General features: G+C 40.3%; 8 protein-coding genes, 1 long non-coding RNA gene and 1 pseudogene across 10 annotated transcripts; 4 read left to right on the forward strand and 6 right to left on the reverse strand.

Annotated features, from left to right (window-relative positions):
• Positions 1-2568: 2568 nt before the first annotated feature.
• Positions 2569-98849, forward strand: LOC117526442 (sphingosine kinase 1-like). Its single transcript, XM_034188512.1, has 5 exons — positions 2569-3157; positions 58038-58187; positions 77109-77203; positions 80091-80206; positions 94003-98849. The coding sequence occupies exons 1-5, from the start codon at positions 2725-2727 to the stop codon at positions 94883-94885; spliced, it is 1677 nt and encodes a 558-aa protein (XP_034044403.1). The 5' UTR covers positions 2569-2724; the 3' UTR covers positions 94886-98849.
• A 5251-nt stretch (positions 98850-104100) lies between these two features.
• Positions 104101-203141, reverse strand: LOC117527148 ((E3-independent) E2 ubiquitin-conjugating enzyme UBE2O). The gene is made up of 22 exons (XM_034189338.1): positions 202525-203141; positions 151610-151669; positions 150909-151019; positions 149969-150066; positions 144317-144380; positions 142602-142745; positions 142352-142461; positions 142119-142269; positions 141850-141907; positions 129576-129738; positions 123971-124126; positions 121685-121839; positions 121225-121337; positions 120079-120207; positions 116270-116359; positions 115839-116163; positions 115312-115691; positions 112604-112775; positions 110021-110157; positions 109355-109558; positions 107332-107389; positions 104101-105958 (listed from the first exon to the last, which is right to left on the reverse strand). Exons 1-22 carry the CDS (start codon positions 202927-202929, stop codon positions 105126-105128), a joined length of 4116 nt encoding a protein of 1371 aa, XP_034045229.1. The 5' UTR covers positions 202930-203141; the 3' UTR covers positions 104101-105125.
• Positions 165225-171141, forward strand: LOC117527149. Its single transcript, XR_004565451.1, has 3 exons — positions 165225-165499; positions 169463-169468; positions 171131-171141. It is a non-coding gene; the product is annotated as an uncharacterized LOC117527149 (long non-coding RNA).
• A 5240-nt stretch (positions 203142-208381) lies between the features above and the next one.
• Positions 208382-264374, reverse strand: LOC117525529 (inactive rhomboid protein 2-like). Its single transcript, XM_034187390.1, has 18 exons — positions 264242-264374; positions 242237-242395; positions 240439-240587; positions 239100-239283; positions 229292-229504; positions 228860-228988; positions 227712-227821; positions 224115-224333; positions 220600-220711; positions 220316-220390; positions 219346-219507; positions 216509-216594; positions 216318-216381; positions 216059-216153; positions 215816-215891; positions 215605-215705; positions 211828-211981; positions 208382-210931 (listed from the first exon to the last, which is right to left on the reverse strand). The coding sequence occupies exons 2-18, from the start codon at positions 242381-242383 to the stop codon at positions 210500-210502; spliced, it is 2508 nt and encodes an 835-aa protein (XP_034043281.1). The 5' UTR covers positions 242384-242395; positions 264242-264374; the 3' UTR covers positions 208382-210499.
• Positions 264375-266669: 2295 nt separating this feature from the next.
• On the reverse strand, positions 266670-291163 carry LOC117526601 (annotated as a pseudogene).
• Positions 291164-291846: 683 nt separating this feature from the next.
• LOC117526602 (peroxisomal acyl-coenzyme A oxidase 1-like) lies at positions 291847-309630 on the reverse strand. Its single transcript, XM_034188660.1, has 7 exons — positions 309616-309630; positions 308499-308642; positions 299475-299509; positions 299166-299291; positions 294529-294755; positions 294109-294228; positions 291847-291999 (listed from the first exon to the last, which is right to left on the reverse strand). Exons 1-7 carry the CDS (start codon positions 309628-309630, stop codon positions 291875-291877), a joined length of 792 nt encoding a protein of 263 aa, XP_034044551.1. The 3' UTR covers positions 291847-291874.
• LOC117525996 (peroxisomal acyl-coenzyme A oxidase 1-like) lies at positions 308510-356068 on the reverse strand. Its single transcript, XM_034187982.1, has 12 exons — positions 355917-356068; positions 350620-350779; positions 337979-338139; positions 324061-324168; positions 323641-323760; positions 321406-321521; positions 320272-320441; positions 317451-317613; positions 312013-312203; positions 310906-311078; positions 310300-310405; positions 308510-308642 (listed from the first exon to the last, which is right to left on the reverse strand). Exons 1-11 carry the CDS (start codon positions 356023-356025, stop codon positions 310392-310394), a joined length of 1485 nt encoding a protein of 494 aa, XP_034043873.1. The 5' UTR covers positions 356026-356068; the 3' UTR covers positions 308510-308642; positions 310300-310391.
• A 4366-nt stretch (positions 356069-360434) lies between these two features.
• Positions 360435-460020, forward strand: si:ch211-239f4.1 (EVI5-like protein). Of its 2 annotated transcripts, XM_034187457.1 has the most exons (20): positions 360437-360942; positions 405195-405584; positions 410888-411077; positions 413413-413637; positions 420913-420987; positions 421102-421227; positions 421352-421495; positions 421613-421702; positions 423762-423859; positions 424247-424307; positions 424424-424477; positions 427873-427905; positions 431526-431666; positions 441846-441962; positions 442095-442235; positions 442317-442493; positions 446358-446504; positions 447586-447681; positions 447760-447855; positions 457340-460020. In XM_034187457.1, the coding sequence occupies exons 2-20, from the start codon at positions 405343-405345 to the stop codon at positions 457646-457648; spliced, it is 2562 nt and encodes an 853-aa protein (XP_034043348.1). In that variant the 5' UTR covers positions 360437-360942; positions 405195-405342; the 3' UTR covers positions 457649-460020. The 2 variants fall into 2 exon arrangements, with proteins under 2 accessions (XP_034043349.1, XP_034043348.1); XM_034187458.1 differs by lacking the exon at positions 427873-427905 and having other exon boundaries at positions 360435-360942.
• Positions 460021-464742: 4722 nt separating this feature from the next.
• Positions 464743-474858, forward strand: LOC117525578 (zinc finger protein Gfi-1b-like). The gene is made up of 6 exons (XM_034187459.1): positions 464743-464876; positions 468724-468968; positions 473079-473200; positions 473338-473457; positions 473531-473696; positions 474395-474858. Exons 2-6 carry the CDS (start codon positions 468731-468733, stop codon positions 474571-474573), a joined length of 825 nt encoding a protein of 274 aa, XP_034043350.1. The 5' UTR covers positions 464743-464876; positions 468724-468730; the 3' UTR covers positions 474574-474858.
• A 14512-nt stretch (positions 474859-489370) lies between these two features.
• Positions 489371-504806, reverse strand: pglyrp2 (peptidoglycan recognition protein 2). The gene is made up of 4 exons (XM_034188181.1): positions 504557-504806; positions 490299-491159; positions 489961-490171; positions 489371-489858 (listed from the first exon to the last, which is right to left on the reverse strand). Exons 1-4 carry the CDS (start codon positions 504612-504614, stop codon positions 489555-489557), a joined length of 1434 nt encoding a protein of 477 aa, XP_034044072.1. The 5' UTR covers positions 504615-504806; the 3' UTR covers positions 489371-489554.
• Between the last annotated feature and the right edge of the window lie 17133 nt (positions 504807-521939).

The following is a 521939-nucleotide window of genomic DNA, read 5'->3' on the forward strand; positions in this document are numbered from 1 at the left end:
CAGGGGATGAATGACAGCTGTCACTTCTTCTAGGTCTGGCGCCCTCTCGTGCTTGGAGCCCGCACTCCAAGCAGGGCGCCCTCTGGTGGTGGTGGGCCAGCAGTACCTCCTCTTCAGCGGCCCACACAACATATACTAATCAACTACAATTCTACAGTCAATGTTTTCACATTTAGAGCAGCACACTTAGTACAAATAATACAATTCGAGGATGGAGCAAAGGAACCACTTTAAATATTGTGAACTCTGTAACCTCACACATTCTGGTGGGTTAGAACAGCTTTTATTGTTTTTATGATGAAATGAAAATTGACAAACATTATGCCCCAAAGAAATGGGCTGATCAGTTTGGAAGAGTAAAAAAAAAATCCTTGATACACTCGTTAAACTAGAAATATGACAGCATTTATTTTTATTATAACTATTTTTTGATGACTTAAGGTTTATAAAACGCTTTTAAACTGTAACTACATAAGATAAAAGATTTGTTCTGCAAATGTTGATCAAAACACCTTTTTCACTTTCTGTCCAAAAGTCCTTTGACTCTAGACTTCTTGAAGTCTCAGGATGAGTACCTCAGCACCTCCCAGCTCGGTTGAGTGTCCCACAACAGTCTCCATGCTGGCACTGGGAATGCAGCTCCTCTCCCTGGACCAGGAAAAACACCCCGGCTCACCTCCCACTATAGATTCCATGCTTGCACAGAGAATGCAGCTCCTCTCCATGAATCAGGAAAAACACCCTGGTTCAACTCCCACTATAGACTCCATGCTTGCACGGAAAATGAAGTTCCTCTCCTTGGACCAGGAAAAACACCCCAGCTCAACTCCCATTATAGACTCCATGCGTGAACGGGGAATGAAGCGGCCCTGCATGGGTGACGTTGATGAGTTCCACAGCTCGCCTCCCACTGTAGAGTCCATGCGTGCACGGGGAATCAAGCGTCTCTGTCGGGTTGGTGATAATTTCCTCAGCTGGCCCCGTTCACCTAAACAACCAGAACCAGTGGCTGTTGTTGTGATGCATGCAGCTAAACGCAAGTTGACTGATGAACAATGCCAACAACCCTGCAGGCCAACAAATGACCCTCAGTCTTTTGAACTTTTGGCCCATTTGTCAACTGTGAGTCCTCCAAATTACATTGTGGATTCCTGCCGAAATTTTTGCAGGGCAGCAAGCTCCGCCCCACTTCCCAAAGAAAGCATGCCAAGCACTCAGACCCATCTTGAGGAAAACACTGCATGGTTTCGTGGGCCAAACCTCTACAGCACCTGCAGTCCAACCATCTCTCATCACATGTTCACCTGATTACACCATCTGTCCCAAACCGAAAGAAAGACTTTACTGGAAGTAGACGACATATTGTCAGATGCATATGTTGCACTCATCAGCATTGATTAACTTCACAGGCTGATGACTTGATTTACTATTTTTGTCTCATTAAATTTTAAATAACTTTTATGCATTTTTCTTGGTTGTATTTTACAAATGATTTCCATTTTATATTAAGCGTGTTGGTATTTTACAGATGATTTCCACATTATATTAAGCACATTGTTTTCTATGCTGAGTCATTTGTTTTACAATTTCATATGATAATCATGTAGGGTTTGCTTGGATTTTTGTAATATTGCAATTAAAATTACTCATCTGGTTGTCTCTGGCTGAATTTTCATCTCTGGGATAACATTTTGCAGTTAATGTGTATATATATATATATATATATATATATATATATATACACACACACACACACACACATATCAGAGGTGTCAATCCAGAAGAGTGCAGTAGTAGGAACAGCTCAAATACTCTGTAGGCTTTTGGTAGAGAATCCAAGCTTCAGGCACCCATATACCAGCTCATTTAAAGGACATAAAATGATTTAATTGAAAATAAATAGGTCAGTAATATTGAAACCATAAAAATGGACCTCTGAATATTCAAAACGTAATTTTTTTCAGCTCCCAAATTAAAGCTAACAATTTGGAACTGGCAGGTGGTGACAGCTGAGTACCTTTATTTTATTTTTGCAAGACTAAAATTACGTTACATCAAACCTAATGGCATGAAGACAATTTGACTGAGCAAATATGCCTTTGGAAACATAAATGCTGTTTCATAAAATAAATAAAAACTTTCAAAATCAGCTCCATGGTTTTTTCATTCCTGGACGCTGCTGCCACTACCTGCCAGGACCACTAGAGGGCGCCCAAAAGCAGTACATGTACACACAGAATACACCGTGTAACAATTTAAAATATACCTTGTAAAATGAAGAAATATCTTAACATTTTTTAGATTGAATATTTTAGTTTTATTTATTTGCAGCTTTCGGTAATGTTGCTGCTTATGTGCACTGCTCCAATAATAATAATAAATACACCAGGGACTTGATTAATTCACATCAGTGAGTAAGCTTCAAACTCTTTCCTGTTACTAAAGCAAATACACCTGAAGCAGTAAAACAACGAATCAGGGCGCAGAATGTGGTGCGCCAAGTTGTGATGTCATGAAGTACAAATGTATCGGGAGCCGATTCACGAAAAATAAGTAAATTCATTCAAAACAAAAGTCCGCGTGCATTTTATTGTGAAAGGTTCAAGGTCTATTTCCGTTGTTGTCGGTGTCTTGACGCCGGTCCTCCGGTGCCTGTCTGTCACTCAGTCACAGCGGCGTTTGTGTCGCTTCGTGTGAGACTCACACGAACTCGAACCTTTCGGGATGGACCAGAAGACAACAGAACCGGAGCCGCCTCACCTCCGTAACGACCTTAACCCGGTGTCCCTTTACGGGGTGTTCACAGCCAGCGGTAACAGAAAAGTGCGCTGTGCGGTGGTGCTGACGGACCGGGAGCTGACGGTCCAGAGGCTGACGTCGAGACCTTTCAGGCGGAATAAGTTGGTGCTGAGCCTGAAGGACTGCGTGGGCAGCCGGGCTTACCGGAGAGATGACGGCGCCGACCCGGCAGCCTACTTTTCTGTCTACTTCTACCCGCTGAAGAAGCGTTGGGTGAAAGCCGGCGTCGCGCGCCAGAGGGTGGAGCAGTGCTTTCGGGTCGCCACCGTGCAGGACGCGCGCGCCAACCTGGAGGAGGCCGAGAAGTGGGCACGCGCTGTCCGGGAGCGATGCGCACGTCAGCGGTACCTGAGAGAAGGCGAGCAAAAGTTATTACACGAGTGTATATGACGTCACAGAGCGAGCAGCAGTGACGTGTATATTGTAGCTGACACTGTTTGATAGTTTAACTCTCAAAGTTGAAGTCACAATCCGCGATTGGCGTTTGTAAATTTATAAGCGATTTACAATTTGAGCCAAATACTCTTGGACACAGTGTGTAAAATTAACTGTGTCCAAGAGTATTTGGCTCAAATTGTAAATTGTGGTTACTTTGAAGGTGAATCGGAATTACAATTTTTCCTGTGTGCAACCCCCACTAAAACAGCAAAGGGGTAACTGAAGGTTAAAACTTTGATACAAAAGTTTCAAAACATAATACTGATTCAAATTGCTCAGAAAACCTAAAGAACTGGATGCTTTTGGAACGCTGAAGTTTGTGACTGTTCTCACGCACACGTAACTGTTCGCTGACTTTCTAGTCTTATGGCTTCCAATCACAAATGTGTCCAAACAAAATTGGTCTTCTTCCATTGTGCCAACACTGCAGAGAAAAGCTTCAAAATTAAGAAATAGTGAGTAATTTTTTTTATTGGTTCTTGTACAGTTGTAGGTGCGGAACTGGAAGCCATAAGAATAGAAATTTCGTTAATGATTGTGGCGGCCATAAGAATAGCCACTTTGAAATTTAAAACAAACATAATAAAATATTGCTGCTTCAAATAGTTCTGAAACTCAAATTGAGTTGCGTCAGAACATGATTCAGTGTTTTGAATTATTCTCATCATTAAATGAACCAGTTGCCTACCACAGTGATTCAGTGTTTCAAAGTGATCAAAACATTAAAGGAACTAATTGGTCATTGGACTGATTGAGTTTCAGAAGGCAAAAAAGAAAAAAACTTGAAACTATCGACTTGTTGAGAAAATTAATTCATTTCATTTATTTGTTTGTAACATTATTTTATCAAGAGTGAGTTACACTAAATAATGTATTTGAATTTTTAAACCAAACAAATCTAAATTAACTTGGTTCAGCGTATGATTCTCTTTCAGAATCAGCTGTTTCAGAAAATGGTTCTGTGCTTCAAAATGACTGAATCCCTAAATGAGCCAGTTGTTTCATACAAATAAATTGGTGTTTCAAAAGGTTTAAAATCTAAATTAGCTATTTTCCTCAATAAAATGTATGTTTTATGTATTTAGAAGATTGTATTGTACACAGTGATTTACAAGCATACATTCAACAGTACTTTTTGTATTTTGTGAACTTATTGAACCAAATGCATCTGAAAAAGGGTTCAGTGTTTCAGAGTGTTCATAAATCTAAATGAACCAGATGTTTCAGTAAATGATTGTGTTTCGATTTATTCAGAGTGGTAAATTAACCATTCCCTGCAAAAATTATAATGTTTCCAAGACTCAGTTCTACAGTAAATGAGCCAGTTGCTTCAGTAAATAAATTAAATAAATTTTTATGCATTTGGAAGAGGTTTTATACATAGCAATGAGTTCATGAAAAGTGTGAATCTGAATGTTAGGAGCAAGCTTGGCTTCATTGTCTTTTTTGTTTGTTTGTTTAACAGTGCTTTGACACACAAACAGAAGGAACTGGGATTCACTACCCTCACCCTGACACTTTTGTTAATGGCCAAAACACTGAATGGGACAATTATTTCAGAAAGTAGTTGGCAGCACGGTGGATTGGTGGTTAGCACTGTTGCCTCACAGCAAGAAGGTCAGAGGATCAATTCCCACCTGTGGCTTTTCTATGGGTAGTTTGCATGTTCTCCCTGTGTTTCTGTGGGTTCTCTTCGGGTGCTCCGGCTTCCTCCCACATCCAAAGACATGCAGGTTAGGTGGATTGGAAACTTTAAAATGTCTGTAGGTGTGCGAGTGTGAATGTGTTTGTCTGTCTATATGTGGCCCTGCAACAGACTGGCATCCTATCCAGGATGTACCCTGACTCACGCCATATGAATGCTGGGATAGGCTAGAGCCCGAAGTGACCCTTAATTGGAGTATGCAGTTTAAGATGAGTGAGTGAGTTGTATGGTCTTTTAAAACACTTAAAACATTAAATTAACCAGTTAATTCAGAAAACATTTAATTTTTTAAAAATGTTCGAAGCACTTAGTGAACCATTATTTTAGATACTGGTCAACAGATCCAAACACTCAAATCCTGGTGACCAAGTGGCTTTCAGTAATGGTTTTGCCACTGTTTTGAAATGTTCAAAACAATCAATGAACCAACTGCTTCAGAAAATTTAAGTGTTGCGCAATACTTGAAACACTAAATTAAGCAGTTGCTTCAGAAATTGTTTCAGTGTTTAAAAATGGTGGAAAAACAAACCAAATGTGTTGCTTCACAGAAGTATTCATTTATATTTGGAAGGTGCTGTTGTTTGAATTGCTGTACAGTCACATTCTCTGACTTTTCATGCTGGCCTAAGAGCTTAAAGAAAGTTTATCTTCAGTGTCTTGTTGAATGACACTTTGACTAATACACAGCAGTAATGGGATTTGATCTTGACCCTTCTTGCCAACTCATACTTCCCACTGAGCAGTGGCCACTGTTTATTTTTAAACACTTAAAGCACAAATTGAAACACTTGTTTCGCAAAATAATTAACTCTTCTTAGACAGCCTAAACACTAAATGAACCACTTGCTTCACATTTGGTCATTGAAGCAGCAGAGATAAAAACTTCAAAACTACACAGCTTTAGATGAACTCATTAGGTTCTCAAGCAGGCTTGAAACCTCACAGATTCACAAAACTATGAACAGCGATCATTCCATTAATCACCAGAGGAGGGTGGTGGTTATGTGATCATCTATCAGTTTGCAGATATTAAAAGTCCAAAACTGTTTTACAGATGACAATCAAATATCTTCAGTTTCTTGAACATTGCAAGACAGATAGTCCTTTGACTTTTATACCTTTATGATGTCACAAAGATCTGATCTAGATAAAATTCAGTAATCTGTCTGACCCCATTAAAGTTTTGCAAAGGCGATTGTTACCCTGTTGGAGGTATGTCTTGTCTGATTACACCTTGTAGTTCATTAATTGTTATTTGATCAGTAGGTTGTGTCTCACTTGCCTACTGTGGCCTCTAAAACCTCAAGGTGGACTCTGTTATTTCTCTGCTTGCTAACTTGATGCTCCTTCTCCAGCAGGGGTACATTCATTATCTGTCTATCTTTGCGACATTCCACCCAACTGTCACTTCTGTAAATCTTTTGCTGACTCTTGCTTCTGTTGATGTTTGCAGACAGTAGTTAATAACTGACTGAACATTCTTGAGCAGCTTCCAGCATTGAACACATATTTTCTTAGTGGTAGTCAGTCCCATCAGACTGGTTTTTCAGGTCCTCTCTGAGATGGATTTGTTTGGAGTAGTTGAGATGGATTATCCACAGGCACATGTTTGTCGACTGATGACCTGTTCTGATTCATTCAGAAACCATGTTGCACTGGACATTGTGCAGTTTGCAGAAAGAAGGTCAGAGTGTGTGAGGTTGGTTTGTGTCTTTATTCTGGTAGAGCAAGTAGCTTTGTGGGTTAGGCATTGGACTGCCAAGAGCAGGGTTTGATTCCAGGTGTATGTGTCCTTGGGTGAAACACTGCTTTTGCATTGTCTGTTACCCAGCAGTTACCCTTGGCTAACCTGCAAAGAAGCACAGGTTTGATGGCCTGTGTAGGACTTTTGTTCATTTGGGATATATGGATGTACTACAGTAAAATCCCCAATTCCAGTGACGTTGGGACGTTGTGTAAAATGTAAATAAAAACAGAATACAATGATTTGCAAATCCTCCTCAACCTATGTTCAGTTGAATACACCACAAAGACAAGATATTTAATGTTCAAACTGAAAACTTTATTGTTTTTGTGCAAATATTTGCTCATTTTGAAATGGATGCCTGCAACACATTTCAAAAAATTGGGACAGTGGTATGTTTACCACTGTGTTACATCATCTTTCCTTCTAACAACACTCAATAAGCATTTGGGAACTGAGGGCACTAATTGTTGAAGCTTTATAGGTGGAATTCTTTCCCATTCTTGCTTGATGTACAACTTCAGTTGTTCAACAATCCGGGGTCTCAGTTGTCGTATTTTGCACTTCATAATGTGCCACACATTTTCAGTGGGGACAGGTCTGGAATGCAGGCAGGCCAGTCTAGTACCAGCACTCTTTTACTACGAAGTCACACTGTTGTAACACCCCAATACCATCACAGATGCTGGCTTTGATGATGTAAACATACCACTGTCCCAGCTTTTTTGAAATGTGTTGCAGGCATCCATTTCAAAATGAGCAAATATTTGCATAAAAACAATACATTTTCAGTTTGAACATTAAATATCTTGTCTTTGTGGTGTATTCAATTGAATATTGGTTGAGGAGGATTTGCAAATCATTGCATTCTGTTTTTATTTACATTTCACACAACGTCCCAACGTCATTGGAATTGGGGATTTTACTGTAGTACATCCATATATCCCAAATGAACAAAAGTCCTACACAGGAACCAGGAAGTCTCAAATTAACATCATTGTCATGCAACTACTTCTGATTTGAAGAGAAAAAACATTATGTGCATTCATTCATTCATGTATTAATTTATTTTCTGGACCAGCTTACTCCAGTCAGTGGTCACTGGGGGCTGGAGCCTATCCCCTGCCACCGACTGAACGCATCGGTCCACCCTGCCTTCATGGCGCATGCATCAGCCGCAGTTCACCGATTTTCACCTCGTTTCTGCTTAAAACTGCACTCCAGTCATCATCTATCTCAGCGACAGATATCTGAAGCTTTTGTATAACAATCATTTCCACATAAATTCAGCATTATTTCATAATAAAAAACGGAGGAAGCAATTAAAGAGTCGTGGCTACAGCAGCTGCTGCCGCATTCGCTGCACCTCCGTCATTTCAACGCGTCAGTAGTGACTCACCGATTATCATCTCGTTTCTGCTTAAAGCTGACTTTAGAATATTTAAGAGGTTTTACGTTGTCGTCGGATGATTAATAATCACATTATTCCTTTTGATTGCTTTGGGTGTAGAGACTCAGTCTCAGATGAGCTGCTGTGGTCCCAAATGACGCATGCACAGTGAAAACAGGGAGGACCTATTTTTGGGGGGGCCGTTATGTCTGCGACACCGGCATCATAGGTTGTGAGGCTAGGTACACCCTGGACAGGACGGCAGTCTATTGCAGGGCTTGTGTGCATGTGTAAAATAATTAATGAATTGAAAAAATAAATAAAGTGTGGACACACTTTCCCATTCAAGTGAAAGTGTGTCCAAATGTTTGACTGGTTGTGTCTGTATGTGTGTGTGTTTGTTTATACACACCACCGTATTTAAGGAGTATAAATTACACCAGTGTGTAAGTCACAGGACTTCCCAAAGGAGTTAAAAAACCGTGACCCAAACTATGGATTGTGGTATACATGGTTTATGTATTACTTCATGTCACCCAGTTCAGGCTCCGGGTGACCAGACTCTTCAGTTGGACATTTATTCCACAAGATGGAGCTACTTTTGCCACAGTTCCGTGGATGCACACTTTTAAGGCTGCGATTGTCGGCCTTTAATATCAAAATTTGCAGAACTAGGCTGTCTCATTTCAAAGGCTGCTTGTGCAGCGGTCAGTGTGTGCAGCCTCCTTTCACCTGCAAATGAAGGATACAACAGGTGTACCCGTCACAGCCCAAACAGTTCCATGAGTCACTATGCGATTTCGTTTGATTTATTTATTTATTTTTTCTGAGACAAAGGGGTTGACAAATTAAAATAAAAAAAAACACTTTTTCAGGCTCTGCATGTGTAGTTGTAAATAAGTAATATTTATCAATAATGGGCCTCATGTATCAACGTTACGCACTTGTGGCATAAATTTACGGTGTAAATTGAAGTACACCAAAGTTGCCATGACATGTATCAAGCAGTGCGCACCTGCCCATTTCCGGCGTACGCCTGACGTGACCTTGATAAATGCGGCGGGTGAAAACAATCGTAATTATAATGAACACGCCCATAAATATTCAGACTCTGCTTCAGACACACCCTCATTTTACGACATGGAAGCCAGGAAGACGGCAAAGAAAAAGAACTCCACCAATCACGACGCGTGCCAATAGAGCGTCAAAAGCGGCCGTCGTATCAATTGTTTTGTAGTATAATCAAAAAAATGTTACAGTGGTCCCTCGTTTATCGCGGGAGTTACGTTCTAAAAATAGCCCGCAATAAGCCAAGTCCGCGAAGTAGTCAGCGTTATTTTTTACAATTATTATAGACATTTTAAAGCTGTAAAACCACTTTATACACTTTTCTCAATCAGGCATTAACATTTTCTCACTTTTCTCTCGTGTGTAAACACTCTCAAAGTTCAAACCTTTGTAGAGAAATAAGACCAAACTGTTTTCAGGCCCAAACATTTGTTTGAGAAATAAAAATAGAACGTTTTCCTATAAATAATTCTGATGGCTTTTAGAACTAACGAATTTAATTTTAACGATCAACGTACGAGGTTGGACACATAAGAAATTATTAATAGTGACTGACCAGTATTTCACAGTTCCTCTGATCGCGCCTCTTCGTCCTGACGCCGCGCCTTTTTCCACTGAGTCAAACCTCGCTGCAGGTGTCTTTTTCCGAGTGACAAACACAGTTATGGGTAGTTGTTGTCGCTCTTTTTTCTTCTGGGCGAGAAGATTCTTATAAACAGACACGCAGACCACAATGCACTGTAAAAAAAAAAAAAAAAAAAAAAAAAAAAAGCATGCAAAATTGGACTAAAAGAATCCGCGAAACTGCGAGGCCGCGGAAGGTGAACCGCGTTATAGCGAGGGACCACTGTATTCCCTTTTCACATGTCAATAATGTGAATATTTGCTAGCTCAATTAATAAGACACGCCTAATTTTTCAGATTTCTTTATTTTTAAAATGTATTTCTTTATATATTTTATTGTAACAAACAAATGGAGAAGACAAAACCTGATTGCAGCACGGGCGAAGGGAATGACAACACTACAGTTGTTATTATCAGTTCCATTGTCTAAAACGATCACACCACATAAAGTTAAGCTCAGCGCTGCTCTGGCTCCAGGCTCGAAGTCTGGAGAAAAGGCGAGCAGCGCTTTCTTTGCAGTCAGCGCTGTGGCCATGGATCGTGCTCGAGACCAGCAATCCAACAAAAGCGGGATTTGTATTAATTATTATGTAGTATAATCAAGAAAGTGTTATTTATTTAACATATGCATTGATTTGTATGATGGCACTGTTTATCATGTTGATCATTTTCATTTTTATGTGGATTCCAGTGCTGGATCATTTTGGTGTATAATTTACACCACCTCTCGACTCGGTGTATATTTACGCCAACGACCACATTGATAAATGCCAAGTAGCGCAGCCATTTTGGCGTACACCCCATATACGCTCAAATATCGCTGTACGCAACGTCGATACATGAGGCCCAATGTGTCTGTAGGGCTGAAGAATTTGGGGGACACAGCCCTTAGAAGGGTGCAGACCCTGAATTGGGACACAGCTGCAGACTGATCATAGGAGCATTATGTGTTATGTTATGTTGTGTTAAGGAAATGTTATGTTCTATATTACACCTATCAGTATCTTTAAAAACCCAAGGTTACTACTAAATATGATTTATAATCCTTTTGTATTATCAGAATAATACCTCAGAGACAAAACATCTTCTGAGTCAAATGTGGCTGTATTAATGTCACATAAATGTTATGCAAACTTTGAATTGCAGTATTGAATACTAAAGAAGCTCTTACTGGACTATTGTTTTTAAAAACTGTGATCTGTGTGACTTTTCTGAACAACACATTTGCATTACAGATATTTAATTTACCATTTGCCCCTATAGCTTTGTTCCTTGTCTCATTACTTTTTTGCAAGGGTTTTCTTTGCTTTTTTGTGAATAAAACACTGTAAGTGAATAAAACGGGTGGAACGGGCTGGTACAAATTAACATTCAATAACTGCAATGCAAACAAACTATTTTAATAGGAACAAATTGTCACTGGTACATTCTGTTTTGAACTGCATTCTTGTCTCTTATCAGCTCTAGTTTCACAGGCTCTTAGATTACCTTTTACTTACTCCTCAAATGGATAAAACAATAGTACCTCTCTGGTATGGAGTTGTATTTCGGTAACCCCAGACGGTGAACACCTCTGCACCTCCGTCTGCACCTCTATTGACACATCACTTTTATCTCTTTCATTATTCCTTTGATTCCTTCTCACATATTCTTCGATCCGGATTGCTTATGTTTATCTGTTTGCTGACCTGTGATCTTGATTTCAATCTTTCTTTTTGTTCACTCATATTTAAATGGTGATCTGTGATCTAACCTTTGACTAAGGCTGCTGACTCTGGGGTTGTATGACTTCAGAGAAGTCAACAGTAATGTCAGGAAAGCCAACATCGACTCGAATCAGTGCCCAACAAGTGTCATAATCATGTGATCAGCATCTTGTCAGTGTAATACTTCGCATTGTGGTAAACCAGTAATGTCATCAACTACTTTGTGCAACCTAATGCTGACCTTTGATCCTGATCACTCATCTTTGATCCAGGTGCTTGAACTTTGTTCCACATCTTTAACGCTGCATGGTCTTTGGTATTTAAAAGGATCTAAATAGGCTGTTTTTGTAGTTTTATTTTGGTTGCACCATCAGGATCAAAGAAATCAGGATCATGGGGCAGGTCCTGATTACAGCATGACATGAAAGATCAAAGTAGGAGTGGTATCAAAGTATTCAGGATGGAAGATAAAGATGAATGGTGAGATCCAGACCCTCATCTAAATTTAATTAACTCTTTTAAGGCCTACCTCTCCACCAAACTGAATTTTGCCCCATGGCCCAGTGTTACAAAAATCACAATATAGTGTAAAATGAAATGGCAATGCTTGTAGATTCAAATTTCTTAAGTATTGTGCTCTATATCGAATTTGCATCCAGGTATTATGATACATATCATATCAGAAGATAAGTAAAGTATAGAGTTGCCCCATAACTCTATAGAATTCAGTCATAGATAGTCCAAACTATACCTTTTTGGAATCTTTACAATCAGACAAATAATGTGGTATAATTTTCAATACGATTGGAGCATTTTTTATATTTTGACCCCTATGTAATTCTTCAATTGACCCCTACGTGGCTACCTATTGAAAATTCAAGTGGCCTGTCGGTTTTTTTCAAAAGAGTAATGTCTAAGGTGTACTTTTGCTAAATTTGGTGCTTGTATCACCATTTGAAGGATTCCTCTGTAAATATTCTGTTATCTACTGCACTAAAGTGCTTGGTCCTTCCACATGCTCTCAATTGCTTTCCAGATGGTGGGTTGCTAATGCCCGACCAGTTCCTTGCAATTCCACCTCTCTTTCAAGTTTCACACATACGTATCTACCAAATGCAGGTGCTGTTTCAAGTATTGTTGCATGTACACCACCTCCCTTTTGTATTGTTTGCACAAGCATCAAGCAGGCCCTCTTCTTTCAAGTTTCTTGGTAAAGTCCCTTTCACACTGGGCCAACATGAAATTGTGTATTGCGGTGTTGTTATGATTGTAAATAGTCAGAAAACAAGCTCCAAAATGCATGCAGCAAAAACTCAAAGGATTAGTTCCAATCCAAAGTGATTTATTTACAGGTGAAAATCCAAAAGTCAAAAAATCCACACAGAGGAAAAAAAAACAGCATTCAACATGCATAGAGAAAAGGCACTTAGTGAAACAAAGACAAAAACCTGATGAGGGGCTGGGAAAGCAATAACTGCACACAATACTCAAAAACCTTAAGACCCAGGAACAACAGAGATCTCAGAGCACGAGTGAGAGAGAGAATCAGACGGCAAAGAACAGAGCACAGGTGAGGACTTAAATAACAGACGAGCCACTTAGTACAGGTGCGGTAACTAAGGAAACTGAGGAAGGACAAAAAGCATGTGAACACTGAACCTAAGGTGACTGAAAATGAAACCTGAGCCTAAAGATAAATACAACGTAAATCTAAGTACCACAGTAAAAGAAGAAAGAAAACGACAAATCCAAATAGACAACAGAACCAAATGTGTAAAACCAGAACTGATCCACGAAAGAACCCTCAGAAAATACTACAATAGAAACCCCCAAAATAACTGGAATAAACATACTGAAAATAATGTACAGAAATTTAATTAACGTTAAGTGACTGTCAAGTGAAGTGCAACATAAAACAGGACCGCAGGGCGACACCAAGTGGCGACTCAGGGAAAGAACACCTGGAAAGGCAACTAAATGGAACCGTGATCAATATCAAAGGTGCAAGGAAAACAAATAGCAAGGCTCCAAAAACCTAACCATCAAAAGAAAACAGAATACAGATAAGGAATACCATGAAAGCAATAACCCAAATGCTCAAACCTACATACAATTAATACAAAAAATAAAGACAACTCCAAAACCCAGCCAAACGGGCTGATGGGCCGAATTACAACAGTATCCCCCCCTCAAACGCCGGCCCCGACGGCAGAAAACCACCCAACACAGAACTGGGAAAAACAGAAACACAACGGAACAGAAACAAACAGAACTAACCCAAAACCCGCAACCAAAAAAAAAAAAAAACACAGGAACCCACAAAACACCAGACCCGAGAGGGAGGGAGGGGGCCGGAAGGCAGTAATGGCCCCCAACACCCCCCAGAACACTGAAACGACAGTCACGAGCATAGAATGCAGACACATTGCGGCCCAATGGCTGACCACAGTCCAAGTTCAGGAAGCTTGAGGAGACACACGACCAGCAGGACCCGGATGCAGCAATCAATGGCCATCCCAGAAGTCGACCAAAGTCCCAAATGTCATCAGGAGGCCACCTTTGCTGCTGCCAGGAGGTATGAACAGAGTCAGGTGGTCGCTCGGATGGCTGGCCGGAAACGGCAGAATTACCAGGAGGAGCACTGCGTGACAACAAACTGACCGAAGCTACATCAGGAGGGTGGTCCTGCGGCCAACTAGAGGTGTCTGCTGAAGTTGCTGCAGGACTGATCGACTGACGGAAGTCCACGGTGGAGGGAGGTGGACAGCCCAATGGCCCACAGGGATGTGCCTCAACATTTTGTACACTGTCAGATGGCTCACAGTGATCCGTCTCAGCGTCAGATGGGAGGTCATGCCGTTCCCTAGGAGCCCACCATCGCAACAGCCATGTGGCCACCGGTTCACCGGAATCCAAAAGAAGAACAGCAGGGCGGCCACCAAGACCTCAGGGATGCCCAGCTGTGGCCAAGGAATGGCATCCTCCTTGACAGGTGTGCTGGCATCATCAGGAATCCCCTGAGCTGGCTCTTCCATAAAGCAGACGACATCGGGATCCCCTCCAGCCGGCTCCTCCATGCCACTGACGTCATCGGGAGTACAGGCGGACAATGCCTCAGGAACATCTCCGGACACCGAAGTGGACGGGACCTGAAGAGCACAGATGTCAAACAGCATGGACTCTGTTGGTTCCACAGCACCACTGATGCCGTTGGTAATCAGGGCAGAGGACCCCACCAAAGCCTCATCAGCCAGCTCAGAGGCGGATGGCTCCTGAAGAGCACAGACACCTCCAGACACGGAGCCCACCAGCACCTCTGAAGGTCCGTCGATGCTGAAGGGCCAGACTGACGATCTCTCTAAACCTGTCATCAACAGTGGCTGAGTCCATTGGCTCTTCCAGGGTTGCAGAGATCGGTAGTGCACTAGACCTCTCCTCGGACCTGGACAGAAGAAGAGAGGAAGGAAGGAGGAGAAGGAAGGAAGCTGCTCTGCGACCCCTGAGCTGGAACACAGAGTCGCATTTAAGTCAGATTCAGCTTGGACCACCAACCCAGGCAGTAGCGGCTGGAGAGCCGTGGCCCCCCAGGAGCCCGCTGACGGTTTTTACGGCCGGACTTAGCCCGGCGTTTCTTCTCCCTCTCTGGTGCCTCTCCTAAACCTAGGGGAACATACCATGAAGGCAAAGGTAATGGTAGCGTTCTTGGTTCAGGCAACAGAGGAAGCACAGAGGGTGAGGGAGATGGGTGGAAAACAGACTGTGGAGGAAATGAGAAACTCAATTGTGGAGAAGGCGAGTGGAAAGCTGAACCAGAAACGGAAAGCCGGGGATCAGTTTGTAGGCTGGAGGGCTGTGGGAGCAGTGACTGCAAACTGGCGACAGAGTTTTGGAGTGACTGCATCACGTCTTGGATGACAGACGGGTTGGTCACGGGAGGTAGTGTGGTGGGAGGGTTTGCCATGTATGTGGTGGTGGAGTGTACATGTGATGTGGTGTAGTGAGGTGTGGAGTAATAGGATGTGTTGTGGTTGTCGTGCCAGTCAGAGACAGTGGGAGGAGCTACGGAACATGGACATGACGTAACTGAAATTGGAGAACGCAGGGGGCTGGAAGTCAGGTCTATCTTAGAGGTCTTGTGTGTCGTGTCAATTTGTGTGTCCTCGAGGGGGAAGGTAAAAGATGGGCAGGGAAGACTATGGAAGGTGGAGTGTGAGAGGCAGTCTTACTAGTCGTGCGATTCCTGGGGATGGTGCCCAGGGAGGGTTCTACTAGTGAGTCCTGGGGAACTGGTGAGTATAAAAAGTCCACCGGGTCATCAATGTACACTGGGACCTATTGTTGAATGAACAGAGTTCGAATGTGGTGATGGTCTGGGTAAGCAGTCATAAGGTCTGGTTCAGCCTGGGTAATATTCTCAACTGTTTGCAGGATAGCATCTTGCTGTACAGGATGAGTACAATCTAAGTAGTCCAGATACAACTCCCTGATCTGGAAAAATACCTCAGCAGTGTTCTGGAGGTCCAGAGCCTCAGAATCCTCTACTGTATCCAATATACAGTCTCCTGCATCCGACAAAAATTCATCCTCTGAATCTGAGCAGGTGTAGTCAAACTGAGGTTTTGAAGTTTTAGCTGGCAGATGCTTCTCCGGATCCCAGACCCAATTTGGCAGTTTATCTGCTTCAAACAGGGAATCCAATTCATAAAGAGCAGGAAAATAGTTAAATACCCAGGGATTACCCTCCACCAAGTCCCATGCTTGATTCAGAAAGTCATATCTTTTCTTGGGTGTGTATGTGTGGTGGAAGCAATCAAACAAATGAGTTAATTCGGAGAAAATCATTCTAAGAGCCTCTTGATCCAAAGTTGCAGATAGGGCCCTTTTAGAAAATTGTTGACGATCCAGGAGGGAGGAACCGGAGGGTTGTCTACAGCTGTCCACACTGGCACGTTCATACACGTGACCAAAAATACGTTTCTGGGTCCCGAGCCCATTCAGGAAGCTGTTTTTGGTCAGACAGACCCTCTAAAGCAAAAAGTTCTGGAAAGAGATCAAAAGCCCATGAATTAGTGTCTAACAAATCCCAGGTTTGATTCAAGAAGTGCTGCTTCTTACTGGGAGTGTAACTGCAGTGAAAGGAGTTGAAGCAAAGTCTGAACTTTTCCCCAAAGGCTTTAAAAGTCACTAAGTCAGGGAAGCTACCTGCGGAGCTCATAATTATTTTGGCCGTCTGATTCTGTTATGATTGTAAATAGTCAGAAAACAAGCTCCAAAATGCAGGCAGCAAAAACTCAAAGGATTAGTTCCAATCCAAAGTGATTTATTTACAGGTGAAAATCCAAAAGTCAAAAACTCCACAGAGGAAAAAACAGCATTCAACACGCACAGAGAAAATGCATTTAGTGAAACAAAGACAAAAACCTGATGAGGGGCTGGGAAAGCAATAACTGCACACAATACTCACAAAACCTGAAGACCCAGGAACAACAGAGATCTCAGCTCGAGTGAGAGAGAGAATCAGAAGGCAAAGAACAGAGCACAGGTGAGGACTTAAATAACAAACGAGCCACTTAGTACAGGTGCGGTAACTAAGGAAACTGAAGAAGGACAAAAAGCATGTGAACACTGAACCTAAGGTGACTGAAAATGAAACCTGAGCCTAAAGATAAATGCAACGTAAATCTAAGTACCACAGTAAAAGAAGAAAGAAAACGACAAATCCAAATAGACTACAGAACCAAATGTGTAAAACCAGAACTGATCCACAAAAGAACCCTCAGAAAATACTACAGTAGAAACCAGCAAAATAACTGGAATAAACATACTGAAAATAATGTACAGAAATTTAATTAACGTTAAGTGACTGTCAAGTGAAGGAAGGTGCACACAGGTGGACTACATTCTTTATAGGAGATGCAAGCTAAAAGAAATCACAGACTGTAAGGTGGTAGCAGGAGAGAGTGTCACTAGACAGCATAGGATGGTTGTTTGTAGGATGACTTTAGAGGTAAAGAAGAAGAAGAGAGTGAGAGCTCAACAAAGGATCAGATGGTGGAAGCTGAAGGAGGAAGACTGTTGTGTGAAATTTAGCAAGCAGGTGAGAGAAGCACTAGTTGGAGAGGAAGCAATTTTGGACAACTGGAAAAGTACTGCAGATGTGGTGAGGGAGACAGCTAGGGCAGTACTGGGTATGACATCTGGACAGTGGAAGGAAGACAAGGAGACTTGGTGGTGGAATGAAGAGGTCCAGGAAAGCATAAGGAGAAAGAGGTTGGCGAAAAAGTTTTGGGATAGTCGGAGAGATGAAGAAAGTAGACAGGAGTACAAGGAGATGGGGCATAAGGCGAGAAGAGAAGTGGCAAAAGCAAGGGAAAAGGCATATTGCGAGCTGTACAAGAAGGTGAATAGTAAGGAAGGAGAAAAGGACTTGTACCGATTGGCCAGACAAAGGGACAGGGCTGGAAAGGATGTGCAGAGTAAATCAGGAAGTAAAAGAGATTAGCAAGGAAGAAGTGAGGGCTGCTATGAAGAGGATGAAGAGTGGAAAGGCAGTTGGTCCAGATGACATTCCAATGGAGGCATGGAAATGTCTAGGAGAGATGGCAGTAGAGTTTCTAACCAGATTGTTTAATAAAATCTTGGAAAGTGAGAGGATGCCTGAGGAGTGGAGACGAAGTGTGCTGGTTCCTATTTTCAAGAACAAGGGTGATGTGCAGAGCTCCAGTAACTACAGAGGCATAAAGCTGATCAGCCACAGCATGAAGTTATGGGAAAGAGTAGTAGAAGCTAGGCTTAGAAAACAGGTGAAGATCTGTGAGCAGCAATATGGTTTCATGCTGAGAAAGAGCACTACAGATGCAATGTTTGCTCTGAGAATACTGTTGGAAAAGTACAGAGAAGGACAGAAAGAGTTACATTGTGTGTTTGTGGACTTAGAAAAAGCTTATGATAGGGTACCAAGAGAAGAGTTGTGGCATTGTATGAGGAAGTCTGGAGTGGCAGAGAAGTATGTTAGGGTAGTGCAGGACATGTACAAAAATAGTGTGACAGCGGTGAGATGCGCAGTCGGAATGACAGACTCATTCAAGGTGGAGGTGGGATTACACCAAGGATCAGCTCTGAGTCCTTTCTTGTTTGCAGTGGTGATGGACAGGTTGACAGATGAGATCAGACAGGAGTCCCCATGGACTATAATGTTTGCAGATGACATTGTGATCTGTAGTGAGAGTAGAGAGCAAGTTGAGTCTAGTCTGGAGAAGTGGATATATGCTTTGGAGAGAAGGGGAATGAAAGTCAGTAGAAGCAAGACTGAGTACATGTGTGTGAATGAGAGGGAGCCCAGTGGAATAGTGCAGTTACAAGGAGTAGAAGTGGTGAAAGTAGATGAGTTTAAATATTTGAGGTCAACTGTTCAAAGTAATGGAGAGTGTGGTAGAGAGGTGAAGAAGAGAGTGCAGGCAGGGTGGAGTGGGTGGAGAAAGGTGGCAGGAGTGATTTGTGACCGAAGAATATCAGCAAGAGTGAAGGGGAAAGTTTACAAAACAGTAGTGAGACCAGCTATGTTGTATGGTTTAGAGACAGTGGCACTAACAAAAAGACAGGAGGCAGAGCTGGAGGTGGCAGAGCTGAAGATGTTGAGATTCTCTTTGGGAGTGACAAGAATGGACAAGATTAGGAATGAACATATCAGAGGGACAGCTCAGGTGGGACGGTTTGGAGACAAAGTCAGAGAGGCGAGATTGAGATGGTTTGGACATGTGCAGAGGAGGGACCCAGGGTATATAGGGAGAAGGATGCTGAGGATGGAGCCACCAGGCAGGAGGAGAAGAGGGAGACCAAAGAGGAGGTTCATGGATGTGCTGAGAGAGGACATGCACGTGGTTGGTGTGACAGAGGAAGATACAGAGGACAGGGTGAGATGGAAACAATTGATCTGCTGTGGCGACCCCTAACGGGAACAGCCGAAAGACAAAGAAGAAGAAGAAGTGACTGTCAAGTGAAGTGCAACATAAAACAGGACCGCAGGGCGACACCAAGTGGCGACTCAGGGAAAGAACACCTGGAAAGGCAACTAAATGGCCAATGGGATACAGAACTAAATGGAACAGTGATGAATATCAAAGGTGCAAGGAAAACAAATAACAAGGCCCCAAAAACCTAACCATCATAAGAAAACCCAACAGCATGAAAACAGAATACAGATAAGGAATACCACAAAAGCAATAACCCAAATGCTCAAACCTACATACAATTAATACAAAAAATAAAGGCAACTCAAAAACCCAGCCAAACGGGCTGATGGGCAGAATTACAACAGGTGTACCGTCCACGCCGAGTTTTGCAGCTCTACGCTGAGATTTTGCTCCCTCCGCAGCAGTATGCTGAAGGGTACGTGAGGCGGTGACAGGACAAAATCCCAGCGGACAAAATCCCAACCCCTTAATGTTTAATTTCTTGCGTCTGCCTCATGTGGTTCCATGGCAAAATCCCAGCGGACAAAATCCCAACCCCTTATTACAAAAGTGGACAAAATCCCAGTCTCATTCCAAAGTCTCATTTCACTTGTTAAGAGGTTTCAGCTTTTTCAAAGTATTGAGTATTGTGTTGAGGTGACACCATAGTTGTTTAAAGTAACTGTGATATTCTATTTGAAAGTGTGGGGAAAAAAATGTAATTAAATGTGTGTGATGAACTATAAATAAAATATTTTGAATGTATATATGTGTTATTATTTTATATTTAAACATATATTTTACATTTATATTTATTCATGAGACTGGGATTTTGTCCACTTTTGTAATAAGGGGTTTGGATTTTGTCCATTGGGATTTTGCCATGGAACCACATGAGGCAGACGCAAGAAATTAAACATGTTTAATTTTTCTGCATAGAGCACTGGACGCAGAAAGTATGCAGTTTTTAAGCAAGTCTGTGCAACACTGCGCTACTGTTTGCAAATCTACATAACACTGCGCAGCTGTACACATCCAAAAATTGAGTGTGTGCATCCAGAGTGAATCAGCTGGAGAACAGGTGTAACGTGTGTGTGTGTGTGACTGCATGATCCACTCAGCCCACAGCGCCTCTGTGTGCTTTACAACAGGTGATCAAATGGGCACGCCAGTGTTCCTCAGAGGCATGTGTGTTCATAAACAGCTGAATGACTTGTACTTCTTCTGTGTAGGCTCTCAGTTGTCCAGGTGGTTTCCATAGTAGAGAAGCTTGAATCTTCGACTGGACTGGGTTGCTTGACACGAGGACGTTTCGCTTCAAATCGCAGAAGCTTCCTCAGCTAAAATTCTTGCTCTGGTAGTCTGACTTCTGTCTTGACTCTTGTAGAGAAGAAAATACAGAAGCCAACAAAAGCTGGAGTTTTTTTTTTTTTTTTTTTTACCTAACCAGACCCCTCCTACCGAGAGGCCGACTGCTATAGGCTAGTGACTAAACAATAGCTCTAATTAGCAACGATTGTGCTCTAGTTAGCACCCTCCTAATGACAGGGCAGCTGTCCCTCCTAATGATGGGACGGAAGCCTTCCCTGATGGCTCCCTTGATGACTCTCCTGATGACGTGAATGACTCATTACCATGAACAAAGGACTGAAACTGCTTTGACCTGAGTACCCCATTGTAAACAGGGGACAAAGCGTGTCTCAGACCCCCTCCCCGGTTAAGGCTGGGTTTCAACTGTTTTACAAAGAATGCTTCCTTGACACCTCTCTCAAACCATTTCTTCTCTCTGGCTAAGATTTTAACTTCCTTGTCCTCAAACGTGTGGTAAGTGTCTTTCAGGTGGAGATGAACTGCAGACTGGGGTCCATTTCCGCCCTCTCTGCGGTGCTGGTATAGCCTTTTGTGTAAAGGTTGCTTAGTCTCACCTATGTAGTGTTCATTACAGTTTTCCTGACATCTGATAGAATACACTACATTGCTCTGTTTGTAACTAGGGATCCTGTCCACAGGGTGAACTAATTTCTGTCTCAAGGTGTTAACTGGTTTAAAGTAAACTGGGATTTTGTGCTGTCTGAAGATCCTCTGTAGTTTTTCCCCCTACTCCTGCTAAATAAGGGAGAGACACTCCTCTTCTTCTTGTCTCTGTCTCCTGTCTGTCTGACCATCGTGGGTACCCACATACTGTGAGGGCTTTCCGTACAAGTTGTTGTTCTTTAGCCCTTCCCTCTGCAGTTGTGGGCACCTGTAGGGCTCTGTGTTGAAGAATCCTGATCACAAACCACCCCCTTGTGTTCAAGGGGGTGGTTTGAGCCAAAGAGCAGATATTGGTCAGTGTGAGTGGGTTTTCTGTAAACCCCTGTCTGGAGCTGCCTGTTCTCTTCAATCGTAACATCACAGTCCAAGAAGGCTAAATGGTTGTTTCTGGCATCCTCACGTGTGAACTTGATATTGGAATCCACCGAGTTGATGTGTTCTGTAAAGTCCTCAACCTCCTGTTGCTTGATTTTAACCCATGTGTCATTGACATATCTGAACCAGTGACTGGGAGAGATGCCTGTGAAAGACATCAAGGCTGTCTTCTCCACTCGCTCCATGTACAGATTGGCCACAATGGGGGATACCAGAGACCCTATCGCACAACCATGGATCTGTCTGTAGTAATTCCCCCTAAACAGGAAATACGTGGTGTTAAGACAGATCTCCAAGAGTTGGCAGATGTGGTCTGGTGTGAGTTTGGTCCTTTCAAGTAGAGACACATCCTCCAGCAGTCTCTGCCTCACCGCTGAGATGGTCTGGAATGCAGGTGAACAATGATGTCACATCAAATGACACCATAGTTTCATCATAGATTCATCCAGCTGCAGGTCCTTGATCTTGTTCACAAAATCTTGTGTGTTCTCCACATGGTGGTCTGAGTTACCCACTAGAGGAGCCAAAATCCACTTGAGGTGCTTGGCCAAATTGTATGTGATGGAATCTGTGCTACATACAATAGGCCTGAGTGGCACGTCCTGTTTGTGGATTTTGGGCAGTCCATAGATGCATGGAGCGGCGTCCCCAGGGTACAGTCTGTAGTATGTCTGCCTGTCGATGAGTCCCTCTTTCTCCAGGTTTTGGAGGTAGCTAATGATTTTCTTCTTATAGCCGCTCGTGGGGTCTCTCTTCAGACGTTCGTATGTACTGGAGTCACTGAGCAAGTTGTTGATCTTGGCCTTGTAGTCCGATGTGTTCAGGACCACCGTGCATCTGCCTTTATCTGCTGGCAGGATAAGGATGCTTTGGTCCTTCTGCAGTGAAAAAACTCCAGCTTTTGTTGGCTTCTGTATTTTCTTCTCTACAAGAGTCAAGACAGAAGTCAGACTACCAGAGAAAGAATTTTAGCTGAGGAAGCTTCTGCGATTTGAAGCGAAATGTCCTCGCGTCAAGCGACCCAGTCCAGTCGAAGATTCAAGCTTCTCTACGACTTGCACTTCAGTAATCCAATCAGAAAACTTGCATTCTTTCAACTCAAAAATCCAGAAATCCAAATAACAGAAACAGCAGATCTTTGAAAAAAGAGCAGAGAGGACACAAGCCCCCCCCCCCCCCCCCCCCCTTCGCTTTCTCTCTTTAGAATGCTGATAAGAAATGCGATGCTTATCAAGCAAGTCCCTCTGTGGTTTTTCTGCTCCAGGTGCGTTTCTCAGAGGATGTCACAGTCTGATCACACCTGGTCAGACAGAAGCACTGTGATGATTTAAATTTTTAAAGCACCAGTCGACCATGATCAGGTGTTGATCACGGTCGACTGGCGCTTTAAAAGTTTAAATCATCACAGCGATCAGGTCTTATCAGTTTCGCTGATCAGCGGACCTGATCAGAAAGCAACTGGCGCTTTAAAAGTTTAAAGAATCACCACACTCCATTCGTTCATGGCATTGTTTACCACAGCCAGACTCATCACGTCACGGTCTGATCACACCTGGTCAGATAGAAGCTCCGTGGTGATTTAAACTTTTAAAGCACCAATCGACCGCCATCAGCAAGCACCTGATCGTGGTCGATTGGCACTTTAAAAGTTTAAATCATCACAGCGCTTCATTATTCAGGTCATCACAGACCTGATCAGGTCTGATCAGATCAGCAGACCTGATTAAGTTTAAAGAGTCACAGCACTTCATTCATTCATTCACGGCAGCATTTATCACAGCCAAATTCATCAGCATTCTGTACACAATGAAAAGGATCCACCAAGACAAATAAATAAATAAATAAATAAAATGTTAAATTACTCTGTTTGTGACCTGCACAACACAGTGCAGTATCGATCCGAACCACCCGGTGTAAACAGGGCTGTCGGCATACGCTGGCTAATTGTTAAATTGTGACAGCTGCATTCATTTATGCCAGTGTTTCAATGTGTGACAGGGCCTTAAGCAACTGTAAGCAAGACTAGGCATGCAACCATGCGCAATCACACACCAGCATAAACCAGGACTATACCAAATTTGCGCAATTTTCCAGCGTACTCATGTGCATTTTAGCACAACTGTATGGAAGCCTGGTGTGAAAAGGGCTATCAGTTATTTGGTGTGTCGTGGAATAACTCTCTTTTCATGTGAGAGTAAAAACAGTTGTAATCTGAAACTTTGCATGATACAAGTTTTGTTCCTGGGTTTTTTGTTTTGTTTTGTTTTTTTCCTCCACTGGGGTTTTTTTTTCTGCACCCCATCATTGTCCCAATCCTATAAACTCAACTTTTTCAGTAGGAAAATTATGTTAAAGTGTAGATTTTCAAAGTATTTCTTTCTTTTTTTCCTCACCACATTGTCCTGGTTGTATGAAATACACAATTTTTTTTTCCTTAACACCACCACCCAACCCACCACCACCACCCCCCGCTCCCACAGCCGTAGTATCAAACAGACAAAATGTGCTGTAATTCTATACTGGCCGTCACTGTCATCATGAAAAAGATGGGATTTTTTTTTTTTTGCTCTGTTTTGCAAGACAGTATTGTCTGCTGTGAAACTTATGAAACTGCCAAGAGGTTAACCTAACAGGTTTTTATCAAATAATCCAACACAGTTGTTTCCATACCTTTTTAAACTTTGTGTATTCATGTCATGTTGTGTTCCTGACTCTATCTAACCTATTCCACTTAAAGTCTTCAGTGTCAGGTCAAAGAAAAGAAATTGCTTCAAATGTTTAGAGAAATTGCAAAACCAATGGTATCAGTAGATCATTCTGGAAAAAAACAACAGTTTTGGATTATTGTGTTACAAGATAATTTAACCCATTCATACAATTTGGTACACTGAGAATCTGTGAATTGTGCTGTGTTTGCTGCAAATAAGTCATTGACCAATATTTGCTGCTTTACTGGGGTTTTAGATTTTGATAAAATGTAGGGTTTCAACATTCATTGCTTAAAAAAGAGATTTCTTTCTCCATTTAATTGATGAAATTATTCTATTATCAAATTGGAAACCTGATTTATCACACAATGATGCTGTTTGTCCATCTGTATTGTTAGGTTCTTTTATCATGGTGAGACCTCCAAAAACAATTGGACAGGAAACGGACTTCAAAGTTTAGATGTTGTATTGTAAAGAGTTGTTACACCGATACAGAGTTATCTCAGCGCTGGGATCTTGAACCGGCCGCATGCAAACACCAGGAACAAAGAACCCCGACTTTCTTTGTCTTCTAACTTTTATTCCTGTGCCTATAGGCCGTTCTTAACCTGGTTTGAGTCAGTGTCTGTGAGCTGGCTGGTGGTGAAAGTGGGTGGTATCTGTTCACGGTGCATTCATGGTTGTTATGTAAAAATCTTTTAGTGTGTGTTTATGTATGTAGTGTAGTTTCATGCAATAAAAACAGAGTGTTCCATCATGCTGATTCTTTTTCCAAATAGACATGAATACTTTTGGTTTTATCAATTAGACAGCTGTAAAAGGATCTGATGGTTTTACCAAATACAAGGACATTTTGTGCGTCAGCCATTTTGAAAGGCAGTTAGGTTAAGATCAGATAGTTCCATGGACATTTTGGATGTGCGTCAGCCATTTTGTGTTGTGGCTCATTGAATACTTTTACAATATGTTCTAAATCCTATTGTTAATAATGCTCACTACGCTGTATGTCAAGATGCGTTTGGACAGTAAATCTGAGCGGTGTTGGTAAGGTTTCTGTGAGCATTTAACCAGAGTGAGCATGTCCAGACATGCTTAAGACAACGTTACATAGGGCCCACACTGAGTGCATGTCCAGGCAAGCTTGGACTGACCACAGCATCTGGCTTTGGGGTCAATATACTCTTACGCCCCTTTGGCTGCTCCCTTGTTTTCACTAGGGGTCACCACAGCAGATCTAGGGTGAATCTGCATGTTGATTTGGCACAGGTTTTACGCCGGATGCCCTTCCTGACAAAATTATTATGAACTCTTAAATGCACCCATTTTTTTATAAGCTGAAGGCAAACACCTTAAACCAATTCTGTAGATTTGTCATCAAATATAGTTTTATGGTAGTTTGTGATGGCATTCCGAAAAGTCAATTAATCTATAGGTTTGTGATATCGTCATGAAAATGGGACACATAAATTCATTTTGTGATAGGGGCACAAAATGCAGGATGACGGGGGGTGTCTGGGGGGTTATAGTTAGGGGAAGGGAGACACTTATGCTATGGTTATGGTTAGAGTTGAGAGAAGGGGGAGATTTATAAATGGTAAAATAAAAAGCACGTCATGAAACGCACCCCATTTTCATGATGGGGGCATGAAAAAAGGGTGATACTGGGCTGGTATTTTAATATGAAAATTTGAAACCTCCCCCCTTGTTACCTCCTCCAACGAAGGTGGAGGTGGTTATGTTTGTGCCCCTCTTTGTTTGTGAACAGCATGGAGCCCACAGTTTCTCATAGATCATTATGAAATTTCTACTGAAGATTCATATCCTGATAGGCAAGGAGTGATTCAGTTTTCAAGGTCATATACAGAGGTGGAAAACTCCAGCTTCAGAAAGTAAAAGCCCTGCCATGCTTCTTCTACCTGTGCACCTAAAACAGGTGATCTCAATAATTAGCTCATCCACCTTCCTGAAGAGTTGAACTAATTACAATCAACTGCTTTATTAGGAAGATGGAACAAATATGTGGTCGGACTTTTAGTTTCTGAAGCCGGAGTTTTCCACCTCTGGTCAAAGGTCAAACTCAGGAAAAACTGGAAAAATTCCTATCTTTAACGTTGAAGGAAGATTCAGAAATTCATACCTCGATTGACAAAGTTTGATCTGTATCTGATCCAGATTACAGATTTTGTGGCCATTTAAATTTAACATTGAAAACTCCATTTATTGTATATTTTACATTATATCTTAATCAGACATGCCCCAATCATGCTCATATTTGAAAGTGAGGTGCAGACTGGCAAACACCTGACAAAGTTTGATCCGGATTGTGAATTTTGTGGACATTTGAATTTAATATTGAAAATATTCGTTATTGAAATACTGAATTTAATATTGGATTTACCTACACCACCAAAATTGGATGGAGGTTCCAATTTTATGCCTGTTTGTCTATCTTCCAGTTGTCAGTCAGAAACCAAGTGCCAAAAAGCAATGACAAATTGTGCCAAGCAGAGATAACCAATGTTATCTGAAAAATACCTGAAGAAGAATTCTGAAACCAAAAAAGCTGAAAAAAAAGAAACCTGACAACACCACAAAAAACTTTGATTCAATGAACTAAATTCATACTCCTGACATTTGATCACATCCAATTTAGCTTATGAAAAGCCACTTCTAACAGGAATTTTTTTCCAAGGTGGAATCATGTTAAATGTACTTCAAAGCTTTTTACTGTTCTGTGTGTACAGACTTTACAAGGACTATAAAGATGCAATGAACAATCAAGTTTTTTTTCAGGTTTATTAACTCATTTGGTTAGAAAATGACAGAAAATAATGAAACCTGTGCTTCACCGTTACCCAGAGGCTCTTCACATGACTGTTTTGACAGTCGAAACCATAATGACATCAAATATACGAGGTCTGTCAATAAAGTATAGGTCCTTTTTATTTTTTTCAAAAACTATATGGATTTCATTCATATGTTTTTACGTCAGACATGCTTGAACCCTCGTGCGCATGCGTGAGTTTTTCCATGCCTGTCGGTGATGTCATTCGCCTGTGAGCACTCCTTGTGGGAGTAGTCGTCCTGCCCCTCGTCAGAATTCCTTTGTCTGAGAAGTTGCTGAGAGACTGGCGCTTTGTTTGATCAAAATTTTTTCTAAACCTGTGAGACACATCGAAGTGGACACGGTTCGAAAAATTAAGCTGGTTTTCGGTGAAAATTTTAATGGCTGATGAGAGATTTTGAGGTGATACTGTCGCTTTAAGGACTTCCCATGGAGCGAGACGTCGTGCAACGCTCTCAGGCGCCGTCGTCAGCTTGTTTCAAGCTGAAAACCTCCACATTTCAGGCTCTATTGATCCAGGACATCGTGAGAGAACAGAGAAGTTTCAGAAGAAGTCGGTTTCAGCATTTTATCCGGATATTCCACTGTTAAAGGAGATTTTTTTTAATGAAAGACGTGCGGACGGATTGCAGCGTCGGCTCGCAGCCGCCACGACGCTCTGCCACAGGAAAAACACCTCTGTTGGAAGCCTTAAGGACAAGTTGGAACATGTCCAGCTGTTAAACAATTTCTCATATACTCACTCCACTGAAAGCCATCAAAAGCTGCCTGGATTTTACAAATGGTTATCAACACGGAGGTGTTTTTCCTGTGCCGCCGCACCGCGCCGGCTGCGTCCCGACGCGCGGACCCGTCCGCACGTCTTTCATTAAAAAAATCTCCTTTAACAGTGGAATATCCGGATAAAATGCTGAAACCGACTTCTTCTGAAACTTCTCTGTTCTCTCATGAAGTCCTGGATCAATAGAGCCTGAAATGTGGAGGTTTTCAGCTTGAAACAGGCTGACAATGGCGCCTGAGAGCGCTGCGCGACATCTCGCACCGTGGGAAGTCCTTAAAGCGACAGTATCACCTCAAAATCTCTCATCAGCCATTAAAATTTTCACTGAAAACCAGCTTAATTTTTCGAACTGTGTCCACTTCGATGTGTCTCACAGGTTTAGAAAAAATTTTGATCAAACAAAGCGCCAGTCTCTCAGCAACTTCTCAGACAAAGGAATTCCGACGAGGGGCTGGACAACTCCTCCCACTAGGAGTGCTCACAGGCGAATGACGTCACCGACAGGCGTGGAAAATCTCACGCATGCGCACGAGGGTTCATGCATGTCTGATGTAAAAACATATGAATGAAATCCATATAGTTTTTGAAAAAAATAAAAAGGACCTATACTTTATTGACAGCCCTCGTACATTATGCAGCTTGATAGAAAACAGAAAAATACAATACTTTATCGTAGAAAAGCAGAAAATACAGCAAGCATTTTGCTCGAGCAGTTACTAAGATACTTGAGTTACATCAGTTGTCTAAATTTTTGTTGATTGTCCACATTGTGGCCTGCATGTTTGTACTTCTCGACTATCTGCAGAAGTGTCAAATTGCTGATAATTTACATTGTTCAAATAAAGTACGTTAACTTCCGTACTTTATCAGGCTGCTGGGGTCCAGCTCGTGTCCTGATATGATTATAATCTTAAAGATATGGCCCATTATCTCAACTAGTAAAGGCCCTGTGAACACTCTGAATCATGTTCAAGAGAGGTGCATTTGTAACAAAATGTCCTTGGAACTGACAGCAACCTCTAACTATATTTTAGCTTTATCTTTAAAAATTTGACATGAGTCTAATCCCATTACCGTTGACTTACTCAATGTTAGCCTCAAATAAATTTTGTCGGTGGTTCTTGTTCACATCTGCTCTGAATTTTTCAGTGATGTACCTTTTGTTAGTCGCATTTGCTTCCAGTTCTAAAAGCTGTTTGAAAGGAAATTATTGATATCTTAAACTTGTCTTTGGATATCCACTATTAGCATTTGTTTCACAGAATGATTGGTTATCTTTGAAAGAGCCAATTATTTTGTGAAATATTTCTGTCATCTATTATTTTCAAATATTTATCAATATTTGATGGTATGTTGTATGTTTAATAGACTAATAGAGGATTTCAGGATGGTTCCCATCAATATGTATTAAAGTCCACTGTCCTGTTCATGACATAAAATAATAATCGTTCATATTACTTGCAAAGCTACAGAGTAGCAGGGATGATTCCCACCATATCAATCATTCTTTGCACAAATTTCTGAAATATAATGCAATGCTAAAATGCCCTCTGCCGTATGAGCATTGTGTTCTAATTTGCAGTTGTTTAATTAATTATTAACATAGTATTGTCTTATGTACAGTTTGTACATACTCAGTAAAGCCCCTCTATCAATCAATGAATCCAAAATAATATTTACCTTTTAACGGCATCTAGAGGAGGCCTTGTGTGTGTGTGTACATGAGCTTTTGCCAAGAGCTGAAGTTGTGCAAATCAAGGAAATATTTGTTGATCAACCTCTGTAAATTTGCAGGTATTAATGAGACAAATTTAACGCCATAGAAAGTTAGCTTTGAGTTAGCGGAAGTTAGCGTGCATGCTGATGTCTGCAAAATGTCTTGTAAAGGACTCCAGAGGAGTTATCAGGCTACAAAAACAGCGTTTTCTGTTTTAGAAGCATTTCTTTCTCACTAGCTTTTACATAATACATGAGAAAGGTGTTATTTGTAGCCAAAAACGAAGCAAAGCTAGCAGATAACGAAACCAGGAAGTGACGTCATCATGCTAACATCTGCGCGATCATTCCATAAAAATAGGAACAGAATGTGATTTTGTTTTTTTTTGTTTGTTTGTTTTTTTTTAACCTCTAAAAATAGGTCAATGTTAGACATTTTTGAACTTGTCCAAGGTCTGTGTTCCAACAGTTCCCTGTTAATTTGAAATCTATGGGAGTAATACTCCTGGACTTATGCTGAGCATGGACGGACGAAAAGCCTTCACAGTACCAGATGGCCATATTTGACGGTCTTGGGTAAAAATGGAATCTTTGTTTTGACATTTACAGTTGCACTTTAGTTACTTTGACAAGAAGCACCTAATTACCCTGTGTGTGAGTTATTGGAATTGGTCCTGTTTTTGTGTCTGTTAGTATGTCTGCCCCCCCTCCCCCACCAAAAAAAAAATGCTGCACACATTTTCATCAAACACCACACTTGGTGAGAATATTACTTGAGCAGATATCCTGACATGATTAACTTTTGGAGAACATCTGACAAAGGTCAAGGTCAACAGAATCATGGTGTGAAAAACATATTTTCTGCTATATCGCCACAGCCAGTAGGGCTAGAGAAATGATCTGAAGTTTTATATTGATCGGCAAAATATTTGCAATCGATTGGTCTAAGTGGTGTCGTGATGACGTCGCAAAGAAGTCGTCAAAGGAAGTCGTGCTTGTTTAGGGTTTGCATCAGCCCTTAGATGCCTTTGATTGTGTAAAACAAATGGATTAAGTCTATCTGTGCTTCGCATGTGACTACAGTGACTCATTAATCAGATGAGTACAACAGGTCAATAGAGTATTGATTAAGTTTCTCAGTCTAGTTTGTCACGTTTTACCCATGTGTGGTGAGGGATTGCAGCACAGTGCAGAAATCGATTCACTGAAATTACTTGGAATTATTTAGCTTTAGGCAGAGGACAATTTTGTAAACTGTACTGCGTGAGTATTTAGTCACAACAGTATTCTACTAATGAGCAACAGCTGCCTGAGTTTTGAACAGCCCAGTGTCAAATGAGTGACATTTTCGTGATGAGGTTTCTCTTTTTTATTTTATTTTAATATTTCTAACCCTATCCCTCCTTCCATCTCTAACCATAACGTGCCTCCCTTCCCCTAACCCTAACCATGACCCCCAGACCCCGCCCCTGTGTTACCCTGCATTTTGGGCCCCATCATGAAATGAATTTGTACCCCCGTCACAAAAATGTGGTGCTTTTTGTGACACAAACCATAGATTTAATCTAGTTTTTGTAATGCCATCATGAACTGCAGTGAGCTTGGGGTGGCTCTGCTCTTAGATTAAATTTCATTGACACTGTGTAGCATCATGAAGTTTTATAGTATCTTCAACATATATGATGTACGTGGACCTTTGTGTCATGCATGGAAGTGACCTACAAACTGTTAAACTTTGTCCCGTGTCCACTGACTGCAGAATCTCATGAGCTCGTTCAGGTGTGCAGCCAATCAATCACTAAAACAGACACCTGACTGAGTTCAGCTTCTGGTAGAGCAGGGAGAGACAGAAAATGTGCAGGTGGTGGCACTTAAAGACTGGATTGAGAACTACTGGTCTACAAGTGCATCTAGTTTCATTTCAAATCCATTGTGGTGGTGAACAGAGGCAAAATTAAAACAATTGTTACCGTCTAAATTCTTATGGATCTGGCTGTATATTAAGTTTGTCCATGTGGACTCACCAGAGGCCCCCCAACTCACCATCGCATTTGCTTTCACAACATTTTTGTTATTCCTAGTAAACGCCATAGAAAATTTCAGCCAAATATCTTCTTTAGTTTTTTAGATATTGAGGCTTTGAAAATAGGGTGCACTGCTGGTTTTACTTGAAACTAGAAGGCACTCAGAGAGTGTTTACTCTCTGAGAACATAGTTCTTCTTCTGGATCCTGGATCCAAAATATTCTCCAGTTCAAATTCAAAATAAAATCCCTCATTTTCCATGATGTTATGCTTCTGCTCACCAAATTCCATCAATATCCTCCCACAGCTTTTTAAGTTAAATGTTGCTATTTGTCAAACATTCTTCAGAATCACAGTTCCAGAATATGTTTCAAGTCACCAATATGTTGCAGGTCCAAAATCAAATCACCTATTTCCCAACACATTATCTATCTGCTCACCAAATTTCATTAAAATCCACCAATTTATTTTTGACTTATCCTGCACAGACATCTGTGACATCATTGATGGAGGTGAAAAAAGTACATCAGAAAAGGTTGCCAAGTTCAATATTTCATTACTTTTGAATTATTCAAGCTACAAGCATGGAATATTCAACAGTTGTTCTTACAAGATGTCTTTAACAACAGTAAGAAGATCCACATTTGTGTAGGTGGCAGTTTATAGCTTGCTGATGTAGGTATGTATGTATGTACAACTCATCAAAAATATAAACGCAACACTTTTGGTTTTGCTCCCATTTTGTATGAGATGAACTCAAAGATCTAAAACTTTTTCCACATACACAATATCACCATTTCCCTCAAATATTGTTCACAAACCAGTCTAAATCTGTGATAGTGAGCACTTCTCCTTTGCTGAGATAATCCATCCCACCTCCCAGGTGTGCCATATCAAGATGCTGATTAGACATCATGATTAGTGCACAGGTGTGCCTTAGACTGCCCACAATAAAAGGCCACTCTGAAAGGTGCAGTTTTGTTTTATTGGGGGGGATACCAGTCAGTATCTGGTGTGACCACCATTTGCCTCATGCAGAGCAACACATCTCCTTCGCATAGAGTTGATCAGGTTGTCAATTGTGGCCTGTGGAATGTTGGTCCACTCCTCTTCAATGGCTGTGCGAAGTTGCTGGATATTGGCAGGAACTGGTACACGCTGTCATATACGCCGGTCCAGAGCATCCCAAACATGCTCAATGGGTGACATGTCCGGTGAGTATGCCGGCCATGCAAGAACTGGGACATTTTCATCTTCCAAGAATTGTGTACAGATCCTTGCAGCATGGGGCCGTGCATTATCCTGCTGCAACATGAGGTGATGTTCTTGGATGTATGGCACAACAATGGGCCTCAGGATCTCGTCACGGTATCTCTGTGCATTCAAAATGCCATCAATAAAATGCACCTGTGTTCTTGGTCCATAACAGACACCTGCCCATACCATAACCCCACCGCCACCATGGGCCACTCGATCCACAACATTGACATCAGAAAACCGCTCACCCACACGACGCCACACACACTGTCTGCCATCTGCCCTGAACAGTGTGAACTGGGATTCATCCGTGAAGAGAACACCTCTCCAACGTGCCAAACGCCAGCGAATGTGAGCATTTGCCCACTCAAGTCGGTTACGATGACGAACTGGAGTCAGGTGGAGACCCTGATGAGGACGACGACCATGCAGATGAGCTTCCCTGAGATGGTTTCTGACAGTTTGTGCAGAAATTCTTTGGTTATGCAAACCGATTGTTTCAGCAGCTGTCCGAGTGGCTGGTGTCAGACGATCTTGGAGGTGAACATGCTGGATGTGGAGGTCCTGGGCTGGTGTGGTTACACGTGGTCTGCGGTTGTGAGGCTGGTTGGATGTACTGCCAAATTCTCTGAAACGCCTTTGGAGACGGCTTATGGTAGAGAAATGAACATTCAATACACGAGCAATAGCTCTGGTTGACATTCCTGCTGTCAGCATGCCAATTGCACGCTCCCTCAAATCTTGCGACATCTGTGGCATTGTGCTGTGTGATAAAACTGCACCTTTCAGAGTGGCCTTTTATTGTGGACAGTCTAAGGCACACCTGTGCACTAATCATGGTGTCTAATCAGCATCTTGATATGGCACACCTGTGAGGTGGGATGGATTATCTCAGCAAGTGCTCACTATCACAGATTTAGACTAGTTTGTGAACAATATTTGAGGGAAATGGTGATATTGTGCATGTGGGAAAAAGTTTTAGATCTTTGAGTTCATCTCATACAAAATGGGAGCAAAACCAAAAGTTTTGCTTTTATATTTTTGTTGCGTATATATATATATATGCCTCTACTGGTGGATGGCTCTCACTGTGGTATTGTATCACTTCCTGTTCCGGAGCACAGCGGTGTTTTTCTGTATCTGTTAGCTGTTTAATCTGTGTTCTTAGATTGATTTAGATAACTAGATAATAATTTATTTCACAGTGTAATCTTCATGTGCCTTAACTAAAGCACTCTCTCTGCTGAATGACCTCTAAATTATTTTCACATTCTTCACTTTGTGTGTTTTTAGGAATCCGCTAGCTTAGTGCAGCTATTAGCTCTTAGCCGATTTAGCATGTCAGCTTCTCCTGTCTCTCCCGCACTTTTCTGCGCTGGGTGTGAAATGTTTAGTTATTCCTCTGCCTCCTTTAGCAGTAACGGTACTTGTAATAAGTGTAGCTTCTTCGTAGCTTTGGAGGCCAGGCTGGGCGAATTGGAGACTCGGCTCCGCACCTTGGAAAATCCTCCAGCTAGCCAGGCCCCTGTAGTTGGTGTGGACTAAGGTAGCTTAGCCGCCATTAGCTGTCCCCCAGCAGATCCCGAGCAGCCGGGAAAGCAGGCCGGCTGGGTGACTGTGAGGAAGAAGTATAGTTCTAAACAGAAGCCCCCTGTACACCACCAACCCGTTAACATTTCTAACCGTTTTTCCCCACTCGGCGACACACCCGCCGAGGATCAAACTCTGGTTATTGGCGACTCTGTTTTGAGAAATGTGAAGTTAGCGACACCAGCAACCATAGTCAAATGTCTTCCGGGGGCCAGAGCAGGCGACATTGAAGGAAATTTGAAACTGCTGGCTAAGGCTAAGCGTAAATTTGATAAGATTGTAATTCACGTCGGCAGTAATGACACCCGGTTACGCCAATCGAAGGTCACTAAAATTAATATTGAATCGGTGTGTAACTTTGCAAAAACAATGTCGGACTCTGTAGTTTTCTCTGGGCCCCTCCCCAATCGGGCCGGGAGTGACATGTTTAGCCGCATGTTCTCCTTGAATTGCTGGCTGTCTGAGTGGTGTCCAAAAAATGAGGTGGGCTTCATAGATAATTGGCAAAGCTTCTGGGGAAAACCTGGTCTTGTTAGGAGAGACGGCATCCATCCCACTTAGGATGGAGCAGCTCTCATTTCTAGAAATCTGGCCAATTTTCTTAAATCCTCCAAACCGTGACTATCCAGGTTTGGGAGCAGGAAGCAGAGTTGTAGTCTTACACACCTCTCTGCAGCTTCTCTCCCCCTGCCATCCCCCCAATACACCATCCCCGTAGAGACGGTGCCTGCTCCTAGACCACCAATAACCAGTAAAAATCTATTTAAGCATAAAAATTCAAAAAGAAAAAATATTATAGCACCTTCAACTGCTCGACAGACTAAAACAGTTAAATGTGGTCTATTAAACATTAGGTCTCTCTCTTCTAAGTCCCTGTTAGTAAATGATATAATAATTGATCAACATATTGATTTATTCTGCCTTACAGAAACCTGGTTACAGCAGGATGATTATGTTAGTTTAAATGAGTCAACACCCCCGAGTCACACTAGCTGTCAGAATGCTCGAAGCACGGGTCGAGGAGGAGGATTAGCAGCAATCTTCCACTCCAGCTTATTAATTAATCAAAGACCCAGACAGAGCTTTAATTTATTTCAAAGCTTGACTCTTAGTCTTGTCCATCCAAATTGGAAGTCTCAAAAACCAGTTTTATTTCTTATTATCTATCATCCACCTGGTTGTTACTGTGAGTTTCTCTGTGAATTTTCAGACCATTTGTCTGACTTAGTGCTTAGCTCAGATAAGATAATTATAGTGGGTGATTTTAACATCCACATAGATGCTGAGAATGACAGCCTCAACACTGCATTTAATCTATTATTAGACTCAGTTGGCTTCGCTCAAAATGTAAATGAGTCCACCCACCATTTTAACCGCACTTTAGATCTTGTTCTGACATATGGCATAGAAATTGAAGACTTAACAGTATTCCCTGAAAACCCCCTGTTGTCTCATCATTTCTTAATAACATTTACATTTACTCTGATGGACTACCCAGCAGTGGGGAATAAGTTTCATTACAGTAGAAGTCTTTCTGAAAGCGCTGTAACTAGGTTTAAGGATATGATTCCTTCTTTATGTTCTTCAATGCCATATACCAACACAGTGCAGAGTAGCTACCTAAACTCTGTGAGTGAGATAGATTATCTCGTCAATAGCTTTACATCCTCACTGAGCACAACTTTGGATGCTGTAGCTCCTCTGAAAAAGAGAGCCTTAAATCAGAAATGCTTGACTCTGTGGTATAACCCACAAACTCGCATCTTAAAGCAGATAACCCGTAAGCTGGAGAGGAAATGGTGTCTCACCAATTTAGAAGATCTTCATTTAGCCTGGAAAAAGAGTCTGTTGCTCTATAAAAAAAAGCCCTCCGTAAAGCTAGGACATCTTTCTACTCATCACTAATTGAAGAAAATAAGAACAACCCCAGGTTTCTTTTCAGCACTGTAGCTAAGCTGACAAAGAGTCAGAGCTCTATTGAGCCGAGTATTCCTTTAACTTTAACTAGCAATGACTTCATGACTTTCTTTGCAAATAAAATTTTAACTATTAGAGAAAAAATTATTCATAACCATCCCAAAGACGCATCTTTATGTTCGGCTGCCTTCAGTAATGCTGGTATTTGGTTAGACTCTTTCTCTCCGATTGTTCTGTCTGAGTTATTTTCATTAGTTACTTCCTCCAAACCATCAACATGTCTATTAGACCCCAGTCCTACCAGGCTGCTCAAGGAAGCCCTACCATTAATTAATGCTTCGATCTTAAATATGATCAATCTATCTTTATTAGTTGGCTATGTACCACAGGCTTTTAAGATGGCTGTAATTAAACCATTACTTAAAAAGCCATCACTTGACCCAGCTATCTTAGCTAATTATAAGCCAATCTCCAGCCTTCCTTTTCTCTCAAAAATTCTTGAAAGGGTAGTTGTAAAACAGCTAACTGATCATCTGCAGAGGAATGGTCTATTTGCAGAGTTTCATTCAGGTTTCAGAATTCATCATAGTACAGAAACAGCATTAGTGAAGGTTACAAATGATCTTCTTATGGCCTCAGACAGTGGACTCATCTCTGTGCTTGTGCTGTTAGACCTCAGTGCAGCTTTTGATACTGTTGACCATAAAATTTTATTAGAGATTAGAGCATGCCATAGGTATTAAAGGCACTGCGCTGCAGTGGTTTGAATCATATTTATCTAATAGATTACAATTGGTTCATGTAAATGGGGAGTCTTCTTCACAGTCTAAGGTTAATTATGGAGTTCCACAAGGTTCTGTGCTAGGACCAATTTTATTCACTTTATTCATGCTTCCCTTAGGCAGTATTATTAGAAAGTATTGCTTAAATTTTCATTGTTACGCAGATGATACCCAGCTTTATCTATCCATGAAGCCACAGGACACACACCAATTAGTTAAACTGCAGGAATGTCTTACAGACATAAAGACATGGATGACCTCTAATTTCCTGCTTTTAAATTCAGATAAAACTGAAGTTATTGTACTTGGCCCCACAAATCTTAGAAACACGGTGTCTAACCAGATCCTTACTCTGGATGGCATTACCCTGACCTCCAGTAATACTGTGAGAAATCTTGGAGTCATTTTCGATCAGGATATGTCCTTCACTGCGCATATTACGCAAATATGTAGGACTGCTTTTTTGCATTTGCACAATATCTCTAAAATTAGAAAGGTCTTGTCTCAGAGTGATGCTGAAAAGCTAATTCATGCATTTATTTCTTCTAGGCTGGACTATTGTAATTCATTATTATCAGGTTGTCCTAAAAGTTCCATGAAAAGCCTTCAGTTAATTCAAAATGCTGCAGATAGAGTGCTGACAGGGACTAGAAGGAGAGAGCATATTTCACCCATATTGGCTTCTCTTCGGTAGCTCCCTGTTAATTCCAGAACAGAATTTAAAATTCTTCTTCTTACTTATAAGGTTTTGGATAATCAGGTCCCATCTTATCTTAGGGACCTCTTAGTACCATATCACCCCAATAGAGCGCTTCGCTCTCAGACTGCAGGCTTACTTGTAGTCCCTAGGGTTTGTAAGAGTAGAATGGGAGGCAGAGCCTTCAGCTTTCAGGCTCCTCTCCTGTGGAACCAGCTCCCAGTTCGGATCAGGGAGACAGTAACCCTCTCTACTTTTAAGATTAATCTTAAAACTTTCCTTTTTGAAAAAGCTTATAGTTAGGGCTGGATCAGGTGACCCTGAACTATCCCTTAGCTATGCTGCTATAGACTTAGACTGCTGGGGGGTTCCCATGATGCACCCAGTGTTTCTTTTTATTCACCTCTTTTTGCTCTGTATGCACCACTCTGCTTTTAATCTTTTTCCTGATTCTCTCCCCTCAGCCCCAACCAGTCCCAGCAGAAGACTGCCCCTCCCTGAACCTGGTTCTGCTGGAGGTTTCTTCCTGTTAAAAGGGAGTTTTTCCTTCCCACTGTCGCCAAGTGCTTGTTCATAGGGGGTCATTTTGACCGTTGGGGTTTTTCTGTAATTATTGTGTGGCTTTTGCCTTACAATATAAAGTGTCTTGGGGCAACTGTTTGTTGTGATTTGGCGCTATATAAATAAAATTGATTTGATATATGATGTCTTTGTTTTTGGTTGATTCTCAGTTGCTTTTTGGTACAAGATGCCTTTAACTACTGTAAAAAAAAAAATCTGCATTTGCATATGTATTTATAGTTTGCTGAAAAAACAATTGTTTGTGCTTTGGAGCTAGTTTTGCACTCAATCACAACATTGAAGTGCATCAGATCTTTCAAATTTTTATATTTATATTTCACGTAGTTATACTATTTTCTGAGTAAATATTTTTCTAAAAGAAAGAAAATTCTGAATTATGAGGCATTGAAATAAATAATTTCATGCTTATATTTTAAAAGCATATTGCTCATGTATGTATATACATAATTGTGTAGTTCATTAACGTTCATTTTACTTCCACTCAACTAATCAATTCATCTTCAAGAATAACGATGGCGTCAAGCCAGAAAAATCTTTTTATCGTGGCTTCATTTTATTGATTTATTTATTAATTTGTCTCTGTTTGCAAATAGGCTCGAAGTGAATCAAGTTTTTTGTTTGTTCTGTATGCATTAAGATTTGTAATCTGTTTTGACAGTAAACGTCAGGATCATTGTTGTCAGGTTCTGGTATTAATGAACTCTCAAATGCATCAGTTCTTCTGGAGGTATGATGTGGTGGGTTGCACAGAGCAAACAAAATTATAGCTCACTTATATTAATTTTGTGGAAAAGGCATATTAATGAGATGTAGTGTGTAATTATTTTGTATTTCTCCATAATTCAAAAGTTCTAAATTATTTACATTTGGGTTGCGCAGTCTTTGAGGGTGAGCGCTAAAGGGGTAAAAAATGACACATATGATGTAATTTCCCTACTTTAGGGGACAGAAACATGGCATTTTCTCAGATTTTGGGCAAATTACACACAAACAAAGTGAAAATACAAAGAAAAAGTGACGATGCAGTGGGAAAGTGGACATGTTGCGGTTTGTTTATGATCCAGTATCACGTATGCGTCATTTGGGACCACAGCAGCTTGTCTGAGTCTGATTCTCTTCACCCAAAGCGATCAAAGGGAATAATGTGATTATTAGCCATCAGATGACAAGGTACAATCTCTTAAATCATTCTAAAGTCAGTTTGAAGCAGAAATGAGGTGAAACTCGGTGACGCTTTGAAATGACCGATGCGCAGTGAACGAATCAGCCAACAGCTCGTGTATCTGCAGCGCTCTGCTCGCTTCATCCGTCTTTTATTATGAAATAATGCTGAATTTATGTGGAAATGATTTTTGTACAACAGCTTCAGATATCTGTCGCTGAGATAGATAATGACTGGAGTGCAGTTTGAAGCAGAAACGATAATGATAATCTGTGAACCGTGGCTAATGATGCATGCGCAGTGAAGGCAGGGCAGACAGATCTTTAGGAGGGGAACGTTCAGTTGGTGACACTGGAGCTCAAATATGTCGAGGCAGTTTTGCAGGTGAGAGAACGCAGCTACTCTGGTTAGCTGTGTAGGCTAACACTTACCGACACGACTGCTCCCATTAGCCTTGTCTTTTCTTCAAAAACTGCACTTTTCGTGACTGCTTCGGTGACTGCAGCCGAAAACAAAACAGTGCACCATTTTTCTGTGTGAAGTTATGTTGTGTATATATTGCACAATGGGAGCGGAGGTCCCCATAAGTGGTCAAATCCTGTGATATCACACAGGGTTCAATGGAGACCACCCTATGATGACTGTTTTTTCTGCAGGTTGTTGCCAGTTAGGGACCATGATGGTTCCGTAGGGTAGTAGAAACATGTAGTACCAGTCCATCTGGAATAGATCTCCAAACCTGTCACTATGATCAAGCAGATGTGTGACACCTGATTTAGATAATCGTCTTGTTTATTACCAGCACAGAGGTGTAAGGTGAAAAGACCATTTGGCTGTGCTTTTCGTATCGGTGAATCTGTTATCTATAGATGGCACTTATCTACAGATAACAAATTAAAAGTTTTGCAGAGTCTACATGCGTCACAGCGCTGTGAGATTGTCAAATGTAAGTACGGTTAATGATTACAAAATGTATTTAGTTTCTGACAGGCAGAAATTACGACTTCAGTCTACATTTGTATTTCACACGCTGAAAATACTATAACGAGGTGTATGTGAGGATTTTGGACCATCCTTGTAGATTTATTGTGTTACTCATTTGCTACAAATGTACCACACAGTACCAGTCAGACGTTTGAATGGGAAAGTGTGTCCAAACGTTTTAGCCGTGCTGTACATTACATTTACATATTCTTTTTCTCAGTAACTGATTGGGTATCACTTCGGGTGCGTGAAAATATGATCAGGACATTTTTAATTTTCACTCCCTGTATTTTGTTGTACGTGTAAATGTTTATTATTAGATATTGCCACACGGAGTTCTGAAGTTTTTAGTGACTTTTGGACTGAGAGCTCTCGTTTGTTTTTGTGGGTGTGAGCAGCTGGTGAACCACCTGACTGAACCCTGTGTGCATCACACCCTGTGATTAATCGGTCAGTCCTAAATACACCTGATTCAGGAAACTTCCAGGTTCCACACCACATTTACTTCATCCCCACCCATCCACCCCCACTTTGCAACAATTATGGCTTTGACTTTGTCAATCCCATACTTATACTACTTCACAAACTAGATAGCACTCGGAGAGCTCATAATACTGCCAAGGTCCAGCAGTACTTTGTAACTGCTGGGGCACTGTTTTAAAATCTAAATGACATGAAAATTAATGGGACAAATCTTTAAAAAAAAAAAAATACTGATTTGAAAATGGTGACTCTTCCTTGACCTAAAGTAGGCACGGGCGTCATTCAGATTTTTAAATATCAAAACATATTGATACTTTAAATAATGCTATTCTGCTTATTTTTTCCCCTTTTGTGAAAATGACACTAATATTAAATGGTTCTTTTATTTAACATTAATAATGGGCTGTACTACACGTTGCTACATCCACCTGACCCGAGTCCTGAATAGAAACCACCCAGTCAGACAATCAGTTCATTCCCACTTCTCAAAAGTAATAATCTTTCGACTGCAGCCACGTGAAACATGGACATCCACTGGGGTCCTCAATACTGAGGCACCTACATGATGGATCATGTCCAGAGAAGTGCGCCACTTGGCCAAAACTGGTACACTTGTAGCTGTTGCTTCCTCACAATGCAAGTTGTGTGTGGCCCCCTGAGTAAGTGCTCGTTTGACACAAAGCCATTCTACCGTTACCCAACGATCCTCCAAAGAAATAGGATCAAAAACATTGTGTGATGACACAATGGACACCTTAGGTCACTGGTTTGTGTCCAAGTCTCACAACCATACATTAAGCCAGGAAGCAACACCAAACACTTCTGTCCATCGATGGAGGACCTAAAGACCCATAAATGTTAAGATAAGTCTGGACTGAACTCGTCCTCTAACAGGATTAAGCTCTGCTTTGAATATCTTTGAAATCTGTTTGTGTATTTATAATATATTCTGCTGCCGAACAAGAATGAAAACCTAACCGCAGCCGCAGCGGAGAGCAGATTACTTATTATACAAGCATGAAAATAACATCGTGATTCAGGCATTTGATTAAAAAAAGAAATAGCAGCCACTAATTGGCTGATGATTCCACAGAGCAGCTGGTTCACCTCAGAAAAACACTGTTTGATAAAAGACTGCGTGGTTTGGGGTTTTTATAGTGAGAAGCCTGTTTTATTTCCTACTGTACGCTCACAGAACAATGTTGCCTTCTTGCATTTTGCAGTAATCTCATGTTCTATTATATAGGGACACAACATCCTACTTGTTGCAGGAAAGAAGCTGACAGTAGGACACACATGGCGCAGAGTGCACTGACGCAAACGCTTAAAACTGAAGTTACAGCAAACATTAAATTAGTGGCTGCCGTTCTAAAAGTTTTTCACTTTGGAGTTTGTTTTCCTACAGCAATCTGTCGTCCCCTCCCTAATCTGACCCTGCAGCCAAAAATACGCACATAGTAGGACACAAATCGTTCCGCAGAGGGACAGGCGGCGGTTTCATCCTAGGTCTGCTTCCTCATCTTCTGTCTCCACTTCACACCGTGTGCATCCTTTACAACGCTTCCTGGGATCTTGCGCGGACTGCTGCATGACAGACTGTTTTATTAAAGCCCTCAACGTGGTGACATGGTCGTCTTTCTTAATATAGCTCTGCAGCATGCTAACCGCCGCCACCTCCTCCTCTTCCTCCTCCACACCCTTTGTGGTCTGGCTCGGCTAAAATCTGCTTACATGCTCCAGCAGACTGTGTGCTCTCTTTTTTGCAGATATTGCAGACGAGTGTAATCATCCGTTTCACTGCATGCCCAGTCTCCGGTGATTAGCAGCAATTTGGATGATTTCAGGCAATTTAGTGGCTGGATTAACTGTCTTCAGCACTGATGTTTCCAAAGCAAAATGTAATAGAAAATATAATACACATCAGTTTGATTGCTTTTAAGATTTTTGATTTTTTTTTTTTCTTCATATTGCATGCCTCGTTAATGTTTTTGGGTTGGCTCGTATTGGACACATCTGTCATTTTACAGTCGGCAATTAGAGTTTCAAGTGAAATACATGTTAATCTGTTAATTTCTTTAATGTGAAAACTGGATCCGCTCAGAATGGCATTTTGTTAAGACTTAACATCCACATCGCTGCTGAGCTAAAACCCGTCGCACTGATCTCTGGATCAGCGTAAACCTTCAGTGGACAAGCTGTGGTTAATTTTGAAAGGCAGAGTGCACGCTTACCCTCATAGAAGTTATTACATTGACAACTGACAGATGATTAACTGATGGAGACCTTAATGTTAGATTTACTATGAATACCAAAGTATTTCATATTAGAGATCCTGAACCAGCCGGGTTTTTACTTACATGGTGAACGTTTCCGGGGGGTTTTGTTTTTTGATAACATACGTCACAATCCATTAATGCTCCACGCCAAAATATTTGGTGGCGGTAATGCACCATGTTGGTTTGCAAACCACCAATGAACTCAAAAGAAGGGTTATTTTGTTTTCCTGGCATGTGTCGGATTTAGTCTGTCATCTGTTTTTCACAATGTTTGTATTTGTAAAATTGTTTTGAAACGTCTGTGATGAGATGTCACAGTGGACATTAAGTCTCACGTTTTCACACCCTGATCCGAGACTAAAGGGTTATGTAATGTGCCGCCACTCATCCACACAGCAGCGAATGAGAGACGCCATTACAGATTTTACCGTGAACTGCGCACTGTACTGAAACTACAAAACAAATGAATGAAACTGCTGCAGGAGAAGTTCATTGGAAAATGGGGCTGGTTCAAAATGGCGACCTGACTTTTTTTAAATCATCATTTATACAGAATGAATGAATTTACTTCAAACTGTCTCCATGCAAACATGATACATCATCCTGCTAAATCTGCATTTTATGGTTTCTTCTGTTACATGGGTGTGAAATATTTATGTGGAGAAAATATGATAAATATTTAACATGCTTGTAGAAGTCGAATATTGATGTGGAAAAACGTTTGTGTGTTGTTTTGCACAATCCCAGAAATGCTGATGTCGGTACTGGATGGAAACATTTGTGTTGTTGTGTTTCCCATTTATAGAAGTGAGTAATAATCTACTTAAACCCAAATCAATGTTCTTGAGACCTGAAAGTTATATTGGTGATTTAATGAACAGTAGATGCAGCTTTACTTGTGTCATATTTTATGACACAAGAAAAGCTAACACTATCAGGTGTTAGAGAGAGAACAGTAACGGTCCAATGCAAATATGTGGTCTTATCAAATAGTAATGACACTGTATTCCTAATCCATGTGACAGACTGTGTATTATAGTTTGGTCATCGTGCCAATATGGGAAAATAGTCTTTTCACACAATTTGTATCATGATGATACAAGTTGTGTGAAAAGACTCTTTTCTGGGGTGGAAAAATTAACCTGGCACAACAAAAGTACAATTTTTTGGGAGATTTTTTTGGTGGCTAAATAGACCTGAAAATGCATCAGAATGCATTTGAGATTAAAAATGTTTCTGGGGGAGAACCCCCAGACCCCTGAACAGTGGCTTTGGGCCTTCATCGCTTGTCATAAACATTCAGTTAACACCCCCCCCCAAACCTGGTACACATATGGGTTATAGAATTGCCTGTGTATGGTCTAATTTGCCAAAGGTCAGTCATTGGGGTCAAGGTAATTGGAGTCAAAGGTCAAAGTTATAATTGCTTCCCACACTTCAATTTACGCCAGGCTTTGCAAACATATGGTCATTGGGGATCAAAGATAAAAATGGTTTAAAATAAATAAATAAAATCCCTCAGATTTGCACCTGACTTGTCACATATATAAAGTGTGGGTTTCCTTTAGCTGATTTCTGCTAATCATGATACGTGGATGAAGATTGATGTCCTTATTTTATTTATTTTTGTTAAGGACCTTTATTGTCATTATACATACAATGAAATTTGTCCTCCTCTTTTAACCCATCCAAATTCCACTTAGACACAATTGAACCACTGTGAGCGGTGGGCAGCCACAATTCAGCTCCCGGGGACCAACTCCAGATGTAGAGACACTGCCTTGGTTGGGGCAGAGAAAGGAACAGACCCTAAATAAGCATGGTTTGGATTGTGGGAGGAAACCCATGCAGAACATGAAAACTCCACACAGAAAGGCCCAGGTGGGAAGTGATCCCACGACCTCTTTGCTGTGAGGCAACAGTGCTAACCACTAAGCCACCGTGCCACCTATTGACCATATACTTATCCTAATTATTAGTTATTATACCCGTTATTATAACTTAGAGTGTGTGTGTGTGTGTGTGTGTGTTATCTATGCCATTTATCTTGTATAGGTAACATAATTATTATGCAATTCAAACAATATACTTTATGTATTTTAAATAAATACTGTCATTATTATTGATTTAGAGTAATTATATTTTATTAATACTAAATACATAAAGCTGAGGATTATGCATTTAAAGTAAATAGGATTTATTACAGTAATGAATATGCATCATGTAAGGTTTATTTGGTAGGTTTGTATTAAAATGATCTAAAAAAGTAAATGGGAACTTGTCATGTAATAAAATTACATAAATCTTAAAAGTTAGGGTTAATTAATTTCTATTAACGGCATTATTTATCTTACATGTTGCATCACCAGTAAAATACGTGCGTGGTGTTGGAGTGGATTTATCATTTACCACACTGCGTACTGCGACGATGTGATTTGTGTTGTCATCTACAGTCTGTTTTCCACACGTCTCCTAGGCCTGTGCACAGCGAGCACCAGGTGGGAGATGTCTACAGTCAGTGTGTTCACTGGTATTAGTTGATGTGAATGCCAGAGGGATGTAAACATGACAAATAAATCCACATCTCCCCTCCTTTAATGTCCCAATAAGTCTAAATCATGACAGAATGAGAACAAAGCCACCAGAATGACAAATTTAAACAATATTTTCTGGCTTTATTTCTTATTCTAAGACTGTAAGTGTTTTACTAAGTGGTGTGAGTGTTAAAGGAAGCATAGTGAGACAGCAACAAACATGACTGAAGTCCCTTTGTCACATTTCATGCAAAGTATCTGGTCATTAAATCAACATGTATCCAAAATTCTAGTATAGGAATTACAGCCATTTTCAGCCCTTCCATTTTCAGAAGCCATAAATAATCAGACAAATGAAAATGAAAAATGTAAGGATTCTTTTTTAAGAACAAATCATCAGTTTTACAGCCAGTCTCTTGTAGACAAGACGGGGTGTGGATACATGAACATTTCTAAGTCAATGAATTTGTCCTGTGTTTAATTTACAACAGTCATGAAGAAATACAAACAGCATGTTACTCTATGGTAAATCTGTTTGGAGTTATCAAAACTGAGTGACTGTGCAGGTTTTGGTGGCTTCCCTCACTAGGCTCTTTCTTGCATTGTCACTCAGTTTTTGAGAACTGCCTCCTCCAGGCAGATTTACCACACTGTGCCTTATTTTCTATATCTCAGTTGACCCAACTGTAAAAATGGTCACTAGCATTTGCTGGGGACAGTAAATGTAAAGTATCATTATAAAGTCAAAGGTATCAAAATGGCACCGTTGTATGTGGCTTGGTGTCTGCACTCACTGGGTTTGTTATTGTTTTTTTCTGATTTTGCTACTTGTTGTATAGAATGTGTCACTGCTCCTGGTATATGATTGACAGACTCTCATCAGCATTCACGTTTCTGTGGAAAACCTGGCTATCCTTGACTCTGGCAGACCGTCAAAGATGTTGGCGCCTTTCTTGGCATCTGTACCTGCTTATCTACGCCAGCGACTCTGTGTATTGCCTCAGAAGACATGGGAATCGAGGAGAATTGCATGTTCGGCTCAGAGCGTACATGACTTCGTCCTTCACATACGTTCCTGGACATTTACGACGTGCGGCGTTCCCTGGTGTTTAGCTATTGGTGGCTCTGGCCGGCTGTCTGAGTGCTTCAACCCGCTACTTCGCTGGGTCTCTCCTTCGCTGCTTTTCAGAAGTGGCACGTATGCGATTTTTTCATTAACCCCTCTCAAAGCTGGGACTCTTGTCTTGTTGCGGACAAGAAATGAGAATCGTCCGTTGTTCCGTTCCTGTTTTGTGGGACTAACTGCACAGCTCCAAATGCTAAAGTTGGAAAGATAGATTTCAGTCAGAATTAATAACTTAAAAGTGAATCACCATTTTAAATCAAATGACACCTCTTTCCAAACATTGTAATACAGACAACAAACTACAACCAACCAAAACCGTTTTTTTTTCTCCCAAAATGAGACGTCCTCCATTCTTTATGAATTACATTGATGCTGACATTCAGCGCAGTTCAGAGGCTATGGAGTTACATTAGTCTCATTAATATCTGAAAGGAAAACGTTTACACATTGTTTTTTTATTTATGTCCAGACATCAAGGATCCAGTGACCAATTTCATTTTTATTTACTTTAAGACTTAATAAAATATTGTTGACATAGAAAACCTGTAAAGCCTACTTTTAGTATACAGAAAATTCACAAGAGATATTGATAAGGGAATCAATAAGGAATTGGATCGATAAGCGGAATCGATAATGGCATTGATATCGATAAAATCTAATCAATATCCATCCCTACTCAGTGGGGTCAATTATAGCTGAGCACAACCTGTACTTTCATTGTTATGTGGATGATTTGCAAATCTGTCTGCCTATGAAGACTAATGGAAGCCATGATTATTTAATTGTATTCGTGATGTAAAGCAGTGGCCGTCCCAAAATTTCCTTTACTTGAATGATGGTAAAACAGAGGCCATTGTGTTTAGACATTCTGCCATGCTGAATATTGTACCATCAAACTTTGGTGTTCTGGCTAATCATTTAAAACCAGCTGTCAAGAATTTGAGTGTGATTGAAGTTGTTTGAAGTTCAATCAACAGATAAACTCTAAACTCAAAACTATTATTTTTTTCCAGCTACGTCTTCTGGCTAAAGTAAAGCACTTTCTCAGTACTCTTGAGATGTAATCTTGAGACGGCCATTCATTCTTTCATCAGCTCCAGATTTGATTACTTTAATGCGTTTTATGCTGATGTTAACCAGTCTACAAAAACTGAAGTTATTGTACTTGGCCCCACAAATCTTAGAAACATGGTGTCTAACCAGATCCTTACTCTGGATGGCATTACCCTGACCTCTAGTAATACTGTGAGAAATCTTGGAGTCATTTTTGATCAGGATATGTCATTCAATGCGCATATTAAACAAATATGTAGGACTGCTTTTTTGCATTTACACAATATCTCTAAAATTAGAAAGGTCTTGTCTCAGAGTGATGCTGAAAAACTAATTCGTGCATTTATTTCCTCTAGGCTGGACTATTGTAATTCATTATTATCAGGTTGTCCTAAAAGTTCCCTGAAAAGCCTTCAGTTAATTCAAAATGCTGCAGCTAGAGTACTGACGGGGACTAGAAGGAGAGAGCATATCTCACCTATACTGGCCTCTCTTCATTGGCTTCCTGTTAATTCTAGAATAGAATTTAAAATTCTTCTTCTTACTTATAAGGTTTTGAATAATCAGGTCCCATCTTATCTTAGGGACCTCATAGTACCATATCACCCCAATAGAGCGCTTCGCTCTCAGACTGCAGGCTTACTTGTAGTTCCTAGGGTTTGTAAGAGTAGAATGGGAGGCAGAGCCTTCAGCTTTCAGGCTCCTCTCCTGTGGAACCAGCTCCCAATTCAGATCAGGGAGACAGACACCCTCTCTACTTTTAAGATTAGGCTTAAAACTTTCCTTTTTGCTAAAGCTTATAGTTAGGGCTGGAACAGGTGACCCTGAACCATCCCTTAGTTATGCTGCTATAGACTTAGACTGCTGGGGGGTTCCCATGATGCACTGAGTGTTTCCTTCTCTTTTTGCTCTATATGCACCACTCTGCATTTAATCATTAGTGATTGATCTCTGCTCCCCTCCACAGCATGTCTTTTTCCTGGTTCTCTCCCTCAGTCCCAACCAGTCCCAGCAGAAGACTGCCCCTCCCTGAGCCTGGTTCTGCTGGAGGTTTCTTCCTGTTAAAAGGGAGTTTTTCCTTCCCACTGTCGCCAAGTGCTTGCTCACAGGGGGTCGTTTTGACCGTTGGGGTTTTTACGTAATTATTGTATGGCCTTGCCTTACAATATAAAGCGCCTTGGGGCAACTGTTTGTTGTGATTTGGCGCTATATAAATAAAATTGATTGATTGATTGATTGATAAAATGCTGCTGTTCGAACACTTCCAGACATGAGCATATTACACCTGTACTCACTCCACTGGCTTCTCCTTAATTTTAGAATTGATTTTAAGATTCTAATGTTTGTTTTTAAAGTGTAGGTGACACCAAAAAATGTGCACAAGTATTCATTCACAAAAAATGTTGAAATGTTATTTTAAAAAATCCTGAACAATAAAAGTTGACGATAAGCACACAGGTGAAGGATAAACAACAGCTGTCTGACGTCTGCACTCTATTTCAGCCCTCAGCCACAGCCATATTGTTGCTACGTCATCACCAGAACGGGACCTGCTAATTCAAGCCCAAATCAATTGTAAACACGGTGGAGATCGAGCTATTTTCGGATTATTTTTTTTTCTCTAGTGTGGAGCTTTTATTTAAGTGCAGGCTGAAGGTTTTTCTGAAGCAGCTGTGTGGGAGACAGCCTAGTGGTTTTGAGCCTTATTTAGATTACGATAAGGGAGAAGAATCCTTGGAGGAAAACTTTCAGTCTGACAACACTAACAATATTGGCAGAGTTCAGAACACAGAATGGTGATTATAAAATCAAAAGGATTCTGCCAGTGAGAATTAACCGTTCTGACACCGAAAACACCGTGCACCTCCAACCTGAACCACTCTGTGGAAACGGGGCTGTCAGGAGCCTGTAAAAATCCATAAATTACTACGACTATTAAAATAATGGATCTCGCGCTATCACTTCCTCCTTCTTTTCCAAAGTCAGGACTTGCCAGGAAGTTCCTGGTTTTTAGTGGCGCGCAGTTCAAAACCTGAATATTTATCTCATTCGTAACTGTGCACCAGGAAAGAATAGATTTCAAACTGTTATTTGATTATAGTCTTAATTATTGAAAAAAACCCATTACATATCATGTCACCTATGCTTTAAGGCTATTAATGGCCTTGCACCTTCCTACTTCTCTGAAATTTTAACTCTCCACACCTACAGTAGGACATTACGGATGTCTGGCCAGCTTTACTTAGATGTTCCAAGGTCAAAATACAAACTCTGCGGTGATCGTGCTTTTACAGTAGCTGGCCCCAGACTGTGGAACAAGTTGCCTCCTGATTTATGCACTATTTCTGACCTAGCACGTTTTTAAATCAAAGCTTAAGACTTATTAATTTAAAACTGGCTTTCAACTCTGCACAACACTTACTAATAATACACTTAATAATAGGCCAAGTATAACTTGAATTATGATTAATAATTTACACAAGTTTTTTGGGGCAATAATATTCTCATATTTGCTGTACGTTTTACAGACTATCACAGCAAAAATGATTTCCTTATTCAGCTGGAGGAGTGAGAGGGCTGGAAAGAAATATGACTCCCTTATCTTCAGCAGGAGAAAGGGCTGTTACCATTGGTGGAAAAGTCAGGAACTAACCAGTCACAATCACCAACCCCACGTGGGTGTGTTTGTGTGTGTGCATGTGCACATTTTGCGAATGGGACTTTTCTTGTCTCTCTCTCTCTCTTTCAGTCTGCGACAGCAAACAAGTTAAAAGAAATACCCAAATTTTTCTTTGTCACTGCTGTAAAATATATTACTGAATAAACAGTGATTCCCAAACCACATAATTTGGTTGCTGAGTGAAGGGAAATTGTGGTTTCATGCGGAGCAAAAAGCAGAAAGCGATCAGTTTTGAAAGTTGTGTGATGTTTGCCGTGCTTGGAGTGTTTTTAGTGTGTGTGTGTGGTGGAATGTTCTATCGTGCATGGTGTAGTTGTGTTATTTATTTAGTGCATCAAAATAATCAGGCATCTTGGAACATGGTCAAGTCTCTCTCTCTTTTTTTGAACTGCATCAAGACAATTGAATCACGTCATCAGAGTCTGAACCAGAGCGTGATCAGTCTGATGATGAAGTGGACTTTATTGTTCTGGTCTGGATGAACCAGAACAGGTGGATCCATCGATCTGTGCGTATAGATCTGCACAGTGGATCAGCCCGCACGCTTCTCTTTCCATCTTCTCCAGGACTCATGCGCTTCTGCTCCAGCGCCGAGTCCTGGAACACAGCAGGGTGAAGACACACTGCCCTAGCAGTCAGCAGGCTCCAGGGGCAGAGAACACAGGAGTTCTGGTAGAGAATTCTCTCCCCCGCCCCGAAGTTCAAAACATCTTTTCCTAATTGTTTTTTTGTTTTTTTTTTTTTGTTTTTTGGCCACCAACAAAATAAATAAATGATACAAAAACAAGGAATTAGGGAAAAATACATATGGATATTGAGGTGGAATATCTCTACAAATTTTTGCGGCTTCTGATGATGGACAGGAATTGTTTTTTTCTGAGTGGCACAAATACAATTTGTGTAGCATCTTACACTGTAAAAAGTGTACCATGCAGTTGTTCATTCAAACTAAAAACTGTCATTTAAAACAACATGAAAATATTGATTTGATTGTGAAACTCATTTAGTGACATCAAGTTTGATTTGAACTGAACTAAATATATATCTAATGGACTCAAAACAAAATTTTTTAGTTCGCTCAATTGTTTTCTTCTTCTTTATGACCTGCAATTAATATTTTTAGTTTGACTCAAATGTGAATTGCACATGCACATTGCACTGGTCTCATTTGCCTTCATGGAGCTGGTCAGTTTTAATTTATTAATTTGATTCAATAACAAAAATGTTAATAATTTGGATCAAGGCAAAGAATTTAGACAGAGTCAATTGAAATATTATTGTTTACATCAACATAAAATAATCAGGTCATAGGAAGTTAAATATTTAGATTCTGTGAAATGAAATAATTTAGATTATCCATCCATCCATCCATTTTCTTCCGCTTTATCTGGAGTCAGGTCACGGGGGCAGCAGCCCAAGCAAAGCTGCAAGGAGTCCTACTTATCTTTGTTGGTAATTTAGATTATGTGAAGTCAAATATATTAGATGTGATATCTGGACATCATTTTTTAGTTTAAGCAGGGTTATACTTTTTTCAGTGTATTGCATGTAAATAGCAAGAAAAAAACGCTTGTAGCATTTCTTGCATTTTAATGTAAATAGTTGTATATACGAGGTCTGTCCATAAAGTATCGTACCTTTTTATTTTTTTTTAACTATATGGATTTGATTCATATGTTTTCACGTCAGACAAGCTTGAACCCTTGTGCGCATGCGTGAGTTTTTCCACACCTGTCGGTGACGTCATTCGCCTGTGAGCACGCCTTGTGGAAGGAGTGGTCCCGCCCCGTCGTCGGATTTTCATTGTCTGGAAATGGCGGAATGATTTGGGGTTTTTTTCCATCAGAATTTTTTCAGAAGCTGTTAGAGACTGGCACCTGGAAACCATTCGAAAAATTTATCTGGCTTTCGGTGAAAATTTTACGGGCTTCACAGAGAATAAGGTCTGTTAGTACAGCTTTAAGGACCCCTTTAAGGACGCTCAGCGCGCCGCGCTCCGAGCTGCGACGACGCGGCACAAGCCACTGGACCATTTCTAAACGGATGGCTCTGTGGATACGAGACCGTTGTGTGCTCTTTCTCTCGTTATCACAAGAGCTGGACATCAGCCATTTTCCGGCAGATTTCACTTTTAACAAGAGATTTTGTCATGGAAAGCTACATAAAAGCTACATATATGCTACATTTTTACATATATTTTGAAATTTATAATTTATATTTGCGTTTTAAGTTAGAAAAATGGTTCATTCTGGTTTTCACAGTAAAAAAAAAAAACAACTTTTTTTCTGATTCGAATTTTTGGTTTTTGGGTGAATTTCGAGTCACTGTTTTAATGCAGTATGTCAGAATGAAAGAAAAACTGAATTTCGGGTCACTGTTTTAATGCAGTATGTCAGAATGAAAGAAAAACTATAAAGTCACACAGGTGAGGTTGTGCTGAAAAAAATGACACCAAACAAGGCAAGGTAAACAATTTTTTAAGGTAAATTATGAAGGTAAAACCAAAAGTACTCAAAATCGCCCAAAACTACCCAAGACTCCAGAGGGTTAATAGTGAGTGGTGCTGTGACATGTTTTGTTTCTATGTGCTGTTCTAGCTTTCTTAATGATAGATGGAAATGAATGGCAAAACATATTCACTAACTTGGAAATTTTCATGTATTATCCTGACTTGTATACATATTTTTAAAAACGTGCGACTGTGGAAGCATTATGTATACAAATAGCTGTAATCCTTAAACAAGTAGTGTAATACTTTTGTTAAACCCCTTGAATTAAAGTTAAAAGTCTCTACTATTACAAGCACATCTTGAGTGTTTCAGCTAAACTCCGTTGTGATGGTGTGCAGTGGCAAACTTACAGAAAAAGAAAAGTTACTGACTGTATAAGATACTGTATAAGACAATGAGCCACAAAATGTTTTTTTCTCTCTCTCTCTCTCTCTCTCCCCGCCTGATGGGTTTTCCCCTTTCATTTTAGTTGTCATTTCCTCTGGTGAATACATCAGTAGTGATTATTCCATTAAGATCTGGGACACTTCCAATGCTTTTGGTGCGAAAAGTTCAGATGAAATGTATAATCACGAATCAACTGAAAGTAGCAGAGATTCTCAGCCTTGATGTTCTATATTTGTTTTTCTTTTTGGCTGTTGGTCTTGATGAAGATGTTGCATCTTAAATATAACCCCAGAAATGCTTGAAAAGCTCTTGAGGGTAAATAAGTTGCATACACACAGACATACTTTTTCTGTCAGTGTTTTCATGGATTAATTTACTGTTTATCAGATTTAAAACATTGTCATTTTAGTCTACACATCCTGTTTAAAAACTCTAGAAAAAAATGTGCCGTTGAAACATGCTTCCTTCTGGACCCAAGTTTTCTGACAAAACTCCATTCACATGAAAATCATGGTGTGGATTATCTCAGATTGAGGTGAAGTTCTCAGCAAAATGTGGAGGAGTTCTGTCCAATAGTGGAAAAGTTGGAACAGCTATAATTCTGGTAGGGTCTCGTTATAAAAGTATGCACTGGGCAACATGGAGCTAAAGCTGTGTGCCAAATTTGAAGAAGTGGACTCTGCAAACTTTATGTGCAATCGGGAAAAACTTTGAATCTCAGTAACTTGTAAGGTTCTTGGAGGATTGTAACAAAATGTAAGTATGCATCGGTCTCCCCTGCACACACTTACCATGCCAAATTTCAAATCAAATCAAATCAATTTTATTTATATTGTGCCAAATCACAACAACAGTTGCCCCAAGGCGCTTTATATTGCAAGGCAAAAGCCATACAATAATTACAGAAAAACCCCAACGGTCAAAACGACCCCCTGTGAGCAAACACTTGACGACAGTGGGAAGGAAAAACTCCCTTTTAACAGGAAGAAACCTCCAGCAGAACCAGGCTCAGGGAGGTGCAGTCTTCTGCTGGGACTGGTTGGGGCTGAGGGGAGAGAATCAGAAAAAGACATGCTGTGGAAGACAGCAGAGATCAATCACTAATGAGTAAATGCAGAGTGGTGCATACAGAGCAAAAACAGAAAGAAACAGTGCATCATGGGAACCCCCCAGCAGTCTAAGTCTATAGCAGCATAACTAAGGGATGGTTCAGGGTCACCTGATCCAGCCCTAACTATAAGCTTTAGCAAAAAGGAAAATTTTAAGCCTAATCTTAAAAGTAGAGAGGGTGTCTGTCTCCCTGATCCGAATTGGGAGCTGGTTCCACAGGAGAGGAGCCTGAAAGCTGAAGGCTCTGCCTCCCATTCTACTCTTACAAACCCTAGGAACTACAAGTAAGCCTGCAGTCTGAGAGCAAAGCGCTCTATTGGGGTGATATGGTACTAAGAGGTCCCTAAGATAAGATGGGACCTGATTATTCAAAACCTTATAAGTAAGAAGAAGAATTTTAAATTCTATTCTAGAATTAACAGGAAGCCAACGAAGAGAGGCCAATATGGGTGAAATATGCTCTCTCCTTCTAGTCCCCGTCAGTACTCTAGCTGCAGCATTTTGAATTAACTGAAGGCTTTTCAGGGAACTTTTAGGACAACCTGATAATAATGAATTACAATAGTCCAGCCTAGAGGAAATAAATGCATGAATTAGTTTTTCAGCATCACTCTGAGACAAGACCTTTCTAATGTTGACTCATTTAAACTAACATATTCATCCTGCTGTAACCAGGTTTCTGTAAGGCAGAATAAATCAATATGTTGATCAATTATTATATCATTTACTAACAGGGACTTAGAAGAGAGAGACCTAATGTTTAATAGACCACATTTAACTGTTTTAGTCTGTGGTGCTGTTGAAGGTGCTATATTATTTTTTCTTTTTGAATTTTTTATGCTTAAATAGATTTTTACTGGTTGTTTGTGGTCTGGGAGCAGGCACCGTCTCTTCGGGGATGGGGTATTGGGGGGATGGCAGGGGGAGAGAAGCTGCAGAGAGGTGTGTAAGACTACAACTCTGCTTCCTGGTCTCAACCCTGGGTAGTCACGGTTTGGAGGGTTTAATAAAATTGCCAGATTTCTAGAAATGAGAGCTGCTCCATCCAAAGTGGGATGGATGCCGTCTCTCCTAACAAGACCAGGTTTTCCCCAGAAGCTTTGCCAATTATCTATGAAGCCCACCTCATTTTTGGACACCACTCAGACAGCCAGCAATTCAAGGAGAACATGCTGCTAAACATGTCACTCCCGGTCTGATTGGGGAGGGGCCCAGAGAAAACTACAGAGTCCGACATTGTTATTGCAAAGTTACACACCGATTCAATGTTAATTTTAGTGACCTCCGATTGGCGTAACCGGGTGTCATTACTGCCGACGTGAATTACAATCTTACCGAATTTACGCTTAGCTTAGCTAGTAGCTGCGCTAAGCTAGCGGATTCCTAAAAACACACAAAGTGAATAATGTGTAAATAATTTAGAGGTGATTCAGCAGAGGGAGTGCTTTAGTTAAGGCACATGAAGATTACACAGTGAAACAAATCGTTATCTAGTTATCTAGATCAATCTAACTACGCAGATTAAACAGCTAACAGATACAGCAAAACACCGCTGTGCTCCCGAACAGGAAGTGATACAATACCGCAGTGAGAGTCAACCACCAGTAGAGGCCCAAATTTCACTAAGATTTCTCAAAGATTAGCCAAGATTACCTCTGGAAACAGCAGTGTTTTTAAATATCTAAAAACACCCCAAAACACATTTGTTTATTTCCTCGATTGCCGTAGTATGCTAGAAAAAAAAAATCTCTCGACCATCACCTTCCTCAAATCATGTCATATCAACACCATCACACTCTACACCCATTTGGGGGTTCCTAGCAGTTGTTGCAAATGGAATCAGCAAATGGAATTAGCAATGAAATTTGGGCTGTTTGCTCAAATATTTATGAAGAATTTTACTTATAATTTAAATGTGATGGAAAGTACATGGACAGATGACTTAAAACTGCCATGACAGATGAGCAGATATGCTGTGCTTGGTTCTTCTGACCTGTTTTACTGCATTCCAGCAGTATCACTGCAGTTCTGTTGTCTCTACTGTGTCCGCTACAAACTTGTCATGCCAATAATCAGTAACTGCAATTGTTCATACTATTCTTAATTTATCAGCTGTCGGGCATGTTTGGATGTTTTAATCATTGCACGTGCAAAAAGTACTGCAGTCCAAGTCACTCTGACAGACAAATGATCCAGGAGGAATTTCACTTTGTGGGTTTTAGCCCCTCAGGCTGTGCGGTGAGATTGTTTGTTTTGTGCGTATGCTGATAAGGCGTGACATTGAAAGTGCTGTTCCTGCATCACTGTGTGCTTCTACCAGTAGCACAGCGTTGGAGCTGCAATGAATCAAAGGTGACTAAATGACACTTCTCTCATTTTATACCCTTATAATATATAAATACACATAGTTAAGCAAGAAAGAATTATTGGACGTGATGGGCTTGGAGCCCTGGTTCACAACACAGTTCCCTTTCCAGCTATTTCGTTTAATAAAATAAACTAATCAGTTACAAAATTACAAACCTAATTTTCAAATTGAAATCAATAAATCACTCAAGAAAGCCAATACATAAACTTGACTTTTTAGCATCACAAAGGCAGCAGCTTATGAAGGCCTGAATTTTTAAAAATAAGGAAAAATTAAATAAAATGCTAAGAAACAATAATACTAATACAGTTGGGGCCACTTTATTATTAACTGTGAGAAATTACTTGAAAAGAATTGTGTTTTTGTTGCAAAAATCTATATTTATCATTATTATTTTAAATGGTTGCATATTTTAGGTAGTTCATGTTCATTTATAGATATTTGATATTTTTTTTCCTACTATTTTTCTAATGCTTCAGGCTGAAACATTTGCACACTGCTCTATTTTAATACTGATTTGCATTAAGTCTGGTGGTTAAATACAGTAAATACCAGAGGGTGCTGCTTGAGTGGAATTTGCATGTTCGTGTTTTGCACTGAACAAACTAACTTTGGCGTCTGTTTCTGTAGGAGTGTTGCTGAGTGAATTGTGTCGTCCGTGCCGGGTGATGCTGCTGGTGAACCCACAGAGTGGGAGCAGACAGGCGCTGGCGCTCTACAACAACCAAATCCAACAAATGCTCAGCGAGGCCGAGATCCAACACACACTGTTCATCACAGGTGATAAATCTTATTTTAATCAAATTAGTGATTGAGGGATGAACATCAGGTCAAGGTTTACTGACCCCGACTTCATGGATGGTGCTGTGATCTTTGCAGTATCAGTGGATACACTGAATTCCACATTTGAGAAGCTGAGTGAGCAATGTTTGTGATTGTCCTGGATTAACACTAAAATCTAGGCTCTTATTGACTTCCTGGGTTCAGCCATCAAAAGTGTATTTACTATATGTGGTGAAAGTGTTGAACTTGCAGTGACATTCAGTTATCTCTGCTGTGACATTCACGTCCCTGGGTTCTCGGTCTTTGAGACGGGGAGACACCTTGGAAGAGTCTATGGAGTCATGAGGTCACAGGACAGTGGTTTTGGGCGAGGTCGATATCTTTGCATGAGAACAAAGGTCCTGGTGCTTCCTGTCTTAAGGTGCATTGACACTTGCATAAATTTGATCCCTGCACTGGCACACAATCTTGTGTGCCATTGAGCAAACCCATTGTAAACTGTGCATGAACTGAGCATGGCTGCATGCCAGTGCGCAAAGAAAATTTTGAAATGTTCAAAACTTCTGGCACGCATTCATTTCATGAACTAGTTGTGAACAATGCGCAACCTATTTGAAAACACTGCGTGTCAGTGCCTATGTACGCAGCGCATCTGAACAATTATGGCAAGATGTTATATCTGTAATAAACATAACTTTACAGATACATTATCTAACTCATAAGAAAGAATAAATGCAAAGAAATGCAACTGTTTTACCAATCCATTGCAATACAGTGGTCCCACGTTCTAAAAATAACCCGCGATAAGCGAAATCTGCGAAGTAGTCAGCGCTATTTTTGCAATTATTATAGATGTTTTAAGGCTGTAAAACCCCTCACTACACACTTTATACACTTTTCTCAAACAGGCATTAACATTTTCTCACTTTCTCTCCTGTGTAAACACTCTCTTTTTTCTTCTGGGCGAGAAGATTATAAACAGACACACGCAGAACACAATGCGCGTGCTCCCCCTTCGCTCACTGCTTCCGGAGGTACGGATGCAGGACCCGCAAAGAATCCAAGTCCTCTCTCGGTGGCCACGGAGCTCTGCGGCTGCGGTCAACATCCTCATCAAAACAGCGAGCATAGTCTCTGGACCTGTTGCCAGATTTGGCGCAGTTCTGCACAGCAGAGAGGAGGTTTCTGCGAGCCCGCAGAAAGCGCATCGGAGGCAGTGAGAGCAATCGTGGTGATGTCGACCGGTGCCACGACCGGCCTGCCTGATAAGGACGCAGAACACAATACTCTGTAAAAAATAAAAAAAAGCATGCAAAATTGCACTAAAAAAAATCCGCGAAACTGTCAAGGTGCCTTTACTGTATGGTTGTGAGACATTAACATTAACCAGTGACCTAAAGTGATGACTGGATGTCTCTGGTACTTGGTCTGTCTGGAGGATCCTTGGCTACAAACAGAAAGACTTTGTGTCAAACAAACTGTTATTTGTGACGGCTCGGATGAGGAGTGTCACGTTTTGAGGAAACTTCAGCTGCAGCATTTTGTCCACAGCGTGCGTTTTTAAGGGCATGATCCAGCACACAGGTGTCTCAATGTTGGGGGGCCCCAAAAGCATGTAACTTGCAAGGTCCATTGGTGCCATTGCTCATCTCTGGTTCCCATAGAGCAAAGTGGCTGAGGGTCTACGACTCCCCCTAGACGGGACCGCAGTTCCCCGCAGGTTACTGACTAGATCAATTTTATGTTGAAACACAGAAGATAAGATTTATGGAATATATGCATCTGTGGTGGCAGTAAGAACAGCAAATGTCTCAACGGGTGTTTTTTTTTTTTTCTCCAGTATCTCGTTCTCCCCTTTAGTTTAAATATGCTTTGAGTTTGCTGTCTGTCGTTATGATCTCGTGCCTCTGAGCCTTGCATGCATGTGTTGTGTAATTTGTTTACACAGACACGCACACAGTCAGATACATATGATTTTGACACGCCTAACAAACAAGCACACATTCACACATAATCCCTCTTTGGTTCAGTGTAATCTTACTGGTCCTGCTGATTAAAGTACAGAGTGTCAACAGAGAATATTGTCAGGATGAATCAATAACTCATCAGCAGATGGTATAATTTGTGTGTGTGTGTGTGTGTGTGTGTGTGTGTGTGTGTGTGTGTGTGTGTGTGTGTGTGTGTGTGTGTGTGTGTGTGTGTGTGTGTGTGTGTGTGTGTGTGTGTGTGTGTGTGTGTGTGTGTGTGTGTGTGTGTGTGTGCGCAGTATTTCCTGGTATGATTTAAAAAAAAAAGAAAAAAAAAAAAAAAACCTTGTGGTGACACTAAATGACAATGGAAATGGTTTATCACTGTGAGAGGTGCATGGAAATGGAGAGTTTGGGCCTTTTTCTAAACAGCATAAATAAGAAAGAGATGCACAATAAATCCTCTTATGTACAATCATGGTGCCACCATGGAAATATGTCAAAATCATAAATGAAAACAAGGATCTTTTTGCAATTTCAAAGATGTACTTTTGGTAAAGTTAATCCTGGAGATGTAAGAATAGATTTAATCCCACATTGTACATGTCCAGTAGAGCACAGCCACATTAATGTGACCGTTACAGACAATCACTTCTACTGATAAATTTCTAGAATAAATCTTTCAACCAAATCTCTGCTTTCTAGTATTGAGTCATGCATCTGTAAGAGTATTTAACTACTCTTTAGGTTTCATTTAAACTAAAGTGCTAAAAACTAAAGAGGAATGAGAAAGCCTCGTGTCTGGGTTTGCAGTTGTATCAAGACTAACATCCAGGCTTTTTTTTTTGACTACTTGGACTCGGCCTTCATAACTGTATTTGTATATGCATGTGAACAAAATGTCAAACGTGTAGCAACATTCGTGTCTCTGGGTTATCGGCCTTTGAGATCGAGAGAAGCCTGAGAATAGTGTATGGAGTCATGAGGCTGCTGGACTGAAGTGTCAGAGGTCAGAGGATGACCACGCAAGAGGCCACAGACAGAAAAACCATCGGACGTGCAAATGAAAACAGAGACCCCGGGTAAGTCAGGAGGCCGGCCGGGGGGCCCATAGTGAACTGATGGGGAGACAGCGGGCACCTGGCAAAAAAACGGGTGAGGACACAGGAACCACAACATCAGAAACACAGCACCCCTGACCAGGAACCAACTGCCGGTGATCGGTGCAGCAGAAGAGACACACCGAAGTAAACAAAGAACAAATAATCATGCGGGTGTGTACAAGAAAGGACCACAAAAATCTGAGGATCCAACAAAAATATATTCCAACCAATAAGAACCAGACAAACCAAGAAAGCAACCATGCAAACGACGAATTGATGAGTGGAACAAAAAACTCCAAACCACTATTACCAGAACCTAACAAACGAAAAAAACAACATAAGGACTTATCCCGGAGGTAAATAGTCATAAACAAACCACAAAATGAACAGGGGGGAAGAAAACAGAGAAAAGGCATGAGGAACAAACTGACTTAAGAAGGGAGCAAAGAAAGTGAAGAAACCAACCAAAAAAGATGCTGTCAGCGCAAAAGAACATAACCAGGTTAGTAAAAGAATAGGGGGAACCATACTGTGAAAAAATCAGCTGTAGCCGGAGAACCATCCAATCACACCATACTAGGGGCCAAACAAAAATGGAAAAATCACAAAAATAAATGGGGAGAAGGCCAAAAGGGAACCTTAGCCTGAAACAGGAGTATGACCAATGAAAAAAAATTAAATAAACCCCTAACACCCTGAAAACCAGACAAACAAACAGAAGAACTAACCAGGGCCCAAACCAGAAAAGCAAATGAATGTAAAAGACGAATAAACCATGAGAATGTGCTCTTGAGGTGGCAAAAAATTGGTAACTTAGATAAAGACCTTAGGGAGACTTTAACAATACCATAAAGTGAGGGAAAGACCCTTATCATTCTTAAACATAGACAGACCAATATGGGGGTCCTAATACATAAAAACAAGGAAGTGATGATTACTGAAGTACCAAAATTATTCAGTGAAAACAAAACTGGACATTGATCACAGACAATGAATGGTCTACTTTTCAGGGAAAAAGGAAAATAACACAACCACAATGATAGTCCAAAAATAAGAAAGGAAAAACTCACAGTCCAGATGGAGTCAGAGGGCCGTTCTAATGCAGACTCTGAAGAGCAAGAGGGCAGAGGAGAGTCAGCAGGCATGTCCTCGGTCGAAGACCCCTGTGGAGAGCACGCTGAAGAGATGTTCTGGGGCGTGCACAGAGTTGATCCCACTGATGACGATGATGAAGCCGTGTGCGTAATGACCGCTCTGATTGGTGAAGTTGCTAACTGTGGAGCAGCGCGTGCCATGACTGCGTCGACCGGTGCCGTTATCAGGTGTGGAACAGCGCGTGCCATGACTGCGTCGTCCGGTGCCGTGATCAGATGAGGAGCAGCGCACGCCGTGACTGCGTTGTCCTGTGCCGTGATCAGATGTGGAGCAGTGATGCATGCTGGAGCTGGGTCTGCCATCCTCACCGATGCATTAGCAGGGGGGTGTGTCAACGCAGTTTCTGTCGTGCGCCCCAGAACGGAAAAAGCCATTCCTGATGGCTCCTCCAGCGACCCAGGACACGAGAACGCTGGAGGGCAGTCAGGCAACATGAAGGCTTTGGACACCAAGAGTGCTTGTGATCTGCGTGGTGCAGGGGCCGGAGACAAATGGGGCATGGAGCCCGAACATGGCTGTACCGCTGCTCTGGTTATGGGACTTGGCACCGCCGACTCCCGTACCAAGATGTGCCACAGAGCTGGTTTAGGTGGCACGTCATGCGTACTCGGCACGGATGAAGGAAGCTGCGGGGCCTGTAACATCGGCGGGCGTGACGTCACCGATGAAGGAGCAAAAATCTGAGGTGGCAAGACTGCCGCATGGGATAATATGATGGTCTTCGGCGTGTTTGACAAGGCATCATGGATTTTGGATTCATACAAAAAGTCCATTGGGTCTTCCACACATGGAGGAATTTGACCTCGCTCAAACTGGGCTTTAATATCTGCCAGTTCCGGGAAGGCTGAGATGATATTAGGCTCCGCTAGAAGTAACTGATCGAGAGCGGAAAAAATATGTTGCTTGTGTCGCTGTCCTGATTTGCCCAGAAATTCAAAAAATAAGTCCTGTATTTTAAACAGCATCTCTGCTGTGGCCTGAAGCGCAAATCCCGCCGACGCAGATGAGGACTCATCGGCGTCACAATCTTCATCCTCCTCATCCTCAATGTCCTCCCATTCCGACTCGCTGTCAGGAGGTGGCAGTGTGGCCGACAGATATGCCTCAGGGTGTTTCACCCAGTCAGGAAGTCTTTTTTCGGCAAACAAATCATCCAGCCCTTGAAGGTCGGGGAAGATCTTAAATAGCCATGAGTGACCCTCCAGTAACTCCTAAGCTTGATCCAAATAATCAAACTTTTCTCTCGGGGAGAGAACGCCATGAAAGCACACAAAAAAAATTTAAGATCAGCAAAAACCTCCTTGATAGTGGAAATCTGTCAGAATCCGTCAAGGCTAAGTTCATAACCGGGTGAGAGCCTGCTGCTTCCATGTTCAGGCCAGCTCGTTCTGTCAGGATTCGTGGTCACGTGGCACAGAAGGTGTTTGGACACAAATGCAAACTCTCAGACGATGCGGTGTAATAATAATCTTTATCTTACAGACAGTCCAGGGTCCGGTACACAGAAAGGCAGGCCGCGTAGCAAAGGTACAGATGAGGGCAAGGCAAAATACCTAGTCAGGAACAGGCTGAGGTCGAAGGCACAGTGAGACACAATATCAGAGTCAGAGGCAGAGAGCAAAATCCGGAAAAGCAGAACGAGGTCAAAAAACACTGAGGTATACGAGACGAGAACAGGGCTGGAACGAAGATACGAAGATCAACGAGCTGGCACCGCGGTGAGGGAAGTGAGCGCTAAATAACAGGTGATCAAACAAGGTGCACGTGTGATCGAGGGTTCTGGAAGGAGGTGTGGCTGGATGCAACAAAGATGAGGGAGGCAGGTGCAAGATAGTGCAGTGGAGACAACACAAAGTGGAGTGATGTAAGATGCAAAGACATGTGAGCCAGAGTAAGGAGCGTGGGTGGATAAATACACTAAACAGACAGAATGAGTGAGGGACGATGAGATGAAACAGGTCCAGTGGCGTGGAGTGAAAATGAAGCAGATCAAAAGCAAAAGGAGTCAGTGAATGAAAACCAATGGTGAAAGTATAACATGCCCACAGACCAACAAAACGAAATGTGAATCGAATAAAGGGCAAACTAGGAAACAGAGTGACAGACCTAAAAATAGTACAAGAATAATAAGACTAAAAACACCACTTGAACTGAATCTCAATCTGACATCACAGACAGAGGAAATAAGACAGAACCGATAAGAAGAACAGAAACAAAACCAGAACCTACAGTAAAACAATGGAAAAACTAGAACCAATGATCGCAGAAAACAAAAAGAATACAACAAGATAATAAAATACCAAAGATACATAATGAATGCAACCAGAGAAAACATAATACAAAATGATCAAAAGGGTAACCAAAAGGATCAAATCCGGGGAGGCAGATGACAACAGGGTACAAACCCATAACCTCGCCCTGAGCCCGGACCCACCCTGACAGCCCCCAGGCTTACTTTTCATAAAGTGTCTTTTGTTAATCACTCAGTATTTCTAAATCGAGACTCACAATCTGTCATCTACACAGAACCTTATCCACCACATTTACCATTTCTTGAACACTAGACATTCCTGTCCCATTAGACCTGTAAAGGGTTTAATTAACATTTCATGTTGTTGTTCCATCTGTCTGTTGTGGGGGGTAGATTCAATAAAATCAACACCCTAATTTTCCATATATCTATATATACTGTGCACTGAACAAAAACATAAAAGCAACACTTTTGTTTTTGCTCCCATTTTTCTTGAGCTGAACTCAAAGATCTAAAGTATTTTCTCTCAAATATTGTTCACAAATCTGTATTAGTGAGCACTTCTCCTTTGCTGAGAATTTCTGCAAAAACTGTCAGAAACCATCTCAGGGAACCTCATTCTGGCTTGTGTGTGGATCACCAGCTTCCTGTTGGATTTTCTTAAAAAGAACCTGCAAAATTTGAGCTGCAGTTTGTCAGAAGGCACATGAGAAACTGAAGCCTAGATCTGGTTATTTTGCTATTTTACAATACTTTGCTGCTCTACTTCAACATGAAGCCATATACAGGGATGGAATAGGCAAGTATTTATTTATCTTTGCTCTTCTTGTCATATCATTTCAACTTTCTGTGATTTAGCGCTGTACTTTCAACATACTTTGTTTTAAACAGCGATAGAACTGAATGATTTCCAGTGCTGAACTTGTGAAATTCAGGCTGTTCCTCTTCATTTTTTGATACTATCTGTATGAATCAATCAAATCAAATATATTTTATTGCCCTCACAGAGAAATTTTGCTGGGACAGAAGTGCTACAGTAGCTGCAGAGCAGAAAAATGACAGACAACACAAAAAAACATAAAACCACAACTAAAATAAATAAAAATTGACGTTTAAAAACCTGCCGTAAAACAGCGTAAAAGATTAATAAAAATCTGTTTAAAAAACCTTAATACTATCCCCTATGATATTCAGAAAACCGTAAAATTGTGACATTAAAATCCAGTGTGCAAAATAATCTTGATTTTTGAGTTCAGCAACAATAACCAAGTAATGCTGTGACTGAATTAAATACTTATTAAATAGTAGTTTAGGTCAGAATACACATTGTGGAAGGGCTCGGTTGAAGTGATGCCATCTTTTCTTCTCTTTTTTTTTTTTTTTTTGTTGCAGATTAAATGATCAAACATAAAAGGTGATTATAAATTACAGAGAAAATATTCCCTTGAGCTGATTTGGCTTAAGTCATTCATATTATGCAAATCCAGATTGCTGCAGTATTCAGATAGTTGTTACTGCTGTGCATCTGGATGTAATAGCATCCCACCGTTTATTTCATTTCATTGAAGTATAAATCCAATCGACTTGGCCCATTTCAGCTCTAATCTTTTACGGAAGACTAGTGGCAGAAACCACTGATCTCTGCTGGAAATGTTTTTTGTTGTTGTTTGTTACCTCAAAATTTCTAATTACTGTTTAAAAAAAGTTTAAAACACTTGTAAATAAAATAGCTAAATCAATAAATGGTTCTTTAGAAACCTTTCATCTGTAAATTAAAACCACCTGTTATATAAGGAACATAAGGAACCTTGGACATTTATTTTTAGACAAATAAAATAACATTGAAATTTGTACATTTTTTAAGTCTAGTAGGTTATTACTTGATTGTTCAAGCTACCTCAAGGAGAAGTGCACTGTTTAAGTGATAAATAATAAAATAAGGTGATTAAAATGAAAATATTATATATTTAGCATTTGTTCATTGTTCATTCAGTTTTTTAAAGTATCGGATCGGGACTCGGTATCCGCAGATACTCAAAATCAGATGACTCGGAATCGGATCTGGACCAAAAAAACCTGATCGGGACATCCCTACAATAAAGAGTTACCTTTTAAAAAAAGTAGGCACATGCTCCAGTATGAATCTAAGTTCTGACTTCAAAGCTTTGATTGGAATTGTGAGGAAAAACAGCCAAAGTGAGGGTGTGGGATCATGTGCTGTGTACGATGTAGACTCTGTTTGTGTGTGATGGACTTTATATGTTTGGCTTTGAAAGTACAGTGATTTTGATACACCACAAGCAGGACAAACCAGCCAGATCTGGTACTGATCCCAGCCCTGGATAATCGGAGTGGGTTAGTGTTCGGAAGCGCATCCGGATGCGAAACTTCAGCCAAAACCATAACTGATGAGATCAGTCCATTCAGTTTGGGAGAATGCTGGGGTGTACCTCATAAGCATTCCTCCCTGAGAAAACAAAAAAAAAAAAACAGAGCTACTGGATCGACATCAACTTGAGTTAAAATGGAGGTACTGGAATACAGTGTATGGAGGAGGTCAAAGTGGAGAAAATATGGAGAAACTCATGCAACTTCTTACTTTTATCAAGCCACAGGAGACTCTTCAACCACACTAATAACAACACGTCACAACCATTCAACCTCTAAATCTGTCATTTGTCTGTAGCCACTTGGCGAAGAAGCAGATGATTTTCTCACCATCAGGCAAAACTTAACAAGCTCAAAACAAATTATATAATGTAGTTTATTTGAATAATGCGATTCCCACTAAATCATATGTTTATCTCGTGTATATCACTGGAGTCTGGCGGAACCTGTTAGCTGGAAGTCTTCAGACGTTAATCAGAGCGGACGGACTCATTAAGGCGTCCTTGGCTTTGTGGCTGTATGAGATCACTGGATAGATGATGGATGGTTTCACTGCTGGATGAGAGTGCATTTTATGTGTGAGGATGATGTTTGTTTGTGACTTTGTGCATGTGTTTGTGTGACATGGACATTGGCACGCTGCGTCCTCCCGGGCTGCGTTTCTCACTGCTCAGGGATCCTCAGCACACAGTAGCTGTCCTTTGAGCCCCTCCTGAAGATGACACACAAGAAATATATCATAGAATGTGATTCCCTTATCTACCGTTGGTACAGTTGATGAGATTAGAATCTGGTGTTGATGACTGGTTTTAAATACATTATTATAATCCATCCATTTTCTTCCGCTTTAAACCGGAGTTGGGTCGCGGGGGAGCCGCTCAAGCAAAGCCGCCCAGACCTCCCGATCCACACACACCTCCCCCAGCTCCTCCGGGGGAACCCCAAGGCATTCCCAAGCCAGCCGAGAGACGTAGTCCCTCCAGCGTTTCCTGGGTCTTCCCCGGGGCCTCCTCCCGATGGGATGTGCCCGGAACACCTCTCCAGCGAGGCGTCCAGGGGGCATCCGGAAAAGATGCCCGAGCCACCTCAACTGGCTCCTTTCGACATGGAGGAGCAGCGGCTCGACTCCGAGCTCCTCCCAAGTGACCGAGCTCCTCACCGTATCTCTAAGGGAGCGCCAGCCACCCTGTGGAGGAAACTTATCTCGGCCGCTTGTACTCGCGATCTTGTTCTTTCGGTCATGAGCCAAATCTCATGACCATAGGTAAGGATCGGAAAGTAGATCAATCGGTAAATCGAGAGCTTTACAGCCGAGATGAGCTGAGATCCAACTTAAACTCCCCCACTTGCCTCAAGTGGAGGAGTTTAAGTATCATTATAATGAAATACAGTATTTACACGTTTTGCACCATATCTGATTTTTTTTTTTTTTCCTTACAATGCTGGAAAACAGAACCAACTGTGTGAACACTGAACATCCTCTACACGCAGTGATTCCATCACTTTTTGCCTGGGACTGTATAAATTTGCACATATCTGCAGGAAAGTTTGCAAATCTTGTCTGTTTTTATTTATTTATTTATTTTTGCTAATGGCAGCTGTAACATTCCAAATATGTTACAGTAGGAATGGTACTTTTCGCCCAGCACCAATCTTGTACAGGATTTGCTTCTTTCATGTGGTATTGTGGTAACATTTAATGGTGTAAATACATGTTTGAAAGCTGGGCTATTTCTTGTTTCATGATTGTCACATAAATTACGGTTTCCACTGGCAGACCACAAGAGATTGCACATATTTAGGCGGTCGTGCTTGTGAACTGGTCCAGCCATGGTTCAGACTTGGCCGAAGGCCGTGATGGAACAGGATGTGACTGTCGTTGCCTCGAGCTGTCACTTCAAAACTGTGGTTCTGTGATGAGCCGTGATTCTGTCTGAAAAACCGCAGTCGGGAACTTTAGCCAGGGATAAGGACAGTGAGGTTGAAGTCAGCGCTGTGTAGAACGCTGAGAATGTTAAAATATAAGATTCATGAAGACGCCCACTGCATTCGAAGGCTTCATGTGTCTTTGTGATATTAGAAGTGAACCTAATCAGACTGTTGATGTACAGTTATGAGGCATGAGAATCTCATCACTGACAACGATTCGACATGTACCACGATACACTACCGGCGATATGATACATATAGTGATACAAGACTATACTGACGATATGATTCTCCCCTGTTCTTGATTCGATGCAATTTGATATGTATTTGATGGCGATTCAACTCCTCACAATGCGATGTGATATGATTTGGTGCGATACGATTCAGGATGGGTATTGATAAGATTTTATCTATATCAATGCCATTATCGATTCCGCTTATCAATCCTATTCTTTATCGATTCCCTTATCAATACCTCTTGTGAATTTTCTGTGTACTAAAAGTAGGCATTACAGGTTTACTATGTCAACAACATTTTATTGAGTCTTAAAGTAAATAAATAGGAAATTGGTCACTGGATCCTTGATCTCTGGACATGAACAAATATCAATAAAATCTGTACATGGCCACTGGGTCCTTGATGTACATGATGGATCCTTGATCTCTGGACATAAATAGAAATAAACAAAATATGTAGTTTTTGTCAAAAGCATTTCCATTCAGATATTAACGGCACAAATGTAACCCACTCTGAGCTGAGCTCTTATAGCTGTGCTGCACGTCAGGATGTAATTCATAAAAAATGCAGGATGTCTCATTTTTGGGAAAAAAAAAAAACCCCGGTTTTGGTTGGGTGTAGTTTATTGCTTGTATTATAATGTTTGGAAAGAGGTGTGATTTGATTTAAAACGGTGATTCGCTCGGAAGTTATTAATACAGACCGAAATCTGCGCAGCTCTTTGGAGTCCCACAAAATAGAGGATATTATTAATATTATTATTATTATTATTTCCATTACCTGATGGACAACTTCAGTTTACGGAGCGGCTGGTGGTCATGCCAGTGGACTTGCCATTTCTGAAGCAGAGAACCAGCGAACAGCGGGTCAAAGCGCTTGCTTCAAGCTCCAAGCAGACCCGCAATTAACGTAGAGAAATAATCATTTTGTTGATAAACACCCGCAAAAACAACATTTGCTCCGGTGTACCGAAATGCCCATGGTGCCTCGGAAAAAACTGATGCAAGCAGTCAGCGAGCGATGCAGCACAATTCAACCAGTCAATTGAATCAATGCACACTGAATGAATTGATGCACTCTTATCGCGCACATTTGTATCCAAATACAGATTCGTATCGATTAATCTCCACATGCTTAGAAGTTATATCTTGTGAGGTGGTGAATTCAGACGTCCTTTCTGCACAAACTGTGGTCATATTTGATCTAAAACAGCCAGTTTGCTGGTATAGACGTGTCAAATTCAGATGTGTATACATACACACATGCATACATCTTCAATCGCTTATCTTGGATTGAGTCGTAGGTTCAACAGCTCCAGCAGGGGGCCCCACACCGATTTTCCATGCCACATTAACGACCTCTGACTAGGGGATCCCGAGGTGTTCCCAGGCCAGTGTGGCAAAATAATCACCCCGTCTAATCCTGGGTCTTCCCCGGGGTCTCCTCCCAACTGGACATCCTTTCCAGATGCCGAACCACCTCAGCTGGCTCCTTTCAACTTGAAGGAGCAGCGGATCTACTCTGAGCTACTCACGAATGAGTGAGCTTCTCACGTTATCTCGAAAGGAGACACCAGCCACCCTCCTGAGAAAATCTATTTTGGCCACTTGGACCCGCAATCTAGTTGTTTCGGTTATGACCCAACCTTCATGACCATAGGTGAGCGTAGGAACGAAGATTGAGCAGTAGATTAGTGAAGGAGTAGTATTAGTGAAGGTTACAAATGATCTTTTTATGGCCTCAGACAGTGGACTCATCTCTGTGCTCGTCCTGTTAGAACTCAGTGCAGCTTTTGATACTGTTGACCATAAAATTTTATTACAGAGATTAGAGCATGCCATAGGTATTAAAGGCACTGCGCTGCAGTGGTTTGAATCATATTTATCTAATAGATTACAATTTGTTCATGTAAATGGGGAGTCTTCTTCACGGACTAAGGTTAATTATGGAGTTCCACAAGGTTCTGTGCTAGGACCGATTTTATTCACTTTATACATGCTTCCCTTAGGCAGTATTATTAGAAAGCATTGCTTAAATTTTCATTGTTACACAGATGATACTCAGCTTTATCTATCCATGAAGCCAGAGGACACACACCAATTAGTTAAACTGCAGGAATGTCTTTCAGACATAAAGACATGGATGACCTCTAATTTCCTGCTTTTAAATTCAGATAAAACTGAAGTTATTGTTCTTGGCCCCACAAATCTTAGAAACATGGTGTCTAACCAGATCCTTACTCTGGATGGCATTACCCTGACCTCCAGTAATACTGTGAGAAATCTTGGAGTCATTTTTGATCAGGATATTCAATCAATTCAATTCAATCATTCAATCATTTTTTTATATAGCGCCAAATCACAACAAACAGTTGCCCCAAGGCGCTTTATATTGTAAGGCAAGGCCATACAATAATTATGTAAAACCCCAACGGTCAAAACGACCCCCTGTGAGCAAGCACTTGGCTACAGTGGGAAGGAAAAATGTCATTCAATGTGCATATTAAGCAAATATGTAGGACTGCTTTTTTGCATTTGTGCAATATCTCTAAAATTAGAAAGGTCTTGTCTCAGAGTGATGCTGAAAAACTAATTCATGCATTTATTTCTTCTAGGCTGGACTATTGTAATTCATTATTATCAGGTTGTCCTAAAAGTTGCCTGAAAAGCCTTCAGTTAATTCAAAATGCTGCAGCTAGAGTACTGACAGGGACTAGAAGGAGAGAGCATATTTCACCCATATTGGTTTCTCTTCATTGGCTCCCTGTTAATTCCAGAATAGAATTTAAAATTCTTCTTCTTACTTATAAGGTTTTGAATAATCAGGTCCCATCTTATCTTAGGGACCTTATAGTACCATATCACCCCAATAGAGCGCTTCGCTTTCAGACTGCAGGTTTACTTGTAGTTCCTAGGGTTTGTAAGAGTAGAATGTGAGGCAGAGCATTCAGATTTCAGGCTCCTCTCCTGTGGAACCAGCTCCCAATTTGGATTAGGGAGACAGACACCCTCTCTACTTTTAAGATTAAGCTTAAAACTTTCCTCTTTGAAAAAGCTTATAGTTAGGGTTGGATCAGGTGACCCTGAACCGTAGAGCAAATGCAATACCGCCCCCGCTGCGGCGATTCTCCGGCCAGTCTCAGACTCCAATGTCCCCTCACTCGTGAACAAGACGCCGAGGTACTTGACTTGAAGCAAGACCTCATTCCCTACCCAAAGTAGGCAATCCATCACATTCCTGCTGAGAACCATGGCCTCAGATTTAGAGGTGCTGATCCTCATCCCAGCGGCTTCACAGTCAGTTGTGAACCGATCCAGTGAGTGTTGGAGGTCACAGGCCGATGAAGCCAACAGGACCACATCATCTGCAAAAAGCAGTGATGAGAACTTGAGCCCACCAAACTGGAAAACCCTCCTCCCTCGATATCCTGTCCATGAATATCACAAACAAGATTGATGACAAGGTGCAGCCCTGGTGGAGGCCAACCTCCACTGGAAAAAAGTTTGACTTACTACCGAGCACCTGAACACAGCTCTCGCTTTGTGAGTACAGAGATTGGATGGCCTGAGAAGGGACCCCTCACTCCATACTCCCGCAGCTCTTCCCACAGTATCTCCCGGGGTACCCAATCATACAGTAGTGTTCAGAATAATAGTAGTGCTATGTGATTAAAAAGATTAATCCAGGTTTTGAGTATATTTCTTATTGTTACATGGGAAACAAGGTACCAGTAGATTCAGTAGAGTCTCACAAATCCAGCAAGACCAAGCATTCACAATATACACACTCTTAAGGCTATGAAATTGGGCTATTAGTAAAAAAAAAAGTAGAAAAGGGGGTGTTCACAATGATAGTAGCATCTGCTGTTGACGCTACAAACTCAAAACTATTATGTTCAAACTGCTTTTTTAGCAATCCTGTGAATCACTAAAGTAGTATTTAGTTGTATAACCACAGTTTGTCATGACTTCTCCACATCTGCGAGGCATTAATTTTGTTGGTTTGGAACCAAGATTTTGCTTGTTTACTAGTGTGCTTGGGGCCATTGTCTTGTTGAAACACCCATTTCAAGGGCATGTCCTCTTCAGCATAAGGCAACATGACCTCTTCAAGTATTTTGACATATCCAAACTGATCCATAATACCTGGTATGCGATATATAGGCCCAACACCATAGTAGGAGAAACATGCCCATATCATGATGCTTGCACCACCATGCTTCACTGTCTTCACTGTGAACTGTGGCTTGAATTCAGAGTTTGGGGGTCGTCGCACAAACTGTCTTTGGCCCTTGGACCCAAAAAGAACAATTTTACTCTCATCAGTCCACAAAATATTCCTCCATTTCTCTTTAGGCCAGTTGATGTGTTCTTTGGCAAATTGTAACATCTTCTGCACGTCTTTTATTTAACAGAGGGACTTTGCAGGGGATTCTTGCAAATAAATTAGCTTCACACAGGCGTCTTCTAACTGTCACAGCACTTACAGGTAACGCCAGACTGTCTTTGATCATCCTGGAGCTGATCAATGGGTGAGCCTTTGCCATTCTGGTTATTCTTCTAATCCATTTTGATGGTTGTTTTCCGTTTTCTTCCACGTGTCTGTTTTTTTTTTTTTTTTTTTTTTTGTCCATTTTAAAGCATTGCAGATCATTGTAGATGAACAGCCTGTAATTTTTTGCACCTGCGTATACGTTTTTCCCTCTCCAATCAACTACGCTGTTCTTCTGAACAATGTATTCAACGTCCCATTTTCCTCAGGCTTTCAAAGAGAAAAGAATGTTCAATAGGTGCTGGCTTCATCCTTAAATAGGGGACACCTGATTCACACCTGTTTGTTCAACAAAATTGACGAACTCACTGACTGAATGCCACACTACTATTACTGTGAACAGCCCCTTTTCTACTTTTTTTTTTACTAATAGCCCAATTTCATAGCCATAAGAGTGTGCATATCATGAATGCTTGGTCTTGTTGAATTTGTGAGAATCTACTGAATCTACTGGTACCTTGTTTCCCATGTAACAATAAGAAATATACTCAAAACCTGGATTAATCTTTTTAGTCACATAGCACTACTATTATTCTGAACACTACTGTACACCTTCTCCATGTACACAGAGCACATGTAGACTGGATGGGCAGGACTGAACCCGCATTGTTCCTCTTCATTCAGATGTTCAACTATCGGCTGAACCGTCCTTTCCAGCACCCTGGAGTAGACTTTACCAGGGAAGCTGACTAGTGTGATGCCCCTTTATTTGGCGCACATTGTGGTCCCCTTTTTAAGTATGGGGACCACCAGTTGTGTATTGCCATTAAATATTGTAATTGTTCCAGGACCACCTCAGGTACATCAGAGAGTAATGGACAGTGAATTAGTGTTTATAACATGTAGTGTGTTCATTCCTCCGTCCTGTTTCTGAAAAGAAACATATATTTAAAATACTGGTAACCAAATAGCATTTTGTTTTTGTTTGGGGGTTTTTTTTTTCCATTCTTTCATTACAAACTAAAATAATTCTGCTTGCAGAAATTTGGTGCTGATTTCACTTTGTTTTTCTCTTAAAGTCCTCCATGTCTTTGAGTGGCAGAGAGAAATTTACCAATGGCAGTCAAAGTAAAATGTGGTGTGGTCCTTGTTTTCAGCCACGGGATGCAAATATTGTGTCATGGACCTTTAAAAAATCTTGGACTATGGGCAATGAAAGGTAAGGCTTGAATCTTACCTTTCATTGTACACATTACAATGACAATAAAGAATCTATGTCTGTATTTTCCCATTACTGATTTTTTGACACTCGAATGTGTACATTTTACTCTGGTATAGTTGGATGTGTTCAACAGAGTCAGTTACACTCATGTATAACTGCATACAAAGTTAACTAATATGAATTGTGCCTCGTACTTTAAAAAACAATGCCCAATTCTTCAATTTTGATATTGGAATTGGGACAGAAATTGGAGTGAAAAATTCAGCAATACAACACAACTTCAGCATCAACTTCAACAATGTTTGATGGAGAGGCTAACACATAAAGAGAAATAATGTTAGACAGGCAGACAACCGGTTCATTCCCAGTACTTGAAAATGACCTGCCATACGCCCCAGCCAGGTGATAAGTGGGCATCTCCTTGACCTTCTCCAGCCGCTGGGTCCTCAAGAGTGAGGTACCTCTGTGCTGGATCATGTCCAGAGAAAAACACGACATGGTCAAAATGTTGTAGAGGACGTTCCCTCATCATGCAATTGATACCCTTCTAATCAGATGCTGAGGTGAAACCTGCACCGTCTTAGTGCGTCATGCCCACCACTGTTACAGAGTGAAACAGATCTGATATCAGCACTGGCCAAATCGCTCCTGTTGCATTTTTTTCTTTTTTTTTTTTTACTTTCCTTGCTACAACTGGCCACAGGGCCTACACAGGACTTACCTCTGCTCCACCCACAGGAGTGCTCAGCCAATGAGGTGCTGGGAAATACCAGAATTAAATAATCAGGTGTGAGTAGAGCAGGTAGACATGAAAACATGCAGGGCAGGAACAGACCTGGGCAGCCTTGGTCTATAGCAACAGACATTTTTTTTTAATCTAGTCCTACAAACCCACTGTTCTGCAGTGCTGTGGATACATTTTTTAAGCACATAGTTGATACAATACTTAATACTATACAAAGTTGATACTGTGGGCTTCATAACTTGGGGCAGGTTGACATTTACACTGGCCTGATGCCCCAACAGCATATTTTTTGGGCTTTTGGGGCTGATTCTGGCCACCAGATTTTCTAATTTGCAGCTCTGATGGGTCAGCACTGAAGACAAGTGCTTATAAAATTTTTACAATGTAACTGCAGGTGACCTCAAAATTCCCACTGGCCCACTTGTCCAAGACAAGTATAGCATTTTGTTGGGCATGAACATAGTCCTGTGGATCCTTTAAAAGTTTTAAAAAGCATTGAATTTGTTAATCTAAAAATAAGGCTTTAATTTGTCTTAAAATATCTTAAACCAGTATTTAAAAAAAAAAAAAAAAATCTTCAGTGCCAAGACTGGAAGTAGGATTTCATTCATATTTTCTTCTGTCATTGCAATTAAAAATATCTAAATAAATGGCGATATCTATTTTTTTATAATTTGGTGAAAACCTCACATAAGGCCATACAAAGTGAGATAGTGGAACCAACATGTTTGAGACAACATTCCAAATGCATTCTCCACCAACCTGCAGCTGTAAATAATTTCTCTGTGATTCTGGGAGTAATGAGAGAATGGTTTCATCAGCCAAATTCTGATAGCAAATGTGGCGTTGGCTACAAAATGATTATTTTATGGCGTCAAGTGGGACAAAGTTGGACTCATTGGCACGACGAATTGCGCAGCAGTATGGGGACTGACAAGCAGTGGTGGGCACACTTCCGATAATCCGATAACAGATAATTATCTAAGATAATGTTTTCATTATTGGATTTATCTGTTATCGGTTATCTGTAACTTCCGATACATTTTTGGGTGGTTTATTGTTTTATCTTTATCGACGATAACTTTTCAGTTATCTGATTATCTGTTATCGAAGTTAATTTTTTGGTTATCTGTGCCCACCACTGCTGACAAGGAGCAGAACAATAAGACGAGACAAAATATTTTGCTCTTCTTCTAATTTATCACTTGGTTGTATTATGTTGCAACACAGTTGTACTGTAACATTGTGTAAATTGTGCCTGTATTACCAAGTCATTTGCTCACACATATCAAACTCAGGAGCTGCCACAGAGGATAAATAGCTGCAAAAACATTCACTCTGTCACAACAGACCAAGAACTCTGACCTTAGAAGTCGTATAGTTGTATATCTTTTTTTTTGGTCACTCATCAGCATGTCTGTTTTTCCAGAGCGACATAACCATGCGAGAGAGCTGGCGAGGGAGGCCGATCTATCGCTGTGGGACGCTTTGGTCATCGTCTCTGGAGACGGACTTTTGTTTGAGGTGAAAGACGCACATGAGCTCTAATAGATTAAGAAATTCTGACTTTCAATTTGTTTTAGATAGTTAAAAACAGTATGTGTCAATTGTAACTGATTTATTCAATAACCACCAACAACCTATCAGTAACTACACACTTTTTTTATATAGCTGTGATGCTACGTGTGCTCTGATTGGCTGACTTCCAGTCTGATATTTTCCATATCAGATCTGTTACCATGACAATCGGTCCAGAACGCGTATCACATTCGTTACAAACCAGAAAAATAAAAACACAATTAAAAAAACAAGTCAGACATGAACAAACTCCATAAATATCTAAACAGCATCGGAAACAAACACAGATTGAAAGCTTGCGGCTAACGACCGGACCATCTGTTAGCAAGTTCTTCATGGAGGTGAAGCGAACCGGTCTGACTTCAAGCCATCAGCAGCTTTCATATTTGGGCAATACCGCAAGTTTGTGTGTTCATATATATATACGAGGGCTGTCCATAAAGTATAGGTCCTTTTTATTTTTTTCAAAAACTATATGGATTTCATTCATATGTTTAAACGTCAGACATGCTTGAACCCTCATGCGCATGCGTGAGTTTTTCCACGCCTGTCGGTGACGTCATTCACCTGTGAGCACTCCTTGTGGGAGGAGTCGTCCAGCACCTCGTCGGAATTCCTTTGTCTGAGAAGTTGCTGAGAGACTGGCGCTTTGTTTGATCAAAATTTTTTCTAAACCTGTGAGACACATCGAAGTGGACATGGTTCGAAAAATTAAGCTGGTTTTCGGTAAAAATTTTAACAGCTGATGAGAGATTTTGAAGTGATACTGTCGCTTTAAGGACTTCCCACGGTGCGAGACGTCGCGCAATGCTCTCAGGCGCCGTTGTCAGCCTGTTTCAAGCTGAAAACCTCCACATTTCAGGCTCTATTGATCCAGGACGTCGTGAGAGAACAGAGAAATTTCAGAAGAAGTCGGTTTCAGCATTTTATCCGGATATTCCACTGTTAAAGGAGATTTTTTTAATGAAAGACGTGCGGGCGGATTGCAGCGTCGGCTCGCAGCCGCCGCGACGCTCCGTCACAGGAAAAACACCTCTGTTGGAAGCCTTAAGGACAAGTTGGAACATGTCCAGCTGTTAAACAATTTCTCATATACTCACTCCACTGAAAGCCATCAAAAGCCGCCTGGATTTTACAAATGGTTATCAACACGGAGGTGTTTTTCCTGTGCCGCCGCACCGCGCCGGCTGCGTCCCGTCCGCACGTCTTTCATTAAAAAAATCTCCTTTAACAGTGGAATATCCGCATAAAATGCTGAAACCGACTTCTTCTGAAACTGACAGACCTCGTATATGTATGTATATATATATATATATATATGTATATATATATATATGTATATGTTTCTCCTACTATGGTGTTGGGCCTATATATCGCATACCTGGTATCATGGATCAGTTTGGATATGTCAAAATACTTGAAGAGGTCATGTTGCCTTATGCTGAAGAGGACATGCCCTTGAAATGGGTGTTTCGACAAGACAATGACCCCAAGTACACTAGTAAACAAGCAAAATCTTGGTTCCAAACCAACAGAATTAATGCCTCACAGATGTGAAGAAATCATGAAAAACTGTGGTTATACAACTAAATACTACTTTAGTGATTCACAGGATTGCTAAAAAAGCAGTTTGAACATAATAGTTTTGAGTTTGTAGTGTCAACAGAAGATGCTACTATTATTGTGAACACCCCCTTTTCTACTTTTTTTTTTACTAATAGCCCAATTTCATAGCCTTAAGAGTGAATGCTTGGTCTTGTTGGATTTGTGAGAATCTACTGAATCTACTGGTACCTTGTTTCCCATGTAACAATAAGAAATATACTCAAAACCTGGATTAATCTTTTTAGTCACATAGCACTACTATTATTCTGAACACTACTGTACGTTAGTAGAGTAGCACGTTATTATTAAATATTAAAACCATTCACACAAAGAGAAAAATAATATAGTTTTACATGAGATAATAATTTAATTTGTTGTCCTGGCTGAAGAAAAGTCCATGGCGGTTCGTGTATCTGCTGTACTGATCTGCAACTGTCATGGTCAACTACATGTGAAATCCGTTCATTGCATCTGCGTCTGATGGTTAGAGTCTCTGCTGTGAATGGATCCTCTTGTTCCACCGTGAGTTGCTTTGTGCTGCAAGTTAAGTGACTTCCAGTCCCTCATCTGCTCATAACGTCTCAGTCTGCACATGACGAAATTATCCCATGATCCACAAAACAGTAAAATAAAATAATGTGAAAATACTCAGTTGTCAACATAGGTGTTTCCACCTGCTAATCAAAAGGATTCTGCTTGCAAGAATAACCATTCTGACACTGAAAACGTGGTGCAGCTCCGACCCGAACCACTCAGTGAAAACGGGGCTGTCAGTAGCCTGTAAAAATCCATAAATTAATCCATAAATTAATGGGGTTATTAAGATAATGGATCCAGCACTGTGATCACTTCCTTCTTCTTCTCCGATGTCGGGACTTGCCAGGAAGTTCCTGGTTTTTAGTGTTGCGCAGTTCAAAATCCGAATATTTCTCTCTTCAGTAACTGTGCACCAGGAAAGAATAAATTTCAAACTGTTTTTTAATTTTAGTCATATACTCTGGCTAAATCGTCAAGGTGTGACAGGAGTGTTAATCTGTTCTGAAATAATCAAGTTACAGCTTCATATGACTGTCCACTGGTTAGACTGATCTCCACTTACATTAACCTCTGAAACCAAAGTTAATCATAAGATGAACTCTCATATCCATTTCTCAGAGTAACACTGAAAAAGACTGAATACTAATTTCTATATTTGATCAAAGTATTGTTTTTGTTCTTTGTCTGTCAGGTGATAAATGGTCTGCTGGAGAGACCAGACTGGGAGGAGGCCATACGGACCCCACTGGCGATTCTGCCTGGAGGCTCAGGAAACGCTTTGGCTGCATCTATCCATCACTACTCTGGGTGAGTCATGTCGTCTGAACTGTGTTTTTCCATCCACTGAAGAGATGATTTAAAAAGTAAGTCCCTTCGGCTGCTCCCTTGTTTTGCACTCAGGGTTGCCACAGCAAATCCAAGGTGGATATATATGTTGAATTGGCACAGGTTTTACGCCAGATGCCCTTCCTGACGCAACTCCACATTACATGGAGAAATGTGGCAGGAGTGGGTTTTGAACCCGGAACCTTCTGCACTGAAACCAAGCGCATTAACCACTTGTCCACCACCCCTGCTACTGAAGAGATAATGTGATCACCTGAATTTGTTTGTGTTAGGCATGTGAATCTCGTCACTGACGATTCGATACACTACCAGCGATGCAATACATAATGATACTGACGATACGATGCGATACGATTCACCCCATTTCCAATTCGATGCGATTTGATATGTTTTTGATGGTAATTCAATTCCTCACAATGCAAAATTATGCGATTTGGTGCAATACGATTAGGGATGGGTATTGATAAGATTTTATCGATATCGATGCCATTATTGATTCCACTTATCGATCTGATTCTTTATCAATTCCCTTATCAATACCTCTTGTGAATTTTTCAACAACATTTTGTTGAGTCTTAAAGTAAATAAATATGAAATTGGTCACTGGATCCTTGATCTCTGGACATAAATAAAAATAAACAAAATCTGTACATGGCCACTGGGTCCTTGATGTACATGATGGATCCTTGATCTCTTGACAGGAATACAAATAAACAAAATCTGTAGGTTTTGTCAAAAGCATTTCCTTTCAGATATTAATGGCACAAATGTAACTCACTCTGAGGTGAGCTCTTCAGCTGGCTGTGCTGCACGTCAGGATGTAATTAATAAAAAAACGCAGGACATCTCATTTTCGGGGGAAAAAACTGTTTTGGATGGTTGTAGTTTATTGTTTGTATTATAGCATTTGGAAAGAGGTGTCATCTGATTTAAAATGGTGATTTGCTCTGAAGTTATTCATTCCAACCAGAATCTGCGTGGCTCTTTGGAGCTGTGCACTTAGTCCCACAAAACAGAGGATATTATATTATTATTTTATTTTCTTTAACTGATAGACAACTTCAGTTTACACACCGACTGGTGTTCACGCCAGAGGACTTGCCACTTCTGAAAACCAGCGAAGCAGAGAACCAGCCAACAGCGGGTCGAAGCGCTGCTTCATTGATTCAAGCTTCAAGCAGAGCATCATCATCATCATCTTCATCAGGAGAAGAAGAAGAAGAAGAAAAAGAACCTTTATTGTCATTGTACATACACACAGTGAAATCTGTCCTCTGCATTAAACCCATCCTGGTTACAGGTAGACACAATCCAACCACTAGGTGCACTGTGCAGCCACAGTGTGGCACCTGGGGACTGGGGACCAAGTCCAGATGTAGAGACACGGTCTTGGTCAGGGGCAGAGAAAGGAACAGACCCTAAATAAGCATGTTTTGATTGGATCATTTAGTCAGATGAAGTCATACAGCATGTACAGTGCCCTCCAAAAATATTGGAACACTTGGTATTTCACATATTTTAATTTGTTTATGCCATTTCAAATACAAAAAATAAAAAATTCTAAAATCATCTTCCTTAAACTCACACTCAGAGTAAATCTCTACAACTTGATATAAATTAATTAAAAATATAAAAGCCAAGAAGATGGGTTGCACTTTGAAGTGAAGCTTAAAGGACTTGATGTAACAGTCCCTTGAATGAATCATCAGCACAGCTTCTTACTTCATATCTGGAGTGGGAGAGGGGTGTCAACATCATTGGGGTCATCAGATGGGCACCCTCCATCTTCAGTGTTTCACTGATTTAGGCCCATGACACCTCCGGAGGGCTGAACGGCAACACTTGGCGTCCCAGTGTGCCTCCCTCTGTCTCTACCCCTCATCAGTCATCTCATAGTCCAGTTATTATCTTTCCTTTTCATCCACAGCCAATTGCTGCTTCGCTCCGCCGCCTCTGAAAGTGCCTTCACTGCTTAGCGGAAGGCATGTCCTTTCACTCCCATCTTCGTCAGTAACCTGGTTGTGGTTTTGGCAGCGAACCCTCTGCAGCCAACTTCTAGGAAACACCTTGGTAGTCCAGTTGCGCTGTTCTGCCTGGGCTGCTAATTCAGCGTACTTCAGATGTTTTTGCTCGTACGCCTCTTCAACAGCAGCTTCCCAAGGTACCGTTAACTCCAGGATGTATAGGAGTTTTTGAGAAGTTGACCAGGATTAGGTCTGGCCTGAGAGTAGTTGCTACTATCTCTGCTGGAAAGATGAGTTTGTGGCCAAGGTTGACCTGCATTTGCCAGTCTCGGGCAAGGTCAAGGAGGGAGGTGTTAGCTCTTGCCAATGCTTTGGGTGGACGTTCTCCTGTTCTCACAAAGTGGGCCTGTGAAACTTCCTTTGCACTCCTTTCTGCCGCAAATAATGGAACACTTTGGTATAATACCTGTAAATAAACAGTTGTATTGCTATTTTTCTTCAGACAAGTCAGGGGATGGATACATGAACATTTCCAAGTCACTGAATACAATAGTGTTCAGAATAATAGTAGTGCTATGTGACTAAAAAGATTAATCCAGGTTTTGAGTATATTTCTTATTGTTACATGGGAAACAAGGTACCATTAGATTCAGTAGATTCTCACAAATCCAACAAGACCAAGCATTCATGATATGCACACTCTTAAGGCTATGAAATTGGGCTATTAGTAAAAAAAAGTAGAAAAGGGGGTGTTCACAATAATAGCAGCATCTGCTGTTGACGCTACAAACTCAAAACTGTTATGTTCAAACTGCTTTAGTATTTAGTTGTATAACCACAGTTTTTCATGATTTCTTCACATCTGCGAGGCATTAATTTTGTTGGTTTGGAACCACTAGTGTACTTGGGGTCATTGTGTTGTTGAAACACCCATTTCAAGGGCAAGTCCTCTTCAGCATAAGGCAACATGACCTCTTCAAGTATTTTGATATATCCAAACTGATCCATGATACCTGGTATGCGATATATAGGCCCAACACCACAGTAGGAGAAACATGCCCATATCATGATGCTTGCACCACCAGGCTTCACTGTATTCACTGTGAACTGTGGCTTGAATTCAGAGTTTGGGGGTCCTCTCACAAACTGTCTGCTGCGGCCCTTGGACCCAAAAAGAACAATTTTACTCTCATCAGTCCACAAAATATTCCTCCATTTCTCTTTAGGCCAGTTGATGTGTTCTTTGGCAAATTGTAACCTCTTCTGCACGTCTTTTATTTAACAGAGGGACTTTGCGGGGGATTCTTGCAAATAAATTAGCTTCACACAGGCGTCTCCTAACTGTGACAGCACTTACAGGTAACTCCAGACTGTCTTTGATCATCCTGGAGATGATCAATGGGTGAGCCTTTGCCATTCTGGTTATTCATCTATCCATTTTGATGGTTGTTTTCCGTTTTCTTCCACGTGTCTGTTTTTTTTTTTTTTTTGTCCATTTTAAAGCATTGCAGATCATTGTAGATGAACAGCCTATAATTTTTTGCACTTGCGTATAGGTTTTCCCCTCTCCAATCAACTTTTTAATCAAACTACGCTATTATTCTAAAAAATGTCTTGAACGTCCCATTTTCCTCAGGCTTTCAACGAGAAAAGCATGTTCAACAGGTGCTGGCTTCATCCTTAAATAGGGGACACTTGATTCACACCTGTTTGTTCCACAAAATTGATGAACTCACTGACTGAATGCCACACTACTATTATTGTGAACACCCCCTTTTCTACTTTTTTTTTATTAATAGCCCAATTTCAGCCTTAACAGTGTGCATATCATGAATGCTTGGTCTTGTTGGATTTGTGAGAATGTACTGAATCTACTGGTACCTTGTTTCCCATGTAACAATAAGAAATTTACTCAAAACCTGGATTAATCTTTTTAGTCACATAGCATTACTATTATTCTGAACACTACTGTATGAGGTTGAGAAATGTCAGAGGAAAACCTCAAGGAATCATGAGGTCACTGGACAGAGGTGTGTGGCAAACCAGATGTCTTTGCAGGATGAGAGAGGCCCAGGTCTTCAGGGTCCTGAAGCTTACAGTCTCAAAGTAGACTTTTGTCTAGTGTTGTAAGGTGATGACTGGATGTCTTTGGTACTAGGTCTCTTCAGAGGATCATTGGGTACCACTGGAATGACTGTGTCAAACAAGCAGTGGGAGACTCAGATGAGGAATATCACTTGCATTGTATGAGAACATGACAACATTCTGTGTTTCTCTGGGTGTGATCCAGCACGTAGGTGCTTGAGCATTGAGGACCCCAGCAATTTGAGAGGTCCAAGAATGATGCCCACGTTTCATCTGGCAGTGGCTAATAGTTGGCAACTTTCAAGAAGTGGGGGATGGAGTGGTTGTGTTCCTGGGTTGTTGCCACCAAGGACCCAAGGTGATTTTATACCATGGTGAATATGATGCACAGTACCAGTGCCTACTCCAAAACTTATCTACCTACTGGTCGACCAATGAACATACTCGCCTGCAGCATTTTGCGTCTTGGCATTGTGAGAGAAAGTCGCCAGCAACATTACAGCCATGTGATGCATTTCTGTGCGTAATCCGGATTATAAATGCCTCAGTGTTGAGGACTAAACTGGAAAAGGGTGATGGGACACCAACATGTCACATGGCTGTGGCAGATAGATGGTTGCCTTTGGGAAGTGAGGATGGGCAGTTATTCTGCTTAAGGGGTCTTTTAGTGGCTTATGGCGGCAGTTATGCATCCACTGGGTGGATTTAAAACATGCCCAATCCGCAGAGGGGATGTGAAATCACCTTTCCGTGTAACCCCTTCAGCGGCCCTTGTGTGGTTTTTCTGTCTCCTGTGGAGTTGGTGCGCTACAGATGATTCTTTCTGATGATATACAGTGCATCCGGAAATTACAGTGATCTGGAAAATAGTTGCAACGCTTGACTTTTTCCACGTTATCTTCCACATGTTTTCCACTTATGTTACAGCCTTATTCCAAAATGGATGAAATTCATTTTTTTCGACCTCAAACTTCTACACACAATACCCCATAATGACAATGTGAAAAAAGTGTTTTGAGATTTTCGCAAATTTATTAAAAATTAAAAAAAAAAAAAGACTAAGAAATCATATGTACATAAGTATTCACAGGCTTTGACATGAAGCTCAGAATTGAGCTCAGGTGCATCCTTTTTCCATTGATCATCCTTGAGATGTTTCTACAGCTTAATTGGAGTCCAGCTGGGGTAAATTCAGTTGATTGGACATAATTTGGGAAGACACACACCAGTCTACATATAAGATCCCACAGTTGACAGTTCATGTCAGAGCACAAACCAAATGGTAAATGGACTGCATTTATATAGTGCTTTTCCATCTGCATCAGACGCTCAAAGCTCTTTACACATCAGTGCCTCACATTCACTCCAATGTCAGGCTGCTGCCATGCAAGGCCACTACACACCGGGAGCAACTAGGGGATTAAGGACCTTTAGTGATTTTCCGGTCAGGCTGGGATTTGAACCCAATGGTCAACTCCAGCATTCCTCTGTGGAGAACGGAGAACCTTCCAGAAAGACAGCCATCTCTGCAGTAATCCACTAATCAGGCCTGTATGGTCGAGTGGCCAGATGGAAGCCACTCCTTAGTAAAAGGCACATGGCAGCCCAACTGTACCTTTTGGCAAACGACTCTTAGACCATGAGAAACAAAATTCTCTTGTCTAATGAGACAAGGGTTGAACTCTTTGGCGCGAATGCCAGGTGTCATGTTTGGAGGAAACCAGGCACCATCCTAACAGTGAAGCCTGATGGTGGCAGCATCCTGCTGTGGGGATGTTTTTCAGCAGCAGGAACTATGAGACTAGTCAGGATTGAGGGAAAGATGAATGCAGCAACATACAGAGACATCCTGGATGAAAACCTGCTCCAGAGTGCTCTTGACCTCAGACTGGTGCAACGGTTCATCTTTCAGCAGGACAATGACCCTAAGCACACAGCCAAGATATCAAAGGAGTGACTTCAGGACAACTCTGTGAATGTCCTTGAGTGGCCCAGCCAGAGTGCAGACTTGAATCTGATTGAACATCTCTGGGGAGATCTGAAAATGGCTGTGCACCGACATTCCCCATCCAACCTGATAGAGCTTGGGAGGTGCTGCAAAGAAGAATGGACAAAGCTGCCCAAAAATAGGTGCACCAAGCTTGTGGCATCATATTCAAGAAGACTTCAGGCTGTAATTGGTGCCAAAGATGCAACAACAAAATACTGAGCAAAGGCTGTGTACGTGTGACTTCTTAGTTTTTTCATTTTTAATAAATTTACATGAAAAACTTTTTTCATGTTGTCATTATGGGGTGTTGTGAATCTAAGTTTGAGGGGGAAAAATATTTACTCCTTTTGGAATAACTAACATAACAAAATGTGGAAAAAGTGAAGTGCTGTGAATACTTTCCGGGTGCACTGTATTCTGATCTAGCATTGTTTCTTTTTCTTTCTCAGTGCGCTTTTATTTTCAATATTTTCAAATAAAATCATTTTCTTTTTCAAAAACAAGATTTCTCTGTAACCTGATGAAGCAAAGGCAAACTCAAATGAAACTGCTGTACTGATTCATCGGTTCACCTGCAGTCAGCCTGTCGTCACACAATGACCCCTGCAGAGCTGTAGCAACAATGACGGGAAGAGACCAGACTCACTCTTTGTTCTCTAACACACTCACTCACTCTCGTGGAGCATCCAGAATGTTTCTCCCACTGTGGCACCATCCTGGTGAATGTTTGCAATATTATTTCCACATGAATGTTGAGTTCATTGAGGATGTGGATCAAATGAGTGACACCTAGAGCATTAAGAGGAGTGCACAGCTCCGCTGAGTGCGGGTTTAATTGCACGGGTGGGTGGATGTCTGCACAATTAAGTGTAGAAGCTGCAACACATCTTGCTCATATGCTGAATCTGTGTGTCCATTTACAATAGTGAACTTTTGTTCATAGTCATAGTTCAGTCCTCAAAGTCGACATTCTGAAGCTCTCCGCTGTGTTAGCATTGTACTAAAATTGTGACCTTGACTTTAAATGGTTTTTATTTTAATTGTGATTTTAATGACCCTCAGTCATTCCACCACCTTTGGTCCAAATCACATAAAAACACACAGGCACACAGGGCTGAAAATAACCAGCACGCAGGTGTGATGGTTCCTCTCTGTGTGTGTGGGTGGGGGGTGCTGCACAGCTGCGTGTGAAATTAAATACAACCCCATTTTCTTCTAAAGTGCAGACCAGCTGAAAGAAATTGTATTTTTGAAAGTGAAAAGTGGCCACAGCTTTACATATTTGTAAATACTGTGATTGATATATATATATATATATATATATATATATATATATATATATATATATAATTTTGTGTGTGTAGATACATAAACGCACAGTAAAGAAAAAGACTGTCTCCCTGAAATCAGCCTTTGTATTAAAAGTTGTGCAGGAAGCAAGCCAGAAATAAATTTGTCTGACCATTTTTTTACTTGACAGTGATTAGAAGGAAACAACCGTGAAAATTTAGATGAGGCTATTTGGATAGTCTTCAATGCTGAATAAATTGAGGGTGATGAATATGGATATGTTTTCAGGGCCACTCAGACATCAGGCTGTAATTGGCTGTGGGTGATGATAACGGATGTGTGTGTGTGTGTGTGTGTGTGTGTGTGTGTGTGTGTGTGTGTGTGTGTGTGTGTGTGTGTGTGTGTGTGTGTGTGTGTGTGTGTGTGTGTGTGTGTGTGTGTGTTAAAGCCCAGCGTCATGACCTTTCACACTCGCGTCTCTTTTCCCAGATGGTCTTGTCTTTTGTTGTGGGACTGACCTGTCATAGCTGATGGCCCATGAGCTGATTCTGTCCCACCTCCATTATCAGTCCCACACTCTTATGCTTTCATGACCCCTACCCGCCCCCTGAACCACCCTCTCTCCTTGGTAACTCTGTTACCCCTCAGTATTTGGAGCACCATCATGAAGCTGTGCTCTTTAAATGTACTGCAGCAGCTTAATGAACTGGACCTTTGCTGATTGGTTAGAATAGAACTGCTGCTTTAAGGATGAGCTCCAGACGCCATAAACACAACCTGCCACATATCGAATTGCATCCGGTTGGAAATGACAGCTAAATTGACTGAACACTGAAAATCGCCCTGTAGTGCCTGTTTTAGAGATTTGGGCTTTTGTAACTGTTTGTGCCATCGTTGCACAACCAACAGAAACTCATTGAAGGTTTTAACTAGGGATGCCCCAATCAGGCATTTTATTTATTTTTGCCCATGATCCCAAACCGAGTCATGTAGTATTGAGTATCTGCCAATACAGAGTCCTGATCAGATACTTGCATTTTCCTTGATATGGCAGTTGCACAGAGCAAAATGTAAATATGCATTGTATATGCATGCCACTTTAATAGCTGTGCAGTGCATTAAGAAAAATAAAGAACCTTCAATTCAGGCTGCTTCTTAATTGAAATTAAAAATGCAGCCTTTTAAATTCGCGCACACACACACACACACTCACACTCACTCATCTTCAACCGCTTATCCAAGATTGGGTTATCCAGCAGTCATAGGGTGTGAGCAGGGTACACCCTGGACAGGGTGCCAGTCTGTCGCAGGGCCGCAGCTTCAATTTCAATTTATTTCATTTTATATAGCATCATATCACAATAAAGTTGCCTCAAGGTGCTTCACACAAGTCAAGTCTAATTTTACCTACCCCTAGAGCAAGCACACAGGCCATAGTGGTAAGGAAAAAATCCCTCAGATGATAATGAGGAAGAAACCTCAAGCAGACCAGACTCAAAGAAGTGACCCATTGCTTAGGCCATTCTAACAGTTCTGAGGTTTTTACAAAGTTTAACAAAGGTGAAGAAACAGAAAACCGGAATTCAAAAACATCTGCTGCGTCAACTTCAGGCATGGCATCTCGTGGTCAGTCCAGCATCCCGTTCTCCACAGATGCCACTCCCACACATTTCCCTCTGCACCTCAGACAGACAGAAAACAACAGAAAACAAACACATTCACACCCGCACACACACCTATGGACAATTTAGTGTTTCCAATCCACATAACCTGCATGTCTTTGGATGTGGGAGGAAGCCAGAAATCACCATTTTGTTTTGAATCTCTCACTGTGCCTGCTGTGAGCGTCTCTGTCCGCTCTGTGCTAATCAGACTGAGGGAGACTCGTACACACTGCTGATCACTTGTTGCATTTGGTGTGTTTTAGAGCAGGGTGATTTTAAAAAGCGCACCATGGCTCTGTGGTGGTGCAGCAGCTGCTGTGACTGTTGGGTCCACTATCTCTGTGCTTATTATTCAAAGTAGAGATGACGCACATCTACTTACTTGATGAATCGGATTGAAAATTTAAAAACAGCGCACAAGGGTAGCACAGTATATGAAGATGTCCAAGAAGGAAAATGAGTCTGGTGTAACTTCAAGGGGAGATATTTCGGCTTTTGTATTATAGTATTGTATGTAGTATTTTGTATTGTGATATTGATATTGTAAGGGCAGCTCCTCCTACAACAATTCATAGATTCCAATATTATCGGCCGATATAAGCCCTTTTCAAAGTACTCACTATCGGCTGAAATTTTGCCGATAGAACGCCGATAATTTCTCATAAACAGAACAGTTACTGAAATGTCTGTCGGCAATGTAAAATGTGCTTGCACCGTTTGTCCAGTAGATGGAGCTCTGACTCCACTCAACTGAGAGCTGCTTACACCCCGCTTAAATGTGTTCATTACCAGCCCCCGTAGTTCGGCGTCACACTGCACTGATCGGCATACAAGTAAGTTTATAAGGATGTTGTTTATAATTACTTTGCGATTACATTCACCTCACATTTCTCCCGTTTCAGTTCAACTCAGTTTGATTAACTCAGTTTATGTAGTAATGTGTCAAATGTGCTTCATTGCGTCGGTCACGCTTTTTATTAAGCCCATGTTGTGTAGACCTTATTTCTAGCATGAAAAACTTTTGTTTACTGCTAAGAGGTTGAAACATTCAGATTCACTGGTCGTCCGGAAGGGTTCTGGGAATTACTGCCGTTCGCCATTAAACCTCTGGGGCTGACGCTGTCGTATACGACAGCTGGCACCAAGCTTTACTAAATTGTAAATAACCTTTTAATAATATGAGATAGAAACGTACTCTTTTTTTTTTGCTAAAAAGTTAACTCCATGGACTTTCAATCCACCGTCGGCCATCTTGGTACTCCTGTGTGAAGATGTATGATGACGTGCGCAATGCGAGTGTCCAATCGGAATTGGTTCTCCGTCACATGGTTTTCCAAAATCCAATCGTAGGGCAGATTTACCTCACGTGATATGGCAAAGATCGTTTTCAGGAGTGATATCTTACTAGTTGGCCCGTTTGAATAGCCCCCTAACTGCTCCAATTGCATTTTTGCATTTTTTAAACTTGAAAATTCTTCTCTATTATAAAGTTAATCAATATGAGGACAAAGCTTCAGCTTTTAGCTCATACCTTTTTTGTTAAGGGTCCAAAAAAGAACATTTTATTCATTTAAAAAAAAAATAATAATAATAATATTGGCTGATTTATCGATTATCGGCTTTTTTCATAAAATATCGTTATCGGCCTCAAAAAATCCATATCGGTCGGGCTCTAGTGGTAGCATTCAAGATGATGTATATGAAGGAAAATAATTCTGCTCAGATGTGGAGATCACTGAACTGTTGTTGGCATTGTGGTTGCTGTTTTGTTGTTTTAATAGGTTATATTTGTTAATTATGTGTATAAACACACCTGTTGGACTCTTGAATACAGAGGTTGACCATTTTGTTAATTTGAGTATTTTGTCTTAAATGATTAACTATCACCAGTACTTATAAGCAATTACTATGGGAAAGGTGTGTGGGTGTGTGATACAAATCCCAATGAATACCCGATGGTGGAGATTGGCATAAGGATAGGGACAGCTTCTATTGGAATTATAGCAATGGAGGACATTCCATTTAAACAACAGTTTTCCATTCCAAAAACATTTACATATAATAATGCAGGTATCTTGGATATAATTTACTGGAGGGAAGTACCAAAATTGAGCTGATAAAGTTTTTAAATTAATTTTCTGATTTAGTAATTGCTGAAATACTAGCTGATCTATGCAAGCCGTGGCCACCATTTTAGGATTAAGAGATTAGCGTTGTCATTAATAATTGGCACTAATGATAATGGTGAGGAATTTTTACTGTAAGTCAAATGTAACAAAGTAATCAGTACATTTTTGACATTTGCCATGTAGATTATAGTGTCATCTGCATATTAAGGTATCATGTTAAGTTTAGGTAGGTACAGTAGTGTTCAGAATAATAGTAGTGCTATGTGACTAAAAAGATTAATCCAGGTTTTGAGTATATTTCTTATTGTTACATGGGAAACAAGGTACCAGTAGATTCTCACAAATCCAAGACCAAGCATTCATGATATGCACACTCTTAAGGCTATGAAATTGGGCTATTAGTAAAAAAAAGTCGAAAAGGGGGTGTTCACAATAATAGTAGTGTGGCATTCAGTCAGTGAGTTCGTCAATTTTGTGGAACAAACAGGTGTGAATCAGGTGTCCCCTATGTAAGGATGAAGCCAGCACCTGTTGAACAGGCTTTTCTCTTTGAAAGCCTGAGGAAAATGGGACATTCAAGACATTGTTCAGAAGAACAGCGTAGTTTGATTAAAAAGTTGATTGGAGAAGGGAAAACGTATACGCAGGTGCAAAAAATTATAGGCTGTTCATCTACAATGATCTCCAATGCTTTAAAATGGACCAAAAAAACCACAGACGCGTGGAAGAAAACAGAAAACAACCATCACAATCAGGGCTTAATTTGAGGGGGAGCAATCCGGAGCGCGCTCTGGAACCTCTGACGTTGGCTCCACCAGCTATTTATCCCTTTATCTACGGCAATGGTGCCCACGCCATATTTTCCATATGCGTATTTTTTTACCATAACTCCGCCATAGTTTGTCCAATCTGAATGATTCAAAGGGCATTGTAAAGCTAACACCAAGGGCTTTCCAATGATATATGGTGTATTACGGTAAACATATCCTGTGATGTCATAACGCAGAGGAAAAACACGGAAGTTTCACACTAGTGCGCCGCTGATTCTCATTACCGTAAATTCTCATGTAAGCCCTCAATCTGAAAAATTTCAACACTGACAGCAAGCCAAGAACCCGTGCTCTCCAACAGTATGCTATATGTTGCATATATTACGGTAAAGTGTGTTCGGTGACTTTTGAAACGAGGGAAAAGTATGAAAAAGAGCGCAAAAGTGGCAGAAAAATATAGAGACAGACAGCAAACATAAATGTAGTAATTTTTGAGGAAAAGGCAGGGTGTTAGTGTCATTTGTGAAGGTGTGTGTGCGTGTTTGTGTGGGTGTGCAGTTTATTTTAAGTGTGACGCACAGCATTGTTCGCAAGCCCCCGCCCTTCTTTTTTTTCCTGCACCGGAGCCACCCATCCTCTGCGCTCCGGGATTATTAAGCACTGATCACAATGGATAGAAGAATAACCAGAATGGCAAAGGCTCACCCATTGATCAGCTCCAGGATGATCAAAGACAGTCTGGAGTTACCTGTAAGTGCTGTGACAGTTAGAAGACGCCTGTGTGAAGCTAATTTATTTGCAAGAATCCCCTGCAAAGTCCCTTTGTTAAATAAAAGACATGTGCAGAAGAGGTTACAGTTTGCCAAAGAACACATCAACTGGCCTAAAGAGAAATGGAGGAATATTTTGTGGACTGATGAGTAAAATTGTTCTTTTTGGGTCCAAAGGCCGCAGACAGTTTGTGAGAGGACCCCCAAACTCTGAATTCAAGCCACAGTTCACAGTGAAGACAGTGAAGCATGGTGGTGCAAGCATCATGTTATGGGCATGTTTCTCCTACTATGGTGTTGGGCCTATATATCCCGTACCAGGTATCATGGATCAGTTTGGATATATCAAAATACTTGAAGAGGTCATGTTGCCTTATGCTGAAGAGGACATGCCCTTGAAATGGGTGTTTCAACAAGACAATGACCCCAAGCACACTAGTAAACAAGCAAAATCTTGGTTCCAAACCAACAAAATTAATGCCTCACAGATGTGAAGAAATCATGAAAAACTGTGGTTATACAACTAAATACTAGTTTAGTGATTCACAGGATTGCTAAAAAAGCAGTTTGAACATAATAGTTTTGAGTTTGTAGCGTCAACAGCAGATGCTACTATTATTGTGAACACCCCCTTTTCTACTTTTTTTGCTAATAGCCCAATTTCATAGCCTTAAGAGTGTGCATATCATGAAAGCTTGGTCTTGTTGGATTTGTGAGAATCTACTGAATCTACTGGTATCTTGTTTCCCATGTAACAATAAGAAATATACTCAAAACCTGGATTAATCTTTTTAGTCACATAGCACTACTATTATTCTGAACACTACTGTACATTATTTCTATGTGCCTGCTGCATCTTGTAATGTGTTCTCTTCTTTGTTTCCATTTCTGCTCTACCGTCGTCCATAAGTGATATCCCTTGTATAAATGGTGACCTTTTGACTGCGATTTCTGTGAAGAGAAATTGTAGTTAAAGTGATTCATATCGCATTTGAAGGCATTGAAGGATGAATTATTTTCTTAAATACATTAACAAACCTCAGCTTTATCTATTGGAACTAATGTTTTTTCATCCCTGTGTTTTCCTTTCTCTAGAGCCATGCCGGTGTCCAGTGAGGAGCTACTGATTAGCTGTGGTTTCCTGCTGTGTAAAAGGCTTGTGTCCCATATGGACCTTGTTTCCATCCACCTTTCCTCCAACCCTCGCCTATTCTCCTTCCTGTCACTAGCCTGGGGGTTTGTAGCAGATGTGGATATAGAAAGTGAGACGTACCGTAATCTCGGAGCTGTAAGATTCACCATGGGTACACTGGTGAGGCTGGCTTTTCTCCGTGTCTATAAAGGTAAATTGTGGTACCTGCCAGCCAGGAAGGACTACAAAGAAGAAGAGGGCCTGAGAAATGACATGAAACTGCACAGCAACAACCAGACTCGATCTGTGATCCAACTGTCCTCAGAGTCTTCTTGGCAAACTGCTGTGCAGAACACCTTCCACAACTCCTGCCACTCAAACAACTCCGTCACAGGGAAGCGGACAGAGAGCATTCCCTCTCAAAGCATCACCAAAGCATTCACCGGCCCACCTGACTCCCTGCTGTTACCTCTAGACCAACAACTCTCCAGCGACTGGGTAGAGGTCCAGGAGGAAAACTTTGTCCTCATGCTGGCCATATACCAGTCCCACCTGTCGGAGGACCTGCTGGCAGCACCAGACTCTGCCCTAGATGATGGTGTCATCCATCTGATGTATGTTACAGCAGGAATATCACGCTTTGAACTGTTCAGGCTGTTCATGGCTATGGAGAACGGGGCACACCTTACTTCTAGTTGCCAATATTTGGTGTACACGAAGGTCCGGGCACTCAGGCTGGAGCCATATTCACGCAATGGGGTAATCACCGTAGATGGGGAGATTGTGGAATATGGACCAGTGCAAGCAGAGGTACACAGAGGCCTAGCAAGATTAATCACTGGATGAAGCAAACATACCTCTGAAGCCATTTTGGGCAACTGTTAGCTGCTCTGCTGTAAAGTTAAAGCCGGCCCTGGCTGGCCAGGCAGACTCAGACTTATTTTAGAAAATTGACAGAATCAAAAGAAAGTTTTCTAAAAGTGTGAGTGAGTGTGAAAACCTAGATTCATTAGAAAATGCTGTGATAGAAGTCAGGTTGTTGCAAGAAATAAGTGCCATGGCTGTATATTGAGGTAGAAACACAGTACTCAACAGATTATTGATGCATAGAGAATGTTGCGTCTTTGTGCTGCATCTGTCATAGCAATATGAATTAGAGCATTACACTGTAGTACTGTTGTTGACCATACGCAGGATTCTGATAGTTATTTATTACTCAACCAAGCCGGTTTGAGTTTTCAGACTGGTTTTTGGTTTGTTGTCAGGTGTGAAGTTGTGAACACATTTTTTGCACAATTTGATAAAAATGCTGCCGAATGTGCAATAGAAACCATTTGTTTTGGGGTTGGAGCTGCAAAGGGGAGATTTAGAATGGAAAAATGTAAGCTTTGTTGTTGTTTTTAAGGTAAGATGGTGCAAGTGAGTTCTTTGAAAGGTTTGGCCTGTCTTTGAACACATTCCATCAAGTCAAGGAGCATGCGCTGGTGGTGCTCCCTGTTTCCACCTCCTAGACCTAGAACTTCCCCAGATCCCTACTGGCATCCGCCCAGGCAGAACAGCCATTTGTCTGCTTGTAGCCACATTGTGTGTGTGTGTGTGTGTGTGTGTGTGTGTGTGTGTGTGTGTGTGTGTGTGTGTGTGTGTATAAATATATATGCCACTCATGATATCCAGGAACATCTTGGGGATACACCAGTGTCCCTGAGATTAAACACCTTCTTCTTTAAACATATGTAAATCCTCTGCAGCCCTTGACAACCTTCAGTGTGTTTTCATGGAAGAAGTCCAACACTGTATTAGGATCGTTAGTCATGTGCATATCAGTAGGTCCTCCTCCCAGACAGCATGGGAACTCCTGAAAAACAGTTTCCTCTTGAAGTTTAATTCTGGGATCCCAAGCAGCTGATGGTTGCCTTGTGTTCAGGTTTTAGCGAAGCAGTAAACTGGGTATTACTATCACACCTGCAGTTCTGTAGGAGTCTCCAAAATCTACCTACAATAACTTGTACAATCTCCTTAGCTACACTATAACTGTTGGACGATTATGTCCTGTAGTGTGACATTTAGCATTGGATGCTGAAGCCACTTTCACTGCAATCACCAGATTAATGAAAATTGAACCGGTACTGTCGGTGCCCATGGTTATAGTGGAATCACCCGTAACCGTGATGCATCCCCATGGAACAATAATCAGTCACTGACTGAAGCTGTGGTTCAAAAGCCTCCCTCAGTGACCTATTACTGTCTGACGCCTGCGTCTGAGACTACAGACAAGACACAAAGACAATACCAAAGTGTCACTGTCACTCCTTTGACAGGCTGCTCAGCGGATCAGTCAGACCTAAAATAAGTACCTGCACCTGGCTGCTTTCAGTTCTGCTGCCACTGCGGTGCAGAGGCTTCTACACGTCCTCAGCCGCAGTGGAATATGGTCACTTCAATTAAAAAGACACCAACATTCCACTTGTCCACCTGAATGGGTGGAGACTGGGTGGGATCTGAGGACTGCTGTTCAGTAAATCAGCACCATAACAATCACCATCCCTGAGAGACAGGGATGGTGTTTTTTTTATTTAATCATTACAAGCCTAAGTCTTAGCCAACTGTCTTTTGATAGATGCCATTTCATTTTGTAGTGGCTCTGCAAAAGGGGACCTTGAAAGTGTAAGACTAACACTGTAGTATGGACACTTTGAACCTTGGTGGAGATATTTACTCAGTGTCCTCCTGGTTGCAGGAAAACTTCAATTATACCAGTAATATTAAAGCGTTGTTAGTAAACAAGACTCTGGGTGTCCAGATCACCTTTGGTAGTTGCTTTTTTAAAAATTAAAGATTTACACCGAACGTGGCATTACAAAAACACACTGTATTTTTACATTAGCAAATATAATAATAATACAACAACCAAGACTCAGAGGCTTGATTGATAATGTTTTAATCATAACATTGCAAATCCTGTTCACACTGTCCAAGATCGGAGGAATAATTTTCTGCTTTTCTTTCTTTAGTTTGGGTTAATCTTGATCTATGGCCCTGCCGTGATGTGCATCATAAAAGCATTTTAAAGTGGCTTGACTGTGCATTTATGGTCATGAAATTTTAATTTCATAATTTTGAGAGGGTTGTTTGCTGCCTCCTAATGGTCTTCTGTAGACCATGACATTTGGTCGCCCTGAGTGATGATGGCCACAGGCGGCCTCATGAAGCACTTGCTGTTTTTTGCTGAAGCCACTAGATGTGTTTTCAAGGAAGGGATCAAAGCACATTGTGCTTTGGTTTGCGTTGAGCTCCCCCTCCCCCCCCCCCCTTTTTTTTTAAGGAAAAAGGTCACATCTAGTGAAAGCAGAAAAACAGCAAATGTTTGAGGCCTCCTTGTGCCATCACTAACCCTTAATACTTGTAGTTGCTTAAGGCCCTCATTGGAGGGAATGAAATGATTCAACTCATGTTACAATTAACAAAAAGTTTAAATGTTTTTGTGTAATCAGTTCAGAAATCCTGAGTGATGCCTTCAGTTGTCATACTTTATTATAATGTGGTTTTCTGTCATCTCATATGGATCGTGTGACTGCAGTGACCAGAATTTAATGACATGAGGTCTGAGTGATCAACAGTTGTGACTGAGAACATCGGCGCCATCCACTCTCCCATGATGCACTACTGAGCAATAGGTCTGTTGCAGTACTTCCTCTTTTTGCAATAGCACACATCGTTATCCTCCGTAAAATGCTGGGAATAGTTGTAGTTTTTTTCTTTTTCTGATGATTTCTTGGTTTTTTTGCATTTGTCATGTTTCCATTGAGTATGTTTTTTGACTGACAGCCTTAAAGCCTTGTCTGATCTATATGGTAGAATGTAAACTGGTGTGTGAATTCCAACCTGTCAGGCTTTTAGATCCGCTACGTCGGACGTGCACTTTGCTTTACACAGTCGGAGCTTTTTTTTTCCTTATTACTGTGAATAACTGGCTGCACGAGCCGCCAGAGAACTGACAGAAACGCTGGACCAAATAATCTCCCAACAGCCGCTGAAGATGACAGATTGATACGCGTTAAAGGAGTCGAGCGGCAGAGCTGTCAGCTATGTTAGACCACATTGGTTAACTGATGGGTTTGAGAACCTCGAGTTGGTCCACAGCTGTGTCTGCTGTTCCTTGTTTCCTGCTTTCATCCATCACTTGCTGCTGTGAGCACTGAGGTTCTCTGCAGAGCGCCTGCAGGCCTACGTGTCCCGACCTTAGCAAACACTGCAAGTGTTCCCCAGCACACGCTCATTGAAAAGGGTCACCAACGTGTCCTTAAGCATTAATCTGAAGAGGTTTTTGTGTGGAATATGAAGAGGAATGACAAATGTGTTAGCTGAAGTGAACTGATGCCTTAAAAGGAGGAGGGTGTAGGGAGTCCAATCTGGTGGAACAGCACATTGTCTGGTGTTGGAAGTAGGGGGTTGGTGGGAGGTATTGACTTGTTAAACATTGCATGAGGGTGTGGTCACAGTTTTTACGAGAGGACACCATTATTCTTCCTCCTCACCACAGGAGATCATTTGGCAGCATTAGCAAACCTGTTTTTTGTGCTCAAGGTGAACACGGAGAAGGTGCACAGTGTGAGATCACGAGGGGCAGAATGCACTGAGAACACCTCCATGGACAAGTTGGTTTGACGATCGAGAAGGTTGTGGTCGAGAATGCTGTAACACTTGCTATTCTGATGTTTTTGCACATTTTTGCAGTAAGTTGAGATTGTTGCCAAAATCATTCTGAGGCCTTCACGTGCGGAAGTATGTTTGCTACAGGTTTTCAGCTGATCAAAAAAAAAAAAAAAAAAAAGCACATAAGCTAGAAACCATACTTGAAGGTGTGCATTAAAATGTTTTGCTGAACATATCAGTGGTCTGTCGCATCATCGTTATATTTATGTTTAGGAGCTTAAATATTAACAGAGTGCTACACAGACAGGCTGGTTTCATTCATTTTCTATGCAAAATCAGTTTTGGTTTTTGGGGGTTTTTTTTATGTGCCTTGATTGTGCTACCACTTAGTGGCTAGAATGTGGTAGTGCACTCATTGGTTTGATTACACTATGTAACACAATTTTTGTTCCTGGCTTCTAAGTGTTATATTTCAACTGCTTATGTCTAAAGTCTATGGAAAAATGACTACATTCAGCACAAACTTTGTTTTTTGTTGTTTTTTTTCGTTCCAGAAAGTTCTAGAAGTTTCTGGATAATTCCGGAAACTTCTAGAAAATTCTGGACAGTTCCAGCAGTTAAAGAATATTCTAGAAGACTACTCGGTAGTAGTGAAGGCGAATTGAGAATATTCTTGAAAACAGACAAATTTCAAAATATCATTGTCCTGATCACAGAAGCAAAGTTTCTGTGGAATAACAGCTATTTTCTATTTATTTAAGGCATAACACGTTAGGAAAACACACTATATATCCAGGAACAAAACAAAAATAAAAATTTGTTACATAGTGTAATTGGCCTAAAATTTTAATCCCATCAAAATGCTCAACCACAAAATGTGTGAATTAGAATGGTATTTTGGCAATATTCTGGCGTGAAACAGTCAACACAAACACCTCGACATTTATGACTGACATCTCAAGCTGTGAATTTAGTTAGTTTTGTTGACTGCTGTTGACATTCAAGTCTCTTTACCTGCCTGATGAGGACAAATTGATTCAAGAGCCCTCTGCTTCACTTCTATCTGTGCCAACCAACATGACCATCCCCATTTGAGCGTCAGATGAAAGCCGATTCCACTTTCAACAATTCTTATTGTGCATCTGGAAAATATTCACCGCACTTCACTCTTTCTAAATTTTATGTTACAGCCTTAATCGAAAATGGATGAAATTAATTTCCTCAAAATTCTACACGACACTCCAAACAATGTTTGTTTTTTTGTTTTGGTTTTTTTTACCTTTTTGCTAATTTACTAAGAATAAAAAAGTAAGATATCACAAGTACATAAGTATTCACAGCCTTTACCCTGAAGCTCAAAATTTGGCTCAGGTGCATCCTGTTTCCACTGATCACCCTTGAGATATTTCTACAGCTTAATTGGAGTCCACTTGGGGTAAATTCAGTTGATTGGATGTGATTTGGAAAGTCACACACCTGTCTACATATAAGGTCCCACAGCTGACAATGCATGTCAGAGCATGAACCAAGCATGAAGTCAAAGGAATCGTCTGTAGACCTCAGAGACAGGATTGTCTCGAGGCACAAATTTGCAGAAGGGTACAGAAACATTTCTGCTGCTTTGAAGGTCCCAATGAGTACAGTGGCCATCATCTGTAAATAGAAGATCGGATCCACCAGAACTCTTCCTAGAGCTGGCCACCCAACTAAACTGAGCCATCGGTGGAGAAGGGCCTTAGTCAGGGAGGTGACCAAGAACCCGATGGTCCTTCTGTCAGAGGTCCAGCATCCCAATGTGGAGAGAAGACAACCATCTCTGCAGCAATCAGGTCTGTATGGAAGCCACTCCTTAGTAAAAGGCATATGGAAGCCTGCTTAGAGTTTGACAAAAGGCACCTGAAGGACTCTCAGACCATGAGAAACAAAATTCTCTGGTCTGATGAGACAAAGATTGAACTCTTTGACGTGAATGCCAGGCATCATGTTTGGAGGAAACCAGGCACCATCCCTACAGTGAAGCATGGTGGTGGCAGCATCATGCTGTGGGGATGTTTTTCAGCAGCAGGGACTGGGAGACTAGTCAGGATTGAGGGAAAGATGAATGCAGTAATAGAAAGATATCTTGGATGAAAACCTGCTCCAGAATAGTCCTGACCTCAGACTGGGGTGATGGTTAATCTTTCAGAAGGACAATGACCCTAAGCACACAGCCAAGATATCAAAGGAGTGGCTTCAGGACAACTCTGAATGTCCTTGAGTGGTCCAGCCAGAGCCCAGACCTGAATCTGAACATCTTTGGAGATCTGAAAATGGCTGTGCACCAACGCTCCCCATCCAACTTGATGGAGCTTGGGAGGTGCTACAAAGAGGAATGGACAAAACTGCCCAAAGATAGGTCCACCAAGCTTGTGACATCATATTCAAGAAGAACTGAGGCTGTAATTGCTGACAAAGGTGCATCAACAAAGTACTGAGCAAAGGGTGTGACTACTTATGTACATGTGATTTCTTAGTTTACATTTGTAATAAATTTGCAAAAATTTCAAAGGAAAAAAAAAACTATCACATTATCATTATGGGGTGTTTTAAGTAGAATTGTGAGGAAGAAAATTTACTCCATTTTGGAATAAGGCTGTAACAAACTGTGGAAAGCGCTGTGAATACTTTCTGGATGCACGGTAGCTGAACGTTGATTTTATATTCAAGTCTTCACCTGTTGCTTCCTAACTCATTTACTGTTCTCAGTTTTTGGTGAAGGAATAAAAGATTGAATGTCTTTCCTCAAAGCATCGTAGAGATCTAATTTTACATTAGACTTGTCTCCTCCCCCCCACCATCAAACTGGAGTGTTTTTAATAAATGAACAAATGACATTTTTTTTTTTTTTTACTTCTGCTCCACATCAAAAGTGAGAAGATGCTTGAATCGTCCCATGTGCCTTTGTTGACTCAGATGTCTCAGAGGAGGACGATGAGGCCAAGATCAGTGCAGGAGAATGAAGTTAAGTCTTTAAAATCCAAGTGATGGAGACCAAGAGTCTAATCAGTGACTTAACAGAACTGGAAGTCTTGGAGACGATCACTTTGGAAAATCCTTGGGTGCTGCTGGAATAACCATCAAATGAGTGCTTAAGGAGACCAAGATGAGACATTACTTCTTTCACTTTGCGGGAACATCAGCAACAACAGATTCTGTCAGGTGGTGAAAGCAGCAATGCATCGTACCTTGACCTGACCTCACCCTGCTGGGCCTTCACAGCAGCTAGCCAGAAACCAAATAAATAGATTCACCTTATTAATATGGTACTGCTTGCAAAGTTTAATACATCACTATACAGTTGTCTTGATGCAACAAAATTAAATCATTAAAAAAAATTACAACACACACTCAGCGTTTTGTACATTTATGCCTCAAGCATCCATGACTTCTTAGAACTCAGGTTTGTGTTAAATATATATTTATATATTTCAATAGAGTCATGACCTGTACAGAGGGAACCAGGCTACAAATCATAACTTCATTAGTTCTTTTAATATATCTGTATATATCTATATCAATAACAGGCCACTGTGGAAATGTAGACATCGTACAGTCAAGTCTTGTGTGTAGCCCATTCAAAAGGCTTAAAGCAACAACTTACATGCTTTGGCTGTAAAACAAATTCCTCTCAGTAATCATAATAATGGCTGAATCTGAATAATATACACACACACAGAAAACTGTATGCAGCATCGTGTGCTCGATATTTTGCCGGACTGTGTTCCAAGATGGCGCAACATAGCTTCACATTTCTGTTTCTGCAAGTTTTCACAAAACTGCCGATGCAGTCACCACTCAATTCTGAAAATTAGGTCAGAGACATTTTATAAATAACCTTAGAACCTTAAAAAAAAAAGAAAAATAAAGATGGTGACGAAGCAGAAGGTTCATGCTAATTTGATGGGGAAAAAAAATGTAAAAAACACTCATCCTTAGCTTGAAAAAAAGGCAGCAAATGTAAATTCCAGGAAAAAGACAAAAACGTCACCGATGACCAAATGTCACTTGTGGAACACTAATGCCAGCTCAAGAATCTGAAAAATGGAAGACAAAAGAAAGCAAAACACTTTCATTCAACAAGCTGTTTTTAAACACAGCGTGTGTCAGCTTCAAGGTTTGTTTGTTTTTTAAATCTCACACAGAACTTTGCACTCTCAAACACAAAGCAACACGATGTTTTGTTCAAGTAAAATACCAGCTACAGTGAACGCGGGCCTGCGCGGCGCGCGCCCTCCCGGATAAGAACCACATTAGGAATTATGATGGAAAAAGTGTAAGTGCCTCAGGGATGCAGTTATTTAAAAAGCTGTAAACACAAACTGGTCCGATTTCCCCAGGAAGCACGACTGGACCCAAAGCTGACTCAGATTCTCTCAAAAAATTTTCACAGCAAAATACTGGACGTTCTGTGAAATAAATAATTATCTGCAGCCAAGAAAGAGAAGCAGAAGCACATTTGCTAAGTAGAACTGATTTATTCCCTCACCATAAATCTGACGTATGCCACAAAGAGCGATTGCTGTAATTTTGTTTTCTTCATCAGTGGGGTCAGTAGTTCTGGGATCAGACAGCCATGATCTGGGCGTGGCCAAACACTAAGGCAGATTAACTGTCACAAACCCTCATTTGAAAGATCTGAATTTAACTGACTCCTGTTTCTAAACTGAGGCTGGGGTAACTGATCTGAGACCTGTGTCACTAAGAAAACCTACATGGATCAAACACGGACTGGAATCAGGCCTGTAATGGTTCTAAAGCATGACACAAGCAGCTCTACATGTGATGTTCTAATATCATTAAGAACAATTCAAGTAAGGCAACATGTTGACATGAAATCACAGAATAGATGCTGTAAAATTTTTTTATTTTATTTCCTAAGACGTGTCATTTGCAGCGACGTGGCCTCAACTCCATCACCACCAAGTGAAGGAGGGAAACACGAGCATTATGTGGAAGCGCCACTCGGAAGCAGCAACGACCAGATTTGTGGATGTGACGCACACTGCTATTTATACCGGACATCGCTACATGAACATGGTGCGAATGACTATTGACTGGCCCTACTCAAGAAAACGTTAACTGCAACTGCATTAGCCAACTTGATCTGGTTATTCCCGGACAACTCTGATCACCGCTGGGGGGGGGTATTTGGATCTTATAATTCACCGTCAAGACTAAACTTTCCTAAAGGCTCAAATTTGTTGAATTTTCTCATTTCTACAAAAACACGGGTGAATCTATGTAGGCTGAGGTGATGGCCATGTAAAGCTGTGATTGGAGCTCGCCCTTCACACACTGCCACCTGTCTGTCACAGCCAGCATCTACATGCACCACAGTCCTATAGCGGCCCAATCGAAAGAGGTGATTGTGATGTAAACATTGTCACTGATGTTTGCCACAAGGGATTGGCCCAGGAAAATACCAGCGTTTGACTGATATGTAAAGAGGGTGAAGCGGTCATGCCTGGCAGTTTTACTGACATTCAGTATGGTGAGGGTTTTTTCTGATATTTCAGCGAGTGTTTGTGAAAGGACAGAATTTGGCAGAAATCCTTGAACCAGTGATTTCTATTGATAAGAAGCCTTCTAGTGAGTCTAATGTTTGGTGCGATCTCTCCCTGATGGAATGTTCTTTTATTTGTTGCCGGATGATACAGCGATAATGTCAGTAGTGCTACAGATAGCTGTAGTTGGCCCAACCACCAGCAAAAGCTGGGCGTTGGCAGGTTCTTGTTGAAATCAAGCGGCTTTCGACCTCATCCCAAATGTAGCGACAATCTAAGTCCATGTTACATTTTCAGGCCTCAAAGCCACCTACACAGCGAAGGCTGTGGGAGGCGTTAAAACCAAGTGGGCGAGGGAGGGGAGGCGTTCATGGCACTGTTTTAACATTCCAGTCTGTCCTTTGTGCTTCTCTGTCCCATGGCCACCGACGACAAAGTGCTGCTGAGGTCGTGTAAAAGTATCCATCAAAGATGAGGGTTCCCACGAGACAGGAAGGTCCAGAACGCATGTGAGCGTCCGTCATGGTTTGCCCTGTTAGTCCTTGGGACATGACTGTCTGCAGAGATGCTGAAGGGGAACAAAGATATCACTTTGAATCCACACCAGTCACTCTGAAGGAAGGTGTTCTCCTGCAGTCATGGTTTGGCTCAGAGGAATTTTGGGAAAACGACATAATGTTGTAGAGTTGGGGGCAGCAGGAGGGGCACAAAGAGGTCCACATGTTCAGAGCCAAAACAAAGGCAGTGCTGGGGCACAGTGCAGCTACAGACTGGGGTGCACTGGACAAGTAATGGATCTTCCTCGAGAGAATGAGGCAGATGAAAATGTAGAGGGAGGAGGGGGAGAGAAGAAAACAGCGCAGAGGTGTGGCGGGAAACTGAGGAGGCACTTACTTGTCTTCTGTGTGTTCGGGGATGCCAGCAGAAGCCAGTGTGGCTCGGTACTGGAGTAGAACTCCTCGAACGCTCTTCACAAACCCCTTTGAAAGTGGGAAGAGAGGAAAACCGATGTCGGGGTAGCCGCTGCCCTCTGGGAGGAAACTCCGGTAGCTCTTTCTCCGTTTCTTTGGTCGTACCACCGGCTGGTTCGCTGTGGAGCTCGATGCTCCTCCTCCAACCAAGGCAGATCCCGATTCGGACACCCCACCGTGGAGCACAGGGACAGCAGGAACACCTCTTTCTATGCTCAGGGAGCCATTCCCCTGTGTGCTCTCACAGTCAGAGTTCTGGCTCATCTCCTGATGAGAGGCTACTGTGGTGGATGGGCTCAACCCTGAATCCTCCAGTTCTTCCTCCATAATACTGGTAACACCCATTCCTGGGACACCTTCTTCGAGGAGCTTGCTGGGGCTGCTGTGGGCTACAGCCACTGGCCCAGATACAAGCGGTAGCTGCTCATCCAGCAGCTCCACTGATGAACACCTGTCCTTTGAAGGCTGGCCCCGTAATGAGGTATGTGCCGCTTGACCTTTGTCGGCCCCATCGTTCAGGTCGAGCCACGCTTCCAGGCGGTGGATGAGCCGCCAGCCATTGGAAACAAAGTGCTCTTGGATCTCCTGTCTGAAGACCTCCACGGGATTCTGGAGCAGCTGAGTCATAGACTGTACCATCTTAATCAGTGCCATCTCATTATAGCAGCGACTGTTTTCGTAACCTTCCTGTAGGCCCCGGTCACTATCGAAGCCAGCCTCATTGTAGTAAGGCTCATTGACCAGGATGAGACCTGCAGAAAAGACATGAAATTTCTAAATTTTAAGTCAACCCTTAAAAGAAACAGTCCAATTATTTACAGCTTCTGTAAACACTGTTCACAAACAAGCCTCTGAGTGCTCCGCTCACCCAGTGACAAAAACTGGCAGAAATCCTGATAAAAAAAAAAAATAGATGCTATGCATCCGGAAAGTATTCACAGCAGTCCGCTGTTTTTTTGTTTTTGTTTTGTTTTGTGTTTTTTTTTTTTTACAGCCTTATTCCAAAATGAATGAAATTCATTTTTTTTCCTTGAAGTTCCAAAAGCACAGTGGCCTCCATCATCCATAAATGGAAGAAGCTGGGATCCACCAGGACTCTTCCTAGAGCGGGCCACCCATCTAAACCGGGCCACCCATCTAAACTGAGCGGGGGAGAAGGGCCTTAGTCAGGGAGGTGGCCAAGAACTCAATGGTCACTCTGTCAAAGCTCCAGCATTCCTCTGTGGAGAAAGAACATTCCAGAAGGACAACCATCAATGGAACAATCCACCAATTAGGCCTGTATGGTAGAGTGGCCAGACAGAAGCCACTCCTTAGTAAAAGGCACATGGTAGCCCACCTGGAGTTTGCCAAAAGACACCTGAAGGACTCTCAGACCATGAGAAACAAAATTCTCGGGTTTGATGAGACAAAGCTTGAACTCTTTGGGGTGAATGCCAGGCGTCATGTTTGGAGGAAACCAGGCACCATCCTTACATTGTAGCATGGTGGTGGCAGCATCATGCTGTGGGGATGTTTTTCATCAGCAGGAACTGGGAGACTAGTCAGGATTGAGGGAAACATGAATGCAGCAATGTACAGACATATCCTGGATGAAAACCTGCTCCAGAGCACTTCTGAGCTCAGACTGGGGGGACGGTTCTGAAAATGGCTGTGCACTGATGCTCCCCATCCAACCTGATGGAGTTTGAGAGGTGCTGCAAAAAGAAAGGCAAAACTGCCCAAAGATAGGTGCGCCAAGCTTGTGGCATCACATTCAAGAAGATTTGAGACTGTAATTGCTGCTGAAGGTGCATCAACAAAGTATCGAACAATATATCAGAACACTAATTCTGTATTTGGCTTCAAAATATGTCTAAGATGAAGCAATGTTCAGATAGATGCATTTTCTTAAAGCACAACCTGAGATGTGAAGAACTGATGTGATCCAACAAAACCAAATCTGATTTATCAAATCAGATTGTAGATTAGTTTACTGGACCTGGTGTTACGTCTCTGTCTGGAAGATATGTATGCAGGAGGTGCACAACGCTTCACGAGGAAGCTATATGAGCAAATTAGCACAAATAAAACATGCGTGTGTGTGTGTGTGTGTGTGTGTGTGTGCGCGTGTCTGTGCATTGACCTTGTATGGAGATGAGGACCTGCAGCAGACTGGATTTACTGGTCCATCTCTCAGTGCCCTATGAATCACAAGAGACAACAAATCAGCAGAGCTGTCTGACAGACAGCTAAGGGGCTGCATTCTGTTTTCAGGACATCAGTAAATGTGCGAGTTTAAAACGTGCAGCCACGTTCACACCGGCAGTGTAAATCACATCTACACTGTCCACGCTACATCTGCTCCACGGGCCAGGTTTTGTAACGTACACTAGGCTGCATCATTTTCCCCCTTAGTCACAGGTTTCTATGCCCCACCTTAAAAATGTTCCATTCCAAAGAACTGTGAATTTTGAGGTGATTTGGTCCCCGTGTTTTGGGGGACCACAGTGAGGTTATAATTCTCTTCAAATTCAACTTGACTGAAGATAGACAAGCGGCACATATGATCCTCAGATAAAATAAAAACTGTGTAGTCTGCCTATTGAAATTTCTGGAGAAAAAAAATTTGAGGCAGTTTTACTATCCAACAACTTTCAGCATCAGTTTCACTTTTACTTTCATACCTCATCATTTTGTTTGCTAGAGAAATTAGCACAGACTACAGAATTTGGAGAGGAAACATCTCTCTCTGGCTTGTATTAAGAGACAATGCAAACAATATACAAAGTCTATATTAACAGTTCTTTCAAAATAAATCTGGTTTTTGAAGAATTTCAAAATATATTTTGATTTTGCTAAAATTTGTACTGTAGTCATTTCTTGAGTGTGGTAACAAAATAAACCTAGGGATAAGGTGATTTTCAGTTCATTATTTTTTTATATGAGCAACAGATTTACATGGTTATCAGTAGACATTTGGTAAGGTAGATATATACATGCTGCCCAAAAGACTGAAGCATTTTCAAAATGTTTTGAAATAAGGGGGGAAATGATGCACCCTATCACACACATTGTCCTGAAACACGCTTTGTGTCGTTAGGTAGCTGCTAACATTTGCAACATCAGTGTCTATGTAGGAAGGACCACCTCCAAAACTTGAAAATAAAACTGGCTTATACTACAGAAAGTATGGTAATTCCTAAATTACTGATGAGATATTTTTATTAAATCCTTGAATTAAAGATGAAAGTCTACATTAAATGAATCACATTTACCTACTGCTTCACTGTGGTGGTGCACAGAGGCAACATATCAAAAACAGTCAGTGCCCAAATGCTTACGGACCAGACTGTGTAAAAGCAACTGCCATATGTTACGGATCATTATGAAATAAAACCTTCTATTTAGCTGTCATTGTGGTGAACTCGACCAAATCACATCCACACTAGATCAGATCCCTTTCAAACAACTATATGTTCCTAAAACTGAGAACTACTTAGGTAATAACCCTGTTGTGTCTGATGAACTGCAGACGTTCATGCTGGATTTTACGGTCGCAAACTGAGTTTTACTGGTAAAACGGACATTTGCAACCGTAATCCAGCATGAACATCCGCAAATCATCAGAGACAACGGGGTTATTCCCATTCTAATCCAATTCCATCCTTTGCACGGTTTATTTTTCTGTAAGTAATTCAGTCGGCGAATTGTGAAAGGGTGTGGTCGGCTCGTCAAAGCTTACCGTAGCAACAGCGTCTTCATGCCAAACTGGAAATTCTGTGAGCTTACCCACAGATTTCTCCGTCTCATAAATTGCATTAAGTTAAATCCACAGTATATCCATCAAATCTACGCATTTTGGCATCGTCGTCGCGACACTAGTTTCTGTCGCTCTCAGCTGACAGCGCCATTAGTGACACTTGCGCAGTAATGCGGTCAGGGCGAGGAGTTATACATCAAATGTGAAACGGTCTAATATTTTGCCACTGCCTACTCGATATTTTATGGTCCGAAATCTCACACGATTAACCAATCAGATTTGCGGAACAAATGTAATTGGATGAGAATACAACTAATCAGTGCACCTCTGAAGTTGTCCGAAAGCATGCTTTAAGCAGTCAAGCCAATCCCACACTTGTTATGGCATTAGCCTGTTCATCACTCACTTTTCCGATCCAGGTGCCCAGTAGACTGACGCAGACCTTGCCGTTGTCGTAGAGGTTGGGGTTGAGGCGGCCGCTGCACTGGGACAGGTAGCGAAACAGAGGCGGCACTGCAGGGTAAATGTTAGGCAGCTGGATGTCAAAAAGGAACAGACCGTCCTCGTAGGGCGTACGAGTCGGCCCTTTGATCAAAGCCGAGAACAGGTCCTATGTTGTGGATTTAAAGGGAAAAGGAAACAAAACAAAACAAAAAAGATGAGTGTGTTGTCTGTGGCACTCTAAGACTCCAGACATCCCTGGAAGCAAACTCAGTGTCATCTGTAAAATGTAAAACCAAATCAGATGTTCAAATCTGCTCTCCTGTCCTGCATGTGATGTCACTGACACAGATACAAGCTGCAGAGCTCAGAGAAGAGAAGAAACGAGCATTTTAAGACTACTAAATTACTGATATATGCTGAAAATGTAGCCTTTCCCAAGACTGTTACATTTTTTTTGTAAATCTATAGGTGAAATGAAATAACGTTGGGGCTGTGGTGATCGGCAGCTTCTGTCAATACTGAAACCAATTTTCCCAAACATGGTGCTGACTTACTGCCAAACCTTCTTGAAACAATTGCTTTACAAAAAGATACACCGTTGCTGTAACAATAATGATGGCGAACGCACCATTCGATCTTCGAAGGTTTTGACCATGATGCCATCGGGCAGTGACGTTGCTAGCAGCGCCATTTCCTTCCTCACTGTGCTGAAGAACTTTTTAGCCTCAGCAGGCTGGAATTCCATTTTCTTGAATGAGTGCATATCTGCAACAGAGATAAAGGACAAACACGTGCTTACCGAACAGTGATACAGAAAGAAAAAAGAAATTCATAAGTAACTTGAAGTTATGGAAAACAGGCAAGCAAACCAGACAGGAAATAGAAAACAGCAACAGCAGTCACGACAACAATGATATTTGAGGATTTCTACAAAGTACATAAGTATTTGAGACAATGTTTGCTTTTCCTTATCGGTTTTCTCAGGTGAAGGTCTTTTAGGGGCATAATGATGCATCATGAATCATGATAATTGTATTATGAAGCCTGTATGGAAATATATATTTTTCTGAAGTTAGTATTGTGGTACCACGAGAAGTCGACTACTGCAGAGAAGAAATTATTACCTCTTGCCAAAGAACCATAACTGATTTATAAAATATAGAAATAGCAAACAGATAACATCAAAGATTACAATTTATACTTCAGAAGAATTAGTTTCTTTAAATTTGAAAAATTCACCACAGACTACTTTCTACATAATCTGTGAGAACAGTGATGTAATTGAGTATCCTGATATGTATCATGGAGCTAGTGTATCATTACACCCCTAAAGTCCACACAGACACTAAAAAGTTGGATATACACTCAACACTTTTGGTTTTGCTCCCATTTTGTATGAGATGAACTCAAAGATGTAAAACTTTTTCCACATACATAATATCACCATTTCCCTCAAATATTGTTCACAAATCAGTCTAAATCAGTGATAGTGAGCACTTCTCCTTTGCTGAGATAATCCATCCCACCTCACAGGTGTGCCATATCAAGATGCTGATTAGACACCATGATTAGTGCACAGGTGTGCCTTAGACTGTCCACAATAAAAGGCCACTCTGAAAGGTGCAGTTTTGTTTTATTGGGGGGGATACCAGTCAGTATCTGGTGTGACCACCATTTGCCTCATGCAGTGCAACACATCTCCTTCGCATAGAGTTGATCATGTTGTCAATTGTGGCCTGTGGAATGTTGGTCCACTCCTCTTCAATGGCTGTGCGAAGTTGCTGGATATTGGCAGGAACTGGTACACGCTGTCGTATACGCCGGTCCAGAGCATCCCAAACATGCTCAATGGGTGACATGTCCGGTGAGTATGCTGGCCATGCAAGAACTGGGACATTTTCAGCTTCCAAGAACTGTGTACAGATCCTTGCAACATGGGGCCGTGCATTATCCTGCTGCAACATGAGGTGATGTTCTTGGATGTATGGCACAACAATGGGCCTCAGGATCTCGTCACGGTATCTCTGTGCATTCAAAATGCCATCAATAAAATGCACCTGTGTTCTTCGTCCATAACAGACGCCTGCCCATACCATAACCCCACCGCCACCATGGGCCACTCGATCCACAACACTGACATCAGAAAACCGCTCACCCACACGATGCCACACACGCTGTCTGCCATCTGCCCTGGACAGTGTGAACTGGGATTCATCCGTGAAGAGAACACCTCTCCAACGTGCCAAATGCCAGCGAATGTGAGCATTTGCCCACTCAAGTCGGTTATGACGACGAACTGGAGTCAGGTCGAGACCCCGATGAGGACGACGACCATGCAGATGAGCTTCCCTGAGACCGTTTCTAACAGTTTGTGCAGAAATTCTTTGGTTATGCAAACCGATTGTTTCAGCAGCTGTCCGAGTGGCTGGTCTCAGACGATCTTGGAGGTGAACATGCTGGATGTGGAGGTCCTGGGCTGGTGTGGTTACACGTGGCCTGCGGTTGTGAGGCTGGTTGGACGTACTGCCAAATTCTCTGAAACGCCTTTGGAGACGGCTTATGGTAGAGAAATGAACATTCAATACACAAGCAATAGCTCTGGCTGACATTCCTGCTGTCAGCATGCCAATTGCACGCTCCCTCAAATCTTGCGACATCTGTGGCATTGTGCTGTGTGATAAAACTGCACCTTTCAGAGTGGCCTTTTATTGTGGGCAGTCTAAGGCACACCTGTGCACTAATCATGGTGTCTAATCAGCATCTTGATATGGCACACCTGTGAGGTGGGATGGATTATCTCAGCAAAGGAGAAGTGCTCACTATCACAGATTTAGACTGGTTTGTGAACAATATTTGAGGGAAATGGTGATATTGTGTATGTGGAAAAAGTTTTAGATCTTTGAGTTCATCTCATACAAAATGGGAGCAAAACCAATTTTTGTTGAGTGTAAATGCCAATAAAAAGCGATGATGTGCTCAAAGACCGAGGTCAGTGATACGGCAAGTGTTTTTGTTCATCAGGTTCGATGCACCTCTGTGGTTTGAGGATTACGTTACAGCTGTGTGGACTGGAATGATGCAAGGACACAAACTGGAATGATGTGGACTGGAATGATGCAAGGACACCCAGGTCTACTTGCTGATAGCCCAACTGCTATCCCACTGAGGTACCTGCTCGAGGCATAAAGCAGGATGAAAATTACTGTCTCACCTGGTGCCCACTCCAGTACAGAGAAGACCTCTCCTTTGGCACTGGTGAAGGTGACACCTGGCTTGCCACCACTCTGTTGGCACAGTATGGGTGTGTCGCTGAGAAACTCACTGGGCCACTCTTGTCCACCCGCTGGAGTTTGGGGCTCCTGTTCCTCTCGAGTTCGCTCCAACTGAACAGCATCAGAGACAAAACTAATTCTTCATTGCAAAAAGAAATGCATCTAAACAGCTGTGTGTGTGTGTGTGTGTGTGAGTGAGAGAGGGGTGCACCATCTCAGCATCGTCCTGCAGACAAGCCCGTCTGCCTGTCTGTCACACCATAAAGAAAAAGCCAGAAAGATGCCAAGCAGCAGATATGATGCTGAGCAGTCCCCTGGCTGTTCAGCATCGTATCTCCTCACTGTTTCACTTACTGATGTTTCACTTTCATTAGTGGTACAAAATGGTGTTGAAACAGTTCTAAATGTGGCAGCCTGACTCCTACAAGCTCGGAGTTGACCAATCAGGACACAAGAATGGAGTATCGGTAATATCAAGCACCCCAAATGACAGAAAATGGGAGTTTATTTGGAAAATTTTTATTTTAAATCCCTTTGGCAGACTGTCAGTGGTATGCTGAGACCTTTAGACCTGATATATATAGAAATGATTTGATCAAAGTCTGAAAACAGACCTGAAAGATAAAGTGTGATAAAGGTAGCAAATACATTCAAACGTGTGTGTTTTTAGGAGTGATTCACTGTCAAAACTAATAATTTATTATGCAATTATTTCGTTCATTCATTATCATTATCATCTGTCACAAGCCAGACATACTACAGACACTTACAGGCTAGTAGTACCAGCATAAACACTGACTTTATTAAACAGGAGTTATATTAACATAAAGAGACCAGTTAAAGCCACAGAAAGCCAATAAGCAAAACTCAACATACAAATGCCCTCTGAACTAAAATACGAGTTAACGGGAAAAAAGAGATGAAAACAAAATCCAAAATAGTCTCTAAATAAACATGATGCTGTTAATCAGGCAAACAAGGTCATGAATCCAGAATTAACAGGCTCAGCAGGAACACAAAACATCACGGAAAGTGTCTGTTATTTCTCAGTTACATCCACAGGAAGGTAATACTTATCTCCCAAGAAATTATAGAGAGCACAGGGAACGAAGAACCATCAAGAGCTGACACAAAAACAATTATCAACACACACGAGAGAGAGAGAGAGAGAGAGAGAGAGAGAGAGAGAGAGAGAGAGAGAGAGAGAGAGAGAACACAGAACCAGGAAAACCAGGGGAGCAAGTCAGGAAACAAAGTGCATAAAAGACAGAAGATCCAAACTAAAACCCCACACATAAACTAACAGAGGGAGAACGCCAAAGTAAAACCAATGTGGGACACAGCTGTGCATGTGAGTGCACATACAGCAGCACAGAAAACTAGCTGAACACTCGCGCGCAGAGGAAACACTGTGAGGGAGGACAAACAAAACTCTAAAGAACAATGAAATAAAACAATTAGCCAGAGGAGCACAAAGTCCATTTCACCTCTGGGTGTAACACCACCGTCATTATCATTATGATTATTATCCTGAAGAGCGTTCGTAGATTAAAAAAAAAAAAAAAAAAAAGTCTGACCATCAGTGCTGTTAACATCATCCATATCAGCAAAAACTGCATTTACTCCACCATCTACTTTCCATTTTAGTATTTGAAGACTTTGGCAAAAACTGAATGGCAAATCTGATTCAAGGAGCCTTGAGGGTGAATTCAGAACCTACACAAACTTTTACCAACTGTTGATTTAGTTTTCCATCTACTGTATATTCAAAGTGATGTTTACCAGCGCATACATTTTACGCGTCATCCCACGTTATTGTATTGTTATAATAGACATAAGGTTAGGATTAATGGCGCCTTGCTCTTTAACCGTGTGTGCATTATCAACAAGGTCAGCAAAACTGTCAGCAAAACTGTCGAGCTTCTTAACACTGATGTTTAATAGTCTGAAAAAGTTTATAATCCACAAAAAAGTACAGCAGTGTAACTTCAATTAACTTGTCTAGATTCATGATGCTTGTCTGTATTCATCTACGCTCCAGTCTGTAGTGCGTCATGTCTTTGCTGCTTCTTTGTTTTAAGCACACAAGTATGAGCAAGCGCACGAGTGCATGCATGGAAAGGGGGGGCTAAGGGTCAGTGATTTGGTTGGTTGTAATTTGAAACCTGAACTCTAGACGCCAACAATTTTGTCATGCTGCTTTAATGACAAAATGGCATATTTAGAAAGTAACAGTGAGACCTGGAGATCAACAGCATGCATCATAACCCACTTCAGAGACAGACACCGACCACTCGACTGTTCTTGTGTCCTGTGGTACAAGAAGCAAGACGTTTGCATATAGTTCTTTGTTGTATAGTTATAATTTGGTTTTTCAGAGGTTTTGAAAGGTGTCAATTACCCCAACATCCTGAAATTTTGTCTGTCTGACATCGAGTGTCCCCAATGAGAGTAGTTTTTAAAGCTAAACATTCAGTTGATTTTAAGAAATTACATTACAGAGATAAAGATTTTGAAAATATACATAATTGTGTTCTTTAATATTGAATTGGACTAAATCTTTTTATGCCGTTTCAGCCTTTCAACAGTGCAAAAGAGCCCACAAAGGAGAAGTTAGACCTTGTGTTGTGTTTCATTGTGAACATACCTCAAGCCCGGCTGCTCCGCTCCCACCTGCTTCTACCACAGCTTCCATCTTCTCCTCTTCCACTATGGCCACATTATCCAGAGTCTTCCTCAGGTTCTCTTGCAGCTTCTTGATGTCATCCAGGAAGCGTTTCTCTTTGGTCGGTTTTTCCATAACTGCAGGTGTTACAGAACTTGCTAGGTTAGTTGTAGAAGCAGGTTCAGCAGATGTCGGTGAAGTGGGTGAGGCACCCGTCCACAACTGCTCTACAGTCATGTTCTTCAGACTTTCCAGAATCTTAAGGGCCTCCTTCAACTCCCTGAAGGACAGAGGGCACCCATCCTTGTTGGGTTTGTCCGCTGGTTTCTCCGCTCCGTTGACTGCACCTCCTGGGGTGGTTCCTAGGAAGACATATTTATAAAATATCCCACAATATGAGGTATCACATTTGATTATAAAGTTCAGTCAAAACTTTCATCCCAGAGTGCATCTAAGAAAGAGTCACTTGTTCTTTGCACTACAGAACTGATACGATGAAGCGTCCCCACCTCCTCCAGAGGCGGGGCTATTCGCAGCCACCGTGCCCTCCTCCACCTCTCTGCACAGCCCTTTGGTGGGGCTCGTGAGACCGGCTCTGCTGCTCTCCTGTGGAGGGATGATGAATGTTGCCGAGCTGGTGGGCGTGGGGGTCGGGGTGGCCGTGTCAGTGCCGTCTGCATTGTTGATGTGGCTGTCCTCCTCGGTGGTCAGGCCGTTATCTGTCTCCCAGCTGTCGCTCTCATCTTCCCACTCCTCAGTGGACAGAACGCTGCTCGTCTCCTCCACAGAGTCGTAGTCTGTTTCTTCGATCTCAGACTCCACATTATACAGGTGCTGCAAGTGATTATTACAATATTATTAATGACAACAACTACAGTATCTTCTCACTATTATCATAAAAAAATGTGTTCACTGAAATAAAAAAGAAGAAAAAAAAAACCTGCGGCAAGACGATTGTCATGGAGTTGTCGGCCCACACCACCTCCACTTTGCTGCTCACATCCACCCTGGACACTTGGCCGACTGACGTCTGTGGACAAGAGCGTGCAGAGTTAGACAGACAGACAACACAAATTTATATCAAGTCCAATGCAATAAAACCAAAAGAATAAAGCCATTATTACAGACTGATGAACAAACAACTCTGATATTTGAAATTTGACACACAAATTTGGAGTTCTTAGAACTTTTATTAGTAGTAGAGCTAAACGCTTTTGTCCTGAAGATTAGATTGTTCATAATAACATGCAGCCCACATCATAATTTTCATTTAACTTCTATAAAACCAGCCATGTAATGAACAGGGATGTGATTCAGTAACAGAGAAATCAGAGGAAAAGTAAACCCTTACACCTATTATGTGCACAGCAGTAAAAGTATTTGAGTTCAATATGCAATTGTACTAACAGGGAAGCACAAAGGTTGACAAATTACACAAAGCTTGACTTTGTAATTACAAGGATTATAGCAAGTCATGTTTCTACAGTCATGTTCAGTATTTGAACAGAGAAATAGACTACATCCATCTCAGGGTATGAAATAATATCAGCACAAATTAGTTATTCTGAGATATTGTACCAATAATAAAGATGCCCATTAAGAATAACTTCATGAGTCATGAAAATAAGGAACTTCTGACTGTGTTCCTGAATGAAAACTGTGTTTTACAGAATGTTTTTAAAAACTTGTTAGAATTAAACTGCAAGATGTTCCCTCAATCATAAAAAGTACAAAAAAGAGAAAATGAGGAAAACTGACATGAGTTCATAACTTGTAACTTCTTTTGAAAGAAGCCATGAGGACGTCCATGTTGTCACAATAATAATTTTATTTGTAACCTTTTCAGGATAAACACATTCAACCTACCCACGGACCAGGATTCATTCAGATCAGTGGTCCTGAAGGGGGCCTGAAGAGTGGCGGCAGTTAGACAATATCCACCAATCTGGCTGGAGGATCAGCCTTACACCCCCACTCCAACAGGACAGTACAACAGAATCGTCTGTCATCATACAGTCACGTGCCATGACTTTGCCTGGCTTTCAGGGTTTTCTGCAGTAAAATGTACACATTACATTCAGGACACTAGCTGTTTCCATATTTGTATGTCCTCTACCCAACCCGTGTGCAAATTCCTGAAAACACTGATCTTGGAATCTAGCCAGATTAAATCTGGAATGCTGAGTAGACTGCGGTCTGCGGGACTTCTGCTGAATCTGTAGAGACGTTACACTGAGTCTGTGCCATTGAGCCATTTTCACTACCGCTGTTAATACCAATACAGTCTTTGTAATTAGCCCTATTTGTGCCTGTGGTCATATTTAAAATCACCCATGAGCAGAAAAGCGTGTCACCTCTGGAGCAGACTTCAATCACCAAGATTTCAATTTCAAGATGTTTATTTGTCACATTTAAATATACAATATGTAAAATGCAATGAAAAGTGTCTTTGTACCTGCGCTGACAAAAACAATAACAACATAGCAAAAGCACGCAATTATAAACACTAAAAAAGTAAAAGGTGCAATAAAAGTGAAGATACAAGTAAGATGTCTGCCTCACATTGATATCACTGATGTGTGAGCCTCATAACTGACTCTGTTGATATCAGACCCCATCAGAAGGAGCTAGGTTGCCATAGCAACTGCCACACTGACTACTGGAATGCCCATCAAAATCTGGCCACTTCCAGGTCTGTGGTCCTCAGAGAGTGCAGCCATTACAGTGCGGAACACTGCAACTTCCTTCATCAGCAGTGGAAGATTGTCATCCTCGCTGACAGTGAGCATCTTCGCATCTTCTCTGTGTCCACCTGCATGAGCTACATCAAATTTGAACTTTGGTGCTATGCTGCAGTGAATGACTACTCACAACCGCACAATTTGTCATCTGCCAGAGACAGAATCTTGGTGGTCAGTGGTGGTTTCTTCTTTTCCAAGGATGAGGATCCATATGCTAACTCCCATCTGGTTCATAAAAGATGCCAACACCAGGATATTTCCACTCCTCTGGTATTGGGCACTATGACAGTTATTTATGGTGGTTAGAGTGTCAACACTACCACTGACAACCCAAAAAATGGAATCATCTGTAGGCAGGAGCACCACCTACTGTCCTGGATGCAGCTCAACATCATGCCCAGGACACTTGCAAGTTCCACTAAAATACAGCCAGTGATGTAACAAAAAACAACAAAAAAAAACCTGGATGGCTCACATGCACAGCAAGGAACAGGGGCGGTCCTGGAGGCGGGCCGACCGGGCAGCTGCCGTACGGGAAAAAAAAAAGGTTAAAAAAAAAACGGGGTGGGGGGGTTGTCCTGACGGGGGTTCGTGGTTTCGTTACGTTACGGCAGAGCGGCACCCCCACCTTCCCGTCCCATGGTGGCTTTCCTCTCACTCATTCCCGCAGCTTCACAGTGCTATAAACAGTAGCGAAGCAAAGACTGCAGCGAAACGAGACGAGTCATTGGATAAATGCTGGGCTTTGTCCCGCCCATCGGATGCTCAGCGTGTCTGGGGGTCTATGGAGCAGTGGGCTGGCCTCGGCCGGCCCGGACGCTCAGCTTCTGCATGATGATTGGATGATCTGTTTGAGGCTGAATCCCTTTTTGATTGACAGCGAAATGAGCGAATCAGCGATCTTTTGGTGTAAACATCCGTGGGAGCGTTTTCATTCTTTTCTGAGTTGAACCGGAGACTTTCCTAATCCTCTTAGCGGCATTTTCTTTGTTAAAAACGACTAGCGACAAATCAAGCTTCTATTTCTGGTGGGTTTTTTTTGTAGCTGCTTGTGTTTGGAGACTGACTTCTATCACTCTTTCTGACTTCTATCGCAGTTTCTGTCCCTACCGAGCAGCGGGTGCTGCTGAGCTCCTTCACCGTCACAAAGCACTCACAGGCGGACAAACTTCACACTAGCCTCGCGCCAGTCCCAGCTAGCGAGCTAGCTAGGTAGCAAGCTGCACATAATGGCAGACAATTTGAAGTTGTGGACCGGATTTTGGCGAAGTCATTTGATAGTCTTACTTACGAAGAAGCCATGGCTGCTGTCATGGCTTCAAGCTCTCAATGGTTTGCAGGCCAAAGTTAAAGCAACAGCCCCCAGTGCAATGGTTGTGCATTGCTATGCACACAGACTGAATCTGGTTCTGTCTCAGGGGGCTAAATGCTTATCTGAGTGCAGAATATTTTTTGCATCACTCTCTGGGTTTGCCACATTTTTCTCAAAATCCACAAAGAGGATGTCTTTTCTTGAGTCTGCAGGCTGCTCAAGGTTGCCCAGAAATGCTCCTACTTGATGGAATTTCACATCACGGATAGTGAGCACTGTGGCAAACAATTATGATGCCCTCCTGCAAACTTTTGAGATGATCATTGCGGATGATGACACATTAGACTGTGCCAGTTTCTTTGTGTTTGTTATTGCAGTAGTCATTAAACTGGAAATTTGTTCTTGAAAATAGCTGTTTTGAGTTAATTTGTGGGATTGTGGGTGTTCAGGACGAAGTTAGTGTTTTCATGGGTGGTGGGGCGGAGGTGGTGGCCACGTTAGTGTGCGCACGGGGGGGCACGCAGGGAGTTTCGCCAGGGGAGTAAATCACTCTAGGACCGCTGGCAAGGGAGGTGTGACATAAGAGTAATTATGATGAGGCAGAACAATGCACAAAATATCAACAAGACATATGATAATAGCCAACACACAAGACCTCAAGCATGTGACAGTGTAAGAGTGCTTTGTTGACCTCACCTCATTTTCACAATCATTCTGTCCATTCTCAGAGTTCCATATTCTGATAACAATGTCAGTGGTACGAAAGTGGAAATCTGGATGATCCGCGATGTCGTATACACTGACGTCCTCCTCCAAACCCAGAACCTGAATTAAAGCAAAACATATACACACCCCTGGTTACCAGGCTGAATTAAGTCTGTGTTTATAATGACACACTGTAGAGCTGAGTGACAGACAAAAGTCATATTATGGTAATTTCAACTGTCTGAACAATATCAGCATTATACTGTGATAGTCACCATTTAAGAGCAGTGCACTTATACTCAGCATTTATTTTAAAATGAGGAATGAGTCACTGCATCCCGTTAACTTTTTTATTTGATACTCGACTTTATTTTGATTTCATGAAGAATGTTATATTTCTCCCACTAAATACCATCCTTGTTTATCTAAAAGTAGATAAGCATTCCAAAATGTACGTAATAAAGGATTTTCCAAAAATGTAGGTGGAAAAACTGTTGCTGCGCAGTGTGTAATGGCAGGGCTTTATAATTAAATACACATTAAGAAGCTGACAAGACAGAATATTTGCACTATGGTGCACTGTAGCATCCTCCTTGTATGCCAAACTGTGTAATTAACAAAGACCAAAAAAAAAAAAATAGACTATATGGACAGGACACGTTTATGAAGTGGATTGTTCATTTAAGAAGTCAGAACAACTGCACACTGCACTGTTTTGATCTTTGTCTTTACTTAAAGAAGCGTTGTGGGAGCACGCAGTAAGACAGACCAACTTTTCAGTTTCATTCAATCTGATTTAATCACATGATACTTAATCATATTAGTGGAAGACAATGAGCTTTGCAGCAGCTTCATGTTTTCTGATGATTAAAGAAAACGGCAGTATTGCATAATCCACATGGTGAGCATTATGCTGGTAGTAACTTTAATACAGTATACTGTACTATTACAGCACAATGAAAAAGAGGAAATTATCATATATGTGAAGCTGCTGGTGGTTGTCACATATAGTTTACGCAACTCTAATAATTTGACCACCCCCCCCCCAAAAAAAAAAGACTGTCCAGTAGTTTCTCTTTGAGACACACACACACACACACACACACACACACACACTGTAGTTTAACTGTGACTAACCTCGACATCGTCACTTAATGAGTTCAGTTTGATCCATTTTACAACACACGTTCTGCCTTTGTGATCACCAGACTGGATCACCCCATACACCCCCGGGTCCTGGAGGGCTTGAGCTGAGGGGAGCAAGCACACACAGTTACTCAATATACTCGTATATCAGCATAATGATGAATCCATGATTAAAAGAAAAAAAAAAATAGGATTTAAAGGCATACTTTAATATACCAAATAAAAAGAGAGCCCTGATGGTTCCAGCCCATTTCACAGGTAAACTGATTTTTTTTTTTTTTTTAAGTACATGACCTACATAGATACTAGGTGGCTGAATGTCCTACATAAAATATTTCAGTCTACAGAGATCTGAAGACTGACTGTGTCTTCTCTTTCTAAAATAATAAAATACACTGAAGCAGCACACAACAAAATTTCTTTGAAACAAAATTCAGTTGAACATCCTTACGTCTTTTGTCTACAACAAAGTCCCCGGGACAAAACTCGTGGCTGTCAAGGTGCTGGATTGGGATGAGGTTGTTTGATCGGATCCCCTTCTCCACCCGTCCGTCTTTCCACATCACGTCAGCTGTGGTCTTTGTGGAAACCACTTCCACTGCCACACTGTAGAAAAATACACACAAATCAGATTGCCTGCACACAGCGCAAAAAAAAAAGTTTGATTTTGTTTTGTACTCTGGTACAAATGATGGACTCGTGACTTCAGAGCCTCTCCACTGTCAACTGGCTCTGGAAGGGATTTTGTGTTTAGTCAACTCAAGATGAGTACTTTCTGAATGGACATTTGAGGAGTACTGGCCAACACAGATTTTGGGCAGCAAGTCAACTGTCGATACAGGTACATCGTTATTTAGATTTGAAAGTCTCTAAATGCTCATCAGTACTTCAAGCACCTGTCAAAAAACAGACCCTATCTTACAACAGGCAGAAAGCAGCACACGCCAAATGACCAGAAGTATGCAAATCTTTAATAACTCTGGTATGGACCATATTTTTACTCTGGTTTTCTTCTCAAAAGGGTTTGAAGGTGGGAAGCACCAAAATGGGGCTGGCCACAGAGCGGTCCTGATGGGATATGAAACAGGTGAGTGTCAGAGGAGTTACAGGAACAAAGGGCTCAGCTTCACCTCAGGTTACTGTGGTGGATGACATGCAGCACAGCTGCAGGAGCTCAGCTCAGAGTCTATGGAGTTACATTTGTCAATACCTGAAAGGAAATGCTTTTGACAAAAACTACAGATTTTGTTTATTTCTATTCCTGAGATCAAGGATCCATCATGTACATCAAGGATCCAGTGACCATGTACAGATTTTATTGATTTTTATTTATACCCAGAGATCCAATTTCAAATTTATTTACTTTGACTCAATAAAATGTTGTTGACACAGAAAACCTGTAAAGCCTACTTTAAGTACACAGAAGATTCACAAGAGGTATTGATAAGCGGTAATCAATAAAGAATCGGATTGACAATGGCATCAATATCAATAAAATCTTATCAATACCCATCAATCTTATTACACCAAATCACATCATATTGCACTGTGAGGAACTGAATCGCCATTAAATACATATCAAATCGGTAACGGGTGAGTCGTATCGTCAGTACCATCATGTACTGCTGGTAGTGTTTCGAGGTGCGTATCGATTCATTGTCAGTGATGAGATTCACATGCATATTGCTTACTGTATGCTTAGTGCCACGTATGTAGCCCTTGCCTCTATTTTTCTGCCTCTCACACTCACAGTCCTGCCTACTTTTTGGGGTTTTTTTTGGCATTGTGAAAATGCACTCCGTTTCAAAACGGTAAAGTTCCTGTGCCCTTATATCACGGTTCATACCCTTCACACAGCAGAGACTATATGCTGTTACAAGTTAGGGGTGCACATTAAGGCACAAAAATGATGATGTATCTGTTTAATCAGTTTACCACTTGCCACTGGCGCTGGCAGCCGTAATCCTGTATGCACTCTGTATACATTTTTTAAAATAACTTTATTCATGAAAAATATTCAATATTATAACAATAAAAATAGCTTGTGTGAAAACTACATGTAATGTCTCGACTGTAACGTGCCTCACACAAATGATAGCTATGTTTGGGGAGGGGAGCCGGTAAAAAGAGTGGAGCTTTCCATCACAGAGTGTTCTCAGCAAAGATTCTAGAACGCTATGACCTGCTAAAGAATTCTAGTGATTAAAAACACCATGTTCCATTCATTCATCAACAACATTCAAGCGTACTGCTCCAATCGTCATGAAAAGAAAACACCAACTCTATTTTTCAGGAGTTTAGCAATACTACGAGGCGCACTGTAAGCAGCGATGCTGACAACAGTGAAGGATCAGACAGTCACGCCTACTTCTAGCAGTAAGGAAGCTGGATGATTAGTCCTCTGGGATAGCATCAACGTTACATGTGAAGCTAACGTTAGCAGCCGGCTACTAAATGAAGAGTCCACAGGAGTGAATGGTAGGCCTACATGACAGTGACAGAGACTGAGCGGACAGTTCGAGTCAAGATGTGGGTGATTCATCCAACCAGCTCTATGGTGCGTACTAAGGAATATAATCCTGGAGACACCTCTGCCACCTTCCACTAAAATTATCACAGCCTCCCTCCGCCACAGTAACAGACAGTAGATTATATAACCTCTATCCTCCTCGGTTTGTTAACTGCGCTGAGAAGAAGGAATTTATGAAAAATGATGTGTCCCCTGCTGGTGACCCACCGGTCTCCAGGTTTGAACTCGCGAGAAAACTTTGTTCTCTTCTTCTTGTGCTTCCTCTTCAGGTTACGGATAGAGAGTGGGATGCTCTTCTTGCGACCGATTCCTAAACCGCCACTCTGAGAGGAGGCCGTGGAGCTGGCTGATGACGTCAGAGAGCTGGAATAAAGGTTACAACATTAATTAGAAACAGACATCATTAAACATGTATACTAAATTGACCAACCACACACACACACACAGGTAGATTTACAACTGAGAATACCAAATAATACTCAATGAAAGATGACCCTCTAATTTACAATATAGTCTGTCAACAGTTATGTCCGCATATATTTGGACATGACAGTTTTTACTGCTTTAGCTATCAGGGTTCTAACTAAATTACATGATCACGGCTCACAGCCAGGGGTCCGTCCTAAAACACCCCAAATTTATAATCTGCCAAAAAGTCATAAATTTGCCTCAGTTTCTTTCTCAACCATTTACTAGGCAGTTTCTAAACCATTTTTAATGACAGCTGGTGTAAACATTACAAAGAAATATTAGCTCCCAAAGCTAGCTTTATGATGTTCCAGATCAAGGAGTTAATTATGACTACCATTAATATTGTGAACTGATGCATTTATGGTAATATTTGTATAGGTCTGATGAAAAGCTGAGAATGGGGACACAGCTCTGGACTACACATATCAACACCCCATACTCCCGCAGGACATCCCACAAGACAATGTTGCACACCCGATTGTAGGCCTTTTCCAAGTCCACAAAACACAGACTGGTTGGGCATACTCCCATGCCCCTCCAATATCTGTGAGAGGGTGAAGAGCTGATCCACACTTCCACAACTAGGAAGACATAAACCTGCATTACTCCTCCTCAATCTGAGGTTGGACAATCAGTCTGTCTCCTCTAGCACCCTGGCATAAGTTTACCTGAAAATGCTGAGAAGTGCGACTCCTCTATAACTGTAACCCACTCTGGTTCCCCAGTTTGGAGACCTCAGAACGGCACCTCTGCTTTTTGAGGATGGTGAGATTGTGTTGGCTTTATCAGACAATGACCAGTGATGTGCACTCAGTAAAGTGTGTGAAGCGAGTGCGGTGAGGATCAGCACTTCCAAATCTTAGACCTTGGTCCTCAGTCATAGACCATCACTTGCTTCACGCCACTACATGCAGGGATAAGCACTGTCGGGCATCACTTAGTTATTACTTTTATTATTTCAGTTATGAAAACCTAAATTAAAAAGCCATTAAATTTAAGATGTATTCAACTGTCTCTCACTTTGAGTTGTATTCAGTTTCACACCTGCTCTCTTCATTACATGCATGCATACATACCCATAAAATAGACTTCATGAAGCTCAAGTTCATTAATAACACCCAGCAAAATTAATAAAGTCTGAGATATAAAGATGATTTTATTGAAAAGGAAGAATAATTAGCCTTCCTCCTTCAACATTTCCAGGATCGCTTGGTTTGGGACAGTTATTTTGGAAATACGTATTACAGTTTATGTGGTGGCCAACAGGGACAAACATAACTGCCTGAAATGGCACAGTGGCCAGAATTTGCCACTGAGCAAACGTTATTGGCGAGATCTTTCATTATCTAATGTAGTAGATGGCAAACTGTCAATTAAAATGTTTTAGTTTCTGTGACCCACAATTTACTGTAAAACATCCCCAGAAAGCTATGGCCTGAAATATTAAGAGCAAGAAAAGTATGCTTAAACTAAAAAAATTGCAGCATTATTAAATGGTAAATGGACTGCATTTATATAGTGCTTTTCCATCTGCATTAGAAGCTCAAAGTGCTTTACAATTATGCCTCACATTCACACAAACAAACCAATGTCAGGGTGCTGCCATACAAGATGCTACCTACACACCGGGAGCAACTACGAGATTAAGGACCTTGCCCAAGTGCCCTTTGTGATTTTCTGGTCTGGCTGGGTTTTGAACAGAGGATCCTCTGGTCTGAAGCCCAACGCTTAACTACTAGACCATTACCTCCCAAGATCGAGACTGGGTCAACAGAATTGGCTTTTGTATCAGATTTAGACCAAAACTGGCACACATACATGGATTTATTAAAGGACCCAAAGGTCAATAATTCACGTCATGGTCAGCTTTCCACCAGGCAAAGAATTGGGTTATTTACCTGAAAATTCAATCTTAAACAAGGTGACCACATCCTTATTGATGCTGTCCTTTCTCAACATATCTGCCTTGGCAGTTACTATCCTCATGTAATAATACCTAGCACATAATAAATCACTCAAATAGTCATATTCAGGAAGTCTGTATCTTTAACCCCTTTACACTGAGCTTTTCTCCAAATGGCAGAAAAAGTTCTCATGAACTCAAACATCAGGAATAAGACCATCAGTTTTGAAATTCCAGAAGCATCTTTGATTTCTACAGAGAACATACATAACGCATGCATTCTGGGTCTTTTAGTGAAGTTTAGGGCTAGTGGCCGGTGATCACCTTAGTATTTCTTCTGTTTTTCTTGTTGATTAATGCTGGCAAATTATACAGTATTTTTTGTCTTTCTGATGCCTGATTCTGTTTTTTCTCTGTTTAAGGTGCAGCTCCATCCAGAGATGGGAGATGTGTTTGTGTTGGCGACCCTCCTGTCCTGTGCACCAACAGCAATTCTTGTATATTCATCTGTGAATTGTTCTGTGAATTGTTTCTGTAATTTATGTTTGTAGCATGGCCCAAGCAGAGGGTCACCCCTTTGAGTCTGGTCTGCTTGAGGTTTCTTCCTCTGAGGGAGTTTTTCCTTACCACTGTTGCTCTGGGGGTTGGTAAGGTTAGACCTTACCTGTGTGAAGCGCCTTGAGGCAACTCTGTTGTGATGTGGCACTATATAAAGGAAATAAATTGAAATTGAATTGAAATTCATCCTCAAAACGATAACTGAAGATCTTCAAGGGAACAATTCAATGACTAACAACCTGACATACCGTACAGTGAAAGACAATTACCCAATCCTTGGTTCAGAGCTGCACCACAACCTGATCTCATGAAAAATAAAGGAAAGAAAAGCCAACAAACAAAATGCTTTCCTGTCCATATCTGTGGTTCAACCCCTCCCTCCCCCCTCACTCTCATCTGCTGACCTTGCCCAGCCTGTGGCCTGTCTTCAGGTTGGCTATGATGGCCTGGATGGCTACACACCAAATGCGCACTTAAGAGCAGAAATGACGATATGAACAGATAATTAAATGGTTGTAGAGGAAATGAGAAAAATAATTGTAAAGCACTGATATTCAACCTGCCATTTATTAAGGAACAATAATAATAATAATAATAATAATAATACTAGTAACAGTAATAAAAAGTTCCATTTTGGTGAAATTTGGATTTGTTCCTCATCTCATTTTTATCCAAGGCCAAAATATGGCCATCTGGTATTGCGAAGACTTTGCGTCTGTCTGTGCTCAGTGTAAGTCCAGTCCTATTACTGCCAGGGTGTTCAAATTCACAGGGAGCATTCTTGGTACACAGACCTTGGAAAAGTTCAAAGATGGCTAACCTTGACCTATTCTAAGGGCTCAAAAGGTCAGATAGAGTACATTTACTAAAAGCTTATGGATAGGGACAAAATCTAGAAGTACCACTGGAAATTGATAGGGCAGTGTAGTAATACTTCCTAGGAGAGACAATCCTAGGCAAAACGGCACCAAGAAGGTATTTAACAATGGTGAAATATTTTGACGAGTTTTATACACATTACCTGTAGGATGGTATCCTTTATCGACTTCATCAAAGTTTGATTCGGATCTGATCCAGATTGAAGATTTTGTGGACATCTGAATTTAATATTGAAAAGCCCATTTGTTGTATATCTTGCATTATATCTCAGTCACTCTCATTTTTCTGTTATGGATTTACCTACACCACCAAAATTGGATGGAGGCTCCAACTTTATGCCTGTTTGTATGTCTTCCAGTTATCCGTCTGAAACCAAGCGCCAAAAAGCAATGAAAAATTGTGCATAACAGAGATAACCAATGTTCTGTGAAAAATATCTGAAAAAGAATTCAGGAACTGAAAAGGTCAAGGAAAAAAAAAATCTGATAACACCACAAAAAAAAAAAAAAAAAAAAAAAAAAAAAAATCTTTGATTCAAATGCATGAACTAAAAACATACTCCTGACATTTGATCACATCTAGTTTAGCTTATGAGAAGCCACTTCTAACAGGACTTTGACCTTGAAAATTTTTTTCAAGGAAAAATTTGTGGAATTGGAAACTAGTGTTGGCAGAGGTTTGCGCTCTGAGTGCGGTGCTCCATTGAGGTGTGTACTCACTTGAGTGACAGCTGCGCATGGATAAGAGGAGTCCACACTTCACAGCCCTGCTAGCAATGGGTGCGAGCTGCTGTGGACTCAGCTGTGTGAGGCTTTTCTGAGCATTTTATTGCAAATATCTGAGATAATATGGCTTTATATGTGATTATTTCTACAAACAGACCATTTAAGAAGTCTGTGCTCCAGTATTTCAGTTGAGTGAAATTTTAGTATTATTTAATTTGTAAGTTAGCACGCTTTGCAGTAATGAGTCAGCATTGGTAGCTTGGTCACAGTGGGTCCATTGATACTGTAATGGTTACTGAGGTGATAAGAGTCCCAAACATTGCTATACACACACATACACCCAGTCCACCAGTTATGAAAATCACCATGTAGTCTTGGGAAATGGGGGAGGAGGGGGGGGTGCATTAATGTAGTCCTTGACCTGAGGTTAACCTGTTAGCCCTGGATTGAATGAGGCATCCCTGAAATGCAATTTGAGTTTATGGTTCAGATGGAAAAGTGCTATAGAAATACAAACGTTTTAACATGCCGGACTTGCCCACACTTCACCTCTTAGCTATTTATGGGCTGAGTGGAATTAGGTGGCCAAAATGACAACATTTGGATTAGTCCCATTTGACCTTCAAACACACTCTTCAGAAAGGACGGTTTGTCCAGTATATATATATATATATATATATATATATATATATAAATATATATATATATATAAAAATCTATGTTTGAAATGCATGGATAAATTTATCTACATAAGCACAGCATAAATGAGCCTTAAGGATTATTTTCTGACATGACAGTCTATCCTCAGCATTAAACTTGGAGGGAAAAAAAGCCATTTGATGGTTGTACACTGATTCCTTATGCTGCATCAATAAACCATCTCTTTTTCAGCCAGTCACGCCTTCGATCAGTGAGAGGATGGATACAAGAACATTTCCAAGTCAGTCAATATCTGCAAGAGTTCAGTTAAAACAATCAATAAGAAATATAATTAATGTGACAAAAGTTTTTTTTTTTTTTTATTTAATACAGATGTCGCTGAAAAGGTTTTTAATTTGAGATTAAAGAACATAATTCTATGTATCTTTTCTGCACGGACGCCTTTTTTGTTAAACCCTTTTTAATAAATGTGCTAATTTTCCCTGTTATGCTATAAATTGTGTAGCTAACTATAATTATCAAATATGAGAATTCATTACTGTCTTACTATCAACACACAGATGCGCATGCACTGCTGCAATCTCAAAAACAAAGAAAACACACAATGCAAACAAACCTGGTGTCATCAGTGTCTTCAGCAACCTTGTCATCAGCATCCTGCTCACCATTGTCGGCCGAGTTGTCATTGGTATTCTGGGACTCTTGGGGGTTATGGATGGGTACCACAGGCCCGTTATTGTTGGGATGGGACAAGTCTGTCTGCTCTGACTTCTGCTCAACTGTTCAGAGTCAAAGAAAAAGAACATTAGCTACATTTTCTCCGTCCAATAAAGCAGGATAAAAATAACCAACACAAAAAATATCAGACTACCAGAATTTTGATGTTGTTTTTCATTGTCTCAGTGAAACTGGTGACACCTAAATCCAGCTCAGGGGGCATACCTCGGATGGAATAACAATGATAAAAACAATCACTTTGACAACCAACAGCGGGAAGTGATGAGAAATATTTTCATGTTCCATTCACTAACCCTACCCCCCCCCCCCCCCCCGCTGCCCCATCATTCCTTTACACACGTTTGAATACATATTAGCTAAAAGCTATTAAACACAGCTGTGTCCTACTCCATTTTATCAAATAAAGTGTGTTGCCAATTGAAATTTCTACTTTATTTCCTGATGCATAAATATAAAGCTGTTTCTGGTTCATTCTATCTGCGCATGTGGAGGGTCAAGAGGTCGTGAAGAGCTACAGTGGAGAGCGAGGCGAATGTACGATGGCAGAGGCAAAAAGATCCAAAACTTATCATTTTCATCCAGAGTGGGAGGAAGATTATTTTTACACTTGCCATCGAGCAGGTTGCAACAGTGTGATCTACGGAACTTTCCACACATGGATGCAGAACTTAAGCGTCAAGGCAAAGACTGTGAGGAGCTTGAGAGTGCACGTTATGCTGAGCAAGTGCAGAGCATTTTGTCAGAATTTGACAGGCGCTTTACTGATATTGCTTCCATTGAGCCTGTTCTCACTTTTCTCTTTTTTCCATTTTGGGACAATATTGATATGGACTGTATAACATCCAAAATAGAATCACTCTTCAACCTGGATAGCTGTGCTATTGAGAATGAGATCCTCACACTGAAAAATGACATTGAGATGAAATCCAGAGCAACACCAGGCTTTAACATCCAATTTTGGTATCTAATGTAGAAAGAGAAGTACCCCAACCTCAGACAAACTGCACAGAATTTGACTGCACTTTTTGGATCACCTTTTCTGTGTGAATCTGCCTTTTCACACATGAAAATCAACAAGTCAAAATACAGATTCACCACGACAGATGACCACCTTGCGGCCTGCTTACGGCTGGCAGTCAGCTCCTACTGTCCAGATTACGAGAGACTAGCTGCCTCCTCTCAGTGCCAGAAGTCCCACTAAGGTAGGGAACAACTTTTCCAAATTAAGGATTGTATTATTTGAGTTGTTTCTTGTGTTGTTACAGGCCAGTCCTAGGCCTACTTTTGCTTATTGTTTGCACTACGCACATTTACTGCAATAACGTATTATTAATGTTAAAACTTCATATTTGTGCCAGAAAATTGTGTTATTATATTGGTGCATAACTTGCGGCTACACTATGGTAAAATGGTAAATGGACTGCATTTATATCGCGCTTTTCCATCTGCATCAGACGCTCAAAGCGCTTTACAATTATGCCTCACATTCACCCCAATGTCAGGGTGCTGCCATACAAGGTGCTCACTACACACCGCGAGCAATAGGGGATTAAAGGCCTTGCCCAAGGGCCCTTAGTGATTTTCCAGTCAGGCGGGAATTTGAACCCATGATCTTATGGACTCAAGACCAACACCTTAACCACTAGACCATCACCTCCCCCAATATTATGAAGTTCAATATGGCTTGGTAGATCTCGATACACTGTCAACTTTAAAAGTAGATCTTGGTTCAAAAAAGGTTGGGCACCCCTGGTCTACAGCCTTTCACGTAATAGTGATGAAGCACGTTCTTCAATGTGGACAATATCCCACTTCCATCTGATGTGTCCAACTCAATCATCAGTTTCTTAGTTGTGATCCTTCAAGGTCTGCTGGACCTTTCAAATATGTTTGATAAATACAATCAAAGATTCTCCAATCAGCCCACAATTCTGCATTATTCAGAAGCTTTTACAAGCAACTTCATTAATTTCTGAAGACATCTGGAATTGTCCATGCCATTTAAAACTTGATGTAGCTAAACTGTTGATTCACTGAAAATACTAAAAATAATTTTAATCAATAACGCAACTATTATTTTTAAATATCTTTATATGAAGTAGACAGTTTAACAGGCGTACCACATACTGTTGGATAATACAAAATATGTGTACTTGGAGAAAATTAAGCTTGGATGTGTATGCAAATTTATGATCACAACTTCATGTGGGGAATTTGGCATAAATTTACTCCCAATACCAAATCAAATCACAGTTCAACTATTTGGATGCAGAAAGTATGTGGAATAATCACACATGAAGTCTATGTGGGGATTTATTGATCTTTATGATGCCATAAAATGGTGTCATTAAGGATGCTGAAGAAAAATTAAAGGAAAATTCTCTATGTTTAAAAAGGAGAGATGATTGGAAACTTTGGAATAGATTAGCCTCAAAGAAAAGTAAGAGAAAACATTTTCTGAACAAAGGTTTGTATAAAAACTTTTTTTAGAGGTATCCCAAAAGCATTAAATTTTGCCATTTTCATGCTATAATAACTAAAGCTTGAAAAATACCTGTGGAGGCCATCTTGAATTTCCAAGTGAGCAAGAGGAGGATTCATCAGGACTTTTAATAAGTTTTTTAGGATGTGTTGAGACACCATTAAGCTTTATTTTGTACGGTGTTATACAGCAGAAAATACCAAATTTCAGTGCTTTTAAGCTGCCTCTAAAAATGAATTTATACAAACAAAATTTTTTCATCAATTTGAACCTATTAGGGGGTCAGCATATTAAATTTCAAAACTTTGCAAAATAAGGACCACCCTCTTGATAAGCACCATTTTCTTCATTTTGAGACAAAAGTGCCATCAACATGTTTTACTGCATGATAGAGATGTTTTTCTCACTTGGTAAAGTGAAGTGTGCTGCACTTGAGCACAGTTTCCAATTAATCTATTCCCACAGTACTGAGGCTCATTTATACAAAGGACTGCTGCTGTCTAACAAAAAATTTAAATCACTGAAAGCCTTTGCTTTTCTACTCCCTTCTTGGTTACATTAGTGGGTAAGTAAGCACAAAGCAATTGTTTTTTTGACAGTGACAGATGATAAAGTCGTGTGTGGTGCTTACGCTTAGTGCTTCACATTTACCTGTTTCCAACACCAAATTCAACCACACTGACCACCTCCTCACCTTTCCTTATTAATAGACAGGGCATATGGCATAAACAGGGAACTATACTTAACCCCAGACCAAGTGAGAAAATAGATGTCCCAATGAAAAGGATTTTGTTTTGTTGCCCTGATCACAATCAGAGTAATTTAATATAGTAGGGATGTCCCGATCAGGTTTGCTTTGGCCCCAATCCGATTCCGAGTCATCTGATTTTGAGTATCTGCCGATAATGAGTCACGATCCGATACTTTAAAAAACTGAATGAACAATGAACAAATGCTAAATATATAATATTTTGATTTTAACCACCTTATTTTATTATTTATCACTTAAACAGTGCACTTCTCCTTGAGGTAGCTTGAACAATGAAGTAATAATCTAGACTTAAAAGAAAAAAAGTACAAATTTCCATGTTATTTTATTTGTCTAAAAATAAATGTCCAAGGTTCCTTATGTTAAACAAGAAATTATCTAATATGAAATAACAGGTGGTTTTAATTTACAGATGAAAGGTTTCTAAAGAACCATTTATTGATTTAGCTATTTTAATTACAAGTGTTCTAAACTTTTTTAAACAAATCAAATCAATTTTATTTATATAGCGCCAAATCACAACAAACAGTTGCCCCAAGGCGCTTTATATTGTAAGACAAAGCCATACAATAATTACGGAAAACCCCAATGGTCAAAACGACCCCCTGTGAGCAAGCACTTGGCGACAGTGGGAAGGAAAAACTCCCTTTTAACAGGAAGAAACCTCCAGCAGAACCAGGCTCAGGGAGGGGCAGTCTTCTGCTGGGACTGGTTGGGGCTGAGGGAGAGAACCAGGAAAAAGACATGCTGTGGAGGGGAGCAGAGATCAATCACTAATGATTAAATGCAGAGTGGTGCATACAGAGCAAAAAGAGAAAGAAACACTCAGTGCATCATGGGAACCCCACAGCAATCTAAGTCTATAGCAGCATAACTAAGGGATGGTTCAGGGTCACCTGATCCAGCCCTAACTATAAGCTTTAGCAAAAGGAAAGTTTTAAGCCTAATCTTAAAAGTAGAGAGGGTGTCTGTCTCCCTGATCCGAATTGGGAGCTGGTTCCACAGGAGAGGAGCCTGAAAGCTGAAGGCTCTGCCTCCCGTTCTACTCTTAAAAACCCTAGGAACTACAAGTAAGCCTGCAGTCTGAGAGCGAAGCGCTCTATTGGGGTGATTATGGTACTATGAGGTCCCTAAGATAAGATGGAACCTGATTATTCAAAACCTTATAAGTAAGAAGAAGAATTTTAAATTCTATTCTAGAATTAACAGGAAGCCAATGAAGAGAGGCCAATATGGGTGAAATATGCTCACTCCTTCTAGTCCCCGTCAGTACTCTAGCTGCAGCATTTTGAATTAACTGAAGGCTTTTCAGGGAACTTTTAGGACAACCTGATAATAATGAATTACAATAGTCCAGCCTAGAGGAAATAAATGCATGAATTAGTTTTTCAGCATCACTCTGAGACAAGACCTTTCTAATTTTAGAGATATTGCGCAAATGTAAAAAAGCAGTCCTACATATTTGCTTAATATGCGCATTGAAGGACACATCCTGATCAAAAATGACTCCAAGATTTCTCACAGTATTACTAGAGGACAGGGTAATGCCATCCAGAGTAAGGATCTGGTTAGACACCGTGTTTCTAAGATTTGTGGGGCCAAGTACAATAACTTCAGTTTTATCTGAGTTTAAAAGCAGGAAATTAGAGGTCATCCATGTCTTTATGTCTGTAAGACAATCCTGCAGTTTAGCTAATTGGTGTGTGTCCTCTGGCTTCATGGATAGATAAAGCTGGGTATCATCTGCGTAACAATGAAAATTTAAGCAATGCCGTCTAATAATACTGCCTAAGGGAAGCATGTATAAAGTGAATAAAATTGGTCCTAGCACAGAACCTTGTGGAACTCCATAATTAACCTTAGTCTGTGAAGAAGAGTCCCCATTTACATGAACAAATTGTAATCTATTAGATAAATATGATTCAAACCACAGCAGCGCAGTGCCTTTAATACCCATGGTATGCTCTAATCTCTGTAATAAAATTTTATGGTCAACAGTATCAAAAGTAGCACTGAAGTCTAACAGGACAAGCACAGAGATGAGTCCACTGTCTGAGGCCAAAAGAAGATCATCTGTAACCTTCACTAATGCTGTTTCTGTACTATGATGAATTCTAAAACCTGACTGAAACTCTTCAAATAGACCATTCCTCTGCAGATGATCAGTTAGCTGTTTTACAACTACCCTTTCAAGAATTTTTGAGAGAAAAGGAAGGTTGGAGACTGGTCTATAATTAGCTAAGATAGCTGGGTCAAGTGATGGCTTTTTAAGTAATGGTTTAATTACTGCCACCTTAAAAGCCTGTGGTACATAGCCAACTAATAAAGATAGATTGATCATATTTAAGATTGAAGCATTAATTAATGGTAGGGCTTCCTTGAGCAGCCTGGTAGGAATGGGGTCTAATAGACATGTTGATGGTTTGGAGGAAGTAACTAATGAAAATAACTCAGACAGAACCATCAGAGAGAAAGAGTCTAACCAAATACCGGCATCACTGAAAGCAGCCAAAGATAACAATATGTCTTTGGGATGGTTATGAGTAATTTTTTCTCTAATAGTTAAAATTTTATTAGCAAAGAAAGTCATGAAGTCATTACTAGTTAAAGTTAAAGGAATACTCGGCTCAATAGAGCTCTGACTCTGTCAGCCTGGCTACAGTGCTGAAAAGAAACCTGGGGTTGTTCTTATTTTCTTCAATAAGTGATGAGTAGTAAGATGTCCTAGCTTTACGGAGGGCTTTTTTATAGAGCAACAGACTCTTTTTCCAGGCTAAGTGAAGATCTTCTAAATTAGTGAGACACCATTTCCTCTCCAACTATGGGTTATCTGCTTTAAGCTGCGAGTTTGTGAGTTATACCACAGAGTCAGGCACTTCTGATTTAAGGCTCTCTTTTTCAGAGGAGCTACAGCATCCAAAGTTGTCCTCAATGAGGATGTAAAACTACTGACGAGATAATCTATCTCACTCACAGAGTTTAGGTAGCTACTCTGCCCTGTGTTGGTATATGGCATTGGAGAACATAAAGAAGGAATCATATCCTTAAAACTAGTTACAGCGCTTTCTGAAAGACTTCTAGTGTAATGAAACTTATTCCCCACTGCTGGGTAGTCCATCAGAGTAAATGTAAATGTTATTAAGAAATGATCAGACAGAAGGGGGTTTTCAGGGAATACTGTTAAGTCTTCAATTTCCATACCATAAGTCAGAACAAGATCTAAGGTATGATTAAAGTGGTGGGTGGACTCATTTACATTTTGAGCAAAGCCAATCGAGTCTAACAATAGATTAAATGCCGTGTTGAGACTGTCATTCTCAGCATCTGTGTGGATGTTAAAATCGCCCACTACAATTATCTTATCTGAGCTAAGCACTAAGTCAGACAAAAGGTCCGAAAATTCACCGAGAAACTCACAGTAATGACCAGGTGGACAATAGATAACAACAAATAAAACTGGTTTTTGGGACTTCCAATTTGGATGGACAAGACTAAGAGTCAAGCTTTCAAATGAATTAAAGCTCTGTCTGGGTTTTTGATTAATTAATAAGCTGGAGTGGAAGATTGCTGCTAATCCTCAGCCTTGGACCGTGCTACGAGCGTTCTGGCAGTTAGTGTGACTTGGGGGTGTTGACTCATTTAAACTAACATATTCATCCTGCTGTAACCAGGTTTCTGTAAGGCAGAATAAATCAATATGTTGATCAATTATTATATAATTTACTAACAGGGACTTAGAAGAGAGAGACCTAATGTTTAATAGACCACATTTAACTGTTTTAGTCTGTGGTGCAGTTGAAGGTGCTATGTTATTTTTTCTTTTGAATTTTTATGCTTAATAGATTTTTGCTGGTTATTGGTGGTCTGGGAGCAGGCACCGTCTCTACGGGGATGGGGTAATGAGGGGATGGCAGGGGGAGAGAAGCTGCAGAGAGGTGTGTAAGACTACAACTCTGCTTCCTGGTCCCAACCCTGGGTAGTCACGGTTTGGAAGATTTAATAAAATTGGCCAGATTTCTAGAAATGAGAGCTGCTCCATCCAAAGTGGGATGGATGCCGTCTCTCCTAACAAGACCAGGTTTTCCCCAGAAGCTTTGCCAATTATCTATGAAGCCCACCTCATTTTTTAGACACCACTCAGACAGCCAGCAATTCAAGGAGAACATGCGGCTAAACATGTCACTCCCGGTCTGATTGGGGAGGGGCCCAGAGAAAACTACAGAGTCCGACATTGTTTTTGCAAAGTTACACACCGATTCAATGTTAATTTTAGTGACCTCCGATTGGCGTAACCGGGTGTCATTACTGCCGATGTGAATTACAATCTTACCAAATTTACGCTTAGCCTTAGCCAGCAGTTTCAAATTTCCTTCAATGTCGCCTGCTCTGGCCCCCGGAAGACAATTGACTATGGTTGCTGGTGTCGCTAACTTCACATTTCTCAAAACAGAGTTGCCAATAACCAGAGTTTGTTCCCCGGCGGGTGTGTCGCCGAGTGGGGAAAAACGGTTAGAAATGTGAACGGGTTGGCGGTGTACACGGGGCTTCTGTTTAGAACTACGCTTCCTCCTCACAGTCACCCAGTCGGCCTGCTTTCCCGGCTGCTCGGGATCTGCTGGAGGGGAACTAACGGCGGCTAAGCTACGTTGGTCCGCACCGATTACAGGGGCCTGGCTAGCTGTAAGATTTTCCAAGGTGCGGAGCCGAGTCTCCAATTCGCCCAGCCTGGCCTCCAAAGCTACGAATAAGCTACACTTATTACAAGTACCATTACTGCTAAAGGAGGCCAAGGAATAACTAAACATTTCACACCCAGAGCAGAAAAGTGCGGGAGAGACAGGAGAAGCCGCCATGCTAAACCGGCTAAGAGCTAGTAGCTGCGCTAAGCTAGCGGATTCCTAAAAACACACAAAGTGAATAATGTGTAAATAATTTAGAAGGTGATTCAGCAGAGTGTGTGCTTTAGTTAAGGCACGTGAAGATTAGACTGTGAAACAAATCGTTATCTAGTTAACTAGATCAATCTAACTGCGCAGATTAAACAGCTAACAGATGGCCCGACGCGTCATTCCTATTGGACAACGCAAAGCTACGTCACAGCTCAGAGCGCCGAAAGTTGGATTGGGTTGAATTTATGCTTTTTCTTTTGTTCAATAAAAAAATAAATTAATTAAAAAAAAGATTGGGTTAAACTTTGACCGCATCAGTCTGCCGACAAGCGGCAATGTGAGCTCTCGTCAGAAGCGTCGCTTTAGTTCGGCTTTTGACGCAACGCTTCCGACACCTCTAAAAAGCAACACGTCTCATTGAAAATAATGCTTTTTAGACCGATTCTTGACGCTTCTGACACTTCCGACGCGTGAAAGGCCCATTTATCTGCAATAATGAGCTTGAAATAGCACTGATCAAAAAAATGACAAAATCTATATCGGATTCCTGATCGGGATGCAACGTCCGATTTCGATCAAGTCTGAAACCATGTGATCGGGCTCGATTTTGGATCACGTGATCGGATAGGGACATCCCTATAATATAGAGTATCTGTATATACTAAATCAAGGAGCTGCTACTTGTATTTTCCTAAATATTACACTCACAGGGCACACTGCACACCCAATGAAGTCAATTCAATATCAAAGCTTGACAACTGAACAGCTCTGCAACGCATTAAGAAAATAACCACCTTTAATTCAAGCAACTCCTTATTTGTTTATTTTTACTAATATATATATATATATATATATATATATATATATGACTCAGCAACTCCACTTACTGCACCATTGTACCACCCCTGGCAAAAATTATGGAATCACCGGCCTCGGAGGATGTTCATTCAGTTGTTTAATTTTGTAGAAAAAAGCAGATCACAGACATGACACAAAACTAAACTCATTTCACAAGGCAACTTTCTGGCTTTAAGAAACACTATAAGAAATCAGGAAAAATAATTGTGGCAGTCAGTAACAGTTATTTTTTTTAGACCAAGCAGAGGGGAAAAAAAAAAAATATGGACTCACTCAATTCTGAGGAATAAATTATGGAATCACCCTGTAAATTTTCATCCCCAAAACTAACACCTGCATCAAATCAGATCTGCACGTTAGTCTGCATCTAAAAAGGAGTGATCACACCTTGGAGAGCTGTTGCACCAAGTGGACTGACATGAATCATGGCTCCAACACGAGAGATGTTAACTGAAACAAAGGAGAGGATTATCAAACTCTTAAAAGAGGGTAAATCATCACGCAGTGTTGCAAAAGATGTTGGTTGTTCACAGTCAGCTGTGTCTAAACTCTGGACCAAATACAAACAAGATGGGAAGGTTGTTAAAGGCAAACATACTGGTAGACCAAGGAAGACATCAAAGCATCAAGACAGAAAACCTAAAGCAATATGTCTCAAAAATCGAAAATGCACAACAAAACAAATGAGGAACGAATGGGAGGAAACTGGAGTCAACGTCTGTGACCGAACTGTAAGAAACCGCCTAAAGGAAATGGGATTTACATACAGAAAAGCTAAACGAAAGCCATCATTAACACTAAACAGAAAAAAACAAGGTTACAATGGGCTAAGGAAAAGCAATCGTGGACTGTGGATGACTGGAACTTTTCCACAGTCATTGATGATATGGGGCTGCATGTCAGGTAAAGGCACTGGGGAGATGGCTGTCATTACATCATCAAATCATCATCAAATTTACGTACATACATAATATAAGTTTACGTTGATATTTTGGACACTTTCCTTATCCCATCAATTGAAAGGATGTTTGGGGATGATGAAATCATTTTTCAAGATGATAATGCATCTTGCCATAGAGCAAAAACTGTGAAAACATTCCTTGCAAAAAGACACATAGGGTCAGTGTCATGGCCTGCAAATAGTCCGGATCTTAATCCAATTGAAAATCTTTGGTGGAAGTTGAAGAAAATGGTCTATGACAAGGCTCCAACCTGCAAAGCTGATCTGGCAACAGCAATCAGAGAAAGTTGGAGCCAGATTGATGACAATTGATTGACAATTTTTTTTCCTGATTTCTTATAGTGTTTCTTAAAGCCAGAAAGTTGCCATTTGAAATGACTTTAGTTTTGTGTCATGTTTGTGATCTGCTTTTTTTCTACAAAATTAAACAACTGAATGAACATTCTCCGAGGCCGGTGATTCCATAATTTTTGCCAGGGGTTGTAGCAGAAACGTAAAACACTCAGTAATATTAATTGAAGATATTGGTTGTGAAAAAGACATCATCGACATTATTATTATTATTATGAAAATGGCTTTAAAATACATAGGCCTTCAAAAATGGACCTTATCCAGGATTGGGTCACAAGGGCAACAGCTCCAGCAGAGGACCCCAAACTTATATTTCCCGAGCCACATTAACCACCTCTGTCTGGGGGATACTGAGGTGTTCACAGGCCAGTGTGGAGATATAATCTCTCCACCTAGCTCTGGGTCTTGCCCGGGGTCTTCTCCCAGATGGACATGCCTGGAACACCTCCCTGGGGAGGCGCCCAGGGGGCATCCTTACCAGATACCCAAACCACATCAGTTGGCTCCTCTGAATGCAAAGGAGCAGCATCTCTACTCTGAGCTCCCCACAGAAGACCCAGTTTCTCACCTTATCTCTACAGGAGACTCCAGCCACCCTCCTGAGGAAACCCATTTCGGACACTTGTACCCGCGATCTAGTTCTTTCGGCCATGAATCAACCCTCATGACCATACGTGAGAGTAGGAATGAAGTACATCAACAGCTTCGCCTTTTGGCTCAGCTCCCTTTTGGTCACAACAGTACAGTAGAGTGAATGCAATACCGCCCCTGCTGCACCGATTCTCCGGCCAATCTCACACTTCATTTCCCCCTCACTCGTGAACAAGACCCTGAGGTACTTGAACGCCTTCACTCCTTAACCCATCCTAACTGTAATTAGGTTTAATTTCGTTGTATGCATGTACAATGACAAAGGAAATTATTATTAGCATAATTTTTATTATTTATCTGAAAACTGTTACCTGATTGGCCAAGAACTGCACCTAACCTGTCAGAAACAGACCTGGTGCATAACCGAAGCAAAAGAAAGCCACAAACTGCTTTTAAAACCAGCACCATGGTGGCACTGATGGAGTGTTCAAAGTTCTTTATTAATTGTCTCCTTTCGGAGAAATTTAGCTTGGTGCATGAGGGGGCTTAACTGCACAAACAATAAAAATAGTACCAATATTACAACAGTGATACCCACAGAATGAATACAACCAACAATAAAAAAGCATAAATAACCATAAGTAACTTTAAAACCAGCGAAAAAGAAATAAAATCACTGTAACCAACCCACTATCATCTAGTAAAACCACACAGCCATCAACAACTCGAGTGTGGCCTGTTAACACTCAGTCCACACAGCACCTTTGAAGCAGAGAGACAGAACATGCACTGACGATGATCTGCGTGACTGAAACAGACTTGTGTATTTGAAACACAGGAGAGTGTAAATATGCTTTTAAAACCTACATGGCAGTGCTTCTGAAGACACGGCAGCAAACACCGGCAGAGGGATTTGTCTGACATGTTTATTGATCAATAAAAAAATGCCTTGACTGGGTCGAATTAAAGGAGATCATTGTTGCAGCTTTCTTAGAGACTACAGATTAGAGCAGAGACATTCAAGTTCACTTGTTCTTAACACCAAGCGTACAATTGTCATTTCCACAGGGGCCTGTGCTTGAACCATCATTCGCATATGTCTATTTTTAGATGATTGATATTCCTGCATGGTTGAGGCTTTCTGGGTTCATTATAAATGCAACAATGAGCCATCAGGCAGTATTAGAGTGAGCCAAAGGTGTACATATTCCTCTAGATACTACATTTCTTCTGCAGCACGTTCTTTTCTACCTTGCATGTCGGCGTTCTCCATCTTCCTCGCTGAATCCTTCTTGAATATTCGTTTCAACTGCAGGAAACGCACACATTTTGAAATGGTCAAAAATTGCTTAACACTGCATAACACAGGGTGACTAACATTTAAGAGGATAGCACTCAAAATACACCTAGCAACATATATTAATTTCTTCGTCCTTTCTGCATTAATCAAGTGGTTAAACAAAGGTATACACAATAAAACCTAAATGCTAATAAACAGAACTACCCAATATAATCCACACCTTCTTGGCCACTGGGTCTTCTGGTAATACAGGTGCACCCTCGGGTCCTTCACAGGTGATGCGTGTAGCGTCGCCTTTGGCGGGAAAGACATAGAGGGCCCTCTCTCCCAGCTGCCTTTGTGTGTGGTCATAGTAGCCTAGACGCCTCACCCTAAAACCCAAAAATGACAGCAGCATTACTCTGTGGAAACATCTCCTACTTTGTGTCCACTGCTGAATCTACGATGGCTGACCTGCAGAGGTTTTCCTGTGTGATGGTTGAAGGAGGTGGATAAACACTGTCTGAGCCTTTGGGGGAATAACTCTTAGTGATCCAAGTCACCTTCAGCTCTACTACCTTTACCTGAGGAAAGAACCACATCATCATCATGAGTGTAAGAAAGGTTTAAAAGTTCCAGAAAGAGCAAAATGGAAACGATCCTGAAACATTGATGACAAATATTAAAATGAGAAATGCATATACTAAAAAGACATTTCATTAACCTCTTCCACTACAACCCTGAACTTGCACTTCCTGCTAAGGACAGGTTTGACCCCCGACAGCCACTGTACATTAGAGAAGACTTTGGCAGGACCAATCAGGACTTGTCCTGGGTAGAAGCCATATGCTTCATCAAAGAACAGACCCTGAGAAAGAAAAACAAAGAAATTAAATTTAAAAAAATGAATTACATGTCTATGTGTACAGGAAATGTGACAAGAAACATTTGCCTATATGTGGATTATGATCCAGTTACATACAGGGTTACTATAACTTAAATGCAACACAGATTAGACTTTTTAAAGCCACTCAGACTGAAATTTAAGACCAATGTTACAATAACCAAAAATGAAAAGGGGTGGGGAGGGATGAACCAAAAACAACAACAGTAAATGGTCGAGGGTGAGGGGCAAATTTATTCAAACATTTATTGTAACAGAGAACATGGTTCCTGCTTTAAACCATGATTCAAAATCTTCCCTGAAAAGACAAATGTTTCATTCAATTTATACTTCCCCATGTCATCACATAAGTTGCGTCTAGCTAGTTCAAACAAACAAACAAACAAACCCACACACACACACACAAAATCTAAGCTGAATGGGCAATGTACAGAAATGTGGAAAAATGGTTAATTTAATATTTAGCTCATCTTAGCTGCCATGGTGACAGCTTTAAGTTAATACTACAGGTCATCATCATCACAGTGATCAGTGCGCAGATTACTTCAACAACTGCAAGTCCAACGCATCTGACGTGAAGCACATTTTCGGTCACAGTTGAGCTGTGAGCAATGATATCAGTGAAACCTATTAGGGACTTCATTGACTTGGTAAAACTGCAGTGTGGATGGACTCTTCCAGCAGCACTGCCAAGCTGCTGCATGTGCCTACTGTCGCTGTCCACTGTGCTGAAATACAGCCATTTGTCTGACTGATTTGGTGAGAGAGAGAGATTTACAAGTTACACTGAATGCATCCTACTAGTAAAAAGCAGTAGTCGCAAAACCTTTTACAGTACTTTCATACTGTTCTGTCTTTTACTTACTCACTCATCTTCAACCGCTTATCCGGGATCGTGGCTATCTTTTACTGCATATGATAATTCATACACAGGAAGTAGAATTGTTATGTTTAGTTAAAGCATTTTAAAATGGACCTGCAATGTTTTGCATTTTGACTTTCACATAGTCTTTTGTTTTCTGAGGCCACAAGAAATACAGGACCATTTCAAGGTTAATTTAAAATTCAGCGTGATTTCAGTTTGTCGAACTCTTTCTTTTTCCTTGTGTGTGTTTTTTTTATATTTATTTATTTATTAGTTTATTTGACAGGGACAATACAGACATAGCTACAAATCAAAGCTTGCAGCTGATGTGATGCATACAGAGTATAGCAACAAGTGCTAATTTACAATTCCCGTCCCTGGTTAGGCTTTTCTACTCTAACACGACCTAAAAACATCTTAATTTACATTTGAACATCTATAATAAATAGAACAGTGCAATTCAAACTCTTATCTCACTCATCTCATTCATTCACTCTCATATGTTTTACTGGTGGGCACAGTTTTGGTTTGATTTAAGCCAAGGTTTAAGTTTTCTTTCTTTCTTTCTCTCTTTTTAGGGAAATTATCAAAATGTTCAAACTTTAAGTGTATATAATTTTCCAAAGGCATATTAAGCGGCTATGACAGACTCAAACTAGTGGCTACTTACTGAATCACTGACATGTGGACAGACATCGTAAAGCCTGGCACCGTCCTCCACACTCATGGAGCACCTGGAAACAAATGAGTGGTTAGTATTTGCTCAGACTACAGAATACATGGTCGCATCCGCAAATGAAAAACACTCACGTGCACATCATACATGCTAGGGGTCTATATTAATAATTTTCCTGTTTATATGTTTCATGTTATATTGGTTCTGATTGCAAGCCGAATAAATACATTTTTAGAAATGCACTGACGGGGTCATTGAGGGGGAGCAGTCATGATCATCCACCACAGCTGAAAGAAGAAAGAAGTACTTCTATCAGCAAATCCTTTCCCAATGATCCTTGTTTAATAGCACTCTGTTCCAATCAGAGTTCAACCAGAGCAATACTAATAAATAGACAACCCGCTCTTTCACCAGAGTCAGTTGTCATTCATTCCAAAAGCAGCAAACCAGCAACCATCAAACACTCCAACCAAGCCTCTCCTCTCCACCATTAACAGAGTATAAACAGACAAAGTTCACGACGATTAACACAGGACTGTAAAGGTGATCATTTTTATAAAACTGTGAAATTGTAAATTTAACAGTTACAATTTTTATTTGGTTTCACATTTAAGGAGCTATAAAGTTTTTTTTTTTTTCTAGTTAAAAATTTTTTTGAGTTTCTAACGAATGCAGTCAGGAAAACTTTTTCTAAATATGTTGAAAAAGTTCAGCTTGGTGCTAATTTCAAGAAGTTCAAAATTTAGCAACAACAGCGTGGGCCAGTTTGTGTACGAGTTACTACGAGGACAAGCAAGGATTATAGAGGCATATGTGTGGTGAAGACGAGGCTGTTGAAAGCCCATTATCCGAGCACTTGGCAACTATGAGGACCGGAGAGGCTGTTTTGTACAGGCTCAGCCCTCTTGCGTACTACAATTTCACCTGCTTTGCAAGCCGGACGGTGTATATGAAATAATTATTTTGGAGTGGATTAATCATTTTCTGTCAGAGCTTGGATGTTGAAAAACACCTCTAATCGCTTCTGAATCACAGAGGACTGTTTCATCTGGACCCTTTTTCCCCCCTCTCGTGCTCCATGAGAAACATTTTTGAAATAGTTTAAAGGTAACTATTTGTAATGTTTTAATAGCTTGGTAAAACAGTTGCATGTTTATTCCTAGCTGTAAAAGTATGTTTATGATAGATTTAACATCTTGTTTTAATGGATCAGATGAGGCGTGCTCTGTGCGCGCTTGACGCAATGACTGGCAGACGAGCATTTACGCAAAACACCAGCTCGCAAAAGAGTGATTTTAAAAGTAAAAAGTTGGATCACGGTGTCAAAGTGGCTGTGTGTTTAAAGCCATGGAAGAAATAAAGCCAGCGAAGCTGCGGATGGAAAGAAAGCCACCGAAAAGTAGCGCAGTGCCGACTGTCCAGGAACGCAGAACGAGAGCGCGCAAAAGAGCAATTTTGCAAACATTAATGGACAAACACAAAAGTTAAAAGTTGGATCACGGTGACTGTAAGCCGCGGAAGAAATAAAAAAATTTTTTTTTTTGGAAGTGATCCAAACACTTGCGGCAGCGGGTGTATATAATTAAAGTGGCCACCTCATTGTGGTGTGTTTTTTTGTGTGTGGTCACACTGAGCTGTGTGAACTGCTGCATTTGACTCTGGAACACAGGTGAACAGCAGCCTGGCACACAGCGCACACCAGCCGGTGTCATGCTAAAGTAGTTATCCCCGTCAGAATGTGTATCCTCTGACGCAGGAGCGTGCACTCACTCAGTGCAGTGGCTTTTTTTTGGACTGTGACATCTTGAATGCATGCTGTGATTTGAAAACCCACACTTTAAAGGGACCAAGTGTGGAAGGGCTGGAGGTTTGGACCAAACCCATGCCTAAATGTGCACCAGTGTGACGTTAATATGGCACTACATAGATTATATGTGGCTTGACGGGGATCATATGCGGCAACACAAGCTATTCGAGGCTGGACATGTCAGTTGTGGCTCACTAGAGGCTGGCACATGTGAGGCACAGAGAGGCACATAGAGGCGCCTTAGTAGCGGATACGTGACGGCTTAAAACGTAAATCATTCTTCAAATAATTGCTGACACACCCATGCATGGCTCATTATTTGGTGGAACCGAGGCTTTAGACCTCAACAGTTTTTTGAAGAAGAATTCAACCCTTTTACTTCCTGTAAATTATGCAATTTTTTAATGTTAATTTACTGTCTTAATGTATTTAGAAATTGTTTAGGTTCTTGTTATGATATCACACTATTATTATTATTATCATTATTATATTTTATTATTCTTTTATTTTCTCATTAGATATTTAAATGGACCAGAATGGAAATCTGCATTTTCACTTTCTTGCATCATCCATGTATTTTTAAGGCATTTACAATTATGTACTTACATTGAACTTACTAAATAAAATCACACAGGCACACATGCATACATGTACACAGATGCCACTTTGCTTTTAATATATAGATGATTACCACCCCCTGCTGGAATGATGTGTGGGTCCAGAATACAATTATCAACGTCCTTTGTTCAGTGTTGACAGCTAATATCTGTAGTTTCTCTAAAAATATTAATCCCAACAATGCTCCATTTTGGCGGCATTCATCCATGACCCAAAATACATAAGAATACCAAACGACAAATATCAGCTTTACATAATTTGTCCTAAATTGAAGTTATGGACACGCAAGCCTGCACGCATGTCACTTCACATTTAATATATTGTGGCAAGCTGCGCCGAAGAACGAAAACCAAGACAGAGCTTTTTGTCTTTTGTGCATTTTGCCCCAAGCAGGTGTTTTTATTTTTACACACCCACAGACAGACAGCAGCGGAACACATCAAACGCATTACACTTCCCACTTATTGTAATGACAACATGACACTTACTAAACTGACTAAGCACAAATTAATAACACTAACAACACTGTTAAACTAACATGAACCACAATAATAACATTTAAAACCCCAAACTCCCCTGGTGCATTGCAGCACAACAGCCACTGTTCACTGTTAGTCAATATCCCTATTTTCTCCAAAAATTATTATTCTTTTCTACTTTTGGTTTTCGCAGCATTCATCCTTGACCACTGGTGGGCACACTTCCGATAACAGATAATTATCAAAGATAATGTTTTCAGTATCGGATTATCTTTTTAGATAACTTTAAAATCCATTATCGGACCAATTATCTTTCAATTAATTTTTGTCCGATAACTTTTAAACTGATAAACAAAATAAACAAAGCTGAACAGCAACAAGAATTTTTAAAATTAGTTAAGCACCCTAAGCTTTATAACAGACGCACAGTTATAACCTTTGCAAACAGAAGAGAAGTTCTTGTATAAAAAGCATCTCAATCCTCTGCAGACAAAGGAAAAACAGCCCCAAAAAGAAAAAAACATTTCCTTTAACACCATACTGATATGCTGGCAATATGACCTAAGTCATCCAGAGGCATACATTTTTAACTTATGGTTCAAATTTTAACCAAACTATTTTTGGACAAGTTATTTAAAATTACTGTCATATGTGAAGTTTCATCAAGTAAAAGTATCAGATATATGTTTTAGTTTTAAAGTAATGTGCTAATTTTTAAGGTTTTGTGAGCACATGCTCTGCCCTGCAGTGCATTTTGGGTAGGATGATGTAATCTCAGTACGTCACAACAGGACAAATGCATTTCAGACACTCTGTTCAGGCATGGACAACAGCATTAAACTCTAGTGCCTAAAACTCTCTTGAATATATTCTCTGCGTTTATAGATGTTGATTTTTTTTAAATTGCGTTTGTTAAATTCCACGCATTTTAAATGTAGCAGACAGGGATTATCTAGAATTTGTTTTGAAGGCCTCTACTGCCATCTAGCATCTACTGACCAGTAGTGTTCATGGCAGTGTCTGGGGACCAGTAGATGGCAGTGTTCTATTTATTTTGACCCCGGTTATGTCAGATGATTGTCAAATCAACTTTTTTGCTTTGCAAATGGCTTTTTTTTTTTCAAATGAAGTTTAAAAACAAAACAACTGCAAAATAATAATAATAACATTATTAAGACAGCTCTGCAGTGTTTGCACAGGCACAGTGCAAGTGTTTGGATGCTTGTAGCTTTCAGCAGCAGGAAACCCTCACGACGGCCGACCACAATAATATATCAAACAGGTTTGATTCTCATTCAACCATACGATCGGCGATCAGGAGGTGGTCGTCAGATGTTGATACTCCATGAACACTACACGATGCAGGATGCACGATTAACCTGAAACTTGGTCCAAAAGATTCCTCCATGAAAAATCATCTCGCACAGTGTAAAGCACGTCTTACAACATCAAATGAATGTTGTAAAGAGAGAATGTGGAGAGAATGTGCGCATGTTTGCGCACATTCTCTCCACATGCAAAAAATTTTGCGATGACACTTCCAGGGGTCCGTAAAAATGCCTGTTTTTACTAATAAAAAAAATGGAATATTTTACAAAAGCACATTTAAACACTAACACACAACAGACGTCACATTAACGTGTTGGTTTACATAATGAATGACTGAACCAATCAGTGTTTAGGAGAGGCACCTTTACCCAGAATCCTTTGCGATCTGTCTCTTTGTTACAAAACCTCAGAATTAGTGCATTATTCAACATTAAAAGATATATGTTATATTTTAACTTTGTACAAATGACAGAATTGACATTAATGGAGTTATTCTATCGGTATTAATGTTATTTATAAATCAACACCATAACTCAATATGACTTTATTTTTCAAGACTTACGCATGACCGGAGCTTTGTAGATGATAGAGAGCTGGCTTTACGACTGCTCTTAGGGTGCCTCAGTGCTGGCAGGGCTGTAATAAACAAGACCTTCCAGCAGGAGCCGAACGTTGAAAGAAAAGTGTGGTCTCATTGTTTGGGTCTGGGGGGTGCCTCTGTGCTCAGAGCGCTGTAGTAAACAAGAGCTACCAGCAGGGGCAGACTGTTGAAAGAAAAAAGTGTGATCTTATTGTTTGGGTTTGTTGTTATTTTTAATATTATTAGAAGCTATTAATTTTGTTTTACTAGTAGTTGTAAATGTGCCAGAGATAATATTGGAATTTATCTGTTATCGGTTATCTGTAACTTCCGATACATTTTTGGGTGGTTTATTGTTTTATCTTTACCGAAGATAACTTTCCAGTTATGTGATTATCTGTTATCGAAGTTAATTTTTTGGTTATCTGTGCCCACCACTGTCCTTGACCCAAAATACGTAAGAATACCAAATGGCAGCTCTCCCCAGTTTCTCTGTCATTGAAACCATACACACGCATGCAGGCATACACAGGCCACTTGGTTATTAATATATAGATTCAACCTCTGCACATGTAACTGACAAATATGAAGTCTTACAAAACAATAAAATCCAACTGTCTCTCCTTGAAAATGTCAGACTTTCCATCATGCACACCTTTACATGATGCACCATTACTGGCTAAAGTTTGGCTGAAATCCATAAGCGGTTTAGGAGCAGTTGTGCTGACAAGAATAATGAACAGGCAGAGAAGGTGATGCCTGCACATTTGGGGGGTTAAAAAAAAATATCAGTTACTCATACAGACATGCATACACAGACACATACACCCTACCTGGCTCCATTGGACAGTTTGAGAATAATGTGATTAGTCAAGTCGTACACTTTCCCCAGCCAGAAGTCATAGGCAATGTAATCCCCATACATAAAAGACTGGGGAAAAAGCAAAAAAACAAATGGACTTCATATGTGTGTGTCCAATTTTGATCTTTGAGACACAATGTTTTTATTCAATACAATTTTTATATATATATATATATATATATATATATATATATATATATATATATATATATATATATATTATATAGTATATATATATATAGATATATTATATATAGAGAGAGAGAGAGAGAGAGAGAGAGAGAGAGAGAGGAGAGAGAGAGAGAGAGAGAGAGAGAGAGAGAGAGAGAGAGAGAGAGAGAGAGAGAGAGAGAGAGAGAGAGAGAGAGAGAGAGAGGGTTGGGACGACTAATCAAAATTAGTCGACTAGTTGGGTACCATTATTCATCAACTAGTCGTTGACTAACTTTGACATTGAATGAATTAAGCCAATTTCACTCTTCATGGTGAAACTCAGATGTGACACTTATTTTAACAAATATAAGCACAAAATCACAAATACAAAAATGGCATTAGCATAAAGACAATACCTGCATTCATTTACTAGGCACAGACTAGCCGTTTGAGCTGAATAATTCACCTGACAAAGTTCACACACTTTCTTCACTGAGTGAAAGGAGTGGTGACAGCTCCAGCAGGTCCATTCTTTTAAGGGCTAAATGAACTTAATAAATGGCTTTCGACTAGTCAGCTCGTAAAAAAATAGCCAACTAGTTGGTTGTTAACTTGTCATAGTCGACTATTATGACTAATCGTCCCATCCTAGCAAATACAAATACCATGTGTGTGGCATCTGAGAAAGACCTTCATTTGCACATGGATCCTGAATAAGTATCCCCAGTTTTAGGGTAAACAATGACATCTTCTCTTACCCAGATGTGCTGCAGGTCTTTGCTGTTAACAGGATACAGCACACAGTTTGTTCCCACCAGCTTCACAGCACACTCAATGTCGATGTTTGTTACAATCCCACACTGGTTGTCCTACAGGGGAAAAGGGGGGTGTAAATATGACTTATTATGTACATTCAAACCAGGGGTGGACAATAGTTGAGTTTAAGACTTGTGGCTTTTACCTCCTTTTTGGAGCGCTGCAAAAATGTACTAATTACTAATCAGCTATTATATTAGTGGTCAACAATTCTGACAATTGATTTTTTTTTTAAAGTCCAAATTTTTTTATTTCAGGTTGTTAAAGACCGTTTTCTGATTTTTTTTTTTTTTTTTTAGGTTTCTTTACCACTACCTGGCAGAACTTGCATGACTTGTTTTGTGGACAAAAGTCATTTGAACGCTTCATCCTCTCAGCCTCAGGAAAACTTTGACCGACATTTGTAACCATTTTGTAACATTTTATGGACCAAACAACTAATCAATTAATCAGTCAATTATTCTCCCCATTAATCGCTTCTGAAAATAAAAATGTATAGCATCAGCCCTACCTTTTACTCAGCCCATAATTATTTGTAGATATGTCAAGTGACATCACTGACCGAATAAATAAATAAAAAAAACATTAAGTACCAAGACAAAAGGAGAGCAGAGGGGAAAAAAAAGCTGAAGAGTCTACTTACATTAGAATTGTTTCGCCGCACGATGTCTCTAATAACAATAGATCGATCTTCAAGTTTGAGCTGTAAAAGAGAACAAACAAAATTATGAGGTCACACAGCTTTGATCCATTTTCAAACAAGAAACATTACAATCAACAAGAAGCTACTGTTTGTGTATCACCAATGTTGAAATATGTCAGCAGCTTCTTATGAAGATCATTATTTGAAGTTCCATATGACCTTGTGATGATCATTGGAGAACAAGTTAGAAATAATTTTGCACTAAATCATCATTTTAGACGATGACAACACAAGTGGTATGATTTGTCACACCGCTGTCCTGGCTGATCACACAGCAGCGGGGACCGATTACAAGATGCAGAGTCAGCAGAGGGAAAATGCACACACAAGAGAGATGATTTAAATTAACATCTGAACACACACACTTCAATGATATGTCCTGCATGATTTGTGACTGAGACAATCAAGCACAGAACCAACAGAAATGCAGAATGAGCCAGCAAACATTTTCACCATCAATTATTAGCTGTAATTAGAAATGTGTGCATAGTATTAAAGCTAGAGTGTGTAGGTCTCAAACATGTCGGCCAGCACAGGCAAGCAGCAGACGGTGCATAGCGGAGCATCCACAGATTTCTCTTCATTTTTACAGCCATGTTGCACAATGTGAATGGTGAAGCAAGTATGTCTCTTTTGTAACTGTATTAACATGGCAGTGCAATATGGCAGCCTCCATGAGGGGGCCCGCTCCCATGTAGATATGAAGGCCTCATCCTAAGCTTATGAAAATACTTAGATTCAATAATTATACACTTATAAACAGACTGTTAATTTTTGTTCATAACCATCCTTAAATCCTACACACTGTAGCTTTAAAGTGCAAGTAAATGAGAGTCAGGGGATCCACAAATAAATAAATAAAACTAGACCTGCCAGCAGGTATGCCAGCAGAATTTATGGCTATGACTTACTGTTGACCAAAGGATTAATCGGACTAGTCAGAAAATAATCAATAGATTCATTTAAAAAAAATAATCAACAGATTAATATTCCTCTTCCTCAGCTTCCTCAAACCCCAGGTGCAACACACCCAGGACTGTCTGCAGTTTGCACATCAGGCAGGTGTTGGTGTGGAGGACGTCATCCTCTATCTGCTATCCCGAGTCCACTCGCACCTGAATATGGGAAGCGACACAGTGAGGATTCTCTTCCTGGACTTCTCAAGTGCATTCAACACCATCCAGCCCCTTGTGCTTCAGGACAACGTGAACAGGATGCGAGTGGACCCCTGCCTGGTCACTTGGATCTCCAGCTACCTCACCGACAGGCCGCAGTATTTCAGGCTGAGGGACACCTCGTCTGACACTGATCAGCAGCACTGCACTGGCGCACCCCAGGGCACGGGGTGGACGATAAACTAGCACATCCAAGAAGGACACGTCGAGGCTAGACAAACTGATCAGGCAGGCTGGCTCTGTTGGCTGGCATGAAGATAGCCTCTCTGGCAACGGTGGCAGAGTAGAGGACACTGCACAAACTGCTGGACATTATGGATGATGCCAGTCACCCTTGCACACCAGAGGAGCCTCTTCAGCCACAGACTGCTCCTTCCCAAGTGCAGGACCAACAGACTGAAAAACTCCTTTGTCCCTCAGACAATGAGACTTTACAACTCCTCACTCGGGTAGGAGAAGGAGTAACAGGAAGACAGAGGACGGGAAGGAGAGGAACAGTAGTAGCCAGTAAACCAGTAGTGAGTACTATTTCTGGTATTTGTGTATTTATATTTCATTTTGAAAACTGTCTTTTACTTTCACTTTTGATACGATGTGTGCTGCTATATACAATGCTGCTGGAACCTCAATTTCCCTGAGGGAGTCTTCCAAAGAATGATCCAAAAACCATCATTTGTTGCAGCCTTACTTACAGTCCATCTCATTTGCCTCGAGGACTTGGGCAGGTGCTGCTGTCAGGCACTGCACCGCAGTATTACCTCTCAAATAGTGGATCAGGTGCCAAATGGACCCAGACCCTCTTGATCGCATGATTGCACATATCCATGCAGTGCAGAAGAGAGTCATTACCCTGTGCAGGGTATGAGTTTTTTTTTTCTAAAGAGGCTCAGTTTCATGAAACACATCATTATAGCAGTCTTGTGTGGAATTTGCACCAGTGTCAACCGTTTACTATTCAAAGCAGGTAGCACTTGAATCTGCATTCCAGACAGCATCTCTGCAGCTGCTCAGGAATCATCACCTACATAGTCAGTCCAATGGAAAAGCATGAGCACTAATCAAACCATAGTACCTATAAATACAGGAGAATGCAAAATGACATCACTTGTAAATGATGACTACAAGGTGATGCTGATCATTCACCGTTTTCTTCCCTGCTGCTGTCTAAAACCAACAGATAATCAATTTGCAGGGATTAAAACTTTTTTGCATCTTGATTTTGACTGTAAAAACATTTTTCATTCAGATTTTAAAAATACCAAACTAACATTTGCTCCAAGAAATTTGTCGCAAGACAAGTTCAAAAACTGCCTTTTGCACGGTCCAGATTGCCCCGCCCGGGCAACCTGGCAGGTATTGCGCTGCTTTCACATTTTCGTGGGGCAAAACAGCATCAGGGTCACCACACCAGATAAGAGATGGATCTGCATGTTAATTTGGCAGGGTTTTTGTGTATTTTTCTTTTTTGGGGGGGGGGGTTTGAATGCCAGATGCCTTTCCTGATTTCTGATGCAACTCTATGTGACTCTTGAACCAGGAACCTCCTGCTCTGGAAACAAGCGCACGTCTCTGCTGGTGGCAAAACAGCAGAATCACCTTGAACAACAAACAGTAATGCAGCAATGCTATTCAGTTGTTCATTGTTACCTCCACCAAGGAGGTTATGTTTTCGGTTGCGTCTGTCTGTCTGTCAGCAGGATAACTCAAAACGTTTTGAATGGATTTTGATGAAATTTTGTGGAGTGGTTGTAAATGACAAGAGGAACAAGTGATTCAATTTTAGTGGTGATCCGGATCCAGGAATTTTTTAAAGGATTCTTCACCATTGCGGGATAGGGGGAATTTTGACATTCTAGTTTCTAACTCCACAAAAACAAGGCAGAAAGGCTTGAAAAAAAAATTAGGGTGTAACATAGTCAAATGTTCTATCAAACAACAAAGTTTGGTGATGATCGGATCCGGATTCCGGATCTGGTGATCCAGAATATGCAAAAATATAGGGAAAATACAAAATGTGTCAGTGTGAGGTGACAAATGAAGCTAGAGATGCACAACTAACACCAAATTGTAGCTGAATCTGTACTGATTCAGTAAGGTGTCATCAGATTTGATGTAGCTTCAAATGTTATGGAGCTACATCCGGAAGAAAACCGCCATTACCGAAAAATCGTTTTTATACAATAACTTTTGAACTAATAAAGACATAAAAGTGATTCCAAGTTCTAGTGGTATGTTTTCATGGTCAAGGATGTCAAATATAAAGGAAAGAAAAGTGTATGTATCATAGTTTTAGTTGTAACACTTAATTGTTGAATAGATCACTGTGCCAAGGAGGGAATCTCTTTAGGGTCAGTGACCCTATGGCCTTGTTTAGAGAAGTGTTTCATAAATGTTAAAAAATTCATATATTTGCAGTTTAGTTGAATAATAAATTGAATTTGGTCTCTTATTTGTTTTTGTCTATAAGCACATGCAATATCAATATCAGTGCTCAGATGACAGTAGCTTCTGGGAAAGGTGCAAGTTGCAATAAACTGATGCCAAGCGCTAAGGATACATGCTATCCAGTCACAGCAGATGAAACTTTTTTTACTACTGCGCAAACATCATTGTTAGACTTTTTTAGGTTCAATGATTCCACGGCGTGTAGATGTTATGGCATCAGTGACCCCATGGCCTTGGCGGAGGTTTGCACTCTCTGAGTGCTTCTAGTTGACTAAAGTTTTTTGTTTGTTTGTTTTTTGTGAAGTTGTACATTTGTTTTGACTAAAAATGAATAATACAATTTTAGCATTCAGTGCAACGCAACATAGATCTCACACTGACTTTTAGTGACATATCTTCATGTAATAAAGAACATTATTGCTGTTCTTGAGTTAACAAAATGGATTATCGTCTTATTCAAAAGACACAAACATCCAGTTTACCATCTGCCGCACACTACCAGCGTGAATGCAGCTTTATTAATGAGTCCTGCATTATTTGTAAGTAAAGCCACCGTCATGTCCAATGCAAATTAAAAATAGAAAGAACATCTAAGCAAATACAGAAAAGATGCAGAGCATCTCCTGCCGATATTCAACCTTCATTAACAAATGGCAAAAAAAAAAAAAAAAATACACATTAAAAGCTACACCACAAGCTCTAGTCAGCTTCTAGCCAGTAGATTCCGAGCAGACAGCAAGAAGTACATCATTAAAAGTAAAGGGCCAAAAAGCAAAAGCGATTTAAAAAAATAATTTCAAAACACAGAAGGCTGCTGCATCTTATGTGATGAGGAAGACACAGTAATGTTCCATCGAATGAGAGGAGATAAAAAAAGAGGATGTAATGCTGACACAAGAAGTGCAGGATGATAAAGCAATTCAGAGCATGACGTTAAACTGCATCCGGTACTACAGGCGGTGCTCCAACCTGATTTTTGGGGTTAGGGTTTGCATGTGAGCAGCTTATGAAGAATGAAAAGAAGCACAGCTGAAGGCGACGCTCAAAGCAGACGAGGATGAAAAATTAAGCACACCACACAACAAGCAACGATTCAGTCTTCACATAAACGCATCAACGTTATGCAGACAGACTGGTGTCTCACTGACCAGCTGACCTAATGACACAATTGCAAATCAATGAGACAAGTATCTCCTAACTTAATGATTTTAATAAGACAGTTGTATCTGCATGCTTAAATTTAAGTTTTGAGTTTGATTTTTTAAACCAATCAATTTGACTGTATGTATAATCCTCTTTATACAGTGCATCCAGACAGTATTCACAGCGGTTCACTTTTTCCAAATTTTGTTATGTTACAACCTTATTCCAAAATGGATGAAATTCATTATTTTCCTCAAAAATCTACTCACAACACCCCATAATGACAACATGAAAAAAGTTTTACTTAGAAATAATTGCAAATTTATTAAAAATTAAAAACTAAGAAATCATGTGCACCTAAGTATTCACACCCTTTGCTCAATACTTTGTTGATGCACCTTTGGCAGCAATTACAGCCTCAAGTCTTCTTGAATATGATGCCACAAGCTTGGCGCAACTATTTTTGAGCAGTTTTGCCCCTTCTTCTTTGCAGCACCTCTCAAGCTCCATCCGGCTGGATGGGGAGCATCGGTGTACAGCCATTTTCAGATAAGAGATGTTCAACTGGATTCAGGTCTGGGCTCTGGCTGGGCCACTCAAGGACTTTCACAGAGTTGTGCTGAAGCTACTCTGATATCTTGGCTGTGAGCTTATTCATGTCCAAGAGTTCAATCTTTGTCCTATCAGACCAGAGAATTTTATTTCTCATGGTCTGAGAGTCCTTCAGGTGACTTTTGACAAATTGCAGGCGGGCTGCCATGTGCCTTTTACGCAGGAGTGGCTTCCGTCTGTGCACTCTACCATACAGACATGATTGGTGAATTGCTGCAGAGATGGGTGTCCTTCTGGAAGGTTCTCCTCTCTCCACAGAGGAATGATGGAGCTCTGACAGAGTGACCATCGGGTTCTAAGTAGGAGAAATTTTTCTGTATCCTTCCCTAGATTTGTGCCTTGAGACAATCCCGTCTCAGAGGTCTACAGACAATTCCTTTGACTTCATGCTTGGTTTGTGCTCTGACATGCACTGCCAACTGTGGGACCTTATATGTAGACAAGTGTGTGCCTTTCCAAATCATGTCCAATAATGGAATTTACCCCAGGTGGACTCCAATTAAGCTGTAGAAACATCTCAAGGACAAGCTGTGGATACGGGATGCACCTGAGCTCAATTTTGAACTTCATGGCAAAAGCCGTGAATACTTATGTACATGTGATTTCTTATTTTTTAATAAATTTGGAAAAATCTAAAAACCTTTCACATTGTCATTATGGGGTATAATGTGGGTCATTCCATGACAATTCAACAAGGACCTCACACACTTTGTCTCAGATTTTCTTCAAATTTTAATCAAATATCCCCAGACTATTCAGAACAACAAATCTGAAGTTTGAGGCCTGTAGGCTAAGTAGTTTCTGAGATATGGCAAATTTAGTGTGCATGGGGTCTGCCGTTTTTTAGGCAAAAATTATGGCCGTCATTTCTGGAGCCATGTTCAAGGTAGAATATCTCAGCAAGCCTGAAATTTTCTGTAGCAGTTGTCCTGGACACCCAGACTTGGACTATAGTCAAACAACAGACATTGACCCTAAACTGTGACATTTATGTATGCTCAACCTATGGAAAATATTACATTGACTATTGCGAGCATCCATGTTTGAGACATTGAAGCATACCATTACACTCAAAGAAGCCTCTCCATTTCTTGGCTCCTTAATTAAATGTGTGTGATGAACTATAAATAAAATATTTTAAATGTATATATGTGTTATTTTATATTTATACATATATATTTTATATTTATATTTATTGATGAGACTGGGATTTTGTCCACTTTTGTAATAAGGGGTTGGGATTTTGTCCATTGGGATTTTGTCATGTAACCGGCAGCTCTATGTGCAAGCTTTCTGGGGTGTGCCATGAATCATATGAATGCAGTGTGTGCACACAATTCAAATGAAATTGTCATTTCAGCATTAGAAATACATTCGCGAGTGCAAAAAGTAGCCATAATTGGATGCTTATATTAAGCACGAAGGAGTTTCATAAAGAAGGCCATATTTATAACACAAAGTAGATATCAATACCTTCAAAATGGAGTCAGTTTGAAGAGTTTTATTTACTGCCCACATGAGCTTTTCTTCTAATAAAATTCGACCACAAAATGTTTTTTCAGATTTCAGAGGTTTCTCCCACAATAACTGTTTACCACAGATATGCCAAATTTACATATTTCATAGCCAATATAGCTGGCATTAAGGAGCCAAGAAATGGAAAGGCTTCTTTGAGTGTAATGGTATGCTTCAGTGTCTCAAACATGGATGCTCGCAATAGTCAATGTAATGTTTTCCATAGTTTGAGCATACATAAACTTCACAGTTTAGTGTCAGTGTCTGTTTGACTATAGCCCAGGTCTGGGTGTCCATGACAACTGCCACAGAAAATTTCAGGCCTCTAAGTCCATTATTTGCTGAGATATTCTACCTTGAACATGGCTCCAGAAATGACGGCCATAATTTTTGCCTAAAAAAAAAAAAAACAGCATATCCCATGCACACTAAATTGGCCATATCTCAGAAACTACTTGGCCTACAGGCCTCAAACTTCATATTTGTTGTTCTGAATAGTCTGGGAATCTTTGATTAAAATTTAAAGAAAATCTGAGCCAAAGTGCGTGAGGGCCCTTAAATATTCATTGAATTGACATGGAATGGCCAGTGTGTAAAGTTTTGAGGGAAAAAAATAAATTTCATCCATTTTGGAATAAGGCTGAAACATAAATTGTGGGAAAAAAAGCGCTGTGAATACTTTCCAAGTGCAGAGTATATCCATGAATTCTTAGTCACCCACTGCAGTATGCCACAGGGCTTCAAACATGTCTGCATGAGGAGTGGTTGAGTGACAGAAATGTGTCACATTTACAATCTTAAAGGGAGAAATGCCAATATATCCATATGTATAGTTTATATCAACTCCAAAAAGCAAACAGACAACTGAAGCACAAACACGCACGTGCAGGTTCCACAGACACACACACGTGCCCCAGTAGACCTTAGCAGCGCTGTAACCCTACTCCCCTGATTTCTGGGAGCAGGCGGAATGGAGTGAGTGAGTATAAAGGGATGCGATCAATGGATCAAGCCTGTCTTGTAAATGTCTCTACTGGTGAGAAGAACGCACATTCACAGGCAAGTATGCACACAGACTCATCTCTCCTTCATCCAGACACTCAGATTTCAGGGGGGAAAAAAAAAAAAAAAAACGTACTAAACATCATTAATATTCACACAGTGCATCATGCTGCAGTGCACTACTGTAGTAGCAGATTACCTCACATTTCAAAAACACAGTGGATGAATCAATATCATTTAACCCACTGTATCAGCTATTCTTATTTCTGAATGCTGCTACAGAGCAGCTGGTCCCTGCAGAGAGCTGCATCACTACACAGGAAGGCAACAAAGAGAAAGACAAGTGGATTAAAAAAAAAAAGAAAGAATGAAAAAAAAAAATTGTCTTCCATTACTGGGGTTGTACGAGAAGCAGAATGCAGTTCCACTGACACGGAACACTCACTCTGTGCTTCTTCCCACTCCCAACCTATCAAATAAGGGACTTTGTCAAATCTGATTAAGTCAGAAAAATCTGGGTGATTTTTTTTTTGTATGAATCATTGAGCAGCTTCACAGAGACAGTTTTGAGCCCTATGCCGTATTACGGAGCTCATTTTGGGACTGCTTGATAAAATACTGAAGCATGGGAATTGCTGTCCTCATAACCTGCTCTCTCCATTTCAAATAAAAATCTTGTTATGTTTCGGACGCGGTCTGAGCACCGACCCAGCGTTTGAAAGGACCCAGCATAAAATAAGCAGAGCACGGTTCAAAGGATAACAGAATTTAATAAACATAACAGTGAGATGCAGTGCTAAACAACTAAAAAGTCCGCGGTCTGGTGAGGTGGAAACACGGCACGCTCTTAACAGCGCAAACGGTCCGGAGCCACAGCAGTTCGGACCCAGGGACCCCGCCGACACCCCCAGGTGGCCGCGACAAACCAAGTCTGTGAAGAAAGAAAACATGAGGTGAGTCCAACTCCACCCAGAGACACACAACTCAAAGGTGCACACAATCAGCAAACACTTCCTGGCTTAAATCTATACATCAGCTTCTCACCCTGCAGGCACGGAACAACTCAGTTCAAATCTCCACTGCAGCAGAAGCTGATTAGACAATTAGCATAACGTGACAGCTCACTAACACAAGGTGTGAGGGACACCAAATCCACTGTAATTACTTCATAAAAGTCACCAAAACCCGAATTACCTCAGGAAGTGTGCTGAAGAGCGTGAGACCTCACCCAATCCTCCTTCACAGACTGTGGCGTCAAACCTGGAGTGGTCTCTGCGTCCGTGATGGTGAGATTGTTCTCCTGACGTCGATCTCACACGTCTGCTCACAAGGTCGAGTCTCTGGCCATCACACACTGTGCATTCAAGGTTTAAATGCAGCAATCTCTGATCAAGACAAAATACACCACAGCTGTGAGTCCTGATGACCTGCATGTGAAAACAAGCCTCAGGTGTTCAGGGTGAGGTCCTAATGCTCAGCCACTCAGTCCTGAATGCATACCACCTGGTGGGAGAAACAGAAAACAAAAACCAAGCCAGCCAAACACCCCAGCCCACAACAAATCTAACAATACTAAAACACCCTCAGTCGTATGAGCATAAAAACAGGAAACAAAATGTGACCTTTTGACCTCTTAAAATAGGTCAAAGTTAGCCATCTTTGAATCTGTTCAAGGTCTGTGTCCCAAGAATGTCCCCTGTGAATTTGAAGACCCTGACAGTAATAGGACTGGACCTATGCTGAGCACAGACACACAGACAGACGGACACAAGCCCCTCGCAACACCCAATAGTCTCGGGTAAAAATTGAAGATTGTTCCTAAAACTGCATATTTTAGAAGAGTTATGTAGAGTCCTTAATGTATGCTGACCAGTTCTTTTAATTGAACATTAGGGAATTCCCTCGTTTTCAACAAATAAAAGTGACAAATGTCAACCAAAGTACCATACTACGAAGTGTTTTTGTCTCATAAAATGGCCACATTTTTGGTCTTCAAGCTACACAAAACTAAACACCAAGAGACAAGTGCAGCCATGTTGGGTTCTTTTTTTGCCGTTAGGGTTCCCCCACAACATCGCTGAGGTTCCCTGGAAGCCTTGCCTCCTTCACATGGAAAAATTTGATTGCAGTATAGTCTTTAAAAAAAAAAAAAAAAAAATCCGTTATAGAGTCAAACTCAATGGTGTGTTCTTTTTCATCATGTCACAGTAATTTGTTTTGCAGCCTATGTATCTAAATGTTAAATTGGCATAAGTTTTTTGCACAGGATGGGTACCCTTTCTGACGGAACTCCAGATGTACAAGGAGACCGTTGGACCTAGACCAGTCCTATCTATATGTGGCACTGTAACGCTCCCACAAAAAACACAGAAGACGACCATAGCGCTAATCAATGTAGCAGGCGATGCTACAAATTTACAAAGCCACACGCTGAGTAAAATAAAGCCTTTTAAGAGAAAGGGTCCGCGCGAATCGTCTGAAATGGACTTACTGCGCATTTAAAGTGAAGCAGTGTGTTTGTACATGTTAAAAAAAACAAAAAAAACATTTTGCTCCACTGGCCGTTCTCCACCTCCGCAGATGAAGCGAAAGGACGCGCACTTTAAATGAGTCATGTTTAATGATTTAAAAAAAAAGCTTTAATTCAGATTTGGTAAGAGTTTTTAATCAACAGGCAGCTTTTGTGGAAACGCTGCAATCCACAGCCGTTTTTCAAAGGCTGTGTTGTTTAGCAAGTATCCACAGAAAAATAATTTGACTTTGGTTTGAGCTACACTATGTACAGCATGTAGAAATATACACTAAACACTGAATAAATCACAGTAGTAAAAAGTGCAAATGAAATATGCAATAAGAAGGAAAAAAGAATGCACACTGAAGATTTCACAGACTGCCTGAGCTTATGGTTTGGAAAAGATCCAAAACTCTTAATATGAAAAAATTAATAACCCTGCAAAACAGAGAGAGGGAACACCCTAAACTTAAAAATCTGCATGATGGCACAGCAACATTGTGCCACTGCTTAGGGAGAGCCCTGCCACTACTGATACTGTTTAAAAACACAAAGGTACTTTTTATCCGATTACTTGATTAATCGATAAAATAATCGATAGAATATTCGATTCCAAAAATATTCGATAGCTGCTCAAAATTAAAGCCATTTTTATACACAGTTCCTGCTTTTTCAAAGCCCATGTGTGCTCTGACTAATTAAAGGGCTTATGTTAATACAAATCACCATTTTTACAGTAGGGATGGGTATCAAGAACCAGTTCCTTTCGGGTATCGTTAGAAATGATTCGATCCACCGACATCAATAACCTTTTACTTAACGATTCCCTTATCGGTCCTTCAGAGTGGCCGTTGTTTTTGGGGGTGTTTGTCAGGAAAATTATAATTTCTCTACATTGATTACAGACCCTGCAGTGGGTCTGTAATCAACTTTTCTGCAGCGCAGCTTTGCTTTGAACCTTGAACCAATCGAAGCAGTGATTCGCAGATCGAAGCGGTGCTTCGATCATTGCTTCGTTGGTTCATTTTTTTCTTTCGCTTATCTTAATTTTCCCCCGCTAAAACCCTAAAGAGCATATGGCTGTGAGTATTATTTACCTTTTTTTATGTTAAACCGACCTGTTATGGTCTTCTGAAACAGTGGACAGATGTATTTTATAACTTAAAAACGGGACCGATGCTAACACGTTAGCATGTCTATGGCATTTTCAATGTTAGTTAGCAATAAGCAGTTGCAGCTGTCAAGCGTCTGTCATAAAGAGTCAATGTATTGCAAATTGTAATATTTTTTAAATTTATTTTTGTTTATATATTAATAATCTAATCATTAGTTATTATATACAATTTTAGAGAAAGAGATAAAAAGAACATGAATAGAAACACAACAGAAATATAAAACCAACTACAATGAACATACATAAATAAATAAATACATACATACGTACATAAAATCTTATCAATATCCATCCCTATTTTACAGCCAGTTACCTTTAGACAAATCATCTAATTTTGCTAAGAACTGCTGAGTTCACACATGAAAAATATGGTTCACGTAAAACTCTTCATGTTTCACAGCACCTGCAAGGCTCAACCAAGCCCGAGGCATGTATCTCACGTAGTGTTCAAGATGTAACCTGTTAATACAGGGGCTGAAATAAAAATCAAGACGCTCTGCAGATGTCATGCACATCCGAAGCGTTTTCTTCAGCAGTTATACACATTAGTACTTGGCATCTGCTGGTCAGTGAGGTAGACTTTCGTTTTGGTGAGGCGGTGACGCTTCTACTACAGACTGTGGATTAAAAAAAAAAAAAAAAAAAATTTTGTCCACACTTTTGGTTATGCATGTGTTCACCTTTTTTTGGGGTAATTACAGGTCATTTCAGTCAGACAACTCACATAGAAGAAAAATATTTATTTCAACAGCAGCATATAACTGAGTTTGGTGGATGGGCTCCGATCATAATCATGCTCCTTCGATGCTTGCTTGATATATGACAGCGTAATGATGAGGACACATTGTCTGCACTGATTGGAGGCCACAGGCGGATGCTGGGGTGAAGGCGTGGCAAACAGACAGCCGGCGTGTTTACAGGCAGAGGAAGAGCTGGGAAATTGTTGCATCTTAGACAGCCCACCCAAATTTATAAGGAATGACATAGAGGATCATGTAAACAAGGTGTTTTAGTGGAGGTGTGTGGAAATTATATGAATGAGTACACATATTAAGTTGTCTGCCAGAACTAGCTCACAAGATTTTAAAGACAAACTTCATATTTGTGCTTCAAAGACAATTCTGCAGAATGCACTGTTTTTTGATTAGCACAGATTGGTACTGATTAATTTGTTTCAGAAACATTTTAATTTATTTAAAAAAAAAAAACTTTTATCTTGAAGCCATTGTCATATTTGATGTTTGTTGTCCATATTATTTAACTGTAGACTGAGTCATGAGGCAGTACTGGTGGTGGTGGGGGCAATCAGAAATCTTTCCATTGTCAAGAATGGCCCGGTAGGTGACATGGAAATGAGCCATTCTGTTTTGAGCCACATCATGGACAATATCTAATCTAAATGCAGGTACATTCAAAAAGAACTTTGTGGGGCAGCTGGGAACTTTGGCAGTAACGTGATGGCCTTTCGGTTGACCAAAAATGAAAATGCCACATGTATTGCCATCAACAGCTGTGGGATTTGGTGCAAAGGATGTGAAACTCTGCTCTGGAAGCAGTATTTCAGAGTCTGAGAGGAAGTTGAGCTGAATATACAGAGATCAAATCATAACTAAGTAATATCAGTAAATATGGCAAGTGACTGTCACCATGTAAAGGAAGGAGCTTACTCCATGTAAGCCACAGTAATTACACAACTCCAAAGGGGCCTTGACCTCTACATTTCAAAATATACAAAAAAAAAGAGCTGAAATACACATTCCGTCTATGGCGTGATCACTATACAGCGATACGTGCATGCACTCACGCACACAACAAAATCATCAGAAAACTAGACTGTTCTCTTGAACACAGTAGCAAACCGCTTCTATGGTTGACTCACAAAGGACGAGCAGAGAAGAGGAACAGCATCACTGCTTACAGCACCATGTCAGAAAACAAGAGAAACGCTGATTCCCATTTATACATGTGAGCATACCGCCTTGGCTGATAAGGTAGAGTGAACACATTGATTCCTGTAATCGATGGAAGGTAGTATTTGCTTTGACTTCCTCACCTAATTAACTTGCGTCATTATTCAGGTGCTGTACAAGAAGGACGGAGGGAGGGGTAAGACGAGAGGAGAAGAGAGAGAGAGAGACACGAGAGGCTGCAGAGGACTGCAGCTTGGGGCCACGCCTGTACTCTGCTGACAGATGGATGTTTCTATCCTGGGCTTCATTCTCGCCATGTCATCATGACACTAAACAAGCCAGGTAAGCCATCAACCAATGGCGATAAAATACATACTGTACAAATGGGCGCAGCAATTTTCCACACACACCCTTACGCCACATGACAGTGCACAAAGCTCAAATTAAATGCCACCCACAGACAGCGGTAAATATCGATCTGTGATGATGAAGACAGAGTCATCATATAGCAATATAACCGTACACCTCAGCCTTCAGCCTCAGGCAAATCACGGTTCTGCTGCGTCATTCCAGTTAAGCAAAATTTGAAAAGTTTGTCCTTTCAAGGAATTCAGCAGACTCCAGTGGATAAAGATGTTTGGGATCTACCCCCTCAATTGTTGTTGTGATTTCACTGAGACTTACCTTTGCTGGATTCTATGGATTATACCACCTACTAGCTGACCATCCTTTAACCTTGAAAGGTAATATTATTACCTTGACCAACCAATGGAGCAGGGTGCCGAGGATCTAAAGTCGACACACCTCTAAAGACCACCACTGCCATCAGTATGTAAAGACTGTAAAGACATGATTTCAACAATTATCCTGACTCAAAGAAAATTTAATCCAATTTTATAGACCGAGACGAGCCTCAATGCTTCTTTTTATCTCCAATATTACAAGTCAGGCTACATGCTCATTACCCATTTCAATATGCATGTTTGCACAACTCATTAGAAGAATGCAACAAATTAAATCAATCACAGTATTTTCTGAGTGTTAGTAAGTGGCAACATAGAATTCTGTATCACAACCACATAGGGGTGTCACGGTACACAGAAGTCACAGTTTATAATATGAAGTCACAGTTCATATTTGTGTTCAGAGATCATGATTCGGTACAGTCGCTTTAATCTGAGCAGCAGAGAGCTGCTGCCAGCCACTTCAACACTATGAGACAAAGTGTTTCATGTAAACTTCTGTTTTCATTTAATGTTTATGAACTGAGTACATCTATCGTCATTCGCACTCGGTTGAAGTTACTGTGGCAGCAATTGATAGTTTTGTTGTTTTTTGTAACACATCATGCCAGACTCCCCTCAATATTTTGCCATTTTAAGTTTGCTTGTTCATGCATTCATTCATTTTCTATACCCACTTAAGGGTCTTTCACACATAGTACGCAGCGCTATCATTTTGTCACTTCCGCATGCGCAGAATGCATATAGGGGTGGAGTTTGTGTTTCTGTGCTGGAGGTTGAACAAGTCTCACAGTCACCATGTTCATTGAAGAGTCGTGTGTTCTCGAAAAAAGTGAAAAAGTCTGTGAGTCATAACCACAGGATTAGGAGCAAAAAGCAGAAGAATGAGTGACAGATATCACCCTGCTCAGGAGGAGCTTTTTTCAGTGATTGTTCAGTGACAGACGATCGGTGAAAAACCCTTCTTTACATTCCGTTCCAGTAAAATCAGTCAAAATTTTCTTTAAGCAATCATTTTGTTAAAAATATACAAAAGCACATTTCAAGAAGTCAAGTCCAAAAAGTCTCCACAACAGCGAGATATAAATGCAAAGAAAATATATTTCACTGAGAAGCTGAACCCCACATGAGCCATCTGGACCAATTACTTCTCAGCTTTCGCATCCTACCAGCATGTAAACAACATGGCAAGTGCCGGTTTCTCTGCTAGAGAAGTGGAAAGTAAATGCTTTTTTCCACCTTGGAATCCGTAAATATGGAGAAATCCACAGTGACAGCAACGAGGTGGAGTAAGGTTGTCAACTGCTGTAAATCCTGGTGAAATGGGGGGGAAGTCCTTTCACGATGTTGCGGAACATCCCGACTCAGAGTTTCATCTGATGTGTTATTGGTTGATTCACAGTCATAAATTTGATTCCATGGTACATTAAGAGAATACTTTGCATTATTTTACAACCCCTGGCAAAAATTATGGAATCACCGGCCTCGGAGGATGTTCATTCAGTTGTTTAATTTTGTAGAAAAAAAGCAGATCACAGAATGACACAAAACTAAAGTCATTTCAAAATGGCAACTTTCTGGCTTTAAGAAACACTATAAGAAATCAAAGAAAAAAAAAATTGTGGGCAGTCAGTACGGTTACTTTTTTAGACCAAGCAGAGGGAAAAAATATGGACTCACTCAATTCTGAGGCATAAATTATGGAATCACCCGTAAATTTGTCATCCCCAAAACTAACACCTGCATCAAATCAGACCTGCTCGTTAGTCTGCATCTAAAAAGGAGTGAATCACACCTTGGGAGAGCTGTTGCACCAAGTGGACTGACATGAATCATGGCTCCAACACGAGAGATGTCAATTGAAACAAAGGAGAGGATTATCAAACTCTTAAAGAGAGTAAATCATCACGCAATGTTGCAAAAGATGTTGGTTGTTCACAGTCACGCTGTGTCCTAAACTCTGGACCAAATACAACAACATGGGAAGGTTGTTAAAGGCAACATACTGGTAGACCAAGGAAGACATCAAAGCGTCAAGACAGAAAACTTAAAGCAATATGTCTCAAAAATTGAAATGCACAACAAAACAAATGAGAATGAATGGGAGGAAACTGGAGTCAACACCTGTGACCAAACTGTAAGAAACCACCTAAAGGCAATGGGATTTTACATACAGAAAAGCTAAACGAAAGCCATCATTAACACCTAAACAGAAAAAAACAAGGTTACAATGGGCTAAGGAAAAGCAATCGTGGACTGTGGATGACTGGATGAAAGTCATATTCAGTGATGAATCTCAAATCTGCATTGGGCAAGGTGATGATGCTGGAACTTTTGTTTGGTGTCCGTTCCAATAAGATTTATAAAGATGACTGCCTGAAGAGAACATGTAAATTTCCACAGTCATTGATGATATGGGGCTGCATGTCAGGTAAAGGCACTGGGGAGATGGCTGTCATTACATCATCAATAAATGCACAAATTTACATTGATATTTGGACACTTTTCTTATCCCATCAATTGAAAGGATGTTTGGGGATGATGAAATCATTTTTTCAAGATAATGCATCTTGCCATAGAGCAAAAACTGTGAAAACATTCCTTGCAAAAAGACACACAGGGTCAATGTCATGGCCTGCAAATAGTCCGGATCTTAATCCAATTGAAAATCTTTGGTGGAAGTTGAAGAAAATGGTCCATGACAACGCTCCAACCTGCAAAGCTGATCTGGCAACAGCAATCAGAGAAAGTTGGAGGCCCAGATTGATGAAGAGTACTGTTTGTCACTCATTAAGTCCATGCCTCAGAGACTGCAAGCTGTTATAAAAGCCAGAGGTGGTGCAACAAAATACTAGTGATGTGTTGGAGCGTTCTTTTGTTTTTCATGATTCCATAATTTTTTCCTCAGAATTGAGTGATTCCATATTTTTTTTCCCTCTGCTTGGTCTAAAAAAAAGTAACCGTTACTGACTGTGCCACAATTTTTTTTCCTGATTTCGTATATGTGTTTCTTAAAGCCAGAAAGTTGCCATTGAAATGACTTTAGTTTTGTGTCATGTCTGTGATCTGCTTTTTTCTACAAAATTAAACAACTGAATGAACATCCTCCGAAGCCGGTGATTCCAATAATTTTTGCAAGGGGTTGTAGACCTCATTGTTGGCCCTGTTTACCTGTTTAAAGGATTCTTCCTTCACATGTACATGGATGCTTGTAGTCACTGTACAGAGCAGAGAACGAACACACACACACACACACACACACACATGCACATTTAGTATGTGTTTAACTGAATATATTTGTACCCACTAATTAAATGTGATCCTCATAACTCCTCAGGCTGGAAAGAGCCAAAGATCAAGATGCTGTTGCATCGAACGAACCACCAGCCAAAAAAAAACGTACTACCTAAAGAAGTGGCAGCACCAGCCTGGTTCAAGAAGTCAACTATTTTACCAGCAACCTGTATCGCATCCAATAAAGTAAACACATAGATAACAACCGGTGTATTGTAACAGTACACGAATTACATGTATTTTTTAAGTTTATCTTGATAAGAGTTAGGCCTCAGTGCTGACACTTAGCCTATTATTAATGTCAAATATTTTTGAAGTTTATGTGTAAATCAACATCTGCAAGCTTGTGCCAAGAAAACTATTCAACTGCAACAAAACTGGCTTGATATGTTGTTAATGGTGGTATACTAGTACAAACAATGACATAAAAAAGCACAATTATTTAGTATTTTGCCAATTTCTCAACATTATGACATCTCTTTATTTTTCCAAGGATTCTGACATAGAAAGCTATCCTTTTTTAGTTACAGGGTTTCCTAAATTCAAAGCAAATTATTGTTCTTCCACAGCATCAGAGGGCATGTTGATGGCCGTTCTGAGGTGATTCAGTTGTGTTGGTGAGCTCCATCTAATCCTTATTGCTCTCACTGCAATTAATTAAATTCCCTTTGGAAGATGACTTTGTAAGGAGTGATGGAAGCTGGCAGGGCAGCAACGGATGGACAACATGCATGGAGGCAACTTATTTTAAACTGATTAAGATTAAGATTATGATTAACTGATTCCATCTGCTCAAAGTGATAATCAGTAAAATCACCTGGTGGAGTCAGTGGCTGCAAAGAAAACCTGCACCCTCTTGGCTCTTTCTGGAACAGGTTGCCCACCCCTGCTCTACATGGTGGATCCTTGATCTCTGGACATAAATTGAAATAAACAAAATCTGAAGTTTTTGTCAAAAGCATTTCCTTTCAGGAATTATTGGCATGAATGTCTTTCTATACATCTGAGCCGAACTCTTGCAGCCAGCAGTGCTGCACGTCAGGATGTAATTCATAAAGAATGCAGAACTCTCATTTTGGGAGGAAAAAACGTTTTAGTCGATTGTAGTTTATTGTCTGTATTACAATGTTTGGAAAGGTGTCATTTTATTTAAACTAACTAACTTAATCTAACTAACTCAGCACAGAGCCGCGCAGCAAAGAAGGCCCTTTGTAAGCCCATAAAGCAAAAGCTTCAGTGGGGGTCGAAGCCTAAGCATCCCCTGAACCCCTGGCTTCTTAATGTGATTTTTCCATCCCTTACGCTGAGAAAAAAATCCTGCTGAGAACCCTGGACTTGATATGAAGTATACTGATATGCTATGTGAGTAATATACATTATCATTGTGGGCACTGAAAACATGAGTTTCTATGGAATGATATGCCAGACAGGCAATTTCAGTAAAGAATACAGATCGCTGCTGAAACTGAAGTGCATGTGTACTGTGAAGTGTAATTATTACTTCAGACCAAAATGTGTGAATAAAAGTGAAAGTAAACATTTCCAAAGTCAAATACCATGAGGTCAAGGGAGTCAGGATGCGTGATTTCCAAAAAGTGTTCAATACAAATGTAAGGTGTAGAAGTGATACTTGGAAAGAAAGTGTCAATGTGGGTTCAGGTGGTGGGTTCCCTGCAATTATCTTGGATGATGTTTAACATCTGGCCCAAGGTCATATGCCTGGATGCCACATTTATGTCTGTGTATAATATAGTACGGGGTGTACTATGTATGAAAGGGTCAAGAGGGAAATCTAGAGTTCTCAAAACGTGACTAACCCACGCTCGGACAGACTTCATTTCAATGGTCCATCTTATTTCATTCTAATTATTCCCAATTATCCCCAGTCCAACCTACCCCCAACACAGAGAAAATAAAAAATACTACAGTACCATAGCAACAAAGGCACTACAGTATCCAACAGCAGAGAAAATCCCTTGTGAGACAGGCTGCATGATAAGATATTAAAAGCACTCCTACCAATGGTATCTTCACATCACAAACACAAAACAAACGGAAAATCACTCACTCACACACATATCACCAGCAACTTTAGCTGTTAAAGGAATACTCAAAATCTCTCCATGTTGGACATTTTGTTTTTCCCTTGATGGACCTGAAGTGATCCTGACACAAGGAAACAAACTCGCTGTTTGTTTCTTGTGTCAAGATCAGTCCGCATGCAGCCGGCAGCTTATTAGAACCGAGGTGTTTCCATTCATACTGTATGTGCACTGAGACAGAGATCTGAAATAATCTCCCTCTCGACTGATGTATTAACATTTCATAAGGTGAAGGAAATATATGACGTGAAGCAGTTTCCTGCAAACCTGAATCATTTACAACAAGAATCTACACTTCCAACATAAACATCACCATTAAGCTTTTCATATCAGTGATACTAATATGAGCAAGTCTCAACAGTTAATAAACATTTATAGACTGTCTTAAAAACCAACATTAGAGGGGAGGGTCACATGATCCAGATCAAGATGGACGCATGAGACTTTTCTCCGCTCCAGGCCTCAAATAAATCAGCGACTTTCTCCAAGCAAACTCAACACCGCCAGCTGAATTGTACTTTAGAAATGCCTAGACCACAATGCTACAAGGACCTTCCTATTTTTCATCACCGGGATCCACTGTTAAGAAGAAAACTGCTCAAAACGAGCCTCACATGTCCCAAGCGAGGCCAGACAACTTGATGCTAATACCTCAGAAATGGAAAGAGTAATCCAATTCATAAACATTTCAGAAAAGGCTCTCTGCCTCACTACCTTAACGCCTGGTTCACACAGTAAACACATTTTAAAATTGTCTGTAGGTGTCCAATACCTGACAGAACACACACAGAGATTAAAAAATATATATATATCATAGAACTGACAGTTTTGGTCGTACAGTGTGTGGTGTGGAGCCACACGGTAAAGACAACACACCACACATGACAGATTTCACACACGAACATTCCCAGGTCAGACAGGTAATCTCGCAAAATCTCTCGAGATTAAAAGTGACTTCAGAGTAAACAAACATGGTGGACGAGGAAGAAGCAACAGAGCTAGTTTGTGGACTATTTCTAATGGAGAAATCAAACAATACAAAAAGACAAAAGAAAAGGTGTTGGTTAAAGGAGTGGAGACAACGCGACCACGGACTTTCTGGTGTGCCATAACAGCTATCTTGATTTTGGATTCCGCTCCATGCGTCCATCACTCCGCTTTGTGATTGGCTACACGTCACATTCAGCAGGCTGCGTGCTCGTTTGTGGTTGGGGGACACCACACACTCTGGGATACTGGGCCAAGACAATCCAACATGTTGAATATCCCCGATTTGCGGTCTGAGGGGTCCTGACGTCCTTCCAGGCAGACTACACCGCTCTTAACGCACCGCACACGGCAGGAATATCGTATGAGATTATCTTTAGAACCGTCACAATATTCGGGACGTCCTTAAGATTGTCAGAAGGGGAAGATCAGGACCGAAATTGGCATAATCTTGCCGTGTGAACCAGGCATTAAGCTGCTGTATTGTTTTGAACACTGAAGCAAATGCTGTGCCCATCCAACATAGTGTTTTCAACCTGTTAAACAGTATTTACGACCTATGCATAACATCAAAAGGCACAAAATGTAACACAAAACAATGAAATCTGCCTCATATTTAACTAACTTAAAAACTGGCCCAAGTTGCATGACAAATCCTGAATGATTTTATTCCACTTTGCATAACCCATTATATGTAGAAAATAGCCATTAATTCAGGGATTGAGGTAACAGTCTATACCACAATTCTGAAATCTAAATCACTGATTTAAGATCCCACCCCCTCCACTTTACATTTCAAGTCCAATGCTGAATAGTCTAGATAACGAAATGTTCATTGTTCTTTGAAAGTACTGGCATCCTGTGTCAGACCCCCCTGACCCTAAAATTGAAGTAAGTGGGTATAGAAAAATGGATGGATGCTATTTGAAAGCATGTGCTGTATTTTTCGTAGTATAAGTCATGGGTTTTGTTAACTTATTGGGAGGTCCTGCGACTTATCATTTGGTATGACATATAATGAAAAATCACACATCATAATCATCATTATGAATTATTATTATAAATAATAATTGGGTGGCATACTAGATGAGTTGTTGGCACTGTTGTCTCACAGCAACAAGGGTGTGGGATCACTTCCCACCTGGTCCTTTCTGGTGTAGTTTGGATGTTCTCTCTGTGTTTGCATGGGTTTTCTCCAGTACTCCGGCTATCATCCCACCCCAAAGACATGCAGGTTAGGTGAGTTGTGACTCTAAATAATAATAAATAAAAAAACATTAAGTACCAAGACAAAGGAGAGCAGAGGGGAAAAAAAAAAGCTGAAGAGTCTACTTACATTAGAATTGTTTCGCCGCGACGTCTCTAATAACAATAGATCGATCTTCAAGTTTGAGCTGTAAAAGAGAACAAACAAAATTATGAGGTCACACAGCTTGATCCATTTTCAAACAAGAAACATTACAATCAACAGAAGCTACTGTTTGTGTATCACCAATGTTGAAATATGTCAGCAGCTTCTTATGAAGATCATTATTGAAGTTCCATATGACCTTGTGATGATCATTGGAGAACAAGTTAGAAATAATTTTGCACTAAATCATCATTTTAGACGATGACAACACAAGTGGTATGATTGTCACACCGCGCTGTCCTGGCTGATCACACAGCAGCGGGGACCGATTACAAGATGCAGAGTCAGCAGAGGGAAAATGCACACACAAGAGAGATGATTTAAATTAACATCTGAACACACACACTTCAATGATATGTCCTGCATGATTTGTGACTGAGACAATCAAGCACAGAACCAACAGAAATGCAGAATGAGCCAGCAAACATTTTCACCATCAATTATTAGCTGTAATTAGAAATGTGTGCATAGTATTAAGCTAGAGTGTGTAGGTCTCAAACATGTCGGCCAGCACAGGCAAGCAGCAGACGGTGCATAGCGGAGCATCCACAGATTTCTCTTCATTTTACAGCCATGTTGCACAATGTGAATGGTGAAGCAAGTATGTCTCTTTTGTAACTGTATTAACATGGCAGTGCAGGCGCCTCCGAGGGGGCCCGCTCCCATGTAGATATGAAGGCCTCATCCTAAGCTTATGAAAATACTTAGATTCAATAATTATACACTTAAAACAGACTTTAATTTTGTTCATAACCATCCTTAAATCCTACACACTGTAGCTTTAAAGTGCAAGTAAATGAGAGTCAGGGGATCCACAAATAAATAAATAAAACTAGACCTGCCAGCAGGTATGCCAGCAGAATTTATGGCTATGACTTACTGTTGACCAAAGGATTAATCGGACTAGTCAGAAAAATCAATAGATTCATTTAAAAAAAATAATCAACAGATTAATATTCCTCTTCCTCAGCTTCCTCAAACCCCAGGTGCAACACACCCAGGACTGTCTGCAGTTTGCACATCAGGCAGGTGTTGGGTGGAGGACGTCATCCTCTATCTGCTATCCCGAGTCCACTCGCACCTGAATATGGGAAGCGACACAGTGAGGATTCTCTTCCTGGACTTCTCAAGTGCATTCAACACACCATCCGCCCTTGTGCTTCAGGACAACGTGGAACAGGATGCGAGTGACCCCTGCCTGGTCACTTGGATCTCCAGCTACCTCACCGACAGGCCGCAGTATTTCAGGCTGAGGGACACCTCGTCTGACACTGATCAGCAGCACTGCACTGGCGCACCCCAGGGCACCGGGGTGGACGATAAACTAGCACATCCAAGAAGGACACGTCGAGGCTAGACAAACTGATCAGGCAGGCTGGCTCTGTTGGCTGGCATGAAGATAGCCTCTCTGGCAACGGTGGCAGAGTAGAGGACACTGCACAAACTGCTGGACATTATGGATGATGCCAGTCACCCTTGCACACCAGAGGAGCCTCTTCAGCCACAGACTGCTCCTTCCCAAGTGCAGGACCAACAGACTGAAAAACTCCTTTGTCCCTCAGACATGAGACTTTACACTCCTCACTCGGGTAGGAGAAGGAGTAACAGGAAGACAGAGGACGGGAAGGAGAGGAACAGTAGTAGCCAGTAAACCAGTAGTGAGTACTATTTCTGGTAGTTGTGTATTTATATTTCATTTTGAAAACTGTCTTTTACTTTCACTTTTGATACGATGTGTGCTGCTATATACAATGCTGCTGGAACCCTCAATTTCCCTGAGGGAGTCTTCCAAAGAATGATCCAAAAAACCATCATTTGTTGCAGCCTTACTTACAGTCCATCTCATTTGCCTCGAGGACTTGGGCAGTGCTGCTGTCAGGCACTGCACCGCAGTATTACCTCTCAAATAGTGGATCAGGTGCCAAATGGACCCAGACCCTCTTGATCGATGATTGCACATATCCATGCAGTGCAGAAGAGAGTCATTACCCTGTGCAGGGTATGAGTTTTTTTTTTCTAAAGAGGCTCAGTTTCATGAAACACATCATTATAGCAGTCTTGTGTGGAATTTGCACCAGTGTCAACCGTTTACTATTCAAAGCAGGTAGCACTTGAATCTGCATTCCAGACAGCATCTCTGCAGCTGCTCAGGAATCATCACCTACATAGTCAGTCCAATGGAAAAGCATGAGCACTAATCAAACCATAGTAGTACCTATAAATACAGGAGAATGCAAATGACATCACTTGTAATGATGACTACAAGGTGATGCTGATCATTCACCGTTTTCTTCCCTGCTGCTGTCTAAAACCAACAGATTAATCAATTTGCAGGATTAAAACTTTTTTGCATCTTGATTTTGACTGTAAAAACATTTTTCATTCAGATTTAAAAATACCAAACTAACATTTGCTCCAAGAAATTGTCGCAAGACAAGTTCAAAAACTGCCTTTTGCACGGTCCAGATTGCCCCGCCCGGGCAACCTGGCAGGTATTGCGCTGCTTTCACATTTTCGTGGGCAAAACAGCATCAGGGTCACCACACCCAGATAAGAGATGGATCTGCATGTATTTATGGCAGGGTTTTTGTGTATTTTTCTTTTTTGGGGGGGGGGGGTTTGAATGCCAGATGCCTTTCCTGATTTCTGATGCAACTCTATGTGACTCTTGTAACCAGGAACCCCTCCTGCTCTGGAAAACAAGCGCACGTCTCTGCTGGTGGCAAAACAGCAGAATCACCTTGAACAACAAACAGTAATGCAGCAATGCTATTCAGTTGTTCATTGTTACCTCCACCAAGGAGGTTATGTTTTCGGTTGCGTCTGTCTGTCTGTCAGCAGGATAACTCAAAACGTTTGAATGGATTTTGATGAAATTTTGTGGAGTGGTTGTAAATGACAAGAGGAACAAGTGATTCAATTTTAGTGGTGATCCGGATCCAGGAATTTTTTAAAGGATTCTTCACCATTGCGGGATAGGGGGAATTTTGACATTCTAGTTTCTAACTCCACAAAAACAAGGCAGAAAGGCTTGAAAAAAAAATTAGGGTGTAACATAGTCAAATGTTCTATCAAACAACAAAGTTTGGTGATGATCGGATCCGGATTCCGGATCTGGTGATCCAGAATATGCAAAAATATAGGGAAAATACAAATGTGTCAGTGTGAGGTGACAAATGAAGCTAGAGATGCACAACTAACACCAAATTGTAGCTGAATCTGTACTGATTCAGTAAGGTGTCATCAGATTTGATGTAGCTTCAAATGTTATGGAGCTACATCCGAAGAAACCGCCATTACCGAAAAATCGTTTTTATACAATAACTTTTGAACTAATAAAGACATAAAAGTGAGTTCCAAGTTCTAGTGGTATGTTTTCATGGTCAAGGATGTCAATATAAAGGAAAGAAAAGTGTAGTATCATAGTTTTAGTTGTAACACTTAATTGTTGAATAGATCACTGTGCCAAGGAGGGAATCTCTTTAGGGTCAGTGACCCTATGGCCTTGTTTAGAGAAGTGTTTCATAAATGTTAAAAAATTCATATATTGCAGTTTAGTTGAATAATAAATTGAATTTGGTCTCTTATTTGTTTTTGTCTATAAGCACATGCAATATCAATATCAGTGCTCAGATGACAGTAGCTTCTGGGAAAGGTGCAAGTTGCAATAAACTGATGCCAAGCGCTAAGGATACATGCTATCCAGTCACAGCAGATGAAACTTTTTTTACTACTGCGCAAACATCATTGTTAGACTTTTTTAGGTTCAATGATTCCACGGCGTGTAGATGTTATGGCATCAGTGACCCCATGGCCTTGGCGGAGGTTTGCACTCTCTGAGTGCTTCTAGTTGACTAAAGTTTTTGTTGTTGTTTGTTTTTGTGAAGTTGTACATTTGTTTTGACTAAAAATGAATAATACAATTTTAGCATTCAGTGCAACGCAACATAGATCTCACACTGACTTTTAGTGACATATCTTCATGTAATAAAGAACATTATTGCTGTTCTTGAGTTAACAAAATGGATTATCGTCTTATTCAAAAGACACAAACATCCAGTTTACCATCTGCCGCACACTACCAGCGTGAATGCAGCTTTATTAATGAGTCCTGCATTATTTGTAAGTAAAGCCACCGTCATGTCCAATGCAAATTAAAAATAGAAAGAACATCTAAGCAAATACAGAAAAGATGCAGAGCATCTCCTGCCGATATTCAACCTTCATTAACAAATGGCAAAAAAAAAAAAAAAATACACAAAAAAGCTACACCACAAGCTCTAGTCACTTCTAGCCAGTAGATTCCGAGCAGACAGCAAGAAGTACATCATTAAAAGTAAAGGGCCAAAAAGCAAAAGGCGATTTAAAAAAATAATTTCAAAACACAGAAGGCTTCTGCATCTTATGTGATGAGGAAGACACAGTAATGTTCCACGAATGAGAGGAGAATAAAAAAAGAGGATGTATGCTGACACAAGAAGTGCAGGATGATAAAGCATCAGAGCATGACGTTAACTGCATCCGTACTACAGGCGGTGCTCCAACCTGATTTTTGGGTTTAGGGTTTGCATGTGAGCAGCTTATGAAGAATGAAAAGAAGCACAGCTGAAGGCGACGCTCAAAGCAGACGAGGATGAAAAATTAAGCACACCACACAACAAGCACGATTCAGTCTTCCACAGAAACGGCATCAACGTTATGCAGACAGACTGGTGTCTCACTGACCAGCTGACCTAATGACACAATTGCAAATCAATGAGACAAGTATCTCCTAACTTAATGATTTTAATAAGACAGTTGTATCTGCATGCTTAAATTTAAGTTTTGAGTTTGATTTTTTAAACCAATCAATTTGACTGTATGTATAATCCTCTTTATACAGTGCATCCAGACAGTATTCACAGCGGTTCACTTTTTCCAAATTTTGTTATGTTACAACCTTATTCCAAAATGGATGAAATTCATTATTTTCCTCAAAAATCTACTCACAACACCCCATAATGACAACATGAAAAAAGTTTTACTTAGAAATAATTGCAAATTTATTAAAAATTAAAAACTAAGAAATCATGTGTCACCTAAGTATTCACACCCTTTGCTCAATACTTTGTTGATGCACCTTTGGCAGCAATTACAGCCTCAAGGTCTTCTTGAATATGATGCCACAAGCTTGGCGCACTATTTTTGAGCAGTTTTGCCCCTTCTTCTTTGCAGCACCTCTCAAGCTCCATCCGGCTGGATGGGGAGCATCGGTGTACAGCCATTTTCAGATAAGAGATGTTTCAACTGGATGCAGGTCTGGGCTCCTGGCTGGGCCACTCAAGGACTTTCACAGAGTTTGTGCTGAAGCTACTCTGATATCTTGGCTGTGAGCTTTAGTCATGTCCAAGAGTTCAATCTTTGTCCTATCAGACCAGAGAATTTATTCTCATGGTCTGAGAGTCCTTCAGGTGACTTTTGACAAATTGCAGGCGGGCTGCCATGTGCCTTTTACGCAGGATTGGCCTTCCGTCTGTGCACTCTACCAGTACAGACATGATTGGTGGAATTGCTGCAGAGATGGGTGTCCTTCTGGAAGGTTACTCCTCTCTCCACAGAGGAATGATGGAGCTCTGACAGAGTGACCATCGGGTTCTAAGTAGGAGAAATTTTTCTGTATCCTTCCCTAGATTGTGCCTTGAGACAATCCCGTCTCAGAGGTCTACAGACAATTCCTTTGACTTCATGCTTGGTTTGTGCTCTGACATGCACTGCCAACTGTGGGACCTTATATGTAGACAAGTGTGTGCCTTTCCAAATCATGTCCAATAATGGAATTTCCCCCAGGTGGACTCCAATTAAGCTGTAGAAACATCTCAAGGACAAGCTGTGGATACGGGATGCACCTGAGCTCAATTTTGAACTTCATGGCAAAAGCCGTGAATACTTATGTACAATGTGATTTCTTATTTTTTAATAAATTTGGAAAATCTAAAAAACCTTTCACATTGTCATTATGGGGTATAATGTGGGTCATTCCATGACAATTCAACAAGGACCTCACACACTTTGTCTCAGATTTTCTTCAAATTTTAATCAAATATCCCAGACTATTCAGAACAACAAATCTGAAGTTTGAGGCCTGTAGGCTAAGTAGTTTCTGAGATATGGCAAATTTAGTGTGCATGGGGTCTGCCGTTTTTTAGGCAAAAATTATGGCCGTCATTTCTGGAGCCATGTTCAAGGTAGAATATCTCAGCAAGCCTGAAATTTTCTGTAGCAGTTGTCCTGGACACCCAGACTTGGACTATAGTCAAACAACAGACATGACCCTAAACTGTGACATTTATGTATGCTCAACCTATGGAAAATATTACATTGACTATTGCGAGCATCCATGTTTGAGACATTGAAGCATACCATTACACTCAAAGAAGCCTCTCCATTTCTTGGCTCCTTAATTAAATGTGTGTGATGAACTATAAATAAAATATTTTAAATGTATATATGTGTTATTTTATATTTATACATATATATTTTATATTTATATTTATTGATGAGACTGGGATTTTGTCCACTTTTGTAATAAGGGGTTGGGATTTTGTCCATTGGGATTTTGTCATGTAACCGGCAGCTCTATGTGCAAGCTTTCTGGGGTGTGCCATGAATCATATGAATGCAGTGTGTGCACACAATTCAAAGGAAATTGTCATTTCAGCATTAGAAATACATTCGCGAGTGCAAAAAGTAGCCATAATTGGATGCTTATATTAAGCACGAAGGAGTTTCATAAAGAAGGCCATATTTATAACACAAAGTAGATATCAATACCTTCAAAATGGAGGTCAGTTTGAAGAGTTTTATTTACTGCCCACATGAGCTTTTCTTCTAATAAAATTCGACCACAAATGTTTTTTCAGATTTCAGAGGTTTTCTCCCACAATACTGTTTACCACAGATATGCCAAATTTACATATTTCATAGCCAATATAGCTGGCATTAAGGAGCCAAGAAATGGAAAGGCTTCTTTGAGTGTAATGGTATGCTTCAGTGTCTCAAACATGGATGCTCGCAATAGTCAATGTAATGTTTTCCATAGTTGAGCATACATAAACTTCACAGTTTAGTGTCAGTGTCTGTTTGACTATAGCCCAGGTCTGGGTGTCCATGACAACTGCCACAGAAAATTTCAGGCCTCTAAGTCCATTATTGCTGAGATATTCTACCTTGACATGGCGCCAGAAATGACGGCCATAATTTTGCCTAAAAAAAAAAAAAAACAGCATATCCCTGCACACTAAATTGGCCATATCTCAGAAACTACTGGCCTACAGGCCTCAAACTTCATATTTGTTGTTCTGAATAGTCTGGGAATCTTTGATTAAAATTTAAAGAAAATCTGAGCCAAAGTGCGTGAGGGCCCTTAAATATTCATTGAATTGACATGGAATGCCAGTGTGTAAAGTTTTGAGGGAAAAAAATAAATTTCATCCATTTTGGAATAAGGCTGAAACATAAATTGTGGGAAAAAAAAGCGCTGTGAATACTTTCCAAGTGCAGAGTATATCCATGAATTCTTAGTCACCCACTGCAGTATGCCACAGGGCTTCAAACATGTCTGCATGAGGAGTGGTTGAGTGACAGAAATGTGTCACATTTACAATCTTAAAGGGAGAAATGCCAATATATCCATATGTATAGTTTATATCAACTCCAAAAAGCAACAGACAACTGAAGCACAAACACGCACGTGCAGTTCCACAGACACACACACGTGCCCCAGTAGACCTTAGCAGCGCTGTAACCCTACTCCCCTGATTTCTGGGAGCAGGCGGAATGGAGTGAGTGAGTATAAAGGGATGCGATCAATGGATCAAGCCTGTCTTGTAAATGTCTCTACTGGTGAGAAGAACGCACATTCACAGGCAGTATGCACACAGACTCATCTCTCCTTCATCCAGACACTCAGATTTCAGGGGGGAAAAAAAAAAAAAAAAACGTACTAAACATCATTAATATTCACACAGTGCATCATGCTGCAGTGCACTACTGTAGTAGCAGATTACCTCACATTTCAAAAACACAGTGGATGAATCATATCATTTAACCCACTGTATCAGCTATTCTTATTTCTGAATGCTGCTACAGAGCAGCTGGTCCCTGCAGAGAGCTGCATCACTACACAGGAAGGCAACAAAGAGAAAGACAAGTGGATTAAAAAAAAAAGAAAGAATGAAAAAAAAAAAAATTGTCTTCCATTACTGGGGTTGTACGAGAAGCAGAATGCAGTTCCACTGACACGGAACACTCACTCTGTGCTTCTTCCCACTCCCAACCTATCAAATAAGGGACTTTGTCAAATCTGATTAAGTCAGAAAAATCTGGGTGATTTTTTTTTTGTATGAATCATTGAGCAGCTTCACAGAGACAGTTTTGAGCCCTATGCCGTATTACGGAGCTCATTTTGGGACTGCTTGATAAAATACTGAAGCATGGGAATTGCTGTCCTCATAACCTGCTCTCTCCATTTCAAATAAAAATCTTGTTATGTTTCGGACGCGGTCTGAGCACCGACCCAGCGTTTGAAAGGACCCAGCATAAAATAAGCAGAGCACGGTTCAAAGGATAACAGAATTTAATAAACATAACAGTGAGATGCAGTGCTAAACAACTAAAAAGTCCGCGGTCTGGTGAGGTGGAAACACGGCACGCTCTTAACAGCGCAAACGGTCCGGAGCCACAGCAGTTCGGACCCAGGGACCCCGCCGACACCCCCCAGGTGGCCGCGACAAACCAAGTCTGTGAAGAAAGAAAACATGAGGTGAGTCCAACTCCACCCAGAGACACACAACTCAAAGGTGCACACAATCAGCAAACACTTCCTGGCTTAAATCTATACATCAGCTTCTCACCCTGCAGGCACGGAACAACTCAGTTCAAATCTCCACTGCAGCAGAAGCTGATTAGACAATTAGCATAACGTGACAGCTCACTAACACAAGGTGTGAGGGACACCAAATCCACTGTAATTACTTCATAAAAGTCACCAAAACCCGAATTACCTCAGGAAGTGTGCTGAAGAGCGTGAGACCTCACCCAATCCTCCTTCACAGACTGTGGCGTCAAACCTGGAGTGGTCTCTGCGTCCGTGATGGTGAGATTGTTCTCCTGACGTCGATCTCACACGTCTGCTCACAAGGTCGAGTCTCTGGCCATCACACACTGTGCATTCAAGGTTTAAATGCAGCAATCTCTGATCAAGACAAAATACACCACAGCTGTGAGTCCTGATGACCTGCATGTGAAAACAAGCCTCAGGTGTTCAGGGTGAGGTCCTAATGCTCAGCCACTCAGTCCTGAATGCATACCACCTGGTGGGAGAAACAGAAAACAAAAACCAAGCCAGCCAAACACCCCAGCCCACAACAAATCTAACAATACTAAAACACCCTCAGTCGTATGAGCATAAAAACAGGAAACAAAATGTGACCTTTTGACCTCTTAAAATAGGTCAAAGTTAGCCATCTTTGAATCTGTTCAAGGTCTGTGTCCCAAGAATGTCCCCTGTGAATTTGAAGACCCTGACAGTAATAGGACTGGACCTATGCTGAGCACAGACACACAGACAGACGGACACAAGCCCCTCGCAACACCCAATAGTCTCGGGTAAAAATTGAAGATTGTTCCTAAAACTGCATATTTTAGAAGAGTTATGTAGAGTCCTTAATGTATGCTGACCAGTTCTTTTTAATTGAACATTAGGGAATTCCCTCGTTTTCAACAAATAAAAGTGACAAATGTCAACCAAAGTACCATACTACGAAGTGTTTTTGTCTCATAAAATGGCCACATTTTTGGTCTTCAAGCTACACAAAACTAAACACCAAGAGACAAGTGCAGCCATGTTGGGTTCTTTTTTTGCCGTTAGGGTTCCCCCACAACATCGCTGAGGTTCCCTGGAAGCCTTGCCTCCTTCACATGGAAAAATTTGATTGCAGTATAGTCTTTAAAAAAAAAAAAAAAAATCCGTTATAGAGTCAAACTCAATGGTGTGTTCTTTTTCATCATGTCACAGTAATTTGTTTTGCAGCCTATGTATCTAAATGTTAAATTGGCATAAGTTTTTTGCACAGGATGGGTACCCTTTCTGACGGAACTCCAGATGTACAAGGAGACCGTTGGACCTAGACCAGTCCTATCTATATGTGGCACTGTAACGCTCCCACAAAAAACACAGAAGACGACCATAGCGCTAATCAATGTAGCAGGCGATGCTACAAGTTTACAAAGCCACACGCTGAGTAAAATAAAGCCTTTTAAGGGAAAGGGTCCGCGCGAATCGTCTGAAATGGACTTACTGCGCATTTAAAGTGAAGCAGTGTGTTTGTACATGTTAAAAAAAACAAAAAAAACATTTTGCTCCACTGGCCGTTCTCCACCTCCGCAGATGAAGCGAAAGGACGCGCACTTTAAATGAGTCATGTTTAATGATTTAAAAAAAAAAGCTTTAATTCAGATTTGGTAAGAGTTTTTAATCAACAGGCAGCTTTTGTGGAAACGCTGCAATCCACAGCCGTTTTTCAAAGGCTGTGTTGTTTAGCAAGTATCCACAGAAAAATAATTTGACTTTGTTTGAGCTACACTATGTACAGCATGTAGAAATATACACTAAACACTGAATAAATCACAGTAGTAAAAAGTGCAAATGAAATATGCAATAAGAAGGAAAAAAAGAATGCACACTGAAGATTTCACAGACTGCCTGAGCTTATGGTTTGGAAAAGATCCAAAACTCTTAATATGAAAAAATTAATAACCCTGCAAAACAGAGAGAGGGAACACCCTAAACTTAAAAATCTGCATGATGGCACAGCAACATTGTGCCACTGCTTAGGGAGAGCCCTGCCACTACTGATACTGTTTAAAAACACAAAGGTACTTTTTATCCGATTACTTGATTAATCGATAAAATAATCGATAGAATATTCGATTCCAAAAATATTCGATAGCTGCTCAAAATTAAAGCCATTTTTATACACAGTTCCTGCTTTTTCAAAGCCCATGTGTGCTCTGACTAATTAAAGGGCTTATTGTTAATACAAATCACCATTTTTACAGTAGGGATGGGTATCAAGAACCAGTTCCTTTCGGGTATCGTTAAGAAATGATTCGATCCACCGACATCAATAACCTTTTTACTTAACGATTCCCTTATCGGTCCTTCAGAGTGGCCGTTGTTTTTGGGGGTGTTTGTCAGGAAAATTATAATTTCTCTACATTGATTACAGACCCTGCAGTGGGTCTGTAATCAACTTTTCTGCAGCGCAGCTTTGCTTTGAACCTTGAACCAATCGAAGCAGTGATTCGCAGATCGAAGCGGTGCTTCGATCATTGCTTCGTTGGTTCATTTTTTTCTTTCGCTTATCTTAATTTCCCCCGCTAAAACCCTAAAGAGCATATGGCTGTGAGTATTATTTACCTTTTTTTATGTTAAACCGACCTGTTATGGTCTTCTGAAACAGTGGACAGATGTATTTTATAACTTAAAAACGGGACCGATGCTAACACGTTAGCATGTCTATGGCATTTTCAATGTTAGTTAGCAATAAGCAGTTGCAGCTGTCAAGCGTCTGTCATAAAAGAGTCAAATGTATTGCAAATTGTAATATTTTTTAAATTTATTTTTGTTTATATATTAATAATCTAATCATTAGTTATTATATACAATTTTAGAGAAAGAGATAAAAAGAACATGAATAGAAACACAACAGAAAATATAAAACCAACTAACAATGAACATACATAAATAAATAAATACATACATACGTACATAAAATCTTATCAATATCCATCCCTATTTTACAGCCAGTTACCTTTAGACAAATCATCTAATTTTGCTAAGAACTGCTGAGTTCACACATGAAAAATATGGTTCACGTAAAACTCTTCATGTTTCACAGCACCTGCAAGGCTCAACCAAGCCCGAGGCATGTATCTCACGTAGTGTTCAAGATGTAACCTGTTAATACAGGGGCTGAAATAAAAATCAAGACGCTCTGCAGATGTCATGCACATCCGAAGCGTTTTCTTCAGCAGTTATACACATTAGTACTTGGCATCTGCTGGTCAGTGAGGTAAGACTTTCGTTTTGGTGAGGCGGTGACGCTTCTACTACAGACTGTGGATTAAAAAAAAAAAAAAAAAAAAATTTTGTCCACACTTTTGGTTATGCATGTGTTCACCTTTTTTGGGGTAATTACAGGTCATTTCAGTCAGACAACTCACATAGAAGAAAAATATTTATTTCAACAGCAGCATATAACTGAGTTTGGTGGATGGGCTCCGATCATAATCATGCTCCTTCGATGCTTGCTTGATATATGACAGCGTAATGATGAGACACATTGTCTGCACTGATTGGAGGCCACAGGCGGATGCTGGGGTGAAGGCGTGGCAAACAGACAGCCGGCGTGTTTACAGGCAGAGGAAGAGCTGGGAAATTGTTGCATCTTAGACAGCCCACCCAAATTTATAAGGAATGACATAGAGGATCATGTAAACAAGGTGTTTTAGTGGGAGGTGTGTGGAAATTATATGAATGAGTACACATATTAAGTTGTCTGCCAGAACTAGCTCACAAGATTTTAAAGACAAACTTCATATTTGTGCTTCAAAGACAATTCTGCAGAATGCACTGTTTTTTGATTAGCACAGATTGGTACTGATTAATTTGTTTCAGAAACATTTTAATTTATTTAAAAAAAAAAAACTTTTATCTTGAAGCCATTGTCATATTTGATGTTTGTTGTCCATATTATTTAACTGTAGACTGAGTCATGAGGCAGTACTGGTGGTGGTGGGGGCAATCAGAAATCTTTCCATTGTCAGAAATGGCCCGGTAGGTGACATGGAAATGAGCCATTCTGTTTTGAGCCACATCATGGACAATATCTAATCTAAATGCAGGTACATTCAAAAAGAACTTTGTGGGGCAGCTGGAACTTTGGCAGTAACGTGATGGCCTTTCGGTTGACCAAAAATGAAAATGCCACATGTATTGCCATCAACAGCTGTGGGATTTGGTGCAAAGGATGTGAAACTCTGCTCTGGAAGCAGTATTTCAGAGTCTGAGAGGAAGTTGAGCTGAATATACAGAGATCAAATCATAACTAAGTAATATCAGTAAATATGGCAAGTGACTGTCACCATGTAAAGGAAGGAGCTTACTCCATGTAAGCCACAGTAATTACACAACTCCAAAGGGGCCTTGACCTCTACATTTCAAAATATACAAAAAAAAAGAGCTGAAATACACATTCCGTCTATGGCGTGATCACTATACAGCGATACGTGCATGCACTCACGCACACAACAAAATCATCAGAAAACTAGACTGTTCTCTTGAACACAGTAGCAAACCGCTTCTATGGTTGACTCACAAAGGACGAGCAGAGAAGAGGAACAGCATCAGTGCTTACAGCACCATGTCAGAAAACAAGAGAAACGCTGATTCCCATTTATACATGTGAGCATACCGCCTTGGCTGATAAGGTAGAGTGAACACATTGATTCCTGTAATCGATGGAAGGTAGTATTTGCTTTGACTTCCTCACCTAATTAACTTGCGTCATTATTCAGGTGCTGTACAAGAAGGACGGAGGGAGGGGTAAGACGAGAGGAGAAGAGAGAGAGAGAGACACGAGAGGCTGCAGAGGACTGCAGCTTGGGGCCACGCCTGTACTCTGCTGACAGATGGATGTTTCTATCCTGGGCTTCATTCTCGCCATGTCATCATGACACTAAACAAGCCAGGTAAGCCATCAACACAATGGCGATAAAATACATACTGTACAAATGGGCGCAGCAATTTTCCACACACACCCTTACGCCACATGACAGTGCACAAAGCTCAAATTAAATGCCACCCACAGACAGCGGTAAATATCGATCTGTGATGATGAAGACAGAGTCATCATATAGCAATATAACCGTACACCTCAGCCTTCAGCCTCAGGCAAATCACGGTTCTGCTGCGTCATTCCAGTTAAGCAAAATTTGAAAAGTTTGTCCTTTCAAGGAATTCAGCAGACTCCAGTGGATAAAGATGTTTGGGATCTACCCCCTCAATTGTTGTTGTGATTTCACTGAGACTTACCTTTGCTGGATTCTATGGATTATACCACCTACTAGCTGACCATCCTTTAACCTTGAAAGGTAATATTATTACCTTGACCAACCAATGGAGCAGGGTGCCGAGGATCTAAAGTCGACACACCTCTAAAGACCACCACTGCCCATCAGTATGTAAAGACTGTAAAGACATGATTTCAACAAATTATCCTTGACTCAAAGAAAATTTAATCCAATTTTATAGACCGAGACGAGCCTCAATGCTTCTTTTTATCTCCAATATTACAAGTCAGGCTACATGCTCATTACCCATTTCAATATGCATGTTTGCACAACTCATTTAGAAGAATGCAACAAATTAAATCAATCACAGTATTTTCTGAGTGTTAGTAAGTGGCAACATAGAATTCTGTATCACAACCACATAGGGGTGTCACGGTACACAGAAGTCACAGTTTATAATATGAAGTCACAGTTCATATTTGTGTTCAGAGATCATGATTCGGTACAGTCGCTTTAATCTGAGCAGCAGAGAGCTGCTGCCAGCCACTTCAACACTATGAGACAAAGTGTTCATGTAAACTTTCTGTTTTCATTTAATGTTTATGAACTGATTACATCTATCGTCATTCGCACTCGGTTGAAGTTACTGTGCAGCAATTGATAGTTTTGTTGTTTTTTTGTAACACATCATGCCAGACTCCCCTCAATATTTTGCCATTTTAAGTTTGCTTGTTCATGCATTCATTCATTTTCTATACCCACTTAAGGGTCTTTCACACATAGTACGCAGCGCTATCATTTTGTCACTTCCGCATGCGCAGAATGCATATAGGGGTGGAGTTTGTGTTTCTGTGCTGGAGGTTGAACAAGTCTCACAGTCACCATGTTCATGAAGAGTCGTGTGTTCTCGAAAAAAGTGAAAAAGTCTGTGAGTCATAACCACAGGATTAGGAGCAAAAAGCAGAAGAATGAGTGACAGATATCACCCTGCTCAGAGGAGCTTTTTTCAGTGATTGTTCAGTGACAGACGATCGGATGAAAAACCCTTCTTTACATTCCGTTCCAGTAAAATCAGTCAAAATTTTCTTTAAGCAATCATTTTGTTAAAAATATACAAAAGCACATTTCAAGAAGTCAAGTCAAAAAGTCTCCACAACAGCGAGATATAAATGCAAGAAAAATATATTTTCACTGAGAAGCTGAACCCCACATGAGCCATCTGGACCAATTACTTCTCAGCTTTCGCATCCTACCAGCATGTAAACAACATGGCAAGTGCCGGTTCTCTGGCTAGAGAAGTGGAAATTAAATGCTTTTTCCACCTTGAATCCGTAAATAATGAGAAATCCACAGTGACAGCAACGAGGTGGAGTAAGGTTGTCAACTGCTGTAAATCCTGGTGAAATGGGGGAAGTCCTTTCACGATGTTGCGGAACATCCCGACTCAGAGTTTCATCTGATGTGTTATTGTTGATTCACAGTCATAAATTTGATTCCCAGGGTACATTAAGAGAATACTTTGCATTATTTTACAACCCCTGGCAAAAATTATGGAATCACCGGCCTCGGAGGATGTTCATTCAGTTGTTTAATTTTGTAGAAAAAAAGCAGATCACAGAATGACACAAAACTAAAGTCATTTCAAATGGCAACTTTCTGGCTTTAAGAAACACTATAAGAAATCAAGAAAAAAAAAATTGTGGCAGTCAGTAACGGTTACTTTTTTAGACCAAGCAGAGGGAAAAAAATATGGACTCACTCAATTCTGAGGCATAAATTATGGAATCACCCTGTAAATTTTCATCCCCAAAACTAACACCTGCATCAAATCAGACCTGCTCGTTAGTCTGCATCTAAAAAGGAGTGATCACACCTTGGAGAGCTGTTGCACCAAGTGGACTGACATGAATCATGGCTCCAACACGAGAGATGTCAATTGAAACAAAGGAGAGGATTATCAAACTCTTAAAAGAGAGTAAATCATCACGCAATGTTGCAAAAGATGTTGGTTGTTCACAGTCAGCTGTGTCTAAACTCTGGACCAAATACAAACAACATGGGAAGGTTGTTAAAGGCAAACATACTGGTAGACCAAGGAAGACATCAAAGCGTCAAGACAGAAAACTTAAAGCAATATGTCTCAAAAATTGAAAATGCACAACAAAACAAATGAGAAATGAATGGGAGGAAACTGGAGTCAACACCTGTGACCAAACTGTAAGAAACCACCTAAAGGAAATGGGATTTACATACAGAAAAGCTAAACGAAAGCCATCATTAACACCTAAACAGAAAAAAACAAGGTTACAATGGGCTAAGGAAAAGCAATCGTGGACTGTGGATGACTGGATGAAAGTCATATTCAGTGATGAATCTCAAATCTGCATTGGGCAAGGTGATGATGCTGGAACTTTTGTTTGGTGCCGTTCCAATAAGATTTATAAAGATGACTGCCTGAAGAGAACATGTAAATTTCCACAGTCATTGATGATATGGGGCTGCATGTCAGGTAAAGGCACTGGGGAGATGGCTGTCATTACATCATCAATAAATGCACAAATTTACATTGATATTTTGGACACTTTTCTTATCCCATCAATTGAAAGGATGTTTGGGGATGATGAAATCATTTTTTCAAGATAATGCATCTTGCCATAGAGCAAAAACTGTGAAAACATTCCTTGCAAAAAGACACACAGGGTCAATGTCATGGCCTGCAAATAGTCCGGATCTTAATCCAATTGAAAATCTTTGGTGGAAGTTGAAGAAAATGGTCCATGACAACGCTCCAACCTGCAAAGCTGATCTGGCAACAGCAATCAGAGAAAGTTGGAGCCAGATTGATGAAGAGTACTGTTTGTCACTCATTAAGTCCATGCCTCAGAGACTGCAAGCTGTTATAAAAGCCAGAGGTGGTGCAACAAAATACTAGTGATGTGTTGGAGCGTTCTTTTGTTTTTCATGATTCCATAATTTTTTCCTCAGAATTGAGTGATTCCATATTTTTTTCCCTCTGCTTGGTCTAAAAAAGTAACCGTTACTGACTGCCACAATTTTTTTTCCTGATTTCGTATAGTGTTTCTTAAAGCCAGAAAGTTGCCATTTGAAATGACTTTAGTTTTGTGTCATGTCTGTGATCTGCTTTTTTTCTACAAAATTAAACAACTGAATGAACATCCTCCGAAGCCGGTGATTCCATAATTTTTGCAAGGGGTTGTAGACCTCATTGTTGGCCCTGTTTACCTGTTTAAAGGATTCTTCCTTCACATGTACATGGATGCTTGTAGTCACTGTACAGAGCAGAGAACGAACACACACACACACACACACATGCACATTTAGTATGTGTTTAACTGAATATATTTGTACCCACTAATTAAATGTGATCCTCATAACTCCTCAGGCTGGAAAGAGCCAAAGATCAAGATGCTGTTGCATCGAACGAACCACCAGCCAAAAAAAACGTACTACCTAAGAAGTGGCAGCACCAGCCTGGTTCAAGAAGTCAACTATTTTACCAGCAACCTGTATCGCATCCAATAAAGTAAACACATAGATAACAACCGGTGTATTTGTAACAGTACACGAATTACATGTATTTTTTAAGTTTATCTTGATAAGAGTTAGGCCCAGTGCTGACACTTAGCCTATTATTAATGTCAAATATTTTTGAAGTTTATGTGTAAAATCAACATCTGCAAGCTGTGCCAAGAAAACTATTCAACTGCAACAAAACTGGCTTGATATGTTGTTAATGGTGGTATACTAGTACACAAATGAACATAAAAAAGCACAATTATTTAGTATTTTGCCAATTTCTCAACATTATGACATCTCTTTATTTTTCCAAGGATTCTGACATAGAAAGCTATCCTTTTTTAGTTTACAGGGTTTCCTAAATTCAAAGCAAATTATTGTTCTTCCACAGCATCAGAGGGCATGTTGATGGCCGTTCTGAGGTGATTCAGTTGTGTTGGTGAGCTCCATCTAATCCTTATTGCTCTCACTGCAATTAATTTAAATTCCCTTTTGGAAGATGACTTTGTAAGGAGTGATGGAAGCTGGCAGGGCAGCAACGGATGGACAACATGCATGGAGGCAACTTATTTTAAACTGATTAAGATTAAGATTATGATTAACTGATTCCATCTGCTCAAAGTGATAATCAGTAAAATCACCTGGTGGAGTCAGTGGCTGCAAAGAAAACCTGCACCCTCTTGGCTCTTTCTGGAACAGGTTGCCCACCCCTGCTCTACATGGTGGATCCTTGATCTCTGGACATAAATTGAAATAAACAAAATCTGAAGTTTTTGTCAAAAGCATTTCCTTTCAGGAATTATTGGCATGAATGTCTTTCTATACATCTGAGCCGAACTCTTGCAGCCAGCAGTGCTGCACGTCAGGATGTAATTCATAAAGAATGCAGAACGTCTCATTTTGGGAGGAAAAAACGTTTTAGTCGATTGTAGTTTATTGTCTGTATTACAATGTTTGGAAAGGTGTCATTTTATTTAAACTAACTAACTTAATCTAACTAACTCAGCACAGAGCCGCGCAGCAAAGAAGGCCCTTTGTAAGCCCATAAAGCAAAAGCTTCAGTGGGGGTCGAAGCCTAAGCATCCCCTGAACCCCTGGCTTCTTAATGTGATTTTTCCATCCCATTACGCTGAGAAAAAAATCCTGCTGAGAACCCTGGACTTGATATGAAGTATACTGATATGCTATGTGAGTAATATACATTATCATTGTGGGCACTGAAAACATGAGTTTCTATGGAATGATATGCCAGACAGGCAATTTCAGTAAAGAATACAGATCGCTGCTGAAACTGAAGTGCATGTGTACTGTGAAGTGTAATTATTACTTCAGACCAAAATGTGTGAATAAAAGTGAAAGTAAACATTTCCAAAGTCAAATACCATGAGGTCAAGGGAGTCAGGATGCGTGATTTCCAAAAAGTGTTCAATACAAATGTAAGGTGTAGAAGTGATACTTGGAAAGAAAGTGTCAATGTGGGTTCAGGTGGTGGGTTTCCCTGCAATTATCTTGGATGATGTTTAACATCTGGCCCAAGGTCATATGCCTGGATGCCACATTTATGTCTGTGTATAATATAGTACGGGGTGTACTATGTATGAAAGGGTTAAGAGGGAAATCTAGAGTTCTCAAAACGTGACTAACCCACGCTCGGACAGACTTCATTTCAATGGTCCATCTTATTTCATTCTAATTATTCCCAATTATCCCCAGTCCAACCTACCCCCAACACAGAGAAAATAAAAAAATACTACAGTACCATAGCAACAAAGGCACTACAGTATCCAACAGCAGAGAAAATCCCTTGTGAGACAGGCTGCATGATAAGATATTAAAAGCACTCCTACCAATGGTATCTTCACATCACACAAACACAAACAAACGGAAAATCACTCACTCACACACATATCACCAGCAACTTTAGCTGTTAAAGGAATACTCAAAATCTCTCCATGTTGGACATTTTGTTTTTCCCTTGATGGACCTGAAGTGATCCTGACACAAGGAAACAAACTCGCTGTTTGTTTTCTTGTGTCAAGATCAGTCCGCATGCAGCCGGCAGCTTATTAGAACCGAGGTGTTTCCATTCATACTGTATGTGCACTGAGACAGAGATCTGAAATAATCTCCCTCTCGACTGATGTATTAACATTTCATAAGGTGAAGGAAAATATATGACGTGAAGCAGTTTCCTGCAAACCTGAATCATTTACAACAAGAATCTACACTTCCAACATAAACATCACCATTAAGCTTTTCATATCAGTGATACTAATATGAGCAAGTCTCAACAGTTGCAATAAACATTTATAGACTGTCTTAAAAACCAACATTAGAGGGGAGGGTCACATGATCCAGATCAAGATGGACGCATGAGACTTTTCTCCGCTCCAGGCCTCAAATAAATCAGCGACTTTCTCCAAGCAAACTCAACACCACCAGCTGAATTGTACTTTAGAAATGCCTAGACCACAATGCTACAAGGACCTTCCTATTTTTTCATCACCGGGATCCACTGTTAAGAAGAAAACTGCTCAAAACGAGCCTCACATGTCCCAAGCGAGGCCAGACAACTTGATGCTAATACCTCAGAAATGGAAAGAAGTAATCCAATTCATAAACATTTCAGAAAAGGCTCTCTGCCTCACTACCTTAACGCCTGGTTCACACAGTAAAACACATTTTAAAATTGTCTGTAGGTGTCCAATACCTGACAGAACACACACAGAGATTAAAAAATATATATATATATCATAGAACTGACAGTTTTGGTCGTACAGTGTGTGGTGTGGAGCCACACGGTAAAGACAACACACCACACATGAACAGATTTCACACACGAACATTCCCAGGTCAGACAGGTAATCTCGCAAAATCTCTCGAGATTAAAAGTGACTTCAGAGTAAACAAACATGGTGGACGAGGAAGAAGCAACAGAGCTAGTTTGTGGACTATTTCTAATGGAGAAATCAAACAATACAAAAAGACAAAAGAAAAGGTGTTGGTTAAAGGAGTGGAGACAACGCGACCACCGGACTTTCTGGTGTGCCATAACAGCTATCTTGATTTTGGATTCCGCTCCATGCGTCCATCACTCCGCTTTGTGATTGGCTACACGTCACATTCAGCAGGCTGCGTGCTCGTTTGTGGTTGGGGGACACCACACACTCTGGGATACTGGGCCAAGACAATCCAACATGTTGAATATCCCCGATTTGCGGTCTGAGGGGTCCTGACGTCCTTCCAGGCAGACTACACCGCTCTTAACGCACCGCACACGGCAGGAATATCGTATGAGATTATCTTTAGAACCGTCACAATATTCGGGACGTCCTTAAGATTGTCAGAAGGGGAAGATCAGGACCGAAATTGGCATAATCTTGCCGTGTGAACCAGGCATTAAGCTGCTGTATTGTTTTGAACACTGAAGCAAATGCTGTGCCCATCCAACATAGTGTTTTCAACCTGTTAAACAGTATTTACGACCTATGCATAACATCAAAAGGCACAAAATGTAACACAAAACAATGAAATCTGCCTCATATTTAACTAACTTAAAAACTGGCCCAAGTTGCATGACAAATCCTGAATGATTTTATTCCACTTTGCATAACCCATTATATGTAGAAAATAGCCATTAATTCAGGGATTGAGGTAACAGTCTATACCACAATTCTGAAATCTAAATCACTGATTTAAGATCCCACCCCCTCCACTTTACATTTCAAGTCCAATGCTGAATAGTCTAGATAACGAAATGTTCATTGTTCTTTGAAAGTACTGGCATCCTGTGTCAGACCCCCCTGACCCTAAAATTGAAGTAAGTGGGTATAGAAAAATGGATGGATGCTATTTGAAAGCATGTGCTGTATTTTTCGTAGTATAAGTCATGGGTTTTGTTAACTTATTTGGGAGGTCCTGCGACTTATCATTTGGTATGACATATAATGAAAAATCACACATTCATAATCATCATTATGAATTATTATTATAAATAATAATTGGGTGGCATACTAGATGAGTTGTTGGCACTGTTGTCTCACAGCAACAAGGGTGTGGGATCACTTCCCACCTGGTCCTTTCTGTGTGTAGTTTGGATGTTCTCTCTGTGTTTGCATGGGTTTTCTCCAGGTACTCCGGCTTCATCCCACTCCCAAAGACATGCAGGTTAGGTGAGTTGGTGACTCTAAATTGACCACAGGTGTGTGTGCGCGAGTGTGAATGAGTATGTCTGTCTGTATGTGGCCCTGCGATAGACTGGCTCCCTTCCCAGGGAGTCCCCCCCCCCCATGACCCTTGATTGGAGTAAGTTGGTGTAGAAAATGAATAAACAACAATTTATAGAGAATGTTTTCAGGAATCAAAGGACAAACCAAAATAAAAAATGGCAAATGGAATACATTTAAATTGCACTTTTCCATCTGAATCAGAAGCTTAAAGGACTTTACATTGACGGCTCCCATTCACACACACACACACTGATGTCACGGTGCTCTAAACACTAACTCACTCTAACAACAAAAGAATAAATGGCAATAATAAAAAGCAAACTACAACAACGCACAAAAACTGAAATTAATTAACTGATAATACAGAAAAAAAATATGTGACTTATACTTCAGTGCGAGCACTTTGTCAGAGACCTTCTGATGAATGTGACGAAAATGTGTTTATGTGTGGCTTTTATTTAGGCTTTAGTCTGTTTAGAAATATTATATAAAACTCATTCTGAACCGTTTTAATCACTGGTGCAGGACAAAGCAAATAACTTAGAGGTCTGAGAGAGGTTATAAATTTATGTTCAAATTCCACAGAAACATCTTCCTGAAGACAGGCACCTTCACATGTTGCAGAGAACAGTCAGTCATTTATTGGGCTGTACAGTTTGAAACCACAACAGATCCTGCTGATTTTGCAGCAAACACACTTGAAAAACCCAAAGTTTAAATACACAGCCAGCTGGGAACAACAAGAATACCACAGAATTAAATCCATACACCGAATCCTTTGGGTCTGTGGACTTATGACACAGCAAAACAGGCACAATGCGTAAAAATCAGTGTCATTGTTCAACAAACAAACAACACTCAGCCACTATTCTGACAGAAACATGAATAACACCCTGACCAGAACGTTACTCATTTAGCTCACAGGACAATGCAACCAGGCAGTGGGTCCTAATAAGAGCTTCTTCTGGATACATGTACTGTATCTACAACATCCATTCATGAACCCTCTGACCTCTTTCTATGAAGCCAAGTAGAACATCAATCACAGCAGGATTCCTGCGTCTTTAAATATTATTCATTATTATCACTTTACTGGGGCGTTGCTGGGTCGGTATCGTAGATTTACATCAACGCTACCTGGCTATTCCCGCCCGCTGTGCGTAAACTAATGACGTCATAGCGCGCAGCCCAATAACTGTCTGCAGAGAGGGGGGGAAAAAAAAATGTCTGCAGAGGAAAAGGTGAAAAGTGTGTTTTGGTCCCAGTATGGCTATTCTGGATGATTTTCTCATCGATAGTACGACAATGAACAGCAGCTAAAGCAGCCAGCTTGATGAGGACGCACTGCCGAATTTGGAGAGCAGCGCGCGCGCCAGCCGACATAACAAAAGTTAAGTGAGCCTACTTTTTATGTACGCGTTACGTGTTGTGTATCTCAGTAAAAACTGATGATAATGCAAGTAACATGCTGTTGTCGTGCGGTATGCATTTTCAGAAGCCCGACGTTCACGCCCAGTCACCCAAAATGACAGATATTCGCCCAAGTTAGACAAGGGCGAATATCTGTCATTTTGGGTGACTGGGTGTGAACGTTGGGCCTCTGAAAATGCATACCGCCCTCCAAAAGCATGTTATTGTATTATTACTGGTTGTGGAAAGAGCAATAATGGCACGATTTTGCTCCAGACATACCTGTTAAGTGTTGCACATAGATCCTCTCCTCTTTTACCAAAAGAATCATCCTGACAATTACACACTTCACTGCTGGCATGCCCAATTGGTCGATCACTGGCTGAGTTCCAGTTACTCGCATTTAAAAAAAAAAAAAAAATCTGTCACTGGTCTCGAGGATTTATTGCTGCTATAACAGACTGATGCAGCAGGTGGCAGCAATGCACCAACAAGGATGCCGGCTACCGTTAAACGCTAAATGTTAAATGGATAAGAAATGGAAAAACTATCATTTTAAACCTGGATTATTTTTTAATTGAATCGAGTGACCAATCCATCTGTCTTATCTGCAATGTAAATGTGGCTTCACTGAAGAAAGGGAATTTGGAGCAGCATTTCAGATGATTCACAAGAAATACGATGCTAACTTCTAATACTAACCCGGCTAAATCCCCTCTGCTCGGCTGAAAAGTCCAGGAATTGAAAAGTCAGTGAGCAGCACAACAGTCCATAAATATGAAGAGTGATGAATGTGGCGAACAAGATTGCAGTGTTCTGTTCGGGCCAGGAGTCTGAGGACATTTATTCTGTTCAGAGCTGGAGGAGACACAGACGGCTCAGCAGAGGTAAATTTCTGGAATGGTCTTCACTGAGACACTGAGCTCAAATTCAGAGCAACACCTGACATGAATGTCCAAATCTGCAATCTAATGCAGACCGAGAGTGCCTGCTTACAGCTGCACTCAGCTCCTACTGTCCAGACTATGAGAGACCAGCTTCCTCCTCTCTATGCCAGAAGTCCCACTAAGGTAGGGAATAACTTTTCCAACTTGAGGCCAGTCCTAGGCCTACTTGTGCTTATTCTTTTCCACCATGCACATTTACTTCAATGATGCATTATTATTGTTAAAACCTGCCAGAAAATTGTGTTATTGTATTGGTGCATGATATATTGCGGCTACGCTGTGGATTTCAATATGGCTTGGTAAATCTCGATACACTGTCAACTTTAAAAGTAGATCTCTGTTCAAAAAAGGTTGGGCACCCCTGCTTTACTGTATACCAACACTAAAATGTTGTGGGTTCTCACCCACATCTGGCAGAACCCAAGATTTCAGCTCTGATTATGCAGTAGTTTTTATAATGTTTCTTCCAATAATTTTGCAGACCCACCCACTCAATGACTCTGCTGAACCTATCCTGGCCTGGTTTATCACAGGGAAAATACATGCCTTAAAATCAGACATTTTAACATAAGTACGACATTTTCCGGAGTTTAAATCTTGATTTTTGTTTTTAAACTAGTGTGGGAGGTCCTGCAGTTTATACTCCAATGAGACTTGTATACAGAAAAATCACATTCATTATTATTATGACTATAACATCGGACTTTCCTAGGAATCAAAGCACTAAACAAAATAAAAGAAAAAATAAAAAGTACAATACAACAATGTACAAAAACCCAAATTAAAAACCCAATAATACATAAAATGGTGAGACATACTCTCGTGTGACTTCACACTCTGGAAAATACAGTAAGTCCCCATCCAACTGTCATATGAGGAATAAATAGCACTAACCAAAATCCTCCTATTGCTACTAATGCTAGTATTACTGTTTACAGTAACAGCTTCTTTCCATGTTAGTTGCATTGATCTTTTCCTTCTTCAAAGAAGGGATGTATAGACCATATGCGCACAGAAAGAGATTGGTCTGTTACAACGGTAAAAATTATAGTATCGACAGTAGTCCAAGGCAGTGTTTCTCAAACTGGTCCTGAAGTACCAGCTGACCTCCACAGTATCCATTTCTCGCTGCTCGGCCACAAGCTGATTAGCTCATTGAAGGTGTGCAGCCAATCAAGTAGACACCTAAATGAGCTAATCAACTTATGGCCAAGCAGGGAAAGATGGATCATGTAGAGGTCAAGTGGTACTACAAGAGTGGGTTGACAAAACCACAGGTGTTGTTGGGGGAGGGAGGACCCTGCTCTAGCTTGTCTCCAAAGTTCAGACGCAAGTATTGCACTTACCTTACCTATAAGTATTAAATAGTTTTTGATAAAGAGTGTGACACACTGAAAAAATATCTTGTGCAACACCCCTTGATCTTTAAAAGGGAGCGATTTTTGGTGAACCATCAAACGGTCTTATGACATTATCTTGATTAATTCATGATTTATTGACTATTCTCACCTGTTTTTATTTTTTATGGAATCATACTGGACTGTAAACCTCAAGTAATTAGGGTTTTCTCTCAATGTAAACCTCTTCATTTCTTCACAATTAAAAAGAAGTTCCTTCGACTGCTCCCTTGTTTTGTCCTCCCCACTTGGGTCGCCACAGCAGATCCAAGGTTGATCTGCATGTTGATTTAGCACAAGTTTTATGCCGGATGCCCTTCCTGACGCAACTCCACATTGCATGGAAAAATGAAGCAGGGGTGGGGTTTGAACCGGGAACCTTCCGCACTGAAACCAAGAGTACTAACCACTTGGCCACCACCTAAAATATACAGTCTTTTATTTTCTGCCTCGCTGCAAAGTAGAAGACAGTTATTCATTCAAAAGTGATGCGTTAACAATAGACAGTACTCTCACAACACAGGTCATGTCGAGGTCATCACCTGCTGTCTGTTGCAACACCTCTAAAACACAAAGAGCAATTTCAATCCAACTGGAGACAAACTTAATGGGCTGGTCTCTCACAACACACTTCATGTCAAGGTCACAGGACAAAGGTCAAAAATAAATCAGAGGTCAACGTCTAATGACAGCAAGGACATCTTCAGGATTCAAAGAGCAGTTTAAACTTTGTGGATAAACTCAGTGGGCAGTCCACTCACAACATAGGTCATGTCAAGATCATAAGTCAAAGGTGAAATGAGAGGTCATCACTTAGTGTCTGCAGTGATATCTTCAAAACACAAACAGCAGTTTCAGACATGAATGAGGTCACGATGATGACACACAAGACAAAGTTGAAAAATTAGGTGGTGGTGAGGCACTGCTATTGTCTGGATTTGCATTTATTTTTTAATTTATCCAGGTTAGTCCCACTGAGATCAAGATCTCTTTTACAAGGGAGACCTGGACAATTATACAGTTTCCAATCCACCTAACCTTCATATCTCTGGATGTGGGAGGAAGCTGGAGCACCTGGAGGGAAACCCACCCAAACACAGGGAGAACATACAAACTCCACAAAGAAAGGACACATGAGTTTTTTAGTAAACAAATGAGTTTTTTAGTAAACATATTTCAAGTTTTTGTTTTGTTTTTTTTTTAATTAACATATAACAATGAAACAAGCAGCTGTGGGGGAGGTGATGGTCTAGTGGTTAAGGCGTTGGGCTTGAGACCAGAAGATCCTCAGTTTAAATCCCCACCTAACTGGAAAAATCACTCAGGGCCCTTGGGCAAGGTCTTTAATCCCCTATTGCTCCCGGTGTGTAGTGAGCGCCCTGACATCGGGGTGAATTGTAAAGCGCTTTGAGCATCTGATATAGATGGAAAAGTGCTATATAAATGCAGTCCATTTACCATTTAGCTGTGGTCTTGGTGGCCAAATGTCCTAGGCTATGGATATCAAAGAAACTGTGAAGCTCATTTGAAGCTATACACCTGTTCCAAATTTCCATGATAAACACGGCGATGACATTCCATGCAGTTTGCAAATCAGAAATACTCCAAAATTGAACCTGTACATTGGAACTGTGCTACTACTGTTCAAGACTCCGCAAAGTGTGCAAAGCCCTGGAATGGAAGCACAGGTATTGTTCAAATTTCTAAACATTTTATGTACGTCACAACAATTAAACCCTGACACTTACCTTAATCTCAACTCAAAACCAAATAAAATAATATGCAAAGAGAATTTTGTGGGTTCGCATACCACCTGGTCCTTTCTGTGTGGAATTTGCATGTTCTCTCCATGTTTGCGTGAATTTCCTCAGGGTGTTCCCACTTCCTCCCACTTCCAAAGACATGTAGTTTAGGTGAACTGGTGACTTAAATGTGTGTGTGTGCACACGCGCACGAGTGTGAATGTGTTCGTCTGATAATATGTGGCCCTGTGACAGACTGGCATCCTGTCCAGGTTGTACCCTGCCTCACACACTACAAATACTGGAATAGGCTCCAGCCCACTCCCCCACTGATTGGAACCTCATTCAGACACTGGAACAATGCAATGCCTGTCCAGAAATGGTGGTCAAATTCAGGAATCCCCCCCAAAAAAAGACAATTTTACCCCCCTGGTTTGCAATCTCTTCAGAATAATAAGAAGATTATTGCATGAAAATAAGCCCAGACTTGTTCAGGCAGCAGACATGTATATGGTAGGTTACACAAGCAAAACTAAAGTTGCTTTTTGGACTGGTGCATCAAAGTTCATCAAATAAATGAGTTCACCCTCATTATATGTGCTTTTATTATAGAGACACATGATATACTGGAATTCTTTTTGGGTTAATATATTAAAGTGGATCGGACTTCTTTATCCGTTAATGCCCTCACGGCATTCACAGGGCACATCTGCTTTTCCAAAGCCACACAGAAATTCAGGTGACTCATAACATGATTTACAGAAACAGTGTAGTTTAAAAATAAGATGTAAAGTTGTAATTTATTTATTCAAACCAAGAACCACACAGATCCATGATAGAATTAGGATACTACCTGGATTTTCAGGGATACAGTAAATAACATTCGTGGCAACACTCAATGAATCTGATGGCGGTTCTATTGTCTGCCAGCAAGCACACGACAGTTCAGACTGGTTTAAAAGAGGATGCAAATGTGTTCTTAAAGGACTTGAGGCCTTATAGAAATAATATTTGTTCTGTCAAGTAAAGCTTTTTACAATATACGCTAGGTCACACCCATCTGAGGAGCTACACTGAGTCAGGGATGAGCTAATCAATAGACTTATAGAGGACCTGCACCTGTCAAAGGTGTCCTAATGAGAGACTCGGGTCTGAATATGACAGCTGCTCTGTGACACTCGTAATTTTACAGACTACACCGGGTGCAACAACCTCGTTGAACCTGTCAGTCCCAGCACAGAGAAATGAGGCTACAAGCTAAACCGCTAACTAGCATGCTAGCCAGCTAGCGAGCTAGGTCATGCGTTTGAGACAGATGGCTTAACCGAGAACATCTGATCCTCAACTGGCCGGCAAAGTCACCAAAAACTCTAAAAATAACCTGACAATTAAGATTTATAAAAGGGAGTCTGAGGGAGTGAGTGTTTAAGGAAGCAGCGGCCACTCGCTGAGGTACCTTTGTCTCCCGGATGTCTTGTTTGCCTCCTTCGGGGTACCATTGGACTCGGACAAACCCTCTCCCCAGAGGCTGACTCGGGCTGTCCGCTGCGCTCTCGGTGTCCGATCCACCAGGCAACAATCCTCCAACTCCGCCTCCCCCTCCTCCGGTACCGCCACCTCCTCCTCCGCCGTCGTCGAGCTCCGAGTCTGAATTAAAATCCTCCTCGCCGTGTATCATGCGTACGAGGCCAAACCGAACCGAGCCGCGATACCGCCCGGAGACCAGGTCGTGGGAGAAGAGCAGCCGCTGGGAGCCGTCCGCCGTGGGAGAGAGCGCCATGGAAGGAGGCTCGGAGCCCGGGCTAGCTGCGGGAGAAAGGGTCGGAGTCGGAGATGCTGCCGCTGCTACGGGTTCCGCCATCGCTGCTGTTGTCAGTGAGTGATGTTAAAAGTGCGAGGATGACGGCGGGCGGAAAAAAACACAGACACAAAAACTGCAAGGAAGAAACTGCACGTGTGTGCGTAATTACGCACACATACGTAGAGACGCTACGTCACACAGACTTTTCAAACCTTGTGTCGAAGTTTGAAACGAGGTTTGTGTATTATGAAGCAGGTTTTGTAACGAATGACACGTAATTTAAAACGGTAAATGTATAAATAAATAATTATTCGACCTGAACCCGAATACTGTAATACTTTTTACTTTATATTATAATGTATTTAAAATATTTTATAGTGTTGTTTTTGGTTACAAGAGAGGAAGCCGGCTCCCTCTAGTGGCACTGGGATGCAGTGGCACATCAGCGACAACCACCGTGGAGCTGATTTACATTTTTATTAGTAAAACAGCCGAAGTGTTACCATATGCGTGTTGCTCAATCAGTGTGTTTATGCTCTTAAGTTTATGACATAATTTTGAATTTGTGTGTGTGTGTCCCTCAGATTGATCAATAAACTTACTGATCAATAATCAGACAAAAACACAATAAGTGCAAAATCTTGCCCAATTAGACGAAAACAAGGCCACAGACAAAAAAATACAAGTTCACAAGTCATTTTTATTACAAAAAAGATAGACAAGCTATATTGCTATTAATATAAAATTGTCAAAAGTGTTTAAAATAATGCTGCAGTACACAAAACATGGGTGGTGGCCAAGTGGTTAGTGCGCTTAGTTTTAATGCGGAAGGTTTCTGGTTCAGTCCCAGCCCTGCACCATCCCTCCATGAAATGTGGAGTTGCATCTGGTGTAAAACTTATGCCAAATCAACATGCAGATCCACCTTGGGTCTCCTGGTGACCCTGAGTGAAAACAAGGGGACTTACTACACAAAATGATCAATTTTAAATGTCAAATAGTTAATTAGTTAATTTTCAAGGTCAAAGTCCTGTTTGAAGTGGCTTCTCCTGAGCTAAATTAGATGTGAACTAATGTCAGGAGTATGCATTTAGTTTATTCACTTGACTCAAAGTTGTTTTTTTGTTGTTGTTGTTTTTTGGGGGTTTTTTTGTGGCGTTGTGGGGGGGCAACTTTTCCTGTTTCTGAATTCTTTTTCAGATCATTTTCACAGAGCATTTGTTATCTTTGCTATCCACAATTTGTCATTATTTTTTGGTACTTGGTTTTGACTGATAACTGGAAGACAGACAAACAGACATAAAATTGGAACCTCCATCCAGTTTTGGTGGTGTTCGTGAATCCACAACAGAAAAATGAGAGCGACTGAGACACTTTTGATTGAGATATAATGCAAAATTTTCACCAAATGGGCTTTTCAATATTAAATTCAAATGTCCACAAACCCACAATCCGGATCAGATCCAGATCAAAATTTGTCAGGCGATAGTGAGTGACACTCTGCACCTCACTTTCAAATATGTGTGATTGGGGCACGTTTGATTAAGATATAATGTAAAACATACATTAAATGGGATTTTCAGTGTTAAATTTAAATGGCCACAAAATCTGAAATCTGGATCAGATCCAGATCAAACTTTGTCAGTCGATAAATGATACCATCCTACATAATGCTCTCAAATATGAAAGAAATTTGATCTTTTTTGACAGTTGTGAATTTTTAAAAATTCATTCAAATGTTAAAGGGATTTCTCCAGTTTTCCAAGATTTGTCCTGACTCTGACTTTTGACCTATGACCTTGAAAATGTAATCACTTCTTGTCTATCATTTTATGAATCCTCTGTAAAATTCCCCTTACCAAAAAGTAGTATATGCAAGTATGTTTCAAGTATACTTCTAGTTTACCTTTTATATACTTATCAGTCTCTATTTTTTGGTAAGGGTCTGCTTATATGAAAAACTGAATTCCAGGCTGTTCACAAACAAACACACAAACAACTTTGTTATCAGAGGTAAATATATTGAAAATGTATCAATTAAGAGCAACTTAAAATGTATAAAATCATGTTGTTTATCATTTGGAGACATGATAATGCTAAATCAACAGTAAACATTAAATTACTGAACAAATCAGGAAACTAATCAGATGATGCTTCAATCTCTTAAGTCAGCATCATCATGAGTGCAACATGTGTTTCTGACAATGTGTCATCTACTATATGTAATATGTATCTGTGCTAAAAATTTTGTCAAAATCCATGAAGTAGTTTTAATGTAATCCTTCAAAGCGTATATATGTAAAGGGAAATCTTGATCCAGAATCTGGATTCGAATCCAGATCACCTCCAAAATTTAATGGAGTCTTCCATGGCCAAATATGCATCTGTGGTGAAAATGCAGTGAGAATCCATGAAATACTTTTGTCATAATCCTTCAAAGTCTATATGTGAATCTTGATCCAGAATTCAGATCTGGATCCGGATCCGGATCACCTGCAAAATTCAGTGGAGTCTTCCATGTCGTAATACCTATTTGTGGTGAAAATTTGGTGAGAATCCGTCAATCCTTCAAAGCATATATAATTTGAAACTTGATCCAGAATCCAGATCTGGATCCAGATCATCTCCAAATTTTAATGGAGTCTTCCATGGCCTAATATGTATCTGTGTTGAAAATTTTGTCAAAATCCATGAAATAGTTTTGACGTAATGCTTCAAAGCCTGTATAATATGAATCTTGATCCAGAATCCAGATCTGGATCTGGATCACCTCCAAAATTCAGTGGAGTCTTCCATGCCTTAATAGCTATCTGTGTTGAAATTTGGTGAGAATCCATGAAGTAATTTTATGTAATACTTTAAACTTTTAAAGCATATATAATTTGAAACTTGATCCAGATCACCTCCAAATTTTGTTTCGCTTGTTTTTCGTCTCTCCTGTTTTTTGACCTTCTCAATGCAGCGTGCAGAGCACTAACGACTTTTCCAACGGTTTACCTGCTGCTGTCATGTGACTGTCCAGAAAACAAATAGTCTTAAACAAATAAAAATCATTTTAAAAAGTGACGCCATCACCACGTTTTCAGAATCTGTCTGATTGATGGACTGGAGGTTATGTCAAGAGTGAACATATTTCAATCAATCAATCAATCAATTTTTTTATATAGCGCCAAATCACAACAAACAGTTGCCCCAAGGCGCTTGCTTTATATTGTAAGGCAAGGCCATACAATAATTATATAAAACCCCAACGGTCAAAACGACCCCCTGTGAGCAAGCACTTGGCTACAGTGGGAAGGAAAAACTCCCTTTTAACAGGAAGAAACCTCCAGCAGAACCAGGCTCGGGGAGGGGCAGTCTTCTGCTGGGACTGGTTGGGGCTGAGGGAGAGAACCAGGAAAAAGACATGCTGTGGAGGGGAGCAGAGATCGATCACTAATGATTAAATGCAGAGTGGTGCATACAGAGCAAAAAGAGAAAGAAACAGTGCATCATGGGAACCCCCCAGCAGTCTACGTCTATAGCAGCATAACTAAGGGATGGTTTAGGGTCACCTGATCCAGCCCTAACTATAAGCTTTAGCAAAAAGGAAAGTTTTAAGCCTAATCTTAAAAGTAGAGAGGGTGTCTGTCTCCCTGATCTGAATTGGGAGCTGGTTCCACAGGAGAGGAGCCTGAAAGCTGAAGGCTCTGCCTCCCATTCTACTCTTACAAACCCTAGGAACTACAAGTAAAATGTGAAAATGTTCTGAAACAGTCTTCACAGTACAAAATGTTGCCATAAGATCACTTTATCCGTTAGTGACAGCTCGTTAGACTCTGTAGCTGTTAACTAGTTGGGGTTATCGGTCATCATTCAGATGGCGCTGCTGTTGTAAATCTGTGGAAGTCACAGGTTCATGTTAAAAATCCAGCCCTTGATCCTCTGGGTGTGGGACTCTGGCACCATTTTCAGAACTTCATGTCTAAGCACCCCTTGTGATCCATTTTCTCTTTGATTGATCATCTCCCATCATGCAGCAGTAAACGTGTTATAGCTTCTTGGAGTTTACAGAAGCTGAATCATTTTGATTAATTTGTCCATTATGTAGATGTTATGGTGTCATTCACTTTGATCGAGTGGGTTTTCCAAACTTTATGATGTAAGACAAAGCAAAAGAACTCAAACAGGACTAAATGCACCTACAGTGAACACGTGCATGTGCTGAGATCGATATTTGAGCCATTGTGGAGCCTTGTTTATAATGATAAAAGAATGACTTGGATTTATAGAGCACTTTTCAAGACACCCAAAGAGCTTTACAAGGAAAGTTTACATCACACGTATGTCATGCTTAGTTCATGTTACTGGATAACAAATGTCACGTCATAGAATCCAATGGACGCTGATCTTCTTTGACCTTTACTTTGGAGACAAAGCATTCAACAGTCACTAATTTATTAATCCTATTAGCACAACCAATAATTTGCACTTTTGTACCAAAATTGAAGCAACTTTAACTTTTGACCCCTGTACAAACTGATATTGACCTTTGTCACCATTCTTGCTATTTTTACCCCTTAACTCCTTAATATGCAGTCACTGATAGTCCAAACTATACCTTTTTGGAATATTTGTGATCAGACAAATAATGTGATATAGTTTGCAATATGATTGGAGCATTTTAAAATTTTTACCCCTGTGTAATTCTTCAACTGACCCCTGCCTGGCTGCCTGTTGAATATTTAGGTGGCTAACGTGCTTTTACAAAAGAGTAATGTGTAAGGAGTGTTTGTGCCAGATTTGGTGCTTGTTTCACCATTTGAAAGATACCTTTGTAAATATTCTGTTATCTGCTTCACTATGACGACGTGTTTCACATTTCTGTCCAAGCCCAACAGGAAGCACGTCTGCATTGATTTTGTCCTCATCTTAGCACTCCTTGACTTTCCGTAGGCCTCGTAGGACCACTGTGCACATCCATGTCCTGGCCGGCCACTAGACCTTCTGCCAGCAAGGGAAAGGTTCCATCCTCAAATTTTAAAATAATATAACAGGTAATTTAGATTATTGCTTTCTTTGTATGAAGCTTTTTAAATAAATGTCGGTCCATGACCCTTAACCGCAATGAGCAGGTTCAGAAAATTGAATGGATGGATGGATTGTTGAAAAAAAAAAAAAAAAAAATAGACTGATGGTTGAATTTGTAAAATCTCATTTGAAAAATTGTGTTCAAGTGATGAGGCACTGGGTTTTTTGTTGTTGAATACTCGTATGCATCATTTAATGTCCAACATTATGCTTTCTGTTCAGGTAAATATGACATGAAGCCAAACCCGGAGAAAATTATCTTCAGTAAAAACTATTTGTGACACTAAAAATTACACACAACATTGCTAAATCTGTAAAATAGTGACAGGGGAACCATGAGAACCTAACAGAATTTATTTAAACATAAATGTTTCTTGCTTGCATATACATTTACACACAAAAAGAACTACCTCGACCATGACCTGAAATTCAGTTTAAACTTTTCCATGTTTGCTCCATAGAAAGAAAATAAAATAAGTTGGTCCAAATTCAAACAGCAGTTGAAGTGTTGCAAACAGGTGTTGTGGTCAAAGAAGGCACAGTCATCCACTTTCTTAAAATAAAAAAGCATGTGGTTACCAGGCTGCCCACCTGAAGTCCAACGCTTTGAAATGAGTGGCCGCGACGATCTGAATACAGCGGTAAGAAAAAAAACAAACGTTTAACACAGAGCACAGATTGTCATTGAAAGAGGCCGAAATGAGCCTGACAAGGATGTTATGGATGATGGACCATAAAACCACCAGCTGCTGTGCTATGAGCACAAATAAGTAAATATACTCTGTTTACTCATGTCCATATTTTGGACTAAATATGAGGCAGAGTTTGAAGAAAAAAAACAAAACAAAAAAACAGCAAGAGTAAAACATCAAACTCTTGATTGATTTTGGCCAAAGCAGACAGTAAAACAGCCCTGTGCAGCATTTTACACACATGGGAAGTCTCAGGTGCCACTTTCATAAAAGTGCAGCAAAATAAAAAAGAAACCTCACACTTGCATTGATCTTAAAAATACAAACAAGACATTCATAACAAAAATACTGGGGGAAAAAAAAAAAATCTTAGGCATGACTGAAAATGAATTTAAAAATTCACCCAAAGAGCAAATATGCTGCAGAAACAACAAAAAGGCTCCAAATATTAAATCATTTTGTTACAGTGCTAAGTATTAAAGAGTACTAAAAAATATCACATCATGACGACATTACTTACAAATCTAAATTCATTTGGGTGAATTGTCCAACTGTTGACTTATTGATCACCATTTATGCATTCAGTGAAAAGTTAATCTTGACCAATTTTATCAAATTACTCTAATTTAATACACCTAAATTTAAGGTTTCAACATCTTATCAATATACTCTGAGAAAAAATGTATAAATATAGGTGCAACAACTTAAAGCAATTTTTAAAGCTGGTTCAAATTTTCACCCCCCGTCTTAGGCCTACAATGTAATTAGCATTTGGAAATGTAAAATTTGTCATTTCACAGCATATTCATACAGCGGGGTGGGGGTCTCGGAATGCTTAAAACTCACATTTATACATTTATGCAGAAATACGTGGGCTGCCTAAGATTTTTCCACAGTACAGTAACTCTGCACAGGACAAAATTATTTAGGCACCACTGTTCATTGAAAAATATTAGACATATGAATATTGACTGAGAAACTGTGTTTGTGGCAGACACTAGACATTTAATTTACTCTGAATGCCAACATGCATATAAGCAGCTTGTGAAAAGACTGGTTATTTTCAAAATGTAAAACGGCGTAGTGTGTTTAAGGCAACTAGTGGTTTGTACATAAAATATTTGCCTTAATGTTATCACACTTCCAAATGCAGGTAGACAGACAACTGACTGTTACTCCAATCTGATTAGTTTATACACAGAACTTTACAACATTAACTTGCCAAGTATGTTCACTAAAAAAAAACAAAAAAAAAACAGTGCACATAAAACCAGCTCAATGCATTTTGTTGTGGCTAAACACCGGAAAACAGCAGATTCAGTAGTGTTAAGCCTACGTTACTCAAAAGAAGTAGAAAATATGATGGCAATTCCCAGGTTGACAGTGTGGAATCAATCAGCACTTTTCAACACTGCTTTGAGGCGGATGCAAAATTAAACAGACAACTGCAGGAGACTCATTCATGTCTGGAACTTTGTTGTATTTGGCGTCTTTTACCCACATTATGACTGCCGGAAGCAGCAGTCTCCTCACCCTGCAGATGTTTTCACATCTGTCCATCCAGGCTCTCATCCTGTGATCCAGAGGACTGGTACACCCATCAGTACATTACCTTGCTGTCTTGCATACGTACCCTAGAGTATCAATGTTTAAGTGTAGTTCTACAGAAGTTAGAGATTCAGCAGGCTGAGAGGAGACAGAACTATTTCCATTCACTTAGACTCGTGTCCCCTCAAGAATTAATAACTCAATGTGATTTTTAAAGGCCGCTGAAAGAGCCCCATAATAATCACTGCAGTCATTCTCTAAGACAGTGGATCAGTAGTAGGCAAGATGGGGTCATCTGAGGCGCGTCACTCGCTTCGTGACTAGTTCACCACGTGGCCAATGTCATGGTCGATATCGTACTTTTCACAGAACTTGCTCGTGAAGGGAAGGCAGGTCAGGTGCTCGAGCCAGTGCCAGTTAATTGGATGAATGTAAAACCAAACAATGAGGGAAGCGAACAGCCCAATGTAAGCCAACAACGAGATGACGATGAGTATGCGTTTCCGGTAAGTGTCAAAAGTCCCAAACGTGACATAAGGCAAGAAGCTAAAGGACAGCAGCAACCCACTGAGAAAACCAAATATGTGGGCGATGTTGTCGATCCATGGCAGCAAGCCGCACATAAAGAGGAACAACACAATACACAGGAGTTTGAGAAAGGCCTTCCATGGTTTCTCCAGCATCTGCCAACCTTGGAACAGCTCAACAAACAGGCAAGCAAGGAGACCAAACTGAGAGCCTGCTGGACCCACCTGCAGGAAAGAAAAAATTGGAAAAATGTTATACACAATCCCTTTATTTGCTGTGGATTTTTAAAGAATTCACAAGAAGAAACCTCAAGTAGACCAGACAGTGGGTGAACATCTGCTATGGCCATACAAACAAGACCAAACAAAAACCAGGATTGACAGAACATGAAATGCCGTAAGTGTTGTAACTAAATCATATATAAAGAATTGTTTGTCACAGTGGGATACTACATAGACAACGAGATGCAGATCAGACGTAGAGTCCCTGAGAAAAAGGCTGGGTTAGTGAGTCAGTGCTGTACTGATAGCAGACCAGTCACTGGGGTTTTATCAGAGCCCAGTCTGAACAAGCTAGACCTCAGATTTTTTATTTCTTGGTGTACAGTCTTGGAAAAGAAAACAGATGTTTATGCTGGTTAGGTACCAATGAATGGGCAAAATCTCTGGTAATTAACCTATTATGTATCAGAGCACATTATGTATCAGAGCACACATCTACATCATAACCAAAGTTACCCTCATCCCGGTAGATTACTTACCACCACATAGCTTCCTGTCAGCTCGTGTTTTTTTAAACAGTGGATCTTGAGATAAACTGAGTGTGTTCACCAACTCAGCTTCTGGGGAGTGACACGTGTTTCCACTTACACTTCCAGAAGACCAATGGAAAACTACACTTGATGATAAAAGTAGGTATCAATGTAATAATTGAGCAATTAACTAAAATGATGAAAGTATCACCCCGTGTACACGTTTGCCTTGTATGTGCATATTTTGTTATTTTGGTGACCACTGCTGCTGCAATGTTGTAAATTTCCCCATGCAGAACTAATAAAGGAGTATCTTATCTGGAATACAGTGCATTACCATGCAGTGTGTCATATAATCATGCTCCTTACCTCAGCTCTGTAGGGCAGGAACAGTGCAGAAGCCAGGTTTCCAGTAATACCACTCAAGATGTAAATGATGGAGATGCGGAGCCAACCTGCTAATTTCTCCAAGTCTCTGAGTATGGTCATCTGGAAGACCACAGACACCAGGCAGTGCAGCAGCCTGCACACATGGGCCGACACTTTAAATATACGCTTTATTTCCAACAGTGTGTCCAGCATCAGCACCAACTGTACTGTGACTGTACTTGTGTGTAAACATGCCTTACAAGTAGTGGAGCCTGATGTCAAAATACTTTTTTTTTTTTTTTTTTTTGCAAATCTTAAAGAATGCCGACATGTTAGAAATCACACTACTCACTTAAAGCAAATGTTTCACAGAGTTCATTGACCCAGACAAATGAGGCTAACACTTTAATTACAAGGGGTGTCATTAAATTGATCAAAACTGTACATTAAAGTAAAAAAATAAGACGTCATCGATACACAAACACCTGAATGTACTATCAACTGGTTGATGGCTCAATTTTAACATTATGAATCAGTGGAGTTAAACTTGTTTCACTGCTGCTCTCATACAAGTTCAAAGGTCGGCCTGAGGGTCTGATGTGACTGATCATAGGAACGCTACCTTTCAAGTACATGTAAAAGTAAAACTTGTCCTGTGACGGTAGACTGAATAACACAAATGAACCCACGTCGTTTCACAATTTCTTTTTTAGTGCCGTCATACCAGTTCAGAACGGGGACATTAAAGAGGCCGTCAGTGTGATGTAACAGAAATAGTTTACCTTATACAACCCCTGGCAAAAATTATGGAATCACCGGCCTCGGAGGATGTTCATTCAGTTGTTTAATTTTGTAGAAAAAAAGAAACTAAAGTCATTTCAAATGGCAACTTTCTGGCTTTAAGAAACACTATAAGAAATCAGGAAAAAAAATTGTGGCAGTCAGTAACGGTTACTTTTTTAGACCAAGCAGAGGAAAAAAATATGGAATCACTCAATTCTGAGGAAAAAATTATGGAATCATGAAAAACAAAAGAACGCTCCAACACTTCAGTAGTATGTTGTTGCACCACCTCTGGCTTTTATAACAGCTTGCAGTCTCTGAGGCATGGACTTAATGAGTGACAAACAGTACTCTTCATCAATCTGGCTCCAACTTTCTCTGATTGCTGTTGCCAGATCAGCTTTGCAGGTTGGAGCCTTGTCATGGACCATTTTCTTCAACTTCCACCAAAGATTTTCAATTGGATTAAGATCCGGACTATTTGCAGGCCATGACATTGACCCTATGTGTCTTTTTACAAGGAATGTTTTCACAGTTTTTGCTCTATGGCAAGATGCATTATCATCTTGAAAAATTATTTCATCATCCCCAAACATCCTTTCAATTGATGGGATAAGAAAAGTGTCCAAAATATCAACGTAAACTTGTGCATTTATTGATGATGTAATGACAGCCATCTCACCAGTGCCTTTACCTGACATGCAGCCCCATATAAATCAATAACTGTGGAAATTTACATGTTCTCTTCAGGCAGTCATCTTTATAAATCTTATTGGAACGGCACCGAACAAAAGTTCCAGCATCATCACCTTGCCCAATGCAGATTCGAGATTCATCACTGAATATGACTTTCATCCAGTCATCCACAGTCCACGATTGCTTTTCCTTAGCCCATTGTAACCTTGTTTTTTTCTGTTTAGGTGTTAATGATGGCTTTCGTTTAGCTTTTCTGTATGTAAATCCCATTTCCTTTAGGCGGTTTCTTACATTCATTTCTCATTTGTTTTGTTGTGCATTTTTGATTTTTGAGACATATTGCTTTAAGTTTTCTGTCTTAACGCTTTGATGTCTTCCTTGGTCTACCAGTATGTTTGCCTTTAACAACCTTCCCATGTTTGTATTTGGTCCAGAGTTTAGACACAGCTGACTGTGAACAACCAACATCTTTTGCAACATTGCGTGATGATTTACCCTCTTAAGAGTTTGATAATCCTTTCCTTTGTTTCAATTGACATCTCTCATGTTGGAGCCATGATTCATGTCAGTCCACTTGGTGGAACAGCTCTCCAAGGTGTGATCACTCCTTTTTAGATGCAGACTAGCGAGCAGATCTGATTTGATGCAGGTATTAGTTTTGGGGATGAAAATTTATAGGGTGATTCCATAATTTTTTCCTCAGAATTGAATGAGTCCATATTTTTTTTCCCTCTGCCTGGTCTAAAAAAGTAACCGTTACTGACTGCCACAATTTTTTTTTTCCTGATTTCTTATAGCGTTTCTTAAAGCCAGAAAGTTGCCATTTGAAATGACTTTAGTTTTGTGTCATGTCTGTGATCTGCTTTTTTTCTACAAAATTAAACAACTGAATGAACATCCTCCGAGGCTGGCGATTCCATAATTTTTGCCAGGGGTTGTAGTTGTGCCGTTTCATTTTCAAGCTAATCTACAAATCCAAGACCATGGTCCTGTGTTTTGATGCCAATTGTAACAATACCTCCTAAAGAAGCAGTTAAGAGAACGACAGATCGTATCAGAGTGGTCGGTCATTAGTGGTTTTATTTCCTGGGCATGTTGACTCTGTACACGACGACAAGCTGCCAGCTGTTGTGTTTCAAGTAGTGACTGGAATTGGTCATATCTTCCACGCTTGACCACTCAGCAGTTGTCTGTTTTTCGTCATCCTTCAGCAAATTATTGACTTGATGGCTCAAAAAAGACAAACATGATAGAAGGCAGAACAGTACCTCTCATTAGAGAAGACGTGTCCTGTAAATAGCTCAACAGATCTGCTCCTAGAAACAATCATAACTTACGTGAGACATCAGTCGTTCATATTGGGTAATCTCAATGACTTGTAAAGAAACAGAGTGAGATGATCACAGTCGTTCACTCAGGTGGGAATTTACCAAAACATCGTAGCTTTTATCTTTCATGCTCGCTTGTACTTGAGCTTTCAATGTTGCGATGTTCCAGTGGTGCTCTACAGAGAGCATATGATGGTGTTTTCTCCTCTTTCAATCAGCTTCGGCTCCTCGGAAAACGACGCAATTCCATAGAGGCTAATGGGCGGCGCCATATTGCTGTATTTGTTTGAAACCCTCCAAGACTGGTTGCTAAGACATGAGGTGACAACGCGGAAATGACGTAGGGCCTGATGGCCCCCACGTTATTTATGCTATGCTAACAACAGCTGGCTGCTTGTTCTGGGGTTCTACGCTGCACTTTCTAATGCTGTTTGTACTGCTGCCCCCAGTGGTGAACAAAAGGAAAGCACAGGCAGCACCAGCATTCTGCAGCACAACAGGAAACAACCTGAAGAAAGCCCCTGATTTTTTTCATGAAATACACACTTGAAGGTAAGCAATGGCATTTTTTTTTGCTAATTCTAATTTATCATGGAAAATCAATGTCAACATTAAACAAAGAATTATAACAGATTGCCTCCTATCGCAACAAATGGAATAGTTGTGCAACAAAGCATCCTTCCTGAATTGCATCATACCCCAAATGTCTAGATACTTATTTCATGGCTTTATAAGGGAAAGCTGTAAACCCCTAATTACCACAAATTCGTATTTGTACTTATATATATATATATTTTTTTTTTGCTTGTGAATGTTTCTTAGCAGTAAGGGCTCATTTACAGCTTCAGTGCTACATAAGGCATTTATAGTGTGTGAAAAACAACCCAGCTAGATTTGTTGAAAGAGTTACTTAAAATAATGAAAAGGAAGTATCTGACTAAGAACTTTTAGGCTGAGGTGTAGTGCCTACCCAGCATGGAGGAAGAGAGAAAGCCAGAGACGGTAGACCTGATCAGGAACGTCAGGGTTGAGAAAAGGCAGCAAGCCGCACACATCATCCAGACAGTGGACCTGCAGAAAGATAAAATACTGGCTTCAGAGTGAGAAAGAAACAACACACACACACACACACACACACACACACACACACACACACACACACACACACACACACACAGCACCTGTGAGCAGAGTGTGGCATCCTCATGGAAGTAACCATGCATGAAACTGCAATACTCCCTGGTCGCAATCTCACATCTGAAGGACAGACAAGAAATATGCGACTCAAAGTGTCTCTAAAAGACCAAACTACAGCGGAGCCATTTATCAAACACGTAATTTTAAAGGTGGAACACAGGCGGCACGTCTGCAGCTATCGCAGCCTGCAAACTCCACACATCAGAAGATGGTCCCATGTTTCTAACCTGCCCTTGGTTCCGATGCAGCAGGGCCGTCCCTTGATGTTGCAGTCCATGTGACTGTATCCTGTGTGGTTCCACTTCTTGGGCCACGTACACATCTGAAAAAGGAAGAACTCAGCTCTGTAATGATGTCTGCTTTCAGCACATTTCTTTTTGAAAAACAGAATAAAAACATTTGAACAAGCAGGTGGACCAATGCACACTAAATTTGTTATTTCTTTTATTTATTTATTTTTAATGATAGAGTAGCAGTACTTCTCACCGGCCACTGGGTGATGTCATCTGGCCATATGTGCGCCCCTGCAGAGGCAGGTTCCTCACACACTCTGGACACAGCACAACACAGAGACAAGAGACAAGTTTTAAAAGAAAGGTTTAAGATCAAATTTTCTTTACTTTCCATGTAATATTCTTGTGTGTGATTTGGTGCATTAATTACGCTGCTATGCTAACCTGGGATCCTGGTGACAGACAGAGCCAGAAGACCTGCTGATGTTCACAGGTTCATCCTTCCACTTCACAAAGGTGGCCAGTGTCTCCTGCATGTAGAATTATTTTCATATAGAATGTACATTTTAATTTACATACAGCATGCATTCATCCAGGATGTCTCCGTACATTGCTGCATTCATCTTTCACTCAACCCTGACTAGTTTCCCAGTTCCTGCCGCTGAAAAACATCCCCACAGCATGATGCTGCCACCACCAGGCTTCACTGTAGGGATGGTGCCAGGTGTCCTCCAAACATGACACCAGGCATTCACGCTAGGGATGTCCCGATCCAATCACGTGATTGGAAATCGGGCCCGATCACGTGGTTTCAGACTTGATCGAAATTGGATGTTGCATCCCGATAAGATACAGATTTTATCCTCATTATTTTGACATGCGCTATTTCAAGCTCATTATTGCAGATTAATGGGTCTTTCAAGAGTCGGAAGCGTCAGAGGCGTCAAAAAATGGTCTAAAAAGCATTATTTTCAATGAGACGCGCTGCTTTTTTAGAGGCGTCAGAAGCGTCGCGTCAAAAGCCAAACTAAAGTGACGCTTCTGACAGGAGCGCGCATTGCCACTTGTCGGCAGGCTGACGCGGTCAAAGTTCAACCCAATCTTTTTTTTTTTTTTTTTTTTAAATTGAACAAAAGAAAAAACATAAGTTCAACCCAATCCAACTTTTGACGCTCTGAGCTGTGACGTAGCTTCGTGCTGTCCAATAGGAACGACACGTCGGGCCAAAACACAGAAAACTAGTGGAAGAAACCACTGATCTGTACAAAACAGATCGGTGCAGAAACCACTGATCTGTACAAAACAGGAGCAGTTTTCTGAAGAAAAATCCTAGGAAATGTTTTTTGTTGTTGTTGTTTGTTACCTCAAAATGTCTGATTACTGTCTCAAAAAAGTTTAGAACACTTGTAATTAAAATAGCTAAAATCAATAAATGGTTCTTTAGAAACCTTTCATCTGTAAATTAAAACCTATTTCAGATTAGATCATTTCTTGTTTAACATAATGAACCTTGGACATTTATTTTTAGACAAATAAAATAACATGGAAATTTGTACATTTTTTAAGTCTGGTAGCTTATTACTTGATCGTTCAAGCTACCTCAAGGAGAAGTGCACTGTTTAAGTGATAAATTTGTTCATTGTTCATTCAGTTTTTTAAAGTATCGGATCGGGACTCGGTATCGGCAGATACTCAAAATTAGATGACTTGGAATTAGATCAAACTCAACTCAACTGTCTTATCAGGCCAGAGATTTTGTTTCTCATGGTCTAAGACTCCATCAGGTGCCCACTCCAGGTGGGCTGCTATGTGTTACTAAGGAGAAACATCTCAAGGATCAGTGGAAACAGGATGCACTTGAGCTCAATTTTCAGCTTCATGGAAAAGGTTATGAATACTTATGTACAGGTGATTTCTTAGTTTATTTTTAAGAAATTTGCAAAAATAAAATAAACAAAAACCTCTTTCACACTGTCTCTACGGGGTATTGTGTGTAGAATTTTAAGGAAAAATTATTTTCATCCATTTTAGAGTAAATTTTGGAATAAGGCTGTAACAAAACAAAATGTGGAAAATGTGAAGCACTGTCAATACTTTCCAGATGCATTGTAGACTGTCAATTATTGAAGGTTTCTGTTGTTTTTTCCCCCCCAATATCTTAAATCCCCAAGGCTTCCCATCAGATATAACTGGACCTTTGGGTTTCTTCAGGACAGCGTCAGTGTACATCCTGCTGAATGCAACACATATTTGAAACATTTTAAAGGCATAACAGCTTGCAGGCAAAAACGAAGAGAGATTTTATTTCAGTTTTTATTTCATGCAAAAATTTTAGCATTGTCTTTTTTCATTAACAATAACGCATATTAATATCGTCTCAGTGTTTTATAACACTGATGCAGTCTCGCCATCAACTTGTCTTAAAGCCTGATTTCTGCTTCTCCATCTCGGCAGTGACACGGAGCCCACTGCGTCACCGCGCAACCTCTCCGAGCCCCTCTCCATAACCTCCCAAAAACTGAAATTACATGGTGAAACGATGGCGGGCTGTGATTGGTCACTTTTTCAGTCATGAAAAAAAAAAAAAAAAAAAAGTTCATTGACGTATATATGTCGTCTCGTCTGACGAAATTAACACTAACAGCTTGGCCTCACTACATCTGTCTTTGGTGTAACCATGATATACCACAAAAATAAAGATACTCTGTCATAACTATATTTCAACACAAAGTAAATTTTGGTTAATTTTGTGAAAATCAAACCAACATACAACGTTAAATGTGGTGTTTTGTTTTTTGCCCTCCAGGCCTATATCAGTTACTTTGTCGACCTTCATATTTCACTGATTTAAGCAGTCAAACACAATTTAACCAACAACTGAAACATCTTCGCATGAAACAATTTTCTATAGTTCAAAAATAACTTTGGAAAAAGATGGCCTCCTTTGCTGCTGTGGTCACTGGTATTTCATGTGAATGTGATGGTTGTTTAGATTTTAAATGTGCAACTAGATTCATTAGGAGAGAGACATTTTCTGAAAATTAATCAACTTGCTCCAGGTGAGCAGGCCAGCGGGAATCTCAAGACCTGGACAAGATCGTAAGCCTGGAGCAGCATCGTAAAACTTACACAAGTACGGAGCCTAAGCAGCAAACACTGGACCAAAGCACCTCTGCTGCTCTAGTTCATGACTGTAAGCACTGCCTGTTCTGTCTCCAACCACAGCTTGGTTATTATGCAGTGACAGTATAATGATTAATATGAATAAATAAATCCCTTACAGAGCAGCCGGAGCTTTGGGTCTGCACACATCCAGAGTTGTCATTCTGAACACAACAGCCAGACTCTTTCTCTAGACCCTTGGCTTTCTGGATCAGACTAACTATTTGCTTGTCCTGGCGGATGCATGGTGCAAACTTTGCTCCCAGGTGGATCAAGTCCTCCTGATAAAGGGGGTGTGAGAGAGAAAAACAAACAAACTATAAGCCACATGCAACTGCAGATGTAGTTTTTCTTTTCAAGTCTGCAGGTTAACCTTTCTTTTACGTGTGAACATTATCTAAATAAACCTTACTGTACATATGAAATGCTGGCCAAATTTAAAAAAATAAAATAAAATCCACCAGTTGTACCAAATAGTACTTTTAAACAAGATTAAAGATCAGGCCAAAGAGCACTTCATTTAGCACTGGCTGAAGGGTAACCCTTAAGAAGAGTTCTTTTCATGGTGGGTCATAAAATCTGGGGTATCAGTTACCTACACATCACGGAGCCACCCATCATGGCTGAATTTGAAGAGTCTGTAATAACTTTTCATTTATTTAGCAATAAAAGTGAGACATTTACAACATAATGTGGTTGCAAATCAGCAACAGGTAATGACAAAGCCCCTGTAAAAATATGGAGAGACATAATGTCCAAAATAACAATGTACAAAATGTTATGTTCCCTCACAATGCAAGTGATCCTGCCCATTTGAGGCTCCCTATGTAACAATTTGTTTGACACAAAGTTATTGCAGTGGGTCATAAAAATGCTCCAAAGAGACCTAGTTAGTATTCAATCTCACAATGGTACACTAAGACAAGAATGACCAAGACCCCAAATACTTTGTCCGTTGTACTTAGTCAAATGTATTGGCATCTCAAATACCGCTGTCCAGGAAGCTCATGACTGCAGTAAGTCATTTAAGGCAGACATTTCAGAAAATGATAAACACCTTCTGTTTCAAGTAAAACTAATGAGACTCACAGAACTTGGGCCAATCCAGAAGTTCTCTTGTTGAACATATTTTACACTCTCATAAATGCCTTTGTTCTTCAGGACCTACAGAGGGCGACAGAGGCACACAAGTCAAAGCACTAAACTAATTTATGGACTTGAGTAAATTAATGACTTGTGGCAAGTGATGTTTATGGAAAAACTAACTCTCATAGACAACAGTGTTACTCAAGAAATAGCATATCTAGCATAAGCAGATTTGCAGCATATGACAGACTGGAGGCTATTTCATTTTCAATAATCAATTTGCTCACCAGTTCAGTTGTTGAATGTTGTGCAAACCCCACACGGGCAAAGCCATATGTACAACATGCCAGCAAAGTGATTACTATATGGACAAAGGTGATCCAGTAGGTAAAGTAGGGCCTATAAAAACAGCAAAGAGCATGCCTATAAATCACAAAAAACAAGCTGAAATACGCGTATGACACTCACAACTAAATAAATAAATAAAAATATATTGTACCAAAACGGTCCAACTACAATCCTCTGGATTTTTGGAATGACCGTGTTATCTTTGGAAAAACCCAGAGACAAATGCTAATATATGCGTAAAGCGCAGTATATATTCCGTACGTAATCTATCAAGAGAAAATCTTCCTCGCCACCGAGGGATTGTCACGACAACGACATGGCTTAGCAATAAAAGTGCACAGAATGCTTCTCAGCAAATGACAGAGGGAACAGTTAAGCAAAACTCATCAGAAGACAGTATTGGCCTGGGTATGAGACTCTGAATGAGCAGCCGAGTTAATTAGACTACAGATTATCCATAAAATGTTATTCACCAAGTGCAACTAGTTAAAACTGCCAATGAAGTTTAGATTGCTGAAAACATCAAGCTCTCTCATCACTATTGGCAGCTGTCTAACTACAATTCACCAGAAGTTTCATGGGAGACTTAACCCTAGAATTGATTTTTGTGTGAGAGGAGGTTATGTTTTTATCGGTTTATTTGTGAACAGCCTGCAACCCACAATTTTTCAAATATTGTTCTAATTTTTCTTTTTAACAGAGGATTCATATCCTGATAGGCAAGAAGTGATTCAATTTTCAAGGTCACAGGTCAAAGTCAGGAAAAATCTGGGAAAATTGGAAAGATCCCTATCTTTAACGTTGAACGAATTTTCAAAAATTCATAACTGTCAAAAAAAGATTAAATTTCTTTCATATCAGACAGTCTTATGTAGGACGGTATCCTTTATTGACTGACAAAGTTTGATCTGGAACTGATCCAGATTACAGATTTTGTGGCCATTTATATTTAACATGGAAAACCCCATTTAATGTATATTTTACATCATATCTTAATCAAACATGCTTCAATCACTCTCATACTCCAAAGTGAGGTACAGACTGGTACTCACAATCGCCTGACAAGCTTTTTCCCAGATCTGACCTGGATTGTGGATTTTGTGGACATTTGAATTTAATATTGAAAAGCCCATTTGATGTACCTTTTTGCATTATATCTCAGTCAAAAGTGCCTCAATCACTCTCATTTGTGACACTGATGTGCAAACTGGCACTCTCAATGAACTGACTAAGTTTGATCCGCATCTGATCCGTATTGCGGATTTAGTGGATATTGGATTTTAACATTGAAAATATTTTGTATTATATTTTATCTTATGAAAAGCCACTTCTAACAGGACTTTGACCTTTAATTTTTTTTCAAAGATAAAAATTTGTAGAATTCGAAAGTGTTGGTGGACGTTTGCGCTCTATGAGAGCAGTGCTGTAGTTTTTTTTTTTTTTTTCTGTATGCAAATCCTTCCCTGTTCCATTCCACATGAAACTGTATAACTGGTGGTGCAACAGCCAAAAGTTGCAATATGCAGTTTGTCCAATCACTGCTACGCCTCTACTATAGACATACAATACCTGAGCATCAAAACAATCAGCTATAAAAGTGAGGATTTATATCAATAATCCTTACATTTAGTTTGTTCAATCACTTATGGTCTCTGAAAAGAGAGGGACTCTAAACAAGAAGATGCAATTTCTAAAACATGTTATGATTTTTATGGTATATACAGGCAAAATGACCAAAATACATGGACCTGACTGTACATCTGAAATCAGGTTCATTTTCAAAATTACTTCTGCTTTGCTTTTTATGGATCAACAGAATTGACTTGTGTGTTTACTTTTAATACTTAAGTATCAAAAGTAATTTTCTGATGTTAAATATCTTCAAGTATGTCAAATACCTTGGTACTTTGAAACTGTGCTTTTTATACTTTATGGTCTCCTTCCCTGAAACTTTTCTCGACAATCTCTTCTTCCCTTTTCATTAATTTAATTAAAGTAGCTTATAATGCGCCAAATCATAGCAAAAGCCGTCTCAAGGTGCCTTACATGAAACAATACAACATAAAATTTAAATAAATAATTAAAAATGAATAAAAAAAAATTTCAAATACATAATTAATTCTATGTGATATCAGCTTTATCACTATAACAGGGCTGTGAAATGAAAACTGTGAAATCCTAGGAAGCCCAATGCCTTAACCACTAGACCATCACCTCCCCTGCAGATTTTGTGATCCTAGGTTCAACCTTTCATTTAAACTGTCAATGATCATGTTGAAATAACAGAATATGATGTGGAAGTAGGACCTGGAATGATTTTCCTTTTAATTGTAAACCAAATTGTGCATTAACTCAGAACAATTAAACTAAATGAAATTCATTAGACTGAAAAGACTGTTAAAGCATTTCAAAAACCACAGCAAAGCTTGTAGAATATTTTGAACATCATGGTAAAATATCAGTAACACACCTTATAGTAATAAAGTCTCATACTGTTGTGTAAATTCCTGTAAATCCAGTGTATTTTTCCCATGAAAAAAGTCTACATTAATAAAAATTAATTTACATTCTTGTGGAAATTCATGTAAATCCATTCAAAGCCACAATGTATTTCTTCCAATAAAAGAAAGTCTAGATTAATAATAAAAAAAGAGTCACATAATCTTGTCTAAAATCCTGTTTGAACAGCACAATGTTTATTTTCCAGAGAGAAAATTTTTTACCGTTTCTTGATGGCACAGTTCGCTTTTCCCATTTCTTTTATCTTTCAGGTGTGTTCATGAATCCAGCGACAATTCCACAGATTCTTGTCCTTATCAAACTTTTTCAAACAGTCTTTCTCGCCATCTTCGCTCTGTCTGATGTCACTCTGTGACACAGACATGCTGCAAAATTCTTCTTTTAAAAACTTGAGCGCTCTAAAAGTTTGCGATGTCCACATGCTACATTTAGCTTCAGCGTCTTACAGCAGACACACTGCGTCGCCACAGCAACCAACCAGTCCCGCTTTATGACAACTGTCATAACAGCTACACTTTGAGTGGCATTTTTCCTCCACAAAGTTCTGCAGATCCGAGGACACAGATTTGTATCGGTAACACGGATCAGTGTCCGCGGACTTATAAAACTTGCGCATTGTCATAAAAAAAGGAAACGCCTTGCAATAGGCATTTTAAAAACTCAGTAACGATCACAATTAGAGTACAACATTAACACCCTCCCCCCATGATGACATCCATGGAATTCCTCAGATCCACAGAGTTTTCACAGCCCTGCTATAAAAACTACTTTGAAGAAGGAAATGTCACACGATAAGACATTATCACCTCAATTCTGCTCAAAATAAGTTACACTGCTAAGTACTGACAGTAATCGTAACAAACGTATAAAGAAACAAGGTACAGAGAAGTGCAGCAACAACAAAGCAACACAGAAGGAAGCTTCTGTTTCCAACCTGTGGCTGTGGAAGTCATCCAATTGTTTCTGGATGTTGCTGTTGAGACTGCGGCGATAGTGTCTGTTCAGCCACTTGCCCACGACGCCCATACCATACTGGCGCTTTTGTTTGCCAAATGCAAATTGCTTAACTTGGGAGGCAATGCGACGACCGCGGCGAGGATGAGCTGTTTCAGGCACAACCGTTGGAGTCCTCGGCATTCGAGATACATCCTTTCTAGGATTAGAAGAAAGGATTGGGGGGGCATGAAATACATAAATGTTGAGAAAAGTAATTATATATATATATATATATATATATATATATATATATATATATATATATATATATATATATATATATATATATATATAGAGAGAGAGAGAGAGAGAGAGAGAGAGAGAGAGAGAGGAGAACAGTGTAAATGCAAAGCATATTAAGATGGAAACAGTGCACTTTTACAGAGCATATCACACTCCAATCAACACAATCTTTAAAATAATGATGTACCAGATTATGGATGATTGCTTCCAACTCTTTAACTTGTGCGAATCCTGATGTAGCTGATTAAAATAAAATGAGCCATGTAGCCTCTGAAAAATGCACACAGATTCAGAGCCATTTTTAGCCATAAAAGTGACGTAACCTCAGGTACTGACTATTACCTGCCTTAAGGTCACCCCACCTGTGTTCAGCTACAGTCTACTTCATGATTTACTTCAGTACACACAGTCAATCTGGGCTGGGTTTTTTTTTGTCTCCACATAAAACATGGTTTTTAATTTGGCTTTCAAATCAATTTCTTGTATTTTGCGATCTACAAATGTCTGTCTCACCTGTTTGTAACCTGTGATGTATTCAGAAAAAAAAACAAAAATGTCGCACACGTCTCAATAAGACTGAATAATAATAATTACATACCAAAGCGGTATCTCTAATTTCTCTCCTGCTGTGTTCACAAACAGAGACATGATGAATTATTGTTCCACTGTGTGGCGTTCCACATAAGAACATCACTTGATCAGCCTCAGTGGATTCGATGTCACTGACAGTGGGCTACCAGCAGCGCTTAGCTTAGCTATCGCTTTAGCTCAGCTTAGCCAGTAACTCAAGTGCCGGTAGCTGGTTCACATAATGGTTGTCCTGTTAAAAGCGGCCACTCCTTACCCATTGTTATGGGCGGGCCTTAGGGTGCCTTGCCTGCCCTCGGAGTCAGTTGGGACCACCCTAGATAGACGGGTCTGTCAGTCACACGCTAACCATAAAAAAAAAAAAAAAAAAAAAAATTTGCAGGTTACCATGATTACATTCTGTAAAAATTCCAATATAGGTGATTCATAATAATATTGACAAACACACTGTGCTTTATATGATTTTTACTAAAATAACTGTGAATGATTCAACTGGTTCATAAAATGATCTGGGTAAAATGGAAATTATATGTTTAGCGTGCTGACTACTGGACCTAGCTGTGAAAGAAGAGCGAGAAGTGGGAAAAAAAATAAAATAAAAAAATAATAATAATAATAAATAAATAAATCAATGCTGAACTAAAAGATGGATATACAGTGCTCCTTTATTTAAATTAATTGATTTTTTATTTTTATTTTACCTTTATTTAACCAGGTTAGTCCCATTGAGATCGAGACCTCTTTTGCAAGGGACACCTGGACAATTAGAGTTTTCAATTCACCTAATCTGCATGTCTTTAAATGTGGAGGAAACCGGAGTACCCAGAGGAATCACACGCAAACTCTACACAGAAAGGCCACAGGTGGGAATCAAACCCATGATCTTCTTGCTGTGAGGCAACGGTGCTAACCACTAAGCCACTGTGCTGCCTTTAATCAATGCCCATGGAGGGTCTGAGAAGAGTGAAAGAAACAGTGAATTTCATGGTTAGGGATAACGCACATTGGGTATGAGTTGTGTGTCCTGCTCATAACAATAATAGATAGTTAATAGAGAATATTTAGCCTATACTTGCATTTGGTGCATAAAGGAGGTGCATGAAGCTTTTAACTCCTATTCAGTAGCCCAATATTAGAGGTGCGTTTAGCCTGCGCTTGTGCTATAGCCCTGCACTTTGTTCATGTTAGTCAGACATGAGAAGATTATTCTTTCCTTCTCAAACTACATCATGATGGCATATTCAACAGTTCAAATTTTTATATGTCCCAGGGGAGAAACCCCCAATTAAATAGGACTTCACACTTCTGTCCTAAAAAAGTGCCCCCCTCAGAGCAATGCAAAGTTCCTCCGCAAATCTGTGTCTGGCACTGGGTCTGGGCCACCCATCATTGCCATTGTGTCAGACTCTGTGATCACAGAAGGGGCTTCCTCAGTGAGACTGACCAGTGTAGAGCATGTAGCATCTTAGTTTAGCATGACGCGATGCCGCAACACAAACCACAAACACAGCCGGTTCCACACATTCGGGAGAGGAACCATGCTTTAAGAATTTTCTCCTGGTCACACCAAAGGAAAGGATAAAATCCACTGTTAAATCCATCATATTTTGAAGGTCATTCTCACACTGTGCTGGGGTTCACTTGGGCTGCTTGTAGGAGATGGGCTGTAAAAAAAAAAAAAAAAAAAAAAAAAAAAAAAGAAGCTAATTTCTCCATGTTCATGACTTAATTTCTCTGGGCATATGGCACCAAAAATAAAACAAAATGCAATAATATTTTCGTAATTGTTTATTTATTTAGGATAGTCACCTCATTTGACATTTTACTAGTGACACACACTTTAAACGGCAACAAGGTGGTTAGTGCAGTTGCTTCAAAGCGAGAAAGTCATGGGATTGATTCCCACCTGTGGCCTCTGTGTGCAGTTTGGATGTTCTGTGCGCATGCGAGAGAGCGACAGACACAGCATGGTTACTGTATATGGGTACAACTATACACTCAGTTACTAGTTTATTAGGTGCACACAGTGAAACATAATGCAACTGTTTGACTAATCAACCAAGTAATAATTGATTTCACTTTTACAATGAAGCTAACTAAGCAGCATGGTGGCTTAGTGGTTAGCACTGTTGCCTCACAGCAAGGAGGTCATGGGTACAATTCGCGTCTGTGGCCTTTCTGTGTGGAGTTTGAATGTTCTCCCCGTGTTTGTGTGGGTTCCCTCCAGGTGCTCCAGCTTCCTCCCACATCCAAAGACATGCAGGTTAAGTGGATTGGAAACTTTAAACTGTCCGTAGGTGTGAGTGTGGGCGTGAATATGTTTGTCCATCTATATGTGGACTTGTGACACACTGGCGCCCAGTCCAGGGTGTCCCCTGCCTCACGCCCTATGACTGCTGGGATAGGGTCTATCCCCTGTGACTTGATCTTGGATAAGTGGTTTCAGATAAGTGTGTGTGAGTACACACTGTAAACTTTAGTTAAAAATCCTACTGATTTTTTTTGTTTGTTTGTTTTCTCAAGGTCTATTTTCAGACGTTTTGTCATTTCTTAAATCCACACAGCTGTAATATTAAATTAATCTCAGACGGTTGGACACTATGAACACTGTAACAAGCACTGAGACCTACGGCGGTTTCCATGACAACAGTTCAGCATAATAAGTCTTCTAGTAAGTCTGGTTTAGGGTTGTGTGTTTACTGACAGACTGGAGATCTTCTGGTCAGGCAATCCTCCGGGAACGAAAGCAGCTGATAATGGAGGGGATTCAAAGACATCATCAGCCATGGAGTATAATTCATCATGGGCATCGACCTGAGCAACAGGGACAGAGAAGATGAAAGAGAAACAGAAAGTGGAACAAACAGAGTCAGGAACAGCAAAAATCAATGAGCCTTTCCATTTAGACTAAAACTTAAACTCTGTCTTGAAACACAGCGATCTACCTCACTCATTCCTTCTTGATTCATTTTTGATTGTTTTGGGGTTTTTTTTTTGGGGGGGGGGGGGGGGGGGGGGGGGGTAATAATTCCACTCCAAATATTAGGGAAGTCAGTGTGAGAAAATGCAAAGTGCTGAAGTGTGGTGATCAAACATACAGAACAGGACTTTTTACTTTTCGTAGCCCACAAACTGTCCATCCATGTCAACATCTGAGAGGAAGGAAGTGACTTAAAAATGGTACAGAAACCAGAAACCTCACTGTAACTTAGTGTTTCAGGTACTTTTTAATTGGGCAAAAATGGGATGAACAGAGAAATGCTGTAACACTATATAACACCAAGTGACAAAGAAATCTACTACAAAAAGATAATTTTAGAGGTCAGAATTTTACTCTCCAGAATCGCTCAGTCTGATTTGCGCCATTTGTATCTGACTTTTTGTGTCAATGCTGTATTTGTTGGATTTTGTTGTAAATAAAGTATTTAAAAATAAAAATGCCACCGATGATTTTGCTCATTTATATTGTTCTCTGTGTTCAACTTTGTCAGATGGCCTGTGACTGTTCTGGGTGTGCTGGTCTTTAACTGGGATGAAGAACAGTGTTGACATGAGAAGACTAAAGGGAACTAATATCGAAACTATACTATAAAGAGCGGAGAGACAAAAAAAAAAGTAGCTGTTGATCTGAATGGAGAGCATTTCATCATTCTGTAAATGTAGAAAAAAGATGACAAAAGATGAAAAGAAAAAGATGACGGGTTCTTATTCCTCGGCTGATATATAGCTGCTAAAAGATTCAAAGATCATAGGGGGAGCGAAAGAAAACAGTGACCACAAAGACTCCAAGCAATGAGAGAAACTGCAAAAAAGGAAGTGACAGGAGACATAGAAAAAAAAGAAGCTGCTGACCTTGCTGAAGAAAACTGATTCAGATGTGTCTGCAGAATCCACAGTGTCCTCGTCCATCCAGCTGGGCCTGATAAAGCTCTTCTTATGGAAACTACGGCCTGTCTGGGAGCCTGCTAGTCCACTACGACCCTGGTGATGCACAAAACACAAACATCACAAAAAAGGCTCCTATTATGACTGGTCTTTCATTTACAAGGTACAAAAAAAAAAAAAAAGGAAAAACAAACTAGTGAAGAGTCAGGGGGGCCTGTACTGTGCAGATGAATAGGGAGGTAACTCATTTGGTTCCAGTCAGGGATGCAATGGAAAAACACAAGTAAACCGAAAAATAAACAATTATGCTGAGACCAATGTCTAAAATATGAACTTTAATAGACAACTGTGTGCTCGACCCACTCTGTGGTATGATTAAGCTCCCAGATGTTTCCTCACCCTTAGCAAGTTGGAAGCAGCTCGGATGCTCATGCGGGCGACAGACTCCCTCTTGCGTCTGGGGTAGCGGCTGTAACAAGAGCGCTGGCTGGTGAAGGAGGAAAGTGAGGTGACCCCTGGTGTAATGGGAACCCCATGGGTGGTAAGAGGAGTCCTGGGGGATCCTTCTTCTGGATACCGAAATGGTCGTCCACGTGCCAGGGGATCCACAATCTACCAAAAGCAGGGATACAGTTATACAGACACGGAGTGACAGTTTAATAAAAATATGTCATCTCCAGATCTTGCATAATGTAATCCTCCTCTGCCAACTGACTCTGAAGATTATGTGTATGCAAGTTCATTGTATTAAGTAAGATAAAAAAAAAAAAACAAACAAAAAAAACCAATTAAATGCTGTTTGTTTGTTTTTTTTACATAGGTCTTTCAACCAAAAAGAAAGTGAGAATGTTCACATACTGAACATTTTGAATCTCCAAAAAGACATTAAAAATAATTTACAACTACATTAGAGATGAGGAATGGTTGTGATATCACACCCAAGCAGAGGTGAAACAGAGTGTGTGGGGGAGCATTATTTTGTGACAGTATAGATACGCCTCTTCTAACGTGATGCAGCCTTTTCCGTGTTATAATCAGGCTTAGTTTTCCCTCGGTATCCAGCTTCCTTCAGAGCCTCTTGTTCTTTTAGCCCTTTCCTTCCCAAGAACCCTCTTAGGGCCCTATCATACACATGGTGTCAAGAAGGGCAAAACTCAGTCTAAGGGTCATTGCTAAATTCCACCCAGCGTAGATGTAATTTTTATGCCCAGTGCCCACATCTTCTAAATCACAATACTGTTTGCACTCCTGTGGCCATGTGGTCTAAAAATGAGGTATGGTCAGGTACAGAATTGGCACGTCGATAACTTCTGTCACCAGAAAGCATTTTCATCTTATAACAGAAAAAAACCTGACATGAAATCCAGCACTCTATAAAAAGCACAACAGTGAGACACACCTGGGATAAGTGGCTTGACAATGCGCGCACACACACACACACACACACACACACACACACACACACACACACTCTTCTTGTCTGCACACATCATCGACAGTGGTGTTAGGACTGTGTATGTGCATTATGGAAAGTGCAGGAAATCAACACAGCACGTGGCAGGAGGGTAAATAAAACTCCTCCCCTTTCTGCCAGGGTCACTGTGGCTTTGGTGTCTCCTGTGCAGACTGAAAGGTTGGAGCAAATCCATTAATGAACCAGAAATCCTTTCACTTTACACATGCTTCCTCAATACCACAGCGCTGTGTGCCTGGTGCAGTCCACTTTGAAGGGAAGGGCAGGAACCATTATAACTGGCTCCTATCCTCTGAGGACTACCTAAAGTTTTGTGCAGAGTGTCTGACTTTGTGAACATATTTCCTACTGCGTAAATTGAGAAGCATGTTCAAAAACGCCCCAGATACTTACCTCTTCATCCAAGCAATGGAGACTGAATGCCTCTCTTCTTAACGATAAGGAATTTATCGCTCTTATTAAAACAGAGTTTAATAATTATTTAGATATAAATAGAACACCGGAGACATCTCCAATTATGCTATGGGATTGTGCAAAGGCTTATTTACGAGACTGCATTATTTCCTATGCAAAAAAAAAAGGAAAAAAAAAAAAGACAAAAGACAGCCAAACAGCAAGAATTAGAGGATAAAATAAGAGAATTGGAATCCAAACATAAACAGAGTAGAGCACCCAACATCTTGAATGATTTGAATATATCTCGTAGGGAGCTTCAAGACTTACTATCAGAAAAAAATTGAGGGAAACCTGCGCTTTGCAAAGCAACAGTATTATGAAAATGGGAATAGAGCAAGTAGACTCTTAGCCTTCAGACTTAGAAAACAGCAGTCTTCAACGGTAGTTCAAAAGCTATAATTAGGTCATAAATCTATTATAAAACCAAGAGAGATAGCAGAGACATTTGCTGAGTTCTATAAAGTTCTAGACAGTTATAATGATACTTGTTCCGACGAGGCTAGTATAGCGAACTATTTACACAATATAAATGTCCCTGAATTACCCAAGGTAGTAGCTAAAGAATTGGATGAGCCAATTCAAGAAGGGGAAATAAAACAAGTTAACACATCCCTTAAGAATAATAAATGTCCCGGCCCGGATGGCTTCATAAATGAATTTTTTAAAATGTTTTAGGGATATTCTTACCCCTCCTTCAAAAACAATGGCGCCATCTTGGTCTGAAGCTATGATAGTAGTATTACATAAAGAGAGCAAGGATCCTACCGACTGCAGTTCATATAGGCCATTATCTATGCTCAACGGAGATGTACGCATTCTCACAGCTATTCTTGCTAGACGAATAAATGATACTATAACGCAAACCATACATCCAGATCAAACCGGGTTTATTGCTGGGAGGCACTATGGAAATAATTTACGGCGAGTATTAAATATTATATCGCATCAGAAAGAGAACAAAGTAACAACAGCTATAATTTCCTTAGATGCCCAAAAAGCATTTGATCGCGTGCCATGGAAATATCTAATTCAGACATTAAAGAGGTTTAAATTTGGGCCTAAATTTGTAGATTCGATACACATAATTTACTCGTCCCCACAGGCAGCTGTCAGACTCAATGGTGTTAGATCATCATGTTTCAATTTAGAGCGCGGGTGTAGGCAGGGGTGCCCGCTGTCGCCCCTTTTATTCGCAATTAGCATTGAACCAATGGCCCAATTCATCAGGGACGATGATGACATTAAGGGAATTCTGATTGGCACAGAGGAACATAAAATCTCACTCTACGCCGATGATGTTCTATTATATCTGACAGAACCTGCAACATCAATACCACACTTGAAGGGAATGATTTATGAATAAGGTTATTTTTCTGGTTATAAAATAAATGTTGATAAGACAGAAGCAATGGATATCAATAGTAGCATCGCCCTCAGCGTAAAGCGACAAAGTGGTTTTAGGTGGCCCAAAGAGGGTATTAAGTATTTAGGCATTAATATTCCTCTCTCTCTACATGATTTGTATCATGTCAATTATAGTAAAATTCTAGACAATTAAAAATGATCTAGAGCGGTGGTCAGCGTTACCTCTCTCTTTTCTTGGTCGCATAGATACTATCCGTGGTGAAGGGGAAAGTTTACAAAACAGTAGTGAGACCAGCTATGTTGTATGGTTTAGAGACAGTGGCACTAACAAAAAGACAGGAGGCAGAGCTGGAGGTGGCAGAGCTGAAGATGTTGAGATTCTCTTTGGGAGTGACAAGAATGGACAAGATTAGGAATGAACATAGAGGGACAGCTCAGGTGGGACGGTTTGGAGACAAAGTCAGAGGCGAGATTGAGATGGTTTGGACATGTGCAGAGGAGGGACCCAGGGTATATAGGGAGAAGGATGCTGAGGATGGAGCCACCAGGCAGGAGGAGAAGAGGGAGACCAAAGAGGAGGTTCATGGATGTGCTGAGAGAGGACATGCAGGTGGTTGGTGTGACAGAGGAAGATACAGAGGACAGGGTGAGATGGAAACGATTGATCTGCTGTGGCGACCCCTAACGGGAACAGCCGAAAGACAAAGAAGAAGAAGAAGATAGATACTATCCGTATGAATGTTCTCCCAAGATTGATGTATTCGTTCCAAATGTTACCAATAATAATACCAAAGTCCACATTTGTTGAATTGGATAAAATTATCTCAAAATTTATTTGGCAAGGTAAGCGCCCTCACATAAAATTTAAAACACTCCAATGAACCAAAGTAAAAGGGGGGCTCAATCTTCCTGTGCTAAAATACTATTTCTGGGCTGCTCAATTAAAGCCGTTGATATCATGGATTCAAAGTGATAACCATACACGATGGTTGGACATTGAACAAACGATGTGCTCTGTACCATTAATGGTTTTACCTTTTTTTTAGATGTTTCAATGAAGGGTTTGTCATTGTGGACGAGAACCATCCTTAATATTTGGAATAAAGTACGAGTTGCATTTAAGTTACCAAGAGCTCTCTCAATCCTAACAAGTATTGAACATATGAAATCCTTTACACCGAATATCCTAGACAAAGGTTTTGCAAAATGGGCTGACCAGGGACTGGTGTTTATTCATAATCTGATTGATAAAAATAACCTTATGTCATTTGAAGAGCTACGTAGGCATTTCCAACTCCAGAAACCCGATTTCTTTAGGTATCTACAGTTGCGCTCTTTTTTGACCACACAAGGAATGGGAAAGAGTGTTAAACCCCACACCAATAGAAAACTACCTATCTCAATTCCAAAAAGGTGAAGGGGATAAGAAACTGATAAAGTTATATAGGGTATATTTGTCAATGGATCAGCATAAGCCCACTCAAACAAAATGAAGATGGGAGGCAGAGACGGCCAAAACCATCTCTGATGAAATGTGGGAGGAAGCATGGGCAGTGGCTCACAAAACTACAAATTCCAATACATGGCGGGAGTTTAAATGGAAGATTCTTAGCAGTTATTTTAGGACACCAGATATAGTTGCTAAGATGGACCCCAATGCACCAAGCTTGTGTTGGAGAAACTGTGGTACAGCAATACCTAACCATACACACATCTTCTGGACATGCCCTAAACTAAAAAACTTTTCGGATGAGGTGTACAGGGCTCTAAACCAGATTTTTGAAGCGGTCATACCAAAGGATGTTACAGTTGCGATACTTGGCATTGTTCCGGAAGAGGTGCAGGGAGGGTCTAAATCATATCTCTTAAACATCCTCCTTACAGCAGCTTTGAAGTGTATTACAATTAAGTGGATACAATTAGAGCCACCCACCTACAATATTTGGGTCCAAAAAGTAAGGGAACTTTACCAAATGGAAAAGATAACATACATGTTAAGACTCCAAAAGCCTATTTTTGCTGCACGGTGGGGTCGTGCGGAAGCCTTATTCATGTAAACCCACATCTTGTACACCTAAATTGCTCTTTCTTGGATGTTGTGTTGGCAGTGCCTTGGTACTCCCATTCATTTTCCCTCTGGATGTTGTGATGCTGAAACCATGTATACTTTCCTGTAAAAAACTGATTGTAATGTTTATTTTATGGCATGTTTCAACAATGTGCTATGACTAAGGTAACATATATTACTGACGTATGATTGTGTGATATGCTGTGTTGTTATGAAAAGATTCAATAAAAAATTTAAGTTCTAAAAAAAAAAAAAAAACGCCCCAGATGAGGTTGCATCTGTGACAAGTTTTTTGTTTTTGTATCCACCATTTTAAAAAAGCCCTTAATGTTTTAATGTTATGAAGTTTAAGGATTAACACAGTCAAAAGAGATGGCCAGTTACGGTATTTCCTTGATTAAATGCCTGACCTTAAATAGGGGTCTGCCTCATTTAATGACCTGGTCAAAACTTTGAAAAGAAATAAAAACCTGAAAAGCTGTGGAGTTGAAGTGCTACTTGGAACTATACCGGTTTTTAAGATGGTGCTCTTTGGTAGAGGGCTTGTTCAAATAAAGTCTTGAAAAGATACCAAGGCACTCATCTGACAAAAAAGTTAAAATGCCTTTATTTTATGGGCAAATCATAATTAAAAAATGCACTTTGATGCGTTTCGGCTAGAAGCCTTCGTCAGGAAGTGAACACTCATTCTGAGACAGGTCTGATTAAAAACCTCAAAATGGGTGGGTTAGCAGGTGTGAACAACTGGATCATCAATTAACCAATGAGAACAAAGTCAGATAAAGGGTAGTCAAAGCTGAAACAAAAAACAGAAGTGGCCAACAGGGGGCCCCTGTGTCTGCCCAGCAATACAAAAATCTATCAGATAATATGTCAGACATATAAATAATATATAATCAATGCCAATAGCTCTTAAAATAGAAGGATCACTCTTATGTCTGTCCTTAAAATGATGAGCCATAGGATAATTGTCATTTTTAGTTCTTATGACATACTTATGCTCTGAGACTCTTTCCTGTAAACGGCGTTTAGTTCTGCCAATGTAAAACACATTGCAGACTAGACACTCTAATTTGTACATCACAAAAGTAGTTTTACAATTAATAAAATGTTGTATTTCATAAGTATTGTATCCATGTGTATCATAAAACGTATTACATTTGGCCACATTAGAGCAATGGTTGCACTGACCACATTTAGACCACACCGTTTAACTGGTAACCAGGTATTTTTTGAAGGTGCTGGCAAGTAGCTATGAACAAGTTTATCGCTCAAAGTAGGTGCACATTTAAAGCTGAATATAGGGGGTTCCAAAAACGCATTACCTACAGAGGCATCACATTGTAGTAAATTCCAGTTTTTCTTGATATTTTTAATGTGATTCTGTACTGAATCTAGTGGAAAAGAACACCCTTTCAGATCTCTGTCCTGCAGTCTTATTTTCTAAAAGACTGCCATTCTAGACTTCTTGCTCTATTTTAGCACTTTTAAGGACTCTCTTTTTATAACCTCTTTGAATAAATCTATTTTCCATCTCAGCAACTTTTTGAACAAACATTTATTTCCTCGCAAACCCTTCTAAGTCACTGAAACTCGCCATAGGGTACGTTATCTTTAAGGTGTCTGGGATGGAAACTCTTAGCATGTAAGATAGAATTACGAGAAGTAGGCTTTCTATAAATGGTGGTATGTAAAAAGCCTGCATTATCTCTAAATATTTCCAGATCCAGAAAACAAATCTATTGCTCTATTGCTGCTTTAATAGAAAGAAAAACGTGCCTTAAATAAACCCCGGGCATTATGCGCATTAAAAGTTTACATTTGGTCGAGTCACTTTTTTCTCTAAAGCCTCGGTCCCACCAAATAATGAAGGCTGAAGAAGGAGCCACGCATGGGTGTGGGGTGATTATTTGAAGAATGACCCACGTTTTCATGTTAACATGTATCCACTATGAAGGTGCCACTATGTGCCTCTCTGTACCCCGCATGTGCCGCGTAGCAGCCTCTAGTGAGCCACGACCGACCTGTCATTACAGCCTCGAATGGCTCGCATCAGCCACACTAAGCCATGTAGTGCCATGATAGCGCCATGATAACGCCATGTTGGCGCACGTTTAGGCATGAGTTTGGTCCAAACCTCCAGCCCTCCCACACCTGGTCCCTTTAAAGTGTGGGTTTTCAATTCACAGATTCACAGCAGCATTTAAAGATGTCCCTTCTTTTTTTTTTTATTTAAACGCAGTCCAAAAATAGACACTCCATCACAGTTCCGCAGTTGTGCGCTGTGCGCCAGGCTGCTGTCCACCTGTAATGCACCAGACCAGCTAGACCCGAACCACGGGTTCCTGGAGAGCCGCCTCTGTGCTCCTCGCTGGCTCCGCGGCTCTCTGGCTTTTTTTTTTTTTTTTGCGGCTTTAAACACACAAAACTTTATGTTTGTCCATTTATTTCTGCAAAATCGCTCTTTTGCGCGCACGCTGCTGTTGTCATTTCATGGACAGCCGCCTCTCTGCTCTTTCTGGCTTCCGTTCCATCCATGGCTTGCTGGCTTTATTTTTTCTATGGCTTTACGCACAATCATTTTTACAACGTGATTCCACTTTTGACTTTGTGTTTGTCTGTTTATTTCTGCAAAAGCGCTCTTTTGCGTGCTGTGCCATTCTGCATACAGAATGAGGTGGCCGTTTTATTATATACACCTGTGGATCATTTTCAATATATATATTTCTTTATTTCTTCCGCAGCTTACAAGTCACCATGATACAACTTTTAACTTTGTGTTATGTCTTCAAAATCGCTCTTTTGCGCACTCTCCACCTGTGTTGCCGCACAGCTCCTGCTCTTAGCTGCTCCACTGGAGTTATTATCTTCCATGGCTTTAAACACACATCCACTTTCACGCAGTCACCCAAATTTTAACTTTATGTTCGTCCAATATTGACTGAAATATCAGTCTTTTGTGAGCTGGCGTTCTGCCTAAATGCTCGTTTGAAGCGTGATGGAGTCACTACTGCCTCAGTGCGCACACACAGCGGAGCTCATGTGATACATTAATTCCAGAAGTGATTACAGGTATTTTCGGCATCCAAGGTTTGACAGAAAATGATTAATCCACTACAAAATAATTATTTTATATAGAGTCCAGCGCACAGAGCAGGTGGAATTTGGTGCGCAAAGAGGAGACCCGCTCCAAAAATAGCCTCTCAGGTCCTGCTTCATTGCGCACACAGTGATCCATTAACAAGATATTAAATCAACATACTTTTACATACAACAGACATCAACATACAGACATACTTTTATAGCAAGGAACTGTTTTATCAAGCTATAAAAAACATTAAAAATAATTACCTTAAGCTGTTCAAAATACATCCCACATGGAGCAGGAAAGAGAGGAAGAAAGTGTCCAGATGAAACAGTCCTCTGTGATGCCAGAAGTGATTAGAAGTGTTTTCAACATCCAAGGTTTGGCAGAAAATGATTAATCCACTACAAAATATATAGAGTCCAGCGCACAGAGCAGGTGCAATTGTGTGCGCAAGAGGAAGAGCCGCTCCAAAAATAGCTTCTCAGGTCCTGCGAAGGTGCCAGGCGCATGGATAATGGACTTTTTGCAGACTCGTTACCACCACGCAAATGCCTCTAAGCCGTCGCAGTAACTCAAACACAAACTGCGCCACGCTGTTGTTGCTAAATTTTGAACATCTTGAAATTAGCGCCACGCTCAGAGAGGAGCCTCATTAACTGAAGATAATGCCTCTAAGAGCCACTCTGAGCCACTATAATGCCACGATAGCTCACGAAACAAAAAAAAACAAAAAAACAAAAAAACAGGGTGCATGGCTCCTTCTTCACTCCTTCTTCACTCGGTGGGACCGAGGCTTAAGTCCACTGCAGAGAGGTACCTTAAAATCCTAAAGTCTGATTTATGCTTCTACAACTCCGTGGCCATGCAATGATATCGATGTGTGCATGACCCTTTTAAAGTTCTCCGTGGTGCTGGTGGGCATCTTAATGCAATTTACCGCAGGAACAGCAGCTTTTTCCGATCAATTTGTCACTCAACAAGCTCCACTTCTTTATACAATCATCAGTTTTCAAACCAACATTGCATTACGTGCAATTTCCCTCCATAAATTGTGGGTCATTTAAGTGTCTTTGTAGTTTTTCGACTCAGTGTTGTAAAGTTAGTCATATCTGTGGACTTTTCTGTCAAAAGTATTTGATCCATGATCAAAATGTAATCGGTATGCGCACTGCAAAGATTTTTAAAATGTGATGGGAGAGGAAGGAGTGAAAGCGGAAAAGTGACCAATCACAGCCCTTGCGGTCTCCGTTGTTTGGGAGGTGCACGTCAGGCTATGGACAGTGTTTGCAGCGATGCAGAGGGCTCTGATCTAAAGCAGTTGTCTTTGGTTCATCACACCCAGAAATGTGTGAAACTCAACACCATATTACAGAGTGTACATTGCACACATGTACATTGTTCCTGCCCCTCCTCTATAAAGCCAGCAGAAGAAGCTCCTTTTCTTTTAAAGTGACAGGCATACCCCGCGAACCTTAATTGGACTAAGTGGTTGAAGATGAATGAATGAGTGAGTGACAGGCATAAACTTCATCTGTTTTTTGTTTTGTTTTTGAAAACATGAAAATGGGTTATTTTTAGGCTGCACCACCTAAACATCTGTGTGGTATGTTGGGCTACAGACATTAATTCCTGCTTCACCTGATAACTATTAGCGCGCTGAAAGGTGTAGAATAGGGCGATTTAATTACAAAGTCAACTGTGAGATGAATGTGTAGGTTAAGATAGGCAGGAACATACTGTTCCTAGTTAACAGTACCTTGGGCATCCTCTGTGTGCCTGGCGAGTCCAGGCTCTGGTCAATACTGGTGGCTGACTCCGGCTCTCTGTATTGGGGTTTCAGTTTGCCATAGCGCTGGCTGCAGTGGCGCAGGCTCTTTCTGTGCCACACCTGTTGTTTGGTCTCAGAATCATCCCCCACACCAAACCATTGGGCTGTATTCCTGGCAGGAAGAAAACAAAGTGCATTTAGCTTCAAATACTGTATTTCCATGAATTAATGTACTAAATAATACTGCATTCACATGTTCACAGCAGAGAAACCACCATACTGGTCATTACGGTAGAATTACTGTTTGCAGTGGCAGACAGTAGGTGATGAAATAGACAATAGTTTAATTGAAAAATACAACAGAGTTTTTGTATTTTTGCAAAATCTTATAGAAAACAGGAAGTTCTGGCTCTAATGGTTGCTTAAAAGGGAATTTTTATAGGAATCAAGTGATATGGTGGGAGGGTGATATGACTGTCTCAGATATGGCTTATTTTTCAGAGTCCCTAAGCCAAAGTTTTTTTCCCTTGGGCCTCTAGAATTTTGTGAAGTTTTATATAACTCATGAGGTTAGGATGTTTTAATCCACAAAGCTATGCATATCTATGGGCATAGCCAATTTGAGTGACAGCTACTGTGCAGGTGCCCAGCTACTAACAGGCCACTAGCTCCTTTCTGAGCAATACAAATATGAGATAATATGGCCTTCTACGTGGTTAGCTGTACTAACAGACCACCTATGAAGCCTGTGCAACTCACACTTTCGTATATCGGAAATTAAATTTGCCTCTTAGCACTAATTAGCATGCATTAACAAATGATGTTAGCTACACTGATAGGCTATATATTGGTCAGTTTTAATACACACTGAAGTCACCTATTTTTAAAGCCATTGGCTACTCTGCAAAAACATGTGTTAATCAATCACGCAAACCCGGGTTAAGGCTTCTAAGTCTTAGCTAGCTTGGTAAGTTTGAGATAGGCTGGTGTGTTCAAGCTTTATTTGTCCCACCAGTCTGGCCCCTGCTCCATCCATTTACCCATTATTTGGAAGTTTACTGAGAATTAGGCAGAGTTGGGCACCACCAGAATGGAGACATCCAAAACCAGCCCACATGAGCTTCAAACCCAACCTTCAGAATACCTTTGCATGAAGTCACACAGAGGGTTTGTTCATTATATAATACACAGTCTGTGGATGCACTGCTATGCTTCTATGAGCCAGAATAACTTTTGGACCTGGAAACACCCACGTGGTTCTATGCAAGAACCTACACGATGCAGGCTGCATTGTGCTTGCACCTTTAAAATAATACAATTATCTTACCTGCGAATGCTTTGTGAGAGAGATGTTTGTCTTCCTAATTTTGACCTTCTGCCACTGGTATCAGTTGAATCTCCAGCCCCAGTCATGCTTTCTGAAGCTGGACTGGCTGCCTGAATGCTCGTAGCTTTCTTCAGAAATGGGCGTAAGGGCTGATCAGAGGAGGAAAAATAAATGTTAGTTCAATTTATAATCATAATTTGCGTCTACAGAGTACATTGACTTAAGGCACAGCACACAAACAGCAAACATTTGGTAACCATAAAGCCACAGGAACATTAAAATAATAGATATATAAAAAAAAGTAAGGCAACAGAAAAAAGTTCATTTCTGTAAAATGGTAAAAATCTCAGCACTGTTAAGATGGTAGCCTTCTACAAAAACAAAATAAGCAAGAGAAATACAATACAGCGTTAATTTTCCCAAACCCCTCAAGAACTTGAAGAAATGCATCAAATTAAAAACATAATTCAATCACTATTAAGAAACAATTCAGGTGATGGCTATAACACTCAGGATCACTGAGCACACTAAAACCCTGTTTAGTGTGTTAACCCAAAGATCACATTCAGGATAGACACTCACATATTCAGCCAATATTTTGGAACTGCATTATTGGGAATACATTGTTTTCTAAAACACATGTCTGGGTGAGCTGATTATTGTCTGGTTCTGTGATACAGAATGCACAGATTCCACTCACAGTCCAAGGTAGATCTCGAGGACTGAACTTGGGCATGAGGCAATGAGAGCAATCACGGTGATGCTGATCGGTGTCACGCACAATTCTTTCTGCCTCGGTTAGGAAACAGCGCTTGGAACTTGAGGTGGATGGATGATGAAAGAAGCAAAACACCTTCGCAAGTTACGTCGATATTTTGATGAATTTTTAATTTAATTTAATTATCTTATAATGCATCAAATCACAGCAAAAGCCATCTCAAGGCGCCTTACATAAAACAAGTCAACATAAAATTGAATAAATAATTAAAAATGAATTTTAAAAAAATGTCCGTACTTGACCATGTAAACAAGCGGTGAAGCTCTTAACAGACAGAATATTTTACGTCCACTAATGCTTCAGCTGAACGGTGCTGTTTCTTTTTTTTTCTCCCTTGTTTCAGAAGCCATAACTGGCAACTGTCTTCTAGTGTTAGCGGAGGTTAGCCTGTAAGCTCGCCATCGTGCTGATAATCATTTGAGTACATTTGTTTAATGAAGCTGCTGTAAATGAAGAAATTCATCAAAATATCAACATAAATTGCGAAGGTGTTTTGCTTCTTTCATCATCCATCCACCTCAAGTTCTAAGCAAGGCAGAAAGAATTGTACGTGACACCTGATTGGCTGATCAATCGGGTGGTATGAAAAATATTACCCGTCCGTGAAAAGGGTGTATTGCTATTTATTCTTTAGTGTTTTATCCAATCATATTGGCGTATCATTTATAGGTATATGATAATCTGTGTTATTTTTCTTTGGTACGATGAAAATTTTTCTGGCCTGGCACTGATATTAACAAAACTAACAGGGACAGAATAATGAGGTAAAAGGGCATCAAGAAGTGCAATAAATCAAGATCATCTGTTTTTGATGCGCTAGAGGTTTTATAAATAGTTAATCTGAAGTAACGTGTTGTTTTAACAGCCCTAATTAACACCAACCCTAAAAGAGCATGTGGTGCAGGATGGTGTGTGTGTGACAGCACAGCGTCCTCCTAAGGCCAAAGCAAGCTTAAGACTTCATGTTCTACCAAAGATCAGGCAGTGAAGAACATCATCCGGTCCAAACAGACACGATACCTGCTTTGCTGGGTCACGAGCCATCATCTCTTGCTGGGCTTCAGGTGGAGGGATGGCTATTACCAAGCTGGATGGTTTCTTGCTCTTCAAACGACTATCTCCTTGCCTGCTGGATGGAGGTGGCTCCTCCGCCTCCTGCGAGGCCATCGTATCACTGTTCTATAGTAAAAACATAAATTTTTTTAAAAAGTTGTTATTTACATAAAACATTTACATATCATATATTCTTCATGTAGCAAAAAGAAAGTTCAACCATTCTAACAGACAACATGACTACAAAGACAATCCTGAACCACGGGGCCCAATTATGGTTCCTATAAACATTATATATATATATATATATATATATATATTACATGTGCTACTTGCTCTGTCAAACATACAGAGTATCATAAGCAAAGCAAAGCTCACTCATGCTGAGAATTCCTCACTCGTACTTTGTACCGTGGCATTCAGTTAGCTTAGCGTTGGCTTGAACACATTGGTAGATAAATTACCACCATTAAAAACAAATAAATTACCTGTTAATTTACAGTAAACTACTGGCAGCTATAGTTGCTACAGCTTTTACTGTTATTTTTACTGTTTTACTTTTTACTGTTATTCTAAAGCGTGCCTACTATGACATACTATAGCTTATTACTGTAAAAAGATTACAGTACTACTGTCCCATTATTAAATTACAGTAAGCAGCTGTGGTTGCCAGAATTATTATGTAAAAAGAACCACAGTGAAACAATCCGATGAAATTTCACTGGGCTTCTTCCATTAAGCGTGGGGTCACCACAGAAGGTCTGGTTTGAGATCCACGTGCATTTTGCTTTTCTAATGCAACTCCAGCTGTACAAAAAGAATGGGGCGTGGCCTGCCTTGAATCGGGCATATTCTGTTTGGAAGGGAAGTGCACTAACTGCGTGCAACACTGCACACTGTATTAACGCATTGTTCATCTTAACGTACCTGTTATAACCTCATGACACAGCCGATTTAATTTTAAACAGACACCATATTAGCATACTTTTTACAAAGTACAGTAAAAGTGTGTTAATATGAAGAGTTTTGGAAAATGTTTAGAATTGAGTTGGCTGTATCAGGAGGTTAAAACAGATTAGTTAAGATTACCAGTATATTTAGGTTAATTAATATTTATAATAAAATGCTCAGAAAGGACAAATATGGTTGAGTCTGTGGGATCCTAGACTCGTTGGCACACGAGCTGACACTCAGGAATTGCAAGACTCGTCTTCTGCATTAACTTCATTTTTAACCGAGGCCATCAAATATGGTTATCGGGTATTGCAAGACTTTGTGTCAGTCCGTCTGTCTGTGCTCAGCATAAGTCCAGTCCTATTACTGACAGAGTCTTCAAATTCACAAGGAACATTCTTGGAACCCAGACCTTGGACAAGTTCAGAGATTCCTAACCTTGACTTATTTTAATAGGTTTAAACGTTACATTCTGTTTCACTGTGTTCCAGGGTTTTTTGAGGGGCGGGGTGACAGCCAATCAGAGTAGAGCTGCACCATGATGTCAGTGGCTGGTCTAGCTAGCTGCAAACGCTGTTTCGTTTGTGTTTAAATATAACCACTTTGTCATATATTATGTAAAATCTCGCGAGAAATAAACACTTCTAAAACTGAAAACGCTGTTTTTGGAACATGATAACACCTCTGAAGTGATTTACAACACATTTCTCAGACGTTAGCGTGGATGTCACAGGCTGGTTGAGGTAGCTGCAAACTCTGTTTCGTTTGTCTGTAAATATAACCTCTCCGTCATATAGTATGTAAAAGCTAGCGAGAAATAAACACTTGTGAAACTGAAAACGCTGTTTTTGTAACCTGATAACACCTTTACAAGTGATTTACAAGACATTTCGCGCATATCAGCATGCACACCAACTTCCGCTCTTGTCAAAAGCTCATTTATGTGCACATGCACGCCCTCCTGCAGATGCTGTTAAAATGGGAATGACTGATTGATTGATAGAGGTGCTTTAGTACGTACGTAATACAATAGGATCTTAATTATACATTTATTACTTAAACTGATGATTAATTTTATTTATAAATATATATATATTTATTTATTTATTTATTAGGGCTGCAGCTATCTATTATTTTTGGAATTGATTATTCTATCAATTAATCAAGTAATCGGATAAAAAGTACTTTTGTGTTTTTAAACAATATCAATAGTGGCAGGGCCCTCCCTAAGCAATGGCACAATGTTGCTGTGTCGACATGTAGATTTTTAAGTTTAGGATGTTCCCTCTCTCTCTGTTTTCCTGGGTAATTATTTATTTTTTCACATTATTAAGAGATTTGGAGCTTTGCCAAACCATGAGCCCAGGTGGTCTGTGAAATCTTCAGTCTGCGGACAGGACATTTTTTTTTCCTGTTATTGCACATTTCATTTGCACTTTTTATTACTGTGATTTATTCAGTGTATATTGATGCATGCTGTACAGAGTGCAGCTCAAACCAAAGTCAAATTCCTTGTTTTCTGTGGATACTTGGCAAATATCAAAGCCTTTGAAAAATGGCTGAGTAGTGCAGTGTTTCCACAACAGCTGCACTGATAAATCAACTGTACAGCCTGTTGATTAAAAACTCTTATCAAATCTGAATAACAGCATTTTTTTCCTCAAATAGTTAAACATGATTCATTTAAAGTGCACGTCCTTTCGCTTAATCTGCAGAGGTGGAGAATAGCCAGTGGGGTTTTTTTTTTTTTTTTAAACACAAACACACTGCTTCACTTTAAATGCGCAATAAGTCCATTTCAGACGATCAGCGTGGACCCTTTCTCTTGAAAGGCTTTATTTTACTCATTGTGCAGCTTTGTAAACATGCAGCATTGCCTGCTACATCGATTAGCGCTTACATTAGTTATACGCATGCTCTATGGTCTTCTTGTTTTTTGTGGGAGCGTTATACTGCCACATACAGGCCTGGCGTATGTACTACAGCTTTAAAAGAAGCCTCGAGGCAAAGAATTTGCCTCAAACATTTTTTTGTAATCGAATTACCTGATTAATCATTTCAGCCCTAATATATACATACATAAATAAATAAATAAATAAACACACTTTGCACTGGGATACCAATTAAACAACTGCACATTATAAAGGAGACAATGCCCATACAGCCTAGGGTATTTTAGCATTGCATTATATTTTTAGCACCAGAGACTACCACTTAGCCTATCATAATGGAAGTATGACTTCATATTCTTGCTCTATATACCCAGGCTAAGGGTGAGAAACAACAAGATAAAAAAAAAAAATTACATTCTTCCATATATTCCACACAACAGGAACCTCCGGAGGTCAGGAGGTACTCATAGGACCAAGACTGTGTGGTTTCGGTTTGTTTTTGTGGCTAATTAGTTTGGGGGAGGAACAGCAAAAAGAGCCAGGTGATACAAAATAAATGAATTAACACCCCGATGACTACTGGAGGATAATATATTACAATAATCAACAATTCTCAGTAAAATGGTTGGTCCCTTGAGTTAGTTGGTGAAATCCAATCAGTCTAAAATTCAAACTCTTTCTTTTTGCTGCTCTCATTCCTGATGTCCAGTTCAAATTTTGTGAAAATTTGGATCAATTTTGGTCAAGTTATCACACATAAATAAATCTATATCCTACTTCCTTACAGCTGGTGAAGCACAAATTTAAAAAACAAACAAAAACAGATTCATAATCAAAACAAACGAACAAACAAAAACAGATTCATAATCAAAGAGTATGTTGAAGTCAGGCTTGTGCCTGCAGTGTAACGTAAGAATATTACAGGAGAAGTTACCGCAGAGACCAAAGGATCTGTTGGGAGTTGTGTAATAATCGTGCAGAGAATATCAAACACCAAGACTCCAAGAATGTGAAAGCAGCCTCTCTAACTTACTTGACAACACGTCAATATTTAATACACAAACTACACCAGACTTGTACGTTAGCTGTGTATTAAAATCACTACTTTCATCGTATTAAATCAGTATCAAATTAGTATGTTCACAATTTTAAGTCCTAGTATGACAATACCTAAAATAAAACAAACAGAAAACATCAATGGGACCGATTCCCACCTGTGGCCTTTCTGTGTGGAGTTTACATGTTTTCCCTGTGTTTTAGTGGGTTCCCTCCGCATGCTCCGGCTTCCTCCCCTATCCAAAGACGTGCAGGTTAAGTGGATTGGAAACTTTAAATTGTCCATAGGTGTGCATGCGGGTGTGAATGTGTTTGTCTATATGTGGTCCAGTGACAAACTGGTGTCCTGTCCAGGGTGTACCCTGCCTCCCACTCTATGACTGCTGGGATAGGCTCCAGCTCCCCATGACCCTTAATTGGACTAAGCGGTTGAAGATGAGTGAGTAAGTGGATGGTGTGTCGTCTTATATACAACCGCAATTCCAATGAAGTTGGGATGTTGTGTAAAATGTAAATAAAAACAGAATACAATGATTTGCAAATCTTCTTCAGTCTATATTCAATTGAATACACCACAAAAACAAGATATTTAATGTTCAAACGGATAAACTTTGTTGTTTTTGGGACCGGGCAACAAAAGACTGGAAAAGTTGATGAATGCTCAAAGAACACCTAATTGGAAACAGGTGAGTGTCATGATTGGGTATAAAAGGAGTGTCCCCAAAAGGCTCAGCCATTCACAAGCAAAGATGGGGTGAGGATCACCACTTTGTGAACAACTGCGTGAAAAATAGTCCAACAGTTTAAGAACAATGTTTTTCAACGTTCAATTGCAATTAATTCAGGGATTTCATCATCTACAGTCCATAATACAACCCCTGGCAAAAATTATGGAATCACCGGCCTCGGAGGATGTTCATTCAGTTGTTTAATTTTGTAGAAAAAAAGCAGATCACAGACATGACACAAAACTAAAGTCATTTCAAATGGCAACTTTCTGGCTTTAAGAAACACTATAAGAAATCAAGAAAAAAAGATTGTGGCAGTCAGTAACGGTTACTTTTTAGACCAAGCAGAGGAAAAAAATATGGAATCACTCAATTCTGAGGAAAAAATTATGGAATCACCCTGTAAATTTTCATCCCCAAAACTAACACCTGCATCATATCAGATCTGCTCGTTAGTCTGCATCTAAAAAGGAGTGAACACACCTTGGAGAGCTGTTGCACCAAGTGGACTGACATGAATCATGGCTCCAACACGAGAGATGTCAATTGAAACAAAGGAGAGGATTATCAAACTCTTAAAAGAGAGTAAATCATCACACAATGTTGCAAAAGATGTTGGTTGTTCACAGTCAGCTGTGTCTAAACTCTGGACCAAATACAAACAACATGGGAAGGTTGTTAAAGGCAAACATACTGGTAGACCAAGGAAGACATCAAAGCGTCAAGACAGAAAACTTAAAGCAATATGTCTCAAAAATCGAAAAATGTACAACAAAACAAATGAGGAACGAATGGGAGGAAACTGGAGTCAACGTCTGTGACCGAACTGTAAGAAACCGCCTAAAGGAAATGGGATTTACATACAGAAAAGCTAAACGAAAGGCATCATTAACACCTAAACAGAAAAAAACAAGGTTACAATGGGCTAAGGAAAAGCAATTGTGGACTGTGGATGACTGGATGAAAGTCATATTCAGTGATGAATCTCGAATCTGCATTGGGCAAGGTGATGATGCTGGAACTTTTGTTTGGTGCCGTTCCAATGAGATTTATAAAGATGACTGCCTGAAGAGAACATGTAAATTTCCACAGTCATTGATGATATGGGGCTGCATGTCAGGTAAAGGCACTGGGGAGATGGCTGTCATTACATCATCAATAAATGCACAAGTTTATGTTGATATTTTGGACAATTGAGAGGATGTTTGGGGATGATGAAATCATTTTTCAAGATGATAATGCATCTTGCCATAGAGCAAAAACTGCAAAAACATTCCTTGCAAAAAGACACATAGGGTCAATGTCATGGCATAGGGTCAATGTCAATGAGCAGATCTGATGTGATGCAGGTGTTAATTTGGGGGATGAAAATTTACAGGGTGATTCCATAATTTTTTCCTCTGCTTGGTCTAAAAAAGTAACCGTTACTGACTGCCACAATCTTTGTTTCTTGATTTCTTATAGTGTTTCTTAAAGCCAGAAAGTTGCCATTTGAAATGACTTTAGTTTTGTGTCATGTCTGTGATCTGCTTTATTTCTACAAAATTAAACAACTGAATGAACATCCTCTGAGGCCCGTGATTCCATAATTTTTGCCAGGTGTTGTATAATTAGAAGATTCAGAGAATCTGGAGAACCTTCTACACGTAAGCGGCAAGGCTGAAAACCAACATTGAATGCCCGTGACGTTCGATCACTCAGGTGGCAGTGCATTAAAAACCAACATCATTTTGTAAGGGATCTTACCACGTGGGTTCAGGAACACTTCAGAAAACCATTGTCAGTTAACAGTTCGTCGCTACATCTACAAGTGCAAGTTAAAACTCTACCATGCAACGCGAAAGCCATACATGAACAACATCCAGAAACGCTGCCGCCGCCTTCTCTGGGCCCGAGCTCATTTGAAATGGACAGATGCAAAGTAGAAAAGTGTGCTGTGATCTGATGAGTCCACATTTCAAATTGTTTTTGGAAATCATGGACGCCGTGCAACTTACACATCTGTGATGACACCATCAATGCTGAAAGGTACATCCAGGTTTTGGAGCAACACATGCTGCCATCCAAGCAACGTGTTTTTCAGGGATGTCCCTGCTTATTTCAGCAAGACAATGCCAAGCCACATTCTGCATGTGTTACAACAGTGTGGTTCATAGTAAAAGAGTGCAGGTGCTACACTGGCTTGCCTGCAGTCCAGACCTGTTACCCCCATTGAAAATGTGTGGCGCATTATGAAGCGCAAAATACGACAACGGAGACCCCGGACTGTTGAACAACTGAAGTGGTACATCAAGCAAGAATGGGAAAGACAACTAAAAGCAACAATTCGTGTCCTCAGTTCCCAAATGCTTACTGAGTGTTGTTAGAAGGAAAGGTAATGTAACACAGTGGTAAACATGCCACTGTTCCAGCTTTTTTGAAATGTGTTGTAGGCATCCATTTCAAAATTAACAAATATTTGTACAAAAACAATAAAGTTTCAGTTTGAACATTAAATATCTTGTCTTTGTGGTGTATTCAAATGAGTATAGGTTGAATGGGATTTGCAAATCATTCTATTCTGTTTTTATTTACATTTTACACAATGCCCCAACTTCATTGGAATTGGGATTGTAAATAGGAGCTTCGACAGGGAGGAGTTTGGTACATCTGCATGTGCGCTCAATTCCACTTTGATTGGGATGTGCAAAAGGAACGTGCTTGGATCCATGTGTATGCACACTTTGATACATCTGAATTTTTCGTGCGCAAGATAGTTTATGGATTTTAGGGACGTATACCATGTTTCAGTCAGAAATCCACACAAGTCTTTGTACATGAGGCCCCAGATGTTCACTACTTTGAACGGTAAACAGTCCTGCTCTCATTATTAGACACATTTATGTGATCCTGTGGGCGACTGCTACTCTATTACACTGAGCTCATTAGCTCATGCTCAACATACTGTTGATGCAAGTATTTAAGGCATGGTATCACCCAAATACAAGCTGAATGACTCTCACAGACGAGGCTGCGAGTGACTACAAACAACAACAACCCATAATGCCTTAGCACACCATATTATGCACATACACACTTCACAAAAAACCCTGCTCTTTAATAAGGTTTCATCGCTTTACAATATTGTCAAAATAAGTGATTGCTTAGAAGCGTATACCAATTGAAGTCAACAGCTGAACCACCAGCTAGGCTATTCTCGGAGTCCTGCGTCTCATATTGCTGCACTGATTATTTCAAGAGAAATCAAAGCATCGTAGAATTAGCCATAGATTCACAACCTTCGGCCGCCACATCCATTATAGCACCCTGATGTCTGCAGCCTTGAAGTTGCTTTGGAGCTGTGGGTTGGGGGAAAAAAAAAATCAATACAAGAATCTGGGTTTCAGTGGCAGGAATGGCAGCCGCAGCAGGGAAATTTGATACCAGCCTGGTCCACAGCACAATTTCCACCACAGTGCTAAGACACGGTTAGACTACGCTAGAGTTACTGTCTGTGTTGCTTCAAATCAACATTTTTACAATTTTTTGATGCATGCAGAATACATTTTTCAGCCTTGCACTGCAAAGCTTAACTGAGTTCCCTCAGGACAGAGAAGCAGAACTGACCAATCAACCCTATGGGAGGATAGAAGAGACAACACTCCTACCCCCCAAATAACAATGAAATAGCCTGGAATTTGGATAATGGATGGCGGGCTGAAGCAGTGGAGAGACTGCATCTGACCACAGACCATCAATGTGGAAGCACTTATTAGGACCCGTTCATCATAAAACTGATGAGGACAGGCTGCAGATTATTTTGTTTCTGTACTCAAAAGGGATGACATGAGACAGAAAGCTACGTAAGACAAAAACAAGGGACTGAGACAAACAAACAAAATTGTTTTAACCAACACATTGATCACACTGCAAAAACAAAACCTTATGAACTTTATCTAATTTTAAGTCAAAAGTATAATCTACATGTATTATAAGACAAAACAGGTTAGATTTCAGGAAGACATAAGGATTTGTTTTTAAATAATACAACTTATAAATTATTGGTGAAAGACTAACAGAGACAAAACAAGCTCTTAGACTCACCATAACAATTTTAATGTGCTGACTTATTTGTAAAAGTTGTAAGATTTCCTGATACTGGTAAAATATAGCTCAAAATGAGGTTTTACAGCTAATTTTAAGGCCTAATTTCAAAGAATCTTTGAGGAAAATTCACTTGTTCCTTTAGCAGTGTTTAACTTGTTAAAATATTTGTCCATGTAACTCGTAAAAAATTAAGGATTTCTTGAAATGGGAAATTAGATGAGAAAAGTTATTTCAGCTATGTGAATCCACACAAACAACACAGCAGCTTACAAATCTAACAGTGAATCAAGCTTGTTTCATCACATATGACTCGAAACAAGAAGTTTTCATGTAAAGAACTTTAAGATGTAGTATCTAAAGAGAAGTCTCACTGAAATTTTACTTGTCAAGTCATTGTGTCATATTTAGTGTAGATATTTGACTAAATCAGCAGTGTTGAGCAAGTTACTTCCAAAATGTAATACATTATACATTACTAGTTATTATTTTAAAGCAATTAGTTACATACACCTTTTCTTTCCCTCAACTGTAATGCATTTCATGACTCCTGCATTACTTTTGAGTTACTTTCACCAAACTTACTGTAGAGGTAGGACTTGGCATTCAAAAATGCTAAAATGTAGTTCCATCTAGCTAATTATACATCCAGCGGATGGCGATGTGGTGTAGCATCATGACTGCAGGCCCTTAAAGCCTCGGTCCCACCAAATAATGAAGGCTGAAGAAGAAGCCACGCATGGGTGTGGGGTGATTATTTGAAGAATGACCCACGTTTTCATCTATCACGTATCCACTATGAAGGTGCCACTATGTGCCTCTCTGTACCCCGCATGTGCCACGCAGCAGCCTCTAGTGAGCCACGACCACCTGTCATTACAGCCTCGAATGGCTCGCATCAGCCACACTAAGCCACATAGTGCCATGATAACGCTATGTTGGCGCACGTTTAGGCATGAGTTTGGTCCAAACCTCCAGCCCTCCCACACCTGGTCCCTTTAAAGTGTGGGTTTTCAATTCACAGATTCACAGCAGCATTTAAAGATGTCCCTTCTTTTTCTTTTTTTTTAAATGCAGTCCAAAAATAGACACTCCATCACAGTTCCACAGTTGTGCGCTGTGCGCTAGGCTGCTGTCCACCTGTAATGCACCAGACCAGCTAGACCCGAACCACGGGTTCCTGGAGAGCTGCCTCTGTGCTCCTCGCTGGCTCCACGGCTCTCTGGCTTTTTTTTTTTTTTTTTTTTTTGCGGCTTTAAACACACAAAACTTTATGTTTGTCCGTTTATTTCTGCAAAATCGCTCTTTTGCGCTCGCGCTGCTGTTGTCCTTTCATGGACAGCCGCCTCTCTGCTCTTTCTAAGTGGCTTCCTTTACATCCGTGGCTTGCTGGCTTTATTTTTTCCCTGGCTTTAAGCACAATCATTTTTACAACGCGAGTCCAATTTAACTTTGTGTTCGTCCGTTTACTTCTGCAAAAGCGCTCTTTGCGTGCGCGCTGCTGTTGTCCTTTCATGGACAGCCACCTCTCTGCTTTCTAAGTGGCTTCCTTTACATCCGTGGCTTGCTGGCTTTATTTTTTCCCTGGCTTTAAGCACAATCATTTTTACAACGTGAATCCACTTTAACTTTGTGTTCGTCCGTTTATTTCTGCAAAAGCGCTCTTTAGAGCATGCGCTGCTGTTGTCCTTTCATGGACAGCCGCCTCTCTGCTCTTTCTAAGTGGCTTCCGTTCCATCCATGGCTTGCTGGCTTTATTTTTTCCCTGGCTTTAAACACAATCATTTTTACAACGTGAATCCACTTCTGACTTTGTGTTCGTTTATTTCTGCAAAAGCGCTCTTTTGCGTGCGGTGCCGTTCTGCATACAGAATGAGGTGGCCATTTTATTATATACACCTGTGGATCATTTTCAATATATATATATTTCTTTATTTCTTCCGCAGCTTACAAGTCACCATGATACAACTTTTAACTGTGTTATGTCTTCAAAATCGCTCTTTTGCGCGCTCTCCATCTGTGTTGCCGCACAGCTCCTGCTCTTAGCTGCTCCACTGGAGTTATGATCTTCCATGGCTTTAAACACACATCCACTTTCACGCAGTCATCCAAATTTTAACTTTGTGTTCGTCCAATATTGACTGAAATATCACTCTTTTGTGAGCTGACGTTCTGCCTAAATGCTCATTTGAAGCGTGATGATGAGTCACTGCCTCAGTGCGCACACACAGTAGAGCTCATGTGATCCATTAATTCCAGAAGTGATTAGAGGTATTTTCAGCATCCAAGGTTTGACAGAAAATGATTAATCCGCTACAAAATTATTTTATATAGAGTCCAGCGCACAGAGCAAGTGGAATTGTGTGAGCCACTATAATGCCACGATAGCTCACGAAACAAAAACAAAAAAAAAACCAGGGTGCGTGGCTCCTTCTTCACTCCTTCACTCGGTGGGACCGAGGCTTTAGGCTACTAACAACAATATAATGAATATAATTGGCACAGCGAAAGCTCAAGGTGCAATACAAGTAACGATCACAGCTAAAATCCCAAAAGATCAAAGTCTAGTAAAATTATGATAGAGATGGTGTGAATATTTAAAGTCTAGGCCAATTCATATTAAACACAATACAGCTCACAATAAGGTAACCTAAAGCCTAATCTCAAGATACACAATCTTTTTGAAACATTTCGACCACACACTCGCACGCTGCTTTGATCACCTGTTCTACGCATGCAGGCGCACGCACGTAGCGGCTCATTGCTCTTGCTTGCCTCTACTGGTGGTTGGCTCTCACTGCGGTATTGTATCACTTCCTGTTCCGGAGCACAGCGGTGTTTTTCTGTATCTGTTAGCTGTTTAATCTGCACAGTTAGATTGATCTAGTTATCTAGATTACGATTTGTTTCCCAGTGTAATCTTTATGTGCCTTAACTAAAGAACTCCTTCTGCTGAATCACCTCTAAATTATTTACACATTATTCACTTTGCGTGTTTTTAGGAATCCGCTAGCTTAGCGTAGCTACTAGCTCTTAGCCGATTTAGCATGGCGGCTTCTCCTGTCTCTCCCGCACTTTTCTGCTCTGGGTGTGAAATGTTTAGTTATTCCTCGGCCTCCTTTAGCAGTAACGGTACTTGTAATAAGTGTAGCTTATTCGTAGCTTTGGAGGCCAGGCTGGGCGAATTGGAGACTCGGCTCCGCACCGTGGAAAATTCTACAGCTAGCCAGGCCCCTGTAGTCGGTGCGGACCAAGGTAGCTTAGCCGCCGTTAGTTCCCCCCCCTGGCAGATCCCGAGCAGTCGGGAAAGCAGGCTGACTGGGTGACTGTGAGGAGGAAGCGTAGCCCTAAACAGAAGCCCCGTGTACACCGCCAACCCGTTCACATCTCTAACCGTTTTTCCCCACTCGACGACACACCCACCGAGGATCAAACTCTGGTTATTGGTGACTCTGTTTTGAGAAATGTGAAGTTAGCGACACCAGCAACCATAGTCAATTGTCTTCCGGGGGCCAGAGCAGGCGACATTGAAGGAAATTTGAAACTGCTGGCTAAGGCTAAGCGTAAATTTGGTAAGATTGTAATTCACGTCGGCAGTAATGACACCCGGTTACGCCAATCGGAGGTCACTAAAATTAACATTAAATCGGTGTGTAACTTTGCAAAAACAATGTCGGACTCTGTTGTTTTCTCTGGGCCCCTCCCCAATCGGACCGGGAGTGACATGTTTAGCCGCATGTTCTCCTTGAATTGCTGGCTGTCTGAGTGGTGTCCAAAAAATGAGGTGGGCTTCATAGATAATTGGCAAAGCTTCTGGGGAAAACCTGGTCTTGTTAGGAGAGACAGCATCCATCCCACTTTGGATGGAGCAGCTCTCATTTCTAGAAATCTGGCCAATTTTCTTAAATCCTCCAAACTGTGACTATCCAGGGTTGGGACCAGGAAGCAGAGTTGTAGTCTTACACACCTCTCTGCAGCTTCTCTCCCCCTGCCATCCCCTCATTACCCCATCCCCGTAGAGACGGTGCCTGCTCCCAGACCACCAATAACCAGCAAAAATCTATTTAAGCCTAAAAATTCAAAAAGAAAAAATAATATAGCACCTTCAACTGCACCACATACTAAAACAGTTAAATGTGGTCTATTAAACATTAGGTCTCTCTCTTCTAAGTCCCTGTTGGTAAATGATATAATAATTGATCAACATATTGATTTATTCTGCCTAACAGAAACCTGGTTACAGCAGGATGAATATGTTAGTTTAAATGAGTCAACACCCCCGAGTCACACTAACTGTCAGAATGCTCGTAGCACGGGCCGGGGCGGAGGATTAGCAGCAATCTTCCATTCCAGCTTATTAATTAATCAAAAACCCAGACAGAGCTTTAATTCATTTGAAAGCTTGTCTCTTAGTCTTGTCCATCCAAATTGGAAGTCCCAAAAACCAGTTTTATTTGTTATTATCTATCGTCCACCTGGTCGTTACTGTGAGTTTCTCTGTGAATTTTCAGACCTTTTGTCTGACTTAGTGCTTAGCTCAGATAAGATAATTATAGTGGGCGATTTTAACCTCCACACAGATGCTGAGAATGACAGCCTCAACACTGCATTTAATCTATTATTAGACTCAATTGGCTTTGCTCAAAAAGTAAATGAGTCCACCCACCACTTTAATCATATCTTAGATCTCGTTCTGACTTATGGTATGGAAATAGAAGACTTAACAGTATTCCCTGAAAACTCCCTTCTGTCTGATCATTTCTTAATAACATTTACATTTACTCTGATGGACTACCCAGCAGTGGGGAATAAGTTTCATTACACTAGAAGTCTTTCAGAAAGCGCTGTAACTAGGTTTAAGGATATTGATTCCTTCTTTATGTTCTCTAATGCCATATACCAACACAGTGCAGAGTAGCTACCTAAACTCTGTAAGGGAGATAGAGTATCTCATCAATAGTTTTACATCCTCATTGAAGACAACTTTGGATGCTGTAGCTCCTCTGAAAAATAGAGCTTTAAATCAGAAGTGTCTGACTCCGTGGTATAACTCACAAACTCGTAGCTTAAAGCAGATAACCCGTAAGTTGGAGAGGAAATGGCGTCTCACTAATTTAGAAGATCTTCACTTAGCCTGGAAAAAGAGTCTGTTGCTCTGTAAAAAAGCCCTCCATAAAGCTAGGACATCTTTCTACTCATCACTAATTGAAGAAAATAAGAACAACCCCAGGTTTCTTTTCAGCACTGTAGCCAGGCTGACAAAGAGTCAGAGCTCTATTGAGCTGAATATTTCATTAACTTTAACTAGTAATGACTTCATGACTTTCTTTGCTAACAAAATTTTAACTATTAGAGAACAAATTACTCATAACCATCCCAAAGACGTATCGTTATCTTTGGCTGCTTTCAGTGATGCCGGTATTTGGTTAGACTCTTTCTCTCCGAGTTATTTTCATTAGTTACTTCATCCAAACCATCAACTTGTTTATTAGACCCCATTCCTACCAGGCTGCTCAAGGAAGCCCTACCATTATTTAATGCTTCGATCTTAAATATGATCAATCTATCTTTGTTAGTTGGCTATGTACCACAGGCTTTTAAGGTGGCAGTAATTAAACCATTACTTAAAAAGCCATCACTTGACCCAGCTATCTTAGCTAATTATAGGCCAATCTCCAACCTTCCTTTTCTCTCAAAAATTCTTGAAAGGGTAGTTGTAAAACAGCTAACTGATCATCTGCAGAGGAATGGTCTATTTGAAGAGTTTCAGTCAGGTTTTAGAATTCATCATAGTACAGAAACAGCACTAGTGAAGGTTACAAATGATCTTCTTATGGCCTCGGACAGTGGACTCATCTCTGTGCTTGTTCTGTTAGACCTCAGTGCTGCTTTTGATACTGTTGACCATAAAATTTTATTACAGAGATTAGAGCATGCCATAGGTATTAAAGGCACTGCGCTGCGGTGGTTTGAATCATATTTATCTAATAGATTACAATTTGTTCATGTAAATGGGGAATCTTCTTCACAGACTAAAGTTAATTATGGAGTTCCACAAGGTTCTGTGCTAGGACCAATTTTATTCACTTTATACATGCTTCCCTTAGGCAGTATTATTAGACGGTATTGCTTAAATTTTCATTGTTACGCAGATGATACCCAGCTTTATCTATCCATGAAGCCAGAGGACACACACCAATTAGCTAAACTGCAGGATTGTCTTACAGACATAAAGACATGGATGACCTCTAATTTCCTGCTTTTAAACTCAGATCAATCTGAAGTTATTGTACTTGGCCCCACAAATCTTAGAAACATGGTGTCTAACCAGATCCTTACTCTGGATGGCATTACCCTGACCTCTAGTAATACTGTGAGAAATCTTGGAGTCATTTTTGATCAGGATATGTCATTCAAAGCGCATATTAAACAAATATGTAGGACTGCTTTTTTGCATTTACGCAATATCTCTAAAATCAGAAAGGTCTTGTCTCAGAGTGATGCTGAAAAACTAATTCATGCATTTATTTCCTCTAGGCTGGACTATTGTAATTCATTATTATCAGGTTGTCCTAAAAGTTCCCTAAAAAGCCTTCAGTTAATTCAAAATGCTGCAGCTAGAGTACTGACGGGGACTAGAAGGAGAGAGCATATCTCACCCATATTGGCCTCTCTTCATTGGCTTCCTGTTAATTCTAGAATAGAATTTAAAATTCTTCTTCTTACTTATAAGGTTTTGAATAATCAGGTCCCATCTTATCTTAGGGACCTCGTAGTACCATATCACCCCAATAGAGCGCTTCGCTCTCAGACTGCAGGCTTACTTGTAGTTCCTAGGGTTTGTAAGAGTAGAATGGGAGGCAGAGCCTTCAGCTTTCAGGCTCCTCTCCTGTGGAACCAGCTCCCAATTCAGATCAGGGAGACAGACACCCTCTCTACTTTTAAGATTAGGCTTAAAACTTTCCTTTTTGCTAAAGCTTATAGTTAGGGCTGGATCAGGTGACCCTAAACCATCCCTTAGTTATGCTGCTATAGACGTAGACTGCTGGGGGGTTCCCATGATGCACTGTTTCTTTCTCTTTTTGCTCTGTATGCACCACTCTGCATTTAATCATTAGTGATCGATCTCTGCTCCCCTCCACAGCATGTCTTTTTCCTGGTTCTCTCCCTCAGCCCCAACCAGTCCCAGCAGACGACTGCCCCTCCCTGAGCCTGGTTCTGCTGGAGGTTTCTTCCTGTTAAAAGGGAGTTTTTCCTTCCCACTGTAGCCAAGTGCTTGCTCACAGGGGGTCGTTTTGACCGTTGGGGTTTTACATAATTATTGTATGGCCTTGCCTTACAATATAAAGCGCCTTGGGGCAACTGTTTGTTGTGATTTGGCGCTATATAAAAAAATTGATTGATTGATTGATTTTTCTTTTCCATTACTTTATTCTCTCTCAATTAAAGATGTTCACAGAACAAAGCTGGCATGATGGAAATAATTTATGCTTTGTCAGAAATCATGCACTTGGAGGAGTGTGGCTTTTGAGGAAATCAATGCGGGAAAGCTGCACTCCACAGCCCCACACAAGGCTGTTCGCAGGTTAAAAGTATGTTGTAACGCACATTACGGAAATATGTAACGACTATAATATTACTGAAAATTTATTAGTAAGGCATTAGATTACTGTGTTACAGCCTTAAGTAGTACATTATTGTAATTGTGTTACTTTTGTAATATGTTAATTTCATCTGGCAATCTGACAAATATACTCCGTAGGAGTTTCCATTTTGCAGTGCATTACAATGAGATGGGAGTTGTTTTATTATCCATTTGTTGGGATTACAAAAAAACAAAAAACAACTGATTTAATATAAGCAAATTAAAACAGTGGACAGATACTGTAGCAAGTAAGAGTACAAGGGAATGTTTGTTAAATACATATAATTAATTTCTGATCATTAACCACTGCACACTCCCATACACCCACCAAGCACAATGAGAAACTAAAACGATTTTTGGTAGGGTCTCTACCCCGACTAAGATCCCATGTTAACTTTAATTCAAACCCCAAACTAAATTCCAATCCTTAGTTCACACTATAAGGTTTAGAATGACGTAACCACTTCAGCAACAATCTAGCACACTGGATCTGTGGCTAACATATCAAACAACCAGCTCATCCGGAGGTCTGATCTTTGATCCTAAATAAAGACCTCTGATCCCGATTGCTGGCCTTTAACAAGCGCTTAGGCGGACTGTTTCACTGTGTAAATTAGTATGAAAAAAAAGTTGTATTTTTGCACAGAATGTAAATTTTGACCCATTATACCACCCACCACTACAGTACATTATTTTGTCACTGTTATGTTTTTCAGCAAATAGTTATCTACAGATTTCAAAAGTTTATAAAGCACATGCTAACGGTCAAAACACCCATATACACCAGTCTACATTTTAAAATATCATTTTTGAGCTATAGCTTGGTACCATCTGTGCTTTGTCTAAAATGCAAAAAGAGCAAAAAAAAACAAACAAACCGTAGATCAAACACAAATATTTTAGCTGCAGCCAAACTGACTTGCAGTGTATTTTTGGCTTATTCTCACAAGTCAAGGAAACGGTTGTGAAATCACACAGTACGCCTCCACGTAAAAAATGCCTGTTGTGGACGATACTGTGTAATGAGTATGGTGAGTCTCACTGAACTATGGTGTTCTGAAGACCAATTAAACTATTCTGTCCTTTTGATGCTTCCACCTGACACTCTAGAGATGTTTATAGTACATAATGGGTACAGTTCAGACCTCCAGTTACAACAGCTGAGTGTGCAGCCTCAGTACCCTGTCTTTTATAAAACAATATGTGGCAACAGATAGCTTTACAGATACATCAAGAACTGCTGCAACAGCCAAATGTGCCTTGCCCCAGTACAGTAAATTCCAAAGCGATACTGCCTACAATGAGACAATTACAGTGAGTGTTTCATGATATGTTATTTGCAAATTACAGGTGCAGAGTAAATCCATCCAACATGAATGACAAGAGCTGTAATCCAATTCAAAAACATTTAATGAAAAAATAAAGTTTACATTCACTCTCTGTGCCGCAGTGCTACAGTGTCGGACACAGCTCACTGCTGCTCAGATTAAAGCTACTGTTTGCACGTATTTGAACACAGAAGCAAACACTATATCCATGCAATATTAATGTGTTTTTAAACATTTTAAACATTATTTATGGCCCATTTACAACATCAACATGAAATATAACAAAATAATGAAATCTGAAATTTGCAAACAATGAAATCTGAAATTTGCATCATATTTAAATTTAACTTAAATTGGCTCAAGTTGTGGCTCTTATTACAGATAACGGACAAAATTTGCTGGTCCACCTGCATTCCATTATATGCGGATTTTACTGTATTTACTAACATGGATCAAAATCCTAAATCATTTCCAGAAAAGATTCATTTTGATCATATTGGTGATGCAAGAACGTTGATCCTTTATATGAATTCTAAAGACCAAAGAACAAAAGTATATTATGACTAAAGAAAACCTTTATCAATTAAATGAGGAGGGGGAAAAAAAAAAAAACTACAGGCATTTGAAGGAAACAACTGGAAAGGCAACGTGAGCATGAAGTGAAGTGTACCACCCCTGGCAAAAATTATGGAATCACCGGCCTCGGAGGATGTTCATTCAGTTGTTTAATTTTGTAGAAAAAGCAGATCACAGACATGACACAAAACTAAAGTCATTTCAAATGGCAACTTTCTGGCTTTAAGAAACACTATAAGAAATCAAGAAAAAAAATTGTGGCAGTCAGTAACGGTTACTTTTTTAGACCAAGCAGAGGGGAAAAAAAATATGGACTCACTCAATTCTGAGGAATAAATTATGGAATCACCCTGTAAATTTTCATCCCCAAAACTAACACCTGCATCAAATCAGATCTGCTCGTTAGTCTGCATCTAAAAAGGAGTGATCACACCTCGGAGAGCTGCTGCACCAAGTGGACTGACATGAATCATGGCTCCAACACGAGAGATGTCAATTGAAACAAAGGAGAGGATTATCAAACGCTTAAAGAGGGTAAATCATCACGCAATGTTGCAAAAGATGTTGGTTGTTCACAGTCAGCTGTGTCTAAACTCTGGACCAAATACAAACAACATGGGAAGGTTGTTAAAGGCAAACATACTGGTAAACCAAGGAAGACATCAAAGCGTCAAGACAGAAAACTTAAAGCAATATGTCTCAAAAATCAAAAATGCACAACAAAACAAATGAGAAACGAATGGGAGGAAACTGGAGTCAACGTCTGTGACCGAACTGTAAGAAACCACCTAAAGGAAATGGGATTTACATACAGAAAAGCTAAACGAAAGCCATCATTAAAACCTAAACAGAAAAAAAACAAGGTTACAATGGGCTAAGGAAAAGCAATCATGGACTGTGGATGACTGGATGAAAGTCATATTCAGTGATGAATCTCGAATCTGCATTGGGCAAGGTGATGATGCTGGAAATTTTGTTCGGTGCCGTTCCAATGAGATTTATAAAGATGACTGCCTGAAGAGAACATGTAAATTTCCACAGTCATTGATGATATGGGGCTGCATGTCAGGTAAAGGCACTGGGGAGATGGCTGTCATTACATCATCAATAAATGCAGAAGTTTACGTTGATATTTTGGACACTTTTCTTATCCCATCAATTGAAAGGATGTTTGGGGATGATGAAATCATTTTTCAAGATGATAATGCATCTTGCCATAGAGCAAAAACTGTGAAAACATTCCTTGCAAAAAGACACATAGGGTCAATGTCATGGCCTGCAAATAGTCCGGATCTTAATCCAATTGAAAATCTTTGGTGGAAGTTGAAGAAATGGTCCATGACAAGGCTCCAACCTGCAAAGCTGATCTGGCAACAGCAATCAGAGAAAGTTGGAGCCAGATTGATGAAGAGTACTGTTTGTCACTCATTAAGTCCATGCCTCAGAGACTGCAAGTTGTTATAAAAGCCAGAGGTGGTGCAACAAAATACTAGTGATGTGTTGGAGCGTTCTTTCGTTTTTCATGATTCCATAATTTTTTCCTCAGAATTGAGTGATTCCATATTTTTTTCCCTCTGCTTGGTCTAAAAAAAGTAACTGTTACTGACTGCCACAATTTTTTTTTCCTGATTTCTTATAGTGTTTCTTAAAGCCAGAAAGTTGCCATTTGAAATGACCTTAGTTTTGTGTCATGTCTATGATCTGCTTTTTTTCTCTACAAAATTAAACAACTGAATGAACATCCTCCGAGGCTGGTGATTCCATAATTTTTGCCAGGGGTTGTAAACAGCTGTGCCACACACAGGCTGAGATGATGCAGACAAATCAAAAGCAGTACAGTAGACTGTTCTGGGTGAGATACTGTGCTGCCTGGCTCAGAGGAGCCCAGTAGCCACAGTGGGGCAGCTCACCTTCCAATTTTCTGGCAGAGCACTGAAAAATTAATCCAACATATCAAGTAGAGTTCATCTGCCTGGAGTTATGCGAACATGGGCCAAGAGGTCAGAATCTGAAAACACTACTTTTCCCGACTGTTGTTGAACGTTGAGGAAGACTCAGCTGCTTTGAAGGCAGCCAGGTGGTAACCGCTTGGGATGTCAGCTGAGATCTGCTGTTACATGGCCTGCTACAGTAAAACAGTTAATAAAGAGTAATTAACTTATTATTATATAATTTATGAGTAGACATTCTAAAGAATGTAAAATGATGTGCAAAATACAACCCAACTTCCCCCATTTCAATGTCCATTGCTATTTCACTGCAGAGATTTGCAAACTTCACAAAACCTTAAAGCTATATAAGCTACAGCTTTCAAATTTCACAAAACTGAGAAAAGTTAGTTTCTACTGATATCTAAGCATTATAATGTAGGTTCATTTTTTTAACATGTTGCAAAATTACAGCTTATTTTAATGAAGAGGACATACATGGGTGTTGGTGAGAAAAAAAAAATTTGACAAACCTTTTTGGCGTTTGACGGATTGTGCAGCGAAGCGGTACAACACGAGCACCGAAGGCGCAAAGTCCTCTCGGGGGATCCGGGGACATGCCCTCCAGAAAATTTTTTATCACAAAAGTTTCACAGACAATTGTAGATGCATGAAATGCATGATTCCAGAAGAGCCAAGAGGGTGCAGGTTTTCTTTGCAACCCCCCACTCCAGCAGGTGATTTCACTGATTAACTGATTCCATCTGCTCAAAGTGATGTTGATCACCCTCTTGGCCTTTTCTGGAATCAGTGTGAGACCTCTGACCTAGACACTTTAAGACTGACCCCTTCATGTGGTGTTTCGGTGACAGTCAGAAGAGGTATTCAAGGACTTGTGGGAAAATTGTAAATTACTGTGTTATTTATAAATGTCTTATGCTGCTCTCGTGGTGACTTTGTGGATATTAAGTATCGACTGTGATGTTGAAATGCAGAAAAGCACCATTCAGTACGACTGAACTGCCGGGTGTTGCTTTAGGGAGGTGGTGGTGTACTGGTTCGCACGTTGGACTGGGACCGGTCCAGGTTCGTTTCACGATTACAGCCAAACTCCCAACTGGCACCTTGAACAGATGTGCTGGGGAGAAATGACAGACACGTGCCCTTCTGGAAATAAGCTGCTGATAAAGTGTGTGGTGGCCTAAACCTCTATTTCTGTGTGCCCTGTATACACAATAACCCCACAATATTTTTAACATTAGAACACACCCATATGGCGATTAAGAGTGAATGTAAACAAGAATGAGTTGTACGTTTTCTGGTTTAAGTAACGTGACGTCATGACTTCAGCGAAGACTGTTTTTTTTTGGGGGGGGGGGGGTATTTTTTCATTCGAAAATCGTTGGCAGCGGCACATGCGCATTGAAACACCCATTCCGATAACGAGAGGAGTGTTTGTCGACGCATGTCTGACTGTATGAACTTTTCAAAGTGTAACTAGCATGAATGTCATGAATAATGTCCCGGCTAGCAGAGCAACAAAGGGCTTGTCAGGACACGTCTTCAGGAGCTTGTTAGCTAACGTTACAAACTACATTAACTGGCCGCCGGTTGTGTTCAATAATTTCAAGGCGTCAATATAGTTTGAAAAGCAGCGTTTATACTTATATTCGTCTGCATATACGCTTTATTACGTTTCATTTTGACCACTGCACTAACCGTATTACAAACTCTCCTTTCCCTGTTGCTCAAAAGTGAAAAATTTGAAGATTTTTCACTCACCTCCAAGAAGAGAGAAACAGTTCATTATTCATTAGCAGAAGATAATTATCCGAAATACTACTATAACGTTTCCACCAGGGCGCCGCCACTTCCCTTTTTTCCTCTTTCCAACATCCTCGACTCTGTTCCACGGAGCAGCAGAAGGCGGAGTTACAACAGCAGCCACGGCCCCGCCTCTTCAGCTTTGGGCCCCGCCCACAGCCCAGAGGTGGAGCTCTGATGTTTTTCCGAACAAGAACATAAGTCCACTTTCCTCTGTGAATGTATGTAACTCTAAAAAGAAAGAATTTTATCTCATAAATTTCTTAATTATATTTGCTAAATTTCATATTCATAAAGGTAAATTTTCAGGAAAAAAGCCCCTGTTCAAACTCTACTTGCTTGAATTACAGCAAAAGTCTCGATTCAGTCATCGTCAAACCCTAAAGCTGTGAAGACTCTTGATATTCTAAATTATTATAAGTGCTGACAGATTATCTATTTTATATTTATTTATTTTATGTTTTTCTTTATTCGTGTATTGACCCCTGGCATACCTTTGTACTTTGTGTGTTAAACTTAAAAAAAAAACAAAACAAACAAAAAAAAAACTTTCGTCTGTCAATATTAACGTCAGGCGTTTCTTTTTTGTTTTGTTTTGTAGAGGAACAATCCTAATGTTATGTGACACGTTCACTGAGAGCAAGGGAACAAGGTTGCTGAACAAACTTGGGTGACCCTGTTGTTCAGGGTCAAAATGGGGTCACCTAGAGGTCATCATGGTGGGGGACAAAAAATATTCATTCTGTCATACAGAATTCAAAAATACAGTTATAATTTTTTTTTTAATTATTACTGTTACTTAAGGAGATTCATTTGACATGTATTGTAGCAGGAACAGCATTTTACAGTTTTGGCCCAATTTCAAAAATGTTCCCTTTATGTGAAATGTGGATTTAAAACAAAAAGTGCTTTTTCCATGCGGGTCACTGCAGCAGTATATGGGAAATGCGGCTGGAAATTAAAGATCCTGGTTCCATTAGTTTGTGGACTAAAAAAAAAAAAAAATTAGACAGGTCCCACAAGAACCTTAGGAGTCACAATTTTAAATTCTGATCTGCTTTCCTTTTTTTTTTCTTCTTCTTCATTAACTTTCACTGAAATTGTGGATGGGAATTTGGCAATCCAGCTCCATTAATTTGTGGTCCTGTGGCCCCATTTTGTACAGTACAAAAGTCAGAACTCCAAAAACTTGCAGCAAAATTTGAAAAGAATCATGAATAACATAACCTGCATTGATGATCTTCGTTCGGTAGCACAAAAAGCTCGGTTTTTTTTTTGGGTTTTTTTTGTTTTGTGACAGTCACTATAGCTGTGCAAAATAAAAAAATAAATGATTTTTTTAAATTTTACAGAACATACACACCAAAACACTGTGTAAGAAGAAGAAGAAAAAAAACCCCCACTGATTTTAATTATTAATTTACTCTTACACCATCTAAGTCGCCCCATTTCTTGCCTTGCATGTAGTCCATTTAACTCAGCACTTTTTATGGGTCTGTGCTTTAGTCATTTTCCATGGAGTGTAGTTCCTCGACAATGTCCATCCACTGCTCTGAAGCTGGGAGAGCCACATTTCATCCAGTTCAGTGTAACAGACTTCTTGCACGCAAGTGTCAAGATTTCTTTTAAAGAAAATTACATTTTAAAAGTTAATTTTTAGTTGTCGGTTGACGAAACGTTAATATTTCATTGTGAAGAAAATCTAGTTATTTTTGCGAGGTTTTGTGAAGCTTTAATGGTTTAAAAATGCAACCCTATGAAATTAGGTAATTTCTAAACACACTGCTTCTGAGGGTTTGATGTTTGAGAACATAGTTTGTTTATGGGATGCTGAGACTGCACAACTCATGACTGAGATCTACAAACGTGCTTGTCCAGCTATTTACTGATATTTAATGTGGTCGTGTCCCATGGTTAGTGAAAACTAGAGCGGTGGTAGTAAGCTCACCAAATGATCACACCCTGCCCATACAAAAAAGGACCAATTATTTCCCCTTGAAGAAGGAGTCGTATCTTTTCCAGTCAGTCAGCCAGGTGGTTAGTATGCATGGTTTCAATGCTGAAGATTCCTGGTTCAAACTCCACCCCTGCCACATTTCTCCATGTAATGTGAAGTTGCGTCAGGAAGGGCAACCGGTGCAAAACACCTGCCAAATCAACATGCAGAAGATGTTGGACCAGACTTATTTCTTATTACGCACATCTTCATATGGTGTGCTACCACCCTGTGATGTTTCATTGAAATCTACCAATTGGTTTAGAAGGAGTTATGCTTATAAAACTCATAGCCAGACAGATGGACAGACAGGACGCAACAATGGCAAGTGTCGTATCAGTTCCAGTACCAGCTGGCCAACCGGGAGATCAGGACAGATTAACATAATACTCAGATAAATAAATTTATTAATATTTACTTGCCATTACATCATGTTGGCTCAAAATCATTGTTCATCACATCAACAAATTAACAGGTTACCAGTAGACAAAACATTTTGATAAATGTTTCATCTGCAACAGAAATGAAATTCTAGGCTACAATACATTCCCTATTAAGTAAAAGACTTAAGTACAAAATTGCAGATTTTTTTTCTTACATTGATGCATTGGATCAGGTCTGTGTCATTATACAGTTCCAAAATATTAAAACTGAATGCAACATTGTTACAATTTCTGTAAGCAATACTGACTATTTGAAGTGTTTGATTTGGATAGACACCGAGAAAAAGCTTAAGATACATCAAACAAAATATGCATTATTGTACAGTTATCAAAACAACAAATTAACAAATTACCAGTAGACAAAACATTTTGATAAATGTTTCATCTGCAACAGAAATGAAATTCTAGGTCACAATACATTCCCTATTAAGTAAAAGACTTAAGTACAAAATTACAGATTTTTTTTCTTACATTGATGCATTGGATCAGGTCTGTGTCATTATACAGTTCCAAAATATTAAAACTGAATGCAACATTGTTACAATTTCTGCAAGCAATACTGACTATTTATTGTGTTTGATTTTGATGGACACTGAGAAAAAGCTTAAGATACATCAAACAAAATATGCATTATTGTACAGTTATCAAAACCAATTAGTTTTGTATATTAAAATTAATTTATTTTTCCTGAAAATCAAAAAATAAAATCAAAACCATGAGGAAAATATCACTAACCACAACATCGTACAAATATTTCAATCATATTTAAATGAGAATAAATCGGGGGAAATCCATTCATTCAGTTAACTGGTGTGACCCTTTTTTCCTAATGAATTAACACACAGACTGGGGACAGTCATCAAAATGCACAAACATGTATGTAACCTCATCGCACACACAAAATTCATACCAATATTTACAAGTGATTAGCATGAAAGCTTTCTTTTTCAATCTCATTCATTTGCACACACACACAATAGATTAAACATTCAAATATCCTGCAACGAAAGCCACCACACTTTGGAAGAAATCCTGAGATCAATTCTGTCAGTAAAGGAGGAATTTAGACTAAATCATTTTATATTTGTGGAGGGTGCGTGGTCAGTGAGAAGCTCATAGGTGGGGTAATACTGAGGTGTGGGTGTGCAGACTCTTAACACTTGGATGATAATCGAAACCAGAGCCGACTCTGCCTGGAAGGGACAATTGAAACCAATGTACCAAAGACTGGACTAGCTTAGACTGAGAAGGAACAAGTACACCAGAGAGTGTGAGAGAGAAGTTGTCATGTGAAAAGACTTATACATTTATTTTTGTTAAAGATGGCCATATCCCTCTCAGCTTTTTGTCTGTGTTCCCCAATAGGGAAGCAATTGTCCTTACATCTTCTGCAATGTTTTCAGTTCGCTACACTGGGTGAAGTTTAAGTGAAGCCCATAAAACGGTTGCAGAGGAGCTGTGTTTATCAAGTCAGCATCACAAAGGATCAATTAAATACAAAATTCCAATTACCTACTGTTGACAAGAATTATTTTTCTTCATGCACATCATCATATGGAGAGCTACCGCTGCATGAAGTTTCACTGAAATCCAAACGGCTTCCAGATTCATGAACAGGCAGATTACAATATATCCCTCAATTTTTTTGTTTGCAGGGAATAGAATAAATGTGCTTTAGATTTAAAAAGAAAAAAAAAATTAAGGCCGTAAGGCATCCAGACATGGCAAACTTGCAAAGTTCAAACAGAGTATCAGAATGGGGAAGAAAAGAGTTTTAAGTGGCTTTGAACTTGGCGTGGTTGTTGGTACCAGCGGGCTGGTCTGAGTTTTTCAGAAACTGCTGATCTACTGGGATTTTCACCCACAACCATGTCTGAGGTTTACAGAGAATGGTCCGACAAAGAAAATATATCCAGTGAGCGGTAGTTGTGTGGACGAAAATGCCTTGTTGATGTTAGAGGAGAACGGGCAGACTGCTTGAATGGGCGGCTGTGTAATGCCATCATGTCAATATGGACTAAAATCTCTGAGGAATGTCTCCAACACCTTGGTGAATCTATGCCACAAAGAATTAAGGCAGTTCTGAAGGCAGAAGAGGGTCCAACCGGTACTAGCAAGGTGTACCTAATAAAGTGGCTAGACTAAAACTATCAGCTTGTGTTGACAAGAAAACTGTAATAAGTATCCAACACTAATTACATGTTCATTGCAATCAGTGGAGAGAATCAGAGTAACATTGCTTTTGGCTCGTTGCTGATATAAAGCCCTCGAAGATTATGTAACATTCATAATCACATTCTGTTCTTGTTACAACAGAAAAAAGGAGGAATCTGTCGTACTCAACTAGGAAAGTCTGTCAAACCCATCTTGACTGTCTCACACATAGTAGCCATCAGGCAGGGAGAAGAGAATAAAGACAATGCCACATTTTAATCAAACCACCAGATGTCAGAGAGAATTTATCTTAACTACTCAGAGATCAGAAATCACTGCTTTTTACCTCCTCACTTTTACCCTCATTTCTCCCATAATATTCTCATTAGACTGTCTGGCTGGCTATCTAAAACGTTAACGTGTATCGCTGACGGTGCCTGATGGCTACATTCGTTCAGATGTGGTGGTTAACATTTGTGAAACGCATGGATTTTGGGTTAGTACTGCTATTGTTAATTTTAGACTGAAGGGTCACAGTCGGGAATCACAGGTTAAACATCAGCTCACAGTTTGGATCGCAGAGGCTTCAGGTACTTGTGGTAGGACTCATGAACCTGAGGAGAGATAATACCATGGACCATCCATTAAATGAAATTACCCCAGTTACTGATAAAATACAACGAATGAGAGAAAAACAGAATTGCTCACCTCTGTACTATTTAGGGGTGAACGGCGAGCCCACTCAAACATATGCTCATAAACATTCCCATCATATCGTCCCAAGACAGACTTGAGCTTCTTATCAGGAATGTCAAAGGCGTCGACCAGTGCCACAGCGTTGGGCCTCAGCTCAGTCAGCAGCTCCTTAATACGAGCAGAAATCTGCATCATCTGTGGCACGTTCAGGAGTCCAGCCTGGAACAAAACAGACACAGATGACAAAATGTCACTGGGTCACAATAAAATGTGGACACAGTGACCAAACAGAATATGCGGCCCTAATAGGAAAAACTCAAACAGTAAAATAAATAAATAAATAAATAAAATTAAAAAAGCACAGAAAACACCAGACCCAATAATAAAAAAATAAAAATAAGACTCACTTCTTCAAACTCATAACTAATTTGATTAGCTAAAATCTTAAAAAAAAAAAAACAGACAAAAACCATATATGAAGTGCAGAAGCTCACAGATCCAACAACAAAGTCTATTTTGTAAAACAGAGTACAAAGAGCAGACTGTAGCCAGCAGCTGATTTTTCATAGAGAAGCACTTGCTGGAGCTGATGAATAGACAGCACGGGCCGGGGACGGAACGTGAGCGCAGCTTTATAATAATAACAATAATTTAATTAAAAAAAAAGAAGATCTGCACCACCTGCAAGAGGATGAAATTCAACAGGTGGAAAACAACTCAATGAAAACCTTCGTTTCAGTACAATAGAAAACACGCAAAATTACAGTGTACATGGTAGGCAGGGTTCATACACATTTTCCATTTCACAATTCCAGACCACTATCATATATCAAAAATATAAGCAGGGATGGTGGCCAAGTGGTTAGTGCGCTTGGTTTCAGTGCAGAAGGTTCCTGGTTCAAATCCCACCCCAACCACATTTCTCCATGTAATGTGGAGTTGTGTCAGGAAGGGCATTTGGCGTAACTCCAGTTTCACCCGGAGAAACACTCTCAGCTGCTGGTGTTCCAAAGAGGTCTCCCATCCAAGTCTAACCAGATCCTGCTCTGCTTAGCTTCTGAGATCTGACGGGATCAGGCTGACACAGAGCAGACCAGCTGCATCACTTAGGGCTGGGTATCTATTCAAATTTCAAGAATCCGATTCTTAAGATTCAGAATCAATTATTTTGATTCAGTTCGATCCAATCCAATATTGATTTGGGTTAGTGTTATTAAAACCATTTTTTGAGCGGCTACCTGATTGTCTAGTTATGCAACATATTAATACTATTATTATATTGACATTTGACAGCAAATTAATGAAGTATTGGTAGTTAGTAATGATGACTAAAAGACTGATGGCACTGACCAATCCCTCTCCCGGAATGATAGAGTAGTATTTTTATTTTACCAACATGCAGTTGAGCAGCATTACTGAATGCATCCAGGACAGCCACAAGGGGGCGCTAGAGGTCTCTACACCTGGTTCATTGCTCCTGACTTGTACATTTCTAAATTTCTACACGCTTCCATGTTCTGGCCTGATGCCTTGTTTCTTTTGGCTTTAAAGTAAGGCTGTTTTAAAATTTTCTGGGTAACAACGGTCCCGATCTCCCCTACAAATACTCGCATCAGCAGCGCAACACACTGCAGCAGAACTTTTCCCCACAGCCACGCACCAAATGCTGGTGAAAAAGACTGACTGAAAAGTCAGTTCACACCAGAGAACATTCGCACACTGTCTCACAGAAAAGACACGTTATGAGGAACGGAAAAAAACTACTGTGTGAATTATACGGTCACCATTTAAGTAGTTTTTCTGTTTAACGGGGGACGATTTTCTTTTCTTGCCCGCAACAGACAAGAGTCCCGGTAGTCATGATTAACATCTTTAAATGGCTTAGACAGGGGATGACGAATAAACTGTGGACATAATGTTTGTAAATCAGAACCAGCAGGTCCTTTCACTAATTAATGTAGAGAAATGATCATTTTCACACCCTTGGAAACAGCGTAACAGACCAACTGCAGCTTAATTTTTTCAGCCATGCGGTGAAAAGTGCATTATATATACGAGGTCTGTTAGAAAAGTATCGGACCTTTTTATTTTATGCAAAAAATATATGGATTTGATTCATATGTTTTTACGTCAGCCAAGCTTGAACCTTCGTGCGCATGCGTGAGTTTTTTCACGCCTGTCGGTTGCGTCATTCACCTGTGAGCAGGCTTTGAGTGAGCAATGGTCCACCCCTCTCGTCGTTAAGGAAATGGCGGAATGATTTGTAGCTTTGCTGCATCAATTTTTTCCTGAAACTGTGAGAGACCTCCAGGTGGACACCATTCGGAAAATTGATATGGCTTTCAGGGACGATTTTATGGGGATTACACAGATTAAGGAGTGCTCCAGCCGGTTTAAAGACCGCAAACAGCGTCTGAGAGCGCGGCGCACTCTGAGCGCCGATCGACAGGCTCAAACCCCACTGAAACAACCAGATCATTTCCAATGTGAAGGCTTTGTTGATCCGGGACGTCGTCTGACTTTCACAAAAAGGCAGAAGGCGTGGACATCAGCACTTTTTCGGCACATTCCACTGTTACAGGAGTTTTTTTTTCATGGAAAAAGAAGCGGATGAATGCGCCACCGTGCCGCTCATGGCGCGGGACAAAACCACCTCCGTGTTGGTCTCTCAGGACGGCTTTCAGGTGGCTTTCAGACGGCTTCCGGTTGCTTTTCAGTCGTGTGAATATCCGAGAAATTGAGCATAAGCTGGACATGCCCAACATGTCCTGTGAGGCTTCATCACAGCGTTGCTTTGCGCCATGCGGCTTGCGCCGCGACGCGTGAATCTAAAGAGTGAATCTAAAATCGGCAAGCAGGTTGGTGTGACTAAATCAACTGGGGAACAATTGTAAGAAAATAAAAGACATACAAGACCACTGATAATCTCCCTCGATCTGGGGCTCCACGCAAGATGTCATCCCGTGGGGTGAAAATGATCATGAGAACGGTGAACAAAAATCCCAGAACTACACGGAGGGACCTGATGAATGACCTGCAGAGAGCTGGGACCAAAGAAACAAAGGCTACACACTACGCAGAGAGGGACTCAAATCCTGCAGTGCCAGACGTGTCCCCCTGCTTAAGCCAGTACATGTCCAGGCCCGTCTGCCAGAGAGCATATGGATGATCCAGAAGAGGATTGGGAGAATATCACGTGGTCAGATGAAACCAAAATAGTAGAAGTGGGCGATACCGGAAATTTTGGTATTGATCCGATACCAAGTAAATACAGGCCCAGGTATCGCCGATATCAATACCGATACTTTTTCATATTTAAGCTTCATAGATCCTAAAGACCTAGGATAGGAATTTCACCAAACATTGTACGTGACAACAAAATACTTTATCGCAATCAACATTTTTGTTTCAAAAATATCACTTAACACAACTTAAAACAAAATCTCCTGAGGTAGAGGGCTGACAAATCGACTCGAGGAGAGCGCTGAGTGGGCGGGCCAGGCTTGAGCCTACCTGCATAGCTGTTTGCTGGCGCCGATGAGCCAAGTGACGGCGCAACAACAAAAGACCAGAGGGGGGAGGGTGCGCTGCTCCGTGTTGTGTGACACAGCGCAGCGCTGCTCTTATAGACAGAGAGTAGACTTGATGAATCTGTGTGCGCAGCAGTCAGTGCGTGTGGGAGAGAAAAAAAGCCTGAGTATCAATCTTTTACATGAAGATTGTTCAATATCAATACCAGCATTGGTATCAATATTATCGATATTAGGATCAATCCGCCCACCTCTACAAAATAGAACCTTTTAGTGAAACTCAACTCATTGTGTTTGGAGGAAGAAGAATGCTGAGTTGCATCCCAATAACACCATACCTACTGTGATGCATGGGGGTGGAAATATCATGCTTTGGGGCTGTTTTTCTGCAAAGGGGACAGGACGACTGATCCGTGTTAAGGGAAGAATGAATGGGGCCATGTACCGTGAGATTTTAAGCCAAAACCTCCTTCCATCAGTGAGAGCATTGAAGCTGCAACGTGGCTGGGTCTTCCTGCATGACAATGATCCCAAACACACCGCTTGGGCAATGAAGGAGTAGCTCCGTAAAAAGCATTTCAAGGTCCTTGAGTGGCCGAGCCAGTCTCCAGACCTCAACCCCATAGAAAATTTCTTGAGGGAGTTGAAGTCCATGTGACTCAGCGAAAGCCCCAAAACATAACTGCTCTAGAGGAGATCTGCATGGAGGAATGGGCCAAAATACCAGCTACAGTGTGTGCAAACCCAGTGAAGACTTATGCCGCGTTCACACCAGGTGCGATCAGACGCTACAATTCGCGGGGTCGCATGGCAACGGGCGCGCCACCATCGCCCAGTGTGTCGCTCTGCTTTTGCTGCGAAAATTTGCCCCGGTGCATCATCAAATAGGAGGAGCTTCCATTCCACTCGCCAGCTCCGGTTGTCAGTCAAGTTAACATGACGGACCTTGATCACATGGAGCAAGTTGTTGTGGAAAAGCTGACAAACCTCATGAGACGTTCCCAATTCGGGGAGTATCATTATTTGCTGCAGGAGCTGCATCTGGATGACGGCTGCTTTCAGGCGGTCCTTCCACCTCTGCGTGGACCCAGTTTGAGGACCTTCTGTCCCCGCGCACATGTAAAAAAAAACACAAAAAAAACTCTGCTTGCCTGTTGTGAGGCTGCAGCGCGCTCTTCCCCCCCAAAAACTCTGTCATAATTGTGTTAGAAACCAGACACCATTTGTTTTATTATACATCTGTGTAGTTAATTAATAAAAATATCTCCACAGATGATTCGCATCGCAGCACATGTAAAAAAAAAAAAAAAAAAGAAAGAAAAAAAAAAAAAGAAAGAAACTCCGCTCCCCCTCTGTAGGGCTGCTGCTTGCTCCAAAAACTCTGTCATATTGTGTTAGAAACCAGTCACCATTTGCTGTATTATACATCTGTGTTATTAATAAATAAAATAATCTCCACTGACGATTCGCAGTGCGCGTGCACGTGAAAAAAAAAAAAAAAAAAAAAGGAAACTCCGCTGCTTGCTGCGGGGCTGCTCCTCACTCTTTCCCAAAAAACTCTGTCATAATTGTGTTTAGAAACCAGTCACCATTTGTTTTATTATACATCTGTGTAGTTAATAAGTAAAATAATCTCAACGGACGATTCGCTCGCACGCGCATGTAAAATAAAAGAAACTCCGCTTCCCGCTGCTGCGGGGCTGCTGCTCGCTCCAAAAACTCTGTCATAATTGTGAAACTGTAAGAGAGACATAAGTCCTGCTCACAGGCTGCTACCAGATACAGGACATGTTCACATCTTCAGTCAAACTCCAGACATCTCCACGTCACTACATATTCAGTCCTGATTGGTCATCACGGCGCAATGAGACGAAAAAGTTCAGATTTTCAACTTGGGGAGGAGGGCAACGCGACCTAATGCGACGCAATATCGCGCCACAAACGCAGCAATCGCTCAAAATCACTTCATTCGCGTCGCTTCATTCGCGTCGCTTCATTCGCGTCCATCGCGCTGCGTGACTTGGCGCCAAAACGCGTCGTTCCATAGGAATTACATGGCAACCTTTCGCTGCTGTTGCTCACGTCACACCCGGTGTGAACGCAGCATTACAAGAAACGTTTGACCTCTGTCATTGCCAACAAAGGATATGTTATAAAGTATTGAGTTTAACTTTGTTATTGACCAAATATTTATTTTCCACCAAAATTTACATATAATTCTTTAAAAATCCTACAATGTTATTTCCTGGATTTTTTTCTCATTTTGTCTCTCATAGTTGAAGTGTACCTATGATGAAAATTACAGACCTCTCTCGTCTTTCTAAGTAGGAGAACTTGCACAATCAGGGGCTGACTAAATAATTTTTGGCCCCACTGTACATACAGTGAGGAAAATAAGTATTTGAACACCCTGCATTTTGCAAGTTCTCTCACTTAGAAATCATGGAGAGTCTGAAATTTTCATCTTAGGTGCATGTCCACTGTGAGAGACATAATCTAAAAAAAAAAAATCTGAAAATCACAATGTATGATTTTTTTTTTAACTAATTTATTTGTATGTTACTGCTGCAAATAAGTATTTGACCCCCTACCAACCAGCAAGAATTCTGGCTCTCACAGACCTGTTAATTTTTCTTTAAGAATCCCTCTTATTCTGCACTCTTTACCTGTATTAACTGCACCTGTTTGAACTTGTTACCTGTATAAAAGACACCTGTTCACACACTCAATCAATCACACTCCAACCTGTCCACCATAGCCAACACCAAAGAGCTGTCTAAGTACACCAAGGACAAAACTGTAGACCTGTACAAGGCTGGGATGGACTACAGGACAACAGGCAAGCAGCTTGGTAGAAGACAACAACTGTTATGATTATTTATTAGAAAGTGGAAGAAACACAAGATGACTGTCAATCTCCCTCGGTCTGGGATTCCATGCAAGATCTCACTTTGTGGGGGAAAGATGATTCTGAGAAAGCTCAGAAGTACACAGGAGGACCTGGTCAATGACCTGAAGAGAGCTGGGACCACAGTCACAAAGATTACATTAGTAACACATGATGCTGTCACGGTTTAAAATCCTGCAGGGCAGCAAGGTCCCCCTGTTCGAGCCAGCACATGTCCAGGCTCGTTTGAAGTTCAGCAGTGACCATCTGGATGATCCAGAGGAGGCATGGGAGAAGGTCATGTGGTCAGATGAGACCAGAATAGAGCTTTTTGGAATCAACTCCACTTACCATGTTTAGAGGATGAGAGCAACCCCAAGAAAACCATCCCAACCGTGAAGCATGGAGGTGGAAACATCATACTCTGGGGGTGCTCTTCTGCAAAGGAGACAGGACGACTGCACTGTATTGAAGGGAGGATGGATGGGTCATGTATTGCAAGATTTGGCAAACAACCTCCTTCCCTCAGTAAGAGCACTGAAGATGGGTCATGGCTGGGTCTTCCAGCATGACAATGACCCCAAACACACAGGGCAACTAAGGAGGGACTCAGTAAGAAGCATTTCAAGGTCCTGGAGTGGCCTGGCCAGTCTCCAGACCTGAACTCAATAGAAAATCTTTGGAGGGAGCTGAAACTCCAAACCTGAAAGATTTGGAGAAGATCTGTATGGAGGAGTGGACCAAAATCCCTGCTGCAGTGTGTGCAAACCTGGTGAAAAACTACAGGAAACGTTTGACCTCTGTAACTGCAAACAAAGGCTACTGTACCAAATATTAACATTGATTTTCACAGGTAGAAGACAACAACTGTTATGACTATTTAATAGTCAGGCCACCTGACTATTATAATAAATATACTCGTATATTATACATTTATTGGTATTTATATTAATTGTCAAGATCCTACTGTCTTACGTATAATTTGCACATATTCAATAAAGCTCCTCTGTCAATCAATTATACACAATATTTACGTTTATGAGCTTTTGACAAGAGTGGAAGTTAGCTTAGAGTTAGCAAAAGTTAGCGTGCACACTCATGCCCATGAAATGTCTTGTAAATCACTCCAGAGACGTTATCAGGTTACAAAAACAGCGTTTTCAGTTTTAGAAGTGTTTATTGCTCACTAGTTTTGACATAATATATGACACATATGAAACAGTTTCCAGCTAGCCTGTCTTGTAAATCACTTCAGAGGAACAGCGTTTTCAGTTTTAGAAGCGTTTATTTCTCACTAGCTTTTACATAATATATGAGAAACATGTTATATAAACACACAAATGAAGTGATTTTACAGAGACCTGCCACTGACGTCACGGTGCCCGCTCTACTTTGATTGGCTGTCACCCCCCTCACTCAAAAAAAAAAAAAATAGAAGCAGAATGAAATGGAGTGTGACATTGTAACCTCTTAAAATAGCTCTTAAAATAGGTCAAGGTTAGCCATCTTTGAACTTGTCCAAGGTCTGTGTCCCAAGAATATTTCTTGTGAATTTGAAGACTATGGCAGTAATAGGACTGGACTTATACTGAGCACAGACAGACAGACAGACAGACGGACGGACACAAAGTCTTTGCAATACCCGATGACCATTGGGTAATAAAACCAAAAATTATCGTTCTTGAATGAAGGACAAAAATTCAGTGGACACACAGGAATAAACTCAACTTGTCTGTAGTAACACACTGACTTAAGAGATTACAGTATGGTGCTTTATGCAGAATAAACTTTCCTTTTTAAATTAAATCTTGCTGCTGGCATCCAGGTTGATGAGTGTAATTTACTGGACAAACAAAAGTTTACATTAAAACATTAAAAGACAGTAACTGACAAAAATAGCTAGCCAGCTACCCATCTACCCAGCATCAGACAGCTACTCTTCATCAATCTCCTGCAGAACTGGAGCAAGAATTTTCTTCCATATTTTTTACTTTAGCTCCTGTTACAAAAGAGTAGGGATGAGCATTGATAAGATTTTTTAATATCGATACCATTATCAATTACGCTTACTGATCAGATTCCTTATCGATACCTCCTATGAATTTTCTGTGTACTAAAAGTAGGCTTTACAGGTTTTCTATGTCAACAACATTTTATTGTGTCTTAAAGTTAATGAATATGAAACTGGTCACTGGATCCTTGATCTCTGGACATAAATAGAAATAAACAAAATATGCAGTTTTTGTCAAAAGCATTTCCTTTCAGACATTAATGGCATGATTGTCTCTCATACATCTGAGCTGAGCTCAGCTGGCTGCTGGAGTCTGCAGGTCTGCAGCCATACTGTCTTGGGCTGCTTTACATCAGCGCAGGACGTCTCATTGTGGGAGGGAAAAAAAACATTTTGATCAATTGCAGTTTACTGTTTGTATTACAATGTTTGGAAAGAGGTGACATTTGATTTAAACGGCAATTCGCTTTGAAGTTATAAATTCCGAGCGGACTCGACTCAGAGAGTGTTGCAGCATTTGGAGCAACGGAACGGAGGATTCTCATTTCTTTCTTGCCACAAGACAAGAGTCCCAGTTAGTCACTTTAATCTGCACAAAAGTGACTCGTGATTTACATATTTTAATGGCTTTGAGAGGGGTTAAGAAGCTTCTGAAGAGGAGTGAAACAATGAACCAACAAAGCAGCAGATTGAAGCACTGCTTCATTGGTTCAAGGTTCAAATCAAAGCCACGCTGCAGAAATGGTTGATTACAGATCCGCTGCAGGGTCTGTAATCAATGGAAAGAAATGATAATTTTCCCAACAAACACCCTCAAAACAACGGCTGCTCTGAAGGACCGATAAGCGAATCGTTAAGCAAAGAGGCTATTGATGTCGTTGGATTGAATCATTTCTTAACGATACCCGAAAAGAACTGGTTCCCGATACCCATCCCTACAAGAGTTTGAACTTCAATGTGTGTGAGAGAATAAGACTTTTTAAAACATCATCAAATTTTTTGTTTTACCTGAAGGAAGTCTCCAGAGTTGTTTGTGATGCCATGCAGCGCGTAGAGCAGAGCCAGTGTTGACAGCACTGAGTGTACGGCTGTGTCACTTATCTCCCCCAGTTTCTCAGCGAAGAGCTTCACTACCACATAGTGACAGTGGGACTGGAGACAAAACACAAAGAAATGTGCAAACAGATAAAGGAAACTCAGTCGAAAATGACTAAAGTACGGGGTAGAAAAAGATAAAGCGAAAAAAGAAGATAAGAAGAATGGGTTTGAGGTCATGCATCAGAACAGCAGGAGATCTTGTCTTTTTGTTCAATCACAAGGCAAACAAAGTCTGAATGTTGAATACCACGTTTAAAAAATAAATGCAACTTATCGACTGGTGCAACCAGTCCATTTTTTTTTCTCTTCATGACTCATTAGTAGACAGAATGATGCGACACAGTATGTCTTTGGCTCCAGGTGAAAATAACCTTATAGTAACACACATACAACACCACTGCAAGACACTGATCACGAAAAAAAAAATCTGTAATTTTAAACTGTGCATATTTAACATGGTTTCAGTTCTTCACACTGCAATCCCTGCATACAATAACAACAGACTCGCTACGATCACACGGTAACCGAGTTTAGCTGAATCTGGGACCGAGTCTTGAGAAACAGGGTTAGGAGACGTGTGGCTCTGCTTTTTTGTACCATACACACACACACACACACACTTTTCTGTGGCTCACTGTCTGTAGTAAGCAGGAAAATTCACCAGCTGCCTTATTATTGAGCAGATTGCATCAACTGACAAAATGCCTTGTGGGAAAGTACTCATTCTGTAGACTCTGTTAGTTTTCCTTTGAATTTGTCTAGCAGTCCAAAGACTTTTCGTGTAATCTGGTGTCTGATATTTATTTATTTTATTTTTTTTGGCGCAAATGCACTATGTGGATTCTTCTAATGTGAATTTTACAACTAGACTACAAGGACACCAACAACATTCACTCCTAACACTAACAGCAACTTATAGATTGTGTTCATGAACCTTTCCGAGTAAACAAGAGGACAACAGATCCAAGGACTGGGCTGCACAATCCATTTGAAAATGGATGTTCTGGCCTATTTTTAACACAAACATTCAGTATGGTCATATAGATGTAAACACTCTTTGTGGAACCAGTCCATGCACAGACTGTTCCAATGTACAAGAGATCTACGGAAAAAAACACCACCTGAAGCAAAAATTTGTTTCAGTGAAGTAGATTCGTATTCTCCAAGTTAACTGAGCAATCATTTCAACCCCAAGAGACCAGAAATAATATGCCTTATTTTCCAGAGTATAGGTAGCTTTTTTTGTTTTTAAAACTAGTTTGGGAGGCCCTGCAACTTAAACTTCGGTGCAACTTATATACTGAAAAATCACACATTTGTTCTTCTTTATAGTAATAATAATAATAATGATTAGTTATAATGGATTTCCCAGTAATTAAAGCACAAAACAAAATAAAAGTAATAGTATTAATAAAAGAATAAATGCCAAAAATACAAATACACTACAATAATGCAAAAACCCCAAATTAAAGAGCCTATAATACAGAAAAAAGGTGCAACTTATTGTCCAGTATTCTCCTTCAAGAGACATTTTTTTTTAAACAGTTGCAGCTTTTACTCTGAAAAATATGGTAATTTATTTGACACCCAAGAGATTTTTTTTCTTTGGTTCAGAAGAATTTTCAAATTTGTTGTTTGCGCAAACAAGGCCAGAGTGTAACTCAATTTAAACAGTCATCTAAACACGTCAAACTCTGAACGGACTTACATCCGAGGCTCTGACCAAGTCAATAGCGTTGTTGTTCCATGCATCGTCCTGGCTCTTCTTGAGCTGCAAATCCTGTGGATGTTTTAGCTGCTAGCTCGACCAAACTACAAACACAGAATATCATCTGCATAAGCAGCTGTCATGATGGTATATTCAAAACAAATTCACACATCTCTGCTTGACCAACATTATTGTCACATATTCAACTTTGGTTTAATCAAAGTGCATTAATAAACACAGCATCAATGACAGCTTCTGAAATATAGAACTTCTCTTGCAGTGTCATCATTTCATGAGACGATTTACCATCAACAGATGTGGCACCGCAAAGAGGACTGAGATACATCTAAAGCTGACAGCATGCAGGAATGTGATTAAGGCAGAACCTCATGTTAGTCTGTTAAATTCTGAAACGTATAGCAGTAAGAGAGCACAGGAACTTGTAAATTTACAACAAAAATGTTTCATCTGACAATTTGGCCAGTAAAACAGAGAAAATGGCAAATATGAAAATCCAATAAAAGATGAAATGTGACATAAAAACAGACCCCAGTTCAGGAAACAACTGTAATTTATATCTCTGCTGTTCATCTCTTACATGGCAGCACGCAGTTTGTAGATTTCAACCAGGCTGGACAGGTCACTGATGTTGACCACGGCTGGTCTGGCAGACACGGGCTGAAGCTGGACTCTCACCGCTTCATTCAGGTACGACACAATGCCACTCAGCTGCTGACCTGCCTTAGCCTGCCTATAGCTCTTCACCAGGTATCTGCACAGACAAAATCCAAGAGCACAAACTACTGCAGGACACAAAGAGACAATTAATGTCTATTATATCTGCAACAGCTCAACTGAGGTCCTAAAAAGTTAAGAATTGTTCCCTCATGATTCTTTTCTTCTCAAATGACTGATTAACAGTGTTAAATTCAAGTTCATTGGGAGACCATGTACTGACACAGATATGGCCAAAGAAGGCTGACACCCCCTTGGAGAACACAGACTACTACAGAAAATGTTACAAATCCAACTACTACAGCAAATGTTACAAAATCTGAGTTAATGTGATTCATGTGGGAACAAACAGACCTGCCTTAATTATTGCAAAGTCACAATGTTTAAAAGAAACAAACATCTAAATAAATGAGCAAATATTGGACAGAGGGAAGAGGGAGTAAAAAAATGTGATGTTTGGCAATGAAAGATGTCTTTCTAATATGAAGTGTCAGAAATCCAGAGATGGTCTTAGTTTGCTAGTTTTTGACTTAGAACTGTGGCAGTCCTGAGTTTTGCTTTTCAATATGTGTCTGAAAATGATACACTTTTTTAAGGTGAACTCTTCATTTGCTCAGCAATACTTTGTGCATACGTGAAAAGAGACGTGCAAGACATGTTTAGATGGGATTCTACAACAAAATGCACTTTGGGTTGTAGTGCTTCAAGGGTTAATTAATTGACATTGCAAACAAAGGCCTTTAGGATGCCTCAAAATAATCAACATCCATCACAATATGACCAACCAAGTCAAAGCAGTCCACTGTGATTACAAAGTATCACAAATAAAGTTTGGATTATGTGTCACTGATTCCATCAATCACACTGTTTATGTTTATTTATGGCCTTCCTGTTTGAGTCAGGTCTCAATGTACAATTTCCTGTAAAGATATTGCAAATGATGCCATATCTCTGTGTAATGAAGTACCTTGCAGTCTGCAGCATCATGACTGTGTTTTCTCCCTCGTAGGTGCAGGTAGGAGTGAATTCCACATAAATGTCTGGTAGGGCACTGCTGCGAGAGTAGCCATGGCCCCCACAGCCATACGGCAAACTTCGATGCCTGCGTTAGCTGTCCAGGTGCTGAAAGCCTTCAGGCCAGCAGAGAGGGCATGGAGCTGGAGATTGGAGGAGGAACCATAGCAAGGGGGGAAAAACAAAACAAAAAACAATAGTTTACAAAAACTGAATAGAGATTATTTCATATAATGCACAGTTACTTAAAACCAGAATTAGTCAAATTAATGATTGAACTAAAAGATCATTAGACTCGATCTGCAATTAGCAACCTCCCCATCAGCTGATGGCATCAAGAACGCCTACTTCTCTAGAAAGAATTTGATTTATATTAACTACCAAAAAGCTGAAAACCTCTTAATGAGATCAAAACCACACATATTATGAGCACGCTGAAAAACAGGAAAAATACTTGCATATCACCTTTGTCAAAAAGCTGCAAGTCAGGCAATACCAGAGATTCAAAATGAGTCAGGTGAGATTTGTGTTGACCATTCTGCTATTAACTCCCGTTTTATGACCTTTTACGGTAACTTGAATACATCTGAATTGCTGAAATATGATTATTTCTTCAAAAAATTGAGATTCCGCATATAGACCCTGCATCAGCAGCTGAGGTAGAATTGCATATTCCATCAGAGAAATCAAGTTGGCCATCAAAAGCATGCAAAGTTGGGAAATCTGGTCCTGATGGGTTCCCACAGAATTCTTTAAATGTTTTCAGATAAATTGGCTCCCATTTTAAACTCAGTATATAGCGAATCTCTTTAAGTTGGCTCACTTCCTGAACACTACGACAAGCCACCATATCAACTTAACAAGAATGTGACCTTTATCATACTATTTCTTTGCTTAATGTAGACAGCAAAGTTCTTGCCAAAATGATTGCAATTGCCTGGAAACGTCTCCCAAACATAATTTCACCAGACCAGACAGGCTTCATTAAAAAAAAAAAAATCGATAATCTAATCCAATATTAGGCGTCTGTATAAACAATCTATGGCCCATCTACACCAACAAATCAAAGTGGTATATTACTATATCCAGAAAAGCTTTTGATCGAGTAGTGGTGGAGTGGGACTGTTTATTTATTTTGTACCCTTGAAAGATTTGGTTTTGGACCCAACTTTTATGTCACGGGTCAAAGTTCTGTATAATTTTCCCAAAGGCTGCAGTGCAGACTAATAACATTTCACCATCTTTTCACTAACACGAGGGACAAGGCAGGGGTGCCCACTTTCCCTCTTCTCTTTGCAGTTTCAATTGAACCACTAGCAATAGCTCTACATAGCAATAAAGAACATAACAGGTATAGTAAGGGCAGGGTTAGAACACAAAGTCTCACTTCATACAGAAGACATGTCACTCTATCTGATATTTATACATCTCTTCCTGTGGTGCCTGGAGTTTGGTAAGATTTCTGGCTATAAAGTACAACCCTAATTCCAATGAGGTTGGGACTTGTGTAAAATGCAAATAAAAACAGAATACAATGATTTACAAATCCTCTTCAACCTATATTAATTTAATACACCACAAAGACAAGACATTTAATGTTCAAAACTGACAAACTTATATTGTTTTTGTGCAAATATTTGCTCATTTTAAATGGATGCCTGCAACACATTTCAAAAAAGTAGGGACGGGGCAACAAAAGACTGGGAAAGTTGATGAATGCTCAAAGAACACCTAATTGAAAACAGGTGAGTGTCATGACTGGGTATAAAAGGAGCACCCTCAAAAGGCTCAGCCATTCACAAGCAAAGATGGGGCGAGGATCACCACTTTGTGAACAACTGTGTGAAAAAAACAGTCCAACAGTTTAAGACAATGTTTCTCAATGTTCAATTGCAAGGAATTTAGGGATTCCATCATCTACAGTACATAATATAAGAAGATTCAGAGAATCCGGAGAACTTTCTACACATAAGCGACAAGGCCAAAAACCAACATTGAATGCCCGTGACCTTCGATCCCTCAAGCGGCACTGCATTAAAAACCAACATCATTGTGTCAAGGATCTTACCACGTGGGCTCAGGAACACTTCAGAAAACCACTGTGTTAACACAGTTCATCGCTACATCTACAAGTGCAAGTTAAATTCTACCATGCAAAGTGAAAGCCATACATCAACAACATCCAGAAAGGCCGGCGCCTTCTCTGGACCCGACCTCATTTGAAATGGACAGATGCAAAGTGGAAAAGTGTGCTGTGGTCTGATGAGTCCACATTTCAAACTGTTTTAGGAAATCATGGACGATGTGTCCTCCGGACAAATAGGAAAAAGACCATCCAGATTATATTACCAGTGCAAAGTTCAAAAACCAGCATCTGTGATGGTATGGGGGTGTGTTAGTGCCCAGGGCATGGGCAACTTACACATCTGTGATGGCACCATCAATGCTGAATGGTACATCCAAGTTTTGAGCAACACATGCTGCCATCCAAACAACGTCTTTTTCAGGGATGTCCCTCCTTATTTCAGCAAGACAATGCCAAGTCACATTCTGCACGTGTTACAACAGCGTGGCTTCGTAGTGAAGAGTGCGGGTACTAGACTGGCCTGCCTGCAGTCCGACCTGACACCCATTGAAAATGTGTGGCACATTATGAAGTGCAAAATATAGACAACGGAGACCCCGGACTGTTGAACAACTGACATCGTACATCAAGCAAGAATGGGAAAGAATTCCACCTACAAAGCTTCAACAGTTAGTGTCCTCAGTTCCAAATGCTTACTGAGTGTTGTTAGAAGGGAAAGGTGATGTAACACAGTGTAAACACACCACTGTCCCACTGCTACAGGCATCCATTTCAAAATGAGCAAATATTTGCACAAAAACAATAAAGTTTATCAGTTTGAAACATCTGATATCTTGTCTTTGTGGTGTATTCAATTGAATATAGGTTGAAGAGGATTTGCAAATCATTGTATTCTGTTTTTATTTACATTTTGCACAGCCGTCCCAACTTCATTGGAATTGGGGTTATAAACACACACAAAAAAGTGAATTGATGCCCATAAATTAGGAGGCCAATAGATTCTCTGTCTGTGGCGTGCATCGCCAATTAAGTGTTTGAAGACAGAATAAAATATCCTGGTGTTTGCAGTCACACATAAATTTAAAGACCTTTTTGCAGCAAACTTTCCACCATTTTTGTGTTCTCTTGAGAAGATCTTGAACATTGGGATCTGCTACCCTTATCTCTGGCAGGCAGAATTAATACCATAAAGATGAATCTATTGCCCAAACTTCTTTACATGTTTCAGTGTGTACCAGTGTAGCTAACCAATACATTTTTGTCTTAGATAGAAAGCTCTCCTCTTTCATTTGGAACAAAAAGAAACCATGTATAGGTAAAGCCAGTATTACAGAGACCTAGACAGCATGGAGGACTCAGCTTACCAAATTTCCAGTACTACCACTAGGCAGCAAATATTAAAATGATGTTATTGGATGGTTAATCATGAAACAACAGCTGCACGTGACCGGCTAATTCTAGAGAAAGACTCTTGTAATAACACTTCATTAAACCTAGTTGTTGTTCACTCTTTAAAGATATGGAAACAATTCAGACAAAACTTCGAAATTTGTCAACTTTCATGACTCGCTCCCATTGAAAAAAAATCATGCTTTCATACCACCCTTAACAGATGCTTTGTTCAGTGCTTGGTCTAAACATGGGGTCTGTTCATTTAAAGACATTTATAAATGGCTTGTTCCCCTCATTGAACAGGTTGTCCTAAGATTTGGAATCCCAATGTCTCACTTCTTTAGATACTTACAGATCAGTAGCTTCCTGTCTTGTAACTTCACACAGTTCCCTTTTGAACCCAAAGCACATCCTGGATCAAATTAATAATCTTAGTTCTTCCAGAAAGGGAAATATAGGTGACATTTACTCCCTATTCCCTGATACAATAAGCCCAACTCGAACGATATGATAATAGGCATATTACCAACCCACAACAAGGACTTGGACTAAATTTCACAAAATTCCTTTTAAAAATGTGAGAGGAGTTGATTTCAGAATGCTTATACCCTTTATTGCTCGGACAGACAGATGACATAATCCCCTTTCGGGCCTTTGGCCAGCGAGGGATAATAATAATTTAAGAAGAGCAGGTGGTTTCACTGGAGTTTACTATTCTCTGGACAAAACACATTAAAATAAAGCATGATATTAGTTAAGTAAGGTCATATAAATTACAGCATGATATTAGTTAAGTAAGGTGCAGGGGTGGTGGCCAAGTGGTTAATGCGCTTGGTTTCAGTTCAGAAAGTTCCGGGTTCAAATCCCACCCCTGCCACATTTCTTCATGTAATGTGGAGTTGCGTCAGGAAGGGCATCCGGCGTAAAACTTGTGCCAATTCAACATGCAGCTCCACCTTGGATTTGCTGTGGCGACCCATTAGTTAAGTAAGGTCATGTGAAGCACCTTATGTTGTGATTTGGTGTTACATACAGTAAATAAATTGAATTTTAAATTTACACTCACTCTGCCTGAGTATAAATGGGATATTGATTTTTTTTCCCCTCTCTGTTCTTGCCTGCTGATGGTTTCTCATATTCTGGACATTGTCTTGCATTATGGCTTTGTTGTTTATGCATTTTACATTACAAAGTTTTTTTTAAACACCTGAAAGCACTTGTATATGATCTTTCAAAGCATCTTGCAGTGCAATGGAACTCAGAGCAGTACCATCCAGGTCACCCAAACAACTCCAGCAACCCTGCACCACTCTTTGAGGGGACCTGGTATGTTTCAAGGATGCATGCATACAAGGAGCCTTATCATGTGATAAATAAAAGAATTTGGCATGGTTTCGCAAGAAATAATCATTTATTTATTTATTTATTTAAAAACTACATGTGGCTTTTTTTTTTTTTTTTTTGGCAAGAGTTTATGCGCCTGGTTAGCAAACACTGAAAATCTCACAGAAACTCTGACTTGTTTGGTACATCCAAATACACCATCACTCATAAGTGGTCAGCAGAGGCAGCTGATTGGATGAAGATTCCATATTATGAGTCAACACTATGTTAAGGTTTTTTTTGTTTTTTTTTTGTAAGTTAGTCATCTTTTTGTGTGGCTATCGGAAGCCAAATCTATTTTAAATACGGACTCCCAATCTAATACTCAATTAATTAAACAGATGAGGAACTGACATTTGCTTGCAGTGCACACAGCAGAACAGCTGCATTTAATTATTTAGCTCACACTGCTGCCAAAATTTCAGATAATATTCAAAGCCACATCACACATTCTCAGTTACCCAGTCACTGAGCTCAACCTGACAGCTGAATGTGAGTACACACATGTTCAGTACCTCGGGCAGTTCACTGAAGTCCCCTTGACTGATGTCTCCAGTGATGCGATGGTAGGTCTGGTTCATGTACTGGCCAACAAAAAGTGAAAGCATAGGCTGTAGCCAGGAGGGGGAACAGCTTGTATTGCTGTGTTTGGTAAATCAAGGATCTGCGGCTCTGGTTCTCTGCATCACAGAAAAAAGTTTTGAAGTTTTACTCAAAGGCCAAATGGTTGACACTAGATGGAGTGAATTTTTGTCTATCTGGACAAACTAATAAAAGGATTACTGTATTTGGCAAGAGTATAAGTCTCGGGATTTTCTTACTAGTTCGAGAGGTTGTGCAACTTATACGCATATACTGGAAAAAAAAAATCATGATCCCATACATTTTCAGCACAATGCAAACAAGAAACACAACATTAAACTAACTTTGTTTATTTAAAATAAATTAGAGCATCTTTGTAACAAGGCTCAATTACTTTCTGTCAGGCCGGACGGCTGTCTGGCAACCATAGCGACTGGACCCGCAAAGAAGACTCCCAGACTTGGCGTAGAAGTAGGAAACACATGTCTTTATACCAGGCTTAGATTCGGTGCACAGGGGATCAAGCAGCACAGCAGATCAAGCAGCAGAGCAGATCAAGCAGCAGAGCAGATCATGCAGCGGAGCAGAGGTACAATTGGGGTTGGACAAAAACGCAGTCAGGGGTCAAGGCACAAGCAAACAGTAATCAAAGACGAGGCAAAAAGCGTGGTCGGGGAGAACAGAGCAATAATACATGGCTTAGCAAAAACAGGACTGAGAACAAAAGGCTGGGATGTGAGTCAGAAGCGACAACAAATTGGCGGTGAGCTGTGAGACTGTGATGGTTTAAATAAAGAACAAACAAATTAGGGTCATGTGAAGCAGGTGTTAATTTGGTGCACATGAAAGGAACAATCTAAAAAGGGGTGTGACTAGTGAACAAAGATTAAACACAGTGCAAGATAGGGAGGAAGAACGTGCACAAAGTGATGTAGGATACAAAGATGCATGAGCAGGTGCCAAGAGTGTGAGACAAAGATAATAACAGGTGCAGTGCAGTGGGAACTAACTTGGAAGAGCGTGAGGGAAACTGAGAACTATGAACAAAAGTAAAAATAAAAATTGAGAGCAGAAAAACACAACAAGAACTGGCCATGAGAAATGAAAATGGAACATAAATACTTAAGCAAAACTAAATTAGGAAAACAAGGTGGGAAACAAGCTATAAGAAAACAAACTACAAGAAAACAGAAAGCAAAACCCGACATAAAGCATAACTGATAACACAAATAAGAAAAGCAAAATAAACAAGTGATAAACAATGATCAATAATCCAAACACAATCTGGCAGAACAAAACTAAAATGGAACTGGATTATGGCTAAATTATGAAAGAAACAAACGAACAAAATGGCAAAGCAAAACAGAACATAAAATAAACACATGATGAAAATATACAACTAATAAATCAAAGCGGGAACAGAAGATTAGGCAAAGAAAGGGCAATAAAAAAAGGGATCAAAGCCTGGATAAGGGCCGGGCATGACACTTTCAGCATGTGTTTAAACACGAGTTGAGTCAGACTGAAAGCAATAGTTATGTGATTGTAGCAGTGTCACTGGAGTTTTTCCTCAAATTTTTGGCAATCGTCAGGCTCCAGAGATAAAATACAATCAGCAGTCATACTGATTTCAAACAAAAATGTCTTTTCCAAACAGCAAAACATCCTGCCAAATGACACCAACAACCGACTTAAAGGACGTCTGTTTCCACACTGTGCTGCAGCGCATAGCAGAGATACACAACATAAACAACCCCAACTAAATGCCACAATGAGCTGGGTTAGCACCGGACTCGGCTTTTTGTTGCACCGCTGTCATTCACTTCAGGAAACATTACGTATTCAAAGAACTCCACAACCAAAACCAGAGTTTTCCCAACATCAGAGTCGGTGTTGTGTTAATGGCTTGAATCATCCGATCCATGTGTAAAAACCTGTCAATTACTAAATGACGATCCGTCATATTCCAAAACAGGACTCCATGCTGTGTACAGAAAAAAAAACAAAGTCCAGTCTTTCGTCCAACAACGAAAAGGAGTTGTCCCAGACACTTAACATGTTAGTAGTAGTAGTAGTAGTAGTAATAGTAGTAGTAGTAGAAGAAGAAGAAGTAGAAGAGAAGAAGTAGAAGAAGAAAAGACTATGGTCTTTGTAAGAATTTGTTTGTTTGTTTTTTTTACTGGAAGACTACACTTTTGAATAACAAGAGGGAACATAACTTTTTAATTCTATTTGCAAGAAAAACATATTTGGACTATTGTGAAACTACAAGGACAGCTCTTTTGGACTGTCTTGTTGCAAAAACTGAAGAAAATTAATGGTGAGTTTATCTTTAACAAAAGAGTTTTCAAAAGTTTAACAGTGTTGCACGTTTACCTCCACTTATGTCTGTCCAGTGGCTTCAAGAAGCCATTTACTCACGTTTTGCACTTATTACAAGAACAATTAGTTTGTTGCTTCTGATCACTAAAGCAGTGCTTCTGTTGTAATTAAATAAATAAATAATTGATCCGCCATGCCTTTGTATCAGATTGAGATGCCCATGTTTCTCTTGGTTGCAGCACATACAGTAAGTAGCTCATTACTTTTGAGAGGTGGGGATGGACAGTTTTACAATACGATGGTTACCACCCAGGAGCAAAGACCATTCCATAATGTGGTAGATACGAGCAGCACGAACACATGCTGGCAAGACCCAACCTCTCCTTCTGTTGTGTAATGTTTGTTCAGCTGTCTGTTTGAACACCTTCAAGCACTCACCCTGGACGGATTTCAGACTGGTGACGAACAACACTGTAGCGGATGGCAATAATGCAGGACTTAGCCGGGCCGGCCTGACTCTCCCACTATGAGAGATCGGATAAACACCATGGTTCCATAGGTCAACTTTGAACTTGGTGGCTTGCGTAATACCTCTGGGTCCACCTAGTGGAGAGGAAAATCCACATCAAGACTGCAAAAGATTCAAGGGCATGATGATCCAAGCCCTAAAATATGTTTTTGATTTATGTTTTTTATTGCACTCTAATGCACTGTGACATTAAAAAAATCCTCACAAATAATACTTCTGAAGTGCACAATAGTTTGCAAAGGTAAACTCAGAATATTTTAGGACAAAACCTTCATGCTATCACAGATAGTATAGTGTACCTGCACCTTTTGCATGTAATGACATTTTATGGAAGGTGACACACCTGGCAGTGATACAGAATGAGTTTGAGTGTGTAAAAACTTGAAAAATAGATGCATGACATTCTAGATATAGCAACAACCAAGATAGTGATCACATGCTCTCATGATGTCAGCTGCACAGGGTCTATTAGTCAAACATAGACAGTTTATCATCCATTGTAAAAAAAAAAAATAGCATAGTGAACAACTTAACTGTTAAAGGGCCATTTCAAGACAATGTAATTCTAACAGAAACAGCACCACATGAGTGATGTGAAAACATTTCATTCATTACATTACGGTTCCCAACATAATGTAATTATGTTGGGAACCGTCACATGGAAGAAAACAATTAACCAATATGTATAAAAGTGAATTAATGATGGAAGCTGTGTCAAGTTAACTAAACGTAGTACAGATTTCAAATATTTTCACACTTTTAACAAAGTGTTTATATAGATTCAATGCTCTGGTTGCCAGTTAATTTTCGAGCTCGCACCTATAATTATGGCAATTATTCTTTCTCCTTATACTCCAATACACCCCCCCCCCATGCCCCCCACACACACGCACACAAATTCAAAAAAGGCTCAATTTCCCAACTTGAGGAAACTCTGCCCAGGTCATACTAACTATTATATATTGTTATTCAATGTTGCTAATAGTGATAAACACACACACACACACACACACCTGAGTATCATTTCACATTACCTTGGCATACTTCATCAGCATATTATCCCGGGGAATCCGTACATTCTCCAACTTCAAGAATCCATTGTCAACTTCACTAAAGCCAAATTTGGGGCCGATATCACCAACCACAACCCCTAAACAGAAACAGAGAAAAATAAATACAAGTGTGCGATAAAAAGAGCAAGAAATAGAGATGCAGTTTCCTGCAAATGTATTGCAACAAGTCCATTTCATTTATTGATGATAAATTGTGAAAATATTTAGGTTTGAGATAGAACTATTCGTTATTATATCTGATCCTAGTAAGGCAATAGTCCATCTTCTTAAAGTCAGAAAAAGATCAGATTCAAAGCAACCATTTTTATTATTCCAGCAAAGGAAGCAACATTCACACTGTCATCAAGAACACTGGAACAGCTTTGTTTTACACTAGCTTGCATTCATCTTAATTACTGTGAAGTGGGCAATTTCTCCACCCAAAAGGGTGGTCTTTTCTAAATACAGTAAGTCTCATAACAACAAAAACATCTGTGGATGTTATAATCTTTTGGGAAGTATCTGGGCTTGGTGAAATTACTTTTCTGGGAAGTATCCAGGGTCTTGTGAGTTAAACTCTGAGTCATGGAAATTCACCATTCAGGGCTTTGCAGGTGCAGGCCTTGTTTTATTTTTACTTCCTGCTTTGAACCTTCTGTCAGAATTTTCTTTGATCCAATCTTTAAAAAAAAAAAAAAAAAAAAAAAAAAAAAAAAAAACAAATTCTGCCACTGGTATTTCTGATTTAATTCAATTTTCTTTTAAAAAAAAAATTAAAGTTCTTTACTCAAATTTTCACCTTTAATTTCAATTTATTGCCTTATGCATTGTTAAAAAACAGCATACAACATTTGCATATATCAGGTGTGTTTTTCTAAACACTATTAACTAGTTTGTGCAAAAAGAGTATATACTTATCCTTCTAAACATCTGTTCAGTGCTATCAGTAATACACAACATAATCATCATCTGGCATTTGCATATCATTGTAATGTGTTTGTTTGCACATCGCTTGTCTTTGTCTTTGGTAAAAATTATACCACAGTCGTTCATGTTGGCTTTGCCTTTTTAAACAACACCAAGGCTCACAGCTATTTAATGTTTAAACAATCAGCACAAAGACCTGAGTCACAAGAATCACTTGTCTGTCACAAGTTGCTCAGTTAAAATAGGGCACCTCAGTCTTGTTTGAACCCTGTGTGATATCACGGGATTTGACCACTTATGGGGACCTGCGCTCCGTTGCACAATTATACAGTACACAACATTAACTTCACACGGAAAAATGGTGTACGGTTTTGTTTTCGGCTGCAGTCACCAAAGCAGTTGCGAAAAGTTTTTTTTTTTCTGGTGTCGCAGACCAAACGGTCCGCCCCTAAAAATCAGTCCGGCTTTTGCACCTGCGCATGCGTCAGTTCGGACCACAGCAGCACATCTGAGACGAAGTCTCTTCACCCAAAGCAATCAAATGGATTAATGGGATTATTAACCATCAGATGTAAAGGTAAAACTTCTTAAATCATTCTAAATTCAGATTTAAGCACAAACGAGGCGAAATTCCATGACGCTTTGAAATGTCCGAAGTGCAGTGAACGCATCAGCTAGCAGCTCATTTAGCCGCGGCACTCTGATCGCTTCCGCCGCCTTTTATGATGGAATAATGCTGAATTTATGTGGACTTGATTGTTGTACAAAAGCTTCAGATATCTGTTGCTGAGAAGATGATGACTGGTGTGCAGTTTGAAACAGAAACGAGGTGTTAATCCGTAAATCGTGTCATCAGTGGGGACCGTTCGGTCGGCAACATCGGTTCCCAGTGGAGAAGAGAAGATGAAGCAAGTGGGAGACTTTGTGTTGTAAGTGTTAGCCTACACAGCTAACCAGAGTAGCTCTGTTCTTTCACCTACAAAACATGTTTGCATTCTGATTCATAAACAAACCGCAACACGTACACTTTCCACCGCATCGTCACTTTATCTTTGCATTTGAACTTTGTTTGCGTGTAATTTGCCCCAAAACCCATTGAAAATGCTGTGGTTTCTCCCCCGGAAGTAGAGAAATCACACCATATGCATCATATTTTAACCCTTTAGTGCCCGCCTCCAAACAAGACTACAGTGCCCAATTGGAAGGTCACATACAAAGATGCTATGAGGAATGACTAAACCATATCATACCCACACAGACAATAACAGAGCTTTGGGTACCTGGTAGTGGTTCATGGGTGTCCATGTCCCGAATTGGTACGATGAAAGCATGGAGACCATGGCAATTTCCCAGTGTGTAGAGCTGGGCTAGAACTATAGCATGGTTTGAGGTCTTTCCAACTAAACAGAAAGGCAGAATGGGTTACAGCTAGGAGTATTCCCTTCCAGACTTCCAGTCAGAGTAGTGTACTCATAAGGGAAAAAAGCTAAACAGATAAATCAGTTTCACAATGAAAGCACTATCAGTTCTTTCAGAAAACAAATTTGACAATTACATTTTATTTAACATTTCACCTGAGACACACTGCATATTACTTGTTAATGCTGATGGTTACTGTGATTATATGCCAGTTTTACACTGCAGAGTGACTGCAGCCTTGGCTCTAACAGTGTGAAAAGACAACAGCATGTGGTACTTACGTCCTCCAGGCCACCATTTGATGGAGCTGACTGTGGGACTGTTCAAGACAAACTCCTGTGTGGCTGGGTCATATGTGGCAGTGGTCTCAAGCCCTCTCAGGTGGGTGCCTAATGAAAAGGAATGTATCAAACATATACATACAGAATGCACATTTAGAAACAGAACACACACACACAAAAGTAAAAATGGAGGCACTGCTGTAGAACTGATAGGCCATGATGTGAAAAAAAAAAAAAAAAAAAAAAAAAATATATATATATATATAATATATATATATATATATATATATATATATATACATACACACACACATTTATCCTTAATGACTGCATTGCTACAAAAGTACTAACATTTTCCAAGAATAAACTAAATAACCTTTGATATCAAACATTATACAGTACTTTAACATTTATCAGCTAAGGAATGAAAAAGATAATAGAATGGCTTATCCAGTGGCATTTTAAACTATGTATAAACTGACAGCTTAACTTTCTAGATAAAAATACAATGTTAAAATAAAAGAAACATTTGATAAGTTCTAAATGCAAAAACTTTAGTCTTGTATGGGTCTGACAGATCTCAGAACAAATGTTAAATGTTTGCTAGGACATTTCAGTGGGATATTTGGTTTACACACTGTACATTTGCAGCAATTACAACAGTAATGTCAAGGGGCAGGAACAATAACTTTCCTACTCAGTATTCTAAACCAAACTTCTACTGCACCTGGAATGTTGAGTTGCCGTTCTTATCTACGTATGTGGTGCAGCAATCATTCATTAGCCACTTTGCTTTCATTTAAATAAATAGTTTCAAAAGAAGCTGCCTGAAAGTAGTGGAAAAGTTACAAATCCCTGCTTACCATAACAACAGTGAAACATTTTTGGCCGAGGCCATCAAAATATAGCCATCGGGTATAGTGAAGGCTTTGCATCCATCTGTGCTCAGCATAAGTTCAGTCCTATTACTGTCAATGTCTTCAAATTCACAGGGAACATTTTTGGCACACAGACCTTAGACAAGATCAAAGATGGATAATGTTCGCCTAATTTAGGGCCCCTTCACAACATAACATGACTGAAGCCGACTAGCACACAAAGGAGGAATTGCATAATTTGTGAAAAATCTGAGCTGCTTCAAAACCATACAACTGTCACTATAACCATTCGAGCACATCAGCGGCGTGAAAACTAGAGCGGTGGTAGTAAGCTCACCAAATGATCACACCCTGCCCATACAAAAAAGGACCAATTATTTCCCCTTGAAGAAGGAGTCGTATCTTTTCCAGTCAGTCAGCCAGGTGGTTAGTATGCATGGTTTCAATGCTGAAGATTCCTGGTTCAAACTCCACCCCTGCCACATTTCTCCATGTAATGTGAAGTTGCGTCAGGAAGGGCAACCGGTGCAAAACACCTGCCAAATCAACATGCAGAAGATGTTGGACCAGACTTATTTTTATTACGCACATCTTCATATGGTGTGCTACCACCCTGTGATGTTTCATTGAAATCTACCAATTGGTTTAGAAGGAGTTATGCTTATAAAACTCATAGCCAGACAGATGGACAGACAGGACGCAACAATGGCAAGTGTCGTATCAGTTCCAGTACCAGCTGGCCAACCGGGAGATCAGGACAGATTAACATAATACTCAGATAAATAAATTTATTAATATTTACTTGCCATTACATCATGTTGGCTCAAAATCATTGTTCATCACATCAACAAATTAACAGGTTACCAGTAGACAAAACATTTTGATAAATGTTTCATCTGCAACAGAAATGAAATTCTAGGCTACAATACATTCCCTATTAAGTAAAAGACTTAAGTACAAAATTGCAGATTTTTTTTCTTACATTGATGCATTGGATCAGGTCTGTGTCATTATACAGTTCCAAAATATTAAAACTGAATGCAACATTGTTACAATTTCTGTAAGCAATACTGACTATTTGAAGTGTTTGATTTGGATAGACACCGAGAAAAAGCTTAAGATACATCAAACAAAATATGCATTATTGTACAGTTATCAAAACAACAAATTAACAAATTACCAGTAGACAAAACATTTTGATAAATGTTTCATCTGCAACAGAAATGAAATTCTAGGTCACAATACATTCCCTATTAAGTAAAAGACTTAAGTACAAAATTACAGATTTTTTTTCTTACATTGATGCATTGGATCAGGTCTGTGTCATTATACAGTTCCAAAATATTAAAACTGAATGCAACATTGTTACAATTTCTGCAAGCAATACTGACTATTTATTGTGTTTGATTTTGATGGACACTGAGAAAAAGCTTAAGATACATCAAACAAAATATGCATTATTGTACAGTTATCAAAACCAATTAGTTTTGTATATAAAATTAATTTATTTTTCCTGAAAATCAAAAAATAAAATCAAAACCATGAGGAAAATATCACTAACCACAACATCGTACAAATATTTCAATCATATTTAAATGAGAATAAATCGGGGGAAATCCATTCATTCAGTTAACTGGTGTGACCCTTTTTTCCTAATGAATTAACACACAGACTGGGGACAGTCATCAAAATGCACAAACATGTATGTAACCTCATCGCACACACAAAATTCATACCAATATTTACAAGTGATTAGCATGAAAGCTTTCTTTTTCAATCTCATTCATTTGCACACACACACAATAGATTAAACATTCAAATATCCTGCAACGAAAGCCACCACACTTTGGAAGAAATCCTGAGATCAATTCTGTCAGTAAAGGAGGAATTTAGACTAAATCATTTTATATTTGTGGAGGGTGCGTGGTCAGTGAGAAGCTCATAGGTGGGGTAATACTGAGGTGTTGGTGTGCAGACTCTTAACACTTGGATGATAATCGAAACCAGAGCCGACTCTGCCTGGAAGGGACAATTGAAACCAATGTACCAAAGACTGGACTAGCTTAGACTGAGAAGGAACAAGTACACCAGAGAGTGTGAGAGAGAAGTTGTCATGTGAAAAGACTTATACATTTATTTTTGTTAAAGATGGCCATATCCCTCTCAGCTTTTTGTCTGTGTTCCCCAATAGGGAAGCAATTGTCCTTACATCTTCTGCAATGTTTTCAGTTCGCTACACTGGGTGAAGTTTAAGTGAAGCCCATAAAACGGTTGCAGAGGAGCTGTGTTTCAAGTCAGCATCACAAAGGATCAATTAAATACAAAATTCCAATTACCTACTGTTGACAAGAATTATTTTTCTTCATGCACATCATCATATGGAGAGCTACCGCTGCATGAAGTTTCACTGAAATCCAAACGGCTTCCAGATTCATGAACAGGCAGATTACAATATATCCCTCAATTTTTTTGTTTGCAGGGAATAGAATAAATGTGCTTTAGATTTAAAAAAAAAAAAAATTAAGGCCGTAAGGCATCCAGACATGGCAAACTTGCAAAGTTCAAACAGAGTATCAGAATGGGGAAGAAAAGAGTTTTAAGTGGCTTTGAACTTGGCGTGGTTGTTGGTACCAGCGGGCTGGTCTGAGTTTTTCAGAAACTGCTGATCTACTGGGATTTTCACCCACAACCATGTCTGAGGTTTACAGAGAATGGTCCGACAAAGAAAATAATCCAGTGAGCGGTAGTTGTGTGGACGAAAATGCCTTGTTGATGTTAGAGGAGAACGGGCAGACTGCTTGAATGGGCGGCTGTGTAATGCCATCATGTCAATATGGACTAAAATCTCTGAGGAATGTCTCCAACACCTTGGTGAATCTATGCCACAAAGAATTAAGGCAGTTCTGAAGGCAGAAGAGGGTCCAACCGGTACTAGCAAGGTGTACCTAATAAAGTGGCTAGACTAAAACTATCAGCTTGTGTTGACAAGAAAACTGTAATAAGTATCCAACACTAATTACATGTTCATTGCAATCAGTGGAGAGAATCAGAGTAACATTGCTTTTGGCTCGTGCTGATATAAAGCCCTCGAAGATTATGGTAACATTCATAATCACATTCTGTTCTTGTTACAACAGAAAAAAGGAGGAATCTGTCGTACTCACTAGGAAAGTCTGTCAAACCCATCTTGACTGTCTCACACATAGTAGCCTCAGGCAGGGAGAAGAGAATAAAGACAATGCCACATTTTAATCAAACCACCAGATGTCAGAGAGAATTTATCTTAAACTACTCAGAGATCAGAAATCACTGCTTTTTACCTCCTCACTTTTACCCTCATTTCTCCATAATATTCTCATAGACTGTCTGGCTGGCTATCTAAAACGTAACGTGTATCGCTGACGGTGCCTGATGGCTAATTCGTTCAGATGTGGTGGTTAACATTTGTGAACGCAATGGATTTTGGGTTAGTACTGCTATTGTTAATTTTAGACTGAAGGGTACCAGTCGGGAATCACAGGTTAAAACATCAGCTCACAGTTTGGATCGCAGAGGCTTCAGGTACTTGTGGTAGGACTCAGAACCTGAGGAGAGATATACCATGGACCATCCATTAAATGAAAATTAACCCCAGTTACTGATAAAATACAACGAATGAGAGAAAAACAGAATTGCTCACCTCTGTACTATTTAGGGGTGAACGGCGAGCCCACTCAAACATATGCTCATAAAATTCCCATCATATCGTCCAAGACAGACTTGAGCTTCTTATCAGGAATGTCAAAGGCGTCGACCAGTGCCACAGCGTTGGGCCTCAGCTCAGTCAGCAGCTTCCTTAATACGAGCAGAAATTCTGCATCATCTGTGGCACGTTCAGAGTCCAGCCTGGAACAAAACAGACACAGATGACAAAATGTCACGGGTCACAATAAAATGTGGACACAGTGACCAAACAGACTATGCGGCCCTAATAGGAAAAACTCAAACAGTAAAATAAATAAATAAATAAATAAATTAAAAAGCACAGAAAACACCAGACCCAATAATAAAAAATAAAAATAGACTCACTTCTCAAACTCATAACTAATTTGATTAGCTAAAATCTTAAAAAAAAAAAACAGACAAAAACCATATATGAAGGTGCAGAAGCTCACAGATCCAACAACAAAGTCTATTTTGTAAAACAGAGTACAAAGAGCAGACTGTAGCCAGCAGCTGATTTTTCATAGAGAAGCACTTGCTGGAGCTGCTGAATAGACAGCACGGGCCGGGGACGGAACGTGAGCGCAGCTTTATAATAATTACAATAATTTAATTTAAAAAAAAGAAGATCTGCACCACCTGCAAGAGGATGAAATTCAACAGGTGGAAAACAACTCAATGAAAACCTTCGTTTCAGTACAATAGAAAACACGCAAAATTACAGTGTACATGGTAGGCAGGGTTCATACACATTTCCATTTCACAATTCCAGACCACTATCATATATCAAAAATATAAGCAGGGATGGTGGCCAAGTGGTTAGTGCGCTGGTTTCAGTGCAGAAGGTTCCTGGTTCCAAATCCCACCCCAACCACATTTCTCCATGTAATGTGGAGTTGTGTCAGGAAGGGCATTTGGCGTAACTCCAGGTTCACCCGGAGAAACACTCTCAGCTGCTGGTGTTCCAAAGAGGTCTCCCATCCAAGTCTAACCAGATCCTGCTCTGCTTAGCTTCTGAGATCTGACGGGATCAGGCTGACACAGAGCAGACCAGCTGCATCACTTAGGGGCTGGGTATCTATTCAAATTTCAAGAATTCCGATTCTTAAGATTCAGAATCAATTATTTTGATTCAGTTCGATCCAATCCAATATTGATTTGGGTTAGTGTTATTAAAAACCATTTTTTGAGCGGCTACCTGATTGTCTAGTTATGCAACATATTAATACTATTATTATATTGACATTTGACAGCAAATTAATGAAGTATTGGTAGTTAGTAATGATGACTAAAAGACTGATGGCACTGACCAATCCCTCTCCCGGAATGATAGAGTAGTATTTTTATTTTACCAACATGCAGTTGAGCAGCATTACTGAATGCATCCAGGACAGCCACAAGGGGGCGCTAGAGGTCTCTACACCTGGTTCATTGCTCCTGACTTGTACATTTCTAAATTTCTACACGCTTCCATGTTCTGGCCTGATGCCTTGTTTCTTTTGGCTTTAAAGTAAGGCTGTTTTAAAATTTTCTGGGTACAACGGTCCCGATCTCCCCTACAAATACTCGCATCAGCAGCGCAACACACTGCAGCAGAACTTTTCCCCACAGCCACGCACCAAATGCTGGTGAAAAAGACTGACTGAAAAGTCAGTTCACACCAGAGAACATTCGCACACTGTCTCACAGAAAAGACACGTTATGAGGAACGGAAAAAAACTACTGTGTGAATATACGGTCACCATTTAAGTAGTTTTTCTGTTTAACGGGGGACGATTTTCTTTTCTTGCCCGCAACAGACAAGAGTCCCGGTAGTCATGATTAACATCTTTAAATGGCTTAGACAGGGGATGACGAATAAACTGTGGACATAATGTTTGTAAATCAGAACCAGCAGGTCCTTTCACTAATTAATGTAGAGAAATGATCATTTTCACACCCTTGGAAACAGCGTAACAGACCAACTGCAGCTTAATTTTTTCAGCCATGCGGTGAAAAGTGCATTATATATACGAGGTCTGTTAGAAAAGTATCGGACCTTTTTATTTTATGCAAAAATATATGGATTTGATTCATATGTTTTTACGTCAGCCAAGCTTGAACCTTCGTGCGCATGCGTGAGTTTTTCACGCCTGTCGGTTGCGTCATTCACCTGTGAGCAGGCTTTGAGTGAGCAATGGTCCACCCCTCTCGTCGTTAAGGAAATGGCGGAATGATTTGTAGCTTTGCTGCATCAATTTTTTCCTGAAACTGTGAGAGACCTCCAGGTGGACACCATTCGGAAATTGATATGGCTTTCAGGGACGATTTTTATGGGGATTACACAGATTAAGGAGTGCTCCAGCCGGTTTAAAGACCGCAAACAGCGTCTGAGAGCGCGGCGCACTCTGAGCGCCGATCGACAGGCTCAAACCCCACTGAAACAACCAGATCATTTCCAATGTGAAGGCTTTGTTGATCCGGGACGTCGTCTGACTTTCACAAAAAGGCAGAAGGCGTGGACATCAGCACTTTTTCGGCACATTCCACTGTTACAGGAGTTTTTTTTTCATGGAAAAAGAAGCGGATGAATGCGCCACCGTGCCGCTCATGGCGCGGGACAAAACCACCTCCGTGTTGGTCTCTCAGGACGGCTTTCAGGTGGCTTTCAGACGGCTTCCGGTTGCTTTTCAGTCGTGTGAATATCCGAGAAATTGAGCATAAGCTGGACATGCCCCAACATGTCCTGTGAGGCTTCATCACAGCGTTGCTTTGCGCCATGCGGCTGCGCCGCGACGCGTGAATCTAAAGAGTGAATCTAAAATCGGCAAGCAGGTTGGTGTGACTAAATCAACTGGGGAACAATTGTAAGAAAATAAAAGACATACAAGACCACTGATAATCTCCCTCGATCTGGGGCTCCACGCAAGATGTCATCCCGTGGGGTGAAAATGATCATGAGAACGGTGAACAAAAATCCCAGAACTACACGGAGGGACCTGATGAATGACCTGCAGAGAGCTGGGACCAAAGAAACAAAGGCTACACACTACGCAGAGAGGGACTCAAATCCTGCAGTGCCAGACGTGTCCCCCTGCTTAAGCCAGTACATGTCCAGGCCCGTCTGCCAGAGAGCATATGGATGATCCAGAAGAGGATTGGGAGAATATCACGTGGTCAGATGAAACCAAAATAGTAGAAGTGGGCGATACCGGAAATTTTGGTATTGATCCGATACCAAGTAAATACAGGCCCAGTATCGCCGATATCAATACCGATACTTTTTCATATTTAAGCTTCATAGATCCTAAAGACCTAGGATAGAATTTCACCAAACATTGTACGTGACAACAAAATACTTTATCGCAATCAACATTTTTGTTTCAAAAATATCACTTAACACAACTTAAAACAAAATCTCCTGAGGTAGAGGGCTGACAAATCGACTCGAGGAGAGCGCTGAGTGGGCGGGCCAGGCTGAGCCTACCTGCATAGCTGTTTGCTGGCGCCGATGAGCCAAGTGACGGCGCAACAACAAAAGACCAGAGGGGGGAGGGTGCGCTGCTCCGTGTTGTGTGACACAGCGCAGCGCTGCTCTTATAGACAGAGAGTAGACTTTGATGAATCTGTGTGCGCAGCAGTCAGTGCGTGTGGGAGAGAAAAAAAGCCTGAGTATCAATCTTTTTACATGAAGATTGTTCAATATCAATACCAGCATTGGTATCAATATTATCGATATTAGGATCAATCCGCCCACCTCTACAAAATAGAACCTTTTAGTGAAACTCAACTCATTGTGTTTGGAGGAAGAAGAATGCTGAGTTGCATCCCAATAACACCATACCTACTGTGATGCATGGGGGTGGAAATATCATGCTTTGGGGCTGTTTTTCTGCAAAGGGGACAGGACGACTGATCCGTGTTAAGGGAAGAATGAATGGGGCCATGTACCGTGAGATTTTAAGCCAAAACCTCCTTCCATCAGTGAGAGCATTGAAGCTGCAACGTGGCTGGGTCTTCCTGCATGACAATGATCCCAAACACACCGCTTGGGCAATGAAGGAGTAGCTCCGTAAAAAGCATTTCAAGGTCCTTGAGTGGCCGAGCCAGTCTCCAGACCTCAACCCCATAGAAAATTTCTTGAGGGAGTTGAAAGTCCATGTGACTCAGCGAAAGCCCCAAAACATAACTGCTCTAGAGGAGATCTGCATGGAGGAATGGGCCAAAATACCAGCTACAGTGTGTGCAAACCCAGTGAAGACTTATGCCGCGTTCACACCAGGTGCGATCAGACGCTACAAATTCGCGGGGGTCGCATGGCAACGGGCGCGCCACCATCGCCCAGTGTGTCGCTCTGCTTTTGCTGCGAAAATTTGCCCCGGTGCATCATCAAATAGGAGGAGCTTCCATTCCACTCGCCAGCTCCGGTTGTCAGTCAAGTTAACATGACGGACCTTGATCACATGGAGCAAGTTGTTGTGGAAAGCTGACAAACCTCATGAGACGTTCCCAATTCGGGGAGTATCATTATTTGCTGCAGGAGCTGCATCTGGATGACGGCTGCTTTCAGCGGTCCTTCCACCTCTGCGGGACCCAGTTTGAGGACCTTCTGTCCCCGCGCACATGTAAAAAAAAACACAAAAAAAACTCTGCTGCCTGTTGTGAGGCTGCAGCGCGCTCTTCCCCCAAAAACTCTGTCATAATTGTGTTTAGAAACCAGACACCATTTGTTTTATTATACATCTGTGTAGTTAATTAATAAAATATTCTCCACAGATGATTCGCTCGCGCACATGTAAAAAAAAAAAAAAAGAAGAAAAAAAAAAAAAAGAAAGAAACTCCGCTCCCCCTCTGTAGGGCTGCTGCTTGCTCCAAAAACTCTGTCATAATTGTGTTTAGAAACCAGTCACCATTTGCTGTATTATACATCTGTGTTATTAATAAATAAAATAATCTCCACTGACGATTCGCTTGCGCGTGCACGTGAAAAAAAAAAAAAAAAAAAAAGGAAACTCCGCTGCTTGCTGCGGGGCTGCTCCTCACTCTTTCCCAAAAAACTCTGTCATAATTGTGTTTAGAAACCAGTCACCATTTGTTTTATTATACATCTGTGTAGTTAATAAGTAAAATAATCTCAACGGACGATTCGCTCGCACGCGCATGTAAAATAAAAAGAAACTCCGCTCCCGCTGCTGCGGGGCTGCTGCTCGCTCCAAAAACTCTGTCATAATTGTGAAACTGTAAGAGAGACATAAGTCCTGCTCACAGGCTGCTACCAGATACAGGACATGTTCACATCTTCAGTCAAACTCCAGACATCTCCACGTCACTACATATTCAGTCCCTGATTGGTCATCACGGCGCAATGAGACGAAAAAGTTCAGATTTTTCAACTTGGGGAGGAGGGCAACGCGACCTAATGCGACGCAATATCGCGCCACAAACGCAGCAATCGCTCAAAATCACTTCATTCGCGTCGCTTCATTCGCGTCGCTTCATTCGCGTCCATCGCGCTGCGTGACTTGGCGCCAAAACGCGTCGTTCCATAGGAATTACATGGCAACCTTTCGCTGCTGTTGCTCACGTCACACCCGGTGTGAACGCAGCATTACAAGAAACGTTTGACCTCTGTCATTGCCAACAAAGGATATGTTATAAAGTATTGAGTTTAACTTTTGTTATTGACCAAATATTTATTTTCCACCAAAATTTACATATAAATTCTTTAAAAATCCTACAATGTTATTTCCTGGATTTTTTTCTCATTTTGTCTCTCATAGTTGAAGTGTACCTATGATGAAAATTACAGACCTCTCTCGTCTTTCTAAGTAGGAGAACTTGCACAATCAGGGGCTGACTAAATAATTTTTGGCCCCACTGTACATACAGTGAGGAAAATAAGTATTTGAACACCCTGCGATTTTGCAAGTTCTCTCACTTAGAAATCATGGAGAGTCTGAAATTTTCATCTTAGGTGCATGTCCACTGTGAGAGACATAATCTAAAAAAAAAATCTGAAAATCACAATGTATGATTTTTTTTTTTAACTAATTTATTTGTATGTTACTGCTGCAAATAAGTATTTGACCCCCTACCAACCAGCAAGAATTCTGGCTCTCACAGACCTGTTAATTTTTCTTTAAGAATCCCTCTTATTCTGCACTCTTTACCTGTATTAACTGCACCTGTTTGAACTTGTTACCTGTATAAAAGACACCTGTTCACACACTCAATCAATCACACTCCAACCTGTCCACCATAGCCAACACCAAAGAGCTGTCTAAGTACACCAAGGACAAAACTGTAGACCTGTACAAGGCTGGGATGGACTACAGGACAACAGGCAAGCAGCTTGGTAGAAGACAACAACTGTTATGATTATTATTAGAAAGTGGAAGAAACACAAGATGACTGTCAATCTCCCTCGGTCTGGGATTCCATGCAAGATCTCACTTTGTGGGGGAAAGATGATTCTGAGAAAGCTCAGAAGTACACAGGAGGACCTGGTCAATGACCTGAAGAGAGCTGGGACCACAGTCACAAAGATTACATTAGTAACACATGATGCTGTCACGGTTTAAAATCCTGCAGGGCAGCAAGGTCCCCCTGTTCGAGCCAGCACATGTCCAGGCTCGTTTGAAGTTCAGCAGTGACCATCTGGATGATCCAGAGGAGGCATGGGAGAAGGTCATGTGGTCAGATGAGACCAGAATAGAGCTTTTTGGAATCAACTCCACTTACCATGTTTAGAGGATGAGAGCAACCCCAAGAAAACCATCCCAACCGTGAAGCATGGAGGTGGAAACATCATACTCTGGGGGTGCTCTTCTGCAAAGGAGACAGGACGACTGCACTGTATTGAAGGGAGGATGGATGGGTCATGTATTGCAAGATTTTGGCAAACAACCTCCTTCCCTCAGTAAGAGCACTGAAGATGGGTCATGGCTGGGTCTTCCAGCATGACAATGACCCCAAACACACAGGGCAACTAAGGAGGGACTCAGTAAGAAGCATTTCAAGGTCCTGGAGTGGCCTGGCCAGTCTCCAGACCTGAACTCAATAGAAAATCTTTGGAGGGAGCTGAAACTCCAAACCTGAAAGATTTGGAGAAGATCTGTATGGAGGAGTGGACCAAAATCCCTGCTGCAGTGTGTGCAAACCTGGTGAAAAACTACAGGAAACGTTTGACCTCTGTAACTGCAAACAAAGGCTACTGTACCAAATATTAACATTGATTTTCACAGGTAGAAGACAACAACTGTTATGACTATTTAATAGTCAGGCCACCTGACTATTATAATAAATATACTCGTATATTATACATTTATTGGTATTTATATTAATTGTCAAGATCCTACTGTCTTACGTATAATTTGCACATATTCAATAAAGCTCCTCTGTCAATCAATTATACACAATATTTACGTTTATGAGCTTTTGACAAGAGTGGAAGTTAGCTTAGAGTTAGCAAAAGTTAGCGTGCACACTCATGCCCATGAAATGTCTTGTAAATCACTCCAGAGACGTTATCAGGTTACAAAAACAGCGTTTTCAGTTTTAGAAGTGTTTATTGCTCACTAGTTTTGACATAATATATGACACATATGAAACAGTTTCCAGCTAGCCTGTCTTGTAAATCACTTCAGAGGAACAGCGTTTTCAGTTTTAGAAGCGTTTATTTCTCACTAGCTTTTACATAATATATGAGAAACATGTTATATAAACACACAAATGAAGTGATTTTACAGAGACCTGCCACTGACGTCACGGTGCCGCTCTACTTTGATTGGCTGTCACCCCCTCACTCAAAAAAAAAAAAAAATAGAAGCAGAATGAAATGGAGTGTGACATTGTAACCTCTTAAAATAGCTCTTAAAATAGGTCAAGGTTAGCCATCTTTGAACTTGTCCAAGGTCTGTGTCCCAAGAATATTTCTTGTGAATTTGAAGACTATGGCAGTAATAGGACTGGACTTATACTGAGCACAGACAGACAGACAGACAGACGGACGGACACAAAGTCTTTGCAATACCCGATGACCATTGGGTAATAAAACCAAAAATTATCGTTCTTGAATGAAGGACAAAAATTCAGTGGACACACAGGAATAAACTCAACTTGTCTGTAGTAACACACTGACTTTAAGAGATTACAGTATGGTTGCTTTATGCAGAATAAACTTTCCTTTTTAAATTAAATCTTGCTGCTGGCATCCAGGTTGATGAGTGTAATTTACTGGACAAACAAAAGTTTACATTAAAACATTAAAAGACAGTAACTGACAAAAATAGCTAGCCAGCTACCCATCTACCCAGCATCAGACAGCTACTCTTCATCAATCTCCTGCAGAACTGGAGCAAGAATTTTCTTCCATATTTTTTACTTTTAGCTCCTGTTACAAAAGAGTAGGGATGAGCATTGATAAGATTTTTTAATATCGATACCATTATCAATTACGCTTACTGATCAGATTCCTTATCGATACCTCCTATGAATTTTCTGTGTACTAAAAGTAGGCTTTACAGGTTTTCTATGTCAACAACATTTTATTGTGTCTTAAAGTTAATGAATATGAAACTGGTCACTGGATCCTTGATCTCTGGACATAAATAGAAATAAACAAAATATGCAGTTTTTGTCAAAAGCATTTCCTTTCAGACATTAATGGCATGATTGTCTCTCATACATCTGAGCTGAGCTCAGCTGGCTGCTGGAGTCTGCAGGTCTGCAGCCATACTGTCTTGGGCTGCTTTACATCAGCGCAGGACGTCTCATTGTGGGAGGAAAAAAAACATTTTGATCAATTGCAGTTTACTGTTTGTATTACAATGTTTGGAAAGAGGTGACATTTGATTTAAACGGCAATTCGCTTTGAAGTTATAAATTCCGAGCGGACTCGACTCAGAGAGTGTTGCAGCATTTGGAGCAACGGAACGGAGGATTCTCATTTCTTTCTTGCCACAAGACAAGAGTCCCAGTTAGTCACTTTAATCTGCACAAAAGTGACTCGTGATTTACATATTTTAATGGCTTTGAGAGGGGTTAAGAAGCTTCTGAAGAGGAGTGAAACAATGAACCAACAAAGCAGCAGATTGAAGCACTGCTTCATTGGTTCAAGGTTCAAATCAAAGCCACGCTGCAGAAATGGTTGATTACAGATCCGCTGCAGGGTCTGTAATCAATGGAAAGAAATGATAATTTTCCCAACAAACACCCTCAAAACAACGGCTGCTCTGAAGGACCGATAAGCGAATCGTTAAGCAAAGAGGCTATTGATGTCGTTGGATTGAATCATTTCTTAACGATACCCGAAAAGAACTGGTTCCCGATACCCATCCCTACAAGAGTTTGAACTTCAATGTGTGTGAGAGAATAAGACTTTTTAAAACATCATCAAATTTTTTGTTTTACCTGAAGGAAGTCTCCAGAGTTGTTTGTGATGCCATGCAGCGCGTAGAGCAGAGCCAGTGTTGACAGCACTGAGTGTACGGCTGTGTCACTTATCTCCCCCAGTTTCTCAGCGAAGAGCTTCACTACCACATAGTGACAGTGGGACTGGAGACAAAACACAAAGAAATGTGCAAACAGATAAAGGAAAACTCAGTCGGAAAATGACTAAGTACGGGGTAGAAAAGATAAAAGCGAAAAAAAAGAAGATAAGAAGAATGGGTTTGAGGTCATGCATCAGAACAGCAGGAGATCTTGTCTTTTTGTTCAATCACAAGGCAAACAAAGTCTGAATGTGAATACCACGTTTTTAAAAATAAATGCAACTTATCGACTGGTGCAACCAGTCCATTTTTTTTTCTTCTTCATGATCATAGTAGACAGAATGATGCGACACAGTATGTCTTTGGCTCCAGGTGAAAATAACCTTATAGTAACACACATACAACACCACTGCAAGACACTGATCACGAAAAAAAAATCTGTAATTTTAAACTGTGCATATTTAACATGGTTTTCAGTTCTTCACACTGCAATCCCTGCATACAATAACAACAGACTCGCTACGATCACACGGTAACCGAGTTTAGCTGAATCTGGGACCGGAGTCTTGAGAAACAGGGTTAGGAGACGTGTGGCTCTGCTTTTTTGTACCATACACACACACACACACACACTTTTCTGTGGCTCACTGTCTGTAGTAAGCAGGAAAATTCACCAGCTGCCTTATTATTGAGCAGATTGCATCAACTGACAAAATGCCTTGTGGGAAAGTACTCATTCTGTAGACTCTGTTAGTTTTCCTTTGAATTTGTCTAGCAGTCCAAAGACTTTTCGTGTAATCTGGTGTCTGATATTTATTTATTTTATTTTTTTTGGCGCAAATGCACTATGTGGATTCTTCTAATGTGAATTTTACAACTAGACTACAAGGACACCAACAACATTCACTCCTAACACTAACAGCAACTTATAGATTGTGTTCATGAACCTTCCGAGTAAACAAGAGGACAACAGATCCAAGGACTGGGCTGCACAATCCATTTGAAAATGGATGTTCTGGCCTATTTTTAACACAAACATTCAGTATGGTCATATAGATGTAAACACTCTTTGTGGAACCAGTCCATGCACAGGACTGTTCCAATGTACAAGAGATCTACGGAAAAAAACACCACCTGAAGCAAAAATTTGTTTCAGTGAAGTAGATTCGTATTCTCCAAGTTAACTGAGCAATCATTTCAACCCCAAGAGACCAGAAATAATATGCCTTATTTTCCAGAGTATAGGTAGCTTTTTTTGTTTTTTAAAACTAGTTTGGGAGGCCCTGCAACTTAACTTCGGTGCAAATTATATACTGAAAAATCACACATTTGTTCTTCTTTATAGTAATAATAATAATAATGATTAGTTATAATGGATTTCCCAGTAATTAAAGCACAAAACAAAATAAAAGTAATAGTATTAATAAAAGAATAAATGCCAAAAATACAAATACACTACAATAATGCAAAAACCCCAAATTAAAGAGCCTATAATACAGAAAAAAGGTGCAACTTATTGTCCAGTATTCTCCTTCAAGAGACATTTTTTTTTAAACAGTTGCAGCTTTTACTCTGAAAAATATGGTAATTTATTTGACACCCAAGAGATTTTTTTTCTTTGGTTCAGAAGAATTTTCAAATTTGTTGTTTGCGCAAACAAGGCCAGAGTGTAACTCAATTTAAACAGTCATCTAAACACGTCAACTCTGAACTGGACTTACATCCGAGGCTCTGACCAAGTCAATAGCGTTGTTGTTCCATGCATCGTCCTGGCTCTTCTTGAGCTGCAAATCCTGTTGGATGTTTTTAGCTGCTAGCTCGACCAAACTACAAAACACAGAAATATCATCTGCATTAAGCAGCTGTCATGATGGTATAATTCAAAACAAATTCACACATCTCTGCTTGACCAACATTATTGTCACATATTCAACTTTGGTTTAATCAAAGTGCATTAATAAACACAGCATCAATGACAGCTTCTGAAATATAGAACTTCTCTTGCAGTGTCATCATTTCATGAGACGATTACCATCAAACAGATGTGGCACCGCAAAGAGGACTGAGATACATCTAAAGCTGACAGCATGCAGGAATGTGATTAAGGCAGAACATCATGTTAGTCTGTTAAATTCTGAAACGTATAGCAGTAAGAGAGCACAGGAACTTGTAAAATTTACAACAAAAATGTTTCATCTGACAATTTGGCCAGTAAAACAGAGAAAATGGCAAATATGAAAATCCAATAAAAGATGAAATGTGACATAAAAACAGACCCCAGTTCAGGAAACAACCTGTAATTTATATCTCTGCTGTTCATCTCTTACATGGCAGCACGCAGTTGTAGATTTCAACCAGGCTGGACAGGTCACTGATGTTGACCACGGCTGGTCTGGCAGACACGGGCTGAAGCTGGACTCTCACCGCTTCATTCAGGTACGACACAATGCCACTCAGCTGCTGACCTGCCTTAGCCTGCCTATAGCTCTTCACCAGGTATCTGCACAGACAAAATCCAAGAGCACAAACTACTGCAGGACACAAAGAGACAATTAATGTCTATTATATCTGCAACAGCTCAACTGAGGTCCTAAAAAGTTAAGAATTGTTCCCTCATGATTCTTTTCTTCTCAAATGACTGATTAACAGTGTTAAATTCAAGTTCATTGGGAGACCATGTACTGACACAGATATGGCCAAAGAAGGCTGACACCCCCTTGGAGAACACAGACTACTACAGAAAATGTTACAAAATCCAACTACTACAGCAAATGTTACAAAATCTGAGTTAATGTGATTCATGTGGGAACAAACAAGACTGCCTTAATTATTGCAAAGTCACAATGTTAAAAAGAAACAAACATCTAAAATAAATGAGCAAATATTGGACAGAGGGAAGAGGGAGTAAAAAAATGTGATGTTTGGCAATGAAAGATGTCTTTCTAATATGAAGTGTCAGAAATCCAGAGATGGTCTTAGTTTGCTAGTTTTGACTTAGAACTGTGGCAGTCCTGAGTTTTGCTTTTCCATATGTGTCTGAAAATGATACATTTTTTAAGGTGAACTCTTCATTTGCTCAGCAATACTTTGTGCATACGTGAAAAGAGACGTGCAAGACATGTTTAGATGGGATTCTACAACAAAATGCACTTTGGGTTGTAGTGCTTCAAGGGTTAATTAATTGACATTGCAAACAAAGGCCTTTAGGATGCCTCAAAAATAATCAACATCCATCACAATATGACCCAACCAAGTCAAAGCAGTCCACTGTGATTACAAAAGTATCACAAATAAAGTTTGGATTTATGTGTCACTGATTCCATCAATCACACTGTTTATGTTTATTTATGGCCTTCCTGTTTGAGTCAGGTCTCAATGTACAATTTCCTGTAAAGATATTGCAAATGATGCCATATCTCTGTGTAATGAAGTACCTTGCAGTCTGCAGCATCATGACTGTGTTTTCTCCCTCGTAGGTGCAGGTAGGAGTGAATTCCACATAAATGTCTGGTAGGGCACTGCTGCGAGAGTAGCCATGGCCCCCACAAGCCATACGGCAAACTTCGATGCCTGCGTTAGCTGTCCAGGTGCTGAAAGCCTTCAGGCCAGCAGAGAGGGCATGGAGCTGGAGATTGGAGGAGGAACATAGCAAGGGGGGAAAAACAAAACAAAAACAATAGTTTTACAAAAACTGAATAGAGATTATTTCATATAATGCACAGTTACTTAAAACCAGAATTAGTCAAATTAATGATTGAACTAAAAAGATCATTAGACTCGATCTGCAATTAGCAACCTCCCCATCAGCTGATGGCATCAAAGAACGCCTACTTCTCTAGAAAGAATTTGATTTATTAACTACCCAAAAAGCTGAAAACCTCTTAATGAGATCAAACCACACATATTATGAGCACGCTGAAAAACAGGAAAAATACTTGCATATCACCTTTGTCAAAAAGCTGCAAGTCAGGCAATACCAGAGATTCAAAATGAGTCAGGTGAGATTTGTGTTGACCATTCTGCTATTAACTCCCGTTTTATGACCTTTTACGGTAACTTGAATACATCTGAATTGCTGAAATATGATTATTTCTTCAAAAAATTGAGATTCCGCATATAGACCCTGCATCAGCAGCTGAGGTAGAATCTGCATATTCCATCAGAGAAATCAAGTTGGCCATCAAAAGCATGCAAAGTGGGAAATCTGGTCCTGATGGGTTCCCAACAGAATTCTTTAAAATGTTTTCAGATAAATTGGCTCCCATTTTAAACTCAGTATATAGCGAATCTCTTTAAGTTGGCTCACTTCCTGAAACACTACGACAAGCCACCATATCACTTAAACAAGAATGTGACTCTTATCATCCTATTTCTTTGCTTAATGTAGACAGCAAAGTTCTTGCCAAAATGATTGCAAATTGCCTGGAAACAGTTCTCCCAAACATAATTTCACCAGACCAGACAGGCTTCATTTAAAAAAAAAAATCGATAATCTTAATCCAATATTAGGCGTCTGTATAACAATCTATGGCCCATCTACACCCAACAAATCAAAAGTGGTTATATTACTATATGCCAGAAAAGCTTTTGATCGAGTGGAGTGGGACTGTTTATTTATTTTGTACCCTTGAAAGATTTGGTTTTGGACCCAATTTTATGTCACGGGTCAAAGTTCTGTATAATTTCCCAAAGGCTGCAGTGCAGACTAATAACATTTCACCATCTTTTTCACTAACACGAGGGACAAGGCAGGGGTGCCCACTTTCCCCTCTTCTCTTTGCAGTTTCAATTGAACCACTAGCAATAGCTCTACATAGCAATAAAGACATAACAGGTATAGTAAGGGCAGGGTTAGAACACAAAGTCTCACTTCATACAGAAGACATGTCACTCTATCTGATATTTATACATCTCTTCCTGTGGTGCTGGAGTTTGGTAAGATTTCTGGCTATAAAGTACAACCCTAATTCCAATGAGGTTGGGACGTTGTGTAAAATGCAAATAAAAACAGAATACAATGATTTACAAATCCTCTTCAACCTATATTTAATTTAATACACCACAAAGACAAGACATTTAATGTTCAAACTGACAAACTTATATTGTTTTTGTGCAAATATTTGCTCATTTTAAAATGGATGCCTGCAACACATTTCAAAAAAGTAGGGACGGGGCAACAAAAGACTGGGAAAGTTGATGAATGCTCAAAGAACACCTAATTGAAAACAGGTGAGTGTCATGACTGGGTATAAAAGGAGCACCCTCAAAAGGCTCAGCCATTCACAAGCAAAGATGGGGCGAGGATCACCACTTTGTGAACAACTGTGTGAAAAAAACAGTCCAACAGTTTAAGAACAATGTTTCTCAATGTTCAATTGCAAGGAATTTAGGGATTCCATCATCTACAGTACATAATATAATCAGAAGATTCAGAGAATCCGGAGAACTTTCTACACATAAGCGACAAGGCCAAAAACCAACATTGAATGCCCGTGACCTTCGATCCCTCAAGCGGCACTGCATTAAAAACCAACATCATTGTGTCAAGGATCTTACCACGTGGGCTCAGGAACACTTCAGAAAACCACTGTGTTAACACAGTTCATCGCTACATCTACAAGTGCAAGTTAAATTCTACCATGCAAAGTGAAAGCCATACATCAACAACATCCAGAAAGGCCGGCGCCTTCTCTGGACCCGACCTCATTTGAAATGGACAGATGCAAAGTGGAAAAGTGTGCTGTGGTCTGATGAGTCCACATTTCAAACTGTTTTAGGAAATCATGGACGATGTGTCCTCCGGACAAAATAGGAAAAAGACCATCCAGATTATATTACCAGTGCAAAGTTCAAAAACCAGCATCTGTGATGGTATGGGGGTGTGTTAGTGCCCAGGGCATGGGCAACTTACACATCTGTGATGGCACCATCAATGCTGAATGGTACATCCAAGTTTTGGAGCAACACATGCTGCCATCCAAACAACGTCTTTTTCAGGGATGTCCCTCCTTATTTCAGCAAGACAATGCCAAGTCACATTCTGCACGTGTTACAACAGCGTGGCTTCGTAGTGAAAGAGTGCGGGTACTAGACTGGCCTGCCTGCAGTCCAGACCTGACACCCATTGAAAATGTGTGGCACATTATGAAGTGCAAAATATGACAACGGAGACCCCGGACTGTTGAACAACTGACATCGTACATCAAGCAAGAATGGGAAAGAATTCCACCTACAAAGCTTCAACAGTTAGTGTCCTCAGTTCCCAAATGCTTACTGAGTGTTGTTAGAAGGAAAGGTGATGTAACACAGTGGTAAACACACCACTGTCCCACTGCTACAGGCATCCATTTCAAAATGAGCAAATATTTGCACAAAAACAATAAAGTTTATCAGTTTGAACATCTGATATCTTGTCTTTGTGGTGTATTCAATTGAATATAGGTTGAAGAGGATTTGCAAATCATTGTATTCTGTTTTTATTTACATTTTGCACAGCGTCCCAACTTCATTGGAATTGGGGTTATAAACACACACAAAAAAGTGAATTGATGCCCATAAATTAGGAGGCAATAGATTCTCTGTCTGTGCGTGCATCGCCAATTAAAGTGTTTGAAGACAGAATAAAATATCTTGGTGTTTGAGTCACACATAAATTTAAAGACCTTTTTGCAGCAAACTTTCCACCATTTTTGTGTTCTCTTGAGGAAGATCTTGAACATTGGGATCTGCTACCCTTATCTCTGGCAGGCAGAATTAATACCATAAAGATGAATCTATTGCCCAAACTTCTTTACATGTTTCAGTGTGTACCAGTGTAGCTAACCAATACATTTTTTGTCTTAGATAGAAAGCTCTCCTCTTTCATTTGGAACAAAAAGAAACCATGTATAGGTAAAGCCATATTACAGAGACCTAGACAGCATGGAGGACTCAGCTTACCAAATTTCCAGTACTACCACTAGGCAGCAAATATTAAAATGATGTCTTATTGGATGGTTAATCATGAAACAACAGCTGCACGTGACCGGCTAATTCTAGAGAAAGACTCTTGTAATAACACTTCATTAAACCTAGTTGTTGTTCACTCTTTAAAGATATGGAAACAATTCAGACAAAACTTCGAAATTTGTCAACTTTCATGACTCGCTCCCATTGAAAAAAAATCATGCTTTCATACCACCCTTAACAGATGCTTTGTTCAGTGCTTGGTCTAAACATGGGGTCTGTTCATTTAAAGACATGTTTATAAATGGCTTGTTCCCCTCATTTGAACAGGTTGTCCTAAGATTTGGAATCCCAATGTCTCACTTCTTTAGATACTTACAGATCAGTAGCTTCCTGTCTTGTAACTTCACACAGTTCCCTTTTGAACCCCAAAGCACACTCCTGGATCAAATTAATAATCTTAGTTCTTCCAGAAAGGGAAATATAGGTGACATTTACTCCCTATTCCCTGATACAATAAGCCCAACTCGAACGATATGATAATAGGCATATTACCAACCCACAACAAGGACTTGGACTAAATTTCACAAAATTCCTTTTAAAAATGTGAGAGGAGTTGATTTCAGAATGCTTATACCCTTTATTGCTCGGACAGACAGATGACATAATCCCCCTTTCGGGCCTTTGGCCAGCGAGGGATAATAATAATTTAAGAAGAGCAGGTGGTTTCACTGGAGTTTACTATTCTCTGGACAAAACACATTAAAATAAAGCATGATATTAGTTAAGTAAGGTCATATAAATTACAGCATGATATTAGTTAAGTAAGGTGCAGGGGTGGTGGCCAAGTGGTTAATGCGCTTGGTTTCAGTTCAGAAAGTTCCGGGTTCAAATCCCACCCCTGCCACATTTCTTCATGTAATGTGGAGTTGCGTCAGGAAGGGCATCCGGCGTAAAACTTGTGCCAATTCAACATGCAGCTCCACCTTGGATTTGCTGTGGCGACCCATTAGTTAAGTAAGGTCATGTGAAGCACCTTATGTTGTGATTTGGTGTTACATACAGTAAATAAATTGAATTTTTAAATTTACACTCACTCTGCCTGAGTATAAATGGGATATTGATTTTTTTTCCCCTCTCTGTTCTTGCCTGCTGATGGTTTCTCATATTCTGGACATTGTCTTGCATTATGGCTTTGTTGTTTATGCATTTTTACATTACAAAGTTTTTTAAACACCTGAAAGCACTTGTATATGATCTTTCAAAGCATCTTGCAGTGCAATGGAACTCAGAGCAGTACCATCCAGGTCACCCAAACAACTCCAGCAACCCTGCACCACTCTTTGAGGGGACCTGGTATGTTTCAAGGATGCATGCATACAAGGAGCCTTATCATGTGATAAATAAAAGAATTTGGCATGGTTTCGCAAGAAATAATCATTTATTTATTTATTTATTTTTAAAACTACATGTGGCTTTTTTTTTTTTTTTTTGGCAAGAGTTTATGCAGCCTGGTTAGCAAACACTGAAAATTCTCACAGAAACTCTGACTTGTTTGGTACATCCAAATACACCATCACTCATAAGTGGTCAGCAGAGGCAGCTGATTGGATGAAGATTCCATATTATGAGTCAACACTATGTTAAGGTTTTTTTTGTTTTTTTTTTTGTAAGTTAGTCATCTTTTTGTGTGGCTATCGGAAGCCAAATCTATTTTAAATACGGACTCCCAATCTAATACTCAATTAATTAAACAGATGAGGAACTGACATTTGCTTGCAGTGCACACAGCAGAACATGCTGCATTTAATTATTTAGCTCACACTGCTGCCAAAATTCAGATACTATTCAAAGCCATCACCATCTCAGTTACCCAGTCACTGAGCTCAACCTGACAGCTGAATGTGAGTACACACATGTTCAGTACCTCGGGCAGTTCACTGAAGTCCCCTTGACTGATGTCTCCAGTGATGCGATGGTAGGTCTGGTTCATGTACTGGCCAACAAAAGTGAAAGCATAGGCTGTAGCCAGGAGGGGGAACAGCTTGTATTGCTGTGTTTGGTAATCAAGGATCTGCGGCTCTGGTTCTCTGCATCACAGAAAAAAGTTTGAAGTTTTACTCAAAGCCAAATGGTTGACACTAGATGGAGTGAATTTTTGTCTATCTGGACAAACTAAATAAAAGGATTACTGTATTTGGCAGAGTATAAGTCTCGGGATTTCTTACTAGTTCGAGAGGTTGTGCAACTTATACGCATATACTGGAAAAAAAAAAATCATGATCCCATACATTTTCAGCACAATGCAAACAAGAAACACAACATTAAACTAACTTTTTTATTTAAAATAAATTAGAGCATCTTTGTAACAAGGCTCAATTACTTTCTGTCAGGCCGGACGGCTGTCTGGCAACCATAGCGACTGGACCCGCAAAGAAGACTCCCAGACTTGGCGTAGAAGTAGGAAACACATGGTCTTTATACCAGGCTTAGATTCGGTGCACAGGGGATCAAGCAGCACAGCAGATCAAGCAGCAGAGCAGATCAAGCAGCAGAGCAGATCATGCAGCGGAGCAGAGGTACAATTGGGGTTGGACAAAACGCAGTCAGGGGTCAAGGCACAAGCAAACAGTAATCAAAGACGAGGCAAAAAGCGTGGTCGGGGAGAACAGAGCAATAATACATGGCTTAGCAAAAACAGGACTGAGAACAAAAGGCTGGGATGTGAGTCAGAAGCGACAACAAATTGGCGGTGAGCTGTGAGACTGTGATGGTTTAAATAAAGAACAAACAAATTAGGGTCATGTGAAGCAGGTGTTAATTTGGTGCACATGAAAGGAACAATCTAAAAAGGGGTGTGACTAGTGAACAAAGATTAAACACAGTGCAAGATAGGGAGGAAGAACGTGCACAAAGTGATGTAGGATACAAAGATGCATGAGCAGGTGCCAAGAGTGTGAGACAAAGATAATAACAGGTGCAGTGCAGTGGGAACTAACTTGGAAGAGCGTGAGGGAAACTGAGAACTATGAACAAAAGTAAAAATAAAATTGAGAGCAGAAAAACACAACCAAGAACTGGCCATGAGAAATGAAAATGGAACATAAATACTTAAGCAAAACTAAATTAGGAAAACAAGGTGGGAAACAAGCTATAAGAAAAACAAACTACAAGAAAACAGAAAGCAAAACCCGACATAAAGCATAACTGATAACACAAATAAGAAAAGCAAAATAAACAAGTGATAAACAATGATCAATAATCCAAACACAATCTGGCAGAACAAACTAAATGGAACTGGATTATGGCTAAATTATGAAAAGAAACAAAGAACAAAATGGCAAAGCAAAACAGAACATAAAATAAACACATGATGAAAATATACAACTAATAAATCAAAGCGGGAACAGAAGATTAGGCAAAGAAAGGGGCAATAAAAAAGGGATCAAAGCCTGGATAAGGGCCGGGCATGACACTTTCAGCATGTGTTTAAACACGAGTTGAGTCAGACTGAAAGCAATAGTTATGTGATTGTAGCAGTGTCACTGGAGTTTTTTCCTCAAATTTTTGGCAATCGTCAGGCTCCAGAGATAAATACAATCAGCAGTCATACTGATTTCAAACAAAAATGTCTTTTCCAAACAGCAAAACATCCTGCCAAATGACACCAACAACCGACTTAAAGGACGTCTGTTTCCACACTGTGCTGCAGCGCATAGCAGAGATACACAACATAAACAACCCCAACTAAATGCCACAATGAGCTGGGTTAGCACCGGACTCGGCTTTTTGTTGCACCGCTGTCATTCACTTCAGGAAACATTACGTATTCAAAGAACTCCACAACCAAAACCAGAGTTTTCCCAAACATCAGAGTCGGTGTTGTGTTAATGGGCTTGAATCATCCGATCCATGTGTAAAAACCTGTCAATTACTAAATGACGATCCGTCATATTCCAAAACAGACTCCATGCTGTGTACAGAAAAAAAAAACAAAGTCCAGTCTTTCGTCCAACAACGAAAAGGAGTTGTCCCAGACACTTAACATGTTAGTAGTAGTAGTAGTAGTAGTAATAGTAGTAGTAGTAGAAGAAGAAGAAGTAGAAGAAGAAGAAGTAGAAGAAGAAAAGACTATGGTCTTTGTAAGAATTTGTTTGTTTGTTTTTTTTACTGGAAGACTACACTTTTGAATAACAAGAGGGAACATAACTTTTTAATTCTATTTGCAAGAAAACATATTTGGACTATGTGAAACTACAAGGACAGCTCTTTTGGACTGTCTTGTGCAAAAACTGAAGAAAATTAATGGTGAGTTTATCTTTAACAAAAGAGTTTTCAAAAGTTTAACAGTGTTGCACGTTTACCTCACTTATGTCTGTCCAGTGGCTTCAAGAAGCAATTTACTCACGTTTTGCACTTATTACAAGAACAATTAGTTTGTTGCTTCTGATCACTAAAGCAGTGCTTCTGTTGTAATTAAATAAATAAATAATTGATCCGCCATGCCTTTGTATCAGTATTGAGATGCCCATGTTTCTCTTGGTTGCAGCACATACAGTAAGTAGCTCATTACTTTTGAGAGGTGGGGATGGACCAGTTTTACAATACGATGGTTACCACCCAGGAGCAAAGACCATTCCATAATGTGGTAGATACGAGCAGCACGAACACATGCTGCAAGACCCAACCTCTCCTTCTGTTGTGTAATGTTTGTTCAGCTGTCTGTTTGAACACCTTCAAGCACTCACCCTGGACGGATTTCAGACTGGTGACGAACAACACTGTAGCGGATGGCAATAATGCAGGACTTAGCCAGGGCCCGGCCTGACTCTCCCACTATGAGAGATCGGATAAACACCATGGTTCCATAGGTCAACTTTGAACTTGGTGGCTTTGCGTAAGTACCATCTGGGTCCACCTAGTGGAGAGGAAAATCCACATCAAGACTGCAAAAGATTCAAGGGCATGATGATCCAAGCCCTAAAATATGTTTTTTGATTTATGTTTTTTTATTGCACTCTAATGCACTGTGACATTAAAAAAATCCTCACAAATAATACTTCTGAAGTGCACAATAGTTTGCAAAGGTAAACTCAGAATATTTTAGGACAAAACCTTCATGCTATCACAGATAGTATAGTGTACCTGCACCTTTTGCATGTAATGACATTTTATGGAAGGTGACACACCTGGCAGTGATACAGAATGAGTTTGAGTGTGTAAAAACTTGAAAAATAGATGCATGACATTCTAGATATAGCAACAACCAAGATAGTGATCACATGCTCTCATGATGTCAGCTGCACAGGGTCTATTAGTCAAACATAGACAGTTTATCATCCATTGTAAAAAAAAAAATAGCATAGTGAACAACTTAACTGTTAAAGGGCCATTTCAAGACAATGTAATTCTAACAGAAACAGCACCACATGAGTGATGTGAAAACATTTCATTCATTACATACGGTTCCCAACATAATGTAATTATGTTGGGAACCGTCACATGGAAGAAAACAATTAACCAATATGTATAAAGTGAATTAATGATGGAAGCTGTGTCAAGTTAACTAACGTAGTACAGATTTCAAATATTTTCACACTTTTAACAAAGTGTTTATATAGATTCAATGCTCTGGTTGCCAGTTAATTTTCGAGCTCGCACCTATAATTATGGCAATTATTCTTTCTCCTTATACTCCAATACACCCCCCCCCCATGCCCCCACACACACGCACACAAATTCAAAAAGGCTCAATTTCCCAACTTGAGGAAACTCTGCCCAGGTCATACTAACTATTATATATTGTTATTCAATGTTGCTAATAGTGATAAACACACACACACACACACACACACACACACCTGAGTATCATTTCACATTACCTTGGCATACTTCATCAGCATATTATCCCGGGGAATCCGTACATTCTCCAACTTCAAGAATCCATTGTCAACTTCACTAAAGCCAAATTTGGGGCCGATATCACCAACCACAACCCCTAAACAGAAACAGAGAAAATAAATACAAGTGTGCGATAAAAAGAGCAAGAAATAGAGATGCAGTTCCTGCAAATGTATTGCAACAAGTCCATTTCATTTATTGATGATAAATTGTGAAAATATTTAGGTTTGAGATAGAACTATTCGTTATTATATCTGATCCTAGTAAGGCAATAGTCCATCTTCTTAAAGTCAGAAAAAGATCAGATTCAAAGCAACCATTTTTATTATTCCAGCAAAGGAAGCAACATTCACACTGTCATCAAGAACACTGGAACAGCTTTGTTTTACACTAGCTTGCATTCATCTTAATTACTGTGAAGTGGGCAATTTCTCCACCCCAAAAGGGTGGTCTTTTCTAAATACAGTAAGTCTCATAACAACAAAAACATCTGTGGATGTTATAATCTTTTGGGAAGTATCTGGGCTTGGTGAAATTACTTTTCTGGGAAGTATCCAGGGTCTTGTGAGTTAAACTCTGAGTCATGGAAATTCACCATTCAGGGCTTTGCAGGTGCAGGCCTTGTTTTATTTTTACTTCCTGCTTTGAACCTTCTGTCAGAATTTTCTTTGATCCAATCTTTAAAAAAAAAAAAAAAAAAAAAAAAAAAAAAAAACATAATTCTGCCACTGGTATGTCTGATTTAATTCAATTTTCTTTTAAAAAAAAAATTAAAGTTCTTTACTCAAATTTTCACCTTTAATTTCAATTTATTGCCTTATGCATTGTTAAAAAACAGCATACAACATTTGCATATATCAGGTGTGTTTTTCTAAACACTATTAACTAGTTTGTGCAAAAAGAGTATATACTTATCCTTCTAAACATCTGTTCAGTGCTATCAGTAATACACAACATAATCATCATCTGGCATTTGCATATCATTGTAATGTGTTTGTTTGCACATCGCTTGTCTTTGTCTTTGGTAAAAATTATACCACAGTCGTTCATGTTGGCTTTGCCTTTTTAAACAACACCAAGGCTCACAGCTATTTAATGTTTAAACAATCAGCACAAAGACCTGAGTCACAAGAATCACTTGTCTGTCACAAGTTGCTCAGTTAAAATAGGGCACCTCAGTCTTGTTTGAACCCTGTGTGATATCACGGGATTTGACCACTTATGGGGACCTGCGCTCCGTTGCACAATTATACAGTACACAACATTAACTTCACACGGAAAAATGGTGTACGGTTTTGTTTTCGGCTGCAGTCACCAAAGCAGTTGCGAAAAGTTTTTTTTTTTCTGGTGTCGCAGACCAAACGGTCCGCCCCTAAAAATCAGTCCGGCTTTTGCACCTGCGCATGCGTCAGTTCGGACCACAGCAGCACATCTGAGACGGAGTCTCTTCACCCAAAGCAATCAAATGGATTAATGGGATTATTAACCATCAGATGTAAAGGTAAAACTTCTTAAATCATTCTAAATTCAGATTTAAGCACAAACGAGGCGAAATTCCATGACGCTTTGAAATGTCCGAAGTGCAGTGAACGCATCAGCTAGCAGCTCATTTAGCCGCGGCACTCTGATCGCTTCCGCCGCCTTTTATGATGGAATAATGCTGAATTTATGTGGACTTGATTGTTGTACAAAAGCTTCAGATATCTGTTGCTGAGAAGATGATGACTGGTGTGCAGTTTGAAACAGAAACGAGGTGTTAATCCGTAAATCGTGTCATCAGTGGGGACCGTTCGGTCGGCAACATCGGTTCCCAGTGGAGAAGAGAAGATGAAGCAAGTGGGAGACTTTGTGTTGTAAGTGTTAGCCTACACAGCTAACCAGAGTAGCTCTGTTCTTTCACCTACAAAACTGCAAAACATGTTTGCATTCTGATTCATAAACAAACCGCAACACGTACACTTTCCACCGCATCGTCACTTTATCTTTGCATTTGAACTTTGTTTGCGTGTAATTTGCCCCAAAACCCATTGAAAATGCTGTGGTTTCTCCCCCGGAAGTAGAGAAATCACACCATATGCATCATATTTTAACCCTTTAGTGCCCGCCTCCAAACAAGACTACAGTGCCCAATTGGAAGGTCACATACAAAGATGCTATGAGGAATGACTAAACCATAAATATCATACCCACACAGACAATAACAGAGCTTTGGGTACCTGGTAGTGGTTCATGGGTGTCCATGTCCCGAATTGGTACGATGAAAGCATGGAGACCATGGCAATTTCCCAGTGTGTAGAGCTGGGCTAGAACTATAGCATGGTTTGAGGTCTTTCCAACTAAACAGAAAGGCAGAATGGGTTACAGCTAGGAGTATTCCCTTCCAGACTTCCAGTCAGAGTAGTGTACTCATAAGGGAAAAAAGCTAAACAGATAAATCAGTTTCACAATGAAAGCACTATCAGTTCTTTCAGAAAACAAATTTGACAATTACATTTTATTTAACATTTCACCTGAGACACACTGCATATTACTTGTTAATGCTGATGGTTACTGTGATTATATGCCAGTTTTACACTGCAGAGTGACTGCAGCCTTGGCTCTAACAGTGTGAAAAGACAACAGCATGTGGTACTTACGTCCTCCAGGCCACCATTTGATGGAGCTGACTGTGGGACTGTTCAAGACAAACTCCTGTGTGGCTGGGTCATATGTGGCAGTGGTCTCAAGCCCTCTCAGGTGGGTGCCTAATGAAAAGGAATGTATCAAAACATATACATACAGAATGCACATTTAGAAACAGAACACACACACACAAAAGTAAAAATGGAGGCACTGCTGTAGAACTGATAGGCCATGATGTGAAAAAAAAAAAAAAAAAAAAAAAAATATATATATATATATATATACATACATACACACACACATTTATCCTTAATGACTGCATTGCTACAAAAGTACTAACATTTTCCAAGAATAAACTAAATAACCTTTGATATCAAACATTATACAGTACTTTAACATTTATCAGCTAAGGAATGAAAAAGATAATAGAATGGCTTATCCAGTGGCATTTTAAACTATGTATAAACTGACAGCTTAACTTTCTAGATAAAAATACAATGTTAAAATAAAAGAAACATTTGATAAGTTCTAAATGCAAAAACTTTAGTCTTGTATGGGTCTGACAGATCTCAGAACAAATGTTAAATGTTTGCTAGGACATTTCAGTGGGATATTTGGTTTACACACTGTACATTTGCAGCAATTACAACAGTAATGTCAAGGGGCAGGAACAATAACTTTCCTACTCAGTATTCTAAACCAAACTTCTACTGCACCTGGAATGTTGAGTTGCCGTTCTTATCTACGTATGTGGTGCAGCAATCATTCATTAGCCACTTTGCTTTCATTTAAATAAATAGTTTCAAAAGAAGCTGCCTGAAAGTAGTGGAAAAGTTACAAATCCCTGCTTACCATAACAACAGTGAAACATTTTTGGCCGAGGCCATCAAAATATAGCCATCGGGTATAGTGAAGGCTTTGCATCCATCTGTGCTCAGCATAAGTTCAGTCCTATTACTGTCAATGTCTTCAAATTCACAGGGAACATTTTTGGCACACAGACCTTAGACAAGATCAAAGATGGATAATGTTCGCCTAATTTAGGGCCCCTTCACAACATAACATGACTGAAGCCGACTAGCACACAAAGGAGGAATTGCATACATTTGTGAAAAATCTGAGCTGCTTCAAACACCTCATACAACTGTCACTATAACCATTCGAGCACATCAGCGGCCGAAAGACAGCGAGTGCTCATTTGACCCCTCTCTCGGCAAGTGTCGGCCAAATTCCATGTGTCACACACAAACATCCAACACTGCTCGCTGGACACTTAGAAAAGGCGGGGCTAGACACGTTTCTGGTATGAGAGCACACAGCAGCTGATCACATTCAAGGTGTCTGTGAAAATGGTCAAAGTGCCCCACGATTGTGGCGTAGCCAAGCAACACACATGTGGCGTGCCAGAGTCTCAGTTCTCGCCTCAACATGTGGCATGCATGTCTGTTGCTCCCCACCCACCCCCAAAAAAGTGGCATGAATGTCTTTTGCGCCCACCCCGCACAACACAGACTGGAGCTGGGTCTTCATGATACAGGTGCATCAGGTAATTCATGTAAAACATGAAAGAGAGAGCAGTAATCCACATCATTTCATTACTTCCTGGTGTACGTCTAGGCGGAGGTTAGCTCCATTCTTTATAACAGGAATTATGTATTATAATTGTGGTGTTTTATTAATTTTTTGCTCTGCTGCTGTGTACGCGACTTTCCACGTGCTTGCACTGTGTTCATGTGCGTGAACACGACGGTGCACGAAACCGTCGCCACAGTATCTTCTGCGTCTTTTGTGGTATGTGTGAAGGGGCACTAAAAGAGGTTAAAAAGTCACATTCTGTTTCCTATTTTTATGCTATGAATCATGCAAATCCCTTTTTTTTTGGGGGGGGGGGGGGGGGGTGACAGCCAGAGTAGAGCAGCACTGTGATGTCACTGGCTGGTCTCTCTAGTGCTCCAAAACTGCTTCATTTCTGGCTAAATATAACATGTTTCTCACATATTATATAAATGCTAGCAAGAAATAAACACTTCTAAAACTGAAACTGTTTTTCTAACCTGACAACACATCTGGAGTGATTTACAAGACATCTCGCGGACGTCAGCATTCACGAGCATTACACGCGGCAAAGCCAACTTCTGCACTTTCGTGGCAGCTTTACCATCAGAGAGCCTTGTCCACAACTACCGAAAAAGACTCCAAGCTGTCATTGATGTTAAAGGAAGCAATACACGGCATTAAGAACAGGGGTATGTAAACCTTTGATCGAGTCATTTGGGTAATTTCTGTTGTCATTATGATTTAAAAAGAGTAAACACAGGTGTTTACACACACAAACACACACAAACACACACACACACACACACACACACACACACACACACACACACACACACACACGCACACTCAGCCGAGGTTATTTTAAACATTGTTTTATATTTAACTTTCCATTCATATTGCTTCTGCAGTTTTGTTACTGATTGATCAACCATGCAGCGAAACCATTCAAGGGCACATGTGTGTGTGTGTGAACTTTGATTCTTTTTATATGCTCTGACACGCTGTGATGAAAACATTGTCAAACATGCAAGTTAACATAATCCTCTAGGTGCATGCCAATGAATCAAGTAAACACAGAAAGTTTTCAGCTACCTTTGTATTGTATCATTCATTAACTATGGCTGGTATAATAACTGCCCTTCTGCATGTGAAATAGTTCAGTAACATACTGCCTTCTTTTAAGACCATCATGCACATTTTACCAATATGACAGAAGCTACTCTTCAACCAATAGTGCAGCAGATAAGAGAATATTTAGAATGGAATCCTGAAAATGGTGATACAAGCATCAAATTTCTCACAAATAATCATTAGACATTACTCTTTTGAAAAAAATGATTGGCCACTTGAATGTTTAATCGGCGGCCAAGCAGGGGTCAATTGAAAAATCCCACAGGGGTCAAATTTAAAAGATGTTCCAATCATATTGAAAAATATACATTATTTGTCTGATCATAAAGATTCCAAAAAGGTATATATATCTGTGAATGAATGTTATGGATTATGGGGTAAAAACAGCAAGAATGTTGACAAAGGTCAGTTTCAGTTTGTACAGGGATCAAAAGTTAAGGTTGCTCCAATTTTGGTAAAAAGTGATGCAAATTATTAGTTAACAGTGATTTAAAAAGGAATAGTTTTGACCATGTATCATGCTCAGTTATCACGTTACAGGGTAACATACGAGGGCTGTCAATAAAGTAACGGTCCTTTTTATTTTTTTCAAAAACAATATGGACTTCATTCATATGTTTTTACGTCAGACATGCTTGAACCCTCGTGCGCATGCGTGAGTTTTTCCACGCCTGTCGGTGACGTCATTCGCCTGTGAGCACTCCTTGTGGGAGGAGTCGTCCAGCCCCTCGTCGGAATTCCTTTGAGAAGTTGCTGAGAGACTGGCGCGTTGTTTGATCAAAATTTTTTCTAAACCTGTGAGACACATCGAAGTGGACACGGTTCGAAAAATTAAGCTGGTTTTCAGTGAAAATTTTAACGGCTGATGAGAGATTTTGAGGTGATTCTGTCGCTTTAAGGACTTCCCACGGTGCGAGACGTCGCTCAGCGCTCTCAGCCGCCGTCGTCAGCCTGTTCAAGCTGAAAACCTCCACATTTCAGGCTCTGTTGATCCAGGACGTCGTGAGAGAACAGAGAAGTTTCAGAAGAAGTCGGTTTCAGCATTTTATCCGGATATTGCACTGTTAAAGGAGATTTTTTTAATGAAAGACGTGCGGACGGGTCCGCGCGTCGGCTCGCAGCCGCCGCGACGCTCCGCCACAGGAAAAACACCTCTGTTGAAAGCCTTAAGGACAAGTTGGAACATGTCCTGCTGTTAAACAATTTCTCATATACTCACTCCACTGAAAGCCATCAAAAGCCGCCTGGATTTTACAAATGGTTATCAACACAGAGGTGTTTTTCCTGTGCCGCCGCACCGCGCCGGCTGCGTCCCGACGCGCGGACCCGTCCGCACGTCTTTCATTAAAAAAATCTCCTTTAACAGTGGAATATCCGGATAAAATGCTGAAACCGACTTCTTCTGAAACTTCTCTGTTCTCTCACGACGTCCTGGATCAATAGAGCCTGAAATGTGGAGGTTTTCAGCTTGAACAGGCTGATGACGCTGCCTGAGAGCGCTGCGCGACGTCTCACACCGTGAGAAGTCCTTAAAGCGACAGAATCACCTCAAAATCTCTCATCAGCTGTTAAAATTTTCACTGAAAACCAGCTTAATTTTTCGAACCGTGTCCACTTCGATGTGTCTCACAGGTTTAGAAAAAATTTTGATCAAACAACACGCCAGTGTCTCAGCAACTTCTCAGACAAAGGAATTCCGACGAGGGGCTGGACGACTCCTCCCACAAGGAGTGCTCACAGGCGAATGACGTCACCGACAGGCGTGGAAAAACTCACGCATGCGCACGAGGGTTCAAGCATGTCTGACGTAAAAACATATGAATGAAATCCATATAGTTTTTGAAAAAAATAAAAAGGACCGTTGCTTTATTGACAGACCTCGTATGTCACGTCATAGAATCCAATGGACACTGACATTGTTTGACCTTTACTTTGGAGACCAAGCATTCAACACTATCAAAACTATTCCATTTATTAAACCTATTAGCTCAACCCATAATTTGCATCACTTTTTTACCAAAATTGGAGCAACTTTATCTTTTGGCCACTGTACAAACTGAAACTGACCTTTCTCGCCATTCATGCTGTTTTTACCCCATAACTCCATAACATTCAGTCACAGATAGTCCAAACTATACCTTTTTGGAATCTTTATGATCAGCCAAATAATGTGGCATAGTTTTCAATTTGATTGGAGCATTTTTAAATTTTGAACCTTGTGTAATTCCTCAATAGACTCTACCTGGCCGCCCACTGAAAATTCAAGTGGCCAGTCATTTTTTTTCCAAAAGAGTAATGTCTAAGGTGTATTTGTTCCAAATTTGTTGCTTGTACAACCCCTGGCAAAAATTATGGAATCACCGGCCTCGGAGGATGTTCATTCAGTTGTTTAATTTTGTAGAAAAAAAGCAGATCACAGACATGACACAAAACTAAAGTCATTTCAAATGGCAACTTTCTGGCTTTAAGAAACACTATAAGAAATCAAGAAAAAAGATTGTGGCAGTCAGTAACGGTTACTTTTAGACCAAGCAGAGGAAAAAAATATGGAATCACTCAATTCTGAGGAAAAAATTATGGAATCACCCTGTAAATTTTCATCCCCAAAACTAACACCTGCATCATATCAGATCTGCTCTTTAGACTGCATCTAAAAAGGAGTGATCACACCTTGGAGAGCTGTTGCACCAAGTGGACTGACATGAATCATGGCTCCAACACGAGAGATGTCAATTGAAACAAAGGAGAGGATTATCAAACTCTTAAAAGAGAGTAAATCATCACGCAATGTTGCAAAAGATGTTGGTTGTTCACAGTCAGCTGTGTCTAAACTCTGGACCAAATACAAACAACATGGGAAGGTTGTTAAAGGCAAACATACTGGTAGACCAAGGAAGACATCAAAGTGTCAAGACAGAAAATTTAAAGCAATATGTCTCAAAAATCGAAAAATGTACAACAAAACAAATGAGGAACGAATGGGAGGAAACTGGAGTCAACGTCTGTGACCGAACTGTAAGAAACCGCCTAAAGGAAATGGGATTTACATACAGAAAAACTAAACGAAAGCCATCATTAACACCTAAACAGAAAAAAACAAGGTTACAATGGGCTAAGGAAAAGCAATCGTGGACTGTGGATGACTGAATGAAAGTCATATTCAGTGATGAATCTCGAATCTGCATTGGGCAAGGTGATGATGCTGGAACTTTTGTTTGGTGCCGTTCCAATGAGATTTATAAAGATGACTGCCTGAAGAGAACATGTAAATTTCCACAGTCATTGATGATATGGGGCTGCATGTCAGGTAAAGGCACTGGGGAGATGGCTGTCATTACATCATCAATAAATGCACAAGTTTATGTTGATATTTTGGACAATTGAAAGGATGTTTGGGGATGATGAAATCATTTTTCAAGATGATAATGCATCTTGCCATAGAGCAAAAACTGCAAAAACATTCCTTGCAAAAAGACACATAGGGTCAATGTCATGGCATAGGGTCAATGTCAATGAGCAGATCTGATTTGATGCAGGTGTTAATTTGGGGGATGAAAATTTACAGGGTGATTCCATAATTTTTTCCTCAGAATTGAGTGATTCCATGTTTTTTTCTTCTGTTTGGTCTAAAAAAGTAACCGTTACTGACTGCCACAATCTTTTTTTCTTGATTTCTTATAGTGTTTCTTAAAGCCAGAAAGTTGCCATTTGAAATGACTTTAGTTTTGTGTCATGTCTGTGATCTGCTTTTTTTCTACAAAATTAAACAACTGAATGAACATCCTCTGAGGCCGGTGATTCCATAATTTTTGCCAGGGGTTGTATCACCATTTGAAGGCTTGTTTCAGTTATCTGCTGCATTCCAACCTCCCCACTTGAACAGAAATCTTATCAGACTGCTGGGTTATATCTATCTACAGTAGTGTTCAGAATAATAGTAGTGCTATGTGACTAAAAAGATTAATCCAGGTTTTGAGTATATTTCTTATTGTTACATGGGAAACAAGGTACCAGTAGATTCAGTAGATTCTCACAAATCCAACTAGACCAAGCATTCATGATGTGCACACTCTTAAGGCTACGAAATTGGGCTATTAGTAAAAAAAAAAAAGTAGAAAAGGGGGTGTTCACAATAACAGTAGCATCTGCTGTTGACGCTACAAACTCAAAACTATTATGTTCATACTGCTTTTTTAGCAATCCTGTGAATCACTAAACTAGTATTTAGTTGTATAACCACAGTTTTTCATGATTTCTTCACATCTGCGAGGCATGGAGTCAACCAACTTGTAGCACCTTTCAGCTGTTATTCCACTCCAAGATTCTTTAACAACATTCCACAATTCATTCATATTTTTTGGTTTTGCTTCAGAAACAGCTTTTTTTGATGTCACCCCACAAGTTCTCAACTGGATTTAGGTCCGGGGATTGGGCAGGCCACTCCAAAACATTAATTTTGTTGGTTTGGAACCAAGATTTTGCTCGTTTACTAGTGTGCTTGGGGTCATTGTCTTGTTGAAACACCCATTTCAAGGGCATGTCCTCTTCAGCATAAGGCAACATGACCTCTTCAAGTATTCTGACATATCCAAACTGATCCATGATACCTGGTAAGCGATATATAGGCCCAACACCATAGTAGGAGAAACATGCCCATATCATGATGCTTGCACCACCATGCTTCACTGTCTTCACTGTGAACTGTGGCTTGAATTCAGAGTTTGGGGGTCGTCTCACAAACTGTCTGCGGCCCTTGGACCCAAAAAGAACAATTTTACTCTCATCAGTCCACAAAATATTCCTCCATTTCTCTTAGGCCAGTTGATGTGTTCTTTGGCAAATTGTAACCTCTTCTACACGTCTATTTAACAGAGGGACTTTGCGGGGAATTCTTGCAAATAAATTAGCTTCACACAGGCGTCTTCTAACTGTCACAGCACTTACAGGTAACTCCAGACTGTCTTTGATCATCCTGGAGCTGATCAATGGGTGAGCCTTTGCCATTCTGCTTATTCTTCTATCCATTTTGATGGTTGTTTTCCGTTTTCTTCCACGCGTCTCTGTTTTTTTGGTCCATTTTAAAGCATTGGAGATCATTGTAGATGAACAGCCTATAATTTTTTTGTACCTGCGTATAGGTTTTTCCCTCTCCAATCAACTTTTTAATCAAACTACGCTGTTCTTCACAATGTCTTGAACGTCCCATTTTCCTCAGGCTTTCAAAGAGAAAAGCATGTTCAACAGGTGCTGGCTTCATCCTTAAATAGGGGACACCTGATTCACACCTGTTTGTTCCACAAAATTGACAAACTCACTGACTGAATGCCACACTACTATTATTGTGAACACCCCCTTTTCTACTTTTTTTTTTACTAATAGCCCAATTTCATAGCCTTAAGAGTGTGCATATCATGAATGCTTGGTCTTGTTGGATTTGTGAGAATCTACTGGTACCTTGTTTCCCATGTAACAATAAGAAATATACTCAAAACCTGGATTAATTTTTTTAGTCACATAGCACTACTATTATTCTGAACACTACTGTATAAAGCAAGAAGCGTCTGTTTGTGGGTATGTGGCTCGCATAGATCTCTATTTGTCAGATCAACCTCAGCTTTCGGATATGGCTTGGGCATGGCACGATGATGAGCATCCTTTGTTAGGAAAAATATGGGGATTAGTTTTCAAAACCTTTATTATGAAACTTTTATTTTGATTAACACTGTAACATTCGTACTTCCAAGATGGTGTGGCTCGTTGATGTTACACAAAGTTAAATAACATCAGATAGTTCACGTTGCTCACACCCTTTAATAATAAAAAATATTTCATGCCAGCATCCCAGAAAATACTTTTAAAGTGAAAGCTGTCAGTGTTCCTTATGACTGAGTTTAACTTGAAAAACTGAGGAGACGTTAGCTAAAATGTTTTTTTTGATAACACCAACAAATTTCCCACTATTTGTATGTTTCTCTAAGTACATAAGATGAATAAAATATTGTATTTTCCCACAATTTGTGCAATGTTTCATTAAGTACATTAACTGAATAAAATCTTATATTTGCTGTGAGTTTAAGTTGAAATAAACTGTGTTCAGGAGGTGAGATACTGATTTGCTGTTTCAAATAGGCTACATGTTCTGTTTAATTTTGTCTGAGTCTCTTCCAATAACCTGTTTAATAGGAATCCATTTCATATTTCTATAATTGCTAATAAAACTGATTTTTTTTAAAACAATATGAAATATTATATTCAAATAATAATACAAGTACACCTCTTTCTATATCCCACCTTCAAACACAGCCTCATATGACCATCCATGAAAAATCTACTTAAGCGCTTAATTTTCTATAGGAATACAAACTTCCTACAGGCACTGCACTAGTTATGATAAACAGAAATGACACTTAATACTATATAATAACAGCCAGGCTGTAAAATGAAAAGCTTTCTGCAATATTGAAACAAACAGAACAAATCTGTGATGTGCAGTGCAATGAAGATTTGCATAAAAAACTAATATGCTTTGATGTGAGAATGTTTCCACACAAAATATTTTTTCAAATTAACACACTTGGGGTGCTTTTATGTCTACATTGTTTGGATTCAATTGGATCTGCAGTATTACCTCAGACAGTTCGGTTAATTTGGCAAAGTGTGAATACATGTTCAAACTCTGGTGCTGACCAAACAAGTGGGCCATGGTTAGCTTGGAAAGGTGGAACTTCCAGTTCCAAGTGTAACGTCATATGGGTCACTTGTGGTGAGAATCCAAACCAAATGTCATACAATACAGACTTGAGTGTATGAAATTTTTCCCTCCCCACCCTACCAGGTGAACACAAATTTGTAGTTTGTGAAAACCAATAAAAAATATAAAGCAATGTGTGATGCTACTTATAGAGAAGAATTGAAGGTTGAACCATTTTTACCAGTTTATACTACTGTATCTTGAGCACCCCCCCCCCCCAGCTTAGTGTTGGTTTGATCACTTTGGTAAACTAATTCAGAGATATTCACTGAATAATTCAGAAGATATTTACTGAAGCATTACTTTCATGTCCTGATACTGTATATGGAAAATGACTTTGTTGCCTACATAACCACTCTACTTTAGTGAGATTTGTGTTAAGTACACTTTAGAATTGTTGCCAATTCTGCCCTCAAAATTTAAAATAATGTGTTTTTGTGGCTGACTGGGTTGGGATATGAAGGGGGACGGGCCACTACAGCTTCCCGGGTAAAACTGGTTACAATAATCAATACTCTGTTCGGTAAAGTGGACAGTTCTTGGAGCATCTTGGCCTACTCATGCCTATATCTAAAATCCCCTGAAATTCCCTCATTTAGGATGTCCAAAAAATATTGTTTTAAATTACCATGGAAAAAAGAAACAATACTATAAATGTTCAGTAATGTGCCTTACTGTCGATTAAAAAAAGTCACCCAAACTAAAATAGCCAAGGCTAGCTTTTGCAGGAATACTATCATCTCCTGTTATCAACAGCTCATAGTTAACATTATATAATGGCTGAGTGGATCCTTGTCATTTGATTGGTGCTTTGTATATCACCTGACATGGACTATTCATCCCATTTGTGTTGCATTGCATTTAGTGTGCAAATATGGTCCATTTACTGTGCAAATTTGTTCCCTAAGTTTTGTACCATTGCAGGCTGTGAACCTCGCCCACGCACAAACTAGTGGGGGTGGCATTTGGCTAAACATGGCAGAGGTTGTTTTGCTAGTGGACGATGATTTGAACGAGCTAATTGACGGTGCTAATTCTTCTAACACACACACACACACACGCACACAAAAACAAATCCACTACCCCATAAACCGTCTGGAGGCATGAAGAGCTGTTAGGATGAAAAGCTGAACAAATTTCTAACACGATTTTTCACAGGACTGAGGAATTACACAGTCTTTTTTTTCCTTTTTTTTGGAATATCACAGACTACATAGTCAGAATTATTTCTGAACTATCTAACTCGAAAAGCTCTCGATTTACCGAACGATCTACGTTCCGATCCTCACCTATGATCATGAGATTTGGCTCATGACCGAAAGAACGAGATCGCGAGTACAAGTGGCCGAGATGAGTTTCCTCTGCAGGGTGGCTGGGCGCTCCCTTAGAGATAGGGTGAGGAGCTTGGTCACTCGGGAGGAGCTCGGAGTCGAGCCACTGCTCCTCCACATCGAAAGGAGTCAGTTGAGGTGGCTCGGGCATCTTTTCCGGATGCCCCCTGGACGCCTCGCTGGAGAGGTGTTCCGGGCACGTCCCATTGGGAGGAGGCCCCGGGGAAGACCCAGGACACGCTGGGGGGACTACATCTCCCGGCTGGCTTGGGAACGCCTTGGGGTTCCCCTGGAGGAGCTGGGGGAGGTGTGTGTGGATCGGGAGGTCTGGACGGCTTTGCTTGAGCTGCTGCCCCCGCGACCCGACTCCAGATAAAGCGGAGGAAAATGGATGGATGGATGGATGAAAGCTGGAACATACCATTCAACGTTGAATGGAACATTCCATCTTTCACCTCATGAAATAGTCGTGCCATTGAACTCAAACATTCACTATTTGTATATTATATTAATGGCTGAATATATCTTTATCATTTGACTGGTGGTTTGTATGTCACGTGATATTGACCATTCGTCCCACTTGCCATTGTGCTCCATTTAGCATGCAATTTTGGTTCCATGTTTTGTACCATTGCACACTGCGAACTCCACACTAGCAGCTAGAGCGCGTAGCAGCTTATTGACACTGCTCATTCTTTTAACACAAAAGGAAAAAAACAAATCCACTATGCCGTACGCCATCTGGAGATATTTGCAATATTTGTTGGAACATCTCTAGGTGAAGTGGAACCGCAGTCGGATGAGGAGCTCAACAAATTTCTATTGCGATTTTTCACTGGAGTGAGGATAACGGACAGCAGTGTACGCTTTTACTTTTTTTACTGTACAATTTTGGATTGGACTGCTATTTAAAATTCATGTTGGAGATTTGGAAACTCTTGACGTCAAAGGACCAGTGACGCACACCAAAATGTAAGTCCCTTTTCGCTAGTTTATAAATTAATAAAATATAAAAAATTTTAGCCATTATATAAAAAAAAATAATGGATTTTTTTTCATTCATTCAATGGAAAACATGTCATTCAGCTTCACCTCATTGAATGGAACATTTCATCTTTTACTGAATGAAATACTCTTACCATTGAACTCATAAATATTCATTATTTGTATACTACGAGGTCTGTTAGAAAAGTATCAGACCTTTTTATTTTTTTTTAAAACCTGATGGATTTGAATCACATGTGCTTGCATGAGCAAACCTTGAACCTTCGTGCACATGCGTGAACTTTTTCACGCCTGTCGATTGCATCATTTTCTGGTAAGCAGCCTTTGTGTGAGGTGTGTGTTGTGTACTCGGCATTTTTTCATTCCAAGGAAAAAGACGGAACGACTGGAGCAGCGCCGCATCAAATTTTGCCAGAAACTGGGCGACAGCCAGGTGGAAACCATTCGGAAGATTCAGACGGCTTTCAGTGACTTTTCAGTCGTGTGACTATCCGAGAAATTGTGGAAGAGGTGGACATGTCACAGCATGTCCTTTGAGACTTCAAAACAAAGGCGCTTTTGCTCCGCCGTCGGCAGCTTCGTGCCAAAGCCATCGGCATGATTTTCACCGCCAATCTTTTCATGGCCAAATCTTCTGTCACAGTGGAATGTACCGAAAAAGTGCTGATGTCCACCTCTTCTGCAATTTCTCGGACAGTCACACGACGGTCCCGCATCACCACAGCGTTCACTTTGGAAATGATCTGGTCATTTCTGCATGTTGATGGCCGACCGGAGCACGGCTCGCTCTCCACCATTGTGCGGACGTCTTTAAACCGGTTGTACCGCTCCTTAATCTGTGTGATGCCCATAGGATCGTCACTGAAAGCCTTCTGAATCTTCCGAATGGTTTCCACCTGGATGTCGCCCAGTTTCTGGCAAAATTTGATGCGCCGCTGCTCCAGTCGTTCTGTCTTTTTCCTTGAAATGAAAAAACGCCGAGCGCACGACACACACCTCACACAAAGGCTGGTTACCAGAAAATTATGTAATCGACAGGCGTGAAAAAGTTCACGCATGCGCACGAAGGTTCAAGGTTTGCTCATGCAAGCACATGTGATTCAAATTCATCAGGTTTTTGAAAAAAATAAAAAGGTCCGATACTTTTCTAACAGACCTCATATCACACAAATCTAAAAAAATAAACCACTGCCCACCACTGAACTCCTCACACATGGCTTTAGCTTTCATGTTTTGATCTGCTAAGTCAGTGATTCTCAACCGGGGTGCAATTATCAAATATCACCATTATCGGGTGTATGTGCTGTAATAGTGTGGCAGATGATGTAATGTTCTTTTATTCCAGTAGATGGCAGCAAAGCGCTGTACTATAGTATAATAGACATACTTACGCACATAGCGTTGTGTGTCTCCATGGTTACGGGTTGCTGACTACAGCGTGAATCTCAGCTGCTCACGGAGCATGGCTCCTCTGGGGAACGAGAAACCGCGTTGGCTGTGGAGGTGCGTGGGGAAGGCGGCCTGACCTCCGTTGATGTCACCGTGGTCAGGCTTGGGCCTTCTCGCTCACAACTGGGTTGGCTGAAGGCAGCCTCTGCGCTCCGTGAATATTAGAGTGGCAGATTATTGTGAATAAAAGTGTCGACACGTCTAAAAAAAACACTTGTTGAGTTCAGAGCGCAAAATGCTTGAGGATTTTCGAAATGCGGTGTTTTCTGTATCGATTTTCTATTGCGATAACTGGGTTTTGCACAAAACCAGAAGTAACAGAATTATAATATTATTTTGGTTGGTGGTGTGCCGCAGGATTTTGTAAATATAAAAAGGGTGCCACGGCTCAAAAAAGGTTGAAAATCACTGTGCTAAGTAATACTGCTGTGTACACAAACTAGACCAAAGGAAAACTCCAAAATTGTACCTGGTCTGGACCAAACAAACAATTAGGTGTTAAAGTGTCTTCAGAAGTGCTACCCATAGTCTGTTGTTCCATAAGAAAGGTCAAATTCATGACTGGACTGTCATCACATTCTGAGTGATAAGATGCAGAACACTGTAGCAGAAACGGGACACTGACAATACACAAAAAAAAACTGCTGGCAACTCAGTTTATCAAAGTCTACTTTAGACCTGACATTTTTAGTGATTGCTTCATTTTACCGTGACCCATCTCTGTCTGTGCATAGGTGCCAATGATCTCTAGATTCCAGGCTGGCATGAAGAAATGGTCCATTTGCTCTGGGGTGGCCTGGTTAAGCAGTGTGGGCAGGAACATTCCCAGATGGAGGTCCAAGGGCTCTGGCCTACCAGGGTGCACACAACTAAGATGGGCAGGAGAGGAAAAGAGAAGCAAGTGGTAATACGAAGAAGGCAGAAAAGATGGTCTCAGAGAAAACACGAAGGGTGTGCTCTCAAAGAAGCGGTGAACCAGTGAAAAATGAATGAATGGACATTGGGAGGAAAAACAAATACAGAGGAACAAATTGGTTAAGCAAAGTGTTTCACAAAGCAGTAGCAAATAAACAGATGATTAAACACATTGTAGTTATTTCATGCATGAAGTATTTGAAAAGAAAAAAAAAAAATCACTGATTGAAGCCTCAGTCCCACCGAATAAGCCCTGACTAATGAGCCACGCATAGGTGTGTCAACGATTATTCAAAGAATGATCCATGTTTTAAGTTATCACATATTCGCTAATAAGGCATCTCTATGTGCCTCTCTCACATGTGCCATGTATCAGCCTCTAATGAGCCACGACCGACCTGTCATTTGAGCCCCGCCCAGCCTCGAGTGGCTCGTGTCGCCGCATATGATTCCCGTCAAGCCACATATGATCCATGTAGCCCCATGTAACGCGATGTTGATGCACATTTAGGCATGGGTTTGGTCCAAACCTCCAGCCCTCCCACACTTGGTCCCTTTAAAGTGTGAGTTTTCAATTCATAGTATCCATTCAAGATGTTGTCACATTTGTCAGTCCAAAAATAGATGTTCCAGTACAGTCCAGCTGGTGTGCGCATCTGTGCGCCAGGCTGCTGTTCACCTGTGTTCCAGAGTCATTAAATGCAACAGACCAGCTAGAACCAAACTACGGGTTCCTGGACAGTCGCCTCTGCACTTCTTCTCGGTGGCTTTATTTCTTCCGCGGCTTCGTTGGCTTATTTCTTCCGTGGCTTTAAACAGTCATTTTGACACCGTGGTCAAACTTTTAACTTTGTGTTTGTCCATTATTGACTGCAAAATCACTCCTTTGCGAGTTGGCATTTTGTGTGAATAGTCTTGAGTGCAAGTCATTGCATCAGTGTGCGCACACAACGGCGCTCATCTGATCCATTATAACAGGATGTTAGGCTAAATCTATCATAAGCATACTTTTACAGCTGCTTGCAAAGAAGGAATGAATATGCAACTGTTTTACCAAACTATTACAATAAAAACATTACAAATAATTACTTTTTAATCTGTTCTAAATACGTTCTCCACCTCAGCGCATGAGACAGAGAAAGGAAAAAAGCTCCAAATCTCCTCTGTGATTCCAGAAGGCATTAGAGGTGTTTTCAACATCCAAGCTCTGACAGAAAATGATTAATCCGCTACAAAATAATTATTTTATATACAACGTCCGGCGCACAAAGCAGGTGGGATTGTGTGCACAAGAGGGCTGAGCCAAAATAGCCTGTCTGGTCCTCGTAGCCGTCAGGTGCTCAGATAATGGGCTTTTAACAGCCTCGTCCTCCCCACAAACATGCCCTTAAAATCCTTGTTTGTCCTCATAGTACCTCGTACACAAACTGTCCCACAGTGTTGTTGCTAAATTTTGAATTTATTGAAATTAGCACCACGCTCAGAGATTAGCCTCGTTAGCCGAATATTCTCGATTGTTGAATAACTGGATTCGTACCCCCCAAAAAAACATGCTACGTGACTCATTATGCATCCTTCATTATTCAGTGGGACCAGGGCTTTAGAATCTTCGTTTATTTGTCTTGAAAATGATAATCATTTTGATAATCAATACAATGATCACTTCTCCAATTTCCATGCTGTTATTGTGATTTACACATTTCCCATTACCGCCAAAAAAAAAAAAGGTTGCATTTACGCCCATACAGTTTATTCAAGAAAATGAGAGTCAAGATGTGGCAGACACTCCTTCAAACCCAGATTTTTAAGAAACTGCACTGTTCCTGTATTCATGTGTTACATCCATTCATGTTCTCATTCTCACACTCACAAAACTGGTGTTATGTGTCGGACGCGGGCGGAGGACCGACCAGCGTTTGAAGTAAGACCCAGTATAAAATAAGCAGAGCACGGTACAAAGGATAACAGAATTTAATAAACATAACAGTGATGTGCAGAATAATAACAAATAAGTGCGCGGTCTGGCGAGGTGGAGAGACGGTGCGGTCCCAGCAGCACAAATGGTCCGGAGCCAGAACAGTTCGGACCCAAGGACCCCGCTGACACCCCCCAGGTGGCCGCGACCAACCGAGTCTGTGAAAGGAAAAACCATCATGTGAGTCCATCACTCCACACACAGAGAGAACACTCAAAAGGTGTACATAAACAGCAAACACTTCCTGGCTTAATCACCAATCAGCTTCCCACCCTGCAGGCATGGAACACCCAGTTCAATTCTCCACTGCAGTGGAAGCTGATTAAACGACTAACATAACAGCTCAATATAATAAGGTGTGAGGGACACCACATTTACTGACTGTACTCATGTTAGTCACAAAACCTAAAGTACCTCAGGAAGTGTGCTGACGAGCGTGAGACCTCACCCCCTCCTCTTTCACAGACCATGGCATCAAACCTGGTACGGTCTCTGCATCCATGATGATGAGATGGCTCTCTAGACGACGATCTCACCCGTCTGGTCACAAGGTCGAGTCTCTGGCCAATACACACTGTGTACTCCAGACTTAAATGCAACCATGCCCCAATCCATATAGATGCACCACAGCTGTGAGTCCTGACGAGCTGCACATGACCAGCCTCAGGTGATCAGGGTGAGGTCCTAATAACTCAGCCACACAGCCACTCAGTCCTGAACGCATGCCACCTGGAAGGAAAAACAAAAGACAGAACAGAAGACAGAAACAAAAGGCAGCCAGGCACCCCAGCCATACAACAGCACCCCACCCTCACGGGAAGCCTCCCGGCGACCACACAAACCTGGCCCAGGAAAAACACCCCCCTCCAGGGACCATGGCTGGAAACAGTATCTGCATTCATCTTCCAACTGAATCTTCATTTAACAGAACTATTGACGTCTTCACCTCTGACTGCATCTTTGCCTTTGTTTCTGTCATTCAATTTGCACAGGTGTGGCCAGGAGTTCTTGAACCTGTGTGGTCAGCCTTTGTCCAACCTTGTTTAAAGTCTGATTAGTCATAAAACAAAAAAGACTAACACAAACAACCAAACCACCCCCCCCCCTCCCCAGAGGACCGTCCCATCAAACCCCGGGAAGAGGAGAAAAGAAAAACACAACCCAAACTTAAGCTTACAAACAAAAAACGCTAACACCCCCCCCCCGCCCCCCCCCCCCCCCGGACGACATGTAGGGACCAACACCCCCCAGAGGACATCCCGCCAGCTCCAGGAGTAATAACCACAGCCAAGGTCCCTCTGGGATCCAAAGTCACCCACGGGGACTCCCAGCGCCTCCCAGAGGACCGTTCCATCAAACCCCAGGAGACGCCCCCCCTCATGACTAACAGACCCAGCCCCGGCCGTCTATGGCTAGATGGACCCACAGCCCTTTCCCGCCCAGAGGACACCACAGTCACACCCTGAGGGCGGAAACTAGGGGGAAAAACAAACAAACAAAAAAAACATACAAACAAAACAACCCCAACCCCACCCCCTCGGCGCAGTGGAAACTGGAAGTACGTCCAGTGTCACCAACCACGACTATACCCCAGAAGTCAACCGGGAGGAGTGGAACAGCGGTAATGGCAGACGGCACAAAACGGTGCCACCCCTCCGACTTCCAAACCAGCCACCAGCTGCGGGTATATTCCACTGCCCCAAACCTCAGCTACGCCGATGGCAGACGGTTCAAAGGCGCGCTGAAGCCGGAGGTGGAACAGGGAATCGACAAAAAAAAAAAAAACAACACCCCGAACCCCCCCCCCCCCCCAGGTGCAGAGGTTACCTGGGAAACGCCCAGCATAACCAAACTGCACCACTCCAGCAATGCCGACAACCTACGGCTCACACGGCTGGAGCCACAGGAGAAGAGAGGGCACAACAAAACCAAAAAAAAAACAGAAAAAACAACCCAATTACCCCCCCATCACCCCCCAGAGGACCATCCCATCAAACCCTGGGAGGTGAAACCAAAAGAAATAAAAAGAAGGACTAACAGACTAACATAAAGTTAACTGGGTCATATCTATGCTCCAGACAGCCTGCATGGTCACGACCCCAGAACACTAACAGTGCAGAACATCCCACACAAAAACCAACTCAAAAAAAAAAACCCACAAAAAATGAACCAACACAAAACTAATAAGTGACTTATACCGTTAAGCTCAAACAAATGGAACACACCTGTTCCACCTTAAGAGCATTAACGGTAATGTGACTCAGTCACCAACAGGGGGAGCCAAAGTGCTAAAAATAAAAAACCCCTTTGGTAACCGAGAAAACAACTCATGCTGCTTTCCCTGTGCGCAGCTACGTGTAACACACAACCAAAATGTGCTTCAACTAAATTACGCCGGAGCTGACACAACAGACGCAGTAGCTATATTCACCCGGGGAGACGGGGCTACAACTGTAACAACAGGAAGCACAGCGACCCGTGCCACAGAACTCTGCCGTGCGCGTTCACCCATTAAAGACACACTCATGCAGCTCCCGTTTCACCTCTTATCCGGTCGAAGTGTGACGCGAAGCCGTCGCCACTCACACTCCACAACAACCCACGGACAAGGCAACAACACAGGAACAGGGCTGCAAGAGAGCTCAAATCAGTCTTCAATAATGGGTTCTCCGACACGCACCATCCGGGCGGAGAGCACCCGCAACTGATCCGGATAACTTCTGACGTCTGCTGCCGCCTTCCCGGCGCAGAACCGCCTCTGCTACCGCTGGGTCCGTGATGTATTGGCCAGAGACTACTGTTATGTGTCGGACGCGGGCGGAGGACCGACCAGCGTTTGAAGTAAGACCCAGTATAAAATAAGCAGAGCACGGTACAAAGGATAACAGAATTTAATAAACATAACAGTGATGTGCAGAATAATAACAAATAAGTGCGCGGTCTGGCGAGGTGGAGAGACGGTGCGCTCCCAGCAGCACAAACGGTCCGGAGCCAGAACAGTTCGGACCCAAGGACCCCGCCGACACCCCCCAGGTGGCCGCGACCAACCGAGTCTGTGAAAGGAAAGACCATCATGTGAGTCCACCACTCCACACACAGAGAGACCACTCAAAGGTGTACATAAACAGCAAACACTTCCTGGCTTAATCACCAATCAGCTTCCCACCCTGCAGGCATGGAACACCCAGTTCAATTCTCCACTGCAGTGGAAGCTGATTAAACGACTAACATAACAGCTCAATATAATAAGGTGTGAGGGACACCACATTTACTGACTGTACTCATGTTAGTCACAAAACCTAAAGTACCTCAGAAAGTGTGCTGACGAGCGTGAGACCTCACCCCCTCCTCTTTCACAGACCATGGCATCAAACCTGGTACGGTCTCTGCATCCATGATGATGAGATGGCTCTCTAGATGACGATCTCACCCGTGTGGTCACAAGGTCGAGTCTCTGGCCAATACACACTGTGTACCCCATACTTAAATGCAACCATGCCCCAATCCATATAGATGCACCACAGCTGTGAGTCCTGACGAGCTGCACATGACGAGCCTCAGGTGATCAGGGTGAGGTCCTAATAACTCAGCCACACAGCCACTCAGTCCTGAACGCATGCCACCTGGAAGGAAAAACAAAAGACAGAACAGAAGACAGAAACAAAAGGCAGCCAGGCACCCCAGCCATACAACAACTGGTCCAGAAAAAGAAATTATTACTCCTTACTTGATAAAGCTTTGTCAAGCAATGCCTGAAAATATATGCATGTCTACATCCAGCCACCTCACATATGCATGCTACAGTCTTTTCCTTATTTCCCCCAATCCAATTAATCAATTATATATACAGCTCACAATCACAGTGAAATTGAGCTGTACAGTTGCAACAACAAATTTTTATGGGGGGTGAACAGGTGTAATAAAACTGAAACAAAAGTTTGGATTATGAATAAAAAGGTTATACTGAGATTCCAGCCAGTGGGAAAAAAATTAATTAATTAATTAATATATTTTCAGTTTAGCCTTAAAAGATCAGAGTGCTCCCAAGGACGGGCCTGTGTTCCATGCAGACTTTGTTTTTGTGTTCTCACCGTAAAACCCACATTCACAGACAAAACAACTGTGCCAGTCATGATGGAAGAAACATAATTTCAACAGTATCATGGTGATGGCAGGAGATGCTGTACCTTTACAGTTACAAACGTACATTAATTTTATTTACTGGAAAACTGCCACAGCATTTCAGTGTTTTGCATAAGATTAACAGGAAGATCTGGACCTGACTGTTGTTTAAAATAACTGTTCATTTAAAACATGAGTTTTTGCAAGGTTAATTCTCTAATGTCAAACAAGTCATTTATGTTCCTCTAAACCAAAACTGTGTGTCTGCACTAAACACATTCATCTCATGCTGTCTGTTTTTTGACCATCACAGAGTAAAACATCTGATTCATTGGTTTCATGTACAATGAAGATATTGCATATCATTTTGGCTCTTAGAGGATATCCACCCTATATGGCATTACATAAAATCTCTACGGTTAGTTCCATAAGTAATTTGCACAGTGACAAATTTTGTAAATTTTGCCTCTGTACACCACCACAATGCTGTTAAAATAAAACAATGTGATTGAAGTATAGACGTTCAGCTTTAATTAAAAGGGTTTAACAAAAATACAGTATGAACCATTAATGAACAGAAACCTTTTTATATATCCCCATACACACACACAACTTTTAGAGGCTAAAACTAACTGGAAAAACAATTAGCGATACAATGATTATTGGTGGCCAAGAGATTAGTGCACTTGGTTTCAGTGCGGAAGGTTCCCGGTTCAAACCCCACACCTGCCACATTTCTCCATGCAATGTGGAGTTGCATCAGGAAGGGCATCCGTAAAATCTGTGCTCAAATCTGCTGAATGCAAAACAAGGGAGCAGCCGAAGGGACTTACTATTGATAGTACTTGGAAGAAAATCCTTTGAAGTCACTGACTGTCAAGCCTGGAACCCAGAGATATCTCCAAATGTTTAGTTTCCTCTCTTGACAAGTTCTTCCAGACCTTTACTGTCTTTGGTCTTGTCTTCCACAAGTGAAACACATGCTCTGCTGAGGTCAAGTGGTTGACTGGCTCATTGAACATTATTATCATTTACTGAGGCGTTGCTGGGCCGGTAGCATAGATTTACATTTACACTACCTGGATATACTTCGGGCGGGTATCCCAATACCCGCCCGCTGCGCATAAACTGATGACGTCATAGCGCGCGCAGCCCAAGAACTGTCCACAGAGGAAAAGATGAAAAAGTGAGTGTGTGTTGGTCCAAATATAGATATTACAGATGATTTTCTCATGGATAGTCCAAAGCAGCTAGCTTGATGAGGACACGCTGGCAAATTTGGAGAGTAGCGTGAGCCAGCCAACACTGTGTACAAATGGTTGCAATTCCTTATAGATTTCTTTATTTTTTATTAAACCTGAAACTCTACGTTGTAAGCCCATCTTTCACTTCAGCTCCAGTGTGGTAAAAAATACAAAAATTCTACCACTGTTCAAACAGTTAAGTACCTGATTGTCTAAAGAAAATGCAGTTAATGCTACCAGTTCAATTTTTCACTACATGAATGTGTAACATGTCCAGGGTTATAGCACTTAAAGTGGCAGTTAATAGAAACAGGATGATGCTTCTTAAACTTTGAGGTTATGAACACATGAAGCCCAAATTAAAAAGCAGCTTGTCCCAGATTCTCTCACCACAAATCGCTCAGATTACAAAGGGGTATTGAGGACCTGGAATGCAACCTCATTACAGGACGCAAGAGGTGTTATTCAGCTTCACTGTTTACTGACAATAACAAAGTTCACATCTATTGTCAGGAAAACTTTAGCAAACATCAGCCAAGCTTCGTTAAAGTTAGAATGCCATAATGATTCTTTGACCTGAACTTTATAGTAAAACTCTGTGTAGCTAGCAATGATTTTACCTTAAAATGATTTATTGTGAACATGGAAAATACATTAACAGCAGTTGCTACATTTTGCTTTAATGGCACAGTAGTCCACAGCAGCTCTCTGATGCTCTCATTTAATGTCTACCACCTGGACCTTTCCATATATTTTAGACTGTGCACTAAGACGGTCAAGATAAAACCCATCATCTTTTTCTCCACTCTGATTCAATAGTCACATGTTCTCGCAGAATATGAGTAATAACAATAACTGACCATATCATAAGCGAAAGAGTGTCAAGAATTGATAGGCAGTCATAAGACTGGAACTAAAGTATGACTATTCAATCTTTTTAGTGGATTAAGACAAAACTGTAGTCATGCAAAGTAATTCAGGTTATAGTTTAAAGTTATTTGGGAACCAAGCTCAACAAACAATAATAAATTCATTCAAACTTGATGAGGAATCAATCAGTGATTCTCACTGTATAAAACAGTAAGATTAATAATGAAAAGAATTATGGGACTTGTGAGGCATACTAAAAACAACTGCTGTTGATAAGAATATTTTCCTGAATAGATGAGACTAAATGTGTCGGGATAAAAACTGACAACCTGAACAGAAGTACTGGTGCAGCAATATTAATAATTTAGCTACTGCCACTGGGCATCTACTCTAATGGACACACATTAAACTATTTTTAATTTGCTGCATTATTTGGATCTGTCAGACACAAACAAGAGATCATTAGAATCATCCCAACAACAAAACACCTCTTCAGATAACACTGTGTCCTGCAAACCACGTAATGTGTCTTTAATTTCTGCCAATATTAACAACAGTACAAGAGCAAAATAATATCTTAGGGAGACTCAAAATCAAAACGGCATGTAAATTACTGTAGGACTGACCGTGACCCAGTTCAGTCTGGGCATATGTACCCAATGCCTGGAAGGACTGTGCCAGGGGTAACCATTTCTTCAGCTGCTGGGAATCACACTGGCCAGCGATGGTTGGGATGAACATGGCAAAGTGCAAACCAAGGCACTCATGATGGTTTCCTTTATACATACTGAATGAAGAAGAAGCATATGATACACGAAATTCAGGCTTACGAGGTCTATTAGATAATAAACCGACCCTTTTATTTATTTATTTTTTAACTATATGGATTTGAATGACATGCGATTACACCAATCATGCTTGAACCCTCGTGCGCATGCGTGAGTTTTTTCACGCGTCGGTGATGTCATTTCCCTGTGGGCAGGCCTTGAGTGAGATGTGGTCCCGCCCTCTCGGCTGAATTCCTTTGTTTCACACGCTGCTCGAGACAGCGCGCGTTGCTTTATCAAATTTTTTTCTGGACCTGTGAGGAATATCCGAGTGGACACTATTCGAGAAATTAAGATGGTTTTCGGTGAAAAGTTTAACGGCTGATGAGAGATTATGGGGTGTTTCTGTCAGTGTAAGGACTTCCCATGGAGCGAGACATCGTGTAGCGCTTCCAGGTGCCGTCGTCAGCCTGTTTCAACCTGAAAACATCCTAATTTAAGGCTTAATTCACCCAGGACGTCGTGAGAGAACAGAGAAGATTCAGAAGAGGCCGGCATGAGGACTTTATGCAGACATTCCACTGTTTAAGGACATTTTTTAATGAAAGACGTGCGCGCAAATTCGCCGAGTCGTTTCCGTGACGACTCTGCAAATCTGTGTGCGCCACGACAGGAAAAACACCTCCGTGTTGAAAACCATTTGTAAAATTCAGGCGGCTTTTGATGGCTTTCAACAAGTGAGTAACTGAGAAATTGATTAACAGCTTGGGCATGTTCCAACTTGCCCGTTAAGGTTTCCAATGGAGGTGTTTTTCCTGTCGCGACCCCCCACGGTCGGGTCCGACCTGACATGCGACTCTGCCCGCACGTTCTTTCATTACAAAAGGTCCGTTAACAATGGAATGTCCGAATAAACTCCTCATGCCGACTTCTTCTGAAAGTTCTCTGTTCTCTGACGACTTCCTGGGTCAACAGAGCCTGAAATGTGGAAGTTTTCAACTTGAAACGGCGAGACGCTGCCGCCTCGAAGCGCAGATCGCCGTCAGGCGCCGTGGGCCATCCTTACAGCGACACTACCAGACCAAAATCTCTCATCAACAGTTAAAATTTTTACTGAAAACCAGCTGAATTTATCGAATGGTGTCCACTCAGTTGTGCCTTACAGTTTTGAAAAAATTTTGATCAAACAAAGCAGCAGTCTCTGAGCCATTCCTAAACAATGAAAAAAAATCGACAAGAGGGTGGGCCACTCCTCACTCAAAGACTGCCCACAGGCGAATGACGTAACCGACAGGCGTGAAAAAACTCTCGCATGCCCACGAGGGTTCAAGCATGTCTGATGTAATCACACGTGATTCAAATCCATATGGTTTTTGAAAAAAATAACAAGGTCGGATACTTTTCTAATAGACCTCGTATTCCCAAGTGCTATACTCAGTGAGTCATCTCTGGCACTGCTATGACTCCATGACATTAGGCATTAAAAGACAACCTCATTGCTGACTTTCAGGTAAATATGGAATGGTTAAGATCTGATTTTAACCAACACTGGAATTTGTATAATGTTCAGCGGTGTTGGATAACAGCTGGATCAGTTTGCAACCTTTGACATAGTTTGGCTTCATGCATGAAAACAGCTACCTTAGAACTTTGGTCAAGCTACAATTTACAGTGTAACATAACACGCCCAAAGAATCACCCAGTGAAGTTTGTTACAATCACATGAGACAGCTAAAGAAACAAACAAAAAAAAAAAAAACAGTATAGTGTAACGTATAGTGTAGTGTAGTGTAGTGTAGTCCCTGAAACTGTCCAATAAACATAAGATTGTATGTCAAACGGAACTTGTCCTTGGAGCCCAATGTGGCAACACAACATGAAAGGGAACGTATTACCATACATATTAACCCTGTAATTTACAGTAGGAGTCCATTTTAGTGTGGCGTACTACAGGCCTGGACACAATGCAATTAGGGAATAACTGTTGTGTGGGCCGCCAGAAGAGGAGGTACTGCTGGCCCACCACCAGACGGCGCCCTGTTTGTGCTCCTCGCCAGCAGTACCAGATCCGACAGTCGGGGACGGTGATCACCTGGGAATTTGGGACTTGGCGGCTCCAGTATTCTCCGGGTTCTGTGGCGGTGGAAATCGTGTGGTTCCGGCTCTTCTCAGGACAGACGTCTCCTATCCTCAAGCCTGCCCACACGTCACCTTGGTGTATTGACTGCTGTCAGATTCTGTGACTGTCTGTATCATCGTTGTGCACATTCACAACATTAAATTGTTACCTTTTGGCTCATCTATTGACCGTTCATTTGCGCCCCCTGTTGTGGGTCCGTGTCATTACACTTTCCCCATCAATAACCCTGTTCTGTCTGATGATTTGCGGATGTTCATGCTGGTTATACCATCACAAATTTAGCTTTACCAGCAACGGTTTAGCGAAGCCGGTAAAAAGGAGTTTTACTGGTAAAACGAATATTTGCGAACGTAATCCAGCGTGAACGTCTGAAAATCATCAGACACAAGGCGGTTATTCCCATTCTAATCCAATTCCATCGTTTGCACGGTTTATTTTTCTGTAGGTAATTCGGTCGGCCAGGCTTGCAATTGAGGCAGCATAGCTCCAACAGCGGTCAGGGTGCGGAGTAATCCATCAAATGTGAAAATCCATCAAATGTGAAATGGCAATTCTGTATTAGAATCCACATCAATACTTTCAGATGGTAGCTTAAAGTCACCCATTTCGGCATCGTCGTCAGTACGCGACTTTCTCTCGCTCTCAGCTAACAGCACCATTGACATCTGTGTAGCAGCGCACGGCCGGTCAGGGCGCGGAGTAATACATGAAATGTGAAACGGTAGAATATTTTGCAACGTTACACCCGATATTATACAGTCTGAAATCTCACATGATTAACCAATCAGATTTGGGGAAAAAAATGTATTTGGATTAGAATTGTGCTTTTGTTCAGTGAAAGGTCATTATGAAGTTATGTGATATTTTTATTTAACCAGGAAAAAAATCCTGTTGAGATTAAGAACCTCTTTTTCAAGGGAGTCAATTTACACAAATTTACACTGTTTAAGAGTATTTATTTTAAAGAAGACATTCAGTAACAAGTATAAACAAAACAGAACACAAGAATTTCATTAATATGAGATGTACCTACATTTGTGGACTTGAGTTTAAATTAAGGCTTTAGTAGGGATAACAGCTTCTAACTGGACATCTGCCACACCCATATTTAAAATTAAACATGCCTCATTGTCACTCCCACAACAGATAACAGATTTTCCCGCTGTGATATCAATAAAGTTTGTTTTATCTTAACTTATAAAACACCAAGCCCTTCAAGAAGCTTTTAAGCAGGTCTTGAATGCAGTGTGCAGCTTTTTCACAGAGATCTACTGTAGTTGGATGTATTCTTTATGGTCCATTCCTTCACTACATACCTTTTGTAGAACTGGATTTCATTGGGGTCTGCAATACCATACTCTCTGAGCTTCAGGATCATTTGGGCACTTTTTCGAACAGCCTGGTCATATCGTTCACTGCGGGACAGAAAGTTTGGGTCCTCCTCCTTAAAAGCCGGGTCATTCAGAACCAGTGTCTCTATAGTGGGGAAAAATTATAATAAGATTTAGAACAGTAGCTTTTAAACCATATAATTACCCTTTGTAAAGTGAATGCAAACAATTACACATAAAGTCTGTTAAATACTTTCGTGGTCAGAATTACTGGCACCCCTAATTTACTTAATTTTGTTTTCATATGTAAATGCATATGAACCAGCTTCATATAATCATGATATTTAGTAAAACATCTGAGCTTATAGTTAAAAAAAAAAAATCAGATGGTGAAATAAAAATAATAATAAAAAAATAGTATTTTTATTTATCTGTCCTATCCTTTATTTATACAGCTAGTCTCATTCTCAAGAGAGGCCTGTTTACATTTAGTAAAATGTATGCATGACAGTTACTGCCACACTATGATATATTTACAGTAGTTCATGAATTTTCTAGACATTTCTATTGCACAAATTGGGAAGCAGATATAAGTACAATGAACTTTTTCAAATCACTATAGACATCTCAGAGCACATTTACATCAATCATTAACAAACAGAAATAATATGGTACTATATGGTAGAGAAGCTTGAATCTTCGACTGGACTGGGTTGCCTGACGTGAGTACGTTTCGCTTCAAATCACAGAAGCTTCCTCAGCTAAAATTCTTGCTCTGGTAGTCTGACTTCTGTCTTGACTCTTGTAGAGAAGAATAAACCAGAAGCCAACAAAAGCTGGAGTTTTTAACCTAACCAAACCCCTCCTACCGAGAGGCCAACTGCTATAGGCTAGTGACTAAACAATAGCTCTAATTAGCACCTATTGTGCTCTAGTTAGCACTCTCCTAATGAAAACTTTGTTTTCTGGGACAAAGAGACCAGATAGACAGGAGACGGAGACAAGAAGAAGAGGAGTGTCTCTCCCTTATTTAGCAGGAGTAGGGGAAAAACTACAGAGGATCTTCAGACAGCAAAAAATCCCTACACTACATAGGTGAGACTAAGCAACCTTTAAACAACAGGCTATACCAGCACCGCAGAGAGGTCGCCAGTGGACCTCAGTCTGCAGTTCATCTCCACCTGAAAGACACTAACCACACGTTTGAGGAAAAGGAAGTTAAAATCTTAGCCAGAGAGAAGAAATGGTTTGAGAGAGGTGTCAAGGAAGCATTCTTTGTGAAACAGTTGAAACCCATCCTTAACCGGGGGGCGGGTCTCAGACACGCTTTGTCCCCCGTTTACAATGGGGTACTCAGGTCAAAGCAGTTTCAGTCTTTTGTTCATGGTAATGAATCATTCACGTCATCAGGAGAGTCGTCAAGGGAGCCATCAGGGGAGGCTTCCATCCCTTCATTAGGAGAGTGCTAACTAGAGCACAATAGGTGCTAATTAGAGCTATTGTTTAGTCACTAGCCTATAGCAGTCGGCCTCTCGGTAGGAGGGGTTTGGTTATGTTAAAAACTCCAGCTTTTGTTGGCTTCTGGTTTATTCTTCTCTACAAGAGTCAAGACAGAAGTCAGACTACCAGAGCAAGAATTTTAGCTGAGGAAGCTTCTGTGATTTGAAGCGAGACGTCCTTACGTCAAGCAACCCAGTCCAGTCGAAGATTCAAGCTTCTCTAATATGGAAACCACCTGGACAACTGAGAGCCTACACAGAAACATGGTACTATATGGTTAATCTGTCGCAAGAAGGCAGTTTTCAAGTTGCGACTGTGCAAGAAAGAAATGAGTGAGGGACGCCATCCACCAGAACATTCAGTGCCTTCACGTTCATGTATCCAGCCCCAGATTTGTCTTAGAAGAAAAAAATGGCTGTGAAAGTGATGGTTTTCTCTTCATTCGGTGTATATTTTAGTGTACATTCAGTGTATATTTTGGTGTACATTTTGCATTATATCTCACTTCTAACAGCACTTTGACTTTGAAAATTTTTTCCAAGGTAAAATTTTGTGGAATTGGAAACTAGTGTAGGCAGAGGTTTGCGCACTACGAGCACGGTACTCTAGTTCAGTGATTCTCAACCGGGGTGCCGAGGCCGATCGTCAGGGGTGCCGTGGGCAATTATCAAATATCACCATTATCGGGTGTATGTGCTGTAATACTGTGGCAGATGATGTAATGCTCTTTTATTCCAGTGGATGGCAGCAAAGCGCTGTACTATAGTATAATAGACATACTTGCGCACATAGCGTTGTGCGTCTCCATGGTTACGGGTTGCTGACTACAGTGTGAATCTCAGCTGCTCACGGAGCATGGCTCCTCTGGGGAAGGAGAAACCGTGTTGGCTGTGGAGGTGTGCAGGGAAGGTGGCCTGACCTCCGTTGATGTCACCGTGGTCAGACTTGGGCCTTCTCGCTCACAACTGGGTTCGCTGAAGGTAGCCTCTGCACTCCGTGAATATTAGAGTGGCAGATTATTGTGAATAAAAGTGTCGACACGTCTAAAAAAACACTTGTTGAGATCAGAGTGCAAAATGCTTGAGGATTTTCGAAATGCGGTGTTTTCTGTATCTATTGCGATAATTGGGTTTTGCGCAAAACCAGAGGTAATAGAATTATAATATTATTTTGGTTGGTGGTGTGCCGCAGGATTTTGTAAACATAAAAAGGGTGCTGCGGCTCAAAAAAGGTTGAAAATCACTGCTCTAGTTTTTAAATGTTTTAGACTTTCACATTACTATATGCATATATGAAAAAAAATCCATGTACTGAGGTACTTTAAGTGATTCTATGCAATTTTAAAGGGGGAAAAAACACCATGTTACATGTTTCCCTGAGAAATTCAAAATGAGGCTAAATGCAGTTGGTATTTCAGGGACTCCCATCAATCTAGTCTGTGTCAGCTCAGCGGTTTTATAATGACCCTAAAAGAACTTGTAAACATCTCATAATTACATAAAAGTTCTACAACATTGTGATTGGAGAAAACATCAGTCAGTCCCCTCCATCTCTTCCCCACCCTGCTGTACGAGTGCATGTTCACACATACAAATGTATTGGAATGACTGAGAAACATTCAAAGCACTGTTGTGTTCTGAAAACATACCATTAATTTGACGTAACATTAATAAACATTATAGTATCTACTGCAATTCTCCGATTGTCCAAACCAATTTTAATCATGTGTCACACCAGATCAAGGAATCATATGAGGAGCTGATAGGAATTTTAGATTTACATTTGTATTCATACCGTATTTGTCCACAACAGTAAACAGCCATCAATGCAGACGTTATCATTGACAAGTAATGTCAATCTAGCGTTAGCCATACCAGCAAGGCATTATCTTCTTGTACGTATAAAGGTGGGTGCTTAGCCTGCTGGTACAGTACCGCTGCCAATTTGACAGGATTACATATGAGCACACAGAATGAAGCAACAAACAAAACCAGTAACAAAAACAACACAAAACTAGTGTTGAAGGACCATGTGACAGGCAGCCATCCCCTTACATGGTGCATCCTGACCAACACCAAACTCCAAATTTGGAGTCAAGTACAGTACATTCAAGGATTCTTTACTGTAATTCCATACATTCATATGCAGTAGTGAAATGCAGTAATGCAGCAGAGTTAAACAGAATGAAATAAGATAGAATGTAACCACCTAAAATACAATAAAACAAAATAGCAGCAAAAGGAGGTAGCGGCAATGTAATTAGTCTCCTGAGACTAAAGTGCAAGTACATCGAAGTCACCTGTAGTGTATATTCAGACATGATGTCATGTAGTTGATGTTATTTTCAACACCGTTTTTGTCTTAGATTACAACTAGCACACAAAACTGTTTACAAAACAGCTAAGTTCTTGACAGTTGTAGCCTCTGATTATGGGGGCAAGACTCTACAGTCTCACAAAATCCTGTGGCACACTGTATTTACACACTTATGTGGAAAGATGTTAAGAATTCTTACAGATAATTAAATTATATTAAGTCCTTGAAATTCCTTCCCTGCGGTAGACTGACATCCTGCTCATGGTGTACCAAGCTTTATGCCCTGTCACTGCTCGGACTGGCTGCAGCCCCCCGTGACCCTTGATTGGAGTATACAGGTATAGAAAAGGCTGTGGATACTGTTATGGTAACCGTATGTGTTCGTAGGTTAGTTGGTAGGTGTTATTACAGTGGTGACATGACATCCTAATCCTAATAGCCTAAATAATCGACATCTTCCAGAGATAATGAACCAAAAGAACAACTGAAACAAGAAATGTTGGTTGATATGAAGGGAGTAAAAAAATAAAAAGTCTTGTTCTCCCCATCGGAGACTCAAGCCCTGGTCTCCCCATGACAGGTGGAGATACTTACCACGATACCAACAAGGAGCTAGCAACGAACACAGTCAAAGATCATCAATTACCAAGATTTAGAGTTACGGCTGCTGTAATAGTTGTCAAATTCGAAGTGGTTATGGCTGCTGTAACCGTAACCACTTTGAGTAGAAAATGAATGAAATTCTTAAAAAAAAATAAAAATAAAAAAATAACAAGCTGCTTACAGGATGTGGTTGTTTGCACAGTTACAATGTGGGTTTGCTTGATTTGGATATGTGCACACAGTCATTCTGTATTTGTTGTTAATTAGTAATAACTTGGCCTTCTTCCTTGTTTTCACATGGGGTCGCCACAGCAGATCTACATGTTGATTTGGCACAAATTTTCCAGCAGATGCCCTTCCCAACGCAACTCCACATTACATGGAGAATGAAAAGGGAACCTTCAGCACTGTAAACAAGCGTAGTTAACCTCTTGGAACCCACCCCTGACAGTATTTGTTATTATTTAAAAGTATTAATTAATCATTTACATAGAAAGTTCTATTTTGCTGACGAATACTGTCCTATCTTATCTAATGGGAGATTTTATAGCACTAGTTTATTAAAAAGATCTACTGATTGCCCGAGGTGCTTTTAAATGTGCATAATTTCAAACATTATCTTGCATAAAAGCAGGAACACCTTGAATTTGAACAAAGGACACCATTATTGTGTTCTACTGGGTGTCCCTAGGTGTAAAACAGGACAGAAAACAATCATCTATTAGCTTGTGTTAGCTGGTGATAGTATCGCTTCTTAACCTTTGATTAATCTCGACACTTACTTCTTATTAGACATCGTTATTATGTTTTCTAACTCCAAGCAGCTGCTAGCCAAACAGAAAAAAAGAACACGGCAAACTCACCGATTTCTCGCCTTCTTTTGGTCCTTTCGGAACCTCCATCCAAAATATTGACGAGTTTCTCAACGTCAAGAGTTGCATTTTGACGCTCTTTCAAAATATCGGGATTCATGACGGCAGACGATATTTTGTGAAGAAATGTGCAAAGAAAAACTATTCATACAAGCTGCTGCTGCCACCGCCCCCTTGGCCCTGACGCTCAATGACGCCGTGAACGGCTTCCTGAATTTGCGAGGGGCGGAGTCTCACACAGCGCATGACACACATGTTGCCATGTTAAATGTTGCCAGCTTCGTTTATCATAAGCGCTTGGATTTTTTATTCGTTACAACAATCATATTGTTTGCACAATGTACGCATTTTTAAAATAATACTCTCAAACACAGTCAATTTGAACTTTTTTCATGGTCACATGCAGACATATTTTGGAATGTGTGTGTGTTCCGTGTAGTTTGCGACTCGGAGAAGAGAGAGGTTGTTTTTAAAACTTCCGAATGTGACTGCCATTTTAGGAAGTGGTCTTCGCTGACTAGCAACTTTGCAAATGATTTTATCTTAAATGGTTCAGGGTTAGTATTACGATTGGAATAAGGGTGTGGGTGAATGTATAGATTTTGTTAAATAAATAATACATTTGAAACTTTGAACAATATTTAACACTTCTGAACAGTCTTGCGCAGTTGCACCATTCTGATTTGGCACTGGTTCCAGTCCGGAATAGTTCAGATTCACACACATACGTAGTTACAGGTATTCACAAAATTCACAGAACATATGAACGAGTATTCCTTTCTTTTAACAAGGAGTTCACTAATTTTTTTTTTCAAAATTATACAAAATGACTAATCTTCAAATATAATCTTCAAATTCACCTTGCAGTATAACCTTCAAATACTGCTACTACAACTATTATTTAATTACTTAATTATGATTTAAATACTACTTCTAATACTACTACTACTACTACTACTACTACTACTACTACTACTATTATTATTATTATTATTATTATTATTATTATTATTATTATTATTATTATATGACGTATTGTTAACATCAGAAATTTAAAAATGAAATTATTATGATGGACATACATTTGCTTTTATTTCTTCTTATTCTAAAAAAATGCTATTGCTAAAACAATAATATACATCAATATTATATTCATTCATGATTTACAACAGGAATCAAGACTGGGCATGCCCGCATTCTTGATCCACACATTGCTGGAAATGGACCATTGCTTTTATGGTGAGTGTGCCTTTGTCCCATTAGCATTTTTACACAGGAACATCCATAGAGTTGCATTATAGAAAGGCAGAGTTATTCTATAGGAACATCCCTGTAAAGTATGTCCTGAATATATATCACCAATCATAATTTGAATGAAACTTAACTCTTGCTGACAAGAGACAAACATACAAGCAAGCAAACAAAACTGTAATAACCTCCATGGTGAGCAGTAATAATATTCATTGTTTTCAAAAATATTATGATATAGTTTTTAATGTCAAAAATGAGTCCCTAGTCTCCTGTCAGACCCATAGACTGTATACATGGTGCATCTAGAAAGTAGTGCTGCACTTTTTCACTGTGGTAAAGTTAGAAAGATATTCACAGATTCAAAGTTCACGGCTCAATTTTATCTGAAGAGAAACCAAAATTGATTAAGCTCGGCTGCGCGGGACGGACCCTGCTGCAGCCTCCACTCATTTTGCCTCAATTCGGATGACGGACTGCTTCAAAGTTTAATGCACATAAACAATATCAAATTATTTATGTTGTTTTAATTCTGATGTGTGCCATTATTATGTTCAACTTGTAATAATTGTGGATTAATTGCTGTATTTTGTCTGAGGTAATTGGGTGTGAAGATGAATTGCCCTTTTAGGGATCAATAAAGTTGTCTGAACTTGAACTTGAACTTGAGATTCTCTGAATCTTCTGATTATATTATGGACTGTAGATGATGGAATCCCTAAATTCCTTGCAATTGAACGTTGAGAAACATTGTTCTTAAACTGTTGGACTATTTTTTCACGCAGTTGTTCACAAAGTGGTGACCCTCGCCCCATCTTTGGTTGCGAACGGCTGAGCCTTTTGGGGATGCTCCTTTTATACCCAATCATGACACTCACCTGTTTCCAATTAAGTTGTTCACCTGTGGAATGTTCCAAACAGGTGTTCTTTGAACATTCATCAACTTTCCCAGCCTTTTGTTGCCCCTGTCCCAACTTTTTTGAAATGTGTTGCAGGCATCCATTTCAAAATGAGCAAATATTTGCACAAAAACAAAAAAGTCTATCAGTTTGAACATTGAATATCTTGTCTTTGTGGTGTATTCAACTGAATATAGGTTGAAGAGGATTGGCAAATCATTGTATTCTGTTTTTATTTACATTTCACACAACGTCCCAACTTCATTGGAATTGGGGTTGTATAGATAGATAGATAGATAGATAGATAGATAGATAGATAGATAGATAGATAGATAGATAGATAGATAGATAGATAGATAGATAGATAGATAGATAGATAGATAGATAGATAGATAGATAGATAGATAGATAGATAGATAGATAGATGTGGAAGCTTTTTCCACCATATTTTGAAAGTAAATAATAAATATAATAATATAAGCTTGTGGCACAGACTATCAGAGAAATTACATTCAGATCATCTGTATGATGTAAGAATAATAGCTTGTTTTTAGTCCCTGTTTTAGGGAATCATCCATCTATCCATTTTCTATACCTGCTTACTCCAATTAAGGGTCACAGGCAGGGGCAGCTGGAGCCTACGCCAGCAGTCATAGGGCGTGAAGTGGAATACACCCTGGACAGGACACCAGTCTGTCACAGGGCCACATATAGACAAAAACAAACATATTCACACTCGCACGCACACCTATGGACAATTTAAAGTTTCCAATCCACGTAACCTGCATGTCTTTGGATGTAGGAGGAAGCCGGAGCACCTGGAGGGAACCTACGCACACACGGGAAAGAACATGCAAATTCCACACAGAAAGGCCACAGGTGGGAATTGATCCCATGACCTTCATGCTGTCAGGCAAAAGTGACTAAACCACTGTTGTCCATTTTAGGGGATCAAAATTTATTTAAATTGTTTTACAGAAATAAATCTTGTGTATTTGAGCCCCTACAGAATTGTACAACAAGATGAATATTCTTTGTATTTTAGACCCACATAACACCATAATAGAGCAGAACATGTTGCAAGAAGACATTTATGAATAAACATGTTTAGATGGCCGCATGGCTCAACACATCAACTTATAAAAGATGCAAACAAACCAAGTTCATCTTGTCCTGGCAGGGACTGTCAACCACAAACTAAAGAATAAGCAGAATAGAATCACACAGAATGAATGACCTAACTTGTTTAGTCCAAAAAAGAAAAAAAAAAAAAGAAAAAAAAAGGATTTGCAACTTTATAAAGCCATAAATGCTTAATTGATTTGATTGATTGATTGATTGATTAGAATTGCAGTACACAGTTTATCCACATGATGGCACTAAAGTAAAAATATTTTGCCGTCTGACAACGCTCCATTCATCGACTATAAATTATATATATTTTTAATGTCTGCAACCACAAAATACCAGTAGAGTAAAAGTTTATACAAAAAGAAAGGAAAAGGACAAAAATCAGCAGGCTGTAAAAAAACCTGCAAGAGATCAAATAATTGATTAAAAATCCTGAAGAGAAATTGCTTGAAAAAGAAAATACAGTATTTTCGACAAGTCATCATTGAGGAATTGTTTGCTAAGAGCCTCTCTGCTTTGCAACCCTTATACACACATATATGTGTGTGTGTGTGTGTGTGTGTGTGTGTGTGTGTGTGTGTGTGTGTGTGTGTGTGTGTGTGTGTGTGTGTGTGTTTAGACAGTACTTCACAGATTAAGCTACAATATAAATATAAACATGTTAAATGTTTTATGTTTTGTTTATTTACAGTTAGGGAATGACAGAAATGACAGTTTGCATTTCACTATCCACAATATCATAAAAAATTACACCAATGAACATGGAATTTGTCCATAAATATGACCAAATTAATTCGAATCAGGAATATACTTATTAACAAGTTACCAAACAATATAATTTACCGTATGAGCTCAAAAACTGGACAAATTCTGTATTTTATAAATGTTGAAATTTTCAATTATTCTACATTAACGTCTTATTGTTATATGAATCACAGCTTAGTGTTACTGTTTTTAATATCTATCGATTTGTATTATTTCATTGTTTTTGCATTTATTTTAAAATATCTGTTAAATGCATTGACTTATTTTCTTTGTCAACTGTTATCTGACACCTGCGAACCCCATCTTCCCACAGAATAAAACTCAACCATGATGGGAATAAATGGCTTATCCGCTCAGCTAATTGGTTGATAACATGCCAATCACATCTAATCCTGCAACGTGATTGGTCAAATCCAAGATCGTGGGTAAACCGTAGGGATAAACTAGGAGGAACATATCGCATGGCGAGCGAATCACGGGCGAAATGAAGCTTTCTGAACCATTTCGAAGAAAATCTGCTAAAAGCTTCATTATCGGCATTTACGTGGTTTTGGCGGGTTTGAAGCGAGATTCAAAACATGACACCGCAGCACTTCTGTTTCGGTACTACCGCTTCGAGCGGTGTGCTTCGAGCTCGACGAAGCCAGTCGTTTCGTGTGATAAAAGTCGCAATGTGTGATGCCGTCGTTTATTTAGGCGTTTGTTTTGTTGAAGAGGTTGCTGTCATGGTGGCTTCATCGGAACAGCTTTCTCCTCTCCGTGTGTTGACGGGCAGCTGTACGACGCGCTGAGGAGGAGGATGAGGATGAGGATGATGGTGGTGGTGGTGATTATGTGTCTGCGCTGGACTGACTGTGTTTGTCTAAGGTTTTAATTAGCCGCTATCGTAAATTAGCTGCGAACGAACCTGTCAGAATAAGGCGAACTGGTCTGGAAAGGACGGCAGGAGGATTCGCTCCGGCTATGGAATTCAAGTAAGCATTTGGTGTTTTATTAATTTAACGGAGGTGTTAATTTTTAAATGGAACCTCGTGTCATGAAACATATTAACGTTTTGGTGGTGTGTACATTCTAACCGGGTCATAACAGTCTGACAGTTCATGAAGTAGCTTCATTTGTCACAGAACCCACTAAACCGTATTATTAATCCTATATATTATTTTTTATTATTTTGCTGAAGCTGTGCACCATGTCTATACTGTCCTTGTTTGATGCCGTTACACAATCATGATGACGTGTGGGGACATTGTCGTCGTCGGATGTGTCTTTCAGCCACAGATGTTGTAGGCCCTGTTGTTCAGATGTTCAGGCATCCTCAAGCAGCAGCAGGTCAGTGTGACACCACATTGTGTGGCCCATCACAAGTATTTTTACCCAAGTCATTGTCTGTCAGTGGATCCCTTGATTGCACTTGAGAAGAGTGTCTGGATTTGTGGTTGCCATGGCTCAAGGCTTTTGTTGACTTCCTCGACTTGTCCATCAAAAGTGTATCTGTATATGGGGAATGTATCAAACGTGTAGTGACGTTCATGCCTGTGGGTTCTCAACTTTTGAGATCAAGAGATGCCTGGGAAGAGTGAATTGAGCATAAGGTTGCTGGGCAGAGGTGTTTGTTGATGCCAGTACTTTTGCAAGAGAAGCAATGTCCAGGTTTTCAGGGTTGTGGTGCTTACTGTATCTTACTGTTTGGTTGTGAGATTTGGATGCTCACCAGTGACCCAAAGGAACCACTGGATGTCTTTGGAATTAGGTCTCTTCAGCGGATTCTTGACAATCATTGGAATTTGTGTCAAACACACTTCTACCGTACTTATGGTGTGCTCACACTATGACAGATTGAGTAAAATGATTTGTAACGGATTTATATAATTTGCCTGGTGATAAATATCGCTTAATCTGTCTGTCTCTAGTGGATTTGGGGCTCTGATAGATGGATGCCATCATGTTTCCATTGGCAGCACAAAGGGCTGCATTAAGTGGAATGATTTTATTGGTTTCAAGACGTGTATATGTGTGCTGGGGAGCCAGATTTGAGTAGGATTTGGTGAGGTCTGAACGCAAATGTGGCTAGAATCTGGCTCACTTGGGGATTATCACATCATACTTCCTCACTACGTTCCTGCGCTGACAGCATCTTCTCCACTGTGCTGGCATTCAGTGCGGCTGCAACAGTGAGGACCGTAAACAACCTTCTTTATCTACGGTGTCTTCTTGCCAAGAGAATCTGCCGGGTGCACGCTGATGTCCAGATAAAAACCAAGCGGCAACCCTCAAGCCTGAATTTTGGGCATAAAACAGAAGTCATTTTTCTGGTAGTTCCTTAACTGGCTGCTTGAGGCTGGCTCCAAAACAGAGTACTTTCCCATAGAACTCAGTGTTAAAATGTCCAGTTTTAGAGCAGAAATAAACATTTACAGCCTGGTACAAAAAAAAATGTTTTGGTCTTTATAGATAGTTTCTTCCTCCGTGATAACTGTACAGGGGTGATTTTTATTTTTTTTTTTTCTTCCTAACTAATTGGTTTAAGCATTTTAATACATAAACTTCTTATAATTGTGCTCGTGGTTGCTTTGAGTGACAGCTGCTGAGTTCAGTGGCAAATCCTCCTCTCGTAGTCTTCAACTGTAACTCAGAATCCGCAGGCAGTGGCCACTCACTTATGTTGTTGCTGTGTCTGTTTGGACTATTTTATTACAAATACCTAGAATAATATGGCTTGTTGTGTGGTGAAATGTTCTAATGGATCATCTGAGATGTCCCTGTTGCAATACTGATGCTGAGTGAAACTCTGGTCTTATTTAATGTTATATGCTAATGTTGTTAGCACTTTTAGCAGCTGTCAGTAGGTCCACTTAATGCAGGATTACTGAGGAAAGATGATGCGCATAGCTTTTGTTGTCCACACCAAAAGTAAAGTGGTTATGAGAACCACCGCACAGTCCCTAAACATATGATTTAATTAACACCTGATCTGAGGTTAGCTTGTAGCTGGTGGTTCTGACTCAGAGAGACAGGCATAGTCTGGCTTTTTTTGTCACACACTGAGCAGCCACCCACGCTCTGCCCCTTTATGGATTAATGAGTTCATCATGAATCAGTGCGGACGGGGCTCTCAGCATGGTGACGCCCATATAAGTGTGTCATTTCAGGTGTTCCGGGTCTCTATAGAAAATCAGCAGGTGACATCACACAGGCTGTGTCCATATGCAATGACAAAACACCCTAAGTCTGGGGAGCATCCCCAACTCCGGTGGAGGGATCACCTGAGCCGAAGGTGATCCACCATCCCCAATGAACTGGATCCTCCGCTCATATTGCTCCCCAGACGAGGGGTGTTTTATTTTTATACCTCATTAAACTACTGTATTTTTTTTTGAAAATGATATGTTAAACAAGATTGGGGATCCATGTTCTGTGGAACTATTGTCCTTCTGCCAACAAAGATGGCCAAAGAAAAGTAGTTCAGCACAACGTGGATCCGCTACAATGGATCCGGGAGTACTGGATCCGGTAGTAAACCCGTGAATCCTCATCCGGCTGAGGTATAAAGTGTGTGCTTAAAAACGCACACAGCCACATTGTTTTTTTTTTCTTCTTCTTAATCAGTTAAGTCTGAACTTGGCTAAATATGATAGGGCTGCAGCTGTCGATTATTTTAGTAATTGAGTATTCTGTCGATTATTCTGTTCTCCCTTGTAAAAGAGATCTTGATCTCAGTGGGACTAACCTGGTTAAATAAAGATTAAATTAAAGTGGGAGGAGGAAGCGTTGGCTTTTGAGAGGGTTTAGTATGGCAGCAATGCAACAATAAGGATGCCGGCTGCCATTAAATGCCACAGAAGAAGAGAGGGTACATTTGGTTTATCCACCCTTTTCAGGTTTCAAATCCCGCAAAACCTCGGAGAGTTCACTGCACTGCAAGATCTCAGTAACATTGAGAACTGCATTTAGACGCTCTGATCACGCTGCACTTTAACACGGACAGCAGCATTAATATTGCACATAAAACTATTTTTATATTGTGTCTAAAACTCTCATGAATATATTCTCTGGGTTTATAGATGTTGTTATTGTTTGTTTTATGTAAACATTCGAGAATCACAGGCTGTCTCTCCCTAATTTTCAGTGGGAGCTGCTGTGAGCTACGCTCGCTTCCTGATCATGTCGTTCTGGGGGAAAGTGAAGTTTGCTCCTTAACGTCTTGATTATTGTTCTTTACAGCACTGTTTGTCCTCTTTGTTCGAGACTAATATATATAATATGTCTGAAGCGTTCACAAGACAAAAACAAATTTGTTTTCATCATGGTAAGCAGTCAGAGCTATTATCTCTGACCACCAGCTAGCTCCGGCACAGTGTGAACTGAATAACGAATAATTTATAGATTCTTAACAATACCCATTTCAACTAGCAATCACTGATCTAAATTAAATACTTTTATGAACGTGACATTAACATTACTTGTTGGGTCTGCTTGGCAGGCTCGATGCATACAGCGGATGTTTTTGGCTCAGGTGCTGTAGCATGGAAGAAGTGCTGTTATGGAAAGCTAATTCTGTCTTGCAGTACCCACATTGTACTATGTTTTTCTTTCGGTTTAATTGATAATTGTCGCACACTTTCAACAGTTTCTGACGTTTTCTCTGTGGGTTATTTAGTGCTCCCTGCTGCTTACCGTTTTTATCTCCGTCCGTCTCCATTTTGCATTTCGCACTTCGCATGTGCTTTACGGCATCAAAAGCAAAAGTGAGCGTGCTGTGCATGTATTGCACATGTAGTAGTGAATTAAACGTGTACTTCACATCCCGCAAGAGACCTTTGGCCAATCAACAACCCATTCTGAAACACTGGAGAGCCACAGGATATGAATGGATATGTGAGTGAGAAAAGGACTTGTACAGAACAAAAACGGCATGAACAGGTATCAGAATTTCATATACTTTACTCAAGTGTTTCCTCAATCCATCATAGTGTGACAGACACTTTAGGGAGACTGAGATAATTATTGTTTGCATTGTGAGGGAACGTCACTTATGATGTGGCATGTTTCTCTGGCAATGATCCAGCATGCAGGTGCCTTGTTGAGGAGCCCAGCAACTGAGAAAAGCCAAAATTTGCATTTCACGTGGTTGCGGCAGACAGATGGCTATTTTCAAGAGGTGGAGAGGACTGTTTGTCTGCCTGGGGGTTGCCATCGTCTGGTGGCCACGTCAGTTCTGTAGTGTAGTGACCTGACCTGACTTTTGTGTAAAGAAGTTACATTTTTGCTGCTGTATTCAACTTGTTGTGTTGCCCTGATTAGCCAAAGTTTTTCTCTGTAGTGGTGTTGGGGGGTGGCGGGGGGGGGGGGGGGGGGGGGAGCATATAGTGATTAATCTGTGAAATGATTCCTAACTGGTAAAACTCTCCTTCCTGCGTAAACGGCTTCATAAGTTGAAAGCTGTTAGAGTTAAAGTTGTCTCTTCAGTGTGACAGTACTGCAGAGGTTCGTTTACGGTGCATTCATAAAGTATTCACAGCACTTCACTTTTTCCTTATTACAGCCTTATTCCAAAATGGATGAAATTCATTTTTTCCTCAAAATTCTACACACAATACCCCATAATGTTGTTGTTGTAGTACATTTGGCTGATCCCTGTTTTGCTCGGGGTCGCCACAGCGGATACAGCCAGATCCGCTTAGGTAAATTGGCACAAGTTTTACGCATGCCCTTCCTGGCGCAACTCCAGTTTTACCTGGAGAAACACACACAGCTGCTGGTCTTCCAAAGAGGTCTCCCATCCAAGTACTAAACAGATCCTGCTCTGCTTAGCTTTTGAGATCTGATGGGATCAGGCTGACACAGAGCAGACCGGCTGCCTACACAATACCCCATAACGACACTGTGAAAAAAGTTTAGTTTTTTTTGTTTGTTTGTTTGTTTTTTGTTTTTAGATTTTTGCAAATTTACGGTTAATCTTCCAGCAGGACAATGACCCTCAGAACACAGCCAAGATATCAAAGGAGTGGCTTCAGGGTAACTCTGTGAGTGTCCTTGAGAGGCCCAGCACAGACCTGAATCTGATTGAACATCTTTGGAGAGATCTGAAAATGGCTGTGCACCAACGCTCCCCATCCAACCTGATGAAGCTTGAGAGGTGCTGCAAAGAGGAATGGGCAAAACTGCCCAAAGACAGGTGCACCAGGCTTGTGGCATCATGTTCAAGAAGCCAAAAAATAGAATGATCCGCACCACCATCCGTCTGAGGAAGGGCAGTGTGCCCGAAACATCACGCCTTTACTAATAAAGCTTTTTTGCATGGGAGCATTGTGGTGGTGCGGATCATTCTATTTTTTTGGTATAATTTTTTTCTTGATCCAGCACACCGTTTGTGTTTTGGACGTGCGTGTCTCCTCTGCATCAATCATATTCAAGAAGACCTGAGGCTGTAATTGCTGCCAAAGGTGCATCAACAAAGTATTGAGCAAAGGGTGTGAATACTTGTATACATGTGATTTCTTAATTTTTTATTTTGAAAAAACTTGCAAAAAAAAAACACAAACTTTTTTTTCATGTTGTCATAATTCATGGGGTGTTGTGAGTAGAATTTTGAGGGGAAAAAATATATTTCATCCATTTTGGAATAAGGCTGTGACACAACATGGACTATTATACTGGTTTAAGCAGCTTCAGAAAAGCTTATTGATGACCAAAAAAAAAAAAAAAATCACTTTAGAAAATTGAACACGACTGAAAACAGATTAAACCTTCAATAAAGGCTTTCATAAAAGCCAAGAAATTGTTCTATGTCAATACTTAAAAAATTTTAGCATAACTGGAAATAGATTTTTCCCAAAAGTCAGCTGTCCTCCATATATAGTACAAATGACCACATCTAGAACCCGTGGTTCCCCACAGATCAACATCCAAGTTGTAGAACTAACACCTTACACCATAACGTTTGGTCAGTGCATCAGTCTTTTTGTTGCATCTGATCCTCTGGTGACACTGCAACTGTAGCCTTAGCAACGGTAGCTCAGGTAGCATCACATTATCCATTAACTGAAAGGTCAGTGGGTTTGATCCCTGATTACTCTTGTGTATCAAAGAATCTCTGAGAAGAACATTGATAATTCTTGAAGTACTTTGTCTGTAGACATTGGTCCCAGAAAGGTTTGGGGTAAAGATAGACAGAGGAAGTAACGCTACATTTAACTATTTTTGTTGCAGATTAATCTGAACTTGGGCCTCATTTTCACTTTCATTGATATGCATCCCGTAAGGTCACTGTCTATAATGGTGACAAACAGGCCTGTGAAGATCACTTGTTCATGAATGTGATGTAGCATGTTTGACATAACACCCCAGAGTTGTATGTGTGGCTTGTCAGGCATTGACATTAACCATTTTTTAGTGTACTTGTCCATAGGACAAATAACCCTGGCAGTTTACTTGTCCTATAGGAAAAGCTGGTTGTCCGGACAACCCATGAGTGAGATTCGAATTAAATATTTATCACATATACTTTGCTCTGACTTGTCACTTAATAAAAACCCGTCATACTTCTTTTGTTTGTAAGTACTTTAACTTTAATATTCCAACGTAAGAATTTTAGCTGAAATAGAAAAGTCATTACCAGGGGCGGTCCTGGAGGCAGGCCGCCTGGTCAGCTGCCCGGGGCGGCATCACGGGGGGGCGGCACGACCGTGCGGGGGAAAAAAAACAACAAAAAAAAAACGGGGGGGGGTGTTTGTCCTGATGGGGGGGGTTCGTGGTTACGTTACGGCAGAGTGGGGCCCCCATCTTCCCCTCCCCCCCGTCCCATGGTGGGAGGCGCACATCTGGCGCCTGTGTGAGGAGCAACAGCTTTTGCAGAGTTAACAAAGAGGAACTACGCGGTTTTCACAGTGCGCACAAACACCTTTCGTTATCATTTTTTGTTGCCTGTTTGCGGCTCGGAGGTGCGCAATACGCGCGCTGCGCAGAGGTTTGGTGTCGGTAAAGTGAGATAAAAGAGAAGGAAGAGAGAAAAGGGGCGCAGCATGATGCTCCGTGACACGAGGAGGGACGAACGGACGCATCAAGAGGAGCGTGGATCCAGTGGGATGACGGATGAAGAGATGCCGACCGGGAGAGGAGCGGCTGCGGCGCGCTCCGTTTGAGCGCTCCTCGAACCTTCATCCTTCATGTTGCAGAAGCATCCTGTTTTATGACTATGGATTACCTGCTGTGGGTGTGCAGCCTCATTGTGCCCGCGGTACTGGCTGTGGAAGGTAAGGATGTGCGCGTCTGGCTTTGTGCCACTGCTTCAGTCTCCTCCATCAAAAATGCCAAAAAATGCGCGTTTTGTCAACTGACATGAAATATCTGGCACAGATTGGAGTCAGCAGATGAAACATCAGATTGGTCATTAAGGTGGATTCAGTTTAATTAGGGTGTTGCTGTAGTGCAGTTGTGCTTTCTTAAATACCTGTACTGTACATAGTTGTAATGTGAAGTCACTGAGTCTTTTGTTTTTTTTATGTTCAAAAAACTTTATTGAAGTAATTATTGTTTATCTTTGTGTTTGTTATTGCAGTAGTCATTGTTTGTTTTGTTCTTGAAAATAGCTGTTGTGAGTTAATTTGTGGGATTGTGGGTGTTGTGGACGAAGTTAGTGTTTTCATGGGTGGTGGGGCAGAGGTGGTGGCCATGTTAGTGTGTGCGGGGGGGCGCACGCAGGGGGTTTCGCCCGGGGAGTAAATCACTCTAGGACCGCCAGTGGTCATTACAGTTCAACATTTTCTGGGACTGAGATTCAGATTAAATATTTATCACATCTACTTTGCTGTGACATATCACTTCATGAAAAAGTTAATACTGTCATTCTTCTCACCCTGATCAACTCTGTGAAAATTAAGCTTATTTATTATTGTTTACAATGACTGCATTAATTAGGAGATAACTACTGTGGAAGTACTGAAATTACACATTTTCATAAATTGCTTCTCTCCTGTGTGGGTGGTAAAATTCAATTTCTAAAAAATAAATTTTATTACATATTGCATGCATAGCTTCTAGCCTTTTAATCCGTTAACCAAGACATGGCTCATAATGTTTCTCTCCTGCGATTGTTCCTAACTGGGGAAAAAAAATTTAAATAATTGGTAAATGCCAATATGCATCTGCTTCTCTCATGTGTGTTTTCTGAATTCATCATTGTTCAGTGCATGATCATTTGTCAGTATGTATTTTATAAAGCAAATCAAATTATTTTATTTCAACATTTAAAAATGACTTACTGGTCCACAATTGAAGGAAAATCGCGACAGACATGGCAGTATATTGTGTTGTCCCCTTCCTTGTGCCCCAGCCACGGATAATCCTTTGTCCAGCTACTCACAAACTTCCTCTCTCTTCTTTTCTCTTCATACCTCTTCTTTGAAGCTTCTACACTTGCAGGGGTTGATGCTCTGCTTTTGACTGGCACTTTCCCTGGTATCTGGCCCAGTTTCAGAGGTTTTAGAAAAGACATTCTGTTCAATACGAGGTCTGTTAGAAAACTATCCGACCTTTTTCTTTTTTGCAAAAACCATATGGATTTGAATCACGTGTGACTGCATCAGCCAAGCTTGAACCTTTGTGCGCATGCGTGAGTTTTTTCACACCTGTCGGTTGCGTCATTCGCCTGTGAGCAGGCTTTGTGTGAGCAGTGGTCCACCCCCCTCGTCGGATTTTTATTGCAAGTAAAATGTCTGAACGATTTGGAGCTTTGCTGCATCAAATTTAAACTGTGAGAGACAGCCAGGTGGACACCATTCGGAAAATTCAAATGGCTTTCAGGGACGATTTTATGGGGATTACACAGATTGAGTGTTACAGCCGGTTTAAAGACCGCCCACAGCAGCTGAGAGCGCGCCACGCTCCGAGTGGCGATCGACAGACTGAAACGACCAGATCATTTCCAAACTGAACGCTGTGTTGATCCGGGACGTCATCTGACTACCACAGAAATGGCAGAAGATGTGGACATCAGCACTTTTTCAGTACATTCCACTGTTACAGGAGTTTTTGTCATGGAAAGAGGAGCGGAGGAATGTGCCACAGAGCCGCGAATGGCGCTTGACAAAAGCACCTCCGTGTTGGTCTCACAGGATGGCTTTCGGTGGCTTTTCAGTCGTGTGACATGCCAGAACATGTCCTGTGAGGCTTCATCACGGTGTTGCTTTGCGCCATGCGGCTCCGTCCCGACGCGCGAATTCCTCCGCTCCTCTTTCCATGACAAAAACTCCTGTAACAGTGGAATGTGCCGTTCATTTCCAAACTGAACGCTGTGTTGATCCGGGATGTCATCTGACTACCAGAAAAATTGCAGAAGACGTGGACATCAACACTTTTTGTTTGTTGTCAAACTGTTTAAAAAAAACAAAATCTGTTTCCCCCCCATTCATTTCAGTGGAGGCCATCAAGGGAATGTTACCGTACATGATGTAATCAAAGTCCAGTTTTATGAAAGGTTCATGTTTCTGAGTGTTTATTGGCAGCAGGGGAAATCAGGCTGACTTCCCCATGTTTATGACTTAATTTCTCAAGGCATATGACACCAAAAATAAAACACAATACATGAATATTTTCATAATTCTTTATTTATTTAGAATAATCAGATCATTTGACATTTTATTTACTAATGATGTGCACTTTAAAAATAAATAAGTAGCAATTCTGTCCTTGATATTGGCAATAACTGGGATTTCAGTGTCTTTCTGGTGCATGTAAAGGCCCTTTTGTGATGTGTGCTGCACTCTGTAACTTTTTCAAAGTTGTGTGCAGTAGCCTTAATGTTGTTATTCATTCAGCTGCTCCCGGTTTTGTTTGGGGTCGCCACAGCGGATACAGTCAGTGCAGTAACCTTAATAATAATGATTAAAAAAAAAAAATCTTAACTAAAGATGTCACCACCTCCTTGGTAAATCATTCATTGTAAATGCCAAGAATATTTAATGAGTTAACCGGTTACTTTGTGCTTGTTTCGTGCATAATAGCTCTGTGGAACAGGGGAGCTACAGTTTTGCTGTCGTTGTGGATTGCAGACATGGAGCACTTCCAGCCATAGTGCAGCACAAGAAACTGTCTAAAAAAATATTTCACATAATCCCACAGAAATCTCACTGAATTTCTTAAAATACTGAGCGTAAAGTCATATCAAGTTGTGAATAAAGTGTAGAAATGATTTGATCCAATCAGTAACCATGACCAGAGTCAGAGGTTTGCCTTAGCTGTAGACTAGCGGTCAATCATCACATCGGGCCCCACATTTTATTTATTTATTTTTAATTTAGATAATTATGATCTACAGCTCCAAAAACAGAAAAAAAATGTATCTCATAATATTAGAATATTTAATTTCATGTTTGAGTTGCTCACTATTTATGCAGTATAAATATCATTGCACCCTCTGCAAGTAGGGTTCGCTACAGAAGGTCATTGCAGAAAGAGCTGTTCAGAGTGCTGGAGCAAAGCATATTCATGTGCAGCTGGCTGGAAGCTAAAGTGCATATCTCACTTTATTTTAAAAAGATATATCCAGATTATAAATCATTCTTGCCAAGTCTTTAACTTGTGCAGGCACTGATAAAGCTGATTCAAAGTAAACTTAGCCAGAATGTGTCAAAAAATGCACAGCAGATTAATTGCCATTTTATCCATAATCAGTATATAACCTTGGGGACCAGCTTTTAGCTAGCTGAAGGTCACTCTGCTCCGTCTGCAACCACTTATTTTTGTGCTGGGACTTAGGACAGTACATCAATCTGGATTGGTTTTTGTATTCAGAAAATTTGAATCTGAGTGTTGAGGACCCCAGTAGCTGGAGAAGGCAAAGAGATGTTTTGCCTGGCTGTGAAGAATAGATGGTTATTTTAGGGATGTGGGAATGGACCAGTTATCTGTTTAGGTGATTGCCATCCAGGACCCAAGGCGGCGTCATACATGCAGTGAAGCGCTGGTGCTGCGCTTCAGACTTGACTTGACTTTGACTCTACAACTTTGCTCCGTGAGGTGGGTGTCTCTGCCTGCTGTCCTCACGTGGAAATACATAAACATCTTTTGCCTTTGGACCGGGCTGCAGCAGACACACACACATAGCGAGGTGCACACACAGTGCACCCCGGCAGGCTGCGGGCTGACCCGACATGCTTGTCCATGCATCGTTTGATTTCTGTTTTTTTAAAACAAACATTTAATTACTTGTTGATTTTAAGTATTTCACTGTCCTGTTATAAGACAGCGATTGTAGCGTAGTAGGAAAGTTTCCGTCTGTTAATCAGAGCACTTGTAAATTGCGGGTTCGAATCCCGCAATTGGCATATGTTTTTTATTTAACCAGGGTTATTTTACTGCAGGGTTCTGTATTGGGTCCCCTTTTATTTATTTTTTGTATCAACCCAGTGATTTTCACTAATTAAACACTGATAGCTCATCTATCAGTGTCTTGTGATTGTATTAATTATTTATATACCCGGCTGGACATAATAAGACATAATGAGAGAGGGTCATATACAGGGGCACAGTGTTGTCCTTTCAACTGCTCTCGTTTATTCGGGAGTCGTCACAGTATTTGGCACAAGTTTTACGCCCGATGCCCTTCCTGATGCAACTCCAGTTTTACCTGGACAAACAGACACTGCCCCTGGTGATCTGAAGAGTTCTCCCATCCAAGTACTAACTAGGCTGATGGGATCAGGCTTACACGGAGCAGACTGGCTTCTACTTATACTCCAGAATATACGGTTCATTTTTGATGTACAAGCCCAGTACTATTACCAGGGCTTGAGTTAAAAAAAAAACAAGAATAAGGCACTAAGCATCATCTACCATGTTGTTAAGACTACCTGAGAAAGGAGTTGTAGGGAGAGTGACCCTCACCTATCGTTAAACTTCAGCTCGTGCTTTCTGTTCTTGAAGGTTTATGAGTGTGTCCCTCAGGGTGTCTTGTCGGGTTGTTGGTTTTTAACAGTATATTTATTAAAAGACTGTCCATTTTAGACTCAGTAATTTATGTTGTGGCTGACCACCTTCCTGGCTGTTTTTCTGCATGACTGTTTTGGTAGTGGAAGGCCCGTGCATGACACTACGCTTCATCTCTTGCTGACACGTGGAAACAAAGAGCAGCATGATGACCTGGCAACTGCGGTTCAAGCCTGCTACAACTGCTCCACACAGATCTCCTTTCTCTCCTATTGTTCTTGTACCTCCGATTTGTAACTGGATCTGTGCAGCCCTCTTTGTAGATTTTACACAGAAGTGGAAACTGTTTTTCAAGACAGTTGTGTGTTTGTTTTATCATATGTTCAAAGAATGACGCAGACAGAACCAGATGGAAATTGTTAAAAATGTTGTAAAGAAATGTTGGGCTCCACCCTGTTCATTGTCTTCCTTTATATTTATTTCACTGTTTTTTCTAGTAACTTAATCCATGTTTTTACCTGCCTGCATTGACGATCTGGGTTATATTTCTAACTGGCAAGCATAGATGTTTTATGAATATGTGGAAATATTCAAATTCTTAATTGAAAGGTCTAGTCCCAGCTGTGTGTGTGTGTGTGTGTAAAGTTTGACTATGTCATCACTATGGTCACGTTGTTGTTTAAATGAAGGCAGCTGAATGTTTTTCTATAGAGTGAAATTACAGGAATATGATTAGCAACACAGTCAGGAGGCTGACAGGGTTTGGCAGTTCATAACATAACAATCGAGTTTCAACAAAGATTAATATACGTTATCGGCATGTAATCTGATGCATCAAGTTGGCTTATAGGAATGCCCCTTTTCTTTCCCTTTTGTGGAACCTATAAGGTTTCACTTTTGTTGAAACTGATTGTTGTCTTGACATGGGAGATTTTGCTTCCTTCCAGTTTAGGAACTACTTCAGTGACGGAAGCAAGTCGGAATAGGTTGAGCACTTTCTCAGGTAACATTTTTATTCAAGAAACGCAACTCGACCATCAGGAGAGACTGAGGAAAAATTGCCACCACTCTGACATATTCAGGCCGACCAGATGTCTGCACCAGGAGTTATGATTTTTGGAAAATCTGAGTTCTAGTGATTATTACAGCTGGCTCTTAAATGAAATGAATATGATTTGTGCAGTCACAGTTTTTGATGCTTCATTTCATTTGTTGTCTGATCAGATAGCAAACATCAGGTTTGCTGCTGCTCAGTGTTCATGGTGGCGTGTCTCTGAGACCGTAAAATTACTGGACAGTGTAATGAATGCTATGAGAAGGCTAATACCAGTAATCAAGTAAACATCACATTAAGCACAGAGTATGCAGACCGTGTGGTAACGCCCAGTTAGTTGCTGGAAAAAAGAAAAATCTTCAGTAGTTGTAATCCAGTCATTAGTAAATGTTGTGTTTTTGACTGTCATTTTATTTAGTTACAAGATGTTAAATCTAGTTAGCTTCAATATAAAATTGAAATCAATTATCATTTGCGTGATTAGTCAAACAGTTGCAGTATGTTTTGTGTTTTTACTCTAGGCTATATAAGCGCATCACTAATATATTTGAACCATAGAAATACTTTAAAAGTCACAGTTTGATGAAGCTGTTCAGCTGCATGCTGTTAAACACAGGCTTTTTGTTTTGAATTAACCCAGTAAGTCTGACTTCTGTTCAAAGCTTTGAATGCTCGAGACTGCATCGGCTGCAGTCTTTACTTTGAATGTCATAACCCCACCTTTAACGTTTTCAATCCATAACTAGGTATCATAGGTTAGTTAGTCCACAGTTGGCTTCTTCTTTTGAATTCAACCATTGAAATGTTTTTGATTCAAAGCATGCTTCAAGATTCCAAAAAGTGCTTCATGCTGATTTTTGCCTTGAAATATCCAATTGTATCTGATGATTGGAAAAGAACAGGGACGAAATAAGAGAAAAGTAGCTGGAAGTTGGACTTGAGCTGTGGCAGTCATCAGCATACCGGTAACATTTCCATCCAGAGCAACAACGAGTGAGTGAAACTCCTGTGCTGGGTACGATTTTGAAAAAGAAAAATGATGCCAGTTGGTCAAGGGTACACAGAGCTGCAAATTAAAACTCAGATCACATGATTTTTGAAAAGTTAACCTTCCATAGACTTTCATATGGCTAGTGACCCAACCAGGAAGTGAGCTTTATCTCCCCAGGCATTGACATTAAGCTTTTTAGTGTACTTGTCCATAGGACAAGTAACCCTGGCAGTTGACTTGTCCTATAGGAAAAGCTGATTGTCCGGACAACCCGTGAGTGAGATTCAAATTAAATATTATTACATATACTTTGCTTTGACTTGTCACTTAATAAAAACCCGTCATACTTCTTTTGTTTGTAAGTACTTTAATATTCCAACATAAGAATTGCAGCTGATATAGAAAAATCATGACATTTCAACATTTTCTGGGACTGAGATTCAGATTAAATATTTATCACATCTACTTTGCTGTGACATATCACTTCATGAAAATTGTCACTCTCCTGTGTGGTTGGTAAAATTCAATTTCTAAAAAATTAATTTTATTGCATGCATAGCCTCTAGCCTTTTAATCTGTTAACCAAGACATGGCTCATACTGTTTCTCTCCTGCGATTGTTTATAACTGGGGAAAAAAATTTAAATAATTGGTAAATGCCAATATGCATCTGCTTCTCTCCTGTGTGTTTTCTGAATTCATCACTGTTCAGTGCATGATCATTTGCCTGTTTGTATTTTATAAAGCAAATCAAATTATTTTATTTCAACATTTAAAAATGACTTACTGGTCCACAATTGAAGGAAAATTGCAACAGACATGGCAGTATATTGTGTTGTCCTCTTCCTTGTGCCCCAGCCACGGATAATCCTGTGTCCAGCTACTCACAAACTTCCTCTCTCTTCTTTTCTCTTCATACCTCTTCTTTGAAGCTTCTACACTTGCAGGGGTTGGTGCTTTGCGTTTGACTGGGACTTTCCCTGGTATCTGGCCCAGTTTTGGAGGTTTTAGAAAAGACATTCTGTTCAATATATTATACGCACTCTCCATACAGTGGTCTCGCGCACACGTTGATATCATGTTTTCCGATTGTCCGCTGCGTGGAGAGTGGTGGGAAAAACCGAAGATGCTTTCTCACGAGGTGCGAGACAAGATGTGATGTAAATAAGAAAACAAATGGCTGCGGTCAGGTATTTTGGTTCAGAGCGATGATAATAAAGAATTTGAACATTTTAAACCAAAAAAATGTCACTTGTCAGGTCGGACAACGATTTAGAGCATATTGCTTATCCGATCACATTTTAAACTTGTCCTGGACAATTGGACAAGTGTTAATGTTGATGCCTGCTCCTGATATGAAAAGAAAACACTTAAATCAAGTGTTGGACCACATTTAAATGTATATTGACACTGACAGGCACTTTATTATTTATTTGTTATGTTAGAGTATACTGTATCAGTCAAAAGTTTGAACACAAATGGGAAAGTGTGTCCAAACTTTTGACTGGTACGGTATTTCCTTTTTGTCAGTATTTTGAGGTGGCAGGGCCCTAGTGAACAGTCGCCCCTGGTTACAATGGATCACAAAACTCAGTTCGGATCTAATCACAGTTTTTAGTCAGATTATTTATTTAAATCACCAGAAATCTTTTGCACATAGACCTGAATTAAAATGACAAACCAAACCAAAAGTCCAAGTTTGAAATATTTCAAATAGAAATAGCACAACGCCATCTTCCTCAGTACTTAAAGTGTAGGTGACATGATACGTAATGTTATTTTGAGTATTTAAGACTAAAATTAAACAGTTTGAAATTAGTGCTTTCCTGGTGTGTGGTTACTGAAGAGATAAATATTTGGGTTTTGAACTGTGCACCACTAAAAACCAGGAACCTCCGGGCGAGTCACAACATTAGAGAAGGAGAAAGTGACATCAGCATGAGAACCATTATCTTAACAGCCCCATTTGTTTGGTTACCGATCAGACATATTTCTGTGTGTGAAGGCTTCATTTCTGGAGTTATGCCGGCTCCATGTGTTTGCTACAGGCGTTTATTAAAACACTGACTAGTTATAGCTTCTCAAATGTGAAGATTTCATTTGTATTTTTCTTGGTCTCTCATTTCTTGTATGAATTTAGGGACAAAAGAAAAAGATGGCAAGGGACATGGTTGAGTGCGGTCTGGGGAACAGACCATTTCTGCACAGAAATTTACACGATCAGAGAAACTTATTTTCTGTTCCTTGTCCTGAGAAGAGCTACTGCAGTGTCTCACTGTTCAACCTTGGCTATGCGCTCTACTGAGTGCCCTTCTACATATAAAATTTTTTTGGACTTTTCAAGGCTAAAGTGATGTTTTTCGTAGACTAGTGGAATAATGAAAATAATGCTGCATTATAACATAATAATAATAATAATGTTGCGGGTTTGCATCATTCCCTAACCAGTGGGTATTTGGTGACAAAAAGTGCACTAACGTACTTGTGAACTTTAAAGTAAATTATGGCTTGAGGAAAATGCTATTTCTAGACTGTTTCCTATAATGGTGGTTTGTGGGGATTTTTTTTTTTTTTTTTTTTTTTTTTTTTTTAAGGGAGGCAAATGACCTTCAAAGTTACACTAACTAAAATTAGAACAGGAAAGCTTTAGTCATTTTGTGAACATATTCAGTGGGTTTAGGGAATTATTGTGTCTGGGGAAACTGATTGTGGAAATTCTTTTGCCCTAAATGTCTTTACTCTTTGTGCTGCTATAATATCACAGAAGGTCTTGGTGCCGAATTCCCATGAAAGTATGACTAACCTATCATGGTTTCAGTTTAAATCCTAACCATCTATGCAGTGAACTTGCTGAAAGGAGGTTGTTTGGAGAACAGACTGTTTATTGTAATAATGTTGATGGGTTACTGATGCTCTCAGAGACCAGGGTTGATAGGTAGCTGTTGTTGGTACACAGAGACACAAACATAAACTAGACTGACATCAGGGCACATTTAGATTCACTGACCTCAAGAAGATATCAGAAGGACATTCTAAAGGAAGCTTTCACAAATTGCTTGGTTGTGCTGCAGATGTTACTGCCCTCTTGCACTATATGTGAAGTCCATTTAAGTCGATTCCACTGATGCCAAGAGGACAGATGTATTTGTTACTTTTGGAACTTTTGTTACTTCAATTACGACTTTTAAACATGCAGCTATCTGAAGTGGAAAATGTCTTGGTGTAATGTTGACCCCAGCAATCACAAGAGGCCTTTGTGAAGTAGTGTGGAAGTGAAGAGTCCGTATGTCAGTAGCCAAATATGAGATCATGAGATGGGACAAAAAGAGGTCAGCAGTGGTGGGTTGGTGAAGGCTTTGTCCTTGATGTCAGAAATAAAAGGCCTCCAGGGCAAGATACGTCAGACAGAGGGAGAAGAGGAGATGAGACTGGGTATCAGTGAGGTTGGGCTCTCCGTAGAAACGTACTGATTAGTTGTTTTTAGCCTAAGGCAGTGTTTTCCCTCCTTTTTTTTGTCTTTTGAGGAGCTTGTGGTCTTGCAGGAATTGATTTACAGATCAGAACCATGGACTGTGTATGTATATACTGTACACTGGACAGAGCCTGCGTGACGTCATCCACCAGCTTTCTGTAGAGACACGAACAGCCCAAATGACCCTCATTTCTGTGCGCCGCCACGTTGAGAGACCCGCCCACACTGATTCACGATTACTCATTAATGCATAAAGGGGTGGAGCATGGGTGGCTTTGTGTGTGATGGAAAAAGCCTGAACACACTCCCCTCGTGTGTCCAAAGCACAAGCTAACAGCTAACCTCAGATTAGGTGTTTATTAATTGATATTTTTGGGGACTCCTCAGTGGTTCTCATAACCGTTTACTTTGGTGTGGACAGTAAAAGTTATCTGCCACTTATTTCCTCAGCAACTGTGTATTAAATGGACCTACCAACAGCTGCTGAAGGTGCTAACACTGTTAGCATACAATATTAAATAAGACAAGAGTTTCACTCAGAGTGAATATTGCAACAGGGACGTCTTAGATGATTCATTAGGACGTTTCACTGCACAACAAGATGTATTGTTCCAGCTGATAGTAATAAAATACTCCAAACTGACACAAAAGCAAGTAGCTCTGTCTTGGTTGGAAGCTATGAGAGGAAGAGTCTATGCACACAGCCGCTGTCACTCAAAGCAACAACGCCAACAGTTAAACAGAATTTTATTAATTGAAATTCACCCCCATACAATTATCATTTATGGAGGAGGAAACTATCTATAGAAACCAAAACTGTTTTTGGTACCTGGTTATAAAAATGTTTATTTCTGCTCTAATGTTGTACGTTTTAAATTGGCCTTCTATGAGAACGTGCTTTGTTTTGGACTCAGCCTCAAGCAGCCCGTCATGGAGCTGCACTTCCTGGTTGGGGTCAAAATGCGAGCTCGTGTGTTGCCACTTGATCAGAGCGTCTGCAATACCTTGTATTTAGAAGAAGAAGTAGTAGTATGTATGCACATACATACATACATACATACAATGAAAATTTATTCTATTTTTATCCAATGCCAAAATATGGCTATCGAGTATTGCGATGACTTTGCGTCCATCCATCTGTCTGTCCATCTGTGCTCAGCATAAGTTCAGTCCTATTACTTCCAGGGGCTTCAAATTCACAAGGAACATTCTTGGGACACAGACCTTGGACATGTTCAAAGATGGCTAACCTTGACCTATTTTAAGAGGTCAAAATGTCACATTCCATTTCCTGTTTTTATGCACATACAACCGAGGGTATTATAGCATTGCATTTTTATTTATATTTTAGAATAGACAAACTATGGATGGATGTTTTTGGTGGGTGTATTGATGGTTGTCTTTGTTCATCTTGTTTACTCGTTAACGTCAGCAAGCACAGATGAGAACTGTGGAAATCCTCTTGAAGTCTTTGGCACGTATTTTGCAAGTCCGACACATTCCACAGTAAGGTGTGTATTCAAAATATGTTCAGAAACATGGAAAGTGTTGTGTTTTGTGTGTGCAAGTGCAGATGTGGTGTCAGAAGGCAAACAACAATGCTGTCTGTATAGTTTGTGAAAGCTCGGAGACGATGCATTCAGGCACCGACTTTACACAATACAGTAATTGTGCGCGCGTGTGTGTGTGTGTGTGTGTGGGGGGGGGGGACTAATGCTACATTATGATGAAGAAATATGGGCATGTTGCAAACACACGTAATAAAGATGTTCAGAACCACAGTGATGCCAGGTATAACGAGAGAGAACACCCGTTCATTACCACTCTGCAGTAACCCTGCATGACTCACAACTTTTTAAAGGACCACAACTGCTGTTTATCTACCTTCAAAGAAGAGGTCTTGTATAGGTCTTGGAGCCTGTTAGTACTACTGCTTATCTCCGGATTCTGTATCATGAAGTGGCTGAGAATCTGCGACTCCACCTGGACAGGGCACCAGTCTGACACAGGTTAATTCCCCAGGCAAGTCAGGTACCTGTTTACAACTGGTGGACTGAGATTATGCAGATGAAGTGTGTCTATCTTGGACACAAATTTAAAAAAGAAAAATCTTCACATGCACTGAGCAATGCAGTGAGACCCAGAGTAGTACCATCCCAGCTCACTTGCCAAATTCAGCAGGAATTTGGTGGGTGAGCACACACACATTGACTGATAAACAGGTAAATATTTATCACTATGTATAATTAATTATGCTGCTAATTAGAAGAATATGCAGATGATGACTGAAACTTGAAGAAACCAGAGAGTTATTTCAGTAAATTGGCTTTTAATGTATTTTATTTTTGGAAACACTTATAAGTAAGGATGCGACCAATCTGATCCAGTATCAGGATCGGCTTCCGATACCGATTCCAGTTCAAGTATCAGAAAATACCGATGCATCCTGCAATGTTTTCCGATACCAAAGAGGAGCCACTGTGAAACCTCTCAACTGCTGCTACTTGCTCTCTGCTGTGCTTGCTGCCGAGCGTGAGGAGGGGAGTGTGGAGGTTTCTGAAGCCGAGCTGTTTGAGAGAACTCTCTTCTGCATTGTTCTAAGCCATGGGTAGCAGCAAATTTCTGCCTGGGTCTCTGGTACAAATTATCTGTGCCGCCGATCATGGATTTTCCGACAAATGAACTGAATTGTTGCTGTAAATGTGCGCTGAAAAGTTACCGCTTCAGCATCCCGAGGCACGGCTGAGGAGGACAGTTGAGCAGAGATTCTGTCTGTGGAAAGGGAAACAATCGCCATCAAAATCCTTCAGTATTAATCCAGAGTTTTTTGAGTTAGTGTCGCTGATGATACATTTAGAAATTTACGGTTTATTTTACAGTCGAAAGGCTTCGTGTTAGCGAGAGAGAGAGAACTTTTCATTTTCACTCTTAATACTTCCTTTGACAATGTAAACCTGTTTTCCATGTCAATAAAGCGCCATTGAAATTGAACATTGAGAAGCAGAGACAGACAGAGAGAGAGAGTGTGTGCTGTCTTTTCTCTTTAAGTCTATAAAAATAAGGCTATAAAAGTCTATAAAAAATAAAAGTACCTCATTCTTTCACCAAAACATCAAATCTAGGCTTGCATCTTAGATAGACCTTCAGCAAATTGTAGCTGAACTTTCAGGTCTTCTTTAAGCAAATCCTCATATAAAACCAACAATAATAATAATATTAAAGCAAACAGAGCTCTGGTATCGGAATATTATTGGTATCGGCAGATATCCAAATGTCGCTTGACTGTGACTTCAGTAAGGAAAATGTTTTGCCAATCTTTGGTCAAACAGAGTCTCCATGTTGCTACCCTTTTTGCCCCACTTCCAAAGCATTCATCATGGTAGCTAAAACAACACTTTGCGATCAGAAATGGTTGTGCACTTTCATTTGCAAGTTAAAACCACATCTGTTGTCCACTTGTTTATTTCTGATGTGTAATAGGCTTTTGGATTTGTTGATATGTAGTTCTAATGTCCAAAATCTATCACTGTTCTTGGGATAAATTTTGTGATATTTTATTACGATTGTTTTATCGCTGAACCCTAGGTTCAGGTATCGGTAAATTGATTTTAATGGCCTAATCTCCAAGCATTTAGCTTTGATGAAGCATGACCGCAAGAAGAAAAAGGTGCAGTTCCTTGCTGAGGTTGGCTCCAACTTCATGTTAAGATGTCCAACTTTAGAACAGAAATAAACATGTTTAGGATAGTAGCTCAGTGGGCTGCGACTGTTGTAGAGTAGTAGGAGACACAAATTTGTGAGAAAACATGCACATTAATGACAGTTCTCAGTTAGAATCACTCTGAAATGACGACACGTTTGCGAACAAAGTGCTCAGGATAGCTGTGGACTGCTATAATGTGAAAAGAGGCAGTGGAATACCCCAGACTGTAGCCACAGAAGGCAAAGCCCTGTAAATAATAATATAATAAAATCAAATAAATAATGAATCATCATAAATAAAATAAAAAATGCCTAGCATGGCTCCAGAGAGAAGGGGAAAATGGGGAGAAAAGTGTGGATGTTATGTATGATGGCAGCGCACTCACTGACCTCTGGAATGATGTCCAGCAGAGTGACAGATCCTACGCCAGCTGGACTCTGGGATACTCTCGAAGCACTCCTTGACACACTGAAATGGCAACAACTCAGTGAATATTTTGAGAGAAAATTTGTCACGTGAATTTTTTGACATGTTCAACATTCAAGCAACACAAGAACGCTGCCCTGCGACTCACATGGAGAGATTATGGATCCCTGTGAAATTTCCAGAAGTCCCTCACAAATGCTGGTCACAGCCTGTCGCAGCCCAGTGAGATACTACCCTTACAGTCTGGTACAAGAATGGCGTTTGTTTCTATAGTTAGTCCATGATAACTGTACGGTATGAGAACTTTTTTTTTTTTTTTTTTCTCATTTAAGAAGTTTTAAACCATAATGTTATGAATAATTGGGGTTGTGGTCGCTTTGAGTGACAGCTGCTGACCAGAGTTCCGACTCACTGTTTCAGTAATTTGGGACCTGCTTTATCCAGCTGGTAGCTGTTGTGGAGAGCTGTGTCTTTCATTTGGAGCATTTTATTAGAAATGCCTGGAATAATATGGTTTGTTGTGTGTTAAGTTGTGCATGCTGCAATATTCATGCCAAGTGAAACTCTCGTATTTGATGTTGTACTCTAATAGTGTTAGCACTTTAACAGCTACGGGTAGCCTGATCTGTTATCCCCATTAATGCATCAAAGCAGACCATTATGTGAGCTGTCACACAGTGCCGCTCACATTTTAATAAACACTCGAACCAAGGTTAGCCCGTTAGCTGGTTTGGAGTCCAAGACGGGGGCATTCAGTTCAGTCTTCTTTTGTCACATGCACAGCCACCCACACTCAACCTCTTTATGCATTATTGAGTTTATCGTGATGTAGCCACTAGCAGCACAGCTGCTGCTTCTGCCAACATGGCGACACCCAGATATGGGCTTCATATCAGCTGTTCCGAGTCTATTGGAAACCTGAGTGATGTCACGCAGGCTTTGTCCGGTGTGTGTGTGTATGTGTGTATATATATATATATATATATATATATATATATATATATATATATATATATATATATATATATATATATATATATATATATAATTATTATAATACAAATAATGGATGTAAGGAGTCCAACATAGAGAAATATTGGATGAAGAAAAGTTATACTGGATGAGGCGTAGCCAAGTCCAATATAACTGTATATATAAAATCAAATATATATTTGATTTTATATATAATATATATAATCAAATATGAGTTTCACTTGGCATGAATATTGCAGCATGCACAACTTAACACACAACAAACCAAATCAAATATATATAATATATATAATATTTATTGCATTATTCTGTAGCCTCTGGTTTTGTCATTCTGTTCATTTGTGTTCGGTGTAGTCTTAATTTATGTTGCCACCTCATTATCGGTTATTGCATTTACTTTTATATATTAATCAGTTTCAGTTCTGTTCTAGTTTTGATTATAATCATTGATCTTGTTTTCCACTATTTACTTTAGTCACGTTATTTCCTAGTTTTTCCCCTTCTGTTTTGTTCACGTTAGTTTGTTGAGCACCTCACATTTTGCACTGTTGGTTTTGCAGTCACTTAGTTATCTTGCCCGCTTTGCTTTTGTCTCACTGAACGCTCTTGCACGTATCCTTGTCTTCCCCAGCCACGCCCCCTTCCAGGGCCTTCCACACCTGCTCCTCATCACACCTTGATTAGTTTGCTCCCCATTTAAGCCCTCACAGCTCACTGCCAGATTGTTGATTTTGTGTCACTTTCCAGCCTTGTACCCTGCTCTGTGTTTGCCTGCCTCTATTTTAACTCTGCCTTGTTTTTGAACTTGATTTTTGCCTTGCCTCTGATAGCCCATATCCCATGCTTTTTAACCTGTGCCTGTTTATTGAACTACTTCTCAGCTTCTTGCTATTCTGCTACCTTTGCTTCGCTGCAAGATGCCCCGTGTACCGACCTCCACCTGTTTCACTTATTAAACATTTTGAACTCTATCAGTCGCGTGAGATTACATTTATGTCTACCCGATTTGTGCCACGCCTCATATACAAAAGTAAAAATGTTGACAGAAGGGTTATAATTTCTGGTGGGGAATCAATGCTCAGGATCTCACAGTACCTAATTTTACCATTTTTAAAGTCCGTAGTCACTATAATTCAAAATCATTTGCTAGTGGAAATGAGGTGGATTTGTAGTACCACTATCATTCAGCAGAAGGTGCAGTTAATTGCAGCTCTAATGTGGGTGGTATTACATTATATACCTTCATTTCAACAATCATCAGGAAAAAAATAAAGGCAGATTGCAAAAGATTTCCCAAGAGATGAAATTGAGCACTGATGAGTATTTACAGGAGAGACACCTAGTAAGTGCAAAAGTAATGTTTGCAGCTAGTCTTTATTTGCAAAGGTTGAGATGCGTTTACCATTCTCTAGCCAAATGTGGTATACCGAGCCAGGAGGGAAAAGCAGTTGGTCTTGGCCCCATGTTCCACTTCTCTGGTCAGAATGGCCTGTTGCTGTGCTCTGAGGCACAAAGTTTCATCCAATTTTTATACCGAACACAGAAAATATTAATCCAAGGTAGGAAGAACAGTTGCATTGTGGTACATGTTATCTCAATTAAGTTGACACTGTCCAACCTTAATAAAGTATTTTTACCACTTTTAATGCTCCAAGTGTAGGATTAAAGCTACATTGGCAGGCAGCCAGTTTACTTCAAAATGAGTTTTAAATTACTTATTTAACAAATATAAGCATGGTTTTCCTGGGGAAAGAAAGAAAATTCTGTGCTTTCTCCAATGGCGCCGTAATGCAAGAGCTATCCTGGGCTACAGCCCCGAGGCCTCCGCCATGGGGGACCGTCTTACAAATTCTAATAATGAATAATTAGAGGCTATTCTGACTCTGTCAGAATCGCGATTTTTTTTTTTTTTTTTTACCCTTAGCTATTCAAAAGCGATTCAAAACACTCATTTTCATGATGCAGTAAAGTTTAGTTTTACTTTCTTTTCTTTCTTTTTTTTTTTCTTTTTTTTTTACCCCAACCATAACCCTCACTGACCCCCTCTCACCATGTCGCCCCAAACTTTGTGAACTAATAGATTAAATCATTTTTTTTGTCATCACAAACTGGTGTGAGATCAGGTTAGTGTAGTGGCTCTTGCAGCACAGGGTTTGGGTTGGGGGTACCTCCTGAATCTCTGTAGTCCAGGGGCCTTGGGTGGTGTTAATGCACCCCTGGCTTTCTCGCTGGTCTAGTCTTACGAAATCACTCACTTACTCCTCTTCATCCACTTACCCCGGATTAGGTCACGGGTAGTCTTATGAAATGTAATATCAAACTGCAATATTTATAGAATTGTATTTCTCAAGTGTCTTGATGTGTATCAAACTGGTTCTCAAGTATTGTAATGCATATTGGGAGTTACTGTGAGTCTATTGTCACACCCCTAATTTTTAATATCTAAGCCAGAATAAGTAGATTCACTCACCCATAACCACTTACTCCAATTAAGGGTCATGGGGAGCTGGAGCCTATCCCAGCAGTCATAGGGTGTGAAGCAGGGTACGCCCTGGAGAGGACGCCAGTCTTTCGCAGGGCCACATATAGACAAACAAACACATTCACATCCGCACGCACACTTACAGACATTTTAAAGTTTCCAGTTCACCTTAGCTGCATGTCTTTGGATGTGGGAGGAAGCCGAAACACCTGGAGGGAACCCACATACATGGGGAGAACATGCAAACTCCACACAGAAGGGCCACAGGTGGGAATTGATCCCATGACCTTCTTGCTGTGAGGCAACAGTGCTAATCACTCATCCACCATGCTGCCCCGAATAAGTAGACTCTTGCTTTAAAATTACACTGAATTATAGCACCTCTTTAACAGGTCCCTTAATTCCATAGTTTGATATTCATGTCAATAGCTGCAGAGGATGTTTTCCCTTAATTAGATGAATTTGACTTAAAGCTCTCTGCTGTAATTAGCACCTGTCTGCATTGTAACAGCACTTTAACAGACCCTTTCACAAATGTGATTGGCCTGATTGGCTTCTTAATGGCTCTTTTGACTGGGCTGGGTGCTGCACATGAATGTTGTCCTTGTCCCTTCTTCCCCTTGCAATGTTTTCTCTGTTCACATTTTCACCCACATTTTCTTCTCTCTCGCAGGCCAATTTGCTGCTCTTATGTGGTTGATGACTGCATTATATGATTTCTTTTTTTAAACCTAGGAGTTTGCTATTTCAGCTGTCTTCGTCATACAGCCAGAAGCAGTACCTTTTGTATAATCCAATGACAATTTTATAATCAAGTTGAAATGTACACAGTGACCGAGTGTTATGACCCAACATACTCAGCACGTTACTAATTTTTCCGTTTGTCAGTGTGGGAATATTGTCAGTTCATTATATGCAAATGCAGAAGGCTTCTCATGTTCCTTCTCATTAGGAGCAGTTTGGCCTCTCCTTTGTCCAGTAGCAGCTCCTCCCCACTTATTTGTTTTATTTCTGACCCAGTCTGTGTTCAATGAATGCTTTGTTTTTTCAAAACAAAGTAGCTTTATAGCTGTCATAGACTGCATCGCAACCAAAAAGAAGAGGTTAGCCTTTGCATTATTTAATAGAATCTTACACATTTTCAAGATACTCATGCAGATGACAGAACTAACATGAATGCCTGTCCTTTGGTCAGCCTCACTGAAAATATTCAGTCCAGCACGAAATTCACAACTTTGTTCAATCCTGTGGGCAGGTCAACATTAATGGTGGTACCTTCTGATTTTTATAACAGAGGCACAAATGCCTGGGCCTGCATAATCCAAATCACAATCACAGATCCAGCAAGACCAAGCATTCATGATATGCACACTCTTAAGGCTATGAAATAGGGCTATTAGTAAAAAAAAAAGTGAAAAGGGGGTGTTCACAATAATAGTAGTATCTGCTGTTTATGCTACAAACTCAAAACTCTTATGTTCAAACTGCTTTTTTTTAGCAATCCTGTGAATCACTAAACTAGTATTTAGTTGTATAACCATAGTTTTTCATGATTTCTTCACATCTGCGAAGCATTAATTTTGTTGGTTTGGAACCAAGAATTTGCTTATTTACTAGTGTGCTTGGGGTCATTGTCTTGTTGAAACACCCATTTCAAGGGCATATCCTCTTCAGCATAAGGCAACATAATCTCTTCAAGTATTTTGACATATCCAAACTGATCCATGATACCTGGTATGCGATATATAGGCCCAACACCATAGTAGGAGAAACATGCCCATATCATGATACTTGCACCACCATGCTTCACCGTCTTCACTGTGAACTGTGGCTTGAATTCAGAGTTTGGGGGTCATCTCAGAAACTGTCTGTGGCCCTTGGACCCAAAAAGAACAATTTTACTCTCATCAGTCCACAAAATATTCCTCCATTTCTCTTTAGGCCAGTTGATGTGTTCTTTGGCAAATTGTAACCTCTTCTGCACGTCTTTTATTTAACAGAGGGACATTGCTGGGGATTCTTGCAAATAAATTAGCTTCACACAGGCGTCTTCTAACTAACTCCAGACTGTCTTTGATCATCCTGGAGCTGATCACTGGGTGAGCCTTTGCCATTCTGGTTATTCTTCTATCCATTTTGATGGTTGTTTTCTGTTTTCTTCCATGCGTCTCTAGTTTTTTTTTTTTTTTTTTTTTTTTTTTGTCCTTTTTAAAGCATTGGAGATTATTGTAGATGAACAGCCTATAATTTTTTGCACCTGCGTATGTTTTCCCTTCTCCAATCAGCTTTTTAATCAAACTATGCTGTTCTTCTGAACAATGTCTTGAACGTCCCATTTTCCTCAGGCTTTCAAAGAGAAAAGCATATTCAACAGGTGCTGGCTTCATCCTTACATAGGGGATACCTGATTCACACCGGTTTGTTCCACAAAATTGATGAACTCACTGACTGAATGCCACGCTACTATTATTATGAACACCCCCTTTTCTACTTTTGTTTTTTACTAATAGCCCAATTTCATAGCCTTAAGAGTGTGCATATCATGAATGCTTGGTCTTGTTGGATTTGTGAGAATCTACTGAATCTACTGGTACCTTGTTTCCCATGTAACAATAAGAAATATACTCAAAACCTGGATTAATCTTTTTAGTCACATAGCACTACTATTATTCTGAACACTACTGTACATGCTTCGCTGTGTGATTACCCTACGTGGCTGGAATGATAGTTATCTCCGGACACGACACTTGGGTGCAGATTCAGCATAATATTTCTTTTAAAAAATGTGAATCTACAAGTATTGCCATTTGATATTACAATATATTGTAGTTTTTGGTAGCTCTTTGTAAAAAGTAAGTCCCTTCGGCTTCTCCGTTGCTTGCACTCGGGTTCGCCACAGCAAATCAGAGGTGGAGCTGCATGCTGAATTGGCGCAAGTTTTACGGCGGATCCCTTCCTGACGCAACTCCACATTACATTGAGAAATGTGGCAGGGGTGGGGGTTTGAACCAGAAACCTTCCACACTGAAGTAGAGAAGCTTGAATCTTCGACTGGACTGGGTTGCTTAATGCAAGGACGTTTTGCTTCAAATCGCAAAAGCTTCCTCAGCTAAAATTCAACAGGAGCAACAGGAGGTTGAGGACTTCACAGAACACATCAACTCGGTGGACTCAAATATCAAGTTCACATGCGAGGATGCCAGAAACAACCATTTAGCCTTCTTGGACTGTGATGTTACGATTGGAGAGAACAGGCAGCTCCAGACAGGGGTTTACAGAAAACCCATTCACACTGACCAATATCTGCTCTTTGGTTCAAACCATCCCCTTGAACACAAGCTCGGGGTGATCAGGACTCTTCAACACAGAGTCCTACAGGTGCCCACAACTGCAGAGGGAAGGGCTAAAGAACTTGTCCAGAAAGCCCTCATGGTATGTGGGTATCCACGATGGTCCAGGGACAAAGTGCAGGAGTCCTAGAGAACAAAGAGACCAAATAGACAGGAGACGGAGACAAGAAGAAGAGTGTCTCTCCCGTATTTAGCAGGAGTAGGGAAAAACTACAGAGGATCTTCAGACAGCACAAAATCCCAGTTTACTTTAAACCTGTTAACACCTTGAGACAGAAATTAGTTCACCCTAAGGACAGGATCCCTAGTTACAAACAGAGCAATGTAGTGTATTCTATCAGATGTCAGGAAAACTGTAATGAACACTACATAGGTTAGACTAAGCAACCTTTACACAAAAGGCTATACTAGCACTGCAGAGAGGGCACCAGTGGACCTCAGTCTGCAGTTCATCTTCACTCAAAGACGTTAACCACACGTTTGAGGACAAGGAAGTTAAAATCTTAGCCAGAGAGAAGAAATGCTTTGAGAGAGGTGTGAAGGAGGCATTCTATGTGAAACAGTTGAAACCCAGCCTTAACCGGGGAGGGGGTCTGAGACACACTTTGTCCCCTGTTTACAATGGGGTACTCAGATCAAAGCAGTTTCAGTCTTTTGTTCATGGTAATGAGTCATTCAAACCATCAGGAGAGGTGTCAGTCCCATCGTTAGGAGGGACAGCGACCCTGTCATTAGGAGGGTGCTAACTAGAGCACAATAGGTGCTAATTAAAGCAATTGTTTAATCACTAGCCAATAGCAGTCTGCCTCTCGGTAGGAGGCGTCTGGTTAGGTTTAAAAGTCCAGCTGTTGTGGCTTCTGTTTGTTCTTCTCGGCAAGGGTCGGACAGAAGTCAGACTATCAGAGCAAAAATTTTAGCTGAGGAAGCTTCTGCGATTTGAAGTGAAACGTCCTCGCGTCAATCAACCCAGTCCAGTCGAAGATTCAAGCTTCTCTACTATGGAAACCACCTGGACAACTGAGAGCCTACACAGAAACTTCCACACTGAAACCAAGTGCACTAACTACTTGGCCACCACCCCTGCCTAACAGCATAAAAAAGTGCGATAGTTTAAAAAAGGTTGTTTGCATCAAGGTTGGGTAATGTCTACTTAATTGGTATATCATTATGTCTGCCACAGCACCTCAGGTAGATGAACTCTTCTTGCTACTCGCCCGTTTACACCAAGTCCACAACTGAGTTGCAATTGAAAAATGGCCTTTGCTTGCCATCACTCTCACTGAGTACCTCTGGGGTTGCAGGCTGGTCACAATGGGGTCTCCATGGTTGGAAAAAGGTCCCCCTTGGTCGCCATCACTCCCTATCTGTCTCCAACAGGTGTGCGAGTGTACTAAACTGTACAAAAACCTTAACAACCAGTTAAAAGTTGCATGGGTCTCATAATCGGTCTTGATAAACTCTCACGTCTCAACTCACTCTCAGCTTGATCCTGTGGGATCGTAATAGCCTCTCAATTGACTCTGGGGTTGCAGCAATGATCGCATATGTTAACATATTCAGTTGCAATGCAAGCTTGGTGTCGATGCAAATAACAGATCACAACGGAGACCAGCCAAGACTTGTGAGAGAAAATGTCATGATCTTGTAGGACTTATATAGGTCTTAATCCAGTGTATATGGGGCATACCATTACTTAAAAAGCCATCACTTGACCCAACTATCTTAGCTAATTATAGGCCAATCTCCAACCTTCCTTTTCTCTCAAAAATTCTTGAAAGGGTAGTTGTAAAACAGCTAACTGATCATCTGCAGAGGAATGGTCTATTTGAAGAGTTTCAGTCAGGGTTTAGAATTCATCATAGTACAGAAACAGCATTAGTGAAGGTTACAAATGATCTTCTTATGGCCTCAGACAGTGGACTCATCTCTGTGCTCATCCTGTTAGACCTCAGTGCTGCTTTTGATACTGTTGACCATAAAATTTTATTACAGAGATTAGAGCATGCCATAGGTATTAAAGGCACTGCGCTGCGGTGGTTTGAATCATATTTATCTAATAGATTACAATTTGTTCATGTAAATGGGGAATCTTCTTCACAGACTAAGGTTAATTATGGAGTTCCACAAGGTTCTGTGCTAGGACCAATTTTATTCACTTTATACATGCTTCCCTTAGGCAGTATTATTAGAAAGCGTTGCTTAAATTTTCATTGTTACGCAGATGATACCCAGCTTTATCTATCCATGAAGCCAGAGGACACACCAATTGGCTAAACTGCAGGATTGTCTTACAGACATAAAGACATGGATGATCTCTAATTTCTTGCTTTTAAACTCAGATAAAACTGAAGTTATTGTACTTGGCCCCACAAATCTTAGAAACATGGTGTCTAACCAGATCCTTACTCTGGATGGCATTATCCTGACCTCTAGTAATACTGTGAGAAATCTTGGAGTCATTTTTGATCAGGATATGTCATTCAATGTGCATATTAAACAAATATGTAGGACTGCTTTTTTGCATTTGCACAATATCTCTAAAATTAGAAAGGTCTTGTCTCAGAGTGATGCTGAAAAACTAATTCATGCATTTATTTCCTCTAGGCTGGACTATTGTAATTCATTATTATCAGGTTGTCCTAAAAGTTCCCTGAAAAGCCTTCAGTTAATTCAAAATGCTGCAGCTAGAGTACTGACGGGGACTAGAAGGAGAGAGCATATTTCACCCATATTGGCCTCTCTTCATTGGCTTCCTGTTAATTCTAGAATAGAATTTAATATTCTTCTTCTTACTTATAAGGTTTTGAATAATCAGGTCCCATCTTATCTTAGGGACCTCTTAGTACCATATCACCCCAATAGAACGCTTCGCTCTCAGACTGCAGGCTTACTTGTAGTTCCTAGGGTTTGTAAGAGTAGAATGGGAGGCAGAGCCTTCAGCTTTCAGGCTCCTCTCCTCTGGAACCAGCTCCCAATTCAGATCAGGGAGACAGACACCCTCTCTACTTTTAAGATTAGGCTTAAAACTTTCCTTTTTGCTAAAGCTTATAGTTAGGGTTGGATCAGGTGACCCTGAACCATCCCTTAGTTATGCTGCTATAGACTTAGACTGCTGTGGGGTTCCCATGATGCACTGAGTGTTTCTTTCTCTTTTTGCTCTGTATGCACCACTCTGCATTTAATCATTAGTGATTGATCTCTGCTCCCCTCCACAGCATGTCTTTTTCCTGGTTTTCTCCCTCAGCCCCAACCAGTCCCAGCAGAAGACTGCCCCTCCCTGAGCCTGGTTCTGCTGGAGGTTTCTTCCTATTAAAAGGGAGTTTTTCCTTCCCACTGTCGCCAAGTGCTTGCTCACAGGGGGTCGTTTTGACCGTTGGGGTTTTTCCGTAATTATTGTATGGCTTTGCCTTACAATATAAAGCGCCTTGGGGCAACTGTTTGTTGTGATTTGGCGCTATATAAATAAAATTGATTTGATTTTGATTTGATATCTTGGATTTTTTTTTTTCTCTGTACTCATTCTAAGGCCTTGTCCACACGGATACAAAACGATCTTTGTTTTCCAGTAGTTCTCTATAAACATGGCATTGTTTCAAGATTTATCTGCGTCCACACCAAAAAGCTCAAATTGACCAAATAAGCTGTAGTACATATGCCAGACCTGTAGCCGGCCCTGTATGTTGTATGAGTGCATGTATGCGTTTTTACGTCAATGACTAGCCTTTCTATGACATCAGTTTCTATCGACTTACTAGATGGCCATCTTGGTTAGCGTCTAACAACCAGACATAAATAGAAATCAATGGGCATGATCAATGTTTTCAAGAGAGTTTCACCATAAATCTGCATTTTCCGTGCTATGACTGTACTGTTACATTTATTCAAAGTCAGTCCCACATTTGTACAGCCACTGTTTGTCAAAACATATATAGAAGAGGAGCAGACTATTTATATAATAGACATGAATGAATTTTCGTCCCAGTCCAGATGTTGTGAGGAGTTTATGATTTGTGTTTATGCTATCCCGACCACTGAAGTCATTATCTTTATCGAGATTGACAAACTGATGGTATTATTTTCTAACACACTACGTATGTCTGCCACGGCACAAGATATTAGTCTGATATTTAATTACTTTCATTATGAAGTTAAATATGAGAAAAAGTCAGGGGTGAAAGTAAGAGCTTTGTGTGCTTGCATCATAGTAAAGATATTAATAATAAAGCCTGCTTTTTACCCACCTGTGGTGTTGCTTTTACGGAGTGCTTCTCCGCGAAAATTTCAATTAAAATAAATTAAATGAAACAGCCGTGCCAGCCAGGATGCAAGTAAGGTTATTCAGTCATTTCTGGACCGAGCTGAAATAAATCTGGAAACACTTCACTGGAATATGGAGTATATTGCAGAGAAATGAATCTCATTTGTGTATATTCTTATGTAGAATATACAATATCAAAGCGACTGTCATGTGACCCACCAAATTGAGAGGAAAAAAAAATTTTCATTCTATGCATTGGCGCTTACAGAATATCTCAGGATGGAAAACCTGATGTGAAGAAAGAACCTGAGGCTAATTAAAAAGGGATAAATTGAGACTTATGAAAGTGAGACTTCTAATTGAATCGCTAAACGAATGATGAGAGATTTCTCACGACAAAACATTCAGGCAGTAAAACTGAAGTCACTTTACAGAATACAGATCGACTAAAAAAAAGAAAAAAATTTTTCTAACCTTTATTCAGCAATTTTAGCCATTTCCACCACATCATTTATATTACATATAATACTTATGAAAGCTCACACCACAATTTATTATTATTTATTTTTTATTTATTTAACCAGCTGATACTCCTTTGTCGGCTTGTCGCTTCACCCGAATGCTGCACTCAACACCATTTTCAGATCACTTTAACCCAAGTTTAAGTCAGTGCATCATAGTTTTCTATTTAATCTAATGCCTGATGACACGTAATAACGCCAAGCAAGATGGCGGCAGCTGGCACCAGCTCACAGGCTGCATACGCCATCTAGTGGATTAAATAGAAATTGACGTTCTGTGGCATAAAAAAATGACAGAGAGAGAAGCTACACACTAAAAACGAGCTAAATATTAAATTATTCATTTTCCACACTTCAGATTTGATCTGTCTTGTGTGCATTTCTCTCATTCAAGCGGATGGCTTCAACTGAATCAGCAGAAAAATGAGACAGATAATTTGCACCTTTCACTGGACTTTCTGTAACTGGAAAACAGCACAGCCATGAAACTGAAAGTTTTTTTTTTTTTTTTTACCATTGCAGGGACTGAAAGAAAGTCACCCAACTGCTGCCTGGTTCAGAAAACTCAATTTTGTCCTCTTTTGTCGCCACACAGGACAAAAGGAGAAAAAAAAAAAAAAAACGTATTTTACAAAGAATGGAGTGCCACATGGAAAAACTTTGGATTTTGCAAAGAATGATGCTCCTCATGGGGAAAAAATGGGTTACATACAAAGACTGACTGGAGCAGTGCCACAAGGAAAAACTTTGGATTTTACAAATCATTGAAAAAAGAAAACTGATGCAGAGTCCACATAAACTTTAATATACCTATTAATATATTAACACGTTCCATCCAAAGTGTTTTCGTGTAAATGGACTGCATTTATATAGCGCTTTTCCATCTGTATCAGACGCTCAAAGCGCTTTGGGCTCACAGCAGTTAAAAAAAATAAAAAATTAAATGCACACAATAAATCCAAATTCAATGCACTGTACAGAAATGTGGAAAAAGGATTCCTTTAATATTTAGTTGGTTTTGTCTGCTGTGATGACGGCTTGTTAGTTCATGCTGTTAGTTCCATCATCTCTGAGCCACTGTGGTTAGACAGGTGGTGCTGTGATGTAATCCTTTCAGAAAGAGTACATATTGCTTGTGCACACCAAATCCAGCGTTTTGTCATCTACCCACTCTGGGACTCGTTTTCAAAATCAAATACTATCGTTTTCGGCCGCCCAAAATACTGTTTACTTGTGGATGAAATGCCAAAACAATACAAAACTTATGCAGATACACGTTAATCTGTTCCCGTGTGGATGGGGCCTAAGCCAAGCAGCAGAGAATCCCATCCAGGTATGTGTCTGGAGTCCCCTCCTTGGCCAATCCAGTGGCCAATTCATTAAAGGTCAGAGCAGCTAAACATTAAAACATACAAATAAAAAGTTCACCTTCATCCTTAATTTGTAGATACTCTGGTTGCCACTCATTTAAAGAGGAAGTTTGACATTTTACAAACTGAGGTTTATTTTTTAGAAGCTGTGGGGTTAATCTTTTCACTCAGGACAAAAATGAACTTAATCAGTGCAATATTGATATTGATTTAGCTAATCAGCTGTGTATTAATATGACCTCTGGTAAGCTAAACCTCTTCTTGTATCCACTGAACAGGCAAGAGAACTGCCTGGTAGCGTGACATGGATCTCTACAGAGGTAAACATAAGCCGCTTTACTTGACTAAATGTAAAGACAATTTATAATATAATGTAATGCTAAACTACCCTCAGACGTATGAGCATGTAGTCAATGAAAGAGTGTGTAGAAAGAATGTGACCTTTTAGAATAGGTCAGCATTAGCCGTCTTTGAACTTGTCCAAGGTCTGTGTCCCAAGAATGCTTCCTGTTACCTAGGGCTGCACGGTATGACCTAAAATTCATATTGCGGTATAAATTGAATCCCTTCACAGTAGCTGTATATATCGTGATATAAACTTAAGGGTAAAAATTATAATGCATTTCTGAATGGGTAAAAGGCAAAGGTAAATTGAGCAAAATAAATAAATAAAAATCACAACAAAATAAAAACAGATATAATGTAATTTTGAAAGCATTTATTGTGCAGATCTCAACATTACTGGTACAGTTTGCCGGAAAGTACATCTAAGATGCATGCCTAGATTTGACGTTTTAGTGAAAGAATTAAATAAATTTATTATGGGTGCCGGAAAAAATCGTTTCACATCCAAATCGTGATTCTTATTTATCAGGATTCTGAATCGATCCAAAATGTCCAAGAATCGATTTTTAAAAAGCATTTTTTAAAACATTTTCTTGCTTACTCGCTGCGTGTACTGTTTGTCAGGCATCGGCCTCCGTACTACAGCGTCCCCTTGAGGGGAGGGTCCGGCGTGCTTCAAACATTCGTCAGCTCCGTCGTCAGCATGCTTGACCCCAGAAGTGGAAGGCGTTTGTTGAAAATGGGTTCTGGTAGCTTTTAAAACGTTTGTTGGGAGTCAGATTAAAAGTCTTTGTGAATTTAGAAAAAAGATAAAACTTTAAGAGCAGCATTGTACAGAAAAGGAAAGTCGCTTTTCTGTAAATTCGCTCTTATTTTGAAAAGTTCAGATCGGAAGTTCTCTTAAAAATTCGAAAGACTTGACAAACCTTAAAAGCGTCATGCTGTTACTTTGTTAAGAGGTTATCAAAGAATAACTAATGAAACAACGAATAAATGAATTAAGCCACGCGGTAGCTTAGCATAGCTTAGCTTGGGGCCTTGTTGACCCAAAATTAAAGTTAAGTGTTTGAAGAAAGGAACAGAGAGAAGGTTGCAAGAGAGAGTTGCAGGGGAGCTCCAAGAGAGTGAGTAGAAACTCTGTTCTAACTTTTAAAGGGGACTTGCGTCATTAAACTCCACCCATTTAGGGTGTGTAGCTTTACAGAAACTTAATGTGCTCAGAAAGGCAGACAAAAATGATTTAATTATTTAAACACATTAACTATTTTGGCATACTATTTGTTCTAAGACATTTTTGGGATGAATATAATGTTATTAAAGGCTTAAATACATCCTACACACAACTTGGTTAACAGAATATTCCACAGTTATCAAAACATGGATAAGTCAGAAACATCATATTTAACACACATCAGTTACAAGAACACGTCAATTAGATGGAATACATGCAAAGCATTTGCTTGAATCAACAACACAGACTTCAGAAGTTTTATATCAAATCAAATCAGTTTTATTTATATAGCGCCAAATCACAACAATCAGTTGCCCCAAGGTGCTTTATATTGTAAGGCAAAGCCATACAATAATTACGGAAAAACCCCAACGGTCAAAACGACCCCCTGTGAGCAAGCACTTGGCAACAGTGGGAAGGAAAAACTCCCTTTTAACAGGAAGAAACCTCCAGCAGAACCAGGCTCAGGGAGGGAATTTTCTTTTATTCTTTTATATGAATAAAAGAATCCTGATGCATTTTTTATTTTTTTTTATTTTAACCAAATGTCTTGTCCTTCACTTAGACCTAAAGATAATAGCTGGTTGTCAAGACTCAAAGTTTATGGCCATGTCTTATCACGGGAGAGATCCTCTTGCACTGTCTGGAAAGGTTCTGGCCTTAACGTGAGGCCATAAAGGTGGGTTCTTCGGGCCTGGGAAATTTCAGATTCTGACGTGAAGCAATTATAATGTCATGTAATTCACAGTGACCGAAACTTAACCAATAAACACGCAAGGGCTCCTTTGAAGAACTTTCAGTTGCAAGTGGTCAAACAGAACATTTAGTTAAAACAGAACATTTACTTAATAGAAACTCAATATTTATCATTTTAGTTTCCACAATACCATCAATTATTTCTACAAATCTGACAGCTTTAATATGGAAACCAAGATTTTGCTGGTTTACTAGTGTGCTTGGGGTCATTGTCTTGTTGAAACACCCATTTCAAGGGCATGTCCTCTTCAGTATAAGACAACATGACCTCTTCAATTATTTTGACATATCCAAACTGATCAATGATACCTGGTATGCGATATATAGATCCAACATCATAGTAGGAGAAACATGCCCATATCATGATGCTTGCACCACCATGCTTCACTGTCTTCACTGTGAACTGTGACTTGAATTCAGAGTTTGGGGGTCGTCTCACAAACTGTTTGCGGCCCTTGGACCCAAAAAGAACAGTGTTACTCATCAGTCCACAAAAGCAAGTTCAACAGGTGCTGGCTTCATCCTTAAATAGGGGACACCTGATTCACACCTGTTTGTTCCACAAAATTGATGAACTCGCTGACCGAATGCCACGCTACTATTATTGTGAACACCCCCTTTTCTACTTTTTTTTTACTAGTACCCCAATTTCATAGCCTTAAGAGTGTGTATATCATGAATGCTTGGTCTTGTTGGATTTGTGAGAATCTACTGAATCTACTGGTACCTTGTTTCCCATGTAACAATAAGAAATACGAGGTCTGTTAGAAAAGTATCCAACCTTTTTATTTTTTGCAAAAACCATCTGGATTTTAATCACGTGTGATTGCATCAGCCAAGCTTGAACCTTCGTGCGCATGCGTGAGTTTTTTCACGCCTGTCGGTTACGTCATTCGCCTGTGAGCAGGCTTTGTGTGAGCAGTGGTCCACCCCTCTCGTCGGATTTTTATTGCGAATAAATGGCTGAATAATTTGGAGCTTTGCTGCATCAAATTTTTCCAGAAACTGAGAGAGACCTCCAGGTGGACACCATTCGGAAAATTCAGATGGCTTTCAGGGACGATTTTATGGGTATTACACAGATTAAGGAGTGCTCCAGCCGGTTTAAAGACCGCCCACAGTGTCTGAGAGCGCGGCGCACTCCAAGCGCCGATCGACAGGCTGACACCATGCTGAAACAACCAGATCATTTCCAACGTGAAGGCTTTGTTGATCCGGGACGTCGTCTGACTTCCACAAAAATGGCAGAAGACGTGGACATCAAGACTTTTTCGGCACATTCCACTGTTACAGGAGTTTTTTTTTTCATGGAAAGAGAAGCGGAGGGATGCGCCACGGAGCTGCTCATGGCGCGGGACAAAAGCACCTCCGTGTTGGTCTCACAGGACGGCTTTCAGATGGCTTTCAGATGGCTTTCGGTGGCTTTTCAGTCGTGTGACCATCCGAGAAATTGTGCATGAGCTGGACATGCCAGAACATGTCCTGTGAGGCTTCATCACGGCGTTGCTTTGCGCCATGCGGCTCCACTGTGATGCGCGGAATTCCTCCGCATGTCTGTCTCAATGTGCCGAAAAAGTGCAGATGTCCACATCTTCCGCAATTCTTGTGGAAGTCAGACGACGTCCCGGATCAACACGGCGTCCAGTGTGGAAATGAATGGCACATTCCACTGTTACTGGAGTTTTTGTCATGGAAAGAGGAGCGGAGGAATTCCGCGCGTCGCGGTGGAGCCGCATGGCTCAAAGCAACGCCGTGATGAAGCCTCACAGGACATGTTCTGGCATGTCCAACTCATGCACAATTTCTCGGATAGTCACACGACTGAAAAGCCACCGAAAGCCATCTGAAAGCCGTCCTGTGAGACCAACACGGAGGTACTTTTGTCCCGCGCCATGAGCGGCTTCGTGGTGCATCCCTCCGCTTCTCTTTCCATGGAAAAAAAAACTCCTGTAACAGTGGAATGTGCCGAAAAAGTCTCGATGTCCACGTCTTCTGCCATTTTTGTGGAAGTGAGACGACGTCCCGGTTCAACAAAGCCTTCACGTTGGAAATGGTCTGGTTGTTTCAGCGGGGTGTCAGCCTGTCGATCGGCGCTCGGAGTGCGCCGCATTCTCAGACGCTGTGGGCAGTCTTTAAACCGGCTGGAGCACTCCTTAATCTGTGTAATCCCCATAAAATGGTCCCTGAAAGCCATCTGAATTTTCCGAATGGTGTCCACCTGGAGGTCTCTCAGAGTTTCTGGAAACATTTGATGCAGCAAAGCTCCAAATAGTTCAGACACTTATTTGCAATAAAAATCCGAAGAGAGGGGTGGACCACTGCTCACACAAAGCCTGCTCACAGGCGAATGACGCCACCGACAGGCGTGAAAAACTCACGCATGCGCACGAAGGTTCAAGCTTGGCTGATGCAATCACACGTGATTCAAATCCATATGGTTTTTGCAAAAAATAAAAAGGTCGGATACTTTTCTAACAGACTTCGTATACTCAAAACCTGGATTAATCTTTTTAGTCACATAGCACTACTATTATTCTGAACACTACTGTAGTTACATTTCTCCAAAGTCGTCTTCTTTTATTCAGTATTAAACTCTTACTATGTTTACATTTATTCTTTTATGTTTCATTTTGCAACTTCATTAATGTTATGCAGGTCATTATTGTATTTTCTTATCTGTTGCACACATGTGGGATCTTGGGTTCTATATCTGTTTTAATTTATTTTAGCTTTGATTTTATCTGTCTTGTATCTGTTTTTGTATTGTCTGTCATTTTTCTGTTCTGCAGCTGTTGCAGAATTTTCCTGTGGGGACAACAAAGAATATTTGACCTGATTTTGGCCCACAGCAGAAATAAGTGCTTGCACTTTGTGACATCAGAGGTCGTTTAAAGTTAACTGTTTTTATTCAGAAAATTACAAAACAGTCTTGTCATGTGCATTTAACTTAAATGTTACACTTTATTTATATACCTTGTTATTCTCTCTCTCTGTTCTCGCTGTCTCTCTTTCTTGCAGTTGCTTTATTAGCATGACTGTTAACATGCAGTGTTGTTAAAGCATAAAGAAAAAACAAAACATCACATGCATGTGTAAAATGACATTCAGAAATAAAAATAAATAAATTCAGACTAGTTAATTCATTAAAATGAAAAGTTCATTTTTTGAAAAGATGAAATCAATCATCGTGGGTTGACGTCAAACTCGCTGTCCCTCATCTTATGGCAGACAGTAAGGCACTGCACAGCCAGTGAAGTCATCTGTCCAGCTGTGCCAATTTATCCATGTCTGTTAGTCAGTTAAAATTTGAAATTTTCTCTGAAGATTGTAAAACATACCTCTCTCTTGGCAGTTGATATTTTGGACAGTAGAGGAGCAAGTGCATCTCTGTCTCAACCTCGCCAGACATACAGTGACCACAAATCCTCTGCTATTTCGGAAGCCATGTTTTTGTGTGTGTGTGTGTGTGTGTCTTCCCTGTGCTTGGTCAGGATCTGTCTCTGCTTTGTATCTCTGATGGTGAAGACATACTCTCTTAATTCATAATGTCTTTTTAGTGCCAAGTACCATCCTAATTTGTGTTGTAATTTGGTTTGATTTTCCAAGTGTTCAAATAATTGTCCTTACTTTGCTGATTTCACTGATTCTGATTTGACTTTGGTCAACAGTGTAGGTCTAAGGATCCTAAGATATAGGCCTAATCTTTTGTACCCCTTTAAAACAAGGGGTAAGGCGAAGGGGTATGCCTCTAGCCCTATGAATTGAGACACTCCTCCCCCTTACAGAAAAAAAAACTGCCCATCTCAAAGTGCCATCTTCACTGTTTGTCAACATAGCAACCGCAGGGCAACTTGTTGCAGTAGCCGGTTTGCTCTTTTTATTTTCTCGCCTTTCTGCGTAAATGAAAAAAAAAATAGAAGTCGCAGATTTCTTCGACGCATCGCAATCATGTCGGAGAATTTTGTGGTATTAATTAATTTAATTTAATTAGTCATTTCTAATAATAATAATTAATAGTATTAATGTTAATAATACTAATCATTAATCATTAATAATACTAACAATATTAATTGATTAATAGTAATTAATTAATTGGTAATTAAAATAAATAAACACTTGAAATATATCAGTCTGTGTGGAATGAATGTATACATTATACAAGTGTTGTGAAAAGTGTGATGACACGGACCCACAACAGGTGGCGTAAATGAACGGTCAATGGAAATGCAAAAAATAACAATTTAATGTTGTGAAAAGTGCACAACGGATACAGATACAATTTATACTACAGTCAATCACAAGTTGGTGTCGTGTGGGCAGTCTCGAGGATAGGAGACGCCCGTCCAGAGAGGAGTCGGAACCCACACGATTTCCACCGCCAACGGATCTGGAACACCCTGGAGCCGCCAAGTCCTGAGCCCCCAGGTGGCCACCGTCTCCAGCTGTCAGATCGGGTACTGCTGGCAGGAAACAGAAACAGTTAATAGTGGGTGTGAGTGAACACACCCAGTAAACAGTCAGCAAACGAATCCTTTTCGGGAGGAGAAAAACACCTCCACGTCCTGCTTTCACAAGTCCTGTGAGTTACCGTGCAGACCCCAATTTACACTTGTCGAGTGCTGGAGTGCAGAGTGGGAACGCCAACTCCAACCAACTCCCTCCGACTCGGCTACAAGTGGATAAGCTGCAAACTCAAAAGTCACTGATTACCAGCTCAGATGCAAGGAACGTTACAACAAAAGCTTAGCTGAGAAGAGTACAAAGACGGCTGAGAGTCTACCTGTACGAGTTGACGATTTCTCGGCATGGGTGTGGTGTCTTCTCCAGGCTTTTATGGGTGAGGCATGATGAGTGGATGAGTGACAGCTGTCAACTCAGGTTCCCGATGCTCCTGGCGGCAACTGCGCCCTCTGGTGCCTGAAGCCCTGAAGCCCGCCTTCAGGCAGGGCGCCCTCTGGCGTTGGCCAGCAGTACCTCCTCTTCGGGCAGCCCACACAACAAGAAGTTTCATTTTTTGAATTGAATTACTGAAATAAATCAACTTTTTCATGATATTCTAATTATATGACCAACACCTGTATGTATGTTCTGGGCTGCATCTAGTTCTGTTAACCTTATATTTCTTTTTCAAATTCTCCCTTTTTTTTTTTTTTTTTTTTTTTTTTTTTTTTTTTTTTTTGCATCCAGCCCTGTTTCCTTTAGAAATTTCCTTGACAAATAATAGCAGTTTATTAAGGACGTCAGGTTATGTGTTACACATATACATGTGTGTGTATATATTTTCCAACTTACTCCCTTTGGTGAAACTTCTCCTCATTTTCTGCCCGAAAGCTTATTAGGAGACGAGTGTGTTCAGGGCTCCCTATTTGTTTACAAAATGCACACACGCGTTACAGACCTTGAAATCCAACAGCTGGGATCGGTATTATCCAAAGATTAATGAACATACAAATTAACGCGCTTATCCTTTGTCCTGATTTTATCCATTTTGAGATATAAAAGTGTCTTATCGTAGCGTTCGTGTGTATATGCATTATAATGCCTCAGCACACAAGTGAAGTTACGATATTCTTCAGAACGACAATATACGCAACATGCATCCAGCAGCATACACGTTGCTGTCATAGGCAATTGCCTGTTAAGTTTTTTTGGCAAGTTATAACTTTCTAAACAGTGTAGTTTGTAATGAAAGCCACGTACATTTGTGCGGCTCTTTCAGTGCCATGTTTGTTTCTGTGGACACAGCAGTAAGCTCCTCCTACCCCTCTAAACAGAGAATGCATCCAGATTCACTCTGTTTGAAGGGGTTTGTAGCCCTCCACCTACCCCTCCGCCTCGCTCCAAAAAGAGAATTGGGACACCCCTATGTCTCTCGTGCCAGTGCAAAATGGAGGGGAAGGGGTGAGGGGAAGGTCCGAGGGATAGACTTGAGATTCAGCCATAGAGTGTTAGTTAACCTCAGAACCAACTGACAGAGAGGACTGGTTTCAGGGCTAACCACTTGGGTTTTAAGTGTTTGAAATTTCAGTTAGTTTTGTATGCCTGATTTCATATGGATCCAGAATTTTAGAGACCTTATTGTATGGTTAAAGCCAGTTTGAATCTGCCTCATTGCATTTGTGGGTGGTTTCCATTGAACTTTGAGAATATTTTGACAGAATTCAGCATGCAGGGTCTTTATGGGATGCAGTTTGCATGATTTCAGTCTCAAAATATTTGGACCAGATTCTAATTGGGATTTGATTTGATGGTGATTCCTTTAGACCACATAAAGAGCTCTTCTTTTTTTTTTGTCTTTCAGTGCATTTACTGCCAGTTGAAAGCTTCCTGAGATACTCAGCTTTAGGCCAAGATAGTCATAGCGTGTTGTCTGCTCTAGAATGGTGTTTCCTAGAGTGAGAAGATGTTTGCTTCCTTGAGATTTAGGTTTCTTTTGAAAGGTTACAACTTTGGCTTTGGCCAGATTTACTGTCAGGGCCCAGTTCTGACGGTATTTCTCAAGCAGCTCCACTTGCTGCTGTCGCCCTTTTTCTCTGGTTGACATTGGCAGCAGGCACAAATGTAACTTCAGTATTGTTCAGGGTGAGTCCAGGAACTGCAGGTTGTTCCAGTGTCACTGTTAACTGCTTGATGTCGCTATTGAACAGAATTGGACTCAAACTGCAGCCTTGTCTCATCCAAAGCCCTTGACTGAAGTATTCTGTCCTTTATCTCATTACAGTTTAACTGCACATTTGTTTTGCAAATAAATAAATTTGATTGTCACGTACTATGCCATTTCGTAGTAACGTACTACAAAGCCCATCTTGTCAAATAGAATAAAATGCTTTCTAATATCAAAACTAGTGATTTTTTTTTTTTTTTTTTTTTTTTTTTTTTTTTGCATGAACATATGGGTTAAGTAGGATGTAAATATGATCAGTGGTGCAATGTTTTGGTAAGAAGCCAGTCTGACTCTTGCTTAGGACATTGTGTTCGATAAGGAAGGCCTGTTTAGGAAAGTACCTTAAAAGGGGTTGCTGCTCACACACATGCCTCTGTAGTTATTGTGGTCAAATTTGTCTGCACTCTTAAAGATTGGGGTTGTAAGCCCCCTGGTTCAGGTCTGAGGGAAGTGACCAGCTTGAAGAAGATTGAACATTTTAAGGAAGAACTTCTGGAGTCCCAAGGTGCAGAGCTTTTCTGATCTGATGCTGTCTGACCCACATGCTTTCAGAGCTGTCAGATTTTGGAGTGTGCTTGTAAACTCAAGTCTGATTCAATGATCAATGTGGTTTTGATTATCTGTTGTGATCTCTCTCTCTCTCTCTCTCCAGTTATTCTCATTCAGCTTTCTTTGAATCATTGACAGGATTTAAACCCCTCTGATGAGATTGGCTCCTAGGCCAATCAGGCAGCTGAGTGATTCACAGCCAGGATTCACTGAGGTGGTCTGTCAGCAGTGAGTCCATCAACCCACGTGGACACACATTCTTTCATCCCACTCCATCATTGCCATTATGTCTGTGCCAAGTGGTAGCCCAGAAAGAGAAGACTCTGTTGGGGCTCTCCCTCAACTAGACTGCCCTTCGTACCCTCCTGGCATGGATCCAGACCCACTTTCCTCAGGCAGTCCATTGCTCAGCCCGGACTCATCTTGTCACGATGCAGTACTATCAGCACCAGCGGCCTCCCCTGCAGACTCGGAGAATCTGAGTCCAGATGAACTGGAGCTGCTGGCCAAACTCGAAGAGCAGAACAGGTGAGATCAACAGCTGCTTTCATTGTGTCTTACTTTCCAAGGAAGCACTTACTGGAGAGCGCTGTCTCTGTCCACACCTACGGATTCTAAGATTTTGATTGGCTAAGAACACCTGACTGGCCTAATTAGGTGAGGATGGAGCAGAGAAAGTTGGAAAACATGTAAAGAAAATATGCTAGGATTACAGTCCTCCAGTAAGCCTTTTCACAGTCTGGGAATGCGCATGCGCGACCACATTGGTTCAAAGGTCGAGAGGTGTAAAAACGTTAACAGACGCTCAGTCGGTCAGTAACAACTGTCTAAATCCATAATAAACATAATTTTACAGATGCTTATAAGAAGGAGTGAAAATGCAACTGTTTTATAGATATTAAAAATAATTACCTTTGAGATTACCCAAAACACTTTCTCCACCCCAAGAAGCGCAGAAGACAAGCTGCTTGAGAAAATTCCTCTGTGCTTCTGGAGCGATTATAGATGGTTTTAGCAGCCAATCTCTGAGATCAAATGATTAATCTGCCAAAAAAATAATTATTTTATATAACACAGTGTTCAGCGGCACACAGCGCAGCTTCCAGCATATCGCGATGGCCCAGCAAATTGTGTAGCAGTGCGCGGGTTAAATGCACCGCTTTGCCATATCGAGTCATGCCACTCTGTTGTGATACAAATCAGTGTGTTTTATCCCACGGGTGTTCATTATTCATTGATCCAAATCATGTGCCTAGAAGTCTAAGAAATGACACAGAACATGCAGGGATACGGACCAGGCAGTTGCTTCATGATTATTTACTAGAGACACCATTCAGCTGCCATTCACCAACCAGATCCATGATTAATTTTATTCTTCATAAATAATTTAGTTCACACACTCGTAAATATGAACATAGTGCACAAGATTTATAGAGGTCCACAAAGCGAAACAGTGATCAGCTGATTCTGTGTTTATGAATAGACACTGTCTGGGTCGGCAGTGGGTCGAGTCGGACAAAACCTGAATTTTCAGTTCGTTTGCAGCATAAGCTTCAGTTTTTCTTCCTTTGACACCAATACTACATTTTCAGAAAAATCTTTCAAGCAATCAACACTTCAGTGGGAAAAATAATTTTGTCATTCTCACTGCCCACACAGTCAGTTATGATGCCTCGAGACTGCAGTTTACACTTCTTAATCTGTGACCTCACGCGTCAGACCCGGAAGTGAGTGAGACTGTGAAAAGGCTTATTGGACTGATAACATTTTTGAAAGGATTGTAAAATAAGCACCAGCAAACTAAATAAGCGGGACCTAGCATTGGTTGAGTTGAATTGCGACACATTTCTGCAAGAATCATGTTCTACATGACTACATCTAAACGGTGCCTTGCAAAGATTTGTGCCGTATTTGTGTGTCCAAATCTTTTTACAAAATAATGGTTATCTCCTGTTTTTAATAAGAATCAACATGTCAAATATGTGGCAACTGTTCAACAGTAAAAACTCATTCTTCTGTGATAAAGATTACGCTTGCTTGAGGTGAACAGCATTTTTTAAAAGCAAAAGGAGGTAGGATCATTTTATTGACTGATTATCAACTATTGTCTTCATGGAAACCTCATGGAAATTGGAGAAAAATAACTTGGAATTATTTATTTATTTATTTATTGGGTTACATGGAATATTTGGCCATTTCAAATTTAATTTTCTGTTCATTCACTGAACAGAAAAATGAAGCTCCATATTGTTGTCACATTTCTAGGGTGACTAAAGCATTCGTACATGGTCTAATTTGAAAAGCCAGTTTGGTCAAGGTTGGGTAGTGCATAATATTATATAACGGCTGAGTGGATCCTTGTCATTTGATTCGTGCTTTGTCTGTCACATGACATGGATTATTTGTTCCATTTACCGTGCACATTTGTTTCCATACGTTTTATACCATTGCACACTGCGAACCCCGCCCACGCACACAGTAGTGGGGGGCGGCGTTTTGCTAAACATGGCGGAGTTTGTTTTGCTGACGGACAACAATTTGAATGAGTTAATTGACTCTGCTAATTCTGCTACCACACACACCCACAGCCACCCACAAAAAAACAAACCCACTATGCCATAAGCCATCTGGAGGCATGAAGAACTGTGAGGATGAAAACCTGGATAAATTTCTGATACCATTTTTTTTGCTGGACTGAGGAAGTACACAGTCTTTTTTTTAAGTATCACAGACTACATCCTCACAATTATTTTTAACCATCTAACTGTTTTTCCAAGTTGACTGAGAACAGTTTTGGACTCCACGTTGAATGGAACATTCCATCTTTCACCTCATGAAATATTCATACCATTGAACACACAAACATTCATTATTTGTATATTAGTTGTTAATTAGTTAATACAGAGCCCTTTTAAAAGTGGCAAGTATGAGTCTTGGACTTCTAAAGAGGCTTATTAATGTCTCTGGGAACTCTGCCTGTAAGTTTGAGAGACGTCTCAGAAGTGCTTATGGAGTCATGAGGTTTATAAAGATGCGTATAAAGATGTGTTTGCTCAGTGGTGTTAAGAAGGTTAGACCTTACCCATGTGAAGCACCTTGAGGCAGCTCTGTTGTGATTTGGCAATATATCTTCTTCATTCAGCTGCTCCCGTTGGGGGTCGCCACAGCAGGTCAATCATTTCCACCTCACACTGTCCTCTGTATCTTTCTCTGTCACACCAACCACCTCCATAAACCTCCTCTTTGGCCTCCCTCTTCTCCTCCTGCCTGGTTGCTCCATCCTCAGCATCCTTCTCCCTATGTACTCTTGGTCCCTCCTCTGCACATGTCCAAACCATCTCAGTCTCACCTCTCTAACTTTGTGTCCAGACCGTCCCACCTGCGCTGTCCCTTTGATATCTTCATTCCTAATCCTGTCCATCCTCGTCACTCGAACAAAATAAACCAGGAGGGTCAAAAACTCTATTTCTCCTATATTTTCTCATATATTTTTGAAAAAGCTAGCAAGAAATAAAGACTTTAAGGTCAAAGTAATTTTAAAACCTTATGCATGCTCACGCACACTTCCTCATGAAGATGCCATAAAAAGAGAAGAAAATATTTTTATGGAATTCCTCTCAGTTAAATATGTTTTCTTCATTAAAATGAGCTGTAGTTTTGTAACGCGTTACAAAATTAAAATGACATAATGCTTGGATTTCAGTAAAAACTAGTGACAACCAAAGGAACTAACGATTTGTCCACCATAGAATATCATCAATATATTGATATATAAAAGTCTGTGGGTCACAGAGCTTTCTCTTATCGTGCGCCTGCTTACTGCTTTGTGGAATGATCTCCCTGGGTCAATAAAAGTCAGATCCTGTAGAGACTTTCAAGTCCAGACTGAAGACACACTTATTTTCCCTTCCCTTATTTTCCCTTTCCCTTATTTTCGATATCCTGTCCATGAATATCCTGTTTGTGATATTCATGGACAACCAAAAGGCAAAGCTCTCTATATGGTCAATCTTGGCTCCTATTCTCATCTCTGGTCATGAGGGTTGGGTCATGACCGAAAGAACTAGATTGAGGGTACAAGTGGCAGAAATGGGCTTCCTTAGGAGGGTGACTGGTGTCTCCCTTATAGAGATAGGGTGAGAAGCTTGGTCATCTGTGGGGAGCTCGGAGTAGAGCTACTGCTCCTTCGTGTTGAAAGGAGCCAGCTGAGGTGGTTCGGGCATCTGGAAAGGATGCCCCCTGGGTGCCTCCCTAGGGGGTGTTCCAGGCACGTCCATATGGGAGAAGACCCAGGACTAGGTGGACAGGTAATATCCAAACGGAAGTTTGGGGTCCCCTGCTAAGGCTGTTTGCATCCGCGACCCGATCCCGGATAAGCGGTTAAAGATGACTGAGTGAGTGTGACAGAGTGGGTCGCGGGCTCAACTTTATCTAAAGTCGGGGTCTTTTAGTGAAGCTTGGGGCTCGTAGCCGGTGATCACCTTAGTATTTCTTCTGTTTTTCTCGTTGCTTAATACTGACAAATTATACCCTATTTGTAGTCTTTCTGCCACCCGATTCTGTTTTTTTTCTCTCTCTGTTTGAGGTGCGGCTCCATCCAGAAGTAGGAGTGGGTGTTTTCTTCTGCAAGTCTCCCGTCCTGGACACCAGCATGGACTCCTAAAATTTCCTGTATATTTGTATTGTCAGGTGTGTTGGTAGCAGAGTGTCACCCCTTTAGTCTGGTCTGCTTGAGGTTTGTTCCTGAAATCATCATCAGGAGTTTTTCTTACGACTGTCACCAGTGTGCTTGCTCTAGGGGTTAGTAAGGTTAGACCTTAAAGCACCTTGAGGCAGCTTTGCTGTGATTTGGTGCTATATAAATGAAACAAATTAAATTGAATTGATATATGTGTGTGTGTGTGTGTGTGTGTGTGTATGTGTGTATATATATATATATATATATATATATATATATATATATATATATATATATATATATATATATATATATATATATATATATATATATATATATATATATATATATATATATATATATATATATATATATATATATATAAAAATTGTATTTGTATTAAAAACCCTGTATCAGTTGGGTTCTATAAATTACTGTAACAGGTGATGATTAAACTGTGTTCACATCATCAAATGAAAATAATAACTCAAGAATACACATCAAAGAATGGATGTAATGTCAGAGGCCAAGTTAGAAGGGAATTCAGGTTTCATTGTGACAATGAAATTTCAAGGTAAAGTGGAAAAGCAGCAGCTCTTTGATTATATAATGTAATATGGGAGATAAGTAGAGCACAGTTTAAAAACTGAACACTTTGCAGAATGTCATCAATCCCATATGCAAGCAAAATTCTACTGCATGGAAGCTTTTTGAGGCGTAGCATATAGCTTACATTGGAAGCATCATTACAATATGGTCACTGATTGTATATTATTGTATTAATTTATTGTATTTTTTAAAGCTGTTAGAATTTGAGTTAGCACTATTCCCCCACAGCAAAAAGGTTGTTTGGTCACTTCCCACCTGGTCCTTTCTGTGTGGAGTTTGCATGCCCGCCCTGTGTTTACTTGGGTTCCCTTCAGGTGCTCTGGCTTCCTCCCACTTCAAAAGAGGTGAATTGGAAATTTTAAATTGACCATAGGTGTGAGTGAGCGTGCAGTAGTCTTCCTTCCTGATCAGGATGTACTCTGCCTCTTGCCCAGTGACCTCTGGGATAGGCTGCAGCCGCCCGTGACCCTGAACTGGAATAATCAGGTATAGAAAATGAATGAATGTTACAATTGACATCCTGTTTCAATAAACATTGTTGCAGGTTGCTGGAGGCTGATTCAAAGTCAATGCGTTCAATGAGCGGCTCACGGCGCAATAGTGGCTCTTCTCTAGTCTCTAGCTCATCTGCATCTTCCAACTTGTCACACCTGGAGGAAGATACCTGGATCCTTTGGGGTCGCATCGTCAATGAGTGGGAAGAGTGGAGGCGCAAGAAGGATAAACTCCTGAAGGTAAGAATGAGAGGCTGGACCTGGAAGTTGAAAGATGTTGTTAGAATTTCATATGACGCTGCTGTGTCATTAAAAGGTTTTTTGGGGGGGAGGAAGGGGGTCTCATGGTAATATTTATGCAAAGTTTTATTTGCACGTGCTTAGTCATGGGTCTACTTTTATTTGAAATTTCACTGTGACCTTTTTAAGCTGTGGTCTTGAAATGTCTACCACAGTCTTGTCTGAGTCCACAGAATTTGTTTTTGCTGACTGGTCCTGACTGTTAAGGAGACTTTATGGGGCTACAGGAGATAAAACTTTAAGGTCGCTGCCTTAACTCTCAAAATACTAGAACTTAAAGAACTGCTCCTCTGAATTTAACACGACTGAGAGACTTCTGTGGTTTGTTAATACGTTTGAAAGTCTCCAGTGAATTGCACTGTATCAACATGTCCCTGTCTCATCAAAAGACTCAATTATTTTTGTGTCCTTCACGATGAAGTGGGAAAACTCAAGGAAAGAAAAGACTGATGGAAAAAAGGCAGAGCAGTGAGACTGGTAAGGGGGTGGGAGTGCATACAAGTCAAGCACTGGCTTTCTGTCAACTCCACAGGCCAAAAAACATTTTTTATTTAATTTAATGATTGCGCTTCATACTAAAAGTAAAATAGTGTGGCCTGCAATTGGGCCAAGCACCATGTTAAATGGCATTTTATTATTGCAGTTTACCAACAAAATCTAAATATATGGATAACAAGGGAAAGAAAACAAAATGATCACATGCATGACATTTGTTGACGTAGTGCTTTTTGACATTTCAATTAAAATCGAATGAAAGTGAAAGATGGCCCACAAGATAAAAAGCATCATCCTCACTTCCTGATGATGTAACCCTATTTTATGGCTGGTTTCAATTTTAAAAACCTGTAAAGTAATTTGACAGTAGACTAGCATAGTACTTGATTGAAGGGTCAGTGGTCCGATTTGTTATTGTTTCGATAGAGACAGTTTTCTGTGTGTTAAACATGTTTCATATGATGGATTCCACCATGGGACAAACGGCTGTGTAAGCAGAAAAATACAAAGTTGAAGACTGAAAATGCTACTTTTGGGTCCAAACTGACACAATATCCTTTTTATCCTAAAACAGGCACAACAATAGTACCATAAATGGAGTTTGAAGAAAAAACAAATTCAGCTTGTTCAATCTTCTTTTTCTTCTATTGGCTGCTCCGTTGGGGGTTGTCAAAACAGATCATCCATCACCATCTCACCCTGTCCTCTGTGTCTTCCTCTTGTCTTTTTCTTTCACGCATCCTGAATTAGTCACATGCATTTCCTGAAGAGCAACTCCTTCTTGAGAGCTGGTTGCTGACGTTTCGTTGTTGCTTTTGATGGCACCGTTTCTCACCACTTGTTGGGTTTAACAAACTCCTACATCCTGCGCACCCAGAGAGGCAGGTGGCCAGTGACGGGGCAGCACAATATTGGTTGGGGGCTGCCCCGCTTGAGACGGGCGGGAGTTGTCCAGCAAGTTGAATAGCTTATCCGTCATCAAGAATGACCCCTGGCATCAGACTTTACGCCAGTGCAACTTTGACTTATAACAGCTATCTGCAGTTCTTTGTGTTGTAGCCTCCCTGATACTGTGAAGCTGCACTGTCCTCTCCAGGGCACTAGCTTGGGCAGATGCTATGAAAAACTGAATTACCAAATCTTCAGGATCCCCTTCTCAGTCTTGCTAGCATTCAATCAATGGAAAGATGAGAACCAATACATTTGGTACCAGGTTGAATGCAGGAATAGCCAGAAGGATATCAATAGAGTACCCAGCCACCTTAGAGGCTTCACTCCTGGTTTTCTGTTAGGGTTTACTGTATTGGTCTTTCATTTGTCCATAGAGACCCACAGGGCAATGGGGCTGTTTATCCATAGCTGGAAGCCATAAAAACATTAAATACAAAAACATTAATGTAAAAAGCAGTTCACATGTCCTTTGACAGGTCTGGTTTTTCATGCAGCTGGGTGCCATAGCACCCTTCTTACCAACATAAGCGCTAGTGAGGGAGCTGATATAGACACTGACCACTCCTTTATGCGTAGGTTGTATTGGTGTATAATGTTACCAGTAGTAGGACCAATGCTGACTCTGACCTGGCAGCCACAGATGCAATTGTCAAATAGTAAATTACCCTTGTAAATAGTTGAAATAGTCCATAGTTGATTCCTCTTGTCACTTCTGCCCCTCTACTCTTTAAGAAATTCTTCCAGACATTTAAAATGACCTTCTTGCGGTCTATGAAGAAGTAAAATGTTTATGATCTGATTTGTTAATGTCTCATATTCTGCCTTCCAGGAGTTGATCAGGAAAGGCATCCCTCACCATTTCCGTGCCATTGTCTGGCAACTGCTAGGAAATGCAACAGACATGCCCGTCAAGAACCAGTATTCAGAGTTACTGAAAATGTCCTCCCCCTGCGAGAAGCTCATCCGCAGGGACATCGCCCGCACCTACCCCGAGCACGAGTTCTTCAAAGGCCAGGACAGCCTCGGCCAGGAAGTGCTCTTCAATGTCATGAAGGTCAGTACTCCAGCATTTCAAACAACCTCAGGGTCTAAACTCACTCTTGATTTTTTTTTTTCTTTTTTTGGGGCGGGGGTTATATGCTGTATAGCTCTCCATAAGCATATTTGTAACTGTAGGAAGGCCAGAAATATTTTGAGTTACTCTAGAGGGCCATTTTACTGATCTCATTTATTATGTAAACAATTAAGCTGTTTTCCAAGATAAATTGCAGAACAGTGTAAAAGTATTAGGTATTAAATAGAAGGTGTAAGTAAAATGTATCACCACTTTTTCCATTTTGAGAGTACATAAATTACAACCCCTGGCAAAAATTATGGAATCACCGACCTCGGTGGATGTTCATTCGGTTGTTTAATTTTGTAGAAAAAAAGCAGATCACAGAAATTACACAAAACTAAAGTCATTTCAAATGGCAACTTTCTGGCTTTAAGAAACACTATAAGAAATCAGGAAAAAAATTTGTGGCAGTCAGTAACCAAGCAGAGGGGAAAAAAATATGGAATCACTCAATTCTGAGGAAAAAATTATGGAATCATGAAAAACAACAGAACGCTCCAACACATCACTAGTATTTTGTTGCACCACCTCTGGCTTTTATAACAGCTTGCAGTCTCTGAGGCATGGACTTAATGAGTGACAAACAGTACTCTTCATCAATCTGGATCCAACTTTCTCTGATTGCTGTTGCCAGATCAGCTTTGCAGGTTGGAGCCTTGTCATGGACCATTTTCTTCAACTTCCACCAAAGATTTTCAATTGGATTAAGATCCGGACTATTTGCAGGCCATGACATTGACCCTATGTGTCTTTTTGCAAGGAATGTTTTTGCTCTATGGCAAGATGCATTATCATCTTGAAAAATTATTTCATCATCCCCAAACATCCTGTCAATTGATGGGATAAGAAAAGTGTCCAAAATATCAACGTAAACTTGTGCATTTATTGATTATGTAATGACAGCCATCTCCCCAGTGCCTTTACCTGACATGCAGCCCCATATCATCAATGACTGTGGAAATTTACATGTTCTCTTCATGCAGTCATCTTTATAAATCTCATTGGAACGGCACCAAACAAAAGTTCCAGCATCATCACCTTGCCCAATGCAGATTCGAGATTCATCACTGACTATGACTTTCATCCAGTCATCCACAGTCCACGATTGCGTTTCCTGCGTGATGATTTACCCTCTTTTAAGAGTTTGATAATCCTTTCCTTTGTTTCAATTAACATCTCTCGTGTTGGAGCCATTCATGTCAGTCCACTTGGTGCAACAGCTCTCCAAGGTGTGATCACTCATTTTTAGATGCAGACTAACGAGCAGATCTGATTTGATGCAGGTGTTAGTTTTGGGAATGAAAATTTACAGGGTGATTCCATAATTTTTTTCCTCAGAATTGAGTGAGTCCATATTTTTTTCCCTCTGCTTGGTCTAAAAAAGTAATCGTTACTGACTGCCACAATTATTTTTCCTGATTTCTTATAGTGTTTCTTAAAGCCAGAAAGTTGCCATTTGAAATGACTTTAGTTTTGTGTCATGTCTGTGATCTGCTTTTTTTTCTACAAAATTAAACAACTGAATGAACATCCTCCGAGGCTGGTGATTCCATAATTATTGCCAGGGGTTGTATTTTAGTTGGTCTGTTATTTGTAAGAACATCAGGTTGTAGTTTTTCAGGTTTTTTGCAGTCATTTTATTAACGGTTCATCTGCAGCTGTCTGTCACATATCAGACAGTATACTTAAAATCAAGTTGTATGGAAATCAACTTTTTTGAAAATGAGGCTTGTAACCTGGTAACTGATTGTTATAGTTTAATTCATGAAAGTGTGTGTGTGTGGGGGGGACATTACACTTTTGAATTATATTGGAGTAGAATGTTTGGACTCTTCATATGTGATTCCTCCCAATTCTAAGGTGCCAAAATTTTTTAGACAGTGTAGTATATTTTGGTGAACCTTTACTGTACGTTATTCAAATACAGTGCGAAGAATATTTGCCTGAGTTGAAAGATGGAACATACCATTCAGTGAGGCCCCAGCCTACGTTGAATGGTGTATTCCATCTTTCCAAGAATGAACATCTTTTCATTGCACAAATGGAAAATATTTATTATTTGCTTCATATAAAGCCTAAATCAATCTACATCATTTGATAGTTTACTTAAAATTGTACAGGTGTTTCTTCTCAGAGCAGGATGCGGGGAGCAGTTTATTCTGCCCTGCAGGCAACTCACTGACACTCCGCTGTGTGCAGTGAGAGCCGCTGATGAGCTAAAACACCCTTCACACAGTGATGAGGTCTGTCCAGCGGTCCTTGTGCAGTCATGAAATGCTGCATGACGCCAAAGAGCCGCTCAGCTGCCATCAGGACCTTACAAGGTCTGCTCTGTATCCTCTCACAAACCGCCACAATTACAATGGTCTGCATGATGTATGAAGCTGGACCTGATTTCTGTAGAAGAGTCGCCAAGCCCAGAGGACGCACAAATACCACACAGGCCACACAAAAATACCTCACAGAACATCCCATAACTGTCAAATGGGTGCACAAAGGCTGCAGCCTTTTGCCACGACAACAGCAGATCATCATCCAATGGTGCATGACCAGAGCGTTTAGGCGTGAACTCGGGGTGAAAATAGCATTATCATTTCAATATGGCAGTCAACAGGTGTGCAATGATCAGAGCTGTTGGCTGTGAAATTTTTTTTTAATGAATTAAGTTTATTTTATAAATCAATTTTATGAAGTGCAAAATGAGTTCCTTCTTAAGCCTGGTTCACACGGCAGGATCTTAAAATTACCTTTAGGTTTCCAAAACCTGAGACAACACACGTGAAGATAAAAAAATCATGGATCTAACAGGTTTGGTCATACAGTGTGTGGTGTTCAGCCACACGGTAAGGACAACAACACCACACACGAACAGATTTCACACACGAACATTCACAGCTCAGACAGGAAATCTCACAAAATCTCTCGAGATTAAACGTGACTTCAGAGTAAACAAACGGAGATACTTTGTGGACTATTTAAAACAGAGGGAAAAAAACTACAAAAAGAAAAAGAAAAGGTGTTCTTTAAAGGAGTGGAGACAGCGTCACCACCAGACTTTCTGGTAAGTCAGAACAGCTGTTTTGATTTTATTTTCTGCTCCGTGCGTCCGTCACTTCACTTTCTGATTGGCTGCATGTCACATTCAGCAGGCTGCATGCACGTTTGTGGTCGGAGGACACAACACAAGCTGTGATATCGGGCCAAAAAATCCAACATGTTGAATATCCCCAATTTGCGATCGGAGCGCTCCTTATGCCCTTCCGAGCAGATCAGAGCGCTCTTAACACCACACACGGGAGGAATATCTGATAAGATTATCTTTAGCGTCATCACAATTGTCGGGGCGTCCTTAAGATTGTCGGAAGGGGAAGATCGGGTCTGATATCGGCCTAATTATCCTGCCGTGTGAACCCGGCTTTAGCTGATGTCCGCCAGGTTCATCAGAATGTTTTGTGCATCTTCAGTTTGAGTGGAGATCAGGCGGATAGCTTTGCCTTATACTTTTCCAGCAACTGATAGTTCATTCTGGACTTCTGAAAGCTCCGGTGTCAATTCAGCACAAGCGGACATGCAGCTCAACTGTCACCAAAGGTGCGCCACACATCAGACAAGTAATCTGTGCCCCAGTTACTGTTGTATTGACAACCTGTAGCACTAACTAACTAAAAACCTGTCACCATGGAAGACAAAACAAGCTAAATATTAAATGAATCTTTTTTTCCATGTTTCTGTTTGTGCACATTCAGTTTGGATTATGCATGTTTTTTATTTTCTCCCACTGCCAAGTTCCTCAATGAAAACGCCATGACTGGAACATTTTAGGTACATTAAGTTCACTGTGAACTCACAACAGTTTTGTCCTTTTTTGCATCAATTGTGTAATCCAGAGTTTGACTCACAGAGGTCAGTGTGGAACCCCAGTTCGGTCGGAGGAGTTCAGAGTGAGAACAGGACAAGTCAAATGATGTTTTTCAGTCCCTGCAGTGGTTTCAAAGACATCTGTGTTTGTTTCATGGGTCAGTTGTTTTTCAGCCATAAAAACTCCAGTGAAAGGTAATAATTATCCAATGATGTCATTTTTATGGAGATGATGGAGAAACACACAAGATAAATCCAAATTCACGAGTGTGAAAAATGAATAATTTAATATTTACGAGGTCTGTTAAAGTATCCGACCTTTTTATTTTTTTCAAAAACCTGATGGATTTGAGCCAACCTTGAACCTTCGTGCGCATTGCGTGATTTTTTTCACGCTTGTCGGTTGCGTCATTTGCTTGTAAGCAGCCTTTGTGTGAGGATGGGTGTAGTCTCTTGTCGTTTTTTCTTTGCAAGGAAATGGCGGAACGACTGGAGCAGTGCAACTGCATCAAATTTTGCCACAAACTGGGCGACAGCCAGGTGGAAACCATTCGGATTATTCAGACGCTTTCAGTGACAATCCTCTGGGCATCACACAGATTAAGTGGCGGTACAACCAGTTTAAAGACGGCTGCACAACGGTGGAGGGCGCGCCGCTCTCTGATCGGCATCAACATGCTGAAACGACCGGATCATTTCCAAAGTGAAGGCTGTGATGGGACCGTCGTGTGATTATCCAAGAAATTGCGGAAGAGGTGGACATCAGCATTTTTTCGGCACATTCCACTGTGAAAGAAGATTTTGCCATGAAAAGAGTGGCGGCGAAATTCATTGGCACGAAGCTGATGGCGCAGCAACAGCGCCTCCGTGTTGAAGCCTCACAGGACATGCCCTGACATGTCCAGCTTGTCCACAATTTCTCAGATAGTCACACGACTGAAAAGCCACAGAAAGGCGTCTGAATCTTCCGAATGGTTGACGAGCTGTGCATGTTACAACATGTCCTGTGAGACTTCAACACGGAGGCGCTGTTGCTCCACCATCAGCTTCGTGCCGATGAATTTCGCTGCCACTCTCTTCATGGCAAAATCTTCTTTCACAGTGGAATGTGCCAAAAAATTGCTGATGTCCACTTCTTCCACAATTTCTTGGATAATCACACGACGGTCCCACATCATCACAGCGTTCACTTTGGAAATGATCTGGTCGTTTCAGCGTGTTGATGCCGATCGGAGAGCGGCGCGCTCTCCACCGTTGTGCGGCTGTCTTTAAACCGGTTGTACCGCTCCTTAATCTGTGTGATGCCCAGAGGATCGTCACCGAAAGCCGTCTGAATAATCCGAATGGTTTCCACCTGGCTGTCGCCCAGTTTGTGGCAAAATTTGATGCAGTCGCGCTGCTCCAGTCGTTCCGCCATTTCCTTGCAAAGAAAAAACGATGAGAGACTCCACCCATTCTCACACAAAGGCTGCTTACAAGCAAATGACGCAACCGACAGGCGTGAAAAAAATCATGCATGTGCACGAAGGTTCAAGGTTGGCTCATGCAAGCACACGTGATTCAAATCCATCAGGTTTTTGAAAAAAATAAAAAGGTCGGATACTTTTCTAACAGACCTCGTAGCTTTTGTTCTCTTTCTTGTTCTCTCTCTCTCTGTCTTAGTGTGCAGAAAAAATGACGGGAAAACTGCTCAAAATCCAGCATATATGACAAAAAAGCGGCAGATCTCTGTGAAGATGTGGTATCATCTGTAGCGGACAAATTCCACATGAGACAACAACACCGTACAAGGCCCGCTGAAGCAGTTACACAGAAGGGTGTTTTCACGTCACCTCTGTGGATCGAACAGAGGTCACAACTGCTGCCGTTCAGTATAAAGAGGGCCTTAGCAAACATCTTTCTTCAATCCAGCGATAAATCATGCTAAGAACTTAAACCATTTCTTCATCTGACATTGCTTCAACAGTTGCTAAAGATGCCCTCGTGCACACTGCAGCTGCCAGATTTAGCTTTCTCGTATCATGAAAGCATTTTTACAAAAAGGTAACACAAGCATGCAATAGAGCAAAACATTTGCGCCAAAAATGCATGTCATGTCGTGTGACATGAAAGAAAGCCCCTTTGTTTTCTCCTTTTTTTCCTCACTGTGGCTCACCACAGCAGATCTGAGATGGATCAACATGTTGATTTGGCACAGGTCATTTTTAAATTTTTATTTATTTATTTAAATGCCAGATGACCTTCCTATCACAACATATGTGGAGAATGGGAAGGGATGGTCTTGAACTGAGAACCTTCTGTCTGGAAACAAGTGCACTAACCACTTGGCCAACATGCTGCCCTCATGTGAGGTACACTTCTAGTCAAAAGTTTGCATTTCCCATTTGGGAAAGTGTGCAAAATTTTGACTGACACGGCACAATCCACCAGTCAAATGACAAGGGTATGTTTAAGGGTCATATAAAGTTGCTTATTAGACACATTAGAACAATTGTAATAACCAGGCTAAGCTGTCATATACATAATAATGGCTTATCAGTTTTTGTTTGTTTGTTTGTTTTACAACTTACAGATAACTGATAACTTCATTGTTCTCTCTTTAGAAGTTTTCAGTTTTGGTCAGTCAGACCAAAAGTCCATTTTGTTGTTGCTGCTGTTTTTTTTTGGGGGGGGCGGGAGTTGAAGTACAACTGCTGGTGTTTTTTTCACCAATGTTCAAATAAAGTGAAATTAAATGGGAGCTGATTATTGTGAATTTTAAAAAGCTGTCCTTTGTCCACATCTTAAAATAGAATCAACCTTTACTTGACACAAGGTCTTCCTCTTCAGCAAATTCCATTAAAATTTCATGTTCCCAAGTTCATGAATATAAGAAGTCTTGTCACATGTATTCACACTGCGATTGTTCTGTCCCAGATGCATGAAAAATGCATTTGTACAGCAAAAAAATGACTATTTGTCTCCACCTGACTCCTCTGATGTTGCTCTTTGCAACATGTTGCTGCAGTGCTCTGAAATTTTTATTCTTCTTTATTAAGGCTACATTGCTCTAAAGGCTTAACATTTGCAGTTAGCAAACAAGTGCCCTCTGGTGTCAGCAGCACTAAAACAAATCTATTTAATTTACCCATTTGGTGCTCATCAGGCAGATGTTCCCTTCCTAAAATGATTTTGTTCTTGAAACAGAACCTGTAGGGAAGCGAGTGAGGAAATCTGATGCGGAAACTATCTTGTGTGTTTTGGGTTTACACATCAACTGAATTCTCTGGTAGCCGAGCTGTTCAGGAAATTAAGTATTCTCTGGTGGACTTATTATAATTACAGATTGTTCCAAATATAATTTGTGTTTTTCAGGCATACTCTCTAGTCGATCGAGAGGTGGGCTACTGTCAAGGCAGCGCCTTCATTGTTGGTTTGCTGCTTATGCAGGTAATGATCAAATATTTCAGACATGATATTTACTCATTCAGAATGTTCTGAGAGGTTGACGGACATACAGTTCAACAGAACAGAGTCTTTCTGACACCTCTCATCTCCTCCTAGATGCCTGAGGAGGAGGCGTTCTGTGTCTTTGTGCGTCTGATGCAGGAGTACCGTCTGAGGGAGTTGTTCAAACCCAGTATGGCCGAGCTGGGCCTTTGTATATACCAGTTTGAATATCTACTACAGGTAAGAAATATGCAGTACAGCAGTCGACCACAAAGTGGCAGCAAATCATTTATCCTGTCTAGAGCACATCACCTGTTCTCCTCACTCCTACATGCTTCAAACTGTTTGGTTTTGCTCACCTCAGGAACAACTTCCAGAGCTCAACGTCCATTTCCGGTCCCAGAGTTTTCACACATCCATGTACGCGTCATCCTGGTTTCTCACCCTCTTCCTCACCTTCCTGCCTTTACCTGTGGCCACACGCATCTTTGATATATTCATGTATGAGGTAAGAGAAGAACACTGATTATGTTATGGTTCAAGATATGTAGCATTTGGTGTTTTCAAGTCAGCCAAGTCACTGTTGTGCTTAAAATAGTGCTGTAAACCTACACCCTTCCCACAGGGCTTGGAGATAATCTTCCGTGTGGGCTTGGCCATCCTGCAGTACAACCAGACTGACCTCATCCAGCTGGACATGGAGGGCATGTCGCAGGTTAGCAACTGAATGTAGAAATGAGTTTCATTTCATGACAGGCTCTGTGAAGGCAGCACTGTGTGCTTTGAGAAGACAAAGTATCATTTCATTGACATCATTTCAAAACTTAAACTCAAATCAGGACACACGCACACTGCATGCCTACACTACAAAAATGCAAAATTTTACCAAATATCTTTATCTTCTTGTCAAAATATGCACTCTACAGTAATATAATACACAATCACTTTATTAAGATATATGGAATTGTTCTTAGGTAGTAATAATAATAATAACTATTTTCATAGCACACTCAGGATGAATACATTTCAAAGTGTTTTACAATAACTCTGACATAAAAACATCACAGCTGAAAGACCATTACACATCAGGTTTAGACATGAAGCATTTTGTCCCACTTGTCAAGTGGACAATACTTTCACATGTCCAATATAAAATGGGACTTGTGAGACATCGGAAATCAGAATTTCTCTCGGGACCTCATACAAAGCCCTGCTAAACATACAATATTTATTTCTTGCATGACATTTATTTGAGGGATGCACAATATTGGGTTTTTCCAGTATTTGATATACAGATTTTCAAACTCCTTTTTTTTTTTTTTTTTTTTTTTTTTTTTTGCAATAATGATGCGGATACTGACATATAAATGTTGGGCTTTTTCGTTTAGATTCATTGAAGAAAAGGAAGTCTCTCCTGTACTAGAACTGACCTATTGACCTACATTGTATTAAAAATGAATGCAAGTTTCACTGAAAATAGTGTTTCCCAGTGCTTTTCTGTTTATTTTCATGGGATACAAGCTCTGTGAAAATAGTCATTATCTTCAAATTCATAAATCAACCTTTATTTCAGGGGTTACACTTATGAAAAATTAAGTTTTTCCATAAAAATGCTGCACTTTTATTATTGACCCAGCTTACATTTACATTCTATTTATGTAAAATGTCAGTTAAATATGTATCATTTTATAAAGGTTTGTGCCAATATTAACAAATTAACATGTTTCATTGTAATTTTAAGGGTGCACATTTAGTGCCATAGAGTTATTGAAGATGTGTGATGATGATAATTTTGGGGGGGTCTGTAAAACCTTCAATAAAAAATTGGTGCAAAATTATTTTCACTTCATTTATTTTGCTTCATGTCTTCATGGGATTTTGATATTTTGTCTCAAAACTAGGCAAATGTAGTTGGTAAGAGTTTGATTTGCAGTGTGATGCAATTACATTTCTACCTTTTTAATAGTGGTGTGTCACGTTGTCACTCAAACGCCTCAAATTTGTGGTTCATGAAATCTGTTTTGCATTTATGACTGCCTGTTGTCTTATGACCGCATTTCCTTCTGAGCAGGTTGACGTGCAGTATGTTACACATTGATGTTTAACTCTTGCATAAATGCTTTTGTTACACCTGCCAAGAAGGTTTCGCTCACATCAGCTTGTTAATTGAATGGGATTAAGCCAAAATTAGCAAATTGCATAAGAAGACAGGGCTTGGTGGGGGTGTACACATGGACAGAACAAGTTTAAAATCTTATTTTGTCTTGACAGTTAGAAAAGGAATTCTGCATTTTGTGCTATTACCGCACATCATCTTTTTTAATTTGCTCAAGGCCAGTTTGCATTGCTGCAAATCGGCTACAGCAATATGAATCAGGTTAAAGTTGGGTTGAGGCATTTTGTATGTTTAGAATTCTCAGCCAGGTACTTGTCAACAATTTACAGTTCTCTGCAAAAAATCTTAGGCATGTCTACAAATAAGTAAAGAAGCAACAGTACTACAAAAATAATGGAAAATGGTTAGATATCAATTTATTAGGTTAAACAGAATTCATATCAAGTTTATATTTTCCTCCAGGCCAAATGGACAAAATTTGCTGGTCTACCTGAATGCGCGTTTTACTGTATTAATTAAACAACTAACGTAGAAAGCCAGGACCTGTTATTTTTCCTCTACCCTACTGCTAATGTGTTTGTCTGCCTTTTCATAAAACATGAATGAACATCTGTGTGTTGTGCTCTGTCATCACTCGTGTCCACTGTGGATCCGCCAGCATTTCCAGAAGGTTATTCCCCACCAGTTTGACAGCTGTCCAGACAAGCTGATCCTCAGGGCCTACCAGGTCAAATACAACCCCAAGAGGATGAAAAAGTAAGAGTGCTCATTCCTCAACTAACGAATCAGGCTGGGTGGTCTTTACTGAATCCAGTAGGATTTTAATTTCTTTATTATTAATGTATTTGTGGGAATGTTCACGTGTGTGTGTGTGTGTGTGTGTGTGTGTGTGTGTGTGTGTGTGTGTGTGTGTGTGTGTGTGTGTGTGTGTGTGTGTGTGTGTGTGTGTGTGTGTGTGTGTGTGTGTGTGTGTGTGTGTGTGTGTGTGTGTGTGTGTGTGTGTGTGTGTGTGTGTGTGTGTGGTATGCTAGGAAGAAGTTATTTTTCTATCCACATTTTCTAAGTAAATTTTCCTCTTATGTATGCTTTGTAAAATATAGTAACATTGTTTAATCAGTTTTTTCTTTCTTTCCCTCACATTAGACTTGAAAAAGAATATACCACAATCAAAAACAAAGAAATGGAGGAGCAAATTGAAATTAAGGTGTGTTAATGCCCAGCTGTTTGCATGATTTGTTGTATGTATTGTGAGTTTTATACTTCTGATCAGATGGGGGAAAAAGTCTCACCTGCACAAAATGTGTATTTTTCTGTATCTAGAGGTTACGCACTGAAAACAGGCTGCTGAAGCAGAGGATTGAAACACTTGAAAAGGTAAAATATGAGATTTAATGAATCTCGTTTAAATACTAATGGATCAGGTTTGCAAAGCATTTTGGAGCTAAACAGCTGTATTTCTTACCAGCAGATGAGTCTTTACATTTTGCTCAGATCCAGTTTAGCACTGTGAAGAACAAGAAAAGGCACTGTATTTAAACCCATGGGTCTCTATCTTTCACTATGCGCAAACTAAAGCACAGTACAATGCTGGTCTTTGCTCCTTCTCACCCGGTGCAGTTCTCACTTCACTCCTGTGCACCCATGGTGGTGCTGGTTTAAAGTGAAGTGTAATTGAGGGCACAGCTGAGATGTTTATATCATATCATGAAAGTGTTTGTGCCTGTGACTACCAAAGACTAGGATTGTCCAAAAAAATTGATACTCAGGCATTAATCGATACTAACAAAAATACTCTTGGTTTAGATAATCATTTGCAACATTATTGATACCAACTGTGCTGTCTTCACCTCCTCCACTTAACTCACAACTTCACACACAGCACCACTGCAGACAGACAGCCACACAACTCCTCCCCCTACTCATTTTGCTGCCGGTGTCGCAGACCGAACGGTCCGCCCCCAAAAAAAAAAAAAAAAAAAAAAAAAAAACGGTCCACCTTTTGCATCTGCGCATGCGTCATTTCGGACCACAGCGCCACGTCTGAGACGGAGTCTCTTCACCCAAAGCAATCAAATGGGTTAATGGGATTATTAACCATCAGATGATAAAGGTAAAACCTCTTAAATCATTTAGAAGTCAGTTTTAAGCAGAAAGGAGGCCTTTTAAGCAGAAATGAGACAAAATTCTGTGATGCTTTGAGATGTCCGACGCGCAGTGAAAGCATCAGCTAGCAGCTCATTTAGCCACGGCGCTCTGATCGCTTCCATTGCCATTTATGATGAAAAATGCTAAATTTATGTGAAAATGATTGTTGTACAAAAGCTTCAGATATCTGTCGCTGAGATAGATAATGACTGGAGGCAGTTTGAAGGAGAAACGAGGTGATAATCTGTGAACAGCGTCATCATAGGGGACCGATTTTTAGGGGGGCCGTTTAGTCTGTGACACCGGTAAATTCCAAATGTACACACAGACAAAAACACTCGGAATGCTTTCCTTTTCGTTCACAGCAGATTAAGAACCAGTGCTTCGTAGCACCCATAGGACCTCACTCGGGGGGGGAAGTCCTGAGACAGACAGCCAGCCATCACACAATGTTGACAAAAAAAAAATGAAAGCGGGCCAGAGACAAGTCAGAGTTGTTAGATATGACGAGATTCCACTGTGTGTCATTCGGTGTCGTATCACAGCATTGGACACCATGCACAGGTGACTGGGTCCACTGTGATTGGTTAATATCGTGATAGGACAACAACATGTCCAAGAATAATGAAACAGACATTCCCAACCCCTTTGCACACATTTTATATGCCCAAAAGATGGCGACAAGGACTTGTACATGGATAACCTAGGCAGATCCCTTCCGGGTTTGTGTGGGAGTGGACAGTGCAAAAGTTTAGTCCAGTATGTGAATGTTTTCCTTTCTACTCTGAACACTCTGTTATGGAGAACTTGAATGTCTCTCTTTCTCTGAAATACTTTCCTGATTTTTTTTTTTTTTTTCTGACTGATCTCTTTGCCACATTTTTAATCACAAATGTTTCATCTCTGACTTAGAACTGTATGGCCTTTCAAATGTCACAAAACTGACAAAATTTAGATTCTGCCGAAATCCGAATTTCACAGTGAATATTTTCTTTTCCTTCTTATACAGTCTACAGAAGGAAGCACATGTGCACATGCATGAGGTTTTGAGATTACTTGTAACCTGACCATCGATTTCTATTTATTCGCTAGCTGTTGCCAGAGCGCCGCCATCTTGGTTAGCGTCTAATAACCAGACATAAATAGAAATCATTGTGGATATGATCGCTGTTCTTAAGAGAGTTTCAGGATAAATCTGCATTTTTTTGTGCTGTTACATTTATTCAAACTCAGTCCCACATTTGCACCGCCAATATTTGCCAAAACAAATACAGAAGAGAATCAGACTTTTTATATAATTGACTTGAATGGATTTGTTTGTCCCAGTCCAGATAGAAAATAATACCATCAGTTTGTCAAACACGCTGTCTGCCAAGACATGAGATACTAGTCTGACCCTTAATTAATTTCATTATGAAGTTAAAGATGGGAAATAATCAGGGGTGAAAGTAACAGCTTTGTGCGCTCGCATCATATTAAAGATATTAATATTAAAGACTGCTTTTAACCCACCTGTGACGCTGCTTTTACAGAGCGCTTCTCCTCAAAAATATCAAATAAAATAAATGAAACAACCACGCCAGCGAGGCTGAAAGTAAGATTATTCAATCCTTTCTGGGCCAAGATGAAAGAAATCTGAAAACACTAGACTAGAATATTCAGTATATCATATAGAAATTAATCTCATTCGTGTATATTCTTATATTAGTAGAATATGCGACTGTCATGTGACCCACCAAATTGAGAAAAAGAAAACATTTGCTCTGACAGAATATCTCAGGATGAAAAACCTGATGTGAAGAAACCCGAGGCCAATTAAAAAGGGATAAATTGAGACTGAAAGTGAGACTTTGATCGACACAAAAATAAATCATTTTCTAACCTTTTTTTTCAGCAATTTCAATCATTTCCACCACATCATTTATATTATATATAATACTCACTTATGAAAGCTCACGCCACAATTTATTATTTATTTATTTAGTTATTGCCTTTATTTAACCTCCTGACAATCCTATGTCAGCATGTTGCTGCACCCAAACATGAGTACATGAGAAACATATTAGATTTATACAGAAATAAGCTGTTTCAGAGTATTGTTCTACCATCTTGGAGCAGCCAGCTGACATCACGCTGCCTTTCTGTACTCTGATTAGCAATTCCAGGGTCCTTCCCAGCATTTTTCATGCAGATCGGGGGAAGCCCACACATGATCTATTAAGTTGCTACCAGATGTAGGTCATGGCATCTGATCGCTTGAAATTCTCCCGTTCAGGGGAAAAAAATGTAAATTGTTTCCAGACGGTGTAAATTTTGATCATATTGGCAATATCATATTTTGAACCCCTTATTTAAATGTTAAGGAATAAAATTATAGTGATGCCAAAGAAAATTCTGTTTGACTTAAATCTTAAAAACAACAACAAAAAAAGAGGCTGTACTGCTTTAATATGAAATTGTTTCCTCAATTTGTGATCTTCCTTCTCTTGATATCTCGTTTGCTTCTTCACCTTCCTTCTTGAGGTTTTGTGTGTGTCTAGATTTTTCCTTCATGGTGTCCCACTGTCTTTCATTCTCTTCATCTCTGTTCATCCTCTTGTTCCTCTTCCTTCGTTGCGTTGTAGGAGAGCGCTGCTCTTGCAGACAGACTGATACAGGTAGAGTATTGTAAAGCCACTTTTCCACTGATTCCTGTCCCACTCACTCCTTCCTCGTTCTCCTGCACTGCCTGTCCCCCAGAACTGCATGAGAGAATGTTTATAATGCTGTTCATCCATTACATTCTCAGGAACATTCAGTAGCCCATGAATGCATGTAGTGTTTGTCCTTTGCGGGCATATCTAATGCTGTATGAGGTTTGACAATCCCTGCATGTGGCATGCATCAATCAGTGGGTGTTATAACTATTCCTGTAACATGGTCACCCACTCAAAAAATAAAGGCAAAATGTCATTATGCAAAACAGTGGCCAATATAATAAATGCAGTGCATTCTTATGTCTTATAATATACATAAATTATGACATGCAAATTATTCTAATGCTTTCAGAAATCCTCCATGCAACACTTGTCAAAGTCAGTGTCAAGCCTAACAGCCGATGTTCTGGTTTAGACTAGAAGTCTTCACGTGATCAAAAACTTGAATTTGACCTGAAAACGATGTTTGTCCATCACTTGTAGCTATAGAAACTTAAACTTTTAAGCTATATAAATATAAATGCAAGCTATAAATATAAATGCAACACTTTTGGTTTTGCTCCCATTTTGTATGAGATGAACTCAAAGATCTAAAACTTTTTCCACATACACAATATCACCATTTCCCTCAAATATTGTTCACAAACCAGTCTAAATCTGTGATAGTGAGCACTTCTCCTTTGCTGAGATAATCCATCCCACCTCACAGGTGTGCCATATCAAGATGCTGATTAGACACCATGATTAGTGCACAGGTGTGCCTTAGACTGCCCACAATAAAAGGCCACTCTGAAAGGTGCAGTTTTATCACACAGCACAATGCCACAGATGTCGCAAGATTTGAGGGAGCGTGCAATTGGCATGCTGACAGCAGGAATGTCAACCAGAGCTGTTGCTCGTGTATTGAATGTTCATTTCTCTACCATAAGCCGTCTCCAAAGGCGTTTCAGAGAATTTGGCAGTACATCCAACCAGCCTCACAACCGCAGACCACGTGTAACCACACCAGCCCAGGACCGCCACATCCAGCATGTTCACCTCCAAGATCGTCTGAGACCAGCCACTCGGACAGCTGCTGAAACAGTCGGTTTGCATAACCAAAGAATTTCTGCACAAACTGTCAGAAACTGTCTCAGGGAAGGTCATCTGCATGCTCGTCATCCTCATCGGGGTCTCGACCTGACTCCAGTTTGTCATCGTAACCGACTTGAGTGGGCAAATGCTCACATTCGCTGGCATTTGGCACGTTGGAGAGGTGTTCTCTTCACGGATGAATCCCGGTTCACACTGTTCAGGGCAGATGGCAGACAGCGTGTATGGCGTCGTGTGGGTGAGCAGTTTTCTGATGTCAATGTTGTGGATCGAGTGGCCCATGGTGGCGGTGGGGTTATGGTATGGGCAGGCGTCTGTTATGGACGAAGAACACAGGTGCATTTTATTGATGGCATTTTGAAAGCACAGAGATACCGTGATGAGATCCTGAGGCCCATTGTTGTGCCATACATCCAAGAACATCACCTCATGTTGCAGCAGGATAATGCACGGCCCCATGTTGCAAGGATCTGTACACAATTCTTGGAAGCTGAAAATGTCCCAGTTCTTGCATGGCCTGCATACTCACCGGACATGTCACTCATTGAGCATGTTTGGGATGGTCTGGACCGGTGTATACGACAGCGTGTACCAGTTCCTGCCAATATCCAGCAACTTCGCACAGCCATTGAAGAGGAGTGGACCAACATTCCACAGGCCACAATTGACAACCTGATCAACTCTATGCGAAGGAGATGTGTTGCATTGCATGAGGCAAATGGTGGTCACACCAGATACTGACTGGTAAAACAAAACTGCACCTTTCAGAGTGGCCTTTTATTGTGGACAGTCTAAGGCACACCTGTGCACTAATCATGGTGTCTAATCAGCATCTTGGTATGGCACACCTGTGAGGTGGGATGGATTATCTCAGCAAAGGAGAAGTGCTCACTATCACAGATTTAGACTGGTTTGTGAACAATATTTGAGGGAAATGGTGATATTGTGTATGTGGCAAAAGTTTTAGATCTTTGAGTTCATCTCATACAAAATGGGAGCAAAACCAAAAGTGTTGCGTTTATATTTTTGTTGTGTGTATATATATATATATATATATATATATATATATATATATATATATATATATATAAAACTTTATTATATAAACATTTTTAAACTTGTATTCAAATGGTAAATGGACTGCATTTATATAGCGTTTTTCCATCTACATCAGAAGCTTGAAGCACTTTACAGAATCCTCTGGTCTAAAACCCACTGCTGAACCACTAGACCGTCACCTCCCTTGTATTGAAGGATATAAGTCTGAATTAAACCTGTAGTCTTATTCTTATTATAAAGTACCTTTATTTCTGTAGGATACCACAAAATTACAGATACTTTTATTGAGGAAAAAGTATTTATTTTGGGATTCTATGGCAAATATAATGAATTTGCTCCATGAGCCCTTGCAGATGATATGAACAAGGAAGGCAGTTTCTGGTACATTCAGTGGAAATCAGGAATTTCCATCTTCCAGCTCAGAAAAAATGCATATATAGAGTGAATTTAAGTTTTGATAAACCATTAGTATCATTAAAAAAAGAAGCTTTAAATCCAAATTGTGTGGGGACTTTCTGGAACCACTGAAAATTCTCCTTCAAGTCACCAGTTAATCTAATGTGCATGTTTTTGAGACTCCAGAAGCAAACCAGAGTACCCAGAGGAAATCACGCATACATGAGTAAAGCTTATATGCAAAAAGCTGGAATTGATCCCTCCTACTGTGATGTGATGTGCTAACCATTGAACCAGTATCCATGTCTTAGCAAAATGTGACAAGCACAATTCAGTTATAATTGTGAATTTAAAACAAACAAATACACACACATCTGACACAATAGTAATCTGAGAATTTTTCACATGACTGGAAATAGAGTAACTGGTAATGAGACCTGAACCAAAATGCAAATCCTCTGGAGCAGGTACATATGTGGATAAGGAGCTGGCCTGCCAATATGTAGACAATGGGTTTGAATCTCACTCATGCTGCTTGTCTGTGTCCTTGGACAAGACAATAATCTCCATTTGTCTCAGTCCACCCAGCTGAAAATGGGCACCAGCCTTGGCTGAGAAAGTAACCTGCGTCAGACTGGCATCCCATCCGTGGGGAGTTGCAGACTCTCATCTGCTTCACTATATGGAATCCGGAGAAATATACCAGCGGGCCTCAGGGCCTACATCTGACTTCAAAACACAAAGAGAACACAAACAGCTTCTGAAGGCTTAACTTAAGTCTCTTAGTGTATATGCCTAACTTTTTCCCCGCAATGATTATGAAGCACCAAGTCAGAGCTGACAGTTGGTCTGATCTACTCCCATACGAGGTGCACATACCCTGACACCCCGTTTGGATCACATCTTGGTACTGCATAAACCCGTGAAGACCTCTAGAACTAAATGTATTGTTTTTCCCCACACCACTGTAACCTCTGTAGTTTAAGTTTTAAACCCACTCAGCTGACCCGTCTTGCTTTGGTTCACTGTCCCAGGGTCAGGTGACGAGGGCACAGGAGGCCGAGGAGAATTATGTGATCAAGAGGGAGCTGGCGGTGGTGAGACAGCAGTGCAGCACGGCCAGTGAGAGCCTGGAGAAAGCGCAGGATACTATCAGAGAGCTGCAGCAGCAGAAGGTAAAACCTCGATCGCACGCTGTTGGTGTATAAACAGTGGGAGCAACAAAACCATGAGCACCCACATGCTTACCTTAAATGTTTCACATATCGATCAGGCAATTTTGTAGGTTTTCCCTGCCGTGCTTTACTGTTTTCACTCTTACTGATGGTGAACTGATTTAAAAACAAGGGCTGCTTTTGTGTAAATAAAAACCAATGTTTTTTTTTTTTATAATTTATATCTGCACTTTAACAAAAATGCCAAACCAGTAAAATATTTTTCTAAAATGAAATGAGCCCCAATTTGACTTAGTTGAAGTAATTTCAGCAGAGACATTTTCAAGAGCAGATGTTTGCAGAGAAACAAACATGAGACCAGTTGCAGAAGAAACTCTGTTTACAGGTCGACCTGAATCTTTGCAGGCCACTGTCTCAGATTTGCAGTTTGACTACAGTAAACATCAGGATGCTTCACCCACAGTCGCAGCTGAGCAGCTGCTACAAACAAATGCATTTAAAAAATAAATCTGTAATATACAGTGTTTCTTTGAGGGAAGTCAGTAATGAGGAACCTACTTGTAGTTCACTTATTTGAAGTGGCTTTGAAATGAAGTGCCTTTTTATGAATTTTTGCTATACACCTTGGGTTACAGAAATTATTATACTGCAGCAAACATGACAAACAAATACTTCATCTGAAAATATTCCTGTGTTACTGCAGTATTTCAAAGCTTGTTTATAGCTTCATTTTATAAGGATGTAGATAGTGTTTTATCAGGAAAAGTGACTGATTATATTTTATTAAAAAAACATACTTTAAAATGACACCATGAGAACTTTTTTTAATGAACTGCAAATTATTCCATTATATATTGTTAGTTGGCTCATTTTTATGTTGATATTTTTGTCATTTGTGTAAAAGTGAAGATTCTTCTTCCAGGTTAGTAGACAATCCACAAACACATCAGGATCGACTCTCCACAGATGACAGTGTTACTTTATTGTGCCATCATTATTTTATCACTGTGGAAGCAAAAATGAAAAGAAATTAATGCACCATGTTATGTTTGTCTTTGAGACAGAATTTTCTCTCTTTTTGATCTGGTTTTGCATTTTAATTTTAGTTTCACAACAAAGTTGCAACTTAAATTTTAATCCCATTGTGATTCACCATACCCACCATAATGGATCTTTTTTAATTTGGAATACAATGACCAGGTTTTTAGTTTGGTTTTCTAAATGCAGTAGCAGCTGATTTTTTTTTTAGATTGTGTGTTTTAGAAATAGGTCAAAGTTTTACAAGGCTCCTGTTTTGTCGGTTTGACAACCACAGACAACTCTGGTCTGGACCAGTGATCTTTACTGAAGACTTTAAAGTATACACACACATACACACAAACAGTCCTCAGAAAATCACATTCAACTGTGACAGTCTGATGTATGACAGAATCCTGTTTTTTGAATTTTGCAAAATAAGCAATGGGGAAATTTTGGAAAAATTAGTTGTTGACTTGATTTTTTTTTCTTCTTCTTCTTCTTCTTTCATACAAGAGGAGGTGGGCGTGCCAATGAATGCCATACAAATGGGTGATTTGAAATTTCATATGACTGTCATAAATTACTCACTGGAGTTCACACACCTCCAGATCTTTGTGGTGCCCTTTGGTAAATGCAACTGAGGTACCTGAAATGACAAATCAAGAATGTTTTACTCACGCAATGTACTGCGTCAGTTTCACACTTTGAAATTTTGCCTCAGAGGAAAATTTTGTCCATTCAGCCGCCTTCTATTTTTCTGTCTTCATGCACCCTTTTAACTTGGACATGAAAATGTGCAATAGAGTCATGTCTCACGTCACTGACCGTCAGTGATAGACATTTGATGCTAGTGCTTGTGTGGAAACTGTTTGCTTTATAGATATTTACTAACTACTAAAAATCTCTGACACCAGATTAGAGAGGTTAGCTGGATTCTGCTGAGCGTGTGAGAAATCTGGCATCCCTGTCACACCTTGATGATTTAGCCAATGTATGATGACCATATCAAAACCACTGGCATACGCAGGCGTACGTCTAATAAGTTCTGGGTAAGTTTTTTTTGTAAGTTAAGTGAACACTGATATACGTCGTAATCAGAGGTGTCAAGTAACGAAGTACAAATATTTCGTTACTGTACTTAAGTACACTTTTTAGGTATCTATACTTTACTCCTTATTTTTCTGCCTACTTCTGACTTCTACTCATTACATTTTCACACAAGTATCTGTACTTTCTATTCCTTACATTTTTAAAACAAACAGCCTCATTACCCTTGGCTTCAGTTTAATGTTTATATATATATATATTTCACGTCATGTGCGCCTGTAATCAACTTTTCTGCAGCACGGCTTTGCTTTGAACCGTGAACCAATCCAAGCAGTGGTTCGCAGATTGAAGCAATGCTTCGACCTATTGCTTCGTTTATTCTTTCTTTATTTCGCTTAATTTCCCCCCCGCTAAAACCCTAAAGAGCATACGTCTGAGTATTATTTACCTTTTCTATGTTAAACCGACCTGTTATGGTCTTTTGAAACAGTTGATAGATGTATTTTATAACTTAAAAACGGGAGCGACGCTAACGCGTTAGCATGTCTATGGCATTTTCAATGTTAAAACTTAGCATTAAGCAATTGCAGCTCTCATCACGTTCGGGTGCATTTGTTTTCAAATTGTAATATTTCTTAAATTTATTTTTGTTTACATATTAATAATCTAATGATTATTATATACAATTTTAGAGAAAGAGGCAAAAAGAACCTGAATAGAAACACAACAGAAAATATAAAAACTATATGAACATACATAAATAAATACATACATACATAAATAAATGTTTCCTGTGAACACCTAGTGACTACCTCCACTTCATCCCTGTCTTATTTAATGACAGTTTGTTTCGGTCAAAACATATTTTCAATGTGTTAACTTTCTTCAGTGATTTCCTCCAGAACTATCTGCCAAACTAGAAAACTGCTGCATCCTTGTAAGAGCAGAATACTACTGGAATGAATTTGAATAAGGAAAGTTGTGTTGTTTTTTTTTTTTTTCTTCACTAAATGGATGCTGCACTCACTGCAGTTTATCGTCTGGAATAGTCCCAGATTGCATTTCAGAGCTTCTAGAATTGAAACATTTTCGTGCAGGTGGTGTTGGGGGGTAGTTTTGGGTCTTGGGCCACATGTAGAACGAATCAGTTTTTAAATTAATCTTTCAATTCATATAGTGGCATCTACCTTTTTTTTTTTTTTAAAGGTTACTTTATACTTTTATACTTTAAGTAGGTTTTGGAGCACATACTTTTTCACTTTTACTTGAGTAAAGAGGTCAAGTTGATACTTCAACTTTTACCAGAGTGTTTTTAAACTGCAGTATCTATACTTCTACTTAAGTAACAAATGTGTGTACTTTTGACACCACCGGTCGTAATATGGCGAGTACATCAAAAAATTTTGGGCATGCACAATATTTTAAATGCATGCCAGTGTTTGACTTGTACATCCCGCATACGCTGGACTTAAGTTGTAGGTAAATTATTTCTTGTAAGTTACTCATAAGTAATCAGCTGTCCGCTGATTGGCTGAACAACTGAAAGCTGCAGTCCTCATGCGGACAGTTTAGACAGTTTTGTTTCAAATATTAAAACCATTCACACACAGAGTAAATATAAAGTCTTACCTGTTCATTTCATTCAGGTTCATCCTCACAGCCTGATGAAAACTTATCCACATAAAGCGTCCTGATTTTGGAAAACGACTTCTGAAAATACTTCAGTTCCTTGTCATGGCTGAAGAAACGTAGTGTTTTTAAAGAAGCCCCTCTGTGGTTTTTCTGCTCCCAGTGCATTTCTCAGCCTGAATCAGATCGCTGGTGTCGCCGACTGAACGGTCCCTCCTAAAAATCGGTCCACCCTACCTTCACTGCGCATGCGTCATTTTGGAGCTCATCTGTGTCATTTCTGAATGTCACCAGCGATTCACTGATTATAACCTCATTTCTGCTTCAAACTGCACTCCAGTCATCATTTATCTCAGCAATAGATATCTGAAGCTTTTGTACAACAATCATTTCTGCATAAATTCGGCATTATTTCATAATAAGACATTGGACCAATCAGAGAGCACAGCAGCTGCTGCGGAGACTACATAATTTCAGAGAGTCGGTAATGATTTCCCAATTATTGCCTCGTTTTCTGCTTAAAACGGCTTTGTTTCTACTTAATACTTACTTTAGAATGATTTAAGAGGTTTTACCTTGTCATCTGATGGTTAATAATCCCATTAATCCATTTGATTGCTTTGGGTATAGAGAGTCAGACTCACACGTGCTGCTCCGAAATGACGCATGCACAGTGAAGGCAGGGCGGACCAATTTTTAGGAGGGACACTTTGGTCTGCGACACCGGCACTTTGTGCCACAACAAGACAGTTAACTTATTTTAAAAGTTGAAAGAGTCACAGCGCCTCATTCATTTGCGGCTGCATTTATCACAGATGTCAGTCGATTCTTTGGCATTCAAATGTCAAATTACTCTGTGTGGCCTCCATGTGGAGGGGAGAGGCCGCGTAACAGTGTACGCGCACTTGTTTTATTTTCATTTATATAGCCCCAATTCACAACAGAGTTGCCCCAAGGCGCCCCACACAAGTAAGGTCTAACCTTACAAACCCGCAGAGCAACAGTGGTAAGGAAAAACTCCCTCTGAGGAAGAAACCTCAAGCAGACCAGACTCAAAGGGGTGACTCTCTGCTTGGCCCATGCTACAGACATAAATTACAGACAATTCACAAAATTAATATACAGGAAATGCTGTTGGTGCACAGGACAGGAGGGTCACCAGCACAAATACAACTCCCATCTCTGGATGGAGCTGCACCTTAAACAGAGAGAAAAAACAGTATCAGGCATCAGAAAGACAAGAAATACAGTATAATTTGCCAGCATTAAACAACAAGAAAAACAGGAAATACTAAGGTGATCATCGGCCACTAGCCCTATGCTTCACTAAAAGACCCAGAATTTAGATAAAGTTGAGTCCGCAACACGCTCCGTTTCCTAATAAAATGAATTAAGAGAGTAAAAGCGTAAAACAAAACTATGCCAGTATGCTAGCCATCTGAAAGGGAAAATAAGTGCGTCTTAAGTCTGGACTTGAAAGTCTCCTCAGAATCTGACTGTTTAATTGATGGAGATCATTCCACAGAACCGGGCACGATAAGAGAAAGCTCTGTGACCCGCAAACTTCTTATTCACCCTTATTCTTATTCACTTCTTATTTAGGGACACAAAGTAGTCCTGCACCCTGAGAACGCAAAGCACTTACTTTAGCGCTTACTAAAGTAGTGAATGACCTTTTGCGAGCAATGGACTCAGATACCACTATAGTGTTGGTGCTGCTGGATCTTAGTGTTGCGATTGATACTGTGGATCATCATATTTTACTCAGTAGGCTGGAGAATCACTTTGGGATTACTGGAACTGCTCTTGCATGGTTGACGTCATACCTGTCCAGTCGTTCTTACTGTGTATTGTGTAATGGCACCTCCTCTGATCGTAGGGACATGAAGTTTGGGGTTCCACAGGGATCCGTTTTAGGCCCCCTGCTTTTTTCCCTTTATGTAGCACCCCTTGGGAATATATTGCGGCGCTTTGGGATTCCCTTTCATTGCTATGGTGATGACACTCAATTGTACATGCAAATAACTGCTGGTAATTTCATTCACATAAAATCTTTGGAAGATTGCCTTGCATCAGTAAGAAGTTGGATGTCTTGTAACTTCCTACTTTTAAATTCTGATAAGACTGAAGTTATGGTTCTTGGTTCAGTGAGGTATCGGCATCAATTTGATCAGCTAGCACTTAGCTTAGGTTCGTGTATTATACATCATACGGATAAAGTGAGGAACCTTGGAGTAATTTTTGATCCTACGTTGTTCTTTGATCTCCACATTAGAGACATTACGAGGACTGCTTTCTTCCATTTACGAAATATAGCGAAGATTTGTCCCATCCTGTCTATGGCTGATGCTGAGACTTTGATTCATGCATTTGTCTCTTCTAGACTGGACTATTGTAATGCTCTATTTTCTGGCTTACCGCAGTCCAGGATTAGGGGTCTTCAACTGGTTCAAAATGCTGCTGCCAGACTTTTGACACAAAGCAGAAAGTTTGACCACATTACGCCCGTTTTGGCGTCCCTGCACTGGCTTCCAGTTGCTGCAAGATCGGATTTTAAAGTACTGTTATTAGTTTATAAAATCGTTCATGGACTTGCACCTCCCTATCTGGCTGACCTGGTAAGCCCCTATGTACCAGCTCGAGCCCTGCGTTCTCAGGGTGCAGGACTTCTATGTGTTCCCAGGGTGAATAAAAAGTCTGCCAGTCACAGAGCTTTCTCCTACCGTGCCCCAGCTCTGTGGAACGATCTCCCGGCACACATTCGGCAGTCGGATACTGTGGAGACTTTTAAGTCACGTTTAAAGGCTCATTTGTTTTCCCTGTTTTATCATTAGTGTTATATGCTTTTATTCTTGTATTCTTTTATGGTCGTCTTTTTTATTGTGTTTTAAATTTTTAATTCAGTTTTTTTTTTTTATGTTGTGTGAAGCGCCTTGAGACGATTTCATCGTGAATTGGCGCTATATAAATGAATAAATTTGATTTGATTTGAGAACCTTAAAATCTGATCTCACTGGGACAGGAAGCCAGTGAAGAGATGCCAAAATGGGTGTAATGTGGTTGAACTTTCTGCTTCTTGTCAGAAGTCTGGCTGCAGCATTTTGAACCAATTGGAGACCCCTAATGCTAGACTGCAGTAAACCAGAAAATAGAACATTGCAGTAGTCCAATCTAGAAGAGATAAACGCATGGATCAGGGTTTCAGCATCAGCCATAGACAGGATGGGACGAATCTTCGCTATATTTTGCAGGTGGAAGAAAGCAGTCCTAGTAATATTTCTAATGTGGAGGCCAAAGGACAACGCAGGATCAAAAATTATCCCAAGGTTCCTCACTTTGTCAGTGTGATGTATGACACACGAGCCTAGGCTAAGCATTAACTGGTCAAATTGATGCCGATCTCTCACTGGACCAAGAACCATCATTTCAGTCTTATCAGAGTTTAAAAGTAGGAAGTTTCTAGACATCCAACTTTTCACTGATGCAAGGCAATCTTCTAAGGATTTTATGTGAACGAGATTACCAGCAGTTATTGGCATGTATAACTGATGCCGATGTTGACTGATTGTTGACATACTTTCAACTTTCTACATGTTCCGCCTGCCAGACAAAAGGGTTCTGCCCTGCAGGGGAAACACAAGCTAAACCAGACTTAACTGCTCCAACCCATACCATACCGTGCAGTACCGACCCAAATCGCTCAGTTGAAATGGGGCTGTCAGCATACGCTGGTTAAATCATCAAGGTGTGACAGCTACATAATGTATTCAGTGTATTTGGCATATTTTTCATACTGGCTAAATTGTCAAAATGTGACAGGGCGCTGAAGTCCTTTTCCTTTTGTCAAGTCCTAATGGTGGACTTTCCCGTGGGCACTGATTAAAGCACCAGTTACATCACTTTGAACATGCCCAGTAACAGAGGTATGAAATTACGTTCAGCACTGACACTCGCCGATTCGAGGAAAGTGCAACAAAATGCTGCTTGTTGCCTGCACTGTAATATGGTTTTAATTTTCACACATATCCTTGGGTGTGACAAACCAAAGAGCTTTAGATGAGAGGCTTGGCTGTGAAACCTCCCCATGACATGCACCTGCTAAATGACTGAGACTGCAAAAGGTTGTGATTTGTCACTTTTACATTTTTACTCCTTCCTCTCCCATCATATTTTAATATTTTTTGCAGCACACACGTCAATTACATTTCAATCATGGATCAAATACGTTTGATAGAAAAGTCTGCAATAGGGATGGGTATTGAGAAGCGGTTCCTTTCGGGTATCGTTAAGAAATTATTCGATCCACCGACATCAATAACCTTTTTACTTAACAATTCCCTTATCGGTCCTTCAGAGTGGCCGTTGTTTTGGGGGGTGTTTGTCAGGAAAATTATAATTTCTCTACATTGATTACAGACCCCGGGTCTGTAATCAACTTTTCTGCAGCGCAGCTTTGCTTTGAACCTTGAACCAATCGAAGCAGTGATTCACAGATCGAAGTAGTGCTTCGATCATTGCTCCGTTGATTAATTTTTTTCGTTCGCTTATCTTAATTTTCCCCCGCTAAAACCCTAAAGCGCATATGGCTGTGAGTATTATTTACCTTTTTTTTAATGTTAAACTGACCGGTTATGGTCTTCTGAAACAGTTGATAGATGTATTTTATAACTTAAAAACGGGAACGATGCTAACATGTTAGCATGTCTATGGCATTTTCAATGTTAAAGTTAGCATTAAGCAGTTGCAGCTGTCAAGTGTTTGTCGTCGTAAAAGTCATACGTATTACAAATTGTAATATTTTTAATTGTTTATATATTAATAATCTAATGATTAGTTATTATATACAATTTTAGAGAAAGAGATAAAAAGAACCTGAATAGAAACACAACAGAAAATATAAAACCAACTAACAATGAACATACATACATACATACATACAGAAATAAATAACTGTTTCCTGTGAACACCTAGTGACTCTTACACCTCTACTTCATCCCTGTCTTATTTAAGTTTAATGACAGTTTGTTTCGGTCAAACCATATTTTCAGTTTAATTTCTTCAGTGATTTCCTCCAGAACTATCTGCCAAGGTAGAAAATTGCTGCATCCTAGTCAGAGCAGAATACTACTGGAATGAATATGAATAAGGAAAGTTTTTTTTTTTCTTCTTCTTCTTCTTCTCACCAAAATGGATGCTGCACTCACTGAAGTTTATTGTCTGGAATAGTCCCAGATTGCATTTCAGAGCTTCTAGAATTCAAACATTTTCGTGCAGGTGGTGTTGGGGGGTAATTTTGGGTTTCAGCTTTTTTTGTTTTTCACCACTTTCATCCCTGAATATGTCAATCGTGACTCACTTTTGTGCTGATTAAAGTTACTAACAGGGACTCCTGTCTTGTTGCGAGAAAGAAAAGAGAATCGTCCTCCGTTCTGTTCACGCAGCTCCAAATGTTGCGCGGCTCTCTGCCGAGTCAAGTTAGAATGATAGAGTCCAATCGGAATGAATAACTTCAAAGCAAAACACCGTTTTGTTTATTTTTATTTATGTCCAGAGATCAAGGATACAGTGACCAATTTCATATTTATTTACTTTAAGACTCAATGAAATACATAGAAAACCTGTAAAGCCTACTTTTAGTACAAAATTCACAAGAGGTATTGATAAGGGAATCGATAAGGAATCGGATCAATAAGCAGAATCGATAATGGCATCGATATCGATAAAATCTTATCAATACCCATCCCTAGTCTGCAAATATGACCAGCTTTACAACACAGAGTCAGAAAAACATGCTCAAATGACACGCAATTCATGGAGGAAAATTACACATACCGTAACGTTTGTTTGGATGTCGATGATTGTATAAAGAAGTTGAGCTCATTGATGGACAGATTAATCCAGAAAAAGCTACTGTTCCTGTGGGAAATTGTTTAATTGTTTAAAAGCGTCACGCACACGTCAAAGTTACTGCATGGCCTCAGACCTGGAGAAGCATAAATCAGGCTTTGGAATTTTAAGGTAACACTGCAGCAGACTTATAAAAACAGTGACTCAACCAAATGTAATTTTTTTTTTTTAATACACATAATGTCCGGCGCTTATTTAAGGCAGGCGTTTATTTTTTCCAGACGACGTTTTGACCCAGTCATTAAATGAGTCAGGTTCTGATTCAGGATTCCCCGTAGATGTTTGGTGCCTCCTGACTGTTATTCATCCATTACATACGTATAATGGATTGTGTCCTTTTTATGCGTATAACAGATTTTGATTATAATTGACAAAATTCGCTGCTCCACATTGATAAAAAGAAACCGAAAAGGGCACCAATCTATACAGTCATTTTGCAGTGGCAGAAGATGACTGCTATCTGTAACTGCAGCAGGAGACACTGCAGAAATGTGATCTCAACAATGATAATGAAGCATGTGTATGTCATCTATGATACCAGCGTTGTGTTTTGTTTTGGTTTGTTTTTTTCCCCAGTACACAGAGCAGTTTGTCAGCGGCCTGCAGACCCAACTTGAACAGTCAAGACTGCGTGAGACTGAACTCCTGGGAGCACTGAAGGAAATGCAAGACAAAGTTCTCGACCTGGAGAAGGTGAACTATCAGACAATTAGATTTACAGATTGTAAATACAATTTTACAATCTGTACTCCGTAGATGGAAGAACTCTTGCTGAGGGTTCTTAAACTGCAGATGCACTTCTGTCTTTACTTTGTGTCCATACAGAGGAGCAGCTGCCTGCCTGATGAGAACAACATTGCAGCTTTGCAAGAGGAGTTGAAGCAGATGAAACTGAGGGAGCTGGAGACTCTGCACTCATTCAGGGAAATGCAGGACTCCGTCACGGAGCTCAACCAGCGGTGGCAGGTAATCTGCATGAAATGTTTTTGTTTTTCAGCAAATTATGTGCTTCTGTGTTCACATAGTGTTCCCCCTGTGTTTCTGCAGCATCATATGTCCCGTGCAAGTAGCACCGGCAGCGGAGGTGGCCACTGGAAGGAGTCCCCGAAGAAGAACGCCATGAACGAACTGCAGGACAAACTGATGACAGTCAGACTGAGGGAGGCCCAGGCCCAAGCGGAGCTTCGGGAGGTCAGACTCAAAGCCCTGCAGCTCGAGAGCCAGGTTCGACAAACTGAAGAGTCTTTAACTACATTAAGTCAAGTTTATGATTGTTTGAGTTTTTTTTTTTTTTTTTTTTTTTTTTTTTTTTTTTATAAGAAAAGTATTTCTAAGCAGCGACTGTGACAATAATCATGTGTTTCACTGGAAGCCAGTTAGACTGGGCGAAAAGAAGCTGACCAGTTTTTACTCCTATAGACCAAGGTCCACAATATTATCACGATTCACACGTGGTGTGCCTTCTGATGATTCTCTGAAAAACCATTTGTTGAATTTTTCTTCAACTTGGTACAAACAATCCTTTGGAGGGGGACTGTCTTGTCATGGTCAGTTGGACTTTCTGATTTAATCCCTTTGTACCTCCCAAGGACGACAAATAATGACATTTTTCACACTGTTCACTTTGTTGCAGAAAGTGTGTTACTAGAATTCTTTTGAACTTTGGTGCAAACAATTCTTGGGGGACTGTTTGGTCATCGTCAGTTGGACTTTCTAACGAAACCCTTATGGGCTCCTCAGAACTCGAAGGACAAGAAAAAAAAGACGCCATTTCTTACATTGTATTTATTGCAGAAATCTGCATAATAGCTTCTCTAATTTTGTCTAAAGATTCTTTTAGAGGCTGTCTATGGGCAAGAAAAACTGTCATTTTCCTCAGATCTTTCTATGAGCCCGCTCAGGCTAGACTCCCTTAATCTAGAGAGTGGCCATGTGTAATGGCCATGTGACTCATGGTGGCATCTTGGGGCCAAAATAGCGTTCGCTGTTAATCTGTCTGCATGTAAATCCACCTATTTTATTTATTTATGCACTGATCAGAACAGAACAAAGAATTGAGAAAATAAAGTCAGCCATGTGGGATGGAAGCGACTTCGTCAAAGTTTTGAGAGGTAAATTTATTGTTCAGTCCCATAAACAGTAAAACTTACCTAAACCGTCATCATATAACCCAGATATTTGCAGTCACCGGATTAAAAAAAGTCCCAAAGTTTTTGTATTGTTTTCCATGTAATAAACACCATACTTAACAGATTTTGTGTAACGGATTTTTCACTCGCATTGTATAAAATGTCCTGTCCGATCGCAATGTATTTCCATTAAAACCCCTCACAAGTGGGACCGTAGTCATTTCCGTGATTAAAAGTCGGACCTTTTTTTTTTTTTTTCACACCGTGCTCAGACTTGGACCCGCAGCCTGAAGCACACCTGTTAAATCAGACACAGCGAAAGGCTGTGATTCAACACTTTTCTGCTTTCCCTCCTTTGTCCCATCATATTTTAATAGTTTTTGCAGTGCGCATGCTGATTACATTTCAGGATCAGATACATTTGACAGAAAAGTCCGCAAATTTACAGCACAGTCAGATAAAGAAGAAATTGTACAGCTTACCTCTGAATTGGAGGTGATGATTGTAGAAAGAAAAGCTTGTTAAGGGTTAAATTAGTCCATAATAAAACATAATCCAGTGACAGAGCACTTTAAAATGTAGGTGAATGGGTTTTCATAAATATTTAAGACGAAAATTAAATAACGGTTTGAAATGTATCCTTTCCTGGTGCTCAGTTCTTGAAGAGATAAATATTTGGATTTTGAACTGTGCGCCACTAAAAACCAGGACCTTCCCAGCGTGCCTACATTGGACAAGGAGGAGGGAGTGGCGTCAGCTCTGGAACCATTATCTTAATAGCCCCATTAATTTATGGATTTTTACACGCCACTGACAACCCCAATTCCACCGAGTGGTTCCGGTCGGAGCTGCACCATGTTTTCGGCCTCAGAATGGTTCATTTTTGCCCGCAGAATGGCAGGTGGAACACTTCTATTGATGTGTGTGCACTTGCACGGTATCCTTGGCTGCTCCACTCGACACAGAGACAAAACAGTATTTTCAGATTATTTTATTGTACTCTGGATCATTGGATACAGCGCAAAGCCGCCCGTTAACAAGCAGCTTTGCACAAAGCGGCTCATTAACAACACAGACTGGATCGATCAGCCGTAATAATGGATTGCAGCTGCTCTGGAACCTGGCACCAAAGTCCCATGTGACGAATGGAGTTTTCTTCACCCAGGAAAGAAGGAATTCAGTTATTTTCAGATGTGTGGTGGTTATGTAAAGGTGGATAAGTTTAACGATGATCTCACTGAAACAGGCAGGTAAGACTATATATTTACTTCTTGGACTGCATTTATATGGACTGCATTTATATAGCGCTTTTCCATCTACATCAGACGCTCAAAGCGCTTTACAAATAATGCCTCACATTCACCCTGATGTCAGGGTGCTGCCACACAAGGCAGCATTATTAATATTTAATAATAAAGTGTTATGCTACTACGTACAATACTGTATTCAAGAAGGAAACAATATTTATTTTAACAATAGCTAATATTTTCAGTCTCTCGTGTCATTTTTCAGATTTGAAATTTTCTAATGGAAAAAACAAATAAAAAAAATCAACAGTTCGTCATCACTTTTTTTCTGATATCACAGATGGTAAAAAAAAGTTTTTAATCAGTTGATTACGACCAAAAAGCTGGGGGGAAAAAACAGTTTATCACCTCCTCCCATGCCGAAATTGCCTGCATTATTCTTTTTTTTTTTTTATATATATATTCAACATTCTGTGTTCTGAACTCTGCCAATATCGTCACTGTTGCCAGACTGAAGGTTTTCCTCCAAAGTTTGTCATCTAAATAAGGCTCAAAGCTATAATGCTGTGTCCCCCGCAGCTGCTTCAGAAACACTTTCAGCTTGGACTTAAAAAAAAAAAAAAAAAAAAAAAAAGCTCCACAGTAGAAAAAAAATCGTCCGAAAATAGCTTGACCTCCGCTGTGTATACAATTGATTTGGGCTTGAATCAGCGGGTGCTGTTGTGGTGATGACGTATCAACAAGATGGCCGCGGCTGAGAGCTGAACGGGGCTGAAATAGAGTGCAGGCTTCAGACAGCTGTAGTTTATCCTTCACCTGTGCACTTATCGACTTTTATTGTTCAAGATTTTTTAAAATGTCAACATTTCATCATTTTTAGTGATTATTTGTGCGTATTTTTGATGTCACCTACACTTTAAAACTGTCTCTGCACGTTATTGCATGACACGGAGTTACAGAGCTCCAGAAAATAAATCAGGCTTTAAATTAATTAAATAAATCATCATAATTTGTAAATGTATGTAAATTTGATAGCTTAGCTATTTTTCTAATTGTTTTCATAGCACCTGTACCTGGATGTGTTGCTGTATGTGGTTAAATGATTTAAAAAAAATGTTGAAGGTTCATTCAGTAGTTTAGCACAGTTGGAACCAAAATGGCACCATGTTCTAAGTTGTCGCTACTGTCTCAATAAAGGGACCCTAGCTCAGCGCCCCCCCCCCCCCCAAAAAAAGTCCAAAATGGCATTTTGCACACTTCTCACTTTATTGTTGAAAAGCTGCTCAGCAACCTTTTCTGTAATTCTTAATTCTCCATATAGACTCCTTGAATGTGTGTCAACCTACACAAAGATTTTCATTAATTTTGAATCCTTGTAAAGGCTCTCATGGCTCAAAAAACTGTCTGCTGATTTTTTTTTCTTTTTTTTTTCCTAATTACCCATTAAATCTTTTGGGAAATTTTTTCCTACAGACATTTCTTGGGTGACTATCTGGTCATTGTAAGTGTCGGACTTAATGTAAATTTAATACCCGTTATGGAGACCACATTTTTTGTTCCTCTGTTTAAAAAAATAATAATAATAATTCAAGGGCATAATGTGTAGCTTTTTAGACATTCCTTTGTTTAAGTGTCATAAATGGGGAGAATCTTGGACAGATTGAAGTTTTTTTTTTTTTTTTTTTTCCTCATCCATTTGACTTTTATTCCAGAATCAGATCCACAGTAAGCTGATCGGTCGCCATGAACAAGAACGCTCTGCCCTTCAGGACCGGATCCAGCTGCTGGCCAATCAAAACAAAGCACTCCAAGCCCAGCTGAATGAGATGAAACGGAAGCAAGCAGAATCTGACTGCAAGGTTCGGATGGCGAAGGAACAGAAAGTTGAATGATTTTTGCCTCATAATTTGTACTCTGAGTTCATAAAGTTTAGATTTACATGTTTGACAGAAATTTTTATCTGAGGCCACTTACCCTATGATCACGTTATCTACAAATAAGGGCAATGAGCAGTTGGCGTTTGTTGCTTGTGGGCGTTCCCTGGGCATAGTCAGCTCGTGGTTACTTGACATTAATGGGCATAATGTTTAAAGATGGATTATAAATGACGGAAAACCAGACACTGTTACTGTGAGTTCAGTTCATGTTTCACAGTGATATTCCTGTATTGCTAGTTAGCATGCTAATATCTCTGTAACATGTTTTGTAAATCACTTGTGAGGCATTATTTGGTTACAATTGCAGCGTTTTTTAGAAGTGTTTATTTCTCACTAACGTTTACAAAGTATATGAGGAAAAATGCCAAACAGATTTATACAGAAATACAACTGTTTCTGAGGGTTTTCTGCCATCTTGGTTTATTTGTTCACGCGAGCAACCAGCTGACATCACAATGCTTTTTTGCACTGATTGGGAGTTGTCGCATCATGTCACATTTCTGATTGAAAATGAATGGCAAGTCATCGCTTTACTTCTGTCACTCGCGGTTGCTTGTATGTAATATGACTGTAGGATTATAGTCACAGTGACAGTCTGAAGCTCTGAGATGGTGCTGACCTGAAAAATTTAGAGTTCTCTGTTTTACTCCAAGATAATTCAGCACACAGATGAGATGAGCCAAGGATCCACCAAATATTTGATTTATTGCCATTTCTTCAGGAAAACATGGATCCCTACAACAATATCACTCTTGTGAGCAGTGAATTATTTTTGTTTGATTTGAGGCCACCACTTGCCCAGGATTGCTGGATGTGCCATCAGGTTTGCAATAGTGTCTAGAAAAGGATGAAGGCACTAAAAAGAAATGGGAAAAGAACTGAAATAAGAGATGAAAGGGTTGATGTCCTGTAGTTTATGATGTCATCATTATCAGGATCTATCGCCAAAATCCACTATGTTGTTGTTAACCACATTGTGTCTCCATTATCTCCGTACATGCAGAGCAAAGAGGAAGTGATGGCGGTACGACTGAGGGAAGCAGACAGTATGGCTGCCATGGCTGAACTCCGGCAGAAGATCGCTGAGCTGGAGATACAGGTGTGTGTTGGTATGTCCTTAATGGAAGAAGACCTTGGTGCGATAGAGGCTTACTGTGTGCCCGTGTGTCATTTTCAGAAGGAGGAAGGGCTTATCCAGGGCCAGCTGAACCACTCAGACTCCAGACAGTATATCAACCAGCTTCGAGACCAGATCTCTGAACTCAAAAATGAGGTTAGACGCACTGATCTCAAATTGTGCCATATACAAGGTGCAACATGCAGTCATGAAATGCACCATCTTGAAACTTGCATCATGGACGATAGCTTTGGATGTTTTTACATGTGGTAAAAGGTGCATATGATGCTAAAACACACAGTCTGCATAAAATGAGGCGAAACACCATGCACACGTGTTGTAGGGCACGCCACATGTACACTCGGCAACTTCACACTCATGGGGCACTTAGACAAATTTCACATCCAACTCAAAAGTGTTTGTCTGCAGACTGTTTTCGTGATGATAGTACGAATGGCCACACATTTTCTAAGTGCCATGCAAGCGGTGTTAGATGTTAGGCGTGTCAGCTGGAATTTGGCCGACACCTGCCGCGAGAGTGTTCGATGGACTCGCACAGCACACACTCTGTCTTTCAGCCACTGATGTGCACAAATAGTTGTATCAACAGGTGCATGAGGAGTTGGAAGCTTTTTGCACACGACTCCTGCTTCATGCGCGCTTTCTGCGCAAATCGACCAAATTCGCGCTATGTTTGAAGGGGCCCTTAGTCCAGATCCAGGTGGACAAATACAGTGCATCTGGAAAGTAGTCACAGTACTTCAGTTTTCCACATTTTATTATGTTACAGCCCTATTCCAAAATGGAGTAAATTCATTTGTTCCCCCAAATTTTACTCTCAGCACCCCATAAAGACAACATGAAAAATGTTGAAAAAGAAAAAGAAGAAATCACGCTTACCTAAGTATTCACACCCTTTACTCAATACTTTGTTGATGCCCCTTTGTCAGCAATTACAGCCTCAAGTCTTCTTTACTATGATGCCACAAGCTTGGCTCACCTATCTTTGGACAGTTTTGCCCATTCCTCTTTACAGCACTTCTCAAGCTACATCAGGTTGGATGGGGAGCGTCGGTGCACAGCCATTTTCAGATCTCTCCAGAGATGTTCAATCAGATTCAGGTCTGGACTCACAGACCTGAACCCTTTGATATCTTGACTGTGTGCTTAAGGTCATTGTCCTGCTGAAAGATGAACTGTCGCTGCAGTCTGAGGTCAAGAGTGCTCTGGAGCAGGTTTTCATCCAGGATGTCTCTGTACATTGCTGCATTCATCTTTTCCTTAATCCTGACTAGTCTCCCAGTTCCTGCTGCTGAAAAACATCCCCACAGCATGATGCTGCCACCACCATGCTTCACTGTAGGGATGGTGCCTGGTTTCCTCCAAACATGATGCTGGAATCTTTGTCTCGTCAGACCAGAAAATTTTGTTTCTCATGGTCTGAAAATCCTTCAGGTGCCCTTTGGCAAACTCAAGGTGGGCTGCCATGTGCTTTTTACTAAGGAGTGTTTTCCGTCTGGCCACTCTACCATACAGGCCTAATTGGTGGATTACTGCAGAGATGTCGTCCTTCTGGGAGGTTCTTTTCTCTCCACAGAGAAATGCTGGAGCTCTGACAGAGTGACCGTCATGTTCTTGGTTACCTCCCTGACTAAGGCCCTTCTCTCCTGATCGCTCAGTTTAGACAGGTGGCCAGCTCTAGGACGAGTCCTGGTGGATCCAAACTTATATAAAGGTTATAAAGGTCACTGTGCTCATGGGGACCTTCAAAGCAGTAGAAATGTTTCTGTATCATTCCACAGATTTGTGTCTTGAGATAATCCTGTCTCAGAGGTCTACAGACAATTCCTTTGACTTCATGCTTGGTTTGTGCTGTGACATGCTGTCAGCTGTGGGACCTTAGTATATGTAGACAATTGTGTGCCTTTCCAAATCATGGCCAAGCAACTGAATTTACCCCAGGTGGACTCTAATTAAGCTGCAGAAACATGTCAAGGATGATCAGTGAAAAAAGAATACACCTGAGCTCAGTTTTGAGCTTCATGGCAAAGGCTGTGAATACTTATGTACGAGGTCTGTTAGAAAAGTATCAGACCTTTTTATTTTTTGCAAAAACCATATGGATTTGAATCACGTGTGATTGCATCAGCCAAGCTTGAACCTTTGTGCACATGCATGAGTTTTTTCACGCCTGTGGGTTGCGTCATTCGCCTGTGAGCAGGCTTTGTGTGAGCAGTGGTCCACTCCTCTCATCGGATTTTTATTGCGAATAAATGTCTGAACGATTTAGAGCTTTGCTGCATCAATTTTTTCCAGAAACTGTGAGAGACCTCCAGGTGGACACCATTCGGAAAATTCAGATGGCTTTCAGGGACCATTTTATGGGGATTACACAGATTAAGGAGTGCTCCAGCCGGTTTAAAGACCGCCCACAGGGTCTGAGAGCGCGCCGCGCTCCGAGCGCCGATCGACAGGCTGACACCCCACTGAAACAACCAGATCATTTCCAACGTGAAGGCTTTGTTGATCCGGGATGTCGTCTGACTTCCACAAAAAAGGCATAAGGCGTGGACATCAGCACTTTTTCGGCACATTCCACTGTTACAGGAGTTTTTTTCACGGAAAAAGAAGCGGATGGATGGATGCGCCACCGTGCCGCTCATGGTGCGGGACAAAACCACCTCTGTGTTGGTCTCACAGGATGGCTTTGAGATGGATTTCAGACGGCAGTCGGTGGGTTTTTAGTCGTGTGACTATCCGAGAAATTGTGTATGAGCTGGACCTGCCCCAACATGTCCTGTGAGGCTTCATCACGGCGTTGCTTTGCGCCATGCGGCTCTGCCGCGACGCATGTCTGTCTCAATGTGCCGAAAAAGTGCGGATAAAACACAGCGTCCAGTTTAGAAATGAACGGCACATTCCACTGTTACAGGAGTTTTTGTCATGGAAAGAGGAGCGGAGGAATTCCACGCATCGTGGCGGAGCCGCATGGCGCAAAGCAACGCAGTGATGAAGCCTCACAGGACATGTTGGGGCATGTCCAGCTCATGCACAATTTCTCGGATAGTCGCACGACTAAAAAGCCACCGACAGCCGTCTGAAATCCATCTCAAAGCCGTCCTGTGAGACCAACACAGAGGTGGTTTTGTCCCACGCCATGAGCGGCACGGTGGCGCATCCCTCCGCTTCTTTTTCCATGAAAAAAACTCCTTTAACAGTGGAATGTGCCGAAAAGTGCTGATGTCCACGCCTTATGCCTTTTTTGTGGAAGTCAGACGACGTCCCGGATCAACAAAGCCTTCACGTTGGAAATGATCTGGTTGTTTCAGCGGGGTGTCAGCCTGTCGATTGGCGCTCGGAATGCGCCGCGCTCTCAGACACTGTGGCCGGTCTTTAAACCGGCTGGAGCACTCCTTAATCTGTGTAATCCCCATAAAATGGTCCCTGAAAGCCATCTGAATTTTCTGAATGGTGTCCACCTGGAGGTCTCTCACAGTTTCTGGAAAAAATTGATGCAGCAAAGCTCCAAATCATTCAGACATTTATTCGCAATAAAAATCCGACGAGAGGGGCGGACCACTGCTCACACAAAGCCTGCTCACAGGCGAATGACGCAACCGACAGGCGTGAAAAACTCACGCATTGCTCACGAAGGTTCAAGCTTGGCTGATGCAATCACGTGATTCAAATCCATATGGTTTTTGCAAAAAATAAAAAGGTCCGATACTTTTCTAACAGACCCCGTACGTGCAAGTTCTTATTTTATTTTTAATAAAGTTGCAAAAATCTCAAAAAAGCTTTCTTCACATTGTCATTATAGGGTATTGTGTGTAGAATTTTGAGTTAAAAAGTACATTTCATCTATTTCGGAATAAAGCCGTGACATAAAATGTGGAAACAGCCAAGGGCTGTGAATACCCTATGGATGCACTGTAGATCCTTATGGATAAGGGTGGTTCATGACGCTGGACTACGGTATTAAATTAAAGGGGACCCTGGGGCCCCAGCAGATGTGTACCTTTTACTGAGTGCCCTCTTAGTTTATTGTTGTATTGATTGAGGCTCACTTTCAGTCTGCATATGCACTGCATCCAGAAAATATGGGGAGGTGATGGTCTAGTGCAGGGGTGGCCAAGTTCGGTCCTCGAGAGCCACCTTCCTGACACTCTTAGTTGTCTCCCTGCTCCAACACACCTGAATCCAATGAAAGGCTCATTAAAAGTCTGCTAACAAGTCTTTCATTGGATTCAGGTGTGTTGGAGCAGGGAGACTCGAGGACCGAACTTGGCCACCCCTGCTCTAGTGGTTAAGCAGTGGGCCTCAGACCAGAGGATCCTCGGTTCAAACCCAGTCTGGCCGGACAATTACTACAGACCCTTGGGCAAGGTCCTTAATCCCCAAGTTGCTCCCAGTGTGTAGCGAGTGCCTTGCATGGCAGCACTCTGACATTGGTGTGTCTGTGTGAAGGGGTGAATGCAAAGCATCATTGTAAAGTGTTTTAAGCTTCTGATGTAGATGTAAAAGCGCTATATAAATGCAGTTGATATTGAGGGTGTGAATATGTATGTGCATATGATTTTAGTTTTTTGTTAATAAATTTGCAAAAATTTCAAAAACTTTTATATTGTTATTATGGGGTATTGTGTGTAGAGGGAAAAAAAATTCCTTCATTTTTGGAATAAGACTGTAACATTAAAAAATGTGGAATAAGTGAATCGCTGTGAATACTTTCCAGATGCTCTAGATGTGTTAAAACATACAGACCTTTTCTGCAGTTGTTCTCACTCCTCTCTACACAGCCAGACAGAAGACACTGCAACACCCCCCACCACACACACGTACACCGCAACAGTTATGTCAGTGTTTCTTGTAACAGCACACCACTGCTTCTCCCCATCAACCTGATTCTCATAATTCAGTTTGCAGTGAACTTTAGTTCTGAAAGAGTTTTAAAGGAAAACTGCTACACATCACAGTCGGAGGCTTTTCTGCAGATACTCAGAAGCTCACTGTTGTCCATAAATTTTAAGTTAACTTCCTTTTTATAAATACAAAGACTATAAGTTTAAAAAAAAAAAAAAAAAAAAAAAAATTTTGTGAGATGTGCATGTAAAATTCATCCTCACACATCAAATATGAGTTTGTTCATTCAGAGAGTCTGTGCGTGACTAGGAGGGACGTGTTTAAAGTGAGGAGGTGTAATGACAGTCATGCCCTTTACCGCTCACCTCCTTTTTTTTTTCTTTCTTTTTTTTTTATCAGCGCTCGATAAACGAGACTGAAAGTTGCGTGAGTACAGCTGAGGAAACAGTGAGCACGTTAGAAAAATCTCAGTGTTTGCTGCTATGCAGTCATTTTGTAAATGAGTCAGTGCTGATACACGGCAATTCTACATCATGTAGTAGATAACGCTTTGTATATTAAGAAATGTTTGACATGAATTTAACAATGCTGCGTTTAACATTTGCCAGTTTAAACAGCGTCTTGCAAATTTATGTGATCACATTGTGCCATTGAAGAACTATTAATTAAAGAGAATGACGAGGGGGAAAAGAAAAAAAAATTGTAACTTAAAACATCAGTTGAAGATGGTCAAAATATTTCCTTTGGTTAACCACTGCCCCCCCCCCACACACACACACACACTTAGCCTGACTCAAAAACCTCTGAAATTTGATGTGAGTCACGTACACAGAGTATGCAAAAAGCACAGACATGCCGACACGTAGTGTGTGTTGTAGTCACACGAACATCAAAACCTGCGGTGGCAGATTTTCTGTCAGGTGAGAAATGTTAAGTATGGACATCCGCAAAAGGAGTGACAAAGGTCAAACATAAATAAATTTTACTGTGCTATCTGGTTCGATGTGCAGACCGCCCTGTCAGGTGGGAGACCTCAGATGCTCCGGTTTAGCTGAAAATACCCAATCACCCTATTTGCATAACCTCTAAATGATGAACTCCACACAGATCAGTGAGCTTCACATGCTTTTTCCCTTTATACAAATGATACACATTTAAGCTGTGTGCTGGTATGGATGCGCGGTCTGTACTAGTCTAAACCAAAACCCTGAAATTTCCGCTTGTGTTCACTTTTAAAGCATCTGCTGTGAGCTGAGTTTGTGTTGGAAACAAACCATCAGTAGATAAGGTTATTGTCATCCTAGATCACATTAAAATTCATTAATGTTGTAAATATTTTTGTCTGACTGCATTAATGGCTGTCAAACTGTGGGGCAGGCCCCCAGGTGACGTACCAACTGAAATCTTACCATCCGAATTGAAATGAAGCTGGTTCATTTTAGTATGCAGAAACTGCTCTGTATCTGATTGTGCAAGTTCTGTCAAGACCCACAGGATTGAAATTTGTCACACAAAGATGATACGAAGATACTGAAGAAACAGATTATTGGTATTTTTGTTTAAAACAACCACTGCACAATGTTCATCTTTAATAAGAGAAAAACTACAACCCCAATTCCAATGAAGTTGGGACGTTGTGTAAAATGTAAATAAAAATAGAATACAATGATTTGAAAATCCTCTTCAACCTATATTCAATTAAATACACCACAAAGACAAGATATTTAATTTTCAAACTGATAGTTTGTTGTTTTTGTGCAAATTTTTGCTGATTTTTGAAATGAGCAAACATTTTGAAACCTGCAACACATTTCAAAAAAGTTGGTACGGGGCAACAAAAGACTGGGAAAGTTGATGAATGCTCAAAGAACACCTAAGTGGAAACAGTTGAGTGTCATGATTGGGTATAAAAGGAGCATCCCCAAAAGGCTCAGCCATTCGCAAGCAAAGATAGGGTGAGGATCATCACTTTGTGAACAGCTGCGTGAAAAAATAGTCCAACAGTTTAAGAACAATTTTTCTCAATATTCAATTGCAAGGAATTTAGGAATTCCATCATCTACAGTCCATAATATAATCAGAAGATTCAGAGAATCTGGAGAACTTTCTACACGTAAGCAGCAAGGCCAAAAACCAACATTGAATGCCCGTGACCTTCGATCCTTCAGGTGGCACTGCATTAAAAACAGACATCATTGTGTAAAGGATCTTACCACGTGGGTTCAGGAACACTTAAGAGAACCATTGTCAGTTAACACAATTTGTCGCTACATCTACAAGTGCAAGTTAAAACTCTACCATGCAAAGTGAAAGCCATACATCAGCAACATCTAGAAATGCCACCGCCTTCTCTGGGCCCGAGCTCATTTGAAATGGACAAACGCTAAGTGGAAAAGTGTGCTGTGGTCTGATGAGTCCACATTTCAAATTGTTTTTGGAAATGATGGACGTCGTGTCCTCCGGACAAAAGAGGAAACAAACCATCCAGATTGTTACCAGCGCAAAGTTCAAAAGCCAGGATCTGTGATGGTATGGGGCGTGTTGGTGCCCATGGCATATGCAACTTACACATCTGTGATGGCACCATCAATGCTGAATGGTACATCCAGATTTTGGAGCAACACATGCTGCCATCCAAGCAACATCTTTTTCAGGGACGTCCCTGCTTATTTCAGCAAGGCAGTGCCAAGCCACATTCTGCATGTGTTACAACAGCGTGGCTTCGTCGTAAAAGAGTGCAGGTACTACACTGGCCTGCCTGCAGTCCAGACCTGTCGCCCATTGAAAATATGTGGCGCATTATGAAGCACAAAATACGACAACGGAGACCCCGGACTGTTGAACAACTGAAGTCATACATCAAGCAAGAATGGGAAAGAATTCCAGCTACAAAGTTTCATCGCTTAGTGTCCTCAGTTCCCAAATGCTTATTGAGTGTTGTTAGAAAGAAAGGTGATGTAACACAGTGGTAAACATACCACTGTCCCAGCTTTTTTGAAATGTGTTGCAGGCATCCATTTCAAAATTAGCAAATATTTTCACAAAAACAATAAAGTTTATCAGTTTGAACATTAAATATCTTGTCTTTGTGGTTTATTCAATTGAATATAGGTTGAAGAGGATTTGCAAATCATTGTATTCTGTTTTTATTTACATTTTACACAACGTCCCAACTTCATTGGAATTGGGGTTGTACAATTTACTGCACAAGTTATAATTTATCTTGGTGTTTATGAAGTCATATTGTGAAGTTTCTCTTGGGCACATGAGATTTGAACATGGGTGACTGTGCAAGGTCAAACTGAAGGTCATAACTTTTTGAATCGCAACAGTGTTAAATCAGTACAGATCCACGGGCTCTAGATTGGGTAGTATTTATAAAATAGGTAGCTGACATTTTACAAAGTGGTAATAAATTGTGCAAAGTTTCTATAATGAGTTGGAATGGTGTGTGATTCCAGAATGTTTTTAGAACTGTAGACGTTTGACATCAACAGTTTTTGCAAGAACTCAAGCCTTTTATTTCCTGTTAATGTAATTTTTTAATGTTAGTTTATTGCTTTAATATATTTATAAATTAAGGTTCTTGTTATCATATACACACTATTGTCTTTATTTTTTTATTTTGTCATTTGATTTTTACATTGACCACAATAGAAATGTGTTTTCATTTTCTTGTGTCATCCATGTATTTTTAATGTATTTACAATTATATTATGTACTTACATTGAACTTACTAAATAAATTCACGCACTCATGCTTTTAATATATAGATGATTTACCGCCCCCTGCTGGATTGACATGCGAGTCCAGAATGTAAATATCAGTATCCATTGTTCAGTGTCATTCGCTAATATATGTAGCTTCTCTAAAAATATCAGTCCTATCAATGTTCAGTTTTGACACCGTTCATCCTTGACCCAAACAGCAAATGTCAGCTCTCCCCAGTTTGTGCGTGGTTAAAATTTCATGCACACACCCACAGCTGTTTGTCTTTCTGCATTCTGCTGTACGGAGGTGCTTTTTTAATTTGACAGAGAGTGGCTGAAGACAGTAAAAACACTACACATTTCACTCATAGTGCCAACATGAGACTTAACTTACTCATGGTAACAGCAACATAACACTTATCTAAACCGACTAAAACAATTAAACTACAAAAACACAATAAATCTATAACACTAATAGCACTGTTAGCTGTCTACTATGAACCACAATAACATTTAAAACCTCAAATTCCCATGGTGCATTCCAGCACAACATCCATTGTTTATTGTTTAGCTATAATTGGTAATTTCTCCAAAAATATTTGCCTATCAACTTTCCATTTTTGCAGCATTCATCCTTGACCCAAAATACATAAGCATACCAAATGGCAAATGCACACACACAGAGGCCAATTAGCTATTATAATATTAAATCAGTATGGATGATTCATGGTGAAATTGTTGTTAACATGAATCTGTGTAAAAAGTAAGGTGTAAGTGTTGCTGTCTCTGATTGTGCCTTATTTATGATTCTTCCTGCTGTTACAGCTGTGTTGACATCCCATTTATTTTGTTTTTGTTTGTGGATGTAACTTTTTTAATCTTTGCATAACTAATAAAAAAAAGCCATAACCCTCAGGAATTTTTAAATTGCTTTGTCAGTGTAAAGCTGTTGGATGAGCTTCTGTTAAAACTTTGCCCTTCTTTAATCCTGACGTTGAAATGACCGTTTAACAAAAAAAAAAAACCCACTTAGGACCCACCTAAAGTATCATTTTATTGTTATTCAGATCAGGCAGTTACGAGGGCAGAAGGCCCCCAGGATCAGCGCCGGAGGTGTGAGTACCAACTTCCAGGACCTCTGCCTCACCAGCCCTGCCTCCGCTGAGCGGGACTATCTGAGCTCAGACGAGGACCTCTTTCCGAGCGCGCTCCCAGCCAGTGCCCTGTACCCCACCCTCTCCGGCCCATGTCGCCCGTCTGCACACCTGGACAGCGAGGGCAGCACGGACAGCGAGGCAGAGGAGCAAGCGAGGACACACTCGGACCCACAGCAGCTGTACGGCAGCATGGTGTGTGCAGAGGCACTAGACAACTGAGACCTTCAGGGAGTGTAGGTGATGCCACCCCACCCCCCTTCCCGCAACCAGACAGTGGAACACTACAAGACACCATTATCGGTTGTGGTCTTTGTCAGCTTTTCCAGTGTTTTCCTTTTACTTGATGCACACATAACGGTGTTACTCACACATACACTGATTGCCACTTGCTGTTTGACCGCTCCCATTTCTGTCCCTGCCATTGTGTTTCACAACCACGTGAAGCCTCTCTTCTTGTCCCCTTGTGTACCTGCTTCACGCCAACAAAAACCGTGACATATATCCTCCCCAACGAACACGCACATGTCAAGGAGGGACAAAAAGAACTGGACCTGCAGGACTGTTGCTGTTCTCGAGGACACGAGTCTGACTGTATGAAAGGCACGAGGTGCGACAAACAGGTAGACAGAAGGGGGGGTGGCGGCACACCACCTCCTTGCAGCATGGACTGAGAGCCTCTGTTCACACTGTACGCTCTGTCTGCACTCATACAGCTCTCTCCTTCCTGATTGGTTTAGAGTCTCTTTTGTCATCGTCCATCTTCACTGCCGTCAGATGAAACATGGTTTTTTCTTCAGCCATCAGTTCGCCTCTTAAGGGAACAACTGTCAGGAGAGTGAGCAGGAGAACGTGTACTCATCAATGTCATAGGTACCACAAGACAACAGTGACTTGTACTTTTATCATACTGTGTGTGTGTGTATGTGTGGATTGCAAATGACAAAAAGGGGAATGATTGCGATGGCTCAGAGATCTTTACAAAAAAGAAATTAAATATTGCCAAATCTGTTTTTTTCCTTCCTTTTTTGTTATTTATATATTGTAATTTATTAAATTTTCTTCTGTCAATTTGAACATAAGGCCAAACTTTCTACACTGTTTAGGTTCCCACCATCCTTTGTGCCAACTTGAGCCCTGAGGCTGCTTGTAACAGGTCTACTATGACCGAGACTGAATACGTGCTGCTGTGTTTTTTGTTTTGTTTTGGGGTTTTTTTTGTTTGGTTTTTTTTTTTTTAATATTTCCATTTTGATTTCGTGCATAAGTAGCATTTAGCCTCCTCTCTGCAGATCATGATCATGACTACTGTGCAGATGAAGCAATTCGAACTGAGCAGGTTACGTTTCTTGGCCTTTATCAATTATGGGAGCAGTTTGGTTTCCTCACAAACCAAACATTATTGCTGTCTGCTGGTCGGTTCATATCATTGCCAAACAAAGTTGTGTAGCACATCTGGCACAGTGAGCCCAGCGGTCTGCAGTTCTGCAGAAAAGTGTTCGTATTGTTCATGAGAGGCGTCTTCCGATCTCTAAGTGTGTAGACTTATCAAAACCAACAAAAGCATTTTCTACATCAAACAGTATATTTCCTTTAGAAAATGGTGTCAGATGTGTAGGGTCAAATCTAAACAAAGAAAATCCGTATTGACTTACTAATTATATATCTGTATAGAACTAAAAGCTGGAAAGTTGGTATTAACACAATGAAGGACATGGAAACAAAGTTTGTTCTGCTAGACTGAAAATATTACTTAAAAACCCTAAAGTGAAGGGAGTGCTGGCTGCTGGTGGCCTGTTTTGGAAGTAAAATACTTCATTGTTGAGGTTGGGGGTCATTGTTAATAAACCACAGTGGAAATGTGTATATATACATTGAACTCTCTGTAAATTGAACATTGAAGCTATAGAAATACATAAACAGATTGTTTAATAATGGTTTCCCTTAAATTGGAAAGTCATACTATCTGAATTACCCAACTAGTTGGGTACTAACTTGTCATAGTTGACCAGTATGATTTGTCGTCCCAACCAGGATATTTATTCATTATGTGTGTGACACATTTTTTTCCTGCGATTAGCAGAACAAGTATCAGCATAATGTAATCAGTCAATGGGCCCACAACATTTCCTTGAGTAACTCTGTAAAAACATAAAAGTTTCAGCTTTGAAATGTTAGATTCTGATAGATTCAGGTCAGGACCAGTGATTCTCCTGTTTTGGTCCATATTGGCATCTTTAAACAAAATCACTGCTGTTATTCTTTTATATATTGGTTTAAATTAAATAAGAATGTTGACAGAGTGGACACATTTGGGCTTGTTCAGGCAGTCATGTGAAGGCCTGTTGCTAAATGGCCACTTTGGCCACTTTTACTTAACTATTATAACTAACTGGCAACCTAACTGCTAAACCAACAGTTAACTGTGACAGTAACTACTCTAGCGTCAACCACAGTCATTTGTAATTAGCATTTACTTTACCGTTGCCCAACTCAGTACTCAAATGTGTCATAATGTCAGGTATAAATGGCGGTTCGCTCCAAACCCAGTAACTTTGAGAAAACGTTCATCTCTGTATGCAGAGTGATGGGACAAAAGTATAACGTGTGTCTGTGTCACTGTCAGTAAAATAGTTTAACAAGGAAGTGGTGCTTAATTTTATTTTATTTTTGTGTGTGTGTGTGTTTGTGTGTGTTTTTGCACTAAAGAGGAGCAGAATCTGTTAATGACATCATTCTGTATTTCAGCTTTTTCCATAATGCCCCTCGCGGCCGCCTGTGCTTCACAGAATGCACCGTGGTGCCAGCAGAGTTCTGCTGTCTCACAGCGCATGTATACAGTGGCAAAGCGAGGATGTGGATGGCATTAATTTAGCAAGTTCACGGGCGATTATGATGATTTTACGCTCTCCCAAGTTGAGAGGGTTATCTAGAGGAGGTGTAGCACCTCTGATGGACTTCTGCTGTGCCCTGATGTTGTCTTATTGTCCAGACTTCACGAGATGTGTTTACACTGTGAGTGCTGAGCTCCTGACACCAGAACTCTGCTGAAACAGACCTCTCGCGTGAGTCATGGCGTGAGATTCACAACTGCAAAACACCGAATACAGTGAGGAGCGGGATGCGCTAACACCCACATGGTGATATTTCTTGCCTATACTCCTTAAAAGAATCCTGAGCATTGTCATCAAACACCTGTCTTGGGTTGTGTTTCTCATCACGCCAATGGCAGACGTTTTTTTTTTTAGTTCAAATGTTCTACTTCACAATGCTGACCCCCCCCCCCCCCATTCTGATTTCTGTGCTCCTTTACAGTGTGAATGTTTTTGTAATTTCCGTGCAATACAAATGGGGTAAAAGTAAGTAAGGGAGAGTTTTATTGCCAACAGTTAACCGATCAGGTTATTGGATTCCTCCAGTCATCTGAAGGAAATGAAATCTCTGCTTTGCACTCCATGTTTGGTTTAGTTTCAGACCAAACAAGGGTTTTTAGGTGATGCAGCAGAATGTAGCCACAGATTGCTACATACTAGCTAACGATTAATTTGTGTGGTATCGAGCTACATGCATTTATTTGAACATTTCATCTTCAGAATGAGTCCTAATCTAGACCCAGTTCAGCCGGTACGCTGCTGTTCTGTGATGGCGTTTCTCTCTCTTGTGATGAGCGGACTAAAAGTTTCAGGAATCACTAGATTTGTGGACGTGAGCTGTATTAATGGACATTATTGCGCTAACACGGTATGCTCTGTTGGTTTACTGATGAGCCGTATTAATGAAACCTGATTGCATATACCATCACTAACGAGGTTTGACGCCAACAAATAATGGTTGATGCTAATGATCAGTGTGACTGTATTCTGACTGCTCTCACATGACTGCGTATGCTAACCCTAACTGCTGTTAACATTTTCTTTAATGTGGCTCGTCAGAGGCCAAATGGGCTATGTTAACGTATAGAGTCCCGTGTCCCAGCCCATAATCCAGTGATTCCCAGAAAACTTTAAACTCTAGATATTTCTACATTACTTTGAATTCTAAAATTTCATTTATTAGCATTGGCACCTTTTTTTTTGTCCTGCTAATGCCATTGCACTCGATGTTGATGGTGAATTATGATGTGCCATAACCCTGTCGATTTATGCTCCACCCCCAACAGCGAGTCCTCAAACAGCCACATCATTCGTATAATTTTCTGCTTAATCTTTGCATTGTTTCATGGAGTGAAATATGCCATTCCAGAATCATCTTAAAACTGCAACACTTGACTTCCCCGTGATTTTTAAGAGAAACGTGGCCGTGACAAACCACGTCCTCCCTGACAGTGGATCCTGGTTAGTGTGGCGTCTCTGGATTGTGTGATGTATGGTGCCACAGCAACATGTCCTCAAACATGTTTGTCTCTCTGTCAGTTCTGCTGATGTACTTGTCAAATATATTAAATGACAGTAAAGAGTATATAAATTACAATATGATGGAGGGAAATACATTTCAGTGTTCTGTATCCTGTAAATGGTACAAAATAAACTTTGACATTGCACCTTTGCCGAGACATTCATGTGGTGTTCTTCATCCCATTCTAATTTCAACAATATACTGCAATTTGTTGAATATTTGAAAATTCAGAAAGTTGGGAATTTGACAAATGATGGCCGAAAAGTTTAGTGAACTCTGGACGTTTCTTTACAAGCACATCAATAAGACTATTTTTCCTGTTTAGTTGGTGTGTGTGTGTGTGTGTGTGTGTGTGTGTGTGTGTATATATATATATATATATATATATATATATACACACACACACACCCACCCCACTAAATGTGTAAAAAAACAAAACCCTTTTTAAAATGACAGATTTTATATATATATATATATATATATATATATATATATATATATATATATATATATATATATATATATATATATATATACACACACACACACACAGTAGTGTTCAGAATAATAGTAGTGCTATCTGACTAAAAAGATTAATCCAGGTTTTGAGTATATTTCTTATTGTTACATGGGAAACAAGGTACCAGTAGATTCAGTAGATTCTCACAAATCCAACAAGACCAAGCATTCATGATATTCACACTCTTAAGGCTATGAAATTGGGTTATTAGTAAAAAAAATTAGAAAAGGGGGTGTTCACAATAATAGTAGTGTGGCATTCAGTCAGTGAGTTTGTCAGTTTTGTGGAACAAACAGGTGTGAATCAGGTGTCCTCTATTTAAGGATGAAGCCAGCGCCTGTTGAACATGCTTTTCTCTTTGAAAGCCTGAGGAAAATGGGACATTCAAGACGTTCAGAAGACCGTAGTTTGATTAAAAAGTTGATTGGAGAGGGGAAAACTTAAACGCAGGGGCAAAAAATTATAGGCTGTTCATCTACAGTGATCTCCAATGCTTTAAAATGGACAAAAAAAAAAAAAAACAGACGCGTGGAAGAAAACGGAAAACAACCATCAAAATGGATAGAAGAATAACCAGAATGGCAAAGGCTCACCCATTGATCAGCTCCAGGATGATCATAGACAGTCTGGAGTTACCTGTGACAGTACTGTGACAGAAGGCGCCTGTGTGAAGCTAATGTATTTGCAAGAATCCCCCACAAAGTCCCTCTGTTAAATCAAAGACGTGCAGAAGAGGTTACAATTTGCCAAAGAACACATCAACTGGCCTAAAGAGAAATGGAGGAATATTTTGTGGACTGATGAGAGTAAAATTGTTCTTTTTGGGTCCAAGGGCCGCAAACAGTTTGTGAGACGACCCCCAAACTCTGAATTCAAGCCACAGTTCACAGTGAAGGCAGTGAAGCATGGTGGTGCAAGCATCATGATATGGGCATGTTTCTCCTACTATGGTGTTGGGCCTATATATCGCATACCAGGTATCATGTATCAGTTTGGATATGTCAAAATACTTGAAGAGGTCATGTTGCCTTATGCTGAAGAGGACATGCCCTTGAAATGGGTGTTTCAACAAGACAATGACCCCAAGCACACTAGTTAGTAACCGAGCAAAATCTTGGTTCAAACCAACAAAATGAATGCCTCGCAGATGTGAAGAAATCATGAAAAACTGTGGTTATACAACTAAATACTAGTTTAGTGATTCACAGAATTGCTAAAAAAGCAGTTTGAACATAATAGTTTTGAGTTTGTAGCATCAACAGCAGATGCTACTATTATTGTGAACACCCCCTTTTCTACTTTTTTTTTTTACTAATAGCCCAATTTCATAGCTTTAAGAGTGTGCATATCATGAATACTTGGTCTTGTTGGATTTGTGAGAATCTACTGGTACCTTGTTTCCCATGTAACAATAAGAAATATACTCAAAACCTGGATTAATCTTTTTAGTCACATAGCACTGCTGTTATTCTGAACACTACTGTGTGTGTGTGTGTGTGTGTGTATGTATATATATATATATATATATATATATATATATATATATATATATATAAAATCTGTCATTTTAAAAAGGGTTTTGTTTTTTACACATTTAGTGGGGTAAATGTGCATTTTTCACAACCGAACCCTTTGAATAACTCTCACCTGTTCAGCGCTGACAAGAAGCGGTTTTTTAGTGCTTTCATTGCTCTGTCCAATAACGGTTAGCCAATTGCAGTGTTTGTGTTGTAAGTAAATAATGCACCAATTAAATTCCTTTTTTATCAAATATGACTCAAGATATCTAAAAAAAAAAAAAAAAAGAAGGGCTTAAATTCAAACATGTCAAACTTTACTTGGTATCAAAACTAAAACAGAAAAATGTCCTTCGCTGTTGTCGGTAAATGATCGAAGTTTCTGAATAACTGAAGAGAGTTTTAACTCTGAGTTAATTTAGTAATACTTGGCACCCATTCATTTTATGTTTAGAAGCTTTTATTGTCACGCTTTTTTCAGTACTGTATAACAACTGGAATCATTTTTAAAAAATAAAGAAATGAATACGAACAAAGATAAGCTGAGGTTTGAACACAACACATTAGTTAGTCACATTTTGATGAGATTGAACAAAATGAAACATTACCCCTTTTTTGACACTCCCCCGTCCCCGGTCGTCTGTTTTGTAACACAAATGTGTCCACACAGTGTGTCAACACTTCAGAAGAATTTTCAGCACATCTCTTCCTCTCACACAGACTCATTCCTTCCTTACTGGGTGACTCTGTCAGACTTAAACTGTTAATGACAAGTGTGTGAGAAGTGTGGACACACACACACACACACACACAAAAAAAACGTGTTGGCTTTGTGTGAGGAAGCAGTGGTGTCACAGCTGAAGCACCCCCCCCCCAGGTTGACTCTCATCGCTTCACACAACGCCAACGGCCCACAAGCCACCCGACTTATGTCTGATGTAGCACAAAGTGAAGCTTGAGCTGAGCTGCTCTCTAAATGTGTGAGGCGTTAGAGAGACTCAGAGGAGCGTGACATCTGGTGAGTCCTCGCACATCCTGCTATGGCGCACAGATTTTCAAACTTTTGACACTTTCACATTTTTAAATGGCAAAAACTGATTTAAATCACTGCAGATGTTGTTTTATATATGTTACCAAAAACATTCCTTTGATCTCTTCATATCTTGTATCTCCTAAATGTTCTTTAAAACCCCTGTTTATGATGTCACAATGGCCTGTAATGCATTCCACATGGTGTTACAGTATTTTTGTGGCAATACTTTCAAAAGCTTTAAATTCTTGAAGTTTATCAGAGATTCATCTGTGGGCAAATTAAGATGACTTTGGTGTCTTGTTTTTTTTTTTTCTTCAAAGTTTAGTGCACACCAATACAAAAAATGTACACAAAGAGCTACAGAAATACATCACTGACTGTTAAATCGGAGGTCTGACGAAGGTCATCTTACCATCATTGTTGAAGTATCCACGGAAGTGAAGTTTCACACTCTTTAAGTCACATTTGTTGGATAAAATCATCAACTCCTTTAATCTAACACTGCCAGATTGTATTTATCTAGTGTCTATAATTTCATTCATTTATTGTCTATACCTGCTTATTCCAGTGAAGGGTCAAGGGGGGAGCTGGAGCCTATCCCAGTGGTCTTTGGGTGAAAGGCGACATAGGCAGTAGATGGCTGCCGGTCTATATCAGGATCACATATAGACGGACACACAAATGCACTCGGTCAATTTAAAGTTTCCGATTCACGGGTTTAATCAAACTATTTATTAAAATGAAAGAAATCAGATTTGTCATGTTCACACATTTCAGAAAAGATTTGGCCATTCTCACAGCAGTTACATCACCACACATCAGATGTGGACTTAATCTGAAATGTTAAAACTTGGATTTAGTGTGTGCACACAACATCAAAAAAGAAAGACATGAGAAGACTGATGCAAACCCTGCACATTCCACACATTGCAATATAAATATACAAGTAAATATTCATATGTTGGTAATGGTATGTTTGACTACATATGACCTCATTCTGAAGTCATTCATACCAATCAATCACACATATTTTACTGATCAATTTATGCTGTAGAGAATCCAACTAGGTGTCTTGGTTGTTGAGATAAGTACAGGGTGTCCCAAAAAAGTGCCACAAAAATAAAGCCATACAAAATCTATACACTTTTGGATACTGATAGGTCGTGTCATCTTGAAGCATATCTCAGGGAATTTTATCTCTGGTTTCTAATTACACCTTGGTTTCTAAATGTTTTTTGCGTTCACAAGATGTGCTCAATTTGTGCACTGCTGTAATTCAGACATTCATTCAACCTGACTGCAAAGTTTCCAATATCAGTTTCAAACTTCTTTACAGTCATCCATGTTGTCTTTCTGGCTGTAGCTTTTCTAACTGCAAAATTACATTTTATATTATCGTTGGGTTTGCACGATCGATTTGGTCTCAAAGTAGAATTCCACCAGTTTGCCTTTTTTGCTCGATTGTAAGCGGCATCCTCTTTGGATCCAACTTAAACTACATCAGAAGAAATTCCTCACATATAACTTGATGTTTAAAAAAATAAAAAGACAATTCAGAGTAGCTGTTGCAGAATTAGACTCAAATGATTTTGTGCCACTTTTTTGGGACACCCTGTATAAAAAAAGTTTTTCCTTGATCTTTGCAATCACTACTACAAAATCTAGTCACCTCTAGATATATCTCCAAGTGATAATCCCACCAAGTTTGAAGGAAATCCATCCAGTCATTTTTGAGTTATCATGTACACACACACACACGAAAACGGTATCCTTATGTCGCCCCTTTGCTGACATGTAGGGTAAATATTGAGTGTGTGTGTCATGTGTAGGCATTATAATTCGATTCAGGTTACTTCTGCAAATTATGTGAACACAGCACAAATGTTCTCCAATAAACTCAAACATCCATTCAAGTGAACATTCAAGTGAAAATTAAGATAAAACTGTACAAATACACCAAATATGTTTTATTTCATCCCCTTAGTTATGAACCTTTTTCCTTAAAAAAAAAAAAAAAAGTGACTCAAATATGAGGGAGAAAAATTAGATTTAGGCCATATTCACTGTCAGTGTGAACGCACTCACGGCTCCACAAATCAGGGAAATCCTTCAGAAAAGCTTGATTTGGATGGGATTCATTTTATATGGGGAGGTGGGTAAAAGTAATTGCTACCAGAGTTCATCAGTGACTTTGAACTTGCCCAAATGCACCACATCAGTCATTTTTACCAAGTCCGAGTTCACATCTGTAAAAATTCTGCACCTTTTACCTTCTGTAAAATGATCCGTACAAATTACTTGGGTTATATTAATCCCGTTCAAACAAGGTTTAAAACACCAGCCACAGATTGAGAGGGCTGCCTGTGACCTTTAACTTTTAATCTGACAACAGTGGCGGTCTGAAGACCAAAACAGAAGATGAAGAGATGTTGCCAGATCTTAAATTAGCTGCAACAAAAGTAAATGCGAGAAAAGCAAACAAATTACTTCTTCAGAATCGCCTGTTTAACATAAAACATAAAAATAAAAACTACCTCGCTGAGCTGTACCAGAGTACCCTCTAGTGAGCAACATTTACATTTAGTTTGTAATGTTTTTGTTTTTCTCCAACTGCTTTCTATTCTTCATAAGATGTAAAGGGGTCCTATTTGTGCAGAATATCTTTATTGGTTAGGCCGCTGTGTATCATCACACCCGAGCTGTTCTCACAGTCCCCGAATTACACATTTAAAATAAATTTAATCAGTTCAAAGAAAATAATACGTCTCATAATCACCTGCACAAGTTCTTCATTACATTATTGGCCTACATTAACTACAACTGATTTGAGATGTCACAAGGTTATTTTTAATGCAATCCTTAATTTCTTTACAGCACCACAAGTGGGCGCCAATGTGTCGTTTTTACAAAAACTACACTTGGGTCCATAACTTCACAAACACTGTAAATAAAAACTCTGTTTTCCTCAACGCCAGATATTTCACATTATGAAACAATTCAGGTCCATAAGTATTTTGACAGTGACAGTTTTTAGTAGTTTTGAATCTGTGTTCCAACACAGTGGAGATCAAATGAAACAACCAACGTTCAGCTTTACTTCAAGGGGATTAATAAAAAAAACTAATAATAATAAAAATAAATCTCATCCATTTAAGAATTCAGCCATACACACAGTCCCTCCGCTTTCTAAGTCCATAAGTAATTTAACCAATTCAATTTGGGAATCTAAACAATCACTTTTACAGGCATTTTTCTACAAAAAAAAAAAAAAAATCAAAACAAAACAAAAAAGCCTTGGGATGAATGCATGAACATTTCCAAGTCACTGAATATGTCTTAGACTTCATTAACATCGATTAAGAAGAAATACAAACAGTACGGTACTCTATGGTAAATCTGTTTGATGTTGCAGTTAAGGAATATTTCTAGTGAGGGAAGCCACCAAGACACCCAGAGAAAGGTGAAATAATTATAGGCTTCGGTTCCTGTAGTTGGAGAATTTGCACAAATTGCAACTTCTCTTCTGTTGTATCAGCAGTTACACAGTTCATGGTGGAGTGAAACAGAGAAGGATTTTTATTAAAAGAATATGTGAAATTTCAGCTACAAAATTGCCAGACACTCAGGAGACTCCAGCCTAGATTTGATTTGTTGTTTTAAAACCAATTCCAATGAGAATTTGTGTAAGTTAGCTGGTGGGGGATAAAATATCAGCAGAGTTGTGAGCTGAGGACAGTTGGCCTTTGGCAGAGATGTGCACTCTCTGAGTACTGTTTATTTGCACCACGTTACCATGAACACTACAAGTTGTTTCCTATCATTTTGGGTGCAGTGCAGTGATGCCCCGTTCATTCTTGGTGAAGCGGATTGGACTGCACCACATCCGAGCCACAGCCAAGAGCCTGGGTCCAGAATCTGCCGTGGAAACACTCGGCTATTTGGAAACAAAGGGATCCTGGGATCAGTCCTTGGAGTACACCTCAGCAAAACCAACGGATAATAACACAGCGTATCTTTCTACAGCCAAATACTCTCAAATGAACAGACATCTTCAGTCATTCATCGTCAGATCTCACGGTAGGTGACTTTTTAAAAACAATTATATCAACCACTGTCACACTGAACATATGAGCTGATTAAGTGATCAACAAAATTTCATAATTAATTAAGCATTTAAATGTTTCCTCAAAGCTGGTAAAATGCCAAACTGCAACTGAAAAAATACGATTAGCTGCTTTTACTGTGTTATTATAAAACAAATGAGTTTGAGAGGGTACACTCAGTGCTAACATCATTAAACAAAATAGGTACAGACATCACCAACGGGAATAGTAATGAGGATTTTTCTGTTTTTCCCATCAGTACATTATGTTTTACCAGGATATCGGCTATTGTATCATTATGCTTGCATCTGTGTGTAGACATATTCTTCAACATATTTCATTAACAGTGCATAGTAGGCATTTGATACTTACTCCATAGGTACTACACATAGACCGATTATCCATCTATCCCCAATAAGTACCTACTATGGATCGATGACCTGATTATATTGCAGGGATGTTTGGTGCCATTATTTACACAGTGAGGAGGATGAAGTGACATTTTTTTCTAAAACAGCCAATATTTGAGAATACTTTTATACTTTCTAGTCACAATTTGTGTATATTATGGTGACACATACAGGATGATGTACAGTGAGGAAAATAAGTATTTGAACATCCTGCAGTTTTGCAAGTTCTCCCACTTAGAAATCATGGAGGGGTCTGAAATTTTCATCTTATGTGCATGTCCACTGTGAGAGACATAATCTAAAAAAAAATCCAGAAATCACAATGTATGATTTTTTTAATCATTTATTTGTATGTTACTGCTGCAAATAAGTATTTGAACACCTGTGAAAATCAATGTTAATATTTGGTACAGTAGCCTTTGTTTGCAATTACAGAGGTCAAACGTTTCCTGTAGTTTTTCACCAGGTTTTCACACACTGCAGCAGGGATTTTCTGTCCACTCCTCCATACAGATCTTCTCTAGATCTTTTAGGTTTGGAGTTTCAGCTCCCTCCAAAGATTTTCTATTGAGTTCAGGTCTGGAGACTGGTCAGGCCACTCCAGGACCTTGAAATGCTTCTTACGGAGCCTCTCCTTAGTTGCCCTGGCTGTGTGTTTGGGTCATTGTCATGCTGGAAGACCCAGCCATGACCCATTTTCAATGCGCTTACTGAGGGAAGGAGGTTGTTTGCCAAAATCTCGCAATACATGACCCCATCCATCCTCCCTTCAATACGGTGCAGTCGTCCTGTCCCCTTTGCAGAAGAGCACCTCCAGAGTATGATGTTTCCACCCCCATGCTTCACGGTTGGGATGGTTTTCTTGGGGTTGTTCTCATCCTCTAAACATAGTAAGTGGAGTTGATTCCAAAAAGCTCTATTCTGGTCTCATCTGACCACATGACCTTCTCCCATGCCTCCTCTGGATCATCCAGATGGTCACTGGTGAACTTCAAACAGGCCTGGACACACCGCTGGACTGGTAGTATTGCACACCGGGCATTTGCCCGGTGGCCTGATTGGCTACTGGCCTGCGGATTTTTTTTTTTTTTTTTTTTTACGAAGTAAAGCGAGCTGTGAGCTTTTCATCCACGTTTTTTTTTTTTTTTTTGTAGCAGCTACGACTCGTCCTCACCTCTTAAAGCATGGTGATAACAGCACACCTGCACTGAGCTTTACAAAGACATTTTTATACTTTTTCCCCTCTTTTATTTAGAATTCTGAGCTGAGCCGCTCTGTATCTGCATGTTAAAACAGCTGATCCTCCGCGACGCATCAACAACCTCTCTTTCTGGGGAGCGCATGATGTGAAAACACAATAAAACTTTCTGACCTGTAAATCTGGTCCTGTTTTCTGCATAAATAAATGTTATCCATTCTTTGTGCTCAAATGCCAAAGCAGGGGCGAATCCAGATGGAATGGGGGCGTGGGGCAGGGATGTGCCCCCCCTCACAACACCCCTAGATTAAAGGTCCAGTTTTGAAGCCTTTTTTACTAGAACTACTAATACTACTTAAAATAATAATAATTTCGACAAGTAAAATGTTTAGAGAAAATTTAAATATTAGAAAAATGTTAGAAAGAATTTAATAGTTACATGTATTAACAATATAGGTTAGAAATGACAAGTTTTACTGTTACAGTGCTGTCAACAGTTAAATATGAGGTCAAGAAAGAGGTCTTTATTTTACTTTTTATAAAACAAGTATATATTTTCATTGAAGTCAAGAAAGGGTGACTATAAAGTGAGGTGGGGACCACTACGGCCATGACGGTAAGTGAAGGTTAACTTCAGCTATTAATTGATGAACAGCAACCTAACTTGTTCATAAATCAGACGTCAGTGTGTGAGAGAGACATTGTGATCTTCTGGTCCGAAGTAAAGTACTGTCTAACTGGGTCACTCAGATATGAATTAAGGTTGGATATTATTTCTGTTTGTGCTAACTCTGCCAGTCACGTAACCTAGCCTAGCAATGTAACCTGTGCAAATGGGGTGCATGGCTAGCTACCATGCTGTCGCCGCCAGGTTGTTTCTTTATTCTTTATTCTATTTGTGTGACGGTCGTGCGTCGGTCATACGAAGTATGCTGTTTTGCACAGTCTGCGGTGCGGTGGTGTGGTATAACGGTGTCCCTGTCTAAAATGTATTTTCCTAAGTCCTGGCATAATTTCACATACCTAACATTTTACTTTAAATTGAGAGTCATTCTCTAAGTTGATTAGCAACACAAATTGGTAATAAAAGAAATCCTTGATGTTACTTGTAGGTTGTAGTGAGATAGACAACTGTCTCCATCTTGTGGCCTTTTTGTGTATTGCAGTTTCAAAAGTTCAACCTTTGTATCCAGTCATTGGTCCAGTCATCCAGTCATTTCTTGCTTTATATGATGAATTGTATCACATGAGTAATGATATATTATTTATAGTATAGCCTACAATATTTCTATAACAAATGTTTTTATATAATTTCTATTTCTAAATTTAAGTAACAAGGCTGAATGAAATGACGGCTTATTATGTCTAAAAAGTAATGTGACCTACTGTCAATAGATCATACTTTTGATAAGCCTATAATAACTGTATTTCGGGAGAACTTTTCATAATGCTTCTTATAGTGTTAAAATGTGTGTGTCTCCTGGTGCACATTGATCGGTTAAGGGACCAAAAAAAAAAAAAACACACTGTCACAGCAGGCTTAATTTTTTTCCCCTTTGATACCTGGTGGTGGCCTGGTCTTGGTTAAAAATGCCCGGCCTGAAAAATTTCCCCAGTCCAGCCCTGCCTGGACATGTGCTGGCTTGAGCAGGGGGACCTTGCTGCCCTGCAGGATTTTAAACCATGACAGCATCATGTGTTACTAATATAATCTTTATGACTGTGGTCCCAGCTCTCTTCAGGTCATTGACCAGGTCCTCCTGTGTAGTTCTGAGCTTTCTCAGAATCATCCTTACCCCACAAAGTGAGATCTTGCATGGAATCCCAGACCGAGGGAGATTGACAGTCATCTTGTGTTTCTTCTACGTTCTAATAAATAATCATAACAGTTGTTGTCTTCTACCAAGCTGCTTGCCTGTTGTCCTGTAGTCCATCCCAGCCTTGTGCAGGTCTACAGTTTTGTCCCTGGTGTCCTTAGACAGCTCTTTGGTCTTGGCTATGGTGGACAGGTTGGAGTGTGATTGACTGAGTGTGTGAACAGGTGTCTTTTATACAGGTAACAAGTTCAAACAGGTGCAGTTAATACAGGTAAAGAGTGCAGAATAAGAGGGCTTCTTAAAGAAAAATTAACAGGTCTGTGAGAGCCAGAATTCTTGCTGACTGGCAGGTGTTCAAAAACTTATTTGCAGCAGTAACATACAAATAAATTATTTTAAAAATCATACATTGTGATTTCCGGATTTTTTTTTTTTTTTCGATTATGTCTCTCACAGTGGACATGCACCCAAGATGAAAATTTCAGACCCCTCCATGATTTCTAAGTGGGAGAACATGCAAAATCGCAGAGTGTTCAAATACTTATTTTCCTCACTGTATACAAATATATCAAATTGCGTCATGTTACCCCTTAATTGAAACAATCTCCACTTTCACAAGGTTGCATAAGTGACATCTTAACTGTCTACATGTCATTTAGACCGGAGAGCTGTTGGAAATTCTGAATCAGCCCCAGACCACCCTGAGCTTTTCGGGGAAACCAGGAGCAGTGATTCCTCAGAGATCAGCACACCGGATCATCCGTGTCCACTTTGTGGCAACGTACAGCATCAAACCTTTACACTAGAGATTATATTCTTACAAACAAGCCTGAGATACAGCAGCACTTCATTAACACAGCTTTAATCGGGCAGGTTATGGTGGATATCATACCAGTGTGATTCCTACTGTGTTTGCAGATATTTTCCTGCCTGTCCAGTTTAAAGACTCACATCTACAGGAGTCATGAAAACAGAGATTCCCTGTCGGCTGCACACATGAATTCCAGAACAGACTCTGAGCAACCGACACGCAAGAAGGTCAGTGCCACATGTCTGTTATTTTATACAGATCACAGCTCTGCACAGCACTTATTGCTGCATGTTGTTGCAGGAAAGGACATTTGGCTGTGGAGTTTGTGGGAAAGAATTCAAGCGCTCCTCGACTCTGTCCACTCACCTGCTCATCCATTCGAACACTCGGCCGTACCCGTGTCAGTACTGTGGCAAGAGCTTTCACCAGAAGTCTGACATGAAGAAACACACCTTCGTACACACCGGTCAGCTTCATTAAATCATCAGATAGAACTGAAAATATCTGTTACAGCATACAGTCGAGCATCCAATTACATACGAGTACATCATACAATAACAATAATAATTATTATTATTTCAAACAGGTTATTGTAATATGATTATCCATGAAAGGCTGAGTCTTTGTTGAGCAAAGATGGGAAAGGCTTTCCGGTTTGACAACAAATGCATAAGAAAATTATTGAAATATTTAAACACATTGTTTCTTTAAAACACATAGGAAAGAATTTCCATATGTCTCCCGCTACAGTGCATGTCATTAAATGAGTCAGGAAGCTGGAGGAATTATAGTGCGTAAATGGTACAGGTGCAAGACTAAGGTGATCACTGATCCTTCACACGGGAGTGCATCAAGAACCACCATTCATCAATAGCTGATATAGCCACATGGGCAAACGAATACTTTGGGAAACCTGTGTAGCACGACACTTCACAAATGCCATTTAAATCTTTACTGTACAAAAAAAAACCTCATATTAATCTTGTCCAGCTGCGTCGACTTCGGTGGGCTAGGAGGCATCTGGGTTGGACTGTCACATAGTGGAAACGTATTGTGGTCAGATGTATCAGTATTCCAGATCTTTTTTTTGGGGGGGGGGGGGGGGGGTGAATGGACGCATCTCATTTGAACATGTTTACATATTTAAATGTTTTTCTGTTCCAGGTGAGAAGCCTCATGTCTGCCAGATATGTGGGAAGGCCTTCAGCCAGAGCTCCAACCTCATCACTCACAGCCGCAAACACCGGGACGAGCAGATGCACCGCTGCCCGCGCTGTCTGTACGGGTTCCAGCACAAAGTGGACCTGTGGCGGCACCAGGAGCACCACTGCTTGTACCGCTAACGCAGCTGTCACCAGATCAGTGATCACCAGCAGACTTCAAACACTCAACTTTAGTAATCGTCTTTTCTGCACCAGAGTGGTCCACTTCCCAAGGACACTCTTCTTACTGTACTTATGGATTTCCAACACTGCACTCATATAATGTTTCATGATTCTTCCAGCAAACGATAAACAAATGATGGCTAACTTTGGTTTTCAGTGTATTTTGATGAATCTATTTGTAAATAGTGAATAATTTTGTGCATTACTTTTTGTGAGTGAAGCTGTATTATCTCTCTCAAGACTTGTTCACTAACCCAGTTTGATATATAAACATAAAATCAAACTGTATGTGAAAATAGAAACCTTCGATTTTAATATCAGACAGAAATGACCACAACAGTCTGACCTTTGCTCAAATGCTTGACCTCTGGCTGACCTTTCCAGGACAATCCTGCAATCCACCTACAGTAAGTATGTGCCTCATTTTGTCCACATCAGTTCGAAAAGCAAATTCCTTGACCTTTACCTATACAAATTCTTTAAGGGCAATTTTGGGATCAACTGTCATTCACATGAGTTTGGTAGAAATCAGTAAATGGGTCTGTGAGGGGAAGATCAACAAACAGACAGGCGCACTTAACCTTAGCCCCAATAACTGACCTTTGTCAAATCTGAGTTTGTTTGGCAATGCCAGAACCCACCAACATATGTGTGCCATCTTTGGCAGAATCTAAAATTTGACCTTTGACCTTAATGATCTTGACATTTTAACATCAATTTCAGTGTTGCCCTTCATCCACACAAGATGTTTGGTGAAAATCCACCAAAGGGCCTCAGAGAATGAAGGAAACAAATATTTCTCCAAATATACTACTACATTAAAGTACGTATATATTAGAACACTTTTTTCTTTCCTTTTTTTTTTTTGTATTTTGAAGAATGAACTAAAAGTGAAAATTCAAGCCATTTATTATTCTTTTTATTCAGAAATGTCAGACAAAAAAAAAGAGTACAAGTATGTGCAATCCTTGATATAATTCCCCCCCCCCACACACACACACAAAATGAACTTCAGAGGTGTCAAGTAACGAAGTACAAATACTTCGTTACTGTACTTAAGTACACTTTTTAGGTATCTATACTTTACTCCTTTACTTATTTTTCTGCCTACTTCTGACTTCTACTCATTACATTTTCACACAAGTATCTGTACTTTCTATTCCTTACATTTTTAAAACAAACAGCCTCATTACTCTTGGCTTCAGTTTAATGTTTATATATATATTTCACGTCATGTGCGCCTGTAATCAACTTTTCTGCAGCACGGCTTTGCTTTGAACCGTGAACCAATCGAAGCAGTGGTTCGCAGATTGAAGCAATGCTTCGACCTATTGCTTCGTTTATTCTTTCTTTCGCTTAATTTTCCCCCGCTAAAACCCTAAAGAGCATACTTCTGTGAGTATTATTTACCTTTTCTATGTTAAACCGACCTGTTATGATCTTCTGAAACAGTTGATAAATGTATTTTATAACTTAAAAACGTGTTAGCATGTCTATGGCATTTTCAATGTTAAAACTTAGCATTAAGCAATTGCAGCTCTCATCACGTTCAGGTGCATTTGTTTTCAAATTGTAATATTTCTTAAATTTATTTTTGTTTATATATTAATAATGTAATGATTATTATATCCAATTTTAGAGGAAGAGGCAAAAAGAACCTGAATAGAAACACAACAGAAAATATAAAAGCAACTAAGAATGAACATACATAAATAAATACGTACATACATATACTCAACAAAAATATAAACGCAACACTTTTGGTTTTGCTCCCATTTTGTATGAGATGAACTCAAAGATCTAAAACTTTTTCCACATACACAATATCACCATTTCCCTCAAATATTGTTCACAAACCAGTCTAAATCTGTGATAGTGAGCACTTCTCCTTTGCTCAGATAATCCATCCCACCTCACAGGTGTGCCATATCAAGATGCTGATTAGACACCATGATTAGTGCACAGGTGTGCCTTAGACTGCCCACAATAAAAGGCCACTCTGAAAGGTCCAGTTTTATCACACAGCACAATGCCACAGATGTCGCAAGATTTGAGGGAGCGTGCAATTGGCATGCTGACAGCAGGAATGTCAACCAGAGTTGTTGCTCGTGTATTGAATGTTCATTTCTCTACCATAAGCCGTCTCCAAAGGCGTTTCAGAGAATTTGGCAGTACATCCAACCAGCCTCACAACCGCAGACCACGTGTAACCACACCAGCCCAGGACCTCCACATCCAGCATGTTCACCTCCAAGATCGTCTGAGACCAGCCACTCGGACAGCTGCTGAAACAATCGGTTTGCATAACCAAAGAATTTCTGCACAAACTGTCAGAAACCGTCTCAGGGAAGCTCATCTGCATGCTCGTCGTCCTCATCGGGGTCTCGACCTGACTCCAGTTCGTCGTCGTAACCGACTTGAGTGGGCAAATGCCCACATTCGCTGGTGTTTGGCACGTTGGAGAGGTGTTCTCTTCACGGATGATGCAAAGGAGATGTGTTGCACTGCATGAGGCAAATGGTGGTCACACCAGATACTGACTGGTATCCCCCCCCATGAAACAAAACTGCACCTTTCAGAGTGGCCTTTTATTGTGGGCAGTCTAAGGCACACCTGCCAAACTAGAAAACTGCTGCATCCTAGTAAGAGCAGAATACTACTGGAATGAATTTGAATAAGGAAAGTTGTGTTTGTTTGTTTTTTTCCTTCACTAAATGGATGCTGCACTCACTGCAATTTATTGTCTGGAATAGTCCCAGATTGCATTTCAGAGCTTCTACGTAGAATTGAAACATTTTCGTGCAGGTGGTGTTGGGGGGTAATTTTGGGTTCTGGGTCTTGGGCCACATGTAGAACGAATCAGTTTTTAAATTAAGCTTTCCATTCATATAGTGGCATCTACCCCTTTTTTTTTTTAAAGGTTACTTTATACTTTTATACTTTAAGTAGGTTTTGGAGCACATACTTTTTCACTTTTACTTGAGTAAAGAGGTCACGTTGATACTTCAACTTTTACCAGAGTGTTTTTAAACTGCAGTATCTATACTTCTACTTAAGTAACAAATGTGTGTACTTTTGACACCACTGATGAACTTGATAAACTTAACCACGTGACATTTTTGAGCTCCGTGCGCATGTTCTGTGTTAAAAAAAATTCCTTACTTTTTAAATGTTGTACCATAATTTTGTTTTTCAACATTTATTACCTCATTTATTTTATATTTTAGCAGTGTTTAAGTGTATCATGGGACAGTAGAGGATGAGGTGATGAGAGAGAGTTGGTGATTCTACAAAACTCAAATTAAGTCAAACTCTGGGAGCATGTGCTGGTCCTGCACTCTGCCACATCCATGACACCACAGAAACCGCCTTGGCAGATAATCGGTCGATTGCCTCATCTCTAAAATAACCGTCTATCTGCTGCAGCCAGCTAAAAGGAGGGCATCCCCTCGGCCTTCTCCAACCACTGGGGGTGCTCAACACTCAAGCACCTGTGTGGTGATCACGCACAGAGAAATGGGTCACATGGCCAAAATGTTGAGTCCTCATAGTGCAAGTGATACTCCTCATCTTCGTCTCTCTTAGTAACCGCTTGTTTAATACACAGTCATTCCAGTGGTACCCAAGGATCCTCTGAAGACACCTAGTACCAAAGACATCCAGTCATCACCTTAGGTCACAGGTTAGCATCCAAGTCTCACAACCAGGCAGCACCAGGACCCTAAAGACTTGGACCTTCACTTGAAAAGACATTGGCATCACCCAACACCTCTGTCCAGAGACCTCATGACTCCACGAGTTCTTCCCAGGTGCCTCTCAATCTCAAAGGCTGAGGACCAAGAAACATCTATGTCACTGTTGAGATAAGCGAATGTCTCTACAAGTTCAATACTTTCACCACATACAGATTTACTTATAATGGCTGAGTCCACAAAAATGATTAGTTACAAATACACAAGCAGCAGTGGCCTTGGTGGCCACCAGACCTCAGGCTTTTTTCAATAAAGGAGATTAACATCAACAACAAAAATCATTTCAAGCTACATGTAACTTCCACCACACGTGCTTGTAATTTCTGTCATGTATATGACCTTCTTCTTTTTCTTCTTCTTTCAGATGTTCTCGTTACAGGTCACCACAGCAGATCATCCATCTCCATCTCACTCTGTCCTCTTCATGATCCTGTGTCACACTACCACCTCATATACGAGTCTGCCGCTCCAGATTTCCTCATACAATATCAAAATTATTTTCTTAGCTTTCTCGAATCCACAAACACACAATGAAACTCCTTCTGGTCTTCTCTACACTTGTCCATCAGCATCTTTAGTGCTTTTTCTCAGCATGAAACCATATTGCTGCCTTTGTCAGATGAGCTAACGTTACTTTTTCCCATAATGTCTTATTGTGACTGATCAACTTTATGACTTTGTAATTATTGTAGCTCTGCACATCACCCTTATTCAGAAAAATCTAAACAAGCACATTCATCCACTCCTCAGGTATCCTCTCAATTTCCAAGATTTTATTAAACAATCTGGTGAAAAATCCCACTGCACTGGTTGCACACCTCATATTTTACCTCGTCTTTTACCTTCCTAGGGAATTCCCTCAACTATTTTTCATTGTGGTTTATAGTGTATCTTCAGCTGCAGAATACATTAAAAACACGCTAGATGAACTAGACGTGATATCACCAGATGCTCCTAAATTCATCATGGGAGATTTTAATCAATGTTCAATTGATAAATCAAGTAAAGGACTTCATCAGAATGTTCACTGCACCACCTGTTTGGAAAAAACACTGTTATGGTTCAAACCCAGATGCCTACAGAGCAGATGTCCTCCCCTCGCTTGGCTCTGCTGACCACAGCAGCATTCTGCTTGCTCCTGCCTACACAACTGCCATAAAAAGGACAGAAAAAGTCATCAGAGAGATTAGGTAGTGGACACCGGACAGCATTGACAGGTTACAAGGCTGTTTTGAAACCACGGACTGGGACACCCTCACATCCTCTTGCACCAACATCAGTGAGCAGGTTGAGGCTGTCTCAGCATACATCTGTTTTGTGTAGACAATATTATTCCATCCAAAAAAATCTCAATTTTCCCTAACAACAAACCCTGGGTAACCAAAGATCTTAAAAACATTCTGAATAAGAAAAAAAGAATCTTCTTTACTGGCTCTGAAGATGAGAAAAAGGAGGTCAACAGAGAGGTCAAACAAGCCATAAAATTTGCTAAACAGAAATATAAAAACAAAGTGGAGCAGAGCTTTGTAAAAGGGAACCTCCACACAGCCTGGCAGGGCTGCAGTGAACTCTGTCTCTATGAGCCACAAGCCCATCCAGGTGGAAGGTCATAGTTTCACTTCCTTCCCGAATGACCTCAACTCTTTCTTCACCAGATTTGAAAAGGATAACTGCACCCATGTGGAATCTGTTGTCTCCAGTCTCAGAGCCGGCGATCCTGTCCTCACCATCAGCATATCAGAGGTGGTGAAAGCACTGAAAAAGACCAAGAGAAACACTGCTCCAGGGCCAGACAACATCTGTGGGTGGACCCTATGGCACTGTGCTGATCAGCTGGGAGATGTGTTCCAGCACCTGTTCCAGGGCTCCCTGACCAGCAGCACAGTCCCCGTGATGTGGAAACACTCAACAGTGATTCCTATCCCAAAGAAGGGCACCACCAAGGTTCTAAATGATCTCAGACCTGTGGCTCTCACCTCTCTGGTCATGAAAGCTTTGGAGAGGATCATCAAAGATCATATCACCAGAGCAACTAGTAACTCAATGATGAACCCTCTGCAATTTGCATATCAGACTGGCAGAGGTGTCGACGATGCAAAAATATTTATACTCAACACTATTCACAAGCATCTGGAGACCCCCTGCTCCTCTGCCAGACTTCTGTTTGCAGATTTCTCATCAGCATTCAATTCCATGCAGCCTCACATCCTAGCTGAAAAGCTCATCTCACATTTCCATTTGAACCATAAACTCATCCGATGGATTTTAGACTTTCTCACCAACAGCACTCAGAGGGTGTTGGTGAATCACATCCTGTCCGACACCCTCTCCACTTCCACTGGTTCTCCACAGGGTTGTGTCCTCTCCCCACTTCTCTACATTCTCTACACTGATGACTGCAGATCCACTCAGCCAAACTGTCATTTTGTGAAATTTGCTGATGACAGTCCTCCTGTCTCTGCTCTCCAGTAACACTCAGCAGCATGCCTCAGCTCTGCAGGACTTTGTCCTGTGGTGTGAAAACTCCTGTCTTGAGCTGAACACTAATAAGACCAAGGAGATGATTCTAACTTTTTCATCCAAACAGAGACAGCTGGCTGAGGCTGCCACCACAATCATCCATCAGGAGCCCCTGGAGATAGTGGAGGAATATAAATACCTTGGGACACTCTTTGACAACTCATTGAGGTTCTCCCCTACACGGATGAATTGCTCAAGAAATGTCACCAGAGACAGTACCTTCTTAGAAAGCTGAAATCATTCAGTGTAAACAAGGTAATTTTATTATGCATTCATTGAAAATGTAATTGCATTCTCTTTCACTTGCTGGTTCCACTCCATCACCCTGCAAAACAGAAATCGTCTGCTGCATGTGGCCAGGGTTTGCTCTAAAATCATTGGGCAACCTCTTTGGTCTCTCACCTCTTTATGTGATCAACTGACAGTAAAAAAGGCTCGCAAAATATTACATGACTCCACCCATGTGCTTTCTTCAGAGTTTGAGTGGCTCCCTTCAGGACGCAGACTTCATTGTTCAGGCTGTCGGACTCAGAGGAGAAAGACAACCTTTATCCCCAGGGCTGTCCAGCTCCTAAACGCTGAACTTTAACCCCCTCATGGCTTGGAATCTGATGTTTGAAGCACATTTTAATAGCACTTTATTTAAAAGCACTTAAAAGAAATTAGTTTTTTTTTTTTTGGTGACCAGTTCTCCTTTGCCTGCAGAGGGTAGAGCGGTTTCTTCTAGAAGCAGCTCTCCTCTGTTTTGCAGAGGATAGAATTACACATCTGCTACAAAACATTTAACAGATAGGTGCTCAACTGATTTTAAATTTTATAAATGTTTGTAGCTATTCAGCTTTATTTACCATGTTATCGGTCTAAAAATTATCGGACAAAAATTTATCGCAAGATTATTAGTACGATAATGGTTTTTAAATTTATCTAAATGATAATCCAATAATGAAAACATTATCTTCGATAATTATCGCTTATCGGATTATCGGAGCTGTGCCCACCACTGTTAGATGATATGGTTACTCCGTCAAAACGAGCATCTTCTCATTGCTTGATTTTTGTCAGTGGCTTGAATGCGAGTTACAAGCACCAGGGTTCTCACCAAGATTTTTTCACAGCATAGGGGGGAACTTAGTAGGACATAGCCAAGCAACGAGTGTTGCAGGCACTTGCATTGTATGAGGGACCAGGGTCATTTCCCCCAGATAATGTTTAAATTTTTAACCCTTTGAAACACTATTTCTGTTGTGTGGGCCGCTGAAGAGGAGGTACTGCTGGCCCACCACCACCAGTCGGCGCCCTGCTTGGAGTGCGGGCTTCAAGCATGAGAGGGCGCTGAGACAGAGAGTGACAGCTGTCACTCGTTTACACCAGCTGTCACCAATCACCACCAGTTCTACAAAAGCCGGATCATTACTCCACCTCCTCGCCGAGAAATCAACTACCGTTGAAGGTAATTTCTCCGCTGTGAGTAAGACTGTGTCTTAACCTGATCTTTGTCTGCAGCCTTTTTCCTGAAGTCGGAGATAACTGGAGTGGCGTGTAGTGGGAGCAGCGACGTCTTCGCCTCCCACTCCATCCAGATAAGTGACTGACAGGAGCTGCTAGTGTGTTCCTATTTCGGAGGTGGAGGTTTTCCCTCCTTGAAGACCTGCAGAAAAAGGATTACTGGGTGTGTGGATACACACTCACCATAGCTGTTTTGTCATCTTCTGCCAGCAGTACCAGGGTCTGCAACCGAAGACGGTGACCACCTGGGGACTCAGGACTTGGCGGCTCCGGTGTTCTTCAGGCCGTTGGTGGTGGAAGCTGTGTGGGTCCCGGCTCTCCGATCGCCAGAGGTCTCCTATCTTCGAGCCTGCCCGCACGTCACCTTGTGTACAATTGGCATTATCTGTGTCTGTATTTAGTTGTGCGATTCACAACATTAAATTGTTGCTCTTTGTCTTATCCATTGTCCGTTCATTTGCGCCCCCTGTTGCGGGTCCGTGTTACGACCCTTTCCCAACAATTTCCTGCATTTTGAGGGCTACTTCGTGTTGCTAACTGGGACGTTAAATAACGCGGGACATGTCTTTTAAAAAATTTCAATTTTCAATTTATTTTAATTTATATAGCGCCAAATCACAACAGAGTTGCCTCAAAGCGCTTCACACAGGTAAGGTTTAACCTTACCTGTGCTGACTATGCTGGGTCCTTATGCTGGTTAGATCACAGCATAGGGGCCCCCTATGCTACATTGAAAGTTCTTTGTTGAGTTATGTTTTATTCGTCAAAATGTTTTTAGTGGTATGGCAAGAGTAGATGGTAACCCCTCAGAGTCTGGTCTGCTTGAGGTTTCTTCCTACAATCAAAATGTACCAGAGGGAGTTATTCCTTACCAATGCTGCCATTGTGCTTGCTCAGAGTGAGGATAAGGTTAGACTTCACCTTTGTGAATTGCCTTGGTGCAACTTATGCTGTGATTTGCAGCAGGTCATTGTTGGGGGTGTCCCTTATAATCCAGCACATATAACCTTTTTAGCTGTTGAATGTGGTTGCATGGTCTGTGTATTGTTGATGGTTGTGTATTGTGTGTATGTTATTTATTTATTTATTAAAGTCTCCCAAGCTACTGTTGTGCCTTTTTAAGATTGCCCCTCGGGGATAAATAAAGTGATTTGATTTGATTCGTATGGTTGAGTTCACTGTCATGCACATGATAAGATTATTCCCTGCAGCCATCCAGGGGTGCCAAAATGGGGAGAATAAGGAGAAGGATTCTAGGAGCCTAATACTAATTACTAATACAGTTATAATACTGATAAAATAATACGTGTCCAGCGGGTGGCAGGCTGGGCTATGACATATTTTCTTTATTTTAATCAGTTTGTCTCCATGAGACACCCTTTTAACTTGAAGACTTGCAAATCAAGTCTTTGCCACATCCATTACTCTGCTTAACCGCTACGTCTCAAGAAATGTGCCATATCGCCAAAATGCAAATGGTTCAAGTTTCTCGCTCTCCCTCTGTCTCTATCTCTCTCACTCTCTCTCTCCCTCTTGACTGCCACTTGAAATTCAATTAAATTACTCATTTAAAAATGTAAAGTGCATGACTTCGTTTGGTAAATCTGCAGAGAGCAAACCATCCCCAAAAACTGAATGAGTTTTTGAAGGAGGCGAGTGAGGGAAGCCACCGGAACACTTTGTTCAATTACAAGAACAAGACTTTGTTCAATTAAGGAAGCACCAGGTCTTCAGGGTCCTGGTGCTTCATGTCTTACTGTATGGTTGTGAGACTCTGACGCTAACCCGCGACTGATGGTGACAACTGGATGTCTTTGACATGTGGTCTCTTCAGATGATCCTTGGGTACCACTGGAATGGCTTTGTGTCAAACAAGCGGCCACTTAGGGAGACTCAGACGAGGCGCATCACTTGCATTTTGGGGGAAAGTCAACAACATCATTTTGGCAATGTGGCACGTTTCTCCGGGTGTGATCCAGCATGTAGGTGCCTCAGTGTTGAGGACCCCAGCGGCCAGAGAAGGCCAAGGAGATGCCTACGTTTCACCTGGCTGCAGTGCGTTACTTTTGAGAGGTAGAGATGGATCAGTTGTCTGCCTGCGTGGTTGGACCCATGGTGTCGGGACTCTGCGTGTCAACACATGAGTCCAAGTTTAATGTTAGCTGATCAATCTGACATCTGTCTCACAGGACCGACGACAATCATCTGAGTCTTCTTAGGATTTAGATATCCAATTTTTCACCGAAGCAAGGCAGTCCTGTGAAGTCCTAGTTTGGGTGAGATTATCTATATTTATTGTCATATAAAGTATCATCAGCACAGCAATGTAAAGTAATTTATACTGTCACAATATCTGTCCAAGGGCTTCTATGTAGAGAGTGAAAAGGAGAGGGCCCAATACAGACCCCCTATGGTAGCCCATATTTTACTGGAACACGTTTTGAAGTAACCTTGTTATAAAAACACAAAGAGTGACTAGATTAGTAAGACGTTTACCCCGACAGAACCTGGACAGTAATAGCAAAGTAATGTATGTGTTCATGCGAATAGTAAAAAGGTTTCACACACTCCAGAATGTTGATAGAAATACAAAATTTAGTTTTATTTTCTTCACCGTAGAGTCAACATGAAATGCAGTCCTTGACAGATGTGCCCTCCAACAATCACATCTGGGTCTTAATTTGTCAGAAACCATGCTGACAAAAAAAAAAAAACAGCAAAAAGAACACAGCCACTCACCATGTACACTGGCGATTTGTCTGTCATGGATTCCCTTTCCTTTTTGAATCTGGACTCTGGGCCTCTAGTTCTTCTCAGAGTCTGGCTTCTTCCTGTTGCACTTCTTTCCTGCACTTGGACATGTGGGCTTTCAGTTGTTTGTGGTAGTTGTCATCCTTTGCTTTCTGGTCTTTACAGTTGCGAGAGCTTTCTCCATCGTATTTTTCTGATCTTCCAGCTCCTTCTGCAGAAATTCTTGCTTCTTTGTCACTTGTCTCTTGGACTTGATGTTGTGGGCTTTCAGATTCTTTTGGTATTTGTTCTTCTTGGCCTGCATGTCCTTGTCAAACTCTGCCTTCATAGCTGCCCCTTCTTTCTCCATGGTGTTCTTCAGAACTTCCATCTCTGGCTTTCAATGTTCTCACACCGCTTTCACCTTCAGGAACCCGTCCAGATGGTCCTTTGAGAGGTCTTTGATTGTCATTGTGGCTGTGCTGACTTTAGTGACCTCAGTTTGAACTTTCACAAGATGAGGTGTTTTATTTGAATCTGACCTCTCAGCAGCACTGACCTGAATCTGTACCTGAACAGATCTGATCAGAATCTTCTCAGATGTGATTCTGCTTTAAATCAGATCTAAGTCCACATATGTAGGTGGCTCAAGATCGTACAACATCAACAAAAGATATTTATCCTGTTTGCACTCAGAAAAGATCAGATCTGATAAAACACATATGCTTTTCTACTTTGCCCAAAATGTAAACTGTGTTTAAAAATCAGGGTTTTTTTTGTCAAGTACTAGTATATGCTGTACAAACAGCTGTTCTATATTTTGCTGTACTTTCTGCGATCATTAAAACAGGAAATCCATGAAAACATGATGGACAGCAAAATGTATAACTTGTGCTTTTAGTGGTTTTCCCATATAAATACAAAAATACAACATGCTTCACATGCCACTCACAAGTCAAGCAAGAAAACGTTCAGATTTAAATCATGTACTACAAAAAATAGGATAAATCATTAATATGCACACACTGATCTATTTGGATCACAGCTGGTTACCACACAGTAAAACATAGACCAGGTCTGTTTGTACAAATGTGAACGGCTGTTCTGTGCTTAAATAAATCTATTTTTAATTTCTTTTAAAAACTTAATCTGAATGCACCATAAATCCATATATATATATACAGTGAGGAAAATAAGTATTTGAACACCCTGCAGTTTTGCAAGTTCTCCCACTTAGAAATCATGGAGGGGTCTGAAATTTTCATCTCAGGTGCATGTCCACTGTGAGAGGCATAATCTAAAAAAACAATCCAGAAATTGCAATGTATGATTTTTTAATAATTTATTTGTATGTTACTGCTGCAAATAAGTATTTGAAGCCCTACCAACCAGCAAGAATTCTGGCTCACACAGACCTGTTAATTTTTCTTTAAGAAGCCCTCTTATTCTGCACTCTTTATCTGTATTAATTGCACCTGTTTGAACTTGTTACCTGTATAAAAGACACCTGTTCAACCACTCAATCAATCACACTCCAACCTGACCACCATAGCCAAGACCAAAGAGCCGTCTAAGGACACCAGGGACAAAACTGTAGACCTGCACAAGGCTGGGATGGACTACAGGACAACAGGCAAGCCTCTTGGTAAAAGACAACAACTGTTATGATTATTTATTAGAACGTGGAAGAAACACAAGATGACTGTCAATCTCCCTCAGTCTGGGATTTGATGCAAGATCTCACTTTGTGGGGTAAGGATGATTCTGAGAAAGTTCAGAACTACACAGGAGGACCTGGTCAATGACCTGAAGAGAGCTGGGACCACAGTCACAAAGATTACATTAGTAACACATGATGCTGTCATGGTTTAAAATCTTGCAGGGCAGCAAGGTCCCCCTGCTCAAGCCAGCACATGTCCAGGCCCATTTGAAGTTCACCAGTGACCATCTGGATGATCCAGAGCAGGCATGGGAGAAGGTCATGTGGTCAGATGAGACCAGAATAGAGCTTTTTGGAATCAACTCCACTTACCATGTTTAGAGGATGAGAACAACCCCAAGAAAACCATCCCAACCGTGAAGCATGGGGGTGGAAACATCATACTCTGAGGGTGCTCTTCTGCAAAGGGGACAGGACGACTGCACCGTATTGAAGGGAGGATGGATGGGGTCATGTATTGTGAGATTTTGGAAAACAACCTTCTCTCAGTAAGAGCATTGAAGATGGGTCATGGCTGGGTCTTCCAGCATGACAATGACCCCAAACACACAGCCAGGGCAACTAAGGAGGGGCTCCATAAGAAGCATTTCAAGGTCCTGGAGTGGCCTGGCCAGTCTCCAGACCTGAACTCAATAGAAAATCTTTGGAGGGAGCTGAAACTCCAAACCTGAAAGATCTAAAGAAGATCTGTATGGAGGAGTGGACCAAAATCCCTGCAGTGTGTGCAAACCTGGTGAAAAACTACAGGAAACATTTGACCTCTGTAATTACAAACAAAGGCTACTGTACCAAATATTAACATTGATTTTCACAGGCGTTCAAATACTTATTTGCAGCAGTAACATACAAATAAATTATTAAAAAATCATACATTGTGATTTCCGGATTTTTTTTATTTTTTTAGATTATGTCTGTCACAGTGGACATGCACCTAAGATGAAAATTTTAGACCCCTCCATGATTTCTAAGTGGGAGAACTTGCAAAATCGCAGGGTGTTCAAATACTTATTTTCCTCACTGTGTGTATATATATATATATATATATATATACACACACACACACACACACACACACACACACACACACACACACACACACACACACACACACACAAATTTGGCTTGAGCCTGACTGAGTGTGTAGGATGAGCCTGATTTGAAAAACAGCTCGGAACACTATCCAGCCAGAAAGCAATCCAGATTGAATCCAGCTCAAACCAGATTGCCAACCCCAGTTTGAACGGGTCACTTCCAGGGAATTCTGCTCCCTCCCCTACCTGCCAAAAACAAACATAAGAGTACTGTTTGTACTGCCTTAAGTGCCCCTCTGAAAGAAAACAATGTTCCACAGTCTGCCACAGTTTGTGAGTGAAGCTCATGTGAGGATGACGTCATCATCGCCTGATCTCCAAACCCAACTCAAAAAAGTTGGGACAATATGGAAAAAGAAAAACTATAAATAAATAAATAAAATAAACACCACCAATAAACCCAGGCAACACCAGCTATGTAGCTTCCGGATGAAGTGGTGTGGAGGAGCAATTTCTTCAACAGAAAATGCAAAGTTTCAGCTGCAGTTTGCATACCTGAGCCTAGTAAGTGAGTCCCTTCAGCTTCTCCCTTGTTTTACTCGGGGTTGCCTCAGCAGAGCTTTGTATGTTGATTTGACAAGTTTTACACCTTCCTGAAACGAACCCACATCACACGGAGAATGGGAAGGGGTGGCCTTAAACCAGGAACCTTCTGCACTGAAAACAAGCACACCTAATTGCTTGGCCACCACCCTACCCTACCCTACCCTAGATTTTCATGTTTTACGATTCCTTTTAACTCCACTCTGACATGAAGATGGGAATGAGATTGCAACAGGCAAATGTTGCACTGTGCCGAGTTTCTCCACTTACATCAACAGAAACTGTTAAATCTTTCAGAGCTGTCTTGGGTGTCTTGGCAGCTTCCATCATGAGTCTTCTTCCACGATGGTCACTCATTTGTTGAGAACTGTTTACTTGACACAGGTTTACCATGCAGTGCCATACTTTGTGTAATTCTTAATGTTTAGTGTAAACAAAGTCCAAAACATATTCAGTGAATTGGAAATGTTCATGTATCCATCCCCTGACTTGTCTTGAGAAAACTAACTGTAAAAGTGATGATTTAATCCTTATATTTAGAATAAACTATCCCTGTCTCAACTTTTTTGGAATGTGTTGCAGGTCTTGATGGAGGAATAAAAATAAGAAGGAAGAAAGCATGGATGTATATTAAGAAATGAAATGAAGTTGACCACACAAAAGATGAAAAAAAAATTGAGTCGGTCACATGAAAATAAAATAAGGTGTACTTGAAGGAAAAACTACAGCTGTTTCTGTTGTTGTAGTTATCAGTTGTAGATATTCACTGTATGATGCCATAAAGAGATTAAAAAATAGAAAAAAGTTTTGGAAGGAAATATATATCGGATTTACCTTTAAAAAATGATTCAACACTTTTGACACAAGGACCATCTCTTCACCAAATTTTGCTTTTAGTTGGGGTGTACACAAAGAAACAAACAAGGCAACAAACTTTCCCTTTCTCCTCATTGGTGAAGGCATTAAACTCCTCCATCCAACATGAAGAAATCAAGCAAGGCATATGCTCAAATGTATTACTGTATGAAAGAATTTAACAGTTGTCCATGTTGGCCCCCAGTTGAGTGTGGGGTTGTGCTATTCCTTGAAGTGCTCCCAGCTGCTGATTTCTGAAAACAGTGCGTCTCCTGGACAGGCAGTGTAGTTCACCACCTGTCTGTGCCCGTGAAAGGTGAAGTTGGCTGCCAGTTTTCCTCCATTAATGCCACACTGGACAAGACGATGGCGCAGCAGATTCATGGAATGGCGAGACGGCAGGGTGGCGGTGTAGTTACCGATGATGGACACGCCAAACCCAACTGAGTTTCGGCCCCTGGTGTGTGTACCACGGTAATTCCAACCTATGCCTTCATAGACGTAACCATCAGAACCAATGACAAAGCTGAGGTCACAAAAGACAAAAAGGAACATTATTAATCAATGCATACAATTTAGGAATGATCTATGTATGACACATTTGGTTAACCCCAAATGTTGTTGTCACCTGTAGGCAATGTCATCCCAGCCACGGACATCCTGGTGGAAGCGTTGCATGGCCCTCATGTCACGAGAGCAGCTTGGGAAGGACAAACAGGGTGAGGACGGCTGGTAGGTGTGGTGAACGTAGAGAAACTGAAGCGGTAGAGATAGTGGCTCACGTATTCCTTGGTAGGGCTTTGCTCCCCAGTGACAGCGAGAGATGATATGAGGACAGTCTGGGGAGATGTGAAGATAGGATCCTCATGTCACATCTTGCCACCAAACCACATACGACAACACAGTTGGAAAATATTGAAAGACCTGTTGTACGTAAATGCCTGTTTGGCTTATTTCACAGCTTACCCCAGTACTTGTGTACAAAAGCTTGCAGACCATCCTTAACAGCCTTTGTTACTCCAGTATCTAATGCGAACCATTCTGTCTTCTCCAACTTCCAGACCAATGCTAGTGTCTCCATCACCTGACTGTGAAGATCAAGAGGTTCCAGAATGGATCTTGAAATCTCTCTTCGCCTTGCACTGACAACGTTGGGCATGTCATCCAGACTCTGTGCCTCTTGCAGGATATAAAGGTAGTATCCTTTTAAAATCTCACTGAGTGTCTGTGAGGGTTCAGACATAGACAAATTCATGAGGTTCATGCCTAGTATGACACCATCCATGCCCCCGTGGATAACAGCATCAGTGGCCAGAGTAGGAGCCCAAGATAGCTTAAAAACCTTTGGATAGAGTACGCTATCCCAGCATCCATCTGGCCCCAGCCGTTGAGATGGTGGGATGCCCTGAAGGCTGAGGAAAGTCAAGCCTAGTGATCTTCCTAAGGTAAGAGGGAATATCCCATCAGCGGGTGCCCCTTCTATTCTGACTTTCAGACCCATTTCAATTCCAAGGAGTAATGGTGCCAGGGCTACTGTGGTGCCATCTGGGGTGAGAACAACCCCTCTCTCGTCTCCATGGTCTGTCACAATGTGGTGGGTGGCCTTATCAAAAAAGCTGAAAGACGAGGCATTAAGAATAGCTGTCTCTAGACCCTCAGCATTACTAATATTATTTGAAGCACCCAAATAATAGACAGTCATTGCGTCATCGTGGCCGGCGGTCCTCCGTAATCCCCTGACCAGAGCAAGAGCAGACAGATCTGGATTGGAATCTTCAACCTGCTGCACAGCACGGATGAAGCTGTCCATATTCCGTAGGTGTACTCCTGGGGGGAAGCAAATTAAGAAACCACATGGAGGAGCACAGAACAGCACTTCGACCACATACCTCTGCCAACACTTGAAGTGAAGACCCTCGTGCTAAAAGTACTAAAGTCACAAAATGTCCATTTTGTAAAAATCAAGTCTGATAGTTTAAGTGAGTCAAAGTCCGTTGTAACCCTTGATGTATAAAGTGTTTGCAGACAGGTTTTCAGCATTTTCAAACTTCATCCATTGTGAGATTGCGCCACTTTTAAAGTTTGGTAGTTTTTGCACTTTGCTTTGACGTACACTACGTGCACAATTGCTAGGTACGTTGTACAGTAGTGTTCAGAATAATAGTAGTGCTATGTGACTACAAAGATTAATCCAGGTTTTGAGTATATTTCTTATTGTTACAGGTACCAGTAGATTCGGTAGATTCTCACAAATCCAACAAGACCAAGCATTCATGATATGCACACTCTTAAGGCTATGAAATTGGGCTATTAGTAAAAAAAAAAAAAAGTAGAAAAGGGGGTGTTCACAATAATAGTAGTGTGGCATTCAGTCAGTGAGTTCATCAATTTTGTGGAACAAACAGGTGTGAATCAGGTGTCCCCTATTTAAGGATGAAGCCATCACCTGTTGAACATGCTTTTCCCTTTGAAAGCCTGAGGAAAATGGGACGTTCAAGACATTGTTCAGAAGAACAGCGTAGTTTGATTAAAAAGTTAATTGGAGAGGGGAAAACTTATACGCAGGCGCAAAAAATTATAGGCTGTTCATCTACAATGATCTCCAATGCTTTAAAATGGACAAAAAACAGAGACGTGTGGAAGAAAATGGAAAACAACCATCAAAATGGATAGAAGAATAACCAGAATGGCAAAGGCTCACCCATTGATCAGCTCCAGGATGATCAAAGACAGTCTGGAGTTACCTGTAAGTGCTGTGACAGTTAGAAGACGCCTGTGTGAAGCTAATTTATTTGCAAGAATCCCCCGCAAAGTCCCTCTGTTAAATAAAAGACGTGCAGAAGAGGTTACAATTTGCCAAAGAACACATCAACTGGCCTAAAGAGAAATGGAGGAATATTTTGTGGACTGGAGAGTGTCTTATGCTGAAGAGGACATGCCCTTGAAATGGGTGTTTCAACAAGACAATGACCCCAAGCACACTAGTAAACGAGCAAACTTCTGGTTCCAAACCAAAGTTGTGCATATCATGAATGTGTCGCGGCTCGTCTTTAGTCTTCTCAGGATGTCGTCTTTTAGATAACACAAACTAATTGCAAGTGATATGCTAGAAAATGACACAACACTTTAGAATAATTCAGCCTTAAGCAAGATAAAATGCACAATGCACAATTGGAGAGCTTGTAACAGTTGGGAAATCGCTTCTCCATGAGTGACAGGGGTGCCATCTGCTCTCTGGAATCCCCTTTGTTTCCAAATGTTTGCATGTACATGACATACGCCATAAGCGTAGGCTGAGTCTGTGTAGATATTAACACGTTGATCTTTAGCTATCTGGAAAGCCATAGTTAAGGCTTTGATTTCTGCCAGTTGGGCTGAACAAGGCTGATCAATTCCTTGGGACTCCAGTAATTCAAAGGTCTCGCCATCCGTGTTTAGTTTAACAATCCCCATACCCGCATGCAATCCTGCGGCATCCCGAAAGCATGAGCCATCCACGAACAGGGTTAGATCTGCATCTATGGCGTGATTATACAAATGTTCTCTGGCTCTCAAAAATTTCTCTGTCTCTGCCACACAGTTATGTGGAGTACCATCTAACGGTGTGGTCAATTTGGTGGCGGGATTCACCGTGTGACAACGTTGTATTGTTATTTCTGGAGCGGACAGCACAACTTCATATCCAGTGCGTCTAGCTTGTGTTAAGACAAAACGTTGACTGGTTAGCAGGGCATGTAACTGATGCGACGTGTACAACGTTACTGCATGTCCCATGATTATGGATGATGCTTTTTGAAATGCAAAGGCAGCTGCTGCTAGACCCTGATAGCATGGTGGCAATCCTGTTTCAGTGTTGTCAAGCTTTGTACTATAATAGGCCAATGGTTGTTTTCCTTCATTTGTTTCCTGCATTAGTACAGCACAAGCATATCCAGTTTTTTCAGTAACATACAAATGGAAAGGTTTCCCATAATCTGGGCTACCTAACGCGGGAGCAGATTGCATGTCTGTTTTTAGGGCCTCAAAAGCTCCCGTTGCCTGATCTGTCCAGACGAGGAGAGCTGCATTGCTTGTTTGCCCCACTGCTCTAATTATGGCACGCAAAGGTGCAGTTTTTATAGCATAATCACAAATCCACGGCCGACTGTACTCTGCCATCCCAAGGAATGAAAGCATCTGTCCCACTGTTTGGGGTTTGGGAGCCTTGATTATAGCCTCCACTTGGCTTGGGGCTATACATCGCGTGGTCCCACACAACTGTCTTCCCAAGTATTCTACTTGTTGTTTGCAGAACTGCAATTTGTCCTTACTTACTTTATGACCTCCATCTGCCAATGCATGCAATACAATTAATGAATCTTTTTCACACTGTTCTTGAGTCTCTGATGCAATAAGGAGATCATCCATATATTGCACCAATGTACTGGGTATATCAAGGTGTTGTAAATCTTCAGCCAGGGCTTTGTTAAAGATGGCTGGGGACAGGTTCAGTCCCTGAGGTAGCCGTGTATACGTTAGCTGTTGTCCCAGAAATGTGAATGCAAACAAATGTTGTGAGTCTGGGTGCACAGGCACACTGAAATAGGCTGAACACAGATCGATTACTGTGTACCATTTTGCTCCAGCAGGGATGCTTGATAGTATAGTATAGTAGGTACTATAGGTGCATCCATTTCTATTATTGCATTGATAGGACGCAGATCATGTACCAGCCGATACTCTTTGGTATTGTTTTTAGGGATAGGATAGATAGGAGTATTGCATGGGCTTGCAGTTTTTATTAAAACTCCAGCTGCCATTAGTCCCTTAATTACTGGTTTTATGCCTTCAATAGCCTGAGGTTTTAATGGATACTGCCTTTGGTGAGGCAGTTTTGCTCCCGGTTTTACTTTTATTTTTACTGGTAAGGCTGTTTTTACTAGTCCTACATCCGTTTTGCTTTTGGACCACACCACTGGTGGTATTTGCTCTAACAATTTCTCTTGTTGGGCCGATAACACCATCTGTCCCTCTGGTCTAGGATTGAGCTCCACTTTTTGAGCTATAGCCTCATCATTTACTTTTAAATTAATTCGTATAAACTGCTGGTCTTTTGACAGATGTACTTGTGGACTTTCCATGTTTTGCCATTCTTCAACTTCTGAGGCTGTCTTTACCATTGGACCTAGGTCATGGGATTCGTACTTTTCTGAGACTAAAAGGGTCACATGAGGCATGGCATTCGGCACTTGATACCATTGTTGTTCAGCTGAAGTTAGCTTGACAGAAGCTGCGGCCCCTTGGGGGCCTAAATAAATTTCTGTGGTGGTTATGTGAAACAGCCGTTGATTCATCAATGCATCCCAGCAGCATGCATAGTCAGTTTGTTCTTGTTTGGCATCGAACATCAGGGTGACATGTAAAGGTAAACTAGGTGTATATACTGCTTCATAGTGTTGTTCGGCCCAGGGCTTCCATTTTTCCCATTGCAGTTGAAGATTTGAATTTTCTGGTTGTAACTTCAGCCAGTATACCATGGGTTGCACAGGTCGGACCTTGTTTTCCATGTCCATAAGCACCATAATGTTGGCGAGTGCTTCGTCAGGAAAGTGTATTTGCAGTCCTTGATGGGTACACACTATCTGGGTTTGTAGCTTACATAAAATGTCTCTTCCCAGCAAATTCACAGGTGTATTTTGTGAGTATAACAGGGGTGCTTCAATTGTTTTTCCTGCAATCGTTACAGGAAGTGGGCGTGTAAACGGTATTATTTGAGTCTTCCCAGAGAAGCCGATGGTCTTAATTACAGACCCAGAGAGGGGGAGATGAGCGCCCATTTTCCCTATGCAAGAGTATGTTGCCCCTGTATCCACCATGAAAGGGAAATCTCTGTTTTGTATATTAACAGTGACGGTTGGCTCTTCCTTAGGTATCATCGAAATAGCCAATGCCACCGTTTCCCCCTCTGTCTTCTCTAGGCCCCCCTATTGCCAATAGGCAGAGGGTCCAACCCAAGGTCGGGCCGGACAATTTCTCATTCGATGTCCAGGTTGTCCACAGCTCCAACACTCATTAGAGGGTTGATCCCCTATTGGGGGTGTTGGTCCCATAGGCGGTCCCGCTTGACTGTTCCTGGGAGCTGAGTTTTGGAATCTGCTTCCAAATGAAGGTTGGCGAGATCCTCTTCGCCACCCTCCTCTTTGACCTTGAAAGTTCCGTGACTCTCCTCTCCACCCATGACTGTAGGTGGGTCCATTTCCGGGTGTGCCAGTGCTATGGTAGTGATAGTGATGCTCCACTGGTGCTGAGACTTCTCCTGCAGCAGTGCTCCCTGCTGCTCCTTGGGGGCTCTGTGTGGCTGTTACCACAGGTGCCTGTAAGGTGGCAGCAGTGTTTGCCGTAGGGCCTGTGCTTGCCGACTCAGAAGGAACAGGGCTCATCATTGGTGCCTGGGTCTTTGTTTTTTCTTTCTTGACTTTGGTTAGCTCTCCCAACTGCATCTGCACCAATTTTTTCGTCAGGGATTTTGCTGCATCTTTTTCTTTTTGTTTTTCTTTCTTGTAGATTTCAAGATGGTGACAAATATGCTCAGAGTATAAAGCCCAATTCATTTTTGATAGTCCCACAACTCCATCTAGGGCTTTCTGAACCTCATCTGGTAGAGCCTTTTTTACAGTTATTTTAAACAGGATTTCAGTTGCTGGAGAATGGTTCCATGCATTTCCTGTTTCCTCCGCCCATCTCTTCTGGAATCGGTGCAGGAACTTCTTTGGGCACTCTTCAGGTGTCCACTCCTCATCATCCAATTTAGAGGGATCCAAGACCTCAGGGTACTTTCTTCTCAGTCCTTCCCACATGGAGTTTCTATAGCAATTAAAGGGGACTTCATCATGTTGATTTGTGCCCATCATTTGTGTTAGTCCAACCTTTCCTGCTAATTCTTCAGTGTCATGTTTTCCCATGACATGCATTAGCAAGGCTTTTATGTCACCTAAAGACAAGGTTACCCCTGCAGTGCCCTCTTCTAAGGCAGTTATCCATCTCCCAGCTCCTTGGGTGATGTCTGGCAGCCTGTTGGCCAGCCCCACCATGTCTGTCCAGCTCCATGGGGTATACACATGAAGACCATTTCTAACCACCAATGGGCATATGAGGTCTTCGTCCTCCTCTTCTTCTGTGGGGGCTCCATACTGTCTTCCAGATCGAGTGCGACTGACTGGTTCCAGGCAGTCCATCCAGTCGGTTATATTCTGTTCTAAAGCCGCTATGTCTTTGGCTACACATCGTTGTCTTTGCCTGAGTCGGGCCTCTTTTGCACTCTCAATGATGATCTCACCAGAAATCTTTCGGGTGGGTGGCTGTATAATGTGATTCCCTTGATTGGGCGTCGACTGTTGTAATATTCTTCTTTCCTCGGTGTCCCTATGTCTTTGTATTCTTTCCTTCGCTAGCCGAAGTTGCTCAGCTAGTTCTTCATTATCTCTTCTGGCCAGATCCAGTGTGTCACAGAAGCTCTTGTGCCACTCTTCGGAGCCTCTATAGCCTGTGAAGGTCCAGTCGGCTGACTTATGGTGGGAGGGGACGGTTTTCAGTGGACCTCGATGTGCAGGCGGAGCCTTCAGGTCTCTCTCTTTATCCTCGTCTGCCTCCGTGTCACTGTTATTTGTGGCCCCCCCTGCTGGTCGTGGTGAGCGACCACTTACTTTCGGACTTGGAGACCTTGTATGATCCATTTGACAGACTGAGGACCTGTCTCCTTGTGGCTCTCGAGCTTTTAGTGTCAGTGTGAATTTGCCCTCCACATCCATGCCTTGGTCCTCTTCACGAGTTCCTAATACAAATTGTCCAGCTGTCTTTCCCATATCATGACGTTTATATGGGGGTGGCTCTGATTCCCAGCTCGGTGCACTGGCTTTAGTCTCTTGGATCTTTCCTCTGTCATTTTTTCTCTTTTCTGCTGTAGCCTCTGTGCTTCCTGCTTGAACAAGGCCAAAACTTCTTTTTCTTCAGTGCGTTTTTTGTTGTTATTTACGTTCTTCTGCTGATCTTTAATTTCTTTTTTTCTGTATTTCTACCGCAACTGCTTCACACATCACCGGATCAAATGATCCCTCCAAAGGCCATTGCCTGCCCCCATGTGACCTTTTGTGCCACTTTCTCATACATTGGTTGGCCTTAGTGCGTTTTCCTGGATATTTTCTTAGTACTAGGTCTAGCGGGGTACTTTCCCGACCTTGACCTTGAGAGTTACCCATGTAACCCTGACAAACGCTATGTGAGGTGTTTCTATGGTGTTCTGGTAGTCCCTCAGGGGCTGTCCTGATCCAGACCAATAACTTGCTGGCTGTAACACCTGTTTTGTATTTTAAACCCTTAAAAGGATTAAATTTCCAACTGCTATGCCCGTCTTCTTTTTCTTTAACTAAATATGAAAATTTACCTGTTTCCCACCGAACCTTCCTTGGGACCACAGTCAGAGTCAACCTAGGAAACAGTTCTTCACCTGGATCGGTTGGTAGTGTTATTAAATGATTTAATGGTATGCTAAGTTCTTTATTAGGATCAGCACAAAGCAGCTCCAGCCACGGGGTTAAACCCTGATGCCACAGACGTCTTATCAGCAGCTCCCAATTAATTAGAGGGAATTGTTCTTTCTTTTGCTTCAGATTGATTACCTTAGTAATCTGCCATAATTTCTGATTGATCTCTTGTTCGTCCTGCCAATGTTCTGCTCCTACCCTGTCAAAATAGGTCCTTTCCAGCCAAAAATGTGTCCTGATTCCCTGGGTTTCGATGTCTCCGTCAGTCAAGTAATGTTCTGGGAGTATTATTTCATCATCACTTAAGTCTCCCATCAAAGACTGTCCCAAGCATTGATCAGTCTGTCAGCTTTTTCACTATAATCTAAGCTTTAACTCTTTTGATTTATAACCAACTTTATTTATTTAATCCTCTTACAACCCTAACACCTCCTAATGTCGTTGCTCCCGACTTTCTATTTCCCTTCTAATTTTTATTTTATTTTATTTTTTTTTTTTACTTTCTGCTTCTCGTCTTTTTCTGCTATGTTTGTTTATTAGTTTTCTCTCTTTGAAATAATATCTACCTTCTCTGTATTTACATAGCACTCTTCTCCTGTCTTTTTCTTCACTGCCTCTGTTTCACACTTTCCTCTCTGCCTGTCATGCACCTCCCAAGTCCTCCTGTTGGGTCTAAATACCTCCCCCTCGTACTCTTTCACATTAATCTTGTATGTCAGCCAGCCTGCAAGTTCTCACAGCTTTACACAGATTACTCTCCACTCTCCCACACACCAATCTTCAAAAGCTTTATACACAAAAATTATTAAAAACAACTTTCTATATATCTCTATCTAGACTTCTGCCACTTTTCACTCCGCGGCTTTAAACAACCTTTTTATTCACTTAACACCAATGTGTTCTGTTTAAGCATGTATCTCTTCTTCACGTTAGACAGCTTCTCCGGCGCTGTCAGCAACTTCATATATTACTTTTTTCAAGCCCTCTTTGAGCGTACAATATTTCATTTACTTCTACGCCTTACCGCGCCTCGCGTGCGTATCCTGTGCTTAATATATTATTTTTCACCAGCTCCTTTCTGAGCATACAATATTTCATTTACTTCTACGCCTTACCGCGCCTCGCGTGCGTATCCTGTGCTTACTATATTATTTTCACAAGCTCCTTTCTGAGCATACAATATTTCATTTACTTCTACGCCTTACCGCGCCTCGCGTGCGTATCCTGTGCTTTTCTGCACTTTCTTCTACCTTTTTTTCTTCACTTACTGAGCTCCTCGTGAGCTTAATGTGCCTTTGCACTGAAAATACTCTCTTTTTCTTTTCTTATAAAAAACTCATATTACTGTGTACTTAATTACTTATTCTTCTCCCACGCCCCACAAGCGTGTATCTGGTGCCTTACTGCACTATTTTCTGCTTCATTAATTCTCATGTATTCTGCACTAACTCTCTATTTATTTATTATTTTTATAGTTTTTCTCTTTTCTTAAAAAATGACGTCCTTTATTGAGCTCTTTTACTTACTGTCAGCTGTGCTTCTTTGCACTTTTCTCTTTAAATCTCTTTATCACGTACGGTATTTCTACTGCGCCCCCTCAGGCGCTTATCTTGTGCTTTCTCTGCACGTATTCTCTTGTTAAACTCTTTTTTCTCACTTATTTCACTTCAGTCTCTGTTAAACTCTTTAAATAACCTTGTATTACCTTGTATCTATTTGTCAGTATACTCCCCTAAATTAACCCCTACAGCGCATGCTATCAGCCGGCACGTTAGTAACGAATTTCAACACCAATTATTCCCCAAGCATCCAGGTTAGTTCTCCACGCACTCTTTCCGCACCAGAGTTCATGAACATTCCTGAACTTTCACTCACATAGACATTCTTTTTCCCGGGAACACACACACCTTCTGAGCATTTTATCTACAAGGCCTGATAATTTTCAATCTTATCTTTTTTTAGTCTCTTATCAATTTTCTTAGTCCAGGTTCTTTTGGGTAAGAGGCAATTAAAAAATATCACCTGTCAACTTGGGCGGAAATCCCGACTCACTCCTCCAGATCATGCAGAAATTATAAAAGGTTTCTGCTTACCTTTTAGTCGTGATCACTGTTATTTACGGTCTGGAGGGATGAGCTGGACTGCCCCAGGCTGCCGGAATGCCCCTGGACCCTCCTGAAGCTGGCTCGCCAAGTTCTGTCGCGGCTCGTCTTTAGTCTTCTCAGGATGTCGTCTTTTAGATAACACAAACTAATTGCAAGTGATATGCTAGAAAATGACACAACACTTTAGAATAATTCAGCCTTAAGCAAGATAAAATGCACAGAGTTTTTAAGTTTATTTAAGCCTTCGACACAAAGCTTAGACAAACTGAGTCCTCTAGAGAGACTGAATATGACAACCGCGCTCGTCTATTTATTGGAGACCCGCGGGCATCGCTCCTCCTTCGACTTTTTTATTTATTTCATTCCCAAGACATGGTTTTCTATTGGAAGCGTCCTCTAGTGAACCCTAAGCAGGTGTTAGGCCATTATTTCAATGTGACAAACGCTCCCATTAAAACATGAAGGATTTACAACTGATTTTTTTAAAAGACCTTCAGCCACAGGTGCAGCTGGCCTGAGGCCCCCTCCGCACGTGGCCTCAGCCACACGTGCAGCTGGCCTGAGGCCCCTGCACGCGGCCTGCGGGAAAGCACCTAAAAGGCCTTGGAAAGCCCCTGACAGACTAAATGACTAATAGAGCCCTTTTTTTTGGGTTGAACACCTGCTAGTTCAACCAGAGGACATACAGTTCGGATCAGGACACTTGATAGTTCATCACAGTTCAAATATGGACCTAAAAATTCTTCTACAAATGCTTGGTCTTGTTGGATTTGTGAGAATCTACTGAATCTACTAGTACCTTGTTTCCCATGTAACAATACAAAATATAATATAATATAATAATATATATAATATATATAATAAATATAATATAATATAATATATAAGGTTGTGGTTCAACTTTCCTTCTTTAGCCATGTCTCATAGCACTGAACACCTTGTACTTCTGGCCACTCCAGGAAGGTTGTAGTTCTGGAATACAGTGGTACCGGAAGATAATGGGTTCCTGGTAGCATCATGTTTAATCCTTCTCAAGACTTGTGCAGTTTATCTGCATCTTTTCTTCTCTACATTTCTTGTAACCCCGTTGACTATTTGCAACAAAACAATTGATTGTTTGGTGATTACACCTCAATAGCTTAACTATTTCGAGATTGTTGCATTCATCCCTGTGAAAGGCTGCCAAATAATTATACACACATTAAAAGAGGGTATTAATTACTTTAGGCCACAACCTCCCTCATTAAATAAATACGTCACCTCAGAATGCTTAAAACCAATATGTATTCAGGTTTATATAGTGTTGTAATGTAACAAAGTAGAAATACTTTGTTACTGTGCTTAAGTAGTAGGATTTTGATGTATCTGTACTTTACTTTATTTACATATCTGGAAACTTTCACTTTACTAAAGGTCCTCATTAAAATGTATACTTTTACTGCGATACATTTCCCTGAACCATCTCCGTTACTACAATATAAAAGTAGAAGAAATTTGATTGGGTAATACCTGTTTGCAGAGGTGAAAGTAACCCGGAGCGCTGTACCAGGAAGAGATGTCCTCTTCAGATGCAGTGCAGGGGTATGCCTTTCACCCCTGCAGCAAGTGCTGTGTTTGACATAAAACAAGTTTAAAAGACAAAATAATAACAATAATAATAATAAAAGATGACAGGTTGAATCTGTGCCCCCCGCTGAGGAAGAAGAGAGTGGAGGGTGAAAAGGGGGCCATCTGCGCTTTGGACTCCAAACATGCACACGCCACGCACACACATACACGGATCGGCTCCTGCTGAACTTAAGGGTTGAAACTTCAGTATCGACAAAACTGGCAGGCGTGGCTGTTTTGTTTTATCTGAAATTTCTGCGGAGATGCAGTGGGTAAAAGCGGCGCCATGTTTTGGATTCAAGAGCGCAAAGAGCACCGCATTTTGTTGCTTTGCAGTGGTTGGTGGTGGTGACGCTTGCATTGTTTGTTTTTTGTTTTGTTTTTTTGTTTGTTTTTTGTTTACTTTTCCTTAAATTTGGTACTATAAATGACTGTTCTGTTTCACAAGAGCCTGGCTGTTGTGTTTAACAGAAAATTGTGTGTGGGTCTTCCAGGAAAAAGACTGCATCTTCAGAAAATGAAGACAATTTTATTTACAGCTATTTCCATCCACCTGTTCCTCACTCATCCCATCACCAACACCAACTGCTCTGCCAGAGGCGGATCCAGCCTTTTATAGGGGCTGAGGCCCCCTCCTGGTTTATCCAGACACCACACTGTCTTTCTTTTTGTGTCGCCGTTTCACTCTCCACTCGTTTTGGATTTGACTTTTACTTAAAGTACATTTTATGAGAAATTTACTTTTGATACTTAAGTACAGTAAATGTCAGACACTTTAAGACTTTTACTCAAGTAATATTTTTAAAGGAGACTTTAACTTTTGCCAAAGTAATTTTTTGGTAAGATACTTGTACTTTCACTCAAGTATCACTTTGAGGTACATTATATAAGACTGGGTTTATAGAGCTTGGAATTGGGAAAACATGCTTAGAAATGGTAAGGTCAAAAAACTCACTTGCATAATAATTGTGCACGCAGTGTCAATGCTCCTGGCCTGGAAATTAGGAGCACAGCTGCTAGTTAAAGGCATTCAGTTATGTGTTCATGAATATTATCATATGTTGGTTATAAGCAGAGCAAACAAAAAGTATTGAAGAACATGGATACCTCAAAGGAACCAAGTCACCTAGTCTAGTACTTGATATATTTATCATGAAAAATTAAATAAGCCTGTCCTGGCAGAGGTCTGTGGAATGAAATGTTTCTTCTAAATCTTCTTCAGCTTCACTGCCCTCTTGCTCCGCAGCTTTGCCTTGGTCATACAGGTTGTTGTGAAAATTAACTTCTGGGGAGGTTTACATGTTCCAGAAAGGCAAGAATAAACTGGACTGTTTTTTGCGTCTTTGATTGCTCCGAAATCTAAATGACCTGGTGGGGTTTCACTGACTTTAATGTCTTCTTGCCATGTTTGAGGGTGCTGAAAGAGTCGTAGCAGTCAGCAGTCATGGAGATGCGTGATGGGGCGCCTATGATTGGTCTTTTCAGACTAAAAAAGCACATTGTAAAACCAAACAAGTTAGCAGAATTCAAAAATACTGAGGTAATCAGTTCCCATAATATTTTTGAGTTCATAAACTTAAAGTCAATTGTTCCCAGAACTTATAGGTTTTGATTATATGCTACTTGTACCTCATGATTACAATTAAATTAAAGTGTTCATGAAGTAAAAGTAAGTCCCTTCAGCTACCCCCTTGCTTTTCCCTCAGGGTCAGCACAGCAGATCTGAGGTGGAAATGCATATTGAGCTGACATAAGTTGTACACCAGATGTCCTTCCTGATGCAACTCCACATTACATGGAAAAAATGTGGCAGGGGTGGGGTTTGAACCAGGAACCTTCTGCACAAAAACCAAGCACACTAACCACTTCCCCACCACCACCACTGCTCAAGTGTTCACTAAGTCAACTCAAATATTTCCATATATAATTACTTAATTCTTTTAAGTTGTGCTAAAGTTATACTTTGCTGCTTTTTTATACTTTTAAGTAAGCTTTGCTTACTTAATATACAATTAGTTCAAGTCAATCAAAAATTCTGAGTTTAATTTACTCAAAAAGCAAGACCATGTTACACAAACTTGAAATATTTAAGTAAGTCAAACATTTTTGTAAGACTTTGGGTTTACACTACTTAATCTTTTTAATTAATTTGAACATTCACAGATTTAGAGTGCACGTTTGACACTGAAGCATTCTTTACCAGAGTATGAAAACTTGCTCTTTCCATAATGGAGAAAAGAGACTTTTAGGCACATTTTCTGTGAACAGTATTTATAGCATGGACTTAGTGACACAAACCCAACATTTTTATGCTCACCTTGAATTGTTTAAAATTGTGACTTCACTAATTTTAGCATGCAGGTCTTTGAGTGCTAACAGATACCAATTCTTGTGCAATCTTGTTAAAACATTGAAAAAACTTTGGAGCTACTCCTCTGATTGGGTAACCTTCAAAATATAAATATCAGTGAACTTTCTTTAACTCTGAAAGATATGGCATTTTTAAAATTTTCAAAATCTGCAAAATCTGGATTATCTGGATCCACACCAAATCTCATCTGTTGTTAGACAGCAGGGCTCCACAGATGGCTTCACTTTTATAAAGGTCTGTGCATTATCTCTTGAGCCATTCATGAAAATGCTGCTAAAGAAAATGGAAAAAGTGGTTCTGCCCCCTTAATCAGATCACTACAAAATATAACAGTTTCCTTCTTGTCCCATATAATACTCCACCCTTCCACCCAAGTTTCACAAAAATCAGTTCAGTAGTTTTTGCATAATCCTGTTAAACAAACAAACTACACTGAAATCATGACCTCCTTGGCAGAGACACTCAACAACTATGGTTTCTTCCATGCCATTGTAAAGGCAATATAATGTGTCACAGTTGTTGAGAAAATGATTGTTAGTGTGTCAAAAATGAAGTAATGCTACACAATCAGAATATAAATGTTATGAGTAATAAATGTTTGCCGATCATAGTGTGAAATACCTGTAGCTCTGTTGTAGGACAAAGCCAGAAGAAGAAACAAAGGTCCATAAAAAGTCATGTCATATGTTAAAGAAAGACCTCTCTGTAAACCTAAAGAACCACAGTTAGAGTTCCTCCTTGCTACTTGGACAAAATAGAATCTGAACAAATGGAAATGAGTTGTTGAAAGTTCTACAATACCTAACAAACGGGCGCCCTAGTACATGTAAGGAAATGCACAGTGGTGGCCTGGTCCCAACATCTGACAGGAGTGTTTGTGTACGTATGATTGCAACAGTGAGTTTACTCTTTGGACACTCATGCTGCCAAATATTGATTTGGATACCATTAAGCTGAAGTGTGTTCTCATGAAAGCACTGTATGGATGCCAAAATAACTGCTTGCTTTAGGTGTATTTTGCAGTTCCACTCTCCATCCAGATTACACAGTACCATGCATACAGAAAGTATTCACAGCGGTTCACTTTTTACAAATTTTGTGATGTTACAGCCTTATTCCAAAATGAAGTAAATACTTTTTCCTCTCAAACTTCTACTCACAACACCCCATAATGACAACATGAAAAAGCTTTTTTTGAAGTTTTTGCTAATTTATTAAAAATAAAAAACTAAAATCACATGTAGATACGTATTCACACCCTTTGCTCAGTACTTTGTTGATGCACCTTTGGCAGCAGTTACAGCCTCAAGATGCCACAAGCTCGGTGCACCTATCTTTGGGCAGTTTTGCTCATTCCTCTTTGCAGCACCTCTCAAGCTCCATCAGGTTGGATGGGGAGTGTCGGTGTACAGCCATTTTCAGATCTCTCCAGAGATGTTCAATCAGATTCAGGTCTGGGCTCTGGCCGGGCCACTCAAGGACATTCACAAAGTTGTCCTAAAGCCACTCCTTTGATATCTTGGCTGTGTTCTTAGGGTCATTGTGCTGCTGAAAGATGAGCCATCACCCCAGTCTGAGGTCAAGTGCACTCTGGAGCAGGTTTTCATCCAGGATATGTCTGTGCATTACTGGATTCATCTTTCCCTCAATCCTGACTTGTCTCCCAGTTCCTGCTGCTGAAAAACATCCCCACAGCATGATGCTGCCACCACCATGCTTCACTGTAGGGATGGTGCCTGGTTTCCTCCAAACATGATGCCTGGCATTCACACCAAAGACTTCAATCTTCGTCTCATCAGAGCAGAGAATTTTGTTTCTTGTGGTCTGAGGGTCCTTGATGTGCCTTTTGGCAAACTCCAGGTGGGCTGCCATGTGCCTTTTACTAAGGAATGGCTTCTGTCTGGACACTCTACCATACACGCCTGATTGATTCTTGAAAGGGTAGTTGTAAAACAGCTAACTGATCATCTGCAGAGGAATGGTCTATTTGAAGAGTTTCAGTCAGGTTTCAGAATTCATCATAGTACAGAAACAGCATTAGTGAAGGTTACAAATGATCTTCTTATGGCCTCAGACAGTGGACTCATCTCTGTGCTCGTCCTGTTAGACCTCAGTGCAGCTTTTGATACTGTTGACCATAAAATTTTATTACAGAGATTAGAGCATGCCATAGGTATTAAAGGCACTGCGTTGCAATGGTTTGAATCATATTTATCTATTAGATTATAATTTGTTCATGTAAATGGGGAGTCTTCTTCACGGACTAAGGTTAATTATGGAGTTCCACAAGGTTCTGTGCTAGGACCGATTTTATTCACTTTATACATGCTTCCCTTAGGCAGTATTATTAGAAAGCATTGCTTAAATTTTCATTGTTACGCAGATGATACCCAGCTTTATCTATCCATGAAGCCAGAGGACACACACCAATTAGTTAAACTGCAGGAATGTCTTTCAGACATAAAGACATGGATGACTTCTAATTTCCTGCTTTTAAATTCAGATAAAACTGAAGTTATTGTACTTGACCCCACAAATCTTAGAAACATGGTGTCTAACCAGATCCTTACTCTGGATGGCATTACCCTGACCTCCAGTAATACTGTGAGAAATCTTGGAGTCATTTTTGATCAGGATATGTCCTTTGATGTGCATATTAAGCAAATATGTAGGACTGCTTTTTTGCATTTGCGCAATATCTCTAAATTTTTTTTTTTTCATTCATTTAAAAGAAAAACAGAAAAGCAAAAAACAAAAGCACCACAATACCAGAATGAAAAGGAGCAGAAAGAAGAATAAGTCTTATGATTTCTGCCCCTTTTAACAATACAATCTTTCAATATACAGCATCATAGTCAACATTATTTAACTGGTTGCATTTCTTTAACTTGTCACATACCACTGACCCATTTCATAATTATGACCATTAATTAATAGATTACATCACTGACAGGTTACATTTAAACTTAAGACACTCCAAACATTATTAACAGTTTACTTTTTTTTTTTTTGACTTTCTTGCAGCCCACTGACTTACTTCATAGTTTCATACTTACTTAATACATCTAATTTAATATGTTTTTTAAATAATTTAAGCGACCTTAATTCTTTAATGTCTTTATTAAGATTGTTCCATAATTTGACACCATTTACTGCAATACTCCTTTCCTTTACTTTGGTTCTAAATCTTGTTTTTTTAAAGACTTCTATTCCTTTCAATTTATAACTACTTACTCTTTTTTCAAACATATTTGAATGTTTGTTGGTAAAGTATTTTTATTAACTTGGTACATCGTTTGTAATATTTTCAAATCGACTAAATCATGAAATTTAAGTACCCTATACTTAATAAACAATGGATTAGATGGATCTCTAAAACCACTGTTACTAATCACTTTTAAAGCTCTTTTCTGCAAAATAAATAAAGGTTGTATATAGGTTGTATATGTTGATCCCCAGATTTCTACACAGTAAGTTAAATATGGGACAATCAATGAATTGTACAATGTTAATAAACCATAACTATTTAATGAATATTTACTTTATGCAAAACAGCAATGGCTTTCGCTATTTTTCCTTTTATGTAATTTATGTGTGACTTCCATGTAAGATCTTCATCAATCATGACTCCTAAAAATTTCATTTCTTTTACCCTTTGTATATCCATTCCATCTATTTGTAATGACACATTATTTTTTTTTTGCTCTATCATTAAACAATATGAAATTTGTCTTATTAATATTTAGTGACAATCTGTTTATATCAAACCAATGTTTAACTTTTTCCAACTCTGTATTTATCACTTGTGCTACTTCCTGTATATCTGATCCAGAGTAAAACAGCGTTGTATCATCAGCAAATAAAATGCTGCCAAGCACATTGGATACATTCACAAAATCATTGATATACAAAATAAACAGTTTGGGTCCAAGTACCGATCCTTGTGGTACTCCATAAATAATGTTACACAATTCTGATTTAGTATTATTTATCTGAACAAACTGTTTTCTATTTTCTAAGTAGCTTTTTACCCACTGATGTGCAACACCTCTTATTCCATATTGTTGTAACTTGTGGAGCAATCTTGAGTGGTCTGTAACATCAAAAGCCTTTTTCAGGTCAATAAAAATACTTACAAAATAATCCTTATTATCTATTGTTGTTGATATTTTCTCTATTAGTTCCATAATTGCCATAGCTGTCGAATGTTTTGTTCTGAATCCATACTGAGCATTATTTAAAATATGATGTTTCTCAATAAATTTATCCAATCTTGTTACAAAAACTTTTTCCATAATTTTAGAAAACTGTGGAAGCAATGATACTGGCCTGTAATTAGAAAAATTATGTTTGTCTCCATTTTTATATAATGGGACTACCTTAGCAATTTTCATTTCATCTGGAAAAACCCCAGTTGACAGAGACAGATTACAAATATAAGTAAATGGTTCAATAACAATTTCTATTATACTTTTTACAGTCATCATGTCTAAATCTTCATGGTCAGTTGATCTTTTGCTTACACCGTTTTTTACAATATTTCTTATTTCATCTTTTTCCACATTGTCCAGGAAAATACTATTGACCGTATTTACCAATGTACATAATTTATCTTCTATTATTGGTTTATTTCCCACCAGACTTGACCCTACATTTGAAAAATAATCATTAAACCCATTTGCAACTTCTTTTATATCATATATCTCTTTATTTTCCTTAACAAAGTAATTTGGAATAGTTTCTTTCGTTCCATCACTATCAATCACACTTTTTATAATTCCCCATGTTACCCTCATATTATCTTTACTCTTATTTAGTTTTTCACTGTAATAATCTTTTTTTTGTTTCCTAATTATTGTTAATAGTTTATTTTTCTATTTTTTGTATTTATGTTCTGATTCCTTTGTTTGCAATTTTAAAAAGCACCTGTATAAATAGTTTTTCTTTGCACAAGCATTTTTTATTCCCTTTGTCAGCCATGGTTTATTTACTCTTTTCTTACTAATTTCAATTAATTTACAATTTTTATTGTATGATTTCATCAATATTTTCATAAATGAGTTATATGCTACATTAACATCACTGACATAAACTTCTTCCCAGTTTTGATTTTTAAGGTCATATTTTAATGCCTCTAAGGCTTTTACTGACTTATCTCTTTTAAAGTTTATATCAGTTTTTTTGTTGTACCTATTTTTATATTTAAATATTGAAAAAATTGGTAAATGGTCGCTAATATCTGTCATGAAGATCCCATTCTTGATAATTTCATCTGTTCTGTTTGTAAATATATTATCAATTACCGTTGCACTTTGCGATGTAATTCTGGTTGGTTTTGTTATCAAGGGGAATAACCCCAAACTATACATTGAATTCACAAAATCACTTAATCTTTGGCAGCTGGAGCTTTCTATGTTAATATTAAAGTCCCCACACATAAAAAGTGTTTTGTTTTTAATTTGATGGAATAATTCAATTATTTTATTTGTAAATTTCACAACACAAGAATCTGGTGCTCTGTATACACAACTGATTAAAATATTCTTAGATGTTTCATGTACAAGTTCCACTGTTATAATTTCTATGACATCATTCATAATTGTCATTTCTTCAACAATTGTACACATCAGATCTGTTTTTGTATACAGAGCAATACCACCGCCTTTTTTATATCTTCTGTTTACAAAATACAGCTCATATCCCTCCATTTGAACTTCATCCATGAGATCATCTTTAAGCCAAGATTCAGTGATTGCAACAATACTAAATCTATTTTTAAACTGATTTAAATAATCTTTTATTTGTGACATTTTACAATACAAGCTTCGACTGTTTATATGTATGAGTGACAGGGTATCTTCTGCAATTTTTTCACTATTCAGCTGTTCTACTGTATAATACTCACAACCAATCGTTTTTAAGTCAAATATACTTTCATCAATATTAGTGTCTATGTCATATATTTTATCCTGTTTCCATGTTTGATCTGATTTTTTGTTGGTCCAATTACCAACAGATGTTATATTTGATTGTCTATTCAGGTCTGTATTTCGTAAGGTCCTCCATATTTTTGATTTGTATACCGTTTGTTCCTTCTTTCACTCTAATCCACACCCTACAATTCCAGACCCATGTAGCAACAATATGTTTCTGTTTTCTTAGTAGTCTTGCTTCCCTAGCAATATCTGCATTTTTTTTTGTTAGATGCTCATTTATATAGACACTCGTTCCTTTCAAATTCTTTGCCTGTCTTAATAACTCATTTTTATATTTTCTGCTTGTAAATTGTATAACAATGTTAGATAGTTTATTTTTTCTATCTTTAGTTGGAATAGTATAACAGTCTGATATTGTGTCTTGATGGATGACAACACCTTTTTGATATAAAAAGTTTGTAACTTGTTGTTCCAATGATTGTCTTTCTTCAGGTGGTGCATCCTCCCCACTGGCTACACCAGAATCCACCACCCTTGCATATGTCCGATGCCTTGTTTCTAGTCCAGATATTATAACGTCATCTTTTCTAGTAAATTGTTCAAGTTCATCTACACGTTGCTCAAGTTTCTTAATGATCTTGTCCTTCTCTTTAAGCAGATTTTGGAGTTCTTTAATTTCCACCATCAGTTTGTCTAGATTAGACATGTCTTTTGATATATGGTTTAATGAGGTCTTTATCTCCTCTATATCTTCCTCGAGTTTATCTGTTTTCCTGGATGGTGCCATGCCGACTGTCGTGGCTCCGTATGGCCACTATTGATTACAAAAACAATTCTCACCAGTAGCCTCCACCACCACAGGTCCGGTAGCCGCACCCCAACCCTCCCCGTTGCTAACCTCGTTCACAGCCGCCCCAGCCACGGTCGTAGCCGCCACCAGCCCCGGATGTAGCCGCTGCTAGCCGCGGATGTAGCCGCTGTTAGCCTCGGATTAGAAAGATCTTGTCTCAAAATGACACTGAAAAGCTAATTCATGCATTTATTTCTTCTAGGCTGGACTATTGTAATTCATTATTATCAGGTTGTCCTAAAAGTTCCCTGAAAAGCCTTCAGTTAATTCAAAATGCTGCAGCTAGAGTACTGACAGGGACTAGAAGGAGAGAGCATATTTCACCCATATTGGCTTCTCTTCATTGGCTTCCTGTTAATTCCAGAATAGAATTTAAAATTCTTCTTCTTACTTATAAGGTTTTGAATAATCAGGTCCCATCTTATCTTAGGGACCTCATAGTACCATATCACCCCAATAGAGCGCTTCGCTCTCAGACTGCAGGCTTACTTGTAGTTCCTAGGGTTTGTAAGAATAGAATGGGAGGCAGAGCCTTCAACTTTCAGGCTCCTCTCCTGTGGAACCAGCTCCCAATTCGGATTAGGGAGACAGACACCCTCTCTGCTTTTAAGATTAAGCTTAAAACTTTCCTTTTTGAAAAAGCTTATAGTTAGGGTTGGATCAGGTGACCCTGAACCATCCCTTAGTTATGCTGCTATAGACTTAGACTGCTGGGGGGGTTTCCCATGATGCACCCAGTGTTTCTTTTTATTCACCTCTTTTTGCTCTGTATGCACCACTCTGCTTTTAATCATTGGTGATTGATCTCTGCTCTCTTCCATAGCATGTCTTTTTCCTGATTCTCTCCCCTCAGCCCCAACCAGTCCCAGCAGAAGACTGCCCCTCCCTCAGCCTGGTTCTGCTGGAGGTTTCTTCCTGTTAAAAGGGAGTTTTCCTTCCCACTGTCGCCAAGTGCTTGCTCATAGGGGGTCGTTTTGACCGTTGGGGTTTTTCTGTAATTATTGTATGGCTTTTGCCTTACAATATAAAGCGCCTTGGGGCAACTGTTTGTTGTGATTTGGCGCTATATAAATAAAATTGATTTGATTTGATTGGTGGATTGCTGAAGAGATGGTTGTCCTTCTGGAAGTTTCACCTCTCTCCACAGAGGAATCCTGGAGCTCTGACAAAGTGACCATTGGGTTCTTGGTCACCTCCATGACTAAGGCCATTCTCCCATGATCAGTCAGTTTAGATGAGCGGCCAGCTCCAGGAAGAGTCCTGGTGGATCTAAATTTCTTCCATTTACAGATAATGGAGGCCACTGTGCTCATTAGGACCTTCAAAGCAGTTCTGCACCCTTCCTCAGATTTGTGCCTCGAGACCCAGGTGGATTCCAGTTAAAGTGTCCCTGCCACGCCATGACGTTTTTACATATTCTTGTAAAAACAAGAATATTTTTCCACATGTTGTCTTTGTTTTTTACCATAAAATTACACTGAACAAGGATTTAGACATTTCGTTACCCATCAGAGAATTTGTATTTACCGCCTCTGAGTTGACCTACTTTATCGCTGCGACGGATGTGACGTCATGCGAGTAAATGTGTCGAAGTGAGACAACAAAAGCAGACAAAGCAAGGTTTAGAATATACTTTCCTTAGTGGAAAAGATGAGGATTCACAGTGAAAAAGTTAGCCACATAGCCAACATTTGGTATGTAGAAAATGAAGAAAAAAAACAAACTGATTTGTATATTTTTATATAGCATGATAAAATGAAAAAAAAAAATACAATTTCACATAAGTTTAACATTGTTTCATTCAAATGAGAAGTGTTTTACAATTTGTTAAAAAACATTTTATTCAGTCAGTATGAGTGACTTAGCAAAAGAGGTTCTTCAGATCTGCAAAACACCAAACCGACCAGAAATCCCCACCAATGATCCTCCTCCACTGCGCATCCAACGTTAACGGACAAAGCTGAGGCTGATGCTGCCGAGCGGACCAGGTACCACCGATGAACCAAACCCCTCACTCCAGAGGAGGAAACTGGAAGCCAGTGTAATCGGATGATGGTGATGGAAAAGTACTCTTTATTTTGAATACAACACAAGCTGGTAGTGGCAACCTTCCCCAGACAGCAAATAGATCTGGGCCGGATGTAGTCCAACATCTGGTACCAATCCTGAAAACAGATCCGGTCCAGACAGTTTTTGCACCCTGGCCCAGATCCGGCAAGGCTCCGCTTTACAGTTCTGGAACAGATCCGGACCAGATCTGAACTGGATCCGCAAAACACCAACCGTTTACAGACCATATCTGGCACGGATCTGGGGCAGATGTGGACCGCATCACAGCATCGTGGCAGGAACAAGTTTTACAGGGGTAAGTTCCGTAGATCCGAGGAAACTGATTTGTATCTATAACACACAGATCAGTCTTCCTGGACTTATAAAACTTGATTGTCGTAAAGAAACAAACCGCTTTGCAATAAGCATTTAAAAAAGCCTCAGTGACGATCACGATTATAGAGAGCAGAGTTTACAACCGCTAATGGATAGTTTCTACCGAGTGCAGATAAAATTGCTTATCGTTATGCCCCATGTTCCTGCCACGGTGCTGTGATGCGATCCACATCTGCCCCAGATCCGTGCCAGATATGGTCTGTAAATGGTTGGTGTTTTGCGGATCTGGTCCGGATCTGTTCCAGAACTGTAAAGCGGAGCCGTGCCGGATCTGGGCCAGGGTGCAAAAACTGTCTGGACCAGATCTGTTTTCAGGATTGGTACCAGATGTTCGACTACATCCGGCCCGGATCTATTTGCTGTCTGGGTCTGTGCCTTCAACTGCACAAATTGCCGATATGCAAAATGACGATACTTTCTGCTACAAAAAAATAGCATGGATTTATGTTCAAAACAACAGTTCATTCTTTTTGTATTTGAATATTTTTTACTTTTTTATATAAACCATGTAAATGAAACTTTCTGACTATTTCATGTGCTTACTTGTACTGTGGAGCATCATGTAGGCATAGTGTGCCACTCTGTGGACATCTGCATCCAAACACACAATCAAGAAACTAGCCAGCTGCGTGACACATTGAGGATTTTCACCACTACGTTGCATCTCCGCCAAGACTGCAGAAATTTCCCTGCAACAGTGAGACTTGATCACGAGTGGCATCAGCTGACTGTGTTCACATGAACACCTGAAAAAACCAGAACATTGACATTTTTGTGTTTTCTATATATACATATGCATGTAAACTGAACAGCCTGTTTTTGGTTCAGACTTCTGTTCATTCAAAATAGATTAGATGTGATACAATTTATGATTACAGATGTTCTGTATGTGTATTTTAGACAGGAAAGTCTCCATTTAGCATAAACATTTTTATACAATATTATGCCTGATAAAATTTGACAACAGATATAGAAGTAAAATTTTATTTTATTTAGAAATCTTTTTCCCCAATCCCATGTGGGTCTATAGCTTTTCAGATATAGATTTGCAATCATTTGCTCTGAATAAAATGTGAAGAATTAGCAATCACAAGCAACTGACTTATAAATGATTAAATATATACAGAATGTACAGAAACTTGATTTTCAGTAATTTTAGAACAAACTACTGAATTTAAGCATGCTGTGCTGCTGAAATATTTTTTCATACACAAACACACTGTGCCCGGAATAAATGATAATTTATAAGAAAAGGTGGTGAGTGAACAAACCATTCTGTGTTTTATAAGCGGCTTCGTTATTGTTGCTGTCATCCCGACAGCTGCGCTTCATCCTCGTCTTCTGTCGCGTTCGGCTGGACCATATACGGTTGGAGCCCCTCATTATTTTCACCGTCGCTTTGTTCATCAGAAACTTCCTCATCTTCTTCAAAATCAATCGATATGTCACTTAAATCTTAATAATCTTAATAAATCTATAATCGCTCACTATGCCTTCGCTGTCCGTGTCTGCCGTATTGGTAAACAGAGCATCGCTTCGACACATTTACTCACATGACGTCACATCCGTCGCAGTGAAAAAGTAGGTCAACTAGGAGGCGGTAAATACAAATTCTCAGATGGGTAACGAAACGTCTATATCCTTGTTCAATGTAATTTTATGGTAAAAAAAAAACAAAGACAACATGTGCAAAAAGCTTTTTTTATTCTTCAAGAATATGTAAAAATGTCATGGCATGGCAGGGACCCTTTAAGCTGTAGAAACATCTCAAGAATGATCAGTGGAAACAGGATGCACCTGAGCTCAATTTACGCTCCATGGCAAAGGCTGTGAATACTTGCGTACATGTGATTTCTCAGGGTTTTTTTTTTTTCATTTTTAATAAATTTGCAAAAGTCTAAAAGAATTTTTTTTCATATTGTCATTATGGGGTATTGTGTGGAGAATTTTGGGGGCGAAAATGAATTTCATCTATTTTGGAATAAGGCCGCTGTAACATAATAAAATGTGGAAAAAGTGAAGCATTGTGAATCCTTTCTGGATGGACTCTATTGCTGCATTACTGGCATGCATTGACAGGCAGGATGGTCAAAAAAAGTTGGACACAAATGTGAGACTCAAACAAACAGCTCTGGTTAGTAAAAGGCTTTACTGGTAAGGGTAGCAGAGGTCAGCACAGGAGAAGGCAGTCCAAAAACACACAGCAGTACAAAAACATCAGTCTAAAGGTGTGGTCGTTCAAACAAGCAGGAGGTCAGATACACAACAAGACAGGCAGGACTATGGAACAACAAGAAACCGAGCTGGAGAAAAGGCACAAGGTGCATCAATCTGGCAAGGAACTACTGCACACACACACACACACACACACACACACACACACACACACACACACACACACACACACACACACACACACACACACACACACACACACACAGGTGGAACAGGTGTGCATGGAAAGCACCAGAACAAGGGCGTGGTCAGAGAGAGAGAGAGAGAGACGCCTACTACCAAGAACAGACAAGAGAGAAAGAGACAGACAGACCCAATCAGAAAAAACCTGCAAGAGAATGAACACACAGAAAAGCAATGAATCAAAAAGAAATAACAAAACAGACCAAAAAAAAAAATCAGACAAAATCTCAAACCCTGACATGCTCACTAATGAACCCAAAATGTACAACTCTTTATCTGTATCAGATGGTAATACTGTGGGAAAAATCTGTTGTTTTCCCACACAGCTGACAGCTTCCGAGGCAATCAGCTGATTTAAAATTCCTGACACTGGATTAACTGGATAAAGGTTGCTGCTGTGTGAAGAGGCTTGATGGGGTCACAGCTGAATCCTGATCATACCAACTGTGTATGGTTTTGTTCAACACAACTCTCCAACACAGTGAAATGTGGGAATATTGATTTGCAGCTTTTGCTTGTGTAACTTGTGCCTGTGGTTTAAAAACTTTATGCTGAAATCAGAATTTTTACATTGAAAATATGTAAACATACTTAAAGGAAGGGGGATGGTCATGCTGGCATTTCTGAAAAAAACATAAATGAAACAAATCTCTGATTCTGTTAAAATATCACAAACAGTATCTCCTGAAAAAACAGTTCAAGGTGCCATAAATTTGAATTGAAATAAAAAAAATTGTTCTGTGGCTGTTTCCTGCAGTCTTGAGCCCAACGTGTCTCAGCTGGTCACGACAAGTCAGAAAGTGACCTGACATTTTTTTTTTAAGCCGTAGATATTTTAAAAGCTTACATTGTGAAAGTGTTTCATTTTATGTGCTGGAGTCTGATTCAAGTCCTCAAACTAACTGTGCCAGTTTTTGAAGAAACCTAAATCCTCCCAGAGAAGAGCATTCACACTCATGTTTTTGAGCCACACATCAAACTTTCCATGATCATTTGGAATGCACAATAAAAAAAAAAATCTTATTTTGACTTATTTCAAATTAATTGATTATTATGAGCTATTACATAATTTTCCCAGAGGAATCTTAATTAGACACCATTATTTTTTCCATGAGTCTTCACCTAAGATGTGTATGTTGCAAGTGTTACAGAAAGAAAACTTTTTTTTTTTTTCATCAATGGAAACCCCCACATGAGTAATCATTTGTTCCCTGGTTACTGTGTTTATTCAAAATATCCTATAAACCTCCTTCAGATTTCCAGAAATGATTGTTGCTCACCCCAGAGTTATACATACAGGCTGATGCAGTGAAGTAAATGAATAGTCTTTCCAAGCCGAACAGATTTATTCTACGTAATAAATATACTTGGACAACTTTATGAAATTAGGGGATTTGGGAGCTCCATGAACAAGAGTAAAGACTGTTTTTATTGATTGATAAGCACTAAAATTTTGTAAGTATTCAATAATTTTTTTTAAATTCAAAAACTCTAAATTTCAAAATTTGAGTTGGCTTTAGTTTGAATTTGTTTTGGGATGAGCGGTCAAGGTACAGGTCATTTGAACACGGGATTGGGTCATGGGGACAACAGCTCCAGCAGGGGATCCCAGACTTCCCTTTCCCAGACCACATTGACCACCTCTGACTGGGGGATCCTGAGGCGTTCCCAGACCAGTGTGGAGATATAATCTCTCCACCTACTCCTGGGTCTTCTTCGGGGTCTCCTCCCAGATGGACGTGCCTGGAACACCTCCCTAGAAAGGTGCCCAGGGGGCATTCTTACCAGATGCCCAAACCACCTCAGCTGGTTCCTTTCAACACAAAGGAGCAGAAGCTCTACTCCAAGCTCCCCACAGATGGCCAAGCTTCTCACCCTATGTTTAAGAGAGACACCAGCCACCCTTCTAAGGAAGCCTATCTCACCCACTTGTACCCGTGATCTAGTTCTTTTGGTCATGACCCAACCTTCATGACCATAGGTGAAAGTAGGAACGAAGATTGACGAGTAGATCGAGAGCTTCGCCTTTTGGCTCAGCTCCCTTTTCGTCACAACAGTACAGTAGAGTGAATGCAATACCATGTCTACTGAGCTGATTCTCCGGCCAAGCTCAGGCTCCATCATCCCCTCACTGGTGAACAAGACCCCGCGGTACTTGAACTCTTTCATTTGAGGCAAGACCGCATTCCCTACCCAGAGTAGGTAATCCATTGGTTTCCTGCTGAGAACCATGGCCTCAGATTAAGAGGCGCTGATCCTCATCCCAGCCGCTTCACACTTGGCTGCGAACCAATCCAGTGAGTGTTGGAGGTCACAAAATGAGTGTGGTATTATTACTGTTTTGTTTAAGAATGTTTAATTTTCACTGTTGCTGCACTTTGTGTCAAATCATAGTCATATTGTATATCATATTGATATGATAATATTGAGATACAATAATTTGGCCATATTGTACAGCCCTACTGTCAACAAGGTGAAAACTTTGAATATTAATTTACATCAACATTAAAAAAAAAATTTTAAGTGGCTGCAGGTTAAGAGGGCTGTAATTAGGTGGTCAGGTGAAAGTCAAAAAAAGAAAAGTACTTAAAAAGGTGTGTGTGTGTGGGGGGGGGGGGGGGGATTTGGGGGCACAGCCCCTCCAGAAGCTGAAAGGCAAAATAAGGAAAATACTTAAAAAGGTCGGGGGTCTGAGGGGTGCGGAGCCCCCTCCCCAGATGCTGAAAGGTTTTGGCCATGCTAATGCTCCCCTGAAGCATTTACTCAAAAAAGTCTGAAGGACCTAAATGACATGATGAGATGCTGAAGAGCTTCGCTCATTCATGTCCGTGACATATACATATTATTACATTCTGTTTGTATAGTGCTTTACACACTGCTAAAAGACACTTTACAGAACAGAGAAAATAACAAAGAACAAAGTAACTTTATTATTGAAAGATTAAAAAATAAAAATAAGAACATAAAATCAAACCTTCACTGTGCCTTGTGATGGAATCACTACAATGACCGGTCCAAGATGGCGGCCGCATTTCTCGCAGCCCAGCAGCCAATGCGGCATCTACTCTTTATAATGTCTATGGTTTGTACAACCCCTGGCAATAATTATGGAATCACCAGCCTCGGAGGATGTTCATTCAGTTGTTTAATTTTGTAGAAAAAAAGCAGATCACAGACATGACACAAAACTACGTAAAGTCATTTCAAGTGGCAGCTTTCTGGGTTTAAGAAACACTATAAGAAATCAGGAAAAAAAATTGTGGCAGTCAGTAACGGTTACTTTTTTAGACCAAGCAGAGGGAAAAAAATATGGAATCACTCAATTTTGAGGAAAAAATTATGGAATCATGAAAAACAAAAGAACGCTCCAACACATCACTAGTATTTTGTTGCACCACCTCTGGCTTTTATAACAGCTTGCAGTCTCTCAGGCATGGACTTAATGAGTGACAAACAGTACTCTTCATCAATCTGGCTCCAACTTTCTCTGATTGCTGTTGCCAGATCAGCTTTGCAGGTTGGAGCCTTGTCATGGACCATTTTCTTCAACTTCCACCAAAGAGTTTCAATTGGATTAAGATCTGAACTATTTGCAGGCCATGACATTGACCCTATGTGTCTTTTTGCAAGGAATGTTTTCACAGTTTTTGCTCTATGGCAAGATGCATTATCATCTTGAAAAATGATTTCATCATCCCCAAACATCCTTTCAATTGATGGGATAAGAAAAGTGTCCAAAATATCAACATAAACTTGTGCATTTATTGATGATGTAATGACAGCCATCTCCCCAGTGCCTTTACCTGACATGCAGCCCCATATCATCAATGAATGTGGAAATTTACATGTTCTCTTCAGGCAGTCATCTTTATAAATCTTATTGGAATGGCACCAAACAAAAGTTCCAGCATCATCACCTTGCCCAATGCAGATTTGAGATTCATCACTAAATATGACTTTCATCCAGTCATCCACAGTCCACGATTGCTTTTCCTTAGCCCATTGTAACCTTGTTTTTTTCTGTTTAGGTGTTAATGATGGCTTTCGTTTAGCTTTTCTGTATATAAATCCCATTTCCTTTAGGCGGTTTCTTACAGTTTGGTCACAGACGTTGACTCCAGTTTCCTCCCATTCGTTCCTCATTTGTTTTGTTGTGCATTTTTGATTTTTGAGACATATTGCTTTAAGTTTTCTGTCTTGACGCTTTGATGTCTTCCTTGGTCTACCAGTATGTTTGCCTTTAACAACCTTCCCATGTTGTTTGTATTTGGTCCAGAGTTTAGACACAGCTCACTGTGAACAACCAACATCTTTTGCAACATTGCGTGATGATTTACTCTCTTTTAAGAGTTTGATAATCCTCTCCTTTGTTTCAATTGACATCTCTCATGTTGGAGCCATAATTCATGTCAGTCCACTTGGTGCAACAGCTCTCCAAGCTGTGATCACTCCTTTTTAGATGCAGACTAACGAGCAGATCTGATTTGATGCAGGTGTTAGTTTTGGGGATGAAAATTTACAGGGTGATTCCATAATTTATTCCTCAGAATTGAGTGAGTCCATATTTTTTTCCCTCTGCTTGGTTTAAAAAAGTAACCGTTACTGACTGCCACAATTTTTTTTCTTGATTTCTTATAGTGTTTCTTAAAGCCAGAAAGTTGCCATTTGAAATGACTTTAGTTTTGTGTCATGTCTGTGATCTGCTTTTTTTCTACAAAATTAAACAACTGAATGAACATCCTCCGAGGCCGGTGATTCCATAATTTTTGCCAGGGGTTGTATACAGATCAGTGGTCTCACCACCCTGCTCAGAGTGCCGCTCTCATTGGACCGACATCTCTGCTATTATGGAACTGTGGGATAGCTCGAGCTCGCCGCCGGATTACTTTCGCCGCCCTGCTCAGAGTGCCGCTCTCGTTGGAGCAATAACATACAGAATGCGAAGATTTGCACAGGGGAGAGATAGCTCCGACCTGCCGCCATGATGAAAATTACTCGTTTACTTCTGGAAATACCCGAATGGTTCTGAAGGAACTTGATGCACGGCTATAGTAAAACACGTAGTTTGATACGGGAAAATTACTCCAGAGTCTTACAACAAAAATGTTTAATTGTTCAAAAATCATGCATTACAGTTACACTATAGGTTATGCATCAGACATAAGACATTCTACAGTTTATTTATTCAAATTAAAAAGTAACTATTTGCATAAATGATACAATGCATCTTTTATAAAGAAGTCAGTGTCTGTGCTTTTTATGTTCAGCTTCTATATGAAGTTTAGAATGGGTATCATGCACACGATGCCAACAGTGGTATCATTGTCAATGCGTTGGATTGTCTTACAAAGATGCCAATAGCATTGCAGACTATTTTTGAAAATAAAAAAGCAAGTTGGGGAGGGGTGGGGGAAGGGTTGAACAAGACTGCAAAATGTGACTGCAAACCTCATATAGAAGCTGAACATAAAAAGCACAGACACTGACTTGACTATATATATTTGGGCTGAAACCCATAGTGATCAAATATAGAATACAGAACATTTACACGTGTGTAATTTACAGTTTATTATACAAGGATGCTTGCTGAAGGACGTTACATCTTAAGAAATCTGCATGTGAGGACACTGTCAAACCGCTTTACAATGTTACAATTATTATCAGTTATCTGAAGATTTTATGATATCTTGGCATAGAATTTAAATGAGGACTTTAAAAAACCTGTTTTACAAATTTATAGTAATTTTCTTAGTTTTACAAATTTGTAGTACCGTAAACCGGGATTACTTTGGCCCTAGGGGGCAACTTTGGCCACTCCAAAAAAGAACCTATTGACCTACGTCAGTGCACTTTCTTTATAAATGATACAATGCATCATTTATAAAGAAAGTGCCCTGACCAAGATCAATAGGTTCTTTTTTGGAGTGGCCAAAGTTGCCCCCTAGGGCCAGCCAAGGCAAAGTAACCGTGGTTTACGGTAATTTTCTTTGCATAAAGTTGACATTTTGCTAAAAATAATTTTTGTGAAGTTAAAATATACCGAATGTTATTTGTAATGTGGCACCGTTTCAAACCTTCATGATATTTGGTGGTACTTAAAATGTAAAGTCAAAATTGTAAAAGATACTTAAAATTGTTAGCCAGATACTTTCTTTTACAGTTGATACACCTTTTGCAATATCCTTGAGTTTGGAAATCATGCAATTGAAATTGTTTGCTGCTTTCAATCTTTCGTCTGCCATCATATTTTAATAGTATTTGCTGTGCGCACGCTGATTACAAATTGATCAGAAAAGTCTGCAACTTTACAGCACAAAGTCGATAAAAGAGGATAATATACGACGTACCTTTGATT

The sequence above is a fragment of the Thalassophryne amazonica genome, chromosome 15, assembly GCF_902500255.1.
Source record: "Thalassophryne amazonica chromosome 15, fThaAma1.1, whole genome shotgun sequence".
Classification (NCBI taxonomy): Eukaryota; Metazoa; Chordata; class Actinopteri; order Batrachoidiformes; family Batrachoididae; genus Thalassophryne; species Thalassophryne amazonica.

Excerpts from the sequence above, each read along its gene's own strand:
- LOC117526602 (XM_034188660.1), bottom strand. Across the intron at positions 299,510-308,498 it reads ACTCTGGAGACTTCCTTCAG|ATTTTAGCTAATCAAATTAG; the intron begins GTAAAACAAAAA and ends TTTTTTTTTAAG. Across the intron at positions 294,756-299,165 it reads ATTCCTGATAAGAAGCTCAA|TTTCACATCATGGCCTATCA; the intron begins GTCTGTCTTGGA and ends TTTTTTTTTTTT.
- pglyrp2 (XM_034188181.1), bottom strand. The coding sequence starts at position 504,614 with ATGACTTTTTATGGACCTTTGTTTCTTCTTCTGGCTTTGTCCTACAAC. Across the intron at positions 491,160-504,556 it reads GTCCTACAACAGAGCTACAG|GAGTACACCTACGGAATATG; the intron begins GTATTTCACACT and ends GCTTCCCCCCAG. Across the intron at positions 490,172-490,298 it reads TTTTGTACACAAGTACTGGG|ACTGTCCTCATATCATCTCT; the intron begins GTAAGCTGTGAA and ends ACATCTCCCCAG.
- LOC117525529 (XM_034187390.1), bottom strand. The coding sequence starts at position 242,383 with ATGGCCTCGCAGGAGGCGGAGGAGCCACCTCCATCCAGCAGGCAAGGA. Across the intron at positions 228,989-229,291 it reads CTGCTTCCAACTTGCTAAGG|GGTCGTAGTGGACTAGCAGG; the intron begins GTGAGGAAACAT and ends GTGCATCACCAG. Across the intron at positions 211,982-215,604 it reads TCTCTCTTCCTCCATGCTGG|GCTGCTGCACTGCCTGGTGT; the intron begins GTAGGCACTACA and ends CCATGTGTGCAG.
- LOC117525996 (XM_034187982.1), bottom strand. The coding sequence starts at position 356,025 with ATGAATCCCGATATTTTGAAAGAGCGTCAAAATGCAACTCTTGACGTT. Across the intron at positions 317,614-320,271 it reads CAGTCTGAAATCCGTCCAGG|AGAACCAGAGCCGCAGATCC; the intron begins GTGAGTGCTTGA and ends TCTGTGATGCAG. Across the intron at positions 312,204-317,450 it reads ACTTCAGTGAACTGCCCGAG|CTCCATGCCCTCTCTGCTGG; the intron begins GTACTGAACATG and ends TCCAATCTCCAG.
- LOC117525578 (XM_034187459.1), top strand. The coding sequence starts at position 468,731 with ATGCCCCGTTCATTCTTGGTGAAGCGGATTGGACTGCACCACATCCGA. Across the intron at positions 473,201-473,337 it reads CGTGTCCACTTTGTGGCAAC|ATATTTTCCTGCCTGTCCAG; the intron begins GTACAGCATCAA and ends CTGTGTTTGCAG. Across the intron at positions 473,458-473,530 it reads AGCAACCGACACGCAAGAAG|GAAAGGACATTTGGCTGTGG; the intron begins GTCAGTGCCACA and ends ATGTTGTTGCAG.
- LOC117527148 (XM_034189338.1), bottom strand. The coding sequence starts at position 202,929 with ATGGCGGAACCCGTAGCAGCGGCAGCATCTCCGACTCCGACCCTTTCT. Across the intron at positions 121,338-121,684 it reads CTTTGTTGTAGACAAAAGAC|CTCAAGCCCTCCAGGACCCG; the intron begins GTAAGGATGTTC and ends TGCTCCCCTCAG. Across the intron at positions 105,959-107,331 it reads GGTCCTCATCTCCATACAAG|GTCTCATCCTGGTCAATGAG; the intron begins GTCAATGCACAG and ends TCTTTTCTGCAG.
- LOC117526442 (XM_034188512.1), top strand. The coding sequence starts at position 2,725 with ATGGACCAGAAGACAACAGAACCGGAGCCGCCTCACCTCCGTAACGAC. Across the intron at positions 58,188-77,108 it reads ACACACACTGTTCATCACAG|AGCGACATAACCATGCGAGA; the intron begins GTGATAAATCTT and ends CTGTTTTTCCAG. Across the intron at positions 77,204-80,090 it reads GAGACGGACTTTTGTTTGAG|GTGATAAATGGTCTGCTGGA; the intron begins GTGAAAGACGCA and ends TTTGTCTGTCAG.
- si:ch211-239f4.1 (XM_034187457.1), top strand. The coding sequence starts at position 405,343 with ATGTCTGTGCCAAGTGGTAGCCCAGAAAGAGAAGACTCTGTTGGGGCT. Across the intron at positions 405,585-410,887 it reads AAACTCGAAGAGCAGAACAG|GTTGCTGGAGGCTGATTCAA; the intron begins GTGAGATCAACA and ends ACATTGTTGCAG. Across the intron at positions 427,906-431,525 it reads TTGCAGACAGACTGATACAG|GGTCAGGTGACGAGGGCACA; the intron begins GTAGAGTATTGT and ends TCACTGTCCCAG.